The 576,716-nt window shown below is 41.4% G+C and overlaps 5 protein-coding genes, 2 long non-coding RNA genes and 1 pseudogene across 22 annotated transcripts; 4 read left to right on the plus strand and 4 right to left on the minus strand.

Annotated features, from left to right (window-relative positions):
* Positions 1–1,424: 1,424 nt before the first annotated feature.
* Positions 1,425–37,234, minus strand: PEX13 (peroxisomal biogenesis factor 13). Its single transcript, XM_030877319.2, has 4 exons — positions 37,098–37,234; positions 20,008–20,702; positions 6,969–7,094; positions 1,425–4,623 (listed from the first exon to the last, which is right to left on the minus strand). Exons 1-4 carry the CDS (start codon positions 37,187–37,189, stop codon positions 4,325–4,327), a joined length of 1,212 nt encoding a protein of 403 aa, XP_030733179.1. The 5' UTR covers positions 37,190–37,234; the 3' UTR covers positions 1,425–4,324.
* A 349-nt stretch (positions 37,235–37,583) lies between these two features.
* PUS10 (pseudouridine synthase 10) lies at positions 37,584–106,871 on the plus strand. Of its 6 annotated transcripts, XR_009566134.2 has the most exons (20): positions 37,693–37,793; positions 40,614–40,754; positions 43,271–43,534; positions 44,281–44,367; positions 75,179–75,213; positions 78,459–78,570; positions 80,760–80,821; positions 81,118–81,163; positions 83,207–83,271; positions 84,787–84,872; positions 85,928–86,053; positions 90,854–90,910; positions 91,783–91,859; positions 91,953–92,008; positions 93,061–93,178; positions 96,683–96,825; positions 99,571–99,670; positions 101,758–101,860; positions 103,584–103,712; positions 105,891–106,848. XR_009566134.2 is itself a non-coding variant. In XM_030877312.3 (18 exons), exons 2-18 carry the CDS (start codon positions 40,629–40,631, stop codon positions 101,794–101,796), a joined length of 1,599 nt encoding a protein of 532 aa, XP_030733172.1. In that variant the 5' UTR covers positions 37,584–37,714; positions 40,614–40,628; the 3' UTR covers positions 101,797–103,553. The 6 variants fall into 6 exon arrangements, 4 of the variants coding, with proteins under 4 accessions (XP_030733172.1, XP_030733174.1, XP_030733171.1 ...); XR_009566133.2 differs by having other exon boundaries at positions 103,584–106,871; XM_030877312.3 differs by lacking the exons at positions 103,584–103,712; positions 105,891–106,848 and having other exon boundaries at positions 37,584–37,714; positions 101,758–103,553.
* A 7,161-nt stretch (positions 106,872–114,032) lies between these two features.
* REL (REL proto-oncogene, NF-kB subunit) lies at positions 114,033–148,449 on the minus strand. Its single transcript, XM_030877309.3, has 10 exons — positions 148,303–148,449; positions 138,227–138,369; positions 135,697–135,845; positions 131,204–131,295; positions 118,888–119,028; positions 117,680–117,784; positions 117,357–117,569; positions 116,708–116,776; positions 116,127–116,198; positions 114,033–115,025 (listed from the first exon to the last, which is right to left on the minus strand). Exons 1-10 carry the CDS (start codon positions 148,310–148,312, stop codon positions 114,235–114,237), a joined length of 1,785 nt encoding a protein of 594 aa, XP_030733169.1. The 5' UTR covers positions 148,313–148,449; the 3' UTR covers positions 114,033–114,234.
* Positions 148,450–148,986: 537 nt separating this feature from the next.
* Positions 148,987–229,167, plus strand: LOC132598222 (uncharacterized). Of its 2 annotated transcripts, none has more exons than XR_009566140.2 (5): positions 148,987–149,204; positions 150,955–151,178; positions 173,393–173,515; positions 189,992–190,109; positions 226,885–229,167. It is a non-coding gene; the product is annotated as an uncharacterized lncRNA (long non-coding RNA). The 2 variants fall into 2 exon arrangements; XR_009566139.2 differs by having other exon boundaries at positions 151,108–151,178.
* Positions 218,095–254,146, minus strand: PAPOLG (poly(A) polymerase gamma). Of its 2 annotated transcripts, XM_030877305.3 has the most exons (23): positions 253,880–254,146; positions 251,736–251,897; positions 250,175–250,241; positions 245,247–245,328; positions 244,910–245,019; positions 243,650–243,703; positions 241,403–241,514; positions 238,598–238,687; positions 235,309–235,447; positions 234,605–234,677; positions 233,697–233,817; positions 233,269–233,353; positions 232,801–232,854; positions 229,603–229,722; positions 229,063–229,172; positions 226,972–227,093; positions 226,547–226,722; positions 226,043–226,131; positions 225,740–225,960; positions 224,501–224,566; positions 224,260–224,316; positions 222,369–222,463; positions 218,095–222,197 (listed from the first exon to the last, which is right to left on the minus strand). In XM_030877305.3, exons 1-23 carry the CDS (start codon positions 253,894–253,896, stop codon positions 221,978–221,980), a joined length of 2,442 nt encoding a protein of 813 aa, XP_030733165.1. In that variant the 5' UTR covers positions 253,897–254,146; the 3' UTR covers positions 218,095–221,977. The 2 variants fall into 2 exon arrangements, with proteins under 2 accessions (XP_030733165.1, XP_069902937.1); XM_070046836.1 differs by having other exon boundaries at positions 222,076–222,463.
* LOC132598223 (uncharacterized) lies at positions 253,887–257,105 on the plus strand. Its single transcript, XR_009566141.1, has 3 exons — positions 253,887–254,321; positions 255,835–255,878; positions 256,809–257,105. It is a non-coding gene; the product is annotated as an uncharacterized lncRNA (long non-coding RNA).
* A 159,400-nt stretch (positions 257,106–416,505) lies between these two features.
* On the plus strand, positions 416,506–514,954 carry BCL11A (BCL11 transcription factor A). 9 transcript variants are annotated; one of them, XM_030877299.2, is made up of 5 exons: positions 416,506–416,804; positions 417,285–417,462; positions 424,420–424,749; positions 499,350–499,451; positions 504,701–509,237. In XM_030877299.2, the coding sequence occupies exons 2-5, from the start codon at positions 417,408–417,410 to the stop codon at positions 506,719–506,721; spliced, it is 2,508 nt and encodes an 835-aa protein (XP_030733159.1). In that variant the 5' UTR covers positions 416,506–416,804; positions 417,285–417,407; the 3' UTR covers positions 506,722–509,237. The 9 variants fall into 9 exon arrangements, with proteins under 9 accessions (XP_030733159.1, XP_030733161.1, XP_030733164.1 ...); XM_060309353.1 differs by lacking the exon at positions 416,506–416,804 and adding an exon at positions 514,445–514,954 and having other exon boundaries at positions 416,847–417,462; positions 504,701–506,595; XM_030877303.2 differs by lacking the exon at positions 416,506–416,804 and adding an exon at positions 514,445–514,954 and having other exon boundaries at positions 416,876–417,462; positions 504,701–504,843.
* Positions 514,955–576,468: 61,514 nt separating this feature from the next.
* The window catches only part of LOC115864171 (small ribosomal subunit protein uS19 pseudogene), a 26,498-nt pseudogene continuing 26,250 nt past the window's right edge, over positions 576,469–576,716 (minus strand).

Consider the following 576,716-nt stretch of genomic DNA (forward strand, 5'->3'; position numbering starts at 1 on the left):
CTAAAAAGCATATGCTTAGACTTATTAGTAATGAGATAATGCAGATTAAACAAAATACAATTTCATACATTATCAGATTAACAACAATCAGAAAATATCAAGTACTGCTGAAGATGTAGAGAAAATGAAATCATCATGTCTTGCTGGTGTAAGTGCAAATTGGTACAACCATCTCCAAGAACAATCCAGCATTACTAACTGAAATTAAATATGCATATACTCAAAACCCCAGCCATTCTACTCTAGGCCATATATACCAAAGAAACTACAGGGCAGGGTCATAGGAAGAAATGTACAAGTTTGTAGAAGTGGGAACAGCTGGAAATAACCTAAATATCTATGACTAGAGGAAAAGATAATCTATGGTATGTGAATACAATAGAATAATATGCAGCAATCAGAAGTATGCTATATACAGTAACATGAATAGTTCTTAAAAACCTAATATTTTATAAAAGTTAGAAGCAAAATGAAATTTATACCATAATATCATTTATATAAAATTTAAAATTTATACAAAATAAATGTTATTATATAGTTTTTCAAAGAAATATATCAAAAATTTGGAAGATGGCTTGGAAGGATAAACATTAAAGATAGTAGAGAGTGGGGAGTATGGAATTGCAGGCAGGAGATGAAGAAAAACTATTAAGGTAAAATGAAGCAGAACAAAAGTGTAGGTTTTCTAGACCAATGATACTGCTGTCATTAATAAAGAGTATAATTAATGATTGAGTCAATGCTGAGCACATGAAATCCTTAAAAAAAGAAACGATTTATATGAGGAGAGAAACATAGTTAAGTTAGACTAAAACTTTTCTTCATTAAATGTGAAAAACTATCCATAGGGCATAATATAGTAAGTACCCCACAGGATTTGTGAGTTAGCTGTCTTTAAAAGAAACAGTTCATTCTCCCAAATAAGATAAGCTAAATAAAAACAACATACAATATGAAAGGACACTTAAAGGCAATGCTTAAAAAACAAAATTTCTTTGTGTTGAACAAATATTCCACTGCATTTTTCTAGGCTGTTCTGGTATTCAGCAAAATAATTTAAAATTACATTTTGGGCAAAGTTATAAGTACAAGTGAACTAATTTTAATTTTTAATTATGTGTGAATCTGAAATTTTACATTGATATAAATACCTTGTGACATTTTAACAGGATGTAAGAAGTTTAAATATACATGAAAAAAATTACAAATAAGTAGTTGTCATAATCTCTTACTTTTGACTGTGCTTCATATTTTTAAAAAAGCACTCTCATGTGAGGCAGATGTAGTAGCTATCTCCAATGTTATCAATGAGGAAACTGAAAAATAATCTTACAGTAAGTAAGTAGTGGTGTCCAGACTAGAATCTAGGTCTCCCAAAACCTAGACTTGAGGCCTTATTTTTATTTAACTCACCTTCTAGATAATTTTTATATAAATGTAAATTTAATATTTTCTTCAAATCACAAGGAAATAGAGCAGACACATTGGTTTGCAGTAGTTAATATACACAATGATATGAAGAAAAATACAGAGACTTTTACATTAATTGCAATCCTGAAAAGAGTTGTTTGTCTTCAAAAAACATCAATCAAGTTTAATATATTTTTATTTGTCCAGTAAAAGCAACTTAACAATCTATTAAAAATAAAATTTTAACTGCATTTAATATCATTCTTTTTTCTATTAAAGAAAGCACAAGATAAAGGACAGCAGTATTCAAGTAAATATATAATTATGACACACTGATAGACTAAATCAAGTACCTAAATGAAATGTTAAAACATGAAAATTTATAGTCCTCCTACCTTTTCCTTTCTACACTGATAAACTACAATCAGAAAAAAATTTTAAATGAAACCTGTTTTCTTGTTGTAACTTGTGATTTATTATTTTATTTAATTGAAAGTGTTTTAGTTTCAGTTAGTAATTTCTGTAAAGTAGCAGTCCTTAAATAAGTTCCTAAAAATAACAATATTGGAGCCTTAAACATTACATTTAGTCATCTAAAAAAGGTTACAAAATGTCTCTGCTTATTCTAGTCCTAAATTCCTTTTCTAGATTCTTAATAGAAAAGGAATTTTCAAACACAAATAGTTACCAGTCAGATAATATACATTGCAATTTAGCATTCTTAACCAAAAACAAACAAACAAAACAAAACGAAAAACACCCTAAGAAAAGTCAATTTTTTTCTTTTTTTGGTCATGCCATGCAGGCACGTGGGATCTTAGTTCCCCGACCACCAGGGATGGAAGCCACGCCCGCTGCATTGGAAGCTCGGAGTCTTAACCACTGGACCACCAGGGATGTCCCAAGTCAAATTATTTTTGTCATTCATTCTGTACTATACTCTTCTCCCTATACATCTTTTTTTTTTTTTTTTTTTTTTTTTGCAGTATGCGGGCCTCTCACTGTTGTGGCCTCTCCCGTTGTGGAGCACAGGCTCTGGACGCGCAGGCTCAGCGGCCATGGCTCACAGGCCTAGTTGCTCCGAGGCATGCGGGATCCTCCCAGACTGGGGCACGAACCCGTGTCCCCTGCATTTGCAGGCGGACTCTCAACCACTGTGCCACCAGGGAGGCCCTCCCTATATATCTTTAATAGCAATCACAAGTACTATCTTAAAGACCCACCTTTTCTAATCCAAATAGCGCCGACTCAACATCTCACCTCTACTTCACTTCTAGTATTCAATTTAGATGTCTCAATGCTAAATTTAATAATTTATCAAAAGTTGTTTCAATAACAAAATTTCCATAAATTACTTTCTAACAAAAAAGCAGAACCTCTAATTGTAGAACACAAATGGAAAATAATATATAAGTAACTTAATCCCCTTAACTTGAAGGTTTGAAGAACCAGGTGTTAGAAAAATATGCCTAAGATAAACAGATTTTACTATCTTATTACTTTTTCTGCACGGGGTCAACATTTGTATTTTAAATGATATATTAGTTATTATATTGTCTCAAAAGAGAGATTCCCAAGAAGACTTTAGTAAAATTCTATGTTGATTATACACATACTTGGTTCCTAATGTTTTAGTTTGAACTGTTCTAGAATTACTTACTTGTTGAACATAAAGTCTGTAAGAAGAAAGATAAAAATACTAAATCAAAATCTTTATCAAATAATTCCAAGTTTTCAACAATATATGTAAATGTATTCTTGTACCCTGTATTTCTGATAGTATTATTTTTGTAGTATGATCACAGCAAGTACATGAATTTTCCAGTTTTGTGGAGAAATATTCAGTGTTCTGAAATTTAATTAGATTTAAAATCATTATTAAACAAAAAACAAGTCAAATAGCACTATCATATTCTAAATGGCAATTCAGCATTGTATTTATAGTCTCAGTGGTAAAAACCACACCTAAAAGAAATGTGTACCCAATGTGACACACTCTCAATGTTTAAAGAACAGCCTGAATATGGAATTTTAAAAAGTTAATTATATTAGGTAGAAGCAGAGAATCTATGAAAAGATTTAAAATCGTTGCTGCTGGAACTGAGTTGGAAACTCAAAGGACTTGAGTCTTGGCTGCAGGAAAACAAAGTAAATCTTTCATATATGTATTCTGATTCACCCAGGATGAAAACTAATCATACTGTAAAGGGATATGATCCTCTGAAGAAATGGAAATAATCTGTAAGAAAGATAAATTATAGCCTCTTTATTAGCAGGGAAAACTAAATTAGGGCTATATGTCACCCTGGAACCATTTCCTTCACAATGCTTCTAGTGACTTTTCCAAGATAAATTTTTAAAAAATACAATAAAAGATAAAAGTATCAATTGTCGGTGGGTGAAAACATATTACTACTGCCTAAAAAACCCAATACTGGATGTAATACACATCAGAAAATTTTTATTATTCTGTTTAAAGTTGTAGAAAAATTAGCCTTTTTGCCTGTTCTGATATTTATATGTTGTCACTCAACTTCTGAGGATTCCAAGTCAATTAATCTAGAATTTTAAAATGCATTAGTGATCCCTACTGTAGCAAACTGTGTATTCTATAGTTCATGAATCCTATTCTTTCAATAAACACAGGGTTTTAAATAAGATGGTAATGATAGTCTCCATAATCTTAAAATCTAGGTAAAACAAATATCCTCATGGTCCAATAACAACTCGTAAAATGTAACCAGGTCACTAGACCAACATACTAGTGTACAACTTTAATAATTTCTAGCAACAAAACATCTGGAATAGCCATTAACAAATGTTTTCATTGGATTGAAGATGAATTTCTTTGTAAGAAGAAACTTTTTAAAAGTACTCTGAAGTATAGTTCAGCTGCAGGTAAACATGAAAGTTATCAAAGATCTTGTTTATCGACATTTTTCCCAGTGGAATCAAGTGCAACTGGAACCTTATTAGTTTCAACAAAAACAGATTCAAAGGCAGCTTCCTGTTCATCCAAAGAATCAGCAGCTGTTGCTCCTTTAATTAGTGTTGTGTTGGTAAAAGACTGTTGCTGCTTGGAAATTTTACTGGATTCCACTGTTTTTCTACCTCTTCTTTTACCAAGAATTTTGACATAATTAGCAGGTATAAGTCCTGTTGTTTGACCATCAAGACTGGCCAGAAGCCAACCACGCACTCTGGGTTGCTGTTCTGATGGAAGAAAAGACAGCCTTGTAATTATCACATACTTTGAGGGTCCAACAGAATATTGATAATAAAATGTTAAGTAAAATCTCTGTTACACTTATATAATAAAATACATAAACAAATAGTGTACATGAATATTCAAAAAATCAAGATGAGTAGGTTTAAGTCTAGGATCCCTTCTTACAACTTACACTTTTAATTTTATATTTACTAAATATTTTTTCAGCCTTGAAGAACATGAAGTTTACATCAGTTGGTGCATTCATAGAGTAAAACGATTCAGTTCTATCAAAAGATGAAAATTAACATCAATGTCTTTCATATTTTAAATTGAAATTTAAGGAATGAATATCTCATTACTTCTCAATAGGATAAGTTAGGGGTTAGTATAGAAAATAAATATATACATTTACATAAGGCAGCTTTCTTTATATATTTTTAGCTGAAATATAAAATTCATTCTATATGATTGTGATGTATAATCCTGAAGGACAGTGAATGTTAATTTTAATCCAAGGTGGGCAAAAATTGAAGACCTCAGTTACCTATAGCCACATAAGAAAAAGTTAAAGGCAATACTCTAAGCTTAAAGTAGGAAAGATTATTTAAATATTCAGTTTTGTATTTTGATATTCTCCCACCTATTTTATCCATGTCTTTAAAAACCTGTATAACTGTTAAGTTTTAGTTCAACACTATAATTTAGGCACAATATGACATTTTCATGTTTAATACTACTCTATAATAATTTAAAAAAGTTAAATTAACCATTCTGTGACTGATTTTGTTCTAAATGCCCACACATATTTTAATTGAGCAATGGAGGAAAGCAACAAAGCAAAGCCAAAGTGTTAAAAGGCACTATTAGTTGAAGAATAATCTGATATAAAATTTTTCTGGAATATTATAATTTAGTTGAAAGAAACCACATTTGATCTTTATTCTTTAATTAGATTTATTAAAACTAATTATCTGTATTTTCCTCTAACAATAAATCTTAAAAAGAAATAATTCTTTTGAAATCTAAAATAGTAAGTTACTATTTTCACTAGAAGAGAAACATGAGTATAATACCTAAAAGCCAGGATTTTTGAAAAGTTACATTTTATTTTATTATTTAAAAATTTTTCTTGGAAGCCTAGGTTTTGTGTGTGAAGAGATGAGGCAGAGATTTAGCAAATTTGATCCAAATTTTTCAATTATTTACACATTAAACTAATGATTTGAACATTGAAGGTATTTTTCCCTTATGTAAAGAGTGACTAACACCAATAAAAGGCTAAAGTTTCCATTAATAGATCACATGGAAATCAGCCAAAGTGGTTAAAAATACAAGTTCTGAAGTTAGATAAACCTAGGTTCATAGTCCAGCTCCAACACACAGGACAATTTACTCATTCTGAATCTCGCTTTCCTCATGTGTAAAACAGGAACAGGATAATAACAGTACTCACTTTACAGCATTATTATAAGGTTTAAACGAAATATGTAAAGTACAGTGTCTAGTACATTTTCTTTTCTTCTTTTTTGGCCGCCCCATGGCTTGCGGGATCTTAATTCCCCAACCAGGGATTGAACCTGGGCCCTTGGCAGTGAGAGCGTGGAGTCCTAACCACTGGACCGCCAGGGAATTCCCCCTAGTACATAATAAGCAGTCTATAAATGACAGCTGTTATTATTGTTATTAGTATCTTTACCAACAAGATGTGACTTTTTGTGGCAAACCTGAATCCCAACAAATACACAAAAAATCTTTTTTTTGTAAATCCACAAAAATTCTGATCATTACTGGGGAAAGGTGGAGGAAAAGGCCATTTTGTCTGGAGCCATTAAAAACTATTAGTGATCTCGTCTGAAAATTAACCTGAATGCCTATAAATTTCTTGCTGAGGTTCTTTAATAAGTCATGACAGTAATTCCTAAATATTCATGTTGAAGTTTCTAAAGTAAACATTATTCAAGTAAAAAAGAAAGCAATACTAGTCCCAGCAATAAAAGACCAATAGGGATGCTTAGATGATGCTAGACAATTACTTTGGTTTATTAGATTTGTTACACTTCGCGCTAACCTCATGTTTTGGGGTGGTGATTAAAAGTGTTTTGAGTTTGGAAGAGATTATATAAACAAAATCTTTCCTTATCTCAGTGAAATATTATTGGAACAACTCTGTTGGGACATTTTTCTCCCACTCCCCCAGATTTAGAAGGTCTACACTGACAAAGAGAAATCCTAGTAACTACTTCTGAGTTAACTAACGGTGACCAAGATCCTTTAATGCAGTTTTTAATATTACATTTACAAATTCTAAAAATGCACAGATAATTCCAATTTATTCATGTTTTGTTACCTTTGAGAGCTAAGTTTAGCATATCACCAGCACGGAAAGAAATTTCTTCTTCGGATACAGCAACAAAATCATATTCTGCTCTAGCAACTACATGGTCATCCTCACCACTTGCCCAGTTGGTATTGTCTATAAACCAAATTAAGAATTAAGATTAGGTTAGTAAAACTTACAAAAAAAAGAAAAAAGATATTTCAGTGGCTATGTTTTGCAAACTGTATAAACTTATTTGCCAAGAGAAAAGTTCCCCTCAAAGTAAATTCCACAATTAACACTATGTAAAATCAACAATATGTTCATTACGATACCTATTATAAACTTTTTCCTATTCTTTAAGCTCCAAATCCTAGTTCCCTTACTTTAAGCCAGGGGTCAGCAATTTTTTTGTAGAGTAAAAAGATTTTTGATAGTAAATATTTTAGGCTTTGTAGGCCATGAGGCAAAATTGAACATGTTGTGTAGTTTCTTATATAAAGAGAGAAAAAAATTTTCCATAAATTTTATGAAAAATTCAAAATATAACAATTGAATTCTTTTTTTGTAATATAGGTCTACTACAAAGAACGGAATCTTTTTGGGATAGGATAATATTTCACTTAATTTGGGGTTCAAATGTAGTGTTTTCTATCATCAATATCAATTGCAAATATTCATCTGTTAATGCTAATTTGTAATGAGATTTGAGGTATTTCATTTTGAAATGTTTTTTCACATAGATATGTATTGCCAAATTCTGATATCAATACATTGAACATGTGGTTTTAATTGAGCATATTCATCCTAAGAAGATGAATAGAGTAGAATTCTGTTAAATTCCTTCAATGTTAACCTTTTAACATGTCCTTACATTAGATACTAATCACTTCCAAATAAAGACTAAATGGAAACTCCTCAACGGCAGTTAAATGGATTTTGAAATATGGACATTTCCTTCGCACTTGCATGGAGGTCCAAAAACACTTCTGAATTGTAGTTTGAGCTTGAAAGGTCTATCTGCTGCAAATTTATGTGGGAAGGGAAATCTTGTTTCTTTAACTTTTGACAACCTGGGTGGGGGGTGTATAAAGCAGTGTGACATTATTTGTGATTCAAACAATATTAGTTGTTGTCAAAATAACTTCACTCCAATGTAAGTTTCAAAATATAATTGCTATTCTGCCTTACAGTTTTAGGTTGAATTCATTAAGATTACCAAATCTGCAGCAAAAGCTGATTTCCAAAGCCATTAAACGTTTTCTAAGAGTGGCTGATGGTGGTTCTTGTTTTTCAGAAAAATATCAGTCTTGGCCTTGATCCCTCAAAAAGAGTAATAAAACTTAACCACTGACTGCTTAGCCATCTAACTGCTGTGTGGCAGGGCAAGTCAGGATCTTCAGCTTCTACTTCTGACAAAAATTCATAGAACTTACAATAGTTATGTCCACAAGGGTGACTGAAATTCACCTTTGACATTACTAATTCAGTAACACATGACAAATTCAAGTATTTTCTGCAATGTACCTGCTGATGAAGAATACAATGAATAACTATAGGCTTTAAAAACCTTATATTTTCAAAACTGTAAATTTTGTCCAACTAAGCATTTTTCTGTTCCACACAAATTTTTACCACCATCAGTCACAACATATCTTTGCAGATTCGTGTTTTTTCCAAATTCTTTGAAGATATTCTTGTCTGTAGTTGTTCCATGCAGACTATTCACAGAGGCTACATCTTCAGCCACTTCAAATTCAACACTGACTCTTCCAATAAACAACTGAGCAGTAACAGTATCTACTGGGTCATCATGAGCCAAGTAAATCCATTTGAATTCATCTGCCTTGTTTTAAAATGACTATTAAAATGATGTTTCAAATACTCTTTAAGAAACTGTTCTCCCTGAAAGGTTAACAGTCTTAAACAAATTTACTTTCTCTGACACATTTCCTTGGCTGTTGCAATAACCACTGGTAAACAGATTTCCTTGCTAATCTGACAAATGAGCCTCTCAGAAACTTATTTTCGTTGCAGGCTTATTTTTTCTTCTTTTGCTTATTTATTTGTTTATGGCTGTGTTGAGTCTTCGTTGCTGCGTGCCTGCTTTCTCTATTTGCAGCGAGCAGGGGCTACTCTTTGTTGCAGTGCACAGGCTTCTCATTGCGGTGGCTGCTCTTGTGGAGCACAGGCTCTGGGCGCGCGGGCTTCAGTAGTTGTGGCACACGGGCTCAGTCGTTGTCGCTCGCGGGCTCTAGAGCACAGGCTCAGTAGTTGGGGCACGTGGGCTTAGTTGCTCTGTGGCATGTGGGATCTTCGCGGACCAGGGCTTGAACCCATGTCCCCTGCATTGGCAGGCGGATTCTTAACCACTGTGCCACCAGGGAAGCCCCTTCTTTTGCTCCTTCCCCTGACCCCTTTTGGGTGAGGAAATTCTGCTATGATGAGCTATTCCATTTTAAATTTTCTAATTTTTCTGACTGTTGACTTCCTGTGAGTTGGGAATATTGTGATGAGTGCTCAGTCTGCTAATGTTGATGTACTGGGTTGGCCAAAGAGTTTGTTTTTTTTTCTGTAAGATAGCTCTAGTAGTGCTTAGTTGTCTTTAACTTCATTTGAAACAATTTTGTTAGACTGTTTTGTGACAGCTGTTATATTAGCAAAAAAAAAAACTTATCAAATTTGGTGAATTTTTGTGTAGCCATTTTAATATTGAGGATGGAAGGAAAAAAGCAACGTTTTCGGCATATTATGCTTTATTATTTCAAGAAAGGTAAAAACACAACTGAAGTGCAAAAAAAGATTTGTGCAGTGTATGGAGAAGGTGCTGTGACTGATCGAATGTATGTCAAAAGTGGTTTGCGAAGTTTCGTGCTGGCGATTTCTCGCTGGATGATGCTCCATGGTCGGGTAGACCAGTTGAAGTTGATACCCATCAAATTGAGACATTAAGTGAGAACAATCAATGTTACACCACGCGGGAGAGAGCTGACATACTCAAAATACCCAAATGAAACGTTGAAAATCATTTGCACCAGCTTGGTTATGTTAATCGCTTTGATGTTTGGGTTCCACGTAAGTTAAGAGAAAAAAACCTTCTTGACCATATTTCCACATGTGATTCTCTACTTAAACGTAATGAAAATGTTCCGTTTTTAAAACAAATTATGATGGGCGATGAAAAGTGGATACTGTACAATAATCTGGAACGGAAGAGATCGTGGGGCATGTGAAATAAACCACCACCAACCACACCAAAGGCCGGTCTTCATCCAAAGAAGGTGATGTTGGGACCTCTCTGGTGGCGCAGTGGTTAAGACTCCACACTCCCAATGCAGGGGGCCTGGGTTTGATCTCTGGTCAGGGAACTAGATCCCACATGCATGCCATAACTAAGAATTCACATGCCACAACTAAGGACCCCATGTGCTGCAACCAAGGGGTGGGTGAGCCGCAACTAAGGAGCCCGTGAGCTGTAACTAAGAGCTGGTGCAACCAAATAAAAATAAATAAATATTAAAAAAAGAAAAAAAAACCAAAGAAAGTGATGTTGTGCATAAGGTGGGATTGGAAGGGAGTCCTCTATTATGAGCTCCTTCCAGAAAACCAAACGATTAATTCCAACAAGTACTGCTCCCAATTAGACCAACTGAAAGCAGCACTCTATGAAAATCGTCCGGAATTAGTCAACAGAAAACACATAATCATCCATCAGGATAACGCAAGACCACATGTTTCTTTGATGGCCAGGCAAAAGCTGTTAGAGCTTGGCTGGGAAGTTCTGATTTATCCATGGTATTCACCAGACATGGCACCTTCATTCAGATTTCCATTTATTTCAGTCTTTACAAAATTCTCTTAATGGAAGAAGTTTCAATTCCCTGGCAGACTGTAAAAGGCACCTGGAACAGTTCTTTGCTCAAAAAGATAAAAAGTTTTGGGAAGATGGAATTATGAAGTTGCCTGAAAAATGGCAGAAGGTAGTGGAACAAAATGGTGAATATGTTGTTCAATAAAGTTCTTGGTGAAAATGAAAAATGTGTCTTTTATTTTTACTTAAAAACCAAAGGAGGACTTCCATGGTGGCGCAATGGTTGAGAATCCGCCTGCCAATGCAGGGGACACAGGCTCAAGCCCTGGTCCGGGAAGATCCCACATGCCGCGGAGCAACTAAGCCCATGTGCCACAACTACTAAGCCTGCGCTCTAGAGCCCACAAGCCACAACTACTGAGCCCATGTGCCACAACTATTGAAGCCCATGTGCCTAGAGCCTGTGCTCCTCAATGAGAAGCTACCGCAGTGAGAAAGACGTGCACCACAACGAAGAGTAGCCTCCGCTCACTGCAACTAGAGAAAGCCTGCATGCAGCAACAAAGACCCAATGCAGCCAAAATAAATAAATAAAATTAAAAAAAAACACAACAAAAACCAAAGGAACTTTTTGGCCAACGCAATATATTGTAATCCTTTAACATAGCTATGTTGTCACTGCATAATAAATGTAATAATGGTTTACCACCTAATTCAGTAACAAAATAATCCAGACTATACTGTGCCTTAAAAGTGTGACTTTCAAAGTCCACTTCACTCTTCTTTTCTTTGTGGCATGTACGTACTCATAACAAAAATATATATTGCAGTATAACAGTACATGTGGCACTCAACACATTGCCAAGTTATGTTACTGAGATCTGCAGTGTGCAGAACAAGTGCAAAGCAATGAGAGTGCCAACATAGATAGGATCTCTATGTTACAAACTACTCAACTCTGGTCTTTCAGTACAAAAGTAGCCATAACAATACATACATGAATGAATGTGGTTGTGTTCTAATAAAACTTTACTAATGGACACAGATACTTGAATTACATATAATTTTAACATGTCACAAACAGTACTCTTTTGGATTTTACTGTAAAAACCATTCTTAGTTTGTGGGCTGTACAAAGACAGGAGCAAGGCAGATCTTGCTGACAGGTTATCGTTTGCTGACCCCTGTCCTAAGCAGCTAAGAAGTCATAGGGCCTAAGCTTCCTCAGTTCCGTTTTTCCTCAAAAATCTCTTAGTATCATTACCCATTGCTCCCTCTTTGGCCTCAGATAAAAAAATTGCCCCTCCTTTTCACCTGCCTTGGATCGTATCTTCTCCCACCTCTTACAGGAGGCTTCATCTTTTGACTCCTGTTTCTCCCTCCTCGACAATCAATCCTTCTCTACAGACTCCTTTCTTTCAGCCTAAAAACATTCCCAGATTTTACTTCATAAAACACAAAGCACAACAAAAAAACGGAAAACTACCACATCAACTTGCTTTTACCCAAGCAGCCTGTTGATTTTTCTTCCTCCATTCATCGTTCATCTTTTCTTTTTTCACACCTTCTGATTTTATATACCCTTTATACTCTTCCATGGTTTCTGTTTCCTCTACTTTACTAAAATTGCTTGCTGGAGCTGATGACCAATTGCCAAATCTGATGACCTTTTTTCAATTCTCGATCTTATCTTACTACAGCATCTGACACCAGGCATCATCCTTCTCCCCCTTCTTGAAATTTCCTCCTTTCCCCTTCACTTCTATAACACAGGATTAACATAGTTCTACTTCTGCTCTTCCTGGTTTCCATCTTAGTTCCTCTTTCTCTCTACCACTGTAATATCATCCACTAACACTATTTCAACTCTCACTTTTATGTGGATGACGCTTAAATATTTCATTTTTCACCTCTTTCCTAAGATCCTTTCCTGCCTTTTAAACTGCTTTCTGAAACTTTCTCAAGTTCCATTTGAATGTCCCACTGGCACAACCAAACTCAATATAGCTCTAATGAAATGAATGATAATCATTCACAAACCAGTTGTTCCATGTGATTTCTCTGTATTTATTTTATTGACTTTACCTTCAAATAAATATCCAGAATGTGACCCACCTCAGAACCTGCATCACTGTGACCCAGAGCCAAGCCACCACCATTTCCCACTTGAATTATTATAACGGCCTCTTGATTCTCCAGACTGGTCTCTTTGGCCCTAGCTCTACCTAAAATTCATTCTCAGGAAAAAGATTTTTTTTTAAACCTAAGTCAAATCATATCACTCCTTTGCTCAAAATTCTGCCATGGCTTCGCATTTCAGAATAAAAGCCAAAGTTCTTTAAAATGTCTACAAGGCTTATACCATCTACACTCTGTACTCTTCCCTCCTTCATCTCCTGGTACTCTGACTTTGCTCCATTCGTACTGGCCTCTTGTCATTCATGTGACATGCCAGGCACACTGCCACTTATGCAGTTCTGCTGTTCCCTATGCCTCCAGCAGTTCCCTCATTCAGCTTACCCCCTTTATCTCCTTCAGAGAGGCCTTCCCTGTGTGTAGCTCTGTAACCCCATTTCCTACCACTGGCACTCTGCAACGCTCTTCCCTGCTTTATTTTCTTCCTATGGCACTTATTACCTTGTGACTTACTATATATTTGACTTAGTTGTTTATTGCTGTCTCTACCCACTAGTCACAAGGGCAGGAATTTTTAAAATCTGTTTTACTCACTGCTATATCCCTAGATCCTAGAACTGTGTCTGGTATGTAGTAGGCACTCAACAAATATTTGTTAACAAATAAAACATTATCCCGCTCATAACTCAATTTAAAAGGTCTAGGGCATTTCAATTACTCCCTTCCCTTTACGAACTCCATCTAGCTAGTAACTAAATCTGTTACGTCTATTATATTTTTGCTGCTTTTCACATACCCTAGTTCAGGTCTTCATTATTTCTCATCCATTCAAATGCAAAAGCATCATAAGTGATGTCCCTAAATTAATAAATATTTATTAAACACCTTGGATATGCTGGTCAGGTTGTTAGCTTTCGGGAATACAATGGTAAGTATAACCCAAAATTGTTTATTAATCTTACCATCCAATTTCAACCTGTGTTAACCTGCACTGACCTATTTTAAACACTTAAGACAGACTGACCTCTTTACAGCACTGTTTATATGTACGTCACAAGCCTGCTTTAAAAAACAAAAACAAAAGCAGACAACCAAAAAACCATATTTTCCTTACTAAATGAAGATTAAGTATTGTCATGGAAATTAAGATCTTCCATTACTAGGCTCCAATCTAATTTCTCATCCTTACTTCTTAATATCCTTCTATTCAATACTATAGGACAGCTGATGAACAAATCTCATATTTCCTACCTATATACTTTTGTTCAAGCTACTCCATCTGCTTCAGTCTTTTTTTTTTTTTTCCTATGTAACTGATGGAATGTTACCATTCTTTCAAAAATCTAACTTAGATGCTACTTCTTTCTGAATACGAAGAGTCAAAAAATGTCAGCTTCACTTCTGAGATGAGATAATACTCTGTACCAGCTGACAGAGTAGAGGCTTAACAGTCAAATATGCCTGGTTTTGTTTCTGGTCTGGCTTATTAAAGATGTGACCTTGAGCAAGAGACTTCTCTGAACCTCAGTTTTATCACTTGTAAAATGAGGATAATTTCTCTTAGAATTGTTGTAAGAATTAAATGAGTAAAATACACAAAATACTTAGCACAGTGTCTTGCATATAAAAAAGGCTCAATAAGAAGGAAGAAGAACTACAGTCCTGCAGCCTGTGAAACAAAAACCACATTCACAAGATGAAAAGGCAGAGAGCTATATACCAGATGAAGGAACAAGATAAAACCTAGAAAAACAACTAAATGAAGTGGAGATAGGCAACTTTCCAGAAAAGAATTCAGAATAACAATAGTGAAGATGATCCACGACCTCGGAAAAAGAATGGAGGCAAAGATAGAGAAGATGTAAGAAATGTTTAACAAAGACCTAGAAGAATTAAAGAACAAACAAACAGAGATGAACAATACAATAACTGAAATGAAAACTATACTAGAAGGAATCAATAGCAGAATAACTGAGGCAGAAGAACGAATAAGTGATCTGGAAGACAGAATGGTGGAATTCACTGCTGCGGAACAGAATACAGAAAAAAGAATGAAAAGAAATGAAGACAGCTTAAGAGACCTCTGGGACAACATTAAACGCAATAACATTCCCAGTATAGGGGTCCCAGAAGGAGAAGAGAGAGAGAAAGGACCCGAGAAAATATCTGAAGAGATTATAGTCGAAAACTTCCCTAACATGGGAAAAGAAATAGCCACCCAAGTCCAGGAAGCAGAGAGAGTCCCATACAGGATAAACACAAGGAGAAAAACACGGAGACACATAGTAATCAAACTGGCAAAAATTAAAGACATAGAAAAATTATTGAAAGCAGCAAGGGAAAAACAACAAATAACATACAAGGGAACTCCCATAAGGTTAACACCTGATTTCTCAGCAAAAACTCTACAAGCCAGAAAGGAGTGGCATGATATACTTAAAGTGATGAAAGGGAAGAACCTAAAACCAAGATTACTCTACCCAGCAAGGATCTCATTCAGATTTGATGGAGAAATCAAAAGCTTTACAGACAAGCAAAAGCTAAGAGAATTCAGCACCACCAAACCAGCTACACAACAAATGCTAAAGGAACTTCTCTAAGTGGGAAACACAAGAGAAGAAAAGGACCTACAAAAACAAAAACAAAACAATTAAGAAAATGGTAATAAGAACATACATATCGATAATTACCTTAAACGTGAATGGATTAAATGCTCCAACTAAAAGACACAGGCTTGCTGAATGGATACAAAAACAATACCCATATATATATATATATATATATATATATATATATATACTGTCTACAAGAGACCCACTTCAGACCTAGGGACACATACAGACTGAAAGTGAGGGGATGGAAAAAGATATTCCATGCAAATGGAAATCAAAAGAAAGCTGGAGTAGCAACACTCATATCAGATAAAATAGACTTTAAAAAAAAGAATGTTACAAGAGGCAAGGAAGGACACTACATAATGATCAAGGGATCATACAAAAAGAAGATAAAACAATTATAAATATATATGCACCCAATGTAGGAGCACCTCAACATATAAGGCAACTGCTAACAGCTATAAAAGAGGAAATCAACAGTAACACAATAATAGTGGGGGGCTTTAACACCTCACTTATACCAATGGACAGATCATCCAAACAGAAAATTAATAAGGAAACCCAAGCTTTAAACGACACAATAGACCAGATATATTTAATAGATATTTATAGGACATTCCATCCAAAAACAGCAGATTACACTTTCTTCTCAAGTGTGCACGGAACATTCTCCAGGATAGATCACATCTTGGGTCACAAATCAAGCCTCAGTAAATTTAAGAAAATTGAAATCATATCAAACATCTTTTCTGACCACAACGCTATGAGATTAGAAATCAATTACAGGGAAAAAAACGTAAAAAGCACAAACACATGGAGGCTAAACAATACGTTACTAAATAACCAAGAGATCACTGAAGAAATCAAAGAGGAAATAAAAAAATACCTAGAGACAAATGACAGTGAAAACACGACAATCCAAAACCTATGGGATGCAGCAAAAGCAGTTCTAAGAGGGAAGTTTATAGCTATACAAGCCTACCTCAAGAAACAAGAACAATCTCAAATAAACAATCTAAACTTACACCTAAAGGAACTAGAGAAAAAAGAACAAACAAAACCCAAAGTTAGCAGAAGGGAAGAAATCATAAAGATCAGAGCAGAAGTAAATGAAATAGAAACAAAGAAAACAATAGCAAACATCAACAAAACTAAAAGCTGGTTCTTTGAGAAGATAAACAAAATTGATAAACCATTAGCCAGACTCATCAAGAAAAAGAGGGAGAGGACTCAAATCAATAAAATTAGAAATGAAAGAGGAGAAATCACAACTGACACTGCAGAAATACCAAGGATTATAAGAGATTACTACAAGCAACTCTATGCCAATAAAATGGACAACCTGGAAGAAATGGACAAATTCTTAGAAAGGTATAACCTTCCAAGACTGAATCAGGAAGAAATAGAAAATATGAACAGACCAAACACAAGTAATGAAATTGAAACTGTGATTAAAAATCTTCCAACAAACAAAAGTCCAGGACAGATGGCTTCACAGGTGTATTCTATCAAATATTTAGAGAAGAGCTAACACCCATCCTTCTCAAACTCTTCCAAAAAACTGCACAGGAAGGAACACTCCCAAACTCGTTCTATGAGGCCACCATCACCCTGATACCAAAACCAGACAAAGATACTACAAAAAAAGAAAATTATACACCAATAACACTGATGAATATAGATGCAAAAATCCTCAACAAAATAGAATGCAACAATACATTAAAAGGATCATACACCATGATCAAGTGGGATTTATCCCAGGAATGCAAGGATTCTTCAATATATGCAAATCAATCAATGTGATACACCATATTAACAAATTGAAGAAGAAAAACCATATGATCATCTCAATAGATGCAGAAAAAGCTTTTGACAAAATTCAACACCATTTATGATAAAAACTCTCCAGAAAGTGGGCATAGAGGGAAACTACCTCAACATAATAAAGGCCATTTATGACAAACCCACAGCAAACATCATTCTCAATGGTGAAAAACTGAAAGCATTTCCTCTAAGATCAGGAACAAGACAAGGATGTCCACTCTCACTACCAGTAGTCAACATAGTTTTGGAAGTCCTAGCCACGGCAATCAGAGAAGAAAAAGAAAGAAAAGGAATACAAATTGGAAAAGAAGAAGTAAAACTGTCACTGTTTGCAGATGACATGATACTATACATAGAGAATCCTAAAGATGCCACCAGAAAACTACTAGAGATAATCAATGATTCTGGTAAAGTTGCAGGATACAAAATTAATGCACAGAAATCTCTTGCATTCCTATACATTAATGATGAAAAATCTGAAAGAGAAATTAAGGAAACACTCCCATTTACCATTGCAACAAAAAGAATAAAATACCTAGGAATAAACCTACCTAGGGAGACAAAAGACCTGTATGCAGAAAACTATAAGACACTGTTGAAAGAAATTAAAGATGATACCAACAGATGGACAGATATTCAATGTTCTTGGATTGGAAGAATCAATATTGTGAAAATGACTATACTACCCAAAGCAATCTACAGATTCAATGCAATCCCTACCAAATTACCAATGGCATTTTTTACAGAACTAGAACAAAAAATCTTAAAATTTGTATGGAGACACAAAAGCCCCGAACAGCCAAAGCAGTCTTGAGGGAAAAAAACGGAGCTCGAGGAATCAGACTCCCTGACTTGAGACTATACTACAAAGCTACAGTAATCAAGACAATATGGTACTGGCACAAAAACAGAAATATAGATCAACGGAACACGATAGAGAGCCCAGAGATAAACCCATACACCTATGGTCAACTAATCTATGACAAAGGAGGCAAGGATATACAATGGAGAAAAGACAGTCTCTTCAATAAGTGGTGCTGGGAAAAGTGGACAGCTACATGTAAAAGAATGAAATTAGAATACTACCGAACACCATACACAAAAATAAACTCAAAATGGATTAGAGACCTAAATGTAAGACCAGACACTATAAAACTCTTAGAGGAAAACATAGGAAGAACACTCTTTGACATAAATCATGGCTAGATCTTTTTTAATACACTTCCTAGAGTAATGGAAATAAAAACAAAAATAAACAAATGGGACGTAATGAAACTTAAAAGCTTTTGCAAAGCAAAGGAAACTACAAACAAGACGAAAAGACTACCCTCAGAATGGGAGAAAATATTTGCAAATGAATCAATGGACAAAGGATTAATCTCCAAAATATATAAACAGCTCATGCAACTCAATATTAAAATAAAAACAACCCAATTCAAAAATGGGCAGAAGACCTAAATAGACATTTCTCCAAAGAGGACATACAGATGGCCAAGAGGCACATGAAAAGGTGCTCAATAACACTAATTATTAGAGAAATGCAAATCAAAACTACAATGAGGTATCACCTCACACCAGTTAGAATGGGCATCATCAGAAAATCTACAAACAACAAATGCTGGAGAGGGTGTGGAGAAAAGGGAACCCTCTTGCACTGTTGGTGGGAATGTAAATTGATACAGCCACTATGGAGAACAGTATGGAGGTTCCTTTAAAAAAGTAAAAATAGAATTACCATATGACCCAGCAATCTCACTAATGGGTCTATACCCAGAGAAAACCATAATTCAAAAAGAAACATGTACCCTAATGTTCATTGCTGTGCTATTTACAATAGCCAGGTCATGGAAGCAACCTAAATGCCCATCAACGATAAAGAAGATGTGGTACATATATGCAATGGAATATTACTCAGCCATAAAAAGGAACGAAATTAGGTCATTTGTAGAGACGTGGATGAATCTAGAGACTGTCATTCAGAGTGAAGTATGTCCAAAAGAGAAAAACAAATATCGTATATTAACACATATATGTGGAACCTAGAAAAATGGTACAGATGAACCAGTTTGCAGGACAGAAATTGAGACACAGATGTAGAGAACAGACGTATGGACACCAAGGGGGTAAAGCAGTGGAGGGTGGTGGTGGTGGTGGTGGTATGATGGATTGGGAGATTGGGATTGACATGTATACACTGATGTGTATAAAATGGATGAGTAATAAGAACCTGCTGTATAAAAAATAATTAAAATAAAATTCAAGAAAATAATAATAATAATAAAAAAAGGCTCAATAAGTCTTATGTTTCTCCCCAACTGTTGTACTACTTACACCCTTTATGCCTCATTACAATTACCTATTTATGTGTCTCACCCACCTCTCTTCCAGTAAGTTTTAGAAAGATAAAGGGAATATGCCCTACGTTATCTTTGTATCTTCCACAGCATCAAGTTCAGTGACTTGTGAACAGTAGTTAAGTAATGTGTGCTGTTAAACTGAAGTAACAAAGAATAAATCAAGAAGCCTGTTTTTGCTACATGTTCCTCTTCCAGTTTTGAAGTTCTTAACTGAAAATATAACTGGATCAAAATATTAAATACAAATGCATAAAGAAAGCTAATTTAACCTATTCTTGAAATTTGAGATTGTTATATGGTTTTTGAACCCATTTTATTACTCTTACCTGTTACTTCGTCACTGTGAGTAGACAGCAGTTTCCAGATGAGGTAAGGACCACCAAGGATAACAGCAAAGAACAAGAATATTGGCCAAGATTTTGCTGAGTTAGTTGCTCTGTCCTCAGCACCAAGGCAAGCCACAGTTCCTTCACTTTCTGCCCACAGGTCCTCATTCTCAGAGTCTCTTCTTAAACCTATCATCCACTGTAACCGTCTGTAAAGATACCTTATAGTCCTAACTAATGCAAAAGCTGAAAATACTTTTGTGAAGTGTATTTTTAATCGGGAAAAGTGGTTTGCTACATCCAATACAGCCCTGAAACTGTTATAGACAGCTGAAAAGGTAGCATCCATCATCATGCTGACAGAGGCAAATGCATGCACGATACTTTCAATGGACTGAAATGCACCTCTGCTGCTTTCTTCAGCTTGCTGAACAAATCTACTAGGTGGAAGATCATCTATACGAAGGCGGTTATAGCCCAACCCATTATACCCATAACTATAAGGGCTATAGCTTCCATAAAATGAATTTCCATAGGCACCATATCCAGAAGAAAATGAACTGTAAGCAGGTCTGAAAGTGTTCACATTACTGCTCCCTGTCTGCTGGGATGGCCTTGGAAGAATAGGCGGTGGCACTCTGGTAAGTGTTGGTTGTCCAGGTCTTGTCAATAAAGTAGGACCCAAATCAGCAGATCTAAAACCAAAAAGGATTCAAAGTTGTAACTTAAGCACACAATAAATTCATTCAAAGTAACTATTAAACACTTTGTATATACCTAGTGTTATGACAGATCCTACTAAAGATGTCTTAAAGTAAGGAATAGTCTCTAATATCCAGATGCTTAGAATCTGTGTTAAGACAAAATGGATAAGATAAAATAGCTGACTGAACTCTATATTCTTGTTTACTTATGCTGCATTATTAGTAGTATCTTCAACCTTTGGTTTCTTTTTAAGACACATGTCCATTTCCTCAGGGTTAGTTATAACTCGTTATCTGTCCATCCTTACACCTAAATGGCACTATCTTAATTACTATAGTTTTATAATAGGCCTTAATATCCAATAAGACAAATCTTCCTACACTATTCTTCATCTTCAAGAGTGTCTTGGCTATTTGACCCTTTGAATATCCATATATATTTTAGAATCAGAGTTTGAAGTTCTACACTGTTCTCCCCACAAAAGCCCTATTGAGATTCTGGTTTGGGATTACATTAAATTCGTAGATTAATTTGAGGTAGTCGACATCTCCATTATATTGAGAGTTTCAACTCAATATAACATATCCTCCATTTACTTATGTCTTTTAAAGATTTTTCTTAATAATGTTTTTTTAAAATAACCACTGAGGGACTTCCCTGGTGGTGAAGTGGTTAAGAATCCACCTGCCAATGCAGGGGACAGGGGTTCGTGCCCTGGTTCGGGAAGATCCTGCATGCCACAGAGCAACTAAGCCTGTGAGCCACAACTACTGAGCCTGCGCTCTAGAGGCCGCAAGCCACAACTACTGAGCCCATGCACCACAACTACTGAAGCCCGCGTACCTAGAGTTTATGCTCTGTAATGAGAAGCCACATCAGTGAGAAGCCTGCGTGCACAATGCAACAAAGAATAGCCCCTGCTCACGCAACTAGAGAAAGCCTATGTGCAGCAATCGACCTAACACAGCCAAAAATTAATTAATTAATTAAAAAAATAAAATAATCACTGAGTCTCAATGTTTTACAGTTTACTGTGAGGTCTTTCTTTAGATTTATTTCTATATATTTGATTTTTTTGATGCTATTGTAAACGGTGTCTTTCTAATATTTCACTTTTTTGCTGTTACATAGAAATAATTGATTAAAAAAATATGGTCCTTATATCTAACAACCTTATTTTGGATTCTTCTTTTGTACTTTCTAGAATCTTAAGGATCTGCAGTCATATTGTATGCAAATAACGATAGGTTATTTCTTCCTTTTTTCAATTCTTACAGCTTTGATTATTAAGGTATTGCATCTAGGACCTGCAGTACAATCTTGAATGGAAGGGATGATAGAAGGTATCCTAGTCTCATTTCTAATCTCAAAGGGAAAATTTTCAAGATGTCACCAATAATTATCATGTTTGTTGTAGGTTTGTTGTAGATTTAGTAGTTCCTTTTCTATTTCTTTTCGATAAAATTTTTTTTACCATTCAGAATGAATGCTGAATTTTATCAAACGATTCCTTAGCACCTATCAAGATGATTATATGAATTTTTTCATTTACTGTCTATGATGAATTACATTAATTTTCAAATGTTAAAGCCAACCTGCATTCCTGAAGTAGAATTAAGTAGGCCACAATATATTTCTGAATTTGGTTTGCCAATATTTTATTGAAGATTTTTTTATATCTATGTTCATGAATGAGACTGTCCTAATATGCTTTTATTGTAAATGTCTTTGTCAGGTTTGGACATCAAGGTTGAACTGGCCTCTTAAAAAGAGTTGGGGGAGCCTTTCACTCTTTTCTATATTCTAGAAAAGTTAATTATTTCTTCCTTAAAGGTTTCTAGAGTTTACCAGTGAATCATATGGGCTTGGAATTCTCCTACTGGGAAGAATGAATTTAATTTCTTTAGTATCATGCTACTTAAAATGTGGTCTGTGGACCAGTGCTATTTTATGAACCATTTTATACCAATCTCTAGTAAGTACAGAAAACGAGATTGTGTTTAAGTAATTTGACACTGCTATGATATTTTTACTGCATTTTATAAAAAGTATTGGCCACCATCACAAATATTTTGAGAAGCACTGCTTCAAGTGTTAAAGGACTATTTATCTTTTCTATCTGTAAAATATACCTTGCTTCATCCTCTAAATCTCTTCCCTTCCTTTCTGTATTTTCCTGTCCTTTTGTCTCTTTGTACTTCCTTCTAGATATTTTCTTCCCAACTATTCTTTTCTTTTTTATTTTAATTTTATTTATTTTTGTCTGCGTTGGGTCTTCATTGCTGCACGCGGCTTTCTCTAGTTGCTGAGAGCGGGGGCTACTCTTCATTGCAGTGCACGGGCTCCTCATTGAGGTGGCTTCTCTTGTTGTGGAGCACAGGCTCTAGGCACGCAGGCTTCAGTAGTTGTGGCACGTGGGTTCAGCAGTTGTGGATCGCGGGCTCTAGAGCGCAGGCTCAGTAGTTGTGGCACACGGGCTGTTGCTCTGTGGCATGTGGGATCTTCCCGGACCAGGGTTCGAACCTGTGTCCCCTGCATTGGCAGGCGGATTCTTAACCACTGTGCCACCAGGGAAGCGCTCCAACTATTCTTTAGGTCACTGCTACTCAAGGGGCCAATCTCCAAGATAAGGAACTTGCACTATAATGTAAATCAACAAATTCTTTCTTCACTGAGAAAGTTTTGCTATCAAGAAAATGCCACTTGAGGGCTTCCCTGGTGGCGCAGTGGTTGAGAGTCTGCCTGCCGATGCAGGGGACATGGGTTCGTGCCCCAGTCCGGGAAGATCCCACATGCCGCGGAGCGGCTAGGCCCGTGAGCCACAGCCACTGAGCCTGCGCGTCCGGAGCCTGTGCTCCGCAACGGGAGAGGCCACAACGGTGAGAGGCCCACGTACCGCAAAAAAAAAAAACAAAAAAAAAAAACAAAAAAGAAAATGCCACTTGAGTGGTGGAGAGATAAACTGGAAGATTGGGATTGACATATACACACTACTATATATAAAATAGATAACTAATAAGGACCCTACTGTACAGCACAGGGAACTCTATTCAGTACTCTGTAATAGCCTATATGGGAAAAGAATCTAAAAAAGAGTGGATATATTTATATGTATAACTGATTCACTTTGCTGTACACCTGAAACTAATACAACATTGTAAACAACTATACTCCAATAAAAATTTAAAAGAAAAGAAAAGAAAATGCCAGTTGAACTAAATGGTATGCTCAGGGTCAATTTGTTCTACATTCTGACACAAATTTCCTATCTTGTTGTGGACTGTTACTACATAGTTCAAAAAATAGCAGCCAGCCCATAGACTCTCAGCAGCTACAGAACACACTTCGAGCAGTACTGCTCTAAGTCACTAATTCTCTATGTAATGGTGTCTAATCTGTTTCTAAATCCAACGAGCTCTCAATTTTGGTTACTGTATTTTTTGTTCTAGAAATTCCTTTCCTCTTTTAATAGTTTCCAATTCTCTGCCAAAATTCTTCATCTTCTCTTTTATTGCCCTCAACATATTAAAGATAATTTAAAGTTTCTGCTAACTCCAATATCTAGAGTCCCTATGAATTTGTTTATCCAGATGTTAACTTAGCTGCCATTTATGTTACATAATGTCCTCCTGGGTCTGGCTATTTGATTTTGCTGTGCGTCAGCAATTATTATTGTAGCAGTAATTTGAGATTCTGGATGATGTTCTCCTCCAGATGTGTTTCATTCTGGATATTGTTTCTTTTCATTTTTTTAAAAAATTGAAATGTAGTTGATTTACAATGTTGTGTTAGTTGCAGGGGTACAGCATAGTGATTCAGATATATTTATTTATATACACACACACACACACACACACACATAAAAGTGAATATGTATATTCTTTTCTATTTTAGGTTATTACAAGATATTGAATATAGTTCCCTGTGCTATACATTAGTTCCCTGTGCTATACAATAGGTCCTTGTTGTTTATCTATTTTATATATAGTAATATGTATCTGGATATTGTTTTCTGAACTATTCTCTAATTTGGTTCAGGCAGGCTGCTAAGGCTACTATCAATTCATGATGTCCCTAATTTCAGGAATTGATGATTTGACGCTGGACTTCTGTTCCTATAAGGGCCTGTCTACTTCTTTTATACCCTTATATCTAGATGTATCTTTTATACCCTTATATCTAGATGTACCTAACATTAGGTATGGGTAATTTATCAGTATCTCGTCTTGGAGGACGTCTGAACTCCAACCATGATTCAAGAGTCTGTCAAGTGTTCTACTCAACTAGCTTCATTATCTAAGCTGCTTCTTCTGAAATCAGCAGAAGCTTCTATGGGAAAAGTGCTTTCAAAGGCAATGCTCACCTTTGTGAATTTTTAACTTTCCTGAATCTGGGCTCCATAAATCTTTATCCTCTTTTTTGCCCTATAATGCCTTCCAGATGTTTTATATTCTGCTTAGCTTTCTACTTGTCCTCAATGGTTTTTTTTTTCCTAAAGTACTTATTCTGCCATCATCAAAAGTCCTTCCTATAATTCTTTGTCCATATTTTGTACAGTATCTTACATTTATTTATACATCTGACTCTTCCTGTAAACGGCAAGCTTCTCAAAGGCACGGGAGCTTTCCTTGTTTCTCCATCACCTAACTATAGTGCTTAGCATATAAATAGGTACTGATACAAACACTATACTGGAGTCTTTCATTAGTAAATATTTAATACACATATATCACACACTATTAATACAGATTTTTCTTTATATATCTTTGTATTATTTCATAAATTGTGATGAATATGTAACTTAAAAAATTATAGGGAATTAAATTTAAACATTTGGTAATAAAAAAATAAAGAGCTTTCCTCTTACTCTTGTGTTTTTTTTTTTTTTAATTTTGGCCGCCCTGCTCAGCTTGTTGAATTTCAGTTCCCTATCAGGGACTGAACCCAGGCCTTCGGCAGTGAACATGAGGAGTCCTAACCAGTGGACCACCAAGGAATTCACTCTTCTTTGGTTTTAATGCGGTCTGTTTCCGGCATACACAAGTGCATTCAGTGTGCATGTACAGTCTTGCTTTCTGTTACAACAAGCATAATGAGAGCTAAAGAAGCCTATGACTTAGAAGAACAATGATTTATTCTCATTGCTGAGTGTGCAAAATCTCCCCCACCCAATTTTTTATCTTGAAAAGTTTCAAACAGGAAAAAAAAAAACTGAAAGAAAAGTACAATGAATATCCACATACCTTCTATCTAGATTCAACAACTGTTATCATTTTGCCACATTTGCTTTCTCTTTACCACTCTCTAGTCTTTTAAAACTTCTTGAACTATTTGAAATTAACTTGTAGACCTAATAAAATTACTCCTAAATACCTCACAGGCATTTCCTAAGAATAAAGATATTTTATACAAAAACATAATACTGTTTTCCCATCTTTAAAAATAATTCCATATCTATTACCCAATTGATATTCAAAACATATCCATTACTCTCAAATATCTTTGTCTAAACAGCTTTATTGAATTAAAATTCACATACCATAAAATTCACCCATTTAAAGTGTAAAAAGCAACAGTTTTCCATATATTCACAGAGCTGTACAACTATCACCATATGCAACTTCAGCACACTTTCATCATCCCAAATAGAAATCCCATATTTATTAGCAGTCACTCCCCATTTCTTACCCTCCTCCAATCCTGGGCAATCACACTAATCTACTGTCTGTCTCTATAGGTTTGCCTACTTTGGACATTTCCTATATAATCGATTCTTGTTATTTGAGATAGTTATGCTCTATAAACCTGCAAACAATGAATCAGCAAATACTGAATCACTGCTCCTGGAGGAAACAAAGAGTTAGGTTCCTTCAAGCCTCTGGTCACAACATTTTCATCTGTCTACTGATCAATACATATACTTTTATGTATGTTTCTGTTTAAAGATACTTTATCTAATTACATTGTTGACTCATTAACAATGAATTCATGGCCAAAAGCACCACAACTCATGTCTGAACAAAGTTTATCTAATGCTAATATTTTCTCCATAAGGCCTCCTAGGAACACTTCAGCACTATGCTTAGGGGCCATTTAAAGACAGTGAAATCATCAACAAAAATGTGAAAAACGTGGCGGGCACTTAACTGATTTTGAAAAGGACACCTGTTTACAGTATGAGAGCTGAAACAAGCCAGAATGTTGCTTTTTCTTCACCCTTAGCTGAGAGATGACTCAGATCTTTCACTGCTCTATGTGTGTCTGAAAAGATCATGAAAATGCTTCAAGTACTGATTTTAGGGTTACAAATAAATTTCATCGAGTAGGAGAGTTTGCAAATACTGAATCCGCAAATAATGAGGATCTACAGTAAATGAAACTTACAATATGTAGTATTTTGTGACTGGCTTCTTTCACTTAATGTTTTAAAGGTTCATCTATGTTGTAGCATGTATCAGTACCTCATTCTTTTTTATTACTATATTATATTTATCCATACATCAGCTGATAAACATTTGGGTTGTTTCCACTTTTGGGGTATTATGACTAATGCTTCTATGAACATTTATGTACAAATTTTTGTGTGAACATGTGTTTTCATGTTTCTTGGGGATGATACTGCTGGGTCATATCATAACTCTGTGTTTACCCTTTTGAAGAACTGCCAAATTGTTTTCCAAAGCAACTGTATAATTTTACGTTCCCACCAGCAGTGCATGAGGGTTTCAATTTCTCTACATTTTGTCAACACTTGTTATTATCTGTCTTTTTTACTATAGCCACCCTAGTGGGTGTGAAATGGTACATCACTGTGGGTTTGATTTACATTTCCCTAATGGTTAATGATATCGAGTATCTTTTCATGTGCTTATTGGCCAGTTTTAGATCTTCCTTGGAGAAATGTCTATTCACATACATTGCCCATTTAAAAAATTAGGTTATTTATCTTTTTATCATTGAGTTGTAAAAGTCAAAATGTCTTTTTAGGTTTTTTTGAAACAAAAATTCAATTAAGTCTCACATATTGCATTTGGTTGGTTGTGTCCCTATTCTCATCTAAACAGAACAATAATGTCCTGGACTTTTTGAAGAGTCCAGTCAATTTCTTCTAGAGTGTCCCACATTCTGGATTTGTGTTACCCCCAAATGTTGTTTAACTATCCCCTATCCTCTATACTTCCAGTTAAACTGGAAGTATAAACTGGAAGTATGAACTGGAAGTATAAACTCTAAGTATGCATCTAAAGGTTTGATCTAAAGGTTTTGGCAAGCATAAATCATGAGCGAAGTTGTTTACCTCAGATTGTATTACATCATAAAAAAAGGAATAAAACTTTAAAAAGGGTCAGTAGACTACCAAATAGTGTAGTATATTCAGGTTTGGATGAAGCAGCTCTGAGGGTAAGTGCTCCACTCAAATGAAACTAGTTCATTGCTTGAGGCTGGGGACTGGGAAGTGCCACCTTGCCTCATAAAAATTTGCTGACAGTGGTAAAAGAGATTATAAAATTTGCTGACAACACTTTAGGATTTTTAGAAAGTTACAAAACTAAGAATGGGGGAAGACTCTGATAAAGCCTCAAACTCAGAAAATGAAACAAGTTAACAACTGACTCAGTGACTTAATCTGTGATATCCTTAATCTAAGCCACTTTATACCAGATTCTTACATGGAGTGTGGATGCTGAGAGGGAGGTACAAGCAACAGGAAGCCTACTAGATAGAAAGAGCTGAATGTAGAAGGAAAAGTGAGACAACAGAACCCCAAAATTCCCACTCAAAATGGACATATCAAAAATACTACACACAAGAAGAAAAAAAAAACACAAAGAGACCAAAATAACAAAAATTAACAATAAGAATGAAAAGTCATTCAAGGAAAAACTAATTTTATATAACAGCTCATCAAAGATTCTAAATATGTTTAAAATGGTCAAAGAGATAAGCAGAACAAGAGTAATATGAGATTGAATGAATGGATTTAAAAAAGTCAAAGAGAGAAATGTAGCAACAACATCTGTGAAATAAAAATAGAAAAAAACCATGTAAATATGAAAAAAATTTCATTAGAAATCTTATACACAATGCCCACAGCCACAAGGCATCTTGTAACTATGAGGCAAAAAGAAAATTAGTTGTTGTACACTAAGGAACAGAGTAGAAATATGGAACTTGTGGAATTCTACTTCAAGTGATGGTATTCTAGGTAATCAGACCAACTCTTTCACAGAAAACAATTAGAAAAGCTAGAAAAAATATAAAATTATCTGTTTAAAGCATGAGAAGACAAGACACTGAGGAATTAGAGTCAAGATCCAGGAGTAGGAGAAAATCTAGAGAGCCCATTTTAGATGTTTCTCAAGGGAAGAGGGCCAATTCCAGAAGAGATGGCTGACAGGATGAGAAGTTGAGTAGAGCTTTTAATAGACTCTCTGGGCTAAGGAGACAAAAACTAGAATTCAGAAGTCCCAAAAGAGGGACAAGATAAATGCCCACACTTCAGACTGGGACTTTAAACAGCCACATGCTAGGAGTAAGGGGAAAAAGGTTAACACGAAATAGACTAGCCCTGGGAGAAACTGAAAACCACAATTTCAAGTTAGCTCAAATCTGAAATTATTAAAATGATCTTAGATTGCTAGTGGCCCAAGGTGCCTATCAAAAGTAAAACTCTCTGGAGGAAGAGACCATCCTAGGCCTCAAATCGCCTTAAATTATCTATATACAATGCCCAGCTCTCACTGAAAAATAATTGAGCCTCTATGATGACAAAACTACATGTTAAAAAAAAATGAGTGACATTAGCCAATATAAAATGATCCATATGGATCCAGATAATGGAGTTATCAGGTGGAGACTTTAAACAACTATGCTATACATATTCAAGGAAAAAAAGGCAAGATTGAGATTTTCAGCAGAGAATAGAAACTACAAAGCAGGACCAAATGGAAATTCTAAAACTAAAAGAATAAAATACCTGAAACTACGAACTCAATGACTGATTCGTTTACTATCAGATTAGACACACTGAAAGAAAAATACTGGTGAACTAGAAGAGTTCAGAAGAAAATACCCAGAATGAAGCATGAGTAACAAAAGGATACATACAGAAATGAGTGTAAGATGGAGTGTATAGTGAAATATAGAGCATATATGTAATTGGGGTCAGAGAAATGAAAAGAGGATGGGCAGAAGAGATATTTAAAGAAATAATGGTTGAACCTTTTCTGAAATCAATGAAAGACATCAAGTCAGATTCAAGTATCTCTATGAATCCCACCAAAAATAATATAATGAAAAATACATTGAAGCCCAACAAAGTATAACTGCTGGAAAAAAAAAAAAAAAAAAAGAGATTCCTTTCGAAGGAGCAAGAGTAAGACAGAGATGACTGAAAATGCCGGAAAGCTGACAGACAAAAAGGAAGCCAAGAAAAATGTAGGTCCCCTGATGACAATGGTGAGTTAGCAGATCTCTAGACTTCTTGTCAACTAAACAATAAATGCCTCTATAGTTGAAAGCACAGAAAGTCAGATATTGTTACTTGGAGCAGAACTATTCCTGATATGTTTAATAGTAGTTCCAGAAGAAGAGATGGGAAAGAATAGTGCTCAAACAATATTTAAAGATAGGATTCGTGAGAGTTTTCCTGAATTAAAGACACATGTGAATCCTCGGATTCAACACTGTGGGTACTGAGCATGAACATTGTAGCTGCTGAGCAGGAGGAAAATATATACATGTACATATGTATATCTGAATATTTGAACCTAGACAGAGCCTAATAAAGCTGTAGAGGACCAAGGTAAGGGAAAATCTTAAAGGCTGCTAAGGAGAACATAGTCTGTAAAGGAATAAAAATTAAACTCAACAGAAAAATTTCTGTAGCTACAAAACTCTGATACCAAACCAGATACCAAACCATATGTTCCAATTAGGAACATATATGCAAAGATCTTAAAATATTAGATTTCTACATTGTATTTTTTTAAAAAAATCAAAATTTAGCAGAGTTCATCCAGAAACGCAAGGATGATTCAACATTGGACAATTAATTGATGCAATAAACCACATTTTCATATTAAAATAAAAACACATAATTATCCCAACAGATGCAGAAAAGTTATTCATAAAATTTAATACCCCTTCATAATAAAAATCTGAGCAAGGTAGAGAGATAGAAGTTTGATAGGATATCTATCAAAAACAAAAAGCAAACATCATAATTTATAGTGAGACTTGAGAAGCATTCCAATGAAAGTCTGGAACAATACAAGGATGTTGGCAATTTATGCTGGCTTATTTGTAAATGACAGGATTGTCAACACAGGACTCAAAAGAATTTCAACCAAACCATCAGAACAAATTAAGAGTCTGACATTATGCTGGATATAATATTTATATCTTATAAACGATGGGAAAGGACTTCATGGAAACAATTATAAAACACTACTTAAAGCAAAAAAGAATGTCAAAATCTCACCAATCGCACCTTACACAATATTCATGGATGAAAAGGCTTATTTGATCTTTACATAAAAGTTCCAATAAAATATAAAGTTCTAATAAAAATCCCAATAAGTCTTTTTATAAAGGCTAAGTGCAACAAAGGCAATTATGAAGAACAGCAATGTGTGGAGGATCTTGACATACCAAATATCAAAACTTATTATAAAGACAGTGTGGTGTTAGCATAAGAATAGATAAATACAGCAACAGAACATATTGTAAAGTCCCCCAAACAGAACCACACATTTAGGAAAACTTGGTGTGATATAGATGGCATTATAAAGTAGTATGGAATAAACTACTTAATAAATGGTGCTGGGATAATAAGTTATCCACATGGAAAAGAATTGAATTCTCTATTTCACACTGATTTTTGTACAACAAAGTCAGTTCCAGGTGGATTAAAGATATGAATGGGGGGCTTCCTTGGTGGCGCAGTGGTTGAGAGTCCGCCTGCCGATGCAGGGGACAAAGGTTCGTGTCCCGGTCCAGGAGGATCCCACATGCTGCGGAGCGGCTGGGCCCGTGAGCCATGGCCGTTGAGCCTGTGCGTCCGGAGCCTGTGCTCCGCAGCGGGAGAGGACACAACAGTGAGAGGGCCTGCGTACCGCAAAAAAAAAAAAAAAAAAAAGATATGAATGGGAAATGAACAGTTAAAAGAAGATATAGACAAAAATTTTCCTGATCTGAGGTAGAAAGGGTTTCTTAACCAAGATAGAAAAAGCACAAGTAAAAGATGAAAAATTTGGCTATATTAAAATTAAAATATCTGTACAACAAAAATGAACATGAATGTAAATAAAGCAATAAGACAAGCCAAAGATTGAAAGATAAAAACAAAATAGGATCAGTACAAACAATAAAGTACTCCTACAAATTGATAAGCAAAGATAAAGCCAACATAAAAGTGGGCAAAAGATTACCAACAGAAAAAATTTCAAATCAACATTCAAAAAGATCCTCAATTTTATTACTGATCAGAGAAGTGCAAATTAAATACCATTTCACATCTATTAGATTGGTAAATACAGTACTACAAAATAACAACAAGTGTTGGAAAAAATGTAGAGAAACAGAATACCTTGCTAGTGAAAATGTAAAAATTGGTATACGACCACTTCGAGGAGCACCTTGGTGATAGTCAGTACTTGAAGATAAGCATACCCTTCCAGCAAGCAACTCTCCTCCCAGAAAACCTCTTGGAAATGTGCACAAGGAGAAAGACACATGAATTTTGACTGCAGTAGCTTTAAATATTTAACAACTAATACTCTAATATCTATAACAGAACAAATAGTTTGCTTTTATATAACAGAATATTCTATGGCAGTTAAAACGAACTACAGGCATACCTCATTTTATGATGCTTTGCAGATCGTGCTTTTTACAAATTGAAGGCTTGTTGCAACCCTGGGTCAAGCCCATCTATCTGCACCATTGTTTCAACAGCATTTGCTCACTTCGTGTCTGTGTCGCATTCTGGTAATTCTCACAATATTTCAAACTTTTTCATTACTATTATATTTGTTATGGTGATCAGTGATCTCTTATGTTACTATTCTAGTTGTTTTAGGACACCATGAACTGTGCCCCTATAAGACAGCAAACTCTCAAAATAAATGTGTGTGTTCTGATTGCTCCAGCGACCAGCCTTTCCTCCCATGTCTCTCTCTCTTCTCGAGATTCCTTTATTCCCTAAGACATAAGAATGTTGAAATTAGGCCAGTTAATAACCCTACAACGGCCTCTAAGTGTTCAAGTGAAAGGAAGAGTCACACGCCTCTAAATCAAAAGCTAGAAATGATTAAGCTTAGAGAGGAAGGCATGTCAAAAGTCAGGATAGGCCAAAGGCTAGGCCTCTTGCACCAAACTGTTAGCCAAGCTGTGAATGCAAAGGAAAAGTTCTTGAAGGATATTAAAAGTGCTACTCCAGCGAACACGCTATTGATAAAGTGAAACAGCCTTATTGCTGACATGACGAAAGTTTTAGTGGTCTAGCTAAATCAAAGCAGCCATTAACATTCCCTTAACCAAAACCTAATCCAGAGCAAGGCCCTAACGCTTTTCAATTCTGTGAAGGCTGAGAGATGAGGAAGCTGCAGAAGAAAAGTCTGAAGCTAGCAGAGGTTGTTTCAGGAGGTTTAAGGAAAGAAGCCATCTACATAACATAAGAGTGCAAGGTAAAGCTGCAAGTGCTGGTGTAGAAGCTCCAGCAAGTTATCTAGAAGATCTAGCTAAGACAATTAATGAAGGTGGCTATGCTAAACAACAGATTTTCAATGCGGACAAAATAGCCTTCTATGGGAAGAAGATGCCATCTAGGGCTTTCATGGCTAGAGGGAAGGCAATGCCAGGCTTCAAAGCCTCAAAGGACCAGCTGACTCTCTTGTTAGGGGCTAATGCAGCTGGAACCTGAAGATGAAGCCAATGCTCATTTACCATTCTGAAAATCCTAAGGCCCTTAAGAATTATGCTAAATCTACTCTGCCTGTGCTCTATCAGTGGAACAACAAAGCCTGCATGACAGCACATCTGTTTACAATATGGTTTACTAAATATTTTAAGCCCACTGTTGAGACCTAGTGCTCAGAAGAAAAGATTCCTTTCAAAATATTACTGCTCACTGATAATGCAACTGGTCACCCAAGAGCTGATGGAGGTGTACAATGAGATTAATGTTGTTTCATGTCTGCTAGCACAATATCCATTCTGTAGCCCATGGATCAAGCAGTCATTTCGACTTTTAAGTCTTATTATCTAAGAAACAAATTTCATAAGGCTATAGCTGCCATAGATGGTGATTTCGCTGATGGACTTGGGCAAAGTAAATTGAAACCCTTTCTAAAAGGATTCACCATTTTAGATGCCATTAAGAACATCTGTGATACATGGGATGAGTTCAATATATCAACTTTAACAGGAGTTTGGAAGAAGTTGATTCCAACCCTCATGGATGACTTTAAAGGGGTTCAAGACTTCCGTGAAGCAAGTAACTACAGATGTGGTGGAAATAGCAAGAGAACTAAAAATAAAAGTGAAGCCTAAAGATGTAACTGAATTGCTGTAATCTCATGATAAGACTGTAACAGATGAGGAGCTGCTTCTTATGGGTAAGCAAAGAAAGTGGTTTCTTGAGATGGCATCCACTCCTGGTGAAGAAGATATGAAGATTGTTGAAATGACAACAAGGGATTTAGACTACTATGTAAATTTAGCTGATAAAGCAGCATCAGGGTTTGAGAAAATTTACTCCAATTTTGAAAGAAGTTCTACTGTGGGTAAAATGCTATCAAACAGTACTGCATGCTACAGAGAAATGTTCGAGAAAGGAAGACTCAACCAATGTGGCAAACTTCATTGTGGTCTTATTTAAAGAAACTGCCACAACCACCCCAGCCTTCAGCAACCACCTCCAATGAGTCAACATCGAGGCAAGACTCTCCACCAACAAAAAGATTACAACTGGCTGAAGGCTCAGGTGATGGTCAGCATTTTTTTAGCAATGAAGTATCTTTAAGGTTATACACATTGTTTCTTTATACATAATGCTATTGCACACTTAATGGACTACAGTAGAGTATAAACATAACTTTTATATGCACTGGGAAACCAAAAAAACTCATGTGACTCGCTTTATTGCAATATTCATTCGCTTTATTGAGATATTTGATTTACTGCGGTGGTCTGAATCCAACCTGCAATACCTCCCAAGTATGCCTGTACAGTTACAAGAATGAACAAGATAAATCTCAAAATAAATAATACTTAGTGGAAAAACACTTTGCAAATGATACATACAGTTCGAATATATTTAAAGTCAAAAATATACTGAATAATAATACATACATATATACATATGTAATGTACATACAAAGCTCAATAATGAAGTATAAAAACATTGTGTACAATAAAAACCAAATAGGGACAGTAGTTACCATAGGAAAGAAGAATGGGAGGGTTTAACTGTTGCTCTAATTTTTATTTTTTAAAAAATCTGAGGCGAATCTGGTAAAATGTTAATATTTCTTAAAGCTGGGAGCTAATACACAAGTATTCATCATCTTACTCTCTACCAGTCTCTAGGTGTTTAAAATACTTCACATTTTCTTAAAAAATGGGAAAATGGTTAATCTTACAAACAGAACTTTAACAGATGCAAAAATAAAACATCTCTCTTCTAAAGAGCAGTCCAAATTTTTAAAGAAGGTCAAACCACTCATAAAAAAAGGTAGCAAATGCTACTTTTATATTAGCAAAAAATGCTAATCTGCCTGCTAATGCAGGGGCCACGGGTTTGAGCCCTGGTCTGGGAAGATCCCACATGCTGAGGATCAACTAAGCCCGTGCGCCACAACTACTGAGCCTGTGCTCTAGAGCCCGCGAGCCACAACTACTGAAGCCCATGTGCCTCGAGCCCATGCTCCGCAACAAGAGAAGCCACTGCCATGAGAAGCCCACCCACCGCAACGAAGAGTAACCCCTGCTCGCTGCCAACTAGAGAAAGCCTGTGCGCAGCAACGAAGACCCAACGCATCCAAAAATAAATAAAACAAATTTATTTTTTAAAAAGTAGCATAAAGTGTCATCCCAACTTAATAGCATAATTAAAGCTTACTACTGATATACCTTCATTATTAAATAAAGTAGCAATTGTGTTCAAACACCTTAAAAAAACATTACAAGATTTTAGAGCATAGCAGAAATACATTCCAGTATGTTGGGGATTTCTATGTAAGTAAACCTACCACAGTAGGCAATGTTACATTCGAGTCTCACCATCTGAATTAAGATGCCCAGATCCACAGACTTAGAGAACAGAACTTATGATTACAAGGGCGGAAGGGATAGATTGGGAGTTTGGGATTGACAATGTACACAGTTATATTTAAAATAGATAACCAACAAGGACCTACTGTATAGTACAGGGAACACTGCTTACTATTCTGTAATAACCTAAATGGGAAAAGAATTTGAAAAAGAATAGATACATGTATGTGTATAACTGAATCACTTTGCTGTACACCTGAAACTAACACATTAACCAACTCTGCTCCAATATAAAAAATTAAAAAAAAAGATGTCCAGATCCACCCAACACAAAACACGTTCTTCCTGGCACAAGAACCCATTCTCTATGTGAAATTCTTCTCTTTTATTCTATTTTAGCCTTTTTTGAGTTGTAGATCCATTTAACACTGATTAAAACCAAACAAAAAACCACAGGCCTTAGAAAAAAATCACACACTATCTAGCACATAAAGGCCACTCGTAGGCCTCAGTTTTTTAACTCCCGCTTGTTGCTTTTCCAAATCTTTATCCGAAACATTGCTGAGTTATGCTGCAAAAGAACGCAAACAGTACAGGCTTGAGTTCCAGTTGTGTAAAAGTGACCTTTTGGGCTTTCACCAACTTGTCGAGAGATGGTTAAAAGCTTTCGAGAGACTTTGCTCCCTGACGAGCCGGGGCCGGGCAAATGCCTCTCTCACCTGCTACGGACCTAAAGTCTTAACTCTTTAAGGTAGGGGTGGCGGGGGGAAGAGAGTCGTGCAGTTCAGTCAGGGTGTCCCCCAAACAGAAGGGACAGGTGGTACCTGACCCTTTCTTCCAAGCACCGGCACTCAGGAGCCCAGGACTATCGCTACCCCTCCCGGAAACGTCGCTGCCGAGAGCCGCCGAGTCAGAAGCAGCTGTCTGACACCGAATTCCCCTTGCAGGCGCCCCGAAGGCACTTCGACCTCCCTTACGACTAGGGGTGTGGGTGGGGGCTGGTTGAGAGGGGGAGGGGACACTTCACACCCAACAACGGCTTCAACCGCCTCCTGCCAAGTCCCCGCTATGGCCCACAAAACTCGCGGCCTGAAAAATCGCACACTCACTGGAAAGTGGTGCCGGGTCCTGACCCCGGCCCGGCCCCCGGAATCCGGCGGGTCTCCCAGGGTTTCGGCGGAGGCGGCGGCTGGGACGCCATCTCCGCCTCCTCTCAGATCCCGCTCTGAGCTGGGACTCTCCAGGCCCGAGGACACCAGCCGCTTGAGCGCCAGGCACAACATGCAGAGTGCAGAGCCCTCCACCCGGCCCTCCCCTGCAGTCAGGATGTGGTTTGTGGTGCTTTGCTGGCTGGTATTACAGCCTAGGAGGATGCCACTAACCTATGGGAAGAAACGCTTTCTTTTTATTTGCCTTGGAAAGAACTTCCATTCTAAACAGAGGGTAAGAGCTCATCGATATTTCTGGTGGCGGCTATAATGTCCTAGACGTCAGAGTCCCAAGGAGGCTTCCCTGGGACAAGTCCTGCACCCGGCCGGAATAATGCCCCAAACACCACTCCTCCACCCGCGGGGCAGGCAAGGTGCGTGGCGGCCGGCCATGTATCTTGACTGGTTTCCCTGCAAACAAGCAGGGGAGAATTCACTCAGTCCTCGCGTGAGGGAGCTGGTACTTTTTGTTCTATAGCTCTCGTTTCCTCGGGGAACAGAATTGCTAGACGCAATAGGTGCGTTGTCTTTAGTCTTCCCCGTTCCCTCTGAGGGCTGGAAGGGGTTAAATCTCTAGCTCCGGCGCCGTGGGAGAAGGTGAGGCAAGGGAGGTCTGAGGAGAGGGGGTGAGGACTGCATGCCGGAGAGGTGTGGATGGAGGGGATCGTTTCCTTCCTGTGGGAGAGGCTTTGTTAGCAAGGAGGGGTGAGTGGGAAGTGTTTGGGGACCCGACTGAAGGTGAGAAGGGCTTCCTTGGTTGGCCAAAGGAAAGACTGGAGGTTAGACCTGGGGTTGAACTTTCCAGAAATCTAGAGTAGATTCCACTGCTGAGTGTATCGGTAGCGCGATGAAGTTACGAGCGCCTTTCTTTAAAAATCCACACCCCACCCCCACCCCACAAGACGAATGACACCCTTCTGTATGAAAATGAGTTTTAAAAGATCCCGGGATGTGAGACTCAGCCTGGTTTTTTTGCCTGCTCCTGGCCTGTTTGTAATAAATAGTTTCTGTAATCGTCCGAGAAGTGAAAAGAAAAACCATCTTCTCTAGTAAACCAGAGACGGGGCTAGTTACCATTGATTTGTGGAGCAGGGACTGGATCGCCGTAGGATCCTGACACCTGGGAAGAGATTCTGTTGCAATGATATGTTCCAGTTCTTTGGGTAAAGTAAACACGTAAACGAAAAACAAACATCTTAAAGGCAACCGACAGTGAAAACCTTACAGTACGGGATGCATTTCTCAGGGCTTGGTTTCAAAGATAATAAATCTAATATGGAACAACTGATTTCTGATGTCTTATGAAATCCTGGCATTTCAGCGCTGTACATCAAGATGAAACAACCAAATTTAAGAACGTATTTTTTCCTAATGTTAACGCGCTTGGGAAGTCGCTAGATTGTTGCTAGGTGAAAGTGATCTTGAGAAATTTGTAATGCCATTCGATTACTAACATAATTACGGAAGAGGGTTTTGTTTTGCTCTTTTAAGACCTCTTCAAATTACTCAAGACAGGAGATTTCCTAATTTTGAACGGGTTTGGAAACTTTAGAGCCAAGAGAGTATAATGTGTCATTTATTGACTAGTGTGATACCTTTGTTCTAGTGAACCTAATGGAGAAACAAACATTGTCTTTAAGCCAACTGGGGGAAAAAGCATACATTTTAATACAACTATTTAACTTAAGTCTCCTGGGAAATCTTTGATACAAAGTGCCCATCTTAAGCACTCAGTCCTGGATTTATTTATTGGACAGGAGGGTTTATTGGTTTCTCTTTCTGAGCTAAAGGTTAATTCTCAATTAAATGAAATCCTTGGCTTTAGCTAATGGAAAGGAGGAGAAAAAAAGGACGAAATAGAAACAGTTTCTCTGTGAGGGGAATGCAGTTGGGATACACTTTAAATGATGATAATCAGCTCCTCAAAGAATCCCAACCCCTTATCAGCATCAAACTATTAGATTAAATGAGCTGGGGGAAGGGATTCAGATCGTTTGTAAATAACAATGATCACACAGAGCTTCATTATGCAAAGGTGGTTCTTTACATATTCTGTACTTTCTGGAGCTCAAATTTACTTAGGCAATCCTAATCAGTGTTTCCCAATCTGGGTGTCTGAAAGTTCTCACTGGTGTGTCCAGAGAAGCTTGGTTTTCTTCCCTTCCCCTCCCTGACAACTCACATATTTTGGTACCTTGAATTAGAACCCAGCCACAGGCAATCTGGTTTTTGTAGTCCTGCTTGCTGACCTTATTTTTATGGTGAAGAGTTCCATAGTACTATCTGTTTTCTGTCAAGGATCTATTCTTGATAAGTGGCCACAAACATTTAGAAACTTGAAAGTAAGTAGTGGGTTTTAAAGGGTTAGAAAACACAAACTAATTCTAAGAGTCACATCTTTATAGTAAGCAGTTGGTAAGAGCTTCACCCTCCACAAAAACTAAGTTCATTTGAATTATGAAAATGAACAAATTAAAGGTGCCACAATCTTTTATCTCTATGACCTCAGTACCATAACCATGCAATCACAGTTTTATAAAATATCACTAGTTCCTCATTTTAAAGTAATGTGAGCTGATTCATTAATCAGAAGACCTTTTTTTCCCTCCAAACAGAATGACTATGAAATTTAATTTTCATTACCCCACTCCTTCCTGGCAACAAGAACCCATTCTCTATGTCGTATTTACTTCCAAGTGAGTTTGTTCAAATTGCAAAAAAGTGGCAACTTGTTTTAGATAATAATTACTCAAATATTTTGCACTTTATTTGTTTTTGTTGGAGTTTTTACTTGTGTATGAAAGGAAGATTTTTCTCATTTTGCTAATAGTTGGTTTTTATTTAGTTATTATTTCATCAAAGTAAAATTGATGTTTTCGAATCTGATCAGTTTGCTTTGAATACTTGACTGCTTAACTATCATTAAGGGCAGTCAAGTATTACATAACATAGACTGATCTGATTATTTTTTCTAGCAAACTCATTTCTTATTTCTAACAGGAAAGTTTATTGAATTTACAACTCTGTGTTCTCAAACAATACTGAATGGTACAAAATAAAAAGCAAAATTACACTCTGTATTCTTGTTTTCATTACCCTCCTTAGAGACAGCCATTTTTTATTAGTTTTTATTTCTTTTGATTGATTTAGTTATGTTGATGCACTTTATCATAATCCAGAATGTTAAAGTCCTTGACAATTAGAAACTTTTACCTGATCCATCTAATAAATTGCCTTCAAGTTTTTGTTTCAATATGGATTTAATGAAAGGGACATTATTGGAGAATACCAAATAGTGATTTTCAAATATAAATGTTTTATCTTTAAAGATTTTTATCCTTAAAGGTGACCATATATTTGTCTGTGAAAGTAAAACACAAAAGGTGCTCATTAGTTTTACTTTTTCTTTTTTTCTAGTTGTAGCTATTTAATATGTTTCCACTGACTGTGGAAAACAAGCATGTGGCCCAGTTGTTGCTCAGTACTGGTACCTGTCCAAGATGTATCTTCAGATTCTGTGGTGTGGATTTTCATGCACCATACAAACTTCCCTACAAGGTAAGGGTATTTTCTTTCTTTCTTTCTCTCTTTCTCTCTTTCTTTCTCTCTTCCTTCCTTCCTTTTTTTTTTAAGTTAAGAAAGGGTCTTAAATCAATACCTGTGTATTTGAGGGCAAGTATCTGTTGATAACTCTTCATTAAATTTTTTTAAAAACTATAATAAAGTAGTTACCGATAATGGTAATTTGGGAATTGCCATTACCATATAAAATGTAAGTTCCTTCTTAAGTGATTATATTTAACATTTAATGTAGTGAGATCTTTGTGAAGCAATTCACTGGTGCATTTAATGTTTGCATAGATCTTTCCTAAAGAATATCTAGACAGAATATCACAAAATAGTGCATCTCACCAGATATTAGTAAAATGTAATGGGGGGGTGGAAGCATGGTGGGTTTGGTTGCCTTTTTTCTTTTTCTGTTTTCTGTATTACCACTTGTATTTACAAATAGGTGTTTGCAACTCTCTAGAAGTAAATGCTTATTATCACTTACCACTATTAATAGCAAAAGTAATATACTGAGGTCTTTGACATTTATGGTAATATACAGAGAGCTTTGACATTTAATAGAGTATTTCATATAAAATATATAACATTTTGTGAAATATATTTTATTCTAACAGTGATGTTCTTTTCAGAGGCAGATAGTAATTATATACATATGTGTAAATATGTACTTATAAACAGTACGAATACACCACACACACACACGCACACACACATGCACACACACACACACATACACACACACATTCAGCTTCCTATAATTAAAAAAAATTGCCCAGGAGTTAGCAATGGCAGTCATTTCTCCTATGTATTAGTTTCTATTATTTTGGAAATAATTATATCCAATATTCATATAGCATTATTATATGTCAAGCTCTCATATAATCTTCACAATAACCTATTAGGTAAGTACATACTATGATTGTCTCTATTTTCAGATGAAGAAACTGAGGCACAGAGAGGTTAAGCAACCCGCCCAAAGTTACACAGCTATTAAGTGAGCAAGCTAGGATATGAACTGTCTGTCTGAATCCAAAGCCTAGAATTTGGAGCTAGAAGACATGGATTTGAATCCCAGTTTCACCACTTTCCAGCTTCAGTTTTCTTCTCTGTAAATGGGCATGATGATAACATCCACCTCACAGGATTTTAAGGGACAATATCTAATAAAGTATGTGAAAACACTTTGAAAACTGGAAATGGTACATATGCTATGATGATTAATATATACATCTATATTTCTTTATACGCATAATGACTATGAAGTGATAAGATTGAGTTTGTGTAACTTGCCTTACAATTTTTTTCAGACACATTTATAATCTATTATTTTATACATATGTTGTAAGTTTTAAAATATATATTATAGAAAGACACTTAGTGTTGCCAACTTTTGTATCATTTTATATAAATATGAAAATATCTGAGGACTTTTCTGGGTAAATATATTTTGATATTTTCTATTCATGTGATATATGTACACATGCATGTATCTGTACGATGTTATATTGACATTATAGGTCTTAGGTAATAATAAACATATTTGTGTGGGCCATAATATGCCTGTATGTGTATATGTGTATGTATTTCTCTGTTAAAGATTTAATAGGAGAGCTCATGTCTTAATAAAATGAATTAAATTTGTTTGAGTGAAAGATTTTTCCCTTTAGAGTCAGTAAATTGTAATATGAGTGAATTTCAAAAGGATATTTATTCAACAACTGAATAATAAAACCTGCCCAATTTAGACAAAACAGAAGAAAAGTCCTCTGAGTATTTAGATGAGTGGAATGTCTGAAATATGATAGTGGTTTGAAAGGAATGCCACTTTTTACATTCCAATACAAAGAGTGACAGAAATTAGGCAAACCAGAATGTAGTAGAGGGCTTTTTTCAATTAATGCCTGTAAATGGTTTGTAATTATGATGCCAAATTTCAGCATTGCCAGCATCTGTTTGCCTTTGTTTAGTAAATTGACTAGAAATTATTTTTACTTAATAGACTTCTAATCTATGTAATTTTTCATATTTCATATTAAATATTGTACATATGAAGTTTTAGTGGTTGTGAGATTATTAAATAACCTAGCATAGATGGAAATTCAGTTTGCATTTCTATTTGCTAATAATTAGAATTGAAGTTGGGTTTTTTTGTTTTTGTTTGTTTGTTTTGCTGAAATTAGCAAGTGAATGACCCTCACAACAGAACTACAGGCCAAATTAATAAATTTGTTAATGGAACCTTTCCATCTCAGATTTAGGATTTTAGCTTCACTTATGTATGAAACTCTTTTGAAAAAATATTCACACATATATGATAGGAATTAGGTATTCTCTTTTAAATTCTCCTGAAAGCCAGTACTGGCTAATAAAACTAACTGCTCCAGAACTGATATAAGTCAGCATTGTATAAGTCTGTGATATATCATAATTTTCACACTTCATCTTACCCTTAAGGACATTGTTAAAGGGTCATTACTTTTTTTTTTTTTTAATTAACTTTCCAGGAGTTGCTCAATGAACTGCAAAAATTTCTGGAAACTGAAAAAGATGAATTAATTTCAGAAGTTCCAAACCCACCTCCCAAGAAAATTCGACTACAAGAACTAGAAGATGGGATTGATGGGATGGATAATCTGAGTCAAAATGGAGAGGGAAAGATCTCGATTATTGAAGATGGAAGCATTGCTTCCAAGAACTCAAATTTAAATGTATGCAATGTATGCCTAGGAATTCTTCAAGACTTCTGTGAAAAAGAGTTCATTAAAAAGGTAAACTGTTTTTTTATTAATGTGCGATTCATAAAGATTTTCAGTTCTAGGGCCTAGAATTCTTGTATCCAAAGGAACAATGCCATTCGTTTCAACTTGTTTCACACAAATGAATCATTAGAACGTTTTCTTAATTTTTTTTTTAAAAAGCCTACTATTCTCAAATTACCTTTTTATCAACATGTCTGAAAATTAATGAAATATGTATCCATGTATTTCAGTTATGAGTGCTGTTCAACTGAACAAAAATGTAGCAATTTTCCCTTTGCTGTTTAACATAGCTAAGGAGTTAGAGAAAAGTTCTTCTTTAGTCATACCTTTTAGTGTCTAGAAAAGACTAGTGTTACAGCCTTGAGGAAGGTACATGATTGAAGGTGGGATTGCTTTTTGTTTCCAGGTATCAGGAGTGCCTATTTAGCTTTATTTTGTTTAAGATCTTTTCTGAATTACCAGGTGACTTAATAGAAAAGTATTTTGACATTCAACAGGTTGTTCTGCAGGTGAGTCCTGGCTCTTTTGGCACCTTGTGATATCAGTCCTCAGGGTCATAGTTGGCAAATATTTGATTTCAGGATGTTTGTGAGAGTTTCCTACTCAAAGGTAAAAGTTTAGAAGTTTTGCAGTGTCATCTCCTGGACCAAAAATTCATGTTGTGAAGATTAGTGTAAAAATTTGAGCAATTCCTTGGAATTTATATAATACTTTTTTATGTAATAAAAAATACTTTTTATGTAATACTTTTTTAGGTGTGCCAAAAGGTTGAGGCCTCTGGGTTTGAATTCACCAACTTGGTATTGTCAATCTCCTTCCCACCACAGCTATCTGTAAGAGAGGTAAGGTCATTTACATACGTAAAACTATATGTGAAGTACACAATAGAAATTTCTAAAAAAATAGGAAAGTATAAATATTCCTTCCCATATTATATTTTCACATTTTATGAATTTATTGAATGACTGAAAGCATTACATTATTATAGTTGCTTAATGATGTTGAGTGAATGGATGAGAAAAGGAATTATTGGTTCAAGTTAGTTTATTCATCACAGTACTGCCATCTTTTTAAAAGGTCCTAATTCAGTAGCAACATTCATTGAGTGGCATGTTGGTCAGAGAAAGATATTTGACCAGGATTTCAGAGATCTTTTGGGGCAGATGTATGTGTTTTATAATGGTCCTAGGATAAGATCATTTTAATTTTGATGAGCCTTCTCTTTTCCAGAGTAAAATATAAAAAGACGGCACCTCTTTTAGTCAATGGAAAAAGGGAGAGAAATAGCCTCATATTTATTTTAACTTTTTTCTTTTGGTAAGTGAAAAAAATAATAGTAGTCATTATTGTAATGTTCCTGTGTGTAGAAACTGATGTGAAAACACAAAACTAACTTTGTTAATACTGTTAAATGTAGTATAGAGAGAATGGCCTCTGTAACCTCAAATTATAATGAGCTGTAAACACATCTATTTATATGTATGAGGTATATTTTCCCTAAGAATCCCAAAGCATCACCTTACATCTTATACCATCATTTTCTTTGGGTGAATATGTTTATTAGTCCCTAAAAGGCTAAAGATTGACTTAAGACTTGTTGAGGCTGGATAAATGATAGAGAAGAGCTGGGAAGTGAAAAAGAGTAGAGTGATTTTAAGTAGTATCTCTGTTGATGACAAGATAATGGAGCAAATGGAAGAGTAAAGGCAGTGATAATGATAATACTGAGGTTTATAAACACTTAAAGTCATTTTCTAGTCAATCATCAGTGCATTTCTCACAGATAGGTCATCTCCAGGGTCCAATTTTGGTGGAGAAAAACAGACTTCCAAAAGCTAAGTGACTCACAAAAGCTTTCAGTGTTTGAGTAACAAAAATAGGAACAGAAATATATTTTCTAAGTGTGGTTATATATCTTACTACCAATCTTCATCTCAAAGTTTATATTTTTACGTTAAAATTTGTATTGTCCATTTTTACCACATGTGATGATTTTAACAATATTAACTTTTGAATACTTATGAAGTATTTATATTCCATATTAGAAATAGAAGATGCTGTTTTAAAAAATAGAATTATTCTGCATAAACTCTTCTTGTTTTTATTTATTTATTTTTGGCTGCGTTGGGTCTTCATGGCTGCATGAGGGCTTTCTCTAGTTGCGGCGAGCGGGGGCTACTCTTCGTTGCAGTGCGTGGGCTTCTCATTGCGGTGGCTTCTTTTGTTGTGGAGCACGGCTTTAGGCACGCAGGCTTCAGTAGTTGTGGCTCGCAGGCTCTAGAGCGTGGGCTCAGTAGTTGTGGCTCACGGGCTTAGTTGTTCCACGGCATGTGAGATCTTCCTGGACCAGGGCTCAAACCCATGTACCCTGCATTGGCAGGCAGATTCTTAACCACTGCGTCACTAAGGAAGTCCTTAAACCTACATTCTTATACTTGGGTTTAGAAAAACAACTGCCAAGTAAAGGATGAGGCAGGAGTGGCTTGAGCTATGTTTAATTGGAAGATTGGGATTGACATATACACACTACTATATATAAAATAGATAATTAATAAGGACCTACTGTATAGCATAGGAAACTCTACTCAATACTCTGTAATGGCCTATATGGGAAAAGAATCTAAAAAAGAGTGGATGTATGTATATGTATAACTGATTCACTTTGCTGTACACCTGAAACTAACACAACATTGTAAATTAACTATACTCCAATAAAAAAAAAAAAGAGCTGTGTTTATAGCAATGGCTTAGGAGTTTTAGTTAGTAGCCCAATGAGAATTATGGGTGTGATTAGATAAGTTCTCTGGATTTTCATCCAGATATTAGAAGTATAGTATCTGAAAAGATGAAGGTGACAATCCTTTTTTACTCAGTGCTGACCATTCCTAGCGTACCATAGTCAGATGGAATGTTCTACTTTAGGAGGAGCAAATACAAATGGGAAGGCATTTTGTAGTAGTCCCCCAAACTTGTGAATATGTTATTTTGCATTTTTAAAAAAGGGACTTGGTGGAAGTAATTAAGGTTAAGGATGATGAGATACAGAGATTATCCTTAATTATCTAGGTGGGCTCAACCTAATCATGTGAGTCCTTAAAAGTACCCTTCCTGGCTGAGGTGATGGTAAGAGAAAAAGGTGATTGTTTAAGAATGGTCAGAGTGATGCAGTGTTGCTCACTTTGAAGATAGTGGGAGGGAGCCTTGAGCCCAGGAAAATGAGTGGAATCTGAAAGCTAGAAAAAGCAAGGAAACAGGTCCTCCTAGCCTAGAGCCTCCAGAGAAGAATATGGCCCTATTGACCCAGTGAGACCAGTGTCAGGCTTCTGACCTAAAGAACTGTAAGATAATAAATTTGTGTTTTAAACCACTAAATTTGTGGGAATATGTTATAGCAACAATAGAAACAAACACATTTAGATGAGTGCATTTAGAATGTGGGAGACATCTGAACCCTGGTCACAGGAACTGCTGCCAAAGGAACTTGGGTTATTTAATTTGGAGAATAGATGATTTAGTGGGACAAATTTGCCCTGCTTAAATATTTGAGGGGTTTTCTCCTGGAGAGATAGAGTAATTTTCAGCTGTAAGGAGGATTATCCAAAACAGGATAGACTGTTTTCAGGAATGGTGAGTTTTCTGTCACCAGAATGTTTAAGCCAAGGCTGGGCAACTACTTGGCAGATGTGTGTGTGTATATATATATATATATATATATATATATATATGTAAGGAAGTTGTGAACCTATAGTTGGTTAGACTAGAGACTTTGTTCAGCCTTTACAAACTTCAAGATCCTATATAGTTTTAAGAAAAATATTTATTATAGTAATTTTTAAATGTTACCTTATATTCATGATTGATTCCTCTAAACTCCTACACCACATTACATTACTGCCACACTAAAATTACCATAGAGTGAATAACCCAGACTTATGCTAATATTAGGCTAACCTGGTATTGATGGGAAAAGAGCATTCCAAGTAGGTCCTTTTAAAAGTAAGCACTTTAAAGTCCTGTTCTTCTAGGTTTATCTTTACTAGTACAGTTCAGTAGGGGGCAATATTGTACTATCAGTTTGGCCTACTGGCCCCACCTCAGGAGCAGCGTGCGGGAAAGTTGTTTACTACTGGCTTTTTTGGGTCTTGTTTTTAATTTTTATTGGAGTATAGTTGATTTACAATGTTGTGTTAGTTTCTGCTGTGCAGCAAAGTGAATCAGTTATACATATATCCACTCTTTTTTAGATTCTTTTCCCACATAGATCATTACAGAGTATTGAGCAGAGTTCCCTGTGCTCTACAGTAGGTCCTTAATTACTATTGACTTTGAATGTTAATTATCCCTTAAATGTTACTTTGGTCATATGAAACACCTCCTTCTCTATATGCAACTTGGTATAGTTTGAGTTTTATTTGTCAAATCAAAACCTTTTTTCTCTCATTTGTTAAACTTTGTGATATTTCCATGCTTTGCACTAAGTACTATAAGTTATACACAGCCCTAGAAAAGTAGCCAAAAATAAAAGCAGTACCATTTCTGTGGTAGCAGTTTATATTTACAAAGTTGTTCTTTTCTTAAATTCTGACAAATGGGTATTCAAAAGACTTTGGATTTTTACTTAAATCGGTGCGGTCTTAGCCAGTTTGGGACCATCATCTCATTAAGAATCTAAAGAAAGCAATGACTCCCTTGTCCTAAAAATGCATGTATTCAGAATTTTGCATGTATTTATATAGGCCTCTTAAACTCCCAGCCATTAACCTAGGATCTTTCTTAATTGGACACTCCAGTAATTTTCCCCCTCTGTAATTGATTGATGTGCTTACTTTTTCTAAAGGGCAATGTTTTTTCTAATTATGATTAGCTCATAATACAGAATTTGATGAAATCTCTGACTTCAAATACAGAGAGCTACACTTTCAATTTCATATTGTATGTGTAGGCCTGAGCTGGCTATCTTCATTCATTAACCCAACTCTCTAATTTAGCATGCATATTTTCTACGTTTTATTCATTTTCCGTGACTTCTCAATTTTTATTTTGTATGACAACACCTTGCTTAAATCAGTTTTTGTTCTCTCTTACCCACCATTTAGTACCAACTTAAGGTTCACTTCAATCGATAAACTTTCTGAGCTTACTAAGGAGTTTTCAGACTTTGTAACCCTATTTTTTGGTTAGGTTAGTTAGTTAAGACTTGCTTCAATCTTTATGTGGTGCATTTATCCATGCAAAGCATTTTTACAAGGTTGCTGAATGAGGCACTGAAAAACATGCAAAATTATAGCAATCACTGTCTCGGCCTCTTAGGGATTTTTCAGTAGATTCTTTATGGATGGGTTGGGGAATGTAACCTTGCTAATGTTTTGCATATACAGGCTGCAACATTTTAAGCCATTCAGAGGACATGCAGCAAACCCATCTTCCTTATGAGAGGTGACCCCAATAGCATACCTCTGTGAGCACAACATCAGTATATGGAAGTCTGCATGATCAGAATCACAGAATCATAGATCTGTAGGAGACCTTGGTGACCATCTAGCCTCATTGAAAAATGACATGTATATGGTTGTGATTTGTCAGAGCTCTGGCCATGCCACCATCTCAGGTATAAATCCCTTAAAACCTAGTGAGAATCTCTGATGGAGTCCAGGAGTTCCCAACCTTTAAATCTCTGAAAATTTAACGGATCCCCAGTGTCTGTGAATTGGAAAGAAGGTATGTTTGGATGATTTTTTTTCAGCCTCACAGATTGGGATTACTTCACTAATCATCTCACTCATCTCATGTGAAGGGGGGAAGACCAAAGCTTGCCCAAAGTGTCACATTTATTGGAATTTGGGTTTGTCTCCCTCATTCACGCTCTTTTTTTTTTTTTTTTAAATCCACACCATCTCTCCATCTTTTATACTTAGGCATGTTTTATTTACTTAACTACCTTGGGTCTATGGGCATTGCCTTTTCTTAACTACTGCACTTGGTAAGCCATACACTCGAGAAGGATCAGGGAACAAAAGAATGATAAAATCTAGGCAGAGCTGTTGCATCAGGGGGAACATGGGACTAGACATGGGAGCAGGTTCAGGATTCTGTTATTCCATCTACAATTGGGACGTGTGTTCCAAGGAAGAAAGGATGAGTGACCTGTGATTAGTCAAGGTCTTTGTAGAACCCAAGTCCTGGTTAGTTTAGGGTGGGCAGTCAGCAGTCCAGCTGTCAGGGAGTCAGAGCAGGTATTGAATAGGTTTAATAACTCACTATTAGAGGGTACAGTTGCAGGGAGACCAACAAATAAAGCAAGAACCCTTTCCTGAAGTCACTGAGCCTTGTAGCAAGGAAGCACAAATCATATTCCCGCGAATAAGATGCCATGGTGAAGTAGGACAAGGAGCAAGGCTAATTCTAAAAATCATCACAATAATGTATACTGGATTCAGGAATGCAGTTGGCAGAGTATTCAGACATATGTTTAAATACTTGAAGGTGCGTATGTTTACTTCCTAGCTTTGCTTTTTTCTTGGCCTGAACCAGCTAAGTATAGGCAGAGGAGGCAGCAAGAAAGAAAAGGTTGCTATGGCTAATCCACCAGTGTGTGTGGTTGAGAGGTAGCAGGGTGTGTTAAGAGCATGAGGCAGCCTTAAAATTTTGAAGTTTATGTTTTAATTTGTATGATCTTATTCCATGAATTGTCACATTTTGCATCTTTAAAATTTTTAGTGAGAAATGGTTATATAACAGAGTTAATAGAAATACAAGATGAAGCAAATCCTTTTTCTATTTCCCCATCAAATGCAACATATTATCACATTGCTACTTACCAACTGTTGAGTTCCTTACCAAACTTTCCTTTTTTTCATTCAGTTTTAGGACTACATGGCCTAGTGGACTAAGTTTCAGAAAAAGGGAGCTTCTAAATTAGACTCTATTTCAGATTTCTTTTGTTACATAGAGAAGTCATCTCAATTACCCTTTTTGCTGAGATCACCACCATGTTTTAGACTTACTAATTCTCAACTACTAAGTTATTATTTTTGAAAAATCATTCATAATAATTTATATATACAATATATGTATATAAAGTGATAGTTTATATGTGAAACAGCCACACCACCACAATGTGTGCTTATGTTTTAGGAGCAGTGAGATACAACCCCTTTCTTGGAAAAAACAAGGGGTAGTAGCTGCCACCATTTATTATTTGTAGGACAGTGTGCTGCCTGTGCTGTCTCATTTAATCATAACAACCCCTTGAAGTAGGCAGTGTTATTATTTCTATTTTACAGATGATGAAATTGAAACTCAAGGTTACACTGCTAATAAATAATAGAGCTAGGATTTAAACGCTCATGTATCCAACTCCAAAGTATATGCTTTTGATTATTGCTGTGCCCTACTTACTACCTACACTGTGATTTGGTCAGGTAGATATCAGAAGTGGGTTATTGTGTATCTGTGTTTACAGGAGAGGCTTAGTCTAGGTTTTGACCTTTACACTCAAATGGTATAGTATCTTCAAAGTTAGGGAAAGGATTCTTGGTAAAAGTATATATATATATATATATATATATATATAAAATATATATATGTAGAACCAGAGCTCTTGTAATATTTTAACAAGAGTAATAATTTAACAAACATGATGATAAACCACCAATTTATTTGGTGATTCTCTAAAATTACAACTTTGAAAGTAAAATTAAAATTACATTTTTTAGCACTTTCCCACCACACTTGAGGTCAAGTTTTGTTACCAGATGATTGGAATAGGTACAGAAGAGGTTTTAAATCAAATATCTTTTTACAGCAGATGTTTTAAAATAGAGGAATTTCCATTCACTTTTGTGAGGAGCTACTTCTGTTTTTCCTTTAATCTTAGAACGATTGATAGGTGTGTGTGATGATGAATTATTATGTTATTCCCTTAATAATTAGAAGTGGGCATGTCAGGATTTCAGCCATGTCCTTTTGTCATGTGTACTTCCAAATATCCAAAAAGAGGGAGCTGGTGCCACCCTGAAGTCAGACAAATCCAACTTCATTATTGACTTCTCAGAAATCTCTTCCTTTAGAAGTAGTACTGCTACTTTCTTACCTTTAAAAAAAAAAGAAGAATTAGTAGTATTGATTAATGGTAGTGCTACAGCTGCTCATGCTTCTTTTTTTAAAAAAAATTAGGTTGTACTGCTTAAAATATTGGATGTTATCTTTACAAATCTTTCCTTTTATTTTTTAAAATATTTATTTATTATTTTGGGTGCACTGGGTCTTAGTTGCAGCACGTGGGATCTTCGTTGCGGCACATGGGCTTCTTAGTTGTGGCATGCGAACTCTTAGTTGCAGCATGCATGCGGGATCTAGTTCCGCGACCAGGGATCGAACGCAGTCCCCCTGCATTGGGAGCACAGAGTCTTACCCACTGGACCATCAAGGAAGTCCCACAAATCTTTCCTTTTAAACGAAACTTTGTTTTTCCTTACCAGTATTAATACAGGATCAGTTTTAGTGGAATCTATTTTCTAGAGTAAATACCTTTCAAGGAAATGGTATCTGAGAATTTTTTTTCCTAAGAAAAACTGGGTATCTTTTTCCTTGCCATTATTTTTATTATGCAGAGTTATCTGATTTTTTTTAATATGATAAATATTTTTCAACCAATTTGGACACTCATCGTTTATAAAACTCTCATGTGAAAGGCCTTAGTTTAGCATTGGATTGTCATTTCACAGTGTTACTTCCTTTTTATTGCTTGTAGCTTTGGGTTTAACAGTTAGTGGGTCGGAGATCAGATGGGTGTATGGCTGTCTCTACAACCTTGACAAGAGTGCTCAGAGCAGGTACTGGCAGAAGGAAGAGGGCAAGTTTTTTATTTAAGGGGTGTATAATTATATAAATTTTTATTTAAAAATTTATATGTATGGCAAATTAAAGAGTCATATATTATTTTTATTATCATTTAAAAGCTATTTAGAGCATTCCCTGGTGGTCCAGTGGTTATGACTAGGTGGTTTCACTGCCGTGACCCGGGTTCAATCCCTGGTCAGGAAACTAAGATTCCACAGGCCGCGCAGTGCAGCCAGAAAAGAAAAAAGACAAAGAAAGTTATTCATATAAGTAACTATTGAAGTATTGATGTGATTGAAACTCTTGATTCTTTTCTCTGGTGGAATCTCAGTTTATCTCTGAGGTGGTTGTTAAAATGTTATTGTGAGTATCTGGGCAGGTATAATGTGAGGGGAACTAATTTGTGGGGAAAAATAAAATGGATTTTATTTAGATGCGGTCATGAAGTATAAAAAAGGAAATGAAATAATGAAATAGCTGCGTTGGTATCAACACAGGTAGCCCTTTTATTCTTATATAAAGAATCATGGGCTTCCCTGGTGGCGCAGTGGTTGAGAGTCCGCCTGCCAATGCAGGGGACACGGGTTTGTGCCCCAGTCCGGGAGGATCCCACATGCTGCGGAGCGGCTGAACCATGGCCACTGAGCCTGCGCGTCCAGAGCCTGTGCTCTGCAATGGGAGAGGCCACAACAGTAAGAGGCCCACGTACTGCAAAAAAAAAAAAAAAAAAAAAAAAATCACACCTATTAGAATGGTTATTATAAAAGAGACAAGAAATTGCAGGTGTTGGAGAGAATGTAGAAAAAGGGGAACTCTTGTACACCGTTAGTGAGAATATAAATTGGTGCAGCCACTATTGGAACACAGTATGGGGATTCCTCAAAAAATTAAGACTAGAACTATGATATGATCCAGCTATTCCACTTCTGGGTATTTATCCAAAGAATACAAAATTACTAATTTGAAAAGATATATGTACCCCTATGTTCATTCAGCATTATTTACAGTAGCCAAGATATGGAAACAACCTAGATGTTCATTGAAGGATGAATGGATAAAGAAGATGTGGTATATGTACACAGTGGAATATTACTCAGCCATGAAAATAAGGAAATCTTGCCACTTGCAACACTGTGAATGAAACTTGAGGATATTATGCTAAGTGAAATAAGTCAGAGAAAGACAAAACTGTATGATTTCATTCATGTGTGGAACTTAAAAAAACAAATGAACAAATAAAGCAAAACAAAAACAAACTCACAGGGGACTTCCCTCATGGTCCAGCTGTTGAGAATCTGCCTTCAAATGCAGGGGACATGGGTTCGATCCCTGGTCAGGGAACTAAGATCCCACATACTGCGGGGCAACTAAGCCTGCACGCCACAACTAGAGAACCCACGTGCCACAACTACTGAGCCCACATGCTCTGAAGCCCATGCGTCACAACTAGAGAGAAGCTGGCACACCATAACGAAAGATCCTGTGTGCCACAATGAAAGATCCTGCATGCTGCAACAAAAAGACCCAACACAGCTAAAAATAATAAATAAATATTTTTTAAAAACCCCTCCAAACTCACAGATACAGAGAACAGATTGGTTGTTATCAGAGGGAAAGGGGGTTGCAAGATGGATGAAATGGCTGAGGGGGGTCAATTGTATGGTGAAGGATGGTAACTAGACTATTGGTGCTGATCATTTTGTAGTATATACAGATGTCAAATTATAATGTTGTACACCTGAAACTTATATAATGTTATATACCAATTTTATCTCAATTTAAAAAATCAGGGCTTCCCTGATGACACAGTGGATAAGAATCTGCCTGCCAATGCAGGAGACACAGGTTTGATCCCTGGTCCGGTAAGATCCCACATGCTGTGGAGCAACTAAGCCCACACACCACAACTACTGAGCCTGCGCTCTAGAGCCCGTGAGCCACAACTACTGAAGCCTGTGTGCCTAGAGCCCGTGCTCTTTAACAAAAGAAGCCACCGCAATGAGAAGCCCGTGCACCACAACGAAGAGTAGCCCCCACTCACTGCAGCTAGAGAAAAGCCCGTGTGCAGCAACAAAGACCCAACACAGCCAAAAATAAATAATTAAAATAAAAATAAATTTAAAAACACTTAACTCATTAAAAAAAATAGAATCATAATATAAAATAGTTTCTATTTAGAATTCAGTTCACATCTAGGATTTAAATTTTTTGTGAAGCTGGGGTGTTATGTGTATTGATAATATTTGTTCATTTGGTATTATCACTATAAATTCATATTAGAAACTGTGAGAGAATGATTTTAGTGAGACTTTGGATCGTATTTCTGAAAGCATTACCTGGTAGAATCTCTCCTTATGAAGAAAGTGGGCATGTACACTCAAGCCCTATTGAATAAATCAGTAACCAGGAACGAATGCTAAATTGGTATTCCAAAAGATTTTTTTAAATGCAGACATGTATTCAGGGCACTTCTTCTGGATACATTTTTATTCATGATGCAACCTGAGTTATTTTGTAAATAAGATTAAGATGCACCACATGTGTCTTTTGAAGGGCTTTTAATCGTACTCACTACAGGTATAGTGTAATGAATCAGAGTGAGTGTTCAGATAAACAATATTCAATTAGCATAGAGACTTTTTTCCTGAGCTTGTGATATAGTACATCTATTGGATAGCTTGTTGGACATCTTAGGTAGTCTTTTTCCAGTTTGTTTTGTCTTTCATGTTTCTCACATTTTAAGTAATTGCCTCATAGGAAACACAGAGATTACATGATGTGAGTCCTTGAAGTTGAAATCTATCCTGGAATAGAAATATTTTCATTTTCTTTTTAGCAATTTATGTTATTATATTCATCAGCATTTAACCCCTTCCTTCTCACAGATAACCATTGTCTTTACTCCGAAAGCTAGAGTTGAAATGGGCCTGATTTTGAACTTCATATAAAATGGAATCATAACATGATAAATCTTTTGTGTCTGGCTTCTATCATTTGATGTTATTTTTAAGAGATTCATTCATATTGCTATGTGGAGCTGTAGGTTGTCATTGCTGTACAGTATTCAGTTGCATGAATATACTGCAGTTTATTCATACTACTATTAACGGATATTGAGGACATTTCTAGTTTTTAGCTACTTTCAGCAGTGAAACCATCAACATTCTTGAAGCTTATCCTAGTGCAAATATGCAGGAGTTTATCTATGGTATATGCCTATGAGTGGAATTGCTGAGTCATAAGGAATACATTTCTTTGAGTTTATCAGATAATGCCAAACTATTTTCAAAGTGGTTGTACTAGTCTACATTCCCACTTTCATTTATTTTGATCTTTAATTTCTTTCAATAATGGTTTACAGTTTTCAGTGTACAGATTTCACACATATTTAAAATAATTTGTCCCTAAGAATTTCATTGTTTTGGGTGCTCTTGTAAGTGGAATTGGAGTTTTATTGCATTTTCCAATTTTTCATTGCTGATCTGTAGAAATGTAGTTGGTTTTTGAAGACTTGTAACCTGCAATCTTGCTAAACTTTTAAAAATAGTTCTAATAGTTTTGTTGTAGATTCCTTAGAATATTTGACCATGTTTTTTTAATTACAAATTCAGATTCTTCAGTTGATAGTGGGTTATTCAAGTTTCCTATTACTTCTTCTGTCAGTTTTGGTAATTTGTATCTTTTGAGGAATTTGTTTCATCTAAGTTGTCAGATTTATTTTCATAAAGTTTTTCATAATGTTCCCCCTTCTTATGGTTTAATGTTTTATTCCATGACAATGGTAATGTGTGTCTTCTCTTCTTTTCCTGTGATCTGTGCAGCTAGAGATTTACCAATGTTATTGATCTTTTCAAAGAACCAGTATTTGGTTTCATTGATTAATTCTGTATATGTTTATTTTATATTTCATTGATTTCTGTTCTTTATTATTTTCTTCCTTCTACTTATTATGGCTTTAATTGTTCTTTTTCTGTCTTCCTAAAGTTGGGAGCTTAGATAGTTTATTTTGGGTTTTTCTTCTTTTGCGATACAATAGCAGAGTTGATTAGGTGTGCTAGATGCATATGTCCAGCAAAGCCTAAGATATGTACTATCTAGTCTTTAACAGAAAAATGTTGCCAAGCTTTGCTCTAGGGGCTATAATAACCATCTTTATCTTAACTCAATCAAGAATATTATAATCTTACAACATTATATTTCTGTTTTACTGTTCTTAGTGCAATTGTATATCTGTTATGTCTGTATACGTTTTAACCCTACAATACTGTGTTATAATTTTTGCCCTGAAATACATATCTTTTAAAGAAGAGTTGAAAACAATATGCCTACCTATTATATTTACCACAAATTTACCATTTCTAGTGCTCCTCATTTCCTCTAGATCCAAGTTGCCATCTGGTGTCATTTCCCTTCATGTGACTCATGACCCCCACTGAAAAGACCCTCATTTTACCTTCTCCAAAAAAAATAAGTAGTCTTTTAGAGGAGTTAGGGCAGGTCATTCACCTGGCTAAATGAAGTGATGTGGGGGATTTGAAGAGCTACCTCTTCTTTCAAACAGATTTTCAGTCAAACTTCCTTATTTTGCTCCTTCTATCCCCACTTCCAGAATTCCATGGTGGTGTGTTTACTCCTCAGACTTTCGTTGATTGTGGCGTATCAGTGCCAGTTTAGGTTTCAGCTTTTTGTGTGTGTCTCTGTCCTTTACGATTCCTCTATCTGCTTTCCAACTTCCAGATTTCTAACTACACTCCCACTGTCCCCATCCTGGTGGATTTTATGCTCTTTTAACAAATCTCGTTATTTGTTGTTTTAGAGGATTAGCAAAAGTACATACCTGAATTTGATATTCTCTCTTTACCCAGAAGTCCAAATACATTTGCTTACTTTTAAAATATAATTTTTGCATTTGTCTCATTTTAATTTTTATTATAGTTACATTATTTTTATTTACTACATTAAACAAATTACCAAAATCAAAGTATACTGTCTAGTTTCTTTCATCTGTGAGGTTAGAAATACTTTTTTATGCTATAAACAACCCTAATGGAAATCTGTCAATTTAGTTTTTATTTTACAAATTAATTATATGGAAAAATATGAGAAAAGATATTCTTGAAGAAATTTTATATTATTTTTTGGCAGTTAATAGTAGCGTTCATACCCAATAATGACATTTACAATGTTTGCATATTTTAAGGTTATATAATGGAGGAGTGGTAGGTGGAAGAAAAGGGTAGAAAAAATTCGTTACCAGTTAGACTCATGAGTATATTTACTAATCATTTTTGACATCTCATGAACTTAGGCCTTTTTTATTTGTTTAGTTATTTTAACTTCTATTTTTATATCATATTGTACAAATTAGTGGTAGTATATGAATAACTCATCACACTGCCATTTTCTAGAAATGCACTTGAAATATCCCAGCCACCAAAGCCTTGTCATTAGATCTTGCCATTAGATAGTCTTCACCAAATTATTCGTAGGAATCTGTGGTTCCTTCTTCCTTCTTTTTCTCTCACTGTCTCCATCTCTTTCTCCCCCTTTCCCTCTCCCTTACCTTCCTGCCTTCCCTTGCTCCCTCCCTTCCTTCCAAATACTATATCAAGGTGTCCTAATAAAGATATTGGCAGGATTCAAACTGGACAAAATTTAAGGTCCAAGGGCCCTTGCCTTTCTCCTTTCCCCAGCGTCATACTGCATTTTGTTGTTGGGTATATGGTTTGATCTGCCTTGATCATTTGCCTTTATGTTTTGCACACCCGTTAACTAGCATTCATGGCTAGAAACTGGCCCAGTGCAGGTGATGTTCCATTCTCAAATTCACAACAAATCACCTTCCTTAAACTTTTAGACTAAAACTAGAACTGAAAGTTTGGAAGGGGCAAGGCTTGAGGAAATCCCCTTTTTTGTTTAATGTGCATTACTAAACAGAGTTAGGAGACCTGCATTATAAAAAACAATTAACATTTTGGTATAATATCTCATTTAAACTTCCAATTATGCAAGAAACAGCATTCTCCCTGTTTTACAGACGAGGAAACAAACACCAAAAGGGCATTTAATTGCCCCAAATTACTTGCTGCTAAGTAGGAAGAGAACTTGAACCCAGTTCTTTCTATTTCAGACTCCCATGCTTTTTCCAGGATTCTTTTTGACCTTCTTCCCATCCCGCCTCTGACACTACTTAGGCAAGTTCCTGGAAAGAAAAAGTGGTAGGCACACTAAACCTTACCAGATCAGAGGAGTTTGTCATTTATTTGGAAAGATTTTGTTTGAAGTTTTCAGGACATTGTTTTAATAAATTTAGAAAGCCTCCAATATTAATACCTTGACACATAAGCTATTTCTCAAATTATAATAAAATTCATTAACTTGGAGAAAGATTTTTCTCTAAAAATAAGATCGTGTTATATGGGGTGGGGGAGGGTGTTGTGTGTACATTTTATAGTTTACAAAACATTCATTCTGTCATCACAGCACTTCTAAAGATAGCTATTGTATTTATGGGGAATGAGGTTTACATTTAAAATGGGCAACTCTTCTCTTTGAATTGATTAAAATTTTGATAAGTATTTCCAAATTGACCTCCTAAAAGATGTTACCAGTTTACAACAGTGTATTACAACCTTGTACCCTTGCCCAAACTGGGCATATCATACTCTTTCGTATTCTAAACCACGCAAAAATTATCTTGTTTAATTTACACTTGTTTGATTTTCAAGTGAGGTTTCACATCTCTTTTGCATGTTTATTAACCATTGGGGTTCCTTTTTATTTGGTTATTTGGCTCTTTAAAATTGATTTGTAAGAGCTCTTTGGACATATGGTTATTGATCCTTTGTCTATTTTATTTCTTTCAGCCTGTCATTTATCTTTGTTTATGATCATTCAACAAACTTAAATTTCTAATTTTTGTGGAACTTTTCAACTAGGAACAAATTTCTCTACATTTTTTCAATTCTTTGTTTGGGCTTACAATTATTTTACAGTTTTCATCTCACATTTCATAAATTTATTCGTATGTGGGTTTTTTTAACGTGTTTTCATTTTTTAGTTTAATTGTAATCTGAGTAGGTTTTTTTTTAATAACATTTTCTATTTGGTTACTAGGAAAGTAATGTGTGTATGTTTGTGTGCCTTGATATTTATCTTGTAACTGTCCAACTTTCTAGCCTCTATTATTAATTCTAGTGATATTCCCCTAATAATAATTCTATTATTAATTAATTCTGAATTAATTGTAATTCAGTTGGTTATCTAAATATGCTGTTACCTTATTTGCAAATAATGATCATTATTCTACTATTTTTTTCCTACTATTTATGTGTATATTTATTGTATATGTGTGTATGTATGTATGTGTGTGTGTGTATTTATCTTATAGACTTGACTAGGACCTCCAAAACATGTTACCTAATGGTAATACAAGTGACTCTTGTCTTAACCCTCAATAATAGGAATGTTTCTAGAGTTTAAATATTAATTATGTTGTTAACTCTTTTCTGATACATACTCTTTATTTAAGGAAGTTTGCTTCCATTCCAAGTATAGGAAGTTTTTTGAATCAGGAACAGATATTTTGCAGACATATTTTTCTCTTTTTAGCTATTATTATAGTCAAGTAAATGAATTGATTTTCTTATGTTGAACTTTTGTTGTTTTCCTGAGATAACATTTTTCAGTCATTTTATTTACATAAAAATTTGACTTATTAATATTTTATATAGGATTTTTACATATATACATAAATATGTATATATATGTAAATAAGAATAGCCTATTATCTACCATTTTTATGCTACCTTTGGTTTGGGTATTAAATTATGTGATTAGATTACATATTGGATTATGGTTTGAATATTAGATTATGTAAGCTATGTGGATTTAATTATCAGGCTTTCTATCATTTTTAAAAATTTTTAAAATTTATTTATTTTTTATACAGCAGGTTCTTATTAGTCATCAATTTTATATACATCAGTGTATACATGTCAATCCCAATCTCCCAATCCATCATACCACCACCACCACCACCACCCTCCACTGCTTTACCCCCTTGGTGTCCATACGTCTGTTCTCTACATCTGTGTCTCAACTTCTGCCCTGCAAACTGGTTCATCTGTAGCATTTTTCTAGGTTCCACATACATGCGTTAATATGCGATATTTGTTTTGCTCTTCCTGACTGACTTCACTCTGTATGACAGTTTCTAGAGCCATCCACGTCTCAACAAATGACCCAATTTCGTTCCTTTTTATGGCTGAGTAATATTCCATTGTATATATGTACCACATCTTCTTTATCCATTTGTCTGTCGATGGGCATTTAGGTTGCTTCCATGACCTGGCTATTGTAAATAGTGCTGCAATGAACATTAGGGTGCATGTGTCTTTTTGAATTATGGTTTTCTCTGGGTATGTGCCCAGTAGTGGGATTGCTGGATCATATGGTAATTCTATTTTTAGTTTTTAAAGGAACCTGCATACTGTTCTCCATAGTGGCTGTATCAATTTACATTCCCACCAACAGTGCAAGAGGGTTCCCTTTTCTCCACACCCTCTCCAGCATTTGTTGTTTGTAGATTTTCTGATGATGCCCATTCTAACTGGTCTGAGATGATACCTCATTGTAGTTTTGATTTGCATTTCTCTGATAATAGGTGATGTTGAGAGCTATCATGTGCTTCTTGGCCATCTGTATGTCCTCTTTGGAGAAATGTCTATTTAGGTCTTCTGCCCATTTTTTGGTTGAGTTGTTTGTTTTTTTAATATTGAGCTGCATGAGCTGTTTATATATTTTGGAGATTAATCCTTTGTCTGTTGATTCGTTTGCAAATATTTTCTCCCATTCTGAGGGTTGTCTTTTCGTCTTGTTTATGGTTTCCTTTGCTGTGCAAAAGCTTTGAAGTTTCATTAGGTCCCATTTGTTTATTTTTGTTTTTATTTCCATTACTCTAGGAGATGGATCAAAAGAGATCTTGCTGTGATTTATGTCAAAGAGTGTTCTTCCTATGTTTTCCTCTAAGAGTTTTATAGTGTCCGGTCTTACATTTACATTAAACTCCATTTTGAGTTTATTTTTGTGTATGGTGTTAGGGAGTGTTCTAATTTCATTCTTTTACATGTAGCTGTCCAGTTTTCTCAGCACCACTTATTGAAGAGACTGTCTTTTCTCCATTGTATATCCTTGCCTCCTTTGTCATAGATTAGTTGACCATAGGTGCGTGGGTTTATCTCTGGGCTTTCTATCTTGTTCCATTGATCTATATTTCTGTTTTTGTGCCAGTACCATATTGTCTTGATTACTATAGCTTTGTAGTATAGTCTCAAGTCAGGGAGTCTGATTACCCCAGCTCCGTTTTTCTTCCCTCAAGACTGCTTTGGCTATTCGGGATCTTTTGTGTCTCCATACAAATTTTAAGATTTTTTGTTCTAGTTCTGTAAAAAATACCATTGGTAATTTGGTAGGGATTGCATTGAATCTGTAGGTTGCTTTGGGTAGTATAGTCATTTTCACAGTATTGATTCTTTTAATCCAATAACATGGTATATCTGTCCATCTGTTGGTATCATCTTTAATTTCTTTCATCAGTGTCTTATAGTTTTCTGCATACAGGTCTTTTGTCTCCCTAAGTAGGTTTATTCCTAGGTATTTTATTCTTTTTGTTGCAATGGTAAATGGGAGTGTTTCCTTAACTTCTCTTTCAGATTTTTCATCATTAGTGTATAGGAATGCCAGAGATTTCTGTGCATTAATTTTGTATCCTGCAACGTTACCAGATTCATTGATTATCTCTAGTAGTTTTCTCGTGGCATCTTTAGGATTCTCTATGTATAGTATCACGTCATCTGCAAACAGTGACGGTTTTACTTCTTCTTTCCCAATTTGTATTCCTTTTCTTTCTTTTTCTTCTCTGATTGCTGTGGCTAGGACTTCCAAAACTATGTTGAATAATAGTGGTGAGAGTGGACATCCTTGTCTTGTTCCTGATCTTAGAGGAAATGCTTTCAGTTTTTCACTATTGAGAATGATGTTTGCTGTGGGTTTGTCATATATGGCCTTTATTATGTTGAGGTAGGTTCCCTCTATGCCCACTTTCTGGAGAGTTTTTATCATAAATGGGTGTTGAATTTTGTCAAAAGCTTTTTCTGCATCTATTGAGATAATCATATGGTTTTTCTTCTTCAATTTGTTAGTATGGTGTATCACATTGATTGATTTGCATATATTGAAGAATCCTTGCATCCCTGGGATAAATCCCACTTGATCATGGTGTATGATCCTTTTAATGTGTTGTTGGATTCTGTTTGCTAGTATTTTGTTGAGGATTTTTGCATCTATATGTATCAGTGTTATTGGTGTATAATTTTCTTTTTTTGTAGTATCTTTGTCTGGTTTTGGTATCAGGGTGATGGTGGCTTCATAGAATGGGTTTGGGAATGTTCCTTCCTCTGCAATTTTTTGGAAGAGTTTGAGAAGGATGGGTGTTAGCTCTTCTCTAAATGTTTGATAGAATTCACCTGTGAAGCCTTCTGCTCCTGGACTTCTGTTTGTTGGAAGATTTTTAATCACAGTTTCAATTTCATTACTTGTGATTGGTCTGTTCGTATTTTCTATTTCTTCCTGATTCAGTCTTGGAGGGTTATACCTTTGTAAGTATTTGTCCATTTCTTCCAGGTTGTCCATTTTATTGGCATAGAGTTGCTTGTAGTAGTCTCTTAGGATGCTTTGTATTTCTGCAGTGTCTGTTGTAGCTTCTCCTTTTTTCATTTCTAATTTTATTGATTTGAGTCCTCTCCCTCTTTTTCTTGATGAGTCTGGCTAATGGTTTATCAATTTTGTTTATCTTCTCAAAGAACCAGGTTTTAGTTTTATTGATCTTTGCTATTTTCTTTGTTTCTATTTCATTTATTTCTGCTCTGATCTTTATGATTTCTTTTCTTCTGCTAACTTTGGATTTTGTTTGTTCTTTTTTCTCTAGTTCCTTTAGGTGTAAGTTTAGATTGTTTATTTGAGATTGTTCTTGTTTCTTGAGGTAGCCTTGTATAGCTATAAACTTCCCCCTTAGAACTGCTTTTGCTGCATCCCATAGGTTTTGGATCGTCGTGTTTTCACTGTCATTTGTCTCTAGGTATTTTTTGATTTCCTCTTTGATTTCTTCAGTGATCTCTTGGTTATTTAGTAATATATTGTTTAGCCTCCATGTGTTTGTGTTTTTTTCATTTTTTTCCCTGTAATTCATTTCTAATCTCATAGTGTTGTGGTCAGAAAAGATGCTTGATATGATTTTAATTTTCTTAAATTTACTGAGGCTTGATTTGTGACCCAAGATGTGATCTATCCTGGAGAATGTTCCGTGTGCACTAGAGAAGAAAGTGTAATCTGATGTTTTTAGATGGAATGTCCTATAAATATCAATTAAATATATCTGGTCTATTGTGTCGTTTAAAGCTTCTGTTTCCTTATTTATATTCATTGTGGATGATCTGTCCATTGGTATAAGTGAGGTGTTAAAGTCCCCCACTATTATTGTGTTACTGTCGATTTCCTCTTTTAGAGCTGTTAGCAGTTGCCTTATGTACTGAGCTGCTGCTACGTTGGGTGTATATATATTAATCGTTGTATCTTCTTATTGGACTGATTCCTTGATCATTATGTAGTGTCCTTCCTTGTCTCTTGTAACATTCTTTATTTTAAGGTCTATTTTATCTGATATGAGTGTTGCTACTCCAGCTTTCTTTTGATTTCCATTTGCATGGAATATCTTTTTCCATCCCCTCACTTTCAGTCTGTATGTGTTCCTAGGTCTGAAGTGGGTCTCTTGTAGACAGCATATAGATGGGTCTTGTTTTTGTATCCATTCCACAAGCCTGTGTCTTTTGGTTGGAGCATTCAATCCATTCATGTTTAAGGTAATTATCGATATGTATGTTCCTATGACCATTTTCTAAATTGTTTTGGTTTTGTTTTTGTAGGTCCTTTTCTTCTCTTGTGTTTCCCACTAAGAGAAGTTCCTTTAGCATTTGTTGTAGAGCTGGTTTGGTGGTGCTGAATTCTCTTAGCTTTTGCTTGTCTGTAAAGCTTTTGATTTCTCCATCAAATCTGAATGAGATCCTTGCTGGGTAGAGTAATCTTGGTTTTAGGTTCTTCCCTTTCATAACTTTAAGTATATCATGCCACTCCCTTCTGGCTTGTAGAGTTTCTGCTGAGAAATCAGCTGTTAACCTTATGGGAGTTCCCTTGTATGTTGTCATTTTTCCCTTGCTGCTTTCAATAATTTTTCTTTGTCTTTAATTTTTGCCAATTTGATTACTATGTGTCTTGGCATGTTTCTCCTTGTGTTTATCCTGTATGGGACTCTCTCTGCTTCCTGGACTTGGGTGACTATTTCCTTTCCCATGTTAGGGAAGTTTTCGACTATAATCTCTTCAGATATTTTCTCGGGTCCTTTCTCTCTCTCTTCTCCTTCTGGGACCCCTATAATGTGAATGTTGTTGCATTTAATGTTGTCCCAGAGGTCTCTTAAGCTGTCTTCATTTCTTTTCATTCTTTTTTTTTTTTTATTCTGTTCCGCAGCAGTGAATTCCACCATTCTGTCTTTCAGGTCACTTATCCGTTCTTCTGCCTCAGTTATTGTGCTATTGATTCCTTCTAGTATAGTTTTCATTTCAGTTATTGTATTGTTCATCTCTGTTTGTTTGTTCTTTAATTCTTCTAGGTCTTTGTTAAACATTTCTTGCATCTTCTCGATCTTTGCCTCCATTCTTTTTCCGAGGTCCTGGATCATCTTCACTATCATTATTCTGAATTCTTTTTCTGTAAGGTTGCCTATCTCCACTTCATTTAGTTGTTTTTCTGGGGTTTTATCTTGTTCCTTCATCTGGTACATAGCCCTCTGCCTTTTCATCTTGTCTACCTTTCTGTGAATGTGGATTTTGTTCCACAGGCTGCAGGATTGTAGTTCTTCTTGCTTCTGCTGTCTGCCCTCTGGTGGATGAGGCTATCTAAGAGGCTTGTGCAAATTTAGGCTTTCTATCTTTTGTCTTTGGAAAATTTTAGCAACAAAGGAGTAATCTGTTTCTGTTTCTTGAAGTTCTGGTAGACTACACTTAAGAAAACATTTTAGGGAGTACTAAGGGGAGATCTTTATTACTTTTTCTGTTTATTCTGTTGAAGGTTATTGGTCTATATGGGTTTGTTCATTCATCTTGAGTGAAATTTTAATTATTTGTATATTTCTTCAAAATTGTTCATTTCAGTCACATCAGTAGTTCTCAGAGTGTTGTGTAGGGACTACTAGGTGTCCTTGCAAGAGATTAATAAGGCCAAAAGTATTTTCATAATATATATAATTATTTGCCTTTTTCATTCTCATCCTCTCAAGAGTATACAGTGGAGTTTTCCAGAGGCTACATGATATGTACTATTGCAGCAAATTGAATGTAGAAGCAGATATGAAAAAACAGCTATCTTTTATTAAGATATATACTGAGGAAATTGCAAAAATGTACTGCATTGCCATTCTTCTAAATTATTTTGTTTGAAAAATATAATATTTTAAAAATGTTAGCATGTAGTAGATTTATTACTTTGTTATCAATTTTAGATGAATTAATATTTTTAAATTTTTTAGTTTCAATTACTAATATTATAAATATTGATAGATATAACCAACATAAACAAAAGCTATATTGGGTTCTCAAAAATGTTTAATACTGTAAAAAGTCGTGAAACCGAACTGTTTGAGAACCACTGATCTAGATTTAATAATTTAATTTTTTTGAAAATGCATGTACTTATCAGCTATGTTTCTTGAAATCTTCTTTGAATAGAATATTCTGCCTTCTGCCTTATGGGTATGTTTTTATCTATATATATATATATGTATATATACGCACACACACACATACACACACATATATACATACATATATATATCTGCATCTGTACGTACACATACGTATTTGCTGCATCTTTGTTTTTTACATATTTATTGTGTGTCTCTTCATGTGTGCTTGTGAGCAGAACCCCAATGTAGATAGAAGAACTGGCCCACTTGGTATTTTGGATCTTCTTTGTGGCTGATTTTGTCCACAGGCCAAGTTTACAGAAGTGACTTAGATATGTGAACTGGCAGACTTCTGATGGTCGGCCTGGATGAAAGGCATGGAGTTCCTGATCTGTAGCAGAAAGAGTGGGAGGCTCTCCCAGGGAAGTTGCTGTCATAGGCCAGCCCTATGCTCTGATGGTTACATTGGATTTCTTTTTTTGTGGCACACGGGCCTCTCACTGCTGCGGCCCCTCCCATTGTGGAGCACAGGCTCTGGATGCGCAGGCCCAGCGGCCATGGCTCACGGGCCCAGCTGCTCCGCGGCATGCAGTATCCCCCCAGACCGCGGCACGAACCCGTGTCCCCTGCATCGGCAGGCGGACTCTCAACCACTGCGCCACCAGGGAAGCCCTACATTGGATTTCTTGAAACCTATATTGTGTCCAAGGTAGGAATCCAGAAAACTCCCTAGACTGAGTCTGCTATATACAGGATTCTGGCCACTATGAATCCCATGGTCAGTACTTTTCTGGGGCCTGCAGTCTATGCATGCCAGCTGTCTGTCCTCAGTGTACCCTCTTCCCCAATCCCATCAAGATGGACTATTTGATCTTCTTATCCATGATGACTATCTAGAAGCCTCTGGCTCTGAAGGCCAGTGCCTGTGGAGATGTACTGCAGGGCACAGATGAGATGCCTGGGCCTGGTACCTCCTGCCTGCTACCTGTGCACTGGGAGCTCCTTCTTGGAAGGGAAAAATCCAGCACAGTGAGGCATAGGGTTACAAGCCAAGACCTAGGACAGGGTTTTAGCTGTTAAAGCCTCAACTTATTCTTTCAGCAAAAGGGCTGAGGACTGTTGAACAAGGGTTAGTTTGAAGGCATTGAGATCCAAGACTGGAAAAGACCCTAATCCTTCTCCTTGCTGTACCTGTCAAAATCATTTCCTTTATCCAGAGGCAGGTTGAGCAATTGCTTGGATTTTTTCAGTAGCCTCCTAAAAGCTGTCCCTGCTTCCATGCTTGTCCCCTACCACTTTAAAAAGTAAATCAATTCATGTCCTTCCTTTGCTTACCCTCCTGTGTCTCCCCATCTCCCTCAGAGTAAAAGCAAAGTCCTTTAATTGCCTACAAGGTCCTGTACTGGCCCTGCCCTACCACTGCAGCTTAGTTCTTTGACTTCATCACTTGATACTTGTTCTCTTTCCTGACTGTTCCAGCCACATTGGACACAACAGGCACACTTCTGCCTCAGGGCCTTTGCATTGCTATTCTCTCTGCCTAAAATATTTCTCCCTCAGATATATGTATGGCTTATTCCCTCACCTCCTTCATATCTTTTTTCCTTCTCAGTGAGGCTTTCCCTTACTACCCTGTTTAAAATTGCAAATTGCTCTTCTTCCATTCCTCTTTCCTATCTGTTACTTTTCTCCACTGTATTTATCATTTCTCATTGCATTTATCACATAAAACAGCATGTGATTTGTTTACTTATTTTGCTTGTTTTCTGTTTGACTATAAATTTTGTAAGGACAGGGATTTGTGTCTGTTTTGTCTACTAATATATGCCTACCACACATGGACACAATGTTATTTGTCATTGACTATAGTCACTCTGGACCATATCCAGCATGTCTTACCCAGGTTCCCAGCAGCAGCAGCAGTGGCAATTTATATCTATCCAATGATCAGAGTAAGAGGAAGAAAGGGGGAATGGGAGGAAGGAGGTTTTTCCTTCTCCTCTGCTCCCCAGGGACCCTCATACTTTTTTTTTTTTTTTTTGCTGAAAAACACAAAACCTTTGAGGTTGAGATAATATCCTTAGAGAAAGAGAGAGAAAATTACGTTCCGCAGTAAATAACAGTTCTATACTTTTTAACATGTTATATAAAAAGAACAGAAAATTAGAAAATGTCTGGCTTCATTTTCGTTTTTCTCAACCCTGTGGAGAAAGAAAATGTAGAGGATTGGGGTGGGTTTTTAAATATGGCTAACAGAACATTTATTTATCAAAAGAGACATCCAGACTCAGTGTGTTAGTTTTACATCACAGGTCTGACATCCGAGATTCTGGGGAAAAGAAGAGTGGCAGGGAGGTGACGGTGGTGAGGAGACATGGGGGTAGCTAAGTGGAAGAGTCTAGAGGGGTTCTAGGAGGATATTCTCCCTACCTCTCTTTCTGCCACCATTCCTGACACCAAACCTGACCCAAGGTGAGGAGCGGGCAGATGTTCAAAGTGTTGCAGACTGCAGGGTGGGGAGGAGGAGGAGGAAAGCTCAGGCAGTTTTGCTGGGTGGGAAGAGGGAATAAGAGTTTCTATTGTTACTAACATCATTATTGAGCCTAGTTCCCAACTGGCTATTTGTATGCAAGAAAAATACATAAAAGAGTGTGTGTGTGTGTGTGTGTGTGTGTGTGTGTGTGTGTGTGTGTGTGTGTGTGTGTGTGTGTGTGTTGGGAGAAGAAGAAAGAGCAGGGCGTAGTACTTATAGCTGCCCACACAACTATTGTCATTTCCCTGTTGGTGCATGTCTATATTTGCTTTACCCTTGTAATTATAAATGAGTCCAAGAGATGTGTAGGATTCAAAAGACTTCAGAGTTTTAAGGGCATTAGTGGTAATTTAGAAACCCCAGCACCACTGTCGATCACCAAGTCCTGCTGGTCTGTGTCTTTATTGTCTCTTACAGCTGCCCCCTCCTCTCCATTCCTACCGCCACTGCCATATGTGTTATTTCTTACTTGAATTACTGCTTTCGTTTACGAAACGTCTTCATTTCCCTTAGTTCCATCTTCTTCCTCTAGTTCCCACTGCAACCAGAGTGAGCATTCCTGATGACAAATGTGACCATGCTACTCCACTGCTTAAAATCCTTCTGTGGCACCATATTGCCTTAAGTGTAAAATCTAAACCTCTTAGCATGGGTACACTAGTTCTATGACCTTAGTCCTGCTTCCTCCTTTGCACTTCGCAGCCACACGTCCTCAGCTCTTTAGGGACCACTAACCTTTAGTTCCCAGAACCTTCCTCATGCTCCGTGACCTTTGCACAACAGTTTCCTCTATTTGGAATGTACTTTCCCCACTCTTCACCCAGTTAATTCTCAATCCCTGATTCTTCAGAGCTCAGATTAGGTGTCACTTCTTGATAACTCTAATGCCAAGGCTGAGCTGAGGATGCCCTAAGTGTCCACTCAGAATATGTCCTTGTCACAGCCCCCACCATTCTGTATTTTTATTTGTATTAATATTATTAATCATTATTATGGTTTTATTATCATTTTACTTACCTTTATTCTCTCCTAGTTCACGAGTTCCCTTATGGGCAGAAACTAGTCTTTCAGGTCTGTTTTCTCAGTAAAGATATCACCACATAGGAGGTACCCCCCAAATAATGAAGTGTTGAGCCCCTTTATCTTATAGTTGAGAAACCAAGACTCAGAGAGGTAAGCCACCTTGCAAAGTGCTCACACAATGTTTAGAGTCTAGTGTTTGTTTCCCTCTGTCAGGAATTACAGATTCAGGTGTCTGTAAGGGCCAGATAGGCAACAAATATGAGAGAAGTGGATTGTCTTTTTTACAGTCATTCTGACATTTTTCTGAACATATGCCTGTTTCACACTGTATTTTCCCATGTATAATAAAGAAATATTTTTGTACAAGAAATACTTTATTTTTCTCTTAAGCTACCGCATAAGAAAAGCGATAGTGTGAATATGATGGTTATATTGTGACTTGATCAATTATAGAAGATCAAATGTGCTGCCATGGGAATTTGTATACACATAATGTGGCACTTCCTGTTATGGTTTCAATCTTTGGATTCATGCCCTAGCTTGGCACTCAAAATCTGCTGACCTTTCCAGTTTCATCTCTAGTCTCTGAACCCCTACTCACATTTATGTACACACATACATACCCCAAGCTCCAACTTTACTGAATTGTAGTTCCCCAACATGCCTTTTTTTCTTTTTATTGAAGTGTAGTTGATTCACAATGCTGTGCCAATCTCTGCTGTGCACCACAGTGACTCAGTTTTATACACATAGACATGATTTTCTATATTCTTTTCCATGATGGTTTATCCCAGGAGATTGGATATAGTTGCCTGTGCTATACAGTAGGACCTTGCTGTTTATCCATTCTAAATGTAATAGTTTGCATCTACCAACCGCAGACTCCCAGTCCATCCCTCTCGGCAACCACAAGTCTGATCTCTATGTCAGTGAGTCTGTTTCTGTTCTGTAGATAGGTTCATTTGTGCCATATTTTAGTTTCCACATGTAAGTGATATCATATGGCATTTGTCTTTCTCTTTCTGACTTCACTTAGTGTGATAATACTTGCATCCATGTTGCTGCAAATGGCATTATTTCATTCTTTTTTTACGACTGAGTAGTATTCCATTGTATATATGTACCACAGCTTCTTTATCCATTCATCTGTCAATGGACATTTAGGTTGTTTCCATGTTTTGGCTATTGTGAACAGTGCTGCTAATGAACATAGGGGTGCATGTACCTTTTTGAATTATAGTTTTTTCTGGGTATGTGCCAAGGAGGGGGTTACTGAATCATATGGTAATTCTAATTTTAGTTTTCTGAAGAACCTCCATACTGTTCTCCAGCAGTACAACTTACATTCCCACCAACACTGTAGGAGGGTTCCCTTTTCTCCACACCCTCTACAGCATTTGTTATTTGTAGACTTTTTAAGATGGCCATCCTGACCGGTGTGAGATAGTACCTCATTGTAGTTTTGATTTGCATTTCTCTAATAATTAGTGATGTTGAGCATCTTTTCATGTGCCTATTGGCCATCCGTATGTCTTCTTTGGAGAAATGTCTATTAAGGACTTCTGCCCATTTTTCAATTGGGTTGTTTGCTTTTTTGTTGTTGAGTTGTATGAGCTGTTTGCCCTTGTCGGTTGCATCATTTGCAAATAATTTCTCCCATTCTGTAGGTGGTCTTTTCATTCTTTTTATGGTTTCCTTTGCTGTGCAAAAGCTTGTAAGTTTGATTAGGTCCCATTTGTTTATTTTTGTTTTTGTTTCTATTGCCTTGGGAGACTGACCTAAGAAAATATTGGTACGATTAGAGAATGTTTTGCCTATGCTCTCTTCTAGGAGTTCTGTGGTGTCGTGTCTTATGTTTAAGTCTTTAAGCCATTTTGAGTTTATTTTTGTGCATGGTGTGAGGGTGTGTTCTAACTTCATTTATTTACATGCAGCTGTCCAACTTTCCCAGTACCACTTGCTGAAGAGACTGTCTTTTTCCCGTTTTATATTCTTGTCTCCTTTGTTGAAGATTAATTGATGATAGGTGTGTGGGTTTATTTCTGGGCTCTCTATTCTGTTCCATTGATCCATATGTGACAACATGCCATTTTTAATTCCTCCCCTTCTCTCTCTGTTCTTCCTTCCTTCCTTCCACCTCTGCTTGAATCAGCCTCAATCCCTGGCCTTACTGTAACCCACTCTCATAGTTTGGTGCTGGATGCACCCCCAGCTCAGAACTCTAAGCTTAAAAGCCATTCCCTGGACTTCCCTGGTGGCGCAGTGGTTAAGAATACGCCTGCCAATGCAGGGGTCACAGGTTCGGTCCCTGGTCCAGGAAGATCTCACATGCTGCGGAGCAACTAAGCCCCTGCGCTGCAACTACTGAGCCTGCACTCTAGAGCCCGGAGCCACAACTACTGAGCCCATGCACCACAACTGGTGAAGCCCACATGCTCTAGGGCCCGCGGGCCACAACTACCGAACCTGCTTGCTGCAGTTACTGAAGCCCACACGCCTAGAGCCTATGCTCCACAACAAGAGAAGCCACCGCAACAAGAAACCCGTGCACTGCAACATAGAGTAGCCCCTGCTCGCCACAGCTAGAGAAAGCCCGCACACAGCAACAAAGACCCAACGCAGCCAAAAAATAAAAAGGAAAAAAAAAAAAAATTCCCAGGCATAGAGTTTCCATGATGTGTGTATACAGGTATATGCTTATGTGTGTGTGTCTGTATGTCTGTGTATGGCCAGAGTGCACAAGCACTTTTAGCAAGCACGTTATTCAACTGCCCCATTTAACAAAGCTGAGCCCAGGATTAAATTCTGTGGTTTCTGAATTTTCAGGAGGTGACATGCTGCCTTTGGTATCAAATTTGATTAAACTTGATAACTTTAATGCCATTTGGTTCTGTTGGAGAGGAAGAATTAAATTGCTTACTCTAGAGAATGAATTTTTTCCACTAAGGAAAAGAACATTTATTAAAATTATCTTGGTGACTGAAAGGGGGAAATGTACTTCTTTTTCCTCAGCAGAAGCAGGTCCAAGGCATTATTAGCACGTGATAAAAATTGAATAATTGAGCAACACTGACTACTTTGGGATTCAGGTTTCCAGCCCCTGCTGTGTGATTAGTTCAGTTCAACCTGCTGGCATGCTTAAGCAGGGAGCCTGCAAAGGATTAGGAAGGAAAAACCCTTTAACAAATCTCAGGTACTGAAGACATTTGATTTAATTTTACATGTTACAAAGATAATCTGGTTTCCCTTGGCAACCTCCAGTTCTACCCTACGTTATAATCAGAGGATGGTAGGTAGATTACAGACTTGATGGCATCATCTGGAAGTGACCATAGGGAACAGAGTTTGCCTCAAAAGAGGAGAGAAAAAGGTCAACATAAAAGGACAAAAGAGTCTGAGTTCCCTTAAAAAAAGGACAGATAGTTCTCTATAACTCAGATACCCATGAGGGTTTCATTGATGAGGGAGGTTCCAGAACTACTTATAGCAGAGCAGTTTGGGACATGAGGGAAAGGGATCAAGCCTTTTAAGTCTTTAAAGGGATAATAATTTTATTACTTGTGAAATACAGATAAGGTTTTAATTCAAAAATGACAGTAATAGTTACCATTTATTAAGTACATGCCAGGAATCTTACTTGATTCTTTACATACATAATTTCATTAAATCCTTATAATATCTCTGCAAGGGGAGTATTAATATCCCTTTACAGATGAGGAAACAAGTATTTATTGATCTGTTAAATAAAGTATGGAGGCTGAAGGAAGGTGGCGTAACATTGAATACAAGGTTTCAACTTTAGTCGATTTATTTATTTTTTTATTATTTATTTTTTCTATGATCTCAAAGTCCTATAAGTCTTAATAGCCCCTGTTACAAAACAGTATACTAAGTAATGTCCATTAATGATGACCTTTAGCCATCCAGAAAATTTTAAATTACAATCATCTTAGTCTAACTCTCTTATTTTATACATTAGGAAACAGAGTGCCAGAAATCTGGTAAAGCCTAAAGCCAGGTCTTCTGACAACTCATAATTTGTGTATTACACCATGCCCATGCACTTTCAGAGAGAGCTTGAGTAAATGGAAGGCAAGAAGGAAGGGGTCTTGCAGCGCTATAAATGGTATTAGTTTGAGCTAGCAAAGTAAACAAACTAACAGATCGGAAGGTACTGATGAGACATTTAGGCATTGGGAACAGTTCTAGTTCTTACCTAGCTAGTGATTAATTTATTCTGCTTGGCTCATGTCTGAACAAAGTAATGCACATAATGTTTCCAAATGATCCTAAGTCTTTAGCAGTCTCTGGTGCCCCACCAGCCACTTGAAGTTTAAAAGGACAGGGTTCTACATATGAACAACAAAAGCTGTCTCTCTCTCTCTCTCTGTCTCTCTGTCTCTTTCTCTTTGTCTTTGTCTCCCTGTCTCTCTCTCTCTGTGTCTTGCTCTCTCTGTCCCTCTCTTTCTCCAGGTCTTGAAGTGGATGTGACTGGCCATTTTTGTGACATGTAGAAGCAGAGACTACTTATGGCATTTTATTGACTTACACACGTATGCTTCTGTCATGTTCACAGAATGCTGTATATACAAGGCAGGCCATGTATTACCTTTCTTTAAGGTGAAAGCTATGGGAGTCTAATGGCAAACTGAGAAATCTTAGTGTCACACACTTACCATGCAAAGCATTTTATATGAATTTCACTTAATCCTCATAACGACCATGATTGTGAATGTTATTGTTTTCATTTTAGCAACTTTTTCAGTTTTTTATTAATCCTTCCCAGAACATTCTCCCTAGCATTTAATTATGAGAATTTTCAAAACTATATTAAAGTTGAAAGAATTGTACAGTGAACACCCATATACCCACCTAGATTCTATACTTGTTGCTATTTTTCTTTATTTGCTTTATTATATACCTATCAATTTATCCAGCCACCCATCTTAGTTTTTGTTGTATTTCAAAGTGAGTTATAGACATTAGCACATTTTACTCCTAAACACTTACATGTGGATATCATTAATTAGAGTTAAAAATGTTAGCTCTATTAAAAAAACAAAAAAAACTGAGTCCTTCTTTGGAGACATAGTATGTACTCCTCAATTACTTTGAACTTTCCCCTATGAAATAGTAAGATATTTAAATATATATATATAAGCTACCCATATTAAAAAACACTTGTAACTCATTAATGAGAAATAGAAATCTGTGGGGAGGAGGGGGATACCACTGTTGAATTCATAGGCCACAGCAAGCCAGCACTACAAAGTGGCATCTTACCTCACTTCTGATTTTAAATGAGATTGAGGTCATTGCTGCATTTCTGAACACTAACTCCTCTCCTGAAAAGGAGAGTTTGATTAGCCAATTACTTAAGCAGTTTACTAATGATATTGGAACCAAATTTCAATGAACATTTTTTCCCTTTTCTTTCTGGGTGTGACTAAATTGCCTACAGCATGCTGCATGGTTGCTGGTAAAACAGGAAATGGGGTAAGTAATTTAGGTAGGGAATTTTTACTACCCTTTAAATATAAGCTACCTGATTCTTAAAGTACTTTTACTACTACTATCTCTTTTTTTAGAGGGAGTTCACTAGCTGCTAGAGAAATTGGCACAAAGAGGAAATTTTTATTGTGTATATTTAAGGTGTTAACCTTGTTTAATTGGTTTATTTGCACAGCATATTAGTAGTCTATTAAAGCAGACTCATTTTTTTTTGGTAGATTTATCATGAATGTAAATGCATGTAGTTTGGCAACTTATTTTAAAGGAACACATTTTATACTGGTTTTAGAAACTAAATTATAAAATTAATTATGCTATAAAAGATACATAGTAAAGTCCTAGTTAAGGCAGAACAACAGTGAGTTTATACATAGATAAGACATAGAAAACATAGGTCCACAATTCTTTATCTGAAACCCTTGGTGCCAAATGTGTTTTGAAATTTAGAATTTTTTAGACTTTAGAAATATAATGCAGTATAAATACCATATATAATATACCCATCTCCCCTAGAGTCTGGGATAGTACTATATAATCAAACATTACTATTTCTGCAGTGAAATATATGAATAGTCACAATAAATTTGATAAACAAAGTCTAAATAAATAGCCTCACATGTTCAAGTCAGAGTTTGGTTGCCAACTGAGTTAAGGAAAAAATCTTTAATTTCCCAGAGCTTTCTGGATTTTGAAATTAAAAATTTTATACCAGTATGAAAAGGACCATGTGACTACTGGAGTTTCCTGTGTACTCTGGAAAGAAAACCACAGAGAGAAGTATAAATTTCTGTATCAGAATCTCATACTTGGTGTTTTATAGAAAATTAGTTGATTTGGCTTTTTTGTGTGTGTTGTATTTCACATCTGCATTTTTAAAAGGGTAGTAACCACATATTTATTAAAGGTTTGGGGGTTCTGTTAGGTTATGTTAAATTAGTCTCAAATGCTTGTGATTCTGGCATAATAAAATTTGATCCTATGAGAAATTTGTTAGCATAGTCAAGTCAGAGCATGCTATTTTTTAAATGTTTCCAGTTTGCATCTATCTTGCTTGCTGTTGTTATTTCTTATTGAAGGATTTTAAACTAAGCTTAGTTCTTCCAAAAGATCCTGATCAATATAGGGATACTAGAACAGAAAAAAATATAGAATAGTAGTCTTTTCTCTCAGTGTCCCTAGTTCATTCTAATATCAAAAGGTTGTGGAGGAATTGCCGTTAAAGAATTGATTCAAGGAATTTAGGAAAAAATGTATTGGATATTTTGGTTCATATTTGCTTTAGAATGGTTATTCTGTTGTATCTATAGCAAAAGTGATCCTAATTAATATCCTCATCATTAGTTATCTAGCAGAGGAAAGAGGGAAATGCAGTTACTAAGTATTAAATTGGTACTGAATTTACCTTAATGACTACTGATTCCCCTAAAGGACCATCAGCCATAAGCTAAGGACCTTTGTGAAAACATTCACCCTAAATTATATTAGAAAAGATATTAGCCACATTCAACTTGCAGGATTGAAAATATGGAGTTTTAAGTATTATATTTTTGCCTTAAATGTGAGGTTAAGATTTCCAAAATGTCTCTTAACGCTTTCTTATAGCTCTTTAATCTGGAAGGAAAAAATTACTGTTGAAGTTTTTAAACTGGATTAACGTGCTTTAAATGTTTTTCAGAGACATGAGGGACTTAAAGTATCAGTTTTCTTAAATATATAATGAGTAATGTTTTAATCCATTTTTAGGATTGGCTTTGGCTACAATCCTTTGTACTCTCTAGAGTCTAAACAATTTTTAAAGGGTTTTCCATTCTTGTGTTTTCTGTTTCACCTTTTTATTCTTTAAAATGTGTGCTCATACCTTAATTATTTACTTTTCAACTGCGATGCTATTTTATGCAAACATCATTAGTTAAACTGTTGATACAATATCAAGATAGTCTGAAAATTTCTAAAATGTTTCTGATAGAGAACTAGGAACAGTTTATGAAGCTAAAACGCTCAGTGTTTGAATAAGTTCTTAAGTGTAAGGAACTAACTTAATTTTTTTGTCAGATGTAGGGCTTATCAGAGTATTTCATTGTTAAACCACAATCCCAAAGCATATGAAAGCACTCTGTTTAACCATTTATTCTCAGCTGGATAAGAATGGGTAGATCAACTATTTCTTAATTTGCATCTTTTAGAGGGACAGTGGTCTTTGTGTGTGTGTGTGTGTGTGTGTGTGTGTGTGTGTGTGTGTATGTGTGTGTATTTAGATCAATTAAGTTTAGCCATTAGCTAAATTATTTTTTGTTTTCTACCTGTAATTCTTAGTGTCTTTTGGTCTTGAGGAATTAAATTACAATGGATATTGACTATATTGTCCTTTCTAATAGTGAAAATAGGACATTGAAAGAAATGATTCGCAAGTTGGCCTAAACACCTCTCTTGTTAAAAGCAGTCCTGTAAATAGCTATAGGACTGATTTGAAGTTTTAATTATTTGAATGATACAGCCTGTTTAATAGTGATACTGCAGAGTAGGACTGTTTAAATATTACCATACCATGTTTTTCTTTCCTTTTTCTTCAGTTCCTTTCTATCTCATTTTAGGTTACAAACTAAAAGCTAGAACTCATAATTGGGACTTCCCCAAACCTATTTATTGGCTCATGAGTAGATTTTGGGGGAATGTAAAATATTTATTGAGATATTTATATGTTGTTAAATTGATGAGCATTCTAGAACACTGATACTTTAGGATTTGATACTTCTTCTTTACCAGTAAAGAGAAGTACAGCTTTTACATTGATTTCCCAAAAGTAAGCCCCCATTATCAGAAAGAGAGTAGATACAAACATTTTTGGTCTGAGATTATTGTAATACACAGTTTGTAGTTTCTAAGCAATAAATAATCCTCTCTATTCCACCTTTCCATCTTCTGATGTATAAATCCTGGAATCTGGCAATTCTATCTCAGAAAAACCTCATTTGTATGCTTTTGTCTTTGAAGCTTCAAAAACTGTCTTATATGCCATTAAAAAAAAGCAGTTTCTTGATTCTACTAGAATATAGGTCCATGAACTGAGGAATTTTTGTCTGCTTTGGTCTCTGCTTTCTATCTAATGTGTACAATAGTGCCTGGGACATAGTAGGCACTCAATAATATATACTTTTTAATAATCACATAAATTCTTACTTTCATAAAAATGAAGCTTTTCATGTCAGTGAATTAATTTTTATGTTATTCAGAAAGCAGAGTCTGTCGCTGGAAAGAAATGATACAGTTCAGCTAAAAGAAGCCTACAAATGGATAACTCACCCCCTGTTTTCAGAGGAACTGGGTGTTCCCATTGATGGAAAGGTATTGGGTCATCAGCATTTTTAATTTTATTCTGTGGTTTTACTAGTTTTATTTCATTAAATGGCAGAGTTTTGGTTATCCAAAAGAATCTTCTCTTTCAATAATCCAATGAAGGATTTTTAAGATTTTAAAATGTTAATTTCTAACAGTCTTAAATTGAGGTTAAGGTTTTTCTTTGTTTCTTTTTTTTTTTTAAAGATTTCTTTGTGATCCAAGACACTTATAACAGGTGCAGTGTATCCTAATTGACCTTAAAAGGTTAGAAGTGAATCTTTGCCTTTAGTATATTTATAGTTTAATTAGATAGATTTACTGATACAAAGCTAAACATAAATAACTAGGAACAAGTGTGGAGTCAGCTCTAGACTATTTAATTTTGGTTATCTGTGGCTAGTTTTGTTTTCAAATATGCAGACAGACCCTATTCAACTACAGTGAGCATGGGCTCAACCTATCCCACCTTGTTGGTATCTCAGGTCCCTCTGTTTAATTTTAAGCAGACTGCCTTTGAAACCAGAACACTTACCATCTCCCCTATTCCAAGGCAGACCTTGCCTCAGCCTTTGAAATGGATTGAATTTTAGGGAAGAGTTCAATAGGTTTCCAGAGATGGAAACAGGACATATTCCCAGCTCCTCTTAAATTAGACTTTAATAGTATGGCCTCATTGCTTCATCATTTTGCATGAAGGAAATTCCCTGAATATCAGACACACCCCTATTCAAGTAAAGTCACAAAACCATCTTTCAAAGCTAAGTAATTAAAAAATTTTCCTCGTTCTGAATTACATAGCTCTGTTTCCCTCTGTTAGTAAGAGTAAGCTCTGTCCTTTAAACTGACTACTAACAGAATAGAGAATAAAACCACTTCACCGATAGTATGAAGAGGAAATGAGGTGATGAAAGTACTTTGGAAATTAGAGAAGTCATTGATGCAAAATATTTTAACCTCAAATTTCAGTTTGAAGCACAGATAATTTTACATGTTGAATCAGTGAGAACAGAAAATAAAAAACAAAAGATGCGGTAATGTTCTAATGGATTCAGGATGAATGAAGTTTTCTTGAGTAAAAAGAATGTGTTGCAATTTTAATTTTATTTTGTAGATTAGAGCAAAAATTTAGCTATTCACTATTGTGATTATAGAGTCGCTAATAGGCCTGCTGACGATCCAATGCAATCAGAAAATATAGAACACAATAAAAAAGGAAAAATTGTTATATGGTATGATATTTATATATTTTTCTCAGTGTGGAATTTTGTATAATCTCCATGGAGGTAAATGTATATAGAGTATGAACTTGTGCTTTTTTGTGTACAAGGATGTTCATTGTGGCATTTTTTAAAAACAGAAAAAACTTAACTACAACTTAAACGTCCAGCAGTCCCTAGAGTGGAAAAGATGTTCGTGATGCAATATTAATTGAATTAAGCAATTTTCCAAGTCTGTTTAATATACAAAGAAGTATATACATTTATGTTTATATTCATAAAAATGGCTAGAAGGAAACATGCCAAACTGTTACTGGTTCTACCTCAGTGGAATGGGATTGAAAACCCATCCTGTTTGCTTATTTTATAATTTATTATGATCACTTTTTTAATAAAACAAAAAATTAAGATCTTGCCTTTAAAAGTCAAATCCGTTAAGAAGTTTGAGCACTTAAAACAAGCCTCATACAGAGTTTTTAAGCATGTGCATAAAGTGCTATTTGCTTTGCTAATAATTCTAATCATAGTACTGACAGGAGTAATTCTTCATTTCTTTCAGTTATCCCTTTCCAATTCCCTGAATTCTCATTCATCTTCATACCTAATTGTACATTTATATATTTTTCTCAGTGTGGAATTTTGTATAATCTTATACAAAATTTATAAATGTAGAAAAAATATACTTGTACAAAAATGTATACATGTACAAAAAATCATACAAATTTATTTTAAAATTTGTTTTAAACTTGTTTTTTGTGGGATCACTGATGATTGAGTTTTAGAAGTTAAAAAAAAAAAAAAATGATTTCCTTTACAGCTGCCCTGTGAACAAGCTGATTTGAAAACAGTAGTATTTCCAGTTTTTCTTGTCACTCTTTTTCTGAGCCAGTCTTTGAGAGTTAATTTCTGTTTCCATTCATAAGTTGTTAGATGTTAGTTTCCTTTTGCTCATCTTTAAACTGTCTTTATAATTTTTAGAGCTTGTTTGAAGTGAGTGTGGTCTTTGCTCACCCAGAAACAGTTGAGGATTGCCACTTCCTGTAAGTTACAATGTAAACAACAATGCCAATTGTGCAACATTGTTAATATTTTTTGATTTTCATGAAAATAGTATTGCTCTTCTTTCTAATGAGCCTGTCAGAACTTGTCATGTCTTAGTAGGTTGTGAGCTGTCTGACATAAGGGTCTAGGCAAACCAATGCAGCTCATAGAGGGATTCATTTTGTCTGCTTCTGATATCCTGAATTTAGCAGCCATGTTGTATAAAATATATCTGAATTTTATCCTCCCCAAAATAAACTCATTAATCTTTTATATTACCTTGAATTTTACTTAGACGTGCGATATGCCCAGATTGTTTCAAGCCAGCCAAAAACAAACAGGTAAGGATTCCTGCTTCTTACTCTTTAGTGAGTTTTGTCTGAGCTGAATATTCAAATTAACAACAAAAAGGATATGCATTAGAAATGTTGGCAATCTATTATACTAAGAATCAGTCTTTAAATATTTCCATTTGCTACATTTATTTCCATTTTTTCAATTCTCAACACCTTTGCCTTTGGCTGGGAAGTCATAACACACAAATGTTCTCATGCTTGTGTCAGTGTCTGGATTGTTTCCCCAAGATTATGTCATCTGGGAAAATACCTGTTCAGTATCATCACCATTCCAAACTTTTGTCTAATATTTATTTTCTAGAAATCGGTGTTTTGAAAATATAATCCAAAGTAAATTATTTTATTTAGAACAGTCCTGAATTAATAGAGCCTATTTCAGGCTACATTTGCCAAAAGGTATTTTATTTAAACTCTCCTTTACTGTCTGATGTGAGCTGGTCTTCATGTTAATGAGAAAAATTAGTTAGCATGTACTTTTAGTTTCTATTATGCCAGGATAGAATAGCATGGCATGATATTGGCAAGCTTTCACACCCCAGTTACTTAGCTGGTTTTGTGTAGACTCAGGCATTCCTAGTTTTACCGACGTCCATTTTGCTGTTGTGGTTGTTAAAAAGAATATAAGTTTATTGCCAAAGATACATCTTTTGGTCTTTCCTCTTGCCTGGGGTGGGAGGGGAGGGTTGGGGAGTTTGTAACATTTGCCAAATACCCTGTGTGGAAATAATCAGAAATGCAGGAAGCCTAAAACACTTCTTGCCTCCCTTTCTCACATCATGGTATACCTAGAACATTACCATGTTTGGCCAGCACCCTGAGGTTAACAGATGAAGTTGCTCTAAGTTGTAAGCAATAGGCCTGGGGGTACTCATTGTTCCAGGCCCTGCCCCTCAGCCCTGGTGAACTAGAGGGATCTGGGCACAACTGTAGCCCAGTGGTATGCTTTGCCATACCAATTGGGAAGCTCTGCCCAAATGAGCTGTAAGCCATATTTATATTAAAGATCTAGTTTTATTTTTTGTTATCTTTGAGGAAGTATATAAGTACCAGCATCAAATAATAGAGTAAGGAAGTTTTTGTCAAACGATCATGGACACCACGCCATTTGGCCAGTAGGTGTTGTATAGTCTTAAATGTAGTTTTCCTGCCTTATGGCTGGGAATAATTTGAATGACCTTTTGAGATTCTTTCAGGCCTAAGATTTCATATCTTAACAAGCAGGCACTTAATTTTTAATTCTAACCCTAGGACACCTTAGGGTTCCCCAGAATATGGTTTAGAAAATCAGTTTTTTGATGATAAACTGTTTAGATACCTACATTATTCTTCTTTTCAGTCAAGTATAATTTCTCATAACAGAAGAAATAATTGTGATTTATCATAGTGACCACAAATATATGCACTAATTAGTTCTAGTATGTCTACCATGAGGTTTGGCTTTTCTTATTTTAAAAAACCCAGAGTGGGACATTTGTAGATGCCCTTTAATTCAGTATAGTGGATTAATTTACTTTCTCAGAGGTTGGTGAGTGATATTGAATTGCTAGATGCCAAGTCAGGCTGGTTGGCTCTGTTTTACCCCTTACCCTGGCAGCCAACTCCTAAACTATATACCGTAGCCCCTGAGGGATGTAGGGAAGAAAAGATAGATGGGTCAGTCTAAATTTCTTTTGAGGTCTAGGAAAAAATATTCAAAGCACATTTCCTGCAATGTCATCATTTTTGTATTTGAAGAATACCACATTTTGAGGGGAATGGGAGAGTGCAGTGAAGAAGACATTCTGCTAGATCCACTTGGTATTATAGACATAGACTAGATTGAAGAGAAGGGTTATAGGGTCTACCAATCACAGAACTGACAGTATGAACACTTGTGCTTCATTTATTTTCTTGAAGTTATTAAGTATTTCTCCCTTTTAAGTATGGTTTAAAATGATATAATTTCTCCAACCATGTTCTTTGTTTCAACTCTGATGTTTTCTTATATGGGTGATAAAATGTCTTTTCTTTTCATTTTACCCTATATAGTCAGTATTCACTAGAATGGCAGTTATGAAAGCTTTGAATAAGATTAAAGAAGAGGATTTCCGCAAGTAAGTAGAATTATAGTAACAAGAAATAATCATGGAATTTTAGAATAAAGGGAATGTTAGAAATAATCTGGATTATCTCTAAAACAAGACTGGATATATTTTAGGGAACAGGATTGTGTCTTAATCTTTATTATATCCCCAATCCCTGGCTCAGTATCTGGCATGTAGTGGTGTTCAGTAAATGTCAAATTAATATTTGAATTTATGAATCATGTCCAACTTCTTTATCTTTTAGAGGAGGATATTGAGGTCCAAAGAGGGAGTTGACTTGCCTAAGATTTCAACTGGGCAATAGAGAGTGGACATAGAGCCAGGTTTCCTGATTCTCCAGCCTACTACTGGCCCCATTACATCCCTTGTCCTGGATTTCCTGTTATTGTACATCTCCAGAAGAGGGAGAAAAGGGCTCCTGAGTTTCCTTTCTTGTTAAAATATACTGAACTACAGTAAATCTTAGATTTAATTCTCAGTGTGTTCATTTTATTTAATAAAATATTATCATAGTTATCCTTCCAGAAGAAGTTATGACGAAGGTTTCATATATTTTTCTGACTAAACATGAGTCTCAGAATGGAAATATTTTTATTAAAAAAAATTTTTTTTTTTGGCCACGCTGCATGGCTTGTGGGATCTTAGTTCCCCGAACAGGGATTGAACCTGTGCCCCTTGCAGTTGAAGCACAGAGTCCTAACCACTGGACTGCCAGGGAATTCCCTATTAAACTTTAGGAAGTAAAGACAGTTACTCTCTACAAGCAATAGTTCCTGAGTTTCTAAGTGCTTTCTTTGTTAAGACATCTTGGGAAACGGAATGAAAACTTTAAGACAAGCATTTTGGATTAAGTCCACACCTAGTCATTTACAGGTAGATTCCATTCCATGGCTTTGGAATTTCTCAGATGGTGGACAGAGAATAAAGCCATGCATTGCTCTTTCTGGTCTGTCCTCAGCTGGATTGAAGTTTCTTAGCTAAAGGACAGAGTCTGCCATATTCCACTTTTTCTGGCTCTGTGGTCTGATTCCCAAGGTCATAGTTGAAATGAAGAGGAAAAAGAGAGAAAAATGTTGGGAGTACCCTCGCCATAGGTGGGACATGCTCATGTGGCCAGTCTCTGACTGCACACCAGCTTTACCCAAATGACTGAGGACCTTGTCAGCCAGCAGCAAGTGTTCATGGATAGCAAAATAACCTGGAGAGGTTGCCACTACATATAGATGCATTTTTTTCCCCAAATCTCCAGGTTGATTTTGGAAACTGTCATTTGGGAACATGAGGCCTCCTGAGCATGAATGTTATTAGCGAGCCCTTATTTACTTAGTGCCACTCTCATGTATTAAAAGTGGTACTCCAGAGGCCTAAGAGACACTTATGGTTCCAAAACTTAAAATTAGGGAGAGGCTTAGTCCTTGAGAGACTCAGGCTCTGTGTAACTCAGACAGTGTTGATTCATCTTAGTTATGTGTTTCAATATCATGTCTGGAAAATAGTAGCTGTAAAATTTATTTTGTTTTGCAGGCAGTTTCCTTGTCCTCCAAACTCACCAAAGGCTGTATGCAGTGTTGTTGAAATTGAATGTGCTCATGGTGCTGTTTTTGTGGCTGGTAAAATATTCAGTCCAGGATATACTTACATTGTCAATTTTCTCTGCTTTCTGAAAAACTCAACTAACTCCTCCTCTGTTTCCTTCTTACTGTTGTTATTAATTTCTGATTAGTTAACTCTTTTGAGAACTAGAGCTGATAACCAAGTTTATTGTAGGTTCTGTAGGCATTCTTAAGGGTCACTCAGGAGATTTGTTATTTAAAATGCCATGTTGAAGGGAAATGATACTTCCCAGGTTTAATAGTTTTCATCAGAGATGGCCAGGTAAAAATATGGGTACACGTACAGACCTCAGACTGGTCAGGAGAAGGGAGAGGATGTTTTATAACATGAAATCAATCCTGAAAAAAGTTATTTTATTATCTGCAAAATGACTAAACATTTGGCTTCTGCCTGGAAAAAGAAATTGTTGCATTGACTTTCCCAAGAGGTAAATCGGGTAGACAGTTTTTGTTTTGAAAGCTACAGCTGTTTCATAGTAATAGCTGAAATGAAATTGCTCTTTAGTCTTGAGTATAATACCCTGCCCTGGCGTAATAAAAGCTACCTGCCTTGGAGTAGCTTTTTTCATAAAACAGTGAGTCATATTCTGTTAGGGTTTTTTTTTTTGCTTACAAAAACTTCAAAATTTCCTGTATTTGAATTCTTTGGAATACATTATCACCAATGACTATTACACTGAGAGTGTTATTAACCAGGCATAAAAACAGTAGTTGCTCTTTTTTTAAGTGATTCATAGTGTGTTCCATAATATTGTAACTTGTTCAGTCAGCCAAAAAGATTAATAAGTATATTGAGCATTCCTTTAGAACTCATTTGATGATTCATACCGTGTCTTTAGCCATCTCTTCTATTGCTACCTTAAATTTTTTCATTTAATTATGTGTATGTGTTGACTCTCCAAATTAGATTGTAAGTTAGTTGAAGGCTAAACCTTGTTTTATATCATAGCACCTAGGATACTGGCACTCAATAAATAGCTGTTGCTTTCCTTTTTATCCTGTTGTGTTAAGCACACCATTCCATCCAGGTGACCTTTATATTTCTTTGGCAGGGAGATATAATAAATACTCCAGGAATCTACCACAAACTCCTTGGATAATTGACGGAGAAAGGAAGCTGGACTCTTCAGTGGAAGAATTAATTTCAGACCATCTTTTGACAGTGTTCAAAGCAGAGAGTAAGTGTTATAATATCCATATTTTAGTTACATTGTCATTCATGAATAGACTTCTTGAAGGTGGCAGGAAAGATTTCTATATTTTGTAAACCACCACCAAGTCTGGGCCCCTTGGCTGGCAGCTTCCTGTGAACAGGGACCGCTGTGTCCTGAGCTCCTCTGCCCTGGGCTGGATTTGAGCCAAGGTGCCCTAGGATTTCTCTCCTCTCTCAAGATTACGCTTTTTCCTGGGCAAATTCAAAACAATTGAAACTACTTTAAATGAATGCACTTAAGCTCTGACCTTGGGACACCTTGAGCCTCTGCCTCTTTTTGGGAATATGAGGTAATTAAAATACAGCTTCCACATCAAGTGCTGTTCAAGAATAATCACTGGCAAATGCCCAGCTTCCATCTTAACGGCTAAAGTGGCCTAGAATAAAGTTCAGGCCTAGAGAAAATAGATCAATAGCTACCATTTTACAAAGACTTAATAGTAGTTGTGTTGTTTTAATTTCCTAAGTATTAATGAGCCCAGGTTTGTGGGGTGAGTCAGATCCTGTCAGGCATATGCTTTCTTTGCTCAATAGGGCTATCAGGTCAAAGGAGTAAAAAACCTTGTGATTTCACCTAGGATTAGACTAGAGGAAAGGGACTAAGATTTCAATCACAAGAAACCATGTTGTACATCAGGAGAAACTGTAGACAATGAGTAAGTATATCATACTCTTTGGAGTGGGTCTCCTAGCATAATTAGAACACCTTTTAAAAAAATATTTATTTATTTATTTGGTTATGCCGGGTCTTAGTTGCGGCAGGCAGGCTCCTTAGTTGCAGCATGTGGGCTCCTTAGTTGCGTCAGGCAGTCTCCTTAGTTGTGGCATGTGAACTATTAGTTGCGGCAGGCATATGGGATCTAATTCCCTGACCAGGTATTGAACCCGAGGCCCTGCATTGGGAGCATGGAGTCTTATCCACTGCTCCACCAGGGAAGTCCCAGAACACCTTTTTTGAAGGACCAGATAGACCAAGACATCCATCTTTTTCTCTCACAAACCTTAAGACAAGCCTGCTTTAGGAATGGCGAGCAGGTGACCAAAATGAGACATGGCTATCCCTTCCAGCTCTCTGCTTGTTAAGAGGAAAGAGAAGCACTTCAAAAACCATATCCCTCTTATAATTTGTTGCCTATCAGGTAGGTGGGCCCTTTTAAAAAGGGCCTTTAAGAATTGTTTACTGAATGGAGAAGAAAGTAACCTAGCAACGTAATATTTTTCAAAATCTTAGCTGTAAAGGGCTATTGCCACGAGCTTTTACCTACTTGATTTAATATTTACACGCTGATTATCTCCTAAGACTTACCCAAGTTACGAAGAAGTGAAAATAAAGCGTTAGCATGAAAAGTGTCCTTCAAACTCTTTTGGGGGGGCTACCTTATTCCCTTTCTGTAAGAAAATTCAAGATTTTGTTCTGATTATTTGGGTCCCAAGGAAGCCTCCATTACCAAGAGGGCTGTTGGGGGGCTCTAAAATAGCTATATGTTTCCCCCTTGAAATCTTTCATGAAGGTGATTTGTTGTCATTTTCCATTTGAGGAGGGAAAAAAAATTTCTCCAAACTGAAAATAAAGCAAACTGTGTGTTTAGCATCTGTAATTGTGTGCTGAGGAAATTTATTAAGAGCCGCTTGAGAAAAAGCAGACCTCTGGGCCTCTGTGCTAACTGGCTCCTTGTCGTGAAATAAAACCGTGTTGTTTGAAATGCCTGATTAATAGCATCGATTTGCTAAACTTGTGCTTCTCAGATACATTACTCGTTACTTCTGTGATTCACATCTGACAACTCTGGGAAAATGGTTCTGACTGTTGTACCTCTGTGCTTTACAGCTCTATGAAAATAAACCAGTATTGCATGAAGCAGCCTAGCTACTTCTATAAAGCAGAAGTAACTAGTACTCCTTCCCCTCAGTGGGAGATACAAACTTGTTTCTCAGCCACTTCAGACTGACACATCATATTCTCTACTTGCCAGTTCTCTAGTTAATAAGTAAAACTTTGACACACTCTCAAAATCAATATGTCTAAGAAATGTTTTCCTAATACATTTATTACTTCACTTATGGAATAAATATTTGTCATGTCAGTTCCCTGCTGAAAACTGGTCAGTGACTAGCTACAGGGTAAAGTCCAAACTATATAACTTGATATTCTGAGACCGTCATCATCTGGCCTCTGCCCATCCTTCAGTCCCATTGTCTATCTGCCCCCAGGTATGAGAGCCACTACAGACTATTGAACCCCTTACAGTTCCTGATCATTCTTGCCCTTGGTTTTGTCCTTGTTGTTTGTTTGTTTGTATGTTTGAAATATCTGTTCCATTGAGCAGAAGTCTGTAGAGCTCACAGGATTAGGGGGATAAGGCAAGGCGTAATGTGAGTTTAGAAAAATCAACTAAATTTTAAGCATATATTTCCTCATACTTAAGGCAGTGACTCCTTTTCCTTTTTTTGTCATTTATTATTCATAATTGCAAATTATTTTTTAAAGTTTGCCCCCTGAAGTATTTCTCAATGTAGGGTCCAAATTTGCAACATTTTTCTAAAAGATATAATAAATACCCCTTCTCCCTTAATCTGGATTTAATGTTTCTTTGGACTTCTCAAGAGCCTAGTTTTCTGTACTTTTTTCTTATTGATGGGCTGGAATTTGTGGGAAGTTTTATGGGCTAATTTATGAATTTGAGATTTCTGGTCTGATTGAGTAGTCACTAGTAGATCTACCTCTTTGTGTCCTGTTCATTCCCTCCACTCCTATCAGTCACAGGTTATGGCTTAGTCACTGTAGGGCCCTGGTTCCCCAGTATTATGCCTGGATTAGAGATGGAGGTGGGCAGGTATAAGACAAACTACAGCCCCCCACCCCCACCCCAGGGAGTATCTTTCAGCTTCCCAGATGCCATTTTGAACTCTCCATGTAGCTGTCCATCCCTAGTTAGCACTACTCTTGAGTCTGTTGACTCTGACTAGAAGCTGCTGATGTTGCTATAGGTTTATTAGCTGCTTGACAATGGAGTATAGACATGGAATGGAGGGTTCTTTGGGACTTAATGGTCCGCAGAATCCTACTACCTGCCTGGTGTAGATTCTTCCCCTGGAGAAGAGCCTGACATTGTGCCCCTCATGGCTGCCCTCTTGGCTAGTCCCCAGGTGTTAACACTGCACAAGTTACCCAGACCTCTGAGCAGCTTGAATTCTAGGCCGACCTTAGATACCTAGGCCTTACCTAACCAGTCCTGGGTTGGTCCTTTCTGGGAGACCCACAGTTTTGGGCCATGTGGGGCAGAGAAGAGCCCACTTCACCTTGGCAGTGGGTGACAGGCAACAGCTTGGAGCCCATGGTTCCAACAAGCGTTGGCCTTGACTTGCTAAAGGGATGTCTTAAAGGTGAAGGAAGGGTGAAATCTTACTTTCTTCACAGCTAAACATCCTAGAAAGGAGAGCTGATCTTCAGTGTAGTTTTTATAGCACTTTTCAAGCCTTTTAGCCTTCCTTTTTCTAAAATCTACATGGGACCTTTGCATATTAAACCTTTCCTAGGAGAAAAATGTCTGTCAAAATGGTACAGACCCTCCTTCCCTTCTACCTTTCCTGTCTGTCCTTCCCAGCAATCTTGTCCTTCCTCATCTTGTGCTCTCCAAAGTGGCTGAACTATGGATTGACCAGGGTTTCCAAAACATCCTAGTCTTTCCCAATCCCTGGTACAAGAGGACTGATTGGTCTTGCTTGTCCCAGTTGGCACGAGTCTGAGCTCTTCCAGCTGTCTTTGTGGTGGTGCAGTGTAGACAGTGATTAAGAGACTCTGGAGCCAGACTGCCAGGCTGGTTCAAATCCTGACCCTACCAATTACCAGTGATGTGATCCTAGGCACGTTACTTATGCTGTCTCTGTCTCACCTTCCTTATAAGTAAAATGGGGATAATGATAGTATCTACCTCATAGTGTTAACATATATGAAGTACTTAGAATAATGCCTGCTCGTGGTAATCTTTCCTGTGGTGAAATCATCAGTTATTTCTGTATCTAAGAAAGTTGTCATGGAACCACTTCCCCTGCCCACCCACACTGTATTGACCACTTTCCCATTCCAATATTTGCAGCTTTTAGTCTGTGATGATCCATCTATCTTAAAATGTATACTAGTTATATTGTGGTTCCAGCTTAGGTTTGCTTACATAATGAATTTCCTTTTAGAATCAAACCTTTTTTTCCCCCCTCCTCTTCCTTTCATAGAGTTTAATTCTCAAATAATGTTTTTATTTTGTTTTCTTTTGTTTTAAGGAAAAGACGAAAGATAGATTTTTCACCATAAGTTTGTAGCCAGGGTGGTAGTGGGGCCTTCCTCCAAACAGTGCTCTGCCTTTGGCTTTCCCATGGGATGGTGGGCTGGGATGATAAGTAAGGTCTGGCTTTGACATTAGAAACATCTAGCTCTGCCATTTAATCATGTTCCCTTGGGGAAAGTACTTAACCTTTTAGAAGCTTGGTGTTCTTTTATTTAATACCTACCTCATAAGGTTATAATAAGGATTGAATGAAATAATGTATGCAGAATTTTAGCTCAGTACCTGGTATGTAATAAGTGCTCAAGTGCTTATTATCATTGCTATTTTTAGTAGAGATTGGGATTAGAGGTGTGATGATGACTATTCCTTGGGATTCTCTTGTAGATTGTTTAAGACAAATTGGGTTTCTACCAAAGGATGGGAATGAAAGTCTTAGCACTGTTATGTCTCTGATTTTTTTTTTCTTTATCTGCTTTCCAAAGGCTTTAATTTTTCATCCTCTGGGAGAGAAGATGTAGATGTGAGAACATTAGGAAATGGTAAGATTGTGACAATATCACTTGACTGGAACTAACTTTCAGATTATCACCCTTTTCAGACAGCAGCTTTTTTGTAGTCACTTAGTCATAATCAAAGTTGGCAGAGTCCAGAGCTTCTCCATGTGAGGAAGCCTTGTGGATTATGGAGCTACCCTTGTAAATTATATGACTATGTTTTAACAGGGATCATTTCTTCAGAGGCCATCTTTATTGAATACCTGTAGGTTATAAGGGACTTCTATGTGCATTAACAAAGAGGTGCCTGATTTTTTCCAAAACTTTGATAATTAATTGTTCCTTTTAATAACATTTCAGTACCAGTACAATTTTCAAAATGCACCTCATTTAAATTGCAAAATGTCTTCATTTTAAAAGTGCTTCTGCTCTCTTAGCCTTCATTTCTCTCATTTTACATTGTTGCATTACAAGAAGGATGATGAGAGTAATCCTGAGGTATTCGAGATTTATAGTCCCTTCTTCTCATGGAATCTCAGCTTTTCATTTCACTAGGCTAGGAGAATGTATTTCAATTTGGTATACCTGGGCATTGCTGCATGTGACAACATTACGTTAGTGTAACCAAGTCAATTAGTGGCTGTTTGGATTTGATTTTGTAATTAACACAGGCTTGTTCATGGACTTTTGGGAAAGCAGTCGTTTTTACATATTGCCTGTCCTGGGGTTTAGCAGCCCCCAAACAGCCCCTTGATTCTTTTCACACATTCTTCTCTCCCCCAGATGTAGTCATGTCACTAAACTTTCAGTCCTCTAGAGCTCAACTCGTTTTTTCACACCTCCTAACCCTCTTGCATTAGCCCAAATGTTAACTCCATCAACACGTTTCTGTTTCATGACGGGGTGTGTGCTGCCAGGAAGGCCCTTTGCAATTGAGCTGGTGAATCCTCATAGAGTACATTTCACTTCACAAGAAATTAAGGAACTTCAGCAGGTAAACCACTTCATGACATGGAAATTGTCATGTTTATGCAACTCTGTAACTGATCTAGAGTTGCTAATTGTTTTTCTTTCTCTAATACTACAGAAAATTAATAATTCGTCTAACAAAATCCAAGTCCGTGACTTGCAGCTTGTCACAAGGTAAGGGTAGGATCACTGGAGATGTTTTCAAGAGGGGAGTTTTGGTTGTAGATCATTTATCTGATAAGGGATTTGTATCCAGAATATGTAAAGAACTCCTACAACTCAATAATAAGAAAATAACTCAATTAAAAATGGAGAGATGATTAAGTGAACATTTCTCCAAAAAGGATACACAAAATAACCAGTGAATACATGAAAAAATGCTCAACATCATTAGTCATTAGAGAAATGCAAATCAAAACCACAGTGAGATCCCACTTCACAAAAAGACAGAAAATAACAAGTGTTGGCAAGGATATGGAGAAATTGGATCCCTCATACATTGCTGTGGGATTATAAGTGGTGCCACTTTGCAAAACAGTTTAGCAGTTTCTCAAAAAGTTAAATATAGAGTAACCATATGGCCCAGCAGTTCCACTTCTAGATATATACCCATGAGAAATGGAAATGTACATCCACACAGAGACTTCTGCATGAATGTTTAGCATGTAGTGTAGTAGCATTACTCATAATAGCAAAAAAGTAGAAACAACCCAAATGTCTATGGATGAACAAAATGTGAATGTGGTATATCCATACAGTGGAATATCATTTAGTAATAAAAAGGGATGAAGTACAGATACATGCTACAACATGGAGGAACCTTGAAAACATTATAAAGTGAAAGAAGCCAGACATCAAATACCACTTATTGTGTATTTTACAATATTCACATTTTAATATATGAAATGTTCAGAGTAGGAAAATCTATAGAGACAGAAAGTCAACAAGTGGTTGCCAAGGGCTGGGGGAAATGAGGAATGAGAAGTGATTGCAAATAGGTGCGGAGTTTCTCTTCTGGGGTGATGAAAGTGTTCTAAAGTTAGATTGTGGTAATAGCTGCACAACTCTGTAAACATACTAAAAATCACTGAATCGTTCAGTTACACAGGGGAATTGTATGTAAATTATATCTCAATAAATCTATTTTTAAAGAAAGGGAAGTTTGGGGCAAGTCTTGTCTGTATTTTATATATTCAGACAAACTTTCTTTTATTGTTTTTGTTTAGAGAGGCAATAGGTCATATGAAAGAAGGTGAAGAAGAAAAGACCAAGACCTATAGTGCCTTAATATGGACAAATAAAGCAATACAGAGGAAGGACATTGAATTCCTAGATGACATAAAGGTAGTTCAGTGCTCTAATTCTTTTATTTTTCTACTGCCTATAAAAGAGTCCTTTGTCTTCTCGTTTATTACCAACAAGTCATAGCGCATAGGCTTTGGGGACTGTGAGACCTGGTTCTAAATCTTGCCTTTGCCATTTACTAGTTAAATGACTGGGCAATTCATCTAACCTGTGTGAGAAGCAGTGTTGCTAGTGATTAAGAGTCTGACTCCAAGGACAGATCGTCTGGGTGCAAATCCTGCATTTCTTAGTTGTGTGACTTTGGACAAGTTGCTTAGCCTCTTTATGCTTCAGTTTTCTTCATCTGTAAAATTAGTTAAAGAATTAAACGGGGTTAGCCATATAAAGCTCTTAGAATAGAATCTGACACATAGAAAACACTCAGCAATGCTATTATTATATTTGGCCATTTGCAAAAAGGAAATAGAAAATAGAACTTATCTAATAGAATTGATGCTCAGATTAAGTGCATAAATAAAACATGTTGTAAATAGGGCTTCCCTGGTGGCACAGTGGTTGAGAGTCCACCTGCCGATGCAGGGGACACTGGTTCGTGCCCCGGTCTGGGAAGATCCCACATGCCACGGAGCGGCTGGGCCCGTGAGCCATGGCCGCTGAGCCTGCGCGTCCGGAGCCTGTGCTCCGCAACGGGAGAGGCCACAACAGTGAGAGGCCCGTGTACCGCAAAAAAAAAAAAAAAAAAAAGAGCAACTCCAAATGGCCAAGAATCATTTGAAAAGATGTTCCACCTCCAGATTGAAGTAACAATAAGACATCACTTTATTTTTCTGAGACTAAGAATACCGGTTGGTTGGAGGGAGGAGAAGGCTAGTTATATACATTTTCAGTAGAAACGTAAGTGTTTCAGCCTTTTTGGAAAACAATGTGGCAGTGACTGTAAAAATAAAAAATAGACTGGTCTTCTACCCAGTACTTCCACTACTGGCAAGACAAGAAATAAAACTCCAGTGCATAAGGATATGTGCACAAGGATGTTTGTTGACTTTGTTCAGAGTGACAAAATCAACAACAAAACTGGAAACAAAAGTGAATTTCCTTCAATAAGGAAATGGTAGAACATGTTGGAATATTATACAGCTGTTTAAAAAAACTAAAACTGCATGTGATCCCATTTAATTTACGTTTTTGTGTGTATATATGCCTAAAACTGTTGGAAGAAAAGATAGAGGTAGGGCTACATCTAGGACTTGTAGGAACACCCATGATGTTACCGGAAAAAAGCAAGGTGCAAAATAACGTTTATAGTATGAGTGTTTTGGTGAAAACATACATGTCATTAACCTGCTTAGAGAAGTTTACCTATAAAATGAGGGGTGGACTAGATGATCCCCAGTGGGCCCTCCACTTCTCAGGTTCTGTGATTCCAAATCTAAGGCCTTCTGGCCTTTGGCCCTATTATCTAGGGTCTTTAGGATGATAGTTATGCTATAGACAGATATCCTTAAGATTGCAAAACAAATTTGTAAACCTCTATTCTATCACATGTGTACATGTATACAGCTCATTTAGAATGCTGTGGGGAAAATAAAAACTCATTTTAAAAATAGATTTACAGTTTGGGAGTAGCCATAGAGCTGATTCAGAAATGATGCTGAAAGATGATTGTTATAGGTACACACTAAGTAGTGAAAGGGTCTGATTTAATGGCCCACTGCCCAATTGCACTGATGAGACTAGGTGACGTCTAATAATTTTTTTAAAGTGTTAGGGTTAAAACATTTTTCAGATACTCCTATTGGCATCAAAAATTAAAAAACTGAGTTACTGCCCCATTCTGAGAAAAGGTCACTTCAAATTTACCACTTGCCTCCTTTTTTTTAAGGGCAACCTACTTCTAAGGAAAAAAGTCAGCTACGTGTGTTTCTGAAAATTCAGTATGGGGACATGAAAGCGGTTTCCTTTCATTTGCTAGACACAAGCAACCGAAAACGACATGCAAGTGTGTTGATCTGAGTGTTATGTTGGAAGCAGTGGTGCATCTACTAGCTCAGTTGTACCTCCATTGACTGCTCCTGGGTCAGAGTCCAGGGAGTGACTCTAGGTAAAGGAAACAGAGGGGAAGGGCACACCTTAGCGAGTCACTCCGTTAAAGGCCAGCTGGTTCTGTGCTCTTAAGTGGAGGCCATATCTTTATCGATTCTATAATAATTCAGCCTTGTCCTTTTTTTGGTCTTTTTGGCCAGAGTAATGTTAAACGTTCTGGAAACAACTTATCTCATCAGAACAAAGTGCTTCTAAAAATCAAAGAATTATAGAATCGTAAGGAGGAGTCACTGACTCACTGCTCTGATAAAAGCAGTCATACCATTTCAAGTGTAGTCTTTGTCAGAACCTGTTCTTCTTTCTTGGTACAGAATTTGGTAGGGGGAGACCAGACAGAAATCTTTCTTTTCTCAGCATGGCTTTAGGCACTCACTAATCATGTAAATCAGGCAGGAGTTGTTCCTACAAGAAAGTTCAGAGGATTCAAAGTTCTTATGAACCTGAGTTGCTGGTTATGCCCAATATCTTTTTTTTTTTTTTTTTCCCCCGATACGTGGGCCTCTCACTGTTGCGGCCTCTCCCGTTGCAGAGCACAGGCTCCGGACACTCAGGCTCAGCGGCCATGGCTCACGGGCCCAGCCGCTCCGCGGCATGTGGGAGCTTCCTGGACTGGGGCACGAACCCGCGTCGGCCGCATAGGCAGGCGGACTCCCAACCACTGCGCCACCAGGGAAGCCCAACCTCTATTTCTTAATTTATATCTTGTGACATAAAAGGACATCTCTAATTGTGAGAAAAACAAGACTTTGTCCCTAAAAACCTGAGTTGTAAAGAAACATGCAGTATTATTCTCAAGTAACCTGAACTGGGCTAACAAATATTGAGAGGTCCTGGCTTATTGTACACACTTATTTGTAATTATTATTTGGAAATACCACCCTAGACAGAGATGCAGCTGTTAATTTTCCAGATAAATCCTTTTGTATAACCAAAAAAAAAAAAATCCTGTGAGTAGGTGTATGGCTCTCCCTAAAACAAGGACACTGCCCAGGCACACAGGTGATGCTCATGTCCCACCTTCTACACCATTTCTCACCTCAGTCTGAAATCCCCACTATTAGGTCACTCTGTTGGGTTAAGGAAAAAAAAGGTAAGAACATTATCTTTTAGAAGAGCTCTATTTAAAGGGCAGGATAAGACTCCGGGGTCCAATCAATTTGTTAATATTAGAGCAAAAGAGACCTTGGGTATCATTTACTTCAAAGCCTTTTTTTTTTTTAATGGCATACTGGGGCCCAGAAAATGAGTAATTGTGGCCTAGGTTATAGGAAGTCTCACAGAGTCTGAACCTTAGAGGATACAATTTATGATAGTACTAGTTTCTATCCTGACAGTGATAGATGGGGGTGCCTGTAGTGAGCCATGGATGAACAAAGGAGATGCTAAAATGGGCTTCACTGGGCGGCAAAGCTGACGCATGGTTATCATATCCTCCTCTAGGACTTAAAGATTGACCAGAAAACACCTTTACGGGTCCTTCACCGGAGGCCCCTGGCTGTGAGAACTCGCATCATTCACTCCATGGAGACACACTATGTGGATGAGCACCATTTCCGCCTCTACCTGAAGACTCAGGCAGGAACGTATCCTTTCACTGTCTGTGTAGCACTGATCTAACCAGAATCCTATTGGGAAAGTTCATGCTGCCCTAGAAAAGAGGTTCAACCTTATCTCGGAACAGTTCGGGAAAGGTTTGGGCTGGAGAAGAATCCTTTTTTTGTTTTTCGTTTTTTTTTTTTTTGGTCTGGAGTGTTTTTACCCATTAAATTTGTGTTTTTCAAGATGACATATTAAACCATGAGGCAGCAGCGAATTCAATGTGAACCTTAAAATTTTTAGTGTCTCACATCATGCTGAGGTGCTGAGGGCATAGTAAGTGCTCAGGGAACACTTTTAATTGATTCATTCATCGATTCATGTCTTTACACATTTTGCAAGTCACATATTCATGACCACATTTGAGTTCTTTCAGCATTTCGAGCATTTGCCCCAAATGATTAAACAGGGATGGTAGATGGGAATGGCCCTACTTTACATGTAGACCATCACATTATTTGGCCACTGGCCCAGAACAAGAGAATAGTCCCAGTTTGATCACTTGTTCATAACTTACCCTGCTTTGTGTGGTTTTGTATCATATCTTAGTTGCTGGTTAAAATATATCAGGGAGCTGCCATAGTCTTAGCTTTAGTTTAGTTTTCAAAGGTGCTTCTAGTTTTTGTTTGTTTCTTGGCTTTATATTATTTTGTGATCCAATAGCATGAAGCATGAAACCTTCTAATTAGTATAAAACTAATGACATACTTATTGGATACAATAGAGGGAAAAATGTCATTTTAATCACCAAATAGCATTCTCACTATATTGCTATAATTAATCTGCCTCTCCTTTCCCATCAACCTTCTCTCCCCTCTTCTTTCCCTACTCCACCCCAGGACTGACTAAGCTGAAACAGGTACAGGTTATTTACTCCTAAAATCTTCTAAATTTTTGCAGTTTGGATCTATTTAGACCAGTGGGCATGGAGCACATTTGCCTATTGTAGATGGAATGTGGATGGAATTTCAAAGAAATCACAGATTTTAAAAACATATTTTTACCTAATTTCAGCTTTGGTTTTGGTGTGCTAGGAAGAAATGCAATGGTCTTATGGAGAAGCTAATGTCTTTTCAATCTCATTAACATATTTTTAGAACCAGCCATGTACATGTACTTAAGGCATTAGCGAAGAAAGGCTATTTGGTAAAACTTTATTTTTTTATAAATTTATTTATTTTATTTATTTATTTTTGGCTGCATTGGGTCTTCGTTGCTGCACGTGGGCTTTCTCTAGTCACGGCTAGTGGGGGCTACTCTTTGTTGTGGTATGCGGGCTTCTCATTGCGGTGGCTTCTCTTGTTGCAGAGCACGGGCTCTAGGCACGCGGGCTCATTAGTTGTGGCTCACAGGCTCTAGAGCGCAAACTCAGTAGTTGCGGTGCATGGGCTTAGTTGCTCCATAGCATGTGGGATCTTCCCAGACCATGGCTCAAACCCATTTCCCCTGCATTGGCAGGCAGATTCTTAACCACTGCGCCACCAGGAAAGTCCCTATTTGGTAAAACTTTAGATACCACGTGGTTATACACAGAAGTATGTGAATTTTTTTCGTATATTGCTCAGTATAATGAAGTAGTTCATTTGACTTATACCTCATAAAAAACATTCTGGACCTTTTAACTGGTTATTCTGGGGCTTTTTGGTCATCTCCCCTCATCATTGCTACTTAGAAGTAGCACCCTCTAAAGAAGTGAGAGAAAAAGGACAATTGTTGAGTAATTATGAGTTTAGCAAAGAAGACAGTTAATAGATAATTATATGCCTTATGCTTGAGTCAAAACATTTGGTGAAAGTATAGTAAACAAACTATCAGAAAGTGAGGAGGACATAAGTCAGCATATTATGGTGTTAACTTTTTATTTATCATCTGAGAATAAACTTTTTTATATTCAAATTATATTAATTTTTATACTAAGTGCTGCTTTATAGACACAACAATGCTAAATGAGTGTTTACTGAATGCTGGCAAAAACACATCTTTCAGATAAAATACTGTTAAGATTATAGTAGAGTTCTGTGTAAGGAGTGTTAAGGTAATCTGAATAATTCTAGGATCAGTCATTGACTTTGAAATTTTGAAGATCTATGAGGAAAACACACACAAAAAGAATTAGGTCTATTGCTAACCATGCAAGAATTGCAAACAACTAAAATTTACGTCCTTTGATGATCCTTCTGAAGGGCCTTCATCAAGTCTAAATTAATAAGTTCATTTTCTCTCCCATCCTGTTGCTGTTGTCACTGGGTCATGTTATAAGGAAAGCCATCATTGAGGTCGCTCTATGAGTAACCCTGTGAAAACCTACCATTTGGCAGCCGCCTACTGTCATTATCGAAAAATGATGAGACCCAAAAGATGACCAAATAGAATCTGTGGCAAAAAAGAAAAGAGCTGAGGTTTTTTTTACTATAGTTAAATAAAAAATCCATATTCAAACCTTGGCACTTGGAGATGAGCCAAAAGAAAAGTCATGACTCTTGGGAAGTTTGACGTGGGCCCTAGGTCCCAGTGTTAGCTGCCAGGCTGGTAGGAACCAGTTTGCCATCCTTAGTTTATTTACTGCCATAGCTGTAATTTCTAAGACATACATCCCAAGTCATGGCTCAGAAATAAACTCCCTTTTATAACCTTTCTGCTTTTGTTTTGTCATTTCCCCTTCAACCTGTCAAATCTCATCAAACAGTTGGTGTTGCATGGTTATCTTCATTTTTTCCTTAAACAAAACCCAGCTACATTAAAGAGTTTGTACATGGAGACTTTGGAAGAACGAAGCCGAACATTTGCTCTCTGATGGATGTGACTGCAGACATTCTTGAGCTGGATGTTGAGGTAAACCATTTTATTGTGGAAATGCCTGTTTGTACGCTGAATCAGCCAAGGTTATGCTTTTTTAGCATTAAACCAAATAGTACTATTCACTTTAATAGATATTTGAAAACAGTCAAAATGTCACAGTAGCATTGAATTGCAAGGAGGGACTATCTTCAGAATTTTTATTTTTTTAAAAACACAAGGTCTCATTTATAATCCTTGCAAATATATAGCTAATTTACTAACTGTGCTTTACGTATGACATGAGATCTAAACCCTTAAACCAAGCAAGGAAATGAAGTTTTAAGTGCCCTTCATATATCCTTTGGACTCTCTTACAAAGAATTTAAGGCAGCCTCCTCAGAAACATATATTCAGGACAGGGATAGAAAATGGGATGAGCTAATTGTTATAAATAAAAGCAGTTCTATAAGGGTTCTGTGATGTGGTATAAGAGAAATTCTCTGCTCTTATAGTCTGAATTGAAATCAGATTACATTCTTAAGTAATTAGAAGAATGGAATGAATGGATCTTTCAGACAATTCTCCATAAACATTTTTCTCATTTGAGCATCAATAGGTATTGAGTCACGAGTTGTGCACTTTGGTAAATATCTGGTTAAGAACAGCTTCCCCACACCCCACACAAAAAAAGGAATTTTTGCACTTGGGAATAATCTCAGTATAAATAAAAAGAAGTGGGTATAATTGTCTAGTATGAAAACAGCCATGGTAATCAAATGATCACTGGAATGTCATTGCTTTACCAGCACTTCTCTTGAGTGCGTTCAGATTAGATTTTATACACCTGTGGTACAACCAGTGCTAGCATCTTCAAGGTTGCAGGGAGTCTTCTTAGTAAGACTATCATTTTGAGGAAGACAACCTTCTCTTAAAGAAAATCCCAAATGCATTCATCTTCTTTGACCTTAATTCTTAGGACAGCTTAGGAGTGTCAAAGAGCCAAAGGCGGGGGTTTCTCAGCCCTGATTGTCCATTGCAATCACCTGTAGAATTTTTAAAACCCTACAAACATGCCTACCTTCCCCTGACCTCAACACATACAAGATTGTGATCAGTAATGTTTGGTTTTCAGGCTTGAGAAACCACCCACTAATTTATATATGGGTGTTTGTTTTATGGCTATATTCTGAAACAAAACCAAAGTATTTCTTGGCATCTGTAAAAGATACACACACACACACATACTTATTTGGGCTTTTCTAATAAAAATTTCCAAATCTGGTAGTGACTCAGATTAATTTTAAAAATAATTTGTAGTAAATCATTTCAGGTTTTACACTTTAATTCTCAAAAAACTACATGGGTATGGTAGTTATTTTGTTTTTCTTTGTTCGTTTTTTGTATTTTTTTGTTTTAACTTCTAAATTAGGCCCTCTAGGGTAGTTAAGGCAAAGTGCAATTTTATACTTCTAATGCCTGGGACATGATTATTTATGTGGAGACAAATAGTCTGCTACTGTAATTCCATTATGACTTAAAGATCAAGGTTTCGTTCTAGAAGTGCCAAACCAGGATGAGTAGAGATAGATAAATTCAATTTTAAGAGAAACAAAAATTCTGCTGAAGTGACATGCAAAGATCTCTAATCCTTTTCTAGTTACAGGTGATCTTTCATAACCATTTATTTCACATTTAGTTGCTAAGTTACAAACAAGATTATAAGTATATAGACTACTTGAGTACTGTTAAATGCAAGATGGGAAAATGAAAACAGTCAGAAGACTAAAAGTTCCTGAGACTTCTGAGGGAAAGTTGGTGTTGGCCCCTGCATTATTTGCTACTTTTCCCATAAATAACATTTGAAAAATTTAAACATACTCTAGTCTTGTATTGACCAAAAGGTACAATTAATAACTGGCTGAGTAACCAAATACTCAGTAAATTCAGGAACAGACCTCAGGCCCAAGAATCTCAGGTCCTAGAATGGTTTTTAGAGTGTGAAATCGTGGTGTTCAATGGCTCTTTTCTTCCAATGCAGTTTCTTCTGTTGCATTATATTAAAACTACTAGATTTATACAGCATTACCGGCAAATGCTTACTAGAACAATAATGTTTTAATGACTTGTTTTCTTCTTTCTAGTCTGTAGATGTCGATTGGCCCCCTGCTCTGGATGACTAGCTTTCAATGGGAAACAAAGAGTAGGGTTTTCCAGCAAAATGTGGACGTCCATTCAGCATACACTGTAAGATGGCTGTTTTTACCCACCATAACGGTGTCTTGGAAACCATTTGGATCATGTTGATCTATCTATTTTTAAATTTGTTGTAACATCTCAGGATCTATGTACATGTATATTTTGTGTTGAATTGTTCTAATGATGTCTTATGATTTTTCTCGTTCCTTCTCCAACCCCCCACAAGCCAAACTATGAATAATGAAATCATTCATTCAGAGAGGTACACAAACAGGATACATTCTCTGAAAATCTGAGAAGCTGTAATTTCTTTCAGCAAAATTGCCCTCCACAGGATAGATACCACTTTTTTTTGTTTTGTTTTTGCGGTACGCGGGCCTCTCACTGTTGTGGCCTCTCCCGTTGCGGAGCACAGGCTCTGGACGCCCAGGCTCAGCAGCCATGGCTCACGGGCCCAGCCGCTCCGCAGCATGAGGGATCTTCCCGGACCGGGGCACAAACCCGCGTCCCCAGCATCGGCAGGCGGACTCTCAACCACTGTGCCACTAGGGAAGCCCAGATACCACTTTTAAAATCAGGTTTAAAATTTTTTAAATGATCTTGATAAAAGTTACATCTAGATTTATGCAGCACAGTATCCTTGTAATATTCTAAGATACCAAATGCAAATCTGACATCATTAATATTTTTCCCAGTAAGCTTCAAGCAAGCTATTACCAATAGAAGTGTGTTTTGGTACAATTTGTCACAAACCTTAATGACTCCAAGCTACTCTTTTGACAATCTAAAATTGTCAGTACATTTCCTGGGGGAGAGAATGTGAGACCTTAGGAATTGAGGCATACCATAAGAGACTTTCATAAATCTTTTAAATAAGGAGTCACAAGTGCCTTCAATGACTTCAATCCCAGGGATAAGATTTTGAAAAATTGACATTGCTAAACAAAGGTAAGCTGATGTTATTCCAGAGTGCTTCAATGTATTATCCAATTTCAAACATCTTCATCAGGTAGATAGGGTATTATCTCCACTTTATAAATATGAAAACCAAAGAATAGAAGTGAACTGATTTATCTAAAATTGTTAGTTACTTCCATATCTAGGACTAGGACTGAAGTTTCCCGGTCTCTAGGGTCTTTTCTAATAAATCTTATTATTGAGCATCTGCTACATGAAGGAGGCAACCAAGAATGTCATTTTAATGGACATAACCATGAGAATTGACTTTTGGAATTCAGATACCAAATCAAGCTTACAAAAAAATTGCCCAAGTAAATTTCACGTGAGCTCATATGATTACCATTTGTTAATTAATCATTAGTTGGTACTACGAAGAGGAAAAACATTAAAGAAGCAAAGAAAATGGATAGATCATTAAGAGAAAAGTTTCAGAAAAGAGTCTCATTCAAATTTCAGATTTAAGTGCAGTTTCCATCACCCTGATTCAACTTTCTGAGCTTATTTTGGAACACATGACTTGGATAGTATTGGATTATTCAACTTCCCATCTCTACATTAAACATGATTCAGAGATACTAAGTTGTATCATTCACCTTAAGAATCAGGAAAACAGTTTAACTGACATGAAGAAATTTCATACGTGAATAATAGCAAATAACTTTTTCATTATTTTCAATGCCGGTAAATGAGAAAGGGATAATAGAAATAAACTTGATAAAAAGGTAAGAACGTTTGTGTGAATGTTTCTCAGTTTGGGGGGAAACTTTGCTACAAAAGAGATTTAAATAATTTGGGAAATCGTCTTTTGCAGGTTTCTTTTTGGCTCAGCTTTGAATTTAGTGGATCTTCAAATGGAAGAATTAAGAATCTCCTTAGCAAACTTAAATTAGAAGACTTGTTTCTTAAATTTCTATTCCTGGGATTATACAAAATTTCAAGAGTAAGCATTAGCTGCAAATACTTATTCCAAATATCCATATGAGACATAGATTGTTAAAAATTAATGTAGGTCTTTATTTAAGCAGAACAGAAGACATTAAGTCATGAGAGTACTACATAGTTTAACTTTTGCCTATATAAAAATATTTTTAAATTACTTTTGTGATCTTCTATAGCTTATTTAAAAAAAAACCAAAAAACAAAAAACACTTAACAGAAAGGGCCCTTTGTACTTTTAGTATCTCTTTGTCCCAAATATAGTCCGTGGTTTAGTTTAGGAAAAACACCGAGTACCTGGAAAAATGGGGAAAAAAATTTTTGGTAAAATGAAAAATTTCCCAAGTAAGGTAACTTATTTCATTTACAAGTTATATGAAATCAATTTAGAAGTTAAATTTCTATTTCCAAAGAGAAAAAGGCATCTTACTTAGATCTTTTGGGGCTTTATTCTTTGATTTTTAAGTCCATATGAGAATGAACTTTGATGTAAGCTTTCCTGAGATGATGTTTTTAAATGCTGCCCTTTATTATTATAGGGAAAATAAATTTTTCAATTCAATTTTTTCATTTTGAAATAATTTCAGACTTGCAAGAAAAGTACAAAGAATGTTTTTCCCAGAAATGTATCACCCTGAATGCATTAGTAATTCCTACAAACAAGGACAAATTCCGACAAACAAGGACATTCTTCTACTTCCTCACAATGTAACTATCAAAATCAGATTAACACTAACATTACTATTATGTAATCCACAGGACCCCCCCCACCCCCACCCTGCTCAAATTTCACCAGTTGTCAAAAAATGTCCTTCATAGCCAAGGGATGATACTTTGTATTTAATTATGTCTCTTTAATCTTCACCAATCTGAAACAGTTTGTCTTTCCTTGACTTCCCTTACTTCAACATTTTTTGAGGATTTCAGGCCAGTTATTTTGCAGACTGTTCCTCATTTGGGCTTGCCTGATGTTTCCTTATAATTAGGTTCAGTTTGTACCTTTCTAGCAAGAATACCACAGAAGGGAGATTATCTTCTTGCATCTTCTCAGATGTCACAATTTTGATCACTGCAGTTACTGATGACTCGGCTTTGATCAGTTAACGAAGGTGGTGTGTGCCAATCTCCTTCACTTTTATAGTTACCCTTTTTCCCTTTAATAAGTATCTTGTAGGGAGACCTTCAAACTTTCATTCACTAGTTTTAGCATTTATTGAAGATTTTCACCTGAATCTATTACCACAATGATTATCAAATGATCTTCTAATTCCACCATTCCTTTTGGCATTACACTGAAAGGTAGAGCTTTCCCTTTTTGTGGATTCATGGCATCCTATTTTATTTGATGGTTTATAATCTGTTACTGACATTTATTTTGATTTCTAAGTGTTGATGTGGCCAGTGGGTGCCCCTTCAAGATGGCTCCTTTGTCCTTGTGACATGTCCCCATCATTCTTAGAGCATGTTCTTACTTTCTAATACAAAGACATTCCAGGCTCATCTTGTATTTCATCTGCACCAGCCCTGGAATGGGCTATTTCTCTAAGAAAAACTGGTTCCTTTTCATGGAAAATGATAGAAAAAAGATCTGGGCACTAGGTGTGCTCACTGCTGTTGTGGCATTGCTGCTACCAAGCCCTCTCATGGCATGCATGCATGCGCACACCCCTATATACTTATCTACATATATTGAAAATTATGAGTTTATACCAGTACTTCCGATTCCAACCTTCTTCTAGTTTTCCCCCTTTCCGCATTTGTAAGTCCTTTCTGACAGTGAGAAGTCTGGGTCCATTAGCCTTAACATTTTCCTTAATAGATCATTCCCCCTCATAAGTAACCAATCTCCTGTTGCTGCATCCTTATTTCAGATCACTGAGACTCCCCTCCCTACTACCCTCAAATGTTCCCAGGCTCCACACTGTAATCCCACAATGGGCCACCATCTTTGCCCCCTGTGGCAATAGGTAACTGTACCTTGCTCAGAATAAGCAAATGACTTTTGTCCTGAATTGTTCAGGAAGGGAGAGAGACAGGCAGGAAATAAGTCAGGAAGGCAGAAAATGAAAATCTCTTTAAAAGGCATTTCAGTACTCTAAAAAAATTATTTTATTTTATTTATTTGATTTTTTGTGGTACGCGGGCCTCTCACTGTTGTGGCCTCTCCTGTTGCGGAGCACAGGCTCTGGATGCGCAGGCTCAGCGGCCATGGCTCACGGGCCCAGCCACTCCGCGGCATGTGGGATCTACCCGGACTGGGGCACGAACCCGCATCCCCTGCATCGGCAGGCGGACTCTCAACCACTGCGCCACCAGGGAAGCCCAAAAATTATCACTTTAAAGGACAGTTACATATGTAAGTATATTCAGATACAGCATTCCATAAAAATGTCTAATGTTTCTAAGCAACCAAAACTGCCTTTCTCTTTAAGGAGGATGCTATAAATACAAGAAAATCTTGATAATTTTAAAGTCAAACAGCAACAAATTTTTGTAAGGGTTTTAGAATTTTTTCCATTTATTATATTATCAAGAAAAAAATCACTGTATACAAGATATTACAAAAGTAATAAAATATTCTGTACAAAAGACATTTTGACATTTAAAAAATGATTTCAACTTTTAAGTATCACACTTAACATTAAATAATTGAACACTGAGAACTTTTAAAAATCATTTTTTTCAGTGCTTCCAAATTCATTACGGTCATTAAGAAGCATATACAAATAGAACAGTTAAAAAATAAAAATAGCAGTGCCATTCTTCAGGGATCTGGATTCATCATAGTCAACAGTATTTTTAAGTACATTCTTTTAAAATGGAAGTCATCTCCAAAAGTGTTCATCTGGTCTGAACCATGCATTTAAGAATGCCCATTACCCAAAAACTTTGTGTTTTCCTTTCCATCTCATCTTAAAGCTATCTGAACTGTGCACCAGCAACCAATATTTTTAGCTGATTACCCAATAAAATCAAGTGTGTCACTAACGAAGTCTCCTGAGACTGAATTCCACAAATGGGGTCCCCAAACACTCCAACTTATTTTTCACTACATTTTATGCAGAGCTGTAATGTTCTGATTAAGGTTTAATTAGAAAAATAAGCAAGATGAATGATACCTTTAACAAAGTTTATATTTTACTTATCTGCTGATATTCCTGAAAACTTGATTTACTGAAGCACCAACATTTTGTACTAATTACTGTGTATTACTGTTCACACATAGGTATTTAATATATTTTTGGTGATTCTTTAAATTTTTGAAGTCCAATAGTAAACTGAAATTGTAGAAATAAGAGATGTAAGAAAAAAGAGTATGATAAATGCTACTCCCTTTAAGTAGATAATTACTAGCAGGTACTTTTTTCTAAAGCCACAGACATTTAGAATAGAAAAAATATTTAGAAGAAATAATTCTTTAAAAATTGTATCTGTGTTTTATTAGTGAAAGTAGTGGTGACATGATTACTTTTGAGACTTTACTGATGTTAAGTTTGCACGTTAAACTCTGCTGAGATGTATTAGTTAAGATATTAATTTGACCAAGTCTTAGACAAACAAAGGCATAAAACTGGGTACAGACAACTCATACATTTATCTCTGATTCGCTACCCACTCCTGGGCTTATAATGTTAAATAGCATGAAATTTTGTATTATTTGTGATGCAAAAAGCACCCTAATTTTCCCCCTCTCATACTCAATCTCCAGAAACAAAACAGATCAGAAATCTTTACGTGGCCACTTCATTAGCTATGATGAGACTCCTTCTTAGGAAGATAGTCATAAAACTCCCAATTCATAGTCAATTTTGGCAAAGAAATTAAGAGTCATAGAATTTCAGAACCCAAAGTCATTAATTGACCTTATCTTCACTATACAATAGGAAATGTTCTGGAAAGAATATGGCCAAATGAAAGTCCTCCATATTTGGGCAATAGCTAGCCACTCTAAAGAGGAAGTCATTCCAGGGTTCTTACTAAAGAATCTAATCCATAGTGATCTGTCACTCTGTGAACTGGAAGGAGTGTTTGGATTAGAGATTATAGGGCCACAGGATATATGCATATGTTGGTTTACTAACAATATTTGATTTGCATTATACAATTTACAGTGTTTCTTCTTATGCATTATTTTATTTAATACAACACACCTTGTGAGTTAAGTATGCTGGGAATTATCTGCATTTTATATCTGAAGAGACAGGCCCATAGAAAGTGTGATCTGCTAAATATTAAATGACTTCTAAGTGGCAGAGCTGAAGATTCAAACCCAGATGTTCTGACTAAAAATTACTCTTTCCATTTCTCCATGCTATTTAACATCATACAGTAAGTTTTTAAATCCCTCAATAAATCAATTAATGATAGAAGAAATTATTTGGAGCTACTAGGCAGACTGGACCACCAATTCTAAGTCTCTCTTAACATGGACAGTGTAATTAGTTTTTCTGAAGCATTAGGTTAGAAATTGACAACCCAGCTGTTTTTGTTCACTAAGGTTTTGAGTAGGGAAGCCCAGTTACCAATGTAAAAGGCCATTAAGATAGTAGGTTCTGATGACAGAAATCAGAATAGTGGTTTTGAGGAGTAGGTAGATTGGCAAGGGGCATGAAGGAAACTTCTGGGGAGCTGGAAATGATTATTTACATAAGTAAAAATTCATCAAGCTGCAAATTTAAAATTAGTCCACTTTATGCACTTTACTATATGTTATCCCTCCAAAGAAAAAGACTGATCTTTGAGAGCAAGACTTTGTCTCATTCACCTCTGTGTCATTTCTAGCTCCTAACATGGTGCTTTGCACATTAGACATTCAAAAATGTGACTGATCACATGAATACTGGAGTTTCTGTGCAAGGGTAAGGTGCTGAGGAAATGCACCAGAGGGGAACTGAGATTAAACCTGCCACACAGAGAGAGGAGGAGTAAGGTCAGAGATATGAAACAGTCCTAGTAACTGTAAAATTTCTACGCAATACAGTTGACACTACAGGAGGCACAGGGTAAAGTACGTCACAAGCCTGGTAATCTTGGCATCGCGGCTTTTCCTGCCAGGTTAAATACCTTTCCCTTTAAAAACCATATCCTTGTCCACATGTTTTATAATCACCCCTACGTCAATTTCACCCTTCCCTCTCTATCAGCACTACCGTTTATTCAGCACCAACTGTGCCAGGCATTGCGCTAAGTGATGGAGTTCCAAAGGTGAACGAGAGAAATTTCATATGACTGGATAGTTCAGTGAGAGGAGTTCTGCAGTAGGGTGGGTATGTGTAAAGCTGTGCCTCAGCTAGGACCAAACTTCACAGAGAAGCCCCATCGTGAAGGCTGCTTGCTGTGGAGGTCAAGAGCAGAGGCAAAGTGGACAACACGCGAAAGGCATGGAGGCCTAGTGGCCTGAGAGAGTCTTCAAGGAATGCTAACTATGCAATACAGTGTATGGAAGAAGGGGTATTATTTTTAACTGGGGCAATACGGAAAAGAGTCTTGTTAGGGAAAAAGAATGAAGGCCTAAACTAAGAAAGCAGCAGGAATGAAGAAAGGACAAATACAAGAGATTTTTCAGGAGGCAGACCCAAAAGGACTTGATAACTCTTTGAGTGTGAGGACGAAAAACAATAAAATACGATTTTGAGGCTCCTATTAAATATCTTGGATGGTAGGGTAAATGGTAATGCCATTAATGAAAGTAGAGAATGCAACAGGAGCAGCCAGTTTATAAAGACATTCAGGTATTGTAAGAGAAAGCTGAAGCTTTCTTCTGAGCACTGATGAGATCACCCAGGGGAAAAAGGTAGCACCAACTGAGTGCTGGGGATGAGACTCTGGAAAGAAAGTCAACCTCAGAGAGAGTATCTGAAGAGGGAGTGGTCGAGAGGATAGGTTATGGATAGGTCAAGCAGAGTGAGGACTGATAAAAAGACACTAGATTTGACAAGGGCGGGTGTCTCTGGTCACTTTTCCCAGAATATCATAAGAAAATAGTAGGAGATAAAAGAGATAGGCTAAAGAATGACTGGGAAGTGAGGAAATGGAGGCTGAAAGCATTTTGTAAGTCTGGATGTGAAGGGAAGGAGCATGATAGTGGTAGGAAAGGTGTTTATCCTTTCTCTTTTAGGCTAGAGAAAACAGTTACCGTGTTTATACGAGAAAAGCACTAAATGGTAATATGAGGATACAGAAACAAGATGGGAGAGAAGGAAGAGGGATCCAGTATACAAGTAGAGTTTAGGAAGCAAGAGGTAATCTCCTCAAAACTAAAAGTAGGGTGATAAAAGAACAGATGAAAGTATAAATACATTTAGAGAAAAAGAAGCAGGTTACCAATTTTTTAAAATTATAAAATAAAATCTGTGATCAGTAAATAGCACCTAAAAAATGAAAAATCCTTTGGAAATACTCTGAACACAAACGTAGCCGGACCTTGATTCAACTTACATAGAAAAATAACCCCGCAAAAACAAGTCAGTTGTTTAATTTAAAGTATCCATTTAGATAGCCTAACAGTCAGTGTTTAAGCTAAGTTCTAGTTACTACAAAATTATAGGATTCTGTATTAAAAAAAAAAAAGTTCACCATCTATAAGCTACTATCTGGAGATATCTTGGGTACATTTTTTTTTTTTTTGCTATGAATTCTTTTTTTTTTTTTAACATCTTTATTGGGGTATAATTCCTTTACAATGGTGTGTTAGTTTCTGCTTTATAACAAAGTGAATCAGTTATACATATACATATGTTCCCATATCTCTTCCCTCTTGCATCTCCCTCCCTCCCACCCTCCCTATCCCACCCCTCCAGGTGGTCACAAAGCACCAAGCCCATTATCCCTGTGCCATGCGGCTGCTTCCCACTAGCTATCTACCTTACGTTTGTTAGTGTGTATATGTCCATGACTCTCTCTCGCCCTGTCACAGCTCACCCTTCCCCCTCCCCATATCCTCAAGTCTGTTCTCCAGTAGGTCTGTGTCTTTATTCCTGTCTTACCCCTAGGTTCTTCATGACATTTTTTTTTTCTTCTTAAATTCCATATATATGTGTTAGCATACGGTATTTGTCTTTTTCTTTCTGACTTACTTCACTCTGTATGACCGACTCTAGGTCTATCCACCTCATTACAAATAGCTCAATTTCGTTTCTTTTTATGGCTGAGTATTGGGTACATATTTTGAACAGGGAAGAAATGCCTTCATGTTTTTTCTCCCTGGTAAGTTCTACTAAAGTATGTTATATGCTTATGATTTTTAAAGTTATACAACAGAAGTATTTCTTTGTGAAATCATAATTTCTAAGAAATATTAATGATAGTTAGGTGTCTTTAATCTTTTTCTTTCCAGACTATTCTGACCCCAAGTCTTATCATGCTCTCCTTCTCATTTCCCAGAATCATTCAACTCAGAATTTTAATTTTTATGACATTCACACATTCCCCATTTTGACAAAATTGACTAGCTTTAATCGTTACAGTAAATTTATGGTTTGGTTAGATACTACACATAAGTGAAAAGACACATTGTTTCTAGCTAGAAATATGCTCAACATTTACGTACATTCTAGCTGTAAAATAAACTAGGTCTTTATCTTTAGCAAGTTACTTAGCATCATGATGATTCCATCACAATTAAGATTACTGTCCAAATTCTACAGTCTTGCCACTGGGATTACTTTGCTTTCAAACAATTTGGGTCACCATTATTAGTCATCAACCTGAATGTACATGATTCTGATATAATAAACTCAATGTCACATGAAGCAGAACTATAAAAATCATAAACATCTAATAATTAAAGCTATTCTTTCTTTCAAAAACCGAAGTTCTATTAGTAGTACTTTGAATGTTCAGTAAATATTTACTGAGTGCTTAACAGGAAGCAGACACTGTTCTACAAATGTGGGATTCAACAAAAACACAAAACTTTGCCCTCACGGAGCTTATATTCCAGTATGGGAAAACAAATATAAACAAACAAACAGTAAAGTCAGATCATGATAAGTGCTATGGACAAATGTAAAGGAGGGGAGACATGGAGTGTCAATGTATATATAGTTATGGAAGGCCTTGATCAAATAACATTTGAGTGAGACTGAAGGATGTAAGGCATGAGGTACACATACAACTGAGTTTATTTTACAACTAGTTCCCTTGTTGTGGAGCACGGGCTCTAGGCATGCAGGCTTAGTAGTTGTGGCTCACGGGGTTATCTGCTCTGTGGCATGTGGGATCCTCCCGGACCAGGGCTCAAACCCATGTCCCCTGCATTGGCAGGCAGATTCCTAACCACTGCACCACCAGGGAGGTACAAAGGGTCTGAGGCAGGAGTGTCCTCGGTGTTTTTGAAGAGGAGCATTGAGGCTAGAGTGCCTGGAGCTGAATGAGAAAGGGAAAATGGTAGTGAATGAGGGTAAGAGAGGGAGTGTGGGCCCGCTAATTTTAAGGATTTTGGTCTTTAAGTGAGATGGCGAGCCACTGGATGGTTTTGAGCAAGTGAATATGATTTTATTTCTTTTAAAAATAATCACTGTGGCTACTTCAGGGAGAACAGATGGCAGGAGCACAAGTATGAAGAGAGTTTTTGGAGGCTATAATTCAATCTATGCAAGAGATGATGGTGGTCTGGAATAGGATGTTAATATCAGAGGTCAAAAGAGGTGGGCAGCTTAAGATATATTTTGAAGGTAGGGCCTACCAGATTTGCTGATGGATTGGATATGAGAGATAAAAGAAAAAAAAGAAGCAAAGATGACTCCATTGTTTGGGACCTGAGCAACTGGAAACATGGCATTGCCATTTATTGAGTTGAGGAAGACTGAAGGATAAGCAAGTTTGGGAGGGAAGATCAAGAACTCAGCTCTGGATGTGTTGAGTTTGAGCTTTAATCACATCTCTATGTAGAGATGTCAAATAAGCAGTTTTACACACACACATAAGCTCCAAGACTGGAGTTCAAGGGGTGGGTCTAAGCTAGGGGTAACATTTGGGAGTTGACAGCATGAAATTGGATGAGATCACAGTGAGTTCGGACACATAACAAAGAGGACAGGTCCAAGAAAACTTCTTCCTCTTAAAAACATGGATGTAAAGTTAAAATCATAAGCAATTTTACAGGTATGGATCTAAATACTTCAAAATGTAGGGAACTCCCATACCTTGAAAGCTTACTTCAACTGCCTGCTGCCCAACTTAACATTTTAAAGAAATTTTGATTTACATGTAAATCTAAGAAACTCCAGAAAGCCTCAGAAAACCCCTTAGGGGTCACCTTGGCCCATTGGCCTCAAAAATAATAAGGAATTAATTTTTCCAATGACATAGCCATTACAGGTTTTACCTTAAATTTGCTTAAAAGCAAATATCAGTTAATTCATTTAACTAAGAATACATTAATACATTATAAAAGAAGTATAAAACGATGTAGCTGGAAAAACTGAAGCCTTGCTCTAATGTTCTCCTCAGTCTGTCCTGGGAAAATGTGGCAGGATTCTCATGCTAGAATTCCCACCACACACAGTATCAGATCACATGTTTCAAAAGAAGAAACAGTAAAGCTCTTTTAAATTTCTATTTTGGAATTTTCCTTTTATGACTTTCCAACTTTGTATTCTACATACCCAAAGTTGGATTTTTTTAATGGAAAAATTGATTTTATTCAGTATTTAACATGTCACAGATTCATCATACACTGGTTTACATAAATTTTCTTTGTATGTAGGATTCCACAATGCATCATAGCCTAGGAGTTCAGTCTGTGTGGATTTATCTACTTTTGAAGCAAAAGTCTTCTGTAAATGCTGGACTTTTTCTAACTCTTCCTGAAGTTGGGAAATGAGTTCATCCTTCTCTTTTACCTGCAGCTTCAAGCACTGAGCATTCATCTTTTATATCCCAACAAATTCTCTGCCAGCAAAACAAGAAGCTCCCAAGACAAGATTGCCTGTTAGAGGAATCCCCTACATACCTGAAGTTATACTTACAGTTGACCCTTGAACAACACGGGGGTTGGGGTGCAGACGCTCCGTGCAGTGAAAACTCTGTGTTTAAAACTGTACACTCGGGCTTCCCTGGTGGCGCAGTGGTTGAGAGTCTGCCTGCTGATGCAGGGGACACGGGTTCGTGCCCCGGTCCGGGAAGATCCCACATGCCGCGGAGCGGCTGGGCCCATGAGCCACGGCCGCTGACCCTGCGCGTCCGGAGCCTGTGCTCCGCAACGGGAGAGGCCACAACAGTGAGAGGCCCGCGTACCGCCAAAAAAAAAAAAAAAAAACGTACAGTCGGCCCTCTGTCTCCATGGATGTCTTCTGCATCCATGAATTCAACCAACCTCAAATCGTGTAGTACTGCACTACATATTTAGTGAAGAAAATGTGAGTATTAACTGGACCTGCCCGCACAGTTCAAACCCGTGTTGTTCAAGGGTCCACGATATACTGTAGTATAGTCTTAGAGAAATATATAATGTTGTATTTATAAAGGTAATATCAAAAGGGTTACCTTTAAAGGGATTTAATTCTTCAATCACCATTTATATCTTACAAGTTAACCTGAAAAAATTCGAATGCAAATGAGTCACTCAATTGTTCATTCTGCATAGTGCCAATACCTGAATACTGACTATTTTGAACAAAACTATGACTGTTTGGATTAGTACCGTTTGATGGTCCTGACTCATTTATCATACTGTTATCTGCACAATTAAAGTCAGATCCCTCAAATGCCTCTGACTGTGAAACAAAAGCAGTAGTACTAGAACTGGCGACTGCTGACATCCTGGAAGAGGACATCTGATGGAGCTGTCTTAAGTCTCTTGGGTCTAACACTGAAGTACAAGCAGGATTTTCAAGATTCATGCTCACAAGTCTTGGATTATCAGTCTCCCTCATGCTGTCATTACTGGGCGTTATCATGTTCACAGGGCAATTAGGCAGCATGCTGGCATCAGAAATACCATATAAGTCAGCTGGTGACACGGATGATGCTTCCATTCTGCCTATGTCATTAGTATTGTTATAAATGCAAGCATTAGACACATTCAAATCACTCACAACAGACATTTCCAGGAATGGTGGGATAACTTGTGAATTAGAGGAAAGTGTCCCTGTCGAAAAACTACTCAGTGAATTTGTATTGACTGAACGTGAGGTGGCGTGGGCCACTGATGACCAGCTTGAAGAAGGCTGAGGTACCATTGGGGGTATGGCCGAAGCATGATGTGGCAATGCACTGGAGATGGGCGCAGATGAGGAATAGTAGGATTCTGCTTGACTTGAAACTGGCCCGGATGTTTCTGTCAAAACTGCACCATGCGAAAACAAGACTGGTTCTGTGGGGGAGGAAATGTATTTGTACAAAACGGAAATGAACAAAATTATAAAAAGCATTACTTCTAAATTAAAATTACATAAACACATAAAAAATTTTAAAGGAAACCAATGTAACACTTCAAATAGAAATGTTAAATAGCACTAAAAATTATTACGAGTCCAAAATTGAATTCTTTAATACTAATTGTTTTACAAATACCTATAAAATAATTTTGGTAAGTTACTTTGGCATTGAAAATTTCACTCCAGTTAAATGTGGAAATCTAGCTTCTGAGGCCCTATAAAGGTATTTTTGAAATGTGAAAGATAAATATCAGAATTTCAGTTAATGGGCCTCTAAATATTCAAAATCATTTCATATTCTCCTCTTTAGGAGAATATGGAGAGATGGAGGAAACATTCATTAGGGATGACTTAAAAATCTACATAAATTTCCAAGCTATATTAAGATACTACTCACTCTAAGGTACTACAAAATTCCCAGTCAGAAAAAAAATGAACGAGTCTGTATTTATTTACATGTTATATGACTGCTGTACATATTAAACCAAGAAAAAGCTCTGATTTAAGAATGTAAAAAGAAAAAAAGTCTTCTAATTAACCCTGGTTGAATGATCTAAACCAGAATTTGGCAACTTTTTTTTCCATAAAGGGCCAGAGAGTAAATATTTTAGACTTTGTGGGCCATATAACCTCTGTTGGAACTACTCAACTCTGCTGCTATAGTACAAGAAAAGCAGTCATAGACAATATGCAATCAAATGAGCTGTGTTCCAGTAAAACTTTACAAATAAATAAATAAAGATAGGCAACTGGCCAGATCGAAATCATTTCTTCCATGACACACTGTAATTAGTAAAATTACCACCATATGAATGAAATGTAATTTCTCAAACAATAAATCCCCAAAACATAATCATAGTTGCCAACAGGTCTTTCGGAAGCTGAGATCAATTCATTCAATATTCATAGCATAAAAAATATGTAGGAGTGGAATAAATCAAAGAGGCAGTTTTCATTCCTAAGAATGGAATTCCAATATACTGTGCAAAGCACTGGTCTCTCTAATCACAAGGAATACTCTATAGGGAATAAAATACCTTTTTTGATGAATCTTCCTTCTCCAGTTGATCCTAAGGGACTAGGTCTAGGTCTTTCAGGAAAATTAACTCCTATGATAAATTTTTTCCATTATTAAATGTAATTTGAAAAACAGCAGTATATCAGTTAAAATTTGAAAAACTGAATAAAGCAAAACAAAACAAAACAAAACAAATTTACTTAAATACAAATCAATCCAAAATGTTCAGGGACCTCCCTAGTGGAGTGGTGGTGAAGAATCCACCTGCCAAGGCAGGGGACACAGGTTCAAGCCCTGGTCTGGGAAGATCCCACATGCCGTGGAGGAAATAAGCCCATGCGCCACGACTACGGAGCCTGCGCTCTAGAGCCCGCGAGCCACAACTACTGAGGCTGCGTGCCACAACTACTGAAGCCCATGCACCTAGAAGCTGTGCTCTGCAACAAGAGAAGCCACTGCAATGAGAAGCCCGCGCATTGCAACGAAGAGTAGCCCCCACTCGCCGCAACTAGAGAAAGCCCGCGGGCAGCAACGAAGACAAATGCAGCCAAAAATAAATAAATAAATTTATTAAAAACAACAATGACAAAATATTCTTACCACAATCCTGCCACAGTTTCTGGAAAAGGAGAGTTGTTTTTTGTTTCTTTGCTTTATTGCCATATGTATCTGGTTAGAAAGAAACGGAGAAAACGTGATTCATCATGGGATTATGCTTCCTCTCCTTTAATAAATATACAGATGTTTTACTCCTACATAGAAAATGCTTTAAATAAATGTACGTAAGATGGATTTATAAGTGTCACAAACTACATCCCAAGTCAGTAATAAAGGATATTTTTCTTAGTAAAAAATAGTTTATAATATTCATCTTGTTTTCTTATAACACCTACAAGTCACCAATGTCAATTAATGCAATAATGGCAGATAAGGACCAAAATGGAGACCACTTTCTGAGTGGCAAGTATGCCATCTATCAAGAGGGCACAATAAGGACCAAAATAGAATCTCAAATGTAAAACAAATTTTGATAAACAGTTTAGAATACTTTGAAATTATTCCAGATACCTTTCCTAAGGAAGAGATTCAAAGATCACAAAGATCAGTCAAAAATCAACCAAAAACTTTCAGGAAAAGAAACATAAATTATGAATAAACACAACTGTATTCAAGTGTATCTTACAAGAAAATGTTCTTAGCAGGACTAACTTCAAGAAATATATAAAACATTACCATGAAAAAGTCATACCTTTTTCGTCTGGCAGATATCTAAAATCCATAGATTCACTAACTTCCTGGTCAGAAGGTCTTCGCAACTGCATTTTTACTGTTACCGGTTCCGTTATAGCTTTGCAATATGGTGGAGTCTTGAAAACAATGGCTACTTGACGGTGTACATCAGCTTGTGAAAAGATACCTTTTGCTTCCCAATCGTTCAACACAAACCGAACTTCTATGTCATCTAGTGAATACGAAAGCAAGTAACAATGGGAAAAGAAAGTAAAATGTATCTATCAATCTAAAATATATTCTGAATTCAATGAAACAAACAAAACAACAACAAAAAAATACCTTTCTGAACTTTGTCACAGAGTAGAAATATTTCATCTCCTCCTCTGACACTTCCACAGTTCTTGTTTACACGACAGATCCTTAATTCTGCAGTATTAGGAGCACCTAAATATAAAGGATATTTTTAATGGGTTGCTACCTTAGTAATATGTCTTATTCCTTTCTGATGGAGAATTTTAGGAAAACAACTTACAGGATAGATAAAAGCTTTAGAGTATAAATAAATTAAGGGCACTCAATACCTTAATCATCCACATCTGTCCCCTGGTTTAGAGTGTTATGACTTCATTTCTAGGCAATGACATGTCCTCTAATTAAATCTCCTTGCTTCTAAATTCTGATTCGTCCTATCCATCCTATACACTGTCATCAGATTAGTCTTTTTAAATCATGACCATAACCCTGTGGCAATGCAGTTTTCATGCTTCCTATTATCTGGTCAACATTATTCCAATAATTCCCTGGCATTCAAAGCTCTCCAGGATGAGGATATTCTGATTTACCTTTATAGTTCTATGTCCCACTATCCTTCTACATGTAAAACTGGTATAGTCATACACCACTGGTGGGTGCATATATAAGAGCATACAAACACACAAATATTTGAGGGCAATTTCATAATCTTTTAACACTATAAATATCCATATCCTTTGATCTAGCATTTGCCAACATTTCTACAAATTTATGCTAGAGACATTTGCACAAGATATGCACATGTGGGATATTTACTGCAAAACAATTTGCTAAAGCAAAAAGAAAAGAACTGAGAAGGAAACAAACCAAATGTCTTGTAATAGGGTAATGATTTAGTAAAATTATGATATACGGAAATATGCAGCTACCGAAAAGAATAAGGTACCTGAAAGGTAAAGAGGTTCAAGATATGTTGCTAAGAGGAGAAAAAAAAAAGTTAAAAAAAAAATCAATGACGATTTTTCAAAAAGTTGCCAAAAATATATTGTGTGAATGATGGTGATGATGATGAAACGAGGTAGTTGTATATATATGAAGAAGAAGCCAGTGAAATATCTTTGGAGGATGAGATGTATAGGAGGTTTACTCTCCTCATTATCTACTTCAGATAAATAACGTCTACCCCGTAATGTTTGAATTTTTCCTATAATGAACACTTTTTCTAATTACAAAAAAACTTTAAAAAATCATTTTAAAGAGCTAAGCCTACAAATACAAGGAAATAAATTACTTACGGTTGTCATAAATTGGGTTAGAGACAATAGGACGTAGAGCAGTTGTCAAATTACCACGTTCGTCAGGGAGGAAAACTTGAAAACATAATCTCACGACATTGAGGTCACAGTCTTCAATATCAAGCAGCTCTTGCTCAGAGACTGAAAAGTATATATATTTTTAAGAATACAGAATAGTCACATAGAACTAAAATCCTGCTAAGTCCTCCTCCCTGCCCAATATAGCCTATAACCTTTAGTAGCATCCAAATCTGTCCTAACAAAAATAGAATGGTACACAATCTCAAGACTGCTTTTTAACCTTTTCATCATATAGTCACTATCCAACATAATTTGTTAAGTTATGACCATGGTCAGGAAGTAACTACCCCAGTCATGTGAAATTTAGAGCAGAATCCAAACTTGACATAAATCAAATTTTTACAAAAATGGTTGCAGATTATACACAATAGAGAATAGGCATTCATTCATTAATTCAACAAATATGTATTTAGTCCAGTCATGTATTAAGGACTCTGTAAATTATCTCCAAAATCTATATAAGAATTACTCCATTTTACAGATGAGGAAATGATTTTAAAGAAATGAAATTGGGACTTCCCAGGTGGCGCAGTGGTTAAGAATCTGCCTGCCAATGCAAGAAACACAGGTTCGATCGCTGGTCTGGGGAGATCCCACATGCTGCGGGGCAACTAAGCCCATGAGCCAAACTACTGAGCCTGTGCTCTAGAGCCTGCGAGCCACTACTACTGAAGCCCGTGAGCCTAGAGCCTGTGCTCCACAACAAGAGAAGCCATTGCAATGAGAAGCCCGTGCACCACAACGAAGAGTAGCCCCCGCTCGCCGCAACTAGAGAAAGCCCTCATGCAGCAACGCAGCCAAAATAAATCAATTTACTAAAAAAAAAAAAAATTAAATTAAATTACTTGTCCAACATTTCACAGCTAAGAAGTGGCACAGAAGAATTCAAACTCAGGCCACTGAATCCAGAGCCTATGCTCTTAAAAACTGAACTCTATTAGAAAATTTTACATATGTTTTGCATAAAAATGACATACACAGGAATATCTACAAAAACTTAGATCAATATTTTAGGGATTAAATACCAAGAGGATACTAGAGGAGGTAAGTCAGCTAGTTTCCATAAGAAATTTTATGTGCAAACTAGGTTTGCTTAAAAAAAAAAAAAAGCTACAGCAGGAAAATTTTACAGTTCTGAAAAAAAAGTTTTTAAACATTCTTCATTACAGAATATAATGACAGTTTGTTAAATTGCTATTTAAAAGAAATCCAGTTCCAAAGGAGAATATTACTGCCTTTTCAAAGATACTATAAGGTGCAGCAATCAACCATAACTAACATAGCCGTATTTTTAAAAAGCATGAAATACACATATTAAATTATATGAACATTTTTAGTTTTCAGAAAGTATTGAAATTTGAAACACTAAGTTTGAAAACAGTTAAAACCCCAATTCTTTTTTTTTTTAAATTAATTAATTTATTTATTTTTCGCTGTGTTGGGTTTTCATTGCTGCACACAGGTTTTCTCTAGTTGCGGAGAGTGGGGGCCACTCTTCGTTGCGGTGTGCGGGCTTCTCATTTCAGTGGCTTCTCTTGTTGTGGAGCATGGGCTCTAGGCACGCGGGCTTCAGTAGTTGTGGCACGTGGGCTCAGTAGTGGTTCATGGGCTCTAGAGAGCAGGCTCAGTAGTTGTGGCACACAGGCTTAGCTGCTCTGCGGCACGTGGGATCTTCCCAGACCAGGGCTCGAACCCGCGTCCCCTGCATTGGCAGGCGGATTCTTAACCACTGCGCCAACACGGAAGGCCAAAACCCCAATTCTTTACAATTAGCAATAACTAATAAAAATGAAAATGTACCTTTTTTTTTAAATCTAGTCTGATAATATTGATCTTTTACTTGCAGTATTTAGTCCTATTACATACATACATACATACATACATTTATTTATTTATCTTCAACATCTTTTTTTTATATCTTTATTGGAGTATAATTGCTTTACAATGGTGTGTTAGTTTCTGCTTTATAACAAAGTGAATCAGTTACACATATGTTCCCATATCTCCTCCCTCTCGCATCTCCCTCCTTCCCACCCTCCCTTATCCCACCCTTCTAGGCGGTCACAAAGCACCAAGCCGATCTCCCTGTGCTATGCGGCTGCTTCCCACTAGCTATCCATTTTACATTTGGTAGTGTATATATGTCCATGCCACTCTCTCACTTTGTCACAGCTTACCCTTCCCCCTCCCCATATCCTCAAGTCCATTCTCTAGTAGGTCTGTGTCTTTATTCCCATCTTATCCCTAGGTTCTTCATGACATTTTTTTCCCTTAGATTCCATATATATGTGTTAGCATACAGTATTTTTCTCTTTCTGACTTACTTCACTCTGTATGACAGACTCTAGGTCCATCCACCTCACTACAAATAACTCAACTTCGTTTCTTTTTATGGCTGAGTAATATTCCATTGTATATACGTGCCACATCTTCTTTATCCATTCATCTGATGATGGACACTTAGGTTGCTTCCATCTCCTGGCTACTGTAAATAGAGCTGCAATGAACATTTTGGTACATGACTCTTTTTGAATTATGGTTTTCTCAGGGTATATGCCCAGTAGTGGGATTGCTGGGTCATATGGTAGTTCTATTTGTAGTTTTTTAAGGAACCTCCATACTGTTCTCCATACTGGCTGTACCAATTCACATTCCCACCAGCAGTGCAAGAGTGTTTCCTTTTCTCTTGGGGACTTCCCTGGTGGCGCAGTGGTTGGGAGTCCACCTGCCGATGCAGGGGACACGGGTTCGTGCCCCGGTCCGGGAAGATCCCACGTGCCGCGGAGCGGCTGGGCCCATGAGCCATGGCCTCTGGGCCTGCGCGCCCGGAGCCTGTGCTCCGCGGCAGGAGAGGCCACAACAGTGAGAGGCCCGCGTACCGCAAAAAAAAAAAAAAAAAAAAAAAAGAGTGTTTCCTTTTCTCCACACCCTCTCCAGCATTTATTGTTTCTAGATTTTTTGATGATGGCCATTCTGACTGGTGTGAGATGATATCTCATTGTAGTTTTGATTTGCATTTCTCTAATGATTAATGATGTTGAGCATTCTTTCATGTGTTTGTTGGCAATCTGTATATCTTCTTTGGAGAAATGTCTATTTAGGTCTTCTGCCCATTTTTGGATTGGGTTGTTTGGTTTTTTGTTATTGAGCTGCATGAGCTGCTTGTAAATTTTGGGGATTAATCCTTTGTCAGTTGCTTCATTTGCAAATATTTTCTCCCATTCTGAGGGTTGTCTTTTGGTCTTGTTTATGGTTTCCTTTCTGTGCAAAAGCTTTGAAGTTTCATTAGGTCCCATTTTTCTATTTTTTTAAATTTTTTTGTGGTACGTGGGCCTCTCACTGCCATGGTCCCTCCCGCTGCAGAGCACAGGCTCCGGATGCGCAGGCCCAGTGGCCATGGCCCACAGACCCAGCCACTCCGCGGCACGTGGGATCCTCCCGGACCGGGGCACGAACCCGCGTCCCCTGCATCAGCAGGCGGACTCTCAACCACTGCGCCACCAGGGAAGCCCCCATTTGTTTATTTTTGTTTTTATTTCCATTTCTCTAGGAAGTGGGTCAAAAAGGATCTTGCTGTGATTTATGTCATAGAGTGTCCTGCCTATGTTTTCCTCTAAGAGTTTGATAGTTTCTGGTCTTACATTTAGGTCTTTAATCCATTTTGAGCTTATTTTTGTGTATGGTGTTAGGGAGTGTTCTAATCTCATACTTTTACATGTACCTGTCCAGTTTTCCCAGCACCACTTATTGAAGAGTCTGTCCTTTCTCCACTGTACATTCCTGCCTCCTTTATCAAAGATAAGGTGACCATATGTGTGTGGGTTTACCTCTGGGCTTTCTACTCTGTTCCATTGATCTATATTTCTGTTTTTGTGCCAGTACCATACTGTCTTGATTACTGTAGCTTTGTAGTATAGTCTGAAGTCAGGAAGCCTGATTCCTCCAGCTCCGTTTTTCGTTCTCAAGATTGCTTTGGCTATTTGGGGTCTTTTGTGTTTCCATACTTAACATTTTGGTACATGACTCGTTTTGAATTATGGTTTTCTCAGGGTATATGCCCAGCAGTGGGATTGCTGGGTCATATGGTAGTTCTATTTTTAGTTTTTTAAGGAACCTCCATATGTACTTTTGACTGTTTTTTTTTTTAAACTACACTCAGTAGCTATCACAACATTAAAAATTATTCCATTGTCAGCAATCTTAAGCCTAGCATTTCAAAGAGCCTACAAAAACATATTTGTACAACTAAAAGGTCAAATGTTATGATACAAACACCTGTACCACAGCAGCATACTCTCCTGGCACAATTAGGTATGCAATGAGAGATCTACCTCTTCAAAATAATTTTTTATAGCATTATAAATTTAGAGGTGAACACATTAGTGTTTCCCAATTCCAAAGATGAGTAATCAATAAACACAAAAATAAACTGACAAGTTTAAAAACAAACCTATGTGAATGGATAAACTGTGACAGCTATACAATAAAAAAGAACTATGGATATATACGCAAAAATGTACGCATCTTGAAAACATTATGTGAGCAAAAGGAACTAGATATAAAATATATACCACATGATCCATTTATATGAAAATTCTAGAAAAGATTAATTGATGGCAACAGAAAGCAAATTAATAGCTGACTGGAGCCAGAGATAGGAGAGGGAATTGACCGGGAAGTGGACAACGAAATTTTGTAGTTAATAGTGGCAGTAGTAGAAATATTCCTTATCTTGATTGTGGTGGTGTTACATATATCTGGGTGGATCCTACTGTATGTAAATGAGACCTCAAGAAAAGTTTATTTAAAAATCTTTTAAAATAGCACATAAAAGAAAAATAAACTCGTTAATAAACCAGGAATGGGAATGAAGATATATTTATTATAAATCACAATATCACAGAAACCCAGAGAGGTAAGTTCAGAATAAGAGGACTCTTTTTTCCAGATATAGCTTGCCAATTTTGTAAGAGGTAGCTAAGACGATAAGAAACCAAGTTGAACTCTCAATAGACTACAGGCAAAAAATAAAGGAGTTCAGGGTCTGCTAAGGATGGAGAATCTGATAAATGCCCAGTGCTTTGGTTGGGGCTCTGGAGGAGCTATACCCTAGGAGTAAGGGTGAACTGGATGCAGAGATACCAGACCTCACCTAAATCATTCACTAATTTTAGATGATCTGGGACTGCTAGTGTGACAAGCCACCCACCACAAGAAAGTCTTCTGAAGGGAGAAAACACCCTGGACCTAAACAATTTTGCATATAGGATGACTGGTATTCTATTTTAAATAAGCAGGCATAAGAAGAGACAAAGTAATTTTTTTTTAAAGAAAAGAAAAACAACAGACTATAGAAACAGACCACAAAGGTTCCAAATAATGAAGTTTTCAGATACATGATTTAAAATAACTACACTTAATAAATGTAAGGAGTTAAAGACAATATTGAGAGTTTAGTAGAGTACTTGAAACTATTGGAAAAGGAACCAAACAAAATTCTAGAACTGAAAAATACAGTGAACTGAAATTTTAAACGTCATCAAATTTATCAACTGTTTTATAGAAAACACTTTGTGTCTTGTCTTTCTATATAAGCCAAGGACTAAAATCTATTTACCAATATTTTATACTAAGAGTTTTCTAAGTGTTGATTTACATTAAAGTCTTTAATCCATTCGAAAGCTGATTTTTATATATGGCGAGAGGTGGGAATCCAACTTAATCATTTTTTCCAGCTTTGCTTATCAAATATTTCCTCCCTTTCTCTTGATCTGACATGCCACCACTGTCATTTACTAAAGTTTCATATTTTCTTAAGTCTGTTTCTGGGCTCTCAATTTTACTCCACTGGTCAATTTGCCTATTGTTACCCCAATATTACTTAATTAGTACTTATTCATAATAAACCCTAATATCTCATAAGTATTTCTTCAGAATAAACCCTAATATCTGATAAGGTCAGTTTTTCATCACTATTCCTCCTCTATAAATTATCCTCCTTTTCCTGTTCAGAATCATCTTATCACTTTAGTGAAAAATCTTGTTGGGAGTTGTTTGGAATTTCACTGAACCCATATATCAATTTGGGAAAAAATGCAATGTTTATAATATTGATATTAAAGAATATGATATACCTCTCCATCTACTTAGGTGTTCTCTATTATCTCATAATAAAATTTCATAATTTTCTCTAAAGAAATCTTGATCATCATTTCTTAGAGTTGTTGCTAGGTATTTTATATTTTCTGACAATATTTTCTTTAATTATTTGCTGCTGATGTATAGAAATGTAACTGAATTTTGTATGTTAATTGTACAATGCATTCACCCTTTTAAACATTATATTAATAATCTGTATATCCTTTCGAGTTTTCACTGTAAATAATAGCTTCCAATAATTACAGTTTTATTTCTTCATTTTCGATCAGCTCTGTGCACTGGTTACAATCTCCAGTACAATGTGGAATAGAAGTGGCAAGAGTGCACATCCTTTTCTCATTCCTAACTTTAAAGTGAATGCTCTGGATGTTTCCTCCACTTAGATAATGCTTGCAGTAGGCTTTTAAATATATAGCATGATACAGAATGTCTTATTTTAAAAATTCTGCAATGTGAAAAATGATAGTTGAAAAATCTAGCAAAAGAAAGCATGAGACCAATCAAATTCTCTTAAATTTCTCTTAAACTAGTTTAAAATTTCCCTTTATATGTGATCAAAAAGATACATACAAGGTAACAATTATTCTCCTTAATCTATCTTTAGCAATAAATGTCACTCCTTAGTCCTAAGAGCAGTGTATATGCAATAAGAATTTCATTTTTATCAAAAAGATATGATCATGATTTATTTGTTTTCAAAGTAGGGATTAAATTTTTTAAATCAATTATAACACCTACTAGCTCTAGAGATGCGACTTTTCTAAAATTTTAATTATTGCTAAATATTACTAAAATTTAAAAAGTAATTAACAGGGCAAAAATGTACAGTATATAGATTAACAATTTTAAGAGCTATGTCTTATTTAAGGGAAAAAAAACAAAGTTTAGTTATAATTCTTTTAATTTCTGGTACTTAAAATGTATAGTTATAATAAAAGCTAACATTTAAGCACTTGTGTGCCAGGCAAAAGGTAAATGGTCATAGCAGTCTATCATTAATTACTCATTCTTTCAACGTATTTATTGGGCTTCTATTATGTGCTAAAACAAATGCTAGACAGAGATATGAAAAGACAGCCTGCCCTTAGTGAGATTAGTGTCTGGATGAGAAACAGATGCATAAACTAAAATTACATAATGTAACGTGAAAAGTGTTATAATGGGAGTATGTTCAAGGAGTACTGAAGGCATAAAAGTGCCCCAAGTTCTGCACAGCGTAATAAAGAAGGCTTTCTAAAATGACTGCAATGAAGGATAATGAAGTACACAAGAGCTTTTTTTTCTTCTTGCTGTTTAGGCTTTAAGTTTTAAGTGGTGAGGAAACGCTCTTATTTTCTTGTATTAAACCAGACTTTTAGAGACAAGAATCTGTTAAGAGACTACCTGTCTTTTTAAACTGTATTCTCTTTCAGACTACCAAAATAAAATAATCCCCCCAAACCCAACTGCAAAACAGCCTTTGTGCTCTCACAACAACTCAATGTCCTCTGTACATGGAAAAAAAGTAAAGTGACTAATAAAACAGAATTGCAAATACTTTATTGTAAAAATCTTATGGATTTTAATCACTGAATATTAGAATTCCTTATATGTCATTAAATACATAGTTAGAAAGTGACAATTAAAAATTTTTTCCCTGCTTTTGCAGTAAGAGTCCCCTATGAAGTCTAACTGACATTTTTTTGGTGCCAGCTAAATGGACACTGTTAAAATTTGATAATGGAGCCCTTAAATAAATTCCTCACACAATTTAGACTTCAGCACGTTATTAGATAATTTGAACAGGTATTTTACATGAAGCCTCAAGTTTAATACTACTTGACTGTTATATGTCCCTATCTGCAAGAGACAGTTCCTGTTTTAAAGAACTAATGGCAAGAAAGATAAGGACTCGCCTTAAAACATCCTAGATACATGCAAAGTAAAAATAATTTTTAATAGTCTTTGCATTTTCACATATTTGATCTTTAGGGAACAGACTGTCATAATGAGATAGTCTATAGACCAGAATTTGTAGACCCTATTCTGCTAAACATTTCCAATTCCATTGTTTCTATATATCATAAAGATATAACACAAAGTCGGCTAGTATCTTGTTATCTTTACCAGTATAATTTTCCTGTGTTAAGTGATACATCTATAAAAAAGTGTCAGTTCAGCTCTGACAAATTCCTACATAAGTGGTAGAATTTACCAGTATATCCTGAAAATAGCATAGAATAAACAACCAAGAAAGGTCTATAGCTGAGTTCAGATTTTTTTAATTAGTTTTTAGGGTTTTGAGTTTTTTCAGGGGGATTAACCATATTAGAATATGTACAGCACTTTGGGAAAACAGAATACTTTGCTCTGAGAAGGTCACAGATAGCTTGAAAGAAGTGTCCCTTAAACTTGAGGGATGAGCAGAAAGAATTCACCATGTAGATTAAGGTATTTCATGCTAGGAACTGCATGTATAAGAACACAGTAGCAAGAAAAAATATGGCTCTTCCAACATGACAAGTAATTCAGAATGGCCAAAAGTTCAGATGGCATGTGTGCACTCAGTGCTAGGGGAAGGACGGACAGGAAGTTGAGGCAGAGGATGACAGCTAGAAATGACGCTGGAATGGAAAACAAGGATCAGATTATGAAGGGCTTTAAATGCCATGCTTGAGAAACTGAATCTAGCAAGTATATCAGGGTTTCTCAAAGTGTGGTCCATGGATCACTTGCATTAGAATCATCTAGGGCAGAGATTTTCAAATTGTAGTTTGAGACCCAATGGTCATAAAATTAATTTAGTGGCTTCATTAAGCATTGTCTTAAAAAAAAAGAAAAAGAAATGGAATTGAATAGAATAGAAAGCATACTGCATGTACTAAGAGTTTAGGACCCATTGGTCATAAAATTAATTTACTGGGTTGGACATGCATTTTCTTTAAAAAAAAAATCAAATGGAAAGGAATGGATTAGAGAGTATACTGCATGTAGTAAGAATATTGTTTTTTATCTATGTGTGTACGTGTGCATGTGTATGTATTGAGTAGACAAATAAAATCTATTTCCTACTGTGAGTTGCAGTTAAGAAACACGGATCTAGAGGCTTCTTAAAATGCAGAGCCCAAGGCCCCACATCAGACCTATCAAATTAGGGGAAATGTGGCCTGGATTCTACATTTTTAGCAAGTACTAAGGGATTCCTATGCACATTCAAATTGGGAGTCACTGGTGAAGATGATGTGGAGTCACTGAAGGATAATAAGCAGAGTTCTGAACTGATTCATATTGGTTTCAGAAGAATCTTTTTGGATGTAGAGTGTATAAACTGCTTGGAGGGTGATCTAGAATAGAGGCAGGAACACAAGTTTAGAGGCTATCAATAACAGTCCAGGCTAAAAACTGATGTAAGCTTACATTCCTACAATGGTAGTGAGAAGAACAGAGACGACTGAGAGATGGTCAGGGTAGATGAACAAAACAGTTTTTCTGGAATAGAGAATGGTTCATGAAGAGGAGCAGTGGACAAGAAGGTAGGAAAGATATGTTGGAGCTACATGTGGAAGATTTCCAATTTAGGGCCATTTCGTTTTTAAACTATTTAAGGAGCCATTGCAACTTTTTAATCACAATAATATAGTGATTATATTAATATAATCAATAATAATATAATATCAATAATCAATAATAATATATAATCACAATAATAAAGCACTGTTCTAAGATTATTCTAATGGGTGGGGGCGGGGAGTTAATACAACAGTTAATACAACAAGCATAGTTGAGATAAAGCAATGTGCCTGAGAGCCAGGCTACCTGTTTTCAAATCCTAGCTCCACCAGGTATTACTTCCTTAGGATAATTTTCAAAAGTGGAAAATTTCTGGGTCAAGAGTATGCTCATTTAAAATTTTGATTTATTGCTAAAGTAAAAGGCCAACTTTTAAATTAAAGTGGCCATCAAGTCTAGGCATAGTATGAAACAGGGATAACGCAGTATAAAACAAGGAGATTATAAATAATAGCTACCATTTATTAAATATTATTTGTATGTCAAGGAGTAAATGTTAAGTACTTTATGTACACTATTTTATTTAATCTCTGCTTTACAGAAGAGAAAACCAAAGCTTTGGTTACTTAACTTTCCCAAGTCACGTAGCATGTACAAGTGGCAATGCTGGAATTCAAATCCAGATCTCCTGACTCCAGTGGAAAGGGCATTAAAACGGAAAATGCAGGAGTCAAAAGGCAGATGGGCCATCTGTGGAAGTTTGGGGGGTTTTCTGATTTTTGTTTTTACCAATCCAGAACAAGGCATGATATTAATAACATATACTCATATAGCACTTAGAATAGTTCCTAGTACATAATTAGTGTTTTACATATTTTAGTTCATTTAATTCTTATAACAACATATGAAGTAGGTACTATTATTATCTCTACTTTATAAATAAGGAAATGAAGGCATAGAAAATATTTAAGGAAAAAAAAAATCACACAAGTGGGACTTCCCTCGTGGCCCAGTGGTTAAGAATCCACCTGCCAATGCAGGGGACACAGGTTTGAGCCCTGGTCCGGGAAGATCCCACATGCCACAGAGCAACTAAGTAACTAAGACCATGCACCACAACTACTGAGCCTGCATGCCACTACTACTGAAGCCCACGCGCCTAGAGCCCATGCTCTACAACGAGAGAAGCCACCACAATGAGAAGCCCACACACCACAACGAAGAGTAGCCCCTGCTCACTGCAACTAGAGAAAGCCCGCGCGCAGCAACGAAGACCCAACACAGCCAAAAATAAATAAATAAATAAATTTATTTTTTTAAAAAAAATCACACAAGAGTTCAAAGTCTATATTCAATGGAGTTTTTTTAGTAAATTGAAAATAACTTAAATGTTTATTAATAGATGACTAGATAAACAAATTAAAGCCTACCCAAACCACAGAATACTGTTAAAAAGTAAACTAGATTTATGAGTACTAATATGGAAAGATGTTTAAGATATATTCCTGAGTGAAAAGTACGAAGTAGTAGATTAGGAAGTGTAACATGACTCCATTTGTATAAAAAATACATGTGTGTGTATATATATACATGACACATGTATAAAGAAAATTCTAGAAAACTTTACATCAAATTTAACAGTAGTCTCTTACAGTGAGTAATACTGAAGAGAAAGAAGGGAACTTTTGCGTTATACTAAATAGTATGAAAAATAAAGACCTAGAGAAAAGAGATGCAGACCTTATAATTCATAAAAACACTACTTGTCTATGAGGATATTCTTTAAATTATCATCATATCCCTGCAATTATTTTTAAACTACCACAAAAAACACAAACTAACAATATAAGGATATCTTAAATATGACAAAGAAATCTATTCTTTGAAAATTTTATAGTTGTTCAATACCTGAATCATGCAGATTTAAGTGGCTGCAGATGACTTTACAATGGAGACCACTGTAGTGTAGGGTGTCAGCTTGGTAGTCATTTTTCTATTCAAGAAATATAGCCCTCACCTATTCTGTAGCAATTGTGGCATCATTACCAGGTGCTACACCAGACAGTGCCATCCCCAACAAAATCCACTGAACAGTAAATATCTAGCCGTACACACAAATATACTATGAAAATATTTTGTATAGCCTCTACTATTTCTATACTACTTCCACATTGGGATTAGTTTAAGTTTCACTGTTGAATATGCCCTTGAGTTAAATGCACTCCAATACCTTATAACCACAGTGCCTATTCAATATTCAGAGGGGGGAGTATATATTGTCTGCTGGAGTGGCAAAAGGAAGGCCACATTCCAAAAGAATCAGAATATTTTTGAGAGGGTTTTCTTATAGAAAACAATGAAACTCTTCACTGATAGTAGAAAGCCTTGTGTGAATAAGATTTTTTTTTTCAATACTGAAGCATTTTAAATATACTTCGATCCTCATTTACAGGTGTAAGACAAGTATATAAGTTAACACAGAACTTAAGACAGCTTTTAAAGCACAGGTTGAAGATACAAATAGAAATCATTTATCACAATAAGTCAATATCCAAATAATAGAATTAATTAAATCAAACATACTTACCATTGAAAGGATTGATTCCTGCCCTTATTCTTGAAATAATAGCTTCTTTTACTTCTTTTTTTTTTACACATCGAATACCCAAATTTTGAAAACTAGAAGGAAAACACAGAACTTTCAAATTTCCTTATAGCTGAATACAAGGACACATAAATGAGGTTTTATTAAAGGATACTGCAAAAATCAAGCATATAACCAGCACTGAAAGGTCATCATAATGTCAGATGGAGATATTAAAAACATGAAGTACATTTCCAATTGCTATGATAAAGATGTGAGGATAAAAAAATGGGGCTATATTTCTAAGAGAACTGTTAAAAGAAAAGCAGTGTATACTTTGTCACTTTTACATACAGTATTTTATGGTTAGATCTTACTAATATTCCTGCATCAAATATACCAAAGTGGACAAAGATTAAGAGGAAAGCAACACCAAAAAGCTAAAATTCACCTCCCAAACGAATTCATAATCAAATCAATAAAATCTGTACATTTGATAATGTAAAGCAAAAGTTGTAAAAAGATGCCCACAGGCTGACACCTACAGGTATAGTTTTGCTGAGCTCATAAAAGTGTTGACTACATTTTTAAAAAATGTGCGTAGACTACCAACATTTAAAAACCAGGTAACTGCCTATAAACATTCTGGATTTCTGGCTTCTTTTGAACATTTTAAAGGTCTGGCAACAGCAGATTGGCACAGAAACACCTGGCTGGAGCTAAGCACCTGCAGCCCCATTTATACAGGGCTCTGCAGTTCGCTACAGTGCCTGCTAATCCTCTTACACCTCAACCTCTCCACTCCATGGACATCTGGTTTTTGACTTCAAATGACTTCACGGCCAGCAGCAGTGGAATATGTTTTGTGCCTTATCATATGAAGTTATAATAATCATTCATCATAAGAAAGCATCAAACTACATATTTTTTTCATTAGAAAGATATTTAATACCAACAATAATATTTAACAAAAGTTTCAAAATGTCATTTATGGAAAATTTCTCAACTGCTACAAATATTACTAATTTGCATATGTGTAGTACAGATGATGGTGGGGGGAACTCCCCTACCACCACCAGTCATACTTGTTCCCACATGGAAAAACCATGACATCATTAAAGTTGGGTGGGTGTGAATAAGGAAGCAAAACTTGGTTATACTAACATTACTATTTGTTCAAACTTGACATGGCCCTTTGCACCAGGAGGTCGCTTGCCTTGTTTGCCCCCTCCATGCACTGTTGTCTTATTGTTCATGCTCTTCACATTCACCACACCTGTGATTTTGTTAGCACCTAAAATATCTTTAACATTTCCTTCTTCTGCCTCCAATAATTAAAAAGTCAATCTTAAACTTGTAATCCTTTCTCGAAACCCTGAAATCATGATTGTCTTCCTCAAAAGTATTCCACTTCTTTGAAAGATTCTTAGGTTGGTTCTCACTTTTTCTTTGACAAAAGATTTTAAAGAACTCTTTGTTTTTATATATTTATACACTACTTGACAGTTTCATCTGAATAATCATATTTGACTCCTATTCACACACTGAAATTCTGACATGAGGAAACCAAGGATCACAGAGATTATCTGAATCAACTACTCATTCATTCATAGTCATTCAACAAGTTCTGGGGTTCCTACTACGTACCAAAAACTCTGGTAAGTAATGGGAGTATACAATCCCTCCTCTCGTGGAGCTTACAGTCTAGAGCAGGGGTTGGCAAACTATAGCCCATGGACTAAATCTGGCTCACCACCTACCTGTTCTTGTAAATAAAGTTTTACTCGAACAAACTTATTTGTTGGCATATTATCTACAGGTACTTTCATGCCACAACAGCAGAGTTGAGCAGGTACAGTAGAGACCACAGGGCCTGCAAAGCCTAAAATATTTACTGTCTGGTCCTTTACAGAAAAAGTTTGCTGAAACTTTTTTTCTAGTGCAACAGACATGAAGTAATCGCACACCAAGATGCTAAACTGAAATCATGACAAGTTTTATAAAGGAGATACACATTATGTCACAGGAACCTATGATGGGAGAGAGTTGATCAATTAGTATGTTGGTGATGGAGTCATGGAGAGAAGTGGATAGATTCAAGACCTATTTAGGAAGTACCTGTTAGTGAATTCAACGTGTGCACCTCTGTGAGGAGGTGTCAAGGATGACACCTATGTTTGGGGCTTTTACAGCAACTAGTAAAACAAGGTACACTGGAAGACCAATTTTGAGAGGAAAGAGGTATATATGATCAGGGTAAGATCATGGTTTGGGGCATATTCTATTTGAGGTGCTTTTGAGCTATTTAAGAGAATATGTCAAAAAGGCAATCACCCTTTTTACCATTCCCTCCTGAAAGAAACCAGGGATCCTTAGAAACAACTGAAGATTTCAAGGCTTGGGCAAGAAAAGTACGAGTAAGTCTTGAACACTTCGCTGTGTCAGAAAGTAAAGAAGTGCTCGAAGAAAGATGGGGACATGTCAAAAGGACACAGGAAACAGTTTGAAGGGGCTTGCCTTGGTCAAGTTTGGGTCAATTTGAAAATCAAAATAATAATGCTAGTAATGGACTAGCATTCAATTATAATACACTGAATAAAAGAATCCATGAGTCTATAGTGTTATTTTTTCAACTGAGGTAGGGGAAGATGGAAAAGTTCTTTACAATAGAATGCCAATTAACATCACCAATGGGAAAAAACTAATATAGCGTCTCCTAAAACATTATTTTGAGAATAATACAGCATCACCTCTGTAGATTTCTCATCCAAAATATTTCATGTTAACATGAAATTATTATTCATGGTAACATGGACATAATCATGAGCAACCATTCAGACTAATCCACATTGAACAACATTCTTCAAAACAACCTAAACTCTTCAAAAATGTTAATGTCATGAAAGACCAACAAAGGCCAAGAAACTGTTCTAAATCAAAGGAGACTAAATAAGCATGACACCTAAAAATAATGTATGATCCTTAACAGGATCTTGGATTGAGGGGAAGGGTAGGACAGCCCTAACAGGCATTATTGGGCATCACTGGACATAATTAAGGTAGTCCAAAAATTTAACTGCCTGTAACTAGGATTGAGAAAGAACAGCCAGAGAAGTAAGAAGTAAAACAGGAAAGTTTGTTCTCACTAAATCAGAAATCAAGGAATAATAATGTTCCAATAAAGGAGTAATCTACAATGTAAAATGCTATTGGGAGGTCAAATAATATAAGCAGGAAATACTTCTTGCCAAGTTTGTATAACTAGATAGTTTATGTTTTGTGTTGTTACTGAAAGAGGAATATTTTTAAAGTATACTTTCTAAATGGTTACTGCTAGTATTTAAGGAGGCTACTAATCTTTTCCTGTTGCAATTGGTTTCATTTTTCCTCAAAGGCAACATATGTTCGTTACAAAAAATGAATTATAAAATAAACACCAGTTAAAAGAACATAAAACCCCACAATTCTTCCCACCCAGAGACAACTACTATCAATACCTTAGTGTTTATACTACTATGTGTATGTACACATTTACTTTTGAAAAAATTATTTATCACGTACACCTGAAACTAAAACAACATTGTTAATCAACGATGCTCCAATATAAAATGAAAATTAAAAAAATTATTTATCACACATTGTTTTAAAGCCCTATTTTATTTATATAAATATTGGGAATATCATTCTATACAAAGACATATTTGCAAGGTTATTTTTAAGGCTACATAGGAGTACACTGCATGGATATACCAGTTTATTTAACTAATCCCCCTTTGTTTATTATCTGGATTGCTTCTAACTTTTTGCCATCACAAACAAAGCTTCAATGAACATCGTTATAGCTAAATTTCTGAACATGCTTAATTAGAAATTATTTCCTCAGGATAAATTCCTAGAAATAGAATTGCTAGTTCAAGAGACATTCATATTTTTCAGGCTTTTGCTATGTAGTTGTTAAAATGCCTACCAGAAAGATTATATTTATTTACACTCTCACCAATAGGATGAATGGATCCATCCAGCAGCCTCAAACACGAAGTATTACATACTTTTTTAAAATCTTAGAACTATTGCTGTATGTTAATTTTATAACTGCCCTTTTCAAATAATAATTCCAGTTTTCCAGTTGATTTTCTCACATCTGGCAATTTTTAAGTTAACTATCAATGAAAAGAGAGTAAAAATTTATGAAAGAAAATATTTCATAAGTTGTTCAAACTAAGAAAAAAAATCGCAGCATAAAATAAGTTTGTTTACTTTTAGTTACAATAAAGAAGTATTCCTGCTACCATCATGGACTGTGTCTACTAATAAAGAATGAAAGGGTAGTTCCAATGCAAATGATAAGAAAATGTAAATGTATACTATAGTAAGTAGAAGTACAGTGAGGAATTAGTTTATTCTGCTAAAAAATAACAGATGTACATGGATAGGAATCAAGAGCATTCATTCTATGCTTATCCTATTCCTAAAAATGTCTGTGACTGTGTACTTACAACAAAGGTCTGCGTTCTTGTCCAAATTCTGCTTCATAGTAGCCATCTCTGCAGTCTTTTCCTACTAAATCATGAGGATGAGGTTTATGTGGGATATTCTTTGTTACTAATGTAATTCTCACTTTTCCTTTTCCATAGTAGTTCATAATCTGAAAAGGGGGGAAATTAAATATATGATCCATAAATATATCTCATTAAGAACTGATCTACAAAATGAGAGTTCAATTTATATAATATAGTTAGCACTGGATAAATAAAGTCCAATTGACTGGCAACTGCAGTTTGGATGAAACTTTACAGAGAATACCAGTAGAGGAGAATTTTACCTCTCAGTTCCTTGGCATATTATTTTGTGCCCTAATTCAATTGGTCATATCATCTGATTTCTGCTTATTTTCCTTTGAAAACAAGTAAAATTACACCAAAATATTATCACATAGCATGAGGAAATTCTAAGATGTTGAGTCACTGAATGCCATGCTCTTATATTCATTGTCATACCATAAACATCCCTTCAAAGTATATATTTAGGGCTTCCCTGGTGGCACAGTGGCTAAGAATCCACCTGCCAATGCAGGGGACACGGGTTGGAGCCCTGGTCTGGGAAGATCCCACATGCCACGGAGCAACTAAGCCCGTGCACCACAACTACTGAGGCTATGCTCTAGAGCCCGCAAGATACAACTACTGAGCCCGCGTGCTGCAACTACTGAAGCCGGTGCGCCTAGAGCCTGTGCTCCACAAGAGAAGCCACGGCAATAAGACGCCCACGCACCGCAACGAAGAGTAGCCCTCACTCGCCGCAACTAGAGAAAGCCCACACGCAGCAATGAAGACCCAATGCAGCCAAAAAACAAAAAAGTATATATTTAAGCCATAATGGAAATGATAGCACACAAATATGATCATTTTACTTAATACATTACATTCCATTTAAAAAAATATTTGTTAATCAGTAAGCATACTGCAAGTGTTCACTGTGTAACAGGCAATAAATCAAGTTGAGTTTTGCAAAATTAAGTTTTCACACAGAACACTGAGAAAGAAGAGAAGAGTTAAACATGGGAGAGGACGGAAGCATGTGGGGATGAGCTAATGTTTAGGTTGGAAGCTGGCAAATTTGCAAGCACAAATGACAAGGCAGTTAAGTAAGAATAGGTGGTTTCACAGGTAAAAGGGCATTAAAATTCATAATTTTGAATTTAAACTTAATTTGAACAGTAACCAGAAAGTATTTATTGCTTTTCTGAATAAAAGAGAAGGTAACAACTTAAATGTGTAAGGCTGGGAATTCCCTGGCGGTCCAGTGGTTAGGATTCTGTGCTTCCATTGCAGGGGCACAGGTTCGATCCCTGGTTGGGGAACTAAGATCCTGTAAGCCGTGTGGTGCAGCCAAAAAAAAAAGAAAAAAGAAAAAAACATAAGGTAGGCTAATGTAGAACTCAAGCTGCAAAGTTGTTTAGAACATACTGGAATGGTAAGGATATAGACCTTAGAAATATTAAAGAGAATGTATAGAATAAGCTGAATTATGGAGAAGAGCTAAAATTCACTCTTAAAGGAATAGAAGATTACTGTTTTCTTATTTACCTTTTATTAGCACCTCTCCCATTTTAACATTATATAAAAAGACTTAGATCTAACTCAAATCCATATTGCTAACAAAAAAATGTGATAGAAGATTGGAATTTGTAATTCAATATGTAATTTTGCCATTGGCTTGTTATATAACTTAGCATTTCCTTTAAGTTCAATAGAGTAAACTCTGTAAATAATCTAGTTATAAAATAGTGAATTCAGATCTGCTGATGAAACATTGAATAAAACTTTTCAAAAATCCACTCTGCCATTAAGGTTTTAAATTGGCATTTAAAGAATAAAAAAAAATCATTAAAAACTGAAGGAAATGTATATAAATATAAAATACAAATATGGTATAGTTTATAATTATAGTATATTACCAAAGTCAAACTGCTTTCGAAATTTATGCTAATATGAAAAAACTATATTTAAAAAGTGACAATATTTCAAATCAGTCAAGGCAACCCAGAGTATCAGGGATAGGCAATAAAGGTAAGGGGGAAAAAAGACAAAAAATGTTCTCTTTTTACATAGACCCTAGATTAACCAAGTGACTGCAGGAAGAATTCTAATTGAATTCCCAAATGCATGTTTTCAATCTACAGAACAATTCTGATCACCTCTGCAAGGAGAGAATGCTTTTTCCTCATTAGCTTTTTGTTCCATGAAAGGGATCATCATCCAAAAGCTGCCAATGTATACTAAGCACTGGGAATCACTCTACTTAGATTAACACACAATGTATAACTATCCACAGGGATGAAGAATCCATGCTGTACTTAATAAATGTCCCTAGAATTCTATGCAGTATATAGATCAATTAAAAAGAAAAAAAAGGAAGAAAAGCTGCTGGAGATCACTGTGAAGAAGGTGGGTCTTTAACATAGTTGCTGTAGCTAAAATATGAAGCAACTAAGAGACAGACACACACAGGAGAATGGTCTATTACCTGGATAGACGGGTATGTTCGGTTGTTGTCTGTGCTGTGCTCCCCTGGAATGCTGCCTGCTGATCGCCCTTCACATTTGTATCTAAAACGCATTCCCCTCTGCCTGGGTTGTTCAATTATCTCTATACGTGGTTCATTACTACCTGAAAATTTTAAAAGGGGGGAGGGTGAGATTAAAATAGGAATGATAATGGATATTGACCATTTTGTTTTTTATAAAACAGTAGACTAAAAAATTTTCCCTCTCAATATTAAATAACAAGGTTGAAATGTAATTATCAAAGATTGGGTGGCAAAGACACTCTTCTCTCTCATTCAAATTGAGCTCCCGTACAGTGTAAACACAAGTCATTCAAATCATATTTACTGGTTAGCACTTTATTGTTTAATATCTATAACTAATGCCAGAGTGAAGTTCTGTGATAACCACTTCAGAGATACCCACTTACATGAGACCAAGTAGAAGGGTTTTTCCCCAAAATTCTCCCAAATGGGTCAAGAAGATAGTCTTCAGAAGTACAATATTATATTCCAAAAGTGACTTTGCTTGATTTTACATTAGACTTAACAGTGGACTAAAAGACTGTTCATTGAAAATGAAAATGTATTTAAATCCTCGCAGAAGGAAATGTTAAGTTTTTTATATCTCCATTGGAATCTTAAAGGACTTATACATAGTACAGCAAAACAAGTTCCAGAAGGGACTTTACGCTCAAAAGAATTTTCAGTCAGTCCCACCTAAAGTATAAGACACAACAGAGGAAAAGAAAATAACTATTTACTTTCTATAGCAAATGTAATTCAAAATATATACCTTTAGAATCAATACGGATACACAGAACAACATGGATGAATCTCAAAATAAATACGCTGAGTGAAAGAAGCCAGATCAAAAGTGCACATACTGTTATGATTCCATTTATATAAAACTCTAGAATATGTAAACTAATCTATAATGATAGAAAGCAGATCACTGGTTGCCTAAGCATAGGGGTGTGGAGTGGATGGGGAACTTTGGGGAATGACAGACATGTTAATTACTTGATTGTGGTGATGATCTCAAAATTGTATAAATACGTCAAAAGTTATAAAATTGCATACTTTAAACATGTGTAATTTATTGTACATTAGTTATATGTCAATAAAGCTGTCTAAAACATATGCACTTTTGCCCCCTCTTATTATCCAAATCATGGAAATGATCCAAATCATGGAAATGACAGTTTAATAAAGACACTCAAGTGTGCTTACAAGTAGGGTACTTAGCAATGTATCTTTATTTCAGGGGTATAAAGATGCCTTCCACTAAAAAAAAACCCCAAATCAAAACCCAAAACCCCCCAAAAAACCCTCCCTCAATCAGTTTAGTGATTTCTAAATTCCCACAATTAAGATATCCATTTATTTGACTAAAGGCTTATCCTCTGTTATGATGCAAGCAAATCTTCAGAAAGGGTAACACAGTGGGTATTATCAGTGCAGTATGGGGAAGAGGCCTTTTGAGTACTCCTCAGCCACATCTTAACATTGAAGACCCTGGAAATATCATATCTCTTAAGTTTCCTACTCTATAAAATGGAGATAATAACAATAGCACCTACCACATAGGGTTGTTGTGAGTATTAGAGATAACATGTGTTAGGTTCTTACCAAGTATCAGACATATAACAAATATTCAGTAAATGGTCTATTATTATTTCGAATGCTTTCTTGAAAACAATGATTTATAGTGATACCATGACAGTATATACACAACTGCTTCTTTCAAGGATCTTACAGAATAGTGAGGCAAACAACACAAATTATTAGACTATAGAGGAAGGAACAAAATTTTGTTTATGCTAACAAAATTCTGCATAAAATTGTAATAAGAACAAAAGAGTCAGGAAAGCCTATGTCAAAGGAAAAAAAGAGGTACTGAAGCAAAAGGGTGGGGAGGGGGAAGGGAGAAACGCAGGCATTCTAGAGAAAGGGAAGAGTGTGTCCAAAGGTGGAGGCACAGTAAAAAAGAGCCAAAGAATCACAATACAGCCCCAATGGAAATGAAGTACACTTCCACCCTTAGAAAGAGAACCAAAGCCAGAGTACATCTGGAGATTTGGATTTCATTCTATGAGCGACAGAGAATCAATGTAAGGTTTTATGCAGGGGAATCACATGATCTGATTGACATTTTAGAGTAAGAATTCTGGTGGCAGTGAACAGATTAAAAGGAAAAGAGAAAGTAAGGTGATCAATTTAGAGGCTGTTACAGTAATGTGGGCAATGATGAGAGTATTTCTGAAATTTGGTAGTGATAATAGGAATGAAGGATTATTTAAAAGATAAAATTGACAGTACTTGGTGACTGAACGAACATTAGGGTTAAGAGAAAGTAAAGAATCATTGATGGCTCCATATTTTCTACTTTGTGTTACTAAGTAAAGTATTACTGGTATCTTTAATTTGATTCTGTTTGGTTTAGACTCCTTGTGCTTGAATTTACTACCTATTTGTTTATTCAAAAGGCAAAGAGCCAGGGAAAACTGACTTTAACCTAATCAAGTTAATAATATTTATTTCAATTTTACTGAAAAATGTAACGCACGCAGATGAGCATTTCAATTTTGCATCCTTGGGAAGGATAAACTGGGAGATTGGGATTGACATATACACACTACTATATATGAAATAGATAACAAATAAGAACCTACTCTATAGGACTTCTCTGGTGGTCCAGTGGTTAAGAATCCGCCTGCCAATGCAGGGGACACAGGTTCGATCCCTGGTCTGGGAAGATCCCACATGCTGCGGGGCAACTACTGAGCCTGTGCTCTAGAGCCTGTGCGCCGCAACTACTGAGCCCATGCGCCACAACTACTGAAGCCCATGCCCTCTGGGGCCCATGTGTCGCAACTACTGAGCCTGCGTGCTGCAACTACTGAAGCCCTCACGCCTACAGCCCATGCTCTGCAACAAGAGAAGCCACTGCAATGAGAAGCCCGTGCACTGCAAGAAGAGTAGCCCCTGCTTGCCGCAACTAGAGAAAGCCCGTGCGCAGCAACAAAGACCCAGCGCAGCCACAAAAATAGAACCTACTGTATAGCACAGGGAACTCTACTCAATACTGTGTAATGACTTATATGAGAAAAGAATCTAAAAAAGAGTGGATATATATTTGTATACATATGTGTGTGTATATATATATATATGATTCACTTTGCTGTACAAGAGAAACTAACACAACATTGTAAGTGAACTATAATAAAAAAAGACAAAAAATTTCACAACCTTATATATCCTTGTAGGAGTATTTAAAAGAAAGTACATTTTCCTCTGAAAACGAAGTTCAAAATACTCAACAGTATTTTTTAAGTAATATCTTAAATCATCTTTGTGGTTGAACTAAAGGTCAAATAAATCCCTGCCCACTGCTTATTTAAAGGTGTCTTAGTGGGAAGTTGATATAGAATGACATCACTAATGGTAAGTGGCTAACTTTTGAGGGAGGAGTGTGAATAAAAGTGCTAGGCTTAAATAGAAAGTGTGTTTAAGAAAAAAGTCTGTAGACAAGAGAACAGAAAAGCAGTTGCTGAAAGATTAAATAAAACATTTTCTAAAGATTTTTAAATTCTAAAAATGACAAATATTATTTATCATATAACATCAAGTACTTAAAAAAACCCTTGAACTCTATTCTTTCTATTGTAGAAGCTCTTTATTGGTAAAAAGTCTAACAACCAGAGTTTACTGTAATATTCTCCATTCCCCCAGCTGGAAATAATCTTCCCCTCCTCTAAACTATCACAGCGTTTTGTTTATGGCAATTATTGCAAATAACTGAAGTTAGGGAAGACTCACTGTTTTATTTCTTCTTGAAAAAAAGCTACTTGTTTTATTTCTTCAAACAACTTGTTTTATTTCTTCAAGCTACCTAAAGGCAGGAATTGTGTCCTACTCATCAGTGCCTTGCACAGATATTCAGTAAATATCTGTGGAATGAATGACTGAAAATCTAAAGATCTTTTTGTTTGTCTACATTATGCAAACATTGAAAGACTATATTAATAATTATTCACATTTTCCTTATTAGGTTGTACTACTAAGGAAAAAAGCAGTGCTTTGTAAGTACTAAAATCGCTACACCTTCATACTCCTCATACCTATTCATATTCTAATTTCTTTACCTCTATTTATAATTTTAAAAAAATTCCCAGCTATAAATCGTTTATAATATCATGCATCAGTACAGTGTATCAGTTACTTCCTTCCTCAGTACCCTGTTCTGAAGTGCCATCCTTCCTGAAGATAAAAAGTGGTGAAATGCAATCATCTATGGAGTGGAAGTTGGTAAAACATAAATCAGGGAACTGTAGAGAAAATGAGTACTCTTAACTAAGATTATCTCAAATCACTACAGTTTTGAAAATCATAGAAACGTCTTCAAAAGTTGGTTCTAAACAAGCTGATTACTGTACTTTTCGTTAACCAATATTATGCACAGCTGGGATTGACCCCTAAATTTTTAACAGTATTGTAAAATGCTCATACAGACCAGAATAACATTTGAAATATAGCCAAAATGTCTGCAAGATATATTTATGTTTTTATTTGCACTTAGGCAAGAAAGAGTGCTATTTGAGTTTTTAAGATTAAAAAAAGAAAGTACATTGGAAAAAAAAGAAAAAAAAAGAACGTACATTGAAATAAAAGATAAAAGTGGATGATCAACTGTCAGACAGCTAGCACTGGGAACCAGCATTAATTGCACAGTGAAAAGATGTTAATTATAGTAATTAAAACACTGTTTTAAGGCACTTTAGTATACATTTCTCATTTGATCCTTTTAACTTTAGTCTCATAAAAACAGGACAGGAATTATTATCCCATTTTACAGTTGCTAAAACTAAAGTTCAAAATTATATAAAGTTATAAGAAAAAGAAATTACGAATGACATTAGCAAATATGACAGCTGGGATCCCAGGGGGGTCAAATTCAGAGAACAAGCAGCATAAAAGCAGCTGTGGATAAAGTCACAATAACTGATATAGCAAATAAGCTAAAATAAATGCAAATTAGTTTAAGAAGATAATGCATCTTGGCACAGGCAAGTGAGTATTTAGATGCAATGAAATTCCTGGAACAAAGTTCATATTGGGGCTATATATCAGAATCACCTAGGTAGCTTTTTCAAAAAACATACATGTCCTGACCCCACCTGAGATCTGCTGAATAGAGATAGAAATCCATCTAAAGCCCAGACTTGTTTCTGAAAAAAACTTCCCAAGCAATTTGAATACACTCCTGATTAAGAACCATTGCCCTAAAACACAAAGAAGTGGAAACAACAACGCACATATCTGGAGAAGCAACCCCAAAATTCATGTACAAGGATGAGCCGGGTGATGGACAGACTAGGTGGAGGAATTCTGACTACTTGTAACTCTCTCCCACTCTAAAAAGCTTACCCAAATGCAAGCAAGAGAAAAAAAGCACTATTACAGAGATAGCCTTCAACTGCACTGATATTTAAAATAAATCTTTTACAAAATTAATATTTTAACTATCATCAGTAACACTTCTTACAAGACAGCATGCCAATGTGTGAACACCACAATTTTGAATAACTGACTAGAGACTGAATCTCATTCACTGAAGTACAGGATAACAGATTGCCTGAGACCCAAAGGAGCAAATGGAGTTACCAACATATTCTTTTCTAAATATCACCTCTACTCACTTTGGAGAAAAAGAAAAGACCTGTTCTTCTTTCCTCAAACCCAACTGAATTATGTTGATGACCTTCTTTACCTTAAGACACAGGTGAGTTTTTCCATTTCTTCCCAATTATGATAAAAATTTAGAGTTACCACTTCATACACAGAATTGTATCCAATTAACAAAAGGGCAAGGAAAACTCAAGCCTATTCCCATAAAGACAGAAAAAGACTAACACAGAAGGTGCAAAAGAAATCAAAGGAAGGATAAGTTATATCAATCAAATTAGCAAAAGGACACGTGGTTTATTTACTAAGCAATTTTTATTTACTTTCTTCTTCAGAATGCTTACTATCATTTAAGTGGACAAAGGAGACTGCCTCCAAACATCACTGTCAACTTCTACTCCCCTAGTTTAAATATACACAAAACTACTTCAAATTATTTAAAAGTAAATGGGCATGCTTACATATTCTTGAAAGATATATTTTCTATCTAGCATCTGGTCTAGTCTATTTTTATGAAACCTTAAGGTTTCATAAAATTCTAGAATCATCAGGATACTTAAACAGTATTAAGTGCCAAGTGTTTCTAGGAGCTCCTGTTTCCTAGAGGTCTGAGTCCCAAAAGAGCTCCAGTACAGAAGAAAACTAACATTTATGGGCATGCATTACCTCATTTGCTCCTATTAAGACTCTGCAGTTGTTATACCCATTTTCAAATCATAGAGTGGCAGAACTGGAATAAAAACCAACCCAGGTCCATCATGGACTGAAATCCAGGTTTACTCTAATATATCAGGCTGACTCTCTCATCTGGGCTTTAAGAATCCAAGTAAGGGAATTTGCAGATGAGTATTTGACTGATGTATGCACCACAAGGTAAATAAAATATGTAAAAAATTTTGGCAAAGAGATTTTACTGCTAGAGATTCCACTGCCATTGGGGTGTGGGGTGGAAGAATAAGTCCTGAAAAAAAATTTTAACTTCCAGGGTGAAAAAAGTAGAGAAACGAAATTAAAAACAGATGGCAGGGCCAAATCATCTGTCTGGATTAAGACCGTCAGATTTAAAAATAAAAATTATAGGATGCCCATTTAAATATGAATTAAACAAATAATTTTTTACTGTAAGTATATCCCATGCAATTATTTGGGTCATGTGCCTACAAACACAATCATTTGCAGAAAACACAGATGAAAGAAAGATGGAACAAAAGGAAATTCTGAGTCCCTCAAATTATATTTGAGAAAGATACTACACACACCCCAGATGTTCCCAATTATGAGTCATCATGATTCCTCCCTAGTCATTTCACTTGCTCATTCCCTTCACTCTATGTCTATCATATATCATCTTAATTCTTTTATACTACTGTTATCTCTACATTTTCATGTGTTGCACTTCTGAAGCAGCCTTCATGTTTATGTGTTCAGTCTTCTACTAAAAACAATAAATCACTGTCTTTACCTATCAATTCCAGCTCCAGTTTTTCATTAAAGATTAAATTGTGTCGTACTACACTGAGTTTTTCCCCTTTACTCAAGACAAACAGTTCTCTTGCAATTTACACTACAAAGTTGGTAAGTAGTGCAAAGTTGGTAAGTAGTACACGATATCTTCATGTACTTCCTATTATGTGACGTAGCAGAACTATACTAAAGAAAACTGTGAATATGCTATACATAAAATAGATAAGCAACAAGGATTTACTGTATAGCACAGGGAATTATACCCAATATTTTGTAATAACCCATAATGGAATATACCCGAATATGCAAAAAAAACCCGAATCACTATGCTGTACATGTGAAACTAAACAATACTGTAAATCAATTATACTCCAATTTAAAAAATAATAATTTTTAAAACTGTAAATAAAAATAAATTACCTAAATTTTAAAACATATTTTACCAAATACAATACTATTTATTAGTAAACAGAGCTATGCGCACACAGGAACATTTGCACTTTCTACTGGAACAATGAGAAGCTTTAAATTCAGACCAAAAAAGAGCTAATTTTATTTATACTAAACAGGATAGAATCATAAATATACAAGAGTAATGACTGTCTATGCATACCTTGGATAGGACTGAGAACATTTTTCTTAATGCCTGTCCTCATTAATTGTGTCAAAAGACTGGAACCAAGGTGTAATTTTTTTTAAAAAAGCAATAAAGACAGCTTAATAGAACTTGAGCTGTGAAATCCTAAATAACATAATTTAATTGAACAAAATTCAGAATCATACATAAAGTCCCAGTTATTCATGGTACTTATATAATTTTATTTATGAAATAATGATCTGTTACTTTCACGTTATACAGATCATATATTCAACTACAGACACCTATTTACATATTACATCCGGTAAGAAATGGTCTTAAATGCTTGGTAATCAATAAAAAATACTTTTTGAGGTTTTATACAACTTTACTACAAACAGACTCTAAACTAGACAATGGTAAACTAATTAAGCAAAAGTTTTTTTGTCGTTGTTGTTACTCTTTCGGTTAAATTACTGTTTCAAAACAGGATGGGAGTTTATAATTTTGTGAATGTTTTTGTCTAAGGTCTTTACTGAGTGATTAAGGACACCCAGACTTTTCCTCAGCAGTTTTCAGACAACTGAATTACAACTTAAATAACTTGTTATATTTTAAACAGTCCCATTTTAATGCAACTCCAGAAAACAGGAAAAACAAGAAAAGAAAATTACCCTACAACTTTCCACTCCTTTAAATTTTTTCCCCTTCAATTTAGGAAATCAGTCCTCACAACAGAACAAAATATAGTGTCATTAAACAAGTTTAAATTGTATCACATTTTTAAATGATGTGGGTCTTAGGATACTCTATATAAATGGCTAATTATTTTCTTTCTCTTTTGAAAGAATTAGGAGTATTACATTCATGCCATATATCAACAAAGTTTGGTTAAATTACCAGAAGGCTGATTTTTTTTTCTTATAATGCTGGCTCTTCTTTAACTTTCATACAAAATCTTTCTGATAATCAATAAATTTACCAAGTGTTTCAAGTCACTTCGCACTTTTAATTTATATACGGTTTGAATTTATGAATTTACAAGATTATCTGAAAGTTCAGGGTCACTTAGGTGGCTAAAGAGAAAGTTGAAATATGTTAAACTACATTTGTATTCTCACATGAAAACCACAGACAAACTGAAATCAAATGTCATGTGAACCACCCCAATTTCCTTCTCAGCCTACAGCACTAGCTGTGGATTTGTTCTGCTCAACCCTTTAAAAAAAAAAGTCCTTTATGCTTTCTACTTCCTCTTCTCCGCTAGTCATCAGCCTTCTACTGAGGGTCACTGAACCAGGGAGTTGGGAGGATGCGGGTCAAGCATAAACAAGCCTCCCTCTGTAGCCTCCTAGCACAGGGTTAATCCACACTTTTAGGCCCCCCAGCCTCTGCTCACGCTGCTCCCTCTGCCGGGAAAGTGCCCCCATAAACCTTGCCAGACTTCTGTAAAGATCCCACTCGAATGCAGTCTACCTGATTTACTTCCCTTAGATTACAGGCAGACCTAAACCATGGCTGGATGTGAGGCTCCCTCCCTCACCCTTTAAGCAGTTTCTTGGTAAACTGGTTTCCCCCAAACAAGAGATCCACGCATTTATTGACTAAAAGTAAGTATTCACATAAGTGATAGAAAGTTGTTTTCATTCTTACTCATATTTTAAAGCACGGGGATTCTAAAAATCCTCTTTTCCCCTTCTTTCCAACAAAGGAAAACAAAACAAAACTCGACTTCTGTTCCATAAATTAGAAAGTACGCACTTTACAGTAAAAATGATTCACTTTGTTGAAGCAACATTTCCACGTAAGACCTGTTAAAATACCACTGGTGATTTTTAAAGCCGCACCGCATTTTGTCCAACTGTCAGCACGACAGCGACCACCTCTTGGCAACTGATGAAATTAAACTAAAAAAGATAGACCTCTCCTGAGGTCGGAAGGCTCCTCGTTCCTGTTCTAAAACGTAAAACCACCGTTTCAATTTAAATCAATTTTTAAATACGGGAAATCTTCGTTCTCCTTTATTTAGATTCTTATTACTTCCCTAATCCAAAAACCAAGTCTTTGGGAAACTCTAAGGCTCCGGCTATTATAATGGCATCAAATTACAGAGCGTGACTTTGATTTCGCACGCAAACCCTGAACCAGCTTACTTTTTTAAAAGGCTGACAGTTTGCCAGAGGCGATTTTAAAGACAGAATGAGTCACAACCAAAATTGAGCGCCCGAAACCCTGAGCGGCAAGACCCTCGGACGCTCTCCTCCTCCGCCCCCGCCGTCGGGGCCAGGCTCGCGCCCGGCCCTCGGTAGCCCGCGCCGAGAACACTCACCTGAGGCCATGGCTCAGCTCACCGCGCCGCCCCGCTCCGAGCGTCCGGACCCGAAGCCGCTGCAGTCAGTCAGCCCGTTAGTCAGGCGGCCAAGGGACCTCTGCCGGCGGGATCCCCAGTCCCCCTGACCACCCCCGGGTCCTCCTCTTCCTCCTTCCCGCCCTCCTCTGGGTTTGCGGCTCACACCTTCCCACCCGCTTAATTCTCGCGCTCCGGTCACCCGGCGTTGCCCGTCCCGGCTGCAGGAGCCAGGAGGCGGAGCGCTGCTACAGCTGAGGGCTGGTCGGCCCGAGAGGCGAACAGCCCGGCGGGGGGGGACTTCCCGCGGCTGACGTAAACTCCTCACCGCCGCTTCCCCCGGGCTGGGGCGGGGGCGGAGCGTCTTGCGACCTGCGCGCGTGCTTCCGCCCTCAGCGGCCCGCGCCCCGCCCCGCCCGTGCCCGTGCCCCGCCTGTGCCCCGCCCCGGCCCCCGCCCGCTCTCCCGGAGCCCCGGTGGGGTTGGGACCTCGTCGCGGAAGCGCGAGCGCGGGACCTTCGGGAGCGCAGGGAACGCTGGGAGCCGGGAGGCGACGGCCCTGAGCGTGCGAAAGCCGCCGGCTCCTGAGAAATCCCCCTCCTCCAGGGTGTTCTTGGACGCGTGGCTTAAAGTTCAGGAGCGGGTGGGAGGGTGCGGTGACGTCTAGAGGGCCGGCCGCCCGCGAGCACTTGGGGGCGGGCCGGGCGGCGAAGTGGGGCCCGTCCTCCCAGCCTGGGGTAAGGACAGCTGGGGTTTTCGTTGGGTGGTTCCCCCTCTTCCTGATTTCGCACATGCAAATCCCCGCCCCCGCGCTGGCGGGCGTCCCGGAGCGCACTCGAGGGGAAGTGCGGAAGCTGCAGCGGCCTCTGCGCGCCTGTAATTAAGGTATTTGCATACGGGGACCCCAGCAGTCTGATCTTATCCCTTTGCATCATCTCAATTGTTCTGTTAACGTACTTTACAAACTAAAACTTTTTAAACTCTTGAGGTCCGCAGTGTGAGTTCGTTGCCTCATCACTCAGTGTGCTCGAGATTAATGACGTGGACACTGCCTTGGGGTTTGACAGAGTTACCCACGTGGAAAGGAGGACGAAAGTTTAGTATGCTAAAGGAATCTAAGTTAACTTTGTTTCTTTCATGTGTAAATAACCTTCTATGTGTCAGTTTAGTTACCTTATAATGTATTATCCTCATTTTATAGATGAGGCAGTCAGGGTTCAGAGAAGTTAAGTAACTTGTTCATACCTCAGAATGCTACTAAAAAAAAAAAAGAACAGTTTAAACTCAGGGTTTTCTGACTCCAAAAGCTCCATGCTCTTTCCACTATCCTTTACTGCCTAAAGTAAGTATGGAGGGGCAATGGGAAATATCAGCCATACTAGTGCCAAAACTGGAGGACCCAGTTGGGGAAATAATTAAAAATAAACTCTCCTGCCACGCCCAAAACATCCTCTCCACAAAATATAGAAAAGTAGAAAAGAATGAAATAGTTTTATTATAGAATAAGCATTAAACCATACTGTGATGCACTAAAGAGATTGCAAAGAGAAGAAATCTCACTCGTTTATATAATCAGACAGATGCAATCAATTACATACCTGTTGTCCTTCTCCCAAGGAAAAAAAATAGGAAGTTACATCTTGGAGCCAAAAGCCAAGGTTTAAACTCCCACAGAGACAGAGAGATGGGGCACCATCCTCCTTGATATTCACATTTCAAAGAGATAGCTCAAAGGCCCCCAAGAAAGATCTTAAGGGGGTACAAAACTGGCAAGAAACTTGTTTAGCTTTTTAAAAGGTGTACATACATCTCAGAGAAATCATTTATAGCTTCTGTTTTTCTAAAAGAATTGCTAAATGAAAAGTAAGGGGGTAATGTTCTTTGTTCTTTTTGGCACCAGGCAGATTTTTAAATTTAATTATTTTAGACTTGTATTCACCCTTACAACCCCAAATGTGAGAACTATATGAATGAACTAAGCATAAATGTTTAAGAATCCAACAGGAGGATGAGAGACGAATAGGAATGGAAAATAGTTTGCGTGTATTTGTTTATATTTCACCTCCAGAAATTGATTGGTTTTAGGTGCTTCTTTTTTTTTAAGATGTTGGGGGTAGGAGTTTATTAATTTATTTATTTATTTTTGCTGTGTTGGGTCTTAGTTTCTGTGCGAGGGCTATCTCCAGTTGTGGCAAGCGGGGGCCACTCTAAATCGCGGTGCGCGGGCCTCTCACTAGCGCGGCCTCTCTTGTTGAGTAGCACAGGCTCCAGACGCGCAGGCTCAGTAGTTGTGGCTCACGGGCATGTGGGATCCTCCCAGACCAGGGCTCAAACCCGTGTCCCCTGCATTACGAGGCAGATTCTCAACCACTGCGCCACCAGGGAAGCCCATAGGTGCTTCTTAATAGGACACAATAATGTTTGCTTACTGAAGAGTTCTGGGCCAAACAGAATCTGTCCCAGTTTCAGGACCCCAAACTAGTCCTAAAACCACTCCGACTATGAAATCACAAGCTGGATCTTATGAGATTTAGTAACACTACAGAATTTTGAATTTATTTTATTTTTATTTTTCAAAGACTCACTTATTTAAACCTCCTCACTAATAGGATGGCATGTTTGTATTTATTTCCAGGGCTATTTGTCACATGAAGAAGCTATAGATTTATATTATCTCACCTTTTTAAAGGCTTTTTTGAAAATCCTTTCACTATTTTAGAAACTTGCTGAACCCTTTTTTCAAAGATCCAGTCCACATCTGAAAAGTGAAAATGTTTCACTTGTGCAGGATAAACTTAATTAGAAAAAAAAGGAAGATTACAAGACAAGGTGATGGATGGACTAAAAACAACAACAAATGTGAGTAGTGGTTTTTATTTTTTTTCAGACTTATGTGGGGGGAAAATAGTTTATTACTGTAAAGATGATTGGCAGCTAATTGGTGGGGATTATAATGTAACACATGGTATTATTCCTCAAGGGCTTACAGTTTTTGATACTATTTATTCAGTCCAACAAATATATATTCTGTGCCAGTTGCTCTTTAGATTGTGGCACGAACACTAATAACAAGATAATCAACTACTCCTCAATTAAAAAAAAAAGACAAAATCTCTGCCTTCATGCAGCTCTGTCTCGCATGAAAGACATCAAGCGTGTTAGCAAGTAAGATCATCTACAATACTATTATTAAACCATTTTGTTTCTTTATTGCTGTCAAGAAAATGAGGTAATGGGATAGAAAGTGACTGAGGGAGAGGGATACTCTGAGGAGGTGACATTTGAGTGGAGTCCTGAGGAATAAGAAAGAGACATCCACAGAAAGATTCAGGGAAAGAGCATTCCAGTGCGAGGAACACCAAGTACGAAGTCCTTGAGACAGGAAAGAGCTTACGTGAGGGGCTGAAACACCACTGGGACCAAACCAAACTGAATGAGGTTGAAGAGATAAGCAGGGGCCAGATCATGTAGGGCTTTGTAGGCCATGGTAATGAGGATGGATTTTATTCCAGGTGCACACAGGAACCTACTGGAAAGTTTTAAGCATGTGATTGATTTATGATTACATTTCCAGATGTTTACTTTGGCTGATGTGTTAAACTGCTAGGGGCACTGTATGCTAACCAGGGGCAGGAGTGAAGGCAGAGTGGCAGAGAGGCTGTTGCAGTCGTCTAAGGGAGAAGTAAAAGTCATTTGGACTTATGTTTTAGCAGAGGAGATGGTGAAAAAGGGTCATATTCAGTAAGATTCAGGTGTCAGAGCCTGAAGGACTTGCTGATGGATTGGATGCAGATGGAAGGGGAAAAAAAGGAATCAGGGATAACTCACATTTTTGGTCCGAGCAACAAGGTAAAAAGGAAGGCTGGTGAGAGAAAGGTTTGAGAGGGAAAACCAGGAGTTGTTTTAGACTTGTTAAGTTACAGGTGCCTATTAGATATCTGAGTAGGTAGTTGAATATATAGAACTAAGCTAAGGGGAGAGGTCAAAGGTAGAAATAAAGATGTGTGAGTCAGCAGCATTTCATTTAAAAAAAAGGAGCACAGAGGAAAAAAATTAAAAAGAACCCAAGAAGGCTGGTAGAAAAGAAGGAGCTGCCAGTGAAAGAAGAGGAAAACCAAGAGACTGTTTCAAAAAGAATGGAAGTGGTCAGCTGTGTTAAATGATGCTGAGAGACTGCAAAAGATGAGAATAAAGAAATGACCTTGGATTCGGCAAGATGAAGGTCATCAGTAACCTTGATGAGAGCCATGTCAGTGGAATGGTGGGAATGAAAGCTGAATTGGAGGAGGTTGAGAAGAGAATGATGGAAAGGATGAGTATACACAACTCTTTGAAGACTGTTAAAGGAAACAAATGGGGCAATAGCTGGAGGGGGATGTGGGGTTGTCTTAGGCTAAGGGCTGTGCTACAACCTCCATCTCACCAGGTTAACACAAAGGTTATTTATCACTTGCGTCACAGTCCAATGTGAGTTGAGTGGCTTTCTTCCAGAAGTTATCCAGGAACCTAGATGCCTTCTATCTTGTAGCACCAACATGTGGATTTTAAAGTCATCTTGGAAAAGGAAAGAGGGTAGAGAATCACGAATGGGAGATTTTTATGTGCCAGACCTGAAAGTGGAATACATTCCTCTGGTAACAGTCTGTTTTCCATATGGTCTCCACAAGGGGGCTGAGAAATATAATTTGAGAAATGGAATTTAAATATGTGCCGTGGAAGTAGAGAAGAAATTGGATATGAGTAATCACCAGCAGTCTCTGGTACTGCAGTTTTGTTTTGTTTATAGAGGGTCAGATTAAGGCATGTTTGTAAAAGATAAGACTGACTCACTAGTGAAGGAGAAATTGGTGATGATTGAGAGGAAGGGAGTAATGAGTAAGGGAGAAAGAATGAAATCTAAAGCACAGGTTATAGGATTGGCCATAGATTGGAATGGGGACACTTCCTCTGTGGTAACAAGAAGGAAAGTAGAACCTAGTAGACCTGATGGTATAGAGATGAAGTAGTCAGTCAAATTGCATTTTTTTTTTTTTAGTGAAGTATGAGGTTATGTTCAGCTGAGAGTGGAGGGCAACAAGCAAGAGGAGAAGCTGAAAATGCAGTCTGTGAGAGTGGAACATTAGATGTGTCTGGCTGTACTGAATAATCATTTGAAATTTGTGGTCATAAATATAATGTCAGACCAGTACACAGTATTTCTTGTATGGTTTTTAACCCAGGGGATATCAGTGGGTTTATTTTTGAAGAAGAAGACAAAGAACTAGGAAAATTTAAGTCTAAATGGGAATATGAGGGAGGGATGTTAAGTACTTCTCAGCTCACACACACTCCCTGGGTGATGTCACCCATTCCCATTATTTTACCTATAGTCCCAGGACCATATATCCAGCCTGGATCTTTGCATGGGTTTCAGACCTGTATATCCAGTTGTCTATTAGGAGACTCATAGACATCCCAGACTCAATTAACACAGCATCTCCTCTTCCAGGTTTACTCTTATTCCCATATTCCTTGTACCACCATCTACCCAGACACAAGTTAGAAAGTTGGGAGCCATCTTTGACTCTCTCTCTAATCATCCTCTAAACCCACAATGTCTAATCATCAAGTCCTGCTGATTTTACCAGTCCAGTGTGAATCCATTGCTTCTCCATCTTAACTGCCATTGTCCTTGTTCAAATCTTCATCATATCTCACCTGAACTACTGGAATGGACTTCTAACTATTATGCCTGTCTATACTTTTGTCCCATTTGAAAGCCACTCAATCATATTCAAACCCATTGCCGCTTGAATCCTCTGGACAAATTCACATCAGACCTACCACTCTTGTGCTTTAAGGCCACCCATTAGCCTTAGATCCAAACTTGGACATGGCTGACAAGTTCCCCCATAATCTGGCCTCTGTCCATTTCTTTAGCCTCATCCTCTGCACTCCACACCTTGCACTTCACACCTCACTGAACTGCTTCATAGCTTCTCATATTCCATGAGCCATGCCGTTTCTTGTCTTTCTGCCCTGTTCATGCTTTCCTTTCTGCCTAGAATGCTCCTTCCCACAGACATGCCATGTTTGTGGTTTGAAAGACTCAATATTGTTTAAATATCAGTTCTCTCCAAATTATAGATTTAATGGATTCCAATCAAAAACCCAGCATATGTGGTGTTATGAGTTCTGATTTCTGCAATTAAAATCCTTCTGTGGAAGGTGTGATCATTTAAAAATACAAATGTATCTTGTCATTCTGTAGCCTTTCCTATTACCCAACATTTAGTGAACACAGTAAACAGCCAAGCATTCTATTTATTAGAGGCTAGTGATAAGGGCAGGTGATACAAAGATGAATCACATAATCTCTCAAGGAGTTTCTAGCCTAAAAGAATTGTATTATTAGACAGTTTGAAGCATGTAATCCCAGGCAATCAGATTGAGGCACGGTGCCATCGCTTCAGGAGTTAATAGGCTCCATATCTGGCTTCTCTTTTTGGTCTAACAAAGTCTTTTTCTGGTATATGTGGTGATCCTTAGTCTCTTAAAATCATTAATTTGCTTGACAAGATTCTTGGATCTGGAGAGACTGAGTATAGGGCCATATAAGATAAATGCATTCATTTGATATATTTAGGGGTGTAAGGTCAGGTAGGAATTTTTATTTAGAAAAAAATGTAAGGCAGATTCCTAATTTGTCATAAAATGGATCCCTTCTTCTCCTAGAGTTTTGGAAAGCTGTGATTTTAGGCAGCATGGACCAATAGGATTTTCTTGCTCCTTTGAGCACAAGTTTTGTAGCTTTTGTTATTTTGTCAGAACATTCTTTGGCCTGTGTGTAGTAGAGAAGTTCCCAAATTTTGGTGAGAACAAATCTTCCTGATAAAATTGAGATCTGTACCTTTAAGAAGAAATTTGATTATTTATGCTTGGTTCTGTGTCTCTCCCCTTTTCTGTCACTCTTCATTCCATCCATTGATAAAGCTAAATATATAGAAACAAATGTTGACAGCCACACAAATACTTAGGTTAAGTGCTTTTAAACCAATGGTACAGTATGAAAGAAACTTCTTGGCAATTTTCTGTTGTACAGAATTAATTAGAACTGACCTGTGGGGGATTTATATCCAACCACCTTTCAGAATCCCTTTTCCTCCTCTTGCCCACACTCCTAGCACAAAGTGCGGAACACAGTAGATTCTTAATGAATGTTTGTTGAATGTTGCATTCTGCATCTTCATGAAATAACAGAACTGTCAATAGTTATTTAACAGTAAAATGTTTTAAAAACTTATTTGGAAATTAAGATGTAAGAGATTAATGCACCAAAAGCAAATCTCATCTCTTAATTGCTTAAAATTGATTTTTTTTTTAAATTTATTTATTTATTTATGGCTGTGTTGGCTCTTCGTTTCTGTGCGAGGCTTTCTCCAGTTGCGGCAAGTGGGGGCCACTCCTCATCGCGGTGCGCAGGCCTCTCACTATCGCAGCCTCTCTTGTTGCGGAGCACAGGCCCCAGACGCGCAGGCTCAGTAATTATGGCTCACAGGGCTAGTTGCTCCACGGTATGTGGGATCTTCGCAGATCAGGGCTCGAACCCGTGTCCCCTGCATCGGCAGGCAGATTCTCAACCACTGCGCCACCAGGGAAGCCCAAAATTGATTATTTTAAATCTTCTTTAATTGAAACTCTTCTGAAGGCTGGAATTTTTAAATTATACCCTTTGTTCAGACCAGCCTCTGAACAAATTAAGGCAATTAAATAGCATTAAATTTTTGATGAAAAGTTGGCATTTTCTATATATTAAGATTAGATATTAGCTACTGAAGTTTCTGTGGGTAAAACTTAACTAAAGCTTCCAACATTAATAATACAAAACTGTTATGAATTTGCAATAAAATTTTCTTGGACATTTTTTTCATTGAGGTGAAAAAGTCCATGTAGCCATGCCTCAAAGCCAGTTTACTCACCTAGTACTTCCTTAATAGTCCATTGGTAGTTAGCTGTGAAGCAGTTTAACATTTAAGTTTAATTTTTTTTTTACTGATTTTCTGATTTATAAATACTGATTTCTTGGAAAATTTGAAAATTTTCAAAAAGTAAAAAATTCAGTATCTTGTTTTCCCACTATACAGAGGTAACTAGAGTTAAATGTTTGGTGCATTTTCTTCCAGTCTTTTTTTTCAATGTATAAATATTAAAATTATTTCATAGTTGAGCTCATGCTGCATATATGGTACTGTATCTTGCTTTTTCCATTTTAACGTCGTGAGCATTTTCCCCATGGCATTAAAACTGTCTTTGAAAAATTGGAAAAAGAAACAGCATATTTTTTGTTGGAATTGACAAAGTAATTTTTAAATATATCTAGGAATACCAAAGTCCTAGAATAGCCAAGCCAATATTGAAAAATAAAGATGGAAAATGTACCTTACCAGATAGACAAATTTATTATAAAACTACAGAAATTAAGATAGAGTGATATTGGCATAATTTTAGACAAATAGAACAATGGGCTGGATTAGAAAATCCAGAAATAGACCCATACATATACAGTCACTTGTTACAACAGTCTCCACTGCAGTTCTGTGGGGGGAAAGGAGGTCTTTTCATTAACTGGTGCTGGGACAAATTTGTCATCTATATGGAAAATAATGAAACCTGACCCCAAACTTATACCATACCTAAAATATTATTTTAAATGGATCATAGACCTCCATGTGAAAAGTAAAATAATTAACCTTCTAGAAGAAAACATAGAATACCTTCATAACCTTGGAATAAGCAAAGACTTGTTGAACATTACACAAAAAGTGCTAACTAGCAAAGAAAAGATAGATAACTTGGACTTAATTAAAATTAACTAAAAAATGCCACTAAGGGGCTTCCCTGATGGCACAGTGGTTGAGAGTCCGCCTGCCGATGCAGGGGACACGGGTTCGTGCCCCGGTCTGGGAAGATCCCACATGCCGCGGAGCAGCTGGACCCGTGAGCCATGGCCACTGAGCCTGCGCTTCACAACGGGAGAGGGCGCAACAGTGAGAGGCCCGCGTACTGCAAAAAAAAAAAAAAAGCCACTAAGATAATGAAAAGGCAAGCCACATACTGGGAGAAGATACTTGCAATACATACATCTGATAAAGAACTCTATGGCATCCATGAAGATACTCTGCTCAGATCTCCCTTCTCAAGAGGGTCTACCTCAGCTTTCAAGCCAAGGCCGTGTGTTTCATTGGAAGCACGTATCCAGTTATAAGCACAGTGGTGGTACAAAGGCTTGCTGTCTCTGGCCAGCACAGGACTTCTCTGTGGGCAGTCTTTGTGTTAGAGCTCCCCATGGGGCTGGCTGAGACTTTATCATAGATGCACCCCAATCTAATTCTATTCCTGTCCACTTCCTCCTTCCTTCCCCCTTTCTTTTCACAAGTGTCAGACCTGCATCTGAACTTTCCCTATCTACTCCTTCTTTCTCTCCCCTTTGTCTTTCGTAGGTGTTACCCCAATAAATCTCTTGCATTGCTCATTACATATTGGCATCTGCTTCCCAGAGTACCCAACTGGTACACTCATATCCACTTTACAAATCAATAAAAAAAAAAGATAGCTCAATTTTTTTAAGTGGGCAAAAGACTCAAATAGGCACTTTACAAAGGAGGATAGCCAAATGACTAATAAGCATATAAAAAGATGCTTAGAATCACTAGTCAGCAGGAAAATATGTATTAAAAAAACAATAAAATAATGCTACACCTCATCAGAATGACTAAAAATAAAAGGATAATACCAAGTGTTGGTGGGGATATGGAATTCTCTTAAAATTTTTTGTGGGAATATAAATTGGTAAAACAACCTTGGAAAATTGGCAGTGTCTACTAAACCTAAACTATAAATACCCAATGATCCAGCAGCACTATTATTGGGTATATTCCAAACAGAAATAAGTGCTTGTATCTACCAAAAGACATAAGAATATTTAAGGGAACCTTTATTTGTATTATCCAGCAATAGGAAAGCAACTCAAATGTTCATCAGCAGCAGAATGGATAAATAAACTGCACTATATTCGTAACATAGATTTCTCCCCAGTTATGAAAAAGAATGTACTATTGCCACATAACAATGTGGGTGGGTCTTATAAGTTGAAAAGTCATATACAATAGAGTATATACTATATGAATCCATCAATATCAAGTTCAAAAACAGATAAAACTAATTATTGTGATGGACAGCAAAATATTAGGTATCTTTAAGGATGGAAATTGACAAGAAGTGGCCCTGAGGGAGCCTTCTGAGTTGCTAGAAATTTTCCATATCTTGATCTGGGTGGTGAGTGAGAAAGGCTCTCTCCTTGACCAAACTCTTGGCAGGCTCCTCTGAGCCCGCTTCTCAACTAAGCCTCAACCTTGGCCTATAACAACTGAAGACTCTCAGCACAAATGATTTTGCCAATCCTCTCTTGCTAAGAGACTTGAATAACACCAGCAAATTTTCTAATAGCTCAAGGCCACATCCCTAAGATGACAAGTTCAGCCCCCATAGTTTCCTGCTTGAGAAAACTCAAGGTTGCCAAAAGAATTTACTGTTTATTCCAACCAACACCTAAAGTCAGGGCCTCTATCTCCCAGTCTCTGTGGGAGAGTGGGAGCCTCACTTCCATAAGTGCCAGTTAACAAACCTGCATGGCCTAATATACTGACCAGCTCCCCTTCCCACTTTTTTATAAATTTCCACTTCCCTCATGCTGCTCATTTCCTTCCCTATTCCCTCATTCTCCCTTGAAAATGCCCAATTACCTCTGCACAAATGAAAGTTGAAGTCAGTTTACACTGGGCTGTCTTCCCTACTGAACTGAATAGAATCTGTCTTTATCACTGTAACTAGTGTCTGGCTTTGTTTACCTTTGCCATGGGTTACGTATATTTACAAGTTAATTGAGCTATACTGGTGTATAAAGACTTGTTTATTTTATGTACGTTATATCTCAATTTTTTAAAATACTTGAAAAGATTTTTGAATACCTTTCCCCACCAGGGCCACACAACCAGCACAGCCCTACCTTGAGACCTTCCTCACCACCTTCCTCCTCTCCGTGTCCTAACACACACTTCTTTTTTTTTTTGTACTCTTTTTTCATTTTATTTTTTTCACAATGTAATACATTAAAAAAAATTTTATACAATTTTGAAAGGTTACTTTCCATTTACATTTATTACAAAATACTGGCTATATTCCCCGTGTTGTACAATATATCCTTGAGCCTATCTTACACCTAATAGTTTGTACCTCCCACTCCCCAACCCCTATATTGCCCCCCCACACACACTTCTTCACTTGGTTCATTCCTTCTCATCCTTTAAGACTCAGTTTACAGGAAGCCTTTACAGATTCCCCTGGCCAGATAGGCTATTTCTTCTCTGGACAACATAATAGCCAGCATATTATCTATCAGCCGGTTTACCACACTGAATTACAGTTATCTGGTCATGTGCCTGGCTCCCTTACTAAACTATAAAATCCTTGAAAGCAGGAAAACTTATTCCAGGTGGCTGGCACATAGCCGATGTTCAATATCTGTTGAATGAATTATCCTGTCTAGAGATCAGCACCTTTGTTTCTCAAGCCTGGTTGGGTTATTGAACATCCTACCAGGTCTGGTCTTTAGTGTGTTATATATCATACACCTTGCATTTGGATAGCTCTTCTGAGCCTACAATTGATCTAATTCTAAAACTTTGTTATAACTACATCTATTCAGTTCGATGCCAAGTGTCTTTTTCATTCTTCCAACAACAAGATTTAAAATGTTTAAGGCATGTTCTTTAGTATCAAGAGCAGTGGTTCTCTGCCTTACCAGATCAGTGTCCACTGTTTTATAACAGATATTTGTAACATCCCCTTTACTCCCCTGAAGTGAAAATCATATGTATAATCTACCTTCCATGTATGTTTTCAAACAAAAATAATGCCATAATAGCAATATCGAGGTGAAATAAAAAAGTCATTTATAAAAAATAATATTGACTTTGATATGTAAATGCTTGGGCATGACTACATTGAAAGACATAATGGGGCTTCCCTGGTGGCACAATGGTTAAGAATCCGCCTGCCAGTATAGGGGACACGGGTTTGAGCCTTGGTCAGGAAGATCCCACATGCCGCGGAGCAACTAAGCCCATGAGCCACAACTACTGAGCCTGTGCTCTAGAGCCCGTGAGCCACAACTACTGAGCTCGCATGCCATAACTACTGGAGCCCATGTGCCTAGAGCCCGTGCTCTGCAACAAGAGAAGCCACCGCAATGAGAAGCCCATACACCACAAGGAAGAGTAGCCCCTGCTCGCCACACTACAGAAAGCCCGTGTGCAGCAATGAAGACCCAGTGCAGTGAAAAATTAATTAATTAAAAAAAAAGACATAATGAAGTTTTCAAATGTTTGCACCTATACGTAGAATCACAGGCTCCAAATGCAGCCTGACACTGATATGTTGTACTGGTAAGCTGTCACAGTTAACAATTTCTCAACTTCTAAACAGTTTTCTAATAAAACAATCTACTCTTGATTTACTCAGTACGGTCATCCATGGGTCTACATCTACAGGTTCAACCAACCACAGATTGAAAATGTTTGGGGAAGAAAATTCCAGAAAGTTCCAAAAAGCAAAACGAATTTGCTGTGCACTAGCAACTATTTACATAGCATTTACATTGCATTAGGTATTATAAGTAATTTAGAGATGATTTAAAGTATATAGGGAGGATGTGTTGTAGTTTATATGCAAATACAATGCCGTTTTATGTAAGAGACTTGAGCATCCAAGGATTTTTGGCATCTGTGGGGGTCCTAGAACCAATCCCTTTTGGATACTGAGGGATGACTGTAGTTGTATTACTGGGAAATTCAGTTTCTTTTAAAACCATGCAAAAAATATTTTGTGTTTATATGTAAAATGGAGTGGTGATCTAGGCTTGTATTATTATAATAGACTTTTCATCTACATGAACGTGAATTTCTGGTGAAACGTAGGTAAGTCATGAGGATGGTGAACAGTCCTTAGCCATGCTGCACTGTCCTTTGCAGAGCATCTAGCATTCCTGACCACTCCTACAGTAAATGCCAGTGGTGTGGACTGTTTGGTCATAGAGTTCCAAAATATCCCCAGTGGTTTGGAACAGTGGTTCTTGAATTTTGGTTGTCAGAAGAATCACATGGGGAGCTTGTTGGGAATACAGATTCTTTGTCCCCGCTCCCAGAAATTCTGATTCAGTGGGTAGGAGAAGGGCCCTGGAATCTGTATTTGGTATTGACTACCCCAAGAGCGAGAGAGTCTTGAATAATATTTAATGGAGGCTGTGAAAAAAGTCTGTTGAATTATCCCTATTCCATACATAACTAAGGCCCTGGCTTTGCAAACAACACAGACCTTGGATTGTAGACAGTGGTACACTTCTCTCTCAATACTTTAACGTGCCTAAGCAGTTCTTTTATACTTCTCTGATAACCAGAATGATCCTGTTCATCAGATTCGTTGTGTCTCTTAGAGAATTTTAGATGAATATAACCACATTGCTTCTCTTTGATACCACTTTTATCCATAGTTTATGCAGATATTTTATATCAATTTAGGCCACAAGGATACATTACAAGAAATTAAGCCTTATCAAGACTACACACTAGTCCCAGTTCGAATACCACCAGTCAGGACATACAGTTGTAATGGCCGGACTCAGCTGTTAGGAGTGGATTTTACCAGAACTCTTCACTGCTACTCTCCTGCTACTCTCCTGTTTACTTACTTCCTATGTGGGCATTTTTTGAGACCTCCAAAATCTGCTTCCGTGGATTAAGAGGTTGTAAAAGACAAAATTAAAGTGAAAAACACGTCATAAAAAAATGAGGACTTTTGAACAGTTTTGAACAGTCCTGGAACCATTTCCACTTTCTTCAGCATACTGAAGCATTCTTTGAAAATGGCTGCAATACTGGCAAGAGGAGGTAATGCTTAAGTAGGGTGGATGTCATTTGGCTAAGTGGAGAGAAGGGAAGGAGAGAAAGAAAGAAAAACTGCATGTTGGAGAGACCAGGACAATTGAAGCAGAGGGTGTGCAGCAGACAGTGCTAGCTGACTTTTCTTCTTTTTCTGTATTAATTGTAGCTTGATATATGGTTGACCAACTACACTCTATCTCCCAGCTTCCCTTGGGTAGAAATATATGCCCACCCATTCATAGGCAGAGCCTTTCAGATGTTTAGCCTGCTTCTTTTTCTTTTGCCTTCCCTCAGGCTAATGAGAAGATGTCCTGTCATCCAGATTCAGTTCTAATATTGAGGACGTTGTCCTAGAGGTTAGGCTCGAGAAACAAGATGGAAGGAACCTGTGTGATTGCATGGAGCATCCCGGAACTCAGACATTAAATTGAGAAATGAATTTCTCTCTTTTCTCATCCATTGCATTTGGATCTCTTTGTTATAGCAGCTAGCATTACAATAACTAATATGAGTACGTGTTAGGAAACAGAGGGAAATAAGGTTAAAACCTGGTAATGGAGGGGCTAGAGGAGTAGTTTAGTTTTGTCTCATAGGCATTAGAGAAATATTCCAAGTTCTTAAACTAGAGAGTGCTGTGATGGGAGTAGTGTTTCAGGAAAATCACACTGGTAGCATATAAAGCCTCCATTAGGGCTTCCCTAGTGGCGTAGTGGTTAAGAATCCGCCTGTCAATGCAGGGGACACGGGTTCAAGCGCTGGACCAGGAAGATCCCACGTGCTGCGGAGCAACTAAGCCTGTGCGCCACAACTACTGAACCTGCTCCATAGAGCCCGCAAGCCACGACTGCTGAAGCCCACGTGCCTAGAGCCCGTGCTATACAACAAGAGAAGCCACTGCAATGAGAAGCCCACGCACCACAAGGAAGAGTAGCCCCCACTCACCGCAACTAGAGAAAGCCCGCTTGCAGCAACGAAGACCCAATGCAGCCAAAAATTAAATAAATAAGTAAATTTATTTTTTAAAAAAAGGCTCCATTAAGCGGTTATTGCAGTGAAACAAATATGAGTCTGAAACAGACCAGGATGGTGAATGTGGAAATGAAGTAAAAAAAGAAGAGGAAGGAAAATAAGAGGTATTACAAAGAAAAGTAATAAGCCTTGGTGACCAACTGGATATAGGGAATTGAGAAGAACCAGAAGTCAAAGAAAAGTCCCAGATTTCTAATCTGGAAAACTGCAGATACAGCAGGAATTGCTGTCAGGAAAATGGAAATATGTAGATTAACTTCAAAAATGCATAAATCGTTTGGAGTGTGGCAGCAAACCCAGATCCTGCCATCATCAGTGTTGCCTGTTCTCCCTAACACCAGTCCCTAAAGTAAGAACCTATAGCTCTGAGGAAACCCTCCCCACTCACCTATTTTCATTTAAGGAACTGAAACGTGAGATTTGTGAACACCCAGAGAAATGAAATCTTAGTATGTGAAAACTCTAAAAAGCAGTCATAAAACATTCATTTATAAAATACCTCTCTCTTTTTAATCTTTACATTGTGAAGGCCCTATAGCTCTATATATGCTAGTTTTATGTGTATAGCACTGCTTGGAAGTATGACATAGTATACTAACTTGGTTTCTGTAATGGTAGTAATAATAGCTGGTGTTTCACAAGCATGTGATCCAATAATTACTTGCACAGATTTAGAATTAGCATTTTTCAGAACTGGTAATAAAGTCATCATCACCTTAAAGTCATATGATGTTTCTGATATGTCTCAACAGAGGACAGTTAAATTTTAAGGTTAGAAGGAACCCATTTTACACATGGAAAAACTGAGGGACAGAAAATTTTAGTACTATGCCCACATCATACAGCTAGTTAGTTGCTGAGTTGGAACTTGAAACTAGACCTCCAAACTAATAGTTTGGATCTTTGTCCTGTATGTCACATTGCATTTCTAAATCTGATCTAAGGTATAAAGCAATATAAAAAAAAATTTTAGCAGCCATAATCTTACTAAAAAAATGTTAACATATGGAGTTCTCAGCATTCACAGGCTCTGTATCTTTTAAGACTCTCATTATGTAATATTGTACATCAACTATACCTCAATTAAAAAAAAAAGAAGACCCTCATGCTGTTTTCCCAAAAGTCCTCAATTGAACTCCATGGGAAAAGTAAAAATCATATTCATCGTTTATTCCCTACAGTGGTCAGTACAGTGCCCTGAGTATTGAGATGCTCAGTAAATATCTAATGAAATATAAATTGTTATACATTGCATCAGTCCAGTATTGATATGAGTAACAATTTATTACCACTGGGCATGAGATACTATTAAAAAAGAAAGAGAAAGAGACACACACACAAGGCTTCAACTCTCCCTCCCCGAAGAGGTAAGTAACCATGCCCGCAGAGAGGCATAATAGTGATTATATTAAGACAAATACCAAAATCACGGATTAATATCATAGAAGCAAGTTGAGCCAACCAGTTAAATTATTCAATAATATGCAAAGTTCTTAAATTTTTGCTAAAATTTTTATTTTAAAATTCCATCAAAATTATACATATAGGGGACTTCCCTGGCAGTCCAGTGGTTAAGACTCTGCGCTTCCACTGTAGCGGGCGTGGGTTTGATCCCTGGTCGAGGAACTAAGATCCTGCATGCTGCACAGTGCAGCCAAAACAAAAATTATATATATATATATATATAACATTAAAGAAAGTTATAGAAAAGAAGAAAAATGGCCTATAATTCTATCTTACTAATACAGATATCACCTATGTGCATGTGTGAGTGTGTGTATGTGTTTCCTTCCAGGACTTTTTCATATGCAGACTTTGATTTCTTCTGCTATTACTTGATTATGGTAAAAAATTAAAGCAGAGAAAATGCGAATCAGTTAAAATGACTTTACCTCCAACCCTGGGAAAAAATTATCCAAGAGTAATGCTTTGGAGTATATCCTCAGATAACTTTTATTACATAATTTATATAGCTACAGTGATGAATACTATGCATACATAAAATTTGGTAGCCTTTTTTTTTCCCACTTGATATTTATACCATCCACTTTGTCTTGTGTTGCTACATAGTTTTTATACTAAGTTCTTTCAGGAAGGAAGCTGGCTGGAAAATGGATGTCCTAGCAAACTGAGAATAGTTCCAAGGTTTGTAGGTCTTACTGAGGTTAAAAAACAGATTTTGTGTGACCATGGAGTGGGAAAGTTGGAAAAATAGGAAATTATGAGCAGAAATGTGGGCTTTTTAAATTATTGCATAAGAAAGACTTGTATTTTGTTATCTAACAACTGAAATTGAAGAAAGCATAATTTTCATCTAATAATAATTGTTAATATTTCATCTAATATTTACAGCAAGCTATCAAAATCTCTAATGAGGTTCAAACTATATTAAACCTAATTTTGGATATTCCAGAAGGAACTTTTTCCTTTTCATAGTAAACATATACACATTTATTTTTATTTAGTACTTATTCAATGTTATAGATCAATATTAAAAATCATAAAGTTTTCTTTCATATTACTGGGTATATTTTGAGTATTTTTTTGCCTTAGACTTTTTAAATTTTATTTATTTTTATTGATGAATAGTTGATTTACAATGTTGTGTTAATTTTTGATTACAGCAAAATGACTCAGTTATACACTATATACATTCTTTTCTATATTCTTTTCCATTACGGTTTATCCCAGGATATTGAATATAGTTCCCTGTGCTATACAGTAGGACCTTGTTATCCATCCATTCTATATATAATAGTTTGCATATACTAACTCCTAACTCCCGGTCCATCCCTCCCCCACCCCCCATCCACCTTGGTAACCACAAGTATGTTCTCTATGTCTGTGAGTCTGTTTCTGTTTCACAGATAGGCTCATTTGTGCCATATTTATATTCCACATATAAGTGATATCATATGGTATTTGTCTTTCTCCTTCTGACTTACTTCACTTGGTATGGTAATCTCTAGGTCCATCCATGTTGCCTTAGACTTTTGATATGATCTTGGTATATCAGTGAAATAGGAGGGACAGAGTACAATAGATCATGAAATAGTCTTTCCTGCTTTGCTGAGCTCAGAAGACCTTCCCTTCTGTCCAACACTGTATCACAGTCACCTGGGACTCACAAAAGACTGCTTGTGCCTAAAGTCTCACAGAATCTACCATGAATACAGTATCTTTATCTTTCGGCTCTAACCCCTTCTGTGACTCCATACCATCATTAGGCTGATGATAGCAACGAATGCCATCCCATCTCCTCTGTTGCTTCCCCACCTGTCTCTTGAACACCCTTGCACCAGAACTGTTTCATACATCTGCAGCCACAAAATACATTTCACCAACTCGTGTGGAGGAAGTGGACGGTGAAAGTCACTCCATTTTTAGCATTTGTGCTCCACTGAGAATACCCTGATAATCCATGAAAGAAAGCTCAGCCTCTCGACAATGTGGAAGATGGATTAAGGGAAGTGGAAGACTAGAGGCAGGTGACCAGTAAGGAAAATAATTGTAACAATGGAGGGGAGAGAATATACGTGCTTGAATTAAGACAGTGGCTTTGGGGAATAGATAATTGGGAGACATAGGTAAAGAGAACTGCCAGGTTTCTGCTTTGAGCAACTGTATTAATTGTGGTCCCATTCAATGATCTAGGAACTCCACGGGAGGGGAATTTCTCCCTTTGTATTACATTAAATCCAAATATTAGAAAGCTCCCCATCTGTCATTCTTTCTTCTCTTCCTCCTTTTTAGCAGAATCTTGGTTTTGTTTGGGTAATTCACTGTGCTACAAATGCCAAGTGCATCTTTAAGCCAATCATGGTAATCCCATTCTTGAGCCACAGACTGTCTTAGGAATGGGCAAATGATACATTTCTGAGCAATGTAACAAGATGGGAAATTTGCTAGGGAGATTCTGGAATAATTTTTTTTCATTCATAATAAAAAGAGACATCTAGGAATTTACTGGACTTTGCTGTGTCTGCGAGTGACAAGTGAACTATAGAAGCCATTTTAAGACCGTGAGTTAAAAATAAAGCCGACATACTGAAGATGTTACAGCAGAAAGATTTAGAGGGAATCTGAGTTTTTGATGACATGGTTAGCTGCTTAAACAATTCTCTTATGGTTTAAGCCAGTTGAGTTGAGGTTCCCGTTGTTTGCAGCCCAAAACAATTTAAGAGCTATAGAACTGTCTCTAAAAGAAAGAATTCTGGCTAGCCTTGTAATCCCTTGGAAATAAGATCTTTGGGGCTGGATCGTCGATGGTCCAACCAATGGCTCAAAGCGGTTCACCCCTGAGAAGGTGAGCTGACTCTTTGAGGTCTGATCTCCTGGAAAATGGTCTCCACTAAAATATGTATTTCCTTAAAGTGGGTATTTAATTCTATCTATATTAAGACATAGTATTTTAATTTTCACTTCTGGTATTATACTTGCAGTTACTGTAGGCATACTATTGCTCAAGACCACTGGCAGATTCAGAAATAGAACACAGTGCCTAGGCCAAAATGGAAGTTTACAGTTTTGACAAAGCCCTTGACAAAGAGTACAGGAAATAAAAGTCAACCAAACAGGAAGTAGGCAGAGTAGAACAGAACAGCCAGAAATATTTGGGTCTGGCTCAAGAATTAGTCTATCTGCAGAACACAGAAGTACCAAGCAAAGTATGTGGAGCTGAAATCTTTAAATTGGAAACATTTTAAGGGGATTGTGAAAGAAGGAAAAAAAACACAAGGAAGTAAAAGGAAGAGAGAAATGATGTCTCTCACTGGAGTAATTATTGCATAAGCCAAAAAATGTCTTCTGCATAGACAATGACAGCTTTAAGAACTTTCTGCAAATCCTTTGACCTCCCATAAAGAGGTGAATTCTGTGGCCCCTCTCTGAATCTGGGCTAAACCTTAGTGACTGGTTGACCAGTGAACTGTGGCAAAAACTGATATTATGTGACTTCGCAGGGTAGGTCATAAAAGGTGGTACAGAGTCTACCTGGTTTGCTGGGCCCTGCATTAGAAACATGAACTACTGTGTAAGAAGCAGTACCACCCTGAGACCACCGTGCTATGAGGAAGCATAAGCTAACCCATGCTTGTGCTTGCAGACAGACCATAGGGAGAGACCTTCTGAAATGGAGAGAGATGCTCAGCCAGCCCAAGCTCTCCCAGTGCTCACTCTTCCAGCTCCTGGCACTGAATGACTTCAACTGCAAAACCTAAGGCAGAACCACCCAGTGGAGCTCTTCCTGAATTCTTGACCCACAGAAACCACGAGAGATAATAAAATGATTGTTGTCATTTTAAGCCAGTGAGCTTTGGGGTGGTTTGTTATGCAGCAATAGATAGCCGGAACAATAGATGAGATGATTTAAATGCTATGGCTCTTTAATAAGTAAGGAAAAAACTCTAGGACCATTAGAAGTCATTATAGCTAATTACTATAACGAGCTAGATGAACTGGTGGTTTCCAGTCAGAGGATCTGTTACCGATAATTAAAGCAAATAATTAATTGGTGAGGCCAAGTAATATTTTTAAAAAACCTTGACTCTGAAAGAACTTCACTTTATGTAAACATGAAATGTTTAAAGATTATGTTGTATTTCTCAAAGGCAATTTGTGTAAGTAATTTTCTTTTTTTACCAATTTTTCTTCCTATTTCAGAGATTCATATTATCAACAAACTATGACAGATATTTGGGGTGATTCCTGACTTGTCACAATTCAGCAGCTCAAGTCCATAGAGTTGGGAGGTTTAGGGAGGTTTAGGAACTCTATGGACTGAGTTCCAGTTTCCTGACCTCAGGACATTCAATCATGTAACGTTTCTGTAGGGTAAAGTCCAGGACATTTTTAGTCTACATGGGACATGCAGCCAGTGGGACCATATGTGTGAGCTAAATATCAGGATGGGAAAGATGGATGTCAGAGAAGTAAAAGCTTTTTATGGCTCACACCTCTGGTCTTAATTCTTCTTGTTCTTGGTTTAAAGGATTGAAAGAAAATGAATAAAAATTAAGATCAACCAAAGAAAATGTAGAAAAGTAACATGGAAAATGTGTATGAAATGTCCAAATCCATAGACACAGAAAGTAGATTAATGCTTGTCTAGGGCTGGAGAGTGTGGGGCTAGTGGGACATGGGGGCTAATTGCTAATGGGTACAATGAGTACGAAATTTCTTTATGGGGTGCTGAAAATGCTCCAAAATTGATTGCGGTGATGATTGCAAAACTGTGAATATACTAAAAACCATCGAACTGTACACTTTAATAAAGTGGGTGAATTGTATGTTGTGTGAATTATATCTCAATAAAGCTGTTATAAAAAAAGTAACAAGGGAAAAAAGTTTATGTCAAATGAAAACAGATAAAAATCATAATTAAATGTTTTTGGAACTTCCCTGGTGGTCCAGTGCTTAAGAATCTGCCTTCCAATGCCGGGGATGCGGGTTTGATCCCTGGTTGGGGAACTAAGATCCCACATGCTGCAGGGCAACTAAGCCCATGCACTCTGGAGCCCACTTGCCTCAACTAGAGATAAGCCCATGTACCGCCACTAAGACCCAACGCAGCCAGCCAAATATATATATATATTTTTTGTTGTTGTTCGTTTGTTTGTTTGTTTTTGTTTTTTTTGTGTGTGCGGTACACGGGCCTCTCACCGCTGTGGCCTCTCCCGTTGCGGAGCACAGGCTCCGGACGCGCAGGCTCAGCGGCCACGGCTCACGGGCCCAGCCGCTCCGTGGCATGTGGGATCTTCCCGGACTGGGGCACGAACCCGTGTCCCCTGCACCGGCAGGCGGACTCTCAACCACTGCGCCACCAGGGAAGCCCCTAAATAAATATTTTTAAAAAATGTTTTCACTGATGCTTAGAAATTTCCTTGGCTAAATGAGAAGACGTTGCTGAGATTCCTCTAGGGCAGAGTTTAGCAAACATTTTCTGTAAAAGGCCAGATAGAAAATATTTTAGGCTTTGCAGGCCAGGAGGCAAAACCATAAATACTATGTAGGAATTCATATAATAAGAGAGAAAACAAATTTCTGCACATTTCAAAATGATATTAAAAATATAATAATAATTGAGTATATATATTTTTTGTAATACAGGTCTGCTAATGAGAAAAACGGAATTCTTTTTTAGGAGACAACATTGCACTTAATTGAGGTTCAAAGTTAATGTTTCCTATCCTCAAATTGATTGCAAATTGTACCTCTGAAAAAAAAAAGTTCTTAGCTCATGGGCCAAATAAAAAGTCAGTGAGCCAGTTTGCCAACCCCTGCTCTAGAGGACTAAGTTCCTAAAGGCTGGCGTATTAGTTTCCTAGGGCTTCTGTAACAAGGTACCACAAACTGGGTGGCTTAAAACAGCGGAACTTTATCTCACAGTTCTAGAGGCCAGAAATCTGAAATCAACCTGTTGTAGAGCCTTGCTCCCTCCAAAGCCTCTGAGGGAAGATACTTCATTGCCTCCTCTAGCTTCTGGTAGCCCTACGTGTTCCTTGGCTTGGGGCAGCATAACTCCAAACCCTGACTTTATCTTCATATGGCTCTCTTCCCTCTGTATCTGTGTTTGTGTTTCTTCTCTTCTTATAAGGACACCAGTCATACCCTAATTCAGTATGATCTCATCTTAACTAAATATATTTGCATCGACCCTATTTCTGAGTAAGATCACACTCATTTGTACTATGGGTTAGGACTTGAATATATCTTTTGGAGGTACACAATTCAACCCACAACAGCAATGGATTTGGGCAGAGAGCCCTGGAGGATCTTTGGGTCAAAGATGTCCTCCTTATCATGTATTTCTTAGAACAGTGATGCTACTGATGAACACCAGATTTGGCTCAGGTCTCATCCTAGGGAGCACTTGCAAACATCGAGCAAATAGAGAGCACCACCCTTCACGGTTCCCGCAGCTCCAAACCCTGGGACACTTATTTTTTTATTGTTTTAAGGCCCTTAGATATTAGTTAGTCACTTTCATTTAAAAATATGTCACTTACTATTAGAAAAAAGGACTAGAATTCATTCTGTATTAGAATGAATGTTTCTTAGCTATTATTTTGGACTTCCTGGAAGCTTCATGATACATCTGAAATTTCATGGACAAATTTTTGTCTCTTTAGTTTGTCTCCCTCTTAAAACTTTAAGAAAAGCTATTACTAAGGTCTGGGCAAGAGTTACCGGTGGCTTGTACCAAGGTTGTAGCAGTGTTGATGGAGAGCGTTGGATGGATTAATGATTTGTTCATAGACAGGATCTGCAGTATTTGAAAATTCGTGTATATAAGGTTGAGAAGAAGGTGTCAAGAATGACTTTCAGAATGAAATTAGAGCACTCCCTAACACCATACACAAAAATAAACTCAAAATGGATTAAAGACCTAAATGTAAGGCCAGACACTATCAAACTCTAAGAGGAAAACATAGGCAGAACACTCTATGACATAAATCACAGCAAGATCCTTTTTGACCCACCTCCTAGAGAAATGGAAATAAAAACAAAAATAAACAAATGGGACCTAATCAAACTTAAAAGCTATTGCACAGCAAGGAAACCATAAACAAGACAAAAAGCCCTCAGAATGGGAGAAAATATTTGCCAACGAAGCAACTGACAAAGGATTAATCTCCAAAATATATAAGCAGCTCATGCAGCTCAATGTCAAAAAAACAAACAACCCAATCCAAAAATGGGCAGAAGACCTAAATAGACATTTCTCCAAAGAGGATATACAGATTGCCAACAAACACATGAAAGGAGGCTCAACATCACTAATCATTAGAGAAATGCACATCAGAACTACCATGAGGATCACCTCACACTGGTCAGAATGGCCATCATCAAAAAATCTACAAACAATAAATGCTGGAGAGGGTGTGGAGAAAAGGGAACCCTCTTCCACTGTTGGTGGGAATGTAAATTGATACAGCCACTATGGAGAACAGTATGGAGGTTCCTTCAAAAACTAAAAACAGAACTACCATATGATCCATCAATCCCACTACTGGGCATATACCCTGAGAAGACCATAATTCAAAAAGAGTCATGTACCACAATGTTCATGGCAGCTCCATTTACAATAGCCAGGACATGGAAGCAACCTAAGTTCCATCTACAGATGAGTGGATAAAGAAGATGTGGCACATATATACAATGGAATATTACTCAGCCATAAAGAGAAATGAAATTGAGTTATTTGTAGTGAGGTGGATGGACCTAGAGTCTGTCATACAGAGTGAAGTAAGTCAGAAAGAGAAAAATACTGTATGCTAACACATATATATGGAATCTAAAAAAAAAAAAATTGTTCTGATGAACCTAAGGGCAGGACAGGAATAAGACGCAGATGTAGAGAATGGACTTGAGGACACGGGAAGGGGGAAGGGTAAGCTGGGATGAAGTGAGAGAGTGGCGTGGACATGTATACACTACCAAATGTAAAATAAATAGCTAGTGGGAAGCAGCTGCACAGCACAGGGAGATCAGCTTGGTGCTTTGTGACCACCTAGAGGGGTGGGATAGGGAGGGTGGAGGGAGACGTAAGAGGGAGGGGATATGGGGATACATGTATACATATAGCTGATTCACTTTGTTATACAGCAGCAACTAACACAACAATGTAAAGCAATTATACTGCAATTAAGATGTTAAAAAATAAAATAAACCTGGAAGAGGGCCCTCAGAAAACAAAAAAGAATGACTTTCAGCATGAGCACTTGGGTGGAGAGTGGTTAGATGGAATGAAATAGGGAACTTGGAACAGGTTGGGGTAGAAAGAGGAAGAGCAAAATGACAGGACAGCTGTCTATATGGGTCTGAAACTGGAGATATACATTTGAGAGTGGTTGTTGGGATTTAAGGGGACCAATGAATAATGCCCCCTAACTTCTGAGTTCAGAAGCAACTTGAGAAATAGACCTTAGGGAACAAAACCTTAACTTTTGTTAATTGATTAAGCTAGATTATAGAGTATAGTTTTGATCTGTAGACAAACTTGGACTTTTTAATATCTTCCCCGAGGACTTAACCTATTGCCCTGCACTGCTTATCTCCCTATTTCAGAAATAGAGCCTGCCCCAGTAAGATTGTATCATGTAGGAGAGAGGACTTGGGTGCCTGCTGCAGGGGGCACGGATCCAGAGAGAGAGAGAGAGGAGAGAGGAGAAAGAAGCACCCAAGCTGTCGGTGAGTCACTCCCCCTGGGGGAAGGACTGAGTGTTTCAGCAGGAAATAAATGGTATACTTAAAGAGGTAATTTAAGGGAATGTAGCAAAGGGATTATTTGCAGAGGTGTGGGCAAGGTTAAGGGTACAAAAAAGTGATGTGGAAGCATCCAGGATTTACATGGAAGTTCTAGTTCTAGGGACAAGAGGAGGGAGCTCGTACAGAACTCAGGAGAGTTGTAGCTGAGGCAGAGGCGCTGCCCAACAGGAATGTGGCAGAGGGAAGGAGTCAGTGCCCAAAGTGTGCCCTTGACTGCCAGCAGTAGGGATGGGCTGGGGGCGGTGAGGGGGGAAATATCCAGCCTACTCATTCTTCCCACCATCTAAACTCCCTCCCACTGACGAAACGCACAGGAAACCAGAGCACTATAATGACAAGGGAATGTAGTCTGTTAAGCAGTCAGCCTGCCCAGGTACAAAGTAGGGCAGAAAAGGGTGGGAATGGGCAATCAGAAAATAACCAACACAGGGACTTCCCTGGCGGTCCAGTGGTTAAGACTGTGCGCTTCCACTGCAGGGGGTCCAGCCCGATCCCTGGTCGGGGGACTAAGATCCTGCATGCTGGGTGACAGGGCCAAGAAGTTTAAAAAAAAAAAAAAAAAAAGGAAAAGAAAAAAGAAAAGAACCAGCACATGGTTCTGTCCTCACCTTTATGAGACTAACTTCCACACCCTGCCCCCTACCATCCACTGCTCCTTGGAGTCCCTCCTTCAACCACTGTTAGGTCGTTTAGCTTTTGTTCCAAGAAGGCTCTGAAATGGGAGCAGAACAGTTATTTAATAAAGTTTTCAATGCCCACTGCACCCTAGGGTGAAAACTCATCACTGTCCTCTTTCCTATCCCATATTTGCTCAGCTGTATTGTCCAACTGGTTTACCAGAAGATATGCAATGGGATCAAATGACAGTATAAACTTATGATAATATGATGTTTGACAATGATACAATGCCAATAAAATTGAAATGTCTCAAATAACGTTCTTCCATTACAGAATCTCATTGATTCTAGGATGTGAATTTTTTCCCACATTTTAACCTCTCTAAAATTGGGAGTCATATTACAGTCTCCTCAGCCAGGCAGCTATTATGTTGGAGGTGTCATTGCCTGCCATGTGCATCAAAACTGGCAGAATGGGTGTCAGCAGCTTGGAAGAAAACCCAGCAGACAGAGCAGAGTGTTACAAAATGCTCCCTCACGAGGTGCTGTTGATGACACAGATGGTGGTACCATCTGAGATCATTCAGGCCACTCTGAGTTAAAAAGTGGTTCAGTCATAGAGACAGAAAGTAGATCGGTGGTTGCAGGGGCTGGGAGAGTGGGAGGAATGGATTGGGGAGTGACTGCTAATGGATACAGGGTTTCTCTGGGGAATGATGGAAATGTTCTGAAATAGGTGGTGGTGATGGTTGCACAGCATTGTGCATGTGCTAAAAACCATTGAATTGTACACTTTTAAAGGGTGAATTTTATGGTATATGAATGGTATCTCATTTTTAAAAAGTGATCCAGAACATCGAGAGAAGCTGGGTAATGGATATATGGGAACATTTTTTACTATTTTTGCAAGTTATTGTGAGTCCAAAATTATTTCAAAGTAAAAAGCTTTAAAAAGTACCTTTTGGAATACCATCCAATATGGAGGTCTTATATTTTTAAAAATCTGTATTCAGTTCAATAATATTAAATTTTATCAAAAGCTTTTCACAACAAAGGAAACCATAGGCAAAATGAAAAGACAACCTACAGACTGGGAGAAAATATGTGCAAACAGTGCAACCAACAAGGAATTAATTTCCAAAATATACAAACAGCCCATACAGCTCAGTATCAAGACAAAACAAAACAAGCAACCCAATCAAAGAATGGGCAGAAGACCTAAATAGACATTTCTCTAAAGAAAACATACAGATGGCCAACAGGCACATGAAAAGATGCTCAATATTGCTAATTATTAGAGAAATGCAAATCAAAACCACAATGAGGTACCACCTCACACTGGTCAGAATGGCCATCATTAAAATGTCTACAAATAACAAATGCTGGAGAGGGTGTGGAGAAAAGGGAACCCTCCTACACTGTTGGTGGGAACGTAAATTGGTGTAGCCAGTATGTAGAACAGTATGGAAGTTCCTTAAAAAGCTAAAAATAGAGTTAGCATATGATCCAGCAATCTCACTCCTGGGCATATATCTAGAGAAAACCATACTTCAGAAAGATACATGCACCCCAGTGTTCATAGCAGCACTATTTACAGTAGCCAATACATGGAAGCAACGTAAGTGTCCATTGACAGATGAATGGATAAAGAAGATGTGGTGTGTGTGTGTGTATTCATATATATATATATGAATATTACTCAGCCATAAAAAAGAATGAAATGATGCCATTTGCAGCAACATGGATGGACCTGGAGATTATCATATTAAGTGAAGTAAGTCAGACAGAGAAAGACAAATATCATATGATATCACTTATATGTGGAATCTAAAAAAATGATACAAATGAACTTACTTACAAAACAAATAGACTCACAGATACAGAAAACAAACTTATGGTTACCAAAGGGGATAGTGGGGGGGGGGAGATAAATTAGGAGTTTGGGATTAACAGATACACACTACTATATATAAAATAGATAACCAACAAGGACCTACTGTATAGCACAGGGAACTATATTCAATATCTTGTAATAACCTATAATGGAAAAGAATATGAAAAAGAAAAAATATCTGTATTCAGAGTCTGCTTATAGACATGTGAACTATCTTTTAGGGGAAAAAAGTAAAAGGATATTCAACAAAAGCTCTTTTCCAACTTTGAAAATAAGCATGATTCAGAATATTTGAATTCTGAATATAAAGAGCTTCTAAGAATACTTTAAGTTTTTTTGCTCATATTCTTTTTAATATATGCATGAGAACAATGTACGATAAAGATCTATGTCTAAGTCTAAAAGAGCTTGTTAAGAAAGTATAAGATAAACGTTTTAAGTGACAAGTGTTGTGCAAACTTTAGTGGGCATTTTCTCTCCCTCTCTTGGTAGTGTGTTAGATGTTATGAAACATAGTATTGCATCCCCATAGAGGACTAAAAGCTCCCAAATCAAATCTCCTTGCTCTGGTAAGGTAAAGACCACAGACATTCAGGTCCATAGTTATCTTCTACACAAACTCTCATCCTGTTCAGCCTCAGCCCAGGGGCATCATTCAGTGCCTCGAAAGAGCGGAGTTCCCTCAGCGGTTGCAGGCAAAGTCTCTTATATGCTCTACTTTTAGAGTCCAAAGGGTTAACAGGACATAGATTTCCCAGCACCAGTCCCACACCCAAGAAACTTAGAAAACAGGGTCAAATCTGCTGGCCCTACCTGGCATTTAGACCAGTTGTATCAGTCTTGATTCTAGGTTTTGAGCTGCAGAAATCAACTCTGCCTGATTTAAGCAGAGAAGGAATGTATTAGTAGTTCTTTGGGCAGTTGGCGGAATCACAGGGAAGACTGGAAAACCTGGTGTTACCTATGAACTGGTCCTGAGAAGACCCTGTAGTCAGCAGCTGAGCCCTGGACCCACAGACTTGGGGAATTCTCTGCTGGGGCTGGGTCTGTGTGTCACTGACTCCTGATTCAAAGTCCAAGGTGGGTGGGTCTCACAGAATAAGCCTTGGTCATATGGCCGCACTCTTGTCATATGGCTTCAAGGAAGCTGGAAATGTGAGTAAGTAGCATTTTCTGCTTCTATAAAAGGAGATAGACTCTGCCTCCAACCAAGACTCTTAAGGAGTGGGAAGAGGTGTAGATGATGGGCACCTAAAAATCAAGATGAATGTCTACTTCAGTCAAAATAAAGTTCTTGAAATCCCAGAACACACACGTAGTACTGGCACCAACTGAAGACCCAGGCAGAGGTCCAGCAGAATCTGAGGGGAGGAGGGAAGGCTGAAAAAACATGAAAGAAAAAAACCTTATTGATATTAGCCTTGTCTGAATGCCTCTCCGTCTATATATCACTCTTCTATAGTTCTTGACCTGTGAACTTTAAAAAAATTTTTTTAATTAATTTATTTTTGGCTGCACTGGGTCTTCGTTGCTGTGCGCGGGCTTTCTCTAGTTGTGGCAAGCAGGGGCTACTCTTTGTTTTGGTGCACGGGCTTCTCATCAGGGAGGCTTCTCTTGTGGCACACGGGCTCTAGGCTTCAGTAGCTGTGGCACGTGAGCTCAGTCGTTGTGGCTCGCTGGCTCTAGAGCACATGCTCAGCAGTTGTGGCACATGGGCTTAGTTGCTCTGTGGCATGTGGGATCTTCCCTGACCAGGGCTCGAACCTGTGTCCCCTGCATTGGCAGGCGGATTCTTAACCACTGTGCCACCAGGGAAGTCCCTTGACCTGTTAACTTTACATGGTGTTGGGAGAAGTCTTTCATCAAGATGTTAATTATGGCCTAGATTTACCATATCATATCTGGAAATTGAAACCTTCCCAGCCTCTTGCAAAATTTAGAAATTTTTAATGATTCTCCAGGATTTATTGGAGGCTTATTTCTTCCCCACTTAAAAACCCCTTAATTTCTATTTCCCCTGTGTCCCTGTCAAACTAAGGACACAGCCACATTTCCTCTTGTGAGCAGTCATTGCAATGGTGTGCTGGTAAACCAGCTCTGTGTAAGAAAAAAAAGCCCTGATTGATAGCACTTGCCAATTTCCTTGGTGTAAATACTCCCACTGTGGAAGGTTTCAAGCTACCAAAGTTGCAGGTACATCCCTGAATATTTTATTTTATTTTTATTTATTTATTTATTTATTTTGCGGTACGCGTGCCTTTCACTGCTGTGGCCTCTCCCGTTGCGGAGCACAGGCTCCGGACGCGCAGGCTCAGCAGCCATGGCTCACAGGCCCAGCCGCTCCGCGGCATGTGGGATCTTCCCGGGCCGGGGCACGAACCCGTGTCCCCTGCATCGGCAGGCGGACTCTCAACCACTGTGCAACCAGGGAAGCCCCCTGAACATTTTAGTGTCAGCTTTTACGAGCCCTTACGAGCCACACAGCCTCTTGCCTGGAATTTCTCAGGCCTCCTAAAGAAGTTGTGTCACTTGCTTAGTCTGGAGAATCTCTCATAGTGGATTCCTCAACTAAAGCTGCTATTGAATATGTGTTCCGTGATGGCAGAGGTCTTTGTTCACTGCTGTACTCCCAGGGCCTAAAACAGTCCCTGGCACACAGAAGGTTCTCAGCACGTACTTGTTTGTGGTGGTGGTTCTGAGGCTCTTCCCTGGGGCTGGTGAGGACAACCACCTCTGCCGTGTGCTAGTCCACAAAGCACTGCCTTTCTCTTGGATCAAAGGCAGCAGAGACTTTCCCTATGTCCTCTTTCTCTGTGAAGTGGCTCATGTCTCTGATCATCTGTTTGCCTCTGTTGTTCCACTTCTCTTTTCAGGAAGACTCAGCCACATTTTTAACACTTTAACTTGCTTCTTGAGTTGATCATTTCCTTCTTTATCACATCAGCCAGCACCATTTGCTGTACTGATTAATGTTTTCCTCTTTATTTCCCTATGCTTTTGAGTCCAGACATTTGCTTTTCTGATATACTCCTTGGATTCTGTCTTGTGGGGTCCACCTCAGTGAGCCATCTGTAGTTAGGAAGTCTTGAGTCTGCCAGAAACGTGGCTGTTGACACAGATCTTGTCCTTTATCCGTCTTCCTGGGTGGGTGACCCCTCATGGATGCTGTTGTCCTACTGGACCAATATCTAAGGCCTGGACTCTATCTGCCACTGTCCTACCTAGTTCTCCTGCAGCTCATCTCACCTTCCTGCGCCTTCCCTGAACGTCCCCTTTCAAAAGTTTCCTGGGTTACATTCCCTCAAGGCACACGCCACGCCTGCATTCTCTTCTATTATGATAATTGAGCCACCTCGAAACTCACTGGTAATGCTAGCAGCATGCTATGCTCCTCTTTCCAGATCTCCCAGCTCAAACCTGGCCACAGTTGCGTGACCAGGTGTAACTGTTGCAGTCTTTAAAGGGTGATGCCCCAATTAAACTTACTGTTGACTCCTTATCTGACCTTTAAAGATGGTACTTCTCAAGAGCTTCCTGGAACTGCACTCCTGGTTTTGGCTGGCAGGTGCAGATTATTCCAGTCTGTTCTCTGAAATTTCACCTCCCTCCATTAGAGTTCTTTGGATCCCAGTCACCTTTTCTGGTCTAGTAATAACCAAAACAAACAAACAGAATGGTTTCTAATACCTTCCTTGAGAACATAGGTCCAAGTGTATCTCCTTTCGTCTTTTATGTTGGACTAGGCTGGCCCCCACCATCAAAACCTGTCTCTTAAGGAAATCCTTCTCCCTACGTGGCAGTGGTGGTAAGACGCAGTGCTGGCCAGTCAGAATGGACATGGGCTGCAAACATCCAATGTGTGTCTCTGGCTGACACAGCCTGGCTCCTTTATTTATCTTTCTCTCTCCAACTGTTCTCATTCTGATTTCAAGATCAAATTTTTTTAGAGAAAAAGTTACTCATGACTCTTACTAAAGGACGGTAAGGCAGACTTTATTCAGCACCACTGTGGTAGTTGTAGGAACCAGTGGGGTTTTGCAGTAGGGGAGAGATATTGGGCCCAACTTTGAATTGGGCTCAACAACAAGGAAAAGTGAGAATTTATAGCCGAGGAGCAGGGAAGGGGGGTCAGTGGATGGAAATTTACTGAAATATCAGGGGTAAGTGGGGGCGGGGATTTTCAGCTAAACCATCCTAACCTTCTTGCTGAAGGCAGGCAAGGGTGATCAGACGTCACCTGGGGGATGGTGGAGGATGAGGGACCTAATCAGATATCGAGGGAGATCAGAAATTGAGGATGGAGTTAAACTGACTTAGCGGGGTTCTTGCTAACGATGGACAAAGTAGAGATGAACACGGAAGCCTAAAAGTCAGGGCCTAGTTGAAAAGAGAGTTCAGGGCTTCTCTGGTGGTGCAGTGGTTGAGAGTCCACCTCCCGATGCAGGGGACACGGATTCGTGCCCCAGTCCGGGAAGATCCCACGTGCCGCGGAGCAGCTAGGTCCGTGAGCCATGGCCGCTGAGACTGCGTGTCCAGAGCCTGTGCTCTGCAATGGGAGAGGCCACAACAGTGAGAGGACCGCGTACCGCAAAAAAAAAAAAAAAAGAGAGAGTTCAGAAGAGCCAGACTGGAGTTTGGTCAAGGAGAGAATCTTTGTTAGTTTCTAAACCAATCCAGCTCCTCCTTGATTCCTAGAGACAGTATGTCCCTGGCATTAGGCCTCTTACTACTCCTTCCTAGTCTTTGGTTTACTAATATTTTTATTAATGTCCAAAAAGATGTCCTGCCACCTATAAAATAAGGGCCTCTTTTCCTTTATCTGTTCAGGGATGAAAAGCCACCACCCTCTGTGGCTGACCCTCCAGATCTGAGCCTTTAACCAAAGCCAGAGCCAGGCTTAAGCAATAAAGCTAGAGAGGACTTTGATCTGCGGTGGGGTTTGAGGGTGATTCCAGGAGTCTGTAGATCAGTCATTAAGGAATCAGGAGGTTAATTCCACAACAGTTTACTCCTTGGCTCTAAAACTGGACTCAGTTCAACATAACATAAGGAGGAAGAGAATTGGAGGCAGATGACTTAATGCACAACTAGTATAGCCTAACCCTGTCCTCGGGTGGTCCTCAGACCAGCAGCATCCCCTGGGAATTTGTTAGAAAATACAAACTCATAGGCCTTACCCAAGACCTACTAAATCGGGTGGTGGGAGCCCAGGAAGCTATTTGAACGAGTTCGCTAGGTGATTCTTATGAATGTTAGCATTTGAGAACCACAGCTCTCACCCAGGTGGAGCTTAGTTCCATTTACAGAAAGTTTCATGTGAAACTTAGCTTCTTTTGGGCTGTTCCTGCCTGAGAGATATGGTAGGAGCAGCAAGAAATTTTCCCAACCACTAATACCTAAATAACTTGTTCACTGAAACTCTGCATGTTTTAAGTGACAGAAAGACCCATCTAATCCCCATGTTGGGCATACCTGCTTAGATCTATAAGTTGCAAAAACCTGCAAAGCCTGTGTACACGGAGGTGGCAAAGGCTTGGGCCTGCCGGGGTCCTGTGACACCAGGCTCATTAAACTGCTGTGTCTTAAAGCAGTTGAGGACCTGGAAGCCCTGTGCTGACTAAAGTATTGACACCCCCTATCCCTGTCACCCCTGAATCATCGCTCTCTCTGGATATATCTTAAATCTCCAAAGCCCTATCATTGTGCCTGTTCCTTAAGCTTTCCTGGTTTGTAGGCCATGGTTTGGGGGTGGGGAGGAAACAAATCAAATCCCCCTCCTCTGAGTTCAGAACCAACTGAGAAGTAAGATCAGGACTCTGCTAGGGATCAGCATGTCAACTTTATTGCTGATAAAGTCGGATTGGGAAATGCAGCTGGGAATCTGCAGCTACCGCTGGGTTTCCTCACGCCTCCCCGCTGAATTAGACCTCCCAACCCCAGCTGCCTGCCTCCTGGCTTGCTGGGGAGGTTGCCAGACCCAGAAGTGTGGTCACTAGAGCTAGTGCATCGTTTCTCCAACCCTCCCAATCAATTCCTATACTCGCTCTTTGGAGGAGCATGGTAAGTGGTGGAGAGACAGGCAGGAGAGGGGCTCCAGTACCATTCCTTCTTGGGGAGGATGTGAGGATTCAGGAACAGGTCTTCCCTGCCTGTGGGAATAGTATTTGAGGTCACTGGCATCAAAGAGAGTCTAGAACGGGAAGAGGGGAAGGTCAGGACTGAGGCTCACATTTAAGCATGGTTTCAAAGAGGAAACCCCAGCCAAAGAAACTGAGAGGAGAGGCCAGAGAGAGGGGCAGAGAGACTAAGAGCATGGGTGCCACAGAGGCCGGGGAAAGAGCATCTTAAGGAGAGAGCGATCAGCACAGTCCACATTCCAGAGGAACCTAGTGAAATGAGGAACAAAAACTGTCCCTCAGATTTAGGCACTTGGAATCTCCTGGTGACCTTACTGAAAGGTGGGAAGGAGAAACAAGCTTTGTGGTAGTCACTGAAGGGTGTCCAGGAGGAGAGTTTCTTAGGGGACAAAGCTTGTTTGAAAACTGATGGAGAAGGACAGTCACCTGCGCTTGTGAGGTTGTGGCGGAGGTAAGTAGCCTGTGCCCCACCCTCCAGGCCAGGTGTCTTGGGTGCAGGCTCTGGCTGTCTCTCTGGAGCACATTTTCCTAATTTGAACAAAGTGCAGCGTGAGCTAATAGCAACCCTGGATGGGAGGATGCTGGTACCCAAGATGGGGGAATAAAGGATAGTAGGTCACTTAGTTACCTGCAAAGCAGGGACTAGAAGCTGAAGGCTTCTGTCTCCAAATTCAGAGATAGCTCCAAACACCCTTTAGGGCAGAAACAACAAAGGCTCTTCTTCCCTTCGAGAGCTTGCCTTATTTTTGTCAGTCCCTAATTATTTTAGCACTAAGTATTTAAATCCTGATCTGGTAAGATGACCAGGATTCCAAGGTCCTAATCCTCCCTTAGTGACAACCTTTAATTCCCTGGGGACTCACACTTTCGATTAATGGAGGTCTACAAAGGTAACAGACCACCCTCTGATTCTCGGGATGGGAGAGTGTCTTGCTGGACCAATTGGTGGTCTCTCCCTACTGTTATCACTAGCGTCAGAGACCATATTCTCTGAGAGCTGGTCTTTAGACAGTTTGTCTTAACCCTTGTCATTGACTTAACCCTTACTTACAATATCTTACTTTTTTCAATTAAATCATCTCCAATTCTGATATCATAGAAATACTACCAGCAGAGACTTCTTAATGATAAGCTTCTCCCAGCTAGTCCCATACTCTTCCTATTTCCAAAATCATTTGTCATATGCCCACATATCTGGAAAACCAAAAATAAGTGGACTTGAAAGAGAGTGGTTGGCCATTTTGCTAAGGATCTCATAGGTCTCTTGGTGTTTGTTTTCCTTTTTAATGTATTTGTTTTCCTGTAACATTAATCAAATTCCAGAAATAAAAACATATTACTAAGGTACATTTAATTTATATTAAGATTTAAATCTGCTATTGAAGGAGAAAAATTAGGATTGATGATAAAAGTTTATTTTAAATTGGCTCTAGATAATTTAGATATGTAAGTTACTTTTTAAACACACACACACATACACACACACACACCCCAATTCTATTAAACAGCCAGATCTTAAAAGTCTAAACTTTGGATACTATAATTAGGAGTCATTTAATCAACAATTTCAAGTTAATGAAAATCTACCCATGTTTTTGGTGTTAAAAGGTAAATGAAATGACAGTATAAAGACTTATTAGGAAATGGTTAGATAGAGGAGATAACTGGCCTATACAAGGCAAAGTATGATGATCAAAAGTGCTATACAGGGCTTCCCTGGTGGTGCAGTGGTTGAGAGTCCGCCTGCCAATGCAGGGGACACGGATTTGTGCCCTGGTCTGGGAAGATCCCACATGCCGCGGAGTGGCTGGGCCCGTGAGCGATGGCCGCTGGGCCTGCGCGTCCAGAGCCTGTGCTCCGCAATGGGAGAGGCCACAACAGAGAGAGGCCCGCGTACCAAAAAAAAAAAAAAAAAAAGTGCTATACATGTGGTCACCAGAAACTTGGAACAGACTTTCCTAAGAATAAATTAGTACAGAAACATTACCCATAACATTTATGCCAAACTCTTTTAGCAGATAAAATACTACACTGGGATGTAATAGGCTTTAAAACAACATGATACAAAACAAAACACAGCAGGGACTTATGAAAATAACTTCTAATAAGGTTTTGGCCTTTTCTTTGTGTGGGATCCAAGGTGCAGTGATCTTTGCAAAAGCCCATTCTAGGGTTAACAGTTTGTTGGCTTGACTTATAACTTTTAAATATTTAAACACATATTTCGTAGGCCTCCCTTTGCACTCTTGCCCTGGCAAGTGTAATCCACACTGTGTTGGATTGGACTCTGTCTTCTGCAGCACATCTGGGGCTTTGATCGGCGAGCCCTAGAGACACAACACCCTAACCCAGGGAAGGGCCGGCCTAACCAGAGCAGGGCATATGCTGCGGCAGGTGAGGGGCACAACAGTCTTTGGTGAGCCTCAAATCCTGCCTGGGGAGTGGCTGCTTCATCTGCCTGTGCCAGCTGGTCCTGCTGGAGAACTGTGGTTGGCCAGTCTGTTGTAACTCAGGTGTGCACTTAAGGAAAGCAAACCAAACAGTCCCTGTCAGGCAGTGGGACAGTGAGCATCCTTTCTACCCTCACTTCCTCTAATGGGAGAAATGGTATTTACGCAGGCTGTAAATGGCTCTTTATTCTTCCTAACACATACCATTCTATGATGGAAATTTTAAATGGAGAGGCTGTGATACAACCTAAAAGAAACTCCATTAGTGATGCAAGCGGCCAGAAGGATTCTTTGTTTAGGGGAAGTGATGAACATAGGAGGGACCAGAGGGCTGAGACGCAGCCAGGAGACTGGCTTCAGGGCCCTGTTGAGGCAGAAAACACTCAGGGCAAGTCCAGTTCCTGTGGGTCATGCGTTCCTCAGAACCCTCTACCCTTCATTTGCCTTCCGCTCCTCTCCTCCCCCTTTCCTTGCCCGTCCCCCAGGCTCCCACACTCCTTTCTTTTCTGTGTTCTCATGAAGGCATATTAAAAATTAGAAAGGGATTACAGGGGCTAGTCTTTGTTAAATAGAACTCAGAAATAAAGGGGAAAACCAAAACTATTTCCCCCTTCAAATGAGTTGTATTTCTCTCAGGCCAAAGAACTCTTGGGGATTTCCCCCAGGATCTCTTTTACCAAGGCTGTTTGTTTTGTTTTTCATTTGTGAGTAGGGACTATTTCATTCACTGAATCAATATTTACTGAGCTTGAATTATAAGCAAGCAGTGCTCCAGGGGCTGGAGAAATTGGAGTAAACTAAAATGACAGAAATCCTGCCCTCATTCCCTATACATTCTTTTTTTTTCTTTTTTTTCATAAATTTATTTTACTTATTTATTTATTGGCTGTGTCAGGTCTTCGTTGCTGCACATGGGCTTTATCGTGGTGTACAGGCTTCTCATTGCGGTGGCTTCTCTTGTTGCAGAGCATGGGCTCTAGGCGTGTGGGCTTCAGTAGTTGTGGCGCACGGGCTCAGTAGTTGTGGCACGCGGGCTCTAGAGCGCAGGCTCAGTAGCTGTGGCGCACGGGCTTAGCTGCTCTGCGGCATGTGGGATCTTCCCTCACCAGGGCTTGAACCCATGTCCCCTGCATTGGCAGGTGGATTCTTAACCACTGAGCCACCAGGGAAGCCCTCCCTGCACATTCTATGGGGAGAACACGCAATAAACAAGACAATGACAACAATAATGTGTGTGCGTGTTGTGTTTGGTGGTGAGAAGTGCTAGGGAGAAAATAGAGACGAGTACGGTATAACGCAGGGTGGTCAGGGAAGGCCTCACTGAGGAGGTGGAATTTAAAGAAAGACCTGGAGGAGGTGGAAAGAGGCACGAGGATATCTGAGGCAGAAGCATTCTCAGCATAGACGAGAGCAAATGCAAAGGCCAGAGGCAGGAGCACGCCTGGCAAGTTTAGGGATCAACAGGCAGGCCAGTGTGACTGACTCAAAAACAGGATGAGCACAGAAAAGACTAGAAGATGAGGTCAGAAAGGTGTGGGTGTGTGGGTGGGGGATGGTGGAGGGCCTTTTTAAGCCTCTGATATACCCTGAGCAAGATGAGAAGCCACCGTTTGGTTTAAGCCTAGGAGTGACATGGTCTGATTTGCATTTTAAAAGGACCACTTGCTGCTGTGATAAGAATAAGCCGTGAAGGACAAGGGTGAAACCAATTAGGAGGCTATTGAAATAATCCCAGGAAGAGAAGAAAGTATCATTATCTTACACCAGGGTAGTAGTAATAGAGGTGGTGAGGAGTGGGGAGATTCTGGATATATTTTGAAAATACAGTCAAAAAGATTTGCTAATGGGTTGGTTGTGGGTGTGAGGAAGAGAAAGGAGCCAAACAGAATGTCAAGGTTTTTGACTTGAGCAACTAGAAAAAGGGTTTTGCGATGAATTGAGACAGAAGGCTTCACGGGTGCAGGTTGGGAAGAAGATCAGGAATTCAGTTGCAGGAACTTACACCCTAGATCTGTGTTAGACAAGTGAAGGGCCCAAGTAGGCAGGCAGATAGATACACGAGTTTGGAATTCAAGGGTGGGGTTGGGGCAGGAGATTAACTTTGGGGGCCATCAATGAAGAGATGTGATTTAAAGCCAAGAGATGAAGTTTTTGAGGGAATGACAGCAGATGGAGAAGTCCAAGATGTGGGTCCTGGAACGGTCTAGTGTTTATGACTGGGAAGAAGAAGAAAAACAAGCTGAAAGACAGAAGGGCCAGCCAAGAGCTAGAAGGAGAGTAGGAAAAACATGGTGTCTGTCCTGGAAGCCAAGTGAAGAAGACCCATCAAGGAAGAGGGAGCGTTGACTGTTGCTGACAGTGAGTAAGATGATGACTGGGAATCCTCCAAAGACAGAGTCACCGGTGACCTTGAGAAGAATCCTGTCAGTGGAGTCGGGGGTGTGAAAGTCTTGATGGAAAGGTTCAAGAACAAATGAAGAGGAGAAATTGTGGCCAGTGAGTACAAACGATACTTCAAAGCCCATTAGTTGTAAATGGAAGAGAGAATTGGGGCTCAAGCTAGAGGAGGACGTAGGGTTGAGAGAGGTTTTTAAATACAGAAGAAATAACCACATTTGTACATTGATGGAGAAGATCCAGTAGAGAGGGAAAAATGGAAGATTCAGGGCTAAGGGGCTCTACCTTGTAATATTAAGAACATCTACATTGTATTGACTGCTAATATGTGTTAGGTTTTTATATATGCTATTCATTCCTTAAAACATGAGATGTATGTTAAGGTTCCCATCTTATTAACGAGGAAATTGAGACTCAGAGACATTGAGTTTCTTGTCCAAGGTCACACAGCGAGGACAGAGAAGGGCTAGGTCAGAGCCCAGTCTGTCTGAGGGAAGCTCAGGCCATCTTGCTCCTAGGCTCACCAGCTACCCTTCTGGTTGTGGAGTTTCCCAGGCACTGAAGGGGCATATTTACTGTTTTAAATCCCTGACTAAAGGAAGAATCTGTGTACTTCTCACAACCATGACCAGAGACTTCAGTCATGAGGAAAGTCTGAGTCATTCTGCTTTCCCTTCTTTCCTAAACCCTGGGACAGTAGAAAACAGAGGAGGTGCCTTGGCGTTTGGTTTGCCCCAAACCTCTATACATTAGACATCTAATGAATAACGTTATGCTGTATGTTGGAATATACAAAGGGATGGAAATCAAGAGTCCTGAGTTTTAGTCATGACTGTTACTATATGGTTATCTTACTTCCGTCAAGTCAATGAACTTTGAGTTCAGTGTCCTCATTAGCAAAAGGGGAATAAAAGTGTCTGTCCTGTCTGCTTCTTGGGTGGTTGTGAAAACATCACACTCTATTCCCTCTACCTCCAGTACTCCCGCCATATGTGAGATCATATGCCATTTCCAAAGTGTATCACGTATGATGGCACCAGTGACTCTCAACACTCGATGCACAGCAGAGCCCGGCAAACTTATACAAATACTGCTGTCCTGATAGGATGTGGGGCAACTAGAATTCACAAGCATTACTAACGGAGTGTAAGTCGGTACACCCACCTTGGAAAGCAGTTTGGCAGCATCTGTTGAAGTTGAACCAATACCTCCCTGTGATCCAGCATTTCCAGTCCTAGGTTTATACCCAAGAGAAATGAGTACCCAGGTGCATCAAGAGACATGTACAAGGATGTTTGCAGCAGTATTATTTGCAATCGCTCAAACTGCAAACAACTCAAATGCCCATCAACAGTAGAATAGACTAATTGTGGTATATCATATATAATGGAATACAGACCAGTATTGAAAGTTTGCAAAATACAGCTGCAATCACATGGGTGAATCTCACAAATATAATGTTCAATAAAAGGAACCTGACATGAAAGATTTTCCTCAAAACATGAGATATCATACAATTAGGAAAACCAGGAAAATCTTAAATCTCAGTGGTGTTAGAAGCCAGGACAGCAGTTACATTTGGAGAAGAGGGAATGAGTAGATTTACTCAGAAGTCTTTACACATGAAGGGCTTCTGAGTTGCTGGTGATGTGTGTGTGTGTGTGTGTGTGTGTGTGTGTGTGTGCCTCAATGATGCTTATACAAATTAAAAATACATACATGTAGGCCTTCCCTGGTGGCGCAGTGGTTGAGAGTCCGCCTGCCGATGCAGGGGACACGGGTTCGTGTCCCGGTCCAGGAAGATCCCACATGCCGCGGAGCGGCTGGGCCCGTGAGCCATGGCCGCTGAGCCTGCGCGTCCGGAGCCTGTGCTCCGCAGCGGGAGAGGCCACAACAGTGAGAGGCCTGCATACTGCAAAAAAAAAAAAATGTTTGGATAATTTGCTGAGCTGCACACTTAAGTTTTGTGCACTTTTTTGTCTATTAGTGCACTTTTTTGTTTTTATGTCTATTTTACTTCAACTAAAAAAACTGCTGCCTAGTTCCCATCCTGGGCCAATTAAATAAGAATTCCTGGGAGTGAAGCCCTGGCCTGGGCATTTTCCAGAGTGCACCCTGTTGAGAACACTCCCTCCTGCCTTTGTTGGTGGTGTTCCTTCTAGGGGGGAAGACCTCCAGCTCTGTGTCTGGGTGCTGACTGTGTCTCTGTGCCTCAGGGTGGTGGAGAGGACAGGGCTGTCTGGTGGAGAGAAGGCTGGAGGACCTGGTGTGCTGATGGCTGACAGCAAGAGTGGCCTTCGAGGACCTGCCTCTGAGGGTGGGAGAGAGCAACCAAGTTTCTGGAACCTGCAGAATCAGCCTTATGTGGGAATGTGTTAGAAATGCACCCTAGATTTGCTGGATTAGAAACTCTGGGGGTAGGCCCAGTAATCTGCTTTAACAAACCCTCCAGGTGATTCTGATGCGTCCTGAAATTGGAGAACTGCTGCTCCAAAGAGTAGCAAGAAGCCAATTTGGCCAATTTGGCAAAACCCTCAAGAGATCCATTCTTGAGGGAATAGGTGTTTTGCTGGAAAGTTTGTTTTTTTGCCCTCCCCCTCCCGCATTGGTCTTGCCCCAAATCAAACCTATACCATTAGTTCTCAATTCTGGCTGAGGAGCTTTAAAAAAGGTTTCTCCCCTGCTGGGTCTCAGGCATCCAGATGCTTCTGATGTGTGCCAGGGCTGATAAACTCTTTTCTATATTCAGGTACTTTTGCGGTTGAGACAGATGATTGTTAACACCTGCCCCCAAATTCTTTTGGTTGTTTCTGCAAGGCCTGTGAAGCAGAAATCAGGCCTTCAGCAGCTGCTTGTCCAGATATAAAGGTGTTTCCTGAGGGCCAGTTTGGCTTTGCTTGCAGGTACCTCTGCGGACCACAACGCTGAGCTGAGACACCACCTCCCGACATGCACATGGGGCCGGCTCCTTAGCTACACATCAAACACCAAGTCTGCTGCCCATGCTGGTTGCCGAGTGAGGTAATGTGAGTTAAACCCCTTAGTTTGGTGCACAGAGAAAATGTCAACAAATGCTAGCTATCCTTATCTTCATTATCTAAAGTGTGTGGATCCCTTTTCATTTAAGCTCTATAAGATACCTGCTTGGAAAGGCCAATCTTGGTTGTTTCATCTTGAATTCTCTATCCCCCCAACTTTCCTGCAAAGCCCAGGAGGGACCATTCACATTCATGAGGGTTGTTCTAAGCCAGTAGTTCTTAAAATGTGGTGGTGATGGTGGTTTGGCTTGTGGGGGGCGGGGGGTGGTAGTCAGTAGCATGAGTATCACCTGGGGAATTTGTTAGGCCTGCAAACTCCCATCACCAAAAAAGTTTAATAATAATAAATAAAGAAGGCAGGAGGAAACTTCTGGAGATAATGGATATGTTTATGGTATAGATTGTGGTGGTGGTTCTACGGATATATACTTATTTCCAAATGCATCAGATATATGTTAAATATCTACAGCTTTTTGTATGTCAGTCATTCTCCATAAAGTGGTTTAAAAAAAAAAAAAAGAAGAAATGCAAACTGTTGGGCCCCACCCCAGAACTTCTATATCAGAAACTGAGGAGCTGCGGCCCAGCCATCCATGTGTGGTTCTGATGCTCATATTTGAAAACTACTGTTCTGAGCCCTTGCCCCTCAAAGACTGTTAGAAATGCAGAATCTCACGCCCCAAGTCAGCTGACTGAATTAGAAACCCCAGGTCACTGGGATGCACATTAGAGTTTGAAAAGCACTGCTCTAAGCTCCCTCCCTGGATCCGGTTAGACTTAGAACACCAGAGGGGTGCGTTCTTGGATTGCGGCTTCTCACAGAAATGCCATCCCAGGATGCTAATTTAAGGGTAAGAAATAAATGCCTGAAAGACCTTTCCGTATCTGTGAAAAACAACTTCTACTACCTTTTATCCCCCTCAGATAAAGATTCATCCTGTCGATTTTCTTAGAGGTTAGAGCAAGCACGTATATCTGTTTTTGAGAAAGAAGTTGAAGTTATGAAACCCGTTACACCTAAGTTGCCAAGACACTTAGATTTTACCTCAGTTCTAAGCAGTAGTCCTAGTAGATACGAGTTCTCTCGTATAGCTCTCCCTTCTCCTCCATAATGTGATTTTAGTGTTTTAATTCTCGTTTTAACAATTCTATTGTGGCTGCCTTTTTTTATTATGATAAGTAGGCTCAGGTATTGTGTGAGATGATAAGAAATAAGTGTCTGTCTGATACTTTGGAGCGTCTCTGCCTGTATAAAACAGTGATTTCAAGAGTTCAGTTAAAATCCCTTTTGTTCCATGAAGCTTTCCTGGCGCTCTCCACCACAGCTGTCATTCATATGGCCTCAGATAACATTATATATATCACATGTGTGCCCAATATTTTGTGAGTTAATGTTTGTAAAGTGCTTGAACAGTGTAGGAACATAGTAGATACTCAAATTATAATGATTACCATTACCACTGTTATTGTCATTGTTTATATATACTTACCTGTCATTCCTACCAGACCATGAGCCTCTTCGGGGTGAGGAGAGGGCCTTATTTATTGTTGGATTCCCAAATAAGCCTGGTTTATGTTGCACTCACAAGAGCTTCTTACATATAACATTAATGAGAGTAAATATGAGAGTGCTTTGAAAAGGAAAACATGATTTATTGCCATTGTTGGAGCATTGGGTCTCGGAGTATCCTATCCAAAGAGAAAAGCTATTGTGCCAACAAGAGCAGCACATCCCTTAGCCTCAGTCCCAGAGGGCATCAGAAAAAAAAAAAATAAGGGAAGTGAGGGATAAATGTCACCAAAGTTGTCAGTGAAACTCAGTTCAGAAGAAACTGACCAAAACCAAAATGAAATCAACTGAAAATGTTAATGGTCATTTTTAGTAAGTCACAAGAATTTGAAGAAAGGCTATTTTAACAAGTAGAATGGGGCTTCCCTGGTGGCACAGTGGTTAAGAATCCGCCTGCCAATGCAGGGGACATGGGTTCAATCCCTGGTCTGGGAAGATCCCACATGCCTCGGAGCAACTAAGCCCGTGCGTCCCAACTACTGAGCCTGCGCTCTAGAGCCCGTGAGCAACAACTACTGAGCCTGCGTGCAGCAGCTACTGAAGCCCACGGGCCTAGAGCCCGTGGTCCGCAGCAAGAGAAGCCACCGCAATGAGAAGCCCAAATGCAGCAACGAAGAGAAAGCCCCCACGCAGCAACGAAGACCCAACGCAGCCAAAAAAAAAAAAGAAGAGACTCCACGCTTCTGCAGGGGGCACGGGTTCAATCCTTGGTCGGGGAACTAAGATCCCGCATGCTGTGTGGCATGGCCAAAAACAAAAACAAAACAAACAAAAATAAGTAGAATGATTTCATTTTCCATATAGCCTAGGAAATTAAGATCTAGATAGTTTCTTTTACTTAGTCTCAGGTCTACTTTGCACCTCTTTTGCAGAAAGCAGTATGGTTTCACCTTCAATAACTTGTCAAAAAAAGAAGCAAAATAGATAGTGTCTTACGTATTTGTTTACAAGAGAAAAACACATGTCATTTGTGGGGTTATTCAACATAGTATAGTATTCTAGGGGAAAAAAAAGTTCAGGCAAGAGAAGAAAATTGAGTAAAGAATCAGGTTTGCATGATGTGCAGAAGCAGGTTCGTGATGAAACTAACAAAACCTGAGGTATGGCCCCTCGCTTAGCTCCAGCCTCTTCCAAAGCCCCGAGAGGGACGCTCACAATTTTGTGTTTTTAATTTGGCATTAGTGTTCATAAAATGGGCTTCCCAAGTTGTATAGGTTTCAGGCTCTATAAAACTGGGACCGCTCCTGAGGAAATGCCTCTCTATTTCTGTAGCTCTTGCTTTTCAGATTTACTTACGATCTTTTAGCTCTGCTTTGCCAGATAGGTGATGCAAAAACGGGGTTTGATAATGAGGAAGAAGGTCCTTGGAGACATGCTGGGAGGAGAGATAGATACAGCTGAGAGCCAAGTGATGAAACGTAGATTCTAGAGTGTTTTCCTTCAAGGATTATCACCGTCCTATGGTAGAGATTTGCAACCGTGGCTAAGTTTCCCCCCAAGAGACATTTGGCAATGTCTGGAGACATTTTTGGTTGTCATAAAAAGGGCTGGTGTGGGTAGGCTGCTACTGGCATCTAGTCGGCAGAGGCCAGGGGCTCTGCTAAACATCCTACAATCCACTGGACAGCCCCCCGCAGCAAAGAACTGTCTGGTCCCAAATATCAATAGTGCTGATGTTGAGAAATCTTGTTCTAGAGCACTTGTTGCACTGCAGGTCACTGACAACTCAGGTTGTCAAAATGAAGTGCTCAGGACTGCCCTGGCGGTCCAGTGGTTAAGAATCCACGCTTCCACTGTAGGGGGCACGGGTTCCCTGGCTGGGGAACTAAGATCTCACATGCTGTCCACGGTGCGGCCAAAAATAATAAAATAAAAATGAAATGCTCAGCAAACAGCATGAGGTACCTTCTCAAAGGCATTTTGCAGTTTGGTCTCTCCCATAAGCCATTGTTCTGCTCTTCCTTGAGCCACATACTTGGCTCTTCTTTAGTACCTTCCATTCCACCGCCAACGCACAGGCAAAGGCTGTGGGGACAGTAGCTCTAACTAAAACAATGGTGAAAACCTGGTTCCAGCTCTGCTGTGGGAGAAACAGGGAGTCCCTCCTACAGTGGCTTCAACGCTACAGAAGAACCACAGGCCCTGAAGTGGTGCTTTGTCGTGCAAATCCTGATCAAAAGACCAGCTTCCCTAAAACTAAAACAGCCAGCTGTTTCCCTCAACACGACAACGTGAATGTCAAGGCAATGCCGTGGAAATGTCCACACCCTGAAAATGTTGATCCCACTCCCAGGCTGCTGAGCCCTACTAGTTCAAATCCCAGCGTTGCCAGTGGACTGCCCCAAATTCCTGCCCTCTGACCTCAGCAAGTCCTCACTGCCTTTTGGCCTGCCTTCTAATCACCTTCTAATTGTGTGTCTTATTCTCATGGCAACTCACTTCCCCCAAGGCCCCAAACTTTTCTCTCCCTGTTTCCCTTCTGCAGATGTCCTTGCCTCATGCTTTCCTGAGATGAGTAACAAAATAATCATAGCTGCTCTCATTTATGCAGCAGCCACAAACACTAGGCTGGTGCAGTATGTACGCTTCATCTGCAAAGTATCGATAACCCTGTTTTGCAGATGATGAAACCAGAGCTTAAAGACTTCTTCCAGCCTCTAACTGCTTCCAGGTCACAGTGCAGGCATTTGATCCCAGGACTGCCCATCTCCAGGATGAACTTCTTGGACTTCTCTCTTCTCCCCTAAAAATATGTCTCTGTCTTGATCCTTGGGTCTTGGAGGAAGAAAAGTTCTTTCAACCCAAAGTTTCCTCCTCCATCTTGATCTTCATTTCCTCCTGTCTCTCACTGAACTTCACTGCTTTGGCTCTCCCCCTTCCCTCTCTCTCTCTTTAGCTCAGCCCCTCCTCCCTACAAATGCGTTCAGTCTGCCCTGCTTCTCGGACACACTCCTGCTTCATCTGCCTCCTTTGCTTCACTGTTAACTTGTCAATATGGCCACCTCTTCTGCTCCCTCGTGCACTCCTTGGCCTGTCCAGTCGCCTATTCCATGAGCAACACCTAGCTCCCTTTCTGGCTCTGTGGCTCTTTCTGGCTCTGTCCTTGGCTCCCCTCTGCTCCATGCTGGATGGGCACCATGTCCATCTCCTACCCTTTTGCTTCTCAGTACCCTCAAGATGGTGCCCTGAATAGAGAGGGTGATGATGATGACCTCACCTTCAGAACTGGGCAAAAATCAGACAAACACTTCCCAGGGGCCAGGGAGATGGCTGAAGCAGGGCTCCCAGGGAAATTCCTTTGGGCTGGAGTTCTGTTCAGCAGAATGGCCACACACTCTTACCATTTTTAGAGCAGTGATTACCAAATGGAAATACCCTATTTCACCAGAGACTGAGACCCGAAGTCACTAGCTTCATATCTAAATGTCATTTACCTCTTCACTGTAACTGAGGCTCTGAGAAACAGAGACACATGACTACATGCTAGGGGATTCAATTCCTGTTTTTCCTTCCTGTTTGTCCTCTGCTAAAATCAAAAAAGAAATACCTAAAAGAAACTTCTTGGTTTTGTTATCCTGATAACATATTATTACTACATCTGTGTAGGTAAAGTTAAATGAAATAATAAATGGTTTTTGAGCTGTTGGCATCAAATGCCATCAGTTTTTAAAAGACAAGTAAATAACATCTAGGCACTACATCTGTATTTGATGGCAAAGATCCCTTCTCTGGGTAATTCCATTCTCATACCCTCTCCACTGAAATGTCTATAGGAATTTCCATACGTTGGTATTAGTAAACTTTTGTCTAGCATTCATCCATCTATCGATGGGTTCATTCCTTATCAAAACTGTGTGCTCAGTCCTTGGATAAAATAGACACAGTGCCTGTCCTCGGGGAGTGTAGTCTCATCTGGCACTTATAATTCCATGTGATAGGTGCTGAATAGGAGAAATGTGGGGTGTGGTTGGAATATTTTCACAGATCCTCACCCTAGACTTGGGCGTAGCTGATCAGGGCCATATCAGTAATATCTAAGGTAAAACCTGAGTGTGTTAGGTGAAGGTGGAGGGGTGAAGTTGTGGGGAGGGGTTGTCCCAAGAAGAGAGACTAGCATTCTAGGAGGCTCATGTCAAGGGAGAGAAGGTTTTAGGGAACTGAAAAGAAGTCATTTTCAGTAGATCAGAGAAGAGAAGAAGAATGGAGAAAGATTATCATCATCCTCCTCCTCCTCATAGTTAATACTTTAGATATATAAATTGGGTACCATTATTATCCCCATTTTGCAGATGTGGAAACCGAGGCACTGAGAGGTTACAGTAGTTTTCCCAGGGTCACCCAGCCAGTATGTAGCAGATCCAAACACAACCCAGGATCTGTGCACTTAACTGGCAAAATATTGCCTGCCATCCTACCTTTGAGATAGTCTCCAAACTTCCTCCCAGCAATGATTTGGGGACCCAAGGAGAAAAAAGTAGATTGAGGCAGTGATTTTATATTTAGTAGGAAGTCTGAGTGGCAATCTTAACCAAAGAAAGCCTGCTCTCCTCTGTCTGCTCCCCTCTGTAAATCAGATTACGGTAGGGAATTCCCTGGCAGTCCTGTGTTTAGGACTCCACACTTTCACTGCCAAGGGTGTGGGTTCCATCCTTCACTGGGAACTAAGATCCCACAAGCCTCGCAGCCAAAAAAAAAAAAAAACAAAAACCAAAAACCAACACAGATTAAGGTAAAGACAATGCTGTCCTGAGGGGAATTTTCATTTAAATGGAGGAGGGACCAAAAAGTTTTGAACACCCTAACAAGTAGGGTGGATAGAGGGAGACGATTTGGGGTGGAGGCCCAGCTCCCCAGGGGCTCAAGCAGGTAGTACATAAGGGACTACCTAGTCATATAATCGGAAGCATCTTTTTGGCCTAGAAGAGTTGCTATGAATCACTAAACTCTTAATTTTCTAGTAGGGAATGACTTAGGCTCTTAAAAGTTAACACATTAGAAGTTTTTTCCCTCACTCCAGTTACTAATGACATAAGTGAAAATTACTCAGGGTGACTCAAGGAGTAGGCTTATTCAGAGGTAGCTGAGTTTTGTTTAATTCCGTGACTGATCTAGAACGTACAACAGCTTCATATCCCTTAAGGTGGAAACCAAAAACAGTTTAATGCCATAAACTTTGTGAGCAAAGACTTCAAAGTGGTGAAGTATGTGAACAGTACACCCAAGCTTGGAGCATGGTGATACGACTTCTCAAGACCAGACAATCTCTTGTGGACAATTACCCACTAGTTCGATTAAACCTTGAGCCTATAAGAAATCTAGCATTTGTTCCTGACTAATTTTTCCTAGAATAAAACCATTTCAGTATGAAATTTACTGTATATCACCTTTCCTGTATAAAATGCTCACTTCTCCTGTTTCATCCCAGTTGCTTCATTCCTTCTCAAGAGAGTAGACAAGGATAGGTGATATTTTAGCTGCTGAGACTGGCTTGAGTCAAAATACCCATCTCCAAGACCTCCTGTGGTGAAAACGTTGAGGACTGAGCACTATTTTCCATGTTTATTTCCCAAACTGGGAAAGTTGATGGTTTGCATGTGTATAATAGGTTGGATTAGAAAAGGAGCTTTGGAGAAGCTTATGGCCCGTGATGGGGCACAGTTACTTGGTTTAGTTAGCCGCCTGAGTAGGGAGGATGTGTGTGTTTCATATCCTTGTTTATACCAGTACCTAGGGAACTCAAAGTCACGTGGAAATAGGATATGGTTTATCAGTTAGTCCTTTCTACTCAAACCATTCCCCACCCCTCATCAAAAAATGAACAATAGTTTTATTGGCCCTTTCCCTACTACTTAAAATTCCTTCTGCCACTTGGCCAGATCTGATTTTGCTGTTTATCTCAGGTACATGGATAGAGAGCTTGGTTAAGAAATTCTGCTTCACAGGGAGATCAGCTCAGTGCTTTGTGACCACCTAGAGGGGTGGGATAGGGAGGGTGGGAGGCAGACGTAAGAGGGAGGAGATATGGGGATATATGTATATGTATAGCTGAGTCACTTTGTTATAAAGCAGAAACTAACACACCATTGTAAAGCAATTATACTCCAAGAAAGATGTTTAAAAAAAAAAAGAAGAGTTCGCCTGCCAATGCAGGAGACATGGGTTTGGTCCCTGGTCCAGGAGGATCCCACGTGCTGTGGAGCAACTAAGCCCGTGCACCACAACTACTGAGCCTGCACTCTAGAGCCTGCGAGCCGCAACTACTGAAGCCCGCGCGCTGAGAGCCCGTGCTCCGCAACAAGAGAAGCCACCACAATGAGAAGCCCACGCACCACAACGAAGAGTAGCCCCCGCTCGCCGCAACTAGGGAAAGCCCACGTGTGGCAATGAAGACCCAACACAGCCCCAAAAAAAAAAAAAAAAAGATGGCTCAACAGCTCAATCACAGAAAGGGTAGGGCATCAGATGTGAGGGAACCAGGGAAAACATCCCTCCCTCATCCTGCCTCCTCCTCCCACAGTCCTTCTCTCTGGCTAACTCTCTACAAGGACGCTTTCTTCTCTCTCCCTGCAGATAGGGGTTGTCCCCAACAGGGTGGTGCCGCAGCCTCACATTTCCCATCTTCTATCTCTCTCATTCTCTGTCTTCTTGACTGGCTTAGCCTCCTACCTGGCCATCAAATGTTGGAGTTCCTCGAGGCTCTATCCTAGGTCCTCTTACTTCCTCCCTCAGAGATCCTCACAGTTTTAATCACCATCTCTACTTAGAGGGTTCCCATATTTATTCTCCAACACAGACCTTTCTCCACGCTCTAAGCCTATGTAGCCAATTGCCTACCTGGTGTCTACTCTTGGGTATCTCAAAGGCATCTGAAATTTTCCCCTTCTTTCCTGGTAACAAAATCCCCATGTTGTTGGAATTGGCAACGTACCTGGCTGAAAAGATCACATTTTCCCCCTTCCCTTTGCAGTCACGCGTGGACAACGAGATGTATGCAGAAGTAATTAAGTTGAGCTTCTAGGGGAAGTCCTTTATAAAAGGCTGACTCAGCTGGAAGTTTTGCCATTTTTGCCCTTATGCCTTCCTCCTCCTTCTGCCTGGAATGTGGATGTGATAGCTAGTGCTCGAGCAGTCATCTTGAGAGTATGAGGAGAACTTGAAGATGGAAATGAGCACTAAAAATGGCAGGGAGGGCTTCCCTGGTGGTGCAGTGGTTGAGAGTCCACCTGCCGATGCAGGGGACACGGGTTCGTGCCCCGGTCCGGGAAGATCTCACATGCCGCGGAGCGGCTGGGCCTGTGAGCCATGGCCGCTGAGCCTGCACGTCCGGAGCCTGTGCTCCGTAACGGGAGAGGCCACAACAGTGAAAGGCCTGCGTACCGCAAAAAAAAAAAAAAAAAAAAAAAAGGCAGAGAAAATGGTAGAAGGAGCTTGGGATAAAGATGCTTACTTTCTATCTACAGACAACTTTTAGGTGAGAAATGGTAAATGTCTATCTTATTGAAGCCACTCCTATTACAGGTCTCTATAACTAGAACAAAACACAATTCCTAACACATAATGGTCTCTTCCTACACCTCTATCCTCATCTGGCATCAAACTGCACTCCAACCTTCTCCCTCTTCTCAAGTCATGCCGTCCTCTCTGCCTATACTCACCATGCTCTCTCCTGCCACTTAGTCTTCTCACGTGCCATTCCCAATGCCTAGATCCCAGCTCAGTCATCACTTCCTCTGAGAAGCCAGCCATGGCCAACTTCACCCATCACAGGTCTCAGAGTACCACCAGGCTCTTCTATGTAGTAGCTGTCCCCTTTGTAATTTCACAATCTAGTGGGAGGGACTAGTCTAGTCCCTCCCACTAGACTATAACCTCCATGGAGGCAGGACTGTGTCCTTTCCTGTTATTAGCATTGTATCGTTTATACCCAAGCCTAGTTTTGTAATAAGTGCTCACCTCCAAAAAAAGAAAATAAATGCAACAGAAAGGAGTTACTCAGGTCTCTCTGGTCCATATTTTTAAAATCCTAGGGAAGAATTCAGCTGGTTTAGTTAAGGCCAAGTTTCCACCTCAGGCCAAGAGCCAGGTCTGTAAGAATATGGCAGCCCTCATTCAAATCACATGTTTGGATTAGGAAAAGAAACAATTCCAAAAGAGGGGAAAGGGGATAGGTACATGTAACAATAAATGTCCACCCCTTTAAGGCCATCTTCCGTGCTTATTGCAACCTGCTTTTACCTGGAGGGGAAGGTGGAGGAAGGAGGGTTCACAATATAATTTGGCTCAGGTCTTGCATGACCTGGGAGGGGACCTGGTCCCCAAACTATTGTGTATAATAAGGGGGCCACCTTGGTACATTCCCTCAGGGTCTATTCCCATTGTAGTCCATAGGTCATGAGAATAAGAGTGAAAATTCTTGTTTTATCCAATTTTACGACTTCCATTCAATTCAACACTTGAAATATAAGCTCTTCATGAGTCCAATTCCTTCCCCTCTGGCCCCTGCTGCCCTCTCTGACTTCCTCCTATTTCTCAATGTCTGAGCTCAGCCCTGCCTCGGGGACTTTGCACTGCTGTTTGCTCTGCCCTCAACTCTCTGTCCCTAGATCTTGGCGAGGCTGGCTCCTGGGGAGGCCAAGCCAACAGGGCTGCTGTGCATACTTCTGCAGTTCATACGATGCACAAAGGTGGTGGACTAAGGGCTGAAACTCAGTCCCAGTGCTGCCCACCAAGCTGTGTGCTCTGAGGAAGAGGAGCGTTTTTCTTCACCAAAGAGCATCGTGTAGCAAATCAAGGGTCCTTGGGGCTGCATCTGGCCAGACAGGAGATCTTTGTCTCACGTGTACACAAGCCATGTAAGCCTAGTGGTAGCCCATGGCTAGAGGGTCTTCTCATCAGAGCTGGACAGTTTTTTCCTCTACTGGATGAGGATGACCCTGGGGCTAAATTGACACTGAAGCTGAAAACCTTGCGACTGACGGAAGGTGGAGAGAGCGCTGTGGGGCGATCCTGAAAGGAAGTTCTGCCTCTGCCCCGTGTCGGTGCTCTTGGTTTAGACTCTTCGTCACATCCTCTACTTCATTGTCCCACAAGTGCATTCTGAGCTCCCATCATGTGCTGGGGGAGGGATCAATGGTGACCAGGCTCTGCCTTTTGGGAATTTAATCTAGACGGGGAAAGATACAAATCAAATAATCACACCAACAACATTTAACATTAAACTGTGATGAGCCCAGCAAGGAGACGTGGGTAGGGCCTTGAGAGCTCATGGTAGGAGGAGCTAAGTGGAGACTGGAGTGTTGGGAAGGTTTCCTGGAGGAAGTGACTTAAGCTGAAAATGGAAGGATGGATGGGTAGGAGGAGACTGGGCAGAAAAATGATGGGACTTGATATGGAAGGTAGCCTGATCTAGAGAAGAATACGTGAGCCCAGCTCGGAGAGCAGGTCACTCTAGTGCCCGAAGGTGTTTCAGACAATGCTTTTGGGCTTTTAAGAATATGCCGTTATTCATCACTGAGGTTGCATTTACAAATCATTCTGGTGAGTCATCTTTCAGGGGCTGCCAAGAGCATGACTCAGGGGTGTGCTGTAGCAGACTCCTTTCCACTGGCCAGAGCTGATCGTACACATCTCTTCCCGACTCCACACTCAGTGGCGTAGCTTTGGTAGCTTGAAATTGGTCATGGTGGGAGTATTTACACCAGAGGAATTGGTGAACAAGTCAGGGCTTTTTTTTCCCCGCAGAGCCGATGTTAAACAGTTACTACTATGCCGCTGAGCATGAACCACTTTTCACAGCCCTGGAGAGGTTGCTCAATTTCACAGAGAGCATAAGTTTTCTTGAAAAGGTAGAATTTATGATAAAGTGACATGGTGGCCTTTGGATTCTGCCTGAGGTACCTGGGAAAAGATACTGCCGACATACCAGAGGTGGAGTGTGGTTTCTGCCACTCATGAGTGTTTCCTGGCAATTGACTTCCAAGAAGCAGAACCTCATAAATGCTGTAACTTGAGGGTGATAGAGGTAGTAGGACTGGGCCAGTCAGCATGCTTGCCGACTCCCTCCATGGTCAGAGACTTTTACCAGGTCCAGGGGCCAAATAGTAAGAGCACCCAAGACTGCAGCCCTCCCCTCTGGGGACTAGCAGTTGGTTCACAGCGTAGGTCAGATACAAATTATGTGTGTAATTCGATCCCCTGATGTCTTTTACTGTAGGGGTTTAGGGAGGGCTTGATTCAGATGAAAGTTTCCTGAGAGCATGGACTGACTTAGCCTCACGTTCTGCACAGCATCCGACCCAGCGCCTGGCACACAGCAATCTCTCCCTAGATGCTGGCTTTCATATCAGTGCACCCCATGAAAGAGAACCCAGAAAGTTTACACAGCTAGATGCCATGTTTACCCCAGGCCTTTGTTTGTCCTTATGCCAGCCTTTCTGGCAACTTCCCTTTATCTTGCTAAACTCAGCTTGGGGGAACTTGAGACACTGTCCCTGGTCCCCGAGACTGGGGTGGGGCTGCTGCCTGCACTGTGCAGCGTATCCCCAGTTCCTGTCCTCCCAGGTCGTTCTGCCCACCTCATCTGCTGTGCGTGTCTACATCTCATCCATCCTTCCAGCCCTGGCCCCTCAGTATTTGGAACAAAATAGGTGCCCAGTAAATATTTGATGTGTGAATGAGGAGCTGAAGCTAGTGCAAACAACTTACATTTCAGGAAAGCCACACTTAAGAAGCTCCTTCTGCATGCCAAGCATATGACTGGTAGCAGACTATGCCTCCCCCAAATATGCCACTCTGGTATAAGAATGATTCTGAACTGCCAGCAATTGAGAAGAAGCAGATGTAAGAAAAGCTCTCTGTCCTCTCCCTATTTGCCTAAAAGCAGGACAGAAGTTTATAAAGGTGTCCCTTTCCCCTCTCTACCAGAAAGGACAGAAGTTCATCACTGGAAATACCTCTAGACCCTTATCAGCTCAGAGGTGGCACCGGAGGAATCTATATAACAAACTTTACTAACAAGACTTTGTCTTTCATTCGTTCCCCCATGTATTTGTCTTCCCACAACTTGCTGCCCTAGAAATTCAAAGTCCTTTTCCTTTTCTTATCACTTCTCAAAGTGTGTTGTTCCTTTGTTAAGATGCCACCTAGCCCAAGTTGTAACTACCCCTCTGAGTTACACATCACTGGGTACTCCCATAGGTATGTGCAATGCACATGTTAATAAACTTCTGTTTGTTTCTCTCTTGTTAATGTGTCTTTTGTCAGTCTAACTTACAGGGCCCAGGTACAGAACCTAACAGGGTAGAGGGAAAAAAACTTTTTTCCTTCCCTACATATGGTAAAATGTCCTTATATTCTTTCTCTCTTTTAATCCTTACAACAACCCCATGAAGTAAATTCTGTTATTCCCATTTTAGAGAGAAGGAACTGAAGATCAGAGCTGTTAAGGAACCCAAAGTCACACAGCTCAACGGGAGGAGCTAGTACTCAGGTCCAAATAAGATTCTCTGCCTTCCACACACAGTGTTCTAGGGTGGGATGCAACCAGAGTACTCAAGTGCAGCAATTCAAAACTGTTTAGTCTAAAGGGTCCCTTTCTCTGCCTTTTTCCCTTGCTTCCAACATCATAGCGTTCATTCCTAGGGGGCAGTTTGCCTTCACATTGATTCAGTTTAAGCTTATAGGACATAGGGGTCTATTTTTGTTGCATTTCTCACAGGTTTTCAGGGAACATTTTGCTACATTTATTCCATTCACTCCAAGTTCTTCAGGTTTATGGAATGGGAACATGTACCAAGATGCCACTGAAGCCAGTAAATACCTTCTGCTAAAACTCTTGACCTGGGCACTTCCCTGGCGGTCCAGGGGTTAAGATGCTGCCCTTCCAATGCAGGGGGCGCTGGTTTGATCCCTGGTAGGGGAACTAAGATCCCACATGCCTTGGTGCTGTTGACCAGTGTGTCTTAGAGGGTAATGCCAGGACAACATGCATCAGAATAACCGGGGGCCTTGGATAAGGGTCAGTTTCTCAGCCCTGCCCCATAGAGTAGGTCTCTGAATGGGACCCTGAAATCTGTATCTTAACCAGGCACCTCTGGCTGATTTGTTTTTTAGGAGCTTTCAAGGACCTGTTTAAAATTTTAAGGTGTAATTTATAGAGATAAGTGCACAAATCTTAAGTGTATAGCCAGACTTTTTATTTTTATATAAGTACACACATTTTAACCTGAGTACACCTATGTAACAATCAGTCAGATCAAGATAGAGGAGGAAATTTCCCTCTAAGTTGTCCCAGAGGTAACTATCAATACTATTCTGAATATCACTATGGACTAATTTTGCCTGTTCTTGAACTTCATAGATATGGAATCATACCATATATGCTCTTTTGTGTCTGTTTTCTTTCAGTTACATTGTTTTTGCTATTTATCCATGTTGTTATGTGTAGCAGTCGTTTGTTCCTTTTTGTTGCTGGTAATATTCCATTGTGTGAATATATCCTACTTTGTCTATTCTCTTATTGGAGGTCACTTAGGTTGTTTCCAGTTTGGGGCTGTTACAATTAAAGCTGCTATGAACATTTTTGTACTGGTCTTCTGGTGGACACAGTCATTCATTTCTCTTGGGTAATTACCTACGCGTGAAATTACTTCAGGCTTAAGGTTTGACTGGGAGAGGTAGATGGGAGTTTATTTACAACCAGGAGCAAGAAATGCAGCGCTGGGGCAGGATGTCAGCAATCACCACTGAAAGGAAGAAAGTGCCAGGCTGGAAACTCTGTTGCTGATTCCAGCTCATATATTCTTAGCAGGCGATATTAACCCCAAGGTGTTTCTTAGGTGAAGTGGGGCGGGGGGTGAGGGCAGAGGTATGTGAAAAAAATCTTAGATATTACAATGGTTCGTGGCCCTGAGATATGCTGGTAGACAGTAATGTCATGGGAAGAAGGGCGAGTAGGAAAAGAATACCTGACAAGGCTCTTTAGGGGGTAATAATGAAAACAGCTTGGGAAACACTGGTCTAGCTAAACCTAGACATTCTTACAGTTCTAAAATCTGGAACCTAAGGGGATCATCACTCTTTTTGGTCCAGGAGGGTAACTTGGGAATAAACAACACTACCCAGAGACGCCCAAGGAAAAACGCAGCCAAGTTCTTGTGTGTGTGTGTTGGGAGGGGCTGGGGCTTATAGGTACAAGGAAAATAATACTCGGAAAGGATGAGTAAAGAACCAGAGTCCATAAAGATCTTGCTGTAATCAACACAGCGGCCAAGTGGCCAGTGAGAGGAGAAGTTTATTTTATTAGCACCTTTTGTTGAGGGAGGAAGTGATGAATGTCTGCATCAGCCCTGCTGTGTGTCTTGTCAGATCAGATCTTGCCTGGAGGAAGTTCTGGAACCGCAGTACAGCCACCACACTCGAGGCTTCCTCGGCCGCCAGCACCCATTGTTCTCCTTTCACTCAAGCATGATGTTTCCGCCCCAGCAGGCCTTCCCTTGTGAGCAAACGGAAAGAAAGTAAAAAAATCTGGAAAGAATGAATGCATCAAAGAGAAAACAGGCGCCGTGAATCTAGGCATGGGGAGATGTTCACAGCCCATACCCTAGGCAGGAAGAAGGGGCGCTTGGAGGGAAGCCCCTGCACTTCTCCTTAACCCATGGTTTCTTTAACCCAGGGGGCCGCTCACCCCTACTTGCCCCTGAGGGGTGTGTGGTTAGCTGTGAGAAGGGCCTCCAGGGCAGTGTACCCCACCAAACCCAAGCACTGCCTTCGGCCCTGAATTATACACACCGGTAGTGTGGTAGGTACAGTGGCCAAACTCTCTTGTAACCTGTGTGGCCTTAGTAAGTTTCCTACCCTTTCTTAAGCTTTCTGTGCCTTAGTCTCACGTGCAAAATGAGGGTGATAAGATTGGCACCTACCTGAAAGCGTTGTTAAGAGGGTGAAACTAGTTGAATATATGTCAAGTGCCCAGAACAGAGCTTGGTCCAGTCTCTATATGAGAAGCGGCCTTAGGATGACTCATGGTCTTATGAATGGCTGTACTATTACTTATGATAACTGATGCCTGCCCTCAAGCTGCTCCCACACTAGAGAGGAGACCACCTTCTAATTTCTTATTCAACTGAAAGGCTGACAGGCAAGTATGATTTTAATAATTTTGCCTGTTCCCCTCTAGACTTCAGGCAGGGATACTGCTGCCCCCTTGGGGTTGTCATTTCTTGATGACTCCTTTTCCCCTCCCCTCTTCTCTCCCACTCAGCAGCCAGGCTCCAGAAGGGGGAGGTGAAGATAACCACTGTCCTTTGGGGCGGGGTACGTAGCTAATAGGAAATTATGATCGAGCCCGATGACTCATGAGTTGCTGCAGATTTGGCTCAGCAGGGTGAGGTCATGGCACAGGCAGGGACCCAAGCTGAGGTCTGCTTGGCTAAGACATGAAGTTGCTTTCACGTGAGGGATACTCCCGAGCTGTGGCAGTGGTCGTGGGCCACGCACGCCACATTCTCTTCCTTTCCATGTTATTCTGTTAAAAGGGATGTGATGAGCCTGGCTCATCTGGTTGTTGGCATAGCTTTCAGAGGCCCAGCTTACTTGTTCTGTGTCCAGTTTCCCAAAGATCTTTTGACCTTTCTGGAAAGTCATTGGAGGATTTATTCTGAGCCTCACAGGTTGAGCTCCCCAGAAAGTAGGCTCTGCAACAGAGATTTGCCTGCACAAAGTTTATTGGGGAGTGAACTCAAGATCAATGCCTGTGGGAGGAGGAAAGGCAGCAGGATTGTTGGAGGGAAAAGTTGAACTTTGATGCTGTCCCAACAAAGTCTTCACCAAATGTCACAAGGAGCTCCGGAGCTAGGATGGCCCTTTACAGTTGGAGCTCGGGGCAGGCTTTATACCCCACATTGACCATTGGATACAGGCTGCTTTGGAAAGGGGTAGAGTGGCCTTGAGGGAGGTGGCTCTCTTTAGGCCAGGGCCAGCCCTGAGGATGCAGCTGTGAGCTGCTGGCTGCCAACGCTCCCCGCAGCTGGGGTAAAGAACACCCCATCCTGAGGGGAGACCTGGGCAACGTACCTCAGCATCCACCACCCTGAGCATGGGTGTTAGACCTTCCTACCTCTTGCCACTGTCCAAATCCTTCCCATTTTCTGAGATCTGCAGAGTACAGTGACTGAAGCTATAGGTTTTGGAGTCCAGTAGACTCATGTTCAAGTCCTGTTTCTGCTGTTCATTTGGCGATATTTATAGAGTACATTTCAGGTGCTGTTCAAGGCACTAAGGGTACAAAAGTGGTAACCCCTTCCCTCTGGAGCTTATATTCCATGGGTGGCAGGGAGAAACAGGCAATTAAAAAAGGAAAAAAAATATGCTTGATCTCCTATATAATTTTATATATATATTGTATAAATTACATATATTATATATCATGATTAGTGACGCAGAGAAAGTAAGGTGCGGGGTAAGCGAATGATGGGAGTGCTGTTTTGTATGGCGGTCAGGGAAGGCTTCCTTCCCTGAGAAGGTGGCATTTGAGTGGAGACATGAGGTGTGGCCGTGATCTGGGGACCATGGGGTTCAGGTGGAGAGAACCGAAGTGCAAAGGCCCTGAGAAGGGAGTGTTCAGGGAGAATCAGGAGGCCAAGGTGTTGGGTGGGGTAGGAGAGGAGGAGGGAGAAGGTGGGCAGAAGGGGCTTTCAGGAGGCAGAGAGAAACTCAGAGAGATTTCAAGGCAATATCCACAAAAGGGAAATCTATGGAGACAGAAAGCCGGGTACCTGGGACGGGGAGAGAGGGGAAGATGGGGGAGTGATGGCTAGGGGATTCAGTTTCTTTTTGAAATGATGAAAGCGTTGTAACGTTCATTGAGATGGTGGCTGCACAACTCTGGGAATGTGCTAAAAGCCACACCGTTGTGCACCGTAAGTAGGCAAGCTGTATGTTATGTGAATTATATCTGAAAAAGCTATTTTAAAAAATTAGCAGTGATTGACAGGAGACCGGATCAGGCAGGGCCTGGTAGGCCATCTGAGGATCTGAGATGGGGCGCTAGCGGAAGGTTTTAAACGGGAGAGCGGAAAGATGGGGTTTACATTTGAAAAGAACCTCTCTGCTGCTGTGCCAAGAATGCGCTGAAGGGGGCAGGCGGGAAGCCGGCAGGTGGTAAGGAGTGGCTTGCAATAATCCAGGTGGCAGGTGCTGGAAGCAGGGGAGTGGGTGGTTGAATGTAGACACCTGCGGGTGGTGGAGCTGACAGGAAGTGCCGATCGGACCGCTGAGGGAGGTTGTGTGAAAGAGAGGAGTCGATATTTTTTAGTCCTACCTGGTAGAGCGGAGTCACCGTTTACTAGGATGAAGACAGCTGTGGGAGCAATACATTTTGCGGCGGAATCAGGAGTCTGTGACCATGTGCGTTTGAGAGCCTGTTAGAGAGGTGGCAGAGGCAGTGGGAGTTGTGTCTAGAGTCCATCCCGGGAACACTCTGGGCTGGAGAGGAATTCTGGGAGTTGTCAGCATATTGATGGATTTTAGTCTGGAGACTGGATGAGACCCTAGGGAGGAGTAAAGAGACAAGTGATGGCCAAGTCTGAACCTTTGAGCCTTAGTCTTCCAAACTTGGAAGAGCTCCCTGGCACAGCTGTCGTGAGTGTCGGCAGACGCACAGTGAACGGACGAGCTCTCTCCCGCTGCCCTTACTGTACTTACTGTATGCTCAGTGCCTTCAGCCTTATTATTTTACTACTTTATCCAGTTCAGTACTGAGCACTGATTGCAAATCAGACACTCTTCTGGGAACACCAGCTACCTAAATGTCCTGGCTCGCACCGTCTACCCGCCAAGGATGTACCTTCCGATGGAGAAAACAGAAAACCCCATCAACCTAATGATAATGTATGGCAAACTCAAGGCTGTAATAGGTGCAAAACTGGGCTGGGGGTGGGGAGGCATTAATTCAGATAGTAGACATTTGTGAGGAGCTCACTTAGGATGCAGAACATGAGCTGGAGCTTGAGGGTTGAAAAGGAATCTGTTGGGGAAAGACGGGGTTGGAAGGGAGGGCAACCCAGGCCGACATGAGAACAGAACCACAGGAGTCCTTTGTGGCTGAAGCATGGCGTTCATGGTGATGGGATGAAGGGAGCTCAGGTTGGCTTGAATCAGACTGGAGGAGTTGGCAGAAGGCACTTGTTTAAGAAACCTGCACCCGTGGGCACAGCCTGAGTCATCTGGTCACCCAGAACTGCTCCTCTCTGAGCACAGGCCTAGGGCCTTTTGATTCCTCTCACTCTTAAGCCCATTAAGCAGCTCCCCAGCTTCACTGAGGCTACCTACCATTCTCTGTCCATCCAGTTGTGACCTTCTCACCACCTCTTGTTCCCCTCCTGTGGTTCCATCACTGTAGCCCGTCTCTTGCATCTCCAACTGATTTGCTTCTTTGGCTTTCTACTTCATCATCTTATAAACTCCCAATCCTGGTCATTTCAACAACCTCTTTCTCTTCTATTGCAGGGTGTCAAGGTAGCTGGACAACAAGTCCTTAACTGCTTATTGCAGTAGCTTCAACTTTTTTTTAAATCACCCATCTCAGCTGGGCTCTTACGAGTACTGGCACATTCTTTCATGCACCCTTAGCCAGCTGAATTTCTCATCTTCCAATGTAGCCATGCCAAACCTTTGTTTTCTTGTTCAACTTGCTCTCAGCACAGACAGTGGAAGGCTTTCAGGCACATGCTCCCTCAAATGTTTGCCTTCCCTGCATGCAAACATATCTACTTCTTCATAGTTATCTATCGCTGCATTCAAAACTTAGTGGCTGAAAAGAATGAACATTTATTATCTTATGGTTTGTGGATTCTGGCTGTGCTTTAGTTGGGTGCCTCTCCTTCAAGGTCTCTCATAGAGTGCAATCAAGCTGGTGCTGAAGGATCCTCTTCTAGGGTCACTGATATGGGCCTTTACATAGGGCTGCCTTACACATGGCAGCTGATTTCCCCTCAGGGGGGAGTGACTCAAGGGAGAGCAAGACAAGAGTGCCCAAGAGGGAAGGCATAGTCTTTTTATAATGTAATATCAGAAGTGGCTTGGGACTTCCCTGGTGGCACAGTGGTTAAGACTGCGCTCCCAATGCAGGGGGCCCAGGTTTGATCCATGGTCAAGGAACTAGATCCCACATGCATGCTGCAACTAAGAGTTCGCATGCTGCAACTAAGGAACCCTCAAGCCACAAATAAGGAGACCGTGAGGCGCAACTAAGGAGCCCACCTGCCACAACTAAGACCCAGTGCAACCTAAATAAATAAATTTTTTTTTTTTTAAAAAAAGTGGCAGCTTACCATCACTTCTACCTTCTGCCTTCCTTTCCATATTCCTATTCCCTGCTTGGGCTCGTTCCTTAACATGTGCAAATGTTCCTGTCCTCTGGATCCAGTGCTGTGAAGTATCTGCAATTGTTCCATTGGCTTCTTCTCCTCAAATTTAAGGCACCTTCAGAAATCTCTTAAGTCCAAAATAAACCTTCCCTCCACTTCAATCTATGACCCCTGATTCTCCCTTCTTCCCCTGCTGCTCTTCTTGAGAATGTGACCTTTATTCCTTGCATTCGAGTCCACCTCCACAGCACTGCTCTGCTAAGGTCATCCTAAGGTCAGCCAGATCACATGGCTACACTTCAGTCCTAGTCTTAGTGGACTCATGCAGTATTTAATGCTATTAACTCTTCTCTTTAGCATCTCTTGCCTTGCTGATTTTGCTTTTTCAGGCCCTTATTTCTTCACTTACCCCTAAATCTGAGATTGTCCAGGCTTTTGCCCACACTCCCTGGCTTCACTCTCTCTGAGCCCCGCATTCAGTACTCCCAGCACCCCTGTGTTCTGATAACTACGGTCAGAGCTGTGAATCCTAGTCTTCCAACTCTGAAGTGAAGGAAATACACTTCTTGACTTTGTTTAAATCAACTTCAGTCTGGCAATGAGCCCCGATTCTACTGTGCTGGCAGGAAATTAATCTCGGTAAACGTCCCCCCCTTCCACCCAGGGGTGTGCCAAGTCGGCTCCTCCTGGGAGGCCCCTCCAGGCAAAGCCATTGGTCTTTGGTCTGGCTGATAATTGCTGAGATGTTCCCTGGTCTGGGCCCATGGTTCCTCAGGGCCAGTGGCCTTACTGCTTGGAGCAAAGGAATCCTTGGTAAAGTGAGAGCTCCTGGGCCTGGGGTCCAGCCTTCCCAACTGCACTGCTCAGCTGCCCTCATTGAGGACTTGTCACCTCCCTGGCGAGTTGACACAGAGCAGCATCCAGACCCCAGTCCTCCTCGGGGACCTGCTGGTATTTTCCCTCTTCCCAGTCCAGGGTCGAATCTCTTCTGTCTCCTCTTGCAGCCCTCAAAGCCCTGGCCCCAGGAACACCATGCACAGGCTACCAGTGATTGCTTTCTCACCCTGCAAAAACATCTTAGGAAAGATATTTCCACTAACAGGCCTGACCACCTGCTTGGAATGCAGAGGAGAGAAAAGTACAGCAAACAAAACGTACACTAGTAGTGTTGGGAGTTTGGCAGTGGTTTCAATAAACAGCACCTTCTCCCTCATGAGTTTGTAGAAGACAGATGGCGATCAAAACGTTCGCTTTATTACTGAAAATGCTGATTGGAGACCATAGCTTTGGGTCTGCTTCAAGTGGCTCACTCTCTACAGACCACCCACTGCAGTCCCAGGGAACCACTCAGCACACAGCAGGATAGATCCAGAGTGGGTAAGCCCCCATGGCCTGGCTGCACTTGCTTAGTTCCTTCCCCAAGATGACCAATCAGATAAGCTGTCCCCTCTGTTTCTCCAGTAGGAGAACCCCTCTCATAAGGTTAGTTCCCCACTAACAAGTATCTGTAAAGCCAACCCTGCCAAACTGTGAAACCTGAACCTCCAGCCAAGACCTCTCTCCTGGACTCCAGACCAGTACAGGCACACCTCGGAGGTATTGCGGGTTCAGTTCCAGACCACTGCAATAAAGTGAGTCACACAAATTTTTTTTGGTTTCCCAGTGCATATAAAAGGTATGTTTATACTCTAGTTTGTTAAGTGTACAATAGTATTATGTCTAGAAAGCACATACCTTAATTTTTAAAACACTTTTTGCTAAAACACGCTAACCATCATCTGAGCCTTCAGCGAGTTGTAATCTTTTTGCTGGTGGAGGGTTTGAAATATTGTGAGAATTACTAAAATGTGAGACAGAGACAGGAAGTGAGAAAATGTTGTTGGAGAAATGGTGCTGATAGACTTGCTCAATGCAGGGTTGCCACAAACCTTCAATTTGTAAAAATTACAGTATCTGCAAAGTGCAATAAAATGAGGTATGTCTGTGTTTCCCACTCTCTACTGCACATCTTCATAAGGGTGAGCTTGAGGCAGCTCAAATTTGACGCTGCCAAATCTGAATTCATGACCCTCTTACCCCAACACTGCCCCTGTTTTCTCGGAATTAACGACAGAAAAGTATCTTCCAACCCAAGGACGTGGGAACTACCCTCTACTCTTTCCCTAATCCAGTTTGTCCGCGGATCCCATCCATTCTACCCCCAGAAACCTCTTGAAATATGTCCCCTCTCTGCTGCTGTGGTTTCTGCTCTCCCCATTTCTTAGCTAGACCATAGCAGGAAACTCACCGTCTCCCTGCCTCTTTCTCTCCCTCTCCCATGCACAGGTATTGGGACTCTGCCGACATTTCTAGCCTCTTCTTACACCTTCTCCCTAAATGCATCCAGTACTCCTTTCACACAGCCCTACTACACCATCTAATTTCCAGACCCTCCATCCTTTGCACATGTGGTTTCCTCTGCATTGCTTTTCACCCTCCCACCTCCCCCAACTGTTTGTCTGCCTGGAAATCTCCTAATTGTTCTACAACTTTCAACCCTAAGGTCATTCTTCCCTAGCACCATCCCTGACCAAAGCAGAAGTAAGGGGTCCCTCTGCTGTGCTCCCATGGTGTGGCAGAACCAAGATGTCAGTCAGCTTCCTACCAGTCTTAGGGGGTCCTTCAGAGCAGGGACAAGTTTCATTCTTGTCTGTGTCCTGGGTGGCTAAGTCAATGCCTGGTGAATGTTGGGGGCTCCATAAGCATTTGTGGAATGAATGGCTTCATGGCTCTTGTCTCCCACTGACCCCATCAACTTAGCCTGTCAAACTGATCTCATCCTTTCTTCCCTCCTTCCCCAACCCCTTCACCTGGTGACCTTGGTGCAGTTAGTGGGCCCCGAGCTCACAGGGAATTTAATGGTGCTTTCCCTCTGGTGTGCTCAGCTTGGGGCAGGAAAAGCAGGTGTCTCTGCAGACGGTGAGTGGGCTTTGCTAGAGGAGTGGCTGCTTTGTACACCCTCAGGGCCTCCTGCAAATCAGGCTCAATTGCCTTCACTTCCTGTGCTCAGGGAGATTAGATACTGCCTAATCAACGCCGATTTGTTTTTCTTTTCTTAATATTTGAAACTACCAAGGACCAGTTGCCATCCTAGTGGGTGGCTTTCAGAAATCCCCTCTTTTCTGATGTTTGACTTCTTGTGAGTTTCAAGAAACCAATCTATTTGGAAAGAACCTGCACTTAGATGTTCTTTGAATTGCCCTGAAGCCCTGGCAGGAAGTGACTTGGAGCTGGGTTAGTCTTGTCTCCCAGGAGAGGCGGGAGTCAAGAGGTATAGGTACGTCTGGGGACGGGTGTGGCTTTGGATCATTCCTGTGGCCATCTCTCCATGCGTGGGCAGGTTTCACAGGTGTAGGCTCACCTGAAATCAGAGGATGCTTGTTTAAGCCAGAGAGCGTCTACTGCACGTTGGTGGTGCAGCTGCCCCGCTAGGCGCTCCGTGAGTCCTGGCTGGCACAAACGGCCTTGATAGCCACTCTCATCTCAGCCTAACCCGTTGTAACATTTAAGCAGACCAAAGAACAAGCCAGTGAAACTCTGTAAGAATTAAATGAGTCTTACATACTTTCTCCAAATAAAACCACTCTTCCAGGAAGTACGTGTAGGGAGGGGCTTGGTGGCCCGGCAGGGACCACTTATCTTCACATCATTGCATGGAAGGTAGAGATCTAGTACTTCAGTCTGGTTGGGGAGACCAGCGCCGGCTTCTTCCCTGATTCTTTGGGTGTGTGTTTAGAAGTGGATGCCCGTTCAGGGTCAAGCACTATGCTTAGTGCACGATGCACTGTTTCGTGTAACCCTCTAATGCCTCAGTTATTCATTGAACTTCACTATGTGCCAGGAGCTTCTGGATCTCTCTTTCAATCCATTTAGCAACTCTGGGGTAGGTTCTGTGATCGTAACCACCATTTTCAGAAGAGAAAACCGAGGCACAGAGAAATTAAGGAATTTTCACAACTTCTGTCAGTCAGTCGGAGCTGGAGTCTGAGCCTAGGCAGTCTGGCTGCAGAGCTTCTAAACCACTTCTCGATGCTTCACTGGCCAAACAGGTATTGATAGTCTCACTTTTCAGATTAGGAACCTGGAACCCAAGGTCTCACAAGCAGTACTGGTTGGAGCCAAGATCTATCTGTTCCAAAGTCTACAACATTCTCTGACTGCATACTGGTTAGAGATAGTGGATATACTAGTTTAAAAGGCAAAAAGTTCTACAACTCTTCTTAAAAAACAACAAAAAGTTGTCTTCTCCCTTCCTCTTCCTCAGTCCTGATTTCTGCTCCCTAGAGCCATTTATTTTCAAGTCTTTAAGACTTTTCTCCTATTATTTATTCCTAGTTACTATTTATTTTTCTATTATTTCTAAATAACATGCTTACACTATTCTACACTTTTTGGTTTTAGATATTTTCTACTTACTACCACTGAAGGTGAGGATTTCACTCTCTTACACCCTATTCTCCCCCCGACCCTCTGCCACCCCTTCTCAGTATAGGTATAATTTGGGGCTAGTTCAATATTCTCTACTTATATTATTATGACTATATGAATGTTTATAGCTGAGCCATGTGATATACTGTGGATTTATTTCCTCTTTATATAGCTTTATATATAAAATATATATATATAATATAAAGCATATATTTCCTTTTATATAGTTTCACTGAAACTAAGATGTGTCATTTAAAAAATTATTTGGTTGTTCTCAAACTCTGACAGAAGTGTTAATATCCTCTCACTATGATCAAGCATATCAAGTAAAACTTCATTTTTACTTTTCTTTTCTTGGCGATATTCCTCCTGGATCCCTTTTCTTCCTGCTCTTAGACTGATGGCTAAGGAATGCTACACAGCTGTTATTCTGGGAGAGTAACAGTCTGTTTGTCCATCCTGTTTGTAGAACCTGCCAATCTTTTGGAATATTTTCATGTCACAGCTTTCCCATGAGGTTTGAAGGGCAAGTGTTTCAGGTGGGAGAAAGCAAAGCACAGGAGGGTTGAGTGTCTGTTGAAGGTACACAGATGTAAGTGGCAGAGCCTGGGCAGAACTGGGCTTTCCTGAGTCTTAGCCCTGGGCTCCCTGCAGGAGGCCACAGTGCCCCCTGCAGCCTGGCACAAATGACTGTTGCTGCTGCTGGTCAGCCTTCCCTCAAAATTTCCAGACTCCACAGAAGAATGCAAGGTGACAGGAATCTGATCCACACCTCCATGTAAGTTCTTTCATAAATGGGAGATATGATTGAGCGCTATACTTTGAATCATAATACTGCCCGAGTCTGCCAGTTAATATTTAGAAGTTTGGAGCTGGTCACATAAACTCTTTGTCTCAATTTCCTCATTTGTAAAATAAGGACAACAGTGCTACCTTATTAGGATCATTGTAAAGATTAAGTGCTATAATGTTTAAAAAGGCACATGCTAACTGCTTAGGAAATGTTAAACATTTATAATTATGGTCTAGAATTCCACAGGAGATAGTAATAATTTTACTATTGGACCCCAATTCTCTGGTACCCTTGAGTTCCTCGACCATGTTGGGATATTATATGAGAGCTGTGTGTGTACAATAGAATTTTCTAAATGAGAAATTTATACATTTCACTCTAGTGACTTTGGTTAATAAGTTAAGCCTGTCATTCTTCAGTCCATCCCCAGTGCACCCTCCAGGGATTGATGACACCCCTTGGTCAGCTGAGGTCAACTAACCAATACTAAAATAAATACCATCCAAACGTCCCAATTCTTGCCGTTTGCTGATTTTTTGGCTTTCATGATTTTTTTTTCTTTATTGTCAGTTGATGCAAAGATGTTAAGTCTTTTGGGTAACATTTTTCCTTGGGAGAAAGGAGTAGCTAGCCTCATCTACTTCTCCACCATGCTTCACCCTACTAGCCTTTCAGTACTATTTGCTGTAACAGTTTGCATTCTAAAACAGGCTGAATAAAGAAAGATGATCCAAGTTTGAGATGAACTTTTGGGAAGAGAACTTCTAGTGTATTTCAAATTGTAGGTGACAACTCAGGAGAGGCTGTGAAATCACCTTAGTGAGATCACAGCTGGCTCTTAAAATATCAACCTGCATCTCGCATAGTAGGAGAGCATTTTGTGAAACTTGTTTTAATTACCTATGTGTGTATATACATATATAAATTATATATACACACACATATTCATGTATGTGCTGGCTTGCAATATAAAATGTTTTTTTTTTAATTTATTTTATTTTTGGCTGTGCTGGGTCTTCGTTGCTGCGAGCAGGCTTTCTCTAGTTGCGGTGAGCGGGGGCTACTCTTCGTTGCGGTGCGCGGGCTTCTCATTGCAGTGGCTTCTCGTGTTGCGGAGCACGGGCTCTAGGTGCATGTGCTTCAGTAGCTGAGGTGCATGGGCTCAGTAGTTGTGGCTCACAGGTTCTAGAGTGCAGGCTCAGTAGCTGTGGCGCACCAGCTCAGTTGCTCTGCAGCATGTGGGATCTTCCCAGACCAGGGCTCGAACCCATGTCCCCTGCATTGGCAGGCGGATTCTTAACCACTGCACCACCAGGGAAGCCCTAAAATGTTTTTAACTAAGTGTTACAGTTGAAAAAGTTTGAAAAATGCATCTTAATGATCTTCACAGTGAAAAAGAAACGTGCCTTAATGATTTTCACTAAGTTTTGTTTGCTTCTGTTAGTTCCTTCATCAGGTCTCTCTTCTAGATAACCCTCTTCAGACTAAAAAGAAAAAAATCAAAACCAACCAACGAAACAGAACTCATGCATTTAAAAAAATTTATTTTTGGCCACACTGCACGGCATGTGGGATCTTAGTTCCCTGATCAGGGATGGAACCCATGCCCCCTGCAGTGGAAGCGCAGAGTCTTAACCATTGGACTGCCAGGGAAGTCCCTCACACATTTTCTTCTTCAGGATTTTCTGGGTACCCACTACATATTCTTGGATATAGCTTCCTACTCTCAACTTACAACCTCTCAGGGGAAAGCAAGTATGTAAACGGAACATTATGCAAGTTAGAGTAACTAAAACGTTGAAAAGTCACAAGTAACGTGTTGGGAAGGTAGGATGATTGATTCTGACCAGATTATCATGGAAGGCTTTATGTGGCCATTAGGCTCAAAATGTCAGTAATCAGAGGTTGGCAAGGAAGGGTTTAGAAGTGTGTCTTTTTAAGGACTAGTAAGTAATAGTTTGGCTGGATATGGTGTGAAAGATAGTTTTTGGAACATGCGCTTTAAAAGCATCAAATTCTATCTTGCCCTTAATAGCTTAATGCATTCAGAGCCACAAAGAACCTGTTATGATGTTAATTTAACACATTCAGCATAGTGTGATAATTGTGTTAAAGTTATATCCTAGGAGCAGTGAGTTGCCCTAATCAGAAATTCACACTCCAGGGATGGTCAGCTGGCACTCCAATCAGTGTACTTCACAAGTGACTATTAGAAGCCCTTCTGTTATCCACAGCTCACTCAATACAGGAGGCTTTGCTAATTAGCTTAATAAATGTCAAGTGTGTTTCCACTGGTGCCATGAGTGGCTTGCTAATATCTTGATGTAGACAGCAGGTTCTTATTTGTGAATTCAGTACCTGATTTAAGATAGGTGGATAGGCTAAAAACAAGTCATTAACAAGAATGTAACAAGCTCTGTAGCTTGTACTTCTGTGGACAGTACCCAAGATCTGATTGCTAAATGCACCTCTGTCCAGCCATTAGGAGAGTATTCTGGTTGCCTGATGTTGACGACAGGGTGATAGAATTTTGCCCTCAACACTTGAGGCAGATGCTACTGCTTGCTAAGGTTTAATCAGATATTCCGTGTAAGGCAAACTGAGTATGAACTTTGCTTTTATGTTAAGCAGGTTGTGGATACCACTACCTGCCAAAGACTCTGAGTGGTGAAGGACCGAATTGGCTGTCAGTTTGATAAATAAGTTAAAGACGTCTGGTACTGTTAAGTTACTCCCGAATAATATCAGTCAATCATCAACACCTATTTATCAAAGCAAGTTTATTTGATTACTTATTCCAAACAGATAATGAGGCTCGTGTGTACAACTAAGAAATTAAGACAATCCAGATAAAAGGCAGGAAAAATTAATATGAACTACACAAACAGCTAGCTAAAAAGGAACAGGAGCTGCATTCATCTTACATAATACTGTGACGTGATGTAGCACCATTGACCTCAAAGATATCCTAAGCACTTTTTAAGGTAATTACGTGGGTCCTTGCTAAAAATGCAGCAATACATTAAAAATTATAGCAAGCCTGATGATAATCTTATGTTCAACTACTTCAAATATAAAATTATTCCAGAAAAAATGGGAAATTTGGGAAGAGTCTGACCTTGTACAATTCTTTTAAAAAATCCTAAGGAAATAGTCACCATTATTGAGACCAGTTTTCTTCCACCACTTGCACTATATTCATCACTATTATCATGACCTAAATTCTAAGCTTTGGAATTTTTAATAGTTATTTATTTAAATACACACACAATTTTATTTATTAGAAAAAATTTTTTTACACTAAAGTTCTGTTTATTGGTCTGTTCAGTCTGTTCTGATCTGAACCACAAACATGGAGAAATAAGAAACTTAAGCCTACCAAAATCAAAGGATTAGGATCTTTAATGATAAATCCTATTTTTTTTACCATTTCTAATCATTATTCTAAGCTATTCTACTCTGATCATTCTTAGGCTGAAATTTGTTGAACTTAAGTTTGACCCTGTTAATGAATCTACGTTAACTGAAGACACAAACCTAATCATACACCTTTTTCTAAATACTGATGAAGTTTCATCTGAGATATATAAAGAAACTTGGAGAGAAATTCAGTGTTCCAGAGTCCTTCATTAGCCCACTTTACTAGTTAAGAGCCACAGTACATTTTCAGAAATACACCACAGAAAAATCTTAAGAAGAAAACTGCAAAGAGTTTGGGATTATTCAATCCTGAAAAGCTGTGGTTCCTAACTTTTTTTTAAGGGTCGTGACCACTTTGAGAAGCTGATGAAATTATGAACTTTCCCTCAGAAAAATGTATATGAACAAAAACTTCTTATATACATTTGCAAGGGATTCCCTACAGTCCATGATCCGCAGGTTAGGAATTTCTATTTCAAAGCTGTGGGACACAGTGGAAAATAAGTTCAGCCCATTTCAACGTTGCCCATCTTCACTTCACTTCACTTCACTGCAACTATATAGGACAGTAAGCATTTTAATGATGTTACTAAATTGCTGCCTTAAGACAAAAACTCTTATTGTAAGCATAGTCTTATAAGATCCTCTTGCCCCAATTTTACAAGGCTTTAAGCCATTTATCCTGTCTCTCAAATTAGTTAAGTCCCTAAGGTTTAAACTAGCAGATAATTGTTTCATTGATATATTATTCTTTAGAGCCAGTCACTGCAAAATGAGGTTAAAATACCCTTGTGAAAATGAACATGTGTCTACATACTGAAGAACAGGTTATTTGACTTTGTAAAATATATTTCTAGTTATATTTCTAGGTGTAGTCTCTACACTTGAAATCAAATGCATCTACCTAGTGCCTGTGAACACAGCACATAACTGCAGACCATTCCCTCTTACTTACTTGGAACCCTTACAATGGAGGTCTCCTACCATGGTAACAAAATGTACAGTTGACCCTTGAACAATGCAGGAGTTAGGGGCACCAACCCACTCACCCCAGTTGAAAACACCTGTACTGCTAGCTCTGCTTCAAAAACAAAGGAATTGATACATGACTCACCCAAGGGCAGGAAGCTGAAACAGTCTGGATCGAATCAGGACTCAAACCCTAGTTCTTTCGATTCCACATATTGTGATCTCAATCAAACCTTCCCCTATAATTAATTAATTAGTTTAAAGTTCTGTGAAATGAAAATACAAGTACTATATTTATTGAAAAAAATCCACATATAACTGGACCCATGTAGTTCAAATCTGTGTTGTTCAAGGGTCAACTGTACTCAATGTTCTACCTACTGTTCAGGATAGAAAACACTTCATTTCTGACCAAACCCGCTATCTCAAAAGCACCTCATCAACTCCCCAGTTACCAAACAGGTTGAAGAATGCTATCTTTGAGAAGTCTAACATTAAACTCTTGGCTATGTCTTAACCCCATGTCAAATGGACCATTAAAACAAGAGGAATGACTATACTACAGTACAAAGGTTAGGCCTGTTGCTTTCTTATTAAAGATGAACTCCGCTAGTTACTCCAAGGAATCGGTTTATATAATAGGGTAAACATGGATGTACGTATGGGGAATTCTTAAAGCCCTTATTAAAGAAGTTTTCAATCAATCAATGTTTTAAGTCAGGTGACAGTTATTCAGTCCTTGCATAATCATTCTCTTTTGCTCAAATAGAGTATTTATAGAACAAATCTCAAAATACTTGAATAAAGAAAAAGGGTCAACTAAGAGAACAGCTTTGCCAAGGAAGCTACAACTTGGTTATGGGATTTCATTCTCATATTTTGCTATATAAAAAGTGAATAATGGAACAACCATTGTTTTCCCCTTGCTCTTCTTTACTTTTAAGAAGTCTTCCTTTGTAAAAGTTAAACACTAGAATTTCCATTTCAGAGACGTAGGGGTCAGGAACAGGAGTGGGAAAAGAAGGATCCTGCTCTCTGACAATCAGAATTCAAGTATTTCAACTCAATGGTAAAGGGCTTGCAAGAGAAAATGGACTATTACTCCACTGGCTAAATGGCATCCCATGAGTCCTATAAACTATATAACCAAGGATTTTCCCTGCACTATTCAAATGTACCATTTTGTGTTTTTCCTACTGGACCTACTAAATGGTGAGTGAAAGCTGAAGAAGGTAATATATACCAACATTCCTGGCTGTGTAATCTATACATTTTCGTTTAAAGAGTAATTCAAGCATAATCCATATTTAAAAAATTAGACTAAAGAGAGACAGTAAAGGTTTTAAAGTTTTCTCTTTGAAAAGATGGTATCTTACAGTACATACAAAAATACTCTGAAAATACATACGACTTCATTTACAAAACACTGAATCAACATATTACAAGAAGAATTACATGGTTATGGATTTTAATAAATGGAGCATGCGTTCATGAAACTTAAAAAATATTAAGAAATGCACTGAAAAAAGCAGTGTAAAAAAAGACAACTCATATATTTAAATAAAAATTACAAAGGTCCTGAGCCAATTAATGGTTGGTAACAATGTCATTCAAAAATGCCTTTAGGTTTCAATAAAATCCACTGCTCATTTCTGCATGCCTAGTCCACGAAGGAACTGTTTGTTTGAAGTTGTGGCGGTAAGTAATGGTCAGGAAGTATCATGCCAAGTTAATCGTACACTTCAAAAATACAAGTTTGCCATACTTAAAGGCATCTTACTGTTGATGCCGGAATGAGTTGCTCCTCAGTAAAAAATACCAGTCAACTAACAAGAAATGGCATGAGATAGGATATGTAACAATTTCACCGTTCATATACTGACTTTCAGTATCCTGGTCATATTTTGATTCTTAATAAAGATGCATTTCAAAGGCCTCCATGGGAGGCAAAATATAGAGAATTTATGGTGCCCAACTCTTATGTAATCACTGGACTAATCCTCCCTGGTAACTATGCAACATTTGGATAGAAAGGCACAATAAAAAGTTAAATATTCCGTGTGCCAATCCAAGAAAAAATAACTTAAATCAACAGAACAGACATAAGTACATCTACACAAATGAGGAAAGCAGAGAAGATACCTCACATTCATTTATCTCAGGTGTCACAAAGTGGCTTCAATGATAAAGTAAATGTGTTAACATTTGGAAAATTACATTTTTTGTTTTGTTTTTTTGTTTTCAACTTTTTTAGTTCTATACAATGATTACAACATAAGACTTAAAAAAAAGAGGGGGGCGGTGTTCAGGACTTGTTTTATCAGTGTCCAGAGAGCCAAGAACTGGTTCCCACAACAGAGAAACAAGCATCGAAAGTTAAGGCAGTAAAACCTCCAACGCAAAGCCATAATATTGTAGATGATAATTTGATAGCAGGTCATCCTCAGAGAACTGTATGTAGCAATCAATGAGAGAATGCTACAGCATCTGCAGGTCAAAGTGTGAGAGTTCAAAAAACCACTTCAAGGTTGTTAGGCCGATGACTGTAACTTTCACCTTATTTTATGTATGACAGCCACCTCTATCTTAAAAAGAGTGGCTGCATCTATGCCACTAAATGATTGCATATTCACTTAAGTAAGGAGGCACTGCTTTTACCGATTTAGGGTCAGTCGAATGGAATTTTTGATGACACGGATGTTATTTGCTGGAACTGGAGATGATGAATCTGGTAGTTCTTTACTGGGCAGTCTCTGTTAGAAAGAAATACAAAGTAGGAAAAACAAATACACATTATAAAGGTCCAACGAGTAAATCAGTCACAAAACTCTGAGTTTTTTCCCAAATGCTTTAAGTTCCTAAACACTCAAGTATGTGTTGAATATTTTTTTCCTATGTTCAAGTCCCCTTGTTTTGGGGACTTATTATTATTTTTTTAAACAGGTGAAAAGCAGAGGGATAGGGAAAGGGTAGAAGTGGGAGGACTGTATGAATAGGAAAGAGGACTTTGTTTAATCAATTGCCACTTCTAGACTGAGAAATGCATAAAGAACAAAGTCCTCCTCAGACTCGGGCAATGTTAAAGAGAAATAGGTGAAGAGCATGGTCACTAAACAGGAAATTCTTGGGGTGCAAGGTGAAAAAATGAGTGTGTGATACAGAGGAAAACTTGATATCCAGTTATAGCCTTCAATTAGTTTCTGTAATACATTCATGCAGAAGAATAACCCAACTTGTGAGATAATTAAGTTTTTAGGAAAACCAACTTTGTAGTCAGGGTAGGTAACTTCAGTGATGGTAAAAGTCAGGGACATCTATATGAGGGCTTTTGAAGACACTAAAGATTATTATATAATGAAGGCAAAGTCTAAGACAGAAACAAAGACAGAAGCCTAAAATACAGATAATTGTCTGACAGAAACAGCATATCAGCTTCTTGTCAAGAGATGACTGCAAGAATTAATTCTCCTCGCATGTTACCTAGGCTAAACAAATTATATCATACACACATCCATTCAAAAAAAAAGACATGAAAAATTTCAGATGTGCATAGAAGTAGAGAATAGGAAGGACAATGAAGACTTAAATGCCACAAATGAAGACTTAGATGCCACAAAGAAGACTCAGACATTATTAAAATTTTGCCACATTTGTTTGGTTTATGCCCCTTACCCTTTATACTTGAAATCTTTTAAAGCAAAACCCAGACATGTCATTTCACACTTTAATATCATCTCAATTTTTTTTCCATTACCATACATAATTATACACCTCTACTTTTTGTAACCCACTCTTACGTTAAAAGAAATTTTACAAATTCTACAACTAATAGAAAGTATGAGGACATTTTCTATTTTGCTTTAGAATTGCCAATACATCCTGGGGAACCTGGCAGGGTGACAGCTGACTGTGATGAGAAACACTTTATTTAATGGGGGGTGAAAAATAAGCCATTTTGTTTGCTGTAACCTCTCAAAGAAGGGCTTCTTCTGATTTACACAAGGCCGATTTTTTTGAGCACCTATAATATTATTAGCTTAAATGGTAATCCTTTGAAAATAAATTTTTAAATTGAGATTTAGGGGCTCTTTAGCTCATGTTTTAAAGGTACTTACTCTGTATACCAGTATATTTGGTTCCTCCAAAATATTAGTAACTATGGTCCCCAACTATCAAACCTAAATTTTGTCAGTAAGCAGTGGTGTACAACAAAAGACTATCAAGTGTTGGTAAGAAATTATTGTGCTGAGCACTAAACTGCTTCTTTAAAAATAAATGAAAACAAAGGTTGAACATAACCTGCATAAATCGTAAAGTCTTAAACGACTCCCTCTTTTCTAGACTTTTGAGGTACATACATTTAGGATCATACACTTTGCTATTTCCAACCCAACTTCCAACTATACTGCTGGTCTTTGAGGACAGGGACAAAATCTTACTACTCTTTTCCTCACCCCATGCTAGGCTCTTCTTAGTAAGCTTTTTGTACCTGCAGATTACCTATGAATTTTTAACTGCGTATTTTATTACAAATAAGACTATCTATTACCTTTTTGCGTGATGTATCAATAGTTGGAATAGGCATACATTCTCCTCCAATGGCATCCTAAAAACAGAATTACATACAAGTGAAAACTTTCTTTCCTATATGCAAATGCTTATTTCTACATGAAATGAAACATAACCAAGAGTTGACAGATATAATCTGATCTACTTTTGAATATAGTACTTTTCCTGATACATGGCTCTTTAAAAGTAAATATTTTGAAGCACACTATTGATATACTTACCACTGATTTTCTTTTTCTGTCCTCAGCAGCACGTGATTCCTTAAATGTTGATTCAAGTCGAATAAACTAAAATATAAACATTAAAATGAGTTGCTATTACCTATAAAAAACACATAAATCTATATAAACTGAGAAACTAATTAGTGACCAGGCTAACATCAAAACTATTACGTGGGCTTCCCTGGTGGTGCAGTGGCTGGGAGTCTGCCTGCCAATGCAGGGGACATGGGTTCAAGCCCTGGTCCGGGAAGATCCCACATGCCGCGGAGCAACTGGGCCCGTGAGCCACAACTACTGAGCCTGCGCATCTGGAGCCTGTGCTCCGCAGCAAGAGAGGCCGCGACAGAGAGAGGCCGGCGCACCACGATGAAGAGTGGCCCCCGCTTGCCGCAACTAGAGAAAGCCCTCGAACAAAGACCCAACACAGCCAAAAAACAAACAAACAAAAAAACCTATTATGAACATGGTTTGATGAGGGAAGAGAATTTAAATTAGACAATTCCATTGCCACCCTTAATTTCTAAAGTTTTATCTTTTTGTTTAATCTATCCAGATAATGAATAAAACAGTTTTACCACCACCTACTGGAAGCAGAGGAGATCAACATTATAACACAATAAACATGATAATTTAGTTACCAATAATGCCTTTATGTAAGTCAAAGAGAAACGAAGATCATTCAAATTTTTAGACACATTAGTAATTTGAATTTTTAAATAATTAATTTTTATTTTTGGCTGCATTGGGTCTTCATTGCTGCACGCGGGCTTTTCTCTACTTGCGGCGAGTGGGGGCTACTCTTCTTTGTGGTGGGCAGGCTTATTGCTGTGGCTTCTCTTGTTGCACAGCACGTGCTCTACGTGCACGGGCTTCAGTAGTTGTGGCACACGGGCTCAGTAGTTGTGGCTCACAGACTCTGGAGCGCAGGCTTAGTAGTTGTGGCCCATGGGTTTAGATGCTCCGCGGCATGTGGGACCTTCCCGGACCAGGGCTCAAACCCGTGTCCCCTGCATTGGCAGGTGGATTCTTAACCACTGCACCACCAGGGAAGCCCAGTAATTTGAATTTAAGATGAACAATTAGTATTATCCTATTAGGGTTTAGGTAAATACTCTTTTTAAACAGTCAAATCCTAATGGAACACTAAGATAACTGAAGAATTTGAGTTTCTTCAGCACTATTTTAAGTTTACTTTGAAAAAAATCAACTACTGAATCACCACTGAAGTTGTAATTTTACCTTTTCTATGTCTTTCAACCTCTTAGAAGACCCATCTATGGATGGGGAGTGGGATCTTTTGGGGGTAACATTCTTAGTTATATTTGACATTCCATTTAGATGTGGCTGCCCCTGGGCAGGGCTGTGGGGTGTTGTGATTCTAGGAATGACATTTCGTCCTACTACAGTAGGAATGGTACACACAGCTGGAGGTGATACAGCTTTTACTGCAGAGTCAACTTCTGAAAAGGAAAAAAGAAAGATTTCAGTAATTAAATACAAATGTAGTAGTATCGTTACTAAAAAAAAAGCGTAGATACCTACTTGCACCAATGACGGGAATAGACAGTCCTTGGGCTGGCGGGACAGTCAGTGGCTTTTCCACAACTACAGCAGCAGGCTCAGCATTATTCCTGTTAAACGTGTTAAAATATCATCATTAAATGATTTAAATAGTACGCATTTAAAACACTCTTATTTTAACATTTAAGATAATTTCTTTCAAGTACTCCTAACTTTAACATTTCACTGAAGGAAGAGAAAAGGGTAGGGAAAGGAAGAGGACCCAGGGAGAGAATTAACAGAAAAAATTAAAGGAAAACCTGCACATTTCTATGTACTTATCTACTCCCACATACTCATAAACCTATACCATGCCCCAGAGGATTACCACAAATTGTCAAATAATTCTAAATAAGAAACTGACTACTAACTGGCAAAATAAAATCTTTTTACAGTTAAAAAAAAAAGTATTTAGCAAAGGTATAGAAAAGTTTACATTATCCTCAAATAAGCTGAAGACTGAGAGGAAAATTTTGAAATACAGACCTTTCTGTCTCTGCTGAAGGAGGACTATCAGGCTTGGAAGGCTTGTTTGTAGACACCGGGGAATTAAAAGGTGTTCCATTATCAGTGTCTCTGGAGCTATCCAAACAATTGCTATCCAGAGATGATCTTTTGGATTGAGGTCCACTTGAACTTCGACTGACATCAGAAAGACTTTGCTGAAAGAGGGGAAAGCTTTTAGGATTTCAAAAAGTAAATGAGAAAAATGACTGGTTTCAATTCTGAAGTACATATAAAACAAATTATATTTGGTGATTAATGAAGGTAAGATTTTAGTCCTAGATTGAATTGTCTGTACCTTCCCTCTTTCTTCTCAATAGGTTTGGGCGTTATAAAAATGCAAATTTGGTCCCAGGATCATTCGTCTGAGTTCCACTCAGATTGGAGAGTTACGAGTACAAACTCACCTTTTTCTTCTTCTGAAGAATCTCTGCGGGAAGGTAGTGATGAAGTTGTTTTTTTTTAACATGAGTTGCTTCAATTTTCATTCCCTCCTTTAGCATGTTTATATTGTTTGCCTGTCTGTACACTGTAACAGAGTCAGTATGTTAAAATGGGGAACTTCCTTCTGAACCAAGGGCTGTTTTCTTTTTCTGAAATACATACCTTTAATATCTCCACATCACTACACAAACACACATTCCTCTTACAGAACAAATACTTCCAAAACATTTTCACAATGTCACAACCCTATTCAAGTACTGACTAGTTTTCTCATGTCCAACTTCTAAGACTTCCCCATAATCAAATCTAACAAAATAAATGTATGGAAAAAAGGCTTTTTCCAAATCTTGTTTTCTGCTATTTTCCCCAAAGGCAATGTCTTCTCATAATTATTTGCCCAAGTCTGAGCTAATCCTAATACCAAATATCCAAGATGCCAATTCAAGCTCTCCTCCTCCATGAAGCTTCTTTTTCTACACCAACCACAGAATGTTAGACATGAGAAACCATCTAAAAGTACATCCTTATTATACAGGTGGGTAAATGAGGCTCAACAGCCTTGAATGCCTTGCCAAAATTGGAATACACATAGGCCTAGGTCCCCAGTCTAGTGCTTTTCACTCCTTATAAGAAAATCATTTTTATTAACTACCATATAAATTATTTAATGTACGTTAATTGTGAATACCAAATTAGATTATAAGCTTACTCAAGACAGGGATGGGAGGTTTCTTTTGCACAGTAAGTACTGTGAAATGTAAATTATTTAATCTCTTGGGGCCTCAGTATCTCTATCTGAAGAAGAACATTTTATAAATCTATAATAAACAGAGCTTCCCAACCCCCTCATTTTGGAAAAATGAGTCCAAATTAGAATGGAAAAATTTATATCTATGTTTTCATTCCAGATTGCTTATAAAAGAATCACCAGGAGTGCTTGTTCAGTGTGCAGACTCCTGGCTCCACTCCCAGAGCATGTGATTCAGTGTTTCTAGGTGATGCACAGGAACCTGGATTTTCATGATAAATGTGAGTGCTAATTCAAAAGAATTTAGAAAACTCAGATGAGCTAACCAAGAATATTAATAGTATGAATGTACACTATTCCAGATTATTAAGACAACTCCAAATTTATAACAGATATATTAAGATATTCCAGGGAGATATTCTTAGGGAGCTAGATGTGAAAGACCCTTTTCACTGATTCTGAGACATATTCAGCAAGCCTGTACTGAATGATATTTATTTCATGTAAAAAAAGTAAAAAGCAAGTCGTCTTTATGACTGTGATTACGAACACTGGCTGTGCACACTAAGAATCACCTACAGACTTTCTTTAGTCTTCTTTTTGTTTTAAAACAGTTAATACATTTACATGGTACAAAACTCAAAGGGGGGATTTCCCTGGTGGTTGAGCAGTTAAGACTCCACACTCCCAATGCAGGGGGCCTAGGTTCGATCCCTGGTCAGGGAACTAGATCCCACATGCATGCTGCAACTAAGATCCCGCATGCCACAACTAAAGATCCCGCACGCGGCAACAAAGATCCCACATGCTGCAACTAAGACCTGGTGCAGCCAAATAAATTAAATAAGTATTTAAAACAACAATGACAACAACAACAAAATCTCAAAAGGGTTCAACAGTATACAGTGAAGTTGCCTCACTCCTGTCCACTAGACACACCTGGTTCCTTGACCTAAAAGCAACCAGTTCTGCCAGTTTCTTTTTTAAAAAAACTATATATCCCTCCAGAGATAGTCTATGTATTTTTTTTTTTTTTTAGTCTATATATTTTTAAGCAAACATACATATATTCTTTCTTTACACTGGTCTGCAACCCCCCACCCCCCCGCCCACAAACAGGTCTTGGAAGTCGCTTCATCATGCCTTTACTTTTTTAATAGCAGAATTAATTTTCATGATATAGCTGTTCCATCTTCATTTAACCAATTGCAGAACTTTAAAAAATATAGCCAGCCAGATCCTAGGCAGGTGATACTGCGTTACTGCCAAGGTTGAGCACCACAGCTCCATGATGACAAAGTCTTACCTGTATCAGTAAATGACTGTATGTCATATGTCAAGTCTATATTAACACTTTCTGCATTTTCTACTCTCCGAAAAATTATTCCAAGGAACCACATTGATACGTAATTGTTGCTATAAAATAAAAAATTTAAGAATTTCCATTAATTTTTACAATTTTACAGATGCTATTTGGTAATTAAAACTTGGTCTATGGAAGCATAAATACAAATGTCAATGGTTTGGCCAAATTCTTAAAACTGACACCAAGAACACTGTTAAGTTATCCTGTGTTATTATACAAGAGGATTAAATGCTTCGAAAATGACTTACTAAATATATATTTAAAGATGCTCCAAATATTGTGATGGAGTTTTTTGTTGGGGTTTGTGGGCTACCAACAAAGCATGTACTTAGTTTTAATGCATGACAACTCGTGATCAAGTATACAATGTATTATCCTCCATCAATGCCTGTTAAATAGCATCTCACAACTGATCTTAAACCATGCATATTTCGGATACCATTATTTTAAAAATATGATATTAAAAAATAATTAACTTACTCTTTATGATGTTCCTTATTTCCTGGGAATGACTGGGGATTTACATGGGCAAGAGTAATAAATTCATTCCGTTCCAAATTTCCAACAAGTACACGTATTTTAGATTCTACTAATCCAACCCTAAAATAAAATGACAAGATTTTTCCATATTAAATGTGGAAGCTACATCCAAGTAAACCAAACAGCATATTAGCTATGATGCTTTACAGGGTTCATTAAAAAAATTCAGTCCAATATTTTAGGGACTCTGTTTAAAATACCATTCAGGTAAGTGAGAAGTTACTTAGTGAATTTCTGTTTCCTTCCCTTTCTTTTTCAAGAAGAACTGATCTATTTAATGCATTCCTGATCTAAAATACCCTGCCTTTTAAGACCATAAAATAGTCATGATTGGAGCATGAACAAAAACTGTTCGTTAACCTGGTTCTAAATCTTTTTCTACTTTCAAATCTTATGCCTAAACCCTAAGGCTAACATATATTTAAATAATGTTAACAAAAAGAGCTAATAACTAGCACTTAATTCATGAAATAAACATGCTCTAATCTTTACAAAATTGATACTAGATATTAAATTTTAAAAAGAATTCACTAAAATCAGATCAGATACTACTAAAATATAGAAAGTTTCATCAGGGACTTCCCTGGTGGCACAGTGGTTAAGAACCTGCCTGCCAATGCAGGGGACATGGGTTCGATCCCTGGTCCGGGAAGATCCCACATGCCGTGGAGCAACTAAGCCCTCACACCACAACTACTGAGCCTGTGCTCCAGAGCCCGCGAGCCACAACTACTGAGCCCGCGTGCTGCAACTACTGAAGCAAGTGCGCCTAGAACCTGTACTCTGCAACAAGAGAAGCCACCACAATGAGAAGCCTGCGCACCGCAACGAAGAGTAGCCCCCACTCGCCGCAACTAGAGAAAGCCCATGCACAGCAATGAAGACCTAACGCAGCCAAAAATAAATAAAAAATAAATTTATTAAAAAAAAAAACTTCATCAGATACCTGCAACTTTACTTTCTACCTCACTTAAATGTGACTACTGTCACTTATTTTATTAACTTATTAATGATTTTATGAATTACAAAGGATAACTACAAGAACATTTTCAAACGCTTGAAAAAGCTTACACATTATAATTATATGTTCTTCAACAGCGGATATACAAAACACTTAGTTACTCCTCTGTGTTATCTAAATGAGATGTTGGCAAACTTTTTCAGTAAAGGGCCAGAGTAAATATTTTAGGCTTTGTGGGCCATATGTTTCTGTCACAACTATTCAACTCTGCCATGCAGCAGGAAAGCAGCCATAGACAATACATAAATGAATGAGTGTGACTGTGTTCCAATAAAACTTTATTTATAAAAATAAGTAGCAGACTGGATTTGCACTATACCATAGTTTTCTGACCCCTAATCTAGACAAATAAAATGTTTTAGTGAAAGGATTCTTTTCAGGGTCTCTTTAAATTTTTTTTTTCTTGTTTGTTTTTTCATTCATTCATTTTGGCCAACCAGGGATTTGAACCTGTGCCCTTGGCAGTGAAAGCATGAAGTCCTAACCACTGGATCACCAGGGAATTCCCAAGGTCTCTTTAATTGTCAATGAAATAAGCATTAAACCCTTGAAGCAAAAACAGGACAGTAATATGTTTTCCTTTCCCAAAAAGCAGACCTGAGGAAAGCACAACCATCTTTGGTGGTCTAACAGTTTCTGCCTGATGGAGCTAGTGAAGTCAATACACTGGAGGCAGAAGGAATCAGTTCAGATGCGCTAAAAAGAATGTACTAGTCCTTGACCAAAAATATCTCCTATCCGTTGACAGAAGCTTAAGATTCTGAAGCCTTTCATGCCACCATCTCCTAAATTAAAAGAATATATGGGCTCATACAACTCAATATCAAAAAAAACAAACAATAATCAAAAAATGGGCAGAAGACCTGAAAAGACGTTTTTCAAAAGAAGACATACAGATGGCTAACAGGCATATGAAAAGATGCTTAAAGTCACTAATCATCAGGGAAATGCAAATCAAAACAACGAGATGTCACCTCATACCTACCAGAATGGCTGTCATCAAAAAGTACACAAATAACAAATGTCAGGGAAGATGTGGAAAAAAGGGAACCCTTGTGCACTGTTGGGGGGAATGTAAATGGGCACAGCCACTATGGAAAATAGTATGGAGGTTCCTTAAAAAACTAAAAACAGAACCATATGATCCAGTAATTCCACCCCTGGGTATATATCCGGAAAAAATGAAAACACTAATTCAAAAAGACATGCGCACCCCAATGTTCATAGCAGCACTGTTTATAATAGCCAAGACATGGAAGCAACTGAAGTGCCCATCAACAGGTGAATGTATAAAGTTGTGGTGTATGTGCAAAATGGAATACTACTTAGCCGTAAAAAGAATGAAATTCTGACATTTGCAGCAATGTGGATGGACCTGGAGAATACTATGCTTAGTGAAATAAGTCAGACAGAGAAAGACAAATACTGTATTATATCACTTATATGTGGAATCTGAAAAATAATACAAATGAATGTATATGCAAAACAGAAACAAACCCACAGATAACAGAAAACAAACAAGTGGTTACCAAAGGGGAGAGGGAAAAGAGGAGGGACAAATTAGTAGTATGGGATTAACAGATTTAACTATGTATAAAATAGATAAGCAACAAGGATATGTTGTGCAGCACAGGGAATTAAAGCCATTATCTTGTAATAACTTTTAATGGGGTACAATTTGCAAAAATAATGAATCATTATGGTATACACTTGAAATTAATATAATACTGTAAATCAACTATACTTCAAAATACATATATGTGTATATATAGTCTGGGGTGTGTGTGTGTGTGTGTGTGTGTGTGTATATATATATATATATATGGTAATAGGCTAGGTATCAGAATCATTCAAACTGCCTCAAAATTTTGCTTAAATCTGACTCTGAGAAGTGACAAAAGGCAAAAATCTGTTCATATATTCTTATCTCATGTCACTTCCAATTCTGAAACATTAATTTGATGGCATTTCTTAAACACTGATGCTTCATGGTCAAGTACAACAGTCATCAATAAGATTTAATAATTTTGAAAATAGAGAAAGTGTTTTAGAAATGATAAAGTACCATATAAATATGTTATCATCACACAGTAGATAGAGAACTTGAAATGTCTTACCACTCTAGATGATTTTCTTCTGTTGATGCACTGGCAGTCAATACTATATAATGTCTGTGAAGAATTTTCAGCAATAATCAGGGGGAAAAAAGCCAGAGAAACATTGTTAGGGTCTGACTTTCCATTATTACTTTTTCTTTTTTACTCTTTCTTTATTACTCCTTCTCCCTCCCAATGAACAAAACAGCTAATACAGGCACACATTTATGAAAATTAAAACATGCTCTGATTTTCACAAAATTAATTCTAGACCTTCTAATTAAAAACAATTCACTAAACCCCAAAACCCACAAATACTGGGTTAGACACTACTAGAATACAGAGACTTTCTCATCACCTAGGGTTTCTGCTAACCTATCCTTTACCTCACTTAAAATATAAGTGACGTCACCTATTGTGTATTAACTTTATAAGTTTAACATTCTTCTTCCTTAAACACACACACACAAAATGCAAAATTTCAAATACCTATACTTTTGGAAAAAATTTGGTGGCTCAAGGAGTTTGGACCAATCTGATTTCCCTTGAAGAATTTCATCTGTGACTGCGAGACCTAAAGAAAGAGAGACAGACAGTGATTTTGAAAACTGACCATCGTATTATCAGCTCCTGTGTGACCCTACGCCCAAAGTTCTAACCCCACCAAATCCCTGAGTAAAAAAAAGTGTAGATTTATTATGCTCTTTCTTAGAACATAAAAGTCAATTTCAACCAGACCGGGGTGGCTCTATTTTTGGCCTTCATATTATCATATATTTTGCAAAACCAAGTACTTAAAAAATACACATTTGAAAGAACTTTTAGAAATAATAGGCATAACTGCAATAGAGAATAACACTGTTGTCAATCAAAAACTCGCGGGAACATGTAAAGGGTAATAGGGCTGACAGGTTTACCTTGTTTAAATTCTTCTACCATTACTGTTCGAGTTGATGTGGACACATTATACGTAGAATTCTGTTGTGGGTAGGCAGGGGTGATTATGGGCATGAGATGATACCTATCTGATGGATTTACCTGTGAAATTAGAAGCAGAATAATTGATCTATTCTCCTATTTCAGTTGTCCTCACTTCATCCCCAAAAGTCTGAAGAATATGAAATATAAATTTAATACTACATCTCCTCAGTTCTAAGAAGTACATTTCCCCTCCCCAACTTCAGTTATTTCTGAAGTCAGATGTGTCTGATAATCAAAGTTAAAGAAAACTCTGCAGAAGTTTATTTCTCCCCCAAAAAGCTGTTAAATGGATGGTGCAGCTTATAAACAGTGGTCTTTTAGAACCAAGGAAATACAATATCATAAGTGCAAAAAGCATTATCTGGTCCAGTGGTTCTCCATCCTCTTTCTGCACCTATTCAACAGATGACTTCCCCTTGGTTACTCAGAGGAATGAGTATCACTTTAGAAGCACATTAAAATGCAAGGTGAGTGAGAGTTATGCTATCTTGGAACCATGAATCTGCTTTAAACTGTACTGCAAAGTACATCCTTTATATACTTCAGTACTTTATTATTAGTAACTAATTACTTGTAAGACAGTTTTTAACAGTAGATTATAACATCTTGGTTGATATACCCACTCAAGTCTTATATGGGTGATTTTTAATGACATAACATTTGGATTGGATTGGAGATACAAATCATCTGCACCGAAAAAACACAGTAGAGGGAGGGAAAGGACTATAGTTACACAGAAGGAAGATGAACAGGAACAAGAGGAATTATCCTTAACTAGACTGCACTTTACAGAATCATCCTATTCCTAAAAGGTTTTAATGAAATGCCGTAATAAATCACATACCCGAGGATCCCAAACTGGCAAATTCAAATTGCTTTCTTCCGGTTGCTTTAGCAGCACAGGATTTGGCCATTCCCTAACATGAAATAAGCAAATAAACTCACATAAGACCTCATTTCAGGAACTATATGAAATGTTAAAATCATTAGATGCTGCTCCAACTTTCACACAGCAAATGTTTTGGGTATTTGGTATTGAAAAAAAAAAAGAAACTGACGAAGGGAGTATACAAAGGAAAAAGCTGCTTATTTTAAAGCAGTGTTCTCTGAAAGGGCAAATACTACTTTGCCCATTAGCTGCAACTAATTTAAACTTGAATTTTTTCTTTCCTTCTCATTTGCTTTCATGGACTTAACTCTGATAATTTAATAACAGCAACAGCTAACACTTACTGAGAATACTCCTAATAAATTGTGTGAAGCAGCTATAGTTATCATCTTTAGTTTACATATGAGGAGATCTTAACCTCTATATAGCTAGTAATTAGCAAAGACTACTCTCATAAGCTAAAGGCCCACATTCACAGTCCCCCTAGAAGAAAGCACCATCTGGGGTCCCATCATTGCCTCAATTTTGATGTTTTTAAATTTAACTTAAAAAAGGAATGTAAGACGACAAAAGGTGTAAGCAAAACTCTTAAATTTGCAAACAAATTTACATATAGGCAGAGGTTAGTAAGTAGTGAAAATATGCATATGAATACTTACCACTTGGAAAAAACTAAGAAGAACTTATGAACTAAAGTAGAAGCTGCTGCATTTGGATATAATTGGCAAGTTCTTGCAACTAGCATTGCCCAGGAGACACCACCAAGGAATCCCAACATGTTGGAATAAATACCACGTCCTAGAAAATTAATACAGTTGTTAATTATTGTTAGGACCTACTATCCATGACATTCAAGTGTAAGGAACAGTACAACTTCCCTCCTAAGATTTGCTTAGAACTTTTCTCCCTTATAGAAACATTAAAATCAACAAACAGACCTTCATGTTAGGCTCACATTCTTATCAGTAAACCCTAAGCTGCTCATCTTACCCCCTACTTTGCCCTCCAATACAGACATCTCAGTTCCCTGCCTCAGTTCTGACTGTCCAACTGGGCTCTACTGATATGACATTGGAATTTCCCACCTTTCAATATCTGTGGTTGAGAGAGAAATGAAAGGGAGGAGGAAAGATATTCAGAGGGTCCACAAGTAGGGAAGAAAAACTTTTCAACAGTACACTAGTTCCCCCTTATCTGTGGAGGAAACGTTCCAAGACCTCCAGTGGATGCCTGAAACATGGGATGGTACTGATATTTATGATAAAGTTTAATTTATAAATTAGGCACAGTAAGAAATTAACAACAATTATAAAAATAGAACAATTATAACAATGTACTATAATAAAAGTTATGTGAATATGGCCTCTTTTTGTCTCAAAATATCTTATTGTATACATTTAATGCCCTTTCCATCTTAACTGAGTACTTATCACTGTGGTCATAACGTTTTAAAAATTAATTAATTAATTAATTTATTTTTGGCCGTGTTGGGTCTTTGGGGCTTTCTCTAGTTGCAGTGAGTGGGGGCTACTCTTTGTTGCGGTGCATGCTTCTCATCGCAGTGGCTTCTCTTGTTGCAGAGCATGGGCTCTAGGCGCGCGGGCTTCAGTAGTTGTGGCACGCAGGCTCAGTAGTTGTGGCGCATGGGCTTAGTTGCTCTGTGGCATGTGGGATCTTCCTGGATCAGGGCTTGAACCCGTGTCCCCTGCACTGGCAGGCGGATTCTTGACCACTGCGCCACCAGGGAAGTCCCGTGGCCATAACTTTCACAGTTTCACAGAGGTGAGACAGCAAAACTAGCACGTATTTCTTTTTCTTCCTTTACAATTTCATGATAGGAGATTCGTTCTTATGTAGATCTTAGCAACCTCGACCTACGGTTGTTTTCCTTCCTTAAGTTGATAACTTTCACCTTTTCACTTAAAGGAATCACTTTACAGGCTTCTCTTTGGCAAATCCAAGTTGCCAGCATCACTACTCTTGCACTTTGGGCCCATTAATAAGTTAAATAAGTGTTACTTGAACACAAGTACTGCAATACCATCTCTGTCCCAGGCAGGACAGCGAGAGATTTCATCACACTACTCAGAACAGCATGCAATTTAAAATTTATGAATTGTTTATTTCTGAAATTTTCCATTTAATATTTTCAGACTGCAGTTAACTGCAGGTAATTGAAACTGCAGAAAGCAAAATGGCAGATAAGGGGGGACTACCCTAATCATGTTCTTGGGCATTTAAAAATTCAACTGTAAAGTTGGGGACTGACTTCAGTATTGTGCAAAAATTTGTATATCTCTCCATAAAGTACAATACACCATTGATATTACTCATTTTCTTGAATGATTGTTTCTTTTTTTGAATGACTGTTTCTTACAGCAATCTATAAAGAAGCATTACCATATTTCATCAAAACTAAGATGTCCTCAGTTATTATATAATATAGATGATTTTATGTCCCATTAAGAGAAAAAAATACAAAATATCATTTCAGTTATGTTAAATGTGAAAAACATGCATCTAATAATTGACAAAACATGGTATTTAATCTATAAGGAAAAACAAATTGTTCATGATACCCCGTTACTGCAGATTACTTTACCCTGACTACACAATATAATTGAGCCCAAGGACAAATTCTACTTGCTTAAGGTCTTTTTAGATGTGTACTGTCCTATATGGTAGCCACAAGTTACATGTGCCTATATATAGTATTTTTTTGGTAACTTTATTGAGCTATCATTCACATACCATAAGATTCATCAATTAAGTATAAAATTCAATGGTTTTTATTCTATTCACAGAGTTGTGCAATCATTACTTTAATCAACTCTGGAACATTTTCATCACCCCAAAAAGAAAACTTTAACAGTCACACACCTCTTATTTCCCCCAAGTCTTCCCAGACCTAGGCAACCACTAAATCCACTTTCTACCTCTATAGATATGCCTACTCTGAACATTTCACATAAATGGAATTATACAATATGCAGACTGGCTTCTTTCACTTAACATAATGGTTTCAATGTTCATCTATGTTGTAACATGTATCAATATTTCACTCCTTTTAACTGCCATATAATATTCCACATTATGAATATACCACATTTTGTGGTCGTCTCCACTTTGACATTATTAATAATGCTATGAACATCTGTGTAAAAGTTTTTGTGAGGACCTATGTTTTCACTTTAGATATTTTTTAATTTTAAATTTAATTAAAATTAAATAAAATTTAAGTTCAGTTCCTCAGGTGCACATTTCAAGTGCTCAACGGCCATATGGTTACTGTATTGGACAGCACAGATATGAAATACTTCCATCATCACAGAAGGTTTGATTGGAAAGCACTGTTTTAGATTGTAAAACCTGGTGCCAGAAGTGCAGCACAGCTTAAATGTAGTTACAAATAATACAAACTGTGCTGTGCCAGCTCAGGGCTGGGTCTTTTATGAACCACATCCTATATATATATAAACTAGTACAGTTCAAGGCTTTATTAGAAGAGTGTTGGAAGGTAAAAACAAAAGGTTAAAACTATCACAGTAGGTTCTTCACTTAATACATTTACTGAACACCTGCTATACACCAGCCTCTCTGCTGGAATGGGGAGACAGAGATGATGAGATGGTCCTGTCCATAGACAGCTCGAACACAAGTAAGGGTTTTACTCTTCAAGTTCTAACTCATTCTGACTCCCTGGCTGCAATCCAAGATGTAAAGTCAGGGGCTTTTAGTTTTCACCCATGGGAGAAGAAGGTAAAGTCACACATCAGAGCACTGGTAAGCATCACACGTGAAAAAGAAATAGCTTCTCCAAAGCTTACTGCACCTCAATCCCCCAAGGTATCAACAGGTTCAGGAATTCCCATATGTGCTTCTACCATGAGCAACTGAAAATTATAATTTTATAATGCAAACGTAAAATAAAAGACTTGGGATACTTACGTTTTGCCCATAGTTTGACTGCTCTTAGGGTGAGTCTGAAAGTTTCTTTATTTGGCACTAAATGCAAAATTTCATCAGTAACTCTACACCCTGAAAAACATAAAGCATTCATTTTTCATTATGCAACAAATTCCAGTTAATTCAAATGTCCTTCTAACTTTGACTCTCAAATGCTAAAAATATCAAAGATACTAAAATATGAGGCTTAATTTCTTTATGTACTTTAAATGTAGCTCTTATATAAAAGAAATCAGTTTGCTTACAAAGAATTAAAAAGCACATGGGTTATACAATCCAATATTAAAATAAGAGATGAGTCTGAATATCTTTTTAGCTTTTTTCCACCTTTGGCTTTACTGTTAATCAAATGCCTCCAACTTATAAAACTGTTACTGCTTTAATGCAAACCTTATCCACAAATACTGTGATTTACTGTTGCACTCTGGAAATACAGCAAAATGCAATGATTAAGTTACACAAAATATTGAGTTGGCCAAAAAATTCATTTGGGTTTTTCCATAGCAGCTTATGGAAAAACCTGAATGAACTTTTTGGCCAATCCAATATAAACCAGTGGTTCTCAAAGTGTGGTCAGTGGACTGCTGGGAATCTATTAGGTCAAATCTATTTCTATAATATTAATGCTTTCTTTGCCTGTTTCACTGTGTTAACATTTGCACTCATGGTGCCAAACCAGTGGTGGGTAAAACTGCTGGTATCTTAGCAGTGAATCAAAGCCATGGCAACAAACTGAAATAGTAGACAATATTATCTTCACCACAAATTTGCAGTTAGAAAACAGGAAAGGAACGTGTGTGATGTTTGAACATTTTCAAGGTAAGCTGAACTATCTGTTTTTTTTCAAGGAACACCAGTTTTACTTGAAAGAATGATTGACAAGACAACTACAGTTATTCATACTTGGGTATTTAGCAGACAGTTCCTAAAAAATGAACAAAGTGAGCTCCTCACTTCTAGGAAAACAAATGACAAAATTTGTTACCAATAATAAAACTTGAAGTTTCAAGTAAAAATTAGAATTTTGGACAACTGGTATCTGCTAGTGTGAGCTTGACAGCTTTCCAAGACTTAGACTTTTCTAATGAGATTGGTGGTGACATTAATGAATGTGATTTTTTAAAAAATTATTTTATAATGAAATGTGTGTTAACATTTAGACGATCCAAATAACTTTGTGAGCCAGTATTTTCTAAATGACTAAGGCATGATAGGACAAAATCATGCATGGGTAAAAGATCCATTCAAAGAATAAGACCGACCAACAGATTTTAATGCAACAGAGTACAAAAAGTTAACTGATACAGTTTTAGGTCTGATATTCTAATTAACACTTTAAAAAGATCACTTTTATTCAGCAAAAAAGGGAACAAACTATTGATATATGCTACAAACATGGATAAACCTCACAAACATTATGCTAAGTGAAAGAAGCCAGACACAAAAGACCACATATTACGTGACCCCATTTGTATGAAATGGCAAATCTATAGAGATAGAAAGTAGATTAGTGGTTGCCTGGGATTGGAGGTTAGAAAAAGGAATGATTGCAAATGGGTATGAGGGATCGTTTGAGAATGACGAAAATGTTCTAAAATCGGATTGTGGTGCACAACTCTGTGAATATACTAAGACTACTGAATTGTACACCTAAAAAGGATGGATTTTATGGTATGCAATTACTCCTCAATAAAGCTGTTGAAAAGAAAAAGGAAATTGGGCCTCCCTGGTGGTCCAGTGGTTAAGAATCCACCTGCCAACGCAGGGGACATGGGTTTGAGCCCTGGTCCGGGAAGATCCCACATGCCGCAGAGCAACTAAGCCTGTGCGCCACAGCTACTGAGCCTGTGCTCTAGAGCCTGTGAGCCACAACTACTGAACCCGCGTGCCACAACTACTGAAGCCCATGCGCCTAGAGCCCATGCTCTGCAACAAGAGAAGCCACCACAATAAGAAGCCCGTGCACCGCAATGAAGAGTAGCCCCCGCTCGCCGCAACCAGAGAAAAGCCCGCGCGCAGCAATGTAAACCCAACACAGCAAAAAATAAAAATTTTAAAAGAAAAATAAATAAATAAATAAAAAGAGGCTTCCACCAGAAAGAAGATTATTTAAAAAAAAAAAAAAAGGAAATTGTCATCAGTCAAGTTTTGGTGTAGTATTAAAGAATATCCACAATTATCAGAAAAGGCTATGAAAATACTTCCTTTTCCAATTACATATCTTTAAGAGGCCAGATTTCTTCCTATACTTCAATCAAAACAAAATTTTACAAGAGATTGACTGCAAAAGCAGATATGAGAATCTAGCTGTGTTCTATTAAGTCAAATATTAAACAGTTGCAAAAATGCAAAAAAATAAAAAAGCCATTCTCACACAAAAATATATTTATATTCACTTATAATGGGTTTACTATTGTTATTTTAAAATGAACTAATAATTAAACACCTTAAAAATTTCTCAGTTTTTATTTCTAATATGATAAATTGATAAATATAACTCACATAAACAGAAGATCTTGGGGGGGGTGGTCCTCAAAAAATGTTTAGAGTATAAAAGGGTCCTGAGACCAGTAAGTTTGAGGACCACTGCTATAAACATAAACATTTCAAGTAAATTTGTGTTTTAAGATGCTTAAATGTGATCAGATTACTTGTATAAAGAAAATTACATCATTTTTAACTGAGTTTGTCTAATTCTTAAAACGTCTATTAATAGTTTTGCAAAAAGATCTCTATTCATCTAATTGTTTTCAAGTAGGTATCTGAGATTTCTCTTTAGAAGCTTACCATTTAGGCTGCGAATACACCTTATATCAAGGCTTCTCAGTCGAGAGTCGTCTCTTAGATCTAAATTATCTGATATGGTTTGTATTGACAGTCTTGCAAAGACTAGGTCAATCTTTGGAAAGATGGAAAAAAAAAAGAGAGAGAGAGAGAGAGAGAGAGAGAAATATTACTTTTTCTCCTTTTAGTCCATTCTCCCCCCTTCCCACCTCAAAAATGTAAAAAGTTCTAATTATTAGTTTGGGAAGTTCTACCAAAACTTCCAAAGGCCTATGCAGGTAATATCACATTGGAAAATCACTGCAAAGTTTTGGGAGAATAATTTTCAAATTAAGAGTAAGCATTTTAATTTTGCCAATCATTAAAAAAAATCAAAACCTTGTAAGTGAATTTCTAGATAAGATGACAGATCCAACACATTTACATTCACTCCCTCTTGAAACCCCACTAAAATACCAGCAAAATTTTGTTTTGTTTTTTTGTTTTAGTTTTATTTTGTTTTTAAAGGCATAACCCACTAAGTCAAAGAGAACAGAAGGAGACAACGGTAAAAACCATGAAATCTGGAAAGCAGATGGACAAATGGTAACAGACTCAGCAGATCTAAGGAAGCAGAGATAAAACATATTATATCTGGGAAATAAGGACAGGAGGCTGTAAATGAGTTCTTAAATAAAAAGGAACATTTAGAGAATAAAAAAGTATTCTTAGAAATTAAAAATATGATGGCAGGGCTTCCCTGGTGGCGCAGTGGTTGAGAGTCCACCTGCCGATGCAGGGGACACGGGTTCGTGCCCCGGTCCGGGAAGATCCCACATGCCATGGAGCGGCTGGGCCCGTGAGCCATGGCCACTGAGTCTGCGCGTCCGGAGCCTGTGCTCCGCAACGGGAGAGGCCACAACAGTGAGAGGCCTGCGTACCGCAAAGATAAATAAATAAATTTAAAAAAATTAATTAAAAAAAATATGATGGCAGAAATGGAAAACAAGAGAACATTTAGAAGATGAGAAAACCCCCAAAAAGCAGAACAAAAATATGAAGATGTAGTTATAAGTGGGAAGGAAGAAGTAAAAAAAAAAAAAAAAAAAACCAAAAAAACACGGCAGTCCTGGGGGTCCAACATACAAATGTTAGGAGTTCCAGAAAGAGACAGAAAACAAAGGCGGGCAACACAACTGAATTCAATACAATTTCCAAGAACTGAAGGACAGGTATTTCCAAACTGAAAGAACTACTTGAGTGCCTTAGCACATTTGGTTGAAAAGACACATACCAAAACAAAGTGTATTACCATAAATTTTACAACTATGAAGACCAGGGAAAAAAGAAGAAAAGAAAATCACACAAGTGGCCAAAAAGGCAAAATAGGTCACATAAAAACCATGAGTAACCAAATTGGCCTCACATTCCTCAACAGAGTGTGGAAGCTAGAAGACAATGAAGCAAGGCCTTCAAAATTCTGAGAAACATTATTTCCCACCTAGAAGTCTATGCTTAGCCAAACTATCAATTTGGTGTGAGGACAAAATAAAGATATTTGTAAACATTCAAGATCTCAAAAATATGTGCTCTTTTTCAGGAAGCTGGTGGATGAGTGCCACTAAAATGAAAGTAAGTCAAGAAAGAAGAAAACTCAAGAGAGAAGCAAAAGGAAATCCCAGGATGAGAGAAGAAAGATGTCAGAATGACAGCTGTATTATCAGTCATGGAGAACAATCAGTGTGGATTAGAAGAAGTGAGAAGAATCAGTGAGATATTTTTTCAAGACGATAATGACAGGACACCTGAGAAATCCAAATCTATTTAGCGGAGATTTAGACAACTAGGAGAGACTGAATTTGAATTAGTCAAAGTATAAACATCAAGCAAATAAAACACAAAACATTAACTCCCAAGAAAACAAAAGACACACAGCAAAGAATGGTAACCTAGTACGTTTTGTGCTCAGTTTTGAACATTATTTATAAGACCATAATAATATAAACACTGAATACTGCTCCAACTAAAACTATAATAATATAATTATTTTAGGAGATTATGGGAATGAGAAGGATGTGTATAAACATCTTGGGGGTAGGGATGGAGGCTGGTTCCTTTTCCATGGTGAGGAAGGACTCACCATGACTAGAGTATTTGATTCCTTAAAATTTGTGCCTATATAAGTCTGATTTTTAAACTATAAAACAAACAAACAAACCCATATAGGTTAAATAATTCAATTATAAAGTCAGAAAAATATTTAACACTTACTTCAATTCCATCAAATTCAAATTTTATAACAGGCACAAAGGCATCTTCTACAGCCTACAATAAAAGAAAACAATTATAACAAATAAGGTGTAATCCTTTATCCTTCCCAAATGCCAGTAACATGAATACTTTTTCTCCCAATTTTTATTTTAACTCAGTAGGAAAACTGAAAATTTTCTTAGTTTCTCATTCTACCTAAGCAAGCACTTCTACTTTGTGACTGTGTTGTTTAAGATACGCAAAATGTCCATGACAGTAGTTACCTAACATATTATCCTTCTAAAAATATTCATCAGAAACTGGCAGGCAGAACTGCTATCATCTGGGTATTTACTATTTGTTGAACTTAGCTGAAAACTGATTATTTACAAAAAGCACTAGTGTTAGATATTAAAATATCAGATCCCATGACTAATCTATCAAAAAAAATCTATATCATTTGGATTTAGTAGAAACGTTTCTCTGAGCCTTCTTTAATCCCCCAACCTAACAATTTTTTTTTTCTTTTTTGTAAATTTTTTGGCCCCACTGCCATGTGTGGATCTTAGTTCTCCGACCAGGGATGAAACCCTCGCCCCCTGCACTGGTAGCTTGGCGTCCTAATCACTGGACCACCAGGGAATTCCCCAACCTAACAAATTCTTAACCTCCTTCTCCATTCCCAGACACCCAAATAACACAAATCCTCTGAGCTTCGCCTTATCCAAGCACTTGAGATTGCATTAAAACTACCTGTTTGCTTAGTACCCCCAGTCCCTCCCTCACATAAACTATCTTGTTCGCTCTTGTATTTGTGGGACTAAGGCCAGTATCTGATGAATCACTGGTGCTGAAATTTTATTTGCTGAATGAATGGCTAGATATACACACATAAAGAGTTACTAGTTGAACCTTATACATAATGAGCCATTTGCTGTGCACCAACCATTTATCAGATATTATAGTAAATGATTTATGTAAATTATCTCATCAATCCTCCAAAAAACTTTATAAGAATGTTATCACTAGATCTTCATTTGATAGCTAAGGAAACTGAGACTCAGAGAGAATAGGTAACTTGACCAAAATCCACAAGCTAATATGTGGTAGATTCTAGATTCAACACAGGTGTGTATAACTAAAAAGCCCATGTTTTTAGTCATTACTGTTATTTTAACAAGATACAGCAACTTCTTAAGAAATACATCAACCATCATAAGCCCTAGCTTTTGCAGTTATCTGTTAACAAATTCAAAATATTAAATACGAGAGGATACTTACTCTTAAGTTTCTAATGCCATCTTGATGTTTCAATTTTTCAAAAAAAGACTGAAAAAAATCAGATCTCTCCACATGTCTTGGAGCAACACAAAGTGCATCAATGTCAGCTCCTGCAAATCAAAGTATTTATTATCAAGAACAGTATATTGAATATGTATTACATTTTTGTATACACAAACATATGTACAGAAGAAACTACGTAAGATGAGTATAGGAAATAATATAGTACTCTAGTAGTGAGATAATGGGAATTTTTTCCTCTGTATTTTCTGATTATGAACAACAAATAAGTTTGTTATTGCAAGTTCTTACCAGTAAAACATAGAAAAGCAATTACCTTTGGTGTGTACTCCAAGCCTATAGGAGCCAAAGGTGAAAATTTTTCCACCAACAGTAGCCACAACAGAAGGTGGGAGATTCTAAAATAAAATAAAAAAATTTTTAAGGCATTCAATTGTTCAAATTATTTAGCATTAAAATTGTCTAAATGCTCTAATACATGTTGACAAGGATGTGAAGAAAAGGGAACCTTTGTAGACTATTGATGGGAATGTATATTGGTGCAACCACTGTAGAAAACAGTAGTAAGGTTCCTAAAAAAACACTAAAAACAGAACTACCAGGGACTTCCCTGGGGGTGCAGTGGTTAAGACTCCACATTCCCAATGCAGGGGGCCTGGGTTTGATCCCTGGTCGGGGAACTAGATTCCACATGCATGCCGCAACTAAGAGTTTGCATGACGCAACTAAGGAGCCCATGCGTCGCAACTAAGGAGCCAGCAAGCCACAATTAAGGAGCCTTTGAGCCGCAGCTAAGGAGCCCACCTGCCGCAACTAAGACCCGGCACAACCAAATAATAAATAATTAAAAAAAAAAAAAGAACTACCACATGATCCAGCAATTACACTCCTGGGTATATATCCAAAGAAAATGAAAACATTAATTTGAAAAGAGATATGCACCCTAATGTTCATAGCAGCATTATTTACAATAGCCAAGACACGGAAGCAAACTAAGTGTCCATCAACAGATGAATGGATAAAGATGCAGTATATATACAGAATGGAATATTAGCCATAAAAAAGAATAAAATTTTGCCGTTTGCAACAACGTGGATGGACTTCGAGGGTATTATGCTTAGTGAAATAAGTCAGACAGAGAAAGACAAACACTGTATGATATCACTGACATGTAGAATCTAAAAAATAAAACAAACTAGTGAATATAACAAAAAAGAAACAGACTCACAAATACAGAGAACTAACTAGTGGTCACTAGTGGGGAGAGGGAAAGAGAGAGGGACATGATAGGGGTAGGGAATTAAGAGGTACAAACTACTATGTATAAAATAAATAAGCTACAAGGATACACTGTATAGCACAGGGAATATAGCCAATATTTTACAATAACTATAAGTGGAGTATATAACCTTTAAAAATTGAGAATCACTATGTTGTACACCTGAAATTTATATAATATTGTAAATAAACTATACCTCAATTTTAAAAAATTGCCTAAATGCTACTGATATGTACTACATTTGTCAAGTTTGGTGACCTGACATTTGTAAAAGTACTTCAGAGCTTTTTTGATTGCAGCTGAAGTAATGAAGGTATTTCCAGAGGAAAGACAAGACAAATTTGTGTCCAGTATACATGCACACATCTCTATCTTAAGAAAAACATTTTTTATCACTTGACCCTACCTGTCCCCCCAAATTACCTGATTTGGCTCCATCACTTAAAAGTCACCAAGGAACTTGGAACTACCAAATTAATGCACTTTCAGCTCTCTACAGTTATCATACTCTTGACTAATACTATCTCCCCTTTAGTTTTTTTTTTTTTTTTTTTTTTTTTTTTGCGGTACGCGGGCCTGTCACTGTTGTGGAGCCGGACGCGCAGGCTCAGCAGCCATGGCTCACGGGCACAGCCGCTCCGCAGCATGTGGGATCTTCCCGGACCGGGGCACGAACCTGTGTCCCCTGCATCGGCAGGCGGACTCTCAACCACCGCGCCACCAGGGAAGCCCTCCCCTTTAGTTTTTGTGACAGATATGCTTAACTTATTGATTCTAGCTCTGTAATATTTCTGCCAGAAAGTGGGGTAATTCTTGACATGCTCTCCTTATGAGACCTAATCTAACAACTTTAATTAACATATTTTTGGTTGTACCAGAATTACAATGCTACTTTTCACCTCTCTCTAGAGCCAATTCTAACTGCCCATCAGATATTTTCACTCAGACTTTCTGATCCACTTCAGTATACATGCCTGAAACCTAGCAAAAAATTCTTCCTATGATAAACCAGGTATACCTCCTGATTTCTCTATTTTTGTTCCTTATTTTCCTTACTGCCCATACCTATAAGTCATTATTATTCTTCCTGGCTTACCAATTCTTAGGTTATATCCCTCACATGTCACTTCCTCCCCACCCACTCCCATTCTGTGCTATTTGACAGTATCATAAGTTACCCTCTTGCCATTAGTCTTTATTTCTTACTCCATTTTGTTAAAAATTCACTGGCTGGTGTTCTTAAATTAACTCTATTATATAACTCTTCTGCTCAAAACTTGCCAATGCATTCTTCTACGGATTCTGATCCTTGGATCCCAAGGACATCCACAGTATGCTCTTAAGGATCTTTCTTGCCTTGTCTCCTAATATTCCCTTCTGAAGCTCCAACTGCCAACACATTACATAACCTAGTCTCCTTTCCATTGCATTTGCCATTTTCCTTCTCTCAAATGCTTGCCATCCTCTCTGGGTATCTCAATACCATCTATTTTTCAAAGATCACTTCAAGTTCCACCTCCCTCATGAAGCTTTCTTTGATTATCCATCTTGTAACAAGCTCCTTTTTCCCCCTGTGCTCCTCTACTGTTATTATCTTTAACCACTTTTATACTACATTTATTGACTTTTTTTATTCTGTGTATGTTAGTTCCATCTCTTCAACTATATTTGAATTCCTTGAAGGTGAGAACTCTGTCTACTACTTCTATTTCCCCAAAATGCCCAGTCCAAGTTCCAGAGAGTAATATCTGCTAATGAACTTGACTAAAAGTATCTGCATAACAGGACATTATGTTTGTTATTTTCTGTTTAACGGACATGTTTCAAGAGTACCACAAATAATAGCTAGAAAGAGTTAATAAAATTATTGATGACTAACATGAATCAAAAGGATAGAGAAGCCCCTTTTAGTTTACCTTCCTACTTTGAAAAGCATGATTTCTTCTTGATTTATGAGAAAGTGATAAACTGAATCACAGAGTAAAGTATTTTCCCCACAAACCACAGTATTTAACTAAAATGATTTGACTTGGAGTTCTGGACTGTTTAAACTTTAAATATTCCAACTGTGTGTAGAATACTAAAATGATCTTTGATCTAACTCAAATCCTTCAGATATTTTTCAAACTAAAATATGCATAAATGAAAGGGAATTATAATGATATAAAAAAGACCAATCACCTTATCTATGCAAATAAAGATGTTAAAACCAATTAAAATTTTTAAAATGATTACATATTTTATTTTCTTTGCTTAAAAAATGCCAAACAGTGGCAAAGCCTCAAATTTTTAACAATGGTTTTATGCCTAGAAATTAAATGGAAACCAGCTACTGGTCTTTGCAGATTAAAGCACTGATGTGAATGAAATGAGGGAAAAAGCAATTTAAATAATTAAAAACAAAAAAACCTTTTGACCTTGGAACAGATTCTACTGGATTTTTCTTTTAGGTGCAAAAAACCACACAGTAAGAAAATTAGTTAGGTGTATCTCTCAATAAAGTAATCTAGCCTCTTTTGTGAATAGTTTAACACTTGACTTCCCTTGATGTATCCTAGAATATGGATGGGAGCAAAGACCTCAGCACAACCACATCAGCTGACATAAAGACCACACAAGAAGTCATAAAGCTTGATACTCTGATTTTAAAAGAATTCTAGCAAGTTGTGTATCTGGTTTGCATACCCATAGCAATTATGGGCTGACATTTATTCAATCCCTGAGCTCTGTCCTGAGGTTGCACAGGTGAATAAGGTTTATTTCTTAAGGAGTTGATCAGCTAGTAGTAGAGAAACAAGCATGTTTTTTTTTTTTTTTATTACTCATGACTAGCATTTCACCTGCTCAGAATTCAACCTAACTGAAAACCTCTACTATTGATAACCCTGCTGTGAGCTCAGAAATGAGCCAGATAGTCATTTGGCAGCAAAAGTAAACAGCGTAAAGACCATTTATTTAAACTCAATGATTGTAGATTAGCACAGTCCCTCATAACCTTATTCAGAGCCCATTTTTTAAAAGAACCAATTTTATATATGTATCATAAGTACAGAAGGAAATAATAAAAGTTGTAAAAGAAAGAATTCTAACAGGTGTTTATCTAATTTCTAAACTGATGCAGATTAGTGGGCAGAAAGGGATTTGACAGAGAGAGACACTACTGCTGTGAGCCATTAACTTTCAGCTGAATGCTGTTAAGAGATGGGAAAACTGTAAAAAAAAAAAAAAAACCCTAAAATTTAAAATACAACAGTTTGAGCCACTTCGTGAAGGGGCAAATAGTATTACCCAGTTGAACATGCCCTACACCTCATTTTACTACAGCCAGTAAAATAATATTCATAGTGATGATTCCCTGACAAATGAGAATTCAATTATACTCAAAATACTCTAAGAAAGCAAGAAAAATGTAATCGATTTTAGAAGAAAAATAGTTAAGCTACCAGAGGGGGGAAAAAGTTGTGTAAGTATAAATTAGGGTTTGCAAACTCCTATGTCTCATGGGCCAGGCAGGAATGCAAATGACGAAAGTATACACATAAGAAACACAGAAACTGATAACTGACAGTTGCTGTGTCAGAGAGAGCAGGGAGTGATGGGGACCATGAAGCACTGAAGGGGAGGAGCCCAATTCCACTCAAGCCTCTTCCTGCCTTGCACAAAGGAAGGCCCAGTGCTGCCAGACCTGGTATTTCACAAGAAGTCTGAAATCTGGCTTTTAAAGTAAAATCTCAGTAGTTAAATTTTGATCTACTACATGTGAGTCAAGCAAGACATTTATGTGAACTCCAGTCAGACACTGGCTACCTCTGGGGTAAATCTTCACTTATTTAGGACTCAATATCTACACCAATTCATTTCCAAGTATACTAAAAAGTTTTAATGTATTTCTGATTATTCTCAACTCTGCATCTTACTACCAGGACATAATGAAACTATGAATTCAATTTAGTTTAGAGTCTTACCTTACTCTCACTGACCTCAGAAATCCATTCTTTTACTAAATTGTTCAGTTTACCAAGAACAACCAGCCTATAATAAAAAATAACATGCTTTAGATGAAAACAAACACACACCAAAAACAAACTATTTTAAAAAGTAATTAAACATATAGGCAGTACCTTTGTGTTGGTGCTAGAGTAAAAGCATATTATACACGTGCTAATGCTATCACATCTGTTGACACATGGCACATCTCTTTGGCATTCTTAGGTTCCTAAGAGTTCCAAAGAGACGATAAATGTGATTGATAGTATTTTGGTCTTTGAGCTATTTTCAAAATTCAAAAAGCCTAATAAAAAAATCAAAATTACCTTCAATAAAGCTGCAGAGGCCAACTGAACTGTCAACTTTCTTGGCCTTACTATGGAATAAAATCAATTCAGTGTGGTGATAATAGAGGTTAGCATTCTCTCACTGACAGTTATGAGTTTTTGGATAATAAAAACAGGTAAATAATTTATTGGCTAATTTTTATAAAATTTACTTAATAAAAGCAATTTGATATTAAAACAAACTTGCAACCAATGGCATATCCAAATCCAGATTTAAAAAAAAAAAGAAGAAAGATAGAAGAGTTTAGGCATCTCAAAGATAACACATGAAAAACTGAATTCCTGATCTGTCTGAACCTGCTTCTCCTTCAGCCTTCCCCAGGTAATGGAATCCCATCCTTCGAGATGCTGAGACCAAAAATCTTGGCATCGTCCTTGACCCCTCCCCTCCCACCCCCTCACATTCCACAGTCATTAAACCACCCTACTTTTAAAATACATCCAGAATTCTACTACTTCTTATCACTTCCACTGCCATCCCTAGTTCTGGCCACCATCATGTTTTTCCTTGGGTTATTATAATAGCCTCCTAACTAGTTTCCCTGCTTCTGCCTTTGACCCCCCTTCAGACTATGCTCGGTAAAGCAGCCGGAGTGACTATGTTAAACATGAGTAAATCATGTCAATCTTTTGCTCAAAACCCTAACAGCTTCCCATCTCACTCAGAGTAAAAGCCAAAACCGTTATAAATGGCTTTCAAGGTCCTAAGTGACCTTTCCTTCCAAGCTCCTTCCCACCTCACTTACTTTAAGCCCACATTTCCCTTCTTATTCACTCTGCTTCACATACCTAGGCTACCCTGCTGTCTATTTCTTAAATATACCAGGTACACTCCCACCTCAAGCCTTCTGCCTAGAATGCTCTTCCCTCATACCCACATAGCTCCTCTCTCACCTTTAAAATTTCCCTCAAATGTCAATGAGGCCTTCCCTGACAACCTCCTCTCCCAGCTTCATTCTTCTCAGCAGCACTTGTCAAGTGTAACACTGTATTTATTTTACTTACTTGGCTAATTGTTAGTTTCCTCCTCTAACCTTCAACTAAAATATAAACTCCAGGAGGGCCAAGTTTTCTCTTCATTTTGTCATTTTTATATCCCTAGGCAGGGACATAATTGGTACTTGATATATGTTCACAGAATTAATGATTAAAGAATGTACTATAAAATATTTTGCATTGTTAAGTGACATACCTGTGGTTCAATTCTTCCTCATCTTCAAATACTCCAAATGGTTTCATGGCATCAATTAATTTCTGTGTGTAAATATGATCAATTTCTTTTGGACATGCCAAGCTAATTGGAGAGGTGATTCCATAATGCTTTTGTTGACGCTGGCTGTCCAGCACGGTGTTTCTGTTCAAGAAAAATGAAACAGCAGAAAAAATTTAAAGTACCATATACTGATACATTAAATCTCTCAATCCACTCATTACTTTAGCTACCTTAAAAGTTTAGTAAGTACTAATGGTTGGAGCCCCGCTTTTTTTTTTTAACGAAAAAAGGATATTTTGTGCTTATGTTGATGAAGGACTATTCATACTGCCTCAAGCTTTCATGGTTAGGATGTCTTTTCAAGCCAAAAGCAGCCTGTGTTGGCATCAGGACAGCTGTACCAACACCACTCAGCTCAAATGCAAAGAGCCTGAATGGGAGCTGGGCCAGGGCCACCTCCACTACACACCCTGCAGACTTAAGTCAAGTACCATCTACAGTCAGTCTTTGAAAAGCAGTCAGCCACTTGAAAGAAAGCTCTAAGTAAAAACAATGCCCCCCCCAAGAAACAAAAACATCCCATTAGCAGGTCCTAGTGAAATAGTCTAGCTTTTAAAAAGCAATCACAACTAGATTTGTTCCCAAAACATACATTAACATTCCTTGCTTGCATCAGAGTTTATAGTCCTAACATTCTGTCACTCTAGTTAATTGTTTTCTTCATTGTCTAAGTGAAGTCTATGACACCAGCTACCTTGGGCCCCACTTTCTTATCTATATGCTGAAAAAGTTGACTATCAAGGTCCCTACTAGCACTGAAATTCCAAATCCATTATTCTGAACCTCCCTCATCTAGACAGGAAAACAAGGCAAGCAACAGAATTCCACATTCCCTTCCACTCATCAATTCCACTTATAAGTAAACACCCTTGGAGCAAGTCTAGTACAAGTGTACAAGGAGACATGTACAAAAATGTTCACTGCCACACTGTAACATTAAAAAAAAAAACTTAGAAATGACCTAAAATAATCACTAACAGGAAAAGGACTAAATTAGGGTGTATCCCTACAATGGAATACAATACAGTAGTACTAATTAATTAGAGCTGAAAATACTATCATGGACAAATCTCAAAGATATTATGTTGTACTAAAGAAGTTGTTGAATGACAAGTGTGATACTAGTTATATAAAGCTTAAAAACAAGTAAAACAATGCCGATTATGGACACATACATGTATAGTAATAGCATAAAAAACATGCAGCAATAAGCATCAAATTTGGAACTGTGGGGAACTCTGGAAAGGGAGGTGGATGGACCACTGAAGAAGGTAACAGAATCCTTCAGATGTATTCGGTATGCTTGTTTTCTTTTAAATAAAGATATGTGTGTACACACACACACACACACACACACACACACACGGAAAGTTATGCTTTGGGAGAGATGGATGGTGGCTACACAAATGATGCTTATGTTATTCTCTGCATTCTTCTTTATGTTTAAATTATTTCCTAATAAACTAAAATGTAAGAAGCTACAACAAAATCTTGCCAAGCACGGACACTGTTTCTGACTTATCAAAGTATGAGCAGGAGGTATAGACCGGCAGATGTACTGTGGATAGGTGGGGAGACCGGGGAGACCATAGTCATTACGAAAGAGAAACCCATGGGCTGGGATAGGTCATTCACTCCAGGAGACGTGGAGACAGCCGGTCAGGAAGGGAGGAGGGGGAGGGAGGGGGATGGTATTTGCGCCAATGCAGACAGGAGCAGAGACCGGCTCAGACAGCGCTGGGGGCAGGAGAGTAACCGACAATTTCTCCCCACGGACACACGCGCCTCTCTTCCGCCGCAACCTTGTCTGGGGGCGTCCTCAGAGGTAGGGCAGCCAGGGGCAGATGGGGACTCCTGCAGTCCCCGAGTCTGTGCAGCGGTGACCAGGTGAGCCGCCGGGTGTAGGGGAGGTGCCCTTGCCAAACGGCCGGGAGAGGGGAAGGAGACCATTGAGAGAGCTCAGGGCACGGCGCGAGGGGCAGGGAACAGAAACGGGTGCCAGGCCGGCCACCCCAGCCCACCCCGTTATGCCTCGCCCCCAACCGCCGGCCCCCACCACTTACGCAGACATCTCTTTCATCGCTTCCTGCGCCTCCCTCACCGGCGAGTCTTTCGCTCTGGAGTCCTGTTCTTGCTCTTCCCTTCTCCTCCTGTCCACTTTCCTCCGCTCGCTTGTAGCTCGCTTGCTCGCTCACTGTCTTACTTACTACGGCCGAGGCATCCAACCGAGTAGTGAAAACACCAGAAAACCGGCTCTATTTATGACAATACAGCGCGGCCGACGCCAATATGGCGCCTCTTCCCAGCCTGCCCCTCGCCCGCTGAGGACCCGCCCCTGAAGGCCTGGACCCGCCTTGACCCCGCCCCCTCTCCCTTTGGGTCCCTGGAGGCTCCGGTGGCCCCGCCCACAGAGGCGCCGGCTGCGGCTGCCGACACCGGTGCGAAGGAGCGTTTGGTCCCCTCCTTTGTCAGTGGGACTGTCAATCCAGACTAACTGCTTGGAAGGTAATTTGGAACATGTTTTCCTTGTTTCTCTTATTCTCTTATGAAAGCCTATATCATATATTTTTAAAAACTCCACAACCTTCCCCGGCGAATACTATTTTAACTCTTCCATTATACCACACTTTTAATTTAATCGGTTATAGTCATACATAATCTAATTAACCCACTCGTGGAGGAGATTATGTCGTGAAAAGGTCACACCCAGGAACGTGTGACTTTGCAGTTACCCCGGAGAGAAGCAAGCTTGTAAATTGGAAGCTAACTGTTCACCTCTAAGTACCGCCCCTGGTTCATGGCATTCTAGCAGTTAGGTAACGGAGGTTGATAGGAAGGCTGGCAGTTTGCAATAGGAGGATAAATACAAGGCTGAATCAAAATCGCACACTTTCAAATAGTGGAGATCATGTGCCATGTGAGTGTGAGGATGAAAACGGGAAAATGATGACAAATTTTAAAACGTTAAAGGGCAGAAACAATTTAAAACACTAAGTCGTTACAAGGAAAAGAATGTCAAGAAGATGCTTTTTCTTGGAACGTGACACAGTAGATAGAGAAGACAGAATCATAGAGAAGACAGAATTAATCATTCAAAAATATTTATTGATAATCTAATCTGTCCCAAGCACTGTGTGAGGCTCCAGTGATTTAATTGTGCATAAAACCAGATGTATATTCTTTAATTTTATGGAGTTTAGAGTTTAGTGAGGAAACAGTCAAATATAAGTGATATTCTTCTGTTGTAGAACTAAATCGCCTACTATGTGTCAGGCACAGGAGATACTTAATTCCCGCTCTTGAGAATTCACAGTCTAGTGAAGGAGAACAAGCATATACAAAGATCATTAAAATATGGTATGGTCCGTGATAAGATGGGGTCAGGGCATTTAGGGAGGACTAAAGCAGGCTGCCTAAACTTGAGGGCTGGGATGGTCAATGGTGGCTTCCTGGAATAGGGTATTCGCTGATGGAGGAGTTAGGGCAAATTGCGTACATCTGGCCCTGGGCCCTGGTAAAAGCACCTTCCTGTTCTCTTGGCACATGGGCCTCGAGGGTCCCTGCTGCCTCTAGGTTTTGTCTAGGGCTCATTGGAAGGGCTTGTGGTCTCAGCCCAGAAGCATCACAGGGCTAATTCTTCTCCCACCTCTCCCCATCTCCCCAACAGTTTAGGGAATCTTGCCAGACTGGGAGACAGAAAGTCTCCTTTCCTCAAGGTTTCTAACCAAGACATTTGTTACTAGTTGCATAGAGTTCTCTTCACGGCTCAGCCTCGTTTCAAACCCCAAAGCCAGAAAGATTTGCAGGTTGATTCTGTTACCTGCACAGGGCAGAGTCCTTAGCTCAGCGCCAGGAACATAGGATTCAATAAATCTAACTCTTATTTACATTGATTACCATAACTCTTATCTCCTAATTTTTCTCTTTATGTATTTAATTTTGAAATATTTCTTTTCCTTCTTGCCTTTCTTTCTTTTCTCTTATAGAATGCTTTTGTTTTGCTTTTTTCTCTGTATAGAATGCTTTGTTTGCTCTTACCTGCTGCAGTAATTTGGAAGAAAGGTAAACTCTGCTTTCAATTCTACTAGTTCAAGGAAATCCTAAAGTGTTTCAAAGACAGCTTTAAGCCTTTATTTATGTAATTATCAAAGTCAACATCAGAACAATACTTTTTAATTCTGTTTTACGTTGTTATTTGTAGTTTGCCTCATTTTTATTTGTTTCTTCCCATTTTCCCCATCTTTGTTAATCTACCTGGGATTGAATGCCAGTCCCCAACCCCCATTTCAATAAGGACACTTTCTTTCAAGGAAGAATATGTTTTCCTTTGTGTGTGGGGGGGGCGGTGGTCTACATTGTAGCTGTACTTTTTAAGCTAAAATTTTCCAATTACAAATGTAACCCATGGGACTTCCCTGGCGGTCCAGTGGTTAAGACTTGCCTTCCAATGCAGGGGGTGTGGGCTCAATCCCTGGTCAGTCGATCCCTGATCCCAATGCAGGAGGTGCTAAGATCCCATATGCCTCTTGGTCAAAAAAACCAAAACATAAAACAGAAGCAATATTGTAACAAGTTCAATAAAGACTTTAAAAATGGTCCACATCAAAAAAAACAAAACAAAACAAAAACACAAATGTAACCCATGTTTGTAAAAAAAAAAAAAAAAAGAAAAAGAAAAGAAAGAGTGGAAATCTCTCCCTCCTTCCATTCCTAACTCCATTTTTACTCCCCAGGGAACCATTATTAACAGCTGGGTATCTATCCTTCCAGAATGTTTTCGATATAACCCAAACCGCATATAAACATGTACTAGAGGTTTTGATTTTATTGTTTTTTAATTTTGAAAAATAAATAAAGGGGTCATACTGCACATGTTGTCCTGCTCCTTTTTTTTTTTTAACCAAAAAAATCATGAGCATCTTTCTATGTTAGTAAATGTTATGGACTGAATTGTGTCCCCAAAATTTCATATGTTGAAGTTCTATTTTCCAGCACCCAAGAATGTGACTATATTTGGAGAGTTTAAATAAGGTCATTAGTGTGGCCCCTACTCTAGTACGACTGATGTCCTTATAAGAAGAGGAAATTTGGACACAGATGGCACAGAGGAAAGGCCATGTGAAAGCACTGGAGAAGACTGCCATTTACAAGCCAAGGAGAGAGGCCTCAGAAGAAACCAACCCTGCTGACATGTTGTCTCAGATTTCTAGCCTCCAGAACTGTGAGAAAAGAAATCTTTGTTGTTTAAGCCTCCTACCTAGTCTGTGTTACTTTCTTATGGAAGCACTAGCAAACCAATATAGGAAGTATACACCTACTTTTTCACAGTAATATGGTATTCTTTGTCATAAATAATATGTAATATTTGTCAAAATATATTTAACCATTTCACTGGTTCATTTGTCTCAGATTTGTTTATATTATAAATAATGCTATAGTAAACATCCTTATATATATATCCTCTACACTTGTATCACTAGTCATTAATAGATTCTTAATGATGGGATTACTATGTCAAAGGGTATGTATATTTAAAAATAAAATTTATCAGACAGAGAAAGACAAATATGATATCGAAAACATATCACAGAATCTAAAACAATGATACAAATGGGACTTTCCTGGTGGTCCAGTGGCTAAGACTCTGCACTCTCAATACAGGGGGCCGGGGTTCGATCCCTGGTTAGGGAACTAGATCCCCACCCGCCGCAACTAAAAGTTCACATGCCACAACTAAAGATCCCGCGTGCTGTAAGTAAGACTTGGTGCAGCCAAATAAATATTTTTAAAATAATAAAAAATGATAAAAATGAACTTACAAAACAGAAATAGACTCACAAACATAGAAAACAAACTTATGGTTACCAAAGGGGAAAGGGGGGAGGGGTAAATTAGGAGTTTGAGATTAGCAGATACAAATTACTATATATAAAATAGATTAAACATCAAGGACCTACCGTACAACACAGGGAACTATACTCAATTTAGAAATTTTCTAAATTTATATTTAGAAAAGAATCTAAAAAAAGAATCTAATTTATACATATATGTATAACTGAATCACTTTGCTGTACACATGAAACTAACACAACATTGTAAATCAACTATATTTCAATAATAAATAAATAAAATTTATATATTCCAAATTGTCCCCTAAGAAGGTTATACCAATTTACACTCTAACCAACAATGTGTATGACATGGTCTATTTCCTTAAACCTTCACAAATGCTAGATATTAAAAATGCTTTCTATCCTTATTATGAAAATTATAAATGTGCAGAAAAGTAGAGAGAGTAGTAGAATAAAGCCATATACCTATCACTTAGATTTAATAATTACTTTAACATTTTGTCATATGTTTCACTTTTTATAAATTGAAGTTTTTTTAAATATAGACATTGTGACTCCTAAATATTTCACTCCTAATATTTTTTTCCTCCAGTTTTGTTGAGATATAATTGACAAATAGCACTCTGTAAGTTTAAGGTGTAGAGCATAATGATTTGATTTATTGGGTTGGCCAAAAATTTTGTTTTCTGTAACATCTTATGGAAAAACTTGAACTTTTTGGCCAATCCAACACATATATCATGAAGTGATTATCACAGTAGGTTTAGTGACCATCTATCATCTCATATAGATACAAATTTAAAGAAATAGCAAAAATTTTTTTCTTTTGATGAGAACTCAGGATTTACTTTCTTAACTTTCATATATATAACATACAGCAATGTTAATTGTATTTATCATGTTGTACATTACATCCCTAGTACTTAGTTGTCCTGTAACTGGAAGTTTGTACCTTTTGACTGTCCAATTCCCCCACCCCCACCTCACTCCTAAATGTTCTGATATGCATATCTAAATAAGAACACTTCCCTACAGAAGCACAATAATATCAACACACCCAAGTTTCCTCCACTTGTCCCCAAAATGTCTTTGCAGCAAGTTTGTTCATATTAGAATCCAATCAAGAACTATGATTGCATTTGGTTGTTGGGTCTCTGAAGTGTACTTTAATCTAGAACAGACACTCCTTTTCCTGTCCCTCCTTATCTCCCTCTTAAACCCTCCAGCTTTTTATTTTTCCTATGACACTCACTGACTTGGAAAGACCAGGATAGTTGTTCCCCTAGAATGTCCTACTTTCTGGATTTTTCTGATTGTCATTTAACAATAACCCCCATATTTTTTATTATTGGAAGTTGACACTGATGTCTTAGTTAGATTCAGGCTAAACACTGCATCACATAATGGTGTAACTAGGAGTCACATAATGAAGCTCTGGTTATTCCATTGTTGGCGATATTAAGATTGACCACTGGGTTTATGTGGTGACAATCATCTTGGAACTAGCTAGTGATCTGTGAGGTGATACTTTTGGCACCCAGGTGAATATCCAGCTCTCTATCAAACTTTTACCTAGTAGTTTTAGCATTCACTGATAATTCTTGACTTAATTATGTCCTTAGGGGTTGCAAATTGTGATTTTCAAATTTTGTCTACATTCATAGCTGGCATTTTTCTTGAAAGAAGTGCTTTTCCTCATCAACTAGGACTATTAGGTCACCCTGTGATACAATTACTATTGCAAATGAAAAATATTCCTGTCCCTTTCAGAGTAAGAACTTGGTGTAATGGTCACCTGCAAAGAAGTTTTTATTTATTTTCTTTGCTTGCCTGATTGTTTCATTATTCTTACTTTTTTTTTTCTTTGAGTATCTTATGGACTCATGGTTTCTTGTGTAGTCAGTGTTTTTCAATCAATTACAGTCATTGTTCTTTTGATGCTAAAATTGTCCCAAATTTGGCCAATAGGTTCCTCTGTCAAGCTGATTCCTCTGTTAGTATTCAAAAAGAATTCTTTTAAATTAATATAATAGGTTGGAAAGTGGTATTTCTTTGTGATTTTAACTTGCATATTTCTGATCAGTGGCGAAAGTGATCATCTTTCATATTTTACCAGCCATTTGTATTGTATTTCTTTCTGTGAGGCTTGCCTATTCATATTTTTTTGTCTTTTTTGGGGGGGTTATAAGTGTATTTACACCAATTATCAAGTCTCATCCCTACAAATGTTTTCAGTACTATTGCCAGTCTCTTCCAGCTGCAACTTCCCTATGCTTGAATTTTTTCTTTTGATCATCTCTTGCTCTAGAATGTGTCTTGAAATAGCTTATTCATAAAGGGGGTATGTGTTCTTAGTTCTGGCATATTTGAAAATGCCCTTCTATTTGATAATAACATTTCCTTGAAAGCTTGGTAAATGTTGCTTTATTGTTACCTGAAGGGTCTTGGACACTTGTAAGATTCTTATTTTTGAACATTAAAAATTCTCCCTAAATAGGCCTTTGTATGACAGTCTTTTCCTAAAATATGTCTGGAGTAAAATAAACATTCAAAAACTTTTCTGAATCTTTTTTAAAGATTAGGTAAAATTTATTTCTACTTTAAAATTTATTATTGCTTCTGTTTATCAATCAGCTTTTTTTTTTTTTTCGGTTCATTCAGGTAAATAGGGTTTCACCTTGAGAGAGTTTTAAAATGTTAGTACAAGTAATTCAGGAAAAACTCTTTAAAAATTAATATTTTAGCTTTTTAAGATATACTGGGCTGTTTACTTGTCTGTAGGACAAGTAGGGGCCATATCTGTCTTGCTCACCTGCTCATCCTCAGAACTTAGCACAGGTGTTCAATAAATATTTGTCAAATTAATTTATTTCAAGTATTATTCTCTCTTATATCTTTCTTCATCTCACCGTATCTTCATCTTTTTGCCCCAATTGATAGGCTATCTCCATTTTGCCTTCTCCCTGTAACTTAATATTCTGATGTGTCTGAATGTAATACAAGTACTCAATAAAAGTTTTCCATCTTTGAACAATCTTCCATTAAATCTAAGTACTTCCTTTACCTAGCAGATTGTTGTAGCATGGTACTGTTTACACTGGCCATTAGCAGGTTATTACTAACACTCTTTGAAAAATGAATAGAAGAGTATGATCATCCCAAAATGACCTTGGGAGCTAGTACTGAGGTTGCCCACATATCATGCCAGAAAGGACTAGGGTCTCCCCTTCTGCCAGCAGGATGGGCTATGCCCAAACTTAGCTTCCTAGGATAGATTTCTACCCCTAACAGAAGGGGCTACAACTTCTCTCTCTTTTTTTTAAACCTTAACTATTTTATTTATTTGGCTGTGTTGGGTCTTCACTGCTGCATGTGGGCTTTCTCTAGTTGCAGCGAGCGGGGGCTACTCTTCATTGTGGTGCGTGGGCTTCTCATTGTGGTGGCTTCTCTTGTTGTGGAGCATGTCCTCTAGGCATGTGGGCTTCAGTAGTTGTGGCATGCGGGCTCAGTAGTTGTGGCTCTTGGGCTCTAGAGCACAGGTTCAGTAGTTGTGGCACTCGGGCTTAGTGGCCCCATGGCATGTGGGCTCTTCCTGGACCAGGGCTCAAACCCATGTCTCCTGCATTGGCAGTCAGATTCTTAACCACTGCGCCACCAGGGAAGTCCCAGGCTGCAACTTCTTAAGGGCCCCTGAGATCCCCAGGTATTGGGCAGCTGGCACCTAAACTCAGTCACGCTGGCTCTAGTCTGTTTCCACATTCTGACAAGGTTGCCCTTTCACAATTTTACTCTAAGAAAGTATCACCTCAAGGGACATGTCCCTCTCCTGGAATACACACAGCACCTAGCCATAGCATCCCTCTCTCTAGGATAATGGGAAGACCTGAGACCATGCCATCTTCTCTTCCTGACCCTTGGCTTGTAAGTTTCCCCATTAAAGAGTGTTCCTTAACTCAAGCTGAATGACCATGTGGAATTCACCTCAAGCTTTGTTGCATGATAGGTGGCAACCATGCACGGACTCCCTCCCTACTTTGAACAACAAAAATAAAATATATGGTTGAATTTGTTCTCCACGGATTCATGTCCAATATTGCTCAGTTGACTTTGAACAAATAGGAGTTGGATACTGTCAGAAATTGATATAGGTTCTGATTGTTTGTGCCCCTCACTCTCCAATTCAAAGGTTAGAACTAGGGTGGAGTCCTCATGATGGGATTAGTACCCTTAGAAAAAGAAACAGGAAGAAGCTTGCTTTCTCTCTTTGCTTTCTGCTTTATGAGGATACAATGAGAAGATTGACATCTGCAAGCTAGTAAGAGTGCCCTCACCAGACACCAAATCTGCTGGTACCCCGATCCTGAACTTCCCAGCCCCCAGGACAGTGAGAAAAAAATTTCTGCGGTTTAAGACACCAAACCTATGGTATCTTGTTATAACAGCCTGAACTAAGACAGGTCCCCAAGCAAAATTTTAATAGTAGGACATCAGATCCAGATGAAATAAAAAGGAAAAGAAGCGGGCAACAATGACATTTCAGATACGTAGTAATATTTTGTTATCGAATTGAATTGTGGGGGAGGACAGAGTGGAATGGGGGAGGTAGTCATAGTGAAGCCACGTTTTTATCAATGTGTGTAGTGTCTCTGGGAAAAGGACCTTACTCTTTAAGGTTTTATGCTTGGATGACTAGTTTGTGCCTCACTGGGGCCTCAGCCTGTCACCAAGGATGTCAACGAGGGAGGGGCACCCAAGTGTTACAATTCCTAACAGGCCTCTCAACCTGCTTTTCTTCAGTTCTCTGTGACAGGGTGGTCTCTACCACTCCATGTTAGGGGTGTCAGAGGACGCCGTCTAGCATCTTTTGCTTACATCCATAATTTGTTGTCTCCTCAAAGAAAAAGGATTACTTTCTGTTTTATTTTGCTACCCAGTTCATTCAGCACTGAATTTTAGTGCAAGCCCTCAGTGTTTCTACTGTGAAATTTCTATTGCTGATGCAGATATTTTGTTTGTACAATTAATTGCCTAAAAATATGAATTTGGTGCAAAGGAGGGACAAGGCAGGTGCCTATTCATTTTTCTTTATCTAGAATAATATGTAAAGTCCTGGACATGATTTAAGCAATTCAAGAGCCCATTGATTAGATGAGTTTGCCCCTGAGAGCAACTCCAATTCCAAGTATCTGAATTTCCTGGTTTGTGTTTGTGGGCCCCTGCATCTTCAAGTATTTTCTTGCATTAAAATCCTGCTAGCTTCATTGGAAGAGCCGTTGCTCTGGGCGCTTTGATGAGTCACACCAAGCAAGGCAGCAATCAACAGCTTTCCTGGGAGGCGTCTTAACTGCCTGAAGTTAGGGATCTCAGCAACCCTTCCCAGCTCTTTCTTCTCTACACATTCGGAAGGGCAGAAAAAGCCTTTACACCAATTTAAAAACTTTTCCCCAGAGCTCGGGGGATTAACATATAAACTTAGTGGACAGGGCAGGTAGGTTCCCTGTTCCCCTCCAAACTGAAGCCAAGATTAATTACGGTATTCACCTGTTCCCGAAACAGGCTGGGTAATGGATCCCGGCTGTGCGCTCCCCGAAGCAGCACTAATCCGGCAGTTCTCCGTGGACTCGCTGGCTTTGATCAGCTCATTCCCTCTCAGCAGGCCAGCACGGTAGCTGCAGGACACAAGTGTTTAGTTTACAATCATGTTAATTTTACTTTTTGTTTGTCTTTAGCAGTTGGAGATTAATGAGTAAAAGGGTGCTTAAATTTTCAACCAGCCTTCTTCTAATAGCTTGGTGGCATTGTTGCTGGCAGTTTTATTACTTTGATTTCCTGAATCAATCAGGTATACGGTTTCCTTGTCCAATCTCGGTTATGGTACAGGAAAAGACAGTCCTACCAGGAATTGTTGCTGCCGCTTTGGATTCCACAAAAGGCGATTATGAAAATAGCACCTTTTGTAATGACTTTTCATAGGATTCCATTGCTGAATGCATCCCTGGCATTTTTAACAAACCCAAGTATTTTACAAAGTATGTTACTATACTCATTTTTTTCATAGCTAAGGGATCAAATGAGCCTTTATCTGATGGGATGGTGAAAATTAACTCTGAACTGAATTTGGAGTAAATTCTTTAGAAGAGGAGGTTGGGGAGTTCCCTGGTGGCCTACTGGTTAGGATTCCAGGCTTGCACTGCTGTGGCCTGGGTTCAGTCCCCGATTGCGGAACTGAGATCCCGCAAGACACGCAGCGCAGGAAAAAAAAAAAAATTGAAGAGGAGGTCGTTGCTACTATAGCTCTGAATTCTGTCTTTTGAACTGAGGAAAACAAACTCCATTCCATTGCAGGTTTTCTTCAATGTGTGCTTCCTGGCGTGTATATAAACAAGCAAGGTCTGGATGATTCTCTCTCAAAGAAGCTTCATATCAAAGAAATCTCCCTCGGGTCTAATACATTGTAATGGAGATTTTGTACACACAGTGCCACTGAGTATTGTTCTTGGCAGTAAGGAACAAGGATAACTTTGCTTTAACATAGCGATGATTTTTCTTTTTTTTTCTATATTCTTTTATTTGAAATTGAAAAATAATGCATTTATGAATTGTCTGTAACAAAAATTAGAAATATTTAAAAATATATACAAAAGAAACTAAGGAAAAAAATCAAACCTATTGATTTTGTTATTAAAATTATTTCTGATCTGGGCTTCCCTGGTGGCGCAGTGGTTGGGAGTCCGCCTGCCGATGCAGGGGACACGGGTTCGTGCCCCGGTCCGAGAAGATCCCACGTGCCGCGGAGCGGCTGGGCCCGTGAGCCATGGCCGCTGAGCCTGCGCATCCGGAGCCTGTGCTCCGCAACGGGAGAGGCCACAACAGTGAGGCCCACGTACCGCAAAAAAAAAAAAAAAAAAAAAAAATTATTTCTGATCTTATATTTTTTTACTTAATATGACCATTTATGAAAAAGGTGCTTTAAAGTCTAATACAATGTATTTCTAATGTACTTGCTTTAAATAATTTAATGATATTTTGTTTGGATATATGTTTATAACATATTCTCTTGGTATATTACATGCCTAGTGCTTAAAATGGTGTCTGGTATATATTAGGTGTCTATATATTTTTACTGAATATATGAATAAATGGGTGAGATATCCAGAAATTATCTATTTCTAAATCTTAAAATACATTGGGTTTCTTTTGTATTCTCTTTTTTTTTTTTTGCGGTACGCGGGCCTCTCACTGTTGTGGCCTCTCCCGCTGCGGAGCACAGGCTCTGGACGCACAGGCTCTGGACGCACAGGCTCAGCGGCCATGGCTCACGGGCCCAGCCGCTCCGCGGCATGTGGGATCTTCCTGGACCGGGACACGAACCCGCGTCCCCTGCATCGGCAGGCAGACTCTCAACCACTGCGCCACCAGGGAAGCCCTGTAGTCTCTTCTATTTGGAGATTTGTTTAGAAGATTTTGACCTGAGGGAAAAATATGGGGCTAGGTATTCTGAAGGGCGCGTGGGTTCAACTCTTCCACAGTCCCTTAGTTAAAAACTTTGCCAACTCAAAACTTTGTAGGCTAATCTTACTCCTACTTCTTACTGCCACTGATCTTGGCATCTTGGTCTGCTCAGAACACTCATATTTGTTTGTCTTCAGCTTTTCCAGCAGTCTTGTTTCATCTGCTTTATATTTTCCAAAAAGTTCCCGATATTCTTGACTGTTGGTGGCATCCTTCTTGAGTGAAATCCATCAATCAGCTTGAATCAGAAATTCTATTGAATCCTTATGATCTGTGCATTTACGTTTTCCTTCACATTAGGTGATGTTTTCTTCTATTATCTTTGAAAAGTTTATTCTATATGTTCTATTCAAGAAGAAAACGAGCTGCATATTTCAACTCCTCTATTTTCCATATAGATTATTTATTCTCACTTTAATCTCTTCCTTTTTTCTGCATTTTGACTTTTTCTCAAGTCTTTGGCACCGAATCTGACACCCATTCACTTTTCTCTTGTATTTTTTCTGCTATTTTCTGAAGGTTTAAAATGTTGCTCTTGCATTACTTATTCACATAGCGATGATTTTTCTAAAGTGCAAACCTGCTCATGATACTTCTTGGCCTAACATCCTTTAATGTCCCCTAGGTCCTCTGGATCACGTCTGACACGTCTACAGACACATCTCTCCACCCTACCAGCTCCTAACACAATCCTGGTCGGGAGGAGGCCCTTACTGAGGAGATGTTTGAGGCACTGAGGAAAGAATTTCATCTTGGGATATTGAAATGAAGAGGCATTCAGGGGTCTGTCCAGTTGTCCCAAGGGCATAATGGCATTTCTCAGGACCTCTAGCCTGGGTGATGCGTGACACCCATTTTGTAAGCCCACTAGGGCCCTTCCTCACCCTCCAAAACTCTAGGGAGGGTATTTGAGAGATGGGCCTTAAGAGCGAGCTTGTGAGACTTCACCATGCGGCTGTGAGTGAAGGACAATGAAGAGAAGATGGGCACTATGCTATTGGGGGTAGAGATAAGATCCCACAAGCTGTGGGATGTGGCTCTGGCAGGTTACATTTTCTAAAGCTGGCCTCACCAATATATATCACATGTTCTCCTTACAATGTGACTTGCCACTCCTCCACTGAGAGATGGGGCCTATGTTCCCAACCCTTGAAACTGAGTGGGCTTTTGTAACCAGTAGTTTGGTGGAATGATGCTGTGTGACTTCTAAGGCTAGATCATAAAAGGCAAAGCAGCTTCCCTCTGCCTGCCTCTTGGGACATATGCCTTAGGAACCCTGAGCTGCTATATATGAAGTCCTACCACACCAAAGCTGCTGTGCTGGAGATATGCTCTAACCACACAGAGTTAGAGGGGATGGTTGAGGAGCCCCAAGTGTTCCAAAATCCAGTTGTTGGAGTCTCCCCAGCCTAGGCACCAGGGATTTGAGTGAAGAAGCTTTTGAGGTAACTCCAATCCCAACCAATCAGACTTAAACCTCATAAGAGACCTTGAGCAGAACTGAGTCTGCTGAGTTGCTCTGAAATTCTTGACACAGACATTATGAGAGATAAAAATGGTTATTACTGTTCTAAGCTGTTAAGTTTTGGTGATTTGTTACATGACCGTAGCACATGGGAAAGGGAGCCTAAAACATTTACCAAAATTGACCATAACCTGGGCATAAATTAAACCAAATAATATTTGGGATTTTTTTTTTTAGCCATTTGGGGGTAACTGCAATTTAGTCTTAAAATAAGAACCTAGCAAATACCTTAACAATTGCGTATAACTAGGTTGAGTTTATTCCAGCAGTGCAAGGTTGGTTAACATTAAAACGTTAATCAGTGTAATTAACTATGTTTACAGAATAAAGGCAAAGTATTGTTAACTTAATAGAGAAAAAAGGGCATTTGGTAAAATTCTACATATATTCATGACTGAAAAAAAAGGTCTAGTGCCAATGGATAGAAAGAATCTTCCCTAATATGTTAAGTGATTCTCCAAATATCTATTGCAAATATTGTATTAAAGAGTAAAATATCAAAACCTTTCCCCCTGAAATTGGGAACAAGAGAAGGATATACACTATCACCATTTCTATTTAATATTGTCCTAGACAGTACAAAAGGCAAGAAACAAAGTAAAAGGTATAAGGCTTTGTAACAGGAGGAAAAAACTGTCATTATATATAACTGACATACTTGTATATGTAGAAAATTCATAAATAATCTACCAATAAATTATTAGAATGAAAACAATTTAAAAAGTTAAAACATTGCAAATTATAGAGAAGTGAGAGTCTAGAGAGGTTGATGGATACAAGTTTAATCTACTATAATCAATTGAATTTCTATATACCATCAACAATCAGAAAATGATAGTTTTAAAATAGCATTAAAATAGCATCAAAAAACTCAAAACACGTGAAGTAGGGAAAATAGGTAACCTTACAGTTGAGAACACTGGCAGATACTACCTCAACCAAGTGGGCAAAATTAACATGACCAGCAAAGGGAAAAATGGACATTATGTACCTCTTGATATGGTGCACAAAGAGAGAGACAAAGTTACTTTCATTGTTTTTTCTTCCCCAAATGCATAACCTGCAGCCAACCATGAGGGAATATCAGACAAAACCAAATCAGGGATGTTGTACAAAAAATAACTGTCCTGTATTCTTAAACATTTCCAAACAAAGAAAGACTCAGGAAATGTTCCAGATTAAGGAAGATTAAAGAGACATAACAAATAAATGTAATATGTGATTCTGGATTGGACGTTGGACCAGAAAAACCAAAAACCAAAAACCAAACACACCACATCACTTATTTTCTCTTTTGCTACAGGGGATGTTATTGAAGGCATTAATGAAATTTAAATAATGCATGCAGATTAGAGAATAGTATTATATCAATGTTCATTTCCTGATTTTGATATGTGTATTGTGGTTATGTAAGAGAATATCATTGCTTTTACAAAATACAGATTGAAATATTTAGAGGTAAAATGAAATCATGGCTACAATTTACTCTCAAATGTATAAATGGAGGAAAACAACACATTCATGGACTAGAATATAATTCTCCTTAAATTGATCTAAATATTCATGCAGCCTCAATAAAAATCTTAGCAAGCTTTCTGTTTGCTTGTTTTGGTGGGTTTTGACAAGCCAAGTTTGAAATTTATATGGAAATGCAAAGAGCCAAAAATAGTTAAGACAATTTTTAAAAAGAAGAATAAAGTAGAAGGACTTGCTACTGAGTAAAACTTATTACAAGTCTACAGTTATTAAGACAGCTTAGTATTGTGCAAGGACAGATACTAAGGTCTGTAGACCAATTGGACAGAATAGTGTGACCAGCAATAGACACACACAGAAACATTTGATTTATGGCAAAAGTGACACTTCAGAGCAGCGGGGAAAGATGATCTTTTCAATAAATAGTACTGGTACAACTGGATATCCAAACGGAAAAAAAAAATGAAACCTGACCTCTACATCACATCATATAGAAAATTAAACTCCAGGAAATTGCAGATTTGAATGTATGAAGCTTCTAAAAGCAATAGAGGAAATAATCTTCATAATCATGATGAAAAGAATTTCTTAAACAGGACACAAAGTTGCATTAACCATGAAGGAAAAGATTGATAAATTGGACCAAACCAACATTAATAACATCTGTTCATCAAAAGACACCGTTAAGAAAGTGAAAAGGCAAGCCGTAAGATATATATCCAGAATATATAAAGAACTCTTTCAAATCAATAAGACAAACACAGACAAGCTATTTAAAAAATGGGCAAAAGATTGGAACAGATTTCACAAAATGACTACTAATATATGAAAAAGTATTCAAAATCAATGAAATTAAAATGAAAACAACAATACATTCCTGCCAGAATGTACAGGAGTGTACTCCTGTACACTCCTGCCAGAATGACTAAGATTACAAAGACTGACACATAGCAATTATTGGTTAGGATGTGGAGCTAGTGGGAATCCTTATACATTGATGGTAGAGAGGTAAATTGGAATGACCATGTTGTAAAACTGCCAGTATATCCAGCTGAATATACACATACCCTAAGATCCAGCAATTTCACTTCTAAATATATGCCCTGCAGAAATGTGCACATACATATACCAAAAGACATGTACAGAAATATTATTCATATTAGCCTCAAATTGGATACAGTCAAAAGTAGAATGGATAAATAAACTATGGCATACTCATACAATTTAACACTGCTGGCAATAAGAATGAATGAACTGCAACATATTCAACTACATGGATGAATTTCCCAAACATACTGTTGAGCAAGATACAAAAGAACACATGTGGTACAGTTCCATTTACATGCAGTTCAAAACCAATCCTTAAATTTTTTTATTGAATTATAACTTAAGGAGAGAAAATGTACAGCATAATTTTTACATATGTAAACAGTTATGATAACCATCACCCAGATTGAGATATAGAACATTTTCAAGTTCCAGCGGTGTGTCCCCCTCCCAGATGACAGCTCCCAACATTAACCACTATTCTGACTATTTAGTTTTTTCATAGATTACCATTTCTTGACCAGATTGTTGGTTACATAGATGTGGTCACTTTTTATTATTTATCGATTTGTACATTTAGGATTTGTGCACTTTTCTGTATGTACCTTATACTTCAATAATAATTTTTTTTGAAATTAATGATTCTGTGACCTATGGCCCCTCAAATCCCTACAGGGACTGTAGAATCTTATTCTGGCGTGTTCTAAGCACTTGTTTCTTCTATTTCTGCTACTGTAGGCATATTTCATGAATTTATGACTATTATCATTTTATGAGTGTATTCAAACTAAAAACTCACATTAAAATAGGAAGGAGGAATAACATTTTAAAAATTACTGTGCTATAAAAATCATTGTTTCTCTGTGAGGAGAGATGATGAATATGTGCACTATTTTTTCTCCCTCAGCTTTCCTGGTCTTCTCAAGAACAACCTGAAAGACACTCTGATGAGGTGAAGGAGGGGGCTTGACAATATGCAAACAAAAGCTTCTTGTTGGGACCCAGTGTCTACCTGAACACTCTATAGCTCCGTCAGTCCCGTTGAGATTAAGGTATGGCTCCAAATCTGGCCTTCAGCATTAAAGTCTGACACTAATACCCCAAGGTAGAATCTCTCATTATGTCTACCAGTATTCTTTGCATTGAGTTCATTAGTTTCATGGCTGGGACTATATATAATTCTGTCTGCTGCTTTCTGAGAAAACTTATAGGAGGAGTGGATACCAATAATTATGGAAACATGGAGTTCTTTGTAGAAATTGACTTTTTGCTGTTTTTATCTCTTCCCCCACCTTCCTCGTGTTGCACAATCTTCCTATTAATATAATGTCCAACTGTTATGGCTAGTGTTAAAGGATATTATTTTTATATGAATTAGTTCTAATTTAATCTCCATGGCATAAAATTATCTCAAATTGAATTGATGGTTTAAAAAATAATCACTTTTAGGAAACAGTTTGGGACATTGTGTTTTGAATACTATTAGGTGAACATCAAGTAGAATTTTATGTTTGAAAAATTACAAGCAGTTAATTGCACTCAAATTATGACTCTCTCCTGAGGAAAGTACTTTGCAGACTAGAGTTATTAGTCTCACTTTGTAAATGAAAAAGCAAGCATTGAAGAAATTAAGTGTTCTGTGTTAATTTAGAGCCAGGAATGAGACTCAGGATTTCTGGTACCAAATCATCTGACCACAGGCAACTTTTAGAATTTAGCTGAAAGTACAAGAATTTGTCAAAATAACCTTGATAAATTAAAATGCAATATTAAAAGGGAATCTCTACCTTATATTCTTATTACTGTACCTTATATTCTTGGTCTCACCTGGTAACCCTTATCACCTAAGCTAGAAACTTGGGAGTCATTCTTGACTCCTGCCTCTCTCGTGTACAATTAGACTTTAAGCTCTGCCAGTTACTCTTTTTCTCTTTGAAATAATTTCAGGCTTTCAAGAATACTGCAAAGAATAGTTTTTCTTTGAACCACTTGAGCATAAATTGCTGACATGGTGCTGTAACACCCCACAAAAATCCCTGGAGATGCATCCAAGTTGTGTGTCAATAGTTTATTATCCTTCTTATCCCTTATCAGCTGGTAATCCCTATTCACCTAAGATAGAAACTTGAGAGTCATTCTTTTTTTCTTTTTTAATGAATGAATTAATTTATTTTTTGCTGCGTTGGGCCTTCGTTGCTGCGCGTGGGATTTCTCTAGTTGCAGCAATCAGGGGTTACTCCTAGTTGTGGTGCATGGGCTTCTCATTTTGGTGGCTTCTCTTGTTGCGGAGTGCTGGCTCTAGGTGCATGGGCTCAGTAGTTGTGGCACGCAGGCTCGTAGTTGTGGCACACAGGCTTTAGAGTGCAGGCTCAGTAGTTGTGGTGCACGGGCTTAGCTGCTCCTCGGCATGCGGGACCTTCCCAGACCAGGGCTCCATCCAGGAGCCCACCCAGACTTGTCTCATTAGAACAAAAGACATTCCTATCACCCAGAAAATTATCAATACAAATGTCTTAGGAGCTCTGGGTCAGGAATAGGAATGAAAGACTGACTGTTAGAGCAAACAATTTTCCTAGCACCCTTATTTACAAGGATTTTAGGAGCTCTGTGTCAGGAACCAGGAACCAGGGGCAGAGACCAATATATATTTATTATTATTTCACAAGGACTACTTACCAAGGTGTCGACTCTGTGTAGGTACCAAGCGTGTTTAATAGCAAGCTTTGTTTCCACTCCTAGACCTGCAGGGGCCATGGGAGGGAGTAGGGGAGTCGCAGGAACCCAGAGACAGAGCTGTATGGACATGGTAGTGTTCAGCTGTATGGACATGGTCACCTGAGAGGAGCAGAGACACCCCAACCTTGCTCTCCTGCCCCTCCATCTCTGCTGGTGTCCCCCACCCCTACCCCCAACCTTTGCCTGAACTCAACTGGAAGCCAGAGGGCAACACAACCTGGTGATGCAGTCCTGGGCACAGAGCACGGTGGGGAAGGTGGAGAGAGGACCAGTAGGGCAAACAGAAGACATCTGCACAGCAGATAACACAAAGTACCCTTGAAAATCCTTTAAATCCACCCTCAGCCCCTCCGCCACTTAGTGTTAAGGTTTTACATGAGAAACTTTAAATAAGTGACTTATCTAAAGTGATGGCAAATGCTAAAATCTTTCCTTTATTCCCTTGCCTCTGAGAGGACTGCTCTGTCTCAGCCGTTCAACCATGGCTGTTTGGCCTAAGTGGTGGGGAATTCTATAATGTAGATTAGCAAAACGTCAGACATCACAAACTCAAATGCCTTAGGGGGCCAGGCAGGTGAAGAAAATCAGACCAAATAAGACATCAATGGATGCAGTTGCAGGCAGCCAGTGAGTGATCTCGGGCTTCGTTTCTTAATGCTATCTCCTTTCATCAGCCTTCAGTTAATGGTGATGAGCAACTACAGTGTTGACTACTCACGTCTGGATACAGAATGAGATTCATAGAAAGCAGTTTCCCCGGTGCCCTTCCAAAAGACCGACTCCCCAATAATGGTGGGCAGAAGGCTAGGAGCACTTCTCCTCAGGAGGCCTACCAGAGGCAAGCACTGTTCTAAATGCTTCACCTGAATTACCTCCTTTAACCCCTTCCACATCCCTACCAGATAAGAATTATTATGATCACGACTGTACAGGTGAGGAAACTGAGGCACAGAAATTTTAAGGAAGGACCAGGTGACCTGCTACATCTCTTCAGCTGTGCATTCTAGGCAGGACTGCCTAGCTGGTAAGAACCAAGGGGATTATATATTAATTTTTGAATCTTATTTGAATCTAACTTGGTTTAAAAAGTGATTTGAGGGGCTTCCCTGGTGGCACAGTGGTTGAGAATCTGCCTGCTAAGGCAGGGGACACGGGTTCGAGCCCTGGTCTGGGAGGATCCCACATGCCGCGGAACAACTAGGCCCGTGAGCCACAACTACTGAGCCTGTGCGTCTGGAGCCTGTGCTCCGCAACAAGAGAGGCCGTGATAGTGAGAAGCTTGCGTACCGCGATGAAGAGTGGCCCCCGCTCGCCGCAACTAGAGAAAGCTCTCGCACAGAAACAAAGACCCAACACAGCCAAAAATAAATTAATTAATTAATAAACTCCTACCCCCAACATCTTCTTAAAAAAAAAATGATTTGAGGTGTCTAGAATATTTCACCTTTCAAATACATTACGAATCATATCATTAAGGAAATAGTAAACCTAGAAAATAATAAAGTTTACTTTGAGAGGGGCCAGATATTTGTGTGGCCACAATCCTGGCTGCAATAACCTCCTGGGGTGGGAAGTCATAGTAGCCTCTCTTCACTTGTTTGGACACCTGCCTGGGCCTCTTGGGACCTGTGGGTTTCCAGGTGTTACATGTACACTTTGCATTCCAGACATGTTCCTTTGGAACAGACAAACGGCGGGGAGAGGTGGGCTTTCCTTGGCCACTTTAACCCACCACCTGCAGCTCCTCTGTATTGGACAACTTATGAGTGTTTGATCTCAACAATCACTTCCAAGATACATCAACATAAGACAAACCTTTATTTGCAAACATCTAGCACTACGCTGAATATGAGAGGTGGGAAGGGACCTTGTTCCTGATCTTAGGGGGAAAGCACTCATTCCTTTACCATGAACAATAATGTTAGCTCTGGGTTTTTTGCAGATGCTCTTACAAAGTTGAGGCATTTCCCCTCTATTCCTATTTTTATCATAAATGGGTACTGAATTTTGTCAAATGGATTTTTTCTGCATCAATTAATCTGATCATGTAATTTTTTATTCTTTAGCTTGTTGACAGGTGGTTTACATTGATTGTTTTTAAAATGTTGAACTAGTCTTGAATACCTGGAATAAATTCCACTTGGTCATGGTATTTAATTCTTTTTTATATATTGTTGGGTTGGATTTGTTAATATTTTGTTGAGGATTTTTGCATCTAAGGTCATGAGAGACATTGGTCTGTAGTTTCTTTTTTGCACTATCTTTGCCTGGTTTTGGTATCAGGGTAATATTAGGTCCATAAAATGAATTAGGAAATGTCCTCTTCTATTTTCTGGAAGAGATTCTGTAGAGTTGGTGTTAACTCTTATGTAATTGTTTGGGAGAATTCTCCAGTGAAGCCATCTAGGCCTGGAGATTTCTTTTTTGGGAGTTATAGAATTTTGAATTCAATCTCCCTAATAGTTATAGGGCTATTCAAATGAACTAGTTGATATTGGCTAAGTTATGGTAGTTTGTGTTCCTCAAGGAATTAGTTCTTCATCTAAGTTGTCATATTTAGGTGTTCAGAGTTTTTTGTTTTGTTTGTTTTTAGTATTCCCTCATTATCCTTTTGATGTCTTCAGGGTCTGTAGTGATATCACTTGTTTCATTCTGTTATGTTTTTTTAATTAACAGCTTTGTTGAGGAGTAATTGATATACAAAAAACTGCACAACTTTAATGTATGTAATTTGGTAAGTTTGGACCTACACATACACCCATGAAACCATCATCACGATCAAGGTAATAAACATAGCCATCACCTCCAAAAGTTTCCTTGTGCTCCCTGTCTTTTTTGTGGTAAGAACACAATATGAGATCTACACTTTCAACACGTTTTTAAAGTGCACAATACAGTATTGTTAACTGTAGGCACTGTGTTATACAGCAGATCTCTAGAACTTAGGACTCGTCTTGCATAACTGAAACTTTATGCCCATTGAACAACAACTCCCCCCCATTCCCCGCCCTCTGCCCCACTCCACCCTAGCCTCTGGCAACCACTATTCTACTATCTGCTTCTTTGAGTTTGACTATTTTAGATACCTCACAGAAGCAGAATCATGCAGTATTTGTACTTCTGTGACTAGCTCATTTCACTTAAAGCAATGTCCTCCAAGTTCATCCATGTTGTCACATATGTCAAGATTTCCTTCCTTTTTTAAGGTTGAATTATATTCCTTTGTATGGATGTACCATATTTTCTCTACTCATTCATCTGTCAATGGACATTTAGGTTATTTCCATATCTTGGCTATTGTGAATAATGCTGCAATGAACATGGGGGTGCAAACAGCTCTTCAAGATCCTGATTTCCAAAAAATATATTTATCCAAAAGAATTAAAATGAGAAAGAATTGAAATATTTTGTCGTTTCACTGACTCTTTGCTCTGTTCTCTCCATTCTGCTATTTGTTTTATTGGTTAATATCTTTAAAATATATTTTTCCTGGGCTTCCCTGGTGGCGCAGTGGTTAGGAATCCGCCTGCCCGTGCAGGGCACACGGGTTTGAGCCCTGGTCCGGGAAGATCCCACAGGCCGTGGGGCAACTAGGCCTGTGCGCCACAACTGCTGAGCCTGTGCTCTAGATCCCGTGAGCCACAGCTACTGAGCCCGCATGCCTAGAGCCTGTGCTCCACAACAAGAAAGGCCACCGCAATGAGAAGCCCACGTACCGCAACAAAGAGTGGACCCCGCTCTCTGCAACTGGAGAAAGCCGCGTACAGCAACGAAGAACCAAAGTAGCCAAAAATAAATAAATAAATTTGAAAAAATATATTTTTTTCTTAAACTGTATTTTTTCCCTTTTATTAAAATTGAAATTTAGTTGATGAACAATTTATGTTAGTTTCAGGTGTACTACATAGTGATTTGTCCTTTGCATACATTATGAAATGATGACCACGGTAAGTCTCATAACCATCTGTCTCCATACAAAGTTATTACAATATTATTGACCACATTCCCAATGCTGTATATTACATCCTTGTGGTTTATTTATTCTATAACTGGAGGTTTGTACCTCTTAATCCCCATCACCTATTTCCTCACCCACCCCAACCTCCTCCCTGCTGGCAACCACCTATTTGTTCTCTGTACCTGAGTCTGTTTTCATTTGTTTTGTTTGTGTTTTTGTTATTTAGATTTCACATATAAGTGATATCATACAGTATTTGTCTTTCTTTGACTTATTTCACTTAGCATAATAACCTCTAGATCCATCCATATTGTTCCAAATGGCAAGAGGCAAGATTTCACTTTTTTATGGCCGAGTAATATTCCAGTGTGTGTGTGTGTGTGTGTGTGTGTGTGTGTGTGTGTGTGTGTGTGTGTACATACATCTTCTTAATCCATTCATCTTTTGATGGACACTAGGTTGCTTCCATATCTTGGCTATTGTAAATAACACTGCAATGAACACTGGGGTGCATATATCTTTTCTAATCAGTGATTTTGTTTAGGTAAATACCCAGAAGTGAAATTGCTGGATCATATGGTAGTTCTATTTTTTAATTGTGATAGGAATCGTCACACTGTTTTCCACAGTGGCTGCACCAATTTACAATCCCACCAACAGAGCATGAGTGTTCCCTTTTTGGAAGTTTGCATCTTTTCAAAGAATCAACTTTTGGGTTTATTGATCCTTCCTATCATTTCTTTCTTCCTTCTATTTCTTTAATTTTTTCTCTTAACCTTATCAGCATCTTCTTTCTAAGTTTTTTGGGCCCATTCTGTTGCTACTTTCAACTTAAGTATTTAGATGATTAATTTTTAGTCTTTCTTCTTTTCTAACATAAGCATTTAAGACTACAAATTTTCCTTAAGTATCACTTTTGCTGCATCTCACAAGTTTTGTCATGTTGTATTTTTGTCATCATTCAGTTCTAAGCATGTTTTTAAAAAAATTCTGTTATGACTTCTCCTTTGACCCATCGATTGTTTAAAAAAATGTTCTGAAATTTCCAAATGTAAGGGGACTTTTTTTTTTTGGTAATTGAGTCTTATTTAATTGCATTGTGGGCAGAGTTTGTTCTGTATGATTGATACCTATTCTTTCTATTTGTTGAGACTGCTTTATACTATCAGCAATTCTCAAGTATAGTCTGCAGATCCCTGGGGATTCCCAAGACCGTTTTGGGAGAACTACGAAGTCAAAACTATTTTCATAACAATAGTGGGACATTATTTGTTTTTTTTCACTGTGCTGCTATTTGCACATGGTGAGTACAACTGCTGGTGCCCTAGCATGAACCCAGGCGGTGGCATCAAACTGTACTAGCAGTCATTTTATTCTTCACCACCATAAAGCTGGTTTCACTTAAGAATGTCCTTGACGAAGCATTAAAAAATTATACTTTTAGTAAGTCTTGAACCTTGAGAACACATCTTTTTTTTTATTATTCTGTTTGACACAATGGAAAGTACACATAAAGCATTTTTGCTGTATTCCAAAATACGATGGTTTTCCCATGGAAAAGCACTTGTGCGAATACGTTGAAAGCAGAATCAGCTTTTCTTTTTTTTTTTTATAAAACTGGAGAGAACAACTGACAAACTTTGGTTCTTCAGACTTGGGTATATGGCAGATATTTTCTTGCAAATGGTCATAGTAAGTCTGCCACTTTGAGGAAAAATGATTATAGTCGGTGATAACATTTGAGCTTCAAGGGAAAATTCAAATTTAGGAATTTGAATTTACAGTGGTATCCACCACTGTAAAGTTGACAGCTTCCTCATACATAAGAACTTTTCTAATGAGATTGGTGGTGATATAAAGTGTGATTTTTAACAATACACATTGTATAATGAAATGTGTCAACCTTTGGAAGGTACCTATACCTCAGTGAACCTTTTTTTTTCTAAATGATCAATGAATGATGTCCACAATTATGCATGAATGAAAGATTGACTCAAAGTGCAAAATAGACTGATGGATTTTCATGTAGCAGGGTGTGTAAAGTTCACTGATAGGGTTTCAGATTCCACAGTCAAGTAACCTTTAAGAAATCATCATTTGTTGAATTCGGGTGTAGTATCAGAGAAGAACATTCACAATGATTTGAAAAGGCTGTTAAAATACTCCTCCCTTTTCTAGCTACATGTCCATGTGTCAATGCCTTCCAGCCAAACACCGCCAAGAACAGAGCAGTAATTGAACAAGGTGGGTTTATTCTTCATTGCAGGGAAGGAGAATATACACCAGCAGGGATTGTCTACCATCTTGGTAAGATAGTTTTAGAAAAAACATAGGATTTGGGTTTGGTTAGGTGATAATGGGGGGAGGGTTTAGGAAAGCAGAGCTTTGTTCTGTATTGTATACTGTCAGGATGTGGTGGTAATTCTATGATTAGGGTCCTTAATAAATCTTATCTATAGGAAGGTATAATGGATTGAATGGTGACCCCTCAAAAGATATGTTCACATCCTTACCCCATAACATGTGAATGTTAGTTATCTGGAAAAAAAAAAAAAAGTCTTTGCAGACAATTGTGATTAAGTTGAAGATCTACAGATGAGATCATCCTGGATTTACCTGGGCGGGTGCTAACTCCATGAGTTAGTGTACTCCATGTAAGTACACTTACAGAGAAAGGCAGAGGAACATTTGAGGCGGACACAAAGAAAAGGTCATGGGAGAGCAGAAGCAGACACTGGAGTGATGTGACCACAGGCCAAGGAACTCCTGGAGCCCTCCAGAAGCTGGAAGAGATGAGGAAGGATTCTCCCCTAGAGCCTTTAGATGAAGTGTGGCCCTGCCGACACCTTGCCTTCTCACTCTGACTCCAGAACTGGGAGAGAATAAAGTTCTGTTGTTTCAAGTCACCAGGTTTGTGGTATTTCTTTCAGTAGCCACAGGAAACTAACACAGAAGGGTCGACTGGAGCAATGCTGTAGTTGGTAAAGAAGAAGTGGTTACCCAGCCAGAATAGGGAGATGTTTGGCTACTTGCGTGGCTTAGACAAGTTCATGGTCTTGTTTACGTTTTGGTTCATCATGGTCACAGAGTGGCTCTGTCTGAGGGGATGTTCTGTGACCTTGACCACCAAGGCCAGCTGTGACTGCCAGGCCAGCTCCCAGCAACACCAACTCCTGCTGGATCTCAGGGGCTGCTTTTCTCATTCTTATGGGTGAGACTGGACTTCATAGACTTCAACCAAAACAAACTATCACAACAGATGCTCCTGGGAAAATCCAGCTGTTTTCTTTTCTTTTCTTTATTTTTTTGCGGTACGCGGGCCTCTCACTGCTGTGGCCTCTCCCATTGTGGAGCACAGGCTCTGGACGCGCAGGCTCAGCGGCCATGGCTCACGGGCCTAGCCGCTCCGTGGCATGTGGGATCCTCCCGGACCGGGGCACGAACCCGTGTCCCCTGCATCGGCAGGCGGACTCTCAACCACTGCGCCACCAGGGAAGCCCCAGCTGTTTTCTATTAAGCCAGGCATTAAAGAAATTTGCCAAAATGAAACAATGCCATTTTTCTCACTAATGAACAAAGCAATTTTTCATAAAAATGTTATTTATGTTAACATACAATGTTATTATTATTGTTAATTTAAATAAATATTTGTATTTATTAAGTTAATAAACACATAAATCATCTTTCAGTTTTAAACATTTTTTTTTTTTTTTTGCGGTACGCGGGCCTCTCACTGCTGTGGCCTCTCCTGTTGCAGAGCACAGGCTCCGGACGCGCAGGCTCAGCATCCATGGCTCACGGGCCCAGCCGCTCCGCGGCATGTGGGATTTTCCCAGAACGGGGCACGAACCCGTGTGCCCTGTATCGGCAGGCGGACTCTCAACCACTGCGCCACCAGGGAAGCCCCATCTTTCAGTTTTAATTTCTAATGTAGTAAATATCAGTAAATATAACTTCCATGAACTAAAGGTTTTTGGAGTCTTCAGTAATTTTTAATAGTATAAAGAGGTCCTGAGACCAAAACTGTTGAGAATCACTGGCCTAGTACATTGGCGATTTTGGTAAATATACCATATATACTGTCTAACTGTTGGGATCAGGGTTTCATGCATGCCCACTAAATCAAACTTGCTAAGTGTTCTCAGCATGTATTTCTTTACTAAGTTTTGGAATGCCTAACTTATCAATAATTTGGAGAGGTAAATTGAAATTTCCCACTTTGATGATTAATTTGTCAATTTCTCCCTGTAGTTCTATCAATTTTTACTTTACATACTTTAAAGACATCTGATTAAGGCAGACTATCTGGCTTACTAGCTGTGTGATCTAGGGCAATTTACTTATTTCTTCTGGGCTTTATTTCTCACTTTTGTAATATGCAGATAATAATGGTACTGCCTCATACAGTTGTTGTCAATAAATATTTGCTAATGATATCTTCACTAGCAGTGATTAGTGTAGGAACAGAAAAGGACAACAGATGGATTTATTCCGTTGTGATTTTGGCTGGGGGAAAAGTTGGGGAAGAAATATAAGTGGATAAGTATAGTAAGGTGGAAAATAACAGTGGGCGTGTAGGCTGGATAGGAAGTGACAAGCCTGAGCTATAGGGAGAAAATGCAGTGGACATCTTAATGAGAATGAAGGATGCATATGGTGAGAAGGGGTACTGAGTGAGCTGGGGAGACAATTACTAGTGTAAATTTGAGGTCCAGGGGAAGGTCCCAGGTGTGGGTGGTATAAAGAGGCTAGTATGATGGACTGGTTATTTACATGGTTGCTGAAGCCACGCAAAATGGGTGGCGCTGGATGGAAATGAGACCCCAAAGTCTTCCATACAGCCTTGACCAGTAGATGAACAGGTGACAGTGGAACAACAGGATGTCACAGATCTCAAAGCAGAAGTGATGCTTTGAGAGTGGCACTGACAGCTGAGTGAATGCCAGCCCTGCCTGTGGTCCTGGGGACTTCAGAAAACCAGACCTTCGCTAGAGGCAGGTGCAGGGTAACCAGTCCTCCGGGAGAGCCAGCTTTCATGGCAAGGGGATGGAGGCACTTCCTGGGATAAGGGGGAGTTGACAATGTTGGGGAGTGCGTTTCCTGTGGAACAGGGTATAGTATAAAGCTTGGTGGAGAAAGCAGTGGGCCAGGGGTCAAACGAGAGAAAACACAAGAACTTTCCATCTTGAGCCATGACCGAGGATGAGAAATGTGTGAGGCATCGTGGGATTGGCCAGGTACAGGTTCCAAAGATTATCTTAGACAATGAGTCCAAGGATAGGGCCCAAGACAGTGTCAGTTTCTTAATGATCTAGACAAGGAGGTGGGCAAGGAGGGGTAGTTATGGACAGATCAGTAAGAAAGAGGACTTTCTTTTTTAAAATTTTTTAAAAATAAATTTATTTATTTATTTTTGGCTGTGTTGGGTTTCTGCTGCTGCTGCGTGGGCTTTTCTCTAGTTGTGGCGAGCGGGGGCTACTCTTCTTCGCGGTGCTCAGGCTTCTCATTGTGGTGGCTTCTCTTGTTGCAGAGCATGGGCTCTAGGTGCACGGGCTTCAGTAGTTGTGGCACGTGGGCTCAGTAGTTGTGGCTCACGGGCTCTAGAGTGCAGGCTCAGTAGTTGTGATGCATGGGCTTAGTTGCTCCGCGGCATGTGGGATCTTCCCAGACCAGGGCTTGAACCCGTGTCTCCTGCATTGGCAGGCAGATTCTTAACCACTGTGCCACCAGGGAAGCCCGTCTTTTTAAAAATTTTTTTATTGGAGTATAGTTGCTTTACCATATCGTGTTAGTTTATACTGTACAGCAAAGTGAATCAGCTATATGTATACATATATCCCCACTTTTTTGGATTTCCTTCTCATTTAGGTCATCACAGAGCATCGAGTAGAGTTCCCTGTACATTCTCATTAGTTATCTATTTTATACATAATACCAATAGTGTATATATGTCAATCCCAATCTCCCAGTTCATCCCACCCCCCGCTTTCCCCCTTGGTATCCATACGTTTGTTCTCTATGTCTGTGTCTCTATTTCTGCTTTGTAAATAAGATCATCTATACCAATTTTTTCAGATTCCACATATATGCATTAATGTACGATATTTGTTTTTCTCAGAAAGAGGACTTTCTAAATGAGTTGGTGCTTAGCTGTAGTGTAGTCTGTCCCACGGGGTAGTGAATTCCTCATTATAACTTTTTTGGGTTGTTTTAAAAGAAGTTGGGTGGATGGTCATCTTTCAGGGAAGCTGAAAGGAGGGTTGGGCTGCAGGACTTCCAAAATTCTATGGGAAAAAAAAAACCCTTAGGGCTTCCCTGCTGGCGCAGTGGTTGAGAGTCCGCCTGCCGATGCAGGGGACACGGGTTCGTGCCCCGGTCCGGGAAGATCCCACATGCCGCGGAGCGGCTGGGCCCATGAGCCGGAGCCTGTGCTCCGCAAGGGGAGAGGCCACAGCAGTGAGAGGCCCGCGTACCGCAAAAAAAAAAAAAACCTTAGAACTTGAGTGTAGTATTTGGCTATGTCTCCCTCTAGTGGCCATCCTGCAGAATTAACAAAAATGAACTCTAAAAATCTCAAACTGAAAGTTTAGCACTTGTGGCTTTCAGAATACCCTAAATTCCATTTTATGTCAATTCTGCATGAAATCCAGATAGTCATCTGTGCACTTATTGTTTGAATAACAATCGTTATTTTTCTAAATCAAGAAGATATCATAGGCTAGTAGATTTCTGTGCCAGGCACATAAGATCTAGGGATGGAGCATAAGACAAACTAGATCCCCTGCCTTCATGGGGCTTACATTCTAGTGTGGGTAAACGACCATCAGTAACAAGTAAATAAAAAAGTTGCAGCCTCTGATTAGTGCTGTGCAGGAAGTCAACAGAGTGCTATGAATGGGACTAAGGAGGATGACTTACTTTGGATAGAGTGGTTAGGGAAGACCTCATCATTAAGATGAGAAGAGGGAGAAGCATGTTCTGGGCAGGTAAAAAAAAATAAGCACAAAAGCCCAGAGATGGAAAAGAGTTTGGCATTTCTAGCTGCTAACAGAAGATTGGCACAACTAGAACAAAATTGACAGGTGGCATAAGGCATCGGTTGTGGTTGGAGATGATGGTAGGGACCACATCATGCCAGCCCTTGTCGGCCTGGCATGGGAAACCTCAAAAGCCATGGAAAGTTTGCTAACGACAACTTTCATCCTATCTTAACAGGCTGCACCTATTTAAAAATTAATTTTCTTGAAATTATCTAGATCTATACTTAGCTTCTAAACCAATGGAAGAACTATATATTTTTTTGGCCACGCCACACAGCTTATGGGATTTTAGTTCCCTGACCAGGGATTGAACCCGGGGCCCCAGCAGTGAGAGTGCTGAGTCCTAACCACTGGACTGCTGGGGAATTCCCTGGAAGAACTATTTTAAAATGTGAATTTGCTTTCATGTTGACTGATTTGTGCATGAGAGCAAATCTATGGCTCATGAGACCATAGATTTCCTTGGCACTAAACCTTCTTTCTGTGTGGGCATTTGGTAGTGAATTGAAACAGAATGTTGAATTGGAAACAGCAGGTTCTGTGTTGAAAAATATTTCCACTTACATTGGCTACTGTACTATTGAAGGAAGTGAACATCACGTTCAAGGCACTTACCTCCTCCTGAGCAGGAATTGGAGACAGCTTTCTCTTTTCATGAAGATGACTTCTGTATTTGAATTACCTCATTCAAAAAGAAGACTTACTGGAATTAGCCAAGCCCCAAACTGATTGTTCTTCTTCTGCAATGTGAAAAACTTAATGTCATTTATACTTTGTCAAGGAATTTCAGGAGAGAGTTAAAAATCTAAAACTCAGTGTAGAATAGTCAGCCTTTTTTGATCTAACTATTTCTTGCTTTAGAGGTGCTGTGAGAAATGAGAATGGTAAATGCTAGATAAAGGCAACACTGTTAAGTGTATAAAAAGGAAAACATTCAGTGTGACGCCATGGTTGGCTGATGGTAAGCACATAGCTAGCGGACACCCTGCGCTGTGCTATGTGTAGACAGCTGCGTGGTTGTGCTGAGAAGCTTGCCTTACCTACCTGTGTATCAGCACCCTGAGCTAGAGAGGTGACAGTCTCACAAGAGGATGAGGGGCAAGCTCACTGCATCAGATAATGCAAGAGACGTGAATATGTTAGTTTTCCCATCAAAAGTACAACGTTAGATTGGTTCAAAACAGGCAGCTGCAAGAATGGTACTTGGCCAGAAGAAGGAAGGGAAGACGGAGAGAAGAGACATATGACTGTATCATCAAAGGTGATGTGACACAAACAAAAGAATATCAGGGTTATCTATCTCCACCACCACCCAAAATACCACCCAGAATTTAGGGAGTGGGAGCAATGGGGATATTCAGATTCCAACCAGGATTAAATTTTTTCTTGTTGTTGTAAATTAAATCACATTCTAAAAACTATTACTCTAAGCATAGTTTGGAAGATTTGAATCATGTATATGACACCTTTGAAAGTGAATATTGCCACATGCTTTTAATGCCCAAGTTTGTACTTTTATATATAATCAAGATGGTGCTAAGCGATGACATTTAACTGTTTTGTTTATATTTATAGGATTATTTTATTGTTTTCCATAAAGCACATGATTAACTTAAATTTGCATTTTGTTACCTACTCCAACTAAAACCATGCAGTCTGTTGCTCAGTCAGCTCTTGGCCACATTTATTCCTGGGATACAAGATGGCTCAACTGACCTACTGGAAGTAAAGCTTCTGTATGTCAGAGAAAGTACACTTACTCAATAAGACCAAGACCCGGTCAGCAACACAGAAGTTGTGTACATCATATTGTCTACACCCCAAACTTAAGTAATAAGTGCATGGTTACAGCACCAAAAGCCACGAGATTTGGTCAACATGCTGAGTTAGCATCAGCTATGCTTATGTGATAGGTCAAGTTGAAAATAAATGCTGCATAAGGAGCAGACAGAGTTTTGGGGGGAGAAAATCAGGTCCCAAAGCTGTTTTTTTCTGCCTAGAATGTTCTACACCTGCCACTTCATGTGGTTTCTAGTTTCTCAACTTAAATGTCACTTTTTCAAAAGGATAAATAAGGACTAATATCCATAAAAGAATCAAAAGAAGCAGAAATAAAAACAGTTCTTGAAAGCTGGGACAACTCTAGATCAGAAAATATTAGAGAACTAGTAAATTGAAAAAGTGTGCTGAGGAATTCACCCAGCATCCAATATAAAGAAAAATATGAACAATCAGTTAAAGATGTGAAGGAAATATTTTGGAGGTTTCAGGCATATCTAATAGGAGTTCTAAAAGAAAAGAATGGAGGGAATTATGGAGAAGCAATATTTGATGAGATAATAATAATTTAAAATTTTCTAGAATTGAAGGAAGATGTATATTCTCAAACAAAAGTGCATTCCAAATACCTAGCAGTATATATAGAAATAAATTCACACAGAAGGCACATTGTGGTGACACTGCATCACAGATAAAGAGAAAATTTTTAAAGCAGCCAGAGAAAAAAGACTTATTATCCACAAAGGAACGGTAATTAAATGGACAGTTGTTTTCTAATCAATAATGATAGATGTCAGAAGACAAAGGAGCAAAATTATGAAAGTGTTGAGGAAGAATAACCATCAACGTAGAATTTTATACCCAGTTAAACTATTCCTCAAAAAAAAAAGGAGAATAAAATTTGCCATAGATTCTCATTGAAGAGACTATTAAGGATATTTTCCATCCAGAAGAAAACCAAACCCAGAGGAAAAGCATGGCATTCAAAAACAACCAACCAACCAAAAAGCAGTGAGAACAGGAACAGATAAAATATATCTGGAAGTGTGTTTATGTGACCAAAAAATCCCCCACAAAACAAGTTTTTGCATGTTTTTATAAAAAAGATAAAAACTCTCCTTAATAATAAGACTATCTGTGTGTGTGTGTGTGTGTATGTGTGTGTGTGTGTGTGTGTGTGTGTGTGTGTGTGCGCGCGCGCGCATGCGCTTAATGGGTAGTTACGTATCTGAGGGCCTTTAAAACAGTTTATCCATCACCCAGCTTTAGCAGCAACCAATACTTTGCCAATTTTGTTTCATATATTGCTAAAGTCCTTAACAGCATACAAATATGGAATAATTTTAGTGTATTAAAAATTTATAGTTAAGTATATATGCTAAATATTTAAAACAGCCTAAACAAATAGATAGATATATAATCTATAGATTCTAAAATTGTAGTGAGTCTCTGAAAATTTATCAATCCACTGAACACAAGAAAGGAGGGGGCAAAAACTGATAAAGAGGATTGCAAGCAATGAATAAAAAATAAGATGGTAAAAATAAGTCTATCACTGAAAACAACAAATATAAATAAATTCACATATAGAAAGACAAGAAGCTATCAGATTTGATTATGCTTCTTACAAGGTACACCTATACAAGAATGATATGGAAAGGTTTAAATGAAAGGAAAGTAATAAACTTAAGAAAAGCATAACCAAAAAGGAAAGGGTAAACAAAGTAAATTTATTACAATTAAGAACTTGTTCTCATCTTGTCAGCACAAAGAGAACAAAAAGAGAAGCCATGGTAAAGGGGATTAAGAGGTGCAGATTTCCAGTTATAAAATAATTACGCCACAGGGATGTAATATACAGAATAAGGAATGTGGTCAATATTATTGTAATAACTTTGTATGGGGACAGATTGTTACTAGACTTAATCATGGTCATCATTTCGTAATATATGCAAATGTCAAGTCACTATGTAGCACACCTGAAACTACCATAATATTACAGGTCAACTATATTTCAATTTTTAAAAAAAGAGTGAGAAGCCACAAACTGGGAGAAACTACTTGCCACATGTATCCAGACTATATAAAGAGAACCTAAGAATTAATAGGAAAGAGACAACCCAATGTAAAGAGGGGCAAAAGCCATGTACAGGTGTTTTAGAGAAGAGGAACCAAAAAAGAATGAAGAGACATATGAAAGGGTGTTCAACTTCATTAGTTACCAGGGAAATGCAAAATAAAAAGCACAGAGATTCTTCTTCACACTTACCATATTGGGAAAAATTTAAAAGTCTGATTATTTCAAGTGGAGCAACAAGGACACGTATATTCTGATGATAGAATAAACATTGGTACAACCTCTATGGTAAACAATTTGGCATAACTGAGAAAAGATTTCTCATATGAAAAATGGGATTAATTATGTTATCCACCTCATAGAGTTGTTTTGAGAATCAAATGACCTAGCATCTTTTGAGGAAGGTATTATTCTCATTTTTTCCTATAAGGAAACTGAGACATCCAAATGTTTAATTAATCTGCCTGTGGACTGGGAGAAGCTATCTGCAATGCATATAAATGACAAAGCATAAATATTCAGAATGTGGAAATATATCTTATTGATAAGAAAAAGCATATTCACATAAGAAACTTAAATAGCCAATAAACACATGAAAAGATACTCAACCTTTTTAATAGTCAGGGAAAGACAAAACGAACAAAAAAATACAGTGCCAATGAAAAATCAAAATGATGTTGAAGTACTATATCAAACCAACTGCTGTGGGATTATAAACTGATTCAACTGCTTTAGAAGCAGTTTGTCAATATCTGGTGAAGCTGAAAATGTGCACAGCTTGGGACTCAGTAATTCCTCTCTTAGTATTGGGTTGGCCAAAAGTTTCATTCGGTTTTTTCCATAAGATGGCTCTAGTAGCACTTAGCTGTCTTTAACTTCATTTGAAACAATTTTGTTAGATTGTATGTGACAGCTGTCATATCAGCGTGCATTTAAAAAAAGACATCAAAATTGGTGAATTTTTGTATAGCCATTTAAATATTGAAGACGGAAGAAAAAAGCAACGCTTTTGGCATATTATGCTTTATTATTTCAAGAAAGGTAAAAACGCAACTAAAACACACAAAAAAAGATTTGTGCAGTGCATGGAGAAGGTGCTGTGACTGATTGAATGTGTCAAAAGTGGTCTGCCAAATTTTGTGCTGGAGATTTCTCACTGGGTGATGCTCCATGGTCAGGTAGACCAGTTGAAGTTGACTGTGATCAAATTGAGACATTAATTGAGAACAATCAACATTATACCACGTGGGAGACAGCAGACATACTCAAAATATCCAAATCAAGCACTGAAAATCATTTGCCCCAGCTTGGTTATGTTAATCGCTTTGATATTTGGGTTCCACATAAGTGAAGAAAACCTTCTTGACAGTATTTCCACATGCGATTCTCTACTTAAACGTAATGAAAATGTTCCGTTTTTAAAACAAATTGTGACGGGCAATGAAAAGTGGATACTGTACAATAATGTGGAATGGAAGAGATCGTGGGGCATGTGAAATGAACCACCACCAACCACACCAAAGGCCAGTCTTCATCCAAAGAAGGTGATGTTGTGTATATGGCGGGATTGGAAGGGAGTCCTCTATTGTGAGCTCCTTCCAGAAAACCAAACAATTAATTCCAACAAGTACTACTCCCAATTAGACCAACTGAAAGCACCATTCTACGAAAAGCGTCCAGAATTAATCAACAGAAAACACATAATCATCCATCAGGATAACACAAGACCACATGTTTTTTTGATGGCCAGGCAAAAACTGTTAGAGCTTGGCTGGGAAGTTCTGATTCATCCATGGTATTCACCAGACATGGCACCTTCGTTCAGATTTCCATTTATTTCAATCTTTACAAAATTCTCTTAATGGAAAAAGTTTCAATTCCCTGGCAGACTGTAAAAGGCACCTGGAACAGTTCTTTGCTCAGAAAGATAAAAAGTTTTGGGAAGATGGAATTATGAAGCTGCCTGAAAAATGGCAGAAGGTAGTGGAACAAGACAGTGAATATGTTCAATAAAATTCTTGGTGAAAATGAAAAATGTGTCTTTTATTTTTACTTAGAAACCGAAGGCACATTTTGATCAACCCAATATATGCCCCAGAGCAATGGTCTTCAAACTGGGGTATGCATATCCTTGTGGTTATATGAAGATTTTACCAGGGTACTGGGGTACTGATAGTTAAGAGAACCTTCAACTCCCATGTATACTACCCCACCCCCACCCCACACACACACTGCCTGGAAACTCTCTGGCAACTTTCCCACCCTCTCTTTCATAATTGCCCTTCTTCCACTATTCAAAAGGATAAAAAGGCATACTCCTTCTTTACATTTCAATGGCCAGGATCAGTGTCATCCACCTAAACTGCTTTGGTTGCTCAAAGATGCTTTTCTTTTCTATTAAATACAGAGTTGCCTAATAATGTATATGGAATTATTTTGAATTTTATACAAAATTTAAAAATTATTTTCCAAAAGCCAAGCACTAGAGTACAATACATGTACATATTTACTGAAAGAAAATCATGTCATTTACACTATTTCTTGCTTTCAAAACTCATATTTTAACTACGTCTTTTAATGCAATAACTGCATTATTATAAACTAAGCATGAGAAACAGCATATAGATTTACTCATGTTTTAAATAATTTATTATAAAATAGACTAATTTTATTAGATATACAAAATTTTGATCTTGATGACTTTCATTAATTTATTGTGAAGATATGTTCAATAATTAATTTTTTATAAGAAGTAATTTATTTTCTGATATTCCTTGAAATATGTATTAATACATTTATTTTATTACCTTTAAAAATTTTTTATTGGAGAATAGTTGATTTACAATGTTGTGTTGGTTTCAGGTATACAGCAAAGTGGATCAGATATACATACACATACATGCACTCTTTTTTTTTTAGATTATTTTCCCATATAGGCCATTACAGAGTATTGAGCAGAGTTCCCTGTGCTATACAGCAGGTTCTTATCAGTTATCTATTTTATATATACTAGTGTGTATATGTCAATCCCAATCTCCCAATTTATCCCTCCCCTCCAGCACATTTACTTTAAATAAAACACTTAAATTCCTTTTAGCTCCTTCTCCTGACTCTTGTGCTGCTGTTGTCATGTATTTGAATTCTCTATATTTTTAATTTTTAAAACTTTAAAAAAATTTTTTTAAATAAATTTATTTATTTAATTTATTTATTTTTGGCTGCGTTGGGTCTTTGTTGCGGTGCGCGGGCTTCTCATGGCAGTGGCTTCTCTGGTTGCGGAGCACGGGCTCTAGGGCACGTGGGCTTCAGTAGTTGTGGCTCGTGGGCTCTAGAGTGCAGGCTCAATAGTAGTGGCACATGGGCTTAGTTGCGTCACAGCATGTGGGATCTTCCCTGACCGGGGTTTGAACCCGTGTTCCCTGCATTGGCAGGCGGATTCTTATTTTTTTTTTTTAACATCTTTATTGGAGTATAATTGCTTTACAATGGTGTGTTAGTTTCTGCTTTATAACATAGTGAATCAGCTATACATTTACATATGTCCCCATATCTCTTCCCTCTTGCGTCTCCCTCCCACCCTCCCTATCCCACCCCTCTAGGTGGTCACATAGCACCGAGCTGATCTCCCTGTGCTATGTGGCTGCTTCCCACTAGCTATCTATTTTACGTTTGGTAGTGTATATAAGTCCATGCCACTCTCTCACTTCGTTCCAGCCTACCCTTCCCCCTTCCCATGTCCTCAAGTCCATTCTCTACATCTGCGTCTTTATTCCTGTCCTGGCAGGCAGATTCTTAACCACTGTGCCACCAGGGAAGCCCTCTCTCTATATTTTGAACCACATAAGATATTGCTTGATGCAGATAATATTCATATGTACTTACTCTTTCTAGTGCAGTTCATTCTTTCCTGCATCTTTGTACACCCATCAGGAATTATTTTCCTTTTTTAAAGGCAGGTGTGCTGGTGACAAATCTCTCCCTTCCTGGTTTTCTGGAAAATGGCTTTATTTTGCTTTCACTTTTCAAGAATATTTTCCTGGATATGGATTTCTAGGTTGGCAGGTAATTGTTTTTCAGCACTTATAGAGATATCTTTCTATTGTCATCTGGTTTCTAACATTTCTGTTGAGAAGTCAACTGTCCGTATTGCAGCTTTGAAGGTAATGTTTCTTTTCTCTCTGGCGGCTTTGAGTTAGAAATGATTCTTTTTCACAATATTATCTGATGTGTCTAAGTGTATGCTTTAATATTTGCTGAGTTATATTTATTCTATTCGGACTTTATAATAGTTCTTAAACCTGTAAACTGATGCTTCCATTAGTTTTGAAAAATTCAGGGAGGTGGGCACCCAGGTATTCAGTATGTTATTTTATGTGCTTTACTGTTTGTTATGAAGGTTTCAAAAATATTTTAAGAGCAAAAAGACAGGTCCTGCCTCAGGTGCTCACCTAGGACCCTACTGTCGCTTATTTGCTTAGAGGTTGCTCTTTGCTCTTGAGTTCCTGGCTTGTCATTTTGATTCCTTAGTTTACTTCTTTAAGAATAAGATTTTCAAGTGTTCTGCTCATGAACGTGTATAATCATGTCACCCAAGATGGCTGTTCTCTTGCTCTCTGTACATCCCCTGCTTGACCAGTCCCCTGTCTCACCTACAGCCTACTCGCCTGACTGACCTTCCCTCTTAATCATAGAGCCTAGTCAGTAACTGCCTACATGCTTGCCCCTTGCCCCAGCTAGTGATTATTCTAATCCTTAGGCCAGAATGGCTCCACCTACTAGTTTATCAAAGGGAAACAACTGCCCCATGAAAGTCTAACCTGAGGAGCTATGAGGGGCATGCCCCTCAGCTGGTTTCCCTGGTAACTGATGAGCCAACCTGACATCAATTTTCCCTGTAATCGATAACCTCCCCCCCCCCATACCGCTTACCCAGGGAAGACTGCTGCTGTGTCCTGCCTGCTGTCTGCTGTACACAGTGGGGTGTCACCCCAGGACCTGGCTTTGAACGTGTAAGCTCCCCCATCCAATAAACCACTGATGTCCCTGTCACCGTCTCAGGCTCTTTCTTCAGTCTTGAGGCTGGGCAATTACAAGGCTTGTAGGCCTGCAGGGTGCCGCCCAAAAACACAAATCTGAGAATTACCGTCTGAAGTTCAGAAGCTTTCCTAGTGGTTAAGAATCCGCCTGCCAATGCAGGGGACAAGGGTTCGAGCCCTGGTCCGGGAAGATCCCATATGCTGCGAAGCAACTAAGCCTGTGCGCCACAGCTGCTGAAGCCCGTGTGCCACAACTACTGAAGCCTGCACGCCTGGAGCCTGTGCTCCGCAACAAGAGAAGCCACTGCAGTGAGAAGCCCTTGGCAACTAGAGAAAGCCCGTGCACATCCACGGAAGACCCAATGCAGCCAATAAATAAATAAATAAAATAAATCTATTAAAAAAAATAAATAAAGTTCAGAAACTTGAAATACATCTTAAAAGTTAACATGAATGTAGAAGTAGCATGAAGAGGGACACTTGAAAGAAAGCAAGCCTTGCCAAGGATGATAAGGTCTACACGTAGGGAGAAGGGGAGAAGGCACTGTTACAAGGATTGAGTCTATAGAAGCAGCTAGAGGAGCAGGGAACTGTCACAATAATCAGACTCAAGGAAATTGCAGAAGTCTGAGAAATTCTGTGCTGACCTTAAGGCCTATTGAGATGCCCAAGAATCAGACAACATATGTCTAGGATCCTTCCCAAAAAAAGAAGAAAAGGAGTTATCCAGGATTATGACAGCTAACAGACGATGCCTCTAGTTAGTCACAGTCAGAAGAATTCACTAATTCTCTGTGAGGAATACGTGGTCAAACAAGAATGCCTTCATGTATACAGACCACAATCAGCTAGGGTTAAGTAAACCAGAGCGTGGCATATGGAGTCAAATGTTCTTATTTTGATTTCTACTTTGTCCTATCTATGTGGCCTTGGCAAATCACATGCCCTCTGGGCTCAGTTTTTGAGAAGGATGTTAGAAAGAGCAAGAGACAAAGGACACATGAGAACCGATATAGCAGCTTTGCTCTCTTTTGCCTAGGGCTGATTCTAGAGTGAGAAACCATAGAAGTTCCCCTTTCCCCATACTTTAAGTCCCTTGTGACATGCAAAACTTTATAAATATAGAAAGCAAATCTGAACCTATTTAAAGAGATAGAAAGGAAGGGTAAATATTTCTGTGTCCCCACATGCAAATATGAGAAAGATAATTTAAGGAATTTTTAAACATTTCAAATGCTTATTTTTAAAAGTACAAACTGGAAGTTGTTAACCCTGCTTTTTTCTTGGCTTACAGAGGGAACATACGTTGGAATAATAGAGAACAATGTCTTATAAATATCTGATTTAATGTAATTATACATCTTTAGAACAATCTTGAATTGTATTGGCATGAAAGACAAAGCATAGATACTGGAAACAAATTTCTCTCCTAAACTACCTCTGGATTGTCATTAATAGCAAAATACTAAATATATATACATCCTAAGTGTTCTGTGCAGATCAAATTTATCTAACACAAGTTTGAGTCAGTATCACAAATCTGTTACTTTTGGAGATGGCTGGATTCTACCATGTTTCTTTTTCCCTTTTCTAAGTTTTTTCATTCTTAGAAAAGGATTAACACTTTACATGGAAAGTAATTGATATGTTTTTTTAAATTACAGGATGTTCTTAGGTGTGGCTAGCATGGTATTAATTGTCCATTTTATAAGTCAATTTTATGGCTTTTAGGTATGTTATTTTTCCTAGTTGAGGGTTATTCGATTTAGTAGGAATTTTTCAATATCTCAGATTTCATTCTCTGAAGTACCATCTTTTCCTGGAGGAACTCTGACCTGTTCCATGGGAACGGGACTATTTCCCATGGGAATGGGAAAGCTCCTTTCAAAAGTGTGTAGCCAGTCCCCATGGCTGGTGTTTGTGGTGGCGTTACATTTGCTAAAGATACTCAGGGCACACTATTAATGAATCTGGGTGAAGTTGATATTAATCATGTCTTCTGGTAAGTCTAGGGGATGTTTAATATAACAAGTCATCAGAGATAAGTGCATGTGAGTGGAAGGCACGCATTAATACTTAGCTATCATACATACCTATTTGTTTTGCCTGTGAAATCAAAATTCCCTTTTTACTGTGGTTAAGGAGAGTTCTCATCCTAACAGTGCACTAACTCTTGTTAGAAGAGTCAAGAATTGTGAAGGGTTTATGATTTTAACTTACTTTCAAGCTAGCAGGTTAGTCCTCCAGTTTCCTGGATGTTGAAAGAAGACACGAACTTCCTGGGTCAAAAACAAAGGACTTCATTACTCATGGCATAGTGGGCAGTGTGATCTTCATGTTCTCATCCATTCCCCTTGCCCCCCATGTCCCACAGAGGCAGTGTAGAGGCAGGCCCAAGGGAAAGCTGTGTATACAGTGGGTTTCTGTCATAGCTGAGGGACCATGAGCTTAAGAAACTACCAACCTTACAAGGGAGTTGCTTGCAAACCTGTCCAAACTTTGCTCTGGACAGAAATATTTTCATTATCCAGCACAGCAAACAAATCTTCCCTATCTTCTGCAGGGAGACACTATATCTATCTTCTAAGACTGCTCATTTTAACACATATTCCAGAATAAAAGCTGTTACAAGATGAACAGAAACACAAAGTACCCATGGAGAATTGTCTGCCCACAAGAAGTAGGAACATTTCCCCGACCCATTATCAGGTCTGAATTCCTATTTTTTTCTTTGGCATTATGTTTTCTATAACCAAGACATAGTTCTCTGTCCTAAGTATCATCTTCTGCTAGTAGGTAACTTCCTTATATGTAAAGGATTGGTTGAGAAAGATACTGGATTATGAACACAGGATATGGAGAACTCTAACGATTATCTGCCTATGTCTCGGGTCAAATTATCCGAATAAAATGAGGGTGAGAGCCCTAAATGCCTGACTTGGTCTCTTGGAAAATCTTCAAATGCCCCTAAGTCTTCTTAGATGTTAAGTTACATCCAAGTAGGTAAGGCAAGGACTCCATGGCACCAAATAGGGCCATAGAGACAGATGTTTCAATGAACTTGAGAAATTGTGGGTTTGGTTACAAGTGATACTTTTTGTTATTCGGTGAGGAGCTTAAAATCTCAAAGATGTTCAGGCAGTTGAAAAGACCTTGCAGAGAAAAAGTGATTTCCAGGGACAGAAGTATGTTGTCCATAAGAAAACACATCACATACACCAACCCCCTGAAATGGCTAACCTTTGCTTAAGGATGCAAAGCAGACTTTCTTGGAATTCTCAGTAAATCACTGAGGTGATAGGGAACACTGAACGCAGTGAATATTTAAAGAAAGGATCTCTTCGGAGCTTCTGCTAATAAAATATTCTCTAAGTCAAAGGGTACCTTCACCTAGCCACTTCTTAATAATGAAAGTGCTGGTCAGGGTAGCAGGCTTCAGGCATCCTCAGTGTTAGGAAAAGACTGACCAATGTGTGTATGTCCTCTAGGAAAGTGTTCTTTTCTCTCTTTAAAAAATTAACTTCCCTCTGTCCTTATCAGGGAACTGTAATTTTTAAAAAATCCTACATTTTACTTTACAACTACTCACTCTGCTAAAACAGACAGAAATGGTAACTCTTTTTCACTGGAGAATGGAAGGCTTGTTACAGCTGTATTATGGTAAGGAAAGAATTTTCTTCATTTTTGGCAATAAATTATTCAAAAATTATTGATAATATGATATAAAAATATTAGAGGAAATCCTGAAAAGGGGAAATAAATCACCCATAATCATATTGCCTGAACATAACACTCTTCTCACTTTTTTGAATGTTGCCTCTTGGTCCTTATTTAAATACATGCATATTTTTGGCATAGTTGCAAGACATGTTTATAGCAGGTACCAACTCAATTTATGGATATATCATGCAGGTTCTTTTTTTTTTTTTACATCTTTATTGGAGTATAATTGCTTTACAATGGTATGTTAGTTTCAGCTTTATAACAAAGTGAATCAGTTATACATATACATATGTTCCCATATCTCTTCCCTCTTGCGTCTCCCTCCCTCCCACCCTCCCTATCCCACCCCTCCAGGCGGTCACAAAGCACCAAGCTGATCTCCCTGTGCTATGCGGCTGCTTCCCACTAGCTATCTACCTTACGTTTGGTAGTGTATATATGTCCATGCCTCTCTCTCGCTTTGTCACAGCTTACCCTTCCCCCTCCCCATATCCTCAAGTCCATTCTCTAGTAGGTCTGTGTCTTTATTCCTGTCTTACCCCTAGGTTCTTCATGACATTTTTTTCCTTAAATTCCGTATATATGTGTTAGCATACGGTATTTGTCTTTATCTTTCTGATTTACTTCACTCTGTATGACAGACTCTAGGTCTATCCACCTCATTACAAACAGCTCAATTTCGTTTCTTTTTATGGCTGAGTAATATTCCATTGTATATATGTGCCACATCTTCTTTATCCATTCATCCGATGATGGACACTTAGGTTGTTTCCGTCTCCGGGCTATTGTAAATAGAGCTGCAATGAATATTTTGGTACATGACTCTTTTTGAATTATGGGTTTCTCAGTGTATATGCCCAGTAGTGGGATTGCTGGGTCATATGGTAGTGCTATTTGTAGTTTTTTAAGGAACCTCCATATTGTTCTTCACAGTGGTTGTATCAATTTACATTCCCACCAGCAGTGCAAGAGGGTTCCCTTTTCTCCACACCCTCTCCAGCATTTATTGTTTCTAGATTTTTTGATGATGGCCATTCTGACCGGTGTGAGATGATAACTCATTGTAGTTTTGATTTGCATTTCTCTAATGATTAATGATGTTGAGCATTCTTTCATGTGTTTGTTGGCAGTCTGTATATCTTCTTGGGAGAAATGTCTATTTAGGTCTTCTGCCCATTTTTGGATTGGGTTGTTTGGTTTTTTATTATTGAGCTGCATGAGCTGCTTATAAATTTTAGAGATTAATCCTTTGTCAGTTGCTTCATTTGCAAATATCTTCTCCCATTCTGAGGGTTGTCTTTTGGTCTTGTTTATGGTTTCCTTTGCTGTGCAAAAGCTTTGAAGTTTCATTAGGTCCCATTTGTTTATTTTTGTTTTTATTTCCATTTCTCTAGGAGGTGGGTCAAAAAGGATCTTGCTGTGATTTATGTCATAGAGTGTTCTGCCTATGTTTTCCTCTAAGAGTTTGATAGTTTCTGGCCTTACATTTAGGTCTTTAATCCACTTTGAGCTTATTTTTGTGTATGGTGTTAGGGAGTGATCTAATCTCATACTTTTACATGTACCTGTCCAGTTTCCCCAGGATCACTTATTGAAGAGGCTGTCCTTTCTCCACTGTACATTCCTGCCTCCTTTATCAAAGATAAGGTGACCATATGTGCGTGGGTTTATCTCTGGGCTTTCTATCCTGTTCCATTGATCTATATTTCTGTTTTTGTGCCAGTACCATACTGTCTTGATTACTGTAGCTTTGTAGTATAGTCTGAAGTCAGGGAGCCTGATTCCTCCAGCTCCGTTTTTCGTTCTCAAGATCGCTTTGGCTATTCGGGGTCTTTTGTGTTTCCATACAAATTGTGAAAGTTTTTGTTTTAGTTCTATGAAAAATGCCAGTGGTAGTTTGATAGGGATTGCATTGAATCTGTAGATTGCTTTGGGTAGTAGAGTCATTTTCACAATGTTGATTCTTCCAATCCAAGAACATGGTATATCTCTCCATCTATTTGTATCATCTTTAATTTCTTTCATCAGTGTCTTATAATTTTGTACATACAGGTCTTTTGTCTCCTTAGGTAGGTTTATTCCTAGATATTTTATTCTTTTTGTTGCAGTGGTAAATGGGAGTGTTTTCTTGATTTCACTTTCAGATTTTTCATCCTTAGTGTATAGGAATGCCAGAGATTTCTGTGCATTAATTTTGTATCCTGCTACTTTACCAAATTCATTGATTAGCTCTAGTAGTTTTCTGGTAGCATCTTTAGGATTCTCTATGTATAGTATCATGTCATCTGCAAAAAGTGACAGCTTTACTTCTTCTTTTCCGATTTGGATTCCTTTTATTTCCTTTTCTTCTCTGATTACTGTGGCTAAAACTTCCAAAACTATGTTGAATAATAGTAGTGAGAGTGGGCAACCTTGTCTTTTTCCTGATCTTCAGTTTTTCACCATTTAGGACGATGTTGGCTGTGGGTTTGTCATATATGGTCTTTATTATGTTGAGGAAAGTTCCCTCTATGCCTACTTTCTGCAGGGTTTTTATCATAAATGGGTGTTGAATTTTGTCGAAAGCTTTCTCTGCATCTATTGAGATGATCATATGGTTTTTCTCCTTCAATTTGTTAATATGGTGTATCACGTTGATTGATTTGCATATATTGAAGAATCCTTGCATTCCTGGAATAAACCCCACTTGATCATGGTGTATGATCCGTTTAATGTGCTGTTGGATTCTGTTTGCTAGTATTTTGTTGAGGATTTTTGCATCTATGTTCATCAGTGATATTCGTCTGTAGTTTTCTTTCTTTGTGACATCCTTGTCTGGTTTTGGTATCAGGGTGATGGTGGCCTCGTAGAATGAGTTTGGGAGTGTTCCTCCCTCTGCTATATTTTGGAAGAGTTTGAGAAGGATAGGTGTTAGCTCTTCTCTAAATGTTTGATAGAATTCGCCTGTGAAGGCATCTGGTCCTGGGCTTTTGTTTGTTGGAAGATTTTTAATCACAGTTTCAATTTCGGTGCTTATGATTGGTCTGTTCATATTTTCTATTTCTTCCTGATTCAGTTTTGGCAGGTTGTGCATTTCTAAGAATTTGTCCATTTCTTCCAGGTTGTCCATCTTATTGGCATAGAGTTGCTTGTAGTAATCTCTCGTTTTTTTTTTTTTTTTTTTTTTTGTGGTACGCGGGCCTCTCACTGTTGTGGCCCCTCCCACCGCGGAGCACAGGCTCCGGACGCGCAGGCCCAGCGGCCATGGCCCACAGGCCCAGCCACTCCGCAGCATGTGGGATCCTCCCGCACCGGGGCACGAACCCGTGTCCCCTGCATCCGCAGGCAGACCCTCAACCACTGCGCCACCAGGGAAGCCCTCTCATGATCTTTTGTATTTCTGCAGTGTCAGTTGTTACTTCTCCTTTTTCATTTCTAATTCTATTGATTTGAGTCTTCTCCCTTTTTTTCTTGATGAGTCTGGCTAATGGTTTATCAATTTGGTTTATCTTCTCAAAGAACCAGCTTTTAGTTTTATTGATCTTTGCTATCATTTCCTTCATTTCTTTTTCATTTACTTCTGATCCGATCTTTATGATTTCTTTCCTTCTGCTAACTTTGGGGTTTTTTTGTTCTTCTTTCTCTAATTGCTTTAGGTGCAAGGTTAGGTTGTTTATTCGAGACGTTTCCTGTTTCTTAAGGTAGGATTGTATTGCTATAAACTTCCCTCTTAGAACTGCTTTTGCTGCATCCCATAGATTTTGGGTCGTTGTGTCTCCATTGTCATTTGTTTCTAGGTATTTTTTTGATTTCCTCTTTGATTTCTTCAGTGATCACTTCGTTATTAAGTAGTGTATTGTTTAGCCTCCATGTGTTTGTATTTTTTACAGATCTTTTCCTGTAATTGATATCTAGTCTCATAGCGTTGTGGTCAGAAAAGATACTTGATACAATTTCAATTTTCTTAAATTTACCAAGGCTTGATTTGTGACCCAAGATATGATCTATCCTGGAGAATGTTCCATGAGCACTTGAGAAAAATGTGTATTCTGTTGTTTTTGGATGGAATGTCCTACAAATATCAATTAAATCCATCTTGTTTAATGTATAATTTAAAGCTTGTGTTTCCTTATTTATTTTCATTTTGGATGATCTGTCCATTGGTGAAAGTGGGGTGTTAAAGTCCCCTACTATGAATGTGTTACTGTTGATTTCCCCTTTTATGGCTGTTAGTATTTGCCTTATGTATTGAGGCGCTCCTATGTTGGGTGCATAAATATTTACAATTGTTATATCTTCTTCTTGGATCGATCCCTTGATCATTATGTAGTGTCCTTCTTTGTCTCTTCTAATAGTCTTTATTTTAAAGTCTATTTTGTTTGATATGAGAATTGCTACTCCAGCTTTCTTTTGGTTTCCATTTGCATGAAATACCTTTTTCCATCCCCTCACTTTCAGTCTGTATGTGTCTCTAGGTCTGAAGTGGGTCTCTTGTAGACAGCAAATATATGAGTCTTGTTTTTGTATCCATTCAGCCAATCTGTGTCTTTTGGTGGGAGCATTTAGTCCATTTACATTTAAGGTAATTATCGATATGTATGTTCCTATTCCCATTTTCTTAATTGTTTTGGGTTCGTTATTGTAGGTCTTTTCCTTCTCTTGTGTTTCTTGCCTAGAGAATTTCCTTTAGCATTTGTTGTAAAGCTGGTTTGGTGGTGCTGAACTCTCTCAGCTTTTGCTTGTCTGTAAAGGTTTTAATTTCTCCATCAAATCTGAATGAGATCCTTGCTGGGTAGAGTAATCTTGGTTGTAGAATTTTTCCCTTTCATCACTTTAAATATGTCCTGCCACTGCTTTCTGGCTTGCAGAGTTTCTGCTGAAAGATCGCTGTTCACCTTATGGGGATTCCCTTGTGTGTTATTTGTTGTTTTTCCCTTGCTGCTTTTAATATGTTTTCTTTGTATTTAATTTTTGACAGTTTGATTAATATGTGTCTTGGCGTATTGCTCCTTGGATTTATCCTGTATGGGACTCTCTGTGCTTCCTGGACTTGATTAACTATTTCCTTTCCCATATTAGGGAAGTTTTCAACTATAATCTTTTCAAATATTTTCTCAGTCCCTTTCTTTTTCTCTTCTTCTTCTGGAACCCCTATAATTCGAATGTTGGTGCGTTTGATGTTGTCCCAGAGGTCTCTGAGTCTGTCCTCAGTTCTTTTCATTCTTTTTTGTTTATTCTGCTCTGCAGTAGTTATTTCCACTATTTAATCTTTCAGGTCACTTATCCGTTCTTCTGCCTCAGTTGTTCTGCTATTGATCCCATCTAGAGTATTTTTAATTTCATTTATTGTGTTGTTCATTGTTGTTTGTTTCATCTTTAGTTCTTCTAGGTCCTTGTTAAATGTTTCTTGCATTTTCTCTATTCTATTTCCCAGATTTTGGATCATCTTTACTATCATTATTCTGAACTCTGTTTCAGGTAGACTGCCTATTTCCTCTTCATTTGTTAGGTCTGGTGCGTTTTTATCTTGCTCCTTCATCTGTGGTATGTTTTTCTGTCTTCCCATTTTGCTTATCTTACTGTGTTTGGGGTCTCCTTTTTGCAGGCTGCAGGTTCGTAGTTCCCGTTGTTTTTGGTGTCTGTCCCCAGTGGCTTAGGTTGGTTCAGTTGGTTGTGTAGGTTTCCTGGTGGAGGGGACTAGTGCCTGTGTTCTGATGGATGAGGCTGGATCTTGTCTTTCTGGTGGGCAGGTCCACGTCTGGTGGTGTGTTTTGGGGGTGTCTGTGGACTTATTATGATTTTAGGCAGCCTCTCTGCTAATGGGTGGGGTTGTGTTCCTGTCTTGCTAGTTGTTTGGCATAGGATGTCCAGCACTGTAGCTTGCTGGTCGTTGAGTGAAGCTGGGTGCTGGTGTTGAGATGGAGATCTCTGGGAGATTCTCGCTGTTTGATATTATGTGGAGCTGGGAGGTCTCTTGTGGACCAGTGTCCTGAAGTTGGCTCTCCCTCCTCAGAGGCACAGCACTGACTCCTGGCTGCTGCACCAAGAGCCTTTCATCCACACGGCTCAGAATAAAAGGGAGAAAAATTAGAAAGAAAGAATTAGTAGAAGTAGAAAGACAGAAAGAAAGAAAGAAAGAAAGAAGGAAAGGAGGGAGGGAGGGAGGGAGGAAGGAAGGAAGGAGGGAAGGAAGGAAAAAAAGAAGAGATAAAGGAAAATAAAATAAAGTAAGATAAAATATAATAAAGTTATTAAAATAAAAAAATAATTAAGAGAAAAAAAGAAAAAAATTTTAAAAAGAAAAACAAAATGGACAGATAGAACCCTAGGACAAATGGTGGAAGCAAAGCTATACAGACAAAATCTCACACAGAAGCATACACATACACACTCACAAAAAGAGGAAAAGGGGAAAAAATAATAAATCTTGCTCTCAAAGTCCACCTCCTTAATTTGGGATGATTGGTTGTCTATTCACGTATTCCACAGATGCGGGGTACATCAAGTTGATTGTGGAGCTTTAATCCGCTGCTTCTGAGGCTGCTGGGAGAGATTTCCCTTTCTCTTCTTTGTTCTTACAGCTCCCAGGGGCTCAGCTTTGGATTTGGCCCCGCCTCCGCGTGTAGGTCGCCGGAGGGCGTCTGTTCTTCGCTTAGACTGGACGGGGTTAAAGGAGCCGTTGATTCGGGGGCTGTGGCTCACTCAGGCCGGGGAGAGGGAGGGGCACGGAGTGCGGGGCGGGCCTGCGGCGGCAGAGGCGGCTGTGACGTTGCACCAGCCTGAGGCGCGCTGTGCGTTCTCCCGGGGGAGTTGTCCCTGGATCCCGGTACCCTGGCAGTGGCGGGCTGCACAGTCTCCCCGGAAGGGGGGTGTGGACAGTGACCTGAGCTCGCACACAGGCTTCTTGGTGGCGGCAGCAGCAGCTTTAGCGTCTCATGCCGCCATGTTAGCCGCGGCTCGTGCCCGTCTCTGGAGCTCCTTTAAGCAGCGCCCCTAATCCCCTCTCCTCGCGCACCAGGAAACAAAGAGGTAAGAAAAAGTCTCTTGCCTCTTCGGCAGGTCCAGACTTTTCCCCGGACTCCCTCCCGGCTAGCAGTGGCGCACTAACCCCCTGCAGGCTGTGTTCACGCCAACCCCAGTCCTCTCCCTGTGCTGCGACCGAAGCCCGATCCTCAGCTCCCAGCCCCGCCTGCGCCGGCAGCTGAGCAGACAAGCCTCTCGGGCTGGTGAGTGCCGGTCGGCCCTGATCCTCTGTGTGGGAATCTCTCCGCTTTGCCCTCCGCACCCCTGTTGCTGTGCTCTCCTCCGTGGCTCCGAAGCTTTCCCCCTCCGCCACCCGCGGTCTCTGCCTGCGAAGGGCCTTCCTAGTGTGGGGAAACCGTTCTTACTTCACAGCTCCCTCACACTGGTGCAGGCCCCGTCCCTATCCTTTTGTCTCTGTTTATTCTTTTTTCTTTTGCCCTACCCAGGTACGTGGGGGGTTTCTTGCCTTTTGGGAGGTCTGAGGTCTTCTGCCAGCGTTCAGTAGGTGTTCTGTAGGAGTTGTTCCATGTGTAAATGTATTTCTGGTTTATCTGTGGGGAGGAAGGTGATTTCCGCGTCTTACTCGTCCGCCATCTTCCCGGAAGCCTCCTATCATGCAGGTTCTTAAGGAATGGGATTTTTCTTTAAAAATCATCAGATGTTAATGTGTTTTAAAAAGCCATGTCTTAATTTATCTTACAGCTTAACTGTTATTTTACTAGAGGGAATAAATATATTTTCTTCTGACTATAGACACTCAGACCAATTGCTTTTTTTTTAAATTTTCATTGGCGTAACATTGATTTACAATGTTGTGTTAGTTTCAGGTGTACCGCCAAGTGAACCAGTTATACATCTACATATATCCACTCTTTTTCAGATTCTTTTCCCATACAGGCCATTACAGAGTACTGAGTAGAGTTCCCTGTGCTATACAGTAGGTCCTTATTAGTTATCTATTTAATATATAGTAGTGTGTATACGTCAATCCCAATCTCCCAGTTTACCCTTCCCCCCCTTCCCCCCAGTAACCATAAGTTTTCTACATCTGTGACTCTTTCCATTTTGTAGATAAGTTCATTTGTATTATTTATTTATTATTTTTTGGCCACAGTGTGTGGCATGTGGGATCCTAGTTCCCTGACCAGGGATCAAACCCATGTCCCCTGTGTTGGGAGTGTGGCATCTTAACCACTGGACTTCCAGGGAAGTCCCTGTACCTTTTTTTTAGATTCCACATACAAGCAATATCATATGATATTTGTCAGACCGATTGCTTTTTGGGCTCATTCCTAGTTTTGATAGAGACTCCATTACCATTCCCTTTTAATCTGCTCTGACATGTAAACATGCATCCAGTTAATCTAAACGTTGTATCAGACTATTAAAGAATAAATTAAACAGAAAAGGGGCTAAAATCATAGCCCCATTTCCTGCTGTTTGAGATTGTAATCTTCTGTAGGAAGGTAATGTTTGCCCACAATAATATTAAAATACAAGCTTCACAAAAGTGTTGATAGCTGGGAAATCCATGTTTGATTATATTATCTAACCTTAGCTGGTACCTCTCTATAGGAGCAATCAGTGACAGCTTCAAACTGTCCTACATTACTTGTGTTTTTTCAATCTATAAGCTTAAAAAAGGCACAGGGGTAGGTAATAATAGAGGTAATCCAAAGGAGTATTGGGGAAAATCTTCATTTGGTGGTGCTTCATCCTATCTATTTATGACACTTTGCAATTACTCAAATCTCTGGCTCAGGAGAACTGTGAAAACATTGACAGTGTAAATGCATTATTGAATGGGAAGGCTATTATGGCAGAGACTGTCACGTGCTCACCCAAAACTCATTTTCTCATTTCCCAGGCATACTGGTTGACATTTCCAGCCTCCTTTGCAGTCAGGTGTGGCCATGTGACTAAGTTGTAGCCAATGGTGTGTGAGCCCATGTACTGTGTGACACTTCCAGGCCTGGCCCATAATAACCTCTAATGGATGAGCCTCCATGCTCTTTCTCTTTCCTGCTTGATCCAGAAGAGCATCCTTGGAAGCCATGAGTTTCCAAGATGGTGGAGCCATAATATGGAAGCCTGTTTGTGATCCTCATCCTCTGACGAGGACCAGCTATTTTGCACTTTACTTTAGTAAGAATTAGACTTCAGTTGGGTCAAATGAGACTTTGGGGTTGTATCCATAACAGCTGCTAATGTTACCCTAATTAATATAATTACGAAATAGAAAGTGATTTGTCTTGTATAATCACACACGCAGAGACACATTATTTTAGTTCCTCTGTAAACAAGCCATGATGATGGCAGAGAAGGTAACAGCTAAAAATAGTTTGAAGTTAAGCACAGCTGGGGACTGAGATACTACTCAGAGGAAACAATTATCTATAGGATCTAAGAAGTAGCATAAAGTAGTGGTTAAGTATGAGGGGTCTGGGGCCAGACTGGTTGGGTTCCAGTCCTGCCTCTGCTATTTGTTATCCGTGTGACCTTGAACAGATTATCCAAACTTTTCTTGCCCCAATTTCCTCAACTGTAAAGTGGAAATAATAATAATGATAATAGTATGTATGTACTTCACAGGCATCTTGTCAAATTTAAATGAAATAATATATATAAAATGCTTCCAGCAGTGCCAGACAAAGTAAGCACTGGGCAAATGTTATATTACTATTATTAGCAAGTAAGAACCATGTGTCAGGCAAGGACCCAGAATCCAGAGATGAGGAGAGAGCGTTTGGGTGTAGAGACTCAGGTCACGATGGCCGCTCTGTCTTCTGGCTAACACCACCCATCACTGACACGCTTCCCATCTGAGTAGATAAAATGATAGAGGAGTACCTCAAATTACTGCAAAGAATGTCCCTCCTTCCTGCTCATCTGCCATGGGCGTGTCTTGCCTTGTATAAGGACTCCTTCCTTTGTCAGCACCAAGTAGCAGGTTATATACACATCTGTCTTCCTTTTTCCTCTCAAATCCCTTCTGTCCTCCATGTCTTCAAGGTGGAGAAGCAAAAGAGCTATTTAGCCGCAAACCTCTGCCATTGTTTATTATTGGTTCTATCTCTGGCTAGCCCTGGGGTAAAAATGAGCTACCTTAAGGACAACTTGAGTGATGAAATAGAATTCTATTTAAGGTCACTAGCATATTGAATCTTTAAGCGAACTATAGAATTGAGAGATCCAGGCTAGCAATTTGCTAAGTAAAAAATAGGCATAGAGATTTTTAACTCATATTTTAAAACTGTGGTAAAATATACATAACATAAATTTAACACTCTAAATATTTTTAAGTGCACAATTCAGTGGCATTAAGTACATTCACAATGTTGTATAATTATTACCACTATCCATCTCTAGAATTCATTCATCATCCCCTATGTAAACTCTGTACCCATTAAATAATTCCCATTCCTCCTTCCCCTACCCCTAGCAATCCCTCTTCTACTTTTTGTCTCAATAAATTTGCCTATTCTAGGTACCTCATATAAGTGGAATAATACAATATTTATCCTTTTGTGTCTGGCTTAGTTTGCTTAGCACAATGTTTCTAAGGTTCATCCCTGTTGAAGCATGTATCAGAATTTCCTTCCTTTTTGTGGTTGAATAATATTCCGTTGTGTGTATATATACCACATTTTGTGTGTATATATACCACATTTTGTTGACCTACTCATCTGTTGATGGATACATGGACTGTTTCCATCTTTTGGCTGTTGTGAAGAATGCTGCTATGAACATGAATGTACAAGTATGTGTTTGAGTCCCTGTTTTCAGTTCTTTTGGGTGTATGCATAAGAGTGGAAATACTGGTAATTCATGTTTTTAAATAGGAGATTTCTACATGTGTCTCATTAACCAGAACTGTGTCACATGATGTCTCCTTACTGCAAGGGGATGAGGTGGGGTTGAGAACATGAGGTTTTAATTTTTCCCCCAGCCTCTGTAGTAGAGAAAGGCAAGAAAATGTGGACTGGAAAAAAATGATGAGTGAATCCGCCTATGGTATCCACCACAATGTACGTCCTAGGAGATGAATCTAGAACTGAGATTTTGTACTCCCACAGCAGGCAATATGGATAAGAATTGGTTTCCTATGGTAACTATAATGTTGTTGGTATTCTATAAATTCAAATGCAATGCTGTCCCTTTCTCCTGGATCCCGTTTTGAATGATTTTATGACTTACAGGAGCTGCCTCATCTAGTTTCAGTGGGACTTTAGATAAATCTGCTTTTGATAGGTAATTACCCATGGTTTGGTTTATATAAAATAGGCTTTCCAACAGAAGGGGGGCACTCAACTGTAGATAAAGATAATTAAATGATAATTAAAATTGGGTTGTTTAGCAATAACAATACAAATGGGGAAGGGGCAAGATGGCATCTTGGAAAGGAAATCATTCTATTAGAATACTCAACTAGAAAATACAACTAGTTCTGTTTAAAGATTACTATTCAAAGATTATTGTTCAATTACTCCAACATTAGCTGTTTGATTTACCCAAGGACGCTCATTTATCACCAGAAGTTTGGGAATAGGATCTAGCCATAGCATTTGTAGACACTAGACGTTCAGAAAGATGATTTATCCTTATCTTAGATATAAATTTTAAATTTCCATTATTAAGGAGGAAATCACCAAGGTGACAATCTTATCAATGATGGATTCAAGAATGATATGAAGGATGGGAAGATCAAAGCATGAGTTAGGCATTTTGAACTTGTCTGACACATACGTAGCTAAAGAAAGAGGAGGAGTATGGTGTTAGGATACAATTTCAGATGCATGTAATAGAGCCCCCAAATAAGCATGGGTTGAACAAGAGAGAAGTTTGTTTCTCACTTGTGAAAATGATCCACGGCAGGTATAGTGGCTCTTCTCCAAGGATCATCTAGGGTCCTTGGCTCCTTCTCTCCTGTTTCTTTGCCATTCCAAGCAGCAGAATGGAAGCAGAGGAAAGAGTGAAGGGATGACACATCCCTTACCTTTTAGAGTGTGACCAGAAGTCAATCCTCACTGTGCCCAGGATTTAGACATATAGTCATACCTCACTGCAAAGGATTCTGGGAAATACAGTTTTTATTCTGATGGCCATATGTCCAGCTAAAAATCAGGGGTACTATTATTTTTAAAGGAGAGAGTGGATTTTGAAATACGATGAATAATCTTGCTACCATAAAAGTGTTTCTATTATAGAAAATATAACAATTACTTTAAAGGAATTTGAAAATTTTGGAGTCAGAGGAGATCTTGGGTTTGTGCAGAAGCGAATCCTTCCCATCCTCTTGACAGATTAGTAATCTGTTCTTCTTTATGAGTTTTGGGGCTTTAAAGTGCATGGCCAGAGCCAGCTATTGCCCTGCATTAGCCATTATCCTGAGCAAGACAGGCTCCCAAATAATTATACTACCATAGGAGACACAGAACATGCTCTCCTTCTGACTGCACGTACCACTGCAGACTGGATTAATTCTGTTACCGCCAATTATTTTCTGTGTAGAGGATGGCAGCCACGTCCTTCCTCTGTAAACTTTACCTGTACCTACTCACCATTCTAATGTGATGCACAGAAAAGTAGTCAACAGAAAAACTAGTACACAACCATGGCACAGGAGGTGCTGTAGGGAAAGGAATCAGTGGGTCGTTTGGAGAGAAAAGTTTTCTATGGAGCCTTGGCATGGCCGTGAAGAGAGAGAGGGCTATAAGGGAGGAAGGTAAGCAAGAGAGGGGAAGACAACTGATCATGAGCAGAAGGAAGTGTTTCCCTCTCCCTAGTGGAAGTGAAGAATGACTCTCACACATCAGAGGAATTGAGACAGGCATACCTCCGAGGGGGCAGAGACAACTAACCTAACTTAAAGGAAACTTAACAGTGGAGCAACGCTAGGGAATTACAGCAGGAACGGGGGTAACGAATGTGCTGCAGCGCGCAGGAATTCTAAATGGAAACCTCCGCACAGTCAGTCTTTATAACATCCAGCATTCTTCAACCCCTCTGAGACATCTGGTCCACCGACCTCAGCTCCCTTCCCCACTTCCCCAAAGCCCTCCTTGTGCCCCTACTTCCCACCTTGCTCAGTTTGGATTCCATGGTTCAATCCCTGAAATCACACCCTTACATAGTATTCAATCTACCTGCACCTCTCTCCATATTTCCCTGGCAAAACCTCAACTCTGATGAAGCCTAACAGACACACCCAACTCCCTGCCTGCCCCCGAGGAGCTGGATGTGGCTGAGGGAAGCCCACAGTGGAGCCCACTCTGCTGAAGCTCCAGGGCCTGCAGCCTCGCCCAGCTGTCCTGTACATCACCAGGGTCAGCTTAGTCTCTTTTTCTGAAAGAGAGTAACTGAAATTAACCAGAAAGTTATGAGCTCTGCTCAGTATTTCATTAAGTAATGGGAAAATGAAATTCAACTGGAAAATGATTGAAAGCAATGATTAAAAAAATTAAAACTGCTGTTTGTGTTTCACTGAGTCTAGACATCTTAGTAAGTCAGTTGTGTCTATACTTCTCTCTTTTTCATATCTTGTTCTCTTTATTTTTTTAAAAAAGTTAAATGTATTTTTATCAAAGTGATACATATAAGTAGTTTTAAAAAGTCGTATAACTAATTCTAAACATTTAAAAAAATTTTAACAATCAGTTTTACAAGGCTTATAATAAAGAAATTATCCAATTTCTTTCTGAGGGGATATATATATATTTTAGAAAAGATGGAGATAAAGAAAGCCTAAAACAACAGTAAAAAAAACCCCAAAAAACAGTTGCCTCTGATGGGAGGAAATTTGGTAATTTAGTTGTTTTAAGCCTTGTGAACTGTTTGATTTTTAAAAACATATATATATATATATTTCTTGATTTTCCAGTTTTATATATTATTCGTTGACTTCTTATTGTAAAGATGAAGAATTACTTTTTTAAACCTGTTTCTCTTCCTACCATCCTCTCAATATATATCTATTACAATTTTAGTTCAATCAATATTCATTGTTATTGTGACTAGTAAATAGTCATAACTGAGCCTTTTACTGTACTATGAGTGTGTTTCCTTTCTTGTACAATCTGTTTTTCTGAGTCATTTCCTCATTTTTTCCTTTGTTTGGTTTTCTCTGTACTTAATAACAATTTATCCCCAAACTCTGCTAGAAGTATAAGGCAGCTAATATGTGTTTCATTTCTTTTTCTTGGAAACATCCTTCTTGGAGTTCTCCACTCTCGTACTCCAATCTGAGCTTGTTGCTCTCTAGGCCTGCTGCATGGATGTCATTCTGGGATGTCCCTTTGTTCTCCTCCAGGGAATTTCTTCTAGGCTTCCTGTGTTGGGTTCCTTGACTCTTGGGTCCCTCTTTCTTGGTTTAGCTTCTTGTTTTGATGGAGTACATCCCCCAGTACCTTTCTAACAAGGTATGCATAGGTGGTAAATTGAGACTTTGTTCATTGGAAATACTCTTTATTTTACTCTCATGTTTGATTTGGTTCTCGCAGTGCAGAGTTCCTGTGGTTCATCCTCTCTAGGCTAATAGTCTTTTTTTTTTTTTTAGGCTAATAGTCTTTGGATTTGATGGTGGAGGGCCAGTCACCCAGCTCTGTGGGGGCAGAGGAGGGAGTCTAGGAGACTTTTTCTTCTTCAGGAGACTTTCACTCATTCCTGCTTTTAGCTCCTTCTAGCACCTTCATAAGTACCTGGTACCTTCAATTCCTGAGCCTTTCTGAGCCTTCCTCATTTGGCATGAATGAGACCACTTTTTTGTTCCTCCAGACTATAGTTACCTAGCTTTCCATTTTCTTCATGTTGCTAGGTTAGTTACCACTCATCTCTCTGCTTTCCAGGTTTTAAAATTTTGTTGACATCTCTCATATGCTCTCATCACCTCTCCTAGTCTCTCTGTTCCATAGTTTTATGTAATTAAAACCCTTTATTGTCATTTTAATGGGAATTCAAAAGGGAACAGAAGTGCAGGTATTCAGTCCTCCATTCAGCCTGGAATTCTCGATCCTCTCAACCCACTCCAAATTTTGTCCTCGTCATTTTGCTGAAACTGTTCTTATCAAGAGTAAAACCTTGCCTAATCCAGTGGTCGATTCTCAGTCTTTATCTTACTTGAACTCTCAATAGAATTTGGTACAATTAATTGCCTCTCCTTTTTGCATCACATCCTCCTGTCCTTCTTGCTACCTCTTGGTCTCCATTTCTGCTTCTCTTTCTCACCTCTAGGTCTGTAGGCTCCATCCTCTACCCCTCCTCTCCTCTTCTCTATTTATAGTCTCCTGGGTGACATGCAGTCCTGTTGGATTAAGTACCATCTACATGCCAATATTTTCCAAATATATATCTTCAGTTCCAATCTCTGCAACACCCTGGATCTCCACACTTACATAACTCCATTTGTCTATCTGACGTTTCCAGTTGGGGGTCCAATAGGCATCTCAAATTGGACCTCTTCAATGTAGAACTTGAGTTTATCCTTCAAGCCTGCTCCTCCTTCCATCTTCTCCATCTCAGTGTATTCACCCAGATTTTGCTCAGATTGAACACTCAAGAATCATTGTTGATTATTCTATGTCCCTTATACCCATGTCAATCTAACCACAAGTTATAGCAATTCCATCTTCAAAATATATCCTGGTCAGAGAACCTCTCATCACTTCCCCTTGCTGATCCAAGTCATCCCCCATCTCTCATTTGGATCCCTAAAATAGCCTCCTGTCTTCTGGCCTTTCTGCCATCATTCTTGCTTTCCACCTACACCTACAGTCTATTTTCTGCATAGCAGCAAGAATGTTCTATATAAAAAGCAAGTCAGCAATGTCACCCCTACTCACAACCATCCAATGGTGTCCATCACACTTCGAACAAAGCCCCCTCCTTACCAAGGTTGACACGAGGTTGACACGAACTGGCTTCCACCTCCCTCTTCATCTCACTCTCACTCTGCTCTGGCCACACCGGCTTCCCTGGTTATCCCATCTAAGATAAACCTCATCAGTCTCCATCCCCTTAGAAAGCCACCTGCTTCCCAAAGTTCCCATGCCTCTGGAAACAGATCTTCTCAGTGGTGACCCCTGCGGGGGGGGCTTGCCATGGGGGTGGGAGTGGCCATAATATTTGGCCCTGAATATCCCACCAAACAGGAGGGAGAGTGGCTAGAAAATGTTGTAGTATGATAAATATTGATAGATATAATCCACATAACTCTCATAAACAAAAGCTATTTGGGGTTCTCAATAATTTTTAAGAGTGTTAAGGAGTCCTGAGACCAAACAGTTTGAGAATCACTGTGATAGACAGAGCCTGGGGTGGTGGAGGAATTTATGTATTATGGGATCTGTGCAAAAAAAATCGGTGCTATTCAGCTGGGTGTGCCATGGGCACGGGTGCAAGCTGGCTCTCTGGGCAGAGTCATGACATGACTCCAGGGAGGCATGAGACCTGAGCCTGAGAAGAACCTCAGGGACTTTGGGAATCTGGCCGCCGGCCATCTCCCTTGTAATGGGGCCGGCAGCTGATGCCTTGCCCTCAGGGGGCAGTGTTGGCCAGTGCCACTCACTGGTAGGAGGCTTCTTTCTATTCTTTGAACCCCAGAAAGACTCGTCTGGGGGTTCCTCCTCTCACTCCCACTCTTACAAACAGAAGCCTCCCATTAGGAGACTGGGCAGTTAGAGTTGTCTGTAACAGCAGCTACGAGAAGCAGAAAACCCTAAGCCCTAGTGTCCACCCCAGTCTCCTCATGCCAGTGTCTAGGGCACTGCATGGTTATGGCTTGGTTTATCCTGACAGAATCTTGGGAGACATGGGGCCAGGAGCCCAGGAAGCTGGATCACTCCCCAGCTGAGCTGCTGAGGCTCCGTGTGACGTGATGGCATCTGCCGGACCACACAACAAATTGTTCCCTGGGTGTAGCTGCCTCACCTCGACAGTCTGTCAGCCGCATTTACCGGGAACCCGCCAGCAATGTGAATCGGTAGGCGATCCAGGCATTGAAGTAGCAGTTCCCAGGAGGTAAGGGTCAAGTTACCTATCTATCAAATCTTGTCTCTCTGCTGACATCTGGAAAAACTAGGTGACACCCACACACCTGAGGCCTGGGCAGGAGCCCAGTTAAAGGTTGCAGTTTTTCTTTAGTTACTTTCTGACCTTGGAGTTGGAGAGTGTCCATATTAGGCTTTGCTTCTGATCAAACTGCAGGAATGTTCCAAGGTCTAAGCGTTTGGAAGTGAACGTAGGTGAGTGCGCATACACGTGTATTACACGTTTTGTTGGGTCACTTACAGTGCGACCTAAGGTTGAACCCTGGGCAATGACTGATCACTGAGCACTCACTTAATTCCACAGGCAGAAGCAGCCTGTCCAGAAAGAACCCCGAACATGCCACTGGATAAAGGTTTAAATGGGCTTTCTGCCTGTGAATTGCATTCGATAGTTGCAGCCCATGGCAGGAATCCACACAGCTCACAGCTCACAGGAGATCTGTGCGGCCCTGGGGTGTTGCAATGTCACTGTCTGGGTAAGTGGCAGCCAGGACGTGGGGCTTGGTGATTATTTTTGGTTCGGTTTGTTTCTAGCTCAGAAGAAAGACTATATATAACATTGAGAGAGGCATAACTTATAGATTGTCAAGGTTGGTACTAACAGTGAATGATATACTAATATACGTTACATGGAACCACAGGCTTGCAAGAGCAATGCTCACGCACTAGATGAAAGGATAAATCTTCTGTTGTGTAATGGGAAAAGAAAGCTGGCAATGTAAATGCAGTCTTAATATTTTTTTTCCAGCACTGCATGTGTAATTAGGCATTCAGTTACTTCCTCATCTAAGGAAATTTGACTTTAATGGGAGCTTATGTGGCTAACAATGGATGGAGTCTTTTGAAAATGTAGGGGTGAGGATGGGAAGGTATTAACTCTTAAAATAGATTATTGCCTTGGCCTTGAAACAAACAAAACAAAACAAACAACCCCCCCCCCGCCCCCCTGCCCCGCCACACACATGCAGTACCCATCTGCCAGAAATATACGCTATGTGGATAGATGCTAGACTCATTTTCTGAGCCTTAGAAATTAAGCCAGGAACAGAATGGTCAGAGAATTTTTGTCTCCTAATGTTTTGGTCATTTAAGGCTCCCCTCCAAAAGGGCTTCTGCTTAATAAATGCAGTTGCATTGGTGTCTGAAAATTGCACAGTTTATGATGCAGTCTCATGATGTCTTGAGAAACTAAGGCATAACCTTGGGTAAATCCAAAGTCACCATTAGGAAGAGAAAGTTTCAAGCACATAGTTTAAGTACAGCTGATATAATAGAAGCAGTCGGGAATTCCCTGGCGGTCCAGTGGTTAGGGCTGCACACTTCCACTGCAGGGGCACGGGTTCTATCCCTGGTCAGGGAACTAAGGTCCCGCAAGCAGCACGGCGCATTAAAAAAAAAAAAAAAAAAGCTAAAGAAAAAATAGTAGAAGCACTCCCCATCCACTTTCCCTGCCCCCAAACTCCCAGAGAATCATTGGGAACAGCTAGGAGCATTAACAGCCTGACCAGGGTGAGTGCCAGATGTGACAGCACTAAAAATGTTTGCTGGTGCCATGGTGGAAAGGGTTAAGAAATAAAGGCAGAAACCGAGTTTAAAGATTGTAGACCACGGACAGTCCTCAAAGGCAGCCACTCACTTCCGAAGCCCCAGCTCCCCCTGCATGGTTCATCCCGGGGGGTAATCTTTCAGAGGACATAGTCTTAGAAAGCCAAACTGAGTCACCCCCATAGTATCTTTAGCTTAAATGGCCAGGATCCCTACAGGATTCCAATTCATGGGGCTTAACAGCCTATTAGGGAAAGGAATTCTTTCTCACCGATAGTAATTTAAAAAAATTTTTTGGAATAAATTATACTTACTGTTCTTCTCCTGGCATTTTACAGAAAATATGTTGAGCTGTCAAAAGGGGGCATCCTTGCTTTTCCAGACAAATGAACAGTTTGAGTTTGCTTTTTAGAGAAGCCTCTGTAGGAGTGGTAGGCGGCAGCAGAGCTTGTAGTGATTCTTAATGCAACAGGTGTGCTACTCAGGACACACCTGGGGGCACGGACCCTGGTATCTACAACCTGGCTCCTCCAAACATGGCCATGGGCCAGCAGCATCAGTATCACCCGGGATGTAGGATCTCAGCGCAGCCCAGACCTTCTGGATCAGAATCTGCATGTAACAAGGCCCTGGGCGGTCAGTGAGCACCTTCAGCTTTGAGAAGCTCTGCTCCACAGCCATATTTCTCAAACTTCCCTGGAACAAGAATCACCTGGTGGGGTGGGGGGGCAGGGTGAGGGTGGGAGGAGTCTTGTTAAAACAGTTTCCTGAGCTTCCAACTTTCACTTACTAACCCAGAATTTTCAGCAGAGAGATCTGGTAATCGGCACGTTTAACAAACGTCCCAGGTGATACTAGGCCTGAGTGACATGTGAGGAACACTACAAGATACTTTTATATTTTGAAGGAAATACATAGTGATCTAAAAAAGAAACTGCTTTCTCCAGAATACATCTTTCTTTTGACAAGGTGCAGTCTCCCTTTTCCTTCCCACTGCTACTCTTTTTTAAAAATATATAAATTTCTTTATTTGTTTTTGGCTGCGTTGGGTCTCTGCTGCTGCATGCGGGCTTTCTCTAGTTGCGGCAAGCAGGGTGCTACTCTTCGTTGTGGTGCGCAGGCTTCTCACTGAGGTGGCTTCTCTTGTCTGCGGAGCACGGGCTCTAGGCACACGGGCTCAGTAGCTGTGGCTCGCGGGCTCTAGAGTGCAGGCTCAGTAGTTGTGGCGCACAGGCTTAGTTGCTCCGCGGCATGTGGGATCTTCCCAGACCAAGGATCGAACCCCTGTCCCCTGCATTGGCAGGCGGATTCTTAACCACTGTGCCACCAGGGAAGCCCCCCACTGCTACCGTTGAAAATACAATGCTAAGGGTGGGGAAGTTGGAAGTGGAGGGGTAGCGTCAGAACCGCGTGTAGCAGGAGAGGCTGGGGGAAGAGGCTCCGGTGCCCTGTGACGCTGCGGGCACCGAGATTGCCAGCAGAGGGCAGCAAAGCATGCCCTGCTGCAGGGACCGGTGGCATGAGTGTGGACCGACCAGAAAGACTTACTTCTGGGACTTTCTGGAGCTGTTGGTGGACCTCAGGTCTGGCTGGACTGACACTATGTTGGTCAAGTCAATGGGTTGTCAGTAGACACCAGCTGGGTCTGAATGGGAGCCAGGTGAGGACTGAATCCGCGTTGTCCAGTAGAAATAGAATGTGAACCACACTGATGATTTTAACTTTTCTGGAAGCTGCATTAAAAACAAAATAAAACAAAGCAAAACAAATGAACAAAATGGGTGACATTAATTTTGATAACATATTTAACCCAATATATCTAAAATATGATCATTTGACATGTAATCAGTATAAAATGATTAATGAGATAGTTTACATTTTTCCCCCTGTATTAACTCTTTGAAATCCAGTGTGTATTTTACACTTGAAGCACATGTCAGTTTGGACCAGCCACATTGCAAGTGCTCAGTATCTACACGTGGCTAGTGGCTACGGTGCTGGACAGCCCAGGTTTGAGTTGTTGAAGAGCTGAGGGAAAATGATAAGGCTGGGGGTGAAGGAGAGATTAGAACCAGAAACAGGGAATCTGGCCTAGGGACAGATTCTTGTTTCATCCATGATCAAATATTCACTGAGGGGCTACATTTCAGTTCTTTATTGAGGACCTACTATATGCCAGGAGTTGGGCTGAAGCCTGGAGATACATAAACCATTGAACACAGTCTCTGATGCTGAGGACCCGGGTCCAGACTAGTGAGGAGGTAGCCTGTTTCCAGAATCTTTCAGATCCCCGTGGCACACACTGCAGCAAATTTCTGAGCAGGCACTGGGTGGACCCCGAGACAAATTGTTTGACCCACCCTGGGGGCGAAGCTCTGAATAACAACTAAGTCAAATTGGTTTTGTTTTGTTTTTTTCCTTCTTATAATCATTTCCAGGTTTACTCAGAAGTTGTTTGAAACACACATGTGTTTGGTCTGGAGAAAGAAAATCTGGCTGAGGTGAAAATCCCTGAGCTGGCTCTAAGATTCCCTGAAAGGAAAAGCCAATGCATCATCAGCTAACACAACACAGGAATCCCATCTCGGGCATCCCCTGACCTTTTACCAGGGGTGTGCCCACAACATTCAAGGTCTCTTATTCCCCCAGCAGCGCTGTTCTAGGTTAATGCTATTTTGGGAATGTGGTTCTTCATTTCAGTGTGAATTTCCTCATCTTTCTGCACAAATTGAGTGAAATCCTTAGTGCATTTTTTTTTCTTAGATGGATGGAAGCTAAAAGAGAATGGAAGGCCTCCAGCTGTTTGAGGCTCTGTCCTCAACGACAATCAAAATTCTCCATCTTTTCTTGTTCTTGGCACTTTCTGATTGAAATAAGATTCTAGCATTTATCTGCACCTGCAATTTTGACAAGAAAGGAAAATTTAAAAGACAAGTGAAAGAATTCTCTGAGGGAAGTCAATGAGTCGACAGTAGTCAGATGCCTGCAAATCTCTTTTTGCATTCCTCCGTCAATTAAGCTACAGTCACATATTGGAGAGCAGAACTTAAGTCTGTGAGTGGAAATGCAAAAATGTGCGTCGATCAGTAGCAGGAACCTTCCTTTGGAGCGAATATTACTTGGAGAGCAGCTGATGATCCATTTGGCATTGAAATGGGGAGGATTTTGAGTCAAAGAGGCCACTTTAAATTATAGATCTGAGTTTAGTTGAAGGTCAGACTTACCTTGCATGAATAAAATCTTCAGAGATTTTGGAATATACTCAGAAAATGCAAACTATCTTGAGCACATAAGCATTTCCTTCAGAGGATAAAAGCAGTTTAATTTTATTGCCCTCTGCATAATTATTGACCATATTAGCATAGGAGATACCGACAAGGAAGGCAGAACAGCGATCTGATGACCTCTGATTCTCAGCAGCTAAAACCATGAGCTTTGGCAGAAAGTTACTTGGAGACCAGGGAAGGTTGGTAAGGGAATGTGGTAGTAGCCAGTAATTTTACTGGGACTCAACAGATGGCAAAATTACCCACTGAGAGGTGAAAGATTATTTACCCAATCTCATATGACATAAATAGTCTCTCAGCTCCAGGAATTTGGGGACCATCTATAGCATCATATTGATGATTTGGTTATCTGGATTCCTCTGTAATCTGACTCAAAGCTTCCTGGCAGCCAAGATGAAGAGGGAAATGTAGTGAGTTACAAACTTGTCACTTGGGAAGAAGAAATGTAGCTCAGCTCTCAAAGGAAACTCAAAAGGGACATTCATAAGGAAGTACTCTAAACATTAAAACTATTTGATTCATGGCTGTAATATTCTTTCCAAAAGCTACTGGCTCACCTTGCAGATTTATGATTAGTATTTAGGAAAGTGTAAATGCACTTCAAAGGTTTGCAAACCTGTTAATATGAATTAACTTCTTTTCTCAACTCCTCCCCCGATGCTAATCTAAAGCCTACTTTTTTTTCCCCATGGCTTGCTGTGTTAATTGGATTACAGAGATAATCCCCCTCCCATAAAAAGTAATCTCTGCAGGTTTTGGAATCTACATTCTGCTGCATTTTGTAGGATTATCTCTCAAAGGCAACAGATTAGAAGCACTGGTTGGTGCAAATACGCTGAAGTCTGTGCTGTAATCCCTTCCAGTGAAGATGGGGCCTGGGGAGGCTCGGAGGTTATAAATGAATGAAAGAATGCCAGATTAGCAGTCTGAACACCTGAGTCCTAATCTCAGTATTGCCACTAATTAGTAGCGTAATTTATGGCAAGTCACTTTACTTCTCTGAGACTCAATTTTTTGTGCAAAATGAGGAGATAGTACTAGATCAACATTTCACAAAATTTGGTCCAAGGAAAACTGGTGCTTCAAAATGTTAATAGATATCCCATGAATGAAGAATTGGAGATCAAGTAAATTTGGGGAAATCTGCATACCATCATCATCTCTCTTTAGAGTAGCGGTCCCCAACCTTTTTGGCACCAGGGGCCGGTTTCGTGGAAGACAGTTTTCCCACGGACGGGGTGGGGGTGGGAGGGGAATGGTTCAGGCGGTAATGCGAGCAATGGGGAGCGATGGGGAGCGGCAGATGAAGCTTCAGTCGTCTGCCACTCACCTCCTGCTGTGCGGCCCAGGGTTTGGGGTCCCCTGCTTTAGAGCACCATGATGCCCATTAGCATATAACGTGATTCTTAAGAGTTGTGCAGTGAAGAAATGCTCTTATATATTTATGTGTGTGTGTATGAGTGTGTGTATATATATGATGTATTTTACATATATTATATATACAAGTATTTTTTTTTTTTTTTTTTTTTTTTTTTTTTAGTATACAAGTATTTTTTAATGTGGGAGTTTTCAAACTTATTTTGGCCATAGAGCCCCTTTTTTTTTTCTAAAGAAAACTTATTAAGTTCTAGAATATGGATGGTAAATGTTGAACTAGATCAGAGGCTCAAACTTTCTGTTTTCAGGACTCTAAAAAATTATTGAAGACTCCAAGGAGCTTGTATTTATGTGAGTTATTCTACTGTTACTTATCATATTATACATTAAAAAGGCTACATTAAAATATTTACTTATTAATTCAGTAAATATAACAATAATAAATACATTGCCTATTATTATAAATAACATTTTTTTAGAAAGTAACTATATTTGGGAATTCCCTGGTGGTCCAGTGGTTAGGATTCTGCACTTCCACTGCAGGGGGCCAGTGTTTGATCCTTGTTCGGGGAACTAAGATCCCACAAATCGCGTCGTGTGGCCAAAAAAAAAAAAGTGACTATATTTGCAAAACCAAAAATTATTGAGAAGAGTAGCATTGTTTTACATGTTTGCAAATATCTTTAATGTCTGGTTTGATAGGAGGCATCTGAATTCTTACATCTGCTTCTGCATTTAATCTGTTGTGATATGTTGTTTTGCTGAAGCATATGAAGAAAATCCAGCTTTATGGGATTGGAAAGGGGAGAATTCTAATATATGTGGAAAGGATATCAATGAACTTTTCAGACTTTTCCCACTAAAATCCATCCATCTATCTTATACTAGAAATGAGTTGTTTACTCACACATGATTTTTTATTTTTAAAATAAATTTATTTATGGCTGCATTGGGTCTTCATTGCTGCACGTGGACTTTCTCAAGTTGTGGCAAGCGGTTGGCTGCTCTTCGTTGTGGTGCGCGGGCTTCTCATTGCGGTGGCTTCTCTTGTTGCGGAGCACAGGCTCTAGGCATGCAGGCTTCATCAGTTCTGGCACACGGGCTTAGTTGCTCTCAGGCGTGCGGGATCTTCCCTGACCAGGGCTCGAACCCGTGACCCCTGCATTGGCAGGCAGATTCTTAACCACTGTACCACCAGAGAAGTCCCTCGCACATGACTTTATAATGTCATGTGTTCATGATTTGGAAAATATTGGTTCACTGATTTATGCAGATCTTCCAATTGATGACACATTCCATCACACAATACCAAATATAAAATATCAAAAAAATCACATTTGTTACTATCACCACAAAGCTATCAGAAAGGTTTTTAGGTATCGGGAAGCTGTCAAGCTCACCATGGCAGGTACAGGTTTTTCAAACTTCAAAATTTTAGTTGAAAGCTCGAGTTTTATCATTGGCAACAAATACTGTCAATTGTTTTCCTTGAAGTAGCAGTCTCACTTAATTATTTTTGAGATGTCTGCCTCACACCCAAGTCTGTAGAACCACAGTTTGTCAGTTGTTCTTTCAAATAAAAATGACGTTGCATGATAAAATCGGCCGGTTCAGCTCACAACTCAACAATTGCACAAGTGCTTTTGCTCAGGATCCTCGTGCCGGGAACGCAGCTGGTGTGCTTTATGTACTTGCCATCTTGTCTCGTAGCATGTTAACTCAAGGGTCAAGATTCAATAAAATTAATAATTTTTACTGTTTCATTAAGGACATTCTTAAGGGACACTGGCTCTTTTCTTTTTAACTGCTACAGTGTAATGGTGACAAATACAATGACACAGTGGTGCCACTCCTTTGATTCATGCTAAGGCACCAGCAGTTTTATCTGCTGTTGCTTTTGTGTCATTAGTGCCAATTCATCACAGTGAAAAAGACATACAGAGTCTTAGTAATATTATGAAATAAACGTTGACCTCTCAGGTGCCCCTAAAAAGGTCTTGGGAACCCCCGGGGGTCTGTGGGCTTCAATTTGAGAGCCACTGTTCTAGATCATCTTGAAGGTCCTGCTCAGCTTTAAGAATCTAAGATGAGGACAAATTTAGATTCATTTACATTTCCCTCCTAGTTCCTCTTCGTGTGCATCTTTATACAGTTGTCTGGAACTTGGGGTTTAGTTTGTGAGCCTGGAATAAAGTAAAACAAAGCCCAGTGGTTAACAGCATAGACTCTGGAGCCAAAATATTTCAGTTTGAATCCTGAATCCATCACTTCCTAGCTGTGTGACCTTGGGCAGAGTTGCTTAACCTCTCAATGCCTTGTTTTTCTCATTTCTAAAATGGGCATAATAAAAGTCTCTACTTCATAGATTGTCGCGAGGATGAAATGAGCTATTTACCCATAAAGTGATTAGAACAGTGTCTGACACGTAGCCAGCCCTCAATAAACATGACCTATTATTCTGATTACTGCTCACGGAAAGCCCTATATCCCTGGCTTCATAAAGGCACGAGACAGAGACTAGTCACCCCTGCCTGAGGACTGCCGAGGCTCCACGAGTGCTGGCAGCCAGTTGTTTCAGCAGCACCTTTGTATGGTTCCTACCACCCCACTGTTTTGTATCCAAGCCAGCTTTGGGGTGGGAGTTTCTATTCCTAACACCCAGAAGAGCCTTAACAAAAATGAGAGCCCATCTTGGGTTATAAAAATGGCTCTTTACTGTGGCTTGACAGATCTGTCATTTTAGTTTACAAGAAACCCCCTCTATCCTCTTCCAGTGCAGAAGAGGTTGTTGAAACACAGCCCAGAGCCTCTAGCTTCTTGTTAACACCTTGTGGTTTGATTTCTGGTCAATTAAGACTGCAGGAGCCCCTGATCTCTCTGGTGAACACTTGGTAGTTGGGGACCTAATTAGTGGCTTCCTTGTGCCTGTCAAAGAAAATCGTTTAGATTTTTTTTCTATATTAAGAAATATTTACAAAAATATTTCCCACACCCCACTTCTAGCAGTCCCTAGTCCGTGATGATTGTCTCTCCCAGTTTTTATTCTTTCGATCAGTTCTCCCCTCTACAAAACCATAACTACCTAGGGATGACCCTGAGATGCCCTTTAACAGGTCATCATCGATTATAAGACTCACATAGCTTTAATTCCAGCTTTGAGGTATGGAGAGAAAAGAAATACATACATACACGTTACAAAATTATTTCAATGACAGAAATATTAAAGTAGAAAAAAATCTTGAGTTCTGGAAATACAGTGCAAGGGGAATGAGACTGAATGCCTTAATATTTTAGTCAGTGCCAATAACATGTAGAAAGAAAGAATGTGTATCTAATAAGTGCATTGTATCTAGTTGTAAAAACTCTTATAACTCAATAATAAAAATAACCCAATTAAAAAATGGTTTGAGTAGACATCTCCAAATAAGATATACAAATGGCCAATAAGTGCATGAAAAGATGCTCAGTGTTAGGGAAATGCAAATCAAAATCATGAGGTATCACTTCATGCTCCGCAGGATGGCTATCATCACAAAATCTGATAATAGCAAGTGTTGGCAAGGATATGGAAAAATTGGAACTCTTGCACACTATCAGGGGGAATGTAAATTAGTGCAGCTACCTTGGAAAACAGACTGGCTCTTCCTTGAGAAGTTAAACATAAAGTTATCATTTGACTCAGCTCTGCTTCTATCTCACCAAGCAACCTTCAGATTATTAATTCAGCATGACATAGGGAAAGGGTAGAACTTGGGTTGGGGGAGTGGAAGTTTCTGGCTTCTGGAAAGAGATAACCCATGTAAAAGGAAGAAACTGGTATTCTGATTTATAGTTCAGTCTCTTGTGAGTTTAGTTAGCTGAAGTTTACCACTGAAAGTCTTCCTGTCTCTGAATTTGTTGATCAAGTCCATTTTCAAATACTTAAGGTTAAGAGTCTTATGCTGGTCAGTGAGATATTCATCAAAACCATCCAAGCCGTGAGGTCTCTTGAAAGCCCAGGAACTGACTTTCCCTGGATGACACCCATGACTTTCCTGTTCACACATCTTTCTAACTATAACCAATGTGGCATCATGATACATGTGCTGACATTGATCTTCAGTAGCCTGAGCAAGAATCCTGCCAGTACTGTGGACCAACCAGCCAGTTTTTAAGTGAGACCCTTAATTGCTATTGACTGATCTAACATCAGGAGTGTGGACCTGTGGTCATTTGTTTGGCTGCTTTGACTTGGGAGGGTGAAAAGTGCACTCAGAAAATGGAAGTGTTTGACCCTGCTGGGAGACTCAATGGCCTAGAACTTGTTACTAAGGCAATTGGTGCATGTCTCTTCTGCTCTCTGCCCTGCTTTTTTGGCTGGTGAGAGTGTGGAGCTGCAGGCACAAGAAGGCACGTTCTCCAGGCCAGTGATGGAGAGGGAGATGGGTCCAGGAAGTGGGCTGACGCGTAAAGTGAGCAAGGACCATAAAAGGCACATTTTGAGGCTGTTCTATCTCCTTGGGGGTGTTCATTTCTACAACAAATACTTACTTAGTTCCAGTACTAGAGAGCAAAGAAGACAAACTAGCCACTTCCCCCAAGAAGTTTATAGTCTGAAATATGAGTAAGGTGACTATATTAACTAATCTGCTGATGGGGACGCCTAATTGGTTGCATTGTTGAACACATGGTCATTGATGCTAAGTATTTAAGCCAGGGTGCTGCCAGAAGGTTCAGAAGGTATGGGTCTGGGGATGGTGGAAAGGACACAGATAATGATAAAGTTTGTGAGCTTCAACACTGAGGATGAGCGCCCAAGGCAAGTTCGAGCAGCAGAATCTGGGGGGTGAGATTTGCACATTGGCCTGCATATGCAGTCAAAGTGCATATACATTGGACTATACCTTTTTGCTTCTTTCTCTTAACACCCATCTCAAGGTACCCCCAAGGGCCATGTCTTGGGAACCCTGTGGTAATCACCTGCCTTGCTAGAGTGCATAACAGGTATCTCACTGAGAAGAAGACAAACTTGATTTTGGAGGAAAGACAGGACCTGGGGGCAGTGACTTTAGGCCTGTCAGAGACTAAAAGAAAAGAATTAGAGGGAAAGTAAATTAGTGGAAAATTTGGAGACAGATGGTAAAGAAGGAAAGAAGCCCAGAGAGAGGAGAAGCTGGTCAGAGGTTGGGCAAAAAGGGGCTGAGGGGGCCTGGCCGGGCTCTTTGCCAGCAGAGGGCCCTGCTACATGGTGGACGCACTCTTCTATTTCCATTTCACCAGACTCTGTTGTTGTTTACACTTTAAAATATTATGAGGTACAGCAGAGAGAGAGGAATGGTATGAAATGCAGCAGAAGTTTGACAGTAACAAATATAACTAGGTGGCAAAATGAAAACAAGAAGATAAGAATAGATTAGGGCATTAAGAAAAACAAGGTATTTCTTTAGAAAAATAAAAGAGGAAGAGAAACTGAAGTCAAAAGAGGAATTTAAAGAAGATGAATTTTACTAAAGGGCTGGGAATTGGATGCTGGCACAAGAAAACAATGACTGGTCACAGGGGGCAGATCTAGGTTTGCGGGGGCCAGCAGCTTAAAGAGTTTGGGGAGGGGACTTTCTAAGAGAAAGATTACAAAATTGTGCATACAGAACTGTGCATACAGAACTGTGCATGCAAAATTAGAAACAGGCCTTGGAAGAGGCATCTGCCAAGGGTGGGCCCTGAAACTTAAACCAATAGCTTCACAGTAAATCATCTTGCCAGTTTGTCGTGGGGCTCACTGATCTCCCTGGCACTGCTCCGCCCCTCCGATGCCCTTTCCAGATGGCCTCCAGCCCAGTCTGTGGGCAGGCCCTGCTCACCATCCTTCCCGAGCAGCCCTTGACTCCTAGGTACAGGTGAAGCCCCTTAGTGGGCACACCAGGCCCTCCATGGGCCAGCCCAACCGCTCCCCTTCCACTTTGCACGTTACAGGTGATCAGCTCCACGTTACTTGTCACTCCCTTAATACTCCAACACCAAATACTCATCTATTGCCTCTGCTTGGAATGTCCCCTCCCTCACTCTCCACCTCCTCTTTCTGCTCATCCTTTAAGGACCCCTAACTCCCCTCATCCTGGGCTGGGTTATCTCGTGGCACCGGCATACTTCTATCACGGGGTTGTCCTAGGGTAAAGCGGATTGCTGTCTGCTACCTACCCCCCGCTGACCCCCGTCCTCACACCGTATACTCCAGTAGTTAGGGGTATGGGCTCTGGAGCAGACAGCTCAGCTCTGAATTCTGCTTGTGCAACCTTGAGCAAGTAGCTTAACCTCTCTGATACTTCCTCACTTATAAAAGGGGAATACCCACAGTGCTTACCTCATAGAGTTGTGTTGTGAGGGGTAAAGGCAGTGATGCACATAAAGTCTTAGCCTGGGACGTGGACAGTGATCAGTGGTGCTGAGCTCTGCAGCTTAGAGAATGGACACCACTGAATCCATTCTTGGACCTCCTGTGCCTGGCACGGTGCCAGGTGTTTAGGAGGATCACTGAATTGAATCAAAACATATACTTTGGATTAACCTGGGGATGGTCAGTTTAAATGACTGAGAAATGAACATTATAAAATGCTTCCCTGCCCAAATTAAAATAGCTGTATTCTTGATGATAGAAAGAAAGGTATGCCAAAATGCAAAAATACAAGGATAAAGTAAAACTACTTGGGTGATCATATAATTTATCACATAAACAAACACTTTTGAGAGTGAATGGGCATGCTCTTACAATAGATCTTCCCAGGCAAACCAGGAAGTACGGTCACTCCACCTATAAGCTTCACTCCCCAGAGATGACCACGGTTAGCATTTTTGTTATATTGCCTTCTAGTCAGTCTTTTCTTTCTTTTTTCCTTACACTTAGGTTGTAAATACTATTTTCTAACCTGCTTTTCTTTTTTTTTTAAGATTTATTTATTTATTATTTATTTATTTTATTAATTTTTGGCCGAGTTAGGTCTTAGTTGCAGCACATGGGCTTCTCTCTAGGTGTGGCGCGCGGGTTTTCCCCTCTCTAGTTGTGGTACGTAGACTCCAGGGCGCTTGGGCTCTGAAGTTGTGGTGCATGGGCTCCAGAGTGTGTGGGCTCCGTAGTTTGTGGCACACGGGCTCTCTAGTTGAGGTGCGCGAGCTTAGTAGTTGCCACACACGGGCTTAGTTGCCCCACGGCATGTGGGATCTTAGTTCCCTGACCAGGGATCGAACCTGCATCCCCTGCATTGGAAGGCAGATTCTTTACCACTGGACCACCAGGGGAGTCCCTGCTTTTCTTTTACTTAACAGTATGTCATGAAATCCTTTCATCAATAAGTATAGATTTTTACCACTATTTTTAATGACTGCATATTACTCCATTTGGATGTACCATAATTTATTTAACTCGTCCTGTATTGATGGATATTCAGATTGTTTCCGACTTTTGAGAATTATAAAATATTTATAAAGAAATTTCAAGTTGCTTGCTATTACTCTGTAGATTGGAGTTTTGCAGGGACAATATCCAGGTGACCAGTTATTTTCTCTAAGGTGCTTTGCCCTCCACAGTCACCTCCAGAGTCTTATTTCTATCTTGTGGGCTGGCTAATGCAGAAAGAAGTTAGCATATCCCCCCACCGCCTGGTTAAATGGGATTAAAATAGAGCCTTTTTATTTAAAAAACTAAGCATAAATGCTAACTAATATTACTGACAATTGTATTTGAGTGGGTGATGCACAATTTAGTCAAGAGGCAAAGAACCATGAATGCATGTCTTTAATTAGATACCTTACTTACTGGCCCTTAATTCTATTGCTGCTTGAGTAAAACGTTTTGTTCATTCATTCATATGTTCATCCATTTACAAACTACTAATCACACTCTTGTGCTAGTCATAGAGAAGCTTTCTGCAATCTAAATCAAATACAGTAAAACCGCATTTGTGTGGATGCCTCTGGTTCATTAGCGGACTCTCAATGTGTTCTTCAAACACTCAGACACCTCACTTTAATTGAGAATACCAGCTACTACGTCTGCCAGTTATATCCTGTCAGAACTCCAAGGCACACGAGCCCCTGGAGATCCTCAAGGGATATAGCCAAGAGAACTTTGCAATCTCCAAATCTGGGAACTCCATAGTAGCACTTCTTGGAGAGTGTTGTGGAGCTGAAGACAGGTAGAGAAAAACAAAGCTGTGCTGAGGTGCAAATGCTGATGCTGGGCCATCAAACAGAGAACCTGGCAGGTCACAGAGGCATGGGATGCTGAAGAGTTCTGGATGGACTGAGTACTTAACAATAGTTTCAAAGAAGGATAATGAACCAAGACTTGTGAGCCTATTGGTAAAAAGACAAAGAGAGTTCTAAGCCAAAAATGAAGAGATGTGTGAGAAGTATTTGGGGGAAAAAGGCTAAAGATGGCCAAGCTAAACAGGAACAGGCTTACATTAGGCCCTACCTTAAAACTGATGTGATACGAAGAAGCCCCAGGTGAGTATTTTAGTTTTTTATTCCTATGTAATAAATTTCTCCCAACTTTGTGGCTTGAAACAATGCCCACTTATTATCTCATAGGTTCTGTAGGTTAGAAGTCTGGGTGCAGAATAGCTGGGTTCTCTGCTCAGGGTCTCTTGCAAAGCCGAAATCAAGGTGCTGGCAGGGTTGTGTTCTCATCTGGGGCTCAGGGTTCTCTTCTGCAGTCATTCAGGTTGTTGGCAGAATTCAGCTCCTTGTGGTTGTAGGACTGAGCCATGTTTTCTTCCTGGCTATTGGCAGTGGTTGCTCTCTGTTCCTAAGGCTGCTCTCAGGTCCAAGCTACATGGCTCACTCCATCGGCAGTTCATGACATAGCTGTTTGCTTTCTACCAGGCCAACAGGAGAGTATCTGTGGCTACATCTTGTCTCTTTCCAGGGCTCAGCTGATTAGGTCAGGCTTAGCCAATATAATCTCCCCTTTGATTAACTCAAAGTCAAGGGCAACTGATTAGGGACCTTAATTACATCTGCAAAATCCCTTGTGCCATATAATGTAGCATATTCACAGGAATGAGAGGCCATCATATTCATAGGTCCTGCCTGTACTCAAGGGGAGGGTGTTACACAGGACATGTACACCAGCGGGGCAGAAATCTTGGGGGACATCTTAGAATTCTGTCTACCATAACAAGATAAAGCATAACAACTAGAAAAAGCATTTTTATTGTGGGACTTAAGGTCACTTCAGTTTTTCAACAGGAGTGCAGGAAACACAACGCACGTGGATGCAAATGTTCTGGTGATAACAATTATGAACCTTTGAACAGCAGAATGAAAATCTCCAGGAACCATATCATAGGATCATCCCCTTGGTTAAAGCCTTAGGTTAGGGGGCAGTAGAGCAGGGGCAGTGTGGCAGTGTTCAAGTGGGGACAACATTCCAGTTCTTTCTGCTGGGGCCCAGGGAGCTCATTATCTAAGACTACCAGTTAAGTCTTGAGGAACCATTCTGACTGAAGAACACTCTCAATGCCTAGGGTCCTAAGAGGAGGTCTTCAGGGAGTGGGCTCTTAGCAGAGGATGATCAGAATGGTGTGTGGTTTCTGGAGCCATGCAGGTGTGTGGGGGAGTGGGGCGATGGGGAGATGTGAAATGTCAATTTAACCTTCAATACCCAAGATAGGGGTGCCCACTTTTAACCTCCACACTCACTCTTAAGGGACAGACGTGCAAGATGTTGCATGTGAAAAGGCAACTGACAGAGGAGCCAGCTCCATCCCAGACCTGTTCCCCTCTTGCCCACCAGAGGTTCTTGTGGGTGGACCAATGAAGTACCCTTATGGAAGCTTCTGCAGTATCGATCCCCATCTTACACAGGACTACCTTTTGTTGTTTGTTTGTTTGTTTGGGGTGAAGTAGAAAAGAATAGCCTTATTGTTTTGCCAGGCAAAGGGGGGCACAGAGGGCTAATGCTCTCAAAATTGTGTGTTGCCTAAACAGGACTACATTTTATCTCAGGCTACTAAGTGCTCCATCATCACAAACTTCCACATTCCTTTAGGGGTCAAAATCAAGGGAGAAGGGAAGCAGGGGTTTGTCAGGGCCCTTCCTGTTCTGAAGAGATGCCCTACTCAGCCAGACTCCAGCAGGGGAGGGCAGCAGGCATCTTCATAATCATGGGAACCAATTAGATAAATCCAGAGACAGAGACTTAGGCTTCGAGTTAAGGACATTTGAGACCCCAACCTCTGAAACGACTGAGCCTGGTGGCCACTGTCCTGTGTTGTGGGTTGAACCAGTTAAACTCATGTTGTCAAAGCTGATGGACAAATGTCCATTTGCAACTACTGAATGCTATCAGCATTGGGAAGCGGTCTTGGTGGAACCAAAAAGCAACAAAATTCTGAAACACTGGAGTCTGCAGGAACTTAAACCACCCACACCGGGGGTAACTACAAAGCAGTGCAGTGGTGGAGATGCCGCTGGGTTTTGTGGCCACCCAAATGCTGCGCAGGTGGCTAGGCCTATTCGTTAGTGACATGAAACACCTTCCTTGCAATGCTCAGGACTTAAATAAATGCTTCAGTAGAGCGGCAGTTTGCCCAGTTCATGGCCTTCAGAGTCACTCAGGAAGAGTGTTACTCAGCACTCTCAGGAAGTTATAGGTAAGCCTTGAGGGTCAACCGTTTTCTCTGCATGGAGGCCTGGGTGGAAAAATTAGAAGGAAGAGGGCCCCAGCTCTATACTTGTCCTCTAAGTCCTACTATCTGCCAGGAACTATTTTAAGTGATGTATGTTGGTTGCCCCTTTTCTACAGATAGGGAAGCCAAGGAAGGCTTAGAGAAGTCAACTGTTTGAAGCTGTATGAATAAATAAGTGACAGAACTGGGATTCGAACCAGGTCAGCACAGGGTCAGCATCCTCGCGCATGGGGCCAGGCTGTTCTGGCCTCCTGCCACGCTGTGCTGCCTATACAACCCAGAGAGAGCACTCACAGAATGTGGCACTGTTTTTCAAGGCAGGTAATACTCACAAATTAGATAAAAATGTCAAGTGCATAGAGGGCAGTAAAGCAGAGCGTGGGGTGCCTGGGTGGTGATGATGGGTCTAGGGAGGTGTCCTTTTCTCTCTCCACTGCACACTGACTGCAGGATTCCTGATTGAGGTATTACAGAAATGCCACTCTCCACTTCAGGGCTGTTGGTACTCGCAGCACTAGATGGCTGTCCTCAGGGTTCACTGCAGCTGAACGTAAATATAAACCCCGCCACTTCTAAGGGGGGCCCGATGATGCCCAGATGTGTGGTTCTGGAGCAGCTTTGCCTCAAGTAAATCAGTAGGTCCATATTAGAAGACACGTGTTAATTTATTGCAGCGAGATTTTATGTCTTAGTCAGTCATTAGCAAAATTTTGTACCAGAAATTCTTTCCTCTTTAATCTTGGTGGGATTGGTATTACACATAACTCGACTATTAAGACAAGAATATCTTGCAGATAGGGAGGTCGTTAATCTAAAGGGTTTTTGCAGTGTGAAATGCAAATGTTCAGTGACAGGTATGCCAAGATCCCCCAAACCCTGCTTAATCTGCCATAAAGGGATCTAAGGAAAGGTTTGATTGTTTTGTTCACACAAATAAGAAGCCCTTCCGCAGCTCTGCTCTCTTGGCAGCTCCAATTCTTTTACCATTTGTTCAGATAGAGTTTCCAGCCCCTAGAGGGCTGGTTCATCAACACCTTCTTTCCCTCTGTGTTCCCAAAAACAGACCTGGAATTTGGGGTCTGCATTCACAGAAGGTGAGGGTAAAGCAAACACGTTCTCTCTCCGCCGTCTCCTCTGCGGGCCCCTGTGACCAGCTCTTCCTCGTGTATTCCTCCCTCTGGGACAGCACACCTGGATGTTTCCATACCCGGCTTCTGGGTTGATGGTGCCCTTGGTTAATTCTGGGAGACAGCGATGTCCACGCAGGAGTCATCCTTGCAGGAAGCCAGGAGTTAGGCGGCTCTGATTCTAACCCAACTCTGTCACAAAGTAGTTGTGGGACCTTGACCAAGTAATCCCTATTGCCTCAGGTTCCCAGACTGGGACCAGTGATTGCTAAAGTCCTTCCGGCTTTAACCATGATCCTGTAACGTCTGCTCTGCCCTGTGCAGAGGCCCTCAGTAAAGAACCTCATAATTAGCTCACTTTATTCAGGATGATATGCCTCCTAACGTTTGTTACAGTGGCCCAGGGCTCTGCTGTTGGACGGCTTAGTTCAAATCCTGGCTCTGAGTGACCCTGGGCAAACTTTATAACCTGTCTATGTCTTAGTTCTCTCATCTGATCATAGTACCAGCGTCATAGAGAACTTGTAAGGTTTAAATAAACTAATATGCATAAACTACTTAACACAATCCTTGGTATACACTAAGTGCTAAACGTTCGCTGTTTTATTAATTTTATTATTCTCTAGAACTTGGAAAAACTATGGGCTTAAATTTCTATTAAAGTATAACCAGCAAGCCACTGCCTCTTCCAGAAAAAAAAATTTAGTCTTTATTTGGAGACTTGTATAGAAAGGAGTCGAACCCCTTCCCCCCCCACCCCAAGTTCTTACTAGAGTGTTGCCTTCACTTGGGAGTATGAAGAGGGGGACAGGAACTTCTCTGGGCTCTGAAGCAAGCCTTCCTGAGGCTGGCCCACGATCTGCTCCCATCCTGCCTTTCTGGAGTCCATAGACTCTGTCCCCTGCCCGCCAAGTGCCCGACTATGGAGGGGAGCTTTCTGGCTCACCTACTCTCAGAACCCGTGGAACACTTGCAGAGTCTTCAGTGGTCTTGTGGCAACAAGGGATCTCTGTGTCTTTCTCCCCCCGCGCCTCATCATTTTCTCCCTTTCCTCCTTGGCTCCACCCTCTCCCATTTTCCTCCCTGGGGAGCCCCTTCTGGTCCTTCTCTCTATCTTCTTCTCATCCCCAAAGAGTCCTCCAAGGACTCATCCACAACGGTCTCAGCTTAGTGCCCCGCAAAAAAAAAATCTGTCCCTCTGCACCTTTCAGGAAAACCAACAGCCCAAAAAGTTTTGGAAAATAATTCATTATCTTTAATGGGATTTTGTTACCAGGCCCAGCCAGGGGGGGGACCTGAGTTCCCAGGAAATCTAAATTAATAAATGCCCTACCAAGGGGTGGGGCTGGGGGCGGGGAGATAGAAACTGAGATACGATTTCTTTTTGAGCTTTGCAATGAAGCATGAGAGTCTTACACAGAAAACCTAAAATGCCATCCAGCCAGGAAAAAGGATTTAAAGCATCCCCGAGAACCCCAGGACTCTTTGGAATCCATTTTGAGCAAAGTGGAAATATTTGGATGAGTGAAACGGCTGTTCTCTTGTAATTGGCATCTGGTTGATCAGGGACTGCTATCTAAGACCATGAGAGGGTTGTCAGGAAAATCAGTATATAGAACATTTCACTGACAAATTCCTAATTTCATCTGTGCCAGCCACAAAACTTATTGTACTCATTTTGGCTCTCGAATGAAAGAGCAATTGGCGGGTACCTTTGGGGTCTTGGAAGAAGACTTAGAGAGGTTTGTTAGGCTATTAGAAAACAGAGGGAGCGGTTCTTCCCTTCAGCTGTAAACTCTAGAGAAGTCTATTAGAAACTCTCCATGTAGAGCTCGAATCACTTTCTCCCTTGATTCAATCACCCTGAGTCATTAGGCTGGTTGAACACCACTTTAGACTGTGCACTATAAATAATTAAAATGTCAAATCATGTGTGGTCACCTGATGCAGCCCCAGGAGGAAGTGGTAATGCAGAGGATGTCTGACTTTGTGCCGAGCTTCTTGCTGATTGCCAAGATTTTCAAACTGCATCTCTAGCCCCAGCCTAGTTCTCTAAGCACCAGCCCCATATTTCAAACCGGCACCATCCTGGCATTTGCCGCACCCAACAAACTCCACGGAGCAAATTCTGAAACTAGAACCTACCCCTCTTGGCCAGTTCTTCCTCCTGATGTTATGTTTCAAGACTATACTCCCGTCTTCAAGCCACAGAGCATAGCAGGTGGCATTCTCTAAAAAGGCCATGTATTCATTTCCTAGGGCTGCTGTAACAAATGATCACAAACGTGGTGTCTTCAAGCTACAGAAATGTATTCGTTCACTGTTTTGGAGGCCAGAAGTCCAAAATCAAGGTGTCTCCAGGGCTGTGCTCCCTCTGAAGGCTCTAGGGAGGATCTCTCCTTGCTTCTTCCAGCTTCTGGTGGCTCCTGGCATTCCTTGGCTTGTGTGGGCATAACTCCAATCTCTGCCTCTGTCTTCATATGGCCATCTTCTCTGTGTGTCTCCTCTGTGTCTGTGTGTCATTCTTCTTTTTGTAAAGACATCAGTCATTGGATTTAGGACCTCCCTGAATCCAGTATGAACTCATCTTAATTACATCTGCAAAGACCCTATTTCTAAGTTAGGTCACATTCCCAGGTATGGGTCGACATGAATTTTGGAAGGACACTATTTAACCCAATACAGGCTACACAATATTTCCTATCCCACGTGCACCTCTAGAACCTTGCCACTCTCCCATTAAGAGGTGAAGTCTTGCCCTGTTCCCTTGAACAGATTGAGCCTCTGAGCTGACTTCTATTAACACAGAACAGCAGAAGTGATGCTGTGTGACTTCCAAGTCTGGGCCATAAAAGACATACAGCTTCTGCCTACCTCTCTCTCTTATGACGCTTGCCCTTGGAATAAACCACCATGCTGTGAGGAAACCCAGGCACAAGGAGGGGACCGCATGGAGAGAATCTGAGGGCTCTCACCCCTCAGTTCCAGCTGAGCTCCCAGAGACTGCCAGCACCAAGGTGCCAGTTGTGTGAGCGAGCCATTGGGGAAGAGGGTCCCCTAGCCCTCAGTCAGCTGCCCTGACTGATGCTACATGGAGCATAAATGAGCCATCCCCACTGAGCCCTGCCCAAATTGCTTACGTCTAAGCAAAATAAATGATTGCTGTTTTAAGCCATTATGTTTCAGGATTAAAACTTTTGTTTTTTATGCAACGTTGGATATCTGGAACACAGAGCCTAAAACCTCTGGAGCATTGTAACCCTTCTGTCCTTAGAGCCCTCTAACCAGTGAATCCACAAGTCTCTTCTCTTCCTTCTGCCCCCACCTGGCCCCCACCTAATTATTTCACAATGGATTGCATCCTTAGCATCTTTTTTAATATATATACATTTATTTATTTTTAAAATTTTGGGCTGCATTGGGTCTTTGTTGCTGCGTGCAACAACACGGGCTTTCTCTGGTTGCGGCAAGTGGGGCTATTCTTCGTTGCAGTGCGCGGGCTTCTCATTGCGGTGGCTTCTCTTGTTGCAGAGCACCGGCTCTAGGCGCACCGGCATCAGTAATCGTGGCACATGGGCTCAGTAGTTGTGGCTCGTGGGCTCTAGAGCGCGGGCTCAGTAGTTGTGGTGCATGGGCTTAGTTTCTCCATGGCATGTGGGATCTTCCTGGACCAGGGCTCGAACCCGTGTCCTCTGCATTGGCAGGCGGATTCTTAACCACTGCGCCACCAGGGAAGTCCTGTATCCTCAGCATCTTAACTGGCCTGTGGACTTGGGTCCCGCTTTCCTCCATCCTACCAAATGATCTCTAGCACAGTTTGGTTTTGCAACTATCTTGCTCAGAATTCATTGATGGATCTCCATTGCTTAGAGCCTTTCCTCTCATTCCTTAACTGAGAGATAAGACTTCTTTAATCTGACCTCAGTTTATTTTTCCTGCCTTATCTCCTATGTCTTCCCTGTAAGGATTCTATACTTCCAGCAAATCAGACAACTCACCATTCCAAACATGTCTTGAGCTCGCTCTTCTGCCTGGATAACTTGGTTTACTTTTTCAACATTTAATAATGCTTTCTGAGCACTATTCATGCCAGGCAATGTGCAAGAAACTAAGGAATACCGAAACATTGCCCTCCCCCCATCTTCTCTCTTCATCTAACTGAAATTCTACCCGTTTTCCAAGTCTCTGCTCCAAACCTCACTTCTTCCATGAAGTCTCCCCAGATCTCTTACCCAAAAATGATCTTTCTGGTACTTCCCTGGTGGTCCAGTTAAGACTTCACCTTCTAAAGCAGGGGGTGCAGGTTCGATCCCTGGTCGGGGAGCTAAGATTCCATGTGCCTCCTGGCCAAAAAACCAAAACATAAAACAGAAGAAATATTGTAACAAATTCAATAAAGACTTAAAAATAAAATGGTCCACATCAAAAAAACCCCCAAAAAAACAGAACATTTTGCTTTCCTCTGAACTCTTCTTACATCTTCTTCTCCAAACAAGCCAAGCCTGTGACCGCACCGTTTCCCAAGCCTCTTGGCCCTTGCGTGTGCTGCATGTTTTTCCTTCACCCCTTTCCAACTGGCTAACACCCACTAACCTTCATACCTCAACTCAGATATCAATTTCCTTTGAGAAATTTTCTGTGATCCACTTGCTCTGTCTTACATTTCCCCATGTGTGATTACCTGAGGTGCAGGATAGATCCCACGCCTAACTCTGGCCCTGGGAGGGCATTGACTAGGGCTTTTACTCCTGTAGCCCGTGTACCCAACCCATGGAGAGGGCTCCATACATGTTTGTTGAGTGACTGAATACATGAGGAACTCACTAGAAATATCTCAAAAACCTTTCGACATGGCTGGATATAGGAAACTTATTTGGAAATGAGGTTTTGCTTAGCCTTAAAGGTTCGTGGCTGTATTTCACGTTCCTAGAGGTTATTTTTGAGCTAGGCTCCAGGTAAAGGAACTCTATGTATTTCTTTTTGCTGGCTCCCAAACATATTTTGGTAATGAAGAAACATTTCAACCAGAAGACAACCATTTTAGCATTTTGCTGATTGTTCTTTGTCGTCTGTGTAAAAGTCTCATTTCTTCAACAAAATTATAAATTTTTCAAGCATGGGGATTGCATATTCTCTCTCTTTTGATTTTCTCACAGTCCCTATTTTGTATTGGGAACATATAAGCCCCTCAATATTTATTCAGCAGATCTTTGTGGGGAGATATGACTAACCACCCCCACCCAACAGATTTCTGTCAGTATCCTTTGAAAAAAATTGCTCTTGTGTGTAGCAATCTAAAAAGCTGCTTCCCAGCACTCGACAGAAATTGTCCGGAATTGATCAACTTTAGAAAACGCATAACCTTCCATCAGGATAACGCAAGACCGCTTGTTTCTTTGATGACCAGGCAAAAACTGTTACAGGTTGGCTGCAAAGTTTGGTGTCATCCGCCGTATTCACCAGACATTGCACCTGTGGATTTCCATTTATTTCAGTCTTTACAAAATTCTTGTAATGGAAATGGAAATTCAATGGAAAAAATTTAAATTCCCTGGAAGACTGTAAAAGGCACCTGGAACAGTTCTTTGCTCAAAAAGATAAAAAATTTTGGGAAGATGGAATTATGAAGTTGCCTGAAAAATGGCAGAAGGTAGTGGAACAAAAGGGTGAATATGTTGTTCAATAAAGTTCTTGGTGAAAATGAACAAATATATATATATATATATAAAAATATAAATAAAAGTGGTTTCCTTTGCTTGAATGGATGGAGAATGTAGCTGTTAGTTGTGGACCATTGTAAGAAGTGAATTCTAAAGAGAACTGCATTGTGGGAGGAATTCCCCATCTCACACTCTTTAACTTGTCTTTCCTTTTGGGGATAGAAGGGTGAACCCTGAGTTTCCTGGGATGTCATTATACATCCTGGGATTTAATCATCCAAGACTTGCCCCCCCTCTCCATGTATCCCCAAGGACTGTGAAGACATTACTGTGGGAGAGAGGTAAGCTCTTTAAAAAAATCTAAGTTTCAAGCTAGAGTTAGATGACCTCTCTTAGGCTCTAATGTTAAATTTGAGACTCTTGAGAGCATTTGCTGAGGGAATCCATCGTCCTTTTATCTTGTATTTCCTGGGTCTTACTCAATATGATGACTCTAGGGGAAAAAATACCACGACTAGTACTTGAACTGCTGGCTCCTATAGTATCTTGAATTAATGTTACTTGCCGCTTTATCCAGGAAGAGTTCTGCCGTGAAATACTCAGCTCTAAAAGAAATGAGACTACTGAGAAGGATTCTTTTGAGTGTCTCTGGCATGCAGAGAGGCGATGGGGATCTGTGTGTGTACGTGTGGGAAAGTGAGGGGGTGATAAATTGTGTGCTACTTTTCCTTTAAGAGCACGTCCTTTTATTCCTGACACTTAAAAAGACACTGTCAAAAAGATGTTTTACTGATCTGACTTTCTGTGCAGGAGAACGTGCAACAGTTACCTAGTAAGTGGTTTTATAGGAGTTTCACCCACACGTTATAATAAACTGAGCCCAAAGATAACGTATCTTTTGTGCTTTTACAGTGCTTGGATGATAACTGTGAAAAATTATCTAGTGGAGGTTAGCAAACTGTACCTGTGGTCTTTTTCTCATGACCTCTGTATGATAAAGTTTACTTTCTTGGAGCATGATGCATTGTCAAATAATAGGTTTGCTTGTCTGGCCAACAAGAAGTAATTGAGGAGTGTTATAGTTTTACAATCCGTGTTTCAATGACTCTGCTGCTTTTGAGTTGTTAGACCTGAACAAAATGGGTCAATGTTGAAAGAATAAAGTTTTTTTCTCCCTCTCCCCCTCCTGCATCTCCCACCTTCTTTATGGAGGTGTTTTGACAGGGAGGGATGGGATGTGGGCCTTGACTATGATGATTCTCTGCCCAGGCATCCCAGCTTTCAGTTGGGGCTTGAGGTGGGAGATCTTGGTCCTAGTTCAATGACTGAGAGCAAATTTGGATTCGGCTTACCAAAAAATATCTACTGAGCACCCTTGTCTTTCTTCTATCCTTGGAGAGAAAAATAGGCTAACAAGCTTACTTTGGTATAAAGATTCTTTGGACCTCAGATCTATGTCTTTAAGGAACAATTTTCCCTGCACATTCTTAAGACTTGTTAGAAGCAGGTTAAATTTGAGTGACCTGGATGATCTAGGACAGGAAGTTTTTGATTAAAGAGCTTTTGATTTTTGCTACATTCCGTTTTCTCTGGGGTTAGGTCTTGCCCAGGATTTTACAAAGTGTGTTCCATATAACACTAGTTCCATGAGATGCTTTGTGGTGAAGTGAGTTTGGGAAACAGTGCACCTAATCTAAAACCTTATTTTAGGATCACCTAATGGTTAACATTAGCATATTAAAGGCTTGAAGAAGTCCAACAGCAGAGAAGCACCTTAATTTTGGCATTTCCCAAAGATGATCACAGAATCCCACCCCGCCCCCCAACGTCTTGCGGAGCTAGTATGTTGCATAATGTATTTGGGGGAATTCTGAAAATCCGAGGTTTCGGTGATTCATAAAAATAGCCATCATATTTTCCAGAAAGAAACCATTGACAGGTCAGTCACTGCTTCCTTCCACCAACACATACACATATGCACTTGTCTTAGAAATGTTATCTTTTAATAGCCTATTAAGATTAAAAATTGAGAGCTTCTCCATGCGTAGGAAGGGTTATTTTACTGTTCTGGGGGCCAAGGAGATTTTAAGAAAATAACTTATATAAGATAAATGACTAGGATTCACATTTGTGTAGGAATATTTGATGGACTTATTTGTGTTTGCTGATGGTGGTGGTCACTAGAATGCAAGGAGAGTATAAAGGACTGGTATCCAAAATATACAAAGAATTCTTAAAACTCAACAATAAGAAAACGAAACAACTCAATTAAAAAGTGTAAAGCCGAAGCCAAAGACACCTCATGTCTGTTACATATATATATATATATATATATATATATCAGACAAGATATAAGGTTGGCAAATAAGCATATGTATGAAAAGATGCTCCACATCATATGTCATTCGGGAAATGCAAATTAAAGCAACAGTGAGGTACTGCTACACACCTATAAGAATGGCCAAAATTTAGAACACTGACAACACCAAATGCTGGTGGGGATGTGAAGCAGCAGTCACTCTCATTCATTGCTGGTGAGGATGCAAAATAGTAGAGCCACTTTGGAAGACAGTTTGGCAGTTTCTTACAAACTATCCACACTCTTACCACACGGCCCAGCAATTGTGCTCCTTGGTATTTACCCAAAGGAGTTGAAAAATTTAAAAAAACCTGCACACAGATGTTTATAGCAGCTTTATTCATAATTGCCCAAACCTGGAAGCAACCATGATGTCCTTCTGTAGGTGAATGGATAAACTATGGTATATCCAGAAAATGGAATGTTATTTAGCATTAAAATGAAATGAGCTTTCAAGCCCTGAAAAGACATGGAGGAATCTTAAATCCATTACTAAGTGAAAGAAGCCAATCTGAAAAGGCTACACACTGTATGATTCCAACTATGTGACACTCTGGAAAAGGCAAAACTATGGAGACAGTAAAAAGATCAGTGGTTGCCAGGAGTTGGGGATGGAGGAAGGATAAATAGGAGATGTACAGAGGATTTTTAGGGCATTGAAAATACTCTGTATGATGCTATAATGATGGATACATGTCATTATACATTTGTCCAAACCCATGGACTACACAACTCCCAAGAGTGAACCCTACTATAAACTATGAACTTTGGGTGATTATGATGTGTCAGTGTAGGTTCATCAGTTGTGACAAATATACCACTCTGGTGAGGAATGTTAATGGGGGGAATATGCATGCGTGGAGCAAGGGGTATGTGGGAAATCTCTCTACCTTCCCCTCAGTTTTGCTGTGAACCTAAAACTGCTCTAAATAAATAAAGTCTTAGAAAAAAATGCAGGGAGGGGCCTGCTGGGGGAGAATTTACTCTAACAAACAAGTGTTAGGCATGATTAGCCAAATCAGAAATAGGGCTCTGGGGGTCAAAAGGGGGCAGTGGTCTTTCTCTGGTGTGCTGGCTGCTGCCCTGCATGTGTCACCCTCGTGGTGGCATCCTCCCTGCAGAAGGCTGTGTGTGTCAAGTTCAAGGAGCCCGAAAACTGCTTTGAGACATCTCTAAAAGATACTAACAGAGGGAAGGACAGCTGTTAGATAGAGTGCCAGTGACAGGGCTCAGGGAGTGTGACTCTGTAGCCAAGAAGTGGAAAGTGATGGCAGCTTCAGCAGTGGTCTGGGGAAGCATGAAGATGGGCTTTGGAGATGAGCAGTGACAGCTATATGGCATGTGAGAAGAAGATAGGATTAAACCAGCAGTTCTGGGGGCACTCCCCACTCCCAGGGGCTGGGAATCTTGAAAGCAGACCTTGGGACTAGTAGAAGCTAGTTCCACTATATTAATAGGACTTAATTTTACCCATAGGGTAAAGCCCATGGACATCCTTCCAATTACTGAAGTAATTACACTCCTGGCTAATCCAGCCCAACTGTTTCAGACAGAAGAGACAAGTGCCTCAGGGAGTACAGCTGGAATATCATACAAGAACACTTAGGATGGTTGTATTAGTTAGCTATTGCTGTGTAACAAATCACCCCAAACCTTAATGGCTTAAGACAACAATAAACATTTATTATCTCACATAGTAGTTCAGGAATTTGGGAGCAGCTTAACTGGGTGATTCGGTCTCAGAGACTTGCATGTGGTCCAAGTCAAGAAGTTGGCTGAGGCTGCGGTCATCTGAAGGCTTGACGGGAGGATCCACTTCCAAGATGGCTTCCTCACAAGGCTGTGCGCAAAATCCTCAGTTCCTGGCTGGCTGTTGGCAAGAGACCTGAGTTCCTCACCATGTGGATCTCTCCATAGATCTGCCTGAATGTCTTCATTATGTGGCAGCTGGTTTTCCTGAGAATGAGTAATCCAAGAAAAAACAGAGAAGAGGCCACAGTGCCTTTTATAACCCAGGCTTGTAAGTCACACACTGCCACTTTGCTATATTCTCTTTGTTAGAAGCATGTCACTAAGTCCAACCCACGCTCAAGGGGAGGGGTATTAGGCTCCACCTTTTGAGGAGAGAAGTGTCAAAGAAATTGTGGACATATTTAAAAACCACCACAATGGGGTTCACTTGTATTTAATCCCTTCAAGAGGTTAAAAGGTTAATAATCATGTCAGGAAACATATGAGAGAAGGACTTTATTTGGAGAAAGGTGTGGATAAATTTGCTGGCCTGCCCAGAGGTGAAATCTATTGTGAGTCATAGAAATTCTTTTTTATTTATTTTGAAATCAAAAGGTGGGCTCCACACATGACTGCTTGTTAAACTGGATGAAATTTAAAATAGCTTAAACATTTGGGAAAGAGGGGAGTTGATTAGTTCTCAGGATATATTAAATGTCCTCACATAAGAAGGGAGTCAGCTATTGGGAAGGGCTGCTTTGGAAAACATATGCTGTGTCAAGCTCCACCAACAGATGCAGAATCTGCTGCTAAAGTTAGCTCACTGAGAACAGAGCTGGATGGGCTGCCATCACAGATGTCTCTGGAACCAGCACCCAAGACAAATATAATTCTTACCACTGGAAAGCAAGGCCCCACACAAGAGCCTTCTCACCCTGGTGGAGGGGTTGAAGGGAAGTGTGAAGGCAGATTTATGACCCCAAATGCTGACTCTTCTGTGATTCTGGAGGATAACAGATGATTTTTAAGCCACGAGGTGTCCTGGTATTTTGCATTTCTAAATTTGAGAATCCCTCATAAGGTGAATTCTTCGTTACTTTAGGCAGAACCCATGCTGTGTAAAATCCAAGGCCGGATTGGAAAGGTTTTAAAACATGTTTTTTTTGAGATTTATAGTCTGAAATGTTGGAAGCAGAGGAGACAATTGTTCCAAATGCCTAAAACACTAAAAGAGGGGTTAGAAAAATGAAAATAATGAGAAATGATTTAAATTATTTCATTAGCACAGGAACCAAATGCTTTTCCCAAATAAGAAGGGGACGCCGTTTCATGGCAGATGACAGATGATGTCATGTGCTGAGCTTCCAATACATTATAGGGCAGGATTTCCCCAAAGTGGGTTTCACAGAGTTTAGTCCACAGGGATACCTCACAAAAGAAGGATTCTCTGATAAATAAAGCTGGGGAATGATGAAAACACGGTTCCCCTCTTTGAGAATCATGGGCACATCAGCATTTTAATGGCTCTAAGAAGCCCTTAAATGAAGAAATTTGTTTAATTTTGTTTAGCTCCTTAGTTCTCAAACATATAATCCTGGATTTTCCCCCCTCTAAATTCTATTAATTTCCAGCTCTTATTTCTATCCCTTTAGAATGTACACTTCACAAGGACAGGTCAGTTTTATTCACGATTCTATGCCCAGGATTGTGCCTGGAACTGTTCACAAAGGCACCATAAAGTAAGGGGGCTTAAGCTTCAGGATTGCCCTTTTGTGTCCCTGTATCTAGTTTTGTATTCAGTTTTGTGTTCTTTCCCTTAAAAAGGACCTCCACGATTGTTATAAGCTTCAGGTCCTGTAAAACCTGGATCTGCCCCTGCCTGGAACACACAAGGTGCTCAACAAATATTTATTGAATAAATGAATGAATAGATACTAGGAAACCAGTGTTCCTTGGAATACACATTGGAAAACACCATTGTTGAGACAGGAGACTCCAAACAGGAGGGCCCGGTGGTTAATGTTCACATTAGATAGAGGAGGTAGGAGAGAGGAATAAAATCTCACCTGGGAAAGAAAATAACTGCAAAATATTGGAGTTGGAAATAAAGTCCATCTGATTTGTGACTGACGAAGAGGGCTCACCAGTGTCTTATTTTTAAAAAAATAAATTTGTTTATTTTATTTGTTTATTTTTGGGGGCTGTGTTGGGTCTTCGTTGCTGCACGCGGGCTTTCTCTAGTTGCGGCGAGCAGAGGTTACTCTTCGTTGAGGTGCTCAGGCGTCTCATTGCAGTGGCTTCTCTTGTTGCGGAGCATGGGCTCTAGGCATGTGGGCTTCAGTAGTTGTGGCACGTGGGCTTCAGCAGTTGTGGCTCGTGGGCTCAGTAGTTGTGGCTTGCAGGCTCTAGAGCACAGGCTCAGTAGTTGTGGTGCACGGGCTTAGTTGCTCCGTGGCATGTGGGATCTTCCCGGACCAGGGCTCGAACCCATGTCCTCTGCATTGGCAGGCGGATTCTTAACCACTGCGCTACCAGGGAAGCCCTCACCTGTGTTTTGTGTGCTCGTCTGTTAGGAGTTATCTGACGTAATGTTGGAGAATTTCATTATGAGGGTTCAGAGAGCAGACAAAGATCACAACGCAATTTTTAGTCATCTCACTCAGCCACAGAACTTCCTGAGGGTCCTGGTGCTCCTGGACAGAGACCCTCAGCGGCTCCTAGTGCTGGCAAGTGCTCTGCCAGCCTGGAGTCGGGTCCTTCTTAAATGTGGCAAATTGGATGCTGACAGTGTTGAAGCATGAACAGAGTTCCATAAAACCCAGGGGCTGTCCTGGTCTGACTCTTCTCATCAGTTTTCCCCCTTTCAATTCTAAATTCGGGTTTGACCCTTAAGTAATGAGGCAGTTTTTTTAATAGTCCCATCAGACTTCACACGTCCAGATGAACATTGCCTTTTAAAGATGGTACTTTGGGGAGCAGTACACAGGCTCCAATACAGCTGTTACTAATAAAAGTGTTTGTGGCCCTCTTTTGGAATTGCCTTTTGTGTCAATTATGAGGTGCACGAGACAAATCCATCCCCTTGGCCATATGTTGTTTTTGACCAAAAATGGTCTCACCCAGCTTATCCTGAAAAATGGTCCAGCATAGTCAGCTGGCTTGATTTTAGAATCACTTCAGGATTTTTATTCAAACTCACTCAAATTCACTGTCAAAAGACAAAACATTGCCAATATTGAGATTGTTCCAAAATATATGCCATATGATCTGAAAGCAACTCCCCAAGAGGAGATAAAACCATTTTGAGCCTGGACAGCATCTCCACAGAGCTTGGAGGCTTCTGAGAGGGCTGCCTTCAAGGGGATAGTCTTTGCTGTCATTTATCATTCGTCAAGTTCTAATAGAGTTTTCATTTGTCTGAATCCTGGCTGTTCATCAGAATCACCTGGGGAGTTTTGTAAACCTTCCATGTGCAGACCTGCTCCCCAGAGGTTCAGGTTCAACCGGTTTGGGGTGGGGCCCAGACACTGATTTTGTATTTGCGTGTGTGTGTGCGTGCATGTGTGCGTGATTTGAACGTTCAGCCAGGATTAACCTCCATGTTAAAGAACCGATCTTATTAACTTTGGTCACAGTTGTTCCTATTTAGTTTTTCTGTTGGGATAAAAATGCGTTGTGACTAGGGCCAAGAAGCACCACTGAAGGTTAATCAAACACAGATGGGGGGAAAGTTTTGTGGGCTGAAGTGTCATTAGCAAAACTGGCACTGTGTACCGTGACCACTAGGGGGCAGACTCGAATACATTAATAAGTGCAAAGAATGTGTTTAATAGCTTTCAAGAATAAAACGGCCCTGGGCTTCCCTGGTGGCGCAGTGGTTGAGAGTGCGCCTACTGATGCAAGAGACACAGGTTCGTACCCAGGTCGGGGAAGATTCCTACATGCGGCAGAGCGGCTGGGCCCTGAGTCACGGCCGCTGAGCCTGCGCGTCCAGAGCCTGTGCTCTGCAACAGCAAAGGCCACAACAGTGAGAGGCTTGTATACTGCAAAAAAAAGAACAAAACAATCCTGGGAAATAAAAGGAAAAGTGGTCATAAGTTTTGTTTGTGATTAGATCAGGTGCCTCATTTTACTCATTTTACTAAGTCCCCTAAATGCTATGATTTCTTCAAAGGTACCAGCCATGCAACTGTCAGTGCTAACGATAGAAGAGAGAGTGGTAGAGAAAGAAAAGTTGCTGATGTATTTTGAGCACTGTGTGGAGTGCACTGCACCCATTATCTCATTTAATACTGTATAACTCTATGAAACAGCATTGTCACCGCCTTTTCATAGATGAGGAAATTTTGTATACATAATGAGGCCCAGAGGGGTGAAGTCACTTACACAGTGTTACACAGCCAGTAAGTATTAAGAGTAGATCAGGAAAAAAAAAAGATCAGAGTTTAAAATTCAGGTCTTTCTGATTCCTAAGTCCATGCTCTTTCTTTATGCACACAATCTTTCTGGGGAAGGATGATGCTTTAGTGTGTAAATTTTCGTTTTTGTTCTTGTCATCACAGCTCAGATTAAAGAGAGTAGTTTGGTGCTATTCTTGTCAGTCTTGTGAGAATGATTGTAAGTGATGTGTATCTAAACTGTAGATGTACAGTCTTTCGTAGATGAGGAGAGTCAGATTCTTTGTCCAAATACCAGCTGTGAGGTTTAAGGAAAAAAGCTCTGAGCTATAAACCTATGTGAAAATGGTTCATACTGCCTATATCCCCTGAGAGAATAAAAGCTCTGTGAGGGCAGGGCTCTGTCTATCTCACTTATCTGGTGCTTGGTACATGATAGTTATGCAAAAATATTTGTCAAATACCCAAGCTGAAGAATGAATGCATGCATGACTGCATGAAAGTCTTGAGATCAAAGTTACATTCTTGACTATACTGCAAAGCTACGGTCATCAAAACAATATGGTACTAGCACAAAGACAGACATATAGATCAATGGAACAGCATAGAAAGCCCAGAAATAAACGCACGCACATATGATCAATTAATCTCTGACAAAGGAGGCAAGAATGTACAGTGGAGAAGACAGTCTCTTCAGTAAGTGGTGCTGGGAAAACTGGACAGCTACATGTAAAAGAATGAAATTAGAACATTCTCCAACACCATATACAAAAATAAACTCAAAATGGATTAAAGACCTAAAGGTAAGACCGGATACTATAAAACTCCTAGAGGAAAATATAGGCAGAACACTCTTTGACATAAATCACAGCAATAGTTTTTTGGATCTGTCTCCTAGAGTAATGGAAATAAGAACAAAGGCAAACAAATGGGACCTAATTAAACTTAAAACCTTTTGCAAAACAAAGGAAACCATAAACAAAACGAAAAGACAACCGACAGAATGGGAGAAAATATTTGCCAACGATGCAACTGACGAGATTAATTTCCAAAATATACAGACAGCTCATACAGCTCAATACCAAAAAAAAAAACCCAACAAATAATCCAATCAAAAAATGGACAGAAGATCTAAATTGACATTTCTCCAAAGAAGACATACAAATGGCCAACAGGTACATGAAAAGATACTCAACATCACTAATTATTAGAGAAATGCAAATCAAAACTACAAAGAGGTACCATCTCACACAGGCCAGGATGGCCATCGTCCAAAACTCTACAAATAATAAGTGCTGGAGAGGGTGTGGTGAAAAAAGAACACTTCTACACTGTTGGTGGGAATGTAAATTGGTGCAGCCACTGTGGAGAGCAGTATGGAGGTTCCTTAAAAAAACTAAAAATAGAGTTACTGTATGTTCCACCAATCCCACTCCTGGGCATATGTCCAGAGAAACCTATAATTCAAAAAGATACATACACCCCACAGCAGCACCATTTACAATAGCCAAGACATAGAAGCAACCTAAATGTCCATCAACAGATGAATGGATAAAGAAGATGTGGTATATATACACAATGGAATATTACTCAGACATAAAAAAGAATGAAATACTGCCATTTGCAGCAACATGGATGGGCCTAGAGATTATCATACTAAGTGAAGTAAGACAGAGAAAGACAAATATCATATGATATTGCTTATATGTGGAATCTTTAAAAATGATGCAAATGAACTTATTTACAGATGAGAAATAGACTCACAGATACAGAAAACAAGCTTATGGTTACCAAAGGGGAAAGGGTGGGGAGGGATACATTTAGAAGTTTGGGATTAAAATATACACATATATTTTATTACCATGTATAAAACAGATATATATTACCATATATAAAATAGGTAACCAACAAGGACCTACTGTATAGCACAGGGAACTATACTCAATATCTTATTAATAACCTATAATGGAAAAGAATCTAAAAAAGAATATATATATAAAACTATATATATATATAAAAGAATATATATATCTGAATCACTTTGCTCTATACTGGAAACTAATAAAACATTGTAAATCAACTATATTTCAATAATTTTTTTAAAAAACAATAAAAATTACATTATTGGATCTGAAACATTGGCTGTATAATCTTGTCTAAGTCCTGTCTCCTGTTTGGATCACAGCTTCCTTATCAGTAAGTTGAAATGATGGTTCTAGATGATACATAAGATTCCTTCCAGATCTAACACTTCTAGGACTCAGCTTTCACCCTCTCACTGGATAGATGAATGTGAAGAGGGATTCTGGGGTTCAGCTCTGGTGTCAGAAATGTACAGACAGAGGGAAATGGTGGGAGAGACCCTCAGAAAATGATATGGTCATTAAAGAGCCCAAGGCAGAGAAACATTACTGCTGATGGTGAGGAGGCCTGAATGTGGGAACAGGAAATAACAAGGGAGGAACTGGGGAAACATACTCACAACTTTAAATAAATCTATGTTGCTTTATCTTTTAAAGTAAAAAAGAGATGGTGTATCACACTAAGTGAAGTAAGTCATACACATAAAGACAAATATATGATATTGCTTATATGTGGAATCTAAAAAATGATACAAATGAGCTTACTTACAAAACAGAAACAGACTCACCAGCAGGTCAGAGTGCCAGAGGAGAGGGCTTTGGTACTGGCCCCCCCGTTGTGTCTCTCTGTGAGGACAGTTCCTGCCAGGCGGCCCCTCCTCATGGGGGGGCTCCAGCTCTCACTGGCTTCCAGCAATACGACTCCTCCCAGGCCCCTCAAGCTGAGAGATGGAAACTGCTGCCCTCTCTTGCTGCTCCTGGGACCTCCACACCCCTCAGGGTTCATTTCATCCTGACAACCCCTCTGTAAAGAGCCCCTTCATTAAACTCTTCAGTCAAACCCTACTGAGTGGGTTCTGATTCCAGCCAGGCCTTGCCTGATACCCCGGTCCTTGCCCCTTCTACCGCAGCTGTCTCCCCTGCAGGTCTAAAGCCTCATCAGCTGAAGCTGCTCCCAGTTGCTGGTCCACTCTGGGGAACTCCCACACTCTTCTTCTGGGACCCCTCTCCTCTGCCCTGCCACACACTTCAATCTATCTCTTCTTCTCCCAACTGACTCTATTCTAGGCCATCACCTCCTTTACTGGCCTTCTGCTCTGAAATGTCTGTCCTGGTTTCTGACTCTGTTAAAACTCCTTACAATGGAGCAAAGATGTCTTTTAGGCTCCTGCTATATGCCTGGGATTATATTAAATGCATTCATACATGTTATCTCCATTAATTCTCATAATTATCTGATGAGATTAGTATTATACTAAGAGATGAAAAAACGAGCTTCTGTTGCTTCTGCCTGACAAGCATAATTCCCTCCTTTTCTGCTAATAGCATGCCAAGTTTCCTTTGAGACACTACTCTTTTCCCACTCTCAGCCCTTGTGATTCAATTGAGGCTAATTCCACCCAGCTCCCGACTTGTAGAGACACCGTGATTGGCTCAGAGATGTACAAATCACCTACATTGGGCCAATGAGAGTTAACTCTGGGTCTTTGATGGACTATCAGAAGTGGGGCTGTCCTTCTGGAGTTGCTAAGCAGGGAGACTGTAAAGTCTGCTGGTGGACAGCTACGTGGTTGCATGAAGTCCTTCTTGAAGTTGGTCAATATTTTAAACTTCTGGGTTGAGGTAGAGGGCCGCAAGTCCCCTTTGTAGTTTAAGCTAATTTGAGTTGGATTTCCATCACTTGCAACCAGAAGAGTGCTGAATGATATAGAGATTAAATAACCTGCTGAATGTCACATATCTGGTAACTGGTAGAGCTGGGCTTGGAAGTCAGGTTTGCCAAGGAGCCTGAGCTAGTCCCTCAAGGGCCCTGAGGATACTAATGGCTGTGAGAGCGGCACATGTTCAACATTCCTCCCTGGTGTTTTTCATTAGAGCTTGAAGTAGGGTACATCAAATGAACTGTTTCTTGTCTGGGTGTGATCTTGCTTCCAGGTTGCAGTGTAATCATTATCATGCCCATTTTTAGTGACCCACTGGACTCTCCACAGTCTTCCTCAAAGGAACTTGAGTTCTGTGGCTAGTTTCTTAATATGTATCTTCCCTTCTTCCTTAGTAATAAAATACTTCATGTTTAGCTGTTTACATGGTTATCTAGAATACGGACCATATTTCTTGGTGGAGCCATATTCCTTCATGTGACTAAGTTACAGCCAATGGGATGCAAGCATAAGAGGTGTGTGAAACACCCAGGCAGTAACCTTAAAGAGAAAAGCATGTATATCCTACAGCAATTTCTCCTTTATGTTGGCTGGCATACAGATGATGGTTGGACTCAAGCATCCATCTTGGACCATGAGGTAGAACCATGTGTTAAGGATGGTGGAGCAACAAGACAGAAGGAGCTTGGGGCTCTGATGATCATTAGATTTCCATGTAAACCCCAAGTTGCCTACATTTGTATTGGGAGAAATACCTCTTTCATGTATGCCACTGTTTTGGTGTTGCTATTATTGTTGTCATCACTAGCAGCTGAACCTCATCCTAACTAATACAGGTCCTTTCTATAAATCAGGCCCAGGGCAAAGGCAGGAGCCTTTCACAGCTTTGGAGACCAATCAGCAGATGGGTCCTGAATAGAGTCTGAGGGATTATGAATATCAGAGTGACTGAGCCCAGAGACGGCTTTATGTGCTGCTGAAGATTTGTAGGGACATATCCCAGGGGACCTGAAGGGATTATTTTTGTATTTGTATTCTTTTTCTTCGGTGTTACAAACTTCAGGCTCTACAAAACCTGGATCCAGTGATGGCATGGACTGCTGTTTTTGTCTTGACTTGCAAGGGAATGACTCAGGGACACCTCAGGACATCGCAGGAAGGAGGGTCTGACCTTGTGCCTAAAGACATGCTGTTTCCTCTGTCTTATCCCCATCCACCCTGTAGCATCTCCCCCAAATCTTGTCTCCTTCAGGAAGCCTTCCCTGAATGTCAGAAACCAGCTTGTGTCTTTTTCTCCCCAACTAGTGGTCCCCAGGACTCACCTTATTTCCTTGCCTGTTCTCAGCTGGGTGTTGTAGAAAGTGCATTGGCCTTGGAATCAGAAGACCTGGACTTGAGGCCTGACTTGACTTCTAACGAGACATGGAGACATAACACCTTGACCAAGTAACTTAGGCTCTCTGAGCTTCAGGGTTTATTTATTATTTATTTATTTATTTGGCTGGGCCATGCCTTTTTATTTTTTAGAATTTTTTTAACATCTTTATTGGAGCATAATTGCTTTACAATGGTGTGTTAGTTTCTGCTTTATAATAACGTGAATCAGCTATACATATACATATATCCCCATATCTCCTCCCTCTTGCGTCTCCCTCCCACCCTCCCTATCCCACCTCTCTAGGTGGTCACAAAGCACCGAACTGATCTCCCTGTGCTATGCAGCTGCTTCCTACTAGCTCTCTGTTTTACATTTGGTAGTGTATATATGTGCATGCCACTCTCTCACTTCGTCCCAGCTTACCCTTCCCCCTCCCCGTGTCCTCAAGTCCATTCTCTACATCTGCGTCTTTATTCCTGTCCTGCCCTTAAGTTCGTCAGAACAATTTTTTTTTTTTTTTTTAGATTCCATATATATGTGTTAGCATACAGTATTTGTTTTTCTCTTTCTGACTTCCTTCACTCTGTATGACAGACTCTAGGTCCATCCACCTCACTACAAATAACTCACTTTTGTTTCTTTTTTTTTTTTTTTTTTCCTGTACGCGGGCCTCTCATTGTTGTGGCCTCTCCCATTGTGGAGCACAGGCTCCGGACACGCAGCCTCAGCGGCCATGGCTCACGGGCCCAGCCACTCCGCGGCATGTGGGATCTTCCCGGACCGGGGCACAAACCCGTGTCCCCTGCATCAGCAGGCAGACTCTCAACCACTGCACCACCAGGGTAGCCCTCGTTTCTTTTTATGGCTGAGTAATATTCCATTGTATATATGTGCCACATCTTCTTTGTTCATTCATTCATCTGTCTATGGACATGGGCCAGGTCTTAGTTGCGGCATGCGGGATCTCCATTGTGACATGCGGACTCTTAGTTGCAGCATGCATGCGGGATCTAGTTCCCCCACCAGGGATCGAACCTGGCTCCCTGCATTGGGAGCGAGGAGTCTTACCCACTGGTCCACCAGGGAAGTCCCTGGGCTTCAGCTTCTTTAATCTGTAATGAGAGGATGATAGCATTTGCTTTAACTAGTTAACCAGAAGATGAAATTAGATAAAATATGTGTAATTGCTTGATTGATGATGCAATGTGATAAAATTAAGCATATTATGATTACTGGTATCACAGCCCTAATCCCAAGGGTTGTGCTTCTCTTAGCTTTAATGCCATCTGATGAGCTCCACAGATACTCAATCACCTGCTATTGTATATTGTTCTCTAATGATTTTGTGTCTCAAATTTTATTTTTCCAAGTAGATTGGCAGGTCCTAGAAGGCAAAGACCATGTTTTATAATCTCTGAGAACCTAGAACAGGGCTGGGCATACAGTAAGCATTTTAGATACAAAAGGAGGCATAGATGGAGTCAGAGTTGCTATCCAACAAAAAATAATTTGTTGGCAAATGTACTGTTGCCTTGCGTCTAGCTCTTTGCTATATTATTTTCAGGAGCTGATTGGACTTGTGGAGGCAAACTCACATCAACCAAGCTCACAGGAGACTGATGTATAGCAGCCCAAATGTCAACTTATTAGAGTGGGGAGGTGCCTTCTGATCACTGAAATGCTCATGCTTCCTGCCAGCCCTTTCCTGGTACCTGTATTCCAGGAATTTATATTAAGAAGGTTGCTTGGTCAACCTGGAATCATGGTGTGGAGAAGTAGACTGTTTTGAGGAGTATTCAATCTTGCCTACTCTTTGGTTTCATAAGTCATCTCTGAGCCACTTCCCCTGGGAATAGAAAGTTCACATCCCCTGGACTTAGGGCCTCTCCCTTGAACACCAGTGAGTAAACAGGGTCAAAAATAAAATAAAAAAAAAACAACATAAATGGTCAATTTCCCACTCCAGACTTCCCTTTCCATGTTCCAGGCTTTCTCTTAACTGGGTACAATAGAATTGATTTTGTGTCTGCTTATTAAATTACAATCATATTCAGTTGTGCTTCCCCAGTGTCTTAGCTTGGGCTGCTACAACAAAACACCATAGATGGGTATTTATCCAAAGAACATGAGAAGACTAATTTAAAAATATTATGTACCCCTATATTCATTACAGCATTATTTATAATAGTCAAGATATGGAAATAATTTGTGTCTATTAATGGATGAGTGGATAAAAATGTGGTATATATTCTTAGTGGAATACTACTCAGCTATAAAAAAAGAATGAAATCCTGCCACTTGTGATGACATGGATGGACCTTGAAGATATTATTCTAAGTGAAATAAGTGATAAAGAGAAAGACAAATACCTTATGATTTCACTCATACATGGAATCTAAAAAAACAAAACAAAAGCAAACTCATAGATACAGAGATCAGATTAGTGGTTACTAGAGGGGAAGGGGGTTGGGGGAGTGGGTGAAACAGGTGAAGAGAGTCAACTGTGTGGTGATGGATGGTAACTAGACTTTGTAGTGTATAGGGATGTCAAATTATAATGCTGTACACTGGAAACTTACATAATTTTAAAATGCCATAGACTGGGTGGCTTAACTGATATTCATTTCTCATAGTTCTAGAAACTGGGGAGTCCAAGATCAAGGTGCCAGTACGGCTCCTGGGGGGAGCCCCCTTCCAGGCTTGCAGACAGCCTTCCTGCTGTATCTTCACATAGTGGAGACAGAGATGGAGAGAAAGAGAGCTCTGGGGTCTTTCTCTTCTTATAAGGACACTAATCTTATCATGGGGGCTCTGCCCTCAGGACCTCATCTAAACCTAATTTCCTCCCAAGGGTCCTAATATCATCCCACCCACCTCCTAATACCATCACACTGGGAAGTTGGGGCTACCGTATGTGAATTTGGGTGGGGGGACAAAAACATTCAGTCCATAGCACTGAGATTATAGTCTGCTTCATCATCTCAATCAGTGCTTGCTTATCTATCTATCTATCTATCTATCTATCTATCCATCCATAGTAATCTGAAATTCCTAGTGTTCTTTGTCTCCTAGTTATGCTGCAGGCATGGCTTATGTGCACTTTATTTGCTCTCCTTGTGGATCTCTGTGGCTTTGGGGGATGCGAGGGAGGATCCTGATATAGGCGCTGCCATTATCAATTGGGGTTTGAGACTGCCAAATTTCTTGATCTCTTGGCTTTCTCCCACAGATGAGTAACCACATCCAATGTGTGCAAGTTAAAACAAAATGTTTAACTGGTTTAATTCTTGCAGAGAAACTCGATTTTAAGTTCTTGAGGACACCTCACTGCTATCCGTTCCATAATCAGGGATTCTGGGACTATCTCTACGTAAACGTTTGTAGTGTTGATTCCTGGACACTGTCCTATGTCTTCCAGCCTTACTGGCAGGGACTGACTTGTTGATTTTTATTGCCACCTGTTTTCAACTCACCTGAAATGGATCACCTGAAAATTCACCCAGCCCTGAGCCATAATCCAGTGCAGTTAAAAGGCACTTTCTTCCTGCTGAGAAATTAACACCTTCTCCTTTGTCCCAACTTTCTGGGATCATTTCCAATATGTCCTGGCTGGGAGTTAATTAAATCTGTGTTGACACATACTCAATTTCAAGTGGCTTTGCACATACAGGAAACCTGTTGAGATTTTCCCTTTTGGGTTCAAGACCACTGATCCATCCCTTTATTCCAGTTTTCAGGGTACGTTTTCCATTTGCCAGGAAAGGATGGAATTTAAAGTGGGAAATTTATGAGATTCCCCACCCTGAGAAAACCACAGTCTCCCACTTTCCTATAAAGTTTTCTAGATTTCAAGACCTACCTCCTGTATGAAACTTCATATTTTCTATTAAACCAACTGGATTTATGATTACAGGAAGCTCTCAGAGGCAGGGCAGAAGCAAATAAGTAAGGTTAGAATCCTCAACTCCACACCACCACAGCAGCTGTTTCAAGAACACAGTACTCAAAACCAGAGTCACAAGATCTAAATGTAGGTCAAGTAATTTAAAATTCTGATTGGATATTGCCTATGTACAGCCAGGAGCTTTCCCCACCCTCCACCCCCCCCACACACACACCCCCATCAAGAGTTAGAGATTTGGGTGGGTTACTGGAAAAGTTATTAGCAGCAACATCTAGAATCTTTGGTTCACTCCAAGAGGCATATGTCAGCCTTATCTGATGTTATGCGCTTATTTCAGTGTCTGGAAAGCCATTGGTGAACGGGGCGAGCACCCCTCCATACTGAGCCGTGGCCGAGGTGCTAAAATTCTTACATGGGCTGGTCCTCACTTAGCTGGGTCTGTCAATGCCGCTGTGTTACCCTGGGGCTGAGGTTCGAGCTTGCAAACTGGCACTGCAGGCTATATTTGAAACGCAGGTGTGTCTTGTTTAGCCTGCCCAATATTCTCTCTCTCTTTTAAAATGAGCTAACTTAAAAAAAATTAGAACAGGATTTTGTGTTCTTCTTGAAAACTCAGGTGTTCTGTTAACACTGGCATTCCTGCTTGGTAACGACAGGCTGTTTCTGAGTGGTGCTGCCCCCTTTAGGATGGGACGCGTATGTCCAGTTTACCAGCTCCCACACAGCTTACGTCATTCATTTACATTTCCCGCTGTGTAAGAATCTGCCACTCTGCCATCCAGCGATGTCCTACACAAATGGGCTGATACTCCTCAACAGCATAAGATTAGATGCTCACAGACTCTGTTGGATGGGAAAAGACTCAAGTTATTCCGTTATTTACATGTAAGTCCAGAAGAAGTGTGTCAGAATGGGTGGCCTTGAGAAAATGAGCCGCGATCTATGGAGCTGGTTTTTTCGTGAGGTGATGCGGAAGGAAGATCAAGGTCTGGAGTGAGGGTGGGAAAGACAAGGGGTGGCTCTGAGACCAGGGAAGGTGGTACCAGAAGGAGGCTGACTCCTTCGCAAAGTAGACTCTGAAAAAGTCTTGGGTTGTCTGGGAAAATGCCAAGGGAGAGGTGATGGTCATGTGACACTGTGTATATTTGAACCAGTCCCTTCACCCCAGGAGACTGTGTGCTCCATCAGGTACAGAGCCGTGGGCAGGGACTCTGTTTCATTCTTCTCTGTGTTATGGTGTCCATGCTAGGGGCTCAGTAAGTGGCCTTAAAATGTGTGCCCGTGTATGTGCACGCGTATGCATGTTGTGGGTCTGTGTACACCCCTGAGTGCAGACAGGGCAGGAGTGGGGAATGGATGAAGGGTGGACATTAACAGAGAGACAGAAGAGGAAAAGCATCTTGGGGGTATATAACATATACCAAGAAATATAGGGCTTTGTCATCAGATGACAATGGTTCATTTGGAAATACTTCCCTCCCCTCCCAAGGACAAGGAGTAGGGATGGTTAGTGGATTGCATTCTTGCCCCCAAAGCCCAGGAATCTGCAGTGACAGCTCTGAGTAATGAAGGCTGGGGTGAGCGGCCTCATTTAGTAAATCACTGGATACTCACCAACCCTCCTCTGACATCCATTTTCTTTAAATCTGTCCCTGTTTCTAACTCAGAATATTCTCAGCATGTCATTTGGCATGGATGAGGATGTGAAAGGTGATGTGACAGAGTCGACCTGAAGTCAAACAGACCTGAGCTCGTCTGCACTACACTCCCCTCCCCCCACTTAGCTGTGTGACCTTAGGCAAGCTCTTTAGTCTCTCTGAGCCTTGCCTTCTCTGCTGAAAGTGAAGATAATCAAAATGCCCCATAAATTCCCTATTATTATTCCAAAGTTCAAGGCTGAACAAATTTCTCGATCTGTAACTTTCCTTTAAGATGGTTTTTAACATTGTGTTCTGTACAACCAGACCATTGGCTTAGACATTTCAGATGAAGTGCAGTACTCAGTTCTCCAATATTGCAATTATTTTCCATATTTTGGGGTGTGGCCATGCAGTGGTGACCCATGGGGATACTACAGAACAGACTTCTATTTGTGTGCTGTGACACTCTTTATTTTGGAGTGAGGAGCTAGCTCTGGTCTCTGCTGTGTCACACCAACTCTCAGATCACTTACCATTGTTAAAAAATGCCATCTGCCTCAGTCCTCTTTGCAGAAAGCCTCCCTGACTCCCGTCAGGGTGTCCCAGGGAGTTTCCTGACCACGCTGCTCAAACCTAACCATGCCGGCTGCCCACATCACAGCAGGAGGGGTTGGCTCAAAACCTCACACCAATTTTCCCCTCCTCCTCCCTCAGAAACTTGGAACTTATCCCAAATGTAGACAGAGACCCATTTTGGACCTGAACTAGAGAAAATTCCTCATAGCCCCACACTTGAAATTGAAGGCTCTTTCTTACTTCTCCCATCTCCTCCCCTCTCCCTCCCCTTCCAATCATAGAAAGGGAAGATGAAGTGCAGCATTAGCCCTTGTTCCTACAGCCCAGATCCTCAGATGAGCATGTCAGGCTGGATACTGTAGCTAAACATAAATGAACGGTTATTAATGATGGTCATAATGTTTTCTAGCAGTTAGTTGGCTGTGATTCTAGGATTTTTTTCTACTGTGTTTTGAAGGGTTAGGTTATTTAAACTTACCATCAAATGGAATCAAATCAAAGTGAGCTAATTTTTCTTAAACACTAATCATTTTAAGGCTATTGAACTAAATATAGAGGCAGTTCATTAAATCATTAAAACAGCCTGCAATAATGCTCACAAAGTCATTATGGAGCTATTCCCTAGCCAGAGAGGTAGTATTGCCTTAAGCACAGTTTAATCAAATTAGATGGTGGGCTATGTCATGGGGTTTCTCCTATTGATATTCATTAAAAATACATGATTTATCACTAATCTCTGTGAGGTAGATCCCACTCTTCCAAATGAATTTTGTAAATGTCAAGGGGAAGAAAACAGAATGGCATATTGTTATAATAATTTAAGAGTGGTGTGATCACATTTACATTTTATATACTGTGCAATTTAGGAACAGATAATAGCTTTAACAAGGCTAAACTTTTTTCCTTAGTTAAAGTTAGAAGAGAAAGGCTGAACCCTGAGGATTAGCCATTATATTTTATCACAGAATGGGCCCCAACATTTGAATTATCTTTTAGTAGAATGGTAGCTTGGTCCATTGTTTACCTAATGCTTGTCTCAGATTCTTTGGTGGAGGGATTTCTACATAAATTAATGGTGCCCTGTTCAGTTGGAATAAGATTCCTTTTTTCAGATCCTGTCATGATTCGGCAGTTGGGAAAGGCGGGTTGTTTTCTGGCCCTGGGAACCCTCCTTCTGTGCTCACACTTCATCTTCCATTGCTCTTTGGCCTCAAGATCTCCCCCTCTCAACCCTATTGAAATCTGCCTGGCTTCTTCCTTCTCAGTGGACTGTAAAGGGCTGATAACAGTTTAAAAGGGTTACCCCACCCAGAGGTATTTACATTTTAACTGGGATCAAAGCTGAAACTAAAGGGATTAAGTCCTAATAGTAGAATTTTAAGCATCAACCAGTGGGTGGAAGAGGATTTTTCTGCTGTCAGAGGGACTTTCCCTCGAGGCTTGATGGGAGAGGAGGACGGTCCCTGGTGGGCAAGGTCAGACCAGAGGAGGGTGGAGGGAGATTTGGTAGCAAGGAGACCAATACTGCTTTTCTCTTTTCCACGTTGTGCTTCTTTTTTTTTTTTTTTTAACTCTGAAATGAGCTTTCTCTGTTTTAAGAACTTCCTTCCTGAACAGATATCTTTCTAGGGGATACACCTTGAAATATTGATATTCTGACTTGTCCTCTAAATACTTTTTTCCCTCCAAAAAACTGGGGACTAACATTTGAAACTCAAACTTACATTTTGGTTTAAAACTCTCAATCTTGCCTTTAAAATACCCCTGAAGGAAGAAAGACACTTAAAGAAGGAGCAGTACCCTTCTTTTTTGGTATAAAAATGTGCCCATTCTTAGCAAGACACATGAGATGTCTCCCTACACTTAAGACGCTTATCAAAAGCTTTTCAGAATATGACTTGCAGCCAGAATCAGCAGACAGAGGCACTTGATTTGTACAAGATAGGAGGCTTTTAGCATCGTGGCCATTTAACCTAATCTAAAAGAGAAACACAGCTTAAATGAAATCCTACTTATTTTACTCTGCTATATTGCAGAATAATGGAATACCCACCCTTTTCTGCACAGGAGATCTCTAACTTGACTCTTGGCTCAGTGGGAAGCTCTCAGAACCATTTCCAATGCCAAACTCAAGATACAATAGGGTCTGGCCATTGGCCATGGAATCTCCTGCTCATGAAAGAATGGAGATGTGAACAGGATGGTACTGAATTATTAGCAGGAACTGACTTAACTTCTGGAAATAATAAACGAGGGTCTTAGCAAAGCCTCTTGTTAAGTGGCTAAATGTCTAATTCACCTGGGATATTGTTTCAAAATTCATTTCATCTTTGGTAATTTGATGAAAGGAAATGCTGTACTGGCGGTTTCTCTTGTGCAAGGCAGCACGCACCTAAGGGCAGGGCGATTTTATTTTGATGATTAATACCTGCAAGTTTCATGGCTTAATGGGAAAATGCTAGATATATTTGAGATGATACTACCTTCGCCCCCCTCTTCATTCATCAGGTAAACACCTCGATTACTTGCCTTCCATGCTTGTGCTCAGTAGAACTTATGTTTTCTGCTGACATCCTGGGAACGTTATTCTTGTGTATTTGTGGTGGGAGAAGCCCGGCAGTCGTGCACTGACTGGTTTCAAGTGGGCAGTGCTGTGTGTGCATTGTTTAACCCACAGCTCTTTTTAAAGACGGATAACGGGAGGCTGGGAGAACCACCAGAACGAAATGGACTATTTTCCCCTCTGCTCCCACGGCACCCCTAAAATTCCACCAAGAACTGCAGGGACAGCTTTGTTGCTGTTTACTTAAAGGATATGGCATTTATTTTCATAGGTTTATTAACTCTCTGTTAGATATGAGAGGACTGAAATTAGAAGTCACGGAATGAAGAGGGTTGAAGAGGACTAGGGTGGACAGCTCATCCTGGTTTTCCGGGGTCTGTCCCCATTTTAGCACTGAAAGTCCTGCATCCCAGGAAACCCCTGGGCATGGATGATGACCCTAAGAGCTTTCCTGCCTTTATCGTCCTTAAACCCTATTTAAATGATCTGGGAGAGCTAAGAGGCACTTGCATTTTAGATATATATATAGATATAGATATAGATCTCCAGACTGCAAACATCTCCTTTTAAAGCATTCTACTCTCACCCTTAGTAAGTTGAAACATTTAAATAGATATCTAACCTATTAATAAAAATGATTTTTTACATCTATAATCCTTTCAATAATTAATTTTTTTTCACAGTTATTGTCCCATGTTGTCCTCAAAATTAGGGCAATAACTCCATTTTAGAGAAAATAAAACTGAGGCTGAAAACAATAGTTAGTTTCCTGGTTCCATTTTCGTCCTGCCTGTGGGGTGATGGAGCACCGCCTTGCCCACCTTTCCTAGCTTTGAAGTCTTCACTTAGCAAGTCATCACAGAGCACACACTCCACACCCAGGACGTGACAAGGAGGACACAGTTTTCAAATCCGCCCCACTTAACTCTTGTGCCAAGCCTTCCCCAGGTCCGATACAGAAATTATTACATTGCCTTAAAATCCCACCCTAAGAGAATTCTAAACTCTCTCCATGCTAAGCTTCAGCATTTTGGTATCTTCAAATGGGTTTCACCCAACAACCAAAAGAATAATTAAGTTCTCCTAATTTTAACTGATGCCATGGTCATTTGAGAACCCAAAGACAGTGGAGTGAGTCTCCTTGGCAGAGTGCTTGGGGTGTACACAGGTGTGTGGATGTGTGCACGTGTGTGTCTTCTAATAACAAACCTCATTTTCACTGCCCTGTCTCAGTACACCGGAGGAGCGGTTATAGTAGATTATGTCATTGTTAAAAAGAAGTCTATCTCTTTATTGACACAATATAGAATCTTTCAATATATAATAGTGCCATTAACCTCCATGTGGTCACCAGCCAGCCCCTCTCCACAATGTCTTTAAGAGTGCAAGCTCCCCCCGATATAATTAACCTTAGACTAGTATCTGCCTCTTTTTTTCACACACTTGAAGTCTCATCCAAGGCCCTGATCCCACACTCACCATGGGCCTTGGAGCTGCAGTTTCATGTTAAGTTTGGTGTGTGCTAAGGTCCTGTAGGGAGAAGAGACACACACATGTTATTAGCAAAAGCATCTAGCACAGGGCTATGTACAGGTGGCAGCTTAATAAGTACTCTTGGGTGACAGAATTGAGTTGTCAGGCCCTCTGTTCTCTTGGCTATTAATCCTTTTCTGTCATGGTTTAAAAGACAGGATGAAACAGCCAGAAAAATAAAAAACCAAAAGCTCTTTAAAGCCTGGACTTCAACTGATCAGAATAGAAAGGAATATTTCAAAATGATGAGTGAGGTTAGAGTCTTTTGTATGGAATGGTTGGCCACTGGACCCTCAGACTCTCTGGGCATGGTCTCCAAAGGCTAGTTTTTAAATCGAAAGACAGTGAAGGGTTTCTTTTCCAAAATTTACCTTTTCTTTTTTCTTACATGTAATAACCAGCTTTCATGGTCAATAGCCCATATCCATCTAGGATAGCAAGGCTCTATCTGTCTTTTCAGTGCTTATTCTCAGTGCTAAACATAGTGCATAGTAGAGGCTCAATACATATTTGTTGAATAGATGAATATCGTAAGCCCTGGCAAAAGGAAGGGAGTAAAAGTAATATTTATTGTTTAATTACAGACTACTGTATACCATCGTAGGTAATAGAAGCTGCATCTGTATGAAGCATGCTTAATGAAATCTTGACTGTTCACACTTCAAGGTTCTAATTAAGCCGTGAAATTTCTTCCTCTACTGAACAATACTAAAAAAGTCTGTAGAGTGGCATATGCATCATGTTTAGCATTTGACCTATAAAAGAAATATTTAATGATGGAAACTACATGGTACATGTTCCTAAAATGCTGAGGAACAGGAGAAGACAGGTTGGTGAGTAATCCTAGGACCAGGCTTGATGAGGCAAGCAAGAAATCCTCGGCCAGGTGAGTGCCAGCTTCCTGGGATGAGGCACAAATCCAAGCTTTCCACATACGTCTATCAAAAACAAGGACTGTTTTGCTTAATTTGGGCTATCTATATAACCTCTTGTGCTGCTTTGACTTCTAGACCAGAATCCATGTATCACAAAGGGGCCCTGGCCAGAGGCAGCTGTACTTGTTCCATTGGGAAGGGCATGGGAGAGTCCCCAGGGATAACAGTTTTCCAACATCAAGTATTAAGTGATGTCTTGTTTCTACTATGCTGGTCTGAGTCCTTTCAGAACACAACCTCTCGTGGTCCCTGTTTTCCTTAGATGGAGGCATAAAACGCAGTGAAGAGGAGGTACAACGTTGAATATTCAAGGGAAATAGTAGTTGTAAAAAGAAGATGGAAGGAGAAATTAAATCTAACTTAAATAATAGAGGGAAGGAGAAACCAACCCAGAGGGGTTTATAACTTCTATAAAACTAAAGACACAGAAAATACAGTTGACCCAACACAGACAAGGCCAACTTGGAGCTGTCTTCAGCTACAATGTGTGTGAATGACATTCTGAATTGGATCCTTTCTTATCACCAACATCTCTGTGCTGGTTACAAAGTCTACCACCAGGTTTGAGACTGGGCAAGATCTGCCTGCAAAAAAAGGGTTGCATTTTTCTTCCAAAGAGACAGTAATGTCAGGCATGTGAAAATGAATTCCTTTACCCAAAGGCACAGAAGTAAAAGAGGATCACAGCACCCCTAAGAGGGCATCAGATTGAGGCTGTTTTCAGTCCCCCTCCTCCAAAGAGAAGCCAAAGTACAATGGCGGAACTGAACTCAAACTCTTCTAGAAAGTCTCAAAAGTTTCTCTCTTATCCCTTCCAAAATAAATGCAAGAGAACAGAGAGCTGACGTGCTCCTCAGTCAGATCTCTTTCAAGGCTGAACAATGTTTCTTGATCGTCACAAATGAGGAGCAGGTGAGCCAGTGAATTTTCATGTCATTTGGAGAAAAGTTTTATACCAGGTGTGCTTCTTGTCATTCATAAAACAAAGAATTTTAGCCATTATTTGAAAATCTGAGCTATGTATTTTTACTCAGTGAAAGCTCATGCCCTGATGAGAACAAATTTCTTTATATCCTTAATCCCAAAGGTTGGAAACAATTTATCAGTGTGATGGAACTCTTTTATGGCATGTAGAAAAGATCTGTCTGAAGAAGCAAACAGATACAGTTTTTGCAATCATTAAACATCTTCTTAGTTCATAAATCGTTTTTCCTCCTGACCCCAAACTGAATGAAAATAAATGTAATAAGATTCCTGATTCTTGGAACTTTGACATTAAAAACAAATGCATACACTATAGCCTTTCCATATTAAATTTCCTTTCTTCTTTTCTAAGAAGGTGGGAGCAAAATGTGTCACACATTGAAAGAGACTCTTGTTTGCTTTACAAAATTGGTCATTGAGAGTAATTAAAATATACTAATTTAGAAAAGTCGACACATAAGAACTATTTTTCATTAATGTGTCTAAAATATAAATTTTGTATTTCTACATAGGAAGAAAAAACAGGTGTCAGAACAATTCGAATAGTATGATTCCAGTTTTGTAAATTGAAACAATTACATGTGGTTTAGAACGACAGGAATGATCTACACCAAAAATAGGTGTTGATGGTGGTTGTCTGGGTGCATGAGCTCATGGGTGCTTTCCCATTTCTCCCTTTTTCTTCTCTTTCTCTAATGAACATGAATTGTTCTTGTAATAAAAACAAAATAAGGAATTTAAAAAATAATACTAAAATAAAACTCATAAAAATAATGCAATACTCATAAAAATACATCATGGATTTGATGTGTATGTATTTTCTTAGCTTACTTCCTGAGTTCTTTGAGTATCACCAGCCATTCCCTGTGTCTCATTTTCCGGTTATAGTTGACTCCAAGGCCCAAATGCTTCTTGGGAAGATGAGGAAGAAAGTCCTCAAAGATGGGAAGCAGAAGCTGGCCTGGGACCTGGGACAGCAGAGTTTACTTGGTCCCTTCCTTTTGGTGGTAGTAATATAAAAAGATAAAAAAAACTAAATCCTGTCTTCCTTTCAAAGCTTAACTTACACCAGACCCCTTTTTCTTTCCTGCTTATCTTTCTCCCTCTTTCCTCCCTTCCTTTATTTTTCTCTTAGTAAATTTGAAGCTTCTTAGAAGAGGGGCCTTCTCTTAGCTTGCTATCATGGTGTTAGTCCAAGGTAGGTGCTCAATAAGTATTTGCTGAATAAAGGCCCAGAGATGCTAAGCAATTTACCCAGGGTCATACAGTTGCTTAACAGCAAGGTCAGGAGTAGAATTCAGGCTAACTCAGAAATCCCACTGGCCATGGAAAGCATACGGTGCCAAATCAAAAGGAATGTTGGTGTCTCAGGCAGAGGGCGATGTCAGTAAACTGACAAGGCCATGGGTGATATACAGCATGTGCCACCAGGCTAGGGATGGAGACAAAGGGAGTGAAGGCAGGAATCAAGCTGATATACTTTGGTACATGTTTATAAGGCTCTGTTTATTATACAGTTGCTCCTTCCTGGAATACTTACTTTTAACCATTGTTTTCAACTTCTCATCGGTAAGAAGGTATATAGCTTTGTGAAAAGCGCAGGCACAACCAGCATTATATTTTTCTGGAGACCCTTTGTGATAAATTTCCTCAGCAGAGGAAAAAAATAAATCCATATACATTGAAATCACAATGAACTTGCTTCCATGAAAAGTCCCTGAGAGACAAAGCACCGAGTGTGAAAGCAGCAAGAGTGCAGATGAGAGCTTTCTCCCCGCTGAACTGCCTCTTCCATGAGGCAGCCAGTGCAGCCTCCAGGCCCAGGAGGTGAGGAAGAAAATCATTTTGTTGGGTAAAAGTACTCTGAGTAACTGCTTCCCTTGGAAATGGAAGAATTTCACTTTTCCATTTGACACATGGAGAAGACCCTGTGTTCAGTGAAGACACTGGAGTTAATCGTCCCAGGATAATGGCTACCTTTGACCAAAGACACAGCCCCAGGAGCTGTGGCTTCATTCTCTTCAAGTGTTGATCAAGTCTCAATCTTTGGGATGGTTGTGACATATTCTATTTCTGTAACTCCCTTTGAGAAAAGCATCCTATATAATTTTTTTTTTTTTTTTTTTTTTTTTTTTTGTGGTACGCGGGCCTCTCACTGCTGTGGCCTCTCCCGTTGCGGAGCACAGGCTCCGGATGCGCAGGCTCAGCGGCCATGGCTCACGGGCCCAGCCGCTCCGCAGCATGTGGGATCTTCCCGGACCAGGGCACGAACCCGTGTCCCCTGCATCAGCAGGCAGACTCTCAACCACTGCGCCACCAGGGAAGCCCCATCCTATATAATTTTTATCCACGTCTTGTAGTTGCTGCTGATGGTGATTCGTATCTCCACTAGAACCATACTGGGCGGAATTGACCCTTGGCAAGCATCCCTTCATGACATGATGAATAGGAAAATAGAGGGGTGGAAAAAGGAGAAAGCAAGCAGGCAAAGGGGGAGCTAAGGGACAGCACTGGGATGATGGAGCCATGAGCAATCAGGATCCCTCGACAATCTGACCCTCACATGCCTTTGCACCTGCATCCAACTTATTTTATGAAAGCCATGTTGTTTTGAAAACCTCTTAGTACCTGGGTTAGAGACATGAAAGCACCCCACGCATGCCAGTAATTTGACCTCCCTTCAAAACAATTTTTTTTTTTTTTTTTGTGGTACGTGGGCCTCTCACTGTTGTGGCCTCTCCCGTTGCGGAGCACAGGCTCCGGACGCGCAGGCTCAGCGGCCATGGCTCATGGGCCCAACCGCTCCGCGGCATGTGGGATCTTCCCAGACTGGGGCACGAACCCACATCCCCTGCATTGGCATGCGGACTCTCAACCACTGCGCCACCAGGGAAGCCCCAAAACAATATTTTTAAAGAACTGCTTACCTTATATTTAACAGGATAAGGAAAACACTGATTTTCTGGAAATAAAAGTTGTAGTCATGGGCCAATTTCCTTACTAATTCACTTCCACTGACTAACATAGGATCAATGTGCTGAAAAGAAATCCAGCATAAAGTGTCCTACCTTTCTGTTCTCGTCCTCTTTTCCGTTTCCTTTTGTAGTGATTTTTTTGAAACTGACCTCTTTCTGGAGGAGTGTTAGTGTTTAAAATTTAGATAAATACAGCACTTGTTCCTGAGAGTAGCACTGTGTTAGTGAGGATGTGGATAAATTGGAACCCTTGTGCCTTGCTGGTAAGAACTGTAAAATGGTGCAGCCTCTGTGGAAAGCAGGTTGGCGGATCCTCAAAAAGTTAAACATAGAACTACCATATGGCCCAGTGGAACATACCTATGTTCCACTCCTAGGTATGTATCCAAAATAATTAAAAGCTGGGACTTGAAGAGATACTTGCACAACAATGTTACTAGCACCGTCATTCTTTTATATATATATATATAAGTTTATTTATTTATTTTTGGCTGCGTTGGGTCTTTGTTGCTGTGCGAGGGCTTTCTCTAGTTGCGGTGAGCAGGGGCTACTCTTCGTTGCGGTGCATGGGCTTCTCATTGCCGTGGCTTCTGTTGCAGAGCATGGGCTCTAGGTGTGTGGGCTTCAGTAGCTGTGGCACGCAGGCTCAGTAGTTGCAGCTCGCGGGCTCTAGAGCGCAGGCTCAGTAGTTGTGGCTCATGGACTTAGTTGCTCTGTGGCATGTGGGATCTTCCCGGACCAGAGATTGAACCCATGTCCCCTGCATTGGCAGGCGGATTCTTAACCACTGCACCACCAGGGAAGTCCCAATAGCACCATCATTCTTTTTTTTTTTCTGCGTTGGGTCTTCGCTGCTGCGTGTGGGCTTTCTTTAGTTGAGGCGAGCGGGAGCTACTCTTCATTGCGGTGCACGGGTTTCTCATTGCAGTGGCTTCTCTTGTTGTGGAGCTCTAGGTGCATGGGCCCCAGTAATTGTGGCACGTGGGCTCAGCAGTTGTGGCTCACGGGCTCTAGAGCGCAGGCTCAGTAGTTACGGCACACGGGCTTAGTCGCTCTGTGGCATGTGGAGTCCTCCAGCACTAGGGATTTAACCCATGTCCCCTGCATTGGCAGGTGGATTCCCAACCACTGTGCCACCAGGGAAGTCCCAATAGCACCATAATTCTTAATAGCCAAAAGGTGGAAAATATTAACAGATGAATGAGTATACAAAATGTGGCATATACACACAATGGAATACTCTTCAGCCACAAAAAGAAATGAAATTTTGATGTACACTACAACATAGATGGTCCTTGTAAACATTATGCTTAGTGAAATAGGCTAGATACAAAGGGACGTATATTGTATGATTCCACTTGTATGAGGTATCTAGAACAGGCAAACTCATAGAGACAGAAAGTAGAATAGAAGTTCCAGGAGCTGGAGGGAGAGGGAAGGGGAAGTTATAGTTTAGGGGCTACAGGGATTGTACCCATGGAGACGGGTTTGTACAGGGAGATGGGTTTGATGAAAACAGTTTGGATAGAGATAGTGGTGATAGGTACATGGCATAGTGAATATATTTAATGGCATTGAATTGTACACTAACAAATGGTTAAAATGATAAACTTTATGTTCTGTACAACTTGCCACAAAAATGTAGCATATGCATAAAAAAGCCACTCTTTTGAGGGAATACAGTTCATAAGCTCATCAGTTATTGCCATATTGGTTATTGAATAGTCTTCTTGAAGTTCTATTAGACATGGCTTCCCTTCCTAAATTCAAAGTCATTAATGTATTATAACTCAATGTAACAAATCCTTGTTGAGTACCTACTCTGTACAAGGCAGTGTCTCTGCTCCCAATTAATTCATTAAAGGACTTGTGGAGGGGAAATAAGAATATTAACAAAGAACCATGGAAAGGGAAGGCTATATCCAGTTCTGGGATAGAACTGGTTCAAGGAATCATATACGTTTTGACAAGAGATTGGTCTTGAATGGTAGATAAGACTTCACTATGCAGAGGTGAGTGAGTGGGGAGAGCATTCCAGTCTAGAGAGAGCAAACGACGTGAGTGGAGATTCCAAGGCAGGGAAACGCAAGCATACCTGGGGAACAGGAAGTACTCAGCGTGATATAGGTTAGGATATGCTGAGGGAGAACGAGGCGGCAAGGCTGTAAAGGTGGCCTGTTGTAGAGAACTTGCAAGGCTGGGCTGGGAGCAACATACATCATTTGGAAGCCAACTGTGAAGAGATATGATTGGAGCTGCATTTCTGCAGGATTCGTCTGGTTTCAGCGTGGGAGTTCAGGCAAGGAGCTCAAATAAGGTGATGGCAGCAGACACAGTCCAGCCCAGAGCAAGATGAGGGATGTTCCTCAGAGGAGAACCTCTTTGGGTGGAGGGTGGAGAAAAGGAAATAGGCAAGTATGGAGAGGAAGGCATTTGAGGAGAGAGGTCGGAGAATTCAATTTCCCATGCTGGTTTGCAAGAGGCCTCACATAGTGAAAGCACCACAGATTCATACTTGTGAATCCTAGCAAGGCCTTCCCCACCCGGCTCTCTCTCATTTCTCTGCAGGAGATATTTCAAGCCTTCTCCACCTTCCTCAGATTTCCTCCTGTCCTGCCATCTTCCTCCTCATTCTCAGCTTCCGACTTTGCCAAGAATCACTGACATCATCAAATCAGAATCCTGTCAGCTTCTTGCTATCCTAGCAGCAAACTGACTTGCCTCTGAACCTGCTCTCTCCTCCTTTCCTCCTCCTGCTCTATGCACTGAGTTCTACCCACCTCCTTTGGAACCTGGAATGATCAGTGATCCCCTCTCCTATAATGCCAACCTTCACCTCTCCATTGGATCCTTCCCACAGAGACTTTTTTTTTTTAAACATCTTTATTGGAGTATAATTGCTTTACAATGGTGTGTTAGTTTCTGCTTTATAACAAAGTGAATCAGTTATACATATACATATGTCCCCATATCTCTTCCCTCTCGCGTCTCCCTCCCTCCCACCCTCCCTATCCCACCCCTCTAGGTGGTCACAAAGCACCAAGCTGATGTCCCTGTGCTATGTGGCTGCTTCCCACTAGCTATCTATTTTACATTTGGTAGTGTATATATGTCCATGCCACTCTCTCGCTTTGTCACAGCTTACCCTTCCCCCTCCCCATATCCTCAAGTCCATTCTCTAGTATGTCTGTGTCTTTATTCCCGTCTTACCCCTAGGTTCTTCATGACCTTTTTTTTTTTTCTTAGATTCCATACATATGTGTTAGCATACGGTATTTGTTTTTCTCTTTCTGACCCATAGACTTTTAAATGCTCAAATCTCTCTTCTTAAAAGCAAATCTCTCTCTTCTTGAAAAATGAAGGCATTGGCACTTGTCCTTTCCAGATACTGCTGCTTCTTGCTTCCCCACTCCAGCCAATCTTGTTGAAAAAATGGTTGGCGCTGTACACTCATGGTGAGGTAATCTCACTCTCCTTTCTCACTTCCAGCTCACTCCTCACTCATTACCTGGCTTCCACCTCCATCCCTCCACTCAAACTGCTGCTACAAACGTCACTAACAACCTCTTAGTAACTGTCAAAAGAACATTGATCAGTTCTATTCTTACTTGACTAATCTTGGTTTTTTTTTTTAAGATTTATTGAGATATAATCTACACACCATATAATACACCCATTTAAAAAGGTACAATTAGTATTTTCACATTTTAGCATATTCAGAGAGTTGTGTAACTATCACCACAATCAATTTTTTTCAGTTATCACCTATGTATTTTTTTTTTATTGTGGTAAAATACACAAAACATAACATTTACCATCTTAGCCTTTTTTTTTTTTTGGCTGCATTGGGTCTTCATTGCTGCGCGCAGGCTTTTCTCTAGTTGCAGCGAGCAGGGGCTGCTCTTCGTTGCAGTGCATGGGCTTCTCACTGAGGTGGCTTCTCTCGTTGCAGAGCACGGGCTCTAGGCGTGCGGGCTTCAATAGTTGTGACACGTGGGCTCAGTAGTTGTGGCTCGCGGGCTCTAGAGTGCAGGCTCAGTCGTTGTGGTACAACGGGCTTCATTGCACCATGGCATTTGGGATCTTCCCAGACCAGGGACCGAACCCGTGTTCCCTGCACTGGCAGGTGGATTCTTAATCACTGCGCCACCAGGAAAGTCTCTTCTTAGCCATTTTTAAGTATACAGTTTAGTATGTTAAGTACATTCACATTGTTATGCAACCATCATCACCATCTATCTTCAGAACTCTTTTCATCTTGCAAAACTGAAACTCTATACCCATGAATAAATAGCTCCCTACTTCTTCTCAACCTCTGGCAACTACCATTCTACTTTCTGTTCCGATGAATTTGACTACTCTAGGTGACTCATGTAAGTGGAATCATACAGTATTTGTCCTTTTGTGATTGGCTTATTGCACAGCATAATGTCCTCAAGCTTCATATATGTTGTAGCATCTGTCAGAATTGCCTTCCTTGTTAAGGCTGAATAATATTCCATTGCATATATATATCACATTTTGTTCATCCATTTATCCATCTATGGACTCTTGGGTTGTTTCCACCTTTTTTTTTTTTTTTTTTGCGGTACACGGGCCTCTCACTGTTGTGGCCTCTCCCGTTGCGGAGCACAGGCTCCGGACGCACAGGCTCAGCGGCCATGGCTCACGGGCCCAGCCGCTCTGCGGCATGCGGGATCCTCCTGGACCGGGGCACGAACCTGCGTCCCCTGCATCGGCAGGCGGACTCTCAACCACTGCGCCACCAGGGAAGCCCTGTTTCCACCTTTTGACTATTGTGACTCCTTGCTGCTATTAACACTGGTGTACAGGTATCTCTTTGAGTCCTGGCTTTCAATTCTTTGGGGTATACATGGAGAAGTGGAATTACTGGATCATAGGTAATTATATTTTTAATATTTTGAGGAATTGCCATAGTGTTTTCCATAGCAGCTGTACCATTTTACCTTCTTCTTTTTTTTTTTTTTTTTTTTTCGGTACGCGGGCCTCTCACTGTTGTGGCCTCTCCTGCCGGGGAGCACAGGCTCTGGACACGCAGGCCCAGCGGCCATGGCTCACGGGCCCAGCCGCTCCGCGGCATGTGGGATCTTCCCGGACCAGGGCATGAACCCGTGTCCCCTGCCTTGGCAGGCGGACCCCCAACCACTGCGCCACCAGGGAAGCCCCCATTTTATATTCTATTCAGCAGTGCGAAAGGGTTCAATTTCTCCACATCCTCACCAACACTTTTTTTTTTATAGTAGTCATCCTAATAGGTGGAAGCTTGTATCTCATTGTGGTTTTGATTTGTATTTCCCTAATGGCGAATGAAATATCTTTTCATGTGCTTATTGGTCATTTGTATATCCTCTTTGGAGAAATGTCTGTTCAAGTCCTTTGCCCATGTTTGAATTGTGTTGTCTGAGGTATTTCTGTTGTTGAGTTGTAGGAGTTCTTTATATATTCTGGATATTAATCACCATAATCAGTTTTATAACATTTTCATCACCTCAAAAGGAAACCTCACACCCTTTAGCTGTCACCCTAAATCCCCCCATCCCCTACTCTTGGGTTTTTGACAGCAGTGTTACTCTTTTCTTGCAGAACTCTCTTGCCTTGGCTTCTAGAAAATTACCCTTTTCTGGTTTCTTCCTACTTCTCCAGTTGTACATTTGCTCCATTTCCCCTGCCATCAGTTAAACTTTGACATGCTTCAGAATTCCATCCTTGACCCCTTCTCATCTCACTCTACACTCTCCCTGGGTGGTCTCATTTATTTCCATGATTTCTATGGTGATTCTCGAATTTCTACTTCCGTCCTGCTTAAGACTGCTTAAGAGCACATCCAATCCGTCTCCGCTTCCTGCTGCCTCTAACTCTTTCACAACTCTAAATCCATTGGCTTCTCATCATCTGCACTGCCACTCTCCGATTTCCAACCACCACCATCCATCATCTCTTGCCTGAATTACCTCAAAGCCTCCTAACTGGTCTCCCTACCTCCAAACTTGCCTCTCTCAAATACACATAGTTTTCCCGAGAGATTTTCTACAGTGTGAATCTGATCATGGTGTCCCACACTTAACGACTGGTTTTCCAGTCACTTCAACGTGACTTCTCTTGCCCCAGGGTCACCATGCATGCTGCTCCTTCTGTTTGAATGTTCCTCTAAAGCCCCCTCCACACACCTGGTTGACTTGCCCCTCCTGTGTCAGCTTAGACATCACTTCTTCCAGTGGGCTTTGCTCTGCTTCCCTAAGCAGGGTGGGTAGCCCATGCAGCTGTTCCCAAGTGCCTTGTGGCTCTGCTCACACCTTAATTACCCATTCACCTTTCTGTGTCTCCCACCAGCATGCAAGCTCCCTGTGTGTTTGCTTGGCACACAGTAGACCATCAATATACATTTGCTATATGAATTTGTGATAACTGTTTTCTAGCAGAGAATTGGGGACTATCACTCTGGAACCTGATGGAGAAGACAAGGTTGGAGATTTAAATGGAAACTTGTTGAGAGAGTAACATTGACATATATACACTACCAAATGTAAAATAGATAGCTAGTGGGAAGCAGCTGCATAGCACAGGGAGATAAGCTCTGTGCTTTGGGACCACCTAGAGGGGTGGGATAGGGAGTGGGGGGAGATGCAAGAGGGAGGGGATATGGGGATATACGTATATGTATAGCTGAACACTTTGTTACACAGCAGAAACTAACACAACATTGTAAAGCAATTATATTCCAAAAAGATGTTAAAATAAATAAATAAATAAAGCATTAAAAACATCAAAAAAATTGGAAACGAGAATTAATTGCATGCAGGAGACAGTTGAAGCATTGAACTATATTTGATGTTTATTGAACGTGAATATATATCTTATTAAAAATAAGTATAGGGCTTCCCTGGTGGCGCAGTGGTTGAGAGTCTGCCTGCCAATGCAGGGTACACGGGTTCGTACCCCGGTCCGGGAATATCCCACATGCCGCGGAGCGGCTGGGCCCGTGAGCCATGGCCGCTGAGCCTGCGCGTCCGGAGCCAGTGCTCCGCAACAGGAGAGGCCGCAACAATGAGAGGCCCGCGTACTGCAAAAAAAAAAAAAAAAAAGTATATACATATACTATTAGTATATAATGCATATACTATGCTTTAGTATAGTATAAGTATATACTATAAGTATATAGGTATTAAAATAAGTATATATATGTCCTTATCACAAATCTGAATATATACTTACTATATTCAGATTTTAAAGGCAATTTCAAAGAATTCTCATCTCTCTGCCTTCAAAATTTCAATATTTGTGTTTTTAAGACCAGAGTCATTAACAACTATTTGGGCGGCTCCAGATGATCTCATTTTTGAGTTGAACTGCACAGACTTGGTCAGTACTGCAGCTTGAGTCCCTTCGAGTCTGCTGCATGCTCTGCTAAATCACCTCTACCTGTTGTCTTCTCCCTCTCTCCTAAGGCACCTCTGGCTTTTGGAGGGAATGGAGCAATTTTCAAGTTGAATACTACCTGATTTCTTTGGATCACATGATCAGGAAACAGTTGAAGTTTTGGTTTCCAATTATTTCAAACTTACCCAAGGGTGAGCTTCTTAAACACAATCAGGGACCTGATGAATAGAATTGGGACATAGTAATGACTGAGTATAATTTCCATAAAAGAATGTCTCCTTAAACATCTAGCCCCAAGAAGTATGATGATGGTGTTGTTAAGCACTCATTATGTATATTTAGTCTCCATGACTCATTTAGGCTTCACAACAACCCAAAGAGGTAGATCTCATGATGTCCATTTTACAGATGCAGCTACTGACAGAGGTTATGTGGTTGCCCAAGGTTAGTCAGCTTATGTAGTGAAGCCAGTATTCAACCCCAGGCTGGCCAGACTCAACGGCCAGGCTCATAAGACTTACATTCAGCTTTGTTCCTGAAGCAAAGCCAGGTGCTTGGTGTCTGAAGTCGGCACAGATAAAACCGTACAATGGCAAACACATGGAAAATATAACACGCTCCTAATTCACGATAGCTTTCTACTTCCATCACTGCTTTTCATCTTTCTAAGAACCCCAGGTGTGTGAGGACAGGGCCATTATCCCCATTTCAGAGATGAAGGGATTGAGGCACAGGCAGGTTAAGCGACTTGCCCATTGTCTCACAGCAAGGCAGCGGCTCAGCTGATATTAGAACCCAGGTCTCCCGGCTTTTAGTTAAAAAGCTTTTTTCCATTACAGCACAACCTCGTGGCCTTCAGCTTTCAGACTCCGATTGAACAGCAGCATGTGAATTAACTGAGGTTACTATATTATCTCCTAAAACGATGGCTTCCCATTAAAAAAAAAAAATGAACAGCAAAAAATTCACCAATGGAACATGTGCAAAATACATTTTCCAAGGTTATTCTTACCCAGAGCTGTCTTAAAAAAATTATTATTCTCCATTTGGGCTTTTGGTCCATGATGCCAGGGTGTGGGTAGTTAAATGGTAATTTAAACAAACAATTTTCAGAATTGATTTCTGGTTAATAGGCCTGATTTGGGAAGTTGGTGGATTTGGAAGATGCATGTTAAAAGGAACTGAGAAATTGGTTGACCAGCACAGTTAGGGAATTTAAAGATGTTGATTTGGATATGAACAACCCAAAGAGTTCTAGCAGCAATTGGGTTTGGTGGCCCGACAGGACAGCATGATCAGCTATGTGTTGGTAATGTGGCTTTCAAGGTACGTGCATGCACGATGGATTGTAATGGGGTTAACAACCGTTATTTGGTTATAAAGTACTACATATGCAAACTTAGCACACTTGTTGGGATTTGTGTTGGCTTTACCTGTAAAATATTTTTGTTTGTGGAAAATATGTCTTTAAAACACCTACAGATATATGTATTAGGTTGTAATTCAACAGCTATTGATCGGGGCCCTACTCTGTTCGAAATGAGGTGCCTGCGAGGTCCTGAATCAGGATTTTTGATGCTACCTGAGTCTGTGAGCCTCAAGGATGCAGCAGTGGTCCTGTGGCTGCCTGTGTCCCATCCTGCCCTCTGCTCTTCGGGGGAGCCCAAGTCCTCATTTCATCCATTCAGGTGCTTGGGGGATTCCCAGTTTCTGAGCTCCCAGCAATCCAAGAAGCAAATGTTGTGAGGAGGAAGCCCCACCTACCTTTCAGCTTTGTTCCCAGGCCAACTAAAACCAGAGAAGTCTTTCTATTTTGAGAAAAGCAATTTATTCTGGACTCATGTTTTCTCCCACACTTGGGCAGGTGAGATAATCTGAATACAGTTTTATCAGCCTTAACTCTTGAATTCTTGGCTGCTATACTTAAAAAAAAACCTCAAAGAGGCATAAACCTTCCATTTCCATACCAAAGAGCACTAGGCTCTTCTTGGAAAACTTTATCTCTTTAGTGGCAGTGCTTGTCTCATATTCTGTCACAGGATGGTGAGAAAATCAGCTATAAGAAGGGGAAATACTGCGCTGGCAGAAACTTAAAACTAACTCGCTGATAACAATGAAGCAGTAAGCATATGTTCTTTTCTCCCCTCTTTCTTAAGCAAATATGTTGAGAAGAAAAAATATCTTAACATAAAACAATCTTTCACATCTCCACACAAGAAGACTCAAAAATGTATAGCCTTGACTTCACAATTTATAGATTCAGAGCTGCTTTTGTTTTCAAGCTTTTGCTTAAGTTCTTAAGGAATGCCTCTCAAGACGGATTAAAATACAAAAACAAGAAAAATTAAAAGGTGCATATGAGAAAGTAGAACACAAACCGGGGTTCATCTGCAACCAGAAATACACGGGTTTTTGTGTGTGGTGGAAGTTTTATGGATGCTCCGAAGGTCACACAGATGTTGAGGGAACAATTACAATTTCACATCTGTGCTTATGTGCTCTATGATAAATCACATTTATCTCTCCAAACATTTCAGCCACTTGTTATCATTTTTCAATTATTTTTACTCTGTTCTAGGGGGCTTTCTCAGGGATAATTTGTCTCTTAAATCTCCTGTTTTTTATTTGCCCCCAGTGAGAGAAGCAGGAAGTACACAGCAGATCTTGGAAAGGAAGAAGTTGGCTGTTCCCCACAAAACTCTGAGTTGCTCTTAACCCCTCTCCCCGCAAGAGATTTTTTTTTAATTTAATGAAAGAATGGCCAAAAATTGAATGAATCAAAGGACAGGAATATAAGTTTAAAAACCAGGGAACCTTCCTGAAGAAAATAGTTTATACTTAGGGAAGAATCCAATATGCCCCCCCAACCCCAAAATACAATAAAACAAAATCACATAAGAGCTTATTTAAAATTTATATTTATGATTTTCTATAGATTCACAAGATTTCATTTCTATTTTAAAATATTTAAACAAAACTCTTTCCTTTCCCTTTGATTTGTGAATATCAATATTGTCACACTTAATATGTAGCAGATTAGCCAACTTTATTGAAAGTGGTAAAGTAAGGATAAAAATAGGACCTCCACAGGGCTGTTGTGAGGCTTAAAATATGTAAAGTGTTCATAACAGGGGAGCACAGAGTAAAATGTTTAATATTTGTTTATTATTATCATTATTATTATTACTTATAAGTGTATCTCTATATTTATTTTCCACACAATTGGGATCAAGTTATACATACTCTTTTGTCACCTATTATTTTTTAAAGATAATAGCTTTCAGACACCTTTCCTTGTTAGTAACCATAAATTCATATTTTTTAAAAAAGAAAGAACAAAGAAGAAATCGGACTATATTGGATATTTTTGGACTCAATCCGTCTTGAAAATAAATGCCACAAACCAGGTCCTTCTCCTGTAGATTCCCATCACACGATTCAGTATTGTTAAAGAGAGCAAGGTAAATAACATCCAGGTCTGTGAGCTGACTTGGCAGCCAGACCCCAAGCAAGCAGAGGGCAGTTGGTCTCCAAGAGCGTCCAGGGGGCTCATATGCATTAGGGCGGGTTCAAACGCCCCCTGGAAGTCTAGTCATGTCCTAGGGTGACAACATGGTAGAATTACTTCTTAAGCAGAATCAATGCTTTATTATTGTTTGGGGACTTGAATGCCCAGCTGAAGTTTCATCTCCAGTTATAAGCTGATTCTGAGTTGTGGAACCAACATAGTCTGAAAGTCGGCTGGCCCTGCTGCCTGTCTAGCCCTTGACACGGTTTTGATCTGAAAGGGCTTCTGGAGGGAGCCCACGGTGAGGAGAAAGGGCACAGACTTCATGCTTGGTGGTAGCCACCTTCTGCAGTGGGTCGAATGGTGTCCCCCCAAAGTTAGTTCATGTCCACCTGGAACCCATGAATGTGACCTTTTTAGGAAATAGAGTCTTTGCACATATAATCAAGTGGGTTGAATGGTGTCTGCAGTGGGTTGAATGGTGTCCCCCCAAAGTTAGTTCATGTCCACCTGGAACCCATGAATGTGACCTTTTTAGGCAGTAGAGTCTTTGCAGATATAATCAAGTTAAAACAAGGTCATACCAGATTAGGTTGGGCCCTGAATCCAGAAGAGGGGAATTTGGACACAAGGAGAATACCATGTGAGAATGGAGGCAGAGGTTGGAGTTATGTTGCCACAAACCAAGGAATGCCAGGAATTACTGGCAACCACCTGAAGCTAGGAGAGAGGCAGTGAACAGATTCTCCCTCTGAGCCAGGAAGGAACCAACCATGCTACACCTTGATTTAGGATATCTGGCCTTCAGAACTGCAAGAGAATGAATTTTCGTTGTTTTAAGTCACCAAATTTCTGGTAATTTGTTATAGCAGCCCTCTGAAACTAATACACATTCTCACGAATATATGCAGACCAAAATGGAAATATGAAAAGTATACACCCGGAATAGATAGACAAATAAGAAAGGAAGGAAGGAAAGGAAAAAAGAAGGAAAGGTAGAGAAAGAACAAGTGTCTGGCTGGCCAATACTGTTTAATCAGAGGATGTCAGCTATCGCTTTGTTAAGGTGCTAAGTCTCATTGGCTCATCTAAGAATCTGGCCCTGAATCCACAGCTGATAAAACATACACACGGATGGAAACACTAGCCAGTGATAGTCAACATATCTGTATCTGTAAGCAGCGTGCTACTTAGATGCCATGTGGACGTCACTGTTACATTATTCACCCATGGTCCCCTCTCTTGAAGACCCAGGCCCAAGTCTAGTGGGCAGGAGGAGGATTTGAGTGTCCCGCAAGGTGCTGATTCTAAAATTACACGAAGCTATTCTCTTTTACGCAAACCTCCGTGACCTGACTGTTGGCGAGTGTGTTCTGGGGGACCTCAGCCGTCTTCGATGTGAGCCCTGCTGCTGATGCACGGAACCTGGGTGCGTGTTACTCATCCTTGCATAAGAACAGTTTAACCCCTGTTTATTCCCTGCAGTCCTAGGATTTAAATGCATTTGAATGAACCCCAGCCAGGGTCAAATGATCACACTGAAAGAGAAAGAAAGAGTTTTTGCTAAATGAATTTTGGAGTGTCTTTGCTTTACAATGAGGGTCACTGACTATATTATCTTGCTAGTGCTACCATGACAAAATACCACAAACTGGGAGACTTCAACAACAGAAATGTACTGTCTCACAGTTCTGGAGGCCAGAGTCTGAAATCAAGGTGTTGACAGGGTTGGTTCCTTCTGAGGGCTGTGAGGAAGAATCTGTTCCAGGCCTCTCTCCTTGGCTTATCGATGGCCATCTTCTCCCTGTGTCTCTTCATATAATCTTCCCTCTGTGCATGTCTGTCTCTGTGTCCAAATTTCCCCTTAAGACCCTATCTCCCGGGCTTCCCTAGTGGCGCAGTGGTTAAGAAACCGCCTGCCAATGCATGGGACACGGGTTTGAGCCCTTGTCCGGGAAGATCCCACATGCTGCAGAGCAACTAAGCCTGTGGCCACAACTGCTGAGCCTGCACTCTAGGGCCCGTGAGCCACAACTACTGAAGCCCGCACTCCTAGAGCCCGTGCTCCGCAACAAGAGAAGCGACTGCCATGAGAAGCCTGCATACTGCAACGAAGAGTAGCCCCTGCTCGCCGTAACTAGAGAAAGCCTGCACGCAGCAACAAAGACCCAAGGCAGCCAAAAATAAATAAATAAATAAATTTATTAAAAAAAAAGAAGACCCTATCTCCAGTTAAAGACTCATTCTGAGATCCTGAGGGGTGGGCTCCAACATATCTGTTTTTTTGGGGGGTTGGATTTCAATTCAACCCGTAACACTAACCAAGCCAAGCTAAGAGCCTGGACTCTGAGCCTCACTGCCCAAGTTCACATCCTGACCCTGCTCTTTCCTCTGCACCTTGAGGCAAGTCATTTCACTGGGTCTCAGTTTCCTCACTGTAAATGGGAATGGTAGTAACAGAACCTCCCTCTTAGGGTGGCTGTGAAACTGTACACATGACTGTGCTTGTCACATGCTTAGCGCAGCGCTGGTAGCTAGTAGACACCCAATAAATAGATAGCATTAGAGGCAGACCTTGTCTCATGGCGCTTCATTGTGTTCTGCACATATTGGAGCTTTTTACAAGTTGAAGGTCTGTGGCAACCTGCATTGTCAGATGATGGTTAGGACTTTTAGCAATAAAGTATTTTAAAATTAAGGTATGTACATTTTTTTTTTTTTAGACACAATGCTATTGCAACCTTATAGACCACAGTGTAATAGAAACACAACTTTTATCTGCACTGGGAAACCAAGAAATTCACGGAACTTGCTTTATTGTGATATTTGCTTGATTACAGTGGTCTGGAGCCAAACCCGCAATATCTCAGATCTGCCTGTACTATTATAAGGCAGGTGACGGACTGGTCTGAGGAGCAAGACATCAGGATGATGGTACTGGGCCAGCCTGATGCAAGCCGACCTACTGTGTGACTGGCGATCTCCTAAGAGGATGGACCTGCAGTGTCATCGTATCCTGGGGCTCTCATGGCCCCAAGCCCTCCTCCCCTCCACCACCACCCCGCCCCCCGTGCTCTCTGTGTTTCTGGAAGAATCCAGCAAACATTCATACTCATGTCTCTGAAGGTTTGACTGGAGTCCATGTCTAGGCTTTGGGCTGCCATTGGCTGCCTCAAAGAACTAAAATCTCCATCAAAGTCAACAGGTTCTTTGGAGAAATAGTTATGTGTGTGCGTTTGTTCCTCTTCCTTCTCCAGAAAATGGCAGGTGCCCTGCATGGAAGTTAGAAGAGCCTTTTCTACATTGCAGCCCCACAAGGCACTCACTCCACTTGCCACTCCTCCATTTCTTTAACAATATATATAAACAGACAACACTTTAGATGCCAGGAAATGATGTGACCTAGAAAGTGAGATGACAGATAAAATGAGGGAAGGATCTCCAGGAACACAATCTTGTCGAGGTGGATCTTGTCAGAGCAGATTTTCTGTGACCATAATAAAGGCTTTTAACATGAGCTGGGTTGCCTCATTTCCGAGGAGTAGGAGCTAGAGAGATTCTTTTTTTTTTTTTTTTTTTTTTTTGCAGTACGCGGGCCTCTCACTGTTGTGGCCTCTCCTGTTGTGGAACACAGGCTCCGGACGCGCAGGCTCAGCAGCCATTGCTCACGGGCCCAGCAGCTCCGCGGCATGTGGGATCCTCCCGGACCGGGGCACGAACCCGTGTCTCCTACATCAGCAGGCGGACTCTCAACCACTGCGCCACCAGGGAGGCCCTAGAGAGATTCTTAAAAAGGAAAAATAAATATTGCTCTAATTGGAGCCAGAGGTGAGGCAGGGTGGGACAATGAGTGAGCAAAGACTATTTATGTTGGAAAAAGGGAAGCATTACAAACGATTTAGCTGAGAAATTCAGGAAGATTAAGGGCTTGGTTCAAAACCAAAGCAGACCCTCTTGTTTGAGAAGAAAGGACAGAGTCTAGGAATGAAGAGGAAGATTCAAATTATAGGGCAGTGAATATAAGCTAAATGAAAAGAGAAACCACTGTTTCCTGCAGGTATTAAAGCCGGGAAATTCAGTGTTAGGACAGGTATGCTGGCTGTATCTCAAAAGACTTGGGAAAATTTCTTGCTAATGAAAAATGTTCATGGTTGGTCAAGATTAGGTAACAGTGACTTGAGCAGAGACTGGGGGATATTTACAAAGATCATTATAGACAACAGTGTCCCCAAACTGACACTAGAAATTTCTAGAAAGTTGATCCAATGTCCTATATTTTCCTTTTGTATTTCTCCATTAGTGCGTGGCTCATTGGTCATGGTTACCCTTTTTTTTTTTTTTTGAGCAGATAGTTTACATATTTCTTATACTTTACATGTTTATTTATACATAAACATTTACATTTATTTATACATACATACTTACACTTTATATATAAAAAGGTTACCCATGACCCCCTTTTACAGTTGAGGAGACTGAGGCTCACAGACCCAAAATGAGTTACTCAAGGTCATTGGAAGGCAGAACTGAGATTCACACCCAGGTCTGCCTTAAGTATGAATGAGCACAATTTCTCAGTACATTTCATGGGACTCAGAGAACTTGAGACATGAAGTGGAAATTAAAAACCATACAATCTGACCACCTTTTCTCTTACGCTTACAAATGAAGATACTAGGTCCAAAGGTGGGGAGGGATTTGTCCAAGGTCCCATAGGAGATGGCAGAGTAGAGAGTCATTTGCTAGAAATTAATTCATGAATCTATGGGATTTCTGTAGCATTAGAAGAAAGATATTGGTGCACCTCACAACTCCAAGTTCCCTCAAAATATCTAGGTATTTTTACACATTACTGTATATAAATAGATAAACAACAAGGACCTACTGTATAGCACAGGGAACTATATTCAATATCTTGTAATAACCTGTAATGGAAAAGAATATATATATGTGTGTGTGTGTGTGTGTGTGTGTGTATATATATATATATATATATATATATATATATATAAAACTGAATTACTTTGCTGTATACCTGAAACATTGTAAACCAACTGTACTTCAATTAAAAAAAATCTGGGTATTTTTACACTTCACATGTCTTGAACAATCCACATCTGGGCAAACAAAGTATATGCTCCTTTTTTTTTTTTTTTTGTGGTACGCGGGCCTCTCACTGTTGTGGCCTCTCCCGTTGCGGAGCACAGGCTCCGGACGCGCAGGCTCAGCGGCCATGGCTCACGGGCCCAGCCGCTCCGCGGCATGTGGGATCTTCCCGGACCGGAGCACGAACCTGTGTCCCCTGCATCGGCAGGCGGACTCTCAACCACTGCGCCGCCAGGGAAGCCCACTCCTATTTTTAACAAATCTCAAATAATAGCATTGGAGGAAGTAAAATTTTTCTTATTAACCTTTCTGCTTCTGCTTAGTCTCAGTTTACCAGGGTTCAACTTATATCAAGATTACTCTTGGGAGTAGAACCAGATTAATAATGGCATCTTTAGTCAAACAAAAGTGTGAATGATAGAAATTTTGAAAATGTTCAACAGTTAGAATCTCACTCAACCAACACTTGGTTACCAACGACTCTGTGTGTCCTGCTAGGTGGTGGGGATACTAAGTGGAATAGAAGAAGATTTCAGTCTTCAAAGATCTTATAGCTTAATGGAGAGACAGACATACAAAGATATGTCATCACACAGTCTGAAAAGTGTTATAAAAGAAACAGAATATACACAGATAAGAATTTAACTTGGTAGAGGTCCTCAGGGAATCTGTCAGATTAATAATAAATATAATTCATAATTAGTAAATCCGTGTTATAAATTAGTGTTCCAGAAGTTCTTCAACTGTATTTGAAAATTTGTGACCCACCCTACTCCAGTATGACCTCAGCTTAACTAGTTACATCTGCAATGACCCTGTTTCCAAATAAGGTCATAGTCTGAAGTTCTGGGGATTAGGACTTCTCATGAATTTGTGGGGCGGCGGGGGAACACAATTCAACCCATAGCACCCCAGTGTAGATTCAGATTTTCTCCTGAGTTTCTTCTTACACCAACCATATCGCAGGACACTACTCTTTGGGCAGCCCATTCCCTTTGACTTCAGATAAATTTCAAAGGAAGTGATGAGGAAATGGGAATTTTGCACGTGATGGGTCACCCTCACAAGGCTTATCTCCTGTCCTTGGGCTACTGTAAATACACATCACTGAATTAACAATATGAATTAATCTGCATAGTTACCGTAATCATGTTAGTTTGGAATTACTCAATGACACTTTTCCTTCCCTGCACAAAGAAAGAGTGCAGCCACCACTCTGCCCAGCCTGTCCAAAGAGACGCTGTTTCCAGAGTAGAATGCTGAGCAGCTTGGTTGAGGCACCAATATTCAGCTGCTTGTTTGCTTATCTCTCCTCTCTGCTTAGTCTGCTAGGGACTGACCCAAAGAGGTACTGATAAAACACCTTGGGGGATATGGGGAGGGAGAAGGGTAAGCTGTGACAAAGTGAGAGAGTGGCATGGACATGTATACACTACCAAACGTAAAATAGATTGCTAGTGGGAAGCAGCCGCATAGCACAGGGAGATCAGCTCGGTGCTTTGTGACCACCTAGAGGGGTGGGATAGGGAGGGTGGGAAGGAGATGCAAGAGGGAGGAGTTATGGGGATATGTGTATATGTATAGCTGATTCACTTTGTTATAAAGCAGAAACTAACACGCCATTGTAAAGCAATTATACTCCAATAAAGATGTTTAAAAAAAAAACCAAAAACCCACCTTGTGGGGCCTGATAGCCTTTATGCCTTGCAAGAGCCTCAGGCAGACTGCAGGTAGCTGTTGTGGAAGGAGGCACAGCATGGCCAAATCATGAGGCCTTTTCAAGCGGCCCTTCAATGTGGTAGGGCTCCAGCAGCTCCTGCTCAGATGTCAAAGGCATGAGGACATCAGGTCCACGACGGTGTCTCAGAGAACGGGTTCTCTGTGAACACAGGAGCTCCCAAAACAGAGGAGCAGCTCTTCTCCCCACTCCTGATCAGCTCCGCTTGCTGCCTCTATTTGGCAAATAGTGTTTTGAAGGACTTTATGATGATCTCATAGCCATGTGTTGAAGTCTGTAAGACAGAATACTTCTGCTGGTACATTGTATGCAGTTGGGCAATGATTTGAGTAGCGTAAGCCAGAAATCTTCGCTTTCAATCACGATGCTTTTGCCCTGAGTCGTCTGGAGAGTGCCCAAGTCCTTAGCTCTCCACCCTCTGTTTCTGTTTTATAAACCAGAACACAAGCGGCATTACAGGGGAATAGAGAAGCAGGTTCCAAAAGGGTGGCCCACACATCAGGTGCTGGCACTGTCCATGAGAGTAGGCATTGACTGAGGGTTCCAGCAGTTCTTGTGAACGTGAGGGAGGAAGTGGGACTTGCAGAATCTACTAAGCAACAGCAAAAGGACCCTGTCCAGTCTAGGCAGAAGGAAAGGAGGAAATAAAAGTCTGCATGGATACAAGAGATTGTATAAAAGAAGTCGGGCACACCGGCAGTCTCTGGAGTCCCGTGGTGCTCTCCACTCCTTGCTGATTTATCCCAGGCCTCTTCTTACATCTACGTGTTCCAGATGGCCCGTACTCATTTCAGAGTCACAGGAACTGCGGTCCACAAAACGCCAGTGGCCCAGAGTTACACAGCTAGTTAGCAACCACATCAAACACCTCTGAAAACTCAAGCAGGATGAAGACCATATCAATATGACTCTCCAAAGGTATCATCCAAGTGCTACCGAGGATGTTATCTGCCATGGTCTGTCTGTTTGTGTCCCCTCCAAACTCCTATGCTGAAATCCTAATCCCCAAAGATGATGGCATTAAAAGGTGGGACTTTAGGAGGTGTTTAAGTCGTGAGGTGGAGCCCTCATGAATGGAATTAATGTCTTATAAAAGAGGCTCCAGAGAGCTCCCTAGCCCCCTTCCACGTGAGGACTCAGCTAGGAACCAGGAACCTTCACTAGTGCTCGACCTTGCTGGCATCTTATCTTGGAGTCCTCGGCCTCCAGAACTGTGAGAGTAGATTGCTGTGGTACCCAGTCTGTGGTATTTTGTTGTAGCAGCCCAAATGGACTGTACAAATCCAGTACTGAATAAAGGGACCAGGAGAAGGATCGGTCCACACTGATCCTTGAGTGATTGGGGAAGACCTCAGAAACCAGCTGCTGTTTAAGAAGGGCTCTGAATGTCAGGTGGAATCGAGCATCTGTGATGAATGGGATCTGCAGGGGCTTGTTCATCTCTAAACATTTTTCAAGAGCCACTTAAAAGTCACAAATCCCTAACCATTTCCCAACAACCCACACAGAGACCTCTCAGCCTCCTATGCACATCTAAGAATAGCCCACTTGGCTGCAGTTGGCCTGAAATTCTTGCTTTTTGCGTCAAAACACTTGGCCACTATTTTCAGGCTGACACTCCCTTCTACAAATGAGAAGAGGTGCCACTGCTCATTGGAAGAGTTCTCACTTATTTGCTGCTGGCAGAGGAACGTGTCAGAACCTGGACAGTAAGTCAAAGAGTTTGCTGAGAGGAATCGCTTTGGTTCTCTGCCTGTGGGAGACTCTTGATTTCAGTGGCTCAAAACAGGCGGAAGCAGGATTAAAGGATTAAAAAAAAAACTTTTAGTTTATTTAGCTTCCAAGTAATCCAGAAATCTCCAAGGGGGCTTCTCCAACAAAAGGAATCCTCACTTATAAATGTGGAAACACCATTAATTTTGGGGAAAGCCCATTTCTGTACAACAGAAGACAGTATGAAAAAAGAATGAGGCATACCCGGCCTCTCTTATTATAAATTAGTCACTTGGATGTATTCTGACAAATAAATTTAGCTCAGTTTTAAATTCTATTTAAAAAGATCGGTTTTTGAAGGATTTACAATAAGCAGCCAAAATGGTTGTTTCAAGATTGGTGGTCAAATGGATTGTTTAGTTCTGCATCAGATCTGTGCTTTCTTATCCTTCCAGAATTGCTAAAAGAAAGGGCTCTTCACGACCATCGCTACTTGAAGCAGGGTCGAGTCGTGGCTTTCGTGAGCCCTCAGCACTTTTGCCTTCGTGGGGCTCTTCCTCCATAAAAAAAATTCTATTTCACCACTGCATTGGTATAAAGATGGCTATATTAAGTGTATATGTTAAGACATTTTCTTTAACCTAAAAATTCATGTTTTTTCCTTCTGAAAAGAAATTAAAACATTTTTGTGTGCCCCCTGTTAGCTTCCTATGGCTGCCGTAACAAATTACCATAGAATTAGCAGCTTCAAATACCACAAATTTATCATCTTACGGTTCTGGAGGTCAGAAGCCCAAAATCTGTCTCACTGGGCTGAAATCAAGGTGTTGGCAGGTCTGGTTCCTCCCGGAGGCTCTAGGGGAGAATCACTTTCAGCCTTGTTGAGCTTCTAGAGGCTGCCCCCATTCCTTTGCTTGTGGTTCCTTCTTCTGTCCTCAAAGCCAGCAGATTCACATCTTCAGACCTCTCTCTGGCTTTCTGAACTCTGCTGCCCTCATCTCATCTCCTTCTCTGACCCTTTTCCTCCTGCTTCCCTCTGATAAGGACCCTTGTGATTATTTGGGGCCCACCCAGGTGATCCAGGATAAATTCCCCATCCCAAGATCCTTAGTGTAATTACATCTGCAAAGTCCCTTTTGCCATGTAATGTCCACGGGTTCTGGGAATTAGGATGTGGACATCTTGGCGGATGACATTATTCAGCCCACCACAGTCCCTAAGTGTTGCGGGGCTGAGGCACCATGCCTCCCATGACTAGTGGATAAGTTGGTCCCGACTCAAAGTGCCACTCCAGGAAGTGTTTGCACCAGAATGTAAAATGCACTGCTTCCTTCATTGAGAAAGTCTTGTTCTGAAAGAACTGTGCTTCGCGACACAGTCTATTTCCCTTTCAGTGCAAGCTCTCTTAGCAGACCAGTAACGGACAGTTAGGGGACCGGCAGAGCTGCAGTAAGTTGATGAGGTCTGTGTAAAATGGCTACAAGAATCTTTCCATTATTTCACTTGTTCTCTTTTTTGATGTTGGTTCGGGCTATTCTTGGGTGCTCCTATGAGCACGCTCTGTCTTCCCCAAAGCAGATTGTGTTGGTGATAACCCAGAAGGTTGAGGAGCCGGCCTGGTCTCTGGTCAGTGCTGGACACTCAGTGGGGCTTCCACGGAGGCTTGTTGAGTCGATGAATGGATGAGTGAATTAATTCAAATTTAATTGACTTCAAATATTGAGTGACTCTGGGCCCACCAAATAAGTGGTCTGTTTATAAGTTGGTCAACAGTGGTCTTTAAAGAGAGTAAACAAATGAAAAGCTCTGAGCAAACGCCTTAGGAGCCCCGTGTGGTGGGAGAGGGCGATCTTGGTGATCTCCTGGTTCAGAATCCTCCGTGGGGTCGTGCCAATGTCCCTGCAGCTCCATTGTCTCCTGGGTTCTTTCTCCACATGCCCGGCAAGGGGCTCCGCAGATTCCCGAGGTGAGTGGTGGCGGCCTGGGAGGTGGTGGAGAGCAGGAAGCAGACGGCTCCACGGCGGTGGCGGTAACAAACGCGTAATTTTCTTCTCACTTCACTCATCCTTCTCCATCTGACGTGGCAGGTGTGCTGAGAAGGAACGGTGTGTGAATCGATTTGGAGAGGTTCAGTGACACAACAGCGAGCTGGGGCCGCGCCCCGGGCCATTGATCGCCTCCAAATCAATTTGCACACCGCTCCCACGTAGGTCACCTGCCATTTCAGACAGGGAAGGGAACAGTGAAGTGAGAAGGAAATTACGCCGGGAAGTCTGGGGACCCTCTCTCAAGAACGTGGGGGTCAGCCTTCAGCTGCCCTCGCATCTGCAGGCTTTGGAGGGGATGCCGCTCCCAGCCCAGCGCAGGCCCCTCTCCGACTGGCTCACCTTCAGGGAGGGGAGGCGGGAAGGCTGTAGCAAAACAGGGCCACTCTGAAAATCTATCAGCCTTGAGCTCACCTCTGGGGTTTGGGCTGCCACAGTCATAATCCTAAGAGCTATTTCAGAAAACCCAAATTGCCAACAGTAATAATCTCTCCGCCGCAGGACTGGTTTTCATTTGTGCCTCTCAATGCACTTTACAATTAATTCTCACCAACCTCTGCGTCCCATGAGCCAGGAGCCCAAGGGGAGCCCAAAGCAAGGCTTGGAAGCTTCATGGCTCCCCCATGGAGAGGGCAAAGGGCTTCTCCACTGGGAAGACAGGCACCGAGGCCCAAGTCTTCCTCAAGGAACCAACGGCAACAGTCTTCCTTTCTGAGAGGAGAGACGGGAAGGCCATATACGGTGGTTAAGGAGCCAGCTGGAGAACGTCTCTGACTCCTGACATGTTCCATCAGCTTCAGCTGAGGCAAGAGGCATCTTAACCACTTATCAAGGCTGAAGACCTGACGAGTGAACGATTTCCAAGGATGCTGTCCATCCAAACACTGATCGTGCTGTGGAACTGCTGTCTTCTTTGGAGCTGTGGAGAGAGTGGGGTTCACTGCCACCCTTGTTAGGTCAGAGGGATCCCAACAAAACGAGATGGAAGCTCACACCTGCTGGCAAGTGCCCAGCACAGTGCAGGGCCCTGAGCGGGTGCTCGAGAAATGAACCTCACTCTGAACCCACTGCGGGTGGACTTGGCCCCTTTCCCAAGTGGAGGGTTTCAATTGTAAGTGCATCCCAGTTGGCTGGGCAGATTTTCCAGGCAGTGGGCTCCTTACTGTCACGAATTTATTTTGTCTCCCCCACCAGAAGCAGGACCAAGGAAAGTCCAAGAGATACCTGGCGGCTGGAGCACAGGAAAGATGCTCCCATCCTGAGTTCTAAAGAGACAACAGAAAAACCAACGTGCTCACCTCCTGCCTCATGCCCTTCTCAGACTCAGCCACAGTGCCTTCCCTCACCGTGAAGGAAACGCTGACCAAGTTCTCACTGTCCTGCCAAGCCCCCCTCCCTTACTCCTACCTGTGCTTAGGAGATTCATCAGAGCTCCAGGAGAGGGCCAGGGGTTAGATTTTGCAATTTTTGGAACTTGTATCTGGGGAATGGAAACAAAGCCATAGAGACAATGACTCGAGAAGCTCTCACTCACCTGCTCCTCAAATCAGCCCATCTGCTCCAAGCAGGTGGGCAAAGCGGGGCTCCTGAATGCTCACTGCCTAGACCCAAGCACACACGCACGCCCATGCCCACACATACACATGCACACACACACCTGTACACACATATTCCCCTCTACCCAGCCCAGCTAGATTCCCTCCCAGGTGAGGCCTTCCTGGCTCTGCTCTCCCTGCTCTCAGGTCTCCAGCCGATCCCATTGAGCATGCAGTTTAAGTCTTCTTTATGATCAGGAGAGACTCGGTCAGGCCCTACAGCCAGCCCTGCTGCCCACACTCCTTCCACCCCAACTGCAGGGATGCCAATCTGGCTGTCCCATCGCTTTCTGTGACCCCACAGAGCACTTCCAGGGTAAATGAAGAATCAACTTAGAGTTCAGTTCAGCAAAGTTGAAGGATGATGACATGGTCTCTGCCTGGAGGAGCCCCAGGCCTGGTGCACATGCCTTGGCTCCTTGGCTAGATTTAATGCTCTCAGGGGCCAGGAATGACTGGGTTCATCTCACAAGACCCAATTCTGCAAATATGTCACAGAGTCAAGGCTATGGGGAGTAGAAGTAGCTTAAGCGTAACCAGTTCTACCTTGGCAGGTGGCCTCATAGGTTAACTTTGTTGGAATCCATACTGGAAGATAGGGTTAGATGGTTAGGAGAGAAGACTGGGTTGGAGGGAGATAGAGTATCATTTCTGAGAGCTTCAACTCTACTCCTGCCTTCTAAAATAAGCCAGAGGGTAACTATTCCTTTTCTGCTAAATCTTCCCCATTTTCTGAGACAAAAGCCATGTAAGATGAGTTTAGTCAACAAAGTAAGGGACAACAGACACACTTTGTATCCTCACTAAGACTGCAAGAGCCTCACGTGCTGAACAGGGTCTTTCAAGCTGGGAAAACCTGTACTTGATCACCCATCATTGAAAATGATGGTTAATTCCATTTCTGGGACTTGCTGGGTTTCCCCTGTAGACCCAGGGTCCCCAGAGGGCCGGGACATGAAATGTTTAATGACTGTATGTATTTACTTCTCTTTGGCTCCACCAACATTTGCACATGATACATACCACAGACACAGTCTATCAAACATATCTTTATATTATTAAATGCTTTGGTTTTGAACAGGAAATATGTGCGCACAGTACAAAAGTCCAAAGAATCAGAAGCCACCCTCTCACACTCATCCCCTAGACACACCGGCCCCTTAGGTCAGCAGGGCAAGTACTGTAACCAGTTTCTTTTGTGACATTCCAGAGATAGTCCACACGTATGCAAGCAGCTATATTAATAAATCTTTTTGATCATAGCTACTGGGTATTTTTGTTCGTTATACATAGACAAGTGTGTCCACTTCCCTCTACTTTTTCTGCTGGCAGTGGCTCAGCTGCCTTTATCAGGAGTGGTAATGTGTTTCCCTAACACACAGCATATCTAATAGTACGCACCGTAGCAATTCAGGCAGTCGCCTCCGCTGTGACACCGCGGTCCCCGCGAGGATTCCGTCCAAGCTCGGTGGTTCTGGCCGCGCTAGGGTCGCGCCGCGCCTCCCGGGGCGCAGTGCCCGGCTCCGGCCGCACGATGGCGCCCGCTTCCTGCGGACCCGTCCCTCGGCGGCGGCGCAGACAAAGGCGGGCGCTTGGCCTCCCTCGCGGGGCCGCGGAGGCGGTGGGCGCCCGGGGTGGCCGCGGCCGCCCCTGCGCGCCGAACCTGGCAGCTGACGCCTGCCAGAGCCTTTGTCCTGCTCTGCCCGCCCTTGTGCTAAAGGACAAGACGAGAGGATGCCGGGCGCAGGCGGCGCCAGCCGGGCATCCACCGGAGTCCCGACTCGGCCCCGACACCCCACAGCTCGACCCCATGTGAGCTTGGGTCATGGTCAAGAAGCTGGAAGCGCCCGAGTGCGAACGGCCTCCAAACGCCTGCCCAGGAAGCTTCCTTTTCCTTCCACCCGTAGCAAAGAATTTGCCCCAGAATTCCGCACTGTGGAGGTTTTTCACCACTGCCCTGACCCGCCTCCCGGGTTGAAATGCTATAGGACCTGGGTGTCACGTCTGCAGAGGAGACACTGGCATTTAGATTTGAGTGGAAATCAGGAGTGACTGGGCCTAGGTCGCCCAACCTCGTCTCTGCAGGGTCCGGGAAAACTTCTTTCCACTCCTGTCATCACACCCTTTAGTCCTGCAGCCCAGTAGAACTTTCTGTGATATTGGAAATGTTCCGCATCTTCCCTGTCCAGTATTTGGTAGCCATTAGTCACATGTAACGACTGCGTGCCTGAAGTGTGGCTGAAGAACTTAATTTTTAATTATATTTAATTTTAACGAACTTAAATCTATGTAGCCACCTGTGCTCACATGTGTGTAGGTCTATGGCTACCCTCTTCGATCTCAAGTTGATCTGGGCAGTTGAATATGCAGTTATGTTGTTAGCAGCAAAACTTTATAAAAATACAGATAAAGCATGGAGTGTATGCCTGTTGCACCTGAAAAGATGCCCCATAGTAGCTGGTGGGGAGAAAGAGACAGTGGTGTGAGCTGAGTTTATTTTGGCTTTTTGGGGAAATGCTTTTACAGGGCGAACTGTCTGTGGTAAGGTGACATGGCAAAGAAGGTGAAGAGGAAATGGATCCTTATAATGTCTTTCTGGTCTTGCAAATGGGACTGTCTCAGCTTTGAGCTATGTTTAGAGAAAATTGGGGGGGGGGCATAATCACCATCATGTATTAAGTGGCTAAATATAGACATCCCACATGCTGGGCTTCCTGGGACCAGATGGTCAGACCCAGAAACAACCTTGACAGAACTTGGGTTCTTCTGTGGTCCTGGGTGCTTGTGATGAGTGCAGAGGAGGGCCTGGGTCTGCATCACCACTGGCCAGTGATGACAGTGCCTTGTGGGTCAGGAGGATGTGTATCTGTGGGATGCAAGACAATCCCAGATGGGAAACCAGAGGATTAGAAGGGCTTCTTCATGAGCAGAATGTCTTAGGTCACAAGCCATCTTCTTACTCATCATCAGAGCACAGTTAAATGTAAAACTTAGAAGTTACCTGCAGCAGCAGTCAGCAGGGTTCTGGTACCTCAAGACTGACTAATCACCTGTCTCTTCCAAGACTGTTAACCAATCAACAACTTCATTTATTTTTTATTGAAAATAAACATGTACACCTGTGTAGGTTCCCTGGTCTAGCTGATTGAATGTTTCCAATAAGCAATCCAATGATGTGACTGTTCTAAAATCTGAGGTGAATGCTCCCTTTGATCATCTAAGTAACATTTTTGTGTGCGTGTGTATGTCTGTGTGTATGTGGGAGTGGGGTGGAGGCAAATGGAGGGAAGGGGGCAAAAATCGACCAAAAAAGCTTGTATTATCTTTGGGGATCAGTGTGCCTTTTAACCTATTCTAAAGTATCCAGAAATAGACCTGCAAACACTGATGGTTCGTTTGAACTAAAGCTGACGGAGGTGTCCTGGCAGAGCTCCTTACCCACAGTAGGCATTCAATAAATATTTGGTGAATTTTTAGCGAGAAGGGAAAACGGGCCATGATTCTATATCCAAATGATCTTTGCGGGTTGTCCATCCCTTTTTGTTTTGTTTTGATTTTTTTCTCCTGGAGATGTTCCCGACCACAAATAAAGGACAAGGGGGAAAGTAGTTAAGCACACCTAGAGCTGCGTCCAAACAAAAGAGGAAAGAGACTAAACAAACCCAAGGTTTTCTATTTCTCCCTGAGCCAAGTAATCCCTTTGATTACATCTAATACCTGCCAAAACCCAGATGGTGTGCCCACCCATCTCCCGTGTGATAATGCCACATTGTGAAATCTACCCATTAATATTAATTGTCAGCTAGAGAATCTGTCTGAACTACTAAAGCTTGAGATTGCCTTGAGAAAGCAGGCCCTGCTTTAACAGGGATTTTAAGATAATTCTCATTCTTTCATTCTGTATCTCACATATGTAGAATGTTAAATAATAGCCCGAGAATGCTTTTCTAATTTCAGCACATGTCTGCCTCTCACAATCCAGGTCTTAAGCCACTCCACTGTTCATTTGGGGTCTACACCTGTTGACCAAAATATTACCTTAAACTGCTGTCGGCTTGCCAGCAACATGTAGGAACCCACTGTTCACCCTACAGAGAGAATTGCAACTCCCCGGGAGCTGTTTGAATTGAATGTGCCCTAGCATGCGACGCTCAACTATTTCCCTTTTATTTTTCTCCCTCTCGGTAATTGACTTGGTAATCCTTGAAAAGTCTTACAAAATCTCAGTTTTTTTCAATTATTGTGCAGGCCTTGCTGAGGAAGGAAGGCAAGGGCAGAAGAGAAGGCCTGGGAAGAGAACTGGAGGTCCAGGCATGTTTGGGGTGCCGCTCCTGCCTGATGATCCCATTGGCAGCATTTGATTTGAACTCTGATCGTGAACATACACCCAGGTAGGCTCCACAGTCCGATCTGTGCTTCCAGGTCTCCATGCTGAACTGTCTCAGCATTGCAGTTTCTGCTGTGTTCGCTGAACTTTTTTTCTTAAGCCACAAAATTTTAGAATCCATTTATGCCTGAAATAGATATGAAAATTTAGTAGGTGTGAGATTGAGTTTTTCCTCGGGGGTCGCCCCTCTTATCCTCATGGGTTATGGTACAATCGCCTTTTGACAGTCATTCTTAAAGCCAACACCTTAAACTTTATGAGTACATGCAGAATCCAGCCCACACACTGTCTTTGTTTTTGCCGGGAGCATACAGGGCTGGTAAAACGAATGAATTCAATATTCTATGTCCCACGTTTCAGGAGGCAGCTCTCTGTCACCCTGAGCTTGATGTCCAGCTCTGGCCAGAGCTGCAGCCACTCAGAGTTGCTGACTGACTGGGGCAGAAGGACACCACACAAATGAAAACTGGAAACAGTCTGTTCTTTTGGGTCCATAAATGAATGTTTACTTCAAAGTCGTGACAGTTCTTTTATTAGCAAATAGTAATTTCAACTGAAAGAAAACCAGAAGACCTTCCTGGAGCAGCATGTCTAAATAGATATTGAGATAATTTTAAAAACACCTATTGGTATGTAAAGCAAACTTCCTCATGAAAAGAAGTAACTGCACAAGTGGCAGAAGCCAGTTTACACAGCTAAATATTTTGATTATTTAATTTATTGCCATTATTTTACAAAATGGAAAAAAAGCAATTGAATTGCAATTTTGTTCCCATTCCTGGCCAACTCTGCAATTCTATTTTATATGAATGCTGCTTTTGGAAAGAGATGAGGAATGAGACAGAAAATGGCTTTTTATAGAGCAAGGTGAGTCCCCTCACCCACTTAGCCCTCAGTGTGTATAGGGCTGGTGATGGTGCGTACAGGCCCCAGTGTGTGAGGAGGCCGGCCTTGCTGGGTGTTCCCTCAGAAGGAATTGTTAAACAGGGCTGCACCTCCCCTTCTGTCCTGCCTGCAGGGATTTTGCAGATCATTCTTCTGGGCCTCCTTCTTGGAAAACGTGCAAGCAGGGTGAGGGGGATGGCTATCCCCTCCGCCCCTCTCACTGGAAAGTTGCTTTCTGATGCCAAAGATTGGGACAAGTCGTTATAAAGGCACCCAGTAGGCAGAAATTAGCATTTTTAAACTGAAGGTGAACCACAAGGCCTACTTCTGCTGCAAGTGCTTCTGTTCAACCATTTAAAAAGACGAAAATTAACTTTTTTTTTAAACATCTTTATTGGAGTATAATTGCTTTACAATGGTGTGTTAGTCTCTGCTTCATAACAAAGTGAATCAGCTATATGTATACATATATCCCCATATCTCCTCCCTCTTGCATCTCCCTCCCCCCAAAATTAACTTTTAAACACATCCATTCTTTACACAAATAAAAATGGGGAGTACACCCAGTCACTTTGTAAAACCCAAACGCTCTCTCAGAGAGTTTGTTTCACGTGTATATGTTTTTAAATGGCCAAAATTCAGGTTCTTATGGTGTTTAGAAGAATTCGCTCATAGGATCAGATCTGAACATTCCACGCTTAGCACTGAGCAGATTTTTATGACCTGCTTAGAGACCTTTGAAAAATACACTTAATTATAACAAGGCAGCATTATGCAAACATATCTGGGTGATGTTTACACTACCCCATTCTTGTCAGTTAGAAGAAATACAACAAAAATATTAAAGAGCAAATAAACCAAAATCAATGAGAAGAGAGATGAAAGTATGCCTAATTGAAAAAGAGAATGTATGCGAAAATACTGTAAAAATTGTGAAGTGTCACCACACATAAGGTAATAGCCTATCAGCAGAACTACCTCTAAGTCTTCAGAGGCGGTGCTGCCTTCCCAGTGTGCTGGGCTGTCTGATGGTCTGTATATTTATATATTTAAGTTGCGGTACGGTTAGCCATTTACACCTCTTTGTAAACCAGTTTGCACTTTCCTTTTATGCTGTGCCCCCTCAAAGGAATTTCTAGATGTTCCTCATGAGAACGCTGGATGGTAAACTCAAAATGGAAGCATAAGCAGTTCCAACTAAACCCTCCAGCAGATCTTGAGATGAGAAGGTCAGTTTGAAATCTGAGTCTATGGATGTCATTTAAAACCCCCTCATCACCCCCAGATCAGTTTGATTTCCTTTCTAGTGGTCATCTACCAAGGGGCTATGCTAACCTCTGCCCTCATCCACTCACTGTCCAGAAGCCAGAGCTGAAGGGGCACAATTCAAATGTCCTTGAGGCCTTGGGTCTTTCAAATGTATGCTTGCAGTCCCTCCTGTGGTTGGAACAGAACCCACCGAGGGCTTCTGAGCTGACACCCTAGGACTCCCAGGGGCTCCCCCTCTCCAGCACGGAGCTGCTGATATGTTCTTATAAACACAAATGAAATCTCTTTGGTGGCTAATCTGTAGTATCTAAAACCCAGTTTCCTTTTGCATGAATAAATCGAGGGATAAAAACTTTGAAAATAACCTACGCCCTCCCCAAACAGAAAAAACAGACGTGAAATAGGTGTCAATATCTCATTGCCCAGGACCTTGAAATTTTTAACTGGCTAGCAGAAAGTCATTTAAAAATAATGGGCAGGGCAAAATAAATAGGTAATTTGATAGTCCGTTAGCATCTCCTTTTACTTACCGCTTGCAGAACATTTTCTCATTTTCTCTTTGATTGTAAATAGAAATCTAGTTTATTAAGCAGAAACATAGATTATTAATAAATAAACCACTTGATGCCCATAGAGCACTTTGAGGGCGAAAAGCCTCTACTAAGTGGCACATGTTATTATTTTTATTGCAAGCTAAAGGGAGGAAAGTAAGCTAATGAATGCTTCCAGAGCTCCAAGTAGTTGTCATACCCAAATTGCCACATACTGTAAACTATTCAACTTGTTTCTTAGATGGAGATGCGTTTAGACTTTAAGTTGATGCTTTCTGATTTTTGCCAGCAATGAAAGGCAATGCTTATGGGTCTGTAATTTAAATAAGAATAACTCAAGGGATTAATCAGTTTTTACATTTAAATAGAAGTTGCCTAAAATATATAACACTTTTGAAAGTGCAGCTAGCAAAAAAGAAAGAGACAAGGCCAAGACTAATTTTCTGAGTTAAATCGTTGCCAAGGGATATAGCTTTTTATAAGTATCACTTCTTTTGAATATTATCATAGCCATATACTGATCTACATTAAAATCATACCCTAAACAGATAGAGTGAAACCTGATGTTTTAGGGTTCAGGCTGAATGCTTTCTTATGCTGTACTCTTTTGCCTTGACACTGTGGTATATACGATATGTAAGATGAATGAAGTCTTTTATTATCTGATATTTGAAGTAGGGAAACATATAAAAATAATACCAAGCCACAATGGCATAGTTAAGAATGGAATTATGGTGGTAAGTCTGATTTTTGCAAGAATTTTTCTGAAGTCAGATCATAAGTGCTCACTTTTGATATTAAAGTGAACGCACTGTATACTTCTATATATTCTGTTAAATTTGCTGATACACATATGAATATGTGTTTACATACCTAGGGTCCGCACTTTTCGCTCATTCTTATTGAGAGTAGATTTAATTTAAACCAAAACAAATAATTTAACAGAGAAACAGATAATAATTGTAAATGTTACAATAGAAGCTACTTTGTTTAAATCTCCTACAAACATACATTTTGGCTAAATACTGTAGGAGAAATCCATGTGGGTTACTTGAGATTTTCCTCACTAAAAATGTCAAAGCAGTCTTCATTCTCAAGAGAATTAGGTTCTGCTCTAGGATCACAGCTAAGGTGTGCCGAAAGGAAAGCATTTAAAGACAATTTTCTTGTACTCTCCCCCCACCTCCACATACACACACTCCAGGCCTTTTAAAATGACACCATTATGCTCCATGTCCAAGACTGGAAAAAAAAGTCTCCTCCTGTTTGACAAGATTCAGCCTGCGGTGATTTTAGCAGCCAAAGTACGAGATTTTTAAATTAGGGCCTTCAGAATGGAATATTAGCAGACCCATATTAAAACAATGCTGTCAGCCCTTACGATCATACAGGGTAATTTTCTAATTAGCAGAAGGCTATTTGAAATGCAGCATGGTGTCCCATTTTTCATACTGTTATTTTCTACTGGGTAGAACTAGAGAAGTAAAACAAAAGCCATGAAACCTCATAGTCAAATTTCTATAAATTGGTCTCTCCAGCCCCGTAAAGATCGAATCTAATTTTAAAGGGTTTTTAATTTACAGAACTTAGCTTTGCTGCACTAGGAGAGTTGTGCTAAAAACCAGATCACCATCCAACCAGTTAACAGAGCACACTTGCTACTCTTCAGTTATTTGATTTTAGGTTATTTTAAAAAATTTATAAAAGCATGTATTATTCATCCTTGTTTTCTTAATATCTGTGTTTGGGTTCATTTTTCTGGAAGAAGATTCAGCAAAGGGATGTGCATATAGTAGATGCTGGATAATAAGAGGCTTAAATATCTTCAAACGTTTATTCTTAAGAGGTAGAAAAGAGGGGTTTCTTTCATGAGTTTGGGTCTTACCTTTTGGCATATTGGGTCAGGAGAAGAGGTAAGGGTTGGAGGTAAAAATGTTTGGGACGCATCCAGGGGAAGACAAATTAGATTCTTAGAGATTTCAAATATAGAAGCATTCAATGAACAGATTTTTATACGTGAAGATTCCGAAAGTCAGTCATCCTGTGCATACAAATAGAGATCCCTGTCGAGAGCATCTTCTTCGGTTATGGAGGAGGAAGCAATGAATATTCCATCCCTAGTAAGGTTCAAGTCACGTCATTGTCATGCTGACCGCTTCTTCTACAGATTGGTGGACAGAAAAATAGGTTGATTGGCAGAGGACAACTTGCTTCAAGCCATCCTCTAAATTGCCTCCAGTTTTCATTTTTCCAAAGAGTGTGCCGTGTCACATGACTACTACTACTCAGAAACATCAAATGGTTTTCCACGGCTTGCAGAATTTGGTCAAGACTCTGAAGCCTGACTTTGGTGCCCTTCCCAAACTTGCCCAGACTCTTTCCAGACAACTTTCTGCCACTCTGCTCTATGCTTTAGCTGCACCAGGAGACTTGTGGGCCCCCAAACTCACCAAGCCCGTTCGTGTGACTGGTCAGGTTGTTCCTTCCACCCTGAATGTTCCTCCCACATCTTCCCACCTAGCAAAGCCCGACTCATCCTTCTCCAGCAGTTGAGGAATCTCCTGCTTTGTGCTGGCTTCTTGATCTCCTCTTTATTTCCTAGCCCCAGTCTGATTGGTTTCGTAGCCAGGTGTGTATAAGCTCCCCCCTAGAATGTGAACCACTTGAGAAGATGGGGACATGGAACTTTTTTTTTTTTTTTTTTTAGTTTAAGTCCCTTCCACACCTGGTAGAGGTCCCTGGGTGCAGTAGACACTCAAAAGCACCTGGCATTTCATTGAGTCTAAATAAGAGGTCTGCCCATTTCACATTATGCACGGTATTCAGTATTCTCTAAATTAGAGAGATCGGCTGTGAATTAAAAGCAAAACAAAAAAACAACAGCTGCCACGTTCAAGGAATTACACTTTGAGTAGAAAGAGTGAAAGCAGCGGATGTCTAGGGTCAGCTGGAGGCATTTTTCAGCCATTTCTTCATTCCCTTCTACCCCATCCCAACATGATGAAAGCAACTTCCACATCCTTCCCAGGACCTGGGGAGTCACACCCTAACTTTTACCTGCACTGAACCTGGACAGGGATAGTGGTGGGCATGGCATGAGAGCATGACATGATTTGGCCCACTCTTCCGTCTCCTTGGCATACATGATCTGTGAAGTTTCAGCTTTTTGATCATGTTGCAAATGTTTCTCTACCAAAAAAAAAAAAAAAGGAACACCATTCCCCCCAAAACAGTTAAGCTTTTAAAAAAGAAAAAACAAAAAAGAAAGAAAAAAACGCATCATATTATTCTATGATTAACTGAATAGAATGGGATTTTTTTATTCTCAGGATGATTAAAAAGCAACATACTTATCTCTCCTGTCTAAGCCTAGGTTATGGTTTAAAAAGCAGTCTGTTTAACTTTGTATTGGATCTCTTGTTAGACTCCTTGCACTGATGACTCCTGGCTTCTTCCCTTCCTTGCTTGAATGCCAACAAGTTGGTACATCCTAGATGATTTTTCACTGTTTCTGCTGGTGGAATAGTAAATTCCACTGGGTCCTGTTTGCTAGGCCATCAGTAACTGTTTTTTTTTTTTTTTTTTTTTTTGCAGTACGCGGGCCTCTCACTGCTGTGGCCTCTCACTGCTGTGGCCTCTCCCATTGCGGAGCACAGGCTCCGGACGCGCAGGCTCAGCGGTCATGGCTCAGGGGCCCAGCCGCTCCGCGGCATGTGGGATCTTCCCGGACCGGGGCACGAACCCGCGTCCCCTGCATCGGCAGGCGGACTCTCAACCACTGCGCCACCAGGGAAGCCCAGTAACTGTTTTTAATAGCCATGGATGGAAGAGCTACCTACCCACTTTCTTTTTTTTTTCCCCCCCTTTCTTTCCCACACATGGTAAGCTAACTTGTTTATCATACTTCTTTGTATCTAGGTATCTATTTGATGGGCTGTGCCTTTTCCTCCAAATCTGGGTTCATAGAAATTAAAAAATTTTCTCCCCACCTCCAGAGAGTACTCTGAGTGTTCTCTCGGGTCTCTGACATAGCTGGCACCTATGACCAAGTCGGGGTTACTGCACATTGCAGTCTACTTTATCATATCAATCCAGGGGCTTATAGTCTAGTAGATAGAACTCAACAGATTTGCACAATACACAGGAAAAGCACTAGAACCTGCGTCTTCTGATAGAGCATATGTAAGTAATTAAGAAAAAAATAATTGCACGTTTGAGAAGGTGGACTCATCAAGCAGTTGTTGAACTATAAAAATGCGTTGAGTGCAGTCAGTTTCTTTTTTTAATTATTCAGGAATGTTGTTTATGTTATCATGAAAAAAAGAGGTGAGAAAATATATTCGGCAATTTTTGGTTTTCCCCCATTTGAGCAGATGGCGATTTGTCGTTCAAAATTTGTAACTCAAATTATTTCACATTTTTATTAATCAGTACAATATGTTTTTAAAACAACAAACTGCACTTAGAAATATCAGTGTAGGTCCCCCAATTTGCCTAGTTCCATCAGAGAGCAGTTTAAGAATTAGAAATTTTATTAGCAATATTGGGAAACATAGCTTTCTAGTTCAGCATTTCAATTGTCATTATTTTTATTCAAAGTATCTCATATGAGGGAGGGGCAGTTGAAAATAGTACAGAAAATTGCAGTGGGGAGCTGCAAAAAACTGGGAGAATCTGTTTCAAGAGGTTTGCTTTTTTGGTAGAACAAAAAGTGCATTTTGTTAGAGACAAATATTTTTGTGATAAAAAACATTTTATGTGAAATGTAGATTGGACTTTTAATATAAAAAAGAAATGTTAAGCCATTCTATTTTAAGAAGGTTTGGCGTCTTAGAATGAAAGCTGTTAGAACTGCATATATTGGAATGTTCTCACAACTGTTGTCATCCTATGTTCCTCTGCAAACCTGTTAAATTACATGAGTGTAGAAATAAGGGAGCTTTTTTATTATTATTAATTGACACTCATTTTTAGCTGGCATGTGCTGGCAGGTCTTTCCAGACAAACCTCAGACCGTACAAGGCAGAGCTTCAATCTGAAAGTTTGGGGAGTATTCTAAAGCTCTGTAATATGGAAGCTAGGAAGTGTAATATTAAAGTGATAAACATCTTATATTCAGTGTAATTCACAGTTTCTTTCATTCTTTTTACTATCTATAGATCTAAATCAAAACAAATTCCATAAAAGAGGGGGTTATTTTCAAGCACATTTTCCTTCAGAGAGCTCTTGAATATTTTATCATATCTATTTCTATACATATGCTATACATTTCTAGATCCCTCTTGAACAAAATCCAAGGTGATGATTAAAAAAAAAAAAACTATGACATTAGAATTCCTAGGAGATGTAAAGTTAGCCCTTGTAAATAAAATAAACTTTGTTTTTGGCAATTAAAGAATATACAGGGATATTAAGTCAAAGAACAATATGTTTGAACTATTAAACTGTTTTTTCCAGGAGGTTATTAAAAATGTATTTCAAATTACCAGAGTGGCAGGAAAAAAATAAAAAATAATAACTTAAAAACAGTTACATTTTCTTGTGCTCTTGAGAAGGAACATTGGATTTCACACGATGTGATTTCCACGTAGAATTTTGCAAGCACCAAATATCCACTTTAGGACACGTGAGAGGTTCATCCTCCGTTCCCATAGTAAGACCTTTTGAGCTGTCACTGAAACAAACTGCGAATGGGTGGGCACTTCGATTGTCATCTGGTAATAGGAATCTATGGATTTTCTGGGTGTCCTTCGAATTGTGCTGAACCCCGGGATTTAGACAAGCTCTTCACGAGGTCAAACAAAAAACCAGACCCGGATCACGGTGCCGCCCAGGATCAAAAGGGGCAGGAAGTATGTATAAGCTTATGATGTGAGGTGGGAATCTCTGGTGTGTGAACAGCGTCTGCGTCCTCAAATGGTTAATTCCCCCAGGCTGTCATATTGCATAAACAGATCCTCCTTTAATAAAATTAATTAGGTTCTGAGCTATATAAGGTGATGCCCACTGACCCTTTACATGCCTATTGTTCCCAGATCCAAGCGAAAGAAAAAAAGAGAGGCTGCCCAGTCGACACAAGAGAGAACCAAGTTGAAAGATTAGAAATCTCAAGTAGGAGCAGGGAGAGGGGATGGAGGAAGCTAGGTAATGTTTGCTTCTGCACGGAACTTAAAAGCAAAAACAAAAATCAAAACCCCGCAGCGCGGTGATGGGGTTTTGTTAATTTCGCTTTTTGCACTCGCCACGAAATCCAGGCTCCGTGGAGCTCCTGAGAAACATCCAGAGTATTTGCAGATTTCAGGGACTCGCCGCTTTAGTTTAAAAAAAAAAACAAAAAAAGCCGAGGCACAGGGGCAGGGTTAGGTGGAGGGCACCAGAGGATCTGCAAAAGAAAATCAGCATCCCCGCAAACCCATTCAGATTCCCACTACGTCCCTCCCTTTTCCCTGGCTGTCCACCCAGCGCTATCCCGGGCATTTCATAACACGAGTTGCTTCTGATATTCTTTTAAGTTTGCTAAGGGAACTCCTCGAGGGTGGCAGCGGGAGCTGGGATGGGGAAAGGTGAAATGAGGACCGCGGTCTTTTTCTTTTTTCTACATCACAAGGGGCTTGAGTTCCCCTGTCCTAGGGATTAAGTGAGCGCATCCCGGGCGCCTCTGGTCGGAGGAAATCTGATGCACGCCAGCAAATGCTGCCCGATTTTGTAAGAAAAAAATTTTAAAGGGAAAGAAAAGAAAAGAATCGTTCTCGACCGGATGTTTCCAATTACAGGGTAGCCAGAGAACAGAAAGGGGGGGGGGCGTTTGGCGAGGCTGGGGCCAGATTCGGAGAGGGTGGGGGTCGGAGGTGGGAAGAGACACAGCACGGAAAAGGCAAGAAATGAGGCTTCTGTGAGGAGAAGAGGAAAATAGGAAAATGAAGCAGAACTAGAAAAATGACAGTGTTGAGTGCTGATTTATTGCAGAAGCCTCTGGTCATTTCCATATATTGAAATGCGCCCAAGCGGCCAGTCAGTCAATTTCTTTTGAGCTGCTGCCGCCGCTGCCCACGGGCTGCCCACGTGACTCCCCCTCAGTCAGCCTCTTTACCACCCAGCCCCAGAAACAGATAGAAGAGGAAAGAAAGAGTGTGAGGCAGAGGAGGCATCTGTGTACTGTAGTGGGTGATTTGGAGAAGGAGACATTTGTGTGGGTCTTTGGGAAAGAAGGAATGTGGCCTGGGGAGGGGAGAGGTAGGTTTTCAAGCTCCATTCAAGTGTTACATCCAGTTACCTCTCTCTGGCATCTTTCCATCTCTCTCTTCTTCCCTCCCTCTCCTCTCTTCCTCTTTCTCTCTCCCTCTCTAGGCGGTTAAGAAAAGGGGACAGAATACAGAGATAGAAAAATCTATCTATGGATATATAATGGGGATGGTGTGGAGATGTAGGAGATTCAAGTCAGATTTTATTTTGGTGTCTTTGGTACTATCCGTTGCTTTGGTAGATTTTTCTTAAAGAAAGGCACACACACACACACACACACACACACACACAGATCCTAGATAAAAGCCAGTGAGTTGTTAAAAATGAATTTGCAGCATTAGAGCTGTTAGCATCATTCAGCAAGCAGCAAGCTTGATAATTTCCAGGTGTTGGGGAAAGCCGTTGTCCGGGAGCTCTTACAGAGCTTATAAATCCCTGTTGGGAGGGAGGAAAAAAATCTTTGGAGGTGAATGAAATATCAAATCACAAGACTCCTATGTAGATTTATGATTGCATAAGAAGCTTGATCATTTCCATATACTGAAATGTGCTGTCCTCCTGAGCCTGCCCAGCCCTTCCAGGAGACGAGGCGCTCCGTTCTGCCTTGATCAATGTTGACTATGAAGCAAGAAAGGAGGGGGGGGTGGTGGAAAGCAGGCTGGCACCAGATGGAGCGGGGTCTCGGGAAAGGTCAAGGTTAGCCCAGGCTGCTATTGAGTCGGTAGCAGCCTCACAGATAGATCTCTGCCTCGAAGGCACCCACTGGGGCTTCTCAAAATCAAATCTAATAGAAAAGGCAGTCACAGAATGAAATCGCTTCATCTGAATGCTAAAATTGTTATTAGGCTACATTAGAGAGATATCAGGCACGTGGTTACCAAAAAAGGGAGCATGCCTAGCAGTTTGTGTCTGAAAGAAAAGCTATGAATATGTTGATAACATCAGTAATGGGCAAGTAGAAGAGATGGATATCTTTTTTTCTTTTTTTTTTTGTCTGAAGAGCAGATTAACATATTAAATGAACATGTTTTTCTCTTTTTAGCAGGTCTACCTTATATTTTGAGTTGCTTGGAATTCTTCTTTGGTGGGGGGAGTGAAAAAAATCACTCAATCCAGAAATAGGTGATCTTTATTGATGGAGAAGTTTGACTCACTTAAGGAATTTTGTTAGCATCTTTCACCAGGTATGTGCCTCTGGAAATTCATCCCTCAGGCATTACATTGGGGGTTGACACTGCCTTGGAAATCAGTCTTTCTGGCTCTGGACCCCTGGAAATCTGTCAGAGGCCTTGCTCTTTTCCCTCTTCTCCCCCCTCCTCTTTTTCCTTTTGCATTCTTTTTAGAGACAACTGTTTCTGGAATAAATTTCATCCCACAGGCAAATGCCAGCCTAGGAGAGTGCCTGGGACCAGACACATACGTACATCGCCTGTTAGGGTAGTTACACTAGCATTTTTCAGACAGTGTCCCCCCAGTTATCATAATGAAACTCACATTAGCTCTTTTTAACCTACAGCACAGCCATATCTTAAAGAAGGATTTAATCTTGTAAAATAAATGCGGGCTACACCAGATTAAACATGATGACTGCACTCCAAGGGTTAATAAATTTAGAATTAACAGATCATCTCAGCTTGATACAGCTACTATAGATGATTTAATATGCAGCCTAAGCAGGTTGACAGTCAGCTCACAGATGCAGATAAGATCAAACAGTCTCTTGATTCAATAGATTGAATGGCTGTACTGAGTGTCTAGAAGGTGAGTGACAGAACATATATGGCAGGGGTTCTGGTAAAACGGGGCTTCAATTCCCAACTGCTGTTTTGTGCACCCGTTTTCTTTTTCTAACAGTTCACCTTCTGTGGCAATAAAATCCAGAGTGCTGGGGGGGGGGGTTAAAAATTCTCATCATATAGAGTAATGGGGGACTTGTTTAACTTTGGAGTAAGGAAAAGATGGATACCTTTAATATCACGGTCTATTTCTAATTAGTTCTGCCTGGTAACTAGTATCTACCAGTCCTCTTGCCTCTCTCTCCTCACAGGCTCTCAGGTCAAGGCTCCACACACAGGATGCAAGATTCCTGGATGATGCAGATAAAGACAGGCTCATTGCTGAAATTATATAGGTAATTTCCTCAGTCCTCTAACTTTGCTCTAGCTGCGAAGATCTGAGTATGGAAATGAAGTGTGAAGCTAAGTTGGAATTCAAACTCTAGTACGTAGCCACTGTGAGATATTTACACTAGGAGAGAGCATACATTTCTGAAACTGATGTTAAAAAATGGCAAAACTGGGCAACTTGGGGCATTGGGTGAGATTGGGGAGGGTCCAACAGAAAAAGTTAGGATTAGCTGTGCCGTCAGGCCTTGCTTTGGTGGCCCTATGTAGAGTTTCTAATACCTAACTGAGCTTTTTAAAAAAAGGTTTAATTTCCTTTATCTATTCAGACTCTAGTAGTATTTAAACAAGAAGACAAAAACAATTTTAATAGAAGTGTATGTGATCTGATGTGATAGACAAGTTTATAAGTTTTTATGATTTGATCAAGAACAAGGGCTCCTCCTAAACCCATTAGATTCTGTCATGTGAATATATATTCAGGCAATTTAAAAATGCATATTATGCATTCAGTAGACCGGCACAGGTTTGAATTGTATCCTGTTATTCTATTCTATCGCCACCACTGCCCCCCTCCGCCCAAGTCTGAATATGGAAATCTGTAATGGAGTGACTTTAGAGCTACAGCAATCAGTTTTCCAATGTTCGTAACTTGGTGGTTTCACGTATTTATTTTATTTCATTTTCTTTTTTGATATCAAAATGTCCAGTCCACCCCATGAGCTAATGGGCCACAAAATTTTTCTTTAATAAATAAAGCCATTTAAAACTGAATAATAGCTCTACACGCTGTTAACACTTTAACTTTTCCCTTCCTGCTCTAATGTCCTAGTGGGTAGCTGGATATGCTTCTAACTCAACATTTATTATAGTTAGGTAACCTCTAAAAAATTCTTAGAATATTCCACTCTTTTAAAGTGCTGTTTGGGGTCTTGATGTGCTGTGTTTTGTTTTGTTTTTTGAGAAATAAAATCTATCTCTATGTAACCTGCATATTTAAAGATTTTGAGCTAAAAGCAGATCTTCCCGATTTTAGGCTGAGCAAAGTGTTTAAAGTGAATTTGTGATGGGCAGGAGGAACTCTGAACTGGGTATGGCTGTTCCTGGAGCAGAGGTAGCGGGCATTTACTTCACATATTAACCAGATCTAAATGCTTCCGAATTTTATTCTCCCTTTCTTGGACAACCTGTGATTGCAGCAGGGGGCACTACCAACATATGAATTACTTGGAAGTAGGAAGCTCAGGTTCTCCTGTTTCCCTGACTACTTGGAGGCATAACCACTGAAAACAGTTATCTCTCAGAAATTTGCATATTTATGGTGCCTCCTGCAGGTTCCTGTGATTGCGTTACAGTCTAGAAAGGTAACAGAAAAATATATATCCTCCTTTAACACATGAAAAAGGATCATATAGGAACCGTGACTCTAATAGGAGACTAATCCTTGCAAAGCCGGTAGCATGAAATTTGTTTCTGGAACATTTTTGTTTTGGTTTTGTTTTAGAATTTGAAGGGAATATTTTGGAAGTTACAGGACTAAGTCTCTGATTCCTTGAAAATAGATCTAGGAAAATACTTAACGTTTTGAGAGAAAAAAAATTAGCATAGATTTACTTATTCATTGAGTGAATGCCTCTAAAGAACAGAAAATTCCTTACAGACACGGAAAAGCCACCCAATGGATCACTTAAAAGCCTAGTTCCGTGGCACATATATTTTTTTAGTCCTAGTCATAAGCAATGAACAAATGTGCAGTGTAGCTTTGGATATAAAAGGTAATTAGGTCTCAGAAGAGAACAGCTTCATTTTTATTGGCTCTGCGTTCCAGGGATACCTTTGATACACCTTTCCTCTCAGCCCCTTTTGACCTTCTTTGTGGAAACTGTACAGGGGCCAGACACTAGGGCTTGTTTGCTTGTGGATGCCAGATTTTTGTTACTCTGCTCACTGTCTTGAAAAGCATTCCACCAAAGTAAGCATCATAATTGAAATTACACCCAGAAAAATCTAGTCTTATCTCCACCTTAGGACCAAGGTGCAGTTAAACTCCAGTTTATCAGGGGTTTTAGTTCAGGGAGAGAGTTCACCCACTCTGCAGCTGGCAACACCTGAATGCAGGAATATGGGGGCTGAAGCTTTAATTCTAAGTGGTCCAGTTCCCTTGTGTCTTCATCAGAACCTCATCCTTATTTGATCACAAGTCTATTGTACTTAATTTCCTTCCCTCCTAAAAGGCCAGTGTACAGTGCTTATAGAACTGTTACCAGCAATCATCAGCAGACATCCTGAGTGATGGTGGAACTCCACAATACACAGCCTTCTCTGTATTCCATCCTTTCTTTGGAAATGCCTATCAAAATCAAGGGGATGAAAATAATTTTTCCTGCAATTAGACGTTACATAATAAAGACACAGGGTAGTAAAAATAACATAGCTATCAATAATACGTGGTGACATAAATGCCCAAATTGTGAGCAGAGGATTCTCTTATCACACATTAGTCACCACAGCAGCGTGTGTACTTATGCACTACCTTTCAGTGTAACATTAGGCAATATATCTGTTTGTTATTCTGGCTAGGGAGATTCTCATTAAAATAATTACTGCCATCATCTTATTATTTCAGTGCAATGTTTAGGCCTTTGGTATCATGTTGGAAAAAATATATAATTCAGGATTAATGTTTGTTTATTTCCTTGCTGCTGGTCAATCCCTTGCTCCTAATAAAATGAAGATACCACCTGAAATCAGGGGCTCTTTTGCCCCCTTCCTCTCCCATAATGAAAAGCTTCTTCCTTCTAGAATATTTAAAAATTGGAAGTAATGAATCACAACTTTTTAGTATTGTCAGAAATGTATTAATTTTGGACGCTTCTACAAACCAGATATCATGTCAATCTTACTGAGGGTAAAATATCTGAAAACACAGGCCTGGGCTCAGCATTTAACATTTTCTCTTTGTCACATTAATTTTAAGAGATTAAAACCCTTAAATATGAAGATCAGTGGAAATACAACAATCCAGCTTGGAATTCTAAAGATGTTACTGTAGCTAAAGTCTTATCAATTAAAAAAAAAAAAACAGTTCCTTTTTAGTTTGAGGTTGCTTTTCAGTTTGATTTATTTATGCTAAAATAAAAGAAAAAAAATGAGAGTTGCAAGTTCCCATTAAGGAGAGCTTACTTCCTGTAAAACATATGTTTTAAAATGAGCATATTTTAAATTTTCTAGAATCTTTAAATCAACAAACGCAAAAGATCTACAGTCTTTAGCAAAACCCCTTTATGTGCTTAATATTCGAATAATTAACATATTTGCCTTTTCCCCCCTCATATGTTTACTTTCATAAACTGAGTTTATTTTGAAAATCCACTAATCTTGAATTTTCTCCTACTAATTAAGCTCAGAGTTCAAGATTCAATCTTTTGAGAAGAGAGGGTCGGGATTCTCTTTCCATCATATTTGAAGAGCACATACTGATATTTCCCTTGTTCCCTGAGCAAGGCCACAGAAATCACTGTTTGGGGATGGGTGGGAGAGCAGTTGCCATTATGAGGCTCTGTGAGCCTTGCCTCTTTCAAATGAGAACCAGCTAGAACAGGCCTTGATATTTAAAGAAGGTAGTATCTGGAGAATCAGGCTTCAGAAGTAATCTCTCAGAGTTACTCTGTGTTGTAATGTACTTGGATTTTGGCTGTTTGAATATTTTATTGCATTTCAAAATCTGAGAATTGAGAACAATAAAAAAAATTTTATCTATGGTAGAAAGGATTTTGAAGTTCCCAGGAATCTAAGTGGTCTACTTCATAAGTCTTTATTCATGTATCAGACATTTCCTAAGGTCCTACTCTGTGCTGACGGGTAAAAAGATGAAAAGGATGGAGGCTCTGCCCTATAAGAACTGACAACCCAGGACTTGTCAGGTGATAGCTTTTATGACATAAGTTACTATATGAAATATACACAGAGAAACATGCAATTGTTTCCACCTGACGCAAATGGGCTTGCGGTTTATAATGTATAGTTAGATAGCTGTGCAAATGGCCCATACTTCTTAACTATTTAAAAAGTGAAATAATGTAATTTTCCACTATATGCACATTTAATTTCTTAGTGAGCAGACACAAATACCTGTGTCTTTTTCACCTGCAGCAGCAACAGAAAATGCATTTGTAGAATTCATTCCTTGATTTAACAGTGTTAAATGCCTACTATGTGTTAGGGAAGTGAAATGATACATTCACAATTGCATGTTAGAAATAGTCTCTAAAATTGCCTACAAAACAAATGTAATACGGAAAGCTCATTTCTCAAGAGTAGTTAAGATATTTAATGTCATAAAACAATAGAATTATCACAGATATATACCCATGACCAAACCTCATTATTTACCATTTTCATTTCTGAGAAACCAAGTTCTTTCTCCAACTGGTGTCAGAAGTAACTAGAGCTGTGTCCCCTCAAACTGGTCCTTGCTAAAGGCTTAGAACAGTTCAAATCAGCAATGTGAAGCCAGGGCTACCCAAAGCAAGGATAATAGTGTGCATCAGTATGGCTTTGGCATGTGTGACTTGTGAACTTTATACGATGGGCTTGTGCCTGTGTATGTGTATCTTAGTGCCTTAAAAATGAAAGCCATCCAAGAGCAGAAGCCATGTGTCATGTCTGTTCAGTGCAGTGCTCCATAAAGAAAGAAAGAATAACAGTTCTTAGGACTAGATTCTTCATTTTATAGGAATCTGGAGGCTTAGGTAACTGACCTTGTGCAAAGGATTTTTTTTTTTAAGAGAAAAAGAAAACAGGCAAATTGTATACAACCAGGAATGGGAGACCAGAGAGATTTGTTTATCTTCTACCAAGCTGCCAAAGAAGATGAAACAGAGACAGGCTTTTTCTGCCAGAAAAGTTTCCTTTGCTGGTTTTGGCAGGAAAAAAAATACTGATGATTAACTATCAGGGAAAAAAAGGTGTCTTAAATTCTGGAAAAGGGACCGGAATAGCCGCAGCTCTTCAGTAATCTCTGGGAATGATTGGCGCACATCTGGAATGGTTGTGGGCCTAGGCATTTGTGGGGTTTATGAGAAACTGGCAGAAAAGGAACTTGAGCCTGGTGATGTGTTTTGATGACTGCTTCTCTTTTGTCACCTAGCTAATTCGAGAGGATACCAACCAAAGCTATTGTGAAGTGAGAATGATCAAGGCCCTATGGTCCTTGATGGCCTGATTTGGTGGTGGTCTGATTTCAGACAGAGAGAACAGAGAAAAGGGACTGTTCTTCTGAAAGTGAGAAGGTTTCTAAATGCAGATATGGTTGCTGCACAGTTCTTGATGGGTCTTTTTCTGTATGAAGTCAGTGGCCTTAGGGCCTGCCAGAAACACCCACCCAGGGCCACGTCTTGCTGGGCAGGGGAGGGACATACAGCAGTGTGCATTTGAAAACTTCGTTTTAACTCATCGAGCACCTCATCTTTACGGAATGGCTTTTCTGAAGGGTCAAGAGGTGGAGAAGCAAAGGTTTGAGCTTTTTAGCTTCATCTTTCATCCTATTTCTACTGCACTCTTATGGACGTGTTAACTAGGGAAACCACCCCCCCATCTCCAACCCCTACCGTCACTACCATCTCCACCACTGTCACCTCCATTAACACTACTACCATCACCATGATCACCACCACCATCTTTGTTTTCCTTATGATAGAATCAGTATCAGCCATATCCTCGCTAACAAACATACATTATGGTGATGGTATATCAGGTTAATAGAACATATTTCAAAATTCTGGTCCATTAGATAATCCAAGATAAATTCTTCATCAAACTGTCAACATTCAAAGTCCAGCAGAGACATACATGGTGTTTGTGTAGAGTCCTTGGATAGTCTAGTGCTGACTGCACAGTGCTGGCTGTTGCTTTTCTGAACAAACCAAATGATAACAGGAAAGCTACACATTTTTGAAATAAGATGGTAATATTTCTCTTGTTTTTACTACACAGTTGATAGACAAGATAAAGAAGATTTCAGGCACTTTATTTCTCCTCTTCAGTAAATTTATACTTTTTCATCAGAATGTATACCTCTGCGTATGTGTATGAGGTTGCATTCCTTGACATACAGTCTTGATTTTTTTTTGGTTTGTGTGTGTGTGTTGTCTGTATGTATTCCAGGATAATAACATAGTAAAAAATTATAATAATGGCAAAGAGTACTTGTCCAAATAAAGGACTAGCTGCCTATAAATTTTCCTTTTAGACAGTGAGTGAATTCATAGCTGGAAGTTGGCAATAAGACCATCTGAAACCAGTAAAAATCATTTCTGTGATGTGTAAGGAGGGGAGGGAGGAAGGGAAGGTGGGAGGGAGGGAAGAAGGTGGGGGGAGGAGGGAGAGAGAGAGAAAGGGAGAGAGAGAGGAAATATCTCCAAAAGCTCTTCCTCTACTGAGTTATTCTTTTATAAAACAACTTCACATCTGGACTGATAACTTGAATTCCACCCAGTGCCATTTAAATAGCCCAAGTTATAAACCTCTTAAACTTGGGGTTTATAATAGAAACACTGACAGACCCCTAACTATAGTGCCTCTGCAGTAATGAAAGCACAACTATTTCATTATAGCAGTGTCTGGCAGGGCTGCTATAATTAAGAGTCTGTCAGTGTTTCCATTATAAACCCAAATTTTAAGAGGTTTTTAACTCACATTGTTTTAAATCACATTGGGCTGAAACTTGCTGTACAAAATGTCAGACCAGATGTGTGTGTGTGTGTGTTGCTTTTCCTCTTATTTACCCCCTCCCCACAAGAAAAGGGAAATAGGTGAAGCTTGTTTTTAAGACTGGGTGTGAAAAACATGTATGTAAAAAAATTATTCCCTTGTTAAAAGCAAAAGATCTATTGGGGGAGGGTGCACAGAAAATGAAGTTTGAGATACTTTTCATTTTTGTTTTTTCTGATTGTATTTTTTCCTTTAGAAGGGCTCTCATTTGGGAAACCAGATTTGAACATATCCAAAAAGCAATGTTACAAAAGTGAATCTTATGATACCCGGTTCTTGACACTGGTTTATTTGGACGATAATTGATTATGTAGGCTGCTGGAGGTGATGAAAATATCTTGCATTGTATTCTTAAGTGTTCAGCCGTTTTGATCTTTGGGGTAATCTTTTGGAGCTCACCATCCTTGGTGGGAATCACTTTTAGGCTAAAATGTACTCTTGTAACAGAGTTGCCTGATGAAAGCCTTATTGGCTCTGGGGGAGACTAATAGAATTTGTATGGTTATGTTGGTTTCATTTATGTGGTGATAGGATTTATTCACTTATTCACTCAAAAACCATTTATTGAGAATCTACTGTGTGCTAAGCATTGCATTTGGACGTTTCTAATGCGGTCCATTGGACTGGTTTCACTGCCCAGCACGTATGTGTCTTTGATGTCAGTGTTAGGGAGCTAAATTTCAATGTTCTAACCAGAACTCCTTGCTGTCTTCAAAGGAGCCTCTTACTTAAGTGGTGAGACTGCTGCCCACGCCCCCCTCCACACACACATTGTTGACTCAGCACACAGCAGCCCAGTCTAGAGGTAAGTATAGACTTATTTAGAGAAGATTCAGCTTTTGACTTCCTACTTTCCCTCCCTTCCTCCCTCCCTTCCTTCTTTCCTTCCTTCCCTTCTTTCCTCCCTTCTTTATTTTTTTGAGGGGCTCCATCCAGGTATGTGAAGTAGCCTGCCAGTCCCCTAAAGGCCCAGGGAGCCTCTGGAGAAATGCCATACTAACTGTTCCCCCGGAACCCCACTGGAGGAAGTCTGCCTTTTCAGGTGTAGACACTGCCCTCCAGGGGCCTCCTTAGGTCCCAGGCTCTGGATCACACTGTGAGCAGAGGAGGAAGAAATGTTATAGGGGGGTCAGGGCTGAGGAAGGCTGGGGAGAAGAGGGGACTGTGGCCCTCATGCTCACCTTTCAATTTGGGGCCCCCACACAAAGCCCACCCCCTTCCTCAAGCACAACCTCCCTTCCTTTTTAAAATTAATTTTCCTTTGTCTTAACAACACCCTAGCACTCCCACCCTTAAGAACCCCAAAACCTATGCCAAGTGATGAACCCAAACCTAAGTTTTATTTTTATCAAGATGACTGCCCATTCTTTATTTTCTGAAATTACATTAGGAAGAAAAAAAAGAAGAATGAAGTAAAAGCAAGGTGGGAGCGATTGTATTAACCATTCATTCAGTCATTCATTTATTTATCTTTAAGGCTATAAAGGTGTTTCCTGCTAAAGGCAGACAGTGAATATTTTATTTGAATCTTGTAGTTTCCATCAGACCTTTTAACCCTTCATTCTCCAGCTCAGCCCGAGTCCCCCGTGCCAGGCGATCCTCCACACGAGGGCTGGGACTGTATTAAGTCTCCCTCTTGGAGCTGTTTGTTGACCACATTCACGTTCAGAGCCCTGGAGCTAAAAGCACTTTACACCATAAAATAAAAGCACTGTCTTTTTTTCTAAAAGGTTACGTCTGGAGGCCACGCGGCTCATACTTCATACCGAAAACTACTGAAAGGACTATGAAATCCTCTATGATTTACAGTCTCTCACTGCATTAGGGTATAGATCTACTCGACTCTAAAAATACGGTGGGTTTCTAACCGACGTGAATATATGTGCATTATTTCAGAAGGTCTGTTAGAAAACTTGTCAACACATTATAAAGCATAAAACAGGACTTGGCTATTAAGTACGAGATCAGAGGCAGAATATATACTGCAGGAAGTCCTGGGGAGTCTCCTCCGCGGGCAAGATAGAAAGGGGGAGGAGGGGAGGGGAGGGGTCGTCTGTTGGCCTGGAGTTTACACGCAGTGTCGTCACCAAAGGTTTGGGAAAGAGCCCACAGAGCGTATTAGCTCCTCAGTGGAATCAGCAAAGGTTCTACAGCTCCAAATGAAGTTAACCGAACGGCCATAAAATAATTTTAACGTTGTCATAATTTATTATTTTCTGAAAGCTACTTTTGGAAAGTAAATATACTTATTGTGTATCCAAGTGTGCGCGTTTAAAGTGACCTTTCACCCCTCTACAAACCCACCTGCATCATTAATCAATACTTACGTAATATTTTCAAAGCTCTTAAAACAACACATTTTTATTTCTTTAAACACACATACAAACGTTCCCCCTCCCCCAGTTTTGGGCGCTTTAGCGAGCATCCAGTAGCAATGAGGGAGGGGGCGTCACTCGTAGGGGCGAGCAGGAGGGAGCGCGAGTGGGGGTCCGCGACGAGGAGGGAATCAAATGCCGATACACAGCCCTGGTTTTCTGGACTGGGTGAAATCAGGCTGGGGGAGGGGCGGGAGTGGAGGGCAGTTCCTATTTCACTCTGGGCATTTTATGATGGTGAAATTAAATATATGTTAATGGTGGAAACGTCGCTACTTACCTCTCCATGGGTACCCAGGGAAAGCAGCTGCAAAACTGGGTTTTAAATGTTATGTTTTAACATGTGGTTTCGGAAGGAACCCCCTGGAATCTGAAACAAGTGCAGGAACATAGCAGACCTACTTGTAACTAAGTGCCTAATTTGCTATGATTTTTTTTAAAAAGAAAATCAATAAAATGTTGCCAGTTATTTATTGGAAATAACCACAGATAGCGGCCCTGATAGGGTGCCGGTTTTAGAGAGCACACAATTGTGTAATGAATTGTAATTCAGAAGACTGTTAAATGTGAACCACAGAACCTTTCAGAGGTAATAAAGTCATTACTTTTTACACTACAGCCAACCCTGAAAAGCTTTATACACACCATTATATATAAATCATACATATATATTTCCAGAACACACATTCACCCATTTATATACCTTTTCTATATATGGACTTTTATGGAGGGATGGGAAAAATATTTAAATTTGAAAAGCTCGGTTCCGAAAGAATCTGACTGACTATTGTTACCTGAAGGGGCTTTTATTTTATTTATTTTTCAAAGGCCTCCAGTTGTACTTTTTTTCTCCCTCTCCTCACCTTCCCTCCAACCATTCTCCTCCACGTCCCGCTCCCCCCACCCCTGCCCTGCAATAACATTCTTTTGGTCGCTCCAAGGCTAGTGGAACAAGACAAAAAAATAGACAGTAGTGGAAAAGAGATGCTGACCTGCTCTGAAGAACTCGTGAAAAAGGGGAAATGGTGTAACGCACACGCTACCGTGCTTTACTGCAAGTGAATCTTCCTGCTTCTTAAACAGGGTTTTAGTTTCTCCCCCCCTTAAACTGGAGGAAAACAATAACAACAAACCATATTTACACAAACCCAGTCCAGCCCACATCTCTCCTAATGTTGAGCATCAAAACCTCCTTTTCTTCCTTAGAGGGGCCCGAAGCTTCGCCGAGCTAGGCAAATCAGTTATTTTCTAATGGGTTTGAAACTTTATGAAGGCAACATATGAATAAACAGCCGCTGGCCGGCGCGGCTCGGAGATGCGTGCGCGCATGCAAGCCCGGGGCCCTAGCTTAAAACAATAAAGCCCCGCGCCGGGTAGGTGAATTTACGAAAACGACGTCCCTTAGACTGAGGAGGGGGAAGAGAAGACACAAGGGGTTGTGGAGCCGCTTGGAGGAGAGCGAAGGAAGGCTCCTCGCTCTGCAGACACACACTCACACACGTCCACCTGCAGCTCGGAGTGTCGCGGGCCGCGGCTCTCCGCCTCCACCCTGCACCCTCCGCGCCTCCCTTGGACCTGAGTCCATTTTCCTCTCCCCCAGTGCCCTTCCGGATCTGGAATCGCAGCGCGGTCTCGGCGTCGGCGTCGGCTGAGGCTACAGGGTGGCGCAGGCAGGCGGGGAGGCTGGGAGGCGGGGGACGCCGGGGGACTTTGCGGGCACGTTTCTGAATAAACTTTCCAATCGCAGGGGGTGCTGTTGCTGTACATTTTACGTAAAACTGAAAGTATCCCACGCCAGAGTGAAGCCCGCTTTTTGACAGCAGTAGCGCGCGCGCGCGCGCATTAAAGAGACAGGGGTTTATTTCCAACAGGTCTTCCCTAATTTCCTGGGAACGTCTGCAGAAAGGCCAGAAGGGGGGCTGTGGGCTCCGGGGTGTGCGGCTCCGCCCGGGGCGTCCGGGGAGCGTGGCGCTGACCCGGGGCTGTCACCCCATCACTGTGGCTTCCCCGCTGCTCCCGCGAGCCAGTCGCTCTTTCTTCATTCCCCATTTTCTTTCCCCGGGTAACAGCACTGGACTAGTTGTGCTCTGCCTGTAAGAAACACTTTCTTGCCATTCCTCGGTGCTTTTGCAGTAGCTCTGGAGTGGGAGGGGGTGTGTCTTTCCTTGGGACCTGGCTTGGGGACCTCCCGCGGCCCCGGGAGCAAGTTCCCAGGGACTGGCACTCCCGGGACTGCCCGGGCTTTGTCCTCTGGCCGGCAGCAGCTCCGTTGAGGTGGACGCCTCGGCGCCTCCCTCGCCCTGGGTCCGGGCACTCCACTCCCGGGGCGGGAACCTGCCCCGAGTCCGGCTCCCTGTTTTTTATTCCTCGGCCTTTCTCTCCCTTTCCGCGACCGTTGAGAGCCTCGACTCCCTGCTCCCAGTTGCATTCAGACCCTATCGTTTGTCGGGACGTTCAGATCCCCGGCCCCCCTGCTTGGCCTGGGGGTCGCCCTCCCGGCCCTTAGGCCCTGGTCTGCACCGCTTCCCTCGCCCTTGCCCCCTCTCTCCAGGCCGCTCGGGCTCCCGGAGGCCCCGGCGCTGCCCTTCCGGACCCGCAACCCTCCAAACTTGAGCTGGACTCTGCTTCGCCGCGCGCTCCTTCCCGCCTCCCCTTGCCTGCCGCGTAGCTGTAAGTTGGAGGCTCAGCTCTCAACTTCGGGTGATTTTTCTTTGCCATTCTCTCCTCGGGCAAAGTTTCCCGAGCGCAGCCGCGGCCTCAAGGCTTTTGCTTCGGCCCCTGGCGTCCGCACGCGGGGTGCGAGCGCGGCGGCGGCGGAGAGGGGAAGTGGGTGTGCGCACGCAGGAGGGTGTCCGGGAGCAACTCTACCTGGCTTCCCTCCGCCCGCGCTTCCCCGGCCCCTGCAGCCTCCCCATACACTCTGTTTTTGTTTGTTTGTTTGTTTTGTTTTTTAAATTTTAAATAATCTTTCATTTTAGGGTCCGCATGCGGGGGTGGGGAGCAGGGCGCACGTCTTGCTCCCCACCCCCTCCGCCCCCGCCACCCCTTTCTTCTCTCCCGGCCACGCCGCTGCCTCGGCGCTTGCTGCGGCCACTGGTGAGCCCGCGGCCCCAGCGCCCCCTCCCCTCGGCCCGCCCCTCCCACGGGGGCCGCGTCTGGCGTCTGCGGAGCCCCCCGCCCCGCACCTCCCCCGCCCCGCACTGGCCATTGGCTTGTCCTGGTCTCTTTTTCATGTCCAGCCCCTGATGTGTGTCCATTGGTGTGAGCTTCCCCTTCCCTCCTCCCCTTCTCTCCTGCTCGCCCTGCCCATGTTTTGTGTGTCTCTGTCCATCCAGACTCCTGACGTTCAAGTTCGCAGGGACGTCACGTCCGCACTTGAACTTGCAGCTCAGGGGGGCTTTTGCCATTTTTTTCATCTCTCTCTCTTTCTCTCTCTCTCCCCCTCTATCTCTCCTCTCTCTCTCTCTCTCTTTTTTTTTTTTTTTGCTTAAAAAAAAAAGCCATGACGGCTCTCCCACAATTCATCTTCCCTGCGCCATCTTTGTATTATTTCTAATTTATTTTGGATGTCAAAAGGCACTGATGAAGATATTTTCTCTGGAGTCTCCTTCTTTCTAACCCGGCTCTCCCGATGTGAACCGAGCCGTCGTCCGCCCGCCGCCGCCGCCGCCGCCGCCGCCGCCCGCCCCGCAGTCCACCATGTCTCGCCGCAAGCAAGGCAAACCCCAGCACTTAAGCAAACGGGAATTCTCGCGTAAGTAACCCAATAATAGTAATAATAATTATTAATAATCACAAGAGCGCGCAGGACGAGAAGCAAGAGAGAGGGGGAGAGAGGGGTGTGTGCATGCATTTAAAATTTTTTTCACGAGAAAAAACCTCCGAGCGTCGGGATAAAAGAGATTAAAGGGAGAGGGGGGAAAAAAAACCCAGTCTCATCCCATCCCGAACCATAGCCTTATGTACACTTTTGGGATAGCACGAACCTTTTAATTTTATTTAATTTTACAACAATTTGACTGCTCCTCTTTCCTGCTTTCCTCTGCTTTATTTCGCTTTTCGAAAAGGAATGCAATGATTTCCCCTCCAGTTTTGCAAAATAATGGACAATGCTGTGGATGCTAACAACTCTCGTGCAAACCTAGGGGAGGGAACTGAAGGGGAAAGGGGGGTTGCTTCCACTCGCCGTAGGAAGAAAAACGGGGGGGTGGGGAGCCCAAGTCTAAAAAAAACAATTCCCAGGGAGAAAAGAGGTGAGACTGGCCCTCGGACATCAGCGCGCTCACGGTCAAGTGTGCACCGGGAGGAAAGTAGTCATCTCCACAATAGTGAGAAAGTGGGATTCTGGGAGGGGGCCCCCGGCGTTCTGGAGTCTCCCGAGTCTGGAGAGGGGCCGCGGCGGCAGGGAGAGCTTGGGCAACCGGGAAGGATGGGAGCAGCGGCCGGCGCTGCCGCCTTTTGTTCCGGCCCGAGGTGGGTGTTTGTCCCGCTGCCTTTTGTGCCGGCTCCTCGCGCTTGCCCTCCCGCGCCGCCGCCGCCGCCGCCGCCGCCGCCGCCGAAGGGCAGGAGCAAGGGACGGGGGCGAGCGGGAGAGGGAGGGAGGGCGCTCTGGCCGCTGCCGCCCGGGTTGCCGCTGCCCGCCCCTCCCGGCCGAACCTCAGTGGCGGCGAGAAAACGTGAAAAATAAATAAAATAAAACAGGGCAAAATTTCTTGCCCCACAACAGAAGCCTAACGCTCCGCCGGCCGTTTTCTGCCACGCTCTCCTCTTTGGCTCCCCCATCGCCCCCCTCCCCGCAAAAATCTCACAGTCTCTAATAGAGGGGATAAAATACAATTATCTCCTTCACCAAAACCTCTTTAGTTGCAAACTTAGAGCGCCGGCGGCACAGAGAGGGAGCGAGGAACTCCCTCCTCTTACTATTTTTTGGAAGATTTTCAAAAAAAGTGGAAGTGGATTTTGATTGGGAAAAATCTCGTGTCTGAATGTTTACAAGCACCGCGTGTGCGGGAGCCTCCTGCCAACAAACAGACAGAGGACCGAGCGCGGCGCGGCAGCCCGGGAGCGGGCGGCGGCTGCGGCCGGGCCTCGCCGGGGCCTCGCCGGGCCTCGCCGCGCCCCCGCCCCGCCCGGGATCGCCCACCCGGCGCCCGCCGCCCGCCCGCTGGCACAGCGGCAGGCCGTGCAGCGACTCAGCGCCAGCCGGGTCGAGGGTCCTCTCTGACCCCCCAGCATAATGCCCAGACCTCCTCCCTGCCATCCCTACTGCGAAATCGGCTGGGGAGAAACTCGGCTTTGCAAAGCATTTTTATTTTGCAGAGCAGCCGTAAAAGCGAGTTCTGTCCGCCCCCTACCCCCGACGCCTCTAGCCCCCAGCTCGGGGAGGCGGAGAGGTCACCACGTGCTTTCCTTGCCCCCCTCCCACCGGGACAGGCCACCAGCCCCCAGCTCCTGAGCGCGGCCAAGCCAGGTGGGGGTGGGTGGTAGGTGGTACGGGAGTAGTATGTTCGAGTATGCTTTTGGGGAGTGTTCGACCCTGGGACTCCACGCACCCCTCCCTTGAGTTCTTGTCCTCTACCACGGGCCTGTGTCGGTCAGGGGACCCTTGTGAGTCTATATTGGGGGTGGGGGTGGGTGGGTAAGTGGGTTGCTGTCTCCTGGCTAACAGAATGCGCCTGGAAAGGCAGGCGGTGGGCACTTAGGAAAGTTTGGCTGCAAGGGAAAGAAAGGAATGAGAGGGCCCACCTCCTTCCCCCTCCTCATTCATGACCCTTATTTTAATTTTTGCTGCAATTTTAAAGGACCACCCTATACCCAGTTCTGTATTTTTTTAAAGGGGTGTGTGTGTTTGAGGGGGGTGCGCAGAGGGAATTGAATTTTTCACTGGGCCCTGGAACTTGTCACACACTTCGAAAGCTCCCCCGCCCGGGCACGTTGCGGGGCCCTCCCTCTCCCCACCCCCGCGCATCCCTCCCTCGCCGCTCTCCCCCGCCCCCAACTCCCCCGGCCGCGCCGGATGCGGAGCAGACGCGGCGCGCGGCGGTGTGAAGTTACAGCCCGGCAGGTACCGGCGGGAAGGAAGGGCAGTGTTCGCAGCACTCGGGAAAGCTGGGCCCTTCTTCGGAAGGATGCACTGGGGGCTCAAAGGACGGACTAAGGCGTGCAGTCCGGGCTGCTCCCCCGTCCCCCACCCACCCTGGGCCCATCCGGAGATATCCCAGGCTGGGTGGGTCATCCCCCTCTCGCCGTGTCTCAGGGCTGGCTTTGCGTTGAGGAACCAGTTTGAAGGGCGTGCGGTCGTCTGTCCTTTCTAATTTTCTGGGTGCGCAGGGGGGAGCGGGAGCCATTCCGGTCTTCAGGACCCCCTTCCCCTCCCCGCCCCCATCCTCCGCTTCTTGGGCTGGCTGAGCCATTCGGTCGCTAGGAGGCAGAACAAGATCAAGAAAGCTCAGCGAACTTGAACCTGTACCAGAGCCTCCCCCACCCCCGCTCTGCATTTCTCGGCCGGGAGGGAAGAGCTTTGCGAGGGTGGGGGTGGGGGAAACGGACGGTTAGGCAGAATTCCCTTTCTCCCCCCTCCCTCCCATCACCCCTTATGTCTTTGTTCTTCATTTTGACTTTAAAAATGCTTCTTGCCAGGGCTGCAGAGAAGCGCGCGGCCGACACCCCCGGGCTCCGGAGTGGAGTGCAGTTTTCGTTCTCTTTCGGGCGGGCATTTTTGGTAGGGAGGAAAGGGGAGTGCGCGCTCTCCAGCTTCGGGGCAAGGCCAAAGGGCGGGATCCGGCAAGTTTGCACTTAGTCTCCAGGTTCACTTCTTCCACCCCCTCACCCCCATGCAAAGCACGGACCGAGGCGGCCACTGCGGGCTTGCAGGGCTGCTCTGCAGCCCGACCCCCCCCCCCCCACCGGCTCCTCCGCCTCCTGCAGCTCTCGCCTTGAAGCCCGAAATCACAACAATAGTAATAGTTATCATCATAATGATGCGGGCAAGCGGCGTCATTAATAATGAATAACCGCAGCAGCCGCCGCCGCGCTGCGCACACCGGTGCCGGGAATTGCGGGAGAAGGGCATTTGCAGAGATCCCTCAAAGTAAAAAGTGTGAGCCTCTGGACACAGAATGAATTTCAGGACCCGCGCTTTTGGTGTGTGCGTTGATACCGAGACAGCACCCGGTTAACCTGCCGAGTTTTCCAAGCCTCACTTCCCAGTTCTCCAACTGGTGGTCCTGGGGAACCGTCGTCACCCCGCGGCCACGCAGGACCGCCGTGGAGGCAGCAATCGGGTCCCCAGGCTGCCCGCCGCCTCCCGCCCCGGGCTCCCGGCCCCACGGCCCCGCGGCAGCCGCTGCACGTGTTCCCAGCGAGCGCGGCCGGAGCCTGCGGCCAGCACGCTGCTCGCTTTGTGCCTCAGAGTCCCAGCGCCCAACTTCACTTTCCGCACTGCCCACCCCCGCCGGCCCCCCTGCCCCCGGCCTCTCGCCCCTGCCTTCGCTTTTGTTTCTTTGCTTTTTTCTCTCTGCATTTCAGCCTCGGTTTGCTTCCTTACCCTGTTAAGACAATCAAAGGGAAGGACTTGGAAAGCAAACTTGAAGGCAGAGCTCTCTTTCCCCCTCCCCCTCCCCCTCCCCAGCAGCCCTCGTTTCGCTAGCTCCTTCCTCCTTCCCTACATTTCTTCTAAGGCTTTTTTTTTTTAAATTTATTCCTTTGCAACTGCAGAGAGAGGAAGGAGATCTCAGTCAGCCGCTGGGGCATTGAGACGTTTCAGTCAGTCTTGCTGTTTGAACGCAGAAGCATTTTATTTTCAATTTCTTTTTCCCCTTGTAGAGAATTCGCGGCTAATTATTATGATTATTTGCCCACTCCTTTCCACTTCAATCCTGGACTCCCCGCTTTGTAGCCAGAGCTTAGGCCGGAGCTTAGAAACGGTGGTTGTGTGGGAGTGAAGGAGGATGGAATTGAATTGAGGGAGGGGGTAAAATGGCTGAGGTTAGGAATGTTTTTAGGGAAAGGGGAATTTGCATTAAAATACAGAGAAATTATCAGAGCCCAGAAAGGAAATGTTGATTGCCACTGAGAAAAGATGTCAATGCAAATCAGTAGACTACAGCAAGAGAATTGTATTTTCATATTTTCTTTGTGCCCCACTTCGTCTGATTTTTAATAATATAGTAGCAATGATAAAACATTTTGGTATTTCTCTGAACATCACTAGCCAAATGTTTAGCAGGGAGCCTGATGTTAACCGTATTTCATACATTAGGATATAATTCTTGTTAATTAGCAATAATTTATGTTAAGAGCATAGAAAATGTTGAGGTTATAGGTTTTATATCTGTACATTTGATCATCTTGTTATTTTCAAGAACTTTGCCTCCTATAAAATTAATTAGGTGAAATGTGGAGGTGTAATCAGCAACCTCTGAATTACCACTTCATTTCCTGGTTTTGATTGTAAATCAGTTCAGTCACTACATTTAGAAGACTTTAACCAAGTCTGTTTTGTACCACATTACCTTTAACTGTTTGATAACTAGGGGAATATCTCCTTTTGCTCCCAAATAATATTTCCATTTTCAGAAATGTGTCAGGGCTTGGGAATAAAAAACAAATCTTAACGGTGGAGTTTAAAAACATGTTTTTGTGCAAAGGTTCTATGTACTACTAACTTTAATAAAATGAAGTATTTTTCCGGAGTCTTTCTTCAATCTGTAAACCTCAGAACTTGTAGTTAATGCTGAACAACAACAACAAAAGCCACATTTGTTAATGTGTACTTAAAATTCTTAATTCACATAGGAGGGATCTTGGAGAATGACTTCCTTATTCAGTTCCTCACTTGGTCACAATGAAAGCAAATAGGAGAAAAATGATATAGAAGCACAATGCAAAAGCTTTCTGTTTGTCTCCTTTTATTTGAGAAGTATGCATGTGTATTTATCTTTTGGTCAGTATGTTGGGCACAGAAATATAAGTGCTTACTTTGCTGTCTTTATTAGTAGGAATATAACCTTCATATTCCTGTGGTGACCTTATGTTAAATTAGGAGGAGTACCAGAGGCTAGAAATTATGACATGTCCTACTTGAGCACAGGTGCAGCTAGGCAGGGCTCTCTCAATATTATTTCACCCAGCACATCTGGGAGTTACTCCAGATCTTCCCCCTCAATATTCAGTCTGGATAGGGTTGAAATAAATTTAACCTGAGTTCACTGGATTTTTGCACTTTATCAAAATCTGTTCCAATATTCTACACTCAAATTAAAATCTATTTTTTGATTCTCTGTGGCTTTAAGTTCATTAAATGTGAAATTGGCAGCTTGCTAAAGAAGGTCAGACTGATTAACTGTTTAAGACTTGTACATTATCTGCTTCAGTTTTATTAACTGGCAGCATCCTGGATATGTTTCATATTTTGTAATTTTGTGTGTGTGTGATAGAGTAAGCATAAGGTTTTAGGAGCAGAGACTTACCAACTCTCTTTTCCCCTTTGGAAGTTTAAAAAAATGATAGAAGCTGTTCAAATAGATGCTGGAGTATTTTGGTGCACGGTTAAAAAAAAAAAAAAAAAGGAAACAGGAATGAAAGACATATCTACCTTGTTATACCATCCGCTGGTGATTATGTGTGCAGAAATAGTCCCATAATGAAGCGTTCTGGAGCTCATTCAGAAAATTAGACAACTTTGACAACATTAGGCAAAGTATTTCAAGTCTAAAGAAAGGACTTCTCAGCCTTGATCTGAAATGTGGCGTTTGCTTGACCATTCTGATTTTTACGTGATGGGGGCCACCAACTGCAAACATGTTTAGAATATTTTAGACATTCCTTTCTTCAGAATGAAAAAATGACTAATTGGCTTATTTTCTTAAGTACTCAAAAGTATCCCATTTAGCTAATGTGTCTGAGAAGAATTGCCAGTGAATTTGGTATTTCTTTGATTTTGTGGCACTGCTGAGAGTGAGATCAGAAAGGTTTTTGGCACTGTGAATTACGCTGCGTTATGATTATTATTTAGATCTGTTTCACAGGTGAATGCAGTCTTTTTCTTATTACGGCAGTGTAAATGTGGCACATTTTCTGTGTGATGTAGTAGCTTTCTAATTTATGAAGCCATGTCTCTGTATATTTAGAGTATATATGTTCACACACAAAGGGTGTGTGTGTGTGTGTGTGTGTGTGTGTGTGTGTGTGTGTGTTTATTCACCTCTCCTTTTATTCTTGGGCACAATAGACAACTTACTCTGTATGAAAAAGAAACAAATTTGGTTTCAATCCATGTTTTTACCAGGTTTTTTGGGGGGTAGTTATTATTTAAGCTTACTTTATGTTGCCGCATTAACTATTTATTTAACAGTCACATTCTTTCTAAACTTACAAACCAGAAACATTGTGTGTGTGTGTGTGTGTGTGTGTGTGTGTGTGTGTGTGTGTGTATGTGTGTGTATGTGTGTGTGTTTTCTCTGGAAGTATGCAAGTCAGGCAGTTTTCTTTAAATATATGATGATTTGCCTCATTGATAAATTTGCTTTCTTGTTGACAGTTTCCACATCCGTGTACATTTTATACGCTGACATTTTTCTGGGCATTAAATGGAGGAGGCTAGAAACCCTTTACATAATGTGCTGGGATGGAATGGGGTTGAGAATGTATTTCCCCGTATTCTTTCCTTTCTGGCACTCTAATAATTGTGCTTTTGTTTCTTCAACCACAGCCGAACCTCTTGAAGCCATTCTTACAGATGATGAACCAGACCACGGCCCTTTGGGAGCTCCAGAAGGGGACCATGACCTCCTCACGTGTGGGCAGTGCCAGATGAACTTCCCATTGGGGGACATTCTTATTTTTATCGAGCACAAACGGAAACAATGCAATGGCAGCCTCTGCTTAGAAAAAGCTGTGGATAAGCCACCTTCCCCTTCACCAATCGAGATGAAAAAAGCATCCAATCCCGTGGAGGTTGGCATCCAGGTCACGCCAGAGGATGACGATTGTTTATCAACGTCATCTAGAGGAATTTGCCCCAAACAGGAACACATAGCAGGTAAATGAGAAGCAAGGAGAAAAGCTGTTTGCATGTTTTCTTTTCATTTTCAGAGGCGCTGTAGCCAAGCACTAAGGAGTGGTGAAGTGCTTTCTGTATTTCTCCATGTGACTGTCCATGACAGCCCTGTAATGTTAAAATAAGCATTCTTATTGCTTATGTCCAGAACACATAAAAATAAATATTTTCCACTTCACCGAATCAAATGTAGGCAGAATAGGTTACACACACCTGATACCCTCTCTCTGGATCTGCTGATTCTGAATTTCTTTCCTTTTCTCTCCCCTTCTCATTTTTAAGTGTTGAACCTTACTACACCTAGCCCAGTTTCCAAGGTCCATTTCCAGCCTTGGTGACAAGTCAGAGGCAAAGTGGCTGTATAGGCATTTGTAGTTCAGCCAGTGACCTGTTTGAGTCAGAATACTTGATCAGACGTCCCTAGGGGTGCAGTTTGTTCTCGATGTTTCCATGAAGTTGGGTGGGCTGGAAGGGCATTTTGGAGGGGCTGGAAAGAGTTAACTGAGTTTCAGGGCTAGCCTTGGATCCATATTGGCTGTCAGCCCGTATGGGGCTGTAATTAAACACAGCCCCGTGGTGGGATGACACCGTGACCTTGACTTTAAGATGCCATTTTCGACTGGCCAGGCCAGAGTAGAGAGGGCAGTTGCTGAAGCGCACAGACATGCTTACTCGAAAAGTTTAAGGGCATGTTGGAAATTTCAAAAGGTTGGTTTGACAGGAACGGCTGCTCCCTGCAGCCTGCCTCCTCAGCTAAATGATAAATGCTTCTCTGTGCTCTCTCTTGTCTCTGATGTGGTTTTGACAGATGTATCTTGATTTTGTTTGTGGTTTACACAACCACATGTCACCCTTACAAATGTCCAGTGCAGACTTCCACTGTTTCTGCTATAACATAATGTAAAAATTCTCTTGGAAAAATATATACACACGTTGAACAGCTCTGCTTCCTTTGGTTAATCTTAGCAGAAAGGTAGCTAGGGGTGTGGGTTTCTCAACAGCTCAAGGGAAAAGGAATTAATGGCTAACAGAGGGACTTAAATCCCCACTCTAAGTGATAAACAGCAACACTATACAGCGACCCTTAAAACATTTTTAAAAATGAAACAACGGTGATTTAATGTCCAAGATGAAGTGAATGCAGATTCTGTGGTAACAAAACCGGCATGCCTGTCGGTTGGTCACTCCCCTCTATTTCCCCTGCTGCTGCCCCCAAAAGGCAGAGGGTTTGTTCAGTTTTAGGAAGGGTAGTGCATAGAATCAATTGATTCATTGGAACTTGTCCCTTCAACCTAGTTTGACCACAGAGTTGAACTGTAGTGGGTCAGTAGTCCAGAGGGGATTAAATGTCGTATTATTTCTCCTCCCCCTCTCTGGAATTTGATCATTAAAATCAAACGTGGCATTTTTTCTTTCTCTTTTTTTTTTTTTTTTTTTTTAATGCTACCTGCAACAATACTCAGATACTTTTCCTTTAGTGAAATGAGAAATCTGCTGCCAGGGAAGGTGCATTCACAAAATATTTTTCTCGAATCCACCACATGTAGCTTATATGACATGCAGGTTAAGATTTTATCCACCCCTCCCTGCCCCCCAGCAGGATATGGCAATGACCATTTCCATGTGCTGTCTTGTGACTGGAAGGAAAATGAACAGAAGTGTAAGGCATGATTAATGAAGCAAGAGCAAGCGGAAGGGGATTTGTCGTCTTAGGAGATCCAAAGCCTTTCTAAATCACCAAATATGGAGTAACACTTGCGTGATGTAACATCGTATTTACATATCGAGCTGCTCGTTTAAAAGACAAAACACAGTGTCTGTCAAGCAAGAATTAAAACCACACTCCTTACTGAGGTCCCAAGTAGGTTACTCAGTCTCAGATTAACCAGCTTGAAAATTCTGTGCCTCTGTACTTAGAGGAGAAATCTAAAAGCTGGGGGGAAGGCTCTCTAGTGAAGGCTTTTCGCTGTCCCAGTTGTAAATCTACGTAGGGAAGAAGAAGAGATATTTTCCTTAACTCTCTGGTTGTCATAAAGGTTCTTTTTTTTTTAAGGACTAGTGCAGTAAGAGAGCTCAAAGAAGCCCCCCAAAAAGCACATTTAAAATATGTTTTATAGGGCTAATGCTAAGTAATTACACTGAGATGAAGAGCTACTTAAGCTATCTGAGATATTCAGTGGGTGCACCAGTGCTGCGACCCAGGTGAGGTAAACCTTTCATTCACGAATAATTACAAAGTCTTGATTCCTTTCATTGTGTGTAATCACCTGTTCCCACCCTGGAATTGGCTGAACGTAAATAGCGTGGTCGCATCGCAAAGCGAGATGTCAGTAACTAGAGTCACGACTTTTCATAATTCACGGTAATGAATTAAGGAGTTTCCTATGGTGAAATTAACGTTCTGCCATCGCACGTAAATTAAGATGCCCTGGCCCTTAGGTGCCTCTGAAGCGAAGTTCTGGAAGACGGCTGTGTATTCCCAGCCCATTTCTCTAGAGCACGTCTTCACAACTCCCAAGTCTGCTTTTCTTTTTACGGTGAGGAGGGAAACAATAAGAGTAATCATTCAGTAGATATTTGAATTGTGTCACAAGAAGAAAGGAGGAGCAATGCTCTGTATTAGGAAAGAGGTATATTGATGAATCTCTAGAAGAATATGTTTGGCAGCCATATAAGAGGTAGTTATTTAAATACGCTGTGTAGGAAAGGCCTTATTAAAGTGCTGTAAGTTGGATGTGAGCTTACTGTGTGCTCTGTGCTGTTTTATAGGCAGGAAGCTGGAATCAAACAGTGACAGATCTTCTTCCTGAGATAAATAAAGCTTAGAATTTGGGGCTTTCACACAGGAGATTGAGTGTCCTTTAAAACTTCAGTAAGATGGTGTGGGTTTTGGCTGTACATAGGCCTCTCAAAGCCGAGTATTTTTTAGAAAGGATGATTTTTACCTGATTGAATACACACGTATATGTTGATCAGGTTTTTTTTTTTTTTTCATTTCATTCAAAATATTGTGTGACTGTGATCCACTGAGACCACTGAAGTCATACTAATTTAACTGGAAATGGGCAGGTTATATTGTGCAGGGCCCAGTTCATCAATGTTATGTGTCAGATATCCACCATCAGATATCAGCAGCCTTTGACTGGCAGTCAGGGCTTTTAATTAGGGTTTTGTTTTGTTTTCTAGACTCCTGTTTTATGAGGGGGAAATATTCATTGAAATTAGTGACTGTGGAGCTGCTGTTCACTTAGAGAAAAGGCCAAAAAATATTATCCCACAGTGTCAGCTTTGAGGTTTTGGCTGTTGCACATAGAAATCTTTAAATTAGGGTTGGGCTGTCATAAAGTTAGCTTTTTGAGAGAATGGGAGAAAATATGATTAGTCCTGTAAAGTGTAGTGAAGTCTCTTGCTATTGATATATAACATTTTTTCTCTTTAAAATCATGAACATAGACATTGATGTCAGGGCATTGAAAAATTATTTGCCTAGACAATACACCTCATACCCAGATAATAATATGTAAGCCAGAAGCTCTGTGAGAGGAGAAATACTAATTCAATCCAGAAATATATAAGCATGTTACTTAAAGGTAAATCAAGTATAACATACTCATGCTTTTTAGAATTTAGAAACTCAACTTGCCTTTTCTTTTTGTACCCATTTGAATTCTTTCTTATCTCAGACTGAACTGGAAGATGTACTTTATGGTATAATTGTAAATGAGACTATAAATTATAGTATCCTATTATAACCTCTTATTTTTCATTTCTCTTTATTTGTGTGATTCTGAATAAAAACCACTGACTTCTGAAGTGAATTTTTAGCATGGCAGCTAAAACAAACAAACAAACAAACAAAACCCCAGTTTACTGGTGAACATTTTATTTAACCTTCACATCCAGAGACTAAAGAATATTGTTTCCTAATAAATACCTAGGATTTTCATTGGGAGCCTGTGTTTGTGGGACCATTACCCAAAGGCTCATGTTCATGAGACTGGGAGTCCTATATACAAGATGTATTTGTAAATAAGACAGAGAAAGGTTGTGAACTGGCAGCTTGGATGTTTTGTCAAAGTACAATGTGAGAGAAACTCTTTCTAAGACAAATTGTAAATAGAACTGTCACAGCGATTGCATGATTGAGCCGCAGAAGTGTCTTACAATTGTTGGCATTGTCAGAGGACTTTTGAAAGCTTAATTAAACACAGTGGCCCGCATGGCTGCTAAATTTACTTCGGCAAGCCAAAAAGAAAAAAAAATCTACAATGTGGAAGATCCCAAAGATCCCAAAGTTCTTCCGACGTTACCCTTTCCGTGACACAGAAAAGATGCATTGTGCATTTTCCTAGTTGTCTTTTATAAATAGTTTTGAGAATAGGGCCACGTGATATGAAGATCATCCTGTGTGTGATGTGGAGATTGTGTTAGTTTTTCTGTCTCCTGCTGTTACAGACAGTTAATGTAAAAATGGCCTTCTATTGGAAACACAAATATGTATTCACTTCAAGAACAGGAGCAGAGGGGGAAAGTTTCCCTCCCATTCTCTGTGTTTATTCTAGGAAAGCTTAAAAAACAGTGCTGTAATTTCTCAAATCACCCAGTTCCTCGTTGTATTGCAAGTTGTGCCTTTTACTTTTAAAGGATCTGAAATCTGTTTTACACACCTTTCTCCTGGTGAATGTGGCATTTAATTGTGGAGCTGCCCATGGGCTGGAAAATGCAAGTGAGTATAGACACGTGCAGGCAGCGTCAGGACAGCAAACTTCAAGCTCAGGGAAGAGGTGAATTGGATGCATATTAATGGCACATTTTAGAATCCTGGAAAATCATTGTTGTCACACTGCAGCCTTAGTGCAGTTTGGCTAATGTGTGTGTGGGGGGGTGCTAAATTGAAGTATGTAACAAACGTGCAAATCCTAGGGAAGCATTTTTCAGAATTTTGTGATTTCTTAGTGAAAGTATTTCAAAAAGGAGAATAGGTGAATGGTGGCCTTGTACACTAGTCAGTGAAAAAAAGAAGATAGTTCGACTTTCGTTTGGGGGGAAAATATGAAATTTTAACTGAAGTAGCACAGCTAGGGAGATGCACCGAGATTGCGTCACTTGATGTTAATTTAATCTACTCCGGTTGCTCTGTTCACACCCTTATTGCACAAAGAAATCATTTGACAAAATTTACCCGAAGCCCAAATCTGTTTTTACATACAGTAGTACCAGCTTTGTGCAATAAAAGTCACTTAGCATCAAACTGGACCCAGCCTGGCACCTTGCCACTTTTTTAGCAAGAGATTTAATCACCAAGGATCTTTAGTACCTTTCTGCTTGTTCAGATTTCATTTGGGTCATGGTTATGTCAGCAGTGTTGTTATTACAAGGATTAAAAAAAAAAAGATTTAAACGTAGGGCCCATTTTTAACACTATCTCAAATCGAACAGGTTTTAATTTTATGTGTCAATTTGGAGGATATTAATAAAGTTCATAAAATATATTCAGACTATATAATTTAATGGATAATGACTAGTATTTTTATTTGTAATACCAATAGAAAATTGGCATCGTATCCCTCCCTCCTCTGTTCTGTCCTCCTACCCAGGTAAATAAGCATCCTTAAACTGCTTCTCCCCTTTACTCCCAGGGGTTAGAGCTCTGGCCAATATCAGTAAATTTACCATTGTAATTTGCCATGTAGTTTTTACAACAATGACCTAATTAATTTGAGCACGGACCATATTATTGCTAGTAGAGTCATTTTCTGTCACGAACTTAATTTCTAGGAAATGTAACCTGATGAATAAGAATGCTTGAGCTCTCCACATGTGCTCCTAAAGACCAACGGCAGATTTAAAATAATAATTAAAAAAATGCCAGCATTATTAAAGCTAGTATGCTTGATGCCAAACTCAATTTGAAGCCAGTAAACATCAGACTGTATTTCTAATCAGTTTTAGAATGTAACGTATTCCATATTGGGTTCACTGGAATTTGTCTCTCTGCTTTTTACTGGCCAGCTGCACTCCCTATGCATTTTTAAAACATTTCAGCAAAGGCTTTTGCTGTTCTTAGCAGGGTTAGTAACTTAGGGTCTATTTCTGAGCTCATTCGTCATTCTGCGATGGCATTGAGTTAGGTTGGCAAGGGAAGGATTGGAGGCATGGGGGGGTGGTGAGGTCACTTGTGACCCCAGCAGGGAATAGGTGAGCTTCATTTGCCTTTACAATAGGCGCACAGCTACTGCACCTTGGAAGATCTCTCAGGTGCCGCTCAGATGGGCGCATGTAAATGCCCTGTCAGATGCGGAGCTGGAATATTAATGCTTCTTCCACCAGCGCACCATAATAAAGCTGTACACAGCCAGCTTAGTATGCAGCTAGTCTGGGGAATTGTGTAAACTTAGATAGCCCAGTGTGAAAGACAGCAATGTAAAAATGCTGGATATGCCACAGTTTCCATTCTTGTTCTCCTTTGATCTATAGCAAAATGAAAACATCATCCTTTCCTCCTCTTGGAGTTGTCTCCCCGACTCTGCCGCCTCCCAATCCCCCACCCGAATTTTTTTGCATGTTCTGGTATGGAGAAATGCGACATAATTTGTTTCATATGGTTAATTACAGGCATTTGAATATTTAAAATTTTAAATAGCCACAGTTCCAGGTTTTCCTGTTAAAAGTATGTGATTTGAACAAAGGGAGTACAGTGTAAATATTTGTGGTGATTTGCAACACCCCTCTTTCCCCATTAAACACACACACGCACACGCGCACACGCGCACACACATTCAGTTTAAATCTAGCGCTGACTTAAAGGACTTCTGTACCTTCATTTGTACTTTTTTTTTTTTTTTAACCAACTCTCAACTGGAACTCCATTAAAATATTTTACCATTATTTTTGAGTCCACTGTTGCTTGAGGTTTTAAAGAGGATTTTTATAATGTGTTCATTTAAGAGTATCAACAGCTGTCAGAACCAGTTGTGGTAAATCCACAAAACATACAAAGAAAAATACACACGTTTCCTGAAACAAAACACTCTGGAAAAATAAGCCGCCAAGAACTGGCGAATGAGAAGTTTGCAGACAGGGCACCGGAGCGTTTCACCTCTCGGTTCACCCTGGAGACTGATGTGATCGGATCTGATGCAATGCCGCTGGAAGTCTTACCTGCACAGGTTGCTGCTCTGAGCTAGCACCCTGCACAGGGGCTAGGCCAGGCCACAGCTTGCTCCCACTCTGCCCTCCTTTTTTCTTTTTGATCTCTTTAGATAGATAAAATACCAAGTTCTTGGTGTGCTAAACAGCAAATTATACCCACTGAAGGTGAGATGATTAGGTTTAAACTTCCTCTAAGAGAGGCGAGAAGACGCCGTGCACACCCTTTTCCAGATAGGGTTGTCAGCCTGTTATTCAGAATTTAATCGGCCCCGCCAGGGAATTCCCAGTGGGGACCTGGAGCAGGCATGTTGGTGAAGGGGATACCTGGGGACCTGTGGTCACTCACAATGAGTTTCTGTGTGTATCTTTGCTGTTGTTAGCATTGGCAATGAACAATTACACCTACCATTTGATTTTAGTTTTAGATAGAGCTGAGTCCACTGATTAAAAACTACCATTAAAATGAAGAATGGAATTATTGTGAAACCTGCAAAGGTGCTTTCAAAAAGAACACAGGTGCTGTGGTGTCCCCCCTTTCTCCACTTTCTATTTTATTTTGGAACTTTCTAAAAAACACAGGGAAGCCTTTTGCTGAGCATGGGGGCATTTACATTTATATTCATCAGTTCATCTTCTTGATATGTAATGATGCATAAAAAGCTGCAGAAAAAAAAAATCACATCTGTCAATTTTTAGGGAAATAAGGTGTAGCTTGGATTCTTACCTTAACTGGAGCACAGGGTACTACATGCCACGTCTGCTTTTTAGGTTTTAAATATGGAGTTTCTCTTTGGGTCAAAAAAAAAAAAAAAATATCTGAAGCATTTCCTTTCACCGACTCAGGGGATACCACGATTTCGTGATTTATTTACATTTCGGGGCAGCTTACAATGAGCCATTTACTGCTCATTTCAGCCCCCTCTCCCAAGTCTTTGAGTTCATCGTTAAAACAATGCATTCACCAATGTTAAATTTTAAATTTCATGAGTGTCTCTCTCCTACTCCATCCCATTCTAAGATTTAAAAAAATTATTCTTTTACATTTAAAAGTGAACACTGGCTACTGAAGAACGATTTAAAGGCTGAGAAAAATTTTAATAATAAATCGTAACCTTCTCACGTTATGTTTTTGTTATGTTAAGGGGGAAAAAATCAATAAGGAAAAATTTAATTCTGATAAAGATACTCTTGGATCTTTGAAAACAACTGCTGTCCTTTTAACTAAAACATTTGAGCAGCTTCAAAGACTATGTATTTCTTCTGATCTTAGAGCTGTGTGACTGGTAGCAAGAAAGAAAAAAAAAATCTTATTCTACATACAAGTGGATTGCTTAACAAGTCTGCACAGACACGTACTTGTTTGTACAATAGAGATAAAAATTCCTGTATAAAAATAATTCAGCTGCTGACAGCAGGCATTGTTGTTGGACCTGTCTTTTGTGCTTGTCCCAGCTCCGGGCCCCCTCCTCCACTATCTGCTTGGGGCAACTTGCTGCCTGCAGACTCCTGACCAGAAGTTAATTGCTATATATTAAATATATGGGTATTGTATCTAAAGAGGAACGTCTCAAGCCTTCCTATATGCATTCCACTCTACTTTCTGCTGTGACTGCGGCACTGCCAGCAGAGGGGTGGCAGGCAAACGCTCTAATAGGGAAAATGACTTGAAGGCAGTTAGGGGAAATTTGGCCTTCAAGTCCCATTTGCTCTGCAGTGTAGCATCGGTTTCTAAACTTTTGTTTTTAATCTAATTCTGATTTACTCTGTCACATCCCATATCAACCCTCATTGAACTCTACTCATGTAGAGTAACATTAGTGTCAGATGGAATTGGTCAGGACTGCAGACCTGTGGTTCATACAGATGGTCGTGAATGTGGGTTCTGTGCAGCTTTGCATCCTGTTCTTTCTAACAAACGTTAAAATGTGGCACATTTCTGAGCAGGTCCCATGGGTAAGACAGTCAAGCAATCGGGGATAGTACCTGAGGTTTTCTCCCTTCCCTCTCCTCCTCTTTCCCACTTCCTTGATATACGTACATTTTGGGTAAGATCAACTCCAGGAAAACATCTGAGGCTGGGGCGGTGGAGAAAGGGGGAGAAGGGTGGCAGAGACAAGCTACTGGAATATTTTCAGTGGGGGTTCAAACACAGGCACCAAAGCAGAGAGCCCTTTGGGTCCAGCTTTGGAGCAATAAGCACGGGCACGTGGTCCTTTCAAAGCTGTTGTTCTCAGTCTGACTTGTCCACCATCTGAGAAAGGGTTTACATATAACCTCTGTGCTTTGACCTGGATTGAGTGTTTGGGATGGCAGTGGGGGAGACTTTCACTGGGAGTGCTGTCACTAGAATTTCTTGAATGTCCTGAGGGTAGTAAGGTATGTGTTAGCATTCAAGGTGTGAGTTAGTTAGGTTCTTCTCCAGACTGGTAACTGGGAAGCGTGAAAATCCAAATTCCCACGATGCTCTCTAACGACTGGGGTTGGGGGGTGGGGTGGACACCCTAACTTTCTGAATGTCAGCTGATGTCTGTCTGACCTGTTCCTCTTGGATTAAATGCTGCCAGTGCAGGAGGGGGGAACCCCCAGGAAGACACATACCCAACGACAAGATTTTCACTCCTCAGAAGTAAACCAGATCTCGTTCCTCTGCCTCATACCCTCTCCCTTGCTCTTTTCTCTTTGGAAGCAGAAACTTCTAAAATGAATGCCACTCCAAGCCGATGAAAAAGCTGTTTTTATACCATAGTGGATGTTTACACAGGAGACTCAACTTGAGGGGAAAAAGGCTTTTTGGGAGGGTGGTGGGACTTGCGTTAATCTGTTTTGTTGGAGGACTGTGCAGTATTGCCTAGGAGCAACTCTGGGCTGTTTTTGATAAATTACCATGTTTAGAGATAGGTTTGGCTCTTAAGGGCTTAGTTTTATGAACAAAGTCCGTAACGATGTTTGCAGCCTCTGTTTGTCTCTTAGCCCCTTGGCTTCACTAGAAGCTCAATGTTTAGTTTAAGCTCAGTCTGGAAGATATAACAATTTTGCATTTAAAAAATGAGGAAATCATAGGAAGAAAAACCCTTTGCTTTTTGGATGAATCTTACTGATAATTTGCTAAAGCTCATTTGAATTTTAAGCACTTCTTTAATCTTCAAAGGCTAAATTGCTTTATGAATATGCATGGTGTGGGCAGACTTCAGTTCATTACCTAGTTGTAAATTCTAATGACCATTAGGTCCTTCCAGTAATTGCGAATTGTTTTGCATTTTTGATTGGCCTATTAACATGTACATTCGGTGCACATCAGGCTGGCCTGTCAGCCTGCTGAAGGAGAAAAAAAAGGTGAAAATTGTTTATAGCACCAAGATTCTTAGATTTTCAATCTTGCAAAATTGATGATGTAAAAAAATTAAAGCCGTGTTTTTTCTTCTCAAGATTGAAAGTTCACCAAGAGATTTGACATATTTAATTTACATGATGACTTTGCACTCCTTCATTAATGCAATTTGCATATGAAGCTGTTGTTAATCACTTTTGATCATGTTTTGTGTATTAGCTGCCTCAGTGGCTCTCCTCCTCAGATGCCCCAGTAGAAAGGAGCAAAATGATGCATCTTCTTGCCAAGTTTCCTTTAGTGAATTGAGGAATTAGATGCCTAACCTTGAGTAATTACATATGTTTTATCCGTTTTCTTTTAACGTTAAGTACAGTTTGTGGAAGTGTTGGCTGGAAGTCGTTCTCATTTGGGGAGAAGACTATAAAATTTAGGTGTATGATTGAGGCACATCCAGATACGTACAGAAATATGTACGTCCCCGTTCCCTCATGCAAGTTGTCGGGCAGTTTCACTGTTAGCAGTTTGATGGCGGAGAGACTTGACTATTCCAGTGTGTATTAAGACATCAGGCTCTTTTGGAAGAGAGACGCCTACAAACTACAGACCTTTCTAACAATGCTTTGGGTCTCTGCTTTGAATAGATGGCTTTTGCACCTCCACGTCTTGGGCCTTGGTTTGGCTGACTTCTTTATCTCTTAGCTCAAGTAAGTTTTCCTGGGGCCTTCTGCTCTCAGCTGCTCTCTCTGTGTCCTCCCCTCGTCACTAAAGTAAATCGTGGTCTCTGGGCTACCGGGTACCTCCCTCAAGGTACACAAGTGCCCTGGCTGTGAAAACAACGTGCTAACGAACGGTTTCCGATTTTTGAGAGCCTGTGATTTTGGTGTTTGCCTTTGCTGTTGAATAGCCTGTGCTGTATTATTGATGTTCGTCTTTGGTTTAGCAGTTTATCACTGGTTAACAAGCAGAATCAGAACACTGAAACTGATATTCTGATTAAAAGGAATGTTTAATGAAAGAAAATAAATTGTGATGGAAAATGAACAGTGTGTAAGAAACATAACTACAGTTTTAACCTCCGAGGGACCCTAGCACTGCCCTACCATGACTTCTAGCCATACCATGCTAAAAGCATGCTTCAGTTCAAAGTTGTTAATATTCAGCTGGGAAACAGTATCCAGAACACAAATAAATTATTAAGTGCATGAACTTTTTAGGCAGTAAGATGAACTGATGGGGTCCATCTGTGAGATCCAGGGGCTTTTTATTTGTGTGTGTCGAGCGATTCTGCCCTCTCCGACTTCACAGCCTTTGGTCTCCGGCCAACTGCATGCATAATTGATTCCACACGCACTATCATTTTCTTGATGTAATTGCTTTACTAAGATATGATGAAATCTAATGGATAATTTGCTATTTGAAAATGGGCAAAAAAATGTTCATATTTTTTATTGGAGGGAAGGTAGTAGACAAGGGGGTATTCAAATGACCCGGTATTCAAGAAAACAAAACAAATCGAAAAAGGCAAAGCTAACTTAGGCAGGCTGCTTCGTTCTCGTTGGTTGTGGGTAGGAAGGTCTTTGTGACATATGGAAGCCAGTGTGTAAATCTCTCTCTTTCTATCATATCACACCCCCACCCCCATTCCTCCTCTCTCTGTCTCTCCCCCAAACTTTACAAGAAAGGGATCCTAACAAGGTAAAAAGTAAACAATTTAGTCATCACAAGCCTTATTATTCAGTCTATCCAGGAGTTTTGCCATGTCGGTTTATTTAACTTCCAGGAATGTAAACACTGACACAGCCCTAGAAGCAGCAAGAAAGATTACAGTATTAGAGTTAAAAACCCTGAGCATGGAGTAGCTGTGCTTTATACTCAGCTATAATAACACTTTACATTGAAACATAATGGTAAGTCAAAACCGACTGGAAACTTCTGCTTATATGGAGTACAAATTTCATTCTAGTAGATTGGCATCATCTAGTGTACCCAGAGTAGATTGTTATATAATGGAGAGACTGTATAAATGTCAAGTACACAAATAGCCCTAGAGGAAGTCAATGAAAAGTATTAGAATTTCTTAAATCACCATTAAATTTTGTTGGTGGGACAATCTCATTAGCGTCTTCAAAATCATGTGTGGCTTTGTGTAAGTCTTTTAAAAATGTATTTTGAGGGAATTTACAGACATTGAAACATTGTTTTAATCCAAACCAGTTCAGGCTTTAGATGTACCTTAAAAAAAGTATACTGGTTTTCAAAGTACTTAAAGGGAGTGGAGGGGTAGAGAGCATATAAAGGGAATCCATCTCACTGTGGTAAACTGTTTTTCAAGCAAAGTCATAATAATGAACAACACATGATCTGAAATTTGATCAGCAAACATACACTTATGCCAAGGAATTTTCTTTCTTTTTTTCCTTTTCTTTTCTTTCTTTCTTTTTTTTTTTTTTTCTTTTGCCGTTCACATACCAAGGTTCTGTAAATCAGTAAACCAGGCAAAGAGTAACTATTGTAAGGGGGTGACCAAATCGTAATATACAGAATGGCACAGCTAAGCTGTCTTTTTGGAAGAAACATGAACATCATCACCACTAACAACAATGACAAAAAAAAACAAAAAAAACAACCCTTTTTACCAAACTGGAAATGACAGAATAGTTTTAAAAGGAAAAAATTTAAAAAACCCACCCTACCTTCTGATGCTCAAAACTTCAAACTATTAATAGACCACCAGTGAGATAGACTGTCTTTGTGCCTTGAAATGCAAAATGAGGGAAATAATTAGCAGAGGAACAAAATTCTCAAAATTTGAAGAACTTCTGTGATTACTGGGGGTACAGTGAAAAGAAAATGCAAATTTTCTCCTGATCTTAATTAGATTCGATTGTGTGGTGGGTGTGTTGGATTTGGGGGGAAGGGAGGGGGCAGGGAGTGCTGGGGGTGAAGCGAGGGGCTTCGGGATGTGGAGATAGGTTAGCAGGGGCCTGGTGGTGTGGCAGCAAGGCAGCTAACAGCGCTGGTGCAGTAAATGGTGCTGATGGGGGCACGAATCCTAAGCCCTTAATTTAGCAGGGCTCATTTCTCTCTGGGTCTAGAGGATTTCGTTTGTCCTTCCAGGGGAGGAGTGGGCATTGAAGTAACAGCTTGGGCTGCCTTAGGAAGGGGAAGCAGCCTGTGGGTAACTTTTCCCAGCCACACGGGAAAGCTGTGTGAGATGTCATGGGCCGTGCTTTGTGCACCGTGGCCATCAGTCGGCCTCTCAAGGTGGCATCTGCACAAAACCCCCAGCACCAGGGCACTGCTGTAATCCCCCCCACCCCGCCCTGCAGCCAAACATGCTCTTTAGAGTTCAGTGGTGATGGTTGGCCAGAGTCCTGCCAAAGTATGTGTAGCAAGTTTCACTGGCTGGATTTCCCCTTGTGTGAAATAATAAAAGCCCTGGCTAAGGCTTCTGAATCTATTTTTGTTTCATTAATATTATTTATTATGTATTTTATTAATATTTTTAGGAGGGACTGTGCTCTCATTTGACCATTTGTAGTTGTAATTAATACATTCAGTACCGGTTGTAAAAAGTGTACTTGCATTTAATTGCGAGTCAGGATAAATTAATGGATATGATTTGAAACAAAATTCACTTAAAACGTTCTTGCAGGGAGCAAAAGAAGGGGCAGTCCCTGAATTTCATTTATTTTCTGGGTGTCTGTGCTGAGAGGGTCCAAAGGATTGTGTGGGTCTAACGGGATGCATGTATGTGTCCAAGGGAAGAGGGGGCCACAGGGGGAGCAGGAAAACCTGGGCAGGAGGAGGGGCAGCCAGGAGCTCCATTCTTTTCGTTAATTTCTGAGGTTACCGGGAGGGCCTTAAGCAAAGTGGTCAAGTCCATATGCTCCCGAGAAGGTGGTAAAGAAAAGAGGTTAGTAGCAAGAGGGAAGGAGCACAAAGGGAAAATTGTACATTGGGAGCATTGCTCTCCTGGCTGTGGTGTAGCCAGACTGGTTTAGCAGACAGAATGATAGATTGTTTTGTCAAGGGTCCCAGGGTGTGCCCTGAACTTGAAGCACTTTGTTTATCTTGAATAGAAAGGGAAAAGTGCAGACATAATCGATGTCTAGTTTTTAGGAGCTCGAAAGAGGTAGGAGAACAGAGAAGAGTCGGGGAGGTGGGGGAGGTGCAGGCCTTGGTTGTGGCTGTCCATTAACAGATGAACTTGGCCGAGGGCCAAGCTTTAGATGAGAGCGTGTCAGGGCCCCAGTGCAGCCAGGCCTTTTCAGTGGTGGTTTGTTTTTTTTTTTCCCTTTTCTTTCTTTTTTTTAAATACCTGCCGACTGTACATCAAATGCTCCCAGGTCTTTGGCTAAAGGCAAGAAAAAAAAAAACATACACAGCTCAATTTTTTTTCCCTCTGAACCAGTTGAGGCTAGTCTTTTGGCTACATACACAGTTTCTATCATCTTTCCTGGCTTGCCGTTGGGAAAAAAAGAGTTGTGATAACGCCAGTAACCCAAGGGCTGGGGATCGGAAGGGTTGGTGTGTTCAGGAGACCAGAGTGTGTGAGTGCATGTGCCGGAGTATCTGTGTGCCGAGCCAGAGAGGGGCATGGCAGGTGGGCCTGCGTGTGCAGGTAGGAAATCGGTGGGAACCCATTTTTTTAAATGGCTGCAGTTAAACTCCTCGTTGGAAAGGACCTGTGAACTGATCTGTTGGTGGCTGAGCGATAGCATATACAACCAAGGCCCAGGAAAGGCCAGGAGTGGGGGAAAAAAATGCCCTGTTGGAAGTACAGCATTTCCCAAGCAGGGCTGATGGCAAACCCATGTGTCTGGGCTTGTTTTGTTCTCGATCATCTTATCTTCTTTGGTGTGTTTCTGTGTTTTTTAGTTTATTGTGACACTATGTATTCACTTATGAGTGTTGGCAAGCAAGAGTCATCAGCCCAATAACTTCCTGACATTTTTGGCTCTTTTAATGTGCATCTTTGCCCTCTTGCCGCAAGTGGCGAGGTAATTGAATTTCCCTGTTACTCACTGGCAGGAGGCATGTTCTGGCTCCCAGCAGAGGGGCTGCTGGGGCTAACGCTGGGTCCAGAGAATTCCACGAAGGGGACACTGGGGTTTTCAAGTGGTCTGGAGGCCTGTCCAAAGTGCAGTTCACACAATAAAAAATATTTTTTCCCATCATGGACTTGAAAAGGCACCATCGTGAACATCCACGTAAAATATGATAAAATCATGTTTACTTCCCCAGGCTGAAGCCTCACAAGGGAGGTGAATTTTCTTCCCCGTCTTCATCTGGGAACCTATAGAAACCTATAGAAACTGGGAAAATTTGGAGGTCCCTGGGCTCATCCCACAGATAACCCCCAAAACTCAGCCCAGCCCTTAGATGCTGTCTTCTCTCTCACCGAGGTTGTCTTTGTAACCTGCGTGGTAAGAAAAGGAAGAGGGCCTGAGTGAGGGGAAATAAACTCTTAAAAATATGTGTATGTCCTTTTTTTTTTTTTTTTCCCTTTTTAGCCTCTGTGAGTACATAGAATAAAGTGGCAAAAAAGTGCTGCCATTTCTGGTTGTGTGAGCTTGGGCACATTTCTTCATCTTTCCAAGCTCCGGTTTCCTCATCTGTAAATGGAGGCGGGGGTGGGGGTGCGTGTCACAGGACCCACCTCATGGGACGTTGTGAGCATTATATGAGGATGCTTGCCTGTTTCCCCAAGTGAACACTTGAGGAAAGCTAGTTACTATTATGATTATGACTCATGGCTTACAACTTTTTTCTCCTTTAAGGACTGGGATCTCGATGTAGTTTCTCCCTGTGTGGGGAGAGCAGGTTGGGATGAGAGAACAGGGCAGGGGAGTTTCTAAAGCGCTCACAGCCTCTTTCTGCCTCAAGGTAGGCTCCTGTGGGAAAGGGCCCTTGGGTGGAGAAAGCTCAGGAACCCTTGAAGATCTGGTGTGGTGGGGTGATTGGTGTGGGGGGGGCTTCTCTCCATCGGCAGGTCCCTCAATGCTTGGCCTCTCTCTCTGCAGACATGCGCTGCCTCACCAGCAGAATGTGCCTGGGTGTCTGACATAGTTGCTGTGGGTTCAGTGTCCTGCTTCACCACTGACTGGTCAGGAGGGTGTGGGTGAACCACTTAACCTCTGTGAAATGAAGACCACTCAGAGAACCTCCCTGCCAGGGTCTGTGCAAGGGGTAAAAGAGAGAAAGCATAAATACACAGGATGCACACCGAGAGTTGCCAGTGCCACACTGTGGATCCAACACATTGTTACTCTACCCCGTAGCAACCCCAGAAGGGAAGTCCTGTTAGCCCCATTTGATGGAGGAGGAAATCGAGGCTCACCAAGGGTTAAGTAACTTCCCTCCTTAAGGGCTCACGGTATTAAGGGTTCTGTCCTTTAGCCTCTAGTCATTACCGTCTGCCACCTCCTCACGAGGTCTGCCGCTTTCTGCAGTGGTGCTGGGGCACCAACTGGGCGGAAAGCTCTGGTGCTGGACGGTTCGCCCTCATGTGGGTTCTGTGGTTGAGTTTTTCAGTCTTCTGGGAGGGAGAAGAATGTTCCCATCCAGTCCCTGGGCGGCTGTCCTGGGCGTATTGGAGGAGTCTTCGAGCTAGCTGTTGGAAAGAGCAGTAATGTAAGGAATTCTGCTTTGCAAGTAGCCACTTCTCCATCTGCCCAGAGTGATGCGCAAGTGGGGCGAGGGTCCTGAGGAGATGAGGGAGGGGGTTTTACTATGTGTGTGTGACTTGGTTAGGAGACACTAGAAGGCTGACCAAGAAACCCAGCTAGCGCTCTTAAGGAAGGGCTGGCGGAGTCTGGCTTTCAGCAGTTCTGTTCTGTTGTCTCTTTGGCATTCTCTTCACTCACTGCACCTTTAAAGGGTCCGGAGAATCAGAATTACACTGTGAGGGAGAGAGTGCGTGTGCGTGTGCGTGTGCGTGTAGGAGGTCCTGAGCGGTAATAATCTGCTTCAAGGCGGTTTTCATTTCTGGCCAAACAAGCGCTGTGGTAAGGCGAGTCCGGAAAGCAGGCAAGGAGACTTGAGGGAATTTTTGAATGGAAACTGCAGTCAACAACTCCATATGATCCACATGTGGCTTTCCCCGAGGCAAGTTTTCAGCTGCATGGTGGCCTCCCCCAGTCACTCCGCAGGCTGCTCTGACACCATTAATATTTGCTGAAGCAAGACCTGAGGTTCGTTGCAGAGGGATTACATAATGTATTCCAAAGCCAAATGGCAGGGGTTTCCTTTTATTACCCATCCTTTCAGATTGGCTGGGCCACCAGAGACCACCATTTATATAATTTTAGAGTCGTGGGGTAGTCAGGAGGTGCCTACTGTGTGCGGAGGCCCCATGGGGGAGCTGACGTGTTGGCCTCGGCACCGAGCAGTGTCACCTGGGACCTCTGCTCACTCGGTAACCGTTCTCTTGGAGCCGAGGCAGGCTGTTTAGGTAGACCCACCACCAAGAGGTTGCCGTTGGCATGGATGCAGGCGGTCTTCTGAGTGGGCAGTGGGGACGGAGGTGGCTGCTGAGAATACACGTGGGTGGAGAGCTGCAAGCCTTACATTTCAGTTCTTACTCAGCCCTGGGACTAGATCCGTGCTTCCTTCCTTCCCCCTCACCTCTTCTTCGCCTGGCTCCCCACATCTCTACATGCCCCAGGTTGAGGACTGAGCACCCCAGAAGAGAAGCTCTGAGTTTTGTTGACGGGGACCCCTAGGTTGAAAAGCTGAAGTAATAAAGAAAATACCATTGCTTTAGAGCCCCTAATTCCCCCCCACCCCAGTTTTCTCTCCATTCTCTTGAAAATCAGGCCAGCTCTCTGATGGTGGCCTTTTGTTTCTTTTTCTTTTTTGGCTCTGCCTCCGTTAAGGTAAGCACGAATTTAATGTCCCAAGAGGCAGGCCGGTGACCTTTCAGGCCAAGTGCCTGGATGTGGCAACGCTATAATAAATATTGAATGGTGAGAGCAATGGAAATTTAACAAAGCCATAACTGAGGAGACCGCAGAGGGGCAGCGGACTGGTTAAGAGGCTGTTGGATGAGCTGGGTAGTATTTCTACTACAACCTGATTGAAATGTCGACTAAAAATCAATGCTGTTGACTAGTGATAATTTACTGCGTTCCCGGTGCTAAGTAGTTCCCCGCTTAAGAATGTGTTGGCTGGGCAGAGATTAGTGCAGGGAGTTGTGTGTGTCACAATGAATCAGACGCATTATAGGTCAGCCCTTTATTTGTTTCATCATGACTTTTACACAGTTGTCATGTAATTTATGGCTGCTTTCACATTGTCAAACATTCTCATTGCATCTTCTTCCTTAACACGCTCCTGACACAGACGTGCTGTCTTGGAAGGCTTGGTGTTATTTCCTAATCTGAGAGGAGGCCTATGAACCATCAAATTACATTATCTTTGGGCTAATCTAAATGCGCTGCAGATTAAAATCAGAGCTCATTTGTCCCTGATGCAAATTATTAAGTTCTAATTATAAATATCCATTTAATTACCCCATACATTTTTATTTTGCGGACCCTTTTGAGCACTGCTGTCTGCAACGGAGGGGGAGATGCATAGGAGACAGTCTGCGATAATTAATGTACACTCCCCAAATGGTAAAGGATAAACATATGCTGCTTTGTTTGTCTTATTTATTGATTGATTAGATGTATAGAGATTTTGGCATCGGCACAATTCGAAGTTGAAATCCTTTTAAAAATGAAAACTATTTAAAAATCTTTGGGGAAAGAAAAAACACAATATAGCCAACCCAGAGCTTTCAGTTAGAACACGTTGTCCTAAAATATGGGATTTTAACCAGATTCTAAATTTGATCCAGTCTAGATTTTGCAGGAGTTAAGAGTGAGAGAAACCATACCTGTTTTGCACCTAGAATGTGAAATCACTGTTATAGAAAAAACTGTAATCTTAAAAGAAAAAACCCAAAAACAATATTCTGGTTTCCAGCCCTGCCACTATTTGCTCCTAGGAAACTCCAGTATCTGCCTGTAAGAGGAAGACAGTTCAGTTGAGAGCGTTGTGATGAACCGTTTTCGATTACCAAACAAGAAAGTAAAAACAAAAAGAGAGTGATAAAATAAAAGTTTGTACTAGACATTTACTCTTCCATGAAGGCAATGGAAAAATGACCAAGACTGGTTTGGGGGACGGTGAGGATTCAGGTCTTTTGGGATTTTTCTAGAACCAAACTTGGACTTTTAATGATAGTAGAAAGACACTGGTCTGGCAACCAGTATGCCTGGCTTCTGACCCTGAGCTGTGAGACCTTGGGTTCCCTTCATTTCTTGGTGTTTTAGTTTCCTCATCTGTAAAATGGGTAGTCTGGACCAGCTGGGTCTTTAAGCCCCCGTCATATACTAGCGTATACTCTGAACACCACAGGCAGATTCCCAACTGCCTCTCCTTCCTGCTCTTTTTGGAATCTGGCTGCTGAATGGGGCTCACCTGCAAAGAGGCCAGAATATTTTCTTGATTTGCCTCAAAGTTGGAAGCGACATTGGAGATGAAGGCTTGGGTTCATGATCCCTCGGCAGAAAGCTTAAGAGCAACTTTGCAATTGCTGGAAGCAAAATGGAAGCATGGTATAATGGAATGGTGATAATTCACAGAAGTTTCCAGCCTTACAAGATTTCTCCATCTTTTAATTATAGCAAGCTGTTTTTTTTGATAAACTCTAAAGAGTGTAATGTGTATTTTCTCCAAGTTTGCTTTTTTGGGCAACTGTAGCTGTGTCAAAATAGAAATACGTTTGACAAAGAAATCAGTTGAATTCAAACAACCAGGTATTTTAAATTCAATTAACTGACTGAATTCAGGGATCTTTTCCTCCTTCCTCCCCGCAGAGCTGATTTCTCTGTACGGACATAGCCTACATATGCTGAGTTCTTGGAGTTACAAATTCTTGCTTGTTAAAGGCATCCGATGCAACATGTTTAGAAGAACTCTCCCTCTGTTAGTGTTGAAGACAGCATAAATTGAAGGAAAAATGTTCTTTTTTTATTCATCATGTAGGTAAAAGCATATGGCTGCTTCTGGGACATGTGATCTTTGCAATCCATTTTCTAAACTTGGTGTTTACCATTGACTTAGCATGGATGTTTCCGTTTTCCAGGCTGTCCAGCAAATACCATTGATACGTGGCATTAAATTAGATGTAAAAGGATGTTTTCAGAGGCATGCTGAAAGCCAACATTCAAAGTTAACCCTTGGATAATGATTATCTGACACTTTCTTTTATTGTCCCACGTGCTAAGAATAAGGGGGAGATGAACCAGTTGTGAAATTGTACGTGGTTTTGGTAGGACACAGGCACTCCTGAGATCTATAGCTTCAATAAAAAAGTGATTCATTTAAATTACTGCCTCTTTAATTTATAATCTTTTAGGGATTTTTTTTATTAGGAGTGCTCTATTAGGGTGCTGATAATCAGCTATTTCAGAGTTTGTATGCTCTTCTGTCTCTGGTAAAAAAAAAAAAAAAAAAAAGGTTGGGGAAAAAATCCCCAACAGTGAAAAGGAAAAAATTTAGCTCTAACTTAAGCCAAATGAATATAACGGACGGATCGAATGAATGGCAGCCACCTAGAGGCACTATTTTCCCCTTCGGTTATTACCTGAAGAGAAAGCACGATAACGTTCATGCCAAAGAGATAGGCGACAAAATATGTATTCAGATATGAAGTTTAGGATTTCATAGCCCGATAGTCTCTCTCTCTCTCTCCCCTCCAATTGTATTGTGCAAATGTATCAGCTGTTGTATTGTTAATGTCTGATAGGATGCTGCTGCTAGGACAGTCTTGGCTTACTAATGGGGTCAGCTGTGTCACAACGTGATATATGGATTATGTTTACCGTGGCATATTTTGTTTGCGAGCTGGGCTGTGAGATGGGAGCAGATGATAAATGAAGATACCCTCCAGTTTTCACACTAGTTCCTGTGGTCCCGAGTCTCCAAGACAATCACAAGCAGTGCTGACAATGGAGAAGTATTTATGGGGGCATAATTGACTTCAGAGTTTCACATCTCTGGCTGAAGTTTAAGATGTGATAGTCCATTATGTTAATGTCTTTATTTACAGGTCCTATTTGACTTCAGGGTTTTGTTGCTAAATCCTTGGTAAATTCGTGAATCTTTGGGCTATAGTTAAATGACTTTCCAGTGGCTTTCTGTGCCTGGATGATTCATTTGCTTTGGCTCCTGTGTGTGTGTATGATTTCTAAGTTTATTTCTCAAGTTTCACTGGCAATGAATGATTTTTCTTACTGGAGTCTTGTGTGGTACACCTATAAAAGACTTGTGATGCCTTTTGAAAAAAAATTCCCCAATATAGCAACACTATCGTCATGAGACATAGCATATATATACACATACACACATTCATACATACATACAAGCTACATGAATACACATATACATACATTACATGTATATAGTGTGTGTATATACAGTGTGCGTGTGTGTATATATATATATATATACACGCACACATACTCTATATATACATATAGAGAGAGAAACATTGAGAAAGTAGGAAGATCTTTAGATTTACCATGATTCCATTAAGTTAGTATAAAAGTTTTAAAAAATCGTTCATGTGAATACCTCTTTTCATCGAATTCTGATTTAGGCAAATAGCATCCTCATACTATTTGTCTTTGAGGGTCTGTTATTCACATAGCCCTAGATTGAAGGGCATAGTTGCAAATTTAGGGACAATAATCTCAAGCTGAACTCACGTATGGCCGCCTGTACCTTTTGCCTTCGCTGAGTTGAGAAGGCTGGTTTTTCTCTTGCTCGGTGTCTGTAACACTTGTTGCCTGAAAATCCCTTCTTCAGAGTTCTGCCAGGAGTATATTTCCCCTGACCTGCCTCTGCATCTGGTTAAATGGACTTCAGTAATCTGTACAGTTACTTCTTACTTATTTTATATCCTGAAAGATATTAAGTCCAACAAGCTTTTACTCACCGAGTCTATAGAGAAAACGGCCAGGCAATTTTTGTTTCAATCTCCGTGTCTCTCTGGAGCAGTAGTTCCAGAGGCTGATCAATAGGTTTTATTGTAGACCTTACTGTCTTTAAAAGCACTGTGACCTTATCCTGTCTAAAAATAGTATTTGCTCTTGCCTGTGGAACCTTGACCTGTGAAAACCCATTTGGAACATAAGTGACATATCTAGTCAGCTGTATATCCAAGACATGCTCTGTGAATGAATTCTGTGCAGAACTGTCCAAGAGAACACTTTCTTCAACGGAAAATAAATACCGGTTCTGAACACTGGGAGTGCACCTGCCTGCCCGATGCGGTGATGAGCCACCTGGTGGGGAGTAAGGGAGACTCGGGGGCTGGTGGGCATTGAGAGGGGTGAGGACCCTCACAGAGGACTTTCGGAGCGTGCGTTTGACCCCCAGTAGGGCAAGGAACTGCAAGGGGCAGGAGTTTGGGCTAAAGTGCAAGATAGCTTTAAACAAAGTCTGTCACCCTTTTTAGAGAGTGTGATTCTCCCAATGCTTTCCTTGGCAGCTTCAGTCTCGAACCCTGGTGAAAGGGATTCTCCCAAGCATAACCTAGATGGAAAGAAGTATTTCAGAGTCTAAAGTAACTTCCCTATTTAATGATAAGAAATTACTTTCACTTTATTTATTTTTTGGTGTGATAATGGTTTTGTGGGGTTTTTTTTTTTAAAAAAGAATCTTTATCTTTTAAAAATACATACTGACGTATTTACTGATGAAATGATAGGATGTCTGGAATCAATGTAAATAATCAGTGGGCAGGGTTGGCGATAGTTAAAACAACACTGGCCGCGAGGTGCTAGTGCTTGAAGTTGGATGATGCGTACCCGCGAGCTGATTTATCGTTCTGTCTACTTCGGTATATATGTGAGATGTTCCCGAAAATAAAGGCGCTGCCTGAGTGGTAAAGAGCAAAATGGCCTTGTTCGGTGGGTATTGTTTCTTCACCAAGGGTTTGGCTCAGAGGCAGTGAAGAGGCAGGGGTCCTGTGGTGAAGAAATCACCTGTGAGCCCAAATCTTGCATCTGGAAGGTTTGCTGTTAAGGGGGTCGTCTTAGCATCTGCGCTGTGCTCCATGCTCCTGGAAGAAAAGAGAGCCCATGGGTTTTTTGGTGCACGAAGAAGAGTTGGAGGTGGAGTTTGACCAAGTTTCAGCACCGGTGCCTCTTCTCATCCTGGTGGGTGTTAGGAAGAAGGAGGTGGGCAGTGGCCACTCCCCTGATAGTGTTGAGGAAGACAAGGCTCTTGGGCCTTCCTGTGGCCGTTGGAGCCCTGGCTGTTAGAGAAGCGTGGTTTGCCTGACAGGAGGCTGACCACACTCTAAGGAAGAAGGGGACAAAAAGTGCTAGTCAAGGCAGGACTGGGGCACAGCCCCCGACAGATGAAAGGCAGGGGTGCAGTGATTGCACAGTCATAGAGGGGCCTCGCGTTCTCCTGTGTAGCAACAGCCGGGACGGTCACCTGCCTCCTGGAAGCTGAGACCAGCCTCTCTGAGCCATCCCCAGGCACGGGTCCCCCTGGTTTCACAAGATGTCTGCTCCTGCTTGCTTCATGTGGAGGCTATTATTAGCAAGTGTCACTCAGTTATCTTGAGAGTGGCGCTTTTAGCTGCCATCTAAGTGGCAGCTTGGGTTTATAGCAGATTAAATTAAATTTTAGGCTGGTTTGGCTTCACTGGCAGTAGACAATAGGAGCAGCTGTTGTAGAAATGTATCCTGGCACCCTCCAGGACCAGTGTGTGCGTGTGCACGGGCGCACGTGCTCAGAGGCGCACCTGTGGGAGTTCCGAGCATGCAGGTGACTCTTGGGTGATTCGGGACCTGATAGGCCATCGTTGAGGGAATGGGGAAGATGCCATTGTCTGGGGCTGACTGCTGGGCTACACCTCCTTTTTCTCTTCTCCCCATTTCATTCCTTCTTCAAAAAAATGTTCAGACAGATAGTTTCTCCAACTTGGTTTGATTGTGCCTGGTTAGCAAAGGAAGTGCACAAAGCTGGAATAATCTTTCTGCTGTTTGCACATCCATGTCAGTGTTTTTCTGCAAAGAAGGGGCTAAGCTTGCATAAAAACACCAGTGGAAACAAGCAGAGAAGGGTGTGGATGACTTCTGGCTTATTGCAGCGTGGGGACCAAGTTGATCTGATGGGTGATGTAGGCAGAATGTCTGGCTGCCCCCTGTCCTGCTTTATGTCTTGGATTCCTGTAGGTCCAGCAGGCAGACCCGCATGGGAGTGGGAGGAAGGTTTTGGCTCTTTTAGACGCAAAGATCTTCTCCTTGGTGCTTGTGCCTGGTGTGGCTGTGCCTGTGAATCGAGGACCTTTATGCCTTGTACTGTTGAGTCAGAGCGAAGCAGTGCACATCAACATCACTTTTAAAAAATGCTTCCGAAAACTCTGTGGGGATAATTTCTCTTTCTTAGAAGCAGAATGCAAATGTGTACGTTATTGCACAGAAGGGCAATGCTCTTTACTTTTATCATCTCGATTTAAAAAATTCTGTGGCACTTGAGTTCAGTTCCTCAGACTCCAGAATTTATACTCACTGATTAGTAATACATTATGCAAATAACTCAGTTTACATATCCAAATACTGTTTGCATCATTCACACCTCATGTCTTGGAAAAAAAAAGTGAAATGTTTCCTCAAAATAAACAAAACCTGCAGAAGAGTTTATTGTAAGGGTGAAAATTAAAGAGGCACCCATTTGCCTGGGAACTTTTGAGGAAAATTTTAATGATACTCCTGCATAAATCATTTTGCAAGGGTTTTTTATTTATTTATTTTTGGCTTTTGCCCATAGGCCATGCCTTTCAAGGTATATAGTACGTTATCTTTGGCTTTCTGCAGTTTTCAATTTTTGGAAAAAAGAAGCCATAACACCATTACGCATTTGTGCATAAATACATCAGCTGTAAGTGAAAATTCAAGCTGAATTATTTGAAGGAGGTACAATAATTGCTTACCAGTGACATGAGTTTTCTGCCAGAGAGAGGGGAGAGTAAGTAGATGCAAACTTTTATGCTCTTTGTCAAGAGAGAGTTAAGTAAGCATGGCCATGAGTGCTTAAGTTATAGGTTGGCAAATGGCAGTGCCAAACGAAAGTGTCTTTTAGCAGCCAGTGGGTTTCTTGTCACTAGAGTAATTCAGGAGAACACTGGATGTGACCTGGAGCCCCTGTCTGAATAAGCACATTCCCGTGGCCACGTGAATGTCTAAACCAGTGGCTTTGACCTCACGTGTCAGAACAGAATTGGCCTCAGCCATCTGCCCAGGATTTCAGCGGTTCCAACCTCACCCTCTGGAGTAGTTCCCTTAATGCTGTTGCAAAGTATGTCAGATTTTGGGAGAAATTTCCTTGAGAAGGCAGGAAGGATGGCAGGAAGGGAAGAAAGCAAGGGGGGACCTTATTTTCTCTCTGTGGCGTGAATGCTGTCATCTTTCTCGGACGATGCTCCGCATCCATCCCTCCTAAAAGGGTATAGACACGTTTTGGGCACCACGTGAAGTCAGCGTTCCAACATGTTTTTAATCTTTAACTTGCACATCGCTAGAAGTCTGATGTACTGACTTTCAGCTGCCTGGAGATAGTTCAGGGCACAGCACCTGACAGGTGTAATGTTTTGTGTTTTATGTCTGAAAAATGCCTTAAAGATGTTGATACCCACATTCTGAACATGCATGATCCTCCTTGCTCCACTTTTACACCTACTTTTTTTGGCAGCCTGTGTCTGATAGGGCCCTTGGTGTATTTGGGAGACAAGAATCTTCTTGGCCTGGCATTACCTACCAGAGTGTCAGGATTGGGAAATCCCAGGACTCTTCATTTTCTCTCCCGGGTTAAGAGATGTCTGCCATAGCTCGCATTTTGCTGTCGATTGTGGGGAGACAGATTTGGTGGGTGCTGTGGCTTCAGGTCTCAACTTGAATGACGGAAGGTCAGCAACAAGCAGCCCCCTGAACTGTCGCCGTGAACAACTGTGTCGATTTTTGCCAGGAGGCATGTTAATGGGGTCCATCCAGCTTGACCTGAGCCTGAGGAGTCATTGCTGGGTCCTCAGGATGCCCTGCGGCACCCCGTCTCACGTCAGGCTCTGGATGGACTTTTAAGGGAACTCTGTGATGATGAGCAGCCTCTTAATATTTCCTCAGTGTTCTCTGGTGGGCTGTTCCCCACCCCAACCCTTGCCCCCGCCAGCGTGTGGCGATTCTCAGGTGGAACGCGATGCTCCTCACCTTGTCCGCCAGGTCCGTGTGTGTGAGAAACTGACATTTTCACGTGCGATGTCCTCCCAGGCTGGGCCCCACCTCTTGCTCTCCACTTGAGTAAGTGTATTGAAATTCAGGTGAGTTGGAATGCCATTTTACAGGCACAATCTTGAGTCTACTCTAACGCAGACACTTCCAAAGTAAATACATTTTATTAGTAATAAGTGGTAACCTTTCTCTGGACTCACTTCCCTACCGGCTGCAGCACAGCCATGCGGAACCGAGAGTCTGATCCACGCCGCCTTCCCCTCCAGTGCCTTAGGCGAAGGGGGAGCGGATGCTGGTGGAGGGAAGAACCAGGCAAGGTGATGTCAGGCCCAGCGTTGTCGGAGGGAGTTTGGGCCTGATTTTGTCTTTTTAAATTAAGTAGCGGAATCTCAGTAATTAAAGTTTTTTTTAAAATTTTTTCTCTCCCTAAAATTGACTTTCAGGGCAAGGCTTCTTGTTTCTCATTGACCAGAGTAGCTGCAGAATCACAGATGACAGTACAAGTCTTTGGGCATGGACATCTTCCTTCGTGCAAGGGGGAAGTAAATACTTACTGAGCATCTTCTGTGTAGATGTAGAATTGTGAAGTCCTGTTGTTTCCTGTGTCTTTTATAGATCAGGCATGTTGAGGCTGAGCGGGGAGTCAGGTGCCTAAGTCTACTCACCAGGCAGTGATAGAACTGACAGAGCCCGGGGCCTCACACTTTCATCCCTGGCTTCATCCCTGGCCCTCTGTCCCAACTCTCCTGGCCCAGCGGGACCCAGGGTGGCCCTCCTGCACTTCTTCTCAGAGACCCGTGCTACTCCCAACGCTTTTAGGTATGACAGCTGCAGTGGTTTTCAGAACTGGAGCTTTTGCTGGGGGAAGATCCCGGAGCTCTCTGGGCAATGCTAACCTAGGGATTCCGTGGTTAAAACCCAAACAACAAACACCCAACCACCCGGGCCATTGCAGAGGGTGGTCGTGTTGCTTTGCCTTGTTCCTTTCCACGTCCTCTGCCCGGTTTTGAGTGGGCCTTCCCGCCCCGTTTCCTGATAGGGCTCCCGTGCTGTGGCAGTTCTGAAGTTTGCACCGGGTGCGTGTGGAACAGCTTGGCGTTGTATCCAGATCACAGGACAGATGGGGTAGATGGAGTTGGGGTGGTGGCGCCCCTCTCCGTGCAGATGGGTCCTGAGAAGTGGTCGGTCCAGCCTCTTCCTCCACCAGGGCTCTATTTTTAAAGACACCTCTCCTTATCTGGAAATCCTTCCTTTCATCTGCCTTAAATCCCTTATGCTTCAGTTTAAACCCGTTTCCTCTTCATTCCAGAGAAGACAGAGGATCTCATCACCAGCTCTGGGCTGAAACCCCTCATAGTTTAGAATTCTTTGCTCTACTCCCTGCCGCAGACTCCTTCCTGAGTAATCTCTAGTCCCTAAACTTGAACTCATAGAGCTATTATTTTTAAACCCATTTATTATTTTTGTCCCTCTCTTTAGAACTTCCTGGTCTCCCAGCTCTTTTACTCACACGTTAGTCTAATTACTGCTGAGTGCAATGACAAGATGCCTTAGTTTTCCACATTCCTTTCCTACAGCTGCACTCAGGTATCTTTGCTTGTTTTTAAAAGACCAGCGCTTCATTGATGACTCATGCGCAGCTTGATGTCCACTAGGAACCCTAGATCTTTGGCAGCCATCTTTTTTTTTTTTTTTTTTTTGCGGTACGCGGGCCTCTCACTGTTGTGGCCTCTCCCGTTGCGGAGCACAGGCTCCGGACGCGCAGGCTCAGCGGCCATGGCTCACGGGCCCAGCCGCTCCGAGGCATGTGGGATCTTCCTGGACCGGGGCACGAAGCCGTGTCCCCTGCATCGGCAGGCGGACACTCAACCACTGCGCCGCCAGGGAAGCCTGGCAGCCATCTTTAAGTACAGTTAAACTTTCACTCAACCGTGTGGATGCCACACCTCTCCCTTGCCAGACACCCTTCTCTGTCCTTGTCTACACTGAACTTGGTCCTCCCCTTCTGTCCCAAGTTCCCTGGCCACCTTTCTGCTTCACCGGGTGATGGAGAGTTATGATCCTGTCTCTGGCGGGGCCTCCTCCCTCTTGGTTCCTCTCCCACTGACAACTTCACGGAGGCTGAGAAATACAGTGAGTGGCTTTTCTTGCCTCACTCGCTGCTGGAGAGAGCTGTTCATAACTTTCCTCTGACATCTGGAGAGCATAGGTTTTGGAGGAGCAGAGCCCAGATTCCCCACGAGCCGGCAGAGCCAAGTCTTTTTTGAGTTTCCAGCACAACCTGTGTTAAAATAATAGGAGTTGGTCCTTGTGTTTAATAGTAGAACAGAGTCTAAGTGCACATCATAAGCACATCTTTTCTGTGTGCTGGGGTGAGTGGAGGTGACCGTGAGTGTGTAGGATGATATGAAGAGCATTACAGACATGGGAAAGCATTTCAGAGCACACAAACATGGCATGAGTAATCGCAGGCTTATAGCCACAAGGCTGCATTTTCAGTCCCTGCCTCCCTTTTTTGTACCCCAGTTCAATCAGTTAAGATGGAAAAAACGTGATGAGAAGAGGGGCCACCCGCCCTTCGGACTCCAGTGTGTTTGTAGCCCAGGACACCTGCATGAGTGGGGACCCGGCAGAGCCTGGAGAACATGCCCTGCTTGGCACTTTCTCGGACTGACTGGCTCACTTCCCGTTCTGCCTAGCCCAGAGGTGACTCGGTAATCCCCGCCGTGTATGACCGCACGGTGAGCTACGTGGGCTGGGAACTTCTGCCTCCAGTCTCAAGTCAGGAGCAGAAATGGGGCATCTGGGAAGCTGGGTGATCAGACGTCGGTTGGAAACGCCTGTGTCCGTGTCAGACCCCTCCGTGCACTGCCATGTGCTCCTTTCCTGAAAGCACTGGGCTGTGTTTCAGGGAAGAGGGAGGTAGCCAAACCCCACATACATGCACTGAAGGCTTGTTTCTGTGTTGTCTGCCCCCTGGGCTGGAGCTCCAAGGCCCTTTCTGCAGGTAACTAAGAACGTCTGAGCCTGGACCTGGCACAGCCCTGACGGTCGCTTTCCTTGGAGAAAGGGTCGCTCTGGGATTAGTGAGAAGGCATCCGTAGTATCCACATTGCCTCGTGGGTTTGGTGTTTTCTCCTCCCCAGACTATAAGCTTTTTGAGAGCAGGGATCGTGTTTTATTTTTTGTGTTTTCATGCCCCACATAATGCTGGTTCATCATGGGATTTAATTCATACTTCGTTCTGGCTGACTGATTGGAAATGGAAAGGCCAGGCTTTGGATCGGATGCTTCGGCTCCCCGAAGTGGAAAGGTGCCGAGGCTGGACAAGTTTGTTTTCCTCCTTGTTCCCTGGGGAGGAGATGAGAGAGCTTGGGGTTGGGATGAGGGATGGCATCTTTGCCGCTTTCACTCTGTGCTCGCCTTTTCTCTTGGCCAAGCAGTAAGGTCTCTGCTTGTAGTTCCTGCCCCTTCTCACCTGAAAGTGGGTGCGGGGAGGCTCCTCAGGGCTGGGCAAACACGGGGAGGGCAGCTAGGGGTTCCCCTGGGGGTGTGGGAAGCTGGGAGCCGCGTCCTGCAGACAGCCTGGGGCTTACCAGAAGGGAGTACGGCTGTGCTCAGAGGGACTGAGTACTGCTGTCCTCCTGGCAGCTCTGGCTAACGCTGGGTTGTCTTTGGGTGATTCTCTCTTTTTTTGGTGTACGTGTATGCAAGACCTTTGATATTTGAGTAGGGAAATTCTCTCTTCGTGTTACCCTCTTCAGTGTGTTGGGAAGAGAGTCATCCAGACCAGCTAGATTTCTTTCATAATAAGAAAGAACCTCAACTGAATGCTATGTTTAGGTGGCTTGTTCTCCAAGTCCCAGGACTGTCCAGAAATGGGTTCCTCAGAAGGACCAGTCTCAGGACTCCTGTCCCATCAGTGGCCAGGGAAGCCCACAGCCTTCTAGTTGAGCTGTGATCTTTCTCGTGGTACTTCTTTACCTGTTCCTACCTGCAGGAGGTGGCCAAGCATGAAAGCTTTCCCCTTGGAGAGCGGTTAGAGCACTGCTGGCTGGCAGTGCTCCAAAGTATTGGTAGCCCGGGACCCCTTTGTAGGTGTTGACCCAGCTGTGCTCCATTCTAGAGCTGGGTCTCGCTTCTAATTTCCTGATAATGGTGCTATGGGGGTATTATTTGCTGTGGGAGCCCTTTTCCCATCCTGGCCAGGGTGGCTTCTGCTGTGGGTGAGAGTGGGCAGCCAGTCCTTTGAGGTTGGGGGAAAGGAGAGGGCCGGACAGGGAAGATCCCGGCAGGACTTGAAGATGTGCTCCAACAAAAGAGAAGCAGGAGTTCTTGCCGGAAGCTGGCCCAGTCCCCACGCCTGCCGAAGGCGCTGGCAGGGGTGGTGTGGCTTCCGGGCATTGGGCGGTGGCTTCTGCTGCAGAGTTGGGGGGGCACGGAAGCGGCATCTCCCTCACCATCTGGCAGTGAACACCGCTGAGGAGTGGGCCCCCGGAGGCAGGAACTCCACCTAGAGCCCCTCCGAGGACCAAATTCCTGGTCCCCTCCTTCTCCCACATTCCCCCATCGTGGAGCGGGGTTGACTGCACGGATTGGATACTGGGACAGTATTGGGATGTGCCTCAAACCTACTTAGCATGGGAGCCCCTTGCTCTGAGCATCCTCCTCCCAGGCGAGGCCCTTTCAAAGAGTAGTGCTGGATGAGAAAGTCATTCACCACCCTTCAGAGACTCTCCATGCATTTTGGTGGGGGGTGGGGCGAGTCCTCAAAACTCTCCCCGAAATGGGACTGTTCCGTGGGCCGCCCTTTCTCTGCCTGTCTCGGGGGTAACCAGGGGTGGTGGTGTGGTCAGATGTGGCGTGCCGGCTTTTGCCCGGGGTGTTCTTTTTTGGGTGAGATTCGTCTCTGAGACAGCTCACAGGTGAAAGTCCTTTCTCCTTGTGTCACTGAGTGGCTTCCATGTGGGTTGGCAGTGTGGTCAGGTGTCCTCCTTCACCGTGGGTGTGCACTTCAGTAAAACCTGCCTGCTCTACCCCTGGTTAAAGGTGACTCATAGTTGAGAAACTGAAAGAAAATAAACCGACTTCACCAGACTGTGAACCTCTCCAGGCTCTGAACCAACTTGAAGCAACCTAGGGACGTCCTGGTACCCACATCATGGAAGCCTCTTAAATGAGATGAGCGACGTGAAGTTACTGGAGGCTTTCATTTCCACAGGATCAAAGAATTAGAGCTGAGAGGTGAAGCTGCCATCTAATCTCATTGTTAAAATTCAACATGTGTTCATTGAGCACTTACTTTAATGCCTGGCACTGTGTTGGGTGCTGGAGATGGCAGAGGTAAACAAGACCAGGCAAGCTCCTGCTCGTGAAGCATTCTCATTTAGGAGAAGGGGTGTGTGTGTGGGGGGGGTGCAAATCCCTTATACCCGAGAGCCAGACACGCAGCCCGAAAATCTAAAGGACCCAGGCCAAGAGAGGTGAAGTGACTTGCCCAGGCCACCCAGCTACCTAGCAGAGCTCAGCCACAGCCCAAAGAGGTTTTTCTGAGTCCCCAGTCCATGGTTTCTCTAGCACATCATGCAGCCCGCTTTAGCGACTCCATGATGTGGGGTCTAGGTGCCTTCTGGATCACCCCCTTAAAGCATCCCAGGTGAGCAGGCTTCCTCTTCTAACAGCCCTCCAGGGAAGCTGCATACAAAGCTTCCTTTGCAACTCCCAAAGCCAGTGTTTCTTACCCTTCCAAGTTGTTTGGATAAAGTTGCAGGCCCAGATGGCTGCATACTTCTTTTGGAGTCACTGAGATACTCGTATTTCTTGGGAAGAGTTACTGTGTCTTTGGCCCAGTAGTAAGTACTGAACCCATTCTTTTGCCTTTGAACACGCCTCCCATTACTGGAAGGACAACTTGGTGAGTTGGGTGTAGCAGATGAAGCACCTCACATTCTTATTTATTTGTGTGTTTGTTTGGAAAGAGAAAATAAATTCCCATTTACTTTACTATCCCTCTTCCTCCTGGAGACAGAGTGCACAAAGCTTAGAGGAGAATCAAAGGCACCCTCCCTGGAACCATGTCTAACATTACAAGCTTCTTCTATGCCTACTGTATTTTCAACTTATTACAGCTTTTCTGTGGCTCGGAAAAACCCTTGACTGAGTGATGATTGTTTTCATGAAGTGGTGCAACGTGTAAAGCTACGGTTGTCATTAATAGTGCAGTTACGTAGAGTGTAGCTCTTTAAGCCTTCAGTTTCAAATCAGATTAGCGCTCTGTTAACTTAAAATAGCCCCCAAAAAGAAGAAAGAGAGAAAGAAAAAAAGGAGCTGTCGGAAATCAGAGGGAAATATTAACATTATGAAACATGTTAACAAGTGGCCATTAGCACTTTATGTCTGCATGAATAGCATCTTTAAGTGTTTTATCGGTAACCGAGTAGAGTGGAGTCACAGAGAATGGCATTACTTTTCAAATTGGCAAGTTCTTTAAATTCAGACTTCTCGTTATTGCCTGCCGGGGAGCATTTATTCACCTGTCAAAATGTGCGCCAGGGTGGGAAAAGGTACTTTAGCTTTCCTGGCTGATCCCGGGCTCTCAGGTGTGAGGGATTTGTCCCTTCACTGTGGCCCCCTCCACACCCTCCCCAGCAGGAGGAGGGAGAGCCTGAAAGCACAGATGGAGGAAGAGTAACGCCGTGCAGGAAGCTGGCTTCTCCGGGCTCTGCGCCTGGCCCAGGGCCCCTGCACTGCGCTGATGTGCGTGCCCACGTCTCTGTATGCCTCGATGGGTGGCTGGCTGCCAGGAGTGTATGGGGACCACTGAGTGGAGGTGGTGGAGAGCTCTGAAGGTTGGCACCTCCCCAGGCTCGAAGCCTCTTCTCCTTCTAGTGAGTCCTCAGAAGCCTTAGGGAAAAGACTCTAATTTGGTCTTGACTGGCCCCTCTCGAGTCCCCCCCCCATTCTTCTTTTCCCCAAGCCAGCTGAACCCCTCCATTTATATTCTAATGCAAGATGCTCTTCGCCCTGGGCTTCAGGGCCTGTGTGGGCTCTGGGGGGAGAATAGAGTTTGCCTCACACTCAGACTGCAAAGCCCAAGTGCACCCAGATCGGGCTGCCTGGGTTGAGTTAGAATTCTGGAGGTTCACTCATTCATTTTTCAAGACTTCTTTTGAACACTTGCCACGTGCCAGGAACCGTTCTTGGTGTTGGACATATAGTGATGGTCAAAGCATTCAAATGTCGCTGCTCTTGTGGGACATTCTCGCTGGGGAGACGGACAATAAATGAATAAACAGGTGAGTTATAGAACATGTCAGAAGATGGCCAGACTGCTTCCCTATTCCAAAATAGGGAATGTGTGGTGAACATGCTTTTAACAGGGTGGTTAGCAAAGGCTCCCAGGAAGTGAGGCAGTCGCCATGTGGGTTTCTGGGGGAAGAGGGTTCCAGGCTGAGCGAACAGCAGATGTGAAGGCCTGTGCATAGCCTGCCTGGCTGTAGAGCAGGAGGGGTCCGGCGGTCAGAGTTGAAGGAGTCAGGGAGGCGGGTGGAGGAGACCAGCCAGTGCCCGCCTGTAGGCCGTTGTGAGGACTCTGGTTTTGACCCCACGGGAGATGGAAGCCACTGGAGGAGTGGCATCGTGTGGCTTAGTTTCCAGAAGGTCCTTTGGCTGCTGTTGAGGCAGAATCAGTCAGGAGACTGTCGCCACAATCCAGGCAAGACGGTGGCAGCTGGGATCAGGGGCCCAGGGATGTGAGAAAGGGTTGGATTCTGGACATATTTTGAAGGTGAAACCAGCAGGATTTGCTGACAAGTTGAACGTGGAAGAGAGGCGTTAAGGTGGACCCTAAGATGTTTTGTCTGGTGCCTGGAAGGGTAGAGTTGCTGTTTTCTGAGATGAGGAAGGCATTGGGGGTGCTCGGGAGGATGGGATGCCCAGTTCGAGCTGTGGGCGGCTCCTCTCCCTCCGCTCCCCAACTTCTCCCCTTCATCCTCCTCTTCTTCCACTTCCTCCTCTCCTTAGGGCCCTGGGTGAGGGTTAGACTTACCCTGTTCAGGAAGGCTTGCCCCTTTTGGGGCAGTTAGGAGAGCTCTAGCAGACGGCCTGTAGCCAAGATGACCCATGTCAAACTCTAACTGTAGCTTTTTAGGGAAGGTGTTTCTCTGAACATTTATTTATTTATTTATTTATTTATTTATTTTGCTGTACGCGGGCCTCTCACTGTTGTGGCCTCTCCCGTTGCGGAGCACAGGCTCCGGACGTGCAGACTCAGCGGCCATGGCTCACGGGCCCAGCCGCTACGCGGCATGTGGGACCTTCCCGGACCGGGGCACGAACCCGTGTCCCCTGCATCGGCAGGCAGACTCTCAATCACTGCGCCACCAGGGAAGCCCTTCTGAACTTTTTACTCAGTTTCCTTCTCTATTTTTCTTTAGCTACCAGACACCACTTTTCGACTTCGTTTCTTGCATTTCCTTCCCTGAGCTTGTTTTCTCAGAGTTCAGGTAAACCATCAGGGGCTGCTGGAGAACCATGGGATTTGGAAATGGGTGTATAAGCTCTTGCCCTGGACAGCACCCTCTTCAGATGCCTGAGGCTTTTTAGGAATCCACTGCTGTGTCTTGTACCTCCAGAGAGTTCTTTTGCGAAGAAGCCTTTGTGGCTCTGCTGTGCTTAGATCTGCTGGTCAGCCCCGGGTATGGAATTTCTTATGGAAACCCGTTGTTCTCCTTTCCCCTGGTCCGCCTCCTCCCTTTCCCCATTCCTGGAAAGAAGTTGGCTGGCCGATAGAGTGTTTTTCCTTGAAAGGAGAGTGGAGAGCCCTCTAATGGAAAAGTAAAATCATTCTTGGAATCCTCGTAACAGCCAAACTGGCCAAAGCTAAGACCAAGGAAATTATTTGGGGGTAATTTGCAAGGACCTGAATCAAAATGAATTGCTTTCTTGCCCTGGCCTCAGCTTGAATCTTTGGTCCAGAAGCCGGTGATTTTAGCAGTCTGATAAGAAATGAGAGCCAGCATTTCTGTCTGAGCCACCTTTGTTTTGAGGGTGTCTTTGAGGTTTTAGGGCTCACAGGTGAGCATCTTTTGTCAGCAACAGGTTCCTTATCATAGGAGGAGTGCCTTTGCCCTCAAATCTCAATAAAGATCTTAAATGACAGCATTTAGAGCATGAGTTTAACTCCCTCAAGTCAGACCTTAGTTTTCCATCTCCTTTATGGTGCTAGCTTTGCTACACGTAGAACAAATTATCTGGAATCATAGGTGACTCAAGGGAGAGCTCATGGAAGAGTCTAGGCTGCCAGCCTGGAGGTCGAGCCCTGCCTTCGAAGAGATTCTCAGGGACATCCAAAAGCCTCTAGCCACTCCCACGGTCCCAGATTTGTGAGCGTCAGCCTCCTCCTGAAGCTTCTCATAGCCACACCCCTCTTGGACCAGTTTGCCCAAGTGGGAGTTCCCGAGACCCATTTCTGTCCTTGCCCATCAATCATATCCTTCCCATCCTGGAGGAAAGGAAAGTCCTCTTCAGAAAGGGAAGAATCCAGCACAGTTCCACACTGGCTGTTCCATACCTTACCTCCACATTCCTTTAGAAATGTGTCTTGAGGTGTTTGTCTCCCAGCAACTGACAACCTCCTCGTTTTTGTAAATGTCATACTCAGTAACTGGGCTGCGTGTGGCCCCTTTCACCACTGCAGGGAGAGTGGCCTGGGCGGAATTCTGTGTCTCCAACAAGCTTTTCCTGGGCTCCTCTTTCACATCAAGCCTTCTCCGCCACGTTCTAGGGCAAGTGTGGCCGAGTTTGTGTTTCCTCCTATTCTCTCTCTCTTTCTTTCTTTTCTCCTATTCTTTATTTATATAATTTTTTGCACTTGTTTGGAGGAGGGGGTAGACAACCCTGGGGCAGTCAGCATGTTAGTTTGGCCCTTTGAGATGAATAACTACTTAGCTGTTGCTCAACTACTTTTGTTTGTGACATAAAGGCCAGTAAGCACCATGACATGAGAGAATTTCAGGTTTATTGTGATTTCTTTTTTGTGTCTGCATCTGTCCTGCTCCATTAGGGCATTACCTCGTAACTCCATAGGAACCAACACCGAAGACCATATGATTTTCAAGCTTTAAAAATCTGCGTGTGTAATAGGTCTTTTGTGAATTTTTTTTGTTCTTTTGCTTTAGAAACTGTAATAATAATCCATAGTAATTATCCCATAGTATGCTGTCCTTTGTTACAGGAGCACTGGATTAGAGTGAAAACGTGTCCTGTATACAGTTTCAACAGCTTGATTTTGCTTTTTCCTCCCCCTCCACCCCCCTTTTCTGTCTTGTGCTATTTGGAAGACAATTTCCACATTTCTGCCATATGTCTTAGAAAAGCCCGGGACTTAGAGGCAGTAGCAGACTTAGGACAGCAAGCTTAGTTCAGGTGGGGAGGTGGCCCTGTGTAACAGACTATTATGCAGACAGTGAGCTGTTCAAACAGCTGCATTTGGGTGCTTCCCCCTTGCCCGCCCTCTCTTCTTGAGAGACTCCAAAACATCTGAAAATGCAAAAGCACTTCACCAGGTTTTAACTTTTCTGGCTTGCACAGAAGCAAATCAGCATGAGCACAGCAGTCTTTGTATGTTTTGTACACATTTTTCAGCTTTTCAAGAAGGACAAGCCTTTTTTTTCTTTCTCTCTCTCTTCCTCCTTCTCTTTCTTTCTTCCTTTTTTTCTTCCTTCCTTTCCTTCCTTCCCTTCCCTCCCTCCCTTCCTTCCATCCTTCCTTCCTCCCTTTCCTCCTTCCCTTCCTTCTTTCCTTTCTTCCTTTCTTCTCTTTTCCCTTGTTTTGCATTCTGTTGAACTGGAAGAGCATTTAATCCTTGGCCTCCTGTCTGTTGAGATATTACGTTTTTTTAATAGTGCTTGTTTATGACTAAGGTCAAAGACAGTATTTCAGAACAAAAATTAGAGTTAGTTCATAATTGAGTACATATGTATGTAACTGTTTATTTTTATAGTTTGCTAATTTATTTTTAAACAGCTCAGTTATGCCAACATGTTTATAGCTCCGTTCATCACATGCCTTACCAGTCAGGGTGTTAAAAGGCACATGCTTTTCAATAGTTTGGATCCCAAGTTAAATTAGATAATGCCATCAGGTAGCAATTTAATTACATTAATTGAATGTTTAGGTGGAAAGGTAGTCTTGCAGAAGCTATAATGAAATAACATTTGTAAGTACACATGTATAAATCTCAGCATTATAGGCATTATTTGAAGTGGCTGACAGGAAAATGGATGCGTATCAGGCATTTAGAAGGAAACGTGAGGGGGCTCCCTCATCAGTGGTAGACACTGCCTTCGCGGTTTAGGAGGCTGCTGGGCACGGCCATTTCCTCCGTGCGCCGCGTTTATCGTTAGTCCTCTGAGCAGAGACGCACAAAGGCACTTGGGTCATTTTGTATGTAAGCAAGCCAGGGCTTTCCTGGGAGGCAGCTGGCCAGCCTGGGCCAGCTCTCTGAGCCTGAAAAGGCGAGACACACTCTTGTGAGGTCTTTGTCACCTTGGACGGCCGAGGCTTGGCACTCTTGGATCTCTTTCCCTGGCACTACAAGCCAGCTCTGTCCAGAATCCGAGGAGGGCTGTCTCAGGGTTCCAAGGGATTTTACAGCCCAGGATGGAAGCCGCTGCCAGAGCCTTGGGGCATAAGATGTGGCAAGTTCACCCACAGCTCTTGCCAGTGAAGGTGACTTTCTGTGCTGCAGAGGGACTTAAATGAGGGCCCAGAGCCCCAGCCCCTGGTCAGCTGCCCTCCCTCCATGGCCTTGGACAAAATGGGAGCGCCGGCATGTGGCTAATAAGTCAGGCTCTTTGGGCCCATGATGTAGTGTGGTGGGTATCAAATGAGGGCTAGCAAAAAGGGGTTTTTAGGTGTGCCAAGAACTGATCCTTTGCCTGTGAGTAACTCACTGTCTTCTGACACCATCTGGTTTCACCCAGGCTGTGAAGCCCGGTGTGGTGTCCCATACCCTGGAACACCCTACGTGGGTTATTCACCAAATGTCGCACGCCTCCCGGGCAGCGACTGGGAGGTCTGCTGCGACTCCTGGGTGTTTGTTTCCTGGGTGCAAATTCTTCTGCCCGTGTTTGATTTGGGGATACTGACCCCCTCCCTCAGGTAAGATTGTTCCTGGCCGTATCTGTAATTGGCTCGTTCCCCTTAGGAGTCAGTCATGAATGACTTGGTCTGAAATTAAAGGCCCAGAGGGAGGATTACCATCCTCGTCACAGAGCGAGCCGCCTTGTGTCCTGCGTCCGCGTCCTGGGAGGTGGGACGGGCGGTTGGGGTTCCGATGTTACCGCAGTCTTGCCTTGGTGGCCTGAAGGTCTCTGTTCCTTGAGGGAGCGTTGAGGGACCTGGAAGGAAGGGTGGGAGGTGTGCCTTTGAGGGGAAGGAGGCCTGCTGGTTGGGACAAGAAGGGAAAGGAGGGTGGGTTTGGCCCCCAAGGGAAGGACAGGAAGGCTCTCATTCCCGCTGTGGTTGCAGTGTTTGTTCAGCTGAAAGCAGCCCCACTCGGTTGACTACCTGATGAGTGATTTTCCCCAAGCTGACAGCTGCTCCAACACATTTCACCTACAAGTCCTGACAAAGCGGGGTGTTCTTTTGGGGCTGTTGTTGCTGCAGCAGGCGTTTGGAAGAATCTGGAAGAAAGGGGCTGCAAAGGACGACCTCGAAGCAATCTCCCCGTCTCTGTGCCTTCCCTCTTGCCAACCCTCTAGCTCTTTGGGTTTATGAGAAATTGGGCCCCTCCCTTTCAAACATCCATTGTGCTCTCAATAAGGGGACTGGAAATAAAATCATGGTGTGTGTTTATGGTTCTGGAAGAATCCTTGGAATGAGCATCGTCATGTTTGAGCCTCCCCTCGCGAATAACCTTGTGAAGAGCCAGGGGAGGGGGTATCTGAAACCCAGAGTGCTAAAGGGCGCGTCTGGTCTCACACAGCTTCAGGGGTAAACTTCGGATTTGCACCCAGGCCTCCGCAGTCCTGGCCCTCCTCCCATCCACAGCCCGCCCACAGGGCAAACAGCGGGGCTTGGGAGGCGCTGGGGCAAGGAAGCTGTGTGCCATTGCTCACTGGTAGGGGAAGCAGGTGATAGGGATTAGTTTGATCTTTGAGAGTTTGCAGGGACCAAAACGTGCCAGACATTCAGCTTTTGTATATAATTTCAGGAATTTATTGCCATAGTCCCAAAGCACCAGGGGCAGTGTTAACTTGGAGGAGCTTCTCAGTAAATACCTCAGGTACGTTTCCCAGGGAGCAGCAGTACCTGTTTCTTGCGTTTATCCCTCAAAGCTGAGTGAAGGCTTTGAGGAGGAGGGCTTGGGGCAGACAGGCATGGAGAACTCTTTTTTTTTTTTTTTTTGCGGTACGCGGGCCTCTCACTGTTGTGGCCTCTCCCGTTGCGGAGCACAGGCTCCGGACACGCAGGCTCAGCGGCCGTGGCTCACGGGCCCAGCCGCTCTGCGGCATGTGGGATCCTCCCGGACCGGGGCACGAACCCGCGTCCCCTGCATCGGCAGGCGGGCTCTCAACCACTGCGCCACCAGGGAAGCCAAGCACTCTTGACTTTCTGTTTGCCTTTTGCTTTAGACTTTATTCTTTTCCTAGGTTCCGGGATGCTGAGCTCCCATTTCAAGAAGAAAATTAGTGTAAAACTCAGGTAGTCAGAGGGTGACTTCTTTGTTTTATTCTACCTTCCCCTCTGGGAGAGTGGGCTGGCAGGGTGAAGGGTTCAGGCGTGTATAACGTGCTGGCATTCAGGTTGGTGGCCTCCTTTGCCTTTGCAGTAGGTGGCTGGGCTGGGTGAGCCCCGAGGAGGCTTAGAAAGGGAAGGGTAGACCCCGCAGGGCTCGGGAAGACTGTGCAGCTTCGTCATTGCTCCTGCATGCGTGCCAGCCGGCGACTGTGCCTGGATGGCTGGGGAGACCACCATGCGGTGTGAGCCCCAGGCGCTGGGTCTCTTTGTGCGAAGACCCCCTTCTGTTTTGTTGGGGGGGAGTCCTGCCAGGCAAGTGCGAGTCAAAAATGAGACCAGGGCCCTGTGGCAGAGAGGTGGTGAAGGCTCGGTGATGCTTTCAGAGTTGTCAGACTGTGCCACCCAAAGCTGCGAATGCTTCCAGCAGGCAGTGAGGAATGCGAGGTTTTGGTCTGGTTGGGCCTTGAGGCTCAGTGTCTTTCACTTCCTTCCTCCCTCCCTCCTCTCCTTCCCCTCCCTCCCTCCCTCCCTCCCTTCCTTCCTTCCTTCCTTCCTTTTTTAGTTTGGTTGAGCCTTGACACTCAGTGTCTTTCATTCCCTCTCTCCTTTCCTTCCTTTTTTCTTTCCTTTTAAAAAAAAATCAATAAAACAGTCGATCAATTTTCAGAAGGTTTACAGGAATGCAAATACTTGTTTAATTTTTAAAAGTTTACAAAAAGAATTAAACTCTGATAAATCAAAGAGCCAGAATACCATCCCCCTCCATGGGCATTGGATTTATATCTTGTCTCCCAAATCTTTGGGTTGGGTTCATTTAGCCCTCCCAAAATGTCACATTTTCCTGGCAGGGCCATCTGGGTATTTGATGAAGGCTTTCCAGTGCTGGGTAGGAACTGCTGGGTGTGGAAACCACCAACTGTGAACCGTGAGACAGTCACTGGTGTTGGAGTTTGGACAGCGCTCAGGCCTGAGCACCACAGATTCCTTCCTGGCCTTGGGTAGTGCATGGCGAGTCTGGCTGGTAGGTGGGAGGCTCGCACCCCATCCTGGGGATAGTGGAGGAGCCGGTAGAGAGGAAATCGTGTTGTCGTGCAAAGGAAGCAAGAGCCAGCTGTCTCACAGGGAGAAGTCTGTGTCCTGGAACGCCTGGCCGGTTGGCGGTGGGTGGCGTGGGTGAGGGTTTTAATAAGAAGTCGAAGTCCCTGGAGAAGTGAGGTTCCTTTGCAGCCTCCCCCCTTTTCTGTCTTGGGTCTCCTGGTTGGACCTCAGTCTGCCCTTCCACCCGCTTGGAGACTGCTGGGGCTTCAGAATGGGGCCGACATGATCAGGGGTTGTGGGCCCCCCCTCCTGTGACGGGGGTGTGACCTGGTTTGTAGGAGGTGGCCTCCTCCCCTACTCCCACCCCTAAGGCAGATGCAGTGAGTGGAGCTCGGTCTGCTCCCTTCCCCACAGATACCTTCCTGACTGGCTTTGATCCTTATTTAAACACATTCCCTGCGTATTAAGATGACAGACACACTGGTTTTGCTCCAGGTGAGTAGCCATGCACCCTGGATGGGCCCCGGGCCCCAGCGCAGGTAGGTGTTTGGAAGGGAGTGAGCGACAAGCCTCACTGTTTCTTCTGGGAGCCCTGGATGGGCCAGTGTCCTCTCAGTCTCGCTCACCCCTTCCCCTGTCTCATTTTACCCACGAGACACTTGGATCTCTTAGAGATGAAGTGCCCCGTCCTGGTCGCATAACCTCTCAGTGACAGGACTTAGGTCTTTCGGGTACCAGCTAAGTGCTTTTTTCTGCTCTACTGTATATTACCATCATCAGAGCCAAATTGGTTTTCTTTGATTGGTATCATTTAAAGGCATATTTTATTATTAGAAAGCATGGGATTGGGCGTGAATGATACTTTCTGACGTAGGAGGGAGATGAAGGGAGGAAGCCGACTGGGGACAATTCCAGAGCAATACCTGAGAGCCAGGAGTTGTGATCACGGCAGAGCATAAACATGTGCTAGCAAGGACCCACTGTGCTACCCTTCTGAATTCCACGAAGAAGTCATTCTGTCTATGTAATTTTATTAGGCCGAGACTTTTTCCGATGGTTTATTTTTCCGTTTGCTCACAGCCCATAGAAGTGAGCCAGGGAGGGAAGCCAACATGCTTGCACTATTTACCTACTCTCTGACTTTGGAACTTAGCAAATCTGCTGTGTGTGGCTTTGTTTCGCCGACTTTTGCAAATCAAGACTGTAAACTGTAAGCACATCAGCTCACTTCGAGGGACCTGATAGCTGATTGTTGCTTTGATAAGTGTCTGTACAAATATTTATACGTTTCTGATAGTCTTAAGTTGCGTGGTTGCAACATGCAAAGCTGTCAGGTTTCCAGGACTTCTGGTGGTTAAAGCTTCTCCATGGAGTGACGCTTATTTTCAATCTGGCTTTTCCTCCCTGAAACCTTGCTAGCCTGCGATTTCACCTAATGCAGCACAAATTGTGGAAAAAGAAACAGAACATTACCCCATTCCATCATTCACTAGTAAAATAACTAGAAGAAGAGGCCATTCTGGAATGCAGAGAGGCTGCTATAACTTCTCAGAATGTGTTTTCCTGATCCCCCTTCTTAAATTTTCATGTGAGACGAGCACGTTGCTGTAATTAAGGAAGCAGTGTGGTCTTTTGGAAAGGCCTTTATCTCTTGCCACTCAGGTGGGCACCTAAAGAGACCCTGTAAACCATTTGGAAGTGACTAATCCTATTACAAAGGTGTCCTTCATTTCCCTGAAGGACCCACGGCTTCCTGGGACTCTTACATGTCTATTTACAGATCATTAAGGATTAGAGCTGCTAGACTGTGAGCTCCTTGAAGCCAAGGAATGAGGTTCATTTCATTTAATTCTCCCCACCATTAACAATACATGTTTAGAACAAATGAATGAAATTGGGTGCCATTACATATCAAGTGGAATGAAGGTAGTATTTCTGGAATGAGAATGTAAATAAGTGCAAAATTGGATATTCACTGACTCCTCTCCGGAAACAGCTCTCGTTTGGGAGAGGCTCCTGAGGTGGCCGGAGACCTCCGTTGTTGATTGGGACAAGCAGTTAAGGCTTTTCCTATATTACAGATGAGGACTTGAAGACCCAGGAGTGCTTGTGAGCCCTCAGGGCAAGGTTACTGAGTCCTAGCAGGTCTTGAGTTCCTGCTCTGGGCTGAGTGTTTCACAGACACTATCCTAATCAGTTTCCACAGCAACCCCAGGAGGCTGGCAATACAATACTATCATGCGCATTTTCCTGGTGAAAAAAAAAATGAGGCTCAGAGAGGTTAAAGAGCTGCACTGGGTCACACAGCCAGGAAGTGGTGGTAGATGAAGATGCCAGTATCTAATTTGGGAGCTTGAGTGCCCGCTCTGCTGACCCACCAGGCCTTGAGCTCACATACCCCACTCTGAGCTCTGGGTTTGCAGTTCCAGACCAGCCAGCCTTGTACCTGGCCTGCTGGCAGGTGCTATCTCTAGAAGGTAGCAGCCTCCAGTCTGGCTCTGGACTTGGTCCCTAGGGGTTGGGAGGAGTGGAGTGCCCTTAGTACACTTAGTCCTTTCCACTCTTTCCCCGTCTTTCACAGGGCCTCACTTTCCTTCCCTACTAGAGACGCTGTCTGCCCGCTCCGGTGTGCATTCCTGCCAGGGGTTATTGCTCTGGCCAGGCCGCAGCTGCTCTCCATCCCGTGCTCTGTCAGCCTGCAGGGTGTCCTTTGGCGGTGGAGAAGTCAGAGGTGGCTCAAGGCCTGACGGGACTAGTCCCAGGGAAGCCCACCTGTCCCCTCTCTCCTTCCCACCTCTCTGGACTGGGGGAGTTACACTCTTAGGATCGCCTCTCTAAACGCAGCCCCTCTGCTGCCCCAGGTGCTGCCCTCAGACCTTTTCAGGCCTCTGGGTTTCCTATCCCGGTCAGAGAAGCAGGACTGTGGGAGTCCCAACCCTCAGTGCCCTGGGCAGAGCCCTGACATGCAATCGCTCTGGCAAGCAGCCTTTGGCAGGCCTGGGCAGAGGACGCAAAGGAGGAGAAGGAGAAAGGAGAGCTGCAGCAGACCCGGTGAGAGACAGAAGCCAGCTCTCGAGCCAGCCGCCGGCCGGGCAGTGCAGTGGGCGCCCCGGAGGGAGGGGCTGGCCCGCTGGGGAGGAGTCAGGTTGGCGCCTGCTCCCTCAAGAGTCTGAGTCCTGCTGGGGGCCGGTCAGCTGCTGGACTGGGTGTGGGGCAGTGGGTCTTGAAGGTTATGGGCTGGGAGGGGAAGAAGGAGAACTGAGCTGGCAGAGCACCAGACAGCGCTGGCCTCTGCCCCCTTCCCCACTGTACACTGTGGCCCACGTGTTGTCCCCTAGAGCTGTTTCACAGTAGCCTCTCCCCTCGAGGCCGAGCGGTTTTCTTCACTATAGTCCGCACTTTGGTCCTGGGGGTCTCGTGGTCCCTGGGCTGGTGGGTAGGTGCAGGGCAGTTGGCAAACATTGTCTTGAGAAGGCAGCCCTTTGAAAGGCGGTAAAGCCAGGTATGTCTGAGTTCCTCCAGCCGTTGGCTGGGTGGCCTGAAACGAGTCGACCCACCCCACTGAGCCTCAGGCTTCTCACCTGTAAAATGGAGCTAATTACCTTTCCTGTCCACTGGGAAGAAATGTTCCGCTCAACTCTCATTCACTCAGAGGTGTGACGGAATGTACATCTTCTCCCAGAGGTGTTGCTCCGGAAGCATAAGGCATGGTGGTCTTTTGGCTTGAGCCTCAGCACTGTGGGCTGAAAGTGTGGCAGGGGAAGAGGTGTGCCTGGGCCCCGGTGGCCTACTGAAGGGCGCTGTCTGCTGACCTTGCCCAGCACGTGTGGCTGGCCCGAGCTCCCCCTGGCCTCCCCAGCCTCTGTGGCCAGACATTGTCCTCCAGCTTGGCTTGGGCCCAAAGATGGGAAAAGGTGACGGCAGCCCTAGGAACCTGAGATCCAGGGGATGTGTCCTGGGGTCATCTCCCCGATGGGTTGCCACTGTGGCGTCCTTCCCTTTCAATGCCCGCGTGCAGAGAGAGTCAGAGGAAGGGAAAATGGGGAGGAGCCGCTGCCCCTGCGTCACAACCCTCACCCTACTTGCTTCCTGTTCTGTTAGAGAAATGTGGTTTCTCCATGAGTTGGACAATCATCTAAGGCTGATCAAGGCTTATGGGTGATTCAAATATGAGTATAAGGTCCCTATGTCTTAGTACACAAATCCAAGAGGTTTCCCTTAGCAACAAAGTCTCCAGGCTCCTCGGAGAACCAGCAGCCTGGCAAACGATGGGGGTGAGTCCAGGCTGACCTTGGACCTACAGGTGACCTCGGTAACGCTGCTGGCTTCCGGTCTCCTTTTCCCTCTTCCCCCATCCCTCATCAGCCTGCTTCCCTCTTTCCTGATTGTACGTGTTGGTGAGTAGATGGGTGGATCAGATCACCCCTGCTCACATCTCTCCAGCACACTAAACCTGTTAGCCATTAACATTTTTAAGACAAACCCAAGTGCCAGAGGTGGCCGTGTTAGGAATGTCCCAGACCACTTCTAGGAAGGAAAGTGGGCATGGGGCAGCCCAGTGCTTCGTGGTGCCTCCCTGGTACCAGCACGATGCAATGCTTGCAGGCTGTCACCTCCCCACCTCCTAAGTGCACGCCCTGCAAGCTTGCAAGGACCCCTGCGTCCAGCCCAGCCTGGGTGTACATCTTGCATGCTTGGTCGGCACTGATAGGGGTCACCAGTGGGGAGGGGTTCTCCTTGGAGCACACTGCTGCATGTCCCGTGAGCTGTCTTGGAGGCTGTGCCCAGCCAGCAGTGTCCAGGGCCTCTTCTTCCAGGGCCCTGCTGGTTATCACCATGGGCATTATCTCCACTCACCACCTCTGTGCCCAGGGCTGTGGTGTCCCCTTAAAGAACCACACACCCATCTACGCAGAGTCCCTTCTGGCTTAGAGTCGGACCCAATCCCCACCCCTCACCCCCACTTCCAGGGACTTTTGACTCACCCCGGCCTTGCTCAAAGCAATGTCCTTCCTCCCCAGAGGACCCAACCTGGCTCTCTAGGGGCTGCCCTGGGGGTCCGGGCCATCTCAGCAACGCCCAAAAGTCTTGTGGTGGCCCTCGGCTGTTGAAGTGGTTTCATTTAGGACCAAGCACAGGACCCTTTTGAACATTTCTGTACTAGACCATTGTCCTGTCGTTGGCAAAGAAATAAATGGGACAAAAGAGGTCACGGAGTCCTCTAGGGAAAATGTGTGCTGAAGATAAGGTGGTAGCACAGAGAAAGAGGGAGTAGAAGACTGGTCTAGAAGGCCTTCCAAGGAAGAACAGTTTGTTCAATTGCTCTGTCAGCTGCAAAGTGCTGGTCAGTGGCATCTATGGTTATCATCATCATCATGGCCATTATCATCACCATTAGAGGATATGGCAATGAGGTAGGGGGTAACTGTAAGCACTGATTGAGTTTCCAGTTGATTTCCTGATTTTAGAGGCCATGAATATGTCTACCTGGAACATGCCAATGCAATTCAGGAGTTGAGTTTTGAGTCTAGACTTCAAAGCTCTCTGATAGTTCCCTGGCTAGTTTGTAGGGTTTGACTTGAATACGTGTCCATATTGTGAAGAATCTGAATTTATCAAACAGAGCAGTAAAAAGGTGAGGCTTCATTTTACAAAAGATTTTTTTTCACTTTACAAAAGGATCCTCAGTGGTATTCCTTTTCAGTGGAATGTTTGTCTAGCTCAGTAAGTGTTTACAGGTCATTAACTACTCCATGGAAGGATTTTGGTAGAGAAAAGGAAACCTGCAAAGAAATAGACTCACAGCTCTAGCTTAGAGGATGCTAAAGAGAATTAGACTCTGTTGGCTGACAGGTGTCTGCTAAGCGATCTGTGTGTCCAACGCTGGGAGAGAAGTAGGCAGCATGCTTCGTTCCTCGAAGAACTGGTAGTCTCTTTGGAAGCAAGACTTCTCATGAAATAATTGGGAAGACAGTGTCGTGAAGACAGAAATTAAAGTGCTAAGTTGTGTTTACCCATCTCTTATGATTTATTAATGGGAGAATGGGCTTTGCTTTACAAAGATGCAGCTTACATACTGCTTTTTAGGAATACTGTTGTGGCGCACAGGGAGGGAGACTGGAGGAAGGAGTTGGCCTAAGACTCCTCTTGGGAGCACGGAGAGAGCTTGTGATGGAATGGAGAGGGTTGGCTGTCCTGGAATTTAATTCTGTGTGATCAGAGTTTGCCTCCCAGAAATGACCCAGGCCCCCGCTGGATGCCGGGGGAGAGACATCTGTAAGGCAAGAGGTTTGTACAAGGGGGAGAAATGTACTCATCAGACTTCCCGGAGGGGTAACTGGCTCGAATCCGAGTCGCGGACTAGAGGCAAAGTGGAAGATGGACGTCATCCTTCTTTCCTCCCGAGCTCCTGCTGGCTGCTGCTCTGAGCGCACTTCTGCCGCGTGTCAGAGGTGACCAGAGGACTAGGCAGACCTATCATCAGACGGTCAGCACCAGCTCTGTCTCTGCTGGGAAATAGAGAACCACAAAAAGCTCCTGGTTCTGGCCTGGACTCCTGCCTCAGAAGGCTAGGCACTTGCCCCTTTAGTAACACCTTTGGGATGGTCAGCTCTCACCCTTCCCCGTCTGTGGCAGCCTGCCCCACCTCTTTGGGCCAGGCATTCTGTAAAAGGGTTTATTGGGCTTCCAGTGTATAGATCCTAATTTGTTTTTCCAGCTTCGGGGGACCCTCCTTGGTCCTAGCATTCTGGGATTTCAAGAGCAAATCCATGTTCCCCTAATCCATTTCCTCCGTATATGCAGAGCTTTCCATCATCCCCCTTCTTTTTTTTTTTTTTTTTGCGGTACGTGGGCCTCTCACTGTTGTGGCCCCTCCCGTTGCGGAGCACAGGCTCTGGACGCGCAGGCTCAGCGGCCATGGCTCACGGGCCCAGGCGCTCCGCGGCATGTGGGATCCTCCCGGACCGGGGCACGAACCCGTGTCCCCTGCATCGGCAGGCAGACTCTCAACCACTGTGCCACCAGGGAAGCCCCATCCCCCTTCTTGTTATCCTAAAAAGCTTTATCATGAATTGAGTTTTCACAGGAGAGTGGCCCTGGTCTCCTATTTAGTTTGTGCCCCCCTTTTCTGGCAATCTTTCCAAGATTTGTAGATTGTTTCCTAGGTGTTTTTAAAAATATTCTAATAAGAATGAAAATATCCTTGCAATTTTAGAGACTCTCAGAGAAACCGGAGCGCCGTTTAGAACCCGGAGTTGCAGTCTGCCCTAAGTGTGCCGTCTCCCTCTGCCCCAGGCTCCCACGGTGGCAGTGGGTTTGGGCTGGTAGGAGTCTTGGAGTGCCTGTGTCTGAGCAGGAAGGGAGTCTGCCAAACGTCCTTTATGTATCTGTACCTTTTGGGAAGTCCCAAGCTCTCAAACCACGGGCACCATAAAAATTTCTGCACCCCAACCTGGAATACAACCTAACTACCTCCACTTGCCAAGCTGGGCTCATTTCTAGGGGGTTCTGCCCTGATTTGCCGATGGACCCCGAAGCTAGGCAGGACTTGGAAGTTATCCAGAGTGATACGGCGGAAGAGAGATACAGGGCTGGTCTGTGCCCAGGTGTGCACAAACGTGAGCAGGTTGCTGACTCCAGTGCAGAGCCCCAAACTGGCGGAAAGTAGCTACAGCACCTCCTCTTAGCCATGGCCCACCAGGGTCAACACAGCTTGAAAAGTTGGTCTGGAGCAAACCAACAGTTGCTTTTATCGAAGTTCCCGTGGAAGAGTTTGGCCTTTGATTGGGGTGGGGGTGAGGGTGGGCTGGAAGAGGAGTGAAAGCTCCAGGTCCGTGGCCTTTCGCTTAGGTGGCCTCTTTCAAAAGGGTCTCTTGTCGGTGGAGAATTTGATTTGATTACTCAATGGGAAGAAAATGATTTGTATGCCATGGCAGGTGGACTAGATCACCCCTCCCCAAATTGTGAAGGAGGTGAGGGCTCCCCTGTCTGCACTCTCCCCACCCCAGCACTATCCATCCATTTTTCATCTGTCCATCTGTCCATCCATTGGTCGCATACAGGCACCTATCAGCACAGCAGCTTAGAATCTGCATTCCCAATTGACCCCCCTCCCCCCAGCCTCACGTTCCTTGATCTGTTCTCTCCCTCTTTCCTTTTCTACTGATCCCAACTTCCTCTTGGGAAAGGGGCTGATGACCTCATTTCTGCTGAGGTGTAACTAATAAATACCAGGAGGCATGTGTTTCATTTCACAACAAAATGTACGTACTTACTCTGTTCTAAGTACGTTACAAATATTAAGTCATTTTACTTTCATAACAACCCTATTAAGCAGATACTATTATTATTCTTCCCATTTTACAGATGAGTCAATTATTTAATTCCAGCTAAAGAAATAAAGTTTGGTGGTGAAACATTAAGAGTGAGCCAGGAGTATTTGTCATCACAGAAGCAGTCTGTATCTCCCCCAGGCTGGCTTTGCCAACTGGAGATTAGGTGGTTAGAATGAATACTCTTCCTCCCCTTTGCTATTTCATCTCAGCCAGCTCTGGGCCATTTCCACTTTCCTCTCCCCGTACTCCCATCTCTGCAAAAATGGCACAAGATTTATAAGACATTAGGGAATTAGAGATAATTTATTCTAACTTCCTTGTTTACCGTGGGGCAACTGAGGTCCACAGAGGTGACGAGACCCAGCATGGTCACCGGGCCAGGTGGTGGCAATGCACAGGCGAGAAGCCAGGGCCCTCAGCTCCCAGCCTCACATCTTCCCACGCTCCTGTGCCGCTGTCAGCACCACCCTCCCCCTGCCTCATGCTTCCTTAGTCTATATAGCTAAGGGATCTGTTGCCCCAGGAGTACGGGTCTGCTTAGGCGTCTTAAGTGATGTAGGCATGCCTCACTCACGGGGCAGGAGTACAGGTCTACTCAGGCGTCTTAAGTGATGTAGGCATGCCTCACTCACGGGGCTTCACTTTCTCAGTTTATTGCCAGTAGTAGTCTCTGTTCTGTTTCTTTCAGCTTCTTCCCCTTGAGTTGTTGTCTTTCTATTTAAGGTGGCTGCCCCCTCTTTTTTCCACTCTCCCTCCACTCGCTGTGTCTTCCCTCAATCTGCCTCTGCCACTTCCTGGGGCCACTGCAGCTCCAGTCTCAAGGCTCCAGCTCCTTCACAGATCCTTCTGCTTCCTGGTCACCTGTTGACCCCCAGCCCTGCCCTGTCACAGCCAGTGAGGGTCAGGGAGGGGAGGCAAGGGGAATCTTCACGTCTTCCCCTGATTCTCTGCTGTCCACAGCACTGGCCAGCAGCTGGGGGCCCTTCTGAGGGAGGCCTTGGTGTAGTCTAACTTCCCAAGGCCTTTTGGCAAGTTAGGAGTTATCTCCAGGACCCTTGGCTGCTGTACAACTAGTAGGTCAACCACCCTGCCTTCTGACCTAGGAGGGCTCTTAGGGCTCTCAACACCACATTTAATAGTTAGCCCTGACTCAGTAGGGGTCTCAGTCCAAATGAATGTCCGTTATAAAAATCTTTTGGGGTCACTTCCCATCCCTCCCTTAGAATAGTGGCGAGGTTTCTGCTTGGAGTAAGATGACATTTGGTAATTGAACCAAACAGGTGGCTGCGATACGGGCTTTGGAGCTGTACTCCTCGGGGAATGGGGTGGAGGTGGGGCAGGCTGTAGGGTGACAAAATGGGGACTCCCTGGACTCTCAAACTCAAAACCTTTTCTGTGTTCTCAAAACTTGAGTTGCTCTAGATGTTTATCTAAGGGAAATGAAGACATGCATTCATACAAACACATATACACAAATGTTCATTGTGGCATCGTTCCCAATAGTCAAAAAGTGGTAACAACTCAAAATCAATCAATGGGTGCATGGATAAACAAAATGTAGTACAGCCATACAATGGAATATTCAATATAAGAATGAAATAGTAATACACCCAACAACATGGATGAATCTCAAAATCATTCTGCTCAGTGAAAGAAATTAAGACAAGATTTAATGCTGTGTGATTCCATTTATGTAAGATTCTGGAAAAATCAAAACTAGAGTGATGGGTAGTAGATATATGATTAAATGGGGTCAGAGGATTAGGGGAGGGGACTGACTGCAAAGGGGCATGGGAAAACTCTTTAGAGTGACGGAAATGTTCTCTACCTGATTTTGGTGGAGGTTATACCACTGTATACAATTAGCAGAATTCATAAAACTGTACCCTTAAGTTGGTGACTTTTATTGTATGTGAATTATGCCTCAATAAAGCTAAAAAATGAAAACCAACCACTTGAGTTGGACTGTCATGGAAGGCTGTCTGTCTGTCTCTAGCCTTTAACTGTCTGCGTCATCTCAAGACTCCAGCCGTCTCTGAAGGGGGTGGGGGGGACACTAAAGTACATTTCAGGGAACTCAGAATGCTCTTTGAATTCGGAGATTTCATGGAAGTTGGTTAATGTCTGGGAGAGAGACAGAAGCAGACTGAGGTGATGTTTTCCACCACCAGCAGAGCACGTGTACTTATGTGAAAAATGCGTGAGCACTTGTGAGTGTTTGAGGCGAGAGACAGTAAGAGGAGGGGTTTATTTCATAGAATTCTAGAGCGCTTTAAAAGATGAAAGGGGAGAACATGCCTGAGTCAGTCTTACTCATTGATATATCTCCTCCTTGGGCGGAGATCCCAACTGTGTGACTGTCCGGTGAATTCCTGTAAAGTGAAAGTTTTTGTTTGTTTTTAACATCCATCTTCCTCTCCAAATTGTCTCTCATGCAGTTTCCGAGGTAGTCAGCATTCATGTGATATCTGAACTTTCCTCATTCATCTGGCAGATGTGGGGAGAATGCCTTTTCTGAACCCAGATCTGTGCTAAGGCTGCATAGATTTAAGTCCTTACGTGGAAGACTTCTGTGCATGTGTCGTGTTGGGTTGCATCTGGCCACACGGCCTTATTCTGGGACTTGACTGTTAGGGGGCTTTGATATGAACAGTCAGCCCAGGCTGGAGAATTGAAGGCAACATTTCAAATAATAGTTACATTAGCTGCTGCCTTCGTTTTTGCGGGGCCTTCCCTTTACCACACCCAATAGATAAGGCGGCCAAGAACATTCATGTTTCCTGCTCGCTGGCATCAAAGTGAAGTCCTTTTTTAGTGGTGCTGGATTCAAAAGAGTATTAAAAATATGTGTTTAGAGCTTAGTGTTTTGCATTCAGGGTGTGCTTCTGCTGAGCTTAACTTCTTTGCAGCTGACCAAGGTTGAAATAGAGCTAGAGGGTTGTACAAGCTTAAAGATGGGTTTCCCATAAAGATGTTAGTTTTTGGTAACTGACAGCCAGACTCAATCAACCTGGCACACATTCTGGCTGGTGCATGTGCTTCACTTCTGCTCTTCCCTAGGGTGTGGGGTGGCTGTTTAAGGAGGGTGGATATTAATGCTAATCTTTGTGTAGCATAACAGGTTACTGCCACTTGCCTTTTTTTATCTGGAAATTCAAGCAGATATCAGAAGGGAACTGTTTGTGGCTACAGAGATGGTTAAAATTGTCATTATGGACAGAAAAGATACTTGGAAAAATAATTTTCCTCTTAGGAAGGCAAATCAGTCATTTAACCACTATTTGTTGAGTTCCTAGGATATAGGTATATCATATATCACGTGCTATGCTGGATCCTTTGAAGTAAAACAAAAATAAGTAGAAGACGGAGTCCCCACACCTAAGAAGCACGCTGGAAAGACGTAGAATTAAGTAGAGGCACAGAGAGGTAACCAGGGATGTAAGGACTGGTTATGAGTCCAGGTGGTGCAGGGAATGAGTGCTCCTTAAGGTTGGGAAAGGAAGAGATTGATTCTTTATGCTAAGGTGACTAGTAGACCTTTAGCTGGGACTTGAAGTATGAACAGGATTCCAGGAAGTTGAAGAGGAAGAAGAAAAGCCTGAAAGGGAATGAGAAAGGAAGGGATTTTTACTTGAGCAGAGTATTTTCCTTGGTGCATAGAGGGAGCTAAGCCTGGAATAAAAATTTAGGCAGGGACTATGGAGCTCTGGAATGGACGCTTAAGGCGTTGGACCATATCCTGTAGACCATGGGAGGCTGTCAATGTTCTGAGCAAAGAATGAAGGCCGCGTTCCAGGGTGACATAAATTAAGGACTCTGTCCAGAGGAAGGATGGGGCCAGTTGTTGGAATTCTCTCTTTAATGTCCTTCATGCTGAGTTCTCCCCTTTGACAGATATGTTCTAGAGGATGGAATGGTTGACTGTAGGGTTTTCACATGCAGAATGGAACCAAACGTTGCAGGAGACTAGCAAATCAGTCTGTTATTAGTGTAGAGTCTCGGAAAGTTTTCATTTCACCCCTATTGTGAGTGGGGAGTGGACAGGAATGAAGTTTGGAATCAAGAACCAGTTGGGTTCCCGGTGGACCCTTGTCCCTGTCCTCCAGACCATCCATGTGGGGAATTGCTCAGGGCATGGTTAGTTTTTCATGATGGCATTTATCATTCAGGTGGTGTGTGATGAAATAAGGCAGGCACCAAATTCACATCCTTATGAACTCTCTTTAATAGCACCCTCCTACTTTGGGGATTTTTAAAGCTAGCCTGAATTTGAATGAACCTTTGTGGATGATGTAAGAGGAGAGTTGATAAAAGGAGTATTAGATAGGCATTTGGGAGGGGAAAGGAGGTCTAGGGGCTCATGAGATTAGCCAGGGACATACAGAAAGTCAAAAGGAAAGCAGAGATCCTAGTGGACCCAGAATGTTCTAGAGGAGGACTAGCCTCTGTTAGGATTTGAAGTGGTCAGAACATCTTTTCAGCTTCCTTCATGGGACTTCCTCCTCTAGCCAGAATTTTCTTTTGTGACAGGTGTTGGTCAGACAAGTGTTTTTTGTTTTGTTTTGTTTTGGGTTTTTTTTGCAGTACGTGGGCCTCTCACTGTTGTGGCCTCTCCCGTTGCGGAGCACAGGCTCCGGATGCACAGGCTCAGCGGCCATGGCTCATGGGCCCAGCCGCTCCGCGGCATGTGGGATCTTCCCGAACCGGAGCACGAACCCGCGTCCCCTGCATCGGCAGGCGGACTCTTAACCACTGAGCCACCAGGGAAGCCCCAGACAAGTGTTTTTGTTTGTGGTTGGTGTCTTGGCATACAGCATGGCTCCTTGTCCTGGACAACGAGGAGGTCATTTTAGCAGCAGGCAGGGTAGCTCTGTGCACTGCAAAGGAATATCAGCTTCTAGGAGACTTGGTGGCTTTGGAGAAAAGCTCACAGTGGCAGAAATTAATTAGAAAGTAGAGTAGAACCGACTTCCAAAAGCTGGTATTATGTGGATCTGGATGTGCTGTGGGCCAAATGACAAAAAGGAAATGGAATGAGAAATGGTGTAAATGACTAAGAAGGACCCTGTTGGCAGGGGCACTGCTGTTGACCAGCTCCCCGAAGTGAATGTAGTTAGGTGTTTCCACTTTATCTTCCCCAAACTCTCTGAGGCAACAGTTTCATTAGGGTCTAAGACTTCTTCAGGAACCTCTTGGTCACCTATTGTTTATGATCAACAGCAATTTTTTCTTTCTTTCTTTCAAGATAAATTAATTTGGGGTGGTAGTGACTTCAGGCTGATTTTGACTCTTTGGCTATTGGTTTGAATTTTTTTTGTTATTATTTTCACATCGACCAAAGCTAGAAAAGTTTCACTGAATCCCCCTGCAATATAAATGTTTCCTTTCATTGGGGAAGCCAACTATTTACAGCCATAACAAGGTTTACCCTGAATTGTATAATTGATACTGACTTCTGTGTCAGCAAAAAAATGAAACAAAAGCTGATCATAGATGACGTTACCTAAATGACGGTACCTACGTGTGTCCTTCCTTTCACATTTGCTGTAATCTTGTTACGGCATTGTCCTATTACCTCAAATACTGTCATCTTTAAATGCTGTCAGATCATAACTGGATTGCCAAGGACAGAGGACAGGAATCAGCGAGAAGTCAATGGTGTTTCCCAGCACACCCCAGAGACGGGCTTCTTTCCCCTCGCATAGGTTGAATTCTTGGAGAAATTGTTTAGTTAAAATGATGACTCAGGTGTCTTTTACAGGCTTTGATGAAATAGCCAAGTTCACTCCTTGTGTTCCTAGACAGAAAGAAAGAAACAATCTCTTCCAACAGCCAATGAGACAGACTCTTCCAGGATAATGTTAATGTTTCTGCACAATGAGAATGCATTATAAATATTATTATTGTGTTTTTTTAAAACCAGCTCAAAAGTAATAGCAAAGAGAGGTCTCTATGTGAGAGTTGAACATCCAATTATTCTTTATAATGTTTCCCCAGATTTGGTTAGGGGACTCCATTTTAGAGATGGGAAAACTGAGTCATAAGACGCTTAGAGGTAGACATCATTGGACAGCTGGAGTCGGGAACATTCCTGTCTTATGTTTATGCCATATGTCCATGTTCCTCTCATATATTTAGACCCAATTCTTATCCAGATTTCTCATAAAGTGTTCATAAATTTCCAGTCTTCACTTTTCTGCAGCTTCCTTAGTTAGAATAGCTGATAGAGAAATGGCTGCATTGAAATTAATCCCCTTGCTTTTTGCATTCCGTTGCTCATAAATAAGGGAGTGAGAAACGGTTACTTTGAACGCCCTTATTAAGGCAGGTTTGGCTGCCAGAGAGTAGGGCAAACTGAAGGGGATGGGCTAAGACATCTTTTTCATGCCTCTTTTTTTTTTTTTTAACTTTGGCTTTTATAATGGTATAATTTAGTTTTTCCTTAATCTGATTCTGTATTCATTTTTTAATATATAATGTTGATTAGTATGTTCTATTATTTATAGCCCTCCAGAAGGATCCCAAGGGAAGGTAATCTCCATTTGAGAAGACGATTTCCCAATTTCCATACAGATGACAAAAAAGTCACTGCCCACTGCATGCCACCCACCCCTTGCCCCCTGCTGAGTTTTCTTCTTACCCTCTCAGTGTGGGGCATTGTGGGCCGCAGATACCCGAAAGCCTGACTGGAGATGCAACATGGGATGTGCTGACATTAACGCAAAAGGACTGCCTAATTGACTTGCAAAATATAGGTTAGGGAGTTTTATGGGATATCAAATTATCTTATTCTTTCTCTGATTAAAGACAAAACATTATATTAAGTAGATCATTGACATGGGTAAAAGGTTAGAACTTCGCACACTTAGAGGTGTAGCCTGGCTTTCCCCGTCCTGCCTGTGGCAGAGGCTCGTGGTGAGTAACTGATCGAAGGCGGGCAGATGCCCTGTTCGTAGAACTCTGAACTGTCTGAATAGTCAAGTTAGATTTATAGGAGGGACGTTTGCCTTAGCTTTGAATTTCCTGAGTCCTTTTAATTCTGATAGTAATCTTAAAATTAAATTTTAATTTGTTCTGATTCCATTTCTTTTAGCAGGGAAAGGGATGAATACCTGAAAGGGGGAATACAGGGTGAGAGCAGTGGCCAATTTTGAGAGATGAGTGGCTTCACAGCGTTTTGGGCAGAAATGCCACTCCGTGTAGGGGTGTGGTCATGTTGAGACTATGGGCTGCTTCTCTGTCATACCATGATGCCTTGGTCCACCACCTAATGCTTTTAATGATGCCTTGGTCAACAGTCTAATGCTATAAAGGCCTTCCTGAAAGACATTCCAGACCCAGTCGTGTTGTCGAGTTGGAGCTTCCACGTATCTGATAATAACCTACCAGCTAATCCATCATGCTGCCCACTTCCGTGCAAAATGTGTGTGTGTGAGTGTGCACGTGAGCATGCATGTGTAGTCTAAGCATAGCTTTCTTGAATTTCTCACTCACTTCAGTACTTAATGATACATATGTCCATAAAGTGGACTTTGAGCATTTGGCCACTGCGTTCTCTCTCATTGTGTGGGAAGAAGGCACGGGTGCCCAACTGGAGGTGGGTCAAGGTGGGCTGGCAGAGCTGTGATTGATGTCTCCATTTGATGTGTAGGGGAGGGAGCGAGTCACAAGGCATTCTCTGCAAATGAGCCATGGTCCACCTGCAGAGCTGTAACCCTGAAAGCCCCAGGACTGACCTCCCCAGGAGGTCTTGACTTCCAGCAGCCTTTCAGTCTAATCCACTTCAGAATGGAGAACAGCTTGCCACTATCCTTTACTCTTGATCTGCTGACAAAGCAATAGTATTAGAAACTTGGGTAGGTATGGAAATAGATCCCTATATATACTAAACATCTTGTGTGTGTGTGTGTGTGTGTGTGTGTGTGTGTGTGCGCACGTGCACGTGCATGTGTGAGCACATGTGGGTGTGTGGAAGGAGAGAACCAGAGCAGAGGGTCGGAGAAAGAAAGTAGGGAAAGTAACACTAAAATGTGCAGTTTCATTCCTCAACCTCCCGAAAATGGGGATCTGTTGTAGCAATATGTATTTCTAAGAGAAGACAAGGCCATCTATTGGGTGAAGGGGTTTGTCTGGGGGGACCTGGAATTGCTGTGTGACCTCAGGGAAATACTTGCCTTCTCTGGGTTGAGCTCAGCCCATTGTTCACAAGGGGCAGTGCTGGTATTTATAGACCATGTTTGACTGTCCCGAGTGAAAGACAGCTTCACTTCTCACCTCAGAATAGCAAGCGTTGTTTCTCATATCTAGGTTGCTGGGACAGTTTCCTAGGAACCTAATGTTCGGCAGCTTTGTGACGTTGGAGGGAGGGTTTTTCTTTTTAAATGACTTGATTGGTTTTTGCCACTTTTCACATTACTTCCCAGGTCTGGGGTTTGTCTTATTTTCCCTCACAGGCAGAATCTAAATGATCCTGGTTTTGTTCTGTTTTGTATTGGTTTTTTTCAGTTAGCTTAAAGGTACCAAGGGCTTTCCCGGGACTGGTGTCTGGAGGCCAACGGCCAAGCTGACAGCAGCATGATGTCGGTGGAAGCCTGGGGTTAGCTGCCCACTGTACCTGTTGAGGAGGCTGGCTTTGGGATTCTTGCTGGGGTTACCTTGCTCCACCCTGCCTGGTTGCTGTGACTTTAGCTCATTCTGGGTTTGTGTGAATTCATCAGTCTGACCTATGGCATCCCACCCCATTCCATCCCATTGCATTCCATAAGCCAGCAACTGCAAGACCAGGCTCCCAATACCCTCAGCTTCCTGCATTTGTGTGCAGGTCTGCTTAGGGAATTGGGCTTTGACCTTGAGATCAGTCCATTTGGGAACTATGGTGGGATAGTTGTTCTTCCGGGCTGTCCCTTGTTGTTTGGGGGTGGGGGGGTGTGCACATAATTTTTATATTTCCTATTTTGATTCAAATACTGGTCTCTTTTTTTGGCCGAGTCTTAGGCAAATGCCACAGAGGGTTTCTTTTTGGCTTGAACCTGATGAGATTGAGATGAACTTGCTGAACGCAAATTTATGCACATGTGGTCATGGACAGATCACCACCTCTCCCTCCCCCCACCAGCACATAATGAGCTATTCCTAAGTAAGACTTCCTAAATTTTGAGGTGTCACTTTGCATGGTGATAAGTGCAGAAGACCTCAACCCCATATGCATTTTGGCTTGAGTTGTTAACCTTTCCTCCCTTCCTCCTCCTTTTCTCTCCCCCTACAAGGTCTTCCTTCCCTTAAGAAAAAACGTGTGAGCCATGCTGGGAGTATAGACTTGACCTCCACCTCACCAGGTGCAGCTGCTGACCAGCGCAAAAAAAAAATAGGAAATACGTATTTTTTTGGGGGGGTGGTTTCTGTTCCACAATCACTGCTGTTTCAATAAAAAGCAACCTGGTTTATCTGTAAAACCTACTTCACTTTCTGGTGAGTGGTACCAGTTTGAATGGCAGAGGACTCCTTTGGAAGAGAAAAGGGAGGGGAGATAAGAGAAGGGAGATGTAGAAACAGAGGTGGAAAGGAGAAGAAAAATGGGAAGAGAGAAGGAAAGAGGGAGCGGGGGAAAGAGGAGTGACATTTGGGCTATTTTTAGCTGGACTCCAATGCAGATTTCATCAGGCTCATTGGCTGTGGGGAAACCGACTGTACGGTCAGTCACCGTGCCTGTAACTTACTGTGAAGCGGCTGTGGTGACTGAATTTTCTGACACTCCTGGAAGGAGAGCCTTACAACTGTCACAGGCGAAGCATCAGAGGCACGCGCTGTCGATAGTGACCTGCATTTGCAGAAACTCTGAGGGCTTTCTAATTAACGGAGGAGATCCAAATTAGAGGAAAGCTGTTCGACAAGCCCCCTCACATGCACTAAGTGTCATGGCGCAGATAATCATTACATCTAACAAGCTCCTGATTTTTAACAGAAGCTGTGAGATGAACTGTCCTATAACGGTTCAGTTTCAAGGGAAAAAAAAAAAAAGCACACCCTAGACCCCCGTCTGAAAAAGAAGAAGGAAAGAAGGAAGGGAATAAAGAAAGAACAAGAAGAAGAAAAGAAAATAGGGGAAAAAATAGGAAAAATGAGGGGGAAAATGAACAAGAGGTTCTCATGCTAGTGCTTTGGGCAAATGTTCAGACCCCATCCCTGAATTCTTGCCTTTGTCACTGGCTGGAACAATCAGATACATCTTCTGTTTTAGATTTTCCTTACTGTAATCTATGTCTGCTAATATGCCAGCTCGTTCATTTGATGTTTCCCGGAGACGAGCCTCCTCCGTGAGTTATTTCTGACCATCGCAGCATTCCACAGGGTCTGAATTGTTGAAAGCAGTGACCCAAACCATAACAACTTGAATATTACAATTGAAACGTGATGTAGACAACAGTTGATTTGGGGCTCAACCTTGGATGGAGAAACAGACTGGGGGCTGAAGGGGACCTCATCTGTCCCTGGAGACTTGCCTGAGATCCCTTGGGGATCTGTCTGAGCTCAGGCCTCCTGACCCCATCCAGGGCTCTGTGCGCAGGGCAGGGGAATTTAAGTCCTGGTTTGAGTCATTGATTTAAACCAGCTTTCAAAGGCCTGTGTGGAGCCCATCATTTGCGTGCCTTCCTTTCTGGGTGTTCCCCTTGTCAAGACCATTTCTCTACATGGGACACACATCAGAGGGGGACAGGGCTGTAAACCTTGAGGGTTGGCTGACATCGTTCAGGAAGTGCAGTATTAAGAGCAGCACTTCTCTTGTCCCCGTTGATTCTCCCCAACTACCCATACTATCCTTGTAGTTATTCATGGGAAATAAAATAATATAAATCACGCTGCCTGATTCTTCTCAAACGGCTCACAAAGTAATCACAGGCTGAAATGCAGGTTTTCTTACCGTATCTTTGTCAGTAAATCAGATTTTGAGCATTTATCAGCAAAAGTTAGATTTAAGCATCATTCCTGTAATGTTTGAAAGAAAGAAGATTTGTTTTGGTAGGGACTCTGCCAATCAGTGAGCTTCCAGCTTGACTCTGCTATCAATTATTGCTGCAATTATTTGTCTAGTTGGATATTTAAAATGTCATCAGAAAGAGATGATTACATATTACAGAAAGCAAGGCACTGTATAATCAGATGAACTGAATCCAGTTAAATGTAGTGTGGTACCAACCTGTCCTTCAAAGTAGAATTCTTGAGCTACCACCTAAGCAGCAGCCTTCTGCCCGGTTTTTAGGAAGCTGATCTTAACCTTGGGCTGCAGCGTGTTGCTGAGGTCGGGTGATACTCAATTATGGGAAACTTTCCAAGTCTGAAAATGGAATTGCTCCTTCAGATACATGAGAAGTGCATTTTGGTTATCTCATTCAATTCATCTGCAAATCTATAAATAAGATGTCCCTCTATTCTTCTTGCTTCCTGTGGATTTAAATGCCAAATCCTGATTTGTGGCAAAGTTGTCACATGTCCCTTTTCCCACTCTCTCTGCCTGGTGCCCAGGATCTAAGCAGTGGCAGTAGAAATTACAACTGTTTGGAGGCCAAGAAAAATCTCCATTTCTCGCTTTTCTCCAATTCCGGGTATTCTCGGCCCTGCTCCATCCACCAGCCTTTCCCCCCCCACACACCTCCTCCAGCACACACCCTCCTTCTGTCCGCACCACCAACAGGAAACAAATACAGCTCCAATTTTTTTTTTTTTTTATGGAGGAAAAGAAACCACAACCTGAACAAAAACTCCAGCCAAACCTAACTCTCTACAAAGAGCGATCCCAAATGTTCTAAACGTATAGAAATCCCCCCTTTAACAGGTCTGCCCCCCTCTCTGGGCATCAGGAGTGCCCCAGAAGAACAGGATGTTAGATCTGAAAGTGATAGCCAAGCCCTCAGCCGGGAAACAGTCCATCCCCATTCTTTTATTTATTTATTTATTTATTTATTTATTTATTTATTTATTTATTTATTTTGCGGTACGCGGGCTTCTCTCTGCTGTGGCCTCTCCCGTTGCGGAGCATAGGCTCCGGGCGCGCAGGCTCAGCGGCCATGGCTCACGAGTCCAGCCGCTCCGCGGCATGTGGGATCTTCCCAGACCGGGGCACGAACCCGTGTCCCCTGCATCGGCAGGTGGACTCTCAACCACTGCGCCACCAGGGAAGCCCCATCCCCATTCTTTTGACACCAAGATTAGAACTGACGGGAGGTTCTGGAGATGTTTTCTGTATCTAAGGTGGGTTTCATGAATTTGAGAATTTTCTGTGGGGCTTTTCCCAATTCACTTTCCAGAGATCATGCTTAGCTCTTATGCTTCCAGAACACCACGATGATCAAAAGACTTTCCCACCATAACATAAAATTTGGGGGTGGGGAATCTGTTAGAAAATTAATCTCATCTGTGGGGCAGGGATGGGGGAGAGGGAGTGGGAGAAGACCTTTTAAAACACAGGAGCCCTGGGTTGTGTGTGCGCTGGAGCATGTGGGAGAGAGAAAGGTGTAGAGGGTGGAGCACCCAAAAAATGACTTAAAAAAAGAGAAACTCATTGAAATGGAGGAAAAAATATTGTCTCTGCTGCAGTTACCTCCTGTCACCTTTGTCCCTCTGCTCCTTCACCAGCTGTGCTCAAGGACATTCACGTCTTGCCTGGGTTTCCCTGCCAGGCCCTGCAGCTTGGAGTGATCCGGGTCAGCTGACCACACTGCCCTACTGGGGGGCAGAAATTGCTTTGAGCCTTGAAAGCAGGTTATATGCTTGTGATGGGTGGGGTGTGTGTGTGAAGACCACAAAACAAGAGGAGTGAAGGACCAAGTTTAGCTCTTAGGAAGCAGACAGGAGGCCCAGGGTTCTGAATGTTTTTGCTTTTCCTGGGATCCCTGCCTCATTTTAGTTTTCCGGGTGTACGTGTTTCTCTCATGTTCTCCGGCGCATCCCAAACAGAGGCAGGGGCTGGGCTTATGCCTGGAGCTCTGGCTGGGCAGGGACATGCCAGTCGTTTGGCTGGGAAGCCCCAGCCAGCACTCCAGGGTTTTGCACTCTCTTCTCTGGGCCTCCACGGGGCTATGCCAGGATCTGGTGCAACTTGGGCCATGAGCTGTGGGCTGCTGCAGGCGTTCTCCTGCATTGGAGGCAGGGAGGCAGATGAGGTCATCCAGACAGCCTTCCAAGGCTAGCCTTATTTAGTGGAGCAAAACTATGTGTTCTAAATAGGATTGCTTGAACTGCAGGACTTCACACTGTTCTTTCTCTCGGGGCAGAAAGATAGGGGTGTAGGTGGGGAATGAGAATAGAGAAAAGTGTGGGAGATTACTAAAAAAAAAAAAAAAAAAAAATTGAGAGAGGGAGAGGAAAGGGACCCAAACTAGGTAATTGGGACCAATACATCAGAAGTCTTAAGGAAATTTGACATCTATGTAACTCTTCTAACTGTATAATTACAGAGCATTTGGAAAGTGAATTATTAACTTGATTGTCCATAACGACCATTGAGTAAATATACAATCACAGGTTGTCAAAATTATACAGTGAACCGATGGGCCTGCAGCCACTTTCAAGGGACTGTAATCATCTCCCGGGTCAAGGCTGACCTGGAGGCTCCTTGCTTAGTGAATCATTTACGGGAGAGACCTCAGCGACTCCGGGAAGGCAAGGTTCCCCTGGTCCCTGCCGGGTCCTTGGCAGCTCCTTCCAGCCAGGTCATTTAGAATCGCCCTCCGGGAAGACAAGTTCACTGAACAGCACTTGATTTACGAGTATCGATTAAGGGGCTCTTCTTTGCCCCGAATGGTGCCAGGCGATGAGAGATGGACAGCACGCTGTTGCTTCTCAGAAGGCTTGGACTTTAGTTGGGACCAGTGGTGGTGGATACATAATGATCGCGTGGAGTCCTGGACCCAAACATAGTGTAAGGCTGGGGACCAGGCGTGGGATAGCCTTCACTGGCCTCGCCTTTGTCTAACCAGGGGCCTTGGTGCCCCTCGCCCCCTGAGCCAAGATGCTCCCGCCCTGGGTGCAGGCGGGCACGTAATCTCAGTGGGGCCTCCTCCCGGGGAAGTCCGCAGCCTGCTCCACACTGGAGGAGCGGCCGTGTCAGCCAAGAGCCGCAGGCCATAAATGCAAAGTATGGTTTAACAAAAGCAGCTTTTGAGTGAGAAAGCTGAGTGGAGTTGTCCCAACCTGTCAACTTCAGATTTCTTTCCTCCTCCCCATAAATCAAAAAACGGTTGGTGGAAGGGAGGGACAGAAGCGTTTCATTTTCAGATTTTGTAAGAAAATAAAATCAAATCAAAAGAACCTGTCCCACGCTGATACCTTACATGCCAGGTTTGAGCCCGAGGCAAATTCTTGTGGCCATGTAATAAGCCTCTTTAAAATGGTGACAGACCCTTGACTCTGCCTTGAATTACACTGATAGAAGACATTTTATTGCGTTAGAGCCAGGGCAGGAGTACAGGATGGTTCTTGCCTGGTCGGCCTCTTTGAACACACCCGCCCTGCTGTCCACACTCCCACCACCTGACAGGGCTGGGCCGTGATGGTGGCGGAGATCTGTGGGCCGGTGACAGAGGGGGCTTTCTACCCAGCAGTGGAAAGTTGAGGCTCTGGAAGCAAAAGGATTTCAGCCTGAGGGGCCTGTTAGGGAGAGGGGAGTGTCTCTGTTCCTAGTGGACCTGGGAGACCGTGACACGGGCGGCTCCGGGTCAGTCTCATGGCTGGTGCTGCATGGAAATAGAGTATAGCTGAGGCCTCATTGCCCAGGCAGTCTTAGATTCAAAACAGGAAATGATACTGGGGACTCCCCTGTGTGTGTGTGGGGGGGGGGGGCGGAGGAGGGCCCTTGATGTCCATGGAGACAGGAAAGGGGACGGTGGCCTCAGGGTCCAAAGAGGCCAGGTCTCCACAAGCTGAGTTCCCAAGTGGACCTGGCCAGGGGGCGGAAGGGATGGTGTGTTCTTGGTTTGAGGAGCTTGGAGGAGGCTGATAACTTTGGGTGTTGCCCCCGTTGTATCAACGGAACTAGTAAGCCCGAGCACGGCCAGCAGCACCCACCCTGCGGCTGGACTGGGGCCCCTCGGATGGCTGCCGATGATACACGTGCGCATGTCCATTTTTATTCAGGAAATTCTTTCCAATTTGGTCAGTGGGATAAATGAAGGATTCGGAATTGGGTAAAAAGCCAGGAAAATATCTCTGAAGCCAAGAAAATAGGCCACCAGTCAGTAGGCTGTGTCTGCCTCGCCTTTGTTCTGTAGGGCTGTCGGAGACGTTGGGTCTGAGGCCAGGGCTCGGAGGAGGAAGGTGCTGAGGGACTGAGCAGATGGTAGCAGAAGCTGGAGGAGCGTGTGGGCGGGCAGAGGCCTGTTTCTGAAAGAAGGACTCTCTGCCATGGGACGAGGCCTGGCCTCGAAGCCCCAGAACCCTCCTTGATTCAATCTCACCTCAGGCAAGAGGGCAGCCTAGTTTTGTTCCTGAAGAAATGTCAGAGCCTGACCTGCTAGACCATTTTTTTTTTTTTAAGTTTGTAGAGCTTTGAAGCCTTAAATTAGTTTTCATAATTTCTGAGCAGTTCTGTATTAACCACAGGACATAATAGGTTTTAATTCTGGAGAATGGCCAGTTCTGGTTCTAAGAATCTCTTGGCCAAGATTGTCACAGAACATTAGGCCCATAGAGTGTGCCTTCCCCATTTCCCTGGACACGCACACCCTATTTTATCATCCCAGGAAGGCAAGTGATTGCCTGCAAGTGGCTGTAAGACTAGTGCCCGGACACTCTGCCTCACCCCACCCGGAAGTGGGGTGAGTGAGGTGAGTGAGTGGTGATGAGGGGCAAAGGTTGGTCCCCAAGTCAGTGGACAGGACTCTGAGTTCCAGCTCTGCTCTCACTGCCTGCAGCAGGGTGCCTCTGAGATCTTCTGTCACCTGGGGAGGTGAGGATAACACCTTCCCTCATCCCACAGGATTACTGTGGGGTCAGAATGTGAGGAGAAGGCTTTGGGAAGAAGATAAAACCCTCCACAGCGGCCACAACATACTTTCTCAAAAAGGGCCAGGCTTGGAGGCTACCCGTGCTTCTGGGCCCGTTTCCTTTAAAGGTTGCACACATCAGTCCTGGAAGATAAAACCAGAAAACTCTCCAGCTCTCTGGGCCTGCTCACATCTACCAACCATGCCTCTCCCCTCCAGCAGCATCACTGCCCACATCCCACAAACGTCCTCCTCTGCAAGGCCCAGGGACACCTGAAAATAACAGGGGTCTTCTTATAAGTGCCAAGCTTGGTTTTCTTAAACTTATTCTGGTATTTTCTTAGACTGATGAAAATGGAGATAGGGAGGCAATAAATTACGTTTGGTAGTTGACACAGATAAAAAGGCTCGGGGTGGCCTCTTCAGAGGAATTTGGGAGTTGCATGTTCTGCTTGCTTTGATAGAGAAGTCCTTCTCTGCCCTGGCTGGTGTTATCAGAATTAAACGTTTGCTGAGCAAATGGTCAGTCTCACTGGATCCACCTTTACAGCCCAAAGGCCTTCCTCCCCTCAGTTGAAAATGCTCGTTCCCTCAGACATCGAATCCTTAAATCATGGGGAACACACGTGTAGTTTTCAAGGCTTTCCAGGTGCTGGGGCTATGATTTTCCATCCTTTTCTTCCTTTCGCTGTGCGGTGAGTGGGGTCTGCGAATACATTTGCGTGAGACTGGATGATTTGGGCAAAAGAAACACGTTCAGGACTTCACCTTCTTTCATTCCTCACCCCTTCTTCTAACCACTGCAGTTGAGCCCCACTTTAAGAAAGCCCAATACACACCAAATCTCATCAATGGAAACTGATAAATTAGAGGGTGATTTTTCACATTACAGAAAGATTGTTAACTTTTCAAAAGGTTTCCCCGCAGGGTTCCTTTAAATAGTGAGCTCCCCCACTGAATTTAAAGTGTTTGTTTACAGATCATTAACTACTTGAGGGAGAGGTTGGGGAGGGGGTGGAGGAAGAAGCACTTAAAAGGTAAAAGTGTCAGAAGCCCTGCCAATCTGGAAGGGTGATGAAACATCCCTGAAATTACCTCTGTTAGCAAATGTGATTCAGTTTACAGAAATTCAGTTGACACATGGCTTTCCAGGAACCCTTCAGGTTGGCTGGGGCAGGGACCACAGGACGCTGGGGCCTTGCCTCTCTGGTTTCGGGCGGCTGGGAGAGGATTCTGGCTTTTCTTAGAGTCCTGTGCGTGCCCTCATGTGCAGTGGGTACCAGGCTCTGACATGAGGCCGAGCTTTGCCACTGGCCTTCGGGCACGGGCAACAGAGACCTTTCCCCTTGACGTTTAGCCTGAGCTTGTGGGAAGTTTCTTCCTGGTTCTCTCTGACCTTCAGTCTCTGTGGCTCAGGACTCACCTAGGTTTCCTGCTTGAAACTTAGACAGGTAAGCTTTGCGCGACTGTGCCCCAGGAGGTTGAAAACCACCACCAGGCCTACTCTCTGAGTCTAAGAAGTAGCCTGGGGACCAGACCCAGCCCACAGAGGCCTGTAGGTTTTTTTCTCATCCCTGCAAGTTCATAAGGGGCATAGGCCCATCCTGGCCAGCTTCTAGGATGGCCCATAGTAGGTCTCTTAACTGCTTCCAAGACTCCTGCCCTTGATCTGGTCTCAAGGAGACTCAAGACTGGCCTGGGAGAAAGAACTCATCCATCTTAATCCAGTCTTCTCTTTTTAAAGATGGGAAAACTTAGGGCCAGAAAGGGGAAGGGATTTACTCAAAGTCATGCTTAGCCGGGAATGGCAGAGTTGGGATTGAAGAACTTAAATTCCTGATTTTGTTCTAGCAGCTCTCTCCAGAGGAATGAGTCCCTAACATCCTGAAGGAAGAAAGGAATCCGGAGAGAGTTTCAGTGGGACCCATGAAGGAATAGATTGGGCAAGCCCTCTTTAAAAGTAGTTCCCCAGTTCCCCCAAATAACCTGAAAAATAACCTCAGGTAGAAGCAAGCCTGCGCCCACACATGTGCACTCCCTCACACCCCACCACACACAAACAAAGTCCTCCAATGAGGACTCAGAGCGGGAGTAAGGTTACCCCCGCTCTTCCCGTGGCTCTGAAGAGAAGAAAGGGGGGAAATTTGGAGGGAAGGTCAAGGTGATGATTGAAGAGACACAGAGAAGTATAGGAAAATCTCCACCTTTCTTGCACAGTCATTTGTTGAAGATGTGTCAGCAAGTACAAGCCCATGTGAAACTGGCAGTGCTACATCTGAAACAGATTATTTAAACCGGGGAGGCAGGGTTGCAGGAAGAACATGGCTATCAACACTTGTTTGTCTGACTCAGAGGAATAGAACACAGTGAATTCTGCCTTGGTAGACCACTCACCACTCATCAGGGGGCAAAACAATCAGGGTGGGGGGAAACAAAACAGGACAGATGACCTTTCATAGTTTCACCAGCGTCCACGTGGCTGCATCCATTATTGTAAGAAAATGTGGTGTTTGAAAATAAGAAGTTGTGGAAGGTGAATCCTTCACAAAAGCCCTCAGAGGGTTTATTTAGATGACCATATCCTCTGTTATCAACAGGATGGATTGGTGAGTAATATTTTGATTTAAATGTACTACCTGTTGGGCCCCATTTGCTCTGGGTACACCTCGAGCTTTGCTTCTCTTGGGGCATCAATACCTGCTTTTTTCTTTTGTCTAGAAAGTCCTTCCTCTTGGCTCTCCAGGTCCAGTTCCTAAGTTCCCTTTTGCCTAAAGCCACTCTCCTCCCTTACAAATGGAAGTTATTTGTGTCTTTTGAATTTCCGTTCAGTTTATCTGTGCCTCTCTTATGACACACTTTTTACTTTGGAGCAGAGCGATTCCTTTCCAGGCTTATCTTCTCTACTAGATGGAGGTTCCTGTAGGGAAGTCTGTGTCTGACTTTTCTTTGCGTTGCCCACAGAGGTAGTCCATTGCTTGGGGCAGTATAATCGTTCACTGAGTTCGGGCACTCAGTAAATAGTTGTTGAATGAATGCGTGAAAGAATGAATGAATGGAATTTATCCTGGGTACACTCGTCTTGCAGAGTGAGGTACACAATTAAACAAAGGAAAAAAAAAAAGACTGTCCTAAAACAATTTGCCTTCTTATGAGCTGCCCTTCCAGTCTCCTCGAGAAGTTCCACCATTCTAAGGCAAGAGCTTAAAATGTAATAAAAATTTATCTAATTCATGATCAAGTGAAAATACTTAGGGCCCAGAGCCAAAAAATATTATTGGAATGAACTTTTTTCAACACCCTAAATTTAACCAGTTGGAATTCTTTTTTTTTAAGTACCATCCTATTCAACCTTTTGAAATGAAGGATTTGCCTTTTAGTGGGAAATCTGCATTTCAACACAAAGATGGAACACAATGTCTTTGGCTTACTTATTCTTCAGAAAAGCAAGTTCCTTTTTTTTTTGAATTATATGCTTTGCTTATGTTAAAGACACAGATTGCAGAAAATTTTGTTTAGGCCTGACAGATTGGTGGCTTTCATTTTTTGCATTTTTATAGATAAAGGGGCATGAAAGATGTCATCTCTCCTCCTCACTCATAGAGTGGATGCCTAGGGTGAGAACTCTTAAAAGGTGAAATTAGTAATGTGTTGTTAGATAATCAAGGCTCTGAGGTGATAGGCTTGGTCAAAAAAGTTTTTCAATGAGTGGTTGATGAGATGAAAGTCATTGGTGAAGTCTCTACGAATATAAGGACCATAAACAAGTTTCAGCAAAGAAATTCTATAGTGTGATGTCTGAAGAATTCTTGCTTGCTTTGTATATACAGAGCATCACGATTCCGTAAAATCTTAGCTAGTGAAAAAGCATAGTGATGGGGAAAACACTCATGTAAATGCTCATTTCTAGAACAAAAGGGAATACGATTTTGACAATATCAGAAGGTTAATTAAGAAGTCTGTGAACAGTGATAAAGCTGGCACATCTTCAGTTCAGATTGACACAACTCAAGACACAGGCATTGCTCATGTTGGCTCTATAATACTCTAAAAAGTCACAGGATCTGAGAGATGGGGGCTGGTATCTGCCTTAAATGGAGGGTCAGGAGCTAGAAGGAGATTTAGTGGATTTGCTTTCCAGTTAGATATAGAAGCCTCTATTCTAGACTAGCTGCACTGTAGTTATTTTTGTGATTTAGATCCAGTAATATTGATAGAACGGGAATTGGTTCGTTCAGGGAACTTTACAAACTTTCGGGATGCATTTTAAGTGTAGTCTGTAAGTTGGCTACTGGCTGAGGGCAGGGAGGGGACTTGAGAATGTTGGAGCTAGAAGGGGCGGTAAGTGTCCTTTATTTTGGCCTGTCACCAATATAGAGATCCCTCCCCATCATAGTGGGTTGTCATCTTCTCTTTTTTTGAAGACGCAAGGTGAGTGGGAGGTCACGCTTCACAGGGTAACCCTTCCTCTTGGGGATGGCTCTACTTCTTTGGTGCCCCATCTTGCTGGGAAAATAGGGAAGTTATCTAGAAACATATGGTTAAGAAAAGAAATACATAAATGCCCATATACGTTTTCGTAAACAGCGAACATCTATACGTGTATCTACTCCTCTAGAGAGGCCTGGGTTTTTAATTCCTATAAAAGTCAGCACCCGGAGCAGTCATTCAGTGTTTTGGAAATAATGCCTTGCGCTCAGCTGTTTCAGCACATTTGTAGATCAGTGGTATTACTTGTTGATTGGTAGACAGTGATGTGGCTATATGACACACCTAGTGATTAGTTTCAGAAACAAATAACAGGTCAGTAGTAAAGGAAGCTTTGAGATGTTCTTGGGGTAACCTAAAACTTGATTTAGTGATCTTCAATTCCAGGGACATCCCACCTGGTTTATAGAGCTCTGTGTCAAAAGTCGGTCCCGATGCATATAGAAATCTAAAGTGACCGATGCATAACATTCAATCAAAACCATTCCCAATTTGTGGCAGATTTTTTAATGAGACCTGAAAGATAAGATTCATTATTTGTTACTCAGCCATAAGGAAACATGGCAACCTAATAATACATAAGGCATTTCTGAGGCCCTAAAGTGGGAATGCTGGGTCTGGAGAGACTTTTATGAAACAGAACAGGTTAAAATGCTTTTCACCAGAGGAGTACAAGGCATTTGAAAAGATTAATTCAGAGGAGGGCAACACACTGGAGAGTCCAGAAAGGGAAACAGGAGTCCAGTGCTTACTGCATCCGTGCGGCGTGCCATAGCTGCATTTGCAAACATTTCCGCATTTATGGAAGCAGTGAGGACACCATCTGCCTGACATAAGCTGGTTTGGATGTTATGCAAAGAGCGTTCCCTATTTGAGTCTGGGCCTGTTCCATGTCCTGGTCAGTGAGGGAGGGTGGAACCTTGGATTCCACATGGAGGGATCCTTAGGAATTTCCCAGGCTTGCTCTGGTCCTAAAGGAGGTGAGTCCCAGACAGAAGGGATGAGAGCCTCATAGCCAGGGGATCTCTGGCTGCCAGGAGAACATCAAAGCTTCCAGCTTCCATTCCTCCCCTCATGCTAAGACAGCCCTTATGAAACTGGATTGTGCGTACGAATCACCTGGAGTGCTTGCTAAACATAGATTCTTATACTCTACATCCACTTCCCCAATCCCAGTGTTTGATTCAGTAATTCTGAGGAAGGACCTGAGACATTGCATTTCCAACAAGCTCCCAGGTGATGCTGATGCTGGGCCTGGGTCTACAATTTGAGAACCACTGCCCTGAGAGAACCACCAAGGAAATAAAGAGAGCATAGCTGGACCGCCCACTTCCCTGCCAGCCACCGGAGCCCACCTCTCCCTCAGTCAAGGAGAACGAAATGCAGGTGGGAGGAGAAGAGGCCCTCAGTCAAGGGCAGCCTGGGAAGGCAGAGCTGCTGGTTGAGGGTGATGCTTAGAAGCATTAATTGTGAGACTCTATTCTGCCTAAACTGTGATGGAATAATTGAAAGCATCATAGCAAGAAGTTAAACCCTAGGGAAGCTATTAACAATTCAGCATTTCCAGTTCCTGTGGGAATGTTGATTCTACTTACCAATGAGAACGTGTTCAGAGATGTGTTTGGCGGGAGAGGCTGCAGAATCAGCTGGGGTCCCCATTGTCTTTGGTTTGACACTCTTCATGGAGGAAGAGAAATGCAAGTATGAGTCTCTCTCACGAAGACAGTGTCAGTAGCTTGTTAGGCTGATAGGAATGGTTTGTTTCTCTTCAGCTGGCTGATTCTGCAGGGGAAGCAGAAGTAGAGGATGAAAACAGTGGGGGGTGAGGCAAGGTGCAGGAAGTAGATCGGGTGTTTTCCAATTTTGAAACCAAGTCAGTTCATTTGGACCTTTTGAAAGGTCCACTCAGCACCTCTGGGCTGGACTCTTCCCCAAGAGAGGTTGTTCCTCCGAATGGGTCAAGAGAAAGAGATCCCTTCTCACCGGTACTTCTTGAGCAGTACAGACCAGGGTGGGAACGACAGAGGGGAGGAGAGAGATGGATATCCCAGAAAAGAGCACTGGATTGGGGAGTCAGTGCTGTTCTTCACTTTTGTGGTTAACCATCATTATAGCTGTGAGCCAGTCACTTAATTTCTCAAAGCCTCAGTTTCCCCACCTGTAAAATGAAGGCATTAGACTTGATGATCTCTAAGGTTTTTTACAACTCAAAACCAAACCCCAAACCAAATAATGGGGGCAGATACTCAGACACTCTCCTTGATGAGCCCTCACGTCGCCTTGTGGCCTAGTGCTGTGGGGAACTGGGCCAGGCTGCTACCCCCAGAAACTCAGCTTGCTCTAGGCCAATGGGTTAGTAGATGAGTTTGCCAACAGGAGATGCATGCAAGTGGTCAGGCCTGGACCAGGTTAACGGTTCTCCCATTGCTTGCTGGGGGTCTATCTGAGGCACCTCAGGGTCTTCCCAGAGTAAGTGGCAGGGAATATGAAATGAGTCTTTCCCAGTGTGAGGGTCCAAGTACCTTGTTGCTTTTCTGCTGGGGTCACAGTACTCTGTTGCATGGGTCTCCTAAGAAACAGACTTCAGTCTTGGCGACAAACAAACTTATTAAATAGCTGAGGCAAGAACAAGTGCAAGAATGGATTCTCAGATTTCTCGTTGAAAACCACTCTGACTAAATCTGTAGTTAATGTTACCCTTGCCTCTCAATTCATAGAACGTAAGCCGCTAGATGAAGACGTGCTTGCTTTTTAAGTCTAGTCTTCCTGCTTTTGCGGGTTCATTTTGTGGCATTTGTTTTGTTTGGGGTCAGGGAGGAGGACAGGCCTCTGTAGATGGTCTCGGGCTAGGCGGAGCCTTCGTGGCAGCCTCCCTGGACAGGCCCAGTAACGACAGATTTATGCCTCTGTGTAAGAGCTTCCACGAGCAACACGCCATTGTTACCCACCAGGCTCCTCATGAAAGGGAACCTTGTGCTGACTGCCCTGGCTGTTCTTGGCAGCATGATCTATAGAAGGAGAACAGGATGTATTTTACACTTGAGACCTGCTATCCTAGAGTATAACAACAACTCTTCTAAGTGCTCTTAATATTAAGCTAATGGAAAACATACTCTGTTTACTCACCATCAAAGTCTGTTTTTCTTCTCTCCCGCCTCCCCCAATCATCACAAACTCCAAGCCTCTAGGACACACGGAGTGTCCCTGCTCCATCTCTCCTCCACTCTGTCTCAAGGTTGACCTCTCCATGCTTGGTTAGCTCAAGGTGGACTTGGAAAAGCTAGGAACTCACCACATAAACCATACAATCCCCAGGTTGCCCAAACCAAATATTTCCTTTCTCGCAAAAATCTCACAAGAATGGCTTGATTTACAGCTAGATTTATGTTTATCAGTGTGAGAAGTCATTTTTCCTCACCAGAGCGCAACCCAGTGCAGTAGAATAGAGAAGGTGGGCCACGTTTTTCAGGGTGTTGCTATTTTTGGAAAGCTGCTTCGCTCCTTGTCATTGAACGGTAGGATTCCTTACCCTTAACGTGAGGACTTGGCCAAAGTTATCTTAACCCCAGAAGTCTAATCTTTATTGCCCACTGCTTCGTGCTGTAAGAAGCCATGTCTACGTGGGGTACTCCGTGGATAGAATTCCAGGTCCTGAGATGCCCAAGGTTTCCCTATCACTGAAGGTGCTGTCATAAAGACAGAATGGGAAGAGTGGGACAGGAAAGGCCGAGTGGGACTCTGTTCTAGAAGAAAAGATTCACAAATCTACTCATTTCCTGTTACCGTATTGTTTTTTGCTTGAGCTTGTCTATAAGTAAAGTAAATGTATGCATGTAAACCAGCCTTGCAGATAAATCCCCCCATTCTACCAGGCTGCCAGTCATATCACCAATTTCCCCCTTGCTATTTACACATCTCTTATTGAAAGACAATAATCAGACAATAACAAACAAACAAATGAACCAAAGAACCCCCGCCCCCCCTGCTGCCCCATACCTAAAACAAACTCCTTTCCCTTTTGTCAAAAAAGACCAAAATTAGAAACAAAGCGGAACTGTGGGAAAGAACTCACCACTGTTCTTTTGATATAGGCCTTGGGCCTGTTAACTATCTGCAAGGCTGTTGTAATGATGTTAATCTATTTTAATGGAATTGAAATGTGATATCCTGTGGTTTAAGATGCACGTTGTTTATAGCTTTAGTGCTTGATTTTGGGTTTCTTTCACAGATAAACTTCTGCACTGGAGGGGCCTCTCCTCCCCTCGTTCTACACACGGAGCTCTAATCCCTACGCCTGGGATGAGTGCAGAATATGCCCCGCAGGGTATTTGTAAGTTGAGCATTATTTCTTCTACAAACGTCCATGTGTGTAGAGATGAGAGTTTCTGGAAATTACCCTTACTTTTTAAGTACTGAAAGGAGTTATTTCCAAAATACATTGGCATCTGCATATGTATATTCCATTACTCACTTGGCACCCAGCTCCCCCAATCCATTCAGCCCTAAGTGGCTTTTTTCCCTCCCCTTTTTCTCTCTCTCCTTACTGAAGGCATGGGGCTGGAAGCAGCTCATCCCTGCGGGTCTCCTCCCCAGGGTCTTGTGTGGCTCCATGGCTGGTGACTGCGTATATCTGTGTGTTCAGGGCCCATTGTATTGCTGGACGTTTACTCCCATGGCCTCATTTAGGACTTTGGATTTACTCCATGGCATATGTCTTTAGCAGAGGCCAGAACTGAAAGGAGTCAGTTCACAGTTACTCTAGAGTTATCCTCATGCATGTTATATATGCATTTACGTGTGTATTTAAACATGGTATATTTTTATATATGCATCGTACATTATATATGTGCAGACATATATGATTTCTATTTGTTTTTCTCCTAGATTTAGAGAAAAATGCATAGCATTGTTGCTAAAATTCAAAGATACCACACACACCCCTCCCGCCATCACTGCGACTACCACCATCCAGTTACTTGCTTAAGCCAACTTTCATAGTGGGGAACTTCTTATGAAATTTAGATTTGTATGTTTATAAAAATGTTTTTGGGAAAAAAATGTTTTTGAAAGATGTTGTTTTAGAAGGTAATACAGTTTGCTTCTCTCTGTAGGAATAACATGCATGGCTAAAAAGTCAGATGCGGGGGTAGGGGTAGGGGGCCGGGGGATTGATTCCACCCCAAACACAAAAAAGCAGGTTCAAGAAGAAAAGAAGTGTGGCATCTAATTTGTATTTAAGGAAAATATTTTTAAAGTAAATGAAAAAAATAACCTTTTGTGGAAAGAAAAGAAGAAAGGGAATGATGTGTCGTGGAAAGGGAATAACAGACAGCAAAATGCAGGAGTTGGGGCCTTAAAGGTGACTGGTTTTCAGATGGGAGGTCAACTAGACCCAACCTTCTTGTGAATGGTGTCTGCAGGGCAGGGCCTGCACCCTGAGATCAGACTGGAAGCTAGTTGTTTATTTTTATTAACTCCCTAGGTCTAGGTAACAAAGAGTTATTGTATGAATTTCACAAGCCCTCAGGTCCTGAGGGCTGGGTGGTGCAGGGGTTAAAAGCACCTCCCCGCCACGCACCCCCCCCCCCCCCGCCCCCGGCACCCACAAGCCTAGCTGGGCAAAAGCCTGGGTTAGGTCACCGATTGTACAGTTTAGGGGTTTGGACTCATGGTTTCAAGTCCCTACATGCTGACTGGGTGGGGAGAACTCGCCTCGTTTTGCTGGGGGTGCCTGGGGCCCTTACTTGGCTGTGGGAACAGAGCCACCCTTGGAGGGAAGGGGTAGGAAGGGAGTGAGTTCCCTCTCTTGCTCTGGATCCTCCTGAGGGCAGGGAGTTTGATCTAGGGGGTGGGAAACCAGTAGCCTGATAAGGAGCCCCTGCCTTCTCCCTGCTTCCGGCAATGGGAGGGAGCCTAGTTTGCTGGCGCCCATGCCGGCAGGACCAGTTTAGGAGTGACCAGAACAAGGTATGTGGAAATGGGTTGTGGGGATCCAGAAAGTTCTGAAGCAAAACTGACCCGCACCCCACTCAGCTGCCTTAACCAGTGCCCTTGGCTTTCAGAGCATTTAGCACTGACCTTGTGGCCTCCCTGCTGGGTGGACCATGGGCAAGGGCCTTAAAAATCACCCCCTCTTGCTTTCTTCTAACCAGGGCCTCCCCTTGGCCTGGGAAAGCCCGGATTCTGGATTCCAGTCTTTCCTCCAGAAGCCCTTGTGGGTGTGTAACGTGTGGTTAGTCATCGTTCGTGGTAACTAATCAAGCCTGGTAATAATGAAAACTCACGTTCATGTTGGACCTGGTAGATCACAGAGAGCTTTTATATATGTTTGTCATTTGAGCCTCACAATTCTTTAAGGTACTGTTTTTTACGCTCATTTTCCAGATAGGAAACCTAAGACTCGGAGAAATTAAATGACTGTCCCAGAGCTACCAGCTAGTAAATAGTAGAGCCAGGGGTCCCTCATAAGACATCACTCTTCTAAATCATGACTCTTGAGCCTTGGTGACAAACCAGGAATGGGGTTCTTCCTTTCCATACAATAAAAGGAAATAAAGTAAAAGCTGTAGGTGAGCTAATAGCTGAGTTTAACCGTTTTGATGCCTCAAGTTCCCATGCTCGGGGCAGGTCTCCGTTTATTGCTCTAAATCAAAACAATCCCAGTGAATGCCCAATGAGGCTCTCAAATTGAGAAGTTGATTTTCATCAGAGTAAATGAAGAATATTATTATATTTTACACGTCAATAAATCAATGTAGCCCTAATTTTGCCACACAGGAAATCAATTCTGGTCTTTCTAAACCATCAAAGATGTTATGAACAAAGTAATTTCACAAATTACAGCAAGTAACACATTTATTGATGACTGCAGTTTAGGAATTTAGAATCTGTGAGCACTGTAATATAATATGGTGCACTGGCATGAGCTGAGTGAAATACAGATTATATGGTGAAACTGTAATGCATCATTTGCTATTAGTGGACTGGTAATAATTACCAGTTTCAAAGCAGCTCTTTCCATGTAATCTTTAGTCTCAATCGTAACAGCCCTTCTCATTGACATTATGATTACACTAGCTGCCCTCATGATCTAGAATATCTAGTTGATGGGAATACTAAAATGCGGTAGTGAAAACTGTATGTTGTATGCTCATTATAAGATAAAATGCCATTTTCTCTAACCTGATGTATGAGAGAGAGGGGAGGGTAACAGCACAGTGTTAACATATTGTAGCATGATCACATAGCTTTGAAAACAAAATTTTAGGAAGCTCAGTGCAGCAAAATAAAATGGGCTTTTCTCATTTAAGCCTTTTTAAAAGGATCCAGATGAGACCCTTGATGTAGTGCTATATAGATTTCGGCATCTATCAATGACTGCATTCATGGTGCATGCAAAACCAGCATCGCTAATTGTGGGTCCAGTCCTGGGTTTCAATAGAATATTATAAGGTAAAATATGATTTAAAGGCATTTGTAGTGATGAAAGTGTTAACGACTTGCTTCAGCTGACAAATCTCCTTTTTACTTACCCAATTCAGATTGTCAGGCTAAATGTATGATAATAACACAGAGTCCTAGAGAGGCAAAGGAGAAAGCCACAGAGGGTCACGGTAGTTGGAACTAGACAGTTTTTTTCCTGCCTATTTAGGACCCAAGTCATTGTTCAACAACAACAAAAAATTTATGAAAATACTCTCAATGATGCTTTTTATTTCCCTTTGAAGAGAGAAGGCAAACAAAAATAGGCAGATAATGTGATACTAATGTCAGCGGTTTTCTTTCAAAATCTTTCTGCCTTTTTTTTTCCCCCTCCACATTAGCAAATGTTTGAAACCTAATTTTGGTATCTTATCATCTAATCTTGTTAAAGAGATTTACCCAGGAGTGGGATATATTGAGTGAGATTATAAATGCATTGTAAAGTAAATTACAAGGGCAGGGCAGGGAGTCCATTATTCAGACAAGTGCTTGAGTGAGGCTGGCTTGTTTTGGAATATGAGTGTTTGGGGCTCCTGAGAAGATGCTGCCAGCTTTTCTGACTTGCTAAATGGAAGAATCATAATTGATTAATTCCTCATTCCCACTTTTTAACTCCATGGTGAATTTTTTCCTTTTTCAAGAGTTACTGACAAATACTACCTGTGGCCTTAAGGAACTCCTCTTAAAAAGGAGGACTAAAGTGTATTTCTCATTTGTGCTTTATACAGTGTCTTTTTTGGAATTCCTGGGAAGTTACTGATTTTTCTCATCCTAGTCCTTTGGCCACCAGCATCTGAGCCCTTTTTAATGCTGAGTTTACTGGTAAACTGTTAGTTACTCCCTTGTTATATGTGTTTTTTAGTTTAGCTATCACCGAAAAGGAATGATTGGGAAGTCAAGCTGGCCCCTCTTTGCCACAGCGGCATTTCCCACTCTCGGGTTCTTTTCAGCGAGAGAGAAATAATGTGACTTAAGCAGGGCCCCTCTCCAGACGGCTTGGCTACTGGCCAAAGAGTTGACTAGCTGAACTGTATCTTTCTGTTTCTTTCTCAACTGGAGCTGAGGCTCAGCTGAGGGCGCAGGATGTTGTATAATTTGGTTCACGTTGTTAGCCTCTCAAAATAATGAGGAGGAGGCTAGCGTAGCATTTCTCAGCCTGCTGCCCTTCATGGTGCTGGCTGCTTTAACTGTTCTTAAACTAGGATGCTGTGTCTGCTTAAGTTGGCACTAGACACTCCACCTGACTTCTCTAGACTCCCATTTGTTTGACTGGGGTGGACAACTCCTAAAGATTTGATATGGCCTGTTGGTTAAATCTGAATTAAATTTCTCTATTGAGATTTTTTGTAACAGCCCTTGAGATAAAAATGGGAATCCCCGTGGGGTGTTGTGGAACCAGAACTGGGACTAACTGACCCTCACACAGGCTGGGGTTGTGAGGATGTCGCTCGTCTCTCTTCCACGTAATTATTTCATGAGTACCTTCTCATTTTTAACAATATCAACAATTAGTGTGTTTCAGGCTAAGATTAAAAGCATCTCTAGGGCCACAGAGAATTGTAATGAGTTGACCTTCTCTTTTTTCATATCTCCATGAAATGATTGCCTGTTTAGACAGTTCACCTGCCACCCAGGGGGATTTAGGAAAGCAGGAAAGTTTCCCTTAGGCCAGCCTGTCCAAATCCCTCACTTAACGGACAAGGAAAACAGAGGCACAGAGATGAAATGGCTTGCCCCAAAACACAGCTGGTGAAAGACTGGAAAGTTCAGACAGAAGATGTTTGCTGAATTTCTCTAGAATGTAGGGATCCTCATCCTCAAGCTTGAATCGATCTAGATCTTTCTACTTTGAAGACTGGATTTAAAATTCTTAGAACTGAGTCAAATGGCAGGAAGACTGATTTGACAAATTTTTATTGGGCACCAACCTCCAGATGTGCCAGCACCATCTAGGCACAGGGGATAAGGTCAGTGAGGGCTTAGGCCGTGGGGTTGAGGGCTGGGGGCAGGGAAGGCTGGAGGTGGAACATAAATAAGCAATTGCTGATGCCCTCCTTGGTGATTAAACATTGATGTTGGTGTTGTATTATTTTGCAGGTAAAGATGAGCCCAGCAGCTACACATGTACAACTTGCAAACAGCCATTCACCAGTGCATGGTTTCTCTTGCAACACGCACAGAACACTCATGGATTAAGAATCTACTTAGAAAGCGAACACGGAAGTCCCCTGACCCCGCGGGTTGGTATCCCTTCAGGACTAGGTGCAGAATGTCCTTCCCAGCCACCTCTCCATGGGATTCATATTGCAGACAATAACCCCTTTAACCTGCTAAGAATACCAGGATCAGTATCCAGAGAGGCTTCCGGCCTGGCAGAAGGGCGCTTTCCACCCACTCCCCCCCTGTTTAGTCCACCACCAAGACATCACTTGGACCCCCACCGCATAGAGCGCCTGGGGGCGGAAGAGATGGCCCTGGCCACCCATCACCCGAGTGCCTTTGACAGGGTGCTGCGGTTGAATCCAATGGCTATGGAGCCTCCCGCCATGGATTTCTCTAGGAGACTTAGAGAGCTGGCAGGGAACACGTCTAGCCCACCGCTGTCCCCAGGCCGGCCCAGCCCTATGCAAAGGTTACTGCAACCATTCCAGCCAGGTAGCAAGCCGCCCTTCCTGGCGACGCCCCCACTCCCTCCTCTGCAATCCGCCCCTCCTCCCTCCCAGCCCCCGGTCAAGTCCAAGTCATGCGAGTTCTGCGGCAAGACGTTCAAATTTCAGAGCAACCTGGTGGTGCATCGGCGCAGCCACACGGGCGAGAAGCCCTACAAGTGCAACCTGTGCGACCACGCGTGCACACAGGCCAGCAAGCTGAAGCGCCACATGAAGACGCACATGCACAAGTCGTCCCCCATGACGGTCAAGTCCGACGACGGCCTCTCCACCGCCAGCTCCCCGGAACCCGGCACCAGCGACCTGGTGGGCAGCGCCAGCAGCGCGCTCAAGTCCGTGGTGGCCAAGTTCAAGAGCGAGAACGACCCCAACTTGATCCCGGAGAATGGGGACGAGGAGGAAGAGGAGGACGACGAGGAAGAGGAAGAAGAGGAGGAAGAGGAGGAGGAGGAGCTGACGGAGAGCGAGAGGGTGGACTACGGCTTCGGGCTGAGCCTGGAGGCGGCGCGCCACCACGAGAACAGCTCGCGGGGCGCGGTGGTGGGCGTGGGCGACGAGGGCCGTGCCCTGCCCGACGTCATGCAGGGCATGGTGCTCAGCTCCATGCAGCACTTCAGCGAGGCCTTCCACCAGGTCCTGGGCGAGAAGCATAAGCGCGGCCACCTGGCCGAGGCCGAGGGCCACAGGGACACATGCGACGAAGACTCGGTGGCCGGCGAGTCGGACCGCATAGACGATGGCACTGTTAACGGCCGCGGCTGCTCCCCGGGCGAGTCGGCCTCGGGGGGCCTGTCCAAAAAGCTGCTGCTGGGCAGCCCCAGCTCGCTGAGCCCCTTCTCCAAGCGCATCAAGCTCGAGAAGGAGTTCGACCTGCCCCCGGCCGCGATGCCCAACACGGAGAATGTGTACTCGCAGTGGCTCGCCGGCTACGCGGCCTCCAGGCAGCTCAAAGATCCCTTCCTTAGCTTCGGAGACTCCAGACAATCGCCTTTCGCCTCCTCGTCGGAGCACTCCTCGGAGAACGGAAGCTTGCGCTTCTCCACGCCGCCCGGGGAGCTGGACGGAGGGATCTCGGGGCGCAGCGGCACGGGAAGTGGAGGGAGCACGCCCCATATTAGTGGTCCGGGCCCGGGCAGGCCCAGCTCAAAAGAGGGCAGACGCAGCGACACTTGTGAGTACTGTGGGAAAGTCTTCAAGAACTGTAGCAATCTCACTGTCCACAGGAGAAGCCACACGGGCGAAAGGCCTTATAAATGCGAGCTGTGCAACTATGCCTGTGCCCAGAGTAGCAAGCTCACCAGGCACATGAAAACGCATGGCCAGGTGGGGAAGGACGTTTACAAATGTGAAATTTGTAAGATGCCTTTTAGCGTGTACAGTACCCTGGAGAAACACATGAAAAAATGGCACAGTGATCGAGTGTTGAATAATGATATAAAAACTGAATAGAGGTATATTAATACCCCTCCCTCACTCCCACCTGCCACCTCCTTTTTTCATCACCCTCCCCTTTCCCCATCGCCCTCCAGCCCCACACCCTGTAGGATTTTTTTCTAGTCCCATGTGATTTAAACATACAAACAAACAAACAGAAGTAACGGAAGCTAAGAATATGAGAGTGCTTGTCACCAGCACACCTGTTTTGTTTTGTTTTTTTTTTCTTTTTCTTTTTTTCCTTTATGTTCTCACCGTTTGAATGCATGATCTGTATGGGGCAATACTATTGCATTTTACGCAAACTTTGAGCCTTTCTCTTGTGCAATAATTTACATGTTGTGTATGTTTTTTTTTTTTTTTTAAACTTAGACAGCATGTATGGTATGTTATGGCTATTTTAAATTGTCCCCGATTCGTTGCTGAGAAAACATGTTGCTGTTTCCAGTTCCGTTCTGAGAGAAAAAGAGAGAGAGAGAGAAAAAGACCATGCTGCATACATTCTGTAATACATATCATGTACAGTTTTCTTTTATAACATGAGGAGGGAAAACAGTCTTTGGATTAACCCTCTATAGACAGAATAGATGGCACTGAAAGCAGATCTCTACAAGCTAAATGTCTGTCTCTAAAGGGTTAAATATATCAATTGGAGATGAAGGAAAGGCCTTGAATTGACAAATTAACAGAAAAATAAAACAAGTTTATTCTATCATTTGGTTTTAAAATATGAGTGCCTTGGATCTATTAAAACCACATTGATGGTTCTTTCTACTTGTTATAAACTTGTAGCTTAATTCAGCATTGGGTGAGGTAATAAACCTTAGGACCTAGAGTATAATTCTATATTGTATTTCTCACAACAATGGCTACCTAAGAATATGACCCATTATGTCCTAGTTAATCATCATTTTTCCCTTTCGTTTAATCTTATAAGCAAAACTGATTATACCAGTATAAAAGCTATTTTGCTCCTGATGAGAGCTTAAAAGAAATGGGCTCTTTTGCCCAAAGTTTTATTTTTTTTAAATGATGATTAAATTGAACGTGCAACGTGCAAAAGCTCTGGAACACGATGAAATACATTAGTAAGGGATTCATTTTATGAAGATAACTTGTTTTAAATAATGTCTTTTGAAAAAAATTCTGGCACCAGAAGAAATAGATCCAGATCTACTTGGTTGTCAAATGGACAATCAAACGATAAACTTTAAGACCTCGAATAGCATGTTAAAAAGAAGAGACTGACAATAAGGTTTGACAGAGGGTAACAGAGGAAAAAAAAATGTGATTTATTAGCACAATGTGGTACTATTTGCCATTTTAAACTAGAACAGGTGTATAAGCTAATATTGATACAATGATGATTAACTATGAATTCTTAAGACTTGCGTTTAAATGTGACATTCTTAAAAAAGAAGAGAAAGAATTTTAAGAGTAGCAGTATATATGTCTGTGCTCCCTAAAATTTGTACTTCATTTCTTTTCCATACACTGTGTGCTATTTGTGTTAACATGAAAGAGGATTCATTGTTTTTATTTTATTTTTTTAATTTTTTCTTTTTTATTAAGCTAGCATCTGCCCCAGTTGGTGTTCAAATAGCACTTGACTCTGCCTGTAATATCTGTATCTTTTCTCTAATCAGAGATACAGAGGTTGAGTATAAAATAAACCTGCTCAGATAGGACAATTAAGTGCACTGTACAATTTTCCCAGTTTACAGGTCTATACTTAAGGGAAAAGTTGCAAGAATGCTGAAAAAAATAATTTGAACACAATCTCATTGATGAGCATTAAAAAAAAAAAAACTAAAAAAAAAAACTTTGCCCGCCATTTACTTGACTAATGAGCTTACTTACTCGGACTCAACATTGCAAGCGCTGTGAATGGAAAACAGAATACACTTAACATAGAAATGAATGATTGCTTTCGCTTCTACAGTGCAAGGATTTTTTTGTACAAAACTTTTTTAAATATAAATGTTAAGAAAAAAGAATTTTTTAAAAAAACACTTCATTATGTTTAGGGGGGAACTGCATTTTAGGGTTCCATTGTCTTGGTGGTGTTACAAGACTTGTTATCCATTTAAAAATGGTAGTGGAAATTCTATGCCTTGGATACACACCGCTCTTCAGGTTGTAAAAAAAAAAAACATACATTGGGGAAAGGTTTAAGATTATATAGTACTTAAATATAGGAAAATGCACACTCATGTTGATTCCTATGCTAAAACACATTTATGGTCTTTTTTCTGTATTTCTAGAATGGTATTTGAATTAAATGTTCATCTAGTGTTAGGCACTATAGTATTTATATTGAAGCTTGTATTTTTAACTGTTGCTTGTTCTCTTAAAAGGTATCAATGTACCTTTTTTGGTAGTGGAAAAAAAAAAGACAGGCTGCCACAGTATATTTTTTTAATTTGGCAGGATAATATAGTGCAAATTATTTGTATGCTTCAAAAAAAAAAAAGAGAAAAAAGTGTGACATTGTACAGATGAGAAGCCATATAATGGCGGTTTGGGGGAGCCTGCTAGAATGTCACACGGATGGCTGTCATAGGGGTTGTACATATCCTTTTTTGTTCCTTTTTCCTGCTGCCATGCTGTATGCAGTACTGCAAGCTAATAACGTTGGTTTGTTATGTAGTGTGCTTTTTGTCCCTTTCCTTCTATCACCCTACATTCCAGCATCTTACCTTCATATGCAGTAAAAGAAAGAAAGAAAAAAAAAAGGAAAAAAAAAAAACCAATGTTTTGCAGTTTTTTTCATTGCCAAAAACTAAATGGTGCTTTATATTTAGATTGGAAAGAATTTCATATGCAAAGCATATTAAAGAGAAAGCCCGCTTTAGTCAATACTTTTTTGTAAATGGCAATGCAGAATATTTTGTTATTGGCCTTTTCTATTCCTGTAATGAAAGCTGTTTGTCGTAACTTGAAATTTTATCTTTTACTATGGGAGTCACTATTTATTATTGCTTATGTGCCCTGTTCAAAACAGAGGCACTTAATTTGATCTTTTATTTTTCTTTGGTTTTTTTTTTTTTTTATTTGGATGACCAAAGGTCATTACAACCTGGCTTTTTATTGTATTTGTTTCTGGTCTTTGTTAAGTTCTATTGGAAAAACCACTGTCTGTGTTTTTTTGGCAGTTGTCTGCATTAACCTGTTCATACACCCATTTTGTCCCTTTATTGAAAAAAATAAAAAAATTAAAGTACACAATGTAAGCTTCTTGTGTCCTCATTTGACACACTCTGTAAATTACTTTCAAGAAAATAACAGGTTTTAAGAGAAGGCCAGTCAGTCTTTTTCAAGATTATTTCTATGGGCATTTTGATGCGTGTATTATACCCTAAAGGAACATAAAATACTTACTATATTAAAATAGACATATCTCAAGCCATGGAAATAGTTTAGACTTTATAATTCTAGAATAATTTTCGAGAAATGGAAAGTGTTTTCAGTATGATGTTAAAAACTTCCCCTCCATCTCTTAGCAGTAATCCATTCAGATATAAATGAAAAAATTCCTGATAATAGCATCTTAAACCTTTATTCCCTTTGGATTTTTTTTGTGTTCTTGTTGTCTAAAAGTTCTTTTCTATTCTCCCATCATGCCCTATCTTAGAACATAATGTAAAAAAGTTTTTTTTTTTTAATCAGCTCTTTTGTTTCCACATAAGAGTCTTTCCTCATACCAAAAATAATCCCACCCCTCAAATCTAAAAATCCAGAAACAAAAGCATCAGGTAAAAGAGAGAGGAGGGAAAAAAAAGAAAGCAAGTAAGCAGTAACTAGGAGTTTAGCCAGCTTTGTCCAAACCTGTGGAATCAGCCACTAATTTCCTGAGATATATGGTGGTTTGCTTTGTGATTCTGAGATCCTAGGGACCCTAGTTGGGACAGATGTTGTAGCTGTTTTTATAGGGTCTTCCTGGTTGATAGCAAATGAGGGTGGGAATACCCTTCAATTATCTTTTGGCCAACCAACAGATTTATAAAATGAAGCAACGTCTTTGAAAAGCAAGTTAGGTCTGTTTTAAAAACCCCTACTTAGAAATCTGTGTTGTCAGTTTTACAAATACTGCATGTTGCAGCATCTATTTGCTTTATTAAACACATACCTCTGTGACACTGTCTCCCTGTCCCCAGTGTAGATGAATGGATACGACATTGTTCTTCTTTTTGTAAAAAACAAAACAAAAACCGTTCTGTTGTCTTGTGGTAGCATTTCTGTTGCTCAGTTCTTATGCCCTGGTGCCTTGTGAGGTGGCCTTTTCACAGAATGCCTTTTATCTGAGGCAAGAATTGTTTTATCTTTCTAAAATATAGAGAAAGTAAGTGTATTTTTTAAAAGTCTGTTTGGGTGGGAAGCAGAGAGTGGAGGCAGAGAGGAATCTGGTAAGAGATGATTTGGGAGAGCATAAATGGTACAGGAGCTGGGATGGAATGAGGGGGTACTTGCAGAACTTGATAATTGGCAGTGAAGTGAGGGGTGATATATGTGTTTTAGATGAGTTTAACTTCACAAGTGAATCCAGAATGCTGTTCAAGACAGATAGAAATATTCTTCAAGTGCCATGCCAGTTTCAGACATGGTGACTTTGCTCCACCATATTAAATGTCCATAAAACCGCTGTGTATTCCTATTACTCTTTTATTAGGCGCTCTGAGTACGGCTGTGCAGGTTTTATGTACAGTATTCACTTAAATTTCTCAGTATATGATGCTCTTAGTGTAATTAGGTTTTGCATCCTGACAGACAGAATTAATGGTGGATACTGTATGCTTGTATGCTCAAATTTCTTAAATGGGCAATGGGGAGGGTGCAAACATCTGGTGATAAATCACAGATTACGTTTGATTTACATGGTCCCAAAGTTAAATAAATTTATTGGGAGACAGGTTCTTCAGGGTTCTCAGTCTCCTGACTTACTGAAGCCCTCTTATAAAATATTATTTCTGAAGCTGCGTGAACAATAGAAGACTGAAAACCTAGGCAACAAGAATATAACTTATAAATGACATCTTGTATCTAGAACCCTAAAATTAAAAATCTTAATATAAAATAACAAAAAACATTTCCAACAGTAGGATGAAGTCATGATAAAGCTTTAAAACGAGGAACTGATAAGGACATGAACACATTTCAAAATTCTCAACTTAAGTTTATGTGACACCCCTGATGTGTTGAATGCAATGTTCTCTACATACTTGAACTCCTAAAGCTTAACATGTTCCTTTTTATCTTCATTTTGAGAACAATTTAATAAACAGGAATACAGTAAATACTATTTCTCACAGATTTTAACCCAGACACTCTCCAGCACATGTACTACCTTCATCCTGAAACCAGTAACTCTCCTCTCTCTGCTTAGGACCTACAAAAAGAGTGAGACGAACATATTTTAAAGGTTGCTAAGAAGTGAGGTGAACGCTTGGGTCTTCGTTTGTACCAGCAATGGCAGGAAGTGTGAAGTAGCTGAGCTTTTCCCAGGGCATTCTGTGATAGAACTGTTTATTTAAATACCATTTTTGTATATGCAATAAGTTCATACTGTATATATTCACAATGCTTGAAGTGAGGACTTGAAAGGAAGTGGCGGCGGGGGCTAGATATCATTTCATTTGGAGAAATAAGGAAATGAGCTGGTTTATTCACAGACACTAAAAGTTTGTTAAAAGGTACTGGGATATTTCAGGCCTTCCTGGAAAGGAGTTGAGAAGCCTCAGGCCCCATTCTGTCCTGCTTCAAACACTTTACTCTCAGAGAGTGAGGGAGGAAATAGCAGTGTTTTCGTTTTTTAAACCCCTCCCCGGCTCCATACACACAAACATGATTTCTTATGACTGTGTTGTAGTCGTGTGTTCTTCATTATGATTCTGTTACTCCATTGTCCCTGGGCCTGGTGTGTTCAAGAATGTACACATCCTATGCTCTTTTTTTCAGACTACTTCCCATTTAAAAAAAAAAAAATTGTGGGACTTTTGCTGGTATGAGGATGGGATTAGGAGTGTTCTTTAAACCTGCTTGGAAAAGTGTTTTATAAAAGACTGTTAACTTTTAAAAGGCATTAGCCACTTAGCAAATTTTCCTAAGTGTCTCCTAAGGCCCTGCAGCTTTCCCGATTAACAATAAATGAACCCATTTTTAGAGACATGGACATCAGAACACATAGATGGAGCTGGGATTATGTACATTTATTCCAGGGTTGCTTTGCTACAAATTGTAGACATGGGTTGGTGGCTCTGTTCTTTTGCTTGCTGTCATCTTGTTATCCCATTAGCCCGCTGTTTCATTTAGTAAAACACATGGCCAGTGAATCAGCCTTTAAGGGGATGGGCCTATTTCTCTCTCTCTCTCTATTTCCCAGTGTCATTCATGATCATGGGATGCGATCAATTCCTCCCTTTCACATGGGAAAGGAGACCAATACAGTTCACGTGGGTCCATTGTACTCAAGAACCTAAACTTGGCTGAAGGCAACTCAATGGTTGATCCAAATACTGTTTTCCCTTTCTGTAAAGTGATAAAGGGAGCATTTATCAGGTCTTTATGAGATGGCAGAAAAGGCAAATTAAGCCATTTCCCCAAAGTCTATCCTTTAAAGTAGGACCCCCAAACCCATAGGGGGGGCTGTGCTTTTAAATAACAATGGATGTGGTACATGCCCATGCTAGCTATACTTTGTCTGTTAGGATTTTAAATATTGGTAGCAGGTCTGACAAAGGGGTTTGATGGGGGGGGCGGGTATCAGCGAAAGGGGCCTCGACGACAGTGACTTAGGGCTGGGCTGGGAATGGAATTCCCAAGAGCCCACCTGGACACAGCAGGCCCCTCAGCCCAGGTCTCCACTGCTCAGGGTGGGGGGATTCGAGAAAGCAGCTGAGCTCCAGACCCTGGGCCTCCTGCGGCGCCAAGTCAGGGGAGAGGAGGCCCCAGGCCCCTGCTTCGGGTCGCCATGGCAACGAGGCCTGGAATGCCACAGTCGTAGCCCTCTTCCTCGGCACATCCGGACTCCCAGTTCTGCTGCTTCGAGTCAATGTACAAAGCAAGGGAGGAACCCTGGAGGAAAATAACCACTCCCTTCTTCCCTTCACCACTGCCTTGTCCCCTTACAAAAAAGAAAAAAAAGAAAAGAAAACTGCATGTTTGAAAGAAACTACAGGCAGTTTTTGGTGCCATTTGGGAGCAACTATTTTGAGTTCTGGTTTCCTCTTCAGAGATTTGTTCGCCTCTTGTAAATCGTTGGCTGCTTTGACGTTGAACTTGATGACATTTCATGTTTTCGTTGTGCTGCTTTTACATCAATTTTGAGTTTTTTGTTTCTTTATAATTTTATTATTATTTTAAGGAAATGTCCCCCTCCCTCCTCCTTCCCCTGTTCTCCTCAACCAAAGGACTGTTTCCTACTCAGTTTTCTCAGTCATAAGGGAAAGTGTTTCCTTCCAGGTGTGTCCCCAGCTTATTAGGACTGTCCTATGATCGGGGAGGGTGTCCGGGTCCTTTGGGGGAAGGCGGGGAGGGAGGCATGGGGAAGGCACTCAGAGGTCAGAGATTTGGGGGAGGTGGGGGAGATTGAGTTTGAAATCATGTTTAAGATGCCGGTGGCTCAACCTGTGCTTGATTTAAGTTATAATTTTAAAAAGCTAGTTAGAGAACAGAAAATGACTGGGCCAAGTCACACCTGTACTTTTTTTTTCCCCCTCCTCTGTCTCCAACCTCTTTCTAGGTTCTTCACACACCCCCGTTCGGCGTAGTACCCAGAGAGCTCAAGATGTGTGGCAGTTTTCGGATGGAAGCTCGAGAGCCCTTAAGTTCTGAGAAAATTTGAACCCCCAGGGGCGGGGTGGACACGTGCCGCCCAGCTGACATCTGCGTGGTCTGTCATCCTGCTAGTTTGTGATGTTTTCTGACAGTAGCCTCCAAGAAGCCGTTGTGCGAAGACAGAGTCCTGCAGTGTCCTTCCTGCCCGGGCCTGCAGTGCCATTTTATTTATATTTTTTAATAAAAAGTAAAAACAAAAAAACAGACCCACATTGGAACAGTGAATCAGTCCCATATTGAGGGCCCATGGACCATCGCTGTCCTGAGTGCCGTCCTGGCCCTTCTGAGACCAGCCAACCTAATTCCCCGTATTGTGGAAATGAGCATGAGTCCCCCAGACCCCTTGTTTCTATACATTCTATGTTGTCTTTTAAAAAGTGTGCTTAACATTGACACAATAAATGTTGGAGCTTTAGGTGGTGTTTGCTTGTTCTTTAATTATTAATGCTTATAAGACAATGCAGCCGCTTAAGACTGTATTTCTGTACCCGTTTTTGCAGACACCCATCGGGTGGGAAGGAGGAACAGATTTGAGGAATGGGTAGGACGCGTAGGAGGGGAAATAGGTTACTGCTTATCAGATGGCATAAATTTTCAAGGAGAATCAAAATGCAAAACTTGGGAATAAATCATAGCAATATCATAATTAATGTAGTAGTAGTGTTGCTGTTTATTAACGCTAAAGTGTGGTTTTCCTAACTGTCTGACATAATTTGCATACCATTAAATAATGCATAATATGGCATGCTGAATTCTGTTTTTCAAATATATGCTTTTGGTGGCTACCATGCAGGATTTGAATTTGTCTTTTAATTTAGCTCAAGAAAGCTAATGTCCCTGGATTAGTGGTAAATCCCAAAGAGGTGATGAAAATCAGTAGTTGTTTATTAAATATTCTAATTTTAGGTTCCCCAAACTTCAGCAAATATATCTTAATGCAGACAAACAAACATAAAACTTCTTTATTACCCACATCAGGAAATTTGGGGCAGGTTTATAAGGGGAAAAAAATGATAGGAGGAAAGAGGTCCATATCAGAACACCCTATTGTAATCGTAATAGTGCCCCGTTCCTTAGAAATTAGTGACACAAATGTTAGGTCTACAAACGAGTGATAAAAATTCCTTCTGGCCCAGTTAATTTGCAAATAACTTTTCTGAGTTTGATGTTTTCTATTGCCGGGAGATCCAGAAGAGAACTAGAAACAATATAGCATATTAAAATAGGTTTATAAATAATAGAACTCAGACACCTGTGTATTATAGATTTACATATTGGCTGTGAACGTAAGTGGGGAAAATCTTACCCACTCACTCTCTGGCTAGATTACCTAGCCTAGTGAGAAGACAGAAAAATAATTGGCATCTGGATTCTTTCCTGCTTATTCATCATAAATAATGACTCCTCACAGATGTGTGCTGCCTTATACGTTATACAGTGCTTTCATGTGCGTCATTTCATCTGATCCTCGTTGGGACAGGTCTCACGACTTCCACTTTGTGGATGGGGGGACTGAGCCTCACCAAAGTTAACGGCTTGCCCAGGGCCACGTCAATGAGAAGGAGAGCAGAGAAGCCAGATGTTCTGATGTCTCATCCAGTGAATTCCACTGAACTCTGTGGTCAAGGGGATTGTCTCTCCCCGTGTTAGCACACAAGCCATAAACGTTCACAAATACACACATGTATGGCTCACACACAGAGATCAAGAATGTCCACTGGTAAGGCACACAAAAGTGTCTCTTCCTACCAACAGCTGTGCACACTGCCAGAGGGAGTTTGGAGCAAGCAGCCCTTCTTGCCATCATCTTTCCCCAGTGGCTTTTCCATGACAAATAAATAACCCTGATTAACTAGGTGGCCTGGATGAGTTTTTGAGAGTTCCTCTCATCTAGGTGAGATGGGACCTCCAGACAAGTGTTATTTCTTAAAGGAACATTTCCTGTCCCATGCTCTGCCTCTGTGTTACCGAAACCTAAGGCTATTAGGGATTCTGTGACAGCATCCTCACTGAACATGCTAAGCTCCTTGCCATTACCTAGAAAGAGTGACTCTGCTTCAAAAGGGAGACCCGACTGAAACAGAACAAACAATCCTGGATTTTGGGACACCTTCAGCCCTGGTGTTCACTACAGTTTCATTTCTAGTCTAGTCTCCACCTCTTATTTCTTCTTGAAGTCAGTTTGTAAATAAATGGATATCTCTAGAAGTGGGCTTGGCAGGGGGAGGGTTGGGGGGAGGAGGTAGGAGTGGGTAAAGGATATCTTTTTCTTCTTCCCCCCTTTGGAGAAGAAAGACCCCTCGTTAAAACAAACAAATGAAAAAAACCCCAAACCCCACATAGCTTCCCCTATATCCTTTTTAGCTGAAAGAAAATAAAAATTCATTATGAAATGATGGTGTTATGCGAGGGCTAGAACTTTTGAAAACCCACGAAAGATTGATGATTTGGGAAGACATCTCCCCGTGTGATATGTCAAGGTCATGTTTCTCCGTGAATGGTGGAAGCAGCAGAAGGGACTGACAAATCTGATTGGGGTCCTCACTGTGCCCTCTCCCGAGACTGAAACTTCAAATTGCAGAGAGATTAATTGGCTGCCCAGCATGCACCGAGCACGGATTAGAGGACAGAGTTCCGGGTTCTCGGGAGGGTAGGGACCAAATATGGGACATTGTTCTTACCCTCCCACGCCTGGTCTATGAACATTAATTTTGTGGTCTGTCCAGATTGTCACACTAAACAAAAAGATCTGTTAGCTGTCTGGGTCCATGATGGCAGAGACTCAGTAGCTCCTACAGCACCCAGCACCTGGCCTTTTGAATACTGGTGGTGCTGGAGAAATAAATGATTGTATCAAAACTGGTGGTAAAGAAAAATCTTAGGGAAGGAGAGAAAACTTGGATCCTACTGAGGTCTAACTGAGCACCCCAAACCTCGGTAGAATGTCTCCTAGGCATTTTTGCTTGGAGTTTTCCAGAGTATTTGTATTAGAGCCAAACCTATCGAGTGGTAAGAAATATCTTTCAAGTTTTATGTGTGCTGACATAATTTTCTTTTTTTGAGGGCTAGACAGTGAAGTTAATGTTGAAGATGATCATTCCTATTAACATTTTTTCTCAGTGTTAATGTTTATTTCTATGAAGAATTCTTATTTTATAAAGTAGGGTCCCCAGAAAGGAGTGGTAGAGAGGATCAGAATGGAAGTATTTTGCAGGTGCTGTTTCTCTTCTTACATGCCACATAGCTTTGGCTCCTTTTTGGTTGTAGTGTGAGGGAAGAGATTTGAGGAATATGCATATTGGTTGTAAAGTCAATATGGAATTCAGTTGAAAGTTCAGAAAAAAGGTGTGCTGCAAGCACACGTTCCTTCTTCAAGGATCCATCCTGAGTTCTTAATCAACAGGGAAACAATAATGTTATGTTGCTTTTCTCTGACTTCCTAGCAGAGACAGCGCTTTTCAGTTTGCACTGTTCCAGGGTTACATTAAGCTAAAGAACGTTTCAGTTCCAGCAAAATCCAGAAGCAGTCATTCTTTTCCTTCCTATCTTAGTGTAAATTAAGATACCTATTGTTAAATCCCATTACTTTCCCCCTTGCTTTATATTTTAAAAAATGCTCCCAGGAAACACTTAAGGTTTATAGAGTACTTTTGCAGACATGATGGAATCAATTCTCCTAGTGATTCTAGAAATTAGGTAGGACAAGAATAGACTAAAACTTGAAAGGAACCACAGCAATCATTCGTTTTACAGATCAGGGCAACAGAGGCCCAAAGGCCCAAAGATTAAGTGAAGGACCTGAGATCACACAGCTTGAAAAAAGTGAGAGCCAAGCTTGAAACCACACAGTTAGTGGCTGAGCCAGAATTGGAACCCAAGCCTCCAGCTCCTGTGCAAAGGAACTCAAACGGCAAATCGCTCCCTTGTGACCTACTAAATTCAGAAGCAGGAATGGCAGAAAAAGTGTGCATTACAGAAGAACTTAAGAATGAAATCAAAAGCTTGTTTTGGTGCCAGTCCTAGTGGGGAATATGTAAGCGTGTCCCATATTTCAAGGGTTTCTAAGCGGCATCCTGATGACAGGGCACATTTAGGTCACTACCTAGAAAGGTTCCTCTTTTAATCCACCCCTCTGATGGTAGAAATGAATTTTAGGAATCAAGAATTGCTGGGAGACAGCATTTAAAGTTAAAAGGGCATAAAAAAGAGCGACTCACCAAACCAAATTCATCTCAAATGTCTTAAATAGATCTCACAATCTGTTCCATTCTCCAGGCAGGATTTAAGGGAAACACCCACTTAATTTGCATTTCGAGCCCTCATCACATCCTGTTAGAGAATTCAAATAGCCAATAGCATGACCTGAATCCTGTTACTAGGGGTATTTAATTTTGAGTTCAAAGATGGTGAAATAACAATGAACTAAAGGGAAGATTGACTGAAGTGGTATACAACTCTGGGTTGTGAGAATTATTCCACTTACTATGCTATTTAGGCTGTACAGTCTTTTTCTGCACGAGGTGAAATCTTAGTCATTTTCCCCTTTGGTCAGGGGTTCCTGGCTCTGTTTAGAGATGTACAAATTCTGCTCTGTTCAGTTCTTCTGCCGCCATTTCTTTTCTGGCCAACCATCCTTTGATTCACATTTACTTCTTCGAATGGACATGGGTTGACTTTGAATGTTTCGGGGCCCGATAGCGCTGCAGTTGCTGTGTGCAGCAGCTGTTTCGAGCCTGCACGGGCAAAGTTATCCCTGAAATAGGAGCAGGGCAGCAGGAAGCCTAAGAGAGCCACAGCAAATCAAATATCCCTGTTGAGGATGGTCTGAGAGGAAGTAATTTGCCTGATTTTTTTCCCTGCTGATTTTTCCCTCTTCTCCGACACACAGAAAGCAAACCTACGGAGAGGTGCATGGAGATTTTCTCCCTTTGGTACTAAGATTTGTGAAGTGTTGCTCATGCCCTATTTCAGAGTGCCTGACTTTTTACCTGTTGCTGGCTTCCCCACACTAAGTGGAAAAACGAAAATGCAAATACTCCTCTTCGGAAACTCGCCCAAAGTTCGGAACTCAGGAACACGAGAGATTTTCTTTTAAAGGGGTCCCTTTGTGTGGATTTGCTGGTGGCTGCTTTGCCTTATTTGTGGAGTCCTTTTTATTTTTCGGCTTCTTTGAGAGTACACGTTCTTTTCCCTCTGACAGGCTGATGGGCCAGGGATGGGCTCCTGACGTTTTTGGTCCAGGCTGGTGAACGCGCCTGGTCTCTGAGCTGATGGCTCTGGGTTGCAATCCTGGCTTTTTCTTCGTCTTGCTCACCCACCTGTTGTCCTCTCTCTGTGCTTAACCCCATTCAAGCCGCATTTCTCCCTCCGAAAAAGGAAAAGACACACATTGCTTCCTACCTCTTATCGAAGAGCAGCACAGAACAGTCACACAGTACAAGCCATCCGAAGGCTCTGGACTCCACGTAGGATGGGGGTACTGACAACCAGTCTTGATGACTGGGGGGAAGTGGGGTTGGGGTCCATCTTAACAGTGGCTTTTCCTTTGCTTTAGGTTAGTAGACCCATTTCCTTTACAAGTTTATGTCACAGAAAAAAAAAGCTGCAGTGATTTTTGTTTGAAATCTAAAGCTGTCATCATGTTTTTAAAATGCCCCAATTTTGGAAATGGTTGCATTTGCAATGGTCAGGGTGAATTTTATCACTCTGATGCACCTTAGGGTTGGAGGTCCCTCTCTACCCCTCTCCCTGCTGGAGGGTAACACTGGAGGACAGCCCTCTCCCACAGGCCTTGTGCATCTCACCAAGGGTCGCTAAGTACCACACATCTTCTGCTGCCTGGGGATTGAGGGCCAGGCCATGTCCAAACTGTGACCTCTGACTGAAAACCTAACTCTTCTCATCCTCAGCTGGCAGACTGTCTGGAGCTTGGTAAAGAGCAAAATATAGGTTAAAGTAGAAATAATAATATCAGCTAATGTTTATTGAGAATTTACTATGTGCTAGGTACAACAATAAGACTTTTCCATTCAAGTTCTTATTTCTTCTTCATTATCATCGTGTGGGGTAGGTACGATCATTATTTCCATTTTACTGAAGCTTAGAGAGACTAAAGTGACCTGTCCAAGGGTGTACAATTGGTCCTGCCACTGTGATATGACTTAGGAATCTTCACTCTTATCCTCCACCTACTGACCTCCAGGATCTCATTTTACAGTGTTGTCACCATATGTATGCCAAAGTTGGGGGGTATCATATGAAAAAAATGACAACAGTGCTAATTAAACTGATTAGGAAGCATACTCAAAGTGGCTTTGCTTAATGGGTTCTGGTTCTGTTAACTACTGAGCAAGGCCAGTGTCAGTATTTCCCACGGTGCTTGCATTTCTGTCTGTCTTTGGAGCTGGGAGGACCAGTTTGATTTTGTGAGGCGTATCTGAGGAATTCACTTGTGCATCTGCAGCAAGCCTCATTCATTTGTTCAATCAACAAATATTTATGAAGTCCCTGCTATAAGCAACCTACAGAGCTAAGTGCTGGGGAAGGGATGCAAAGAGGTCAAAGACACAGTCACTGCCCGTCAGAAATGGCCACCAGTGGAGAATTAAATTAATTAGAATCTTCCTAAATAACTAGTCTTAGTTAAGCTGATGTGGTGAGAACAGTGGGCCTTTTAAAATGCTAATATATAATTCACTTTGCCAGCCTAGACAGCAGTCCCAGGCAAGGGGCTTCAGAGCTCCCAAATGAATGGGAATGTTATTCTTTATACCTTATCAGTAGGATGCACACTTAAAAGTTGTTTTCAGACGGTGGAGATAAGTATACGTTGTTTCTTCATCTGGCCCAGTCTTATTGAGAAAAAAATAACAGCAAATAATTTAGAAGGATATTAGTAATAGAAACAAAATTCTTGCACCGTGATCAAATGTACGTGACCTATACAGGGGATAAGTCCATGTATTCAACCCTCTGAGCTGATCTGTAACTGATTACCTGCCTCTAATTCAATATAAAAGGAACATGACAAAGAAATCTTTACTTCTCTATGTGCAGTCCTGTGATCTTTCTCAGAACGTCAATATAAGCTAAGTTTGTTTTCTTCACCTACAATGTGCAATGTGGTGTTCTATGTACTTTGGGCAACTATAAAAACTATAAGACCCCACTCCTGTTTTCAAAAGGATTATGATTGGTCCTAATGCAGGGGATAAAGACTATAAACATACAAGCAGATAATTAACAATTAAAAGGTTCAGGGACTTTCCTGGTGGCGCAGTGGTTAAATATCTGCCTGCCAATGCAGGGGACACAGGGTTGAACCCTGGTCCGGGAACACATGCCGTGGAACAACAAAGCCCGTGTGCCAGAAATAATGAGCCTGCGCCCTAGAGCCCACGAGCCACAACTGCTGAGCCCACGTGCCACAACTACTGAAGCCCGTGCGCCTAGAGCCCATACTCCACAACAAGAGAAGCCACTGTAATGAGAAGCCTGTGCACCGCAATGAAGAGTAGCCCCTGCTTACCGCAACTAGAGAAAGACCGCGTGCAGCAACGAAGACCCAACACAGCCAAAAATAAATAAATAAATAAATAAAATAAATAAATAAGTTTATTTAAAAAAAAACCCAAAACAAAAAACAATTAAAAGGTGCAATATGATTAATTCAGAAGTGAGAGACATGAACTGTAGGCATATGAAGGAAGATAATGTCTCTGGGACCCACAAAGATGTTGGGCTTTTAGTTGGTCATCAAAAGCAGGCTGGGATTTAGATGGTAAAGGGAAAGGACGAGGCAAACCAATTCAAGGCAGCGCTGTGGTGCTTGGAGGGCAATGGCTAGACCAGTAAGGCAGGAAGAGAAGGGTTGTCTATGAAAATCATGGAAAGTAAGGTTGGAAACTAATTTGGAGCCATTTTATGGAGCACCCTTAATGATAGGCTTAAGGGGGTTGTATTATAGTCAGTAAAAAGGTTTTCAAAATCATGTCCATAGAAAAGTTTTAAGAAGAGTGTGGCAGGGTATGGAATGGATTGACAGTGAACGCGAAGGAGACCAAGAGACCAGTAGGAAGTGATCCTTGAAAGTGCTGGTAATTTCCTAGAGGAAGGGCTCTGCTATGAGTATAGTATTTGGGTCAAATTATGTAGTCATCTTCATCACATTCAAGCAGACAATGACCCCATTGTTCAATGGTATATCTAAATCCCCCCCTTGCCTTAGTCTAGAACCGTTCCAGACTGTCTGTGGAAGCCCACAAAAGGTCTTCCTTATATGTTGACTGCTGCTAGAAGCCCACCCAACGAAGAGCCTAAAGATGAAGACCTTGAGGCTCAAGCAGGTCAGTTAGTTCCTAGAGATGGACCATGTTTATAATACAAAGGGAAAACATCAGGTCTCACGAAGCATTTAGTACTTTACCATCGTCTCAAGCACAATGATAAACTCAACTCAAAAAAGAACAGAAAGGTACAAGAGTAGGCTCCAGGGATTTTCCTTTTCAGGGGGGAAGAGTTACACATTTTTTAATTCTCTTGACTACTTGTAAAAGTTATATTATGTTGCTTTTTTCTTTGCAGCATGCTTGTTGATACATGCTATATCCTGTAATAATATGATTTTATTGTCATTTGGCCACAAAATTACATGAATTTCATAACGAAGGCATGAATTAGAAGAGAGCAAGCATGTTTATCCAGAATCAGAGTAATGTTCTCTGTATAAAATAAGGCTGAGCAGGTTGGGGCTTCACTCTCTTGGAGTTTACATTTCAAAAACAGAGACCTTTGTATTTTTGTTTTGAAGTTGTATAATCTGGTATCCTTCCATGCCTCATGTCCCCTGCCTATCTGTTCCTCCTGGAAGCAAGACTGGTCTATGACTGTCTGGTGTCATAAATCAGGACATTTCAGGCACATAAAGAATAATTTTTGGCACTGGGTTTCAAATTCTCCCTTCCACTCTTGAGTTTCTTCCGGAACCCCCTTCCCACTCCTGTGACCTGTTCATAGCCACAAGCCCCAGCCCTGGACCCACCCTTCAGGAGGATCGTCAGGGTGTAAATACATGCTAAGTGAATGGCCAGGAGATTCCCAAAGGGTTCAACACACATGGAAACATTCCCCTGAGGTGTGAAAACATTTTGATATTACCAGTATGGCCTATATCTCCCCTCCCACTGAAATAAAGTATAACTGAAAAAGTTAAGTGTTCCCTACAGACCTTGATGGGGGACAGGGAGGAAAGTAAGGCCTCTGTGAGATGCAGACTTTGGAGCAGAGGACAAAACTTCCTTCTCTAGCTAGGTATCCCCTCTTCCATGTCGGCACCTCAGCAAAATGATAATCACTGAAAATCATGTATACTTGGTTAGGAAACCCAAGGGTCCAAACAACTGTTTAATGTAATAGTTTGCATATAATCACTCTTTCCATTTTCCCTGGGAGTCAGAATTACAGTGTCTGTACAGGAAGCATGTACATATGTACAGTTTCGCCTCTAATTCCTTAGGTATACACCTGTTTACAACATATGCATATTCATATCTTGTGTGTGCCGCCTGTCCACACACAGCCAGACAGGAAAGCACCCCTTGTCTGTAACGACTATGATAATCTCAAGGACATTATTGGGCTTTGATCTTTGATATTCATCATGCCCAGGTTTCTAGAGTCTTATCTTCAGAAATTGTATTCGCTCTGGGCTCCCACCCGTCTTCTTCTGGAGTTAAACGTCAAGGCGACAAAGCTGGGCTAGAGAGGCTTGGTTTATCCTTTCCAGGCCTAAGGAGTCATTGTGTCTACAGAACAGATGTGGGATGGGCAGGAGCGGAGTAAACCTATCCCGTCTCCTACTGGAAATCACATTTAATTCTGACCCAAGGGGCCTCTGTGCTGCAAATGGAGAGGTAATTAAGCCTCCAGACTCTGAGCTTTTTGGGGTGAGAGGGCTTAGTTTTTCATATATGCATCCAGTATATTTTTGAAGAGCAGAGGGTGGGGGTCAGAAAGGCTTAGGAAGCCTTGAAGAGAACGGAAACAAGATGACAGGCGTTGGGTGTATTGCCGTTAGGTGGCACGGATAAATAGAACACATATTTAAAAATTCATTCCTGCTTTAAAAAGCTCAAAGAATTCTACCAGCGTTCTGGGTGGTGTGACAGAGGAATGGGGACACTGACGTGCTTGGTGAGGGCTCACGTGAGGGAGTGGAGGCTGGAATGTTCCTCCTGCTATCATTATTATTTAAAAAAAATATGATGAAGTGGAAAAGTTTCACCTGCAGAGACCAGAAGTGAGACCTCGAAGGACAGGAGTCCTCCGCTGGTAACCATAGTTGGTTGTTAACCAACACAGCCAAGGACGTGGAGCCCAGTGACCTAGAGGGAGATGGCTGAGGTATCCAGTCCCCAGGAGCAGTCCCCCTGAGGAGTGTCGGTCCCATTTCAGCCACTGCCGGCAAGGAATATTCCACTTGCTGTGGCTCTATGTTGGTTCAGACCTTGCCTTCTGGGTGTGTGGCTGCAGTAGAGCTTGTAAGATCTGAAGCAAGCGAGAGGACTTAAGATTTCCAGTTAGGAACGTTGACACCTTCCAGGGACATGGAGAGCGTGTGTGTGTGTGTGTGTGTGTGTGTGTGTGTGTGTGTGGTGTCGGGCTCATAGAGAGGGTGGGGGTCACTCCCTCACTCCCTCCAACTATGTTAGCACTGGTGAAGCGAAAGTTGCCCCTGTACACTGCAAACCCTCCCCTTTCACCACACACTTTAGGAACCAAGCGGAGAGAACTCTCTAGCATGGGCACCCTTGGTTTTTTTTTTTTTTTTTTTTTGATGGGCCAAGCTTACAGTTTTCAAAGTGCTATGACAGGATGGTTGCAAAAATAAAAAGCTAGTGAAAGCTTAGTCACAATATTTCTATAGCTGGCAATCAAAAGATCATATTGCACGCAACTTGCAAAATCATCATAGAGAAATTATGCATTTTCCAGAATACCTTATTCCCTTCTGTGTATTAAACATTACTTTAATATTCTGGTGACAATGTTATATAATTAATCTAAATGTAAGGGAATGAACACACCAGAGATTATGTCTCAGTGCAAAGAGGTGAAAAAGGCTTTTTTTCAGGGGCAGGTTGGATTACTGACTCAACTCCTTCCACTTAAGAGTAGCCATGGATGTCACTGAGGCTAATATCCCGTCCCATCCTCCAGTGAATGCAAACATTCTGTACACTTTGGGGAGTAAAACCCTTTCACTCATAAGGGTGTTAATGTTAACACAGAAGAAAAGCATTTTAAAACTTGCATTAGTTCATAGACTTACATTGAACTCATGAGGGGGAATCTAGCCCCAGAGAGATAAAAACTAAAGAGCTGAGACATAAACCAGTATGATAACATGCTTATTATAAGATGCAAATTGAGGGACCCAATTCACTAAAACACATGTTACTGGTATTTAATTTTGCTTGTGGGAATATATCAGAAGTTGGCCTATGCCTTTTGCACAATCTACTTAAAAGGAGGGCGAGTAATTTTAACTATTAAAAAAAAAAAGTGCTAAAGAAGAACACGGCAAGCCAAGACCGAGAGAGAATTGTGAGGATGCGATTTAAGTGTCACTGTACAGAGCTTTCTTTCCTGGCTTGGGCTTAGAGGTACAACACTGGCATGGGAAGGCAAGTGGGGCTGCGCTCCTGGGTGGGGAGCCCGGGTTCTCAGCAGGGCGGTGGAATGGGCTAGCCAAGCCAGTACGGAGGGAGCTCCTGTGGGTGGGCGCCAGAAGAGGCAGGCCCACACCCAGTGGTCATCGCAGGAACTTCACTCACGATAGTATGGTTGTGAGCCTGTGGTTTGGAGCAGAGAAGATGCACTTCCCCGTGAGAAAAAGGTCAGTTCCTCTTTCCTCCGGTGGCACAAACAGCCTGCAGCGTGTACTTGGACTTCCTGCCACTGCTTCCAGCCCGCCCCCGCCCCCCTCCCCCCACAAGTCGGTGAATTATGCTTCCCTCTCAAGCTGACGTTGTGAGGTTGTACCCCGCATCTCCCAGGTGGCCATTCCTGTGGGGCTCAATAGATGGGAAAACTGGTCCTCAGCTCTCCCCTCCTCTTACCACCTTCCTCACCTGGGGGCTCTTCAGGAAGGGATCTCTCCCCTCAAGACTCAAAGTGCTATCAGTGGATCAAAGTGCTGTCACAGAGAGTGGGCATCACCTGGGAGTCCATTAGAAATACACAACCTACAGACCCTCCCCAGAGATACTGAGTCGTGTTCTGCATTAACTTTTGAGAAGTATGGTCAACCCCATGCTCCGACCTATTGCATGAGCCCCTCATTTTGCCGTTTAGGGTTCGTATAATGAAGAAGGGTTCCTCCAAACATTTAGGCTTTGTATAATGAAGAAGGGTTCCTCCAAACATTTAGGGTTTGTATAATGAAGAAGGGGTCCTCCAAACATTTATTTTTTGTGTGTGTGTGGGGGGGCCGGAAGAGTCAAATCTTTTTGATTAGAGGGAAAAAATATCATAGGAAGCATAGGGATAAATTGGAGGTTGTCAGGGCACAAGCATGACACACTGTTAAATACTACCTTGGATACCATTGAGGTCACCTTGATGTTGGCTGGAGATGGAACGGGCGTCCAGCCCATGGGGGAACGGAGGGTCTGTTGAGGGGATACATTTGCTCTGACAGTGTTGGCTGAAGCCCTAGAAGAAGCTTTGAACATAAGGGTGGTTTGCCCCTGCCTAGCCCTCTCCAGAAATATGCTGTCAGCAGCCTCCTTGAGAGCAGAAGTTAGGGAGACAGGGAGGCGAGGAAAGGGGTGAAGGACAGGGAACCCCCAGGCCACCTTAGATGATTAAACTTGCTGACCCCAAGGCCGGCCAGGTAACCTTTCAATGATTTTAGGGGCTTCTTGGGCTAACTCTGCTCCCACTAACTTGCCGATGCCTGAAATTCCTTTAATAAGATGAAAATCCTTTCATAACACAATTAGGAGAGAAAATGCTTACACTGCAAAGTCTGGGTTGAGGTAACACTTAAGTGTGAATGAGTTGAAGAATAACCAGCCAGGACTTCCCTGGTGGCACAGTGGTTAAGAATCCACCTGCCAATGCAGGGGCATGGGTTCGAGCCCTGGTCCGGGAAGAACCCTCATCCCACATGCCACGGAGCAACTCAGCCCACGAGCCACAACTACTGAAGCTCGCATGCCTAGGGCCTGTGCTTCACAGCAAGAGAAGCCACTGCAATGAGAAGCCCGCACACCACAATGAAGAGTAGCCCCGGCTCGCCACAACTAGAGGAAGACCGCGTGCAGCAACGAAGACCCAACACAGCCAATAAATAAATAAATAAATTTATTAAAAAAAATAAAGAATAACCAGCCAATCAGTCCTCAAGTCTGGACAGGTAAAGAGATGGGCCTGTCTTGGTTTGGCTGGGCCGACAGACTCAACTAAACTCAACTAAAACAGAGAAGAGGGCTGGGTGCAGAACATGAATTTTGAAGACTCCACTCTTAGCTATGAGTGGGGCCCAGTTTACTTCACCCTGAGCAACAGGAGTGGAAGCATCTAAGGAAGTATTTTAGTCTTGCAGCTGCAAAGGCACAGCACAACTTTGCATTATTCAATGATGGTTTTGTTTTTTGTTTTTAAACCCAGGTTATTTCATATACCAGGAGTTTGTCTCCTAGGGCTTTATTAATTGGAGCATTACATTTAAATGTCTTATCTCTCCACTTGTCCCTGTCCCACAGTTGCACCTTTCCCTGGAGTGAGCACAGTGCCTGCACACAGTTCTCTGTAGAGATGCCCAGATGTAAGTGGCCCTTTGGAAGGGCCAGCAAGACCTTCAGTGGGATAATTTACTCTCCCAGGATGGATTTTACTCAGTGTGTTATCACCAGGACAGCACACGTGCATCCAGGTCTCTGGAGTAAGTACCTTCTATTTTTCTTCTATTTTTTAAAATCAAAGAGGATACTTTTCATGAGGCTCTCAAAGTTCAGATTACACCATCAGATTGATCTAAGTGCTTTCAGATGGGCAGGGGATTGACGAAGGCGTGGGGATGGGATCGTTAATGAATGCTTTCAAATGAGCAGATTAAAATGTTCGTGATTTTCCGATAGTTCAGATCCAGGTTCTAGCCTCAGTTTCCTGTTTGGCGTTTGAGGATCCATCTCTCCAGGTGCTTCCTTTGGAAAGGAGAGCCCTAGGTGCTTGACTCTGCCTTGTGGGATCAGAAGGAATGATTGCTGGGCACCTGAGAGAAATGCTTAAATGATAGCAGTGAATTGCTGGGGAAGCAGCCTCAGGTTTTTGGAGGAGGCACAAGTAGTTCATGAAGGTCTGTAATTCTGTTTAGATTCCCAGTCATTTTCTTATTACTGTTACCGCTGCATTTGTGTAATTATTGGCCTACAAAACAGTTCACAAGCATTCTCTCATTTGATGCTCACAGTAGCCCTGTAATATGTTACAAGCAGAACACGTGCTGTTACCTCCATTTCATGGACTGGAAAACTGAGGCTCAGAGCTGTTTGATCACACAGCTAGTTACAAGTCAAGTCAGGTCCCAGGGTAGACGTTCCAGTACTATGTGAGGATGGCATAAAGTAAGATCTGTAGACCACTGTTTCTCTGATGAGTTCAAGTTCTCTGCTTTGCTTCTTCCTCCCTCCAAGGCAATAAGTTGGTTCAGTGTCCTCTCCTGGAACAAACTTCGGAAGCATCTCATCAGTGCTAGGTAGCTATGATTTGGTCCAGCAATTCTACTCCTATGTATATATCCAAAAGAATTGAAAGCAGGGACTCAAACAGATATCTGTACATCCATGTTCATAGCAGTATTACTCACCATGGCTAAAAAGTGGAAACAACCCAAGTGTCCATCAGGAGATGAATCGATAAACAAAATGTGTTATGTACACACAATAGACTACTGTTCAGCCATAGAAAGAAATGAAATTTTGAAACAGGCTACAGTGTGGATGGACCTTGAAAACATTATGCTTAGTGAAACAAGGCAGTTACAGAAGGACAAGCATTGTATGATTCCGCTTATATGAGGTACCTACAACAGGCAACATCATAGAGATAGAAAGCAGAATACAAGTTACCAAGGGCTGTGGGGAGGGGAGAGGGGAGTTGTTTAATGGGCACAGAGTTTAGATTGGAGATGATGAACAAATGCTGGAGATGGATGGTTGTGAAGGGTCCACAGAATTGTAAATGTAGTTAATGCCGCTGCATTGTACACTTACAGGTGGTTAAAATGATAAAGATTAAATATTATGTTATATATATTTTACCACAATAAAGAAAAACTTTAAAAAAAGCAGGCAAACAAAACCCAAATATAAAACAACAACAAGAACAAACAAACAACAACAAAATAAGAAGAAGTAAAAGAGGAGGCGAGGCAAGCAGAGAAAGCACAGGGTAAAGCAGGGGTCCCCAATCCCCGGTCCGTGGCCTGTTAGGAACTGGGCTACACAGCAGGAAGTGAGCGGCAGGCCAGCGAAGCTTCATCTGTATTAACAGCCGCTCCCCATCGCTCGCATTACCGCCTGAGCTCTGCCTCCTCTCAGCATTATGGTGAGTTGTATAAGTATTGCATTATATACTACTACGTAATGGTAATCGAAATAAAGTGCACAATAAACGCAATGCACTTGAATCATCCCGAAACCATCCCCCCCACCCCCGAGTCCATGGAAAAATTGTCTTCCACAAAATCGGTCCCTGGTGCCCAAAAGGTTGGGGACCGCTGCGGTAAAGGGCAGGGCTGGTGTGGGAGACACAGTGGCATGGAAACGGAAGAGGGCAGAAAGAAAGGAAAGTGCCCAGGAGCAAGTGCTCTACCCGGGGGGTCTGCAGCTCGTGGAGGCAGAAGGGTGATCTCTGGGGCCCGAGTCTACAGCAGGAAACCATCCCAGACAGGTTCCGCCAGAGGAGGGCTGGTTTTCTTTTACTAAGAGAGAGTATGCGTGGAGCCCTGGGGCGGGATCACCTCCCTGGGGTGGGAGAAGTGTCCATTTCCAGTTTATTTATGTGTTTTATCCCAGGAGTGGGATAAATGGCTGTGAAACCGACCTGATATTTATGTCCATTTTAAGGCTGGCGGTGATATGAGTGCTTTCTAGAGGAACTGCGCCCTCAGAGCCATTTGCTTTGTTAGAAGATTTCTGTTGGAGAGGAGACTGGGAAAAATCATCAGATTCCCTGCTTGCTGCTCCCTCTAATTGTATTCTCGCCTTTGAATAATTTCTGAGAATTAAGGAAGCGTAAGAAGTGGGGCCTCTTCAAGTTATGGGGGCATTCCAAAGACAGGTAAAATGTACTCTACTGGGGCCGGGCTCTTTACTGTTAGTTTGTGAAATCTACTTTTACCATTCTAAAAGTTTCATGTTGCCCATACTGCCCGTCAGGAAAAGTAGCAGATCAGGCTTTCAAAGATGTGCTCGGGCTGGATCAGGGAAGAGAGATTCTAAATCACACCTGGTCTGTTAATTTGTGTGGTCATTTCTTTTTTATTTAGAATTCCCTCTTCTTTTGCCTTTAAGCCACAGGTGGTATAATCACAGCTTTTGCCTGAAGAACTCCCCACCTGTCAGACCCTGAAGGTTCAAGTCTGTGGACAGAAGAGGTGTGAGTACTGAGCTAAAACGGAACATGGGCAAGAGTTTTTGTCTGGTCACCACTGAGCTTTAAGAACTTGAAGGCCGAGAACTGGCCTCAAAAACAAAGGAGTGGTGATAATTTTGTAATGTATAAAAATATAGAATCACTATGTTTTGCACCTGGAAAAAAGAAAAAAGATGAGGCAAAGTCAATATATGCTTTAAAAAGGTATAAAACACACACATACACACACGTATATAATAATTCCTTCTCATATTCTTAGAGCCACAAAAAAAAAAAAAAAGCAAAGAACTGAAGGGATTTGAAGTTACATTCTGAGACCAAGGCCAAGGACCCCACACTTTGGGATCTTGCTGTAACCTGCTTTCAGGTGGTGTTCAGCATGCATTTGCTTGGTGATGGAGGCAGGTGATTGGAATTCGTTTTTCACCAAATGATTTCATTGTCTGAGTCCTGAGCCCTGGTCAAATCTTCTTCCCTTTTTATCTTATTTATAAAAACATCAATTGGTACAGGCTGGGCTTAACTGCAAGAGAATTTAAGCAGGAGGAGAGCCTAATTCATACAAACTACCTGGTAAATCTGGGACTTCTCTGAAAGGATTCCAAATAAATGTATTTGTCTGGGAGGAGGGCAAGGAAGTAATTATATTACTACTAATAATGTAATGAGAAAATCGTACCTTTGAAAACTATTTTTACCTTTGTTGAAGAGTTTTCTCATTTTGTCCCCATGCTACCCAGGTATTGCCATTAGCCTCATTTTTCCTGTGAGTAAACTGAGGCACAGAGAAGTCGAGTGGTTTGTTAGGGGCCACAGAACTGGTTAGGAGAATAGGCAGGGATTAGGACTCCTCCTGCAGACTTTCCCTGGGGCTTTTAATCTTGTGCTTTCTGGACATGCCCACTCCTAGGTTTCGACTCATGCTAGGTGCTTGGTGGGATAAGTGTTGGATCCAGTGTGATGTGTCGGGTAGGGGGTGGCTCCTGAAAGTGCTAACGTGCTCAGGCTGCCATGGTGAGGTGATGGGAATTGAGGACAGACCGGTTCCTGGAGGGAGAATTGTGAGCCCTGGGGTTATGATACTGATCTGCGGTTCTCAGTGATTCCCTTTGTTATCGACCCTTTTGAGTTGGGCCCCAAGAAGGGTCCTCCTACCTTCTATTGGTCTAGCCAATAGAAGGAGACCGAGTTTAGTTCAGAAGTTTTGTTCTTTGATTCGAGAACGGAGAGGTGCGAGCTCAGGCTCTAGAGCCCATACTCCGCCCAGAAGGCCATGCGCGGGGCTGCTCTGTAGGGATCTCGTCAGCGGGGGGGGGGGCGGGGCCGGAGTTCTCCCAGGGCTGGCGCACCTGCGCTGCTCCCGGCTCCAGACCTCAGGGCGGGGTGCAGCGTCTCGCACGAGCTCTGCTGCCGCCATCTTGAATTGAGTGTCGTGTGGAGCGCTTCGTCGGCCGAGCTGCGGTGCGCAGTCGTTTCCTACCGGGAGCTCTGGTTTGAAGGGCCCGGAACAAGGCCTCTACACGCAGCCCACTTTGAGCAAGTGAAACTGGACGAGGCACAAAGGAAAACAAGGTTAGACGTTATTTTATTACCCAGATTCTATTTTTATTTCCCAGGAATTGTTCACGGGGGCTTTGCCGGTGACACATGCAGGCTGAGAGAGCAGGTGGATTTATGTACCACCTGCATCCACTGGGCCGCCTCTGGGCCTGGCCAGCTCCTACCTCTTACCTCTAAGAGGGCAGGCAGCTTGCTCCATCACCCCTGAAGTTTCAAATGCCTTCTTTTAAAGTTACTGTGCTGCTCGGGACAGCAAAGCCGTTTCCTTCAGAAGGCCTTGTTTTGTTTGTTTTTTAGAAGGCCTGTGTTTTAACATTCTCAGATTATCTAGGAGGAGTCATTAGTCTCCTTTCCCCAGATGGATTAGTTTGTCAGATTTTGTACGTCTCACTTTATCCAAGAAGGAAGGAGTCTGCCCTCGAGAATACACGGTGCTGGGAAGTCCTATGAGACAAGCCTGGAGGCTGCAGGGCGATGGGCGATGGAGGGTGGCGGCCACACGAAGCCTATATGGGCAGACAGCTTGGAGGCCAGGCCGGCAGCACTGAAGGCAACATCCCTGGACCTCACAAGCGATCCCACTGGACTGTGTGCCGCGGGAGGGGCTGCTGGGGACGCCTTCAGGCCGGGTGTTTGGTGGCGCAGTGCTGGATTCAGAGTCAAGACACCTGGGCTCTAGTCCCTGCTCTTTCAGTTCATTTTCTTCTCTGGGCCTTAGTTTCCTCATCTGTAAAATGGCTACATGAATTCCAAAGTCATTTCTGACTCTAAGATTCTATGTGACTCTCCCTGCAGGGGAGAACCTGGGAGGGTAACCTGAGAGAACACAGCTCAGGGGCGTCCAGGTAGGAAGTCACCTGGCGTAGCCATAGGAAGAATCAGTGAATGGCTGTCTCAGCTGTGAACAATCCGTGGTGAGAGGAGTAGGCTTAGGCCACTCAGGGAAGGAAGGCGATTCTTAAAAACGCCAGGGAAGTTATAGAAGGAGGTTTTGCTTAAATGACGGGCAAGTAGGCGCAAATAAACCAGCTCAAGGTCTCAATTTGGTCAGGAAAGGAGTGCCTTTTTTTTTTTTTTAAAGGAAATAAATCCAATCGGGTCTTTTGTCTTGTTTAGAAATAATAAATTTAACATGTATTGGGGTTAGTAGACCAGTTCAGGGGCTCTTTGGGGGCGTGGGTTCATTAGGCTGGGAGTATTTATGAGGCAGGGTTTATGGGACACCATTCAACAATCCTTGGGCCAGGGCTGTTGTGGCGGCAGCTTTGGGTGATCTTTTGGAGTTCTGTTTTACTGAAATATAGTTTAGAGCACAAAGAATTAAATGGCTTTTGAAAACATTTCCCTCCCACCCCAACTAGTTAAATTCCCAACACTTTGCAACCATGGCTATAATTCAGTTTACAAACACAAATGGAGTGCCCACATGTCTTCCTACATGCAGTACAGTATGAGGTATTTCGAGGAAAATAACAATGAATTACAGCAGGGCCATGGCAGGTGACGCAAACATTTTCCTGTAATAGGTTTTGGGAATTTTCCTTCTCATATGAGAAGGCACACCAGCACGTACCTACACCATGACCTCCACGTGCCTTTTTGCTACAGGACTTAGTTTTGGTTTCTGGAAACTTTTTAACAATTGATAGGCCACACTTAGTCCTAATCAAAATATGGTAGACCACTGGTTAAAATATGGCATGAACATTGTTTTAAAAAAGAAGATTCTGGAATGCAAACTGGTTAAGACAATAAATGAATGCCGTCTCACTGGGCACTTGGTGAAGGTAAAGGGCATGCTCTGTTTTTGAGCTCCTCTTATGTGTATGTCATTTGCCCCTCTGATCCATGTAGTATTATTGCCATTCTCCAGATAAAGAAACTGAGGCTTGAACTAGTTAAGTGACTTGTTAAAGGTCATTTAGCTTGGATCTTAAGCTGGGTCTCAGAGCGTGGAAAAGATTTTCAGGGGCAGAGAATAGAGAGGATAGTTAGAACAAGGTATGTCTTGGGAAAGAGTGAGGTGCAGAGGTAAACAGGAATGGATGGTTTAACTTCTCAATGTCACAGCCTTTTGGGTTGAAACATATCTACCTGAAGTAGCTTTTCAATCCCCCAGTATTGGAGGGGGTAGAAGTAACCTGCATTGTGTTACTCCCATCTGTCTCAATAGTGCCCATCTCTAAGTCCAGAAAGAGAAGTGGGAGGAGTGAGAATATAAAATAATTACTCTTTGATGGCAATTTCCATGTGCTTCCTAAAATGATACCCAACCCAAATTACCTTTCTACAGGTACATCTAGACAGCTGAGGCTTAATAAATCTGAAATAATAATGGGAAAAGCCATAAGAGTAATGATTTTAAAAGCCCTGTGTTCCCAAGGGGCATGTATTACCAGCTGCACACTCCTTTCTGTGTGTGATCAAAACCGTTTTTGTTCCGTTTAAAAAGAAGACACTTGAAAGAAGGTGCTTCATTGGTTGAAGAAGTAGTTGCTTGGCCGCTAGCTTGATTTCTGAAAACAAAAATGACGTTTCTGTGGAGTCAACCTGAAAAAGGTATTTTGTTGGGCTTCTCAAAAGTTGCAAATAAACTTTAAAGAGATGCTCAGGGAGGCGGTTGTGGTGATGGACTTACTACTCCCCAAGCCCACCCCTCCCCCTCTTTTCGCCTGTTTACCATCCCTGGATAACCCCAAGGAGTTAGGATGGGATGAGAGCGCAGGGTGTTGTGGGCCTCTGACGTTGGTCAGGAGAGGTTGGAGGCTGGAGGTGGAGCCCCAGAAGGATAAGGAGGCTCGAGGTGGTATCGCCTCTTATCCACCACACTTCTCCCCAAGAGAAGGCTGCTGCCACCATCCTCTCCTTTGCCACTGGTGGTGACTATGGGAATACATCTCATAGGATTTGAGAGGGATGTCCAGGTTCATCTCTTAGGACCCATTAATTCAGTTGCTTGGGTGTTCTAGTGACGGACTTGTGTGGTATGGTGGAAAGAGTGCCAGATTGCAAAAGAAGCCTTGGCCCTGGACAGTTCTGCTGTGTAGGTTTAAGAGAGTCCCTTAAGATTTCTCCATCTCCATTTCCTTATGTGCCATCCAGGATGGTTGTATTAGATTATCTTCACGCTCCCTCCCAAGTCTGTGAGTAGAGGCTAAAGTTGTAAATCGAGTCTCCCATCCTCAGGGTATAGATAATGCTGCTTTGTGCCACAGGCAGACAGTGGCCCTCACCTGCCCTTATCTGGACTCCTCTAGACGAGGATGTCAGTGGTTCAGTACAAATCCTTTGTCATTTTAGGTAAAACAGCTCCTGGTCGATGCAGTCAGCAAAATTGTGTAGAAGAACTAGGGCGAACAACTATGCTGGTTTGCCTGAGACTGAGACAGTTTTAAAACTGGCAAAGTCCTGGGCAAACTGGGGCGAGGTGGTCACCCCGAGAAGGACAGTGTCCACCAACTTAGCGTGAAGGTGCTGCTCAGCCAGGGCCAGTGAAGATATCACTGAGAGATACAGGAACCTTCTAGAAATCTCCAGTTTCTCTTGGCAATTATGTATTCCCTGGAAATCTCTTCAGGGCTCTGTTAGACAAATATTGAAATTTAAGTGATGAAATGTCTTCTCCCCCCAGGCCCCAGGCCTATGTTACTAAGACACTTCCTATCCCAGAGGCTATTTTGGCCCTGGTCTAATTGATCTTGCACCAAATGTCCCTGAAACCACCTCTTGCTCACCACAACCTCCTAGTCCAACATTCACCTGCCCAGTGCAGGAGGCATGATCCGTACGAGTCTGATGGGACTATGGTGAGCCTCTGCCCAAGTTCTCACATACCCTCCCATCCCTCACCCTAGGCCTAGGAATAAGTAACCTCCCTTCCAAAACTGATGCTCTGACTGGGCTGCTAAGTAAGAAACATGTGACCGTAAGAAAGCAGGAGACTTAAGAGCTGAGTATGCATGTTTCATGCCCAGGATCCAAGATGTCCTGATTTAGGTGATTATTCTTAGAGGGAGGGTTCTGAGAGTGGCTGTAAGAGTCTAAAAGAGCCTATATTGGCACAACTATTCCCTGTTGCCAGTAGCTGCTCTTTGTAGGGATGTGACAACTTCTTTCTGGGGCTTGGACTCATTTTCTTCTGAACTTCTTCTGAGTTGGGGAGCAATGTAGGTGGTTCCCTCAAGTCTCTTCCCTTTTATTTAATTCTACTTCTCTCCTAGCTTTTCTTACTTGGGCCTTCCTTCTCTCTATGCTTTGGTGGCACAGAACTCCGAGCAGCGATTTTATAATTTCTAAAATCTGTTTGGATCATACAATGTATATACAGTTATTTTTTTGTTGTAAAAATTCAAATTTTGTCAGTTGGATGGATGAGAATGATGTGGTCTTGGTTTAGTTCACGTTTCCTTGGGCCCCTGAATGACAGTGTGAGGTAGGCCCTCCTTCATCTGCCACCCTCTGGATAACCTGCATTAGACTGTGATATAAGTGAAAAATACTGTTTTATTGTGTTAGGCCACTGATATTGGGGTTGTTTGCTACAGCAGTTGGCCTGCCCTGACCAGTGCAAGGCGTTTCAAATAATAGCAAAATACCGAAACCTTCTTGGCCTCTTAATACCACACCAGCCAGGCCCTGTCCTACCTGGCCTGTGTGTGAAGCTGACTTCCATTTCTTTTTTTTTTTTTTTTTTTGCGGTACACGGGCCTCTCACTGTTGTGGCCTCTCCCGTTGCGGAGCGCAGGCTCCAGATACGCAGGCCCAGCGGCCATGCTCACGGGCCCAGCCACTCCTCGGCGGACTGGGGCACGAACCTGTGTCCCCTGCATCGGCAGGCGGACTCTCAACCACTGCGCCACCAGGGAAGCCCCTGACTTCCATTTCTTAAGACCTAGCCTATGGTGTGAAAACCCAAGTAACTACAGAGAACTGAAATAGCCTTTTCCCCCTCCTCTGTTTCTGTGTCTCTCCCATAGCCATCCTTCCACCATTGTCTTTGTGAATAGTCTTTTCCTTTCTTTCTCCCTATTTACAAAAGCAAAATGGAAATGTTCAAAGGTTAAAATAGGCCAGTGATTCTTTGACTATGTCAGTGCATAACAAATTGGGGTGGAGAATTTTAACAATTAAAATTTTTTTCCCCTGAATCTTCGTTTGGCCTTTAGTACTATCTAGATAATTAATGCCACTGTGATATCTTTTCTCCTCTCTTTGGGTGACTAAATATTTGCATCTCAGCTCCCTCCTTTTTGTGTATGTGTATAGAAATAATTTCAATGCCCTAGCTTAAGATCTGGCAAGGAAAAATATCCTTATCCCCTTGGAGAAGGTCATCCAATTCTGGAAAAGCTGCCTCAAGAAAGAACCATATACACGTTCTGTAAAAGCATGATTATTAAGTTTCAGGTTTATTATCATGCAAATGCTTCCATCTCCCCTCTTACCCCACCCAATCCCCTCCTACAGTTGTAAGTGAAATGACATCTGGGACATTGGGAATTTAACCAGCCAGTCAGGAAGGTGGAACAATGTATCCTCAGCCATTGGTTCACAGGGGTTTTCAGAGGGCCTTTGCAGGGAACTTAAGGAGTTGTTTCTTTAAACAAGGTGCTAGCTTATCTCACATTTTAAAACTCCCTTTGCTTTTGGATTTAAGTGTTTATCTCCTTGGGAGTATGAATTGGTACAAGCAATTTGGCAACATGCATAAGGAGCATTAAAAACGTTTGCTTATTTGACCCTGTAGTCCCACTTCTAGGGCCTTATCCTAAGGAAATAGTCAGAGATGTGATGACAGATGTATGTACATGGATGCTTATCACAGTGTAATTTATGATAGCAAAACCCCTGGAAACAGCCTAAATGCTGAATAATAAGGGTAGGATAAGTCTGCTTGATAATGGAATACTATGCCACCTTTAAAAATAGTATTTTCTCCCTGAAAACTTAAGGACATGGGAAAATGTTCATGATACAGTGTTAAGTGGGACAAAAAGTATACAAAACAAATTCTCACCTTTTATTAAAAAATAGTTTATCGAGGCACACATACATAAAAGAAAATGAATAAATACACATAAGAAGAGTTTGATTCTAACCTCAACTCTGACGTCTAACTGCTTAGCATTTAGATGCTAAGTGATTTAAAACCTGTGAATTTTTTTTTCAGGGTTGTGGTGAGGATCTGAAAGAATGTTTGCAAAGTTCCTTGCCCATAGTGGTTGCTCAGTAAATGGTAGTAACTATTATCATTATGATTCTTACCACTATTATTTATTAGTGGTAGGAGTTTGTCAGTGACAAAGCTCAGGTAAGAGTAGTTTTGTGGGGACAGCCTTCCTATTACTCTCAGCTCACTTTCCATTGTTGTCTACTCACTATCTTCTGTGAGGTGGTACTGCCCACAGTCCAGACAAAACAAACCCCAAGCCCCAAAGTGGACATTGTCATAGGGGTAAAACCTCCTGGAAAACATGTGGATGGGGACGTTTGGAGGAGAGCAGAACTTCCTCTGGTTGGTCAAACAGAGCAAGTTAAGCATTTAGGAAAATGACTGACTTATTGGATTGAAAGCAAATGATAGTATACCGTCTGCGTGGTGCTTCATTATTTAAAGTCCTATTATCTCATAGGAGGAAGCATTTCTGTGAAGTAGCTTATATGGTTTGATCTCCTGTATTAGTTATCCATTGCTAGGTAACAGATCACCTCAACACTTAGCACTTACATCAACACACATTTATTATCTCGTAGTTACTATGGGTCAGGAATCCGGGTGCAGCTTAGCTGGGCTGAGGGTCTGTCATGGACCGCAGTCAAGGTAAGGACAGATCTACAGTCTTCTGGAGGTTCAACTGGGCAGGCTCACTCAGTGGCTCTTGGCAGGATTCAGTTTTTCATGAGCTGTTGGACTGAGGGCCTTGGTTCCTCACTGGCTATCGGCTGGAGGCTGCCTTAAGTTCCTTGCTGTGTGGTCCTCTATAGGGCAGCTACAACATGGCAGTCAGCTCCATTGGAATAAACAAGTTGAGAGAGGGAAAGAGAAAAGTCACAGTCCTTTGTAATCTAATCTTGGAGTTGATATCCTACTATTTTTGCCATTTTCTTTTTATTAGAAGCAAGATCCAGGTCTAGCAAGGTCCAGCCCACACTCCAGTGGTGGGGATTACACAAGGGCGTGGATGCCAGAAGGCTGGGGCGTTGGGGTCATTTTAGAAGGTAGCCTAGCACATCCCCTTTTTACAGCAGAGGAAACCAAGGCTTAGCAAGGATGTGTGGCTGTTCCCTAAATCATCCATGAAGGAAGACTCAAACCAGGGTATTTTGGTTTCCAAAGCCTGTGCTGTGTCCACTCATGCAAACCTCTACTCATTCCACTGTAATCCTCATGCATAAAGGCATGCATGGTGTAATTTATTGAATGCTTAAGTATTTTCATATAATAAAAATAGTCTAAGGCACCTACAACATTTTATGATATTCTAGGTTGGGGCCACATTTTGGAGACAGATAGAAAAATATGATAATTAGACAAATATACAGAGGCTCCATTACCTACAAATGCCATCCAGAGTTTTCACATAGGAGGGCCTGGAAAATAGTTCTTTAGGCCATCCAGGGTAGCAGCGAAGATTAATTCCAAGCTGTTAAGGCATTTTACTATGCAAATACTCCAGCAGCTCAAGCTAGGAGAAAGTCTGGGTACTGCCCCCTCCCCGTTCACTCTGGACACTCAGTTTGCATGGAAATGTGGCACCCTCACTAGGAGGAGACAGTTTGGTTCTCCTTGGTGGGGAGGGGGGTGTTAGGATGTGGGGGCAAGGAGGTGGTGGAGGGAGATCCAGCTATCCATTAGTGACATTGATCATTTTAACACCATTTGTGGTTAGAAAAACAATGATATTACCTTAATTTAGTAATTAAATTGCTCCAAGCAGGAGAGATCAGCAAAGCCTAGGGTCAGTTTCAGGCGCACTGAATTTGGGGCCTTCCAGGAATGGGAGTCGAATCCTGCATCACGGGGAAGAAGGCTATTCCACAAGACCAGTGTTCAGTCTCAGTGGGGTTGGGGAATCTTGTTTCTGGGGAGAGAAAGGCAAGCAAAGGGAGCACGTGTCTGGGGGCTAGATGGAGTTTTATCTGGGATTTTTTAGAATGGCCAATACTTGGTATCAAGGTGGTGATTACTGATGATTTTATGGCTCTTTCCCATTAAATAATACTTGGGAGGTTGGGGGGGCACTCAAAACTTTGTTCAGGGAATGAACAACCTCAGTTTAGGCATGGCAGGCTTGTGGGCCGTTAAGCCCTGTGTTGTCTGAGGCAGCTGTTGAGGAGGCAAATCGGAGGTACAGTTGGAGGCCTCTGGAGAGATCGGCCAGGACATTGGACTGACTTGCGAGGTGGAGTAGAGGTGCTGCAAGTTGAGGACTAGAGCTGTGCAGTTACTTGGAAGTGGGAGGGGGCCCCCAAGACCAGAGCAAAGGTGAGCTCAAATATCTCTGGGAAAGGCCTCTTTCCAGAAGGAGAGAGGGAGATGGAGAGATTGGCAGAGAGTTGGGATGTACATCCCCCCCCGCCCCCAAACCTCTACACACATTGAGAATGAAAGGACTCAGTCAGGTTTTCCTACTGTGGCGAGGGAGTTCTACTGAAGGAAGATAGTGTACATGCAGGACAAGCCCCTAAACCTCCTTTGTCATTCCTGCTTCTGGCAATGAGTTTTCAGAAGAAGCATGTTTTCGGAGTGTGTTATCTCCATTCCTAAACCTTCCACTGTATGCCACCTTCTAGACATTTGAGGGTACTTCTGCTCTATTTTCACTGTATCCTCACAATGCCTTCAAGCAGATGGGGTGGGTGTTATCATCCTCATTTGACAGAGGAGAAAAACCGTGGCTTGGAAAAGTTCAGTGATCGGTGAGTTTGGAGTAGGTGGTCCAGAGACCAGGTTTCCTGACTTCTGGTTCAGAGCCCTTCCTATTTCACCAAAGTACCTGGGAAAGACAAACTGGTTTGAAGTGAATGACAAAGAAAGGGAGCTTGGTCCCAGTGAGGATTTTGAGGAGAAGCCACTAAGTTTCCTTGAAAATGGCTTCTGCTGATGGGTGGACAGAAAGGGAGGAAGCATCAGGGGAGACCTGTAGACCAGCCTCTGAATTTCTGGAACAGCTTAGAGCTGATTAACTGATTAACTTCTTAAAGAGGCTGGGATATAGTGGAAAGGTCATTGACCTGGGGACAGAAGACCTATATTGTTTTCTAGTCCTAGTTGTGCTACTAATTCACTGTTTAACTCTGTGACTTCAGTCTCTCCAGTTCTTGTTTTGCCCACTTGTAAAACACAAACTAGATGATCTCTAAGACCTTTCTAACTCTTTCTAGGGGAAATCAGATAGAAATGCAGTCAACTTCCATTCCATTTCACCGTGATTGATTACTAGATTCCAGCCTCCGGGAACCCCAGTTTCTCCCTCTAGAATAACCAAGTTCTGAGCATCTTGGGACTTTTTCTGACCGTGAAACACAGTGACCTAGGTTATGAGAGAAACCTTCCTTTCTTTCTATTCACCACTTTCCTGTGCCACTCCTAGGGTGACACACTAGGAGTGACAATAGTCACTTTGCCCCCACCCAAGAGTTTCCATTCATTGTCCCCATGTCTGCATTTGACGCCGCACCATTCCTTACCTGTGTTCCTTCAGATCTACCTTCTCCCATTCTGCCCTCAGCCTCCCCTGCCTGCAATCATAGCCTCATTTCCCCAGCGAGGCAGTTAAATGACCATTACTCAGGAACCATGAGGAAAATGTAAGATAGATTCCTTGTCCTCCAGGAGCTTAAAACATAATGGGGGAGAAATTGATCAAAAGATCAGCAGTTTTTTTTGGTTGAAATTGACAAATTGATTCTGAAGTTTATATAAAAATGCAAAATGTTTTGACTACCTAGAATAGTCAAAACAATTTTGAAAGAGAAAAACCAAGTTGGAGGACTTATACTATCTGATTTTAAGACTCAGTGTAAAGTTAGAATAATCAAGACATTGTAGTGTTGGTATACAGATAGATATGTGGATCAATGGAACAGAATAGAGTCCAGAAATAGATCCACACATACATGATCAGCTGAATTTTTACAAAGATGCAAAGGCAGTCATGAGAAAAACATAATCTTTTCATCAAATGAACTGGAGTAATTAGAATCCATGTGCAAAAAAAAAAAGAACTTCAATCTCCATCTCACACCATAGACAAAAATTAACTCAAAATGGATCATAGACCTAAATGTAGGAGGTAAAACTATAAAACATGGGAGAAAATCTGTGTGACCTTGGGTTAGACAAATACTTTTTAAATAGGACACACACACAGAGATCAAACTATAAAATAAAATATTGGTAAATTGAACATTATGAAAATTGAAAACTTGCTTTTCAAAAGATACTGTTAACAAAATGTAAAGACAAGACAGAGACGGGGAGAAAATATTTGCGAAAAATATTTTATACTTTATATCTGATTAAGAACTTGTATCTGGAGTAAAGAATTCTTACAACTTAATGAGAAAACAAACAATAAAATGCGCAAAAGATTTGAACAACAGACAGTTCACCAAAGAAGATATGCAAATGGCAAATAAACACATGGAAATATGCTTAACATCATTAGTCATTAGGGAAATGCAAATTAAAACCATAAGGGGATACCACTACATACATGCTCAAATGACTAAAATTAAAAAGATAAAAAATATCAAGATTTGACAAAGATGTAGTGCAGCTGGAATTCTAATTCATAGGAATGCAAGATGATACAGTCACTCTGGAAAAGAGTTTGGCAATTTCTTGTAAAGTTAAGATTCACTGACGCTATGACCCAGCAGTTTTTCTGCTAATGAGAAATGAGAGCATACATCCACACAAAGACCTGTATTCCAGTATTCATGGCAGCGTTATTTGTAATAGTGGAAAACTGGAATAGCCATCAACTAATGACTAGGCAAAGGAATTGTGATGTAGCTGCACAGTAGAATACTACTTAGTAATAAAAAGAGCGGAAGTACTGATGCCTGCAACAATATGGATGAATCTCAAAGGCATTATGCTAAGTGAAAGAAGCCAGATAAAAGAGTACTTTCAGAATGATTCCATTTAAATGAAATTCTAGAAAAGACAAAACACTTGGGATAGAAAACAGATCACAGAATGCCAAGAGTCGGGGGCCTGGATAGGACGTAGACTGCAAAAGGGTGAGAGATAACGTTAAGTGTTCTACATGATGGAGGTGTGGTTACATGACTGTACACATTTGTCAGAACTCATTGAATTGTACACTGAAAATTGGCGAAAGTTTTATTTATGTAAAATCACACCTCAATAAAGTTGATTAAAGAAAATACAGTGAGGAGAGAGGAAACATGCTGGCTTGAAATGAACAGTGTCAGGTAGAGTAGGAGACACTGCCCAAAGAAGAGGGACAGAAATTAAAGATGAGACCTAGCTCCCAGCTGTATGTGGAATGATCCTGGGAAGGTGGGGAGAAAGGAGATTTTCCGGGTGGTCCCTGAGGGCTTGGCCGGGCTGGCACAGCAGGAGAGGAAGGACAGAACCCCGGGGAATGCCAGCTTCTAAAGGGCAGGTGGGGAAGTGGTTCCAGCCACCGTGGTTTTGGTCAGCCCCTTTACAGTAAGCTGTGGGGAAGTGTGGAGGTGCTCGAGTGTGGCGGCACTTTTGGCCTTGAGCCCTGCACACGGGTCACTTTCATCAGAACAGGAAAACGAAACAGGCTCCCCTGAATGATTTATGGGAGGGCTTGTATTTTGGGGATGTGATACTGCAATTTGTGCTATGGGATCAGGACATCTGTTTCCAGGGAGGTGTGTTCTCTTACCATGAGTCTTTCCCACCAGGGATCTCTCACCCCCTCAGATAGTTGACACGCTTTGTCTGGGTTGCTTGTTAGCATAAAGGGGCCTTCTGGTAAAAAGTGGCCTCAGCAGTGTGTGAGCATGAGTGGTCTGGGGCCAACTGGGAGGTGGGCAGGAACTGCTTGGGTCCCACCCCGTCCCTCAGATGGCATCCAGCAGTGCAGTAAGCTGTAGGATCGGTCAGATGGCATAGGCAGCCTCCCACTTAACAATTAAGTTTTAGCCATTTATTTGATTAAATTCCAGTTATGCTAACTGTCCCCATGTGGATTAGTGTCCCTTGCTGGGGAACTCTACTGCCAGCAGATCTTGGCCTACAACCCCTTCTCCCCAGGAGGCACATTCCCCGGGGGAGGTCTGAAGCAAGAAGGCATGGAATCATCTAATATTCTGACTAGAGGGACTTGGGCAAGCTTCCTGTTCAACTCTGCACGTCACAGGTAACGAAATTGAGGCTAGCTGGTTACAGGGAGCCTGTAGGATAGGGACTTGCTCAATGTCACACAGCCTGTTAAGTGTCGAGCAGGACTTGATGCCTCTAGCTTCAGGGTTTTTTTCTAGGTCATGCGGACTCATTCCTCTTGGTTTACAAGGAGTCTGGGCTGGCTGGGCATGTGTTTCAACAGAGACACGGTGTATACTTATGGCGGGCAGGTACCCTGTCTCTTACGTGGGAACCTTTGCTGGTGCCCACCTTTCCCTGCCAGGCTAGTTCAGGAAAAGAGCCCCCAGGAATAATTCAATTTGGAAGGCACAGTACAAGCCACATTTTTTTTTTTTTTCCTTAGCCCCATCCCTTTCTGCTTTTAAAAGGAAATACAAATCCTCAACTCTTAGTGAGAAAGGTCTCCTTTAAATCTCAGGGACTTTATTTTGTCCAAAGGGTGTTTGAGTTTCCAGAGGTATCACCCCTCCCAGTTTTAATACTCTGCAGTAATCCCTTCAGCCCGAGGCCTTGGCCACATGGTGTTCATGGTCTCTTACCATGGCTGGGTGAATCCCAGTGCCCAGCCTGAAAACCTCCTGTAACCCATGAGTGCCAGGAGCATATTAAGCAAGAATGTGTGTGTACAAGCTCCTCCCCAACACTGTATGTGGGATCGAATATTCATTGTATAAGTCAAATTAAAATGTATTAACTTTCCTTCCAGATGCCCCCTGATAACAAGTTTAATTACTCTGGACATAATTAAATGGGTTTAGGAGATTAGAAATATAAGGGAGTAGTAAAGAGCATACATTTGTGGGGAAAAAAGGCAAATTTAATTCCAGAGTCTTTTGTCACTTGATGGGTAGAGTGCTGGGGACCAGGAAGCATGAAGGAAATGCTGGGGTAGAGGCAGAATGAGGAGGGTTTTAGGAGGTCGAACCAGTTCAGATGTAGTGGGTTGGCCAAAAAGTTCCTTCGGTTTTAAAGTAAAAATAAAAGACACATTTTTAATTTTCACCAAGAACTTTATTGAACAGCATATTCACCCTTTGTCCCACTACCTTCTGCCATTTTTCAGACAACTTCATAATTCCATCTTCCCAAAACCTTTTATCTTTTTGAACAAAGAGCTGTTCCAGGTGCCTTTTACAGTCTTCCAGGGAATTGAAATTTTTTCCATTAAGAGAATTTTGTAAAGACCGAAATAAGTGGAAATCCAAAGGTGCAATGTCCTGTGAATACGACAGATGAATCAGAACTTCCCAGCCAAGCTGTAACAGTTTCTGCCTGGTCATCAAAGAAACATGCGGTCTTGCGCTATCCTGATGGAAGATTATGCGTTTTCTGTTGACTAATTCCGGACGCTTTTCGTTGAGTGCTGTTTTCAGTTGGTCTAATTGGGAGCAGTACTTGTTGGAATTAATCGTTTGGTTTTCCAGAAGGAGCTCATAATAGAGGACTCCCTTCCAGTCCCACCATAAACACAACATCACCTTCTCTGGATGAAGATCAGCCTTTGGTGTGGTTGATGGTGGTTCATTTCACATGCCCCATGATCTCTTCCATTCCACATTATTGTACAGTATCCATTTTTCATCGCCTGTCACAATTTGTTTTAAAAACGGAATGTTTTTGTTAACGTTTGTAGAGAATCGCATGTGGAAATACAGTCAATAAGGTTTTTTTTGCTTAACTTATGTGGAACCCAAACATCAAAGGGATTAACATAACCAGGCTGGTGCAAATGACTTTCAGCGCTTGATTTGGATGTTTTGAGTATGTCGGCTATCTCCCATGTGGTATAATGTTGATTGTTCTCAGTTAATATCTCGATTTGGTTGCTATCAACTTCAACTGGTCTACCCGACCATGGAGCATGGTCCAGCGAGAAATCTCCAGCACGAAACTTCGCAGACCACTTTTGACACATTCGATCAGTCACAGCACCTTCTCCGTACACTGCACAAATCTTTTTTTTGCACTTCAGTTGTGTTTTTACCTTTCTTGAAGTAATAAAGCATGATATGCCGAAAATGTTGCCTTTTCTCTTCCATCTTCAATATTAAAATGGCTACACAAAAATTCACCAAGTTTGATAATTTTCTCTTTAAGTGCATGCTGATATGACAGCTGTCACAATACAGTCTAGCCAAATTGTTTTGAATGAAGTTAAAGACAACTAAGTGCTACTAGAGCCATCTTATGGAAAAAACCGAATGAACATTTTGGCCAGCCCAGTATCAGGATGTATCAGTCTCTTGCCCTACAAATGTAGAATGCAGGAGGCCCTATGCCTGCATCTTTCCCCTGACTCAGGGTGGTCTCTTCCTGCAGGAGGTCCCATATACTTGGGGCAGATAGATCAACAAAGGAGCTGGCAAGCAGACAGTTGTGCTGAGTTCTGCCCTTTCTCCTGCTTCATTCTAGGGCGTGACCCCATCCTGTGATAGGCTTTCCCTCCTGAGGTAGGCTTTTCTGGGGACTCAAGGTCAAGTCCACAAATGTCAGTGTGTCTTCAACAACAGAACTGTTTCCCTAGAATGCTCGCTGCTTTGTGTTTCTCTGGCTTTTGGCCCATCACACACCTCCAGGTACTTAACCCCAGCCATGTCCAAGGAGCAAGAGGAGGGAGGCAGATTCCACATGGAGTCTATAGACCCCTAGTCCTGCTGACTAATCAGATGTTGGGTTTCTCCATTACCCTCCCCCCCCACACTAATAGACACACTCACACTGATACACATACTCTCACAGTCACATACACTCACCTGCATGAACACAAACTCCCATACATTCATACACTCGCTCCTAATCTCACATACGTGAACACACAGCAACACATATACTTACATACACTCCCACACATACACATTCACACACTCGTATACACGTGTATGCACACTTGCACATACTTAATTCACTCTACATATACCTATTCACTTAATAGACGCACACAAATAATGTACTCATGCATACACATGTCTGCTTACTCACACACACACACGCAACTAGACACTCAGAACTCAAAGGTGAGTGCTTTGGAGAAAATATCCTCTTTGTGATGAATCTTCCTATAAGTCCTTCTCTTCAGAATCCAGTTTTTCAGCTGGAGGGGGTATTGGCCTCTGACTGGGAAAGGCGGTTGTGGTTTGTTAAATTTTTTAGCTGCACAGGGCGGAAGGATGTTCTTCCCTGTGGTTTAGAATTACGTTCTAGAAAGTTGCTAACAGATTTCCACACCCATTCTGAAGGTGCCTTCCCCTGCACCGTGGCTGTTTTCAAAAGGCTGGTCAAAGCTCTAGATCAGGTCCCAATATTTTTTTATGAATGCAAAGAGAAAGCACCAAGGCACTGAATGAATAAGGAATGTGAAGGCACAGCAAACCTGCGATAAAGTGAAAATCCTCTTACGTTGGAGCCTGAGGTTGAGGGTGGGGGCTGGGGACTGCCAACTGCTGCAGTAGTGTGTTTAGAAAGAGAGTCTGTGTTATGTCTAGTGGTCCTAGTATTTTGCGTTACTCTGACCCCGGCATTGTATCATTTCAATGCAGTTGGGTGCGCAAACATTCAGTTCTGGCCCATGGAAGGCATTTTGTATTCAAGACAAATCTACATTTCAGATTTGAAATGGGGGGAAGCTGGGGGGAGAAGGGGGTGGGGCTGAATAGGGGCGAAGGTCAGTGTTCACAGGTCTGAGACCATGTTTAATATCACATGACACCTTTGTCAAACAGTGTGTCACCCCCGCCCCTCCGTACACTCAGGCTGTCTGGGTTTCAGTACCTAAGGGACCTTCCTCTGTATTGTCTTCCTGCCCAAACGCTCAGACTTGCTTTCTGTAAACCAGATGAAATGAATGAAATTTGACCTATCACATGATTTTTTTTTAATGTGGTGGCGTGAGAAGCCCTGGAGGGTCATGTGCTCCCTTCTCTCGCTGTTCAGGCCTGTCTGCAGCCCCCTCCTGGGCTCCTGTGGGCTGTCTGAGGCCTTGGGGACTGACTGGAGGCTGGCCGGGAGGGAGTGGTATTGTGTTTCGTACCCATGACCTTGCAGGTGAGCCTAGGGTCTGCAACCCCGGGGTCGGGTCATCTTCTGAAAACTCAAAGGAGATGAATGAAACCTGGACGGTCAGATACATTCCAAATGGCCTCAGAGAGCAGTGATTAGGGCTCTGGGTTCTGGGACTGTCTGCTGTCCTGCTCTAGTAATGCCCTGCTCTAGCCCACAGGGGAGTGTGGGCTAATGGTCTACCATTCACCTTATGGACCAGAGTTCATCTCTGGCTTTGATCTTCACCTAAGACCCCGTGGTCTTCCGTCCCTATCACTATGGTCCCTGCATAAGCACTGCTGCTCTAGATAAGACCCTGGCTGGGATGGTGCAGTGACGTACCTCTCTGTGTCTAGAGTCTCTGGGTCACTCATCCGTGCTCTATAAGAGGGGGTAACATGGATGGATATTGTAGTTCCTTTCTTCCTTCATCTTTCAGACCAGAGAGAGGTTTGAAGACCAGGGAGACAGAGAATGAGCCACCAGAAATAGCAGTTTCCCAGTGAAACTTTATCTGAGCTTTATGAAAGAGATAGCTCCATTAATGAGCACAGATCAGTAAAGGCAGGACTTTGGAGGCACAGAGACCTAGGTTCAAATCCCAAGTGTCAGTTGAAGCTGTACCTTCTCTGAGCTCCTTCCTTCCTCATCTTGAAAATGGGGATAATAATAACTCAGCTGTGAGGTTACTGTGAGCACGGATGAGTTATTGCGTGCAAAGTGTCTGGTGTGGCTATGGCTTTCGATCTATGTTAGTCATGATTCATTTCTTAAGATTTATATCTAGCTCTTATTTCAAAGAGTTAGAGGCAGTTTGTACATATATCCATGGGGCAAAGGCAGAGTTTTGAGATGGGCATATGGAGAGGGAAAGGGATCTTGCTCAAGAATGAGGTTTGAATTCTTTGATCAAGCAATACTCCTGACAGAATCACGACTTCCCTCATTTTGGGAGCTGAAGAATTCTCCTCTCCTTGGTGTGTTGTGTTGGGAGGAATCCATGCAGAAGCCAAGTGGTACCCCCAGGATGGGCATGAAGGCTCAGTGCCCTCCTTTAGACCAGCTTCTATTTTGAGGGCTGTTCTTAAATGGATTAAGATCAGTTTTACCTGCTTAATGATCTGCCTGGATGAGGAAACAAGATGTCAGGAACCATTTGGGGGAGACTGGACAGTGATATTGTGCAGAAGAGTCCTAGCAGTGTACCGGCCCCCCCTCCATCCTCTTCCCTGTCCCTGTCTCCCAAGCCCTGCTTCCAGACTGCTAAGGTTGCTCTTCAAAATAAGACATAATCTTTGCGGTTATGCCTGAGACATCACAAATCACACACAACAAGTCATTAGTTCCTTCTATATGAGCTTCTTAATTCGTTAAAAAATCCAGTCCCTTTCAGTGTGGGAAATAACTGCTCACTGCCGATTTTGAAATTCCTAAAGTCAAGGAAAAAGCTGGAAACACTGGGCAGAGGGAGATTCTGTGATATGGTAGAGAGGCCAAGAACTGAATTTCATCTCTGGCTCTGACACTAATTAGCCACAATTAGCCATAAGATCTTGGGCAGGTAAATCTTCTAACCTGTGCCCTCTCAGTTTTTCGTTCTGTAAAATGGAATGATGGTTCCTGCTCCATCTCCTGGCTTTGTTTTGATGTACACTGAGATAATGGATGGGAGGGGAATGAAGTGCTCTGTGTATTATCATTTGCCCCCCTAACCTGTGATTCTTCCTTGAAGAAACTAAACCCAGCTTCACATGGCCAGTTAGCCTGCAGTTCCGACTCACGGTATTTCCCTGAGTATTAGCATAGTCACCAAAAACCCTAACAACGTCCAACTTGCCTAACCCTGTGGCTGTCTGGAGGGCTTGACAGACTGGTGACCATGCCCAAGACTTCAGTCCTCCTTGACACTGTAGCATGGAAGATGGCAAGATCTTCAGAGGCGGCCCTGTCTGTGATGCTCAAAAGAAGTCACAAAATGAGGGACTTGTGGGTATAGAACAGGGGTTGGCAGACTACAGCCCGGGGTCCAAACCTGGAGCACCGCCTACTTTTGTAAATACTGTTTTATTGAAACACAGTTGTTCTTTTATGGATCTATGTCTTTCTAAGTCAATGGCTGCTTTCAACAGCAGAGTTGAGTAGTTGTTTCAGAGACTGGCCCTGAAAAACAGAAATATTCATTACTACCTGGCTCTTCACAGGACAAATCTGCTGACCCCTGGTATAGAATGCAGGTCAAAGTAGGCTGTCACACAAGCCTCCTATGAGTGTGTGATTTCACCAGTTATTTAGCTTATTTACTAATGAATTCCTCTTTATATCTCAGGGGAGGTAATACTGGTTCTGGGCTCAGTGGGGAAACAAAGTATCATTTTCTTTGTTTTTTCCCTTTTTTGCAAGTTTCCTCCACAAGAGACAGAAGAAAATTAACCATCTCTGTGCCAGACACTTTAATTATGCCATTACCTTTACTTTTTAGGATAAACCAGTGAGTTAAATATTTTACACGTGAAGGAACCGACCTTCAGAGAGGTTAACTCAGTCAAGATCACACAGCTAGTATGGGGTGAAGCCAGGATTTCAATCCAGGCCTGTTAAATACCAGACTCTTCCCATCAGAGGTTGCTGCCTCCATGCCCTCTGGCCCTCCCTCTGAAAGCTCCTCAGAGACCAGATCTAGACATTATCTAGGCCTTGGAGGCATGAACTAAAGCCAGGGGGTTACCTCTTGGGGCATGCTATAGCCTCAGTTCCAATCATGGAGTAAAAGGCTTTCTGACTTACAGAAGGGATTTGAGGCATCAAATTGAAAGATGAGAAATGTTTTTGGGGAGAGGGGATTAGGAAAGTGTGGCAACCTTCCCTGAGCCCTAAAATCACCTTGAGGGGTGATGCCTCATCACCCATGTGAGGGGCAGTTTAGAACTGTTGCTAATTTATATGGATTTGTCTATGTAACTACCCCAATCTTAAACAAATTACTCAGTTTCACTGCATTAGCAATCCTTTACATTACCCACATTTCTCTCAAGTAAGGGGTAGAGATCTGGTAAGTACTGACCTGGAGGACCCAGGATCCGATAGCTCCCAACCTCATCCATAAACTTTCGTCCATCCACCCCACAGCCTCTCCACCTATAGCAGAGCAAGTGCTCTTGCTGGCTTTGCTGTCTGGGTTGTTGGTGATGGCCCTGTTTTTGAAGGCAACAGGAGAGTTCCTGGATTCTGGAACCAGCCTGGACATGGGGACTGTCTGTGTTGGCTGAGCTGTGCTTCGGCACTGGAGCCAGCCTGGGAGAAGAGGCATCTGATCTGTGATAAGGATGAGAAGCCAAAGGTATCTGCAGCTGCCTTCGACCTGGCCCTTTTGCTTAATATATGGTCAATCTTCTGATGAAAGGGCTGGAGGTTAAAGGTTGGCTCTGAGTTGACTGTTAATATACCTGCCCTCCTCTTGCTCTCTGGGGGAGGGATTTTTTTCCGTAAGGTTAATTCAGGGTAAATGCATTTTAGGGAGAAGGAGGAATGACAAAGACGTTAAAAAAATTTTTTTTAAAGGAAAAAGGCCAATGATTAATCTGCTATGTTCTGAGTTGCAGATCTTAGTGTTACACATGTCTAATTCTTTAAAGGCTCAAAGCTCCTAGGCTTACGAAGGGATGATAGATAAGAAATAGTAATTTAATTAAGGATGCGCACACTGGCCCCTCTAAATTCCGGGAAGTTTGAAAATGGACTCACACTTTGTCATAATTAAGGCCCTCACTAAGTATGTTCTGGTGGTACTGAGCTGAAGGAGGTATCACGGGATCTCCCCCAGGGACTCCTCAAGCTGTCACAGGTTAGAATCTCCTTTGGGAGAAGGAGAGGTGGAGAAAGAGAAGGCCCTGGGCAGGGGCTGAGCTGACTGTGGCTGCATGGCAGTGAGAGGGAGAGGCTGGGGGTCAGACAGACGTTTACGGCATGGGGTTGGAGCTGTCGGAGTCTGGGTCCTCTGGGGCCATGTTTATCAGATCTCTACGCTAACTTGAGAGAAATGGGAGCATATAAAGGATTACTAATGCAGTGATTTATTTGGGACTGGGGTGGTCTTATGGAAAAGTCCGTGTAAAAGCCACACTGTCTCCTCTGGAGCTGCAGCTCTGCAAAAGGAGTCTGCAGCAGGAACTGAGGGGGCCACTTTTTTAGCCTCACATGGAAACCTTGAGCCCCTCACTTTCCCAGGGCTGTCCCACCCAGAGTAATGTTGAAGAGACAGACCACGGCTCCAGGAACAATCAAGGATGGCCATTGCAGCTCGTAACTCAGGCTATGCGATTTTGAACAAATCCGAAACATTGAGATAATAATTCCTGGAGGGAGGAGGTCCTGGCAGCCAGACATGTGAGGGTCAGTCTTCATGGAAGAGAAGGATCAGAGGCATTGATAACATCTGGATGGGTGCGAGTGAGGAGGGACAGAGTCATGGGAAAGTCTGTCTCCTGCAGTCACTCGTGGGGCTGAGGGAATTGGTGTGTGTGTGGGCTGAGGTGGGAAGGGCTGAGCCTCTGACCTCTGGGTTAAGGAAATGCCATTTTCTTTCTTTCCTTAAAGAAAACACACACACACACACACACTCTCTCACACACACACACACACACACTCTCACACACACACACACACACACACACACACACACACAAAAATTCCAACAGTTCGTGGTCCTGTTTATTCTCAGACAGGGAGTGGATGGCCTTTTGGAGGTGTCCGACTGTGCCGTCCAGCCAGACTGACATCTGTGGGAGTTCAGGGTTTTAAATGTTTAGTCTGCATGAGACCCCCAGGCCCCAGCGGGCTCAACTCCTGATAGGCCTGACTTAGCCATCTACCCCCACCTCTCCTGTGAAATGGAATCTTGGGGGTTTGTATGAAGGAAGCTGGCTCCTCCTGAAGTCCAAGGGTGAGGACCGTGTGCAGGGCTGTCATCAAAGTTGTCGGGAACCTAAGCCTGGGGACTTAGTTAAGGCTGTAGGTCAGTATCTGCCCTCCCCTCCCCTTCTCCCCTACAGGTAGCCGACATCTTCTCCTCTGATGGGCATGGCCAGGGCTATGCTCTCTTCACTTAGACCTTCACACTTACTGCTCTCACTGCACTTACACACAGCCCTGCAATTGTTTGTCAGCATGTCTGTGTCCCCCCAGTAATTCTGTTCTTTATTTTAAGTCTCCAGCTCCCAGAACAGTGACTGGCACAGAGCTTTTGTTCAATAAAAACTCTTGGAATTGGCCTGAACTGAACTCAGGTGAACAGGCTTGTGAAAAGCCCAAAGATTTCACTGGGCCTGGTGGCATTTGGGGCACACACAGGGAGAGAGCTTTGCAGATCTCTGAGTCTGTGTCTGTAGAGTTCCTGGGCCACAGTCCTGGAGTAACCAGTGGGCAGGGGCTGCCCTCTGAAACCTGTGCTCAGCTGTGGAAGTTGGCCCATTTGGCCACAGAAGATGGACAGCTGGGGTCCGTGGGACAAGGAGGGGAGAGAGAGGGGATTACCCCTGTGCTGCAGGTGTGCACTGCAGTCGTTGCTTTTCTAACTGGAGGTTCTGCAGGGCCTGGGAGAGGGGATACCCTGGGAGTGACATCAGGCTGGGTCTCATAATCACCTACTTAGTTCCTGCTTGAGTAAGCAGCAGGCAAACCACAGTTAAATATGTCTTGTTTAAAAAATATGTTGTTGCTAAACCTACACTTTTTAACCAGTTTATGTAACACTTTGTCCTTCAGGGTTCCCAGAGACTAAAGGGCGTGAAGATGCATAAGGCAAAACAAACAAGTTCAGCCAGCAAATTATTTACATTGATAAACATAATTTATATAGATCAATTAGCAGAATATGAATTGTAAAAAAAAACAACACCCCCCAAACACCAGTTTGAGCTGTATGTTGAAACAGTGGCTTATGGATGGTGCTAAGTGCCTGCTTTAGAGGTCATCTCCAGGAGGAGCTCTTGTCCTCCTGGGGTCTCTTTCTGGCCGCGCCTGCAGTTTGGCCAGTTGTTCTCGGACCACAGGAGCTTCGGATTTGGAGATTCTTTACGTGCCAAGGACGATTCAGGGGTTAAGCTTAGCTTCGCTGTTCTTCAGCCTACACTGTCTGCTCTGATGTTGATCCATGTATCTATTTCTACTTCCATTTAACATTTATTATAGTGAGCCTACTATGTGCATTATGTAGCCTTGTGACATTGTGAAGGTGAGTCCAAAGATATGGAATGCCTTCACCCTGAGGAACTCACCATCTAATTCAGGATTTCTCAACCTCCGTACTATTGACATTTTGGCCTGGAAAATTCTTTGTTGTCAGTGGCTGTCCTGGGTATTGTAGGATGTTTAGCAGGATTCCTGGCCTCTACCGACTAGATGCCAGTAGCGCCCCCTCCCCCACTTCACCCTCAGTTGTGACAATAAAAAATGTCTCCAGACACTGTCCCCTGGGGGGCAAAATCACCTCCGGTTGAGAACTGCTAGTCTAATTGAAGACAGACACACCTGACATAGAGCAATGTGCTTTAATGGATGTTTGCTCCACTGGTTATGGGATGAGAAAGGAGGGAACAGGGGACATTTGAGCTGCACCTTGAATAGGGTGTGGAAGTTTGCCAGGCACAGCAGAGAGGAAAGGGCATTGTATGCAGAAGGAAGAGTGTGCAAGGTGCAAAGGCATTACAGAGCATGGCGGGCTCGGGGAGTAGAAGGAGTTGGACATGGCTGGTGCGTGGGCTGAATTATGGTGGGGGAGGAGGAGGCAGGAGAGGGGGCTGATAAAATAACCAGGACCAGGTGGAACAGCACCCAGCAGGCAGTGATACACTTGGATGACACCCTTTTCTGACAGTGGAACCAATGAAGATCTTCATACTTAGTCAAGCCTGGGGTGGGGTGGGCAGCTGGGATACCACTTATGTACTAACCAGCCAATCAAATCAAATCAGAGGAACGTAAGTGACTTATACTTAGTCTTCCTCTTCCTTGATCATCTACTCAACCTTAAACAGAAACTAGAAGTAAAATGAGCTGAACTCATCATACGTAAGCCAAGATTTTTCCTGGGAGCATAGGAGTGTACTGTGCCCCTTCCAGGCGATGACTGTGCCATTTCTTTTCCTCTTTCACCAACCCTAGGGGAATGACGCTTCAGAGCATGTCAGAGCCACAGGACAGAAGGAGCCTGGGCCCTTGAAAGACTGTGTGGGAGAGAGCTGCTCACAGCCAGAGCACCCTCCCAAGAGCTTACACAAGCAAGAAATAAACTTCTGAGGTGTTAAGACACTGCATTTTTGGTTACTGCATCTTACACTTTCTTAACAAACACAGAGACTGTATTTGCTAATCCAGTCCTAGAGCACAGATGTCTACTCTGTTGCCAACACTGAACTGGATATGAGGCTGAACACTGCATTTGCAATGGCGATGTTTCAGGTGAGATAGCTGGGGGCAGAGTGAGGTGCTGGCTTGGACTGATCCTCCTTCCCAGAGCTTGCAGTAAGATTTGCAGATGGTAGCTGCCCTCTGTGCTTTTACACCTTTCCCTCCCCACCTACCATTCCCTCTCATCCCCCACTATTCTCTCCATCCCCTTTCCCCTATTGGTTACAAAACCTCCCCAGGAAAAGCTGGAGGACTCAGCCTTTGGTTTTCTGCTAAGGCACCAGGCAGAGAGCTCACTGGAGCTCTCAGGAAGGTACAGATGTCCATTGCTTCTCTTTTTGTGGTTGAGCCCTAACATTCCAGGCCAGCTGTGTCATCTGGTCCAATTGGCTGCAACTAAAGAGTAGATTCCTTCTCATGCTCCTGAAAATAAGAGGGCTGTCCGGTGTGTGTGTTGTTTGTATGTGTGTGTGTGTCTGTGGGCTGTGGGCCTGATATTAGACACAGGCAAGTGAAGTGTCATCCGTTGGCATGTGGGACTCAGAGGACTGGATATGGGGACTTACAAGAGCATACACATGGATACCTTTTACCCTTAGGCTGGTGAGGGAAATGACCTGTGAGATTTTAACAGGAGCTTCATATGTGCATGTTGGTGACTGTTGGCAACAAGATAGCAGCAAGAAAGGCATTGCTTTCTGAACTCCCTTTCCCAAAGGACCCCTTTTTACCCAATCTGCCTTACCTGCTTGCATACTTTAACGGAGGGGCGGGGGACGAGGAGGAGGGGGAAGTGAGGGTGGTGGTGAAAAATAGAAGGGAAACTTGAGTGTGCCTTTTCTTTCTCTTTCTCCACCCTCAGCCATCATTAACAGAAAAATATTTTTAAAAGATCCCTTGATGGCATCCCCAAATGCAGAGCCTGACATTTTCTTAGCTGATGGCCTCCTTCGTGAAGGTATTTTGTGTCCTCCCAGCATGCCTGCTGGATCCCTGGTTTGCTGTGGTTGCTAAGGTAAATACTCTTTCCATTAAGCACCACAGCCCAGGAGTGGCCTAGAGCTCAAATAAATGACCAAGGAGCAAGTTAAACATTCCCTGGGGTGATTTTAACCTATGCAGTGACTTTTTGGGAAAATGGCCTATTTTTTCAAGTTTTGGCCGGTGGGGGGGGGGTGTCTCTTATTCCCTTCTTTTCTCTTTCCTTTTCAGCTGAGTATACGTTTTCTTCATTTATTCATGCATTGGATGAAGGGTGGAAGCAGGATTAATAAATCACACAGGACTGCCCCCCCCCCCAGCCCCGTATTTGTAAAGAAAGCCAAGGCAGGATACATGCGTTATGTTAACTTTGGGGGGACCTGGGCCATGTAGCCAATTCAGGCAGAGGCCCCACTTCCCTTTCCTGTGAAAATACCACAGCACAAAAGGCACTGGAGAACAATGTCCTTCTGGAAGACTTCTCTGGCAGGAGGAGGATTCAGGGATCCTGGTCCCCTGTGACATTTCCAGATGAGTGTGCCCAGAGATTTGCACATGGCCTGGCTTTGCTTGTTCTCCTTTGCCTCAAGAAGGATATGTTCACAGGCCTCAGGGGAAAAACGTGTCCTGACAGTTGTCATGCTTCGTTATTTGACCAAGACTCCATAGGACAGTCTTATCTTCTTTTAATCTTTCGTGGCGGAGTATGGATCACCTGGCAGAAGGCGGTGTTTGGCCGATAGAAGGAAATCATGAATGGGCAGTGGCCCCTTGATGCTGGCTGGACCCCCGTGGAAGAGAATGTGTCAATTCTTCCCTGACTGCCCCATCTGGGGATTTGCTACTTGGCTGGGTGTGCTTTATCTCCCTGCTAGATGACACATTCCTGCTGCCCCAGACTCCTGTCTCTTCCTTCCACACTCTATAATGTCTGCTATGCCCAGGATTCTCAGCAAAATGTCTGAAAGCACCTCTCGTCACAGAAGTCAAGTACTGAGGGGACTGAAGACCATGATCATAATTCCTCAGGTTGGTACTTTTCAGATCATGTTTCTTGGCTTCCAGGACAACAAGAGCCCTTGGGTGTGGACGGTGGTTCCTTGGCCAACGTGATCTTTTTGGAAACGTGAACCAGATCACGTCATTCCACTCACTGAACTTTGAACAAAACTGTGTCCCAAGAGTTTGGCTTGTGTTACCCCACCTTTCTCACTGCATCTCATGTCCTTTTTCTTCCGGGGGGCTGAGGGCTCCTCAGCTCCCTCTGCAGTTCTGGCCTCCATGGCTCTTCCCTTGCGTGTCACCTGGCTACTCCTGTGCATCCTTCCTTTGGGTTCCACTTAAACACCTGTCCTCTGAGAGGCCTTCCTTGACCTGCAGACAAAGTCGGTGTCCCCGAGGGCACATTCATAGAGCCTGGTGGTGCTTTTTCTCCATTGTATGAGGCCCAACCGAAACTACGTAGGTATTTAGTGTGATTATTTTCTTAATGTCCATCTTCCCCACTAAACTGTAAAATCCACAGGAGCAGGAACAGGCCTGTTCCATTTGCAGATGTATCTCTAGCCCATGGTATATAGTAGGTGCTCGATAAATACATGTTTAATGAAAGAGAGAATGATTGAGTGGCACTGCTTCTCCCTGTCAGAATGGTGTCTGGCTTCCTTTTTATTTTTTTCCCCACTCTTCAAGTTGTCTGTCAGCTGTTTAACAGAGCAGATTAAAATAATTTCACCAGCACTCTTTTTTTAAAAGGGAGGGATGAGTGGGCCTTTTAAAGCATCTTCTTTAGGCAGCCCTCAAAGGATATAGTCTTTCTTTCCCTTCCTGGTGTGGGAAATCGGAGCTCCCGATCAGTACTCACGGGGTCTGGATCCTGGAGATGTTGGAAGTGACCTGGATGTCCTGGAGGCTGTCCAGGGCCTGGAACCAGTTGAAGGGGCCCCACTGCCCAGTGCTGAGGCCTGAACTCCTTGTTCAAGCAGCCTCTTTGCCAAACCGCTTTGGGCTACAGAACCAGGCTCCAGAGCAAGACTTGGATGGAGATATTAAAGAATAGTTCTGACACCCCCCTCCTTTTCCTTCTGAAAAAGCCCAGCTTTATGGCCCTTTCAGGAAATATGGGAGGGGAAGGCCCAGAATGTAACTGGGGCAGGAATAGGGGTGGAGGAGAGATGGAGGAAAATTCTTATGTTTTTCGTTCTTGACGCTAAGTCAGTCTGTTTTTGTACTTGTGTCTTTTAAGCTTTTCCACATGTGCCCCAAGGGCCCATCGGTGAGTGTGTTTTATAAACTGGAAAAATGAATAAAAATAAAACCCAGAAGGGAAATACCAGAAGGAGTGTGAAGGGAAAAGTGTTAGTTCCTCTGTACCTCCCAGCTAGGCCTGCCCTGCATTTGTGGGAGTCCCAGGGTCAGGTTTATTTGGCTTTATGGATAAAACGTGGAGTCTTCACTCAGAAAAAGCCTCATCGGTTTTGTACTTGGCCTGCTCCGTTCAGCATTAATTAACTTCAGGAAAGTAAAAAGTGATCCCGTTTTATTTGGCTATCTGGCTCCACAAACCTGGTTGGCTTCCTGTCCCATAGGTGTTGGATTGATGGGACTGCAAATGTGTAAAGTCTTGTACAGGAAGCCCCCCGGCATGGCCATTCAGAGGCTCTCACCTCCTGCCAGACCCTGAAAACAAGCAACGAGGAGGCCCAGACCCCATCTCTGAGTTTGCACTTTAGGAAATGGTACCGGAAAGAAAACTCCATTTTCTACTCTTACCATGCTTGGGCCAAAACAAGAGCCCAGGAAAGGGGCTACTTGGAAAACAAATTCTCCAAATTGCCTGAAAAGCCAACCACAACCAAAACCCAAACTATTTTGAAAAGCAGCATATTTAGGGAGCTTGAAGAACTTCAAAATAACTCCAGAAGGTTTATGTTGACCCCAGCATGGTCTCTGTCTTGTGACCTAAGGCTTTGTCTTCCAAACCCTGCTTGAGCAACTTTACCAGCAAAAACATTTTTGAGAATGTACACCTAAAATATGTTTGTTTGTTTTTTGTTTATTTATTTATTGTAATTTATACATACTTTTGTATTCGCATTTTACATATATTTAATAACAACCCCCTAAATAACATGTTAAGAACTGATATAGATGAAACAAATATTTAAAAATAATGATTTTAATCTATTAACAGTACAAAAATCTTTTTGTTCTTACTAAGATATATGATGAATAATTATATTTTTAGTGAGAGCAATGGATTGGTTAGGCTCACTGTTTTTGAACATGTAATGCTTTGTGACACAGTGAGTCAAAAGTCTGTTTCGAGGTTTAGTTTTTCAAAACCTGGGCTGTAATAGCTAAAAAAATATATAAGATACATAAGCCCAAATGGAGGAAGGGCACTGGGGCTCTCATTTCTGAATCCCAGCCTCTGTGAAGGCATACATTTTAATCTGTCCCAATGTGCTACAGCAAACAAACAAGTGAAGGTGCCGCTGTCAATCCCTCTTTGTATGGGATTCCTGCCTTTCTCTCAAGACACATCCAGTGCCTTATATGACAGTGATCCTCTGTAACACAGCAGCAATCTGTCTATCAAATATTAGTAAAGCTTATTTTCTTTATTATTGTGTAGGAAGAATGTTCTCCAAAGGTGTTCACGCCTAATTCCTGGAAACTATGAACATGTGACCTTACGTGGCAAAGGAGACTTTGCAGGTGTGATTAAGGTTAAGGACCTTAAAATAGAAAGATTATTTTAGAATATCCAGGTGTACCCAATCTAATCCCTGAGACCTTAAAAGCAGAGAACTTTCTCTGACTGGAATCAGAGAGATGTGACCAAAGGGGAGGTCAGTTCAGAGCAATTTGAAATGTGAGGACTCGGCCCACAGTGGCTGGAGGAGTCCCCATGGGAAGATGGGTAGCAATGCAGGTAGCCTCTAAGAATGAGACAGCTGGCCCCCAGGTGACAGCCAGCAAGGAAACAGTGACTTCAGTCCTACAGCCGCAAGGAACTGAATTCTGCCAGCAACCTGAATCAGCTTGGAAATGGATCCTTCCCCAGGGCTTTCAGTAAGGAATATGGCCTTGGCCACACTTTGGTTTTGCCCTTGTGAGACATTAAAGAGAGGACCCAATCAAGTCCAGCTGGACTTCTGACCTACAGGAACTGTGAGATCATACATTTGTGTTGTTTCAGGCTGCTAAGTTTGTGGTAATTTGTTTTGGTAGCAATAGAAAACTAATGCAATTAAACATTAGAAAAACTGTAAGTATAGCCAGGACATGGATGCAACCTAAGTGTCCATCGACAGATGAATGGGTAAAGAAGATGTGGCACATATATACAATGGAATATTACTCAGCCATAAAAAGAAATGAAACTGAGTTATTTGTAATGAGGTGATGGACCTAGGGTCTGTCATACAGAGTGAAGTAAGTCAGAAAGAGAAAAACAAATACCATGTGCTAACACATATATATGGAATCTTAAAAAAAAAATATGGTTCTGAGGAACCTAGGGGCAGATGTAGAGAATGGACTTGAGGACATGGGGAGGGAGAAGGGTAAGCTGGGGCAAAGTGAGAGAGTGGCATGGACATATATACACTACCAAACGTAAAATAGCTAGCTAGTGGGAAGCAGCTGCATAGCACAGGGAGGTCAGCTCGGTGCTTTGTGACCACCTAGAGGGGTGGGATGGGGAGGGTGGGAAGGTGACGCAAGAGGGAGGGGATATGGGGATATATGTATACGTATAGATGATTCACTTTGTTATACAGCAGAAAGTAACAACATTGTAAAGCAATTATACTCCAATAAATATGTTAAAAAAAAAGAAAAAAAACCAACTGTAAGTAGAAGCTCTAATATTTCCTTCCCTCACCCCATTGGTTCAACTTGTGCCCCCCTTGAGGTGTGGGGAAACCCCTTGAAACCACTGTCATCTAGGATTCTAGCCCCTACCTGGGAAAAGACCCAGATATAACTTTTAGACTGTATTTCTGAGCCATTCACAACAAACCTAGAGAGAAGATGTGGCCTGCCCAAGTGCCAAGCAGCATGACGGTAAATTCTGGATGTAACAACGTTAACAACTGTATCAACTCTCCAAACGTCCTCATAGCAGTGAGAGAGAAGGAGTGATGAGAACCAGGTCCCAGCTGTCGGGGCCCTGTGGCTGGAGCTTCATTTTGAGTGGAGTGTCACTCTTGCTCATGGCCTGCTCGTATCCTTTCAGATTTTGTAGCTGGTTATATTTGCATGGCAGCTTCTGTTCTGTGAGCACAGAAATGGTGTGGTGGCCCTGATCTGCAGGACCCTTTCCTACTTACAGTGGCTCAGTGTGGGCTATCTCTTGGATATTTACAACAACCAGAAGAGTGAGGGCACGAGAACCAAATAAGCTCAGAGAGGGCAAGTGATCTGCCCAAGGCAACAAGGCAGTAAGCCACAGACTGAACATACTCAGGGCGCCCGGATCCAACAGGGGTCTGGACGAGGGAGCAGGGCCTACAACACCAGGACACTGGGGAAGAGAGAACATTGACACGTGGGGGAATGAGCATCCCCCAGCCAGGACTGACTTGAGGATGTGTGCAGCTCTGTTACAGAAAGTGGAAGAGCCTGTGGCACTAGGCCTCACCCAGCCCAAATGTCTCACTCATTTTCACCACCATAAGACTGCTTGTCCCAGTCTGTATATTTGGGATCCCCTCCTACTTTCTCTCAGCCTCTCCATCCTTCAAAAAGCCATCCTAAAATGCCTCTCCCAGGCTTTCCCTTGCCTTTCTTTATTCCCTTGAATTCCCATTGTGTTAATTGTTCAAAAGACTAATTCTGGAACTTACCATATGCTGCTTTGTATCACTATTAAAAAAACAGCTGCTATTTTGACTGTTGAGATGGACCTTACATGCCCTGCTTTATACACTGCTGTGGCCCTGCCCTACCTGGTGCAGTGGGGGCTTAATAAATATGTATATGTTGAATGAATGAATGAATAAGTGAGATGATTTCATTTCCTTTGTTCTTTCATTCTGTCTGCTTTCATGTCTTAAACAGTGTCCCCTTTAATAACAATAATTATTTGACTTATGTATAGGTTAAAATGGAGACTATAAGTCCCTGCAGTCCCAGCTGGGTTAGTGAGAGTATACCCATCTCTGCCTGAAACACAAACGCTGAATCAGTTTAAAGGCACTGTGTAAAGAAGGCAGGCTGGATTCGATTGGGCTTAGCCTTGGAAAGAGCCACAACACCAACTCATCTGTTTCCGTGTTGTGTCTGATTTCAGGCAATAGCTTTGGTCCCCCCACCCCCCATCCCCAACCAGGACCAGATAGTGGAATGTGTTATTAAAAACCAGCTCTCAGCCTGGTTCCCAATAGACTTTCTAAAGGCCCAGTCTAGCTGCTGAGTGATGGCGGCGTTGGACCCCAAACCTGCACGTACAGGCTAGTTCTGAAGACTCACTCTGGGCCGTGAGGCTGATTGCCTCTGGCTCGGCTCCGTCTGCTCTCGAGCTTACACTGAACAGGACTGGCTGAGTTAATACCCCAGCAGGTAGCCTTCACCCTTCTCAGGGGGACTGACCTTTCCTGCACCCCCAGTGCCCAGCAAGTCAAGCCCCATACCCTCTGCCTGGCATTCAAAGCCTGCCAAAAGGACTTTGCAAATTTTCTCTCTCCCCTCTCCCATACGGCTCCTGTGCCCCAGCCAGGTTGGGCGCCTGGATTTCCCCTGCACACATCACACCCATTCCCGATTCTGAGCTACTTTGTCATCCCCTTTTTCACAAGCATCCATTTTTCTCTGTGTCCCTCCCAACTTCAAATCTTGCTTTTAAAAAAGCCATTCCTGATAATTCTGACCCAACTGGCCGTTTCCCTCCTTGATCACCCACAAGTCCCATTGTTTGTCCCACACATTTTGCCCATGATAGTCTTTTTGAATTAAATTTAAAAGTACTTATTTTGAAACACACAGAAAAAACACTTTAAAAATTACTGGTAAGTCTTCTGCCTGGTACTTAAGGGGGATCCAGAGGAACATGGGCTGCCAGTGATTGGACGCTTAGTAGGTGTCAGGTGTGGTGCTGAGTTCTTCATGATTCTGGCTTTATGTGATCATGATGAACAAACACCCCATGAACAGGCAATTCTACTTGGAGGAGCAGCCCTAGAAAAAATCTGGTGCACGTGCACAGGAGGTGGGTGTCAGGGTGTCTCTGCAGCCTTGTTTGTAATAGTAAAGAGCACCCTGAATGTCCATCAAGGTATATAAGCTGTGTGAAGTTCATGTAGTGAAACCTTATAAATAACTTGTGGTAAATTCATATAATGAAATCCTATACAGTAGTAAAAATGAATTAACTAAAGGTTCCATGTAATGGCTCAGACAAATCTTAGCAAACATAACTTTAAAAAAGGAGTGACCAGTTGTGGAAGCAAATGTACTATATAATACCATTTATATGAAATTAAGACACACCAAACAACACTGTATTTGGACATACACATGTGGAGTTGCAGTATGAAAGTGTGTATGGGAATGATATAGACCAGGGGTTGGCAAACTACACCCACTGGCCATGTCCAGCCTGCCACTTGCTTTTTGTATGGCCTGTGAACTAAGAATGGTTTTTGTAGTTTTCAGTAGTTGATAAAAATTATATGTCAATTATATCTCAATAAAGTTGGAAAAAAATGTAAGAAAAAAGTAGCTGGTAATAAAATCAAAAGAAGAACAATATTTCATGACACCTAAAAATTATATGAAATTCAAATTCCAATGCCCACAAATAAAACTTATTGGAACACCACCACACTCATTCCTGCTTTTGTGTTCCACAGGCCTGGTTGAATACTTGTGACAGGGACCATATGATCGACGAAGTTGGAAATGTTCACTATCTGGCCCTTTACAGAAAAAGTTTGCCAGCTCTGGCTCTATATTAAATTCGGGGGAATGCTTACCTCTGGTAAGGGAGGAAGAGGAATGGAATGGAGAGGGGCACAAGAGGGGTGTCAGTGATAACATTTTACCTTTCAAGCTGCTGATGGTTGTATATTATTATATTTTCAATATCTGAAGTATTTCATAATAGTCAAGAGGTAAAACACAATGCTTCCTCCCACCCACCGAAAACCCCTCCTGTAATTGGTCCCCTTACCCTTCCTAGTTCATAGATGAGAAAGCAAGACTTGGAGCTGGCACAGAGTAAATGCTGTAAGAGGAGTGAACTCAGGAATGTCTGACCTGGAGCTTCCAAAGCACTAGCCTGTGCTGCCCAGCAGGGTCTGCAGGCCAGCTGGGGAGAAGCGACTTAAAGCGGAGCTAGTCTGGAGTGAACATTTGCCTCCAGAAGACAGCTGTTGTTTGAAATCTTCCACCCACCTCATTGGCTTCGTCTGAGGCTGAGAGGAGTGCGGCGGACAGGCCATCATCTGCAGCGTCAACTGGGACTGGATTGCCTAAATAGTCACAATACCCAATATTTTACAGAACTTTCTGTTTCTCCAGGCTGTTTCTACAGACTCACTCAGGAACCCCGGTTGGAAGCAAGGCCGTTGTTCTTGTCTGCATCATGGAGATGCTTAAAGGGACATTCTGAGCAGGGCTCAGTTCTTTAACATCGCTGAGGCTCGGTCAGGAGCTCGGATGCTGGGGTCTGACTCCAAGCCCCCGTGGTCGCCCAGCTGAGTGACCTTGGGCAAGACCTGCATTCTCTCCAAGACTCAAGAGCCACATCTATAAAATGGAGACAATAATTAGTTCCTGCTGCATAGGCCCGTTGTGAGGCTCCCTCCGCACCACCTACTGTATTGTTTTTGTTTTATTATTAATCAAATTCAGTATAGAATTCCTCCCCACAGTTCTCTTTATCGCTGTTAAGACTTGGCCATGTTCAGGATGAGTGGTCTTTGACAAAACCCTGGTGGTCGGTAATACTATGTGATTCCCAGTGTAACCGTAAGGAAACAGTCTCAGAGAGCAAGGGCCTGTCTCTGCTTTGTGTGTGGGCACGAGTGCCCCACGTTCCAGGCACTGGGACCTGCCTGCTTTTACTCTGTAAACATCAGGAACCTGAGTGTCCCAACCATCAGGGCAGGACAACCATGACCAAGTGGCGGTTGCTGGGCACTTATCAAAGTGGGTGTGGTTTCCTTTCACGTGGTACACAATTCATGGCAGTTATTCTTTTCTGAAGCAGGGCTACTTTTCTTTCCCTGGTGAGGTACTTGTAACAGAGATGGGTGGGGAGAGGCACTGGAGTGAAGAGTTGATGGTGGGTGCCGCAGAGTGAGATGGGATTGGCATAGTTCAGAGGCTGACAGGCCAGACCAAGGGGGCTGGCAAAGAGAGGCAGGAGAGGCACTGAGAGATGGAGTACTTGCTGTGCCCAAGTGGTCCAGGAGTTTTCATTCTCATTGTTTTTGGTAGTCAGTGTTCACATGGAGCAAGGAGCTTAGTGTTCAAAAGCAGTGGCTGCAGGTTCTTTGAAGGGGCTTGACCTAAGGTAAACACTTTGGCTGGAATTTACAGGTAGACCACTTTAGGTTGCAGGTGACAAAAACTCAGCTCAAACTAGCCATAAAAAAAAAAAAGAGCAGTTGTTGACTCATGTATCTGCGAGTGCAGAGGAACATGGGATGCAGGTACGGCTGGAGCTGGGTATTTCACAAGGTTGTCAGGATTCCGTCTCACTCTCCATCTCTCAGACATTTCTCTGATACAGGCAGCCCCAAACTCACAAACTGTTAGCTGAGATGGGAAGATACAGTCTTTCTGTATGATGCCAGTAGACTTTGTGGGGGTCTGGCTGACGGGGCCTGGGTCACTGTTAGGAGAAGAGATATTTACTCCACAGTACAGGGCAGCAGGGGCTTCAGGTCCTTTTTGTCACCTCACCATGAAAATGAGGATGATTTTGGTGGTTAGCACATTCCCTCTTATTTTGCCTTAGTCTCGTCTACATAAACTAGAAAATACAAATGTGTACATATTTTTAAAGCTGTTTTTAAAGAGGGAAATGGGAAGAATCTGTAACACTGGGAACTTAGAACAAGAAAATCTGCTGTGTCCTGCATGAGGTACACTTATACTCTCAGTTACTCTCTGAGGCCTCCTTGCCCTGCTATCTCTTTTTGGCTGAGTTGGGGATGATTTCTTTTTTTTTTTTTTTAACATCTTTATTGGAGTATAATTGCTTTACAGTGGTGTGTTAGTTTCTGCTTTATAACAAAGTGAGTCAGTTATACATATACATATGTTCCCATATCTCTTCCCTCTTGCGTCTCCCTCCCTCCCGCCCTCCCTAGGGGATGATTTCTAACTTCAGTTTTGCTTGTGAACGTAAAGAAAGTCTGACCTCCCACCCCCGGTACATCAGGGCTGTGCCCACAGGGACCTAGAAAATGTATGGTTTTCCCTAGAGCCTGAACCCACGTTCCTTGGGGACAGACTGCCTCTCTAGGCCCTGGGGAGAAACCCAACTTCACTTGGCAGTGTAGACGGGCTGCTCTGGGGAAAAGCTGTGGCCATCCTCTGGTAAATCTTCTCCTTTCCTTTTACCTTCCACAGGGAATGGAGCTGGTCCTTTGCATGAATATGAAAGATACTAAATTGGGGTTCAAGAACTGACTTTGGGGGATCTTTAGTTACAGGGTAGAGTCCACACATGTGGCTCAAGTCTCACTGGCTACTCCAGTTTGGAGGGCCCAGGATCAAAAGGCAAGTCCATTCGTTTTCTAGAAAAATGTCTTGCAGAATCTTTGCAAATCTTGCTCTGAGGCTGTGGAAAGTCTTTCGTGTCCTTCCTTTATGCCTGGCTGGAAGCCTTTCCCCTAACTGTTGCATGTCCACCTGGAGTCCCCTTGGAGTAAGCTAGAAGTGTTTTCCTTTTACAGGGCAGCTTCCACAGCTTCCTCATTTCCTGCGTGATGGCTAATGCAGCTCTTCCTTTTTCTAGAACACTAATTAGCAGAGTCCCAGCTCCTCACATGGTGGCTGAGAGGATACTTCATCCTCAATCCTTCCTTCCATCCCCAGCCCTGTCATTTCCTTCTCCCTCCTGTCTTTGAAAATCCTTCCCATCCTTTACAGCTGCAAGTCTGACTTCCTTCATAATCTGAACTTCAAAAGCATTTCTTATCTGTACTGCCTGATTCTTATTTTTCCATGTTTTTCTCAGTTTATGTGTACCCCCCCATGTATTCTTACTACTGGGCTAAACTGTGGGAGGGTAGGGGTCACGGTTTCTCCTTCCCCAGCCTCCCCCCATCCTAGAACTCACCCTAATGTTGGACCCATAGTAGAAGCTGAAGAGGTACTTGTTGATTGAGATTTAAAAAAAAATGCAACAGAACTCCATTTATTCAAATGGAGTCTTCAGTGGAAACTAAAACATATAAAAAGAACAAGCAGAAGTGTTCTGGTGGAATGAGGAGCCTGGAGTCCCACCAGCTTGGACTTTCTTCCTATCTTGTTACTGGCCCCCTCACCAGACCCCTGTCCAATCCAGCCCTAGAGCAGCTCATGGAAGTCTTGGGGACTGGCCCACAGCCATGGTCACTACATACCTGTTGATTTACTTGATTGATGTTGATATTCATGGCACCTAGTTTCTGTGGCTTGAGTCACTGTCATTGAGCAAATCCGTTCTGCTGAGTAGAGGCCCTAAGTGTGGTGGGGTGTCCTCCTTGCCTGCTGGTCACCCTAGACCAGAGTTTGGCAAATTTTTCTGTAAAGGGCCAGATGACAACTTTTAGGCTTTTGGGGCCATAAAATCTCTGTCACAGCTTCTCAACTTTGCAGTTGTAGGGAGAAAGCAGCCGTAGATCATAAACAAATGAGTGTGGTCCAAATGTTCTAGCACAACTTTATTTACAAAACAGGTGGCAGATCAGGTTTGACCCCTGAGCCACAGTTTGCTGACCCCTGGTCTAGACCAAGGATTTAGCTGGCTTCAGGGAAGGCTCTTTATGATGACTGGAAGAAGGAGGTTAATAAATCAAGTGTACTTTGAAAGTGTTACCAGCACTGGCTGTCTGTGGTGAATACTTTAGGTTGTGCTTCATCCTTTAAGGCTCAGAAGGGCAAATGAGGGCCAGTTCACCTCCTTTAGAGGACCTGCTGTCCCCACGAGCCACTTGATGGGAACTTCAATGTCTCTGTATAAGTTAGATGCTTCCAGTTTAAGGAACGATGACATAATTCCATCACTTTAGGAGATGGGGGATTATCAGAAGGACACACAAGGAGGTGAGGATGAACAGAAAATCTTCAGAGTGGTCACAGAGCAGGTTTCACTGAGAACCAGAACATCACTCGTGGCCACATGGTGTGATTTAACAGGAGCGTGTGAAACCTGGTGAATGAAATCTCATGTTCCATAATCAAACTGCCTGGTTCAGATTCCAGCTCTGCTAGTTACCAGGCTGTGTCCCTTCTCTAGCCTCAGTTTCCCCACCTGCAAAATCATGACAATAATAGCACTGACCGAATAGGGTCCTTGTGAAGATTCAGTGTGGTCACATGTGTAAGGGCTTAAAAGTGCCAGGCACAAAGTTATGTTCGACCAGTATGGTTGCTGTCGACAGTGGCTCCGTTAATCGTGTCGTTGTTAATACTTGTTATTAACAGGTTCTACCGACAGAGGTAGTTATCAATGAGTGTCTACTCCAGTGCTGGGTAGTTGGAGTGATTCAGTTACATTTTTCTGTTCTGCTGCATCTATCATTACTTGCCGACGGTGGCTCCCCTGTCACAGCCAGATGTCCCGGGAGAAGATCTGATAGCTCTGCCAGATGTTATCCATTATTCAGCAGTCCTGCTGGGCACAGTTTTCACACTAGGCCATCTCATTGGCCTCCTGGCAGCCTATGAATAAATCCCTTGTTCAGTCAAAAGTGGCCAGGACAACCCATGACTGAAGACCCCCTCAGACTGTGGGCAGGAAGGCATTTTGCAGAGCTTATCCAATGAGACACTCTGGGAACTCATTTACCCATCAGGAGCCCTGCCCAGATTATATGAGGGCACTTGTGCTCTGCCGTTGAAGGCCCTGTCTCCATCTCACACCATAAGCGTCCCTCCCTGCCTCTACTGGGCTTCCATTTTCACTTTTCCTCTCACATATTCTCAGCTTAAAGCAAAAATGAAATATCTATATTGAAAGCTAGAAATGTTGGGTTCCAAAGCAAACTTTTCAGAGAGGGTCCCCTTAGAGCAATGTCCATGGACTAAAGAGATGAGGACAGAGGGCTGGCCTTGTCACATTTCCTAGGGAGCCCCAAGTCACTTAACTAAGTGTCCTTCTCCGAGATGACCCCTCCCTCATGGAAATGGGAATTGTAGGTAAAAGGGGTGCTTGGCATAGCTTTAGAAGTCTGCTGGCTCTCTGAAAACATCCCCTAGTGAATGGGCAGGGAGCGGGTAGCTGTCTCATTGTTTTCTAGACTGGCTTCTTAGAGACCCATTTGGATGTTGTCTCTAGAAAATTTGCTCTTAAGCTCTTGGTAGATTTGAGGTAGACTGTTAGTTGAAGCTTCAGAATCTCCTTTCTTCGATTACTTCAGCAAAGTCCCAGCCTGTTGACCTTTGGGTCCCAGTGCCGAGCCCGGATTTATCTACCCCACTGGGGCTAAATGCCTGACTTGTTAGCCATGCTGAATGGTTTTATTTGTTTTTGTTGTGCATTTTTATCATTTTTGTTCATGTGTCTGGAGGCTTTCCTTAGAAAATGATGGATGCGTTTTCATAAATCAAAAAATAAATGAGAAAGGATATAAAGGCAAGAAATAGACCCAAGCCTGGAATTTGCCACTCTAGGCTGGAAGGAGCTGCTAGCTATTTCCCAGTGAGAATGAACTTTTTGATTTTACAAGGTCAGATACTGACTTATTTCACACAGAACAGTTTTCAGAGCATTTCCTAATAGTAACAGCCACAATAATGATGATGGTAGTTCCAGCAGTGCCTGGTACCATGCTAAGTGCTTTATATACGTGATCACATTTAACTCTCGCTACAATCCTATGCGCTATATTCCACTTCCATTATACAGATGAGTAAAGAGAGGTTCAAGAGGTTTTATTTAACCAAGGTCCCACGGTTGGTAGGGAGTGGAATTAAAATGCAAGTGTCCCGAATACAGATCTCATGCACTTGACTGCTACACTGAACTCCTTTTTAGTACTTGTTGGAGGTGCTGAGGGGTTGTGGGTTCTCCTTCCAGCTCTGCTGGAAGGCAGGTGGCTGGGAGAGATTTGGCAGCTCCCAGTGGGAGGCGTTCATGGAGAGAATCTGGTGTCACTGGCTCTGTTTATGGAGTGCCCCAGGGCCAGAACACCCACCTTGCTGGGCAGCATATTGGGACAGTTCCTCACAACTGTTTATGATGTTTTGGACAATGTCACTGTCACCACCAGCAGAAATCCCCCCCCAATCCTGTTTCGTCACCCTGCAGCCAAGGTCCCCTCTTCCCTTAGGGTGTCCTCTAGGACTAGACACAGGATGGTGGTCTGATACAAACCAGAAAGCAACTGGTGAGAGTTCAAATGCTTTCTGCGTTAGTTATGAGTCCTCTGATTGTAAGTAACAGAATCAGCACTGGGACCAGCTTGAGAAGAAAGGACGTGTAGGATGTTTATTGGTTCATGTAACCAGAGCAGAAAATGTGTTTTCTTCCTCTTGGGGATGAATCCTGATTTCCGTGGTCAGTCCAATGCCAATCCTCGGATCAATGAACGGGATGGGGAAACTGATTGGCTCAATCCTGGTCATAAGCCCACTTCTCTGGCAAGAGGATAAGTGACTGTGATGGGCTGCTGGAACCACAGAACCAAAGTTGGGGTGGATGGGGCCCACAAAAAAGAAAGTTGCTGTTCTTCAAGACAATTTGGTAAATGTCCAGGATCTTTTCTATTGCTTTTCTTCCATCCCATGCCTCCCTCCTTTGTCTGGGCTATAATATGTCCAGCCCACGTTGAAGTTGCGGCATAAATCTCTGGTGAACTTGTGAAAAATCCCACTTGTTCTTTCCCTGCTCAGAGCAATCCTGGGTGCCCCATCCCACCAGGGGTGTCTTTTGTGGTAGGTGTCCATATTCTATCTTAGGGCTTCTGACGTCAGACCCTGCCCTTTGCTCAGGCTTGGAGATTTCAAGTGGTGTCACTAGGAGGAGTGCAGGATTAGAGAGGGAGTTAAGCCCATAGAGTTTCTAACTGACCAAGTTTGGAATTTGCCATTCAGCAGAGCTTAACCTTTGTGAACATCTGGTAGGAACTGAATCCCATCCTGATTGTGTGTTCTTTTTCTGACATTTGAACAGTAACAACATGTGTAGTTTTGCAAAAGGCTTTCACAGTTTTATGAGTGTGTGTAAATAGGTTAATTAGCCCAGTCACTCGCTATTTCTTCATCTGTGTGGCACCACCTGGCCCAGGAGCATGTAACCCCTTTTGAGCTCCAGGCAGTGAGACGTGGCAAACAACCATCTTGACAGGGTACAGGATTAGGAATTTCAAGACCCTGCCCTGGAACTTTGGCCAGGAAACCCACTCTTTCTTCTTGATGGGCAAGGATGAAGGTTTGGGGACTTTCTGAGCAAAATATCTTAGAGCAACTTAAAAAAAGAAAACAAAGAAACTTCCAGTAACTATCATGTACCTTTGTAATGAATGATTCTCTGCTTCCTACCTGGTGACCCTCGTACATAATGGTCTATCAGCTGCTCTGCTCCACCCAAATCCCCTCTTGTATTGTTCCAATTTGTTTTTCAGGGTTGATCTTGTCTAGCCGAAGATGTCCTGAGCTCTATGAGGACAGGAAACCTATCTCCTGTTTCTTTATTTTGTGTGTTTTTTTTTTTTTTGGTGGTACGTGGGCTTCTCACTGCCATGGCCTCTCCCTCTGCGGAGCACAGGCTCCGGACGCGCAGGCTCAGCGGCCATGGCTCACGGGCCCAGCCGCTCCGCGGCATGTGGGATCCTCCCGGACCGGGGCACGAAACCGTGTCCCCTGCATCGGCAGGCAGACTCTCAACCACTGCGCCACCAGGGAAGCCCTCTCCTGTTTCTTTTGTCGGGCGCTTGGTAGGCACTTGGTAAGCCTTCCCTGGCTGAGGAGTTATCATTGTAATTGTGTGTGTGTATGTGTTGGCGTGGGGGTGGTGTATGTATTAGTTCGCTAGCGCTGCCATAATCAAGTATCACAGACTGGGAGGCCTAAACAACAGAAGTTTATTTTCTCACAGTTCTGGAGGCTGGAAGTCTAAGATGAAGGTGCTGTCAGAGCTGATTTCTAGTGAGACCTCTCTTCCTGGATTGGTAGATGCCTTCTCACTGTGTCATCACATGGCTTCTTCTCTGTGTGTACATGGAGAAAAAGAGATCTCTTGTTCTTCTTATAAAGACATAAATCCTACGGGATTAGGGTCCCATGTTTATGACCTCATTGAACCTTAATTACCTTCCTAAAGGCCCTACCTCCAGATTCAGTCACACTGGGGGCTAGGGCTTCAATGCGTGAAAATTCAGTCCCTAACCGGGTGGCAACTACAAGCAAGGGCCCTGAGATCCTTGTGGCCCTGATCTCAGAGTCACCTAAATTGCATATATAGAGGTTTTAATTTTGGGAGGGAGGTGCTGTTTCCTAACGGTGCAGATTTCCAACTGCCCCCTCCCGTCATTGCTGGGTCAGTGAAAGCTCTGAATTGTGCGTTGGAAATGCCACTGCTTTCCATAACAGTTATGTATTTACATGGGACAGAGCTGAGGCCAAACAGTGCTGGCAGCTCTTCAAAGCCTTCCATAACCTCCCAAAGTTAAAGGCCAGTCACACGCCTGACCTGATGTTTTGGCTTCTCTAAAGCCAAATTCCAGCCTTGGTTGATTTTCTGTTCATTTGAAATAGATCCGTATGAGATGTAAGTGTATGTCCTGTAGGAGGGTGTGGGGGGAGAGTCAAGTGAGTCAGAAGAGAAGAGGGGGATCTCTGTCCTGACAGTGCTACTTGCCCGCTCTCTTCTGATGAGTCTAGATGGGTTTAAGGGATTTGATGTGGCCACGTGAAAGCATGACTTAGAAAAAGCAAAATGTCAGTGTTTTGAGGCCTTTCCGTTGGGGAGGGTGGGAAAGCGGTGGTCACTGCGTGTTCTCCTTAGACCAGGCAGGGGAAAGGGAAGTATGTGCGAGTCTCTGATAATCCTCTTCTCTTTCTTCCCCTCGCTTTTGTTCGTCCATAAATCACTCAGGACAATCTGCTTCTCTTTAGTGGTGTGTTTTCCTAGGATTCAGTCTTTGTTTGAAATTCTAGAACAACAGAGTTGCAGTAAATATGGTCAACCTACGTGTAATTATGCTGGTATGTCAACTTTGCCCCTCAGAGTCGGGTCTGCTCTGGTTAACCAGAGCCCCCCTGCCCCCCCGACTCAGAAATAGGACCTCCTGCAGGACCCTGTGGAGGGCCGACCCAAGCCCTGCATCTGAAGGGGGTAAGCGAGCCCATAATTATGCTCATTGTTTAGGTCGGAGCACGGGAGGGTTTACATTAAAGACCTCAGCTGGCACACACAGCGCGCCTATGGAAAACATGAACCGGCTCCTTCGCCCGCCCCGTGGTCCCGCATTGCCTGTCCAAGAGCTTGGGTTTCACAGACGCCTTCTGTGACTCTGCTTCTGACCACTCCTGATTAGAAGCTTGGATTTCCCCAGTTCCAAGAGGCATCTCAACCCTGAGGTCTGGAAATTGAGCCACGAGCCGCCTTTTGAGATCAGAATTTAGGTCTTGGGAAGGACATGGAGATGGTCTCAGCTGGTGTATCTCACACTTTACTGTTCACACGAATCACCTAGAGATCTTATTAAAAGTGCACAATTGAATGCAGCAGTCCTGGCCTGGGGCTGGAAAGTCTGCAATTCTAAAAAGCTCCCTGGTAATGCCCTGGGGCTGATTACTGGACTGCCCCTGGAGTAGCCTGCTAAGCCTTACGAAGGATAAAAGGGAGGCCCAGAGACTTGAAAGAGCTTGTTAGGGCAGAGTAGAGACTTGATCCTTCTTGTCCTTAGAGTGGTTGCTGCCCAGCATGGGCACTGCTGGAAGGTCTGGGTGGGTCCTAGCAGAAAATACTCTCCTGTGACCACACCTGGAATCTTGGAGCAGGGGCTCTTTCTCAGATGCTCTGGGTAGATGTAGATCCCCAGAGCTCTTGACATGAGCCCGTGGGCATCAGCAGCTGGGAATCTGGATAGGAGTGGATCACTATGTGTTCCTTCCAGGGCTTCAAAGGGGCGTGGGAAGGGAGGGCACTTTGAGCATGTTGTCTATTGAGAGACGCGTGCAGGCAGGGCCAGTTCGATAGGCAGGGTAGAGGGGAATGAGTGTTTTTAGTAGAAATCAGAGGATGTGAGGCTCTGTTTCTGTCCACACCACCATGAGACCTTGGGCAAGGGAGTAAACCTCTCTAGACCCCACCAGTATAATACGGTAGAAACAAAACAGAGAAATGTACTCCTATATGCAAAGCCTACCTGGCTGTAGAGTGGATCAAGGAGTCTAGGATATTAGTAAAGAGCCTGGGCTTTGGAGAGAGACAGACCTGCAGGTGGAACTGGGCATTCGTAGTTCTTGATTGACGTGGGCATGTTACTTAATGCCTTTAAGCCTCGGTTTTCCCATCTGTAAAATATACTTACCTTGAAGGCATGTTGAGAAGATGAAATGCAATCAGATATGGAAAGTACAGGGCATGCAGGGAGCACTTCATAAATGGTTGTTGTTGTGATTATTGCTATTGTTATTACTTCTGCCTTTATTGGTGGTGTGATTTACTTACCTATTTACCTTTTTTTTTTTTTTTTTTTTTTTAAAAGAGAAATCTGTGCCTTGGTTGGCCAAGCAGGCTACTTGAGGGGGATGAAGCAGGAGGAGTGAGTGGCTTCCGGCCCTGCTTCACATGTTTATAGGTGATTCAGAGCATGCCTAGGTAGTGACCGATCATCTCAGGCTTAATTTCCACCTGGTTGAAAGTCTTGTGGTTGCAGATGCCCACCATGCTGGCCACCTTCTCAGGCAGAATGATCATGACCCGCAGGTGTGTGTTCACCACTGCCGGCTTCTCCTTGGGCGGCGCCTCCTTCTGGGCCTTGCG

The sequence above is a fragment of the Globicephala melas genome, chromosome 12, assembly GCF_963455315.2.
Source record: "Globicephala melas chromosome 12, mGloMel1.2, whole genome shotgun sequence".
Taxonomy (NCBI): Eukaryota; Metazoa; Chordata; class Mammalia; order Artiodactyla; family Delphinidae; genus Globicephala; species Globicephala melas.

Excerpts from the sequence above, each read along its gene's own strand:
- PEX13 (XM_030877319.2), bottom strand. The coding sequence starts at position 37,189 with ATGGCGTCCCAGCCGCCGCCTCCGCCGAAACCCTGGGAGACCCGCCGG. Across the intron at positions 20,703-37,097 it reads GGACCCGGCACCACTTTCCA|ATCTGCTGATTTGGGTCCTA; the intron begins GTGAGTGTGCGA and ends TTTTGGTTTTAG. Across the intron at positions 4,624-6,968 it reads GCTAAACTTAGCTCTCAAAG|AACAGCAACCCAGAGTGCGT; the intron begins GTAACAAAACAT and ends TTCTTCCATCAG.
- PUS10 (XM_030877312.3), top strand. The coding sequence starts at position 40,629 with ATGTTTCCACTGACTGTGGAAAACAAGCATGTGGCCCAGTTGTTGCTC. Across the intron at positions 84,873-85,927 it reads TGGTGCTGTTTTTGTGGCTG|GGAGATATAATAAATACTCC; the intron begins GTAAAATATTCA and ends TTTCTTTGGCAG. Across the intron at positions 90,911-91,782 it reads TGTGAGAACATTAGGAAATG|GAAGGCCCTTTGCAATTGAG; the intron begins GTAAGATTGTGA and ends GTGTGCTGCCAG.
- REL (XM_030877309.3), bottom strand. Across the intron at positions 135,846-138,226 it reads GAACATACCCGTCTATCCAG|ATTATGAACTACTATGGAAA; the intron begins GTAATAGACCAT and ends CCCCCTTTTCAG. Across the intron at positions 116,199-116,707 it reads GAAACTGTGGCAGGATTGTG|GAGTTAATTTTCCTGAAAGA; the intron begins GTAAGAATATTT and ends AATTTATCATAG.
- PAPOLG (XM_030877305.3), bottom strand. Across the intron at positions 245,020-245,246 it reads GCTTGGAGTACACACCAAAG|GAGCTGACATTGATGCACTT; the intron begins GTAATTGCTTTT and ends TTTGATTTGCAG. Across the intron at positions 238,688-241,402 it reads GTGTATTCGCAGCCTAAATG|GGTGTAGAGTTACTGATGAA; the intron begins GTAAGCTTCTAA and ends TATGTTTTTCAG.
- BCL11A (XM_030877299.2), top strand. The coding sequence starts at position 417,408 with ATGTCTCGCCGCAAGCAAGGCAAACCCCAGCACTTAAGCAAACGGGAA. Across the intron at positions 424,750-499,349 it reads CAAACAGGAACACATAGCAG|ATAAACTTCTGCACTGGAGG; the intron begins GTAAATGAGAAG and ends TTTCTTTCACAG. Across the intron at positions 499,452-504,700 it reads ATATGCCCCGCAGGGTATTT|GTAAAGATGAGCCCAGCAGC; the intron begins GTAAGTTGAGCA and ends ATTATTTTGCAG.